The sequence below is a fragment of the Anomaloglossus baeobatrachus genome, chromosome 5 (assembly GCF_048569485.1).
Source record: "Anomaloglossus baeobatrachus isolate aAnoBae1 chromosome 5, aAnoBae1.hap1, whole genome shotgun sequence".
Classification (NCBI taxonomy): Eukaryota; Metazoa; Chordata; class Amphibia; order Anura; family Aromobatidae; genus Anomaloglossus; species Anomaloglossus baeobatrachus.
This window is the reverse complement of record NC_134357.1, coordinates 500,222,773-500,765,949: the sequence shown is the minus strand read 5'-3', so window position 1 is coordinate 500,765,949 and position 543,177 is coordinate 500,222,773. Positions and strand designations below refer to the sequence as shown.

The 543,177-nt window shown below is 47.5% G+C and overlaps 3 protein-coding genes across 3 annotated transcripts; 2 read left to right on the top strand and 1 right to left on the bottom strand.

The window, feature by feature from the left end:
• Positions 1-55,044: 55,044 nt before the first annotated feature.
• LOC142312828 (uncharacterized) lies at positions 55,045-150,722 on the top strand (the record flags this gene model as incomplete). Its single annotated transcript, XM_075351814.1, has 4 exons — positions 55,045-55,048; positions 55,092-55,189; positions 78,106-78,196; positions 146,920-150,722. Coding segments are annotated over 4 exons (3,234 nt in total), but the record flags the coding sequence as incomplete, so codon positions are not given.
• Positions 150,723-261,003: 110,281 nt separating this feature from the next.
• Positions 261,004-514,154, top strand: LOC142312827 (uncharacterized). Its single transcript, XM_075351813.1, is given in 17 exon segments — positions 261,004-261,070; positions 319,781-319,928; positions 320,058-320,237; positions 320,311-320,434; positions 320,518-320,615; positions 343,755-343,845; positions 356,931-359,650; positions 365,159-365,363; positions 409,669-409,778; positions 420,000-420,146; positions 420,276-420,455; positions 420,538-420,661; positions 420,738-420,835; positions 424,959-425,049; positions 437,205-437,831; positions 438,084-438,154; positions 512,987-514,154. Coding segments are annotated over 16 exon segments (5,907 nt in total). The 5' UTR covers positions 261,004-261,070; positions 319,781-319,850; the 3' UTR covers positions 513,950-514,154.
• Positions 514,155-535,177: 21,023 nt separating this feature from the next.
• On the bottom strand, positions 535,178-538,505 carry LOC142310430 (uncharacterized). The gene is made up of 4 exons (XM_075347959.1): positions 538,395-538,505; positions 537,843-537,924; positions 537,160-537,398; positions 535,178-536,767 (listed from the first exon to the last, which is right to left on the bottom strand). The coding sequence occupies exons 1-4, from the start codon at positions 538,413-538,415 to the stop codon at positions 536,381-536,383; spliced, it is 729 nt and encodes a 242-aa protein (XP_075204074.1). The 5' UTR covers positions 538,416-538,505; the 3' UTR covers positions 535,178-536,380.
• Positions 538,506-543,177: the final 4,672 nt, after the last annotated feature.

The following is a 543,177-nucleotide window of genomic DNA, read 5'->3' as shown; positions in this document are numbered from 1 at the left end:
AGTCGGAATCAGGGAAATTGAGGAGATGGAGGTTTGGCTTACCCACTCCACAGCCCTGATTATACATACGGCTCCACCCCATACACATCACACACAGCCACGCTCTGCACACATCAAACACACCCCTATTCATACAGATCATACAGAGGTGTACATATTATATCTACAGCTTCACTCTGTACATACATGGATTTGCTCCATACACATCACACACAGCGCTTGATTCATATACTGTGCGTACATATTATACACATGGTTCCACCCCATACACATCACACACAGCCCAGCGCCATACACCTCATGCACACAAACAGCTCACGTCATACTGATCATACACATCTGTACCTATTATACACATGGCTCCACCCCATACACATCACGCACAACTCTGCTTCATACACACATGGATTTGCTCTGTACACACTGACAGTTGTCTTCTCCTCTTTCTACTTTCCATAGTAGCACAGACACACAATGCAAAGAATGAGTCAACTTCCCCGCTTTTTTCTGCTTTCAGGTGTGATTTTCATATTGCCCACATCTGTTATTTGTCACAGGCAATTTTGAACAAACATCACATGCTTGAAAGAAAGTTGTTTACCCACAATTTTGGAATATTACTAACAATTTTGTCAGGACCATATTTGAGGTTGTGTGTGAAATTATGTTCAATTTTGTTTTTTTTTCTGGTCTTGTTCCAATATGCACAAAAGAAAAAAATACGTGTAATAATTTTCTGGGAGAAATACTTCATTTTCTTGAACAATTTCAAGGGTGTCAACACTTTCGGTCATGACTGTAAGTACATATTATATACACATCTTCACACCATACATATCACACATAGCTCCGCTCAGTACACACATGGATTTTCTCCGTACACATCACATACAGCTCGCTTTATACAGATTGTAAACATAAATACAAATTATACACACAGCGGCACCCCATACACATCATACATAGCTCAGCTTCATACACACAGGGATTTGCTCTGAACACAGCTCACTTCATATTGATGATACACATGCGCACATATTATACACTGCTTGACCGCATACACATTAGGCCCCTTTCACACATCAGTTTTTTGCCATCAGTCACAATCCATTGAAATGAGAAAAAAACGGATCCAGTGCTGGATATGTTTTTTTTTATTAACTTGTATTATCGACGAATTGCCACGGATGGCCTCACGTTACATCCGTCATATGACGGAACCGTCGACAAAAGTGATGGAGACAACGTCCACAGTGACGTTTTGTTTGTGCGTCGAAAAAACGGATCTTGACTGATGTGTGAAAGGGGCCTTACACACGTCCACTGCGTGTGTATCTCCCACACATACCTCCGCTCCCTACATGCCACACAGAAACATGGCTCCACACACAGCTCTGCACATGACACACACAGCTCTGCTTCATACAGATTATTATTATTATTTTAGTGCCATTTATTCTATGGCGCTTTACATGTGAAAGGGGTATATATAATAGGGACAAGTACAATAATCATAAACAATACAAGGCACAGACGGGTACAGGAGGAGAGAGGACCCTGCCCGTGAGGGCTCACAGTCTACAAGGGATAGGTGAGGATACAGTGGGTGAGGGTAGCGCTGGTCGTGCAGCTGTGTCAGACTGAGGGTTACGGCAGGTTGTAGGTTTGGCGGAAGAGGTGGGTCTTCAAGTTCCTTTTGAAGCTTGTCAAGGTAGGCGAGAGTCTGAGATGTTGTGGCAGAGCATTCCAAAGTATGGGGGAGGCACAAATCTTGGATGCGATGCAATACAGGTAATACCAGTAGCGTAGCAACTGTGTTTGCCGCCCGGGGCGGTCGTTAAATTTGCCACCCCCCTCTGTTGGCCATCAATAATCCAGAATATATATAACTTGGGTATTGGGTGACAAATGGAGGGGGGCAGAGGCTGATGGGGAGAGCGGTGGCGTATGAAGGAGGGCAGTCGCTGATGGGGAGAGCGGTAACGAACGCAGGGGGGCAGCGGCTGATGGGGAGAGCGGTGGTGGATGCAGCGGGGCAGCAAATGGAGGAGGGCGGTGGCAGATCGGAGGCAGTAGCGGCGGTGGATCGGGGACGGTGACTACTGCAGCTGCGGTAGCGGCGCGGCTGAAAGGGGGCTGCGGTGGATCAGGGGTACTTACCAAATGGCACTTGCAGGGATCACTCCTCAGCTTTCACGGATGAAGTGAAGCTGAGGGGAGTGGTCACCTACAGGTCACCAGCCTCAGATCCAAGGTGATAGGAGAGATCGGACACAAGGCCGATCTCTCCTATCAAAGCTGGGGACGGGTGAAACAAAGTTCACCCAGCTCCAGCCAATGATCAGTGCTATAGCTGCACTGATCATGGCTGGATTTCAATTTTTCAGCCGTTTTCAATGGCTGAAATATCACAGTGGCTGTGATTGGCTGAGCGGCGTTCGTTAGCCAATCACAGCCTCTGCAGGTCGGGGGGGGGCACCTCACCTCCTGAGGTCAGGCAGAGGTCCCCTCTGCCCCGAATGTAGGGATTTTGCACACCGAGGGCCGCGATCTCGCCATGACGTACTGGATACGTCATGGGTCGTTAAGTAGCAGGTCACCATGACGTACCCAGTATGTCATGGGCCATTAAGAGGTTAATCAACAATTATTATTTCTTCTATGTCAATGTATTTTTTACCCCCTGACACGTGCCGCATGGAGCAGACCGCCCCCTACGCCACTGGGTCATACACATGACATATGTACATATTATACACAGGGCTCATACATGTCACACACATGCAGCTCCGCCATGTACATATTAGACACAGTTGAGTTCCACCCCACACAAAACAGCAACGCACCAGTCTCACGCACACACAGTTCTCTGTACATGTCGTACACACCCATCTCTGCTACATCCACACTGTAAATTCATCCTGACCCCACACATCCAGCACAGCAGGGTCCTGCACACACTGAGGAGCTGAATAGGTGACCCCCTGACTCCTCCCCTCCATGTGACGTCATGCACGTTCTGCAGCATTTCTCTTTTTATATTCCTATCACACAGGCGCACTGCTACTTCCTGGTTTGAGCTCCGCCCCTTCCAGTGACGTAGTCGATCACTGAAGAAGCTCTTGTAGTCTGGTCAATTATCCAGTGAGTGTGCGGCTCCGCGGGAGGAGGTCTGTGGAGATTCCCCATTACTCGGCGCAGGACACGTTAACCCCTCAGTGCTGAGGTAGTTTAGGTATATTTACATCTCTGCATTCTTATAGCCATAACTTTCTGTTACTTTTCCTCTGAACTATGAAGCACAGGACACACATTGCCCGCACAGTGCGGTGTTCCTTGTGCCCCTCACCCAATATGATGCTTCTCCACAGCGCGCCATGCTGAACCCTCCCCCTCACACACGGGAGTAGTTTGGATACTTAGAACCATTTATCTTTGTTGTTGATGTGTCTGCTGGTGTTTTTATTTTATCTTTGTCATATTTCTGTTGGAACTGTTCTGTGGTACTTTTTATTAGTCCTCTGGCTTTCATTGCAAACCATTAAACAATGTCACTGTACACGTCGGTGGTAACAGCAAATGAGGTTAAACAGTCAAGGTTGGAGTTATCTCTGCTCAGGGCTATTACAAGTGGACATAATGTTAATCACAATAATTGCATAGGCTTACGAGCTGTGCATGTGTGATCACTTTTATGTCTCAGGAAAAATGGAAGCGGCCAATGTCTCTCTGCATGGCTGAGGTAAAATGGAGGCAGCTCAGTGTTTCTTTGCATGGCTGAGGTAAAATGGAGGCAGCCCAGTGTCTCTCTGCATGGCTGAGGTAAAATGGAGGCAGCCCAGTGTCTCTCTGCATGGCTGAGGTAAAATGGAGGCAGCCCAGTGTTTCTCTGCTTGGCTGAGGTAAAATGGAGGCAGCCCAGTGTCTCTCTGTGTGGCTAAGGTAAAATGGAGGCTTCCCGGTGTCTCCTCTGCTTGGCTGAGGAAAAATAGAGGCTTCCGGAGTGTCTCTCTGCACAGCTGAAGTAAAATGGAGGCGGCCAGGTGTCCCTCTGCGTGGCTGAGGTAAAATGGAGGTGGCTCTCTCCTGGGCTGAGGTAAAATGGAGGTGTCTCTCTGCGCGGCTGAGGTAAAATGGAGGCTTCTGGGTGTCTCTCTCCTGGGCTGAGGTAAAATGGAGGTGTCTGTGTATCTCTGTGGGGCTGAGGTAAAATAGAGGCTTGTCCTCTGCGCTGCTGAAGTAAAACGGTGGCAGCCCGGTGTCTCTCTCCGGCATACCTCCCAACCGTCCCGGATATAGCGGGACAGCCCCGATTTTATACGTCAGTCCCGTTCTCACGCCCGGGAACTCGGGAAGCTCTGTATCCCGCAGTGTAGTGAGAGGCAGCTGCCACGCCCCCGCACTCTGCCAACCACGCCCCCTCTGGATGCCTTCCATGGCATCTATGCTCTCGGCCACGCCCCTTTGCTGTCGTGCACGCCTCCTCTCAATGTGGACACAAACACTCCTGGGATGCCTTCCTTGTCCCCTCCTCCTGCTGCTCTGTTGATGCTGGCCACGTCTGCCTGCCCCTTCTACCCAGGATCCTCATGTGTGACCGGCTCATCTGCACAGCGGCTGCTCCAAGACGTTTGTTCTGCAACTGAGGTAATGTGAGCCAGCACCAGCAGGGAGAGAGCAGTGTGAGTGCAGGAGGGGGGAGGAGGAGGGAGTCCAGCACTTGTCTTCTCATGTCCCCCTGTGCCTGCAATAGAAAAAGCAGCCACAGGAGCCCTCAGTGCCCCCCAATGCTGCCGTGTGCCCCCCAGTGCTGCCATCGTGTGTCCTCAGTGCCCCCCAGTGCTGCCAGCCTGTGCCCCCCAGTGCTGCCAGCCTGTGCCCCCCAGTGCTGCCAGCCTGTGCTCCCCAGTGCTGCCAGCCTGTGCTCCCCAGTGCTGCCAGCCTGTGCTCCCCAGTGCTGCCAGCCTGTGCTCCCCAGTGCTGCCAGCCTGTGCTCCCCAGTGCTGCCAGCCTGTGCTCCCCAGTGCTGCCAGCCTGTGCTCCCCAGTGCTGCCAGCCTGTGCTCAGTGCCACGCCAGCCTGTGCCCTCAGCGCTCCCCTGAAACACGCCAGCCTGTAATGTACCCTCAGTGCCCCCCCCCCCCAGTGCAGCCAGCCTGTGCCCTCAGTGCCCTCCAGCACCACGCCAGCCTGTGCCCTCAGCGCCCCCCCCCCGCAGTGCTGCCAGCTTATGCCCTCAGCACCCTTCAGTGCTACCAGCTTGGGCCCTCAATGTCTTCCAGTGCTGCCAGCTTGTGCGCTAAGCATCCTTAAGGCCAGTATGTATGCCCCACAGGCCACCACTGTCAGTATATAGGCTCCACAGGCCCTAGTAATGTGTGTGCCCCCTACTGACCCCAGTAATGTGTGTGCCCCCTACTGACCCCAGTAATGTGTGTGCCCCCTACTGACCCCAGTAATGTGTGTGCCCCCTACTGACCCCAGTAATGTGTGTGCCCCCTACTGACCCCAGTAATGTGTGTGCCCCCTACTGACCCCAGTAATGTCTGTGCCCCCTACTGACCCCAGTAATGTCTGTGCCCCCTACTGACCCCAGTAATGTCTATGCCCCCTACTGACCCCAGTAATGTCTATGCCCCCTACTGACCCCAGTAATGTCTATGCCCCCTACTGACCCCAGTAATGTCTATGCCACTTACTGATCTCAGTAATGTGTATGCCCCCCCACTGACACCAGTAATGTTTATGCCACCCAAGTAACATGGATGCCCCCAGTGATGTATATGCACCCCACGTAATGAGTATAGCCCCTGGTGACCCCAGTAACATATATTCCCCACCCAGTGCTGTCTATGCTCCCTGTGCTGTATTTGCCCCCACCCATCACGCAGTGCGGCCTGCACAGCCACATACCCTAGAGGAGCTGGACGAAGACAAGCGGGGGAGGTGAGTGAGGCTGTTGCCGGCTTCCACAAATTAATACCTCTAATGTCTGTATGTATGATGAGTGTATGACTGTGTATAGATTTACGTCTGTTTATGTGAATTTTTCTCCAAATATATATATATATATATATATATATATATATATATATATATATATATATATATATATATATATATATATATATATATATATATATATATATATATATATATATATATATATATACACCCCTGTATGTGTATGTATTTGTGCATGTGTGTGTCTGTGTATGGCTGGGGCCCACTGAGACTCTTTCGCCCGGGGCCCACAAAAACCTAGGGCCGGCCCTGCTGCTGGGTGTTAGTGACATAGAGGGGTAGAACAAATGGCCTGATGCTTCTAAGGACCCGTGCACACCGTCAGGGTTAACAGCGTTTTGGATGCAGCATGTTTTCACTGCATCGTACAGTACGAGCACAGTGGATAGATTTATAGAAATCTATGCAGACTGTGCATCTTTTCTCCGCAGCATAATTTGACTAATGTGGCACTGCTTTCTGAGCTGCAGGATGTCAATTTATGCTGCAGAGATGCCAGTGTCCTACGCGAAGAGAAAAGAGCAAAATTCCCACAACAGCCCGAACCCGGATCATAGGCACGGACTGCTGCGGTCTCCTGTAGAGGACACTCTCTGCCCTGCAGGAGAGGACATGCTGCATCCAGGACCCTCATCATAGGCATGGGCAGCTGCGGTCTCCTGTGGAGACCACTCGTAGCCCTGCAGGAGGGGACATGCTGCATCCAGGACCCTCATCATGGGCACGGGCAGCTGTGGTCTCCTGTAGAGGACACTCACTGCCCTGCAGGAGGGGACATGCTGCATCCAGGACCCTGATCATGGGCACTGGCAGCTGCAGTCTCCTGTAGAGGACACTCACTGCTCTGTAGGAGAGGACATGCTATATCCAGGACCCTCATCATGGGCACGGGCAGCTGCGGTCTCCTGTAGAGGACACTCTCTGCCCTGCAGGAGAGGACATGCTGCATCCAGGACCCTCATCATGGGCACGGGCAGCTGTGGTCTCCTCTGGAAAACACTCGTAGCCCTGCAGGAGAGGACATGCTGCGTCCAGGACCCTCATCATGGGCACGGGCAGCTGCGGTCTCCTGTAGAGGACACTCACTGCCCTGCAGGAGAGGACATGCTGCGTCCAGGACCCTCATCATGGGCATGGGCAGCTAAAGTCTCCTGTAGAGGACACTCAATGCCCAAAGGAGAGGACATGCTGCGTCCAGCCTGGCAGAGCTGCTGGGTCATGGCTGCACTCCCAGTTCAGCTCTGGGCACAATAAATAATCCCTCACTGAGCCCCAGATCCCAAAAATGAAACTGTTATGGGTCACAGAAAATAGCAACAAAAGCAACTTTTTCTCTACAAATTTCCTTTTTTTCTGTAGGTTTGGTAGGTGCGTACTCATACTGAAGTGGGGAATAATACTGCCAGCTCAGTTTTACCATATAGTGCACATTAAAAAAAAAAAAAATCCAACATTGTGGAATTGCGCTTTTTTTGCAATTTTAACTCACTTTGAATTTTTCCCCATTTTCCAGTACAATATGGGGCACCATGAATGTTATTCTAAAGTACAACTCGTCCCCGCAAAGATCTCATATGCCTATATTGATGGAAAGATAAAAAAAGTTATGGTACTTGGCAGAAAGGGAGGAAAAAAAATGGAAAATAGCCCGGCTATAGAGGGGTTAAAGGGGTTATCCAGGCTTGAGGTCACTATCTGCCTGCAGACTGTAGAGTCCTGATTGTGTCGCACCATTGTGGTCACATGTCCAGCAGACATAGCGCATAGTGCTGGTACTGGGAGGATTCAAATGTCTGACTTTAAGGCTATGTGCACACGTTGCGTTTTTTCCCGCATTAACGCTGCGTTTTGAACTGCAGCGTTTCAGTGCCAAATTGCATGTGTTCTGCTTCCCCAGCAAAGTCTATGAGAAGTCCAAAAATTCAATGCGCACGCTGCGTTTATAATGCAAAAAAAATCGCTGCGGAAAAAAAAGCAGCATGTCACTTTTGTGCGTTGTAGCTGCGTTCTCCACCCATTGAAATCAATGATGTGGGTCAAAACGCAACCAAAATGCACTTGGACTGTATTTTTGTTGCGTTCCGCATGCTTTTTTGACAAACAAAACGCAGGTCTTTTCAGTCTCTCTCTGTCGATGTCGGTCAGTCTCTGTCGGTCGGTCTCTTTGTCTGTCAGCTGGTCGCTCTGTCTGTCACTCTCTCTGTCTCTCTCTCTGTCCGTCGGTCGGTCTCTCTGTCTGTCTGTCTGTCTCTCTCTGTGCGTTGGTCGATTTCTCCCCCCCGCTGTCAGGTTTCCAGGTTTTCCAGTTCTCTTTTGAATGAGCTTGCCCTCAGTTAACATGGAGTTTAAGGTTCTGTTGCCCTACTTCCTGTCCAGCTGCTTAAAAGGCCGCCTCTCAGCCCAGTCCAGTGCCTGAGTATACTGCTTGCTGTGTGCTCCTGCTTTGCTGTTTCTACTTCCTGATTGCCTTGGATTCTCCTGAAACTCTACCGACCGACTCTGGACCATACCCGGTTTTCTTCAAGCTGTGCCCGGACTCCGTCTGCCGTCTTTGATCAGCACTCTGCCCGGTTCGTAACCACTCTGGACAATCATCCCGTACGGACACTCCTGGACTATACCACTTGCCCCTTGTGTACCGGCTGCCGCACATTTAGGCCTTCCAGGGTTGATTGCCGGACAGTCCCTGTACAGGGGTTCGCTCTGGTGGTCTCCCTGGGGGAGTCCGGTGCGTGGCCCCGGGAATCCCCTTCGCTCCGTTTTGTGTGTTGTTTTACTGTGTTTATTCCCGTTGTGTATCTACCGTGGTGACATATTATATAACATCTTGTACCAAGAACTCGTCTCTGTTGTCATTGCCCTAACGCAATCGAAATCCTCAGAACATACAGTAGTATTACACCCGCTCTCATACTCACCGATCACGGGCAAGGCGCGGCACAGCTGTCACACTGCTCCGGCAGCTTCTCCTCTTTTGAAAATGCCGGCCACTCATTTTTCCACCTCATATTCCCTGCTTTCCCCGCCCACCGGCACGTATGATTGGCTGCAGTCAGACACGCCTCCACATTGAGTGACAGCTGTCTCAATGAAACCAATCACAGCCGCCGGTGGGCGGGTCTATATTGTGGAGTGAAATAAATAAATAAATAATTAAAAAAAAAAAAAAACGACATGCGGTCCCCCGCCAATTTTGATACCAGCCAGGGTAAAGCCACACGGCTGAAGGCTGGTGTTCTCAGGATGGGGAGCTCCACGTTACGAGGAGTCCCCCAGCCTAACAAGATCAGCCAGCAGCTGCCCGGGATTGCCGCATCCATTAGATGCGACTGTCCCGGGACTCTACCAGACTCCTCCCGAATTGCCCTGGTGCGGTGGCAATCGGGATAATAAGGAGTTAATGGCAGCCCATAGCTGCCACTAAGTCCTAGATTAATCATGGCAGGCGTCTCCCCGAGATACCTGCCATGATTAACCTGTAAGTTAAAGAAAATAAACACATACACCCGAAAAAAATCCTTTATTTGGAATAAAAGACAAAAAAAACCACCCTCTTTCACCACTTTATTAATCCCCAAATACCCCTCCAGGTCCGACGTAATCCACATGATGTCCTGCGACGCATCCAGCTCTGCTACATGAAGCTGACAGGAGCGGCCACAGACCACGATTGCTCTCTGTCAGCTCCACGCAGCAACAGAAGTGAGCCGCATGATCACCGATGACGTCACTCAGGTTACCCGTGGCCACCGCTGGATCCTCCAACTGTGACAGCAAGTTGCCAGAGTGACTGAAGTGAGCTGTGCGATCAGCGATGACATCACAGGTGAGTTGCGGTCTCAGGTGGAGGACTCCAGCTGGCCGCGAGTAACCTGAGTGACGGCACCGCTGATCGTGCTGCTCACTTCAGTCACTCAGGGGATTTGCGGTCACCGGTGAGTCCTTCACGGGTGACCGCTAACCAGGACGCGACACACAGACAGAGCCGGGAGGTGACAATGAAGTCGGGTGAAGTTCATCCGAGTTCATTCTCATCGCGCGACTCTGTGTCTGCGGGCATGTAGCAGAGCTGAATTGACGGGGGAACGCACTGTCAAAAATGCATGCAAAACGCATGGAAAATGCATCCAAAATGCATGCGTTTTGGATGCATTTTTTTTGACAAACACAGTATTTACATTTGTCCAGTCTGCCAGAGGGTGCGTTCTTTTCCGCACGGCACAGAACGCAACGTGTGCACATACCAAGCTGAGGTCACACTGGCATATCACATGTGATGCGATATGCTAATGACCCTCGGCTCCTGCTGTGCTACGAGCGTGAGCCATTACACTGATCTGATCCTGCCGTCAGACCACAGCTGAGGAGGAGAGGGAGGGATTAAGGAGGTCGGCGGTCAGTTGGGATGAGCCCTGGGCCTTGCTGTCTTTTTAAAGGCGGCCGGATGAGCGGACGAGAGCACCCACTGACCCCCCCATGTCTCCACTGGAGAGCACCCACTGACCCCCGTGTCTCCACAATTGGAACAGTAAGTTGCCCGTATTCACTAATTCCTCCCATTAACCAAAAGCACAGTATTATTACAGATATTTTATCTAATAGAGCGGATCTGTCATGAAGTCTGCAGTTTTGTACATGGGGCAGATTTAGGGGAAAGATCTGCTTTAAAACAGAATTTGTGGTTTAAAATATTCTAGTTTAAAAGTAACACAGCAAAGTTTGCATTTATATTTTAAGTTACTACTTAGAAATAAATCTATGTATATTTTTTTAATTATTGTTTCTAAAACAATGATAGTCATTGCTGACTGGGCGTGGTTAGAGGAGTGGCCATGGGCGTGGCCTAAAAAATTTGCCGCTTCGCGCGCCGCAAACTTTTGTCCCTCTTTCCCTTCTTTAAAAGTTGGGAGGTATGCTCTCTGGGACTAAGGTAAAATGGAGGCGTCCTAGTGTCACGGATTGGCTGAAGTAAAATTGAGGCTTTCCGGTGTCACTCTGTGTGGCTGAAGTAAAATGGAGGCAGTCTGGTGTCTGTCTATGCGGCTGAGGTAGGATGTAGGTGGCCCAGTGTCATTCTGCGCGGCTGAGGTAGGATGTAGGTGGCCTGGTCTCACTCTGCGCCTCAGATTGGAAGGTGCTCAAAATAGAGTATGTTTTCTAGTTTGCTTACTCTAATACAGTGGAGGCCAAAATGTCAGACTTTATAGTGGATCCTCTCTTCTCTCCATTATCGTCCTGACAGGACTGACATCCCTACAGCTTATTCTCACTTTAAAGCCCTGTGCGCACACTGCGTTTTTGTACCGCAGTTTTCCCGCATGTTTTGCTGCAGAAATGTTGCTGTTCATATCCTTGCTGCAGTCCTTCCCCAGCAAAACCTATGGTAAAATTGCACACTGCAGGGTTTTTCAGCAACAGGTTTTGCTGCGGAATTTCCACTGCAGAATTAATGTGCATGTCACTTCTTTTCCACAGTTCCCTGCGGTATTTTACCCCATTGACTGTAATGTAATCATGGAATAACGCAGGTAGCAAATTATGTGTGTTTCATTGCGTTATTCCTGCGGGATTTTGCATTTTTCGGTACATAGTGTTTATCACTACCCTGCGTTTTGCAAGGAAGTGATGTCACTAGGAGAGGAAGAGGAAATGCTCACCAGTGGCTGTGATTGGTTGCAGGCAGACGAGCCCTCACGGTGAGTGACAGCTGTCTTACTGGAACCAATCACAGCCGCCGGTGGGCGGGTCTTTATCATGCAGTAAAATAAATAATTAAAAAAAAAACAAAACAGCATGCAGCCCCCCCCCCCCAATTTTGATAACAGCCAAGATAAAGTCTCACAATTGGGGGCTAGTATTCTAAGGATGGGGAGCGCCACAGCCTAACAATATCAGCCAGCCGCCGCCCGGAATTGCCACATCCATTAGATGCGACAGTCCCGGGGCTCTACCTGGCTCATCCCGATTGCCGTGATGAGGTGGCAATCGGGGTAATAAGGAGTTAATGGCAGCAGCCCATAGTTGCCACTAAGTCCAAGATTAGTAATGCAGCGTCTATGACACGCCATGACTAATCTGTAAGTGACCTTAAATAAACACATTCACCGAAAAATCCTTTATTTGAAATAAAACACAAAAAAGCCACCCTCTTTCACCACTTTATTAAAATCCCCAAACACCCCTCCAGGTCCGTCGTAATCCACACAAGGTCTCACGACGCTTGTACACTGATCCAGCGGCATCTGAGAGCTAGTACTCAATGCAGCATCATTCCGTGAACGAAGCTGCAGGGGTAACTCCAGGTCATTTCTCAAGGTCGGTGATGTCAACATATTACCGCTCGCGAGAACTTCAGGGCCTCACAAGCGGTAATAGAGTGACGTCACTGACCGGCAGTGACCCTGTGAGAACTCGGACCCAAGGTCCCGCAGAGTCACTGCTCTATCATAAATACTGTTGGGGGTGAAAACACATACATCAGAAATAAAAGCTGTAATATCCCTCTATCTCTCTATCCCTCTATCTCTCTATATCCATTATCTATTATCCTTTTAGCTATCCCTATAGCTATCGATCTATCCCTTTTATCTATCCATTATCTACCTAAGAAGAAGGCAATTACAACACATATATTTTTTTTTTCTTCCAACGTGCTTTATTGCTTGAAGGCATAAAAACATGGGTGACAACGCACGGCAAACCGTGGTAAAACTGCATGCGGTTTTCGGGTTAGGTTTGCTGCATTTTTTTGATGCATGTGCGGTAATCTTTGAGAGGGTGTGGAATTTTCTTAAGAAAATTCCATTTTCTAGTGCGCAAACATAGCCTTATAGCTCCTCCCAGTTCCTGTCTCACTCTCCGGATGTTGATGGCAGATTTATCTTTCATCGTATATATAGGACATGAACGGATTCCAGTCGCATAATACCTGCTGGGAAAACTGTCTGTACTGTAAAACATAGGTTCTGATTCATTGACATTGGTGTTGTGCACACGAATATTAATTATCTGGCTCTCCGGATTACTATGCGACTAATTAATTAAAGCACCACTCCAGCGTTCTTGTTATTATAAATAGCATACACATGTGATGCTGACCTGTATGGATGGCTTTGCAATTTATACAGAACAGCTAGTTTATACACATACAGTACTTATATTCTCCGGAGACATGTTTTGTGAGATTTTTGGCAGCGAAACCCCATCTCCCCAGTCTTTATAAATAGATGTTTTTCTTCTGATTTGTGGAGTGAGGCCGCCACCTGATGGTCCCCAAAATAAGCTCCTCTACATTAAGGTTTTATTCAATTTTGTCTTGTTTACTACTTTGAACAAGTGTTAATAAAATTTGTACTTTTATAATTAGTTTGCCTTTGTACCAAATTTTTTTCCTGTTTGCATTTCATATGGCTTTCTCCATGTACCTAATATGGCATATTATTTTTCCGTGTATGTTGTGTGGTCTAAGCATTTATTCATATATTTCTATGCAGCTGTCGCACTCGAGCCAAGAAATGCTGACTTTTGAATATATAAAAAAATTATAACTTTATTGACATAAAACATAATAAAATCAGAGTATGATTAACACAAGAGTAGGAGGGTGGTCTATGACTGGGTTTTGCTTAATTTCTCATATTGCACAAAAATAATACTGTAATCCTTACATATACATAAAGTTTTGTTTCAAGTTTATCGACTGTCAGCACTGCCAACAACACCATGCATAATGCAATATACAGTTAATACATCATTGTTACATATGTCAGCCACTAGAGTCTAATAAAGTACTTCAAATGACATTGCATATTTCCCCTAAGCAAAGTGCTGTTTCAACTATCTCAAACTGAAATGAATGATCTATCCCTCAGCCAAGTGTTATTGCAGTAAAGTGCAGAATATGTCTAGCAACCTTTAAATGTATGACGACTAGTGATGAGCGAGTACTAAAAAGCTCGGGTGCTCGAAGCTCGGGCCGAGCCTCCCAAGATACTCGTGTACTCGGGCCGAGCAACGAGCCCAATGTTATCCTATGGGAGACCCGAGTATTTTTGTGAAATGACCCCCCGGCAGCATGGAGAAACCCTAAAAATGTCACAAAAGTCTCAGAAGAGTGCTCAAATGACATGGCAACAGCATGGGGAAGACCCCTTGAAGCATTTATCACTCAAAAGTCACAGCTGTGAACAATTTTGTCCGCGTTTCACGCCATTTTTACGGACTCACCAGAAAACCTTCCAAAATGACCCCAAAATGATTTTTCATGGCAGAAATGTTAAGGGCACATACCCAATAGTGAGATAGAGCTGGTGTATGTTACTTTTTGAGATTAATACATGAAAGATTTTACGTGAAAACATTGTGTGGCACTCCGATGTCCCTGAGAAGAGACGTACATGAAGGCCTCTTGAGTCTAATGTGCCCATTTTGAGGAAGTGAGTCTTTGTAGTATTTTCCTTTGCCAGGGCAGTCCAAAATTGTGAGGTTCACCAATGCCCCTGCATACAGACGTGCATGAGGGCCTGTAAACCTGAAGTGCCCATTGTAAGGAAGTGGGTCTATTTCAGTATAGCCCTTTGCCAGGGCAGCCAAAAATTGGGAGGCTCCACATTGTCCCTGGATAGAGACGTGCATGATGGCCTGTAAACCTGAAGTGCCCATTGTAAGGAAGTGGGTCTATTTTAGTATAGCCCTTTGCCAGGGCAGCCAAAAATTGGGAGGCTCCACATTGTCCCTGGATAGAGACGTGGATGATGGCCTGTAAACCTGAAGTGCCCATTGTAAGGAAGTGGGTCTATTTTAGTATAGCCCTTTGCCAGGGCAGCCAAAAATTGGGAGGCTCCACATTGTCCCTGGATAGAGACGTGCATGATGGCCTGTAAACCTGAAGTGCCCATTGTAAGGAAGTGGGTCTATTTCAGTATAGCCCTTTGCCAGGGCAGCCAAAAATTGGGAGGCTCCACGTTGTCCCTGGATAGAGACGTGCATGAGGGCCTCAAAACATTAAGTGTCCATTTTAAGGAAGTGGGTGTATTATAGTATAGCCCTTAGGCAGGGCAGCCAAAAATTGGGAGGCTCCACGTTGTCCCTGGGTAGAGACGTGCATGAGGGCCTCAAAACATTAAGTGTCCATTTTAAGGAAGTGGGTGTATTATAGTATAGCCCTTAGGCAGGGCAGCCAAAAATTGGGAGGCTCCACGTTGTCCCTGGGTAGAGACGTGCATGAGGGCCTCAAAACATTAAGTGTCCATTTTAAGGAAGTGGGTGTATTATAGTATAGCCCTTAGGCAGGGCAGCCAAAAATTGGGAGGCTCCACGTTGTCCCTGGGTAGAGACGTGCATGAGGGCCTCAAAACATTAAGTGTCCATTTTAAGGAAGTGGGTGTATTATAGTATAGCCCTTAGGCAGGGCAGCCAAAAATTGGGAGGCTCCATGTTGTCCCTGGGTAGAGACGTGCATGAGGGCCTCAAAACATTGTTCCCATTGCAAAGGAGCGGGTCTCCTGTCGTTGTAATGTCCATTCTGCAAAGAATGGGCGAAAAAATTTACCACTGGGGGTATACCTGAAACAAAGGCCTAAGTATTGCAATTTGTAACGGTCATCATCATGGTGGCGCATGAGGAGAAGGAGGAGCAGTCCAGCGATTATCCAAAGTCCAGAAGTGTGTACCCATGGGTGAGTGGAGGTACATGGCAAACTTTAAATTCCGCTGTCATTTGCTGGTGGTGTGGTGAAGTCTGGCCCAATCCAACCCTTGTTCATCTTGATCAGAGTCAGCCTGTCAGCATTTTCAGTTGACAGGCGGGTGCGTTTATCTGTAATGATTCCACCTGCGGCACTAAAAACACGCTCTGACAAAACGCTAGCAGCAGGGCAGGCCAGGACTTCCAAGGCGTAGAGAGCCAATTCATGCCACGTGTCCAGCTTGGATACCCAATAATTGTAAGGCACAGAGGAATGTCGGAGTACAGTTGTTCGATCTGCAAGGTACTCCTTCAGCATCTGGGCAAACTTAGGATTTCTTGTGGCACTACCCCGCACCTCAGGGGCTGTGGTACGTGAGGGGCTGAGAAAACTGTCCCACATCTTAAAGACTGTTCCCCTACCTCTGGCGGATTGGACTTGTGCCTCTCTCGGCTGTACGCCTCGGTTGTCCACTGATTCCTGACCTATGCCGCTAGCGTTTTGTGAGGGGAATGCTTTGCCTACTTCCGTGAGTATGGCCTTCCGGAACTGCTGCATTTTGGTTGACCTCTCCTCCACGGGAATAAGAGACAAAAAGTTCTCCTTGTAGCGTGGGTCTAACAGTGTTACCAACCAGTAATGATTGTCGGCCAAGATGTTCTTAACGCGAGGGTCACGAGACAGGCAGCTTACCATAAAGTCAGCCATGTGCGCCAGACTCTTAACAGCCAGGACTTCAGTAGCCTGACCAACAAGATGACTGAACATGCTGTCCTCCTCCTCCTCCTCCTCCTCCTCCTCCTCCTCATCTACCCTGTCCTCTGGCCAGCCACGCTGAACCGAGGATATGACTGGTGTGCATGTCATATCCTCAATTTGGCCGGAGAGTTGCTCCATGTCTTCATCCTCCTCCTCGTCATAGTCCTCCACTGCACGTTGTGATGAGACGAGGCTGGGCTGTGTGTTATCACCCACACCCACTACTGTTTCTTGCTGCAACTCATCGCGCTCCGCCTGCAATGCATCATGTTTGTTTTTCAGCAGAGACCGTTTTAGAAGGCAGAGTAGCGGTATGGTGACGCTAATAATGGCGTCATCACCACTCACCATCTTGGTGGAGTCCTCAAAGTTTTGGAGGATGGTACATAGGTCTGACATCCATCTCCACTCCTCAGGTGTTATGTGTGGAGTTTGACCCATTTCCCGACGGCTTAGGTGATGCAGGTACTCAACAACTGCCCTCTTCTGCTCACATATCCTGACCAACATGTGCAGAGTTGAATTCCAACGCGTGGGGACATCACACACCAGTCTGTGAGCCGGAAGATGCAAACGGCGCTGAAAGCCGGCAAGGCCGGCTGAAGCAGTAGGTGACTTTCGAAAATGTGCAGACAGGCGGCGAACTTTTACCAGCAGATCAGACAGCTCTGGGTATGACTTTATAAACCGCTGAACCACGAGGTTGAGCACATGGGCCACGCATGGAACATGTGTCAGCTGGCCTCGCCTCAAAGCCGCCACCAGGTTCCGGCCATTGTCACACACGACCTTTCCTGGCTTTAGGTTCAGAGGTGTGAGCAAGTGATCTGCCTGCTGTTTCAGAGCTGTCCACAGCTCTTCTGCATTGTGGGGTTTGTCACCTATGCAGATTAGCTTCAGCACAGCCTGTTGCCGCTTCGCCGAGGCAGTGCTGCAGTGCTTCCAGCTTGTGACTGGTGTTGAGGGCACAGTGGATGAGGATGCGCTGGAGGAGGAGGAGGCTGAAGAGCATGACATTCCGGAGCTGTAGAGTGTGGGTGAAACACTGACTGAGGTAGGGCCTGCAAACCTTGGTGTGGGAAGGACGTGTTCCGTCCCTCGCTCAGACTGGGTCCCAGCTTCCACAATATTAACCCAGTGTGCCGTCAACGAGATGTAGCGGCCTTGCCCACAAGCACTTGTCCACGTGTCTGTGGTTAGGTGGACCTTGGGTGAAACAGCGTTGTTCAGGGCACGTGTGATGTTTTGTGACACGTGGTTATGCAACGCGGGGACGGCACACCGGGAGAAATAGTGGCGGCTGGGGACCGAGTAACGTGGGACAGATGCCGCCATCAGGTCACGGAATGCTTCTGTCTCCACCAGCCTAAAAGGCAACATTTCCAGCGCAAGCAGTCGCGAAATGTTAGCATTTAGAACTGTGGCATGTGGGGTGTTGGCAGTGTATTTGCGCCTGCGTTCAAAGGTTTGCTGAATGGATAACTGAACGCTGCGCTGGGACAAGGACGTGCTTGATGATGGTGTTCTTTCTGCGTAGGCAACTGCAGGTGCAGGAGTGGAGGAGGCTTGTTCGCAGGCAGCATGGACAGAGGATTGGCTCGCATGCACAACCAGCGAAGACGTAGCAGTGACATCAGCAAGCACTGCTCCTCGACTCTGTTGTACTTCCCACAAAGTCGGGTGCTTGGCTGACATGTGCCTGATCATGCTGGTGGTGGTCAGGCTGCTAGTTTTGGTACCCCTGCTGATGCTGGCACGGCAAGTGTTGCAAATGGCCTTTTTTTGAATCATCTGGATCCAACTTAAAAAACTGCCAGACTCGGGAAGACCTAACATTTGTACAGGCACCTTGTGTCGTCGTGTTGTTCCGGGGAACGGTTGCCTGACTTCTGCCTGGGGCCACCACACTGCTTCTTACTGCCTGTTGTGATGCTACGCCTCCCTCCCCCTGTGCACTGCTGTCCTCGCTCTGCATATCCTCCTGCCAGGTTGGGTCAGTTACTGGATCATCCACCACGTCGTCTTCCTCTTCCGCACCCTGCTCCTCCTCCTGACTTCCTGACAATTGTGTCTCATCATCGTCCACCACTTGTTGAGACACGTTGCCAACTTCGTGAGAACGTCGCTGCTCAAATATTTGGCCATCTGTACAGACGATCTCCTCATGACCCACTTCAATATGAGCTGGCGAGAGGCCAGAATGTGTGAATGGAAACGTGAACAGCTCTTCCGAGTGTCCAAGTGTGGGATCATTAATGTCCGAGGAGGACGTGTACTCAGCCTGGTGGTAGGAAGGAGGATCAGGTTCAGAAATGTGCGGTGCAGTATCACGGCTACTGACACTTGACCGTGTGGAAGACAGAGTGTTTGTGGTGGTGCCAATCTGACTGGAAGCATTATCTGCTATCCAACTAACAACCTGTTGACACTGGTCTTGGTTCAAGAGCGGTGTACTGCTGCGGTCCCCAAGAATTTGGGACAGGACGTGCGAGCGACTAGATGTGGCCCTTTGTTGTGGCGAAATTAGAGCTTGCCCACGACCTCGGCCTCTGCCTGCACCACCATCACGTCCACTTCCTTGTTCCTTGCCAATGCCCTTGCGCATTTTGCAATGCTGTGCACTGCTGACGTGTATATTCACTACTTGTGCGTTATATCAAAGTTTCTGGAAATTGCACACAAGTGCACCTGTACGCTGCCACCAACAGGCACACACGTGCGGTTTTAAAAACCAAGCACGGACGCAATAAGAACCTAACAGGTTTTTTTGGGGAGCGACAATTACAGACAAGTCAGACACTATCTGGACTGTTTTACACTGTGTACACCAGCCCCAGATATGATGAAGGCTGGTATACGGTCACCACTACCCTGCCTGCCTGCCTGCCTGCCTGTATACTGGTACAATAGTCCTGACAAGGACTCTTTTGGTCACTAGCCTGTATTCAGACCTGGCTATACCCTGCCTGTATATAGCAACAATAGTCCTGAGAAGGACTCTGCTACTGTACTCCGACCTGGCTATACCCTGCCTGCCTGTATACAACTAGAATAGTCCTGAGAAGGACTTTTGGTCACACTGTTTGCAGCCCTGCAACTGAAAAAGCTATAAAGGGCCGCAAAGCTTTCCCTGAATCAGCGACACTCTCCCTGCACTGACAGTCTGGATAGCTGTGAGCAGAGCACAGCGCGCCGGCCGATATAAAGGCTCGGTCACGCTGTGCAGGCCGGCCAATCACTGCAATTCCACAACTAACAGGGCTGTGGCATTGCAGTGGTCTGCCAGCCAATCCCTGCATGAGGGCTGGCTCTCAAAAGAGCGCCAACATGCAGAAATGAAGACCACGAGTACAGCACGAGTATCGCGAGATTACTCGGTCCCCGCCGAGCAGCCCGAGTACAGCGATACTCGTGCGAGTACCGAGTAGTTACAAGCATGCTCGCTCATCACTAATGACGACATTATAGTTGTATAGATTTTGCCAGTAAAGTTTCCGTAACCCCTTTCCAACCTGGCAATTTTCTCTTTTGGCAATTTTCTCTTTTTGGCTATGTGTGCACTTTCCGTTTCCACCTGCTTTTCAGCTGCTTTTTAGGTCCGTTTTGAACTGAAGCGTTTTCATGCCAAAAGGCATGCGTTTTGATTTTCCAGCAAAGTCTATGGAAAATGTGAATTTCTTGTCCGCACTTTGCGATTCCAAACGCTGCGTTTAATTTGCATAATTTTGGGCAAAAACCATGCGTTCAAAGAAGCAGCATGTCAATTGTTTTTGCCATTTTGGCTGCGTTCTACACCCATTGAAATCAATGAGTTGTAGTAAATCGCTGCCAAAATGTGAAGCAGTGCGTTTGCACTGCATTATTATTGCGATCCACATGTTTTTATTTAACATAACAAAGGCAGGTCTTTCGTCTTTCTGTCTCTGTCGGTCGGTCTATCGGTCAGTTTCTCTCTCTCTATGTCTCTATCTCTCTCTCTGTCCATGACGGTCTCTCCCTCCCACCTACTCTCTCATACTCACCGATCCACGATCACCGGCGCGGCGTTCACACTGTGGCGGCTTCTCTTTTGAAAATGCCGGCCGCTCATTAATCAATCACGTATTCCCTGCTTCCCCCGCCCACCGGCGCCTATGATTGGTTGCAAGTCAATAGAATAGACCTGGCTCACTGCGGAGGGGCGGGTGCTCTGGAATAATAAGTCCAGCAATACGATAAAGTCTATCCGGCACACCACAATGTAATGGAAGAATCCTTGATATGGCTTGAAAAATATGTTTTATTGTGTATTTACAAAAAATAGTCCGTCCGACGTTTCGATCCACCTGGATCTTTTACAGGGACATTAGGACTATGTGTCAAGAGAGCTGTCAAATTACATCAGTGTGAATAGGAGACAAAAACTGATCGTCAAAACAAATGGAAAGACTGCGCACACGGTCTTGTAGGTAAACCTGTGTGTATGATGCTATGCAAAATGCCCATCAATGACGTGCCGTGAATAGGTATGTAACAGAGTAAGTCTCCACAGTAGGAAAACTGATTAGTGATGGTCAGTCAAAATCGGATAGAGTGTCCGATCACCTGGGAGAAAGGTCACGTCACGAGGTAATTTCAGGTTATCTGGTCTCGCTGAATCTGACTAGGTCAGTATGTTAGAGTGTACCGCTGTAAATAGGTTGTGGTGCGGGGTGATAAACTTCACCTGATGTATCTTGTTTAGGTCAGGGGGATTTCAAGCAGGAAAAGCGAAAGTCCTTCCTATGAGGGGGAAATCACTGAAAAAGCAGATTTATACATAGAAGTGTATCAGACAGAATCAGAGGAGTACGTGGTGGGTCTGCAGATGAGGTATCCTGCTTAATGTATGTTAATCCAATCAACGCAGGAATGCTTCCAATGAGGAGGAGATGGCAGAGCAGCCGAATGAATTAATGTAAGGAAGCCTGCGTTTAGTTGGTAAGGGGGTCCCCTGTAGTGGCCTCAGCTGATTAAGCAGGATACCTCATCTGCAGACCCACCACGTACTCCTCTGATGCTCTCTGATACACTTCTATGTATAAATCTGCTTTTTCAGTGATTTCCCCCTCATAGGAAGGACTTTCGCTTTTTCCTGCTTGAAATCCCCCTGACCTAAACAAGATACATCAGGTGAAGTTTATCACCCCGCACCACAACCTATTTACAGCGGTACACTCTAACATACTGACCTAGTCAGATTCAGCGAGACCAGATAACCTGAAATTACCTCGTGACGTGACCTTTCTCCCAGGTGATCGGACACTCTATCCGATTTTGACTGACCATCACTAATCAGTTTTCCTACTGTGGAGACTTACTCTGTTATATACCTATTCACGGCACGTCATTGATGGGCATTTTGCATAGCATCATACACACAGGTTTACCTACAAGACCGCGTGCGCAGTCTTTCCATTTGTTTTGACGATCAGTTTTTGTCTCCTATTCATACTGATGTAATTTGACAGCTCTCTTGACACATAGTCCTAATGTCCCTGTAAAAGATCCAGGTGGATCGAAACGTCGGACGGACTATTTTGTGTAAATACACAATAAAACATATTTTTCAAGCCATATCAAGGATTCTTCCATTACATTGTGGTGTGCCGGATAGACTTTATCGTATGATTGGTTGCAGTCAGACACGCCCCCTCGCTGAGTGACAGCTGTCTCATGGCAACCAATCACAGCTGGCGATCATGGCGATCAGACCACAGCTGCGGAGGGGAGGGCCAGCGCTGCGGAGGAGAGGGAGGGATTTATCTCACCATCTCCTCCATTGCAGGCTATGAGAATTGCCTTGCACTCCGCTGTAATGCGAGTGTAATGCGATGTTTCTTTCGCCCCCATAGACTTGAATGGGTGTGAGTGAAACAGGATCGTATTCCACCTGCAGCATGCTGCGATCTCTCCGTCCAATTAGGGCTGAGAAAAATATCACTCATTGGAGCGGCCCCATAGAGTAATATTGGTCCGAGTGAAGTGCGATTTATTTAATTATTTTTTTTTTTGTTTATCGCATTCCACTCGCTCCGTATTACTCGCCATGTGTGCTTACCCTATAGATGAGTGAACCTTTGGAGGTTCGATTCGCTAGCAACAGCTGAACCGAACCTACACTGGTTTGAGCTTGGCAGTTGGCTCGGTTCGAAAACAATGATTGGCAGTTTGAGTCTCCGCCTATATACAGCCAGCCATAAGCAGATCACTTTCAGGGGTGGGGGTGCGGGCTTTTCAAATTAGTGTTTTTTTTTTTTTTTTTTTGTGTTGCACACTATATCACGCTGTTGTTACTCAAAGTGCGAGCCGTTCAAACACTGCAAGCGGTTTGCACAGGGCTGAGCACCGAGCGTACCTAAGACCAGCGAAGAGATCTAAACTCTGAACCCGAAGGTTTTTTTTTTTTTATGTTTGTATTCAGTTTGAAAACTGAACCTTGGGTTAGCTCCTCTTTAATTCTAAGAGCCGAAACTTTTTAAAAAATGTTCTTGCTTTTGGGACAAGTTGCTCTTTTGACTGACATAATCTATTTTATAATATGATGTATTAGAAAGCAGGAAAAAAAATTCAAAGTATAGCAAATAAGCGAAAAAAGTTCAATTCTGAAATTATGTTTTGTTTTTTTGTTTTTTAGAGTTTATTTTATGGGAAAAATGACTTGGCAATATGATTCTCTAGGTCAATACGATTATGGGGATGTCAAACATGCAGTCTGTTTAGAATGTTTTGATTGCCTCTTACTGTAATTTATTTTTCTTTTGCTGCAGGCGAAAAAACGCAATTCCGGCATTTTGTTTTCTCGATTTTAGATTAATTTATTTTATATTTTGATAGATCTGACTTCTACAAATGCAGCAATATCAAATCTGTGTATTCCTTTCTCGCCTTTTCATTGGGGGACACAGACAGTGGGTATTATGATGTCTCCAGGGGAGGCGTGACACTAGATTTGAAAACGTGTTAGCTCCTCCCCACACAGCATATACCCTAGCTAGGCAGGAAACTAGCTCATTTTTTTTCTAGTGTCAGCAGGGAGGCTGACATGTCTGGCCTGAGCCCCAGGCCAGCCTTTTTTTATTTATTTATTTTTTATTCCTATTTTTGATTATGGGGCAATACCAGGGTGCCTGCCACCCTCGTTTCCCCCGCTTACAGGCAGAGGAAACCTGGCATGCACAAGCCGTCAGTCTTCCCTCGCGCCCAAGTGGTCGGGTCTGCGCACCCCTCCAGGCTCCCTGGAAGCACCTCACACCAAGGTAGCTCCAGAGGGCTAAGCTGAGCCGAGGACCTGCTTCAGCCTTGAGCCGAAGATGCGTCCCTGAGATCCCCGCCTGACGCTCCACCTGAGAATCCCTATCACACAGAGCCTTTGGCCAGCTCACAATAGTGCACCTTGCACACATTACCTGCTAGGGAGCTGCAGCGGTCACATACCCATAGTATATGACTCCTGGTGTCTTATCCAGAAGCTATTCTTACCTCCAATTCATGATACTTGCATTATTAATACTCATTAGTGAGCCATTTCATATGCCCCTTGGTGATCGACTTTAAGACTCCTTGAATACCTATGGATATAGCAAATCTCTTTAAATAATCACCTTCTAGATTAATACGGACCCACAGAGGTTCTCCCCTGGCATATAAATAACAGCCCAGACTTTTGGTCCCACCTCCTCTACTCACAAGACGGACTAGGTCCTTTTTTCCACTTCGTCTTATAAACACTTACTAGAGGCCTTGACATTTGGTACCCACCTCTACAGCATTATTCTGGTATAGGAAATTCTGCATTTACCTGAGATGCCTGGGTGCTTTGTCTGAAAATGTATTCACAATTGACATAGTCCTTGAAGATAACCTTCGGGTTGAAACGTTGGACAATAAAAGAACAGAAATCAATAAAAAAAAAATTTGAGCACCATATTGGACTCTTTTCATACTTTCCCTAGTGTGCCGGAGTATATATTTTGTTATTATATCTATTTTTCTCCAGAGCACCTACTTGACTTAAGTGGTTGAGCCAGGTCTATTCTTCAATTAATTGCAGGTATATGCCGACTGTTTGACAGTATATGCCATTTTGCTTTCGGTATATACCGGCTCTGCATAGCAGTCACTTTATAATACTGCTAGTGGCTCCTCACTCATAGTAACAGTATCCCTATCACCTATAGGGCTGTGGGACTCGGTTGCTGACATGCGTAACCGCAAGGGTGATAAAGCTTCCCAGGCGTCCTCTATGGACCTGTACTATGCTTGTACCACCTGTGGATGCTCGTTTTATAATGGACGAAGCTATCCACTATGCCGGGGCTGTGATGCCCTTATTACCGTGTTACCAGGAGGCCGTGCAGTCTTTGGAGTCTGCTCCGGCCACCAACCAGGCAGCACCCCCGTCTGATGACGTTATTCATGCATGGGCTCTTCTAATGTCTAAAAGGTTAGATGACCTTGCCGCTCAGATATGCCAGCCGTCCACAGGCTCCCCCCGGCTCAGCTCCCTCAGAGGAGCCCTCCTGCTTCGTCTGGTCTCTCTTCCCCAGAACGTAAAAAGGCTGTTTCCAAAAGGCGCCATTGCGACTGCTATGCCTCATCCGAATCGGACGATGATCAGTCTGACCCAGGCTCCGTGACTTTTAGTAGTCACGATTCCCAAGACTCTGACTCTGATTCAGATGTCCCTTCTGAGTCTAGGCATATAGAAGACACACTAATTTCGGCTGTCAATCACTCTCTGATCAGCCTCCGGACCCGACTTCTCAGTCGGCAATCAAGCGGGCCAAGAAGCCTCCTAAGTCCTTTGCCCAGGATCCGGTTTTTCTTCAAATCATATCTAAACGGTGGGATCACCCTGATAGAAGGTTTAATAAAAAAACCCTTCACATCATTTGCTTATCCCTTTCCATCTGAAATGGTTAAGACCTGGTCAATATTCCCCGTTGTGGATCCGCCAGTATCCAGGCTGGCTAAACATATGGTTATGTCTCTTTCAGACAATGCGTCTCTCAAGGACTCGTCCGACCGCGCAGTTGATGCTGCGGTCAAATCTATTTTCCAGGCTTTGGGCTCCTCTCTTCGCCCCCTGTTTGCCTTGACATGGGTCGCGAGAGCTATGGGTGTGTGGAGTAGGAACCTGCGCAAGATGCTTCGCTCTTGTAATATTCCTCCGGAGGCTTTTGAGATCCTTGATTTGTTCTCTCTAGCCTCTAATTATTTTCTTCAAGGCTCCCTAAATGCAGCTAGTTTGTCAGCCCTAACGGCATCCAATGCTGTCTTTGCCCGCAGAGTCCTGTGGCTAAAGATATGGAATGCGGACAGTGCTTCCAAGAAATCCCTGTCCACACTCTCTTCCGTGGCCGTCGTCTGTTTGGAGAATCCCTGGACAAACTCATATCTGAGACGACGGGTGGTAAAAGTACCATTCTACCACAAAAGCGACCTGTATCCAGGAATTTTAAAAAAATCTTCTTGGCGCAGGCAGTCCTTTCGGCCCGCTCCCCAAAAACCATCAGCTTTTGATCGTCCCAACGCTCAGATCAAGAATCCAGTCCCTCAAGGGGCTCTTCCTGGCTTTCTTACTCCAAGCAATCTAAACCTAAGGGACCTCGCCCTGTACAGGCCCCCTCAGCATGACGCCAGGTATCCCTCAGATCCAACTTCTGTTGGAGGGCGGCTTCTGCTTTTTCGGGATATCTGGCTAGACCACACTCACGATGCTTGGGTTCGAGAAATCGTCACCTCAGGTTACAAGATCGATTTCCATTACCTGCCGTCCAACAGGTTTCTGCGTTCTCGTCTTCCAAAGTCCAAAACGCAAAGCCAGGCCTTATTCAGGCCATAGCCTCCTTACAGAAAGCAAACGTTATCATTCCAGTGCACCTGGAACAGCGCGGCAAAGGTTTCTATTCAAACCTTTTTGTCGTTCCCAAAAAAGATGCCTCTGTCCGCCCTATCTTGGATCTCAAAAGGCTGAACTGATCCGTACAGATTCAGACCTTCCGAATGGAATCATTGAGGGCAGTACTAGCCGCCATGGAACCGTGAGAATTCCTAGCTTCCATAGACATTCAAGATGCTTATTTACACATTCCCATATGTGTATCTCATCAACGGTTCCTTCGTTTTGCCATAGGACATCGTCATTTCCAATTCAGGGCCCTCCCTTTTGGACTAGCCACTGCGCCTCGGGTCTTCACAAAGGTCATTGCGGCCGTCATGTCCATTTTGCACCCCAGAGGCGTCCTGGTCGTTCCATATCTGGACGACCTACTTGTCAAGGGGAGCTCTCCTCAAGTTTGCTCAGAAAGCGTGCAGATTTGCCTAGACACGCTGTCAAGGCTAGGGTGGCTTATCAACTACAAGTCATCCCTCATTCCTCATCAGCGCATCACCTTTTTAGGTATGCTGATAGACACGGCTCAGTCCCGGGTTTTTCTTCCAGAAGACATGAGGTCTTCCCTGATCCGGGCCGCCCAATCCCTCCTCTCCCGCCATTACACATCCCTTCGGAATGGGATGAGAGTGTTGGGCAAGATGGTGGCAGTCATGGAAGCCGTGTCTTTTGCCCAATTCCATCTGCGCCCTCTACAACTGGATCTTCTATCCTCCTTGGACAAGAATCCAGCTTCTCTAGACCGGTCAGTCCTCCTATCTCGGGCTGCGCTCAACTCCCTCGTCTGGTGGACTCAAGTCTCATCCCTATCTCAAGGGAAGTCCTTCCGCCCTGTCCACTGGCAAGTAGTCACGACAGATGCCAGTCTGATAGGCTCGGGGGTGGTGTTTCTCCGCCACACTGTTCACGGACGCTGGTCTCCTTCCGAGCGCTCACTTCACATCAACGTTCTAGAGATCAGAGCCATATTTCTGGCCCTTCGGAACTTTCAGCCCTTGCTATTGGGCCTCCCTGTTTGGATCCAGTCAGACAATGCCACGGCTGTGGCTTACATCAACCGTCAGGGAGGAACTCGCAGTAGGGCAGCGATGAAAGAAGTATCCAGGATTCTTCATTGGGCAGAGATGCACATTCCCATTATTTCAGCTGTCCATATTCCGGGGGTGGACAACTGGGCCGCAGACTTTCTCAGCAGGCAAGGTCTAGTGGCAGGGGAATGGTCCCTCCACGATGAGGTGTTCCATCAGATCACTCTTCGTTGGGGACTTCCAGATTTGGACCTCATGGCGTCTCGGATGAACGCCAAAATACATCCCTTCATATCCCGGTCGAGAGACCAGCTAGCGCTCTGCTCCGATGCTCTAGTCTTTCCGTGGTCGCAGTTTCGCCTGCCCTACATCTTCCCTCCATTTCCTCTCATTCCGAGAGTAATCAAGAAAAGCGGAGGGAATCCCGGTGATCCTCGTGGCCCCGGATTGGCCCAGGAGAGCCTGGTACCCAGAGCTTCTCCAACTTCTCGGCGACACTCGCTGGCGTCTCCCCGACCGCCCGGATCTTCTGTCGCAAGGTCCAATATTCCACCAGAATACAGTACAGCTGCATTTCACGGCGTGGCGCTTGAATGCCGTCATGAGGAGCACAGGGATCTTCAGCAGACCCATGGCTGTCATGTCCACCCATTGGTGATCACATCACGGGAGCGTCAATGGGCACATGGAATGACACACCCTCTGCTGGCATGCTGTAAATGCTGACAGTGGCATAGGTTAAAAGCTGTGGGCAGAGCTCCGCTTTTCCACGGGTGTTTAGAGACAGATGATGGCTGAATATCAAAGCCATCATTTGCTGAGAAAGATGCGGCCCCAACTTGTCGGGCTGCATCAGTTACAGAGCCAACATGATGTACCACTATCTCCTTTATTTTGCAACTTCTGTGCGGTTTCAAATTCTTTACAATGGCAATGTGTTGTATCAGACGGCTGCAGGAGTCACACTTGACAACTAGTGATCAGCGAGCACTACCGTGCTCGGTACTCGTAAGGAGCAGTACCTCGATAATTTTTCTGGAATTTTTCTGTGAAAAATGCTTGAGGCCCCGTTTGACGTCCATTATAGTCGGTCCACAAGTCACACCGATCCTAGTTCGTTCGTTCGTTTTGAGCATGGTAGTGCTTGCTCATCACTAGTGACAACACCTTATTCTGAAGTTCAGGATAGAAAGATCGTCCAGATGTTTTGCCACAGAAAAAAAATGTTTATCACCATGTTATGCATTGTGCACACACTGCATTTTTTGCCGCATTTTTCTGGTGTAGTAACTGTATGCACTTCCTTCCCCAGCAAAGTCTGAGATCTCATTTTTGATGTGCGCACGTTGCAGGTTTTTTTTGGCTGCATCTTTGTGGTGACCACAAAGATGCAGCATGTCAATTCTCTTTGCGTTTTGTCCCTGCGTTTCGGAGGACTGGCAGATCAATCCCCCACTGACTCTGGGTCGGCAGGGGATTGATCACTGGTATCTGGCCGGATGCCAGTCCCTATATAATCTAAGGGGACCAGAATCCGGCACAAACGGGTATGATCAAAGCGCTTCATACCGATCACTGACGTTGCTGTCACTCATCTCCTTCAGCCTGTCATTCTTCTTCCTGGGCCGCTCATTAGGCTCACACATTTTCACTGCTTCTCTCGCCCACCAGTGTCTGCAGGTTCGGCATAATCCACATGAGTTCCCACGGTGACTCAGCTCTGCTACATCTCAGTCACAGCGAGCGGCCATATAGCATGACTGCCCGTTATGAGCGCCACGCAGCGACTGAAGTGAGCCGCTCGATCAGTGGTGACATCACTCAGGTTAGCGGCGGCCACAGCTGGAGTCCTCTACCTGTGACCGCACATCATCATGACGTTACTCTGATCGCGTGGCTCACTTCTGTCACTCGGGCAATTTGTGGTCACAGATGGAGGACTCCAGCTGTGGCTGCGGCTAACCTGAGTGACGTCACTGCTGATAGTGCGGCTCACTTCAGTCACTATGTGGAGCTCAGAGCTGGCAGTTATGTTCTATGGCGCGCGCTGTGAGCTTCAGATGTAGCATAGCTGAATCAACATGGGAACTCATGTGGATTACGTCGGACCTGCAGGGGGTTAATAATAAGGTGAAAGAGGGTGGCTTTTATGTCTTTTATTTCAAATAAAGGATTTTTTTGGGTGTTTGTGTTTATTTACAGATTAGTGATTGTGGAGTCTCATAGATGCCTGCTATCACTAATCTAGGACTTAGTTGGAGCTGTGAGCTATCATTAACTTCCTCATCACCATGATTGCCCTGGAATGATGCAAATCGGAAAGAGTCGGGGCCAGCCCAGAATTGGTGCAGCTAATGGATGCGCCACTTCTGGGTCGGCTGCGGGCTGCTATTGTTAGGCTGGAAAGAGCTAAATAACCATGGCCATTCCCACCCTAATAATATCAGCCCCCAGTTGTCTGCTGTACCGTGGCTGGTTTTAGAAAAATGGGGGGGACCCCACGTCGTCATTTTTTAAAAAAAAAATCAAATGATTTTTTAAAAAGAGTGGGTTTCTCTCTATTTTTCATTATCAGCCAAGGTACAGCAGACAGGGTTGCAGCCTGCAGCTGCTGCTGTTCCTGTGCTGGATAAGAAAAATGGGGGGACCCTACGTAAATGTTTTTACAAAAAAAAAAATAAAATAGAAAAACAGCTGGACAAGCTAGCTATCACTCTATTTATCAAGCTATTCTATTATTTCTTTCTATCAATAGATTTGAGTTAAAAAAAAATGCATTGGGAAAAACGTGGCAAAGCGCATACATTTTTTGGATGAGTTTTTGCCACGGGTGCGTATTTTTGGGGGCCAAAAACGTGCATCTTTGTGGTCACCACAAAGATGCAGCGTGTGCACATAGCCTTACCCAGCCTGTAACATTACATTTTTATTTTATTGCTAATGGAGGCGTGTGTGTGTGTGTGGTTTTTTTTTTGTTTGTTTTTTTCTTTTTTTTTTTTGTTTCCCCCCCCAAATCACGTTTGCCACATGGGTAAATTAATTCAATATTTCAATACTCAACTTTTATGGACTTAGTACCGTATTTTTCGCTTTATAAGACACACTTTTGTTCCCCCAAATTTTGGGGGAAAGTAGGGGGTGCGTCTTATAAGCCGAATATACGGGGTGTGTGTGTGTGTGTAAATATATATATATATATATATATATATATATATATATATATATTAATATATATATATTATACACACTCTGCAGGTTCCAGGGGAGGTGTGGGTAGCTCTGGAACGCTGCTGTGGGCAGGTGAACGCTGCGGGTGGCAGCGTTAGATCTCCTGCTCCCGCTCATATAATATGCACAGCCGCTGTCCATCACCGTGGTGCTGAAACCACACCGCAGTGACGGGCTGGGGGAGCGGTGCATATTATATGAGCCTGCGCCCCACTGTGATGGCACATGCCCCCCTTGTGTTAGATATGGCCCCCATGCTGCTGCTCATCCTAAAATAAAAAAGCTTTTCTTACCCCCTCCAGCGTTTCTCCCCGGTCTCCTGCTTCCACTGTGATCAGTGTTATGATCCATGAAAGACCACCACAAATCATTGGCAAAAGGTGACAAGAGCATTGGCAACTAATCTGGCCGCCATCCCCTTACTAACCATCACAACTAGAAGTAGCCGAGGGGTGAACTATCATCCTGTGCACCGCGAACCCAGCCGGAGAACTAACTATCCTAAAGGTAGGAAAGATGAAAAACTCTCTGCCTCAGAAAATAGACAAGAATAGCAAGCCCCCCACATTAAAAGACTGCGGTGATATAGGAAAAACACAATACACAGATGACAGGATTAGCAAAAGGTGAGGCCCCCGCTGACTAAAATAGGAAAGGACAGGAAAGGGACTTCCTGATAGTACAAAAAGGCCCTCAGATCGCACGATCTGAACTCCGTCCTATACCAGGTGCCCTTGTCATACCAATGAACAGAAAACAAGAATCATAACAAATTCAACAAGCCACAAACACATGGAGTCAAAGGAGCTATACTCCACACAGAACTGCAGGGAGTTCCCCAACAAACCACTGAGGGGGAAAATCCCTGCAAGCAAATAAACTGAAAACAACCACAGCAAATGACAAACCCAGATAAGCAAAAGAACCAGACAATAAATAAAGAGCAAGCACTTATCTGGGATAGATGTGGTGTAGAGCAGGATGAAGCAGGCTGGAGATACAAAGAACAACTGACATCCGGCAACAGCCTGCTATCAGACCAGGATTTAAATAAGCAGAGATTTAGCAAAGGAAACACCCATTGCACAACACGCCTGGTCCAAGTCCAAACCATTCCTGGCCACCAGAGGGAGCCTCCCAGCAGCCAAAACATAACTAACATTCACAACAGATCAGGCACGCAGAGATGATATCAGTCTGCTGTGCCGATCACATGACCGGCACCGAGAACCAGGACGTGGAGGAACAAAAGCACGGAGGGAGACAGGAGGGAGATCAGCGCTGGAGGAGGTAAGGAAAGAGTGTTTTATTTTACTATGGGCAGCAGCATGGGGGCGAGATCTAACACAGGGGAATGTGTGCAATCCATAGGCAGCACAGGGGAACGTGTGCAAGCCATAGACAGCACAGGGGAACGTGTGCAAGCCATAGGCAGCACAGGGGAACGTGTGCAATCCATAGGGGGCCATAGGCAGCACAGGGGAACGTGTGCAATCCATAGGGGGCCATAGGCAGCACAGGGGAACGTGTGCAATCCATAGGGGGCCATAGGCAGCACAGGGGAACGTGTGCAATCCATAGGGGGCCATAGGCAGCACAGGGGGGCGTGTGAAATCCATAGGCAGCACAGGGGGACGTGTGCAATCCATAGGGGGCCATAGGCAGCACAGGGGAACGTGTGCAATCCATAGGGGGCCATAGGCAGCACAGGGCAACGTGTGCAATCCATAGGGGGCCATAGGCAGCACAGGGGAACGTGTGCAATCCATAGGGGGCCATAGGCAGCACAGGGGAACGTGTGCAATCCATAGGGGGCCATAGGCAGCACAGGGGAACGTGTGCAATCCATAGGGGGCCATAGGCAGCACAGGGGAACGTGTGCAATCCATAGGGGGCCATAGGCAGCACAGGGGAACGTGTGCAATCCATAGGGGGCTATAGGCAGCATAGGGAACGTGTGCCAGCACAAGGGGGCTATATTCAATATAAGGGGGCCATATCCAGATTAAGGGGGCTAATTTTAGGATGGGGGGCTATGCGGGACATATACTCTATATGATTTGTTAGACGGACACTGGCATTATAAGGTGGACCCCATTTAACATTAAAAAAAAAAATCTCTTTTCCTTCACCAAATTTGGGGGTGCGTCTTATAATCACGTGCGTCTTATAAAGCGAAAAACTGTAATTCTCAATTTTTTAGTTTTTTTTGTTTTAATGAAAAGTGTTGATTTCAATTTTTTTTATATACCGTAGTATATGCCGAGGCACAAAAAACTGGTAAAACTTACTGACTGGGGTATAAGCCTAGGGTGGGAAGTGCAGCAGCTACTTGTAAATTTAAAAAATAAAAATAGATACCAATAAAATGTAATGTGCCCCTTTCCTTGTGTCCTGTAGTAATGTGCCCATCCTTTAGTAATGTCCTCATACTGGTCCCGTTCTTGTCCTCTATTATGCAATTTTTCACATACACACACAAAAAATTCATCTCCCCTATCCTCAATTTCTTCGGTGTCCTCTTACCTGCTTCTTGCAGACCGTAGGCATGTAGACCCCTCGATGACTTCGGCCGGTGCAGGTGGCCGCCGCTTGTGGCAGCACTTTATTTACTTCAGTTGAATGATTTATTGCACCGCAAATCGGTCAACTGGAGTAAAGCACTGACTGCAACGGTGGCGCCGTATACCAGCTGAGATCATCGAGGGGTCTACGTGCCAGCAGTCCGCAAGAAGCAGGTAAGAGGACACTGAGGGAACTCTAGTATAAGCCGAGGGGGGTTTTTTCAGCACAAATAATGTGCTGAAAAAGTCAGCTTATACTCAAGTATATATGGTATTTTGTTTTTAACTTCCCTAGGGAAATATAACCTGCGATTGTCTGTTCGCTTATACTAAATAACACTGTTGCTGAGCTTCACCAGTAGACCAAGATAGCAGCAGATGTGGCCCATGGTAACTCACCGCATTTGGGTGATGGTAGCCAATGCATGCACATCGGCAACTGCTTCGTTAAAATGCCGCTCTGAGATAGTGACATCTAAATGGTTAGCAGCAGCGATAGGAGCTTGGCAGATAATGGCTTTTGTTACATACCAGAAACTCCTCACGTGTGAAGATAATTTCTACAGCATTGGTACATTGCATAGTCTGCTCCCTCTATTTTTTTTGTTTTACTTGGACCAGCACTTCTCCCATTTGGCACAGGCGTTTTTAATTAGCAGGACACTGCAAGAGGGGTTCCGCCTATTTTTTCTCTGTTCACAGTCTGGGAGCTTTTGAAAGGTGAGTTGTTTAGCTCCTTCGAGAGGGTGGTTTTGTCTGTGGGGGCAGTGTGGCCTGGTGTCTTGGGGACTCAGCCTTGCAACCGGGGTGTTGTAATGCACCAGGTCACCTGCCATGATGGTTCAGTGTTATGGCGGTGGTTGGCACACGGCGCTGCACCTTTAAGGCTTATATAATGTAGGGACCCACTGAGAGGACGTAGCAGTGGGCTTCATACAGTCTGATTAGAAAGTTAAAGGGGTTATCCGGCTAATTTTGACTTTTTTTATTATTTCCCTATTGGGCTACATTGGGGCAGGTAAGTAGATAGAGACCACTTACCTGCCTTGCTGTCAGCCCCTCTCCCCCGGCTCAGAGTGGTCATGTGACCGCTCCTGCTGCGATTTTGCTGCTTCCGGTCATTTCATGTCAACATGGTCCTGCCCATGTTGATATGCAAGTCTGTGAACAGCATGTTTCTGCCCTGCTGGGCGGGTACAGTGCGTGAGTCCCCGCCCCCCTTCTCCGCACCCTCCCACACATTCCCCCGCACCCGTACTCTGCCCGCAACCTCCCCCGGCACTGCTGTGGGACCCGTGAGCTGAGGGGAGGGGCCTGGCGGCGGCTGCCCACGGTGTCACCGCCAGCATCGGGCCCCCTGCTCAGGATCGCACATTCAAATGTACCGGCATCACAGATCACAGTTGCCGATATATTTGAAAGCACCGATGAGAGGGAGCGCTACTTCTCATCGCTGTCCCGCTGTCTGTGTCTGACAGTTCAAGACAGCGGTGACGTCACTACTGTACTGATATGTCCAGACCAGACAGCGTGCGAACGCGCAGGAGCGGCAGGGACCGAGGAGGGGTAAGTATGTATTCCCTACATGTGTTCCCTATGGAGGTAGGGGGGTCAGTACAGAGCGCTGTGTGGGTGTGGTGTGCAGAGCCCTATATGTGTGTGTGGTGTGCAGAGCCCTATATGTGTGTGTGGTGTGCAGAGCCCTATATGTGTGTGTGGTGTGCAGAGCCCTATGTGTGTGTGTGGTGTGCAGAGCCCTATGTGTGTGTGTGGTGTGCAGAGCCCTATGTGTGTGTGTGGTGTGCAGAGCCCTATGTGTGTGTGTGGTGTGCAGAGCCCTATGTGTGTGTGTGTGGTGTGCAGAGCCCTATGTGTGTGTGTGTGGTGTGCAGAGCCCTATGTGTGTGTGTGTGGAGTGCAGAGCCCTATGTGTGTGTGTGTGGTGTGCAGAGCCCTATGTGTGTGTGTGGTGTGCAGAGCCCTGTGTGTGTGTGTGTGTGTGTGTGTGTGTGTGTGTGTGTGGTCTGCAGAGCCCTATGTGTGTGTGTGTGTGTGTGGTGTGGTGTGCAGAGCCCTATGTGTGTGTGTGTGGTGTGCAGAGCCCTATGTGTGTGTGTGTGTGTGTGTGTGTTGTGTGCAGAGCCCTATGTCTGTGTTGTGTGCAGAGCCGTGTGTGTGTGGTGTGCAGAGCCCAATATGTGTGTGTGGTGTGCAGAACCCTATGTGTGTGTGTGTTGTGCAGAGCCGTGTGTGGTGTGCAGAGCCCTATGTGTGTGTGTGTGTGTGGTGTGCAGAGCCCTATGTGTGTGGTGTGGTGTGCAGAGCCCTACAGTGCCTACAAGTAGTATTCAACCCCCCTGCAGATTTAGCAGGTTTGATAAGATGCAAATAAGTTAGAGCCTGCAAACATCAAACAAGAGAAGGATTTATTAACAGATGCATACATCTTACAAACAAACAATGTATGTTGCTCAGTTAAATTTTAATAAATTTTCAACATAAAAGTGTGGGTCAATTATTATTCAACCCCCTAGGTTTAATATTTTGTGGAATAACCCTTGTTTGCAATTACAGCTAATAATCGTCTTTTATAAGACTTGATCAGGCCGGCACAGGTCTCTGGAGTTATCTTGGCCCACTCCTCCATGCAGATCTTCTCCAAGTTATCTAGGTTCTTTGGGTGTCTCATGTGGACTTTAATCTTGAGCTCCTTCCACAAGTTTTCAATTGGGTTAAGGTCAGGAGACTGACTAGGCCACTGCAACACCTTGATTTTTTCCCTCTTGAACCAGGCCTTGGTTTTCTTGGCTGTGTGCTTTGGGTCGTTATCTTGTTGGAAGATGAAATGACGACCCATCTTAAGATCCTTGATGGAGGAGCGGAGGTTCTTGGCTAAAATCTCCAGGTAGGCCGTGCTATCTATCTTCCCATGGATGTGGACCAGATGGCCAGGCCCCTTGGCTGAGAAACAGCCCCACAGCATGATGCTGCCACCACCATGCTTGACTGTAGGGATGGTATTCTTGGGGTCGTATGCAGTGCCATCCAGTCTCCAAACATCACGTGTGTGGTTGGCACCAAAGATCTCGATCTTGGTCTCATCAGACCAGAGAACCTTGAACCAGTCTGTCCCAGAGTCCTCCAAGTGATCATGAGCAAACTGTAGACGAGCCTTGACATGACGCTTTGAAAGTAAAGGTACCTTACGGGCTCGTCTGGAACGGAGACAATTGCGGTGAAGTACGTTACTTATGGTATTGACTGAAACCAATGTCCCCATTGCCATGAGATCTTCCCGGAGCTCCTTCCTTGTTGTCCTTGGGTTAGCCTTGACTCTTCGGACAAGCCTGGCCTTGGCACGGGAGGAAACTTTCAAATGCTGTCCAGGCCGTGGAAGGCTAACAGTAGTTCCATAAGCCTTCCACTTCCGGATGATGCTCCCAACAGTCGAGACAGGTAGGCCCAACTCCTTGGAAAGGGTTTTGTACCCCTTGCCAGCCTTGTGACCCTCCACGATCTTGTCTCTGATGGCCTTGGAATGCTCCTTTTGTCTTTCCCATGTTGACCATGTATGAGTGCTGTTCACAAGTTTGGGGAGGGTCTTAATTAGTCAGAAAAGGCTGGAAAAAGAGATAATTAATCCAAACATGTGAAGCTCATTGTTCTTTGTTCCTGAAATACTTCTTAATACTTTAGGGGAACCAAACAGAATTCTGGTGGTTTGAGGGGTTGAATAATAAATGACCCTCTGAATAAACTTTTCACAATTTAAAAAAAAAAAATAAAAAGAAATAACATTCTTTTTTGCTGCAGTGCATTTCACACTTCCAGGCTGATCTACAGTCCAAATGTCACAATGCCAAGTTAATTCCGAATGTGTAAACCTGCTAAATCTGCAGGGGGTTGAATACTACTTGTAGGCACTCTGTGTGTGTGTGTGTGTGTGTGTGGTGTGCAGAGCCCTATGGGTGTGTGGTCTGCAGAGCCCTATATATATATATATGTGTGTGTGTGTGTGTGTGTGTGCAGAGCCCTATGTCTGTGAGTGTGGTGTTTAAACAATGTGATTACACACAACGGAGTTAAATAATGCTCACTTTATTGAATTTAGATAAAACAATCACCAACACACAAAGTGAAATGCTAATACAATATAAAGGCTAAAAAAGTAGTCCTACTGTGTGGTGATCCAGATACAACATAGATAATATACCTGCATTACTTTCCACAATGTACTCACTCATCAAGGAGGTAAATAGTCAGGGATAAACCCATAAGATGCAGGACAGCTATAGTACAGCCCCCCCCAGGGGTCTGACCGTCAGGTACACCATAGTGAAGATAAGGTAACAACCATAATCAAGGGTCACTCAAGTAAAAAGCAACCTTGCAACAATTAGTTATATCCAAAACGTACCTGATAGATCAGACAGCTGGGGGTGTATCCAGGATCACAAGCCCGAAGCGCTTTTCGGCAACCTTTCTCAAGGGCCGTTACACATTGTCTGTAAGACGCCACCTTGTGCCCTTAAATACCTCCAAGATCCACCCCCGTCCGCCCTCCTGTGACGTTTTAATAGCGCTCACCTGCGGCGAGGCTCAGGTATTAGTCACCTACACCCGGCGGCTCAACACGGCAATCTGCGCATGCGCCGGAGCAAAAAGCTCCGTGACGTCATTCACGCATGCGCAGGGCCGCAAAGGAAGCCGCCGGGTATATGCACCCAAGCATCACGCCCGCCGTCTGAGCGCAAGTACGTCACTGCAGGAGGACGGATCGGAGAGCAGGTCAAAAAGGATCAAACAGAGGCATATTATATACGTTTGCTGGCAGATACTTATGACAGCCTAATATGCTGTGTACATCATTTCACAAAATCCCATGTAGTCCGTTGCGACCCACCCAAATCTTACTTATATCGGATATAATCTATTACTCGTGGATACATATATTAAGGTAGGGGACTGGTCCCATGGGGAAATAATGCACATAGAAGGGGAGACAACAATACAGATGAAGTCCAATCCATTGTAAACATAACATTAAGGGCACATTATGATCATACAACTGCGTCCCTATTGAATACCAAATAAATGTATACATGAACACAGTGTACTGTCATCCTGAACCACAAAAAGACTGTGGGCATATTGTCATCAGACAACTACGTCCATATTGGAATAAAGGGGAAAACAACAATACAGGTGAAATCCAGTACATTTTAAACGTAACATCAAGGGCATATTATGATCACACAACTGTATCCCTATTAAATACAAAATGGATGTATACATAAACACAGTGTACTGTCATCCTGAATCAAAAAAGAGACTATGGGCATATTGCCATCAGACAACTGCGTCCATATTGAATACAAAGTTGATGGATACGTAAACATCGTATGCTGTCTTCCTGAATCAAAAGGGGCCGTCCAGTTCTGATTCCAAATTCCGCCAAGCATTCGAAGATACAGAGCAACAAGGGGATATATGGCAGATCTTCAACCACAGAGGTATTACTATAAAGGACAAACAACATGTAATTAAAATCAAAATTAAAAGAAGCACAGTGATTAAACTGCTACAGTGTACAATATATACAAGCAGAGGTGGAACCAACCTCCATTCCCAAGATGGACACTAATATAGAGGACATCAATTATCAGGGGGTGGGGGGGTTGGGGGGTTTGGGAGGGTGGGGGAAGGGAGGGGGGGGGGGGGGGGGAGTCCCTCATGCAATCAAAAAAGGGGCAAAGCTCAATTGTTCATTTAGGCCCATAGGTGAAAGGGTCCCCAGGGTGAAGATCCACCTAGCTTCCAATCTGGCTAGGGCAAGTTTCAAATTACCCCCTCTAATACCACCCTTAATCAGGTCGATCCCCACCACCTTCAATCCAGTTGGATCACAATTATGGTGGACCTTAAAGTGTCTGGGGAGAGACCTGAGAAGGAGTTTGAGAAAATTCCTAAATACAGCTCCGGTGAAAATCTGACTAAACAGCAACGCCAGGCAATTAAAGAACTTAAAAATATGACGGACGTTGTGATAAAAAGTGCGGACAAGGGGGGTAATGTGGTGATCTGGCCTGTCCTCAAATACGAACGTGAGGCATTTAAACAACTTAACAACAAGGAGACATACACCAGACTTACCAGTAATCCTACCCCCGATTTCAGGATTAGGTTAAAGTCTATCCTTGATGAGGCACTCCTGGAGGGTATTATAACATCAAAGGTAAGAGATGGACTGTTGGTCAACACTCCTAAGTTGCCCACCTTCTACCTGCTACCTAAGGTACACAAGGATGCCGCCAATCCTCCGGGACGACCTATCGTCTCGGGGATTGGTGGCCTTTGTGGGCCTATATGTACCTTTGTAGATTTCTACCTAAAACCTTTGGTACAGAACCTTCCGTCATACTTAAAGGACACCAACGATCTCCTTAGGAAATTGGATGGTGTCCATGTCGATGCAGACATGTGGTTAGTCACGGCGGACGTTGAGTCCCTTTATACCTGTATCGAGCATCTAGGCATCTAGACATTTCCTTATGGGAGGGCCTTTGGAGGGATCTCTGTGTGAGCTTATCATGGAACTTCTTGAATTCATCCTCCATCATAACGTCTTCACTTTCAAGGACCGATTCTTCCTGCAGAGGCGTGGCACCGCCATGGGGGCAGCATGTGCACCATCTTATGCGGGGCTGTTCCTGGGCAGGTGGGAGCAAACGGTTTTACACGAGCTCCCACTTGCCCAGAGAGTAGTCTGCTGGTATAGATACATAGATGACGTGCTGTTCCTGTGGCAGGGTGCCCGTCCTCTGTTGGATAAATTTATGGAAGATCTGAATCGGAATAATATGAACATTCGGTTAACCTATAAGGCTGACCAGAAAAAAATGGAATTCTTGGACGTTGTGATGGAGGTTGGTGAAGGAGGTTTGATTGAGACAGATCTCTTTAGAAAAGTCACATCGGTTAACGCTTTTTTACATGCATCATCGGCTCACCAGAGATCCACAATTAGGGCCATCCCTACGGGACAATTTCTGAGGGCAAAACGAATTTGCTCGACATCTCAGAAATTTGAATGCCAGGCCAGAGACCTTAGTGCAAGATTCAGGGACCGGGGATATGGCGCCCGCAGTGTCAGACAGGGTTACTTAAGGGCTAAACAAAGCCCAAGAGAACATCTGTTATATGGTTCAAATAGGGTAACCAAGGATGAGGTTGGGAACCAAACCAGGTTCATCTCCACATTTAATGGACAATGGGGGCGTGTCAGGGATGCCTTGGTGAGACACTGGTCAGTGCTGCAAACTGATGCGGTCCTGGCCACTGACTTACCTGAGGCCCCTTTGGTCACGTCTAGAAGAGGTAGGAGCTTACGGGATCTGCTTGTGGACAGCCACTACGTGGCTAAGACACAGGTTGGCATATATGGACACAGTGCCCCCAGGGTGGGTTGTTTCACGTGCGGGGCATGTCTAGCTTGTGGATCCGGCAACATTATTAGAGGTAAAGAATTCTCTTCGGCGGACAAAAAACAACTTTTTCAAATTAAGAAGTACATTTCATGCTGTAGTACTTATGTTGTTTACTACGCAAAGTGCCCATGCGACTTGGTCTACGTAGGGCTTACCTCTAGACAGTTACGGGTCCGCATCCGTGAACATGTCCGAGATATTCAAAAAGCTCCAACCGTGACGGACCTCTCCCTTCTCAGGTCTCTCCCCAGACACTTTAAGGTCCACCATAATTGTGATCCAACTGGATTGAAGGTGGTGGGGATCGACCTGATTAAGGGTGGTATTAGAGGGGGTAATTTGAAACTTGCCCTAGCCAGATTGGAAGCTAGGTGGATCTTCACCCTGGGGACCCTTTCACCTATGGGCCTAAATGAACAATTGAGCTTTGCCCCTTTTTTGATTGCATGAGGGACTCCCCCCCCCCCCCCCCCCCCCCCTCCCTTCCCCCCACCCTCCCAAACCCCCCAACCCCCCCACCCACCCCCCCCTCCCCCTGATAATTGATGTCCTCTATATTAGTGTCCATCTTGGGAATGGAGGTTGGTTCCACCTCTGCTTGTATATATTGTACACTGTAGCAGTTTAATCACTGTGCTTCTTTTAATTTTGATTTTAATTACATGTTGTTTGTCCTTTATAGTAATACCTCTGTGGTTGAAGATCTGCCATATATCCCCTTGTTGCTCTGTATCTTCGAATGCTTGGCGGAATTTGGAATCAGAACTGGACGGCCCCTTTTGATTCAGGAAGACAGCATACGATGTTTACGTATCCATCAACTTTGTATTCAATATGGACGCAGTTGTCTGATGGCAATATGCCCATAGTCTCTTTTTTGATTCAGGATGACAGTACACTGTGTTTATGTATACATCCATTTTGTATTTAATAGGGATACAGTTGTGTGATCATAATATGCCCTTGATGTTACGTTTAAAATGTACTGGATTTCACCTGTATTGTTGTTTTCCCCTTTATTCCAATATGGACGTAGTTGTCTGATGACAATATGCCCACATTTTGATACAAAAATATGCCCACAGTCTTTTTGTGGTTCAGGATGACAGTACACTGTGTTCATGTATACATTTATTTGGTATTCAATAGGGACGCAGTTGTATGATCATAATGTGCCCTTAATGTTATGTTTACAATGGATTGGACTTCATCTGTATTGTTGTCTCCCCTTCTATGTGCATTATTTCCCCATGGGACCAGTCCCCTACCTTAATATATGTATCCACGAGTAATAGATTATATCCGATATAAGTAAGATTTGGGTGGGTCGCAACGGACTACATGGGATTTTGTGAAATGATGTACACAGCATATTAGGCTGTCATAAGTATCTGCCAGCAAACGTATATAATATGCCTCTGTTTGATCCTTTTTGACCTGCTCTCCGATCCGTCCTCCTGCAGTGACGTACTTGCGCTCAGACGGCGGGCGTGATGCTTGGGTGCATATACCCGGCGGCTTCCTTTGCGGCCCTGCGCATGCGTGAATGACGTCACGGAGCTTTTTGCTCCGGCGCATGCGCAGATTGCCGTGTTGAGCCGCCGGGTGTAGGTGACTAATACCTGAGCCTCGCCGCAGGTGAGCGCTATTAAAACGTCACAGGAGGGCGGACGGGGGTGGATCTTGGAGGTATTTAAGGGCACAAGGTGGCGTCTTACAGACAATGTGTAACGGCCCTTGAGAAAGGTTGCCGAAAAGCGCTTCGGGCTTGTGATCCTGGATACACCCCCAGCTGTCTGATCTATCAGGTACGTTTTGGATATAACTAATTGTTGCAAGGTTGCTTTTTACTTGAGTGACCCTTGATTATGGTTGTTACCTTATCTTCACTATGGTGTACCTGACGGTCAGACCCCTGGGGGGGGCTGTACTATAGCTGTCCTGCATCTTATGGGTTTATCCCTGACTATTTACCTCCTTGATGAGTGAGTACATTGTGGAAAGTAATGTAGGTATATTATCTATGTTGTATCTGGATCACCACACAGTAGGACTACTTTTTTAGCCTTTATATTGTATTAGCATTTCACTTTGTGTGTTGGTGATTGTTTTATCTAAATTCAATAAAGTGAGCATTATTTAACTCCGTTGTGTGTAATCACATTGTTTAAAGATATTGAGGAGTATGCATACATTTGGTATAATTGGGAGAGTATTACGTGAGAACATGAAGTTGTAATATGGTTCACTATAACTCCCCTTTTTTCATGAAAACTGTTCTAACTGTGAGTGTGGTGTGCAGCGCCCTATATGTGTGTGTGGTGTGCAGAGCCGTGTGTGTGTGTGTGGTGTGCAGAGCCCTATGGGTGTGTGGTCTGCAGAGCCCTATGTGTGTGAGTGTGGTGTGCAGAGCCCTATGTGTGTGTGGTGTGCAGAGCCGTGTGTGTGTGGTGTGCAGAGCCGTGTGTGTGTTGTGTGCAGAGCCCTATGTGTGTGTGTGCAGTGTGCAGAGCCCTATGTGTGTGTTGTGTGCAGAGCCCTGTGTGTGTGTGTTGTGTGCAGAGCCCTATGTTTGTGTTGTGTGCAGAGCTCTGTGTGTGTTGTTTGCAGAGCCCTGTGTGTGTGTGTGTGTGTGTAGAGCCCTGTGTGTGTGTGTGTTGTGTGCAGAGCCCTGTGTGTGTGTGTTGTGTGCAGAGCCGTGTGTGTGTGTTGTTTGCAGAGCCTTATGTGTGTGTGTTGTGTGCAGAGCTCTGTGTGTGTTGTGTGCAGAGCCCTATATGTGTGTGTGGTGTGTGTGTTTGTGTGGTGTGCAGAGCAGTGTGTGTGTGTGGTGTGCAGAGCCCTATGGGTGTGTGGTCTGCAGAGCCCTATGTGTGTGTGTGTGTGTGTGTGCAGAGCCCTATGTGTGTGAGTGTGGTGTGCAGAGCCCTATATGTGTGTGTAGTGTGCAGAGCCGTGTGTGTGGTGTGCAGAGCCGTGTGTGTGTTGTGTGCAGAGCCCTATGTGTGTGTTGTGTGCAGAGCCCTATGTGTGTGTTGTGTGCAGAGCTCTGTGTGTGTGTTGTCTGCAGAGCCCTATGTGTGTGTTGTGTGCAGAGCCCTATGTGTGTGTTGTGTGCAGAGCTCTGTGTGTGTGTTGTCTGCAGAGCCCTATGTGTGTGTTGTGTGCAGAGCTCTATGTGTGTGTGTGTGTGTGTTGTTTGCAGAGCCCTATGTGTGTGTGTTGTGTGCAGAGCCCTATGTGTGTGTGTTGTGTGCAGAGCCCTATGTGTGTGTTGTGTGCAGAGCCCTATGTGTGTGTTGTGTGCAGAGCCCTATGTGTGTGTTGTGTGCAGAGCCCTATGTGTGTGTTGTGTGCAGAGCCCTATGTGTGTGTTGTGTGCAGAGCTCTGTGTGTGTGTTGTGTGCAGAGCCCTATGTGTGTGTTGTGTGCAGAGCCCTATGTGTGTGTGTTGTGTGCAGAGCCCTATGTGTGTGTGTGTTGTGTGCAAAGCCGTATGTGTGTGTGTTGTGTGCAGAGCCCTATATGTGTGTTGTGTGCAGAGCCGTGTGTGTGTTGTGTGCAGAGCCCTATGTGTGTGTGTTGTGTGCAGAGCCCTATGTGTGTGTGTTGTGTGCAGAGCCCTGTGTGTGTGTGTGTGCAGAGCCCTATGTGTGTGTGTGTGTTGTGTGCAGAGCTCTATGTGTGTGTGTTGTGTGCAGAGCTCTATGTGTGTGTGTTGTGTGCAGAGCCCTATGTGTGTGTTGTGTGCAGAGCTCTGTGTGTGTGTGTGTTGTTTGCAGAGCCCTATGTGTGTGTGTGCAGTGTGCAGAGCCCTATGTGTGTGTTGTGTGCAGAGCCCTGTGTGTGTGTGTGTGTTGTGTGCAGAGCCCTATGTTTGTGTTGTGTGCAGAGCTCTGTGTGTGTTGTGTGCAGAGCCCTGTGTGTGTGTGTGTGTGTGTAGAGCCCTGTGTGTGTGTGTGTTGTGTGCAGAGCCCTGTGTGTGTGTGTTGTGTGCAGAGCCGTGTGTGTGTGTTGTTTGCAGAGCCTTATGTGTGTGTGTTGTGTTCAGAGCCCTATGTGTGTGTGTTGTGTGCAGAGCCCTGTGTGTGTGTGTGTGCAGAGCCCTATGTGTGTGTGTGTGTGTGTTGTGTGCAGAGCTCTATGTGTGTGTGTTGTGTGCAGAGCTCTATGTGTGTGTGTTGTGTGCAGAGCCCTATGTGTGTGTTGTGTGCAGAGCTCTGTGTGTGTGTGTGTGTGTTGTGTGCAGAGCCCTATGTGTGTGTGTGTGTGTGTGTGTTGTGTGCAAAGCCGTATGTGTGTGTTGTGTGCAGAGCCCTATATGTGTGTTGTGTGCAGAGCCGTGTGTGTGTTGTGTGCAGAGCCCTATGTGTGTGTGTTGTGTGCAGAGCCCTATGTGTGTGTTGTGTGCAGAGCCCTATGTGTGTGTGTTGTGTGCAGAGCCCTGTGTGTGTGTGTGTGCAGAGCCCTATGTGTGTGTGTGTGTGTTGTGTGCAGAGCTCTATGTGTGTGTGTTGTGTGCAGAGCTCTATGTGTGTGTGTTGTGTGCAGAGCCCTTTGTGTGTGTGTGTGTGCAGAGCCCTATGTGTGTGTGTGTGTGTGTGTGTTGTGTGCAGAGCTCTATGTGTGTGTGTTGTGTGCAGAGCTCTATGTGTGTGTGTTGTGTGCAGAGCCCTTTGTGTGTGTTGTGTGCAGAGCTCTGTGTGTGTGTGTTGTGTGCAGAGCTCTGTGTGTGTGTGTTGTTTGCAGAGCCCTATGTGTGTGTGTTGTGTGCAGATCCCTATGTGTGTGTGTTGTGTGCAGATCCCTATGTGTGTGTGTTTTGTGCAGAGCCCTATGTGTGTGTGTGTGTGTGTGTGTGTTGTGTGCAGAGCCCTATGTGTGTGTGTGTTGTGTGCAAAGCCGTATGTGTGTGTTGTGTGCAGAGCCCTGTGTGTGTGTGTGTGTGTGTGTGTGTGTGTGTGTGTAGAGCCCTATTGTTAATGTCGGCCATAAATTTACTGTGATGCAATCTAATAATCGTGCATCTACCTTAAACTGTCTGCAGTCCAAATTATGAGTCAATTGTGGTAGCATGCATACCACTCTCTTTCACACACCAGAGACGTACTCGGATATGAATAAAAAGTAAGACTGATTTAATCCGGAAGTTGGACAAACATTTAAACGGAGTTATTGGCTAGGTGCCAAGAATACGTAACACGTCTCCTATTGGATAAAATAGAACAGCTTATTCTGTGATATACAATTTACTGTAATGTGCTTGGTTCCTCATTTACCGTATTTTTTGCTTTATAAGACGCACCTAGGTTTTGGAGGAGGAAAATTAAAAAAAAAAAAAAAATTGAGCCAAATAGTGTGCTAGAACATTTTAATAAAATTAAAATAACATTATTTTAACAATTTAGACTCAACAGGAGTCAATAGCAGCATTGTTTGTAACATGAACCATGTTTGTGAACAACATAGAAAGGAAAGCTTTAGTCCTCAGATACGGGACTCTTCTAGTCCTCAGGGAACCCCAGGAATTCCTCATCAGTGCTGTCAGCATTCAGGAAGCTCAATTCCTCACAGTCAGAAGTGTCACTTTCTTCAGTGTCCTCATATAAGATATCATCTTCGGTGCCATCTAAAGCATTGCTAATCCCGCATTTTTTGAATGACCTTATAACCGTTTCATCCTTCACGGACTGCCATGAAGTTTTCACCCACTCACACACTTGAGTAATAGTGGGTCTCTTCATTCGTCCAGAAGGTGTCAGATCGTGATTACCAGCAGCCATCCACTTATTCCACTCTTCTCGCATGAACACTTTAAATGGCTTTTTGATGGACACATCAAGGGGTTGCAGCTGGCTGCTAAGCCCCCCTGGAATCACAGCGAGATGGGTCTTCACTTCTTTAAAAACTTTTTTTGTGGTTTCAGTAATGTGAGCTCGAAACTGGTCCAGCACTAATAGGGCAGGTTTTTTTTAGAAGCCCTCCAGGACGTTTGGACCAGACTTTGCCGATCCACACTTTCATTCCATTTTCATCCATCCATCCTTTTTCGTGAACATGCACGACAACTCCTCGTGGTATTGCTTCTTTGGGCATATTCTTTCTTTTGAAAATGAGCATTGGTGGCAGTTTCGTGCCATCGGCACAGCAGGACAGCACAACGGTGTAATGGGTTTTTTCGTGTCCTGAGGTCTTTACTGTTACAGTTTTTGCTCCCTTTTCATTAACAGTCCTGTTAGATGGCACATCAAAGGTTAGAGGCACTTCATCCATATTCCCAATCTGGCCTATTTCAAAACCATTTTTCTTTCTGCTGTCAAGCACAAACTCGTGGAAAGACAGGATCTTGGACTCATATTCTCGGGGCATTTTTTGCGCAATTCTAGTTTTTGTGCGCATTGCAAGACCACATCTCTTCATAAATCTGAAGCACCATGATGGTGATCCTGTAAAGTCAGTAATGCCTTTCTCCGCAGCAATACGCTTTGCTTCGCATAGGATCATTTTAGTGGACACGGATAGGCCATTATTTCTGTGGCGTGTTATCCATTCTTTCATGTCCACGTCTAAGTCTGGCCACTTAGCACGACGTCCACGAAGACCACATTTGCTTTCTTGTGCTTTTTCCAGCTCATCCTCCTGTTTCCGCCACTCCCTTATCATTTTTTCAGTTGGAGGTGGTCCGAAATGTCTCTCCGCTGCTCTATTCCCATGTTCTTTAGCATATTTTATTACCTCCAATTTAAAGGGAATTTTATACGCTAGCCTTTTCTGCTTTGACATCCTTGAGCAAGGCACAATATGTAGCAGCAGCCTACAGGACGGTATTTTTCTGCAACAAAATACAGTATTGAATCAACTGTCAGCACTGTGTCCTTCATAGGTATGGGGGCATTGCAGGTGAGAACATGAATGAATAACATACAGTAGCTGCAGAAAAAGACATGGACTGCGTTTCCAAAAATCATTACGGTAGTTGATCTAGTGCAGCTAGGAAAAAGTTACCGGTACCGGTATACAACTGAACATGAGGTTCTTAGTTTAACATTCTGATCAGACTGTATGAAGCCACTGCCACGTCACGGCGAACCTATCAGTGAGCAAAAATAGGCAGAACCCCTCTTGCAGTCTCCAGCCTTGCAGCATGGGTGCTGTGGTGCACCAGGTTACCTGCCCTGCTGGTGCATGGTCACCTGTGTGGTGATTGATGCACTGCACTGCACCTTAAAGGCTATTATAGTACCGTAAGTTAAAAACCCACTCAGAGGTGACACGGCAGTTGGCTTTATACAGCCTGATCAGAATGTTACACCAAGAACCTCATATTCAGTTTTATCAATTTTTGCCTAGTGGCACTAGATCAGCTGATGATTTTGCGTGTCCATGTCTTTTTCTACAACTACAATGAATGAATAACATTGTTATGAGGGATCTGCGGATAATGCCCTCTTTACGGGGGACCTGAGTATTGCGCACTATTATGGGGGGGCCTGTGGATGAGGGTCTGTTATGGGGGACCTGTGGATGACACACTGCTGTGGGGGACCTGTGGATGACACTGCTGTGGGGGACCTGTGGATGACGCAGTATTATGGGGGACCTGTGGATGACGCACTATTATGGGGGACCTGTGAATGACGCACTGCTATGGGGGACCTGTGGATGACGCACTGCTATGGGGGACCTGTGGATGACGCACTATTATGGGGGACCTGTGGATGACGCACTATCATGGGGGACCTGTGGATGACGCACTGCTATGGGGGACCTGTGGATGACGCACTGCTATGGGGGACCTGTGGATGACGCACTGCTATGGGGGACCTGTGGATGACGCACTGCTATGGGGGACCTGTGGATGACGCACTGCTATGGGGGACCTGTGGATGACGCACTGCTATGGGGGACCTGTGGATGACGCACTGCTATGGGGGACCTGTGGATGACGCACTGCTATGGGGGACCTGTGGATGACGCACTGCTATGGGGGACCTGTGGATGACGCACTGCTATGGGGGACCTGTGGATGACGCACTGCTATGGGGGACCTGTGGATGACGCACTGCTATGGGGGACCTGTGGATGACGCACTGCTATGGGGGACCTGTGGATGACGCACTGCTATGGGGGACCTGTGGATGACGCACTGCTATGGGGGACCTGTGGATGACGCACTGCTATGGGGGACCTGTGGATGACGCACTGCTATGGGGGACCTGTGGATGACGCACTGCTATGGGGGACCTGTGGATGACACTGCTGTGGGGGATCTGTGGATAATGCACTGCTATGGGGGACCTGTGGATGGCGCACTATTATGAGGGACCTGTGGATGACACTGCTGTGGTGGATCTGTGGATAACGCACTGCTATGGGGGACCTGTGGATGACACTGCTGTGGGGGATCTGTGGATAATGCACTGCTATGGGGGACCTGTGGATGACACTGCTGTGGGGGATCTGTGGATAACGCACTGCTATGGGGGACCTGTGGATGGCGCACTATTATGGGGGGGACATGTGGATGACGCACTGCTATGGGGAACCTGTGGATGACACTGCTGTGGGGGATCTGTGGATAATGCACTGCTATGGGGGACCTGTGGATGGCGCACTATTATGAGGGACCTGTGGATGACACTGCTGTGGGGGACCTGTGGATGACACTGCTGTGGGGGATCTGTGGATAACGCACTGCTATGGGGAACCTGTGGATGACACTGCTGTGGGGGATCTGTGGATAATGCACTGCTATGGGGGACCTGTGGATGGCGCACTATTATGAGGGACCTGTGGATGACACTGCTGTGGGGGATCTGTGGATAACGCACTGCTATGGGGGACCTGTGGATGGCGCACTATTATGGGGGGGACATGTGGATGACGCACTGCTATGGGGAACCTGTGGATGACACTGCTGTGGGGGATCTGTGGATAATGCACTGCTATGGGGGACCTGTGGATGGCGCACTATTATGAGGGACCTGTGGATGACACTGCTGTGGGGGACATGTGGATGACGCACTGCTATGGGGAACCTGTGGATGACACTGCTGTGGGGGATCTGTGGATAACGCACTGCTATGGGGGACCTGTGGATGGCGCACTGCTATGGGGGACCTGTGGATGACGCACTATTATGGGGGACCTGTGGATGATGCACTGTTATGTGGGATCCGTGGATGACACGGCTATGGGGGACCTGCATGATGCACTTTTATGGGGATCTGGGACTACCACCCCCCTCATCCTTAGGAATACACCCATGTACTGTATACCATACATGGCTGTATTCTCAAAGATGAGGGGGGTTGTAGTTACATTTACACTTTGGCCACTACATTAGTCCCTCCCTGGAGTGTTTACAATAAAGGACTACAGCCCCCATCATCCTTCAGAATACACCGATTGATACAGTATATTCTGAAGGCTGATGATGGGGGTTGTGTTCCCCTTCAGTGTTTTTTGCTCACCTATTAGGACCCTTCGTTCAACTGACAACACTTTGTCAAGCTAAGATCACTGATTGGTGGAGGCAGCTCTGCAGAAGTTGTCTCCACCAATGAGCATCCAGCCCTAGCGAGGAGGAGGAGAATCGTTCTTCTCTCTCTCATCTTTCTTATGATAGTCTCCGTCTGCTGCGGAGATCTAAAATGGAGCCCGCGCATGCGCAGATCGCGATCTTCGAGAGCCGCGATCTCTATCTGCGCCTGCGTAGCCTCCGACGCGATGGACTTCAGGAAAATGGCTACGGAAGGCAGCGCATGCGCAGATGGAGATCTCGCTTCTCTGAGATCTCCATCTGCGCCTGCGTCACCTCCGCCATTTTCCGGAAGTCGCGTTGGAGGCAGCGCAGGCGCAGATAAAGATTTCGGCTATGGCGGCCGCCACCGCAGCCGATTGCCGCGGGATCCATGGCGGCCGCCACCGCAGCAATTGCCGGGGGATCCATGGCGGCCGCCACCGCAGCCGATTGCCGCGGGATCCATGGCGGCCGCCTCCGCTCCAGCGGCAGCACCAGCACCAGCCTCCTGTGACTCACTCCACCGCTGCATCACTGCCCGGTAAGTTACATTCACTTTGTAAGACGCACCCCTATTTTCCCCACAATTTTGGGGTAAAAAAAGTGCGTCTTATAAAGCGAAAAATACGGTATATTAAGCAATGTCAGCATGATTCACTTGTCACAAGACTCTGGCTGTCTGAGTCTTATAACAAAGAGGTATATGTGTGGTACAGTTCAAACACCATCTTAAATCCTGTTCTTTTTGGATATCTCTATATAACTCTTTTATATACTCATAATAGTTCATAATCTTGTCCATAACAGTCCCCCCTTTGGAGATAGCCAAAAGTCTTTCCTTACTTTTCCCGAATCTATTGATCTGTCCTAATGCCGATGGTTACCTCACTCACATACGAGATAACCCATCCCTTGTGGATGAATCTCCCCACCCAACAGACTATGCATAGTCAACCAACCCTGATAAATATTAGCCAATTAGGCTATGTGCGCACTGGGAAATGGAATTTTCTTGAGAAAATTCCGCATGCTGTCAAAGATTACCGCACCCGCGGTAAAAAACCGCGGCAAAACGCATGCGGTTTGCTGCGGTTTCACCGCGGTATTGTTCGCGGTATTGCCGCGGTTTTGCCGCGTGCGGGTTGGGATGTGCTTTATTGCATTCAATGCAATAAAGCACATTGAAAAAAAAGTCATTTAATTCTGAGATAGTAGATAGACAGAAGAATAGATAGAGGCATAGATAGATAGATAGAGAGAGGACAGATCGCTGCATTTCCCACGGTCGGCAGTGAGTTCACATTACCGGCCGTGGGAAATGACCGGTAATTACCTCTGCTGCATTCATTCAGCGCTGTGTCTGTGACAGTCGCGGCTGGATGTAAGCAGCGCAGGACGCCGGAGCTGTGGATTACGCCGGAGCTTTGGTGCGGGAGGGGTTAATAAAATGGTGAACGAGGCTTGTTTGTTTTATTTAAAATAAAGGATTTTTCGGTGTCTGTGTTTTATTCACTTTACTTATGGGTTGATCATGTCAGCTGTCACATAGACGCTGCCATGATCAAGCCTGGAGTTAATGGCGGTGGTCCCCCACCATCATTAACCCCTTGTATTACCCTGACCGCCACTGCTACACGGCGGCAGGAAGAGCCGGGGACACGCCGGTGCTGCCGCATAATGCATGCGACAGTCACGGGGCAGCTGCGGCTGATATTCTCGGCTGCGGGAGGGGGAGTGAGGCGGGGACATTAACCCTGCCCCTCTCCCTCCCCAGCCTGAGAATACCGGGCCGCCGCTGTGTGCTTACCTCAGCTGGAAGGTAAATATATAGCGGAGCCCACGTGCTTTGTTTTCTATATTTCCGTTTTCTTTCTATGTGTGTTCTATGTGTCTGTGTCTATGTGTTCTATGTCTGTGATGTCTGTGTGTGTGTCTGTGTGTGTTTACTCTCTGCACGGATTCCTCTTCCTGTAATGACACCACTTCCCTGCAAAACCGCAGACAAGCGATGTACATTACCGGAGGTAAACCGCGAAATACCGCAGGGAATAACGCAGGAAAACGCAGTGAACCGCACTGAATTTGCTGCCTGCGTTATTCCCTGCGGTATTTCACGATTAACATTGGAGTCAATGTAGTGAAATCCCGCAGCGACGTGCGGAAAAGAATTGACATGCAATTGTTTTTGCTGCGGGAATCCCGCAGCAAAATATGCAGCTGTCAAATTCCGCCTAGTGCGCACAGGATTTTTTTTGCCCATAGGTTTTGCTGGTGATTCACCGCAGAGATGTTATGAACATTTTCTGCAGCGAAACATGCAGCAAAACCGCAAAAAATCCGCGACAAAATCCGGTAAGTGCGCACATAGCCTAAGAGGACTACTGCCACGTTCCCCCTTCCTGAATAACGTGTGCCAGCGGAACATAGCCATGAGGACAGTGTAGAGAATACGGTTAGGATCTGGCTTCCTATGCATAGTCTGTTGGGTGGGGAGATTCATCCACAAGGGATGGGTTATCTCGTATGTGAGTGAGGTAACCATCGGCATTAGGACAGATCAATAGACTCGGGAAAAGTAAGGAAAGACTTTTGGCTATCTCCAAAGGGGGGACTGTTATGGACAAGATTATGAACTATTATGAGTATGAAAGAGATATATGTGTGGTACAGTTCAAACACCATCTTAAATCCAGTTCTTTTTGGATATCTCCATATAACTCTTATATACTCATAATAGTTCATAATCTTGTCCATAACACTATGTGTGTGTGTGGTGTGCAGAGCCCTATATACGTGTGTGTGTGTGCGCGCGCGCGTGTGTGTGTGCAGAGCCCTATATGTGTGTATGTGTGTGTGTTGTGCAGAGCCGTGTGTGTGGTGCGCAGAGCCCTGTGTGTGGTGTGTGTGTGGTGCGTAGAGCCCTGTGTGTGTGTGTGTGGTGCGTAGAGCCCTGTGTGTGTGTGTGGTGTGCAGAGCCCTGTGTGTGTGTGTGGTGTGCAGAGCCCTGTGTGTGTGTGTGTGTGTGTGTGGTGTGCAGAGCCCTGTGTGTGTGTGTGTGTGGTGTGCAGAGCCCTGTGTGTGTGTGGTGTGCAGAGCCCTGTGTGTGTCTGTGTGTGTGGTGTGCAGAGCCCTAGGTGTGTGTGGTGTGCAGAGCTCCAGGTGTGTGCGGTGTGCAGAGCCCTATATGTGTGTGTGTGTGGTGTGCACAGCCCTATATGTGTGTGTGTGTGTGTGTGTGTGTGTGGTGTGCAGAGCCCTATATGTGTGTGTGTGTGGTGTGCAGAGCCCTATATGTGTGTGTGATGTGCAGAGCCCTATATATGTGTGTGGTGTGCAGAGCCCTATATATGTGTGTTGTGTGCAGAGCCCTATATGTATGTATGTATGTGTGTGTGTGTGTGTGTGTGTGTGTGTGTGTGTGTGTGTGCAGAGCCCGATGTGGGGCTGTTATTTCCAATGCTGTAGTGATAACAGGTCAGTGCTGGACAGAATGCTGACAGGCAATGTGTGTGCAGGGGGCGAGGTTGGACACTGGGGAGGAGCTGGACACTGAGGTCGGGCGGTGCCAGCTGTGACTGGGAGGTTTAGCACAGGAAGTTATCATGTTTGCTTGATCTGAATGTAAACAAAGAGCTGCAGAGAATAAAGGGATAATTCAAGAGGAACAAAAGTTAGAAAACAAATAACTATGTAGGGGTGTTTTATATGACAATACAGCACAGATTAGCTTAACAAAAATTTTTGAGTTTGTCGGACAACTCCTTTAAGCTAAGAATCTCCTGTTCAGTTGCATAAATGTTTGCCTAACGGCATTAGATCAACTTATGATTTTTTTTTTGGAGGTGTAGTCCATGTCTGTTTCTATAGCTATGATACAGATGATGACTTTGATACATAGCTGACACTTAACACTTGTAAAAAGAGCTCAGCTATTGCACTCCTTTCCTAAGACAGCACCCACGCCTAACATGGTGACCCAGTGCAGACTCATGAACGTCATTTTTTGCTAAGGTGATGACGCTCCTATTCCAGTTAAGCATGGTTATCCTCTTATTCTTTATATCCTGCTCAAACATGTAATCGCGACATAAGTGGCCTAAGCAGTTCCAGTCCTTACAAGAGAGAATGCTCCTTCATCTTTGGCCTTATCTCCAGAGATTGTAGTCTTAAATGACTTTCTTTTGATTTTCCATATTCACCCTATCCAGATTCCCATATCAGATACCCTCAGTGGAGATCTTCTATAAAAGAGAATTTTACTCAAGGATGTGGGGAGACAGGGACAAGATGTTGGAGAAGATACTAGACCTCACTCTAGAGATCCTCTTCCGGCTTACTGGAGAGGTGAGAGATTCTGATGATGTCACATTACATCATTCTTATCTATGCGAATAACAGATGGACAGAACGAAAGAGGTGAGGACTCTGGAAATGTCTGTAGTGAGATTTATTAATGTGTCTCTCCATATCCAGGATTACATAGTAGTGAAGAAGACCTCTAGTGAGTGCTGTCAGGCCCCTGTGTCGGAGGAATGTGAAAAAATCCTAGAACTCACCTACAAGATGATTGAGCTGCTGACTGGAGAGGTGACGCTGCTGGGAATGCTGGGACATTATACAGTAACACTATGAAGGGATCGGGGGATGACGGTATCATTGTATGTGTCAGGTTCCTATCAGGTGTCAGGATGTCACTGTCTATTTCTCCATGGAGGAGTGGGAGTATTTAGAAGGACACAAAGATCTGTACAAGGACGTCATGATGGAGGTTCCCCAGCCCCTCACATCACCAGGTAATAGACAGGACTAAATACACACGGCCTATAATTATCTGTATGTAAGAAAATAATCTGATTCTTGTATGTGTTTCTTACAGTTCTATACAGTAAGAGGACAACACCAGAGAGATATTCCTGTCTGCGTCTTCCACAGGACTGTTCAGAAGAAAATCCCAATGTTCTTCAGGGTCATCAGGTAGATGGAGAGAAGGTGTCATCAAATCTATGATGTGTAGAAGTTTGTGAAGGTCTTGTGTTCAGTCTTGCTTATTAGACGTCGGCCCTTTCATGGAGCTTTCTTATTTTTAAATTAGACTTGTGACATTAGTCTGCAGCATCAAATTTTGTGTTTTGTTTTCAGTGATTCAACTTTTAAAAGGGAACCAGGATTTTCGTATATAACCTAAAGCCAGTTTTATTCTGGCACTATCAGGCTGATTCAACACAAACTTTTAGTGGTCAGCTTGGATGTTTAGATTTTGAAATCCAAAAAAGTTAAGTTTATAAAATCAGCAGCTTTTTGAGTGACAGCAACTGAGGATCAGATAATATCTGAGGGATAGGTATTCATAGTTATCCTCTCCCCCTGTTAGAGTTAGCATAAGTACTAATTTCCTTCTATGACAGAATCAAATGACTGGGTGAATCAGGGAAATGTAGTAGATACAGTAGTAGATGTATTAGATCTTGACTTCAACAAAGCATTTGACAAAGTATCTCATACAATCCTTATTGAAAAAATGACCAAGTGTGGAATGGACAAGGCAACTGTTAGATGGATTCGTAACTGGATTAGCGATCGGCGTCATAGAGTGGTCATAAATGGCTGCACATCAAGTTGGAAGACTGTCTCAAGTGGGGTACCACAGGGCTCTGTCCTGGGCCCCCTGTTGTTCAACATCTTTATCAATGATTTAGATTAAGGAATTAAGGGTAAACTGATTAAATTTGCCGATGACACAAAGCTAGGTGGAATAGCTAATACTAGAGAAGAGAGAGGATTCAACAAGATCTAAACAAGCTGGAACAGTGGGCAGCAACTAATAGAATGGTTTTTAACAGGGAGAAATGCAAAGTTATACATCTTGGCAAGAATAATGAAAAGAGCATATACAGCATGGGAGGAATAGAGCTATCCAACAGCATGTGTGAAAAAGACTTTGGTATACAAATAGTTCACAGACTGAACATGAGTCAACAGTGTGACGCAGCAGCAAAAAAGGCAAACACCATTCTAGGATGTATTAACAGAAGCATTCATTTTAGATCACGTGAAGTCATTATCCCCACTTTACTCCTCTTTGGTCAGACCTCATCTGGAATATTGTGTCCAGTTCTGGGCACCACATTTTAAAAAAAGACATCAATAAACTGGAGCAAGTTCAGAGAAGAGTGACCAGAATGGTCCTATAGCCATGTCCTATAAGGAACGGTTACAGGATTTAGGATTGTTTAGCTTGCAAAAGAAAAGACTGAGAGGAGACCTAATAGCTGCCTACAAATATCTTAAAGGCTGTCACACTGTAGAGGGATCAGTTTTATTCTCATTTTCACAAGGAAAGACTAGAAGCAATGGGATGAAACTGATGGGGAGGAGACACAGATTAGATATTAGAAAAAACTTTTTGACAGTGAGGGTGATCAATAAGTGGAACAGGCTGCCACAAGAGGTGGTGAGTTCTCCTTCAATGGAAGTCTTTAACCCCATTACGACCGCGTTACGTTTTAAAACGGCACTAAAAAAGGGTACTTATTCCTTTCTGCCGTTTTAAAACGGCGGTCGGAAAAAAGGATCTAGCGCCCCCCAGAGTCAGAAAATTTCCGGGGTCTCAGCTGCCGGGGGTAGCTGAGACCCTGGAGATCATGATTCGGGCCGGTTTTTCCGGTCCCCGCTCACCTGATGACCGGTATACACCGTATACCGATCATCAAGTTATATTAAATGACCGCGCCGGTAAAAAATCATTTATCTCCCATCTGGCATGATCAAACATGCCAGATGGGAGATAAATCTTTTTCCCGGTTCCCTCCGGTCCCCTCGGTATCCCCAAAGTGCCCCCCCCGACCCCCAACCCCCTCCCGAAAATCCAAGATGGCCGCGCGCATCGGAGAGCACAGCAGCGCGCCGGCCGCATTTACAGTGTTCCTATGGTTTCTGTCGTATGTGCCATAACACATACGACAGAAACCTGCTCCCTAGGCCCTGCCGGGTCCCCCCCTACCCTCCCCCTGGTGTCCCCCGGTGTCATACATACCGGAGCGCTGATCCCCCGTGGCCACCTCCTCCGGCTCCTTCTCTGCAGACTCCGGTCACATGTGCAGAGCGCAGCTGTCAGCTTCCTGTGTTCAGGACGCTGGCTGCTGCTGCACAGAGTCTGCAGCTGTGACCCGGGGAGAGTGGGTGCAGATTCTTTGCACCCACTCTCCTCAAATGGAGGGTCTGCCCTCCTAGAAAATGGGGGATACGTTCCCTGAACGTGTACCCCATATTCTAGAAGGTCCAGAGGCGACGTGGGACGTCCAAATGGATTACAGTGGATTTTTTTTTTCTTTTCAATAAATTGGTCAATCAGGGAATGTTTTGGGGAGTGTTTTTTCAAATAAATTTTTTTTTGTTGTCAATTTTTTTTTTATTACTGTCAATTAGTTATGTCGGGTATCTGATAGACGCCGTGACATAACTAATTGCTGGGCTTGATGCCAGGTGACATTACACACCTGGTATCAACCCCATTCATTACCCCGTTAGCCAACGCACCAGGGCGCGGGATGAGCTGGGGCAAAGCGCCAGAATTGGCGCATCTAATGGATGCGCCACTTCTGGGGCGGCTGCGGCCTGCTATTTTTAGGCTGGGAAGAGTCCAATAACCATGGCTCTTCCCATCCTGAAAATACCAGACCCCAGCTGTCAGCTTCACCTTGGCTGGTGATCTAATTTGGGGGGACCCCACGTTTGTTTTTTTTTTTTAATTATTTATTTATAAATAATTAAAAAAAAAAAAACAGCTTGGGGAGCCCTCCAAATTGATCACCAGCCAAGGTGAAGCTGTCAGCTGTGGTTTGCAGGCTACAGCTGTCTGCTTTACCCTAGCTGGCTATCAAAAATAGGGGGGACCCCACGTCATTTATTTTAATTATTTTTTTTTTTTTTGGGCTAAATACAAGGCTAGGCATCCTTTAGTGTCACATGAAAGGCACTAAAGGGCGCCAGCTTAGAATATGCAGGGGGGTGGGACGTTATATATGTTTGACATCTATCCATTCATCCATTGTAGCATTTTAGGCTATGTGCCCACAATCAGGGTTTGCAACGTTTTGGGCGCAGAGTGTTTTCCCTGCGTCCATAACGCTGCGTTGTGCAGTAGAAGCACAGTGGCAGGATTTTTAGAAATCCCGTGCCCACTGTTTCTTTTCTCCGCAGCATAAATCGACCTGTGGCGCAGCTTCCCGAGCCTCAGCATGTCAATTTATGCTGCGGAGATGAGTGTTCTTTGCAGGTAGAATAGAGCTAAAGTCCACAGCAGCCTGAACCCAAATCGTGGGCATGGGCAGCTGCGTTCTCCCGTGGACAACACTCACATTTCTGCAGGAGGCTGACACTGGGTACTAGACGCCGTGTCGCTGGATCATGGCCACATAGCCTAAAGGCTACTTTACACGCTGCGATATCTGTCCCGATATCGCTAGCGTGGGTACCCGCCCCCATCTGTTGTGCGACAAGGGCAAATCGCTGCCCGTGCCGCACAACATCGCGCAGACGCATCACACATACTTACCTGCCCGGCGACGTTGCTGTGACCGGCGAACCGCCTCCTTTCTAAGGGGGCGGTCCGTGTGGCGTCACAGTGACGTCATTGAGCGGCCGCCCAATAGAAGCGGAAGGGCGGAGATGAGTGGCCGGAACATCCCGCCCACCTCCTTCCTTCCTCATAGCGGCCGGGAGGCAGGTAAGGAGAGCTTCCTCGTTCCTGCGGCGTCACACATAGCGATGTGTGCTGCCGCAGGAGCGACGAACTACATCGTTACTGCTGCAGTAACGATAATCGAGAATGGACCCCCATGTCACCGATGAGCGATTTTGCACGTTTTTGCAACGATGCAAAATCGCTCATCGGTGTCACACGCAGCAACATCGCTAATGCGGCCGGATGTGCGTCACCAATTCCGTGACCCTAACGACTCCGCATTAGCGATGTCGCAGCGTGTAAAGCCCCCTTAACAGTGAGAAATTTGTTGCTACAGCAACATTTTTGTGAAGTACCTGTGGATTCAAAATGTTTACTATACTCCTGAATAAAATACTTGAGGGGTCCAGTTTCCAAAATGAGGTCACTTGTGGGGGGTTTCTGATGTATAGGTACCCAAGGGGCCCTGCTAATGTGACATGGTGCGCGCAATTTACTTCAACTTTTCCAAAATTCAAATGGTGCTCCTTCCATTCCAAGCCCTCCCATTTATCCAAACAAAGGTTTTTGGCCACATGTGGGGTATCCCTGCGCTCACAAGAAATTAGATAACAACCTGTGGGGTACACGTTTTGTTGTTGCCTCTTGAAAAAGTGAAAAATGTGTCGCTAAATCAACATTTTTGTGAAAAAAATGAAAATTTCAATATGGCAACCTAAGCTTATCAAATTCTGTGAAGTATTCGTGGATTCAAAATGCTCAATATACACCTAGATTAAAGCCTTGAGGGGTCTTATTTCCAGAATGGGGTCACTTGTGGGGGACCTCCACTGCTTAGGCACCTCAGGGGCTCTCCTAATGCAACATGGCGTCCGCTATTGATTCCAGCCAATTTTGCAGTCAAATTGCACTCCTTCTCTTCTGAGCCCTGTAGTGTGCCCAAACAGTTGATTTCCACCACATACAAGATATCAACAAACTCAGGAGAAATTGCGCAATAAATTTCATGGTGATTTTTTTCCTGTTACCCTTTTGAAAAAAAAAGCTACCTGGTTGAAGTAACAATTTTGTGGTAAAATTTTATTTTTTTATTTTCATGGCTCAACGTTATAAACTTCTGTAAAGCTCCTGGGGGTTCAGGGTACTCACCAAACATCTAGATAAATTCCTTGAGGGGCCTAGTTTCCAATATGGGGTCACTTGTGGTGTTTTTTTGCTGTTTAGGTACCTTAGGGGTCCTCCAAATGCGACATGGTGCCCGCAATCTTTTTCAGCCAAATTTCCTTTCCAAAATTCAAATATTGCTCCTTCCGTTCCAAGCCCTCCCATTTCTCCAAACAAAGGTTTCAGACCACAAGTGAGGTATCACCGCGCTCATAAAAAAGTGGGTAACAAACATTGGAGTCAAATTTTTGGAATTACCTCTTGAAAAAGTGAAAAAATTGATGCTAAAGCAACATTTTTGAGAAAAAAATGAAAATTTTCAATGTGACAACGTAACGTTATCAAAATCTGTGAAGTACTTGTGGATCCAAAATGCTCACTATACCCCTAGATAGAAGCCTTAAGGGGTCTAGTTTCCAAAATGGTGTCACTTGTGAGGGGTTTCTGCTGTTTAGGTACCTTAGCGGACATGTAAATGCAACATGGTGCCCGCAATCTATTTCAGCCAAATTTGCTTTCCAAAATTCAAATATTGCTCCTTCTGTTCCGAGCCCTCCCATTTGTCCAAACAAAGGTTTCTGACCACATGTGGGGTATTGGCGCGTTCATAAGAAAGTGGGTAACAAGTTTTGGGGTTCATTTAGTTGTGTTATTTCTTCTAAAAGTGAATAAATTTGGGGTAGAGCAACATTTTGGGTAAAATTTTATTTTTTGCTTTTCTCATTCCACTTTGCTTTAGTTCCTGTGAAGCACCTGAAGGGTTAATAAACTTCTTGGATGTGGTTTTGAGTACTTTGAGGGGTGCTGTTTTGAGAATGGTGTCACTTTTAGGTATTTTCTGTCACTTAGGCCTCTCAAAGTCACTTCAAATGTGATGTGGTCCCTAAAAAATGGTTTTGTGAATTTTGTTGAAAAAATGGGAAATTGCAGATGAACTTTGACCCCTTCTAACTTCCTAACCCCAAAACATTTTGTTTCAGAAATTGCGCTAATGTAAAGTAGACATGTGGGAAATGTTATTTATTAACTGTTTTGTGTGACATAACTCTCTGGGTTAAGGGCATAAAAATTAAAAGTTTGAAAATTGCAAAATTTTCAAAATTTTCATCAAATTTCCGATTTTTTTTCACAAATAAAAGCAAAAAATATCGTTCTAAATTTATAACTATCATGAAGTACAATATGTCACGAAAAAACAATGTCAGAATCACCGGGATCTGTTGAAGCGTTCCAGAGTTATAACCTCATAAAGGGACACTGGTCAGAATTGCAAAAAATGGCCTGGGCATTAAGGACAAAACTGGCTTCGTCCTTAAGGGGTTAAAAAGAGCTTGGATGGACATCTGTCTGGGATGAGGTAGTGAATCCTGCTTTGAGCAGGGATTGGACTAGATGACCCAGGAGGTCCATGCCAACTCTACCATTCTAATATTCTATGATTATACAATCGACTTAGTAGGACCTGTGGTGAGGTCATATCCATGTGACCAGAAGGGGCGGGGCCTCAGCCAACAGAAAAATGTTGCTTGTGGTATCAGCTTTGTGGGCTGAGGCCCCGCCCCTTCTGATCACATGGGTATGATCTCACCACATGTCGTCCTAGGTCGATTGTATAATACTTATGCTAATTCTAACAGGGGGAGGGGATAACTATGAATACCCTCCCAAGATATTATCTGATGCTAAGCTGCTGTCACTCAAGAAGCTGCTGATTTTATAAACTTTACTTTCTTGGATTTCAAATCTAAACATCCGAGCTGACCACTAACAGTATGTAGAGAATCAGTCTGAAAGTGCCAGTATATTGCTGGCTTTAGGTTATATACGAAAATCCTGGTGATTGGTTCAATTAAGTGTGAATCCACATTAGGCCAGCGTCACACTAGCGTATGAGGCTGCTTTCACACTTGCGTTGTTTTGCATCAGTTGCAATCCGTCGCCTTAAGGAAATACGGTATCCTGGAAAATATTTTGCATGATTCCGTTTTTTTTCCCCATAGACTTGAATGGTTGAAGGATTGCGACTGATGGCCTTGCGTTGCATCTGCCACACGACGGATCAGTGACCGTCGGGCCGCAGGAACGCAGCATGTAGCGTTTTTTGTAGTGACGAAAAAAACGCTGTGCGCAGGATTCTGTCGGCATCCGTTCTTGGTTATAATCTCTCCTCTCCTCCCCTCCAACACATCACTCACAAAACGGATTGTGACTGATGCAGAACAACGCAAGGGTGAAAGCAGCCTAACTCCTCACACAAGTGCAGTGTGAGAAATCTTGCGTTGCACTCGGCCTAATGTTAACCAATTGAGCAGCTCAGATCTGCGAGTTTTTCCTCAGTCCTAATCTAACCTAACCGAGTCTTGGGTCACTCACACTCGTATAAGTGAAACTTCGAACTTCACTCTGGGTCAGAGTGCAGTGCGATATACGCACAGGCTGGCAATGGAGGAGATGGAGAGATCACTCTACCCCCTCTCCTCTATACTTGTGATCCGAGCCTGAGCTGGGGGTCATTAGCATATTGCATTCGTTGCCTGTGCATCGGATACCATACGCTAGTGTGATGCGAGCCTTAAGGCTATGTGCGCACGTTGCGTACTAGCCCTGCAGAAATTTCTGCAGCGATCTGAAGTGCACACGTGCGCTTCAAATCGCTGCAGAAAATGTCCGTAGAGAAAAAAAAAAGCAGATTCCATGCACTCTGCCTGCAGCTCCTGCCATAGACAGAGCAGGAGCTGCCGGCAAAGCGCACGGAAGAAGTGACATGTCACTTCTTAGAACGCAGCGCTTCGGGCAGCAGCCGAAGCGCTGCGCTCTAAGACGCCACGTGCGCACGGCCCCTGCACAATCTCCACAAACTGGAGCGTCTGTGAGACAGCTTACATGATTAACCCGTAAGTAAAGTGAATAAACACGGGGGGCGTAGCCTGGACTGCAATGTGAGGAGACGTGTCTGTGGAGCTCTCCTGCAAACACCCATGATAAATACCTGAACACCGCTGCTATCACTACCTCAGCCGGCTGTCTGGAAGATAAGGTGGTGGGGACTTGTCTGGGGTGAGTCTGGTGGATGCAGAGCGGTGCCATGGTCCGTCGCAGGCAAAAAGATACTGGAGGCGGGAAAGTCCCCAGCTCTCAAGATGGTGCCATGATAAGGCAGGAAGCTGAGAAAGCTAATGCAGCCTGTCAGCAGAGGATGCAGATCGCTGTAAGGGGTGCTTCACACACAGCGAGCTCACTGCCGAGATCGCTGCTGAGTCACGCTTTTTGTGACGCAGCAGTGACCTCATTAGCGATCTCGCTGTGTGTGACAATGAGCAGCGATCTGGCCCCTGCTGCGAGATCGCTGCTCGTTACACACAGCCCTGGTTCGTTTTCTTCAAAGCCGCTCTCCTGCTGTGACACACAGATCGCTGTGTGTGACAGCAAGAGAGCGACAAATGAAGCGAGCAGGGAGCAGGAGCCGGCGTCTGACAGCTGAGGTAAGCTGTATCCAAGATAAACATCGGGTAACCAAGGTGGTTACCCGATATTTACCTTAGTTACCAGCCTCTGCAGCTCTCACGCTGCCTGTGCTGCCGGCTCCGGCTCTCTGCACATGTAGCTGCTGTACACATCGGGTTAATTAACCCGATGTGTACAGCAGCTAGGAGAGCAAGGAGCCAGCGCTAAGCAGTGTGCGCGGCTCCCTGCTCTCTGCACATGTAGCTGCATTACACATCGGGTTAATTAACCCGATGTGTACTGTAGCTAGGAGAGCAAGGAGCCAGCGCTCAGTGTGCGCGGCTCCCTGCTCCCTGCTCACACTGGTAACTAATGTAAACATCGGGTAACCATACCCGATGTTTACCTTAGTTACCAGTCTCCGCAGCTTCCAGACGGCGGCTCCGTGCAAGCGCAGCGTCGCTTGCACGTCGCTGCTGGCTGGGGGCTGTTCACTGGTCGCTGGTGAGATCTGCCTGTTTGACAGCTCACCAGCGACCATGTAGCGATGCAGCAGCGATCCTGACCAGGTCAGATCGCTGGTCGGATCGCTGCTGCATCGCTAAGTGTGAAGGTACCCTAAGGCTGGAGAAGTTTGCCTGGACTCCAGAGAAATCACTTCAGCATATAGATAACAGAGGTGAGAAAGGAGAGGAGGGGGAAGACAATGCCAGCTCTGATGAGATGGGGGATGGTGAAGAGCAGCAAGGTAATACAGGAGAGGTGGAGAAAGCACATAGTGCAGAGGAGGCTACAGAAAACCCCACTTTAAAGGATGTTTTTGCAGTGGTGTCTTTTTGTAAAGAAGCTCTGACTACCCTGACAAAGCAAGTTAAGGGATTACAGGCAGAGGTTGCTGGCATTAAGAAAGACCTCAAAAAAGCAGACCTGAGAACAGGAGCTGTGGAGGAGAGAGTGGGGATAACAGAGGATCATATTACAAAACTACAAAAGTCTGAAAAAACATTTGCACAGCAGATAGCTGAAATCATGGCAAAAAATGATGATTTAGAGAATCGCTCTAGAAGGAATAACATCAGGATTGTCGGCATCCCTGAGAAAGCGGAAGGAAGAAACCCCACTGAATATGTAGAAGACTGGCTTAGGGAAAAACTTGGTGCTAATGTCTTATCCAAGCTCTATGCCGTGGAACGTGCACACAGAGTCCCGATGCAGCCACAACCAGCAGGCAGGGGCCCTTGCACTATGCTAGCCAAGCTCCTCAACTACATGGACAGGGACACTATACTGTGAAAGGCAAGAGACATGGAGGATCTTATGATTGACGGCCAGAGAATTTCCATATACCCGAACTACTCCATTTCTGTTCAAAAGCTACGTATGACTTTTACTGGAGCAAAGAGACGCCTGCGAGAGATTGGTGTGCAATACTCAATGATGTTCCCGGCAAAGCTAAGAGTGACGGCGTTGGAGCTGGTGCACTTTTTTTACAACTCCGGAGGAAGCCATGCAGTGGTTAGACGCAAACGAAAAGCGGATCCGTTTGAAGGAATGAGCTGACTGTCTGAATATGAAGTGTGTTGGAGAAGGCCGGCTGAGGCTCTACGACATCCTTAGGAGCTTACAGGGGACCCTTCTTGTTTTTTGTTTCTTTTCTCCCCCTTTTTTTTTTCCTCCTTCCCTTTGGGATTGAGGTAGTATGCAGGGGGAATGCGAAGGGTGTGATGTGAGCTTCGCAGGACATGGGGACTGCCTAATTAGGCGCGGTGGTGGTGTTTACAATTTGAGATTCCACTTTAATTACTGTTCGCCATTTTACTGTCATATTGGTTGAGTGGAATATGATTATACATAGAAAGGGTGGGAGTGGAGAATTGTTGGAAAAGAGACGAGTTTAAAAATGTGTCTAAGAGGGGAAGGCGAGGGAGGTGGGGGGGAATTTAGTAGGGATTATGGACCAGGTGTGGAAAACCCGATGCTTCACGGGAGTACTCAAAAACAGGAAGTGGTGGGGAGCAGGAGGGGAGGGGAGCAGGGGGGGAGGGGGGAAAGGGGTAGGGTAGATGCAGCATGGGGAGATACTACAAGGTTTGATGGTTTTACTGGGTGGGATAATGCGGGTTAGAATTAAGGTGTTGAGTTGGAATATTAGAGGGTTATCATATAGGTCTAGGAGAGCGGCAATAATTAAATATGTTCAAGACCAGAACCCGTCAGTAATATGTCTACTAGAAACGCATCTAAGGCTGTGCGCACGCTGTGTTTTTTTTACGCTGCGTTTTTGTGCGTTTTTGGCCGCTAAAAACGCACAAAAACGCACCTGCGCTTTTAGCTGCATTTTGCTGCGTTTTTCCAATGCATTGCATGGGCGAAAAACGCAGGAAAGAATTGACATGTCCACTTTTTTTTTTTTTCAAGCTCAAAAACGCAGCTTAAAAAAACAGTTGTGTGCGGACAGCAAAAATGAAAACTCATAGACTTTGCTGGGGAAGCAAAGTCATGCAGTTTTGAGGCCAAAAACGCACCTGAAAAACGCCGCGAAAAACGCACTGTGCGCACATAGCCTAACAAAGGAGACAACACATGTTTTAAATAGGAGATTGGTGCAGAAGGCCTATCATTCCACCTTTTCCAACTATGCAAGGGGTGTATCACTGCTGATCCATAACTTTGTGCAATATGAAGAGATAGAAGTGTATGTGGATAAAGAGGGACAGTGTGTGGCTGTCAAGTGTAAAATATTTAGCAAACTCATGTGTATAGTATATATATATATATATATATATATATATATATATATATATATATATAAAAATAGAGGATAACCTCGGCACTCTAAATCTCCCAAAGTAAGTCACAACGGATAGTAATGCAAAATCACTCTTTATTGGTCCGTATTCAGAAATTTTTTACATAAGCATATATGTTTTTGTCCAAAACAAGTTACGAATGACGTTTCGGCCTGAGCCTTCGTCAGATTGGACTTATCTGCATGTAATCATGAGAAATGACAATAATCAGTATCACATAAGAGTGAGAGAACAATAACATAGACTTTGAACAATGTAGAGGTACAATTGGGATGCAGCAAAAAATTGCAACACAGCAAGAAATGAAACACATGATACAAATGTCATAATACAGTATAAGGACAATATAGTAATGACAAATATGGGGTCAGAGTAGGCTTAGACAGCTCTGGTACGAAAGAGATGTCAATCATAAAGTAACATGTGCAGTAGGTGTAGAGCTACACTATGCATGGTAGAGCTAATGGGTAGACCGACCATAGAAAAAGAACGGAAAAAAAAGGGGGGGGAGAAAAAGTGGAGCCAAGTTAATGTAAAGTAATACACTGTAAGGATTGTAAGCAAAGTATTACCTAGGTAGGGTGGCCAAGAGTTAATGCAGCCGGTAACACATATCATGCCAAGGTCCTAGTAAGGTGAGAGAAGAAGTATAGATGACAAAGCAGAGGATATAAGTAAAAGCCATATAGGGTAGGGAGGGACAGAGGGTCGGTTACCATTACTCACCTCGCCACTTGTGGACGTGCGTTCAGAACTAGGGCGCTCCTGTGCAGTGAGCTAGGTCCGGCGTGCGAGGGTTCTTGAAGGAGGTGTGGGTGGGACTCTGCAGATCACTTCCTGCGTGTGGAACGCAGGAAGTAAGGAGGTGGAACGCGCACCGCGCATGCGCAGTGCGCGCTACACCTCCAGTGACAAATCTGGGTGTGATTAAAGTAGCGTCCACATGGTATGTTTAAGCCAATGCAGGGGGAGGAGGGTAACCACTATACAAGTGCCTGGAGAATCGTAGGAAGCCGCTGCCATGTTTTCTAGTGCCATCTACATAGACAGGTGGTAGTGCAGTAATTCTTAGAGGTGCTGGTGAGTGCACTAATTCAGTGGTGATTAACATTTCTGAAAAAAGAAAGAAACGCATTAGTTATAGGATTATAACAGAGGGTCTCCATGATAGTAGTGTCATAGGGTTAGACATATGCAATCATAGTCACCAGTGGAAAAAAAATAAGACATCCATGAATAAAAGCATGAACTATTGAGCATATAAGCATATAAACAATCCCAGTTTTTTGGTGGGTCTTGACATGTAGGATTGTTAATTTTGCACCTAGATGCGGTTCGATCCCTATTTTTCCCATAGGATGTTATCCTTGTGTGTGTGTATATATGTATATATATATATATTATTTATATATATTATATTTTGTTCATATGCTTATATGCTCAATAGTTCATGCTTTTATTCATGGATGTCTTATTTTTTTACTCCATACCATGCACAAATGAACTACTCCTTTGAGCTGCAGCTATGACCGATAATAGATGACCAACTTTGGTTGGTTGAGGAGATCCTTGGGGTCTTTAAAGATTTCTATCGCACGCTATATTCTTCTAGCAGAGATATGAGGGTGGAAGAGGTGGACTCATTTCTTGAGCGAGGTGAGCTTCCGGTGTTGTCTGTGGCGGATAGAGATAAATTGGAGTCACCTATTACTATTGATGAACTGGAGGGCGCTCTGCATGGCATGAGCAATGACAAGGCACCGGGAGTAGATGGGCTACCGGTTGAAATTTATAAACAGTTAGAAGAAATCCTATTACCCAAACTATTGAAAGTCTTTGAGGTGGCGGAGGGGGAAGGTGTATTGCCTGGATCTATGAGAGAAGTAGTAATTCCTAAGGAGGATAAAAATCCGAGGCTTCCAGACTCATATAGACCAATCTCGTTATTAATTGCGGATGTGAAGCTTCTGGCTAAGGTGTTGTCAAACCGGCTGACTGGAGTTACATCTAACCTAAACATATGGACCAATCAGGGTTCATGGCCAATAGGTCGACCACTGTTGATATCAGGACATTATATCTTAATCTACAGTTGTCGCCTGACAACCCTGGCCGGAGGGTGATCGCTTCGCTAGATGCTCAGAAAGCATTCGATAGTGTTGAGTGGGGGTATCTGTGGAAAGTGTTGCAGCATATGGGTTTTGGCCCACAGTTTGTAAAGTGGGTGCAGCTGTTGTATAATAGGCCTACTGCTAAAGTTAGAGTTAACGGTATGACCTCCTCAGCGTTTGAGTTGCACCGGGGAATGAGACAGGGCTGCCCACTATCGCTGCTCCTATTTGCTATTGCAATAGAGCCTGTGGCGGCGGCCATTAGGAAATCGAAGGAGATCCATGGATTTAGGTATGGGCATTTAGAGGAGAAAATAGCTCTTTATGCTGACGATTTATTACTTTTCTTGGGGGATCCGTCAGCCTCATTGGATCATGCCATGCAGATAATAGAGAAATTTGGAGAAGTTTCGGGACTGACCATTAATTGGTCTAAATCGAGCCTCTTTAAAGTGGATGGGGAAGTAACCTGGACAAATGATAGTGAGCCTAACAAATTGAAGAGTGTGGACAAATTTAAATATCTAGGTATCCAGATATCTCTGCCAGTAGAAAAATACATACAGGTGAACTTATGGCCGCTTCTTAAAAAATTGAGAGCCAAAGTGGATGCCTGGAACAAGCTACATTTGTCAGTTGTTGGAAGGGTTAATTTACTAAAGATGGTAGTAATGCCTAAACTCCTATACATACTGCACAATGCCACTGTTTGTATTTCAAAGAAAAGATGTAAAGGGATAAACTCACTGTTTAGGGACCTGGTGTGGGGTAAAAAGCAGCCTAGGGTGCGATTTAGAGACTTTACAAAGGCCGAAAGATGAGGGGGGGTCTAGCAATCCCAAATCCGGAATTGTATTATATGGCGGCGCAATGTCAACACCTCAGGGGCTGCTCTGATCGAGAGAAAGATGGGGGCATTAAAGAAGTGCTGGAATACATAGTGGGAAGCAGTCCATTGGTAATGGGACTAGAGGATGGTGCGGTGGGGATCTTGGGTGGAACGTCTCCTACAATGGCACTTATAAACAAGACCTGGGATAGGCTGAAAAGGGTGCGAGGGGTGACCCGGTTAACTAAGTTTACACCTATCTGGGATAACAGTAATCTCTCGGAGATTCAGAAAATGGGGAATATTGAGGAGTGGAGACGCAGGGGTGTAATATACATGCATCAGATATTGGACGGGGGAATTGTGAAATCGTTCCCGCAGTTACAGAGTGAGTTTCAGTTGCCGGCGTCCGGCTGGCTCCACTACAGTCAATTGAAACATGCGATTGCAGCCCAAGCGGCTAAACAAAGTGTGGACATACAGACTGACCTGGTACTGGAGTATGTGTGTAAGGGCGGAGGAAGCACTAAAGGGATCATTTCTGACACGTATAAAGATATACTACATACCTTTCTTTTAGACTACCCAATTAAAACTAAATCTAAATGGGAGGAGGAAGTTGGGCCGATAACGGAGGAGGTGTGGGAGAGTATCTTAGAGTATGTCCCTAAACTTTCCATGAGCGAACCGGCCAGACTATCCCACCTATACGTGATTCACCGGGTATATAGGTCTCCCTTACTGATGTTTAAAATGGGGTTGAAAAGGAATTTGGAGTGTCCAAGGTGTCAGGGATCTGACGCAGGTATTTTTCATATGATGTGGTCTTGTCCGAGACTGGTCTCCTTTTGGACTAAGGTTATCCACAAGATAGGAAGAAGGGCAATGAGCCCCATAGGGGTGAATGGACCCCATGACGATCGGGAGGGTGCAAGGTTAGGAAAGGGTTAATGGGGTTTGCATGGGATGGGGGATATGTGGGAGTACAGGATTGGTAGAAGGGAGCTGTAAGGGGATTGGGGGGGAGCAAGGATGGGGTGGGGTGTTGTGAGAGGTATAAGAGAGGGGGGTGTACTGATCACCTCCCCTTTCGTCGCTTGATCTCTGTGTCCCAGGACGTACTGCTGCCTCCTGCCATGGCTGCCCTTGCTGAACTGCTGGAGATGGTGCGGGGGGCCTCCGAGGTATTAGGAGTGGATGCCCTGAGGCAGCAGCTGGCAGCGGTCTGTGGGGCTGGAGCGGCGCCGCCTGCTGTTCCAGCGCCCGGGCCGATGCTACGTGCTCGGCGGGCGCGACCGCCGGAGCGCTACTCCCCCAGCTGGAGGGGGAGAATACGATCAAGGAGCCCCTGCGGGGACCCTCCGGAGCAGCGGCGGAGCCCTTCCACTCACCTAGGGGAGCAGCCGGCCACCGGGAGGAATCCGCGTCGGAGATCCCGTGGGTCGGGGGTGGGCGGAGCCTCGGCGAGGCCCACTTCCGGTCCGCGGCCTGCGCAGCATCGGACCGGAGCATGGATGACGGCAGCCCCCAGTGATGTGCCGGCTGGGGGTGGCGCTCGGCGTGCCGGATTGCCGGAGGAGACTCCCTGCAGGCTGCAGGGGAGAGCTACAGGACGGAGGACGGGAGCAGATGCGCGCGGCGAGGTCAGGAGATCGGAGGAGGGGTACGGTGGCCCGCAGGCACAGAGGAGATCGGTAGTCACGGTCCCCCCCGGCGAGGAGCGTGCTGGGGGAGGGTCCCGGCGAGGAGCAAGCTCGGCACGGCCTTCCTGCAGTCGGCAGGGAGAGAGCCCTCTGAGGACGGCAGGAGAAGTGGCGGCGCAGCAGGATGGCACGACTACAGCGAGGAAAGACGGCGGCAGGGCGCCACGGCGGGAGAAACGGAAGAGGTCAAGCAGGAGTCGCCCGGACGAGCAGGGTGCGGTGACCGTGGGGGTCGACGGCCGCCAGGTGCGGGCTGTCCCCTCGCTGGTCCCCCCTGAGGATTTCGGCAGCGCATCTGACTCCAGCGAGGAAGAAGGAGCAGCGGCGGGTCGGACGGAGCGGCAGCAGGAAGATCGTGGCACGGCTGTTCCGGGGTCGGCGCAACGGCAGCCTGGTGAGCAGACAACAGAAATGTTTCATGCTGTGGGTAGCGCGAGCGGGGGCGGGGGTTCCGTCGCAGGACGCGTTGCGCTGGGGGCGAGTGCGGTAGGGCAGTCTGGTTTACCGGGTCCGGAGTTTTGGGGGCAGCTTATGGGGGTGTTGCAGGGGTTGTCTGCGGAACGGGTTAGTCGGACTGGGCCTGGGGCTCCGGTGGGGGCGTGGGTGGGCCCCACGGAGGTGGTGCGGACAGAGGCGCCGGTGCGCGAGGTTGCGTCGGGGGACCCGACCTCGGCGGCAGGTACGGGACAGGAGGCAGGTGGGGCGGCTTCCGGGGGCGCAAGTAAGGAGGCGGAAAAGGAAAAAGAAAAGGAGGATGAGGTTGTGCGCTTGGATGATAGGGCGAGGAGTGAAATTTATGTGTGTTTTGAAGGTCAGTTAGGGGTTCATTTGAAAAAGGAGGTGAGGGAAAAGATTTGGAAAGGGGAGTATGTGGAAATTTTTTCCCTGCTTCCCTTGGAAAAGTTTAATTTGGATAAGGTAAAGCCCAGTGATACAAAAAAGGAGAAGGAGGATGAGGAAAAACGGAGGTATAGGTTGATCCCGAGGACGTTTACTAACTGGCTACAGGCCTTTGCGATCTTAGCCAGCGTGATCGGGGAAAAGGAGCCGGAGCATTGTTCCGCCCTATTTGGATATATGGATGCGATAGGGGAAGCGTATAGAGTATACGGCGGTTTAGGGTGGTTGAGATATGATGAGCAGTACCGGCAACGGAAGGCTCTGCGGCCGGGAGTCCAGTGGGGCCACAAGGATATTTCTTTGTGGATGCGGTTAATGACGGCGCTGGTTCAGCCCTTTCGAGGGGGTGCCGGGAGCCCGGGTGCGAGCGGCGGGTCCTCGGCTGGACAGAAAAAGGGAGCTTGTTGGCAGTATAACGAGGGACAGTGTAAGTTCGGGGCCTCTTGTCGGTTTAAACACGAGTGTTCCGGATGTGGAGGGTCCCACCCTCTGGCCAGGTGCTTCAAGAAAGGGAAAGGAAAGGCGGGGGATGGATCTGGAAAAAGGGAGGACGCCAGTGAGGGTCGAGGCGATGCTTCCCTATTTAAGTAGATACCCGGATGTTCGGGCGGCGGAGTTGTTGGAACGGGGTTTTACGGAGGGCTTTCGGATTCCGTTTGAATCTGAGGTGCCGGTGTTTCGCCCGGGAAACCTGAGGTCCGCAAAAGAACATCCGGCGGTGGTGAAGGAAAAGCTGCAGAAGGAGGTGGAGTTGGGAAGGATGGCGGGCCCATTCCAGGACCCGCCATTCTCCAATTTACGGATTTCCCCCCTTGGGGTGGTTCCTAAGAAGGAGCCGAACAAATTTCGGCTCATTCATCATTTATCTTATCCGGCGGGATTGTCGGTGAATGATGGGATATCACCGGAATTATCGGCGGTATGTTATGTATCGTTCGATAGGGCCTTGGAGCTGGTAAGGGTAGCGGGGCGGGGGGCCCTGATGGCAAAGGCGGATGTGGAAGCAGCTTTTCGTTTACTCCCGGTGCATCCAGAGAGCTTTCATCTCTTGGGGTGTATGTGGGATGGTGAATACTATGTGGATCGTTGTTTGCCGATGGGCTGTTCCATTTCGTGTGCTTATTTTGAGGCATTCAGTACGTTTGTGGAATGGGTAGTCAAGGAGGTGGCAGGAGTCCATTCGGTGATTCACTATTTGGATGACTTCTTTTGCGTGGGTCCGGCGGGCTCTTCGGTTTGCTCCTTGTTGTTGTTTACGTTAGAGCGGATCGCGCGGAGCCTGGGTATTCCGTTGGCAAAAGACAAAACAGAAGGGCCGGTGACGGTTTTATGTTTCTTAGGTATCGAAATTGATACACTGGCAATGGAATGCCGGTTGCCGGAGGGGAAGCTGTTGGATTTGAAGGCGTCGGTGCGGTTTTTGTCTCAGGCCAAGAAGGTGCGGTTGCGCGAGTTGCAGTCAGTGCTCGGAAAATTGAATTTCGCTTGTCGCATTATGCCGATGGGGCGGATATTTAATAGGAGACTGGCGGGCGCAACCGCGGGGGTAAAAGCTCCAAATCACTTTGTCCGAGTGACAAAAATGATGAAAGGGGATTTGTTGGTGTGGGAGGAGTTCTTGGACCGGTACAACGGTCGGACCCTTTGGATGAGCGAGGCAGTGTCCAATAGCCAGCTGGAATTGTACACTGATGCTGCTGGGGCGACGGGTTTTGGAGCAATTTTTCAAACACGCTGGTGCGTGGGAAAGTGGCCGCAGCGTTGGGTGGAAGCAGGTTTGGTGAGGAATTTGGCGCTGTTGGAATTGTTTCCCATTATTGTGGCGGTGGAGTTGTGGGGCCCTGTTTTTGCTGGAAGAAGGGTTTGCATGCATTGTGACAACATGGCGGTGGTGCATTCCATCAACGCACTGTCGGCAAAATCCCCGCCGGTTGTGGGGTATTTAAGGCATCTCGTGTTGCGTTGCTTGGAGTTAAACATTTGAGTGGTGGCTCGGCATGTGCCTGGGATTCACAACGAGGTGGCTGATGCGCTATCACGGTTTCAGTTTTGCAGGTTCAGGAAGCTGGTGCCGGAAGCGGACGCGGAGGGAGAACCTTGCCCGAACCGGCTGTGGGACCTGGCATCGGTATAGCATTTGAGGGAATTCGGAGATCGGTGTCTGAGGCTACTTGGTGCCGATATCAGGCGGTGTGGAAGGAATGGGCAGAGTTGGAAAGTAGGGAGTTCATGGAGTCGGGTTACAAGGGTCGAGTATTGGGGGTACTGATGTTAATAAGTGGGGATTTTTCGGAAGGCAGGTCGGTTTCGGTGATTGGTTGCAAGTTGGCGGCGTTGGCCTTTTTGTTCCAAATGCAAGGGGTTCGGGACGCAACTAAGGATTTTCTGGTGCGACAGGCAATGAAGGGTTTTCGGAAAGGGGCTCAGTCGCGTGACTCTAGGCGGCCGGTGTCATTGCCATTGTTGGTGCGTTTAGTGGGGTGTTTAGGGGAGTTATGTTCGTCTCCTTATGAGCGGGTGTTGTTTTCGGTAGCTTTTGTACTGGCGTTTTTTGGGGCCTTTCGTATTGGCGAATTGGTCAGCACGACTAAGCAAGCGATGGGTGGTTTGCTGTTGGGTGATGTGATGCTGGGGGAGGATAGAGTGGAATGTCGGCTCCGCTTTTCTAAGACGGATCAGAGGGGCCGGGGGCGCTTAGTAGTGTTGTTCGCATTACCGGGGCACCAGTTGTGCCCAGTGTTACATGTGTCAGAGTTTTTAAAAGTGCGCGGCGGTTACCCTGGTGTTTTTCTTAGACATGCGGACGGATTGGCTTTGTCGCGGTATCAATTCAATGCGGTGCTGAAGATGGCTCTAGCAAGGGTGGGGGAGGAGCCACGTGAGTACGGGTCTCACTCTTTCCGGATTGGGGCGGCAACGGAGGCCGCCAGGTGGGGTTTGAGTGAGGACTGTATCCGGCGGATTGGGAGGTGGGAGTCTTCCAGGTTCCGTTTGTACATTAGGCCTCACTTGGTCAGGTGATGGTCAGGGGTGGGGGATTCAAGTTTGGTGTTTGATGCCGGTTTTGTGGGGCAATTTCTTGTTCTGTTGCTGTTTTTATTCGTGGTCTTTGTATTTTAGGTCCATGTCTTGTGTGGATCCTCGGGCACTCCTATGTGTATTGGGGAGCGTTACGGGCGGATGTGCGACGTGACGGTCGGCAGCTTGGAGTGTCGGTGTCGGAAGCTCGAGTAAAGTGGCTCGGTATTCGGGGCATGACCTGGGGTAGAGTGCGCCCTGAGGTGGCTTATTATAGCCGGATGGATCGGGTCCCTGATGTGTTAATTTTGCATGTGGGGGGGAACGATTTGGGAGTGAGGGCGGCGAGGGAATTGAAAAGGGATATTAAGCTGGACCTGTTGCATTTGTGGAGGGCGTTCCCGGGCATAGTTATCGTTTGGTCAGACATTATAGCTCGGGCGCAGTGGCGTTTTGGGAGGTCGGTAGACCGTATTAATAGGGCCCGGAGCAAGCTGAACCGGGCTATTGGCAGGTTTGTGGCGAGAAATGGGGGGTTGGTGGTGCAGCATAGAGAATTGGAGGAGTCCACGGAGCAGTATCTGAGGAGAGATGGGGTTCATCTGACTGATGTGGGTCTGGATTTATGGATGTTGGGTTTGAGGGATGGCCTAGAGCAAGCACTGGGGGTGTGGGGGGCTCGGGCCAAGTAAGGGTGTCACTTGGCCGGCCTGTGGCGGGGTGATAGGTCCGTCTGAGAGGTTGGGAGTACCGACAGTCGGTTGTTTGGTACGAAGTCGCTCAAGGGGAGTGGCTTCGGAGTGGATGGGAACTTGTGGGCGGAGGTCCCGCAGGTTCTGGGTAGGGGTAATTAACGATGGAACGTTGTTACCCCTCACCTTGGGCCGGGTGATCACGGCCGAGGTGGTCCTCTGGGCCGGTTTGGAGGTTACGGCCGGGGGGTTAGGAATGATGGTTTGCCTCTCGGACGGATCTATCGGTGTTTCTGGTTATACGGGTATATATGTATAAGGTTAAGTTGAACAATTGAGTGGCATGTTGGGCCACGAGTTTTGGTATACATATATACGGTAAAATAAAACTGTGGCCATTCCTGCAATAAAGTCGTGGTTCTCGTCTTTATTTAGGGAGATATAGTACGGGGAGGTGTTTCTGCAGGATAACCTGCTTATCCCTTATAGATGCGTCAAGAAGGGCAATGAGCCCCATAGGGGTGAATGGACCCCATGACGATTCGGAGGGTGCAAGGTTAGGAAAGGGTTAATGGGGTTTGCATGGGATGGGGGATATGTGGGAGTACAGGATTGGTAGAAGGGAGCTGTAAGGGGATTGGGGGGGAGCAAGGATGGGGTGGGGTGTTGTGAGAGGTATAAGAGAGGGGGGTGTACTGATCACCTCCCCTTTCGTCGCTTGATCTCTGTGTAACACCCGCCCGCCCTGATATATAATTTTTATGTATATGTTTATATAAAAAAAAAAAAAAAAAAAAAAAAGGTGAAACGGTGATGGTTTTTTCAAAAAAAAAAAAAAAAAATTATAAAAAAAAAAAAGGAATAAAGGTGAATACAAGGTTGAGTTGCTAATCTATTGTTGTCACAGCGGGGTGATAGGTCCGTCTGAGAGGTTGGGAGTACCGACAGTCGGTTGTTTGGTACGAAGTCGCTCAAGGGGAGTGGCTTCGGAGTGGATGGGAACTTGTGGGCGGAGGTCCCGCAGGTTCTGGGTAGGGGTAATTAACGATGGAACGTTGTTACCCCTCACCTTGGGCCGGGTGATCACGGCCGAGGTGGTCCTCTGGGCCGGTTTGGAGGTTACGGCCGGGGGGTTAGGAATGATGGTTTGCCTCTCGGACGGATCTATCGGTGTTTCTGGTTATACGGGTATATATGTATAAGGTTAAGTTGAACAATTGAGTGGCATGTTGGGCCACGAGTTTTGGTATACATATATACGGTAAAATGAAACTGTGGCCATTCCTGCAATAAAGTCGTGGTTCTCGTCTTTATTTAGGGAGATATAGTACGGGGAGGTGTTTCTGCAGGATAACCTGCTTATCCCTTATAGATGCGTCAAGAACATATGGGTTTGTCCTTCCCAGGGAACCATTGCTATGCATATTGGGATATGTTGAGGAGCTTGGGGTGGAAAATACTATGAAAATTGCCATTGATAGGCTGCTGTATGCGGCAAGAAAGCTGATCGCCAGGTCCTGGATTAAAAAAGACACCCCCCCCCCCCCGACCAGGGGAGAGTACATTAAAAGGGTGAAATGTATTCTTCAGCTGGAACAGGGAGTGTATGAAAGAAGGGGGAATGTTAAAATGTTTGAGAAGCTATGGTCTCCTTGGCTGCAATGTGAATAGGATGAGTGATGGACCAGTAAACTGGTCTGGGACCGGGATAGCCGTCGGAGACCTCTGATGTGTGTGTTTTGTTTTATTTGTGTTACTAGTAGTTCCTTCTGCACGTCTGGATGAACGGGATGGTTGCTATACTGCAGTTGGAGGGTATTCTAAGTGTGTACTAAATGGGATGTAGTATCGGGAAGAAGTGTTGCTGCCGGGGTGGGGGTGGGGGAGTTAAAGGGTTAATAGATGTGATAAACTTAATTTGGATGCCGATTTGTTATTCTGTTGTATGTATTCTGTTTTAATAAAAAAGTATCTGATTTAAAAAAAAAAAAAAGTGAATAAACACACAGAAAAATCCTTTATTTTAAATAAAACACAAGCCCCTCTTTCACCACTTTATTACCCCCCCCTCCCCCAACACACAGCTTCGGCGTAATCCACCGAGGTTCCACGACGCTTGCATCCAGCCGCGTCTGACACCTACTCAATGTAGCCTTGTTCAGTGAGCGACGCTGCAGGGGTAACTACAGGTCATTTTTCACGGTCAGTATTGTGAACACATTACCGCTCGCGAGAACTGCCGAGTGTCCTCACAGGGACTCTATTGATTATCTATCACTCTATCCCTCTATCTATAGATCTATTTATCAATCTATCTATTAATCTATCCATCTTTCTATCTATCATTATCTTCACTCAAGAAATTTCTTAAGAAAAATCCTTTTTCTAGTGCGCACATAGCCTTAGACAGGAAACCTGCAGCTATGTGGTAACTACTGGTATCATGTCATTTGTGATTGTCTTGTTCATTTATGATCTTTTCTCTATTTTGATATCCTTCTCCAATTGTCCTTAACCTATACAATATCTGTTTCAGGGTGAAGATGTGACCCATATTAATACTACAGAGACATATGTGAGGGGTGATGAGCGATGTATACAGGAGATTCCTACAGATAACCGCACAGGTGAGTAATAACCTCTAAATGCCAAAAAGTCAGTTGATTTGTTGGATACTGCAATTGTGTTGAATTGTAAATTAAATGGTAAAGTAGTTTTTGATGTTTTTAGGCTATGTGCGCGCTAGAAAAGTGATTTTTCGCAAGAAAATTTCTTGAGAAACTAATTGGAGTTGAAGATTACCGCACCTGCGGTAAAAAAAAATGCGCCAAAAACGCATTCAGTTTGCCGCGTTTTTGCCGCGGTTTTTCCGCAGGTTGGTGCCTCCGATTTTTTTTATGCTGTAACTGCAATAAATAATATAGATTAATAGATAATCGATAGATAGTGGATAGAGGGAAAGATGGATAGATGAATAGATAGCTAATAGATGAGAAAGACATATATAATGTCCCACCCCCCTGCATATTCTAAGCTGGCACCCTTTAGTGACTTTCATGTGGCACTAAAGGGTGCTTAGTCTTGTATTTAGCCAAAAAATACCGTATTTTCTTTTTCGCTCTATTGGGAGACCCAGACAATCGGGTGTATAGGCTATGCCTCCGGAGGCCGCACAAAGTACTACACTTAAAAGTGTTAGGCCCCTCCCCTTCTGCCTATACACCCCCCGTGCTCCCACGGGCTCCTCAGTTTTTTGCTTTGTGCGAAGGAGGTCAGACACACACAGCACAGCTCCACAGATTAGTCAGCAGCAGCTGCTGACTATGTCGGATGGAAGAAAAGTGGGCCCATATAGAGCCCCCAGCATGCTCCCTTCTCACCCCACTCTTGTCGGCGGTGTTGTTAAGGTTGAGGTATCCATTGCGGGTACGGAGGCTGGAGCCCACATGCTGCTTTCCTTCCCCATCCCCCTCTGGGCTCTGGGTGAAGTGGGATCTTACCGGTCTCCAGGCACTGAGACCGTGCTCCATCCACAACTCCTGTGGAGCCTGATGGATAGGAGCCGAGTATCGTTCAGGGACATGGCCCTGCATCTTGGAGGTACTCTGTATCCCTGTGGGGACCGCGCACGGCATCACCTCAGCTTTGCTGGGTGTGCTAGTACACCGGGGACCGCGGCGCTGACCGGGTCTATATGTGTGTTTATATGTAAGGGCTACCGCACTAACCGCCGCTGCCATGGGACACTGCGGCGCGGCTGGGACTTGTAGTTCGCCGGGGACTTTCACGCCGGCCGCGCTTTTACGGTGGCCGCGTTTATTACTAGAGTCCCCGGCTTCCTTGCGGCCTAGTTTACTTTTCTCCCGCCCTCAGCCCTGACAGGCAGGGGGAAGGGCGGGGCGCTGCACGGAGCGAGCAGCTCTGAGGGCTGGAGTATGATTTACATACTCCACCCCCCCTCACTGTGCACGGTGTGAGCACCAGTTCGCGCTCTTTCTCGGCCACGCCCACAGCTCCCTCATCTCGTCAGGACGCCGCAGCCATTCCTGTCAGCTCCACCGACGCTGCAGAAGAGGGACAAGTCCTGGGAGACCCAGACACGGTCTCTGGTGGCCTCACAACCGCTTTAGGCGGCTGGTAAGCAGCACCTGTTGGTGCTAGCCCCATGGTGCTGTAGTGTATTGGTACATTATTTGTGTATCATATATACTTTACACTGTATGAGCACAGTGCATTCTGGCTATATACCCTTTTGTGTAACTCAAGGAAAACTATAGCATGGCGCCCACAAAAGGCAGGGGTGCCAAAACACAGGCTTATTATGCTGCCTGCGCCGCTTGTAAGACCCCACTACTGGCAGGTTCCACTGACCCTCATTGTGTGCAGTGTTCGACCCCTGTGCCACTTCTTCAGCCGGAGCCTATGCTAAGAGGGGCCCAGGGGGAGACACCTGTTGACACTGTCCAGGTGACGGGGACTGAGTTTGCTAAACTCTCTGAGACTATGGCTAAGATACTAGAAGCCTTGCAGTCCAGGCCGGTATCTCAGCAACGGGACCCTGTTGAATCGTTGTTCCCGGGCCCCCCTCAGTTGGACCAACAATGTCCTCCCGGGGTATCTCCTACATCCCAGTCTGAGGGTTCTGACTTAGACCCCAGCCCCAGATTGACTAAGCGGGCTCGCTTAGAATTTCCCTCGACATCATATTGTTTAGGGTCTCAGCGGGGGGAATCTTTGGTTGATGATGCGGAGACAGCTGATCAGGATTCTGATCCTGAGAGCGCTCTCAATCTTAATACTCCAGACGGGGACGCCATAGTGAACGATCTTATTGCGTCCATCCATCAGTTGCTGGATATTTCTCCCTCAGCCCCTCCGGCGGAGGAGTCAGCTTCTCAGCAGGAGAAATTTCGTTTCAGGTTTCCCAAGCGGACACAGAGTATGTTTCTAGACCACTCTGATTTCAGAGAGGCAATCCAGAATCACCATGCTTGTCCAGATAAGCGTTTTTCTAAGCGCCTTAAGGATACACGTTATCCTTTCCCCCCGGACGTGGTTAAAGGTTGGACTCAATGTCCCAAAGTGGATCCTCCAATCTCCAGACTGGCGGCTAGATCCATACTTGCAGTGGAAGATGGGGCCTCGCTCAAAGATGCCACTGACAGGCAGATGGAGCTCTGGTTGAAATCCATCTATGAAGCTATCGGAGCTTCTTTTGCCCCAGCATTCGCAGCCGTATGGGCGCTGCAAGCTATCTCAGCAGGTCAAGCGCAAATTGAAGCAGCCACTTGCACGGCCGCGCCACAAGTGGCATCCATTACCACCCAGACCTCGGCAATTGCGTCTTACGCTATTAATGCTGTCCTGGACTCTGTGAGCCGTACGGCGGTGGCGACCGCCAATTCGGTGGTACTCCGCAGGGCCTTGTGGCTACGGGAATGGAAGGCAGATTCTGCTTCCAAAAAGCGCTTAACCAGTTTGCCAATTTCTGGCGACAGGCTGTTTGGCGAGCGTCTGGATGAAATCATCAAACAATCCAAGGGAAAGGATACATCCTTACCCCAGCCCAAACAGAACATTCCCCAACAGAGGAGAGGGCAGGCGAGGTTTCGGTCCTTTCGGGGCGCGGGCAGGTCCCAATTCTCCTCGTCCAAAAGGTCTCAGAAAGAACAAAAGAACTCTGATGCATGGCGGTCTAAGTCACGTCCTAAAAAGAACATTGGAGGCACCGCTAACAAGGCGGCTTCCTCATGACTTTCGACCTCCTCTAGTAGCATCCTCGGTCGGTGGCAGGCTCTCCCGCTTTTGCGACGTCTGGCTGCCACAAATAAAAGACCGCTGGGTGAGAGACATTCTGTCTCACGGTTACAAGATAGAGTTCATCTCTCGTCCCCCGACTCGATTCTTCAGGTCTTCTCCGCCTCCCGAGAGAGCCGAGGCTCTTCTGCAGGCGCTGGGCACTCTGAAGGCAGAAGGAGTGGTGGTCCCTGTTCCTCTTCATCAACAGGGCCACGGTTTTTACTCCAACTTGTTTGTGGTCCCAAAGAAGGACGGGTCTTTCCGTCCTGTCCTAGACCTGAAACTTCTCAACAAACACGTAAAGACCAGGCGGTTCCGGATGGAATCCCTTCGCTCCGTCATCGCCTCAATGTCCCAAGGAGATTTCCTTGCATCGATCGATATCAAAGATGCTTATCTCCACGTTCCGATTGCCCCAGAGCACCAGCGCTTCTTGCGCTTCGCCATAGGAAACGAACACCTGCAGTTCGTGGCACTGCCATTCGGCCTGGCAACAGCCCCACGGGTTTTCACCAAGGTTATGGCTACTGTAGTAGCGGTCCTCCATTCTCAGGGTCACTCGGTGATCCCGTACTTGGACGATCTGTTGATCAAGGCACCCTCTCAAGAGGCATGCCAACACAGCCTCGACGCTACCCTGGAGACTCTCCAGAGTTTCGGGTGGATCATCAATTTTCCAAAGTCAAATCTGACACCGGCCCAATCGCTCACATACCTTGGCATGGAGTTTCATACCCTCTCAGCGATAGTGAAGCTTCCGCTGATCAAGCAGCGGTCACTACAGACAGGGGTACAATCTCTCCTTCAAGGCCAGTCACACCCCTTGAGGCGCCTCATGCACTTCCTGGGGAAGATGGTGGCAGCAATGGAAGCAGTCCCTTTCGCGCAGTTTCACCTGCGTCCTCTTCAATGGGACATCCTACGCAAATGGGACAGGAAGCCGACGTCCCTCGACAGGACCGTCTCCCTCTCTCAGGCGACCAAAGCTTCCCTTCGGTGGTGGCTTCTTCCCACTTCATTATCGAAGGGGAAATCCTTCCTACCCCCATCCTGGGAGGTGGTCACGACGGACGCGAGTCTGTCAGGGTGGGGAGCGGTTTTTCTCCACCACAGGGCTCAGGGTACGTGGACCCAGCAAGAGTCCTCGCTTCAGATCAATGTTCTGGAAATTCGGGCAGTGTATCTTGCCCTGAAAGCGTTCCAGCAGTGGCTGGAAGGCAAGCAGATCCGAATTCAGTCGGACAATTCCACAGCGGTGGCATACATCAACCACCAAGGCGGCACACGCAGTCGACAAGCCTTCCAGGAAGTCCGGCGGATTTTGATGTGGGTGGAAGCCACGGCCTCCACCATATCCGCAGTTCACATCCCAGGCGTGGAAAACTGGGAAGCAGATTATCTCAGTCGCCAGGGCATGGACGCAGGGGAATGGTCCCTTCACCCGGACGTGTTTCAGGAGATCTGTTGCCGCTGGGGGGTGCCGGACGTCGACCTCATGGCGTCCCGGCACAACAACAAGGTACCAACGCTCATGGCACGGTCTCAAGATCCCAGAGCTCTGGCGGCAGACGCCTTAGTTCAGGATTGGTCGCAGTTTCAGCTCCCTTATGTGTTTCCTCCGCTGGCACTGTTGCCCAGAGTGTTACGCAAGATCAGGGCCGACTGCCGCCGCGCCATCCTCGTCGCTCCAGACTGGCCGAGGAGGTCGTGGTACCCGGATCTGTGGCATCTCACGGTCGGCCAACCGTGGGCACTACCAGACCGACCAGACTTGCTGTCTCAAGGGCCGTTTTTCCATCTGAATTCTGCGGCCCTCAACCTGACTGTGTGGCCATTGAGTCCTGGATCCTAGCGTCTTCAGGGTTATCTCAAAAAGTCATTGCCACTATGAGACAGGCTAGGAAACCAACGTCCGCCAAGATTTATCACAGGACGTGGAAAATTTCTTCAGCGCTCTATTGGGAGACCCAGACGATTGGGGTATAGCTACTGCCCTCCGGAGGCCACACAAAGCACTACACTAAAAAGTGCAAGGCCCCTCCCCTTCTGGCTATACCCCCCCGTGGTATCACGGGTTCTCCAGTTTTCAAGCTTTGTGCGAAGGAGGTCAGACATCCACGCATAGCTCCACAGATTTTAGTCAGCAGCAGCTGCTGACTATTTCGGATGGAAGAAAAGAGGGCCCATATAGGGCCCCCAGCATGCTCCCTTCTCACCCGTGGATGGTGTTGTAAGGTTGAGGTACCTATTGCTGGTACAGGGGCTGGAGCCCCACATGCTGTTTTCCTTCCACATCCCCTTGTAGGGCTCTGTGGAAGTGGGATCCTGCCGGCCTCTAAGCTCTGACGCCGGGCTCCATCCACAGACCCAGTTGAACCTGATGGATATGGAGCAGGAGTACAATCAGGGACATGGGGTTCACCGGTAAATGGGACGGGAAGTCAACGTCCCTGGACAGGAAAGTCTCTCTTTCCCAGACGGCCAAGGACTCTCTACAATGGTGGCTCCTTCCCACCTCATTGTCTCAGGGAAGATCCTTCCTGCCCCCATCCTGGGCAGTGGTCACGACAGATGCGAGTCTGTCAGGGTGGGGAGCAGTGTTTCTCCACCACAGGGCCCAGGGGACGTGGACTCCGCAGGAGTCCACCCTTCAGATCAATGTTCTGGAAATCAGGGCAGTGTATCTTGCCCTACTGGCCTTCCAACAGTGGCTGGAAGGAAAGCAGATCCGAATCCAGTCGGACAACTCCACAGCGGTGGCATACATCAACCACCAAGGAGGGACGCGCAGTCGGCAAGCATTCCAAGAAGTCCGGCGCATTCTAATGTGGGTGGAGGACACAGCATCCACCATATCCGCGGTTCACATCCCAGGCGTAGAAAATTGGGAAGCAGACTTCCTCAGTCGCCAGGGCATGGACGCAGGGGAGTGGTCCCTTCACCCGGACGTGTTTCAGGAAATCTGTCGCCGATGGGGAGTGCCGGACGTCGACCTAATGGCGTCCCGGCACAACAACAAGGTCCCGGCATTCATGGCGAGGTCGCGCGATCAAAGAGCTCTGGCGGCAGACGCATTAGTTCAAGATTGGTCGCAGTTCCGGCTCCCATACGTCTTCCCACCTCTGGCACTCTTGCCCAGAGTGTTACGCAAGATCAGATCCGATTGCAGCCGCGTCATACTCGTCGCCCCAGACTGGCCGAGGAGATCGTGGTATCCGGATCTGTGGCATCTCACGGTCGGTCGACCGTGGTCACTGCCAGACCGACCAGACTTACTGTCCTAAGGGCCGTTTTTCCATCAGAATTCTGCGGCCCTGAACCTGACTGTGTGGCCATTGAGTCCTGGATCCTAGCGTCCGCAGGATTATCTCAAGGAGTCGTAGCCACAATGAGACAAGCTAGGAAGTCAACGTCTGCTAAGATCTACCACAGAACGTGGAAGATTTTCTTATCCTGGTGCTCTGCACAGAGAGTATCCCCTTGGCCATTTGCATTGCCCACCTTTCTTTCCTTCCTGCAATCGGGGTTGGAAAAGGGCTTGTCGCTCAGCTCCCTTAAAGGGCAAGTCTCGGCACTATCTGTGTTTTTTCAGAAGCGTCTAGCACGTCTTCCTAAGGTGCGCACGTTCCTACAGGGGGTCTGTCATATTGTGCCCCCGTACAAGCGGCCGTTAGATCCATGGGATCTGAACAGAGTACTAGTTGCTCTGCAAAAGCCGCCCTTCGAGCCTCTAAAGGACGTTTCCTTTTCTCGCCTGTCACAGAAAGTGGCGTTTCTTGTTGCGATCACATCGCTTAGGCGAGTGTCTGAGCTGGCAGCTCTGTCATCCAAGGCTCCCTTCCTGGTGTTCCACCAGGACAAGGTAGTGCTGCGCCCCGTTCCGGAGTTTCTCCCTAAGGTCGTATCCTCGTTTCATCTTAATCAGGATATATCCTTGCCTTCCTTTTGTCCTCAGCCGGTTCACCGGTATGAGAAAGACTTACGTTTGCTAGATCTGGTGAGAACACTCAGAATCTATATTTCTCGCACGGCGCCTATCCGCCGTTCAGATGCACTTTTTGTCCTTGTCGCTGGCCAGCGCAAGGGGTCGCAGGCTTCTAAAGCCACCCTGGCTCGATGGATCAAAGAACCAATTCTGGAAGCCTACCGTTCTGCTGGGCTTCCGGTTCCTTCAGGGCTGAAAGCCCACTCAACCAGAGCTGTGGGTGCGTCCTGGGCTTTGCGACACCAGGCTTCGGCTCAACAGGTGTGCCAGGCAGCTACCTGGTCGAGTCTGCACACTTTCACCAAACATTATCAGGTGCATACCTATGCTTCGGCGGATGCCAGCTTAGGTAGAAGAGTCCTGCAGGCGGCAGTGACATCCCCGTAGGGGAGGGCTGTTTTGCAGCTCTAACATGAGGTATCTCTTTACCCACCCAGGGACAGCTTTTGGACGTCCCAATCGTCTGGGTCTCCCAATAGAGCGCTGAAGAAGAAGGGAATTTTGTTACTTACCGTAAATTCCTTTTCTTCTAGCTCTTATTGGGAGACCCAGCACCCGCCCTGTTGTCCTTCGGGATTTTTTTGTTGTTTGCGGGTACACATGTTGTTCATGTTGAACGGTTTTTCAGTTCTCCGACGTTATTCGGAGTTAATTTGTTTAAACCAGTTATTGGCTTCCTCCTTCTTGCTTTGGCACTAAAACTGGAGAACCCGTGATACCACGGGGGGGTATAGCCAGAAGGGGAGGGGCCTTGCACTTTTTAGTGTAGTGCTTTGTGTGGCCTCCGGAGGGCAGTAGCTATACCCCAATCGTCTGGGTCTCCCAATAAGAGCTAGAAGAAAAGGAATTTACGGTAAGTAACAAAATTCCCTTCTTTCCTGTCGTGGTGCTCTGCTCAGGGTTTTTCTCCCTGGCCATTTGCATTACCTACTTTTCTGTCCTTCCTTCAATCTGGACTGGAAAAGGGTTTGTCGCTCGGTTCCCTTAAGGGACAAGTTTCAGCGCTCTCTGTGTTTTTCCAGAAGCGCCTAGCTAGACTTCCACAGGTACGCACGTTCCTGCAGGGAGTGTCACATCGTTCCACCTTACAAGCGGCCGTTAGAACCCTGGGATCTAAACAGGGTGCTGATGGTTCTTCAGAAACCACCATTCGAGCCAATGAGAGATATCTCTCTCTCACGACTTTCGCAGAAAGTGGTTTTTCTAGTAGCAGTCACTTCTCTTCGGAGAGTGTCTGAGCTAGCAGCGTTGTCGTGCAAAGCGCCTTTTCTGGTTTTTCACCAGGACAAGGTGGTTCTACATCCGGTTCCGGAATTTCTCCCTAAGGTGGTATCCCCCTTTCATCTCAATCAGGATATTTCCTTACCCTCTTTTTATCCTCATCCAGTTCACCAATGTGAAAAGGATTTGCACTTGTTAGATCTGGTGAGAGCACTCAGACTCTACATTTCTCGTACGGCGCCCCTGCGCCGCTCGGATGCACTCTTTGTCCTTGTCGCTGGCCAGCGTAAAGGGTCACAGGCTTCCAAATCAACCCTGGCTCGGTGGATCAAGGAGCCAATTATCGAAGCTTACCGTTCGGCTGGGCTTCCAGTTCCCTCAGGGCTGAAGGCCCATTCTACCAGAGCCGTGGGAGCGTCCTGGGCTTTGAGGCACCAGGCTACGGCTCAACAGGTGTGTCAGGCGGCTACCTGGTCGAGCCTGCACACTTTCACGAAGCACTATCAGGTGCATACCTATGCTGCGGCGGATGCCAGCCTAGGTAGACGAGTCCTTCAGGCGGCGGTTGCCCACCTGTAGGAAAGGGCCGTTTTACGGCTCTCTTACGAGGTATTATTTTACCCACCCAGGGACTGCTTTTGGACGTCCCAATTGTCTGGGTCTCCCAATAGAGCGAAAAAGAAGAAGGGAATTTTGTTTACTTACCGTAAATTCCTTTTCTTCTAGCTCTAATTGGGAGACCCAGCACCCGCCCCTGTTTTTTTGTGTACACATGTTGTTCATGTTGAATGGTTTCAGTTCTCCGAGTTTTCCTTCGGATTGAAGTTACTTTAAACCAGTTTATAATTATTTTTCCTCCTTCTTGCTTTTGCACCAAAACTGAGGAGCCCGTGGGAGCACGGGGGGTGTATAGGCAGAAGGGGAGGGGCCTAACACTTAAGTGTAGTACTTTGTGCGGCCTCCGGAGGCATAGCCTATACACCCGATTGTCTGGGTCTCCCAATTAGAGCTAGAAGAAAAGGAATTTACGGTAAGTAAACAAAATTCCCTTCTTTCGGACCATAAGACGCACTTTTTTCCCCCCAAATGTTGGGGGAAAGTGGGGGGGTGCGTCTTATGGTCTGACTATAAGGCTGCGGGGAATGAGGGTGCCGCGGTGCAGCGGGTCATCGGCGGCACGAGCAGGCTGTAACAGCCTGCCGTGACCACGTGGGCCCGCTCATTACATATGCACGCCCATCCTCCCGCCCATCATCTCTCAGCGAAACCGGCGCTGACAGGTGGGTGGGGTGATGGGCGGGGGGGGGTGTGTGCATAATTAGCAGCCGGCCGTGATCACCCCTGGCAACTACAGCCTGGAGTGATCATGTGCGGCTGTATTCACTGCCCCCCGTGCATCATAATCAGCGCGGGGTGCAGTGAATCAGTGTACTCACCCGTCACAGTGTGTGGAGCCGCCCCCCTGCAGCATCGCGTCTTCCTGTCTGTGCCGGCGGTCAGCTGATCTGGACACTAGCGGCGCGCACCGCGATGACGTCATCGCTGTGCGCCCCGCTAGTATCCACCAGAATCGATCAGCTTACCGCCGGCACAGACAGGAAGACGCGATGCTGCAGACACCGGTGACGGCTCCACACGCGGCGCTGCAGCTGAGACAGAGATCGGTGCTTCAGGGAGTGAGGAAGGGTAAGTATAAACGTTTATTTTTTTTTTTCCTGTGCCACAGGATACACGCCATTTACCAGGATGGGGGCATTTCATGAGCAGGATGGATGGGGGCATATCTTGAGCAGGATAGATGGGGGCATATCTTGAGCAGGATGGATGGGGGCATATCTTGAGCAGGATGGATGGGGGCATTTCATGAGCAGGATGGATGGGGGCATATCTTGAGCAGGATGGATGGGGGCATTTCATGAGCAGGATGGATGGGGGCATATCATGAGCAGGATGGATGGGGGCATATCATGAGCAGGATGGATGGGGGCATTTCATGAGCAGGATGGATGGGGGCATTTCATGAGCAGGATGGATGGGGGCATTTCATGAGCAGGATGGATGGGGGCATTTCATGAGCAGGATGGATGGGGGCATATCATGAGCAGGATGGATGGGGGCATATCATGAGCAGGATGGATGGGGGCATATCATGAGCAGGATGGATGGGGGCATATCATGAGCAGGATGGATGGGGGCATATCATGAGCAGGATGGATGGGGGCATATCTTGAGCAGCATGGATGGGGGCATATCATGAGCAGGATGGATGGGGGGTATATTATTAGCAGGATGGGGGGTATATGAGCAGGATCATATACAAGGCAGGAGGATCCTTATCAGAATGGGGTACCTTAGTAGAGAATTTGGGGACATTACCCCCATAACAGTGTCAGCAGCAGATCCTCGCCCCATAACAGTGTGTCATAACCATATTTTTTGGTTAAAATTTTATTTTCCTATTTTCCTCCTCTAAAACCAGGGTGCGTCTTATGGTCAGGTGCGTCTTATAGTCCGAAAATACGGTAAATAAATACCGTATTTTTCGCTTTATAAGATGCACCTGATTATAAGATGCACCCCCAAATTTGGTGAAGGAAAAGAGATTTTTTTTTTTTAATGTTAAAAGGGGTCCATCTTATAATGCCAGTGTCCGTCTAACAAATCATATAGGGTATATGTCCCTCGTAGCCCCCCATCCTAAAATTAGCCCCCTTAATCTGGATATGGCCCCCTTATATTGAATATAGCCCCCTTGTGCTGGCACACGTTCCCCTGTGCTGTCTATTGCCCCCTATGGATTGCACACGTCCCTCTGTGCTGCCTATGGCCCCCTATGGATTGCACACGTCCCTCTGTGCTGCCTATGGCCCCCTATGGATTGCACACGTCCCTCTGTGCTGCTTATAGCCCCCTATGGATTGCACACGTTCCCCTGTGCTGCCTATGGCCCCCTATGGATTGCACATGTTCCCCTGTAATGCCTATGGCTCCCTATGGATTGCACACGTCCCTCTGTGCTGCCTATGGCCCCCTATGGATTGCACACGTTCCCCTGTGCTGCTTATGGCCCCCTATGGATTGCATATGTTCCCCTGTGCTGCCTATGGCCCCCTATGGATTGCACAAGTCCCCCTGTGTTAGATATCGCCCCCATGCTGCTGCCCATAGTAAAATAAAACACTCTTTCTTTGTCGCTCCATTGGGAGACCCAGACAATTGGGTGTATAGGCTATGCCTCCGGAGGCCGCACAAAGTATTACACTTAAAAGTGTTAAGCCCCTCCCCTTCTGCCTATACACCCCCCGTGCTCCCACGGGCTCCTCAGTTAGTTTTTTGCTTTGTGCGAAGGAGGTCAGACACGCACGCACAGCTCCACAGATTGGTCAGCAGCAGCTGCTGACCATGTCGGATGGAAGAAAAGTGGGCCCATATAGAGCCCCCAGCATGCTCCCTTCTCACCCCACTCTTGTCGGTGGTGTTGTAAGGTTGAGGTATCCATTGCGGGTACGGAGGCTGGAGCCCACATGCTGTTTTCCTTCCCCATCCCCCTCAGGGCTCTGGGTGAAGTGGGATCCTATCGGTCTCCAGGCACTGAGACCGTGCTTCATCCACAACTCCTGTGGAGCCTGCTGGATAGGAGCCGGGTATCGTTCAGGGACATGGCCCTGCTACTTGGAGGTACTCTGTATCCCTGTGGGGACAGCGCACAGCAACACTCCAGCTTTGCTGGGTGTGCTAGTGCACCGGGGACCACGGCGCTGACCGGGTTAATATGTGCCATTACACACTCAGCGTTGCTGAGTGTGTTTATGTATAGGGACTGCCGCACTGACCGCCGCGGCCATGGAAACACTGCGGCGCGGCTGGGACTTGTAGTGCGCCGGGGACTTTAACGCCGGCCGCGCTTTTACGGCGGCCGCGTTTATTACTAGAGTCCCCGGCTTTTTGCGGCCTAGTTTCCTTTCCTCCCGCCCACAGCCCTGACAGGCAGGGGAAGGGCGGGACGCTGCACAGAACGAGCAGCACTGAGGGCTGGAGCATGCTTTGCATACTCCACCCCTCTCACTGTGCACAGTGCGGGCACCAGTTCCCGCTCTTTCTGGGTCACGCCCACGGCTCCCTCCTCTCCTCAGGACGCCGGCAGCCATTCCTGTCAGCTCCTCGGACGCTGCAGAGGGGGACAAAGTCTGGGAGACCCAGGCAGGGACTCTGGTGGCCTCACAACCGCTTTAGGCGGGTGGTAAGCAGCACCTGTGGTGCTAGCCCCATTGTGCAGTAGTGTAACATTATATGTTTATGGTATATATGTTTTACACTGTATGGTGCACAGTTGATTTCTGGCTATATACCCTATTGTGTTACTCAGGGAAGATAATAGCATGGCGCCCACGAAAGGCAGGGGTGCCAAAACACAGGCTTATTATGTTGCCTACGCCGCATGTTCGACCCCGCTACCGGCAGGTTCCACTGACCCTCATTGTGTGCACTGTTCGGCCCCTGTGGCACTTACTCAGCCGGAGCCTCTGCTAAGAGGGGCCCAGGGGGAGCCACCTGCTAACACTGTTCAGGTGACGGGGACGGAGTTTGCAAAACTCTCTGAGACTATGGCTGAGATACTAGAAGCCTTGCAGTCCAGGCCGGTATCTCAGCACAGGGACTCTGTTGAATCTTTGTTCCCTGGCCCACCTCAGCTGGACCAACAATGTCCTCCCGGGGTATCTCATGGATCCCAGGCTGAGGGTTCTGACACAGACCCCAGCCCCAGACCGACTAAGCGAGCTCGCTTAGATTTTCCCTCGACATCATCATATTGTGCAGGGTCTCAGAGGGGGGAATCTCTGGTTGATGATGCGGAGACAGCTGATCAGGATTCTGATCCTGAGGCCGCTCTCAATCTTGATACTCCGGACGGGGACGCCATAGTGAACGACCTTATTGCGTCCATCAATCGTATGTTGGATATTTCTCCCTCAGCTCCTCCGGTGGAGGAGTCAGCTTCTCAGCAGGAGAAATTCCGTTTCAGGTTTCCCAAGCGTACACCGAGTATGTTTCTGGACCACTCTGATTTCAGAGAGGCAGTCCAGAATCACCATGCTTGTCCAGATAAGCGTTTTTCTAAGCGCCTTAAGGATACACGTTATCCTTTTCCCCCTGACGTGGTCAAAAGTTGGGCTCAGTGTCCCAAAGTGGATCCTCCAATCTCCAGACTGGCAGCTAGATCCATACTTGCAGTGGAAGATGGGGCTTCACTCAAAGATGCCACTGACAGGTAGATGGAACTCTGGTTGAAATCCATCTATGAAGCTATCGGCGCTTCTTTTGCCCCAGCGTTCGCAGCCGTATGGGCGCTACAAGCTATCTCAGCAGGTCAAGCGCAAATTGACGCAGCCACACGCACGTCCGCGCCACAGGTGGCGTCCATAACCACTCAGACGTCGGCATTTGCGTCTTACGCTATTAATGCTGTCCTGGACTCTGCGAGCCGTACGGCGGTTGCAGCCGCCAATTCGGTGGTACTCCGCAGGGCCTTGTGGCTACGGGAATGGAAGGCAGATTCTGTTTCCAAAAAGCGCTTAACCAGTTTGCCAATTTCTGGCGACCGATTGTTTGGCGAGCGTTTGGATGAAATCATCAAACAATCCAAGGGAAAGGATACATCCTTACCCCAGCCCAAACCGAACATACCCCAACAGAGGAAGGGGCAGTCGATGTTTCGGTCCTTTTGGGGCGCGGGCAGGTCCCAATTCTCCTCGTCCAAAAGGCCTCAGAAAGATCAAAGGAACTCTGACGCATGGCGGTCTAAGTCACGTCCTAAAAAGGCCACCGGAGGTGCCGCTACCAAAGCGGCTTCCTCATGACTTTCGGCCTCTTCACTCCGCATCTTCGGTCGGTGGCAGGCTCTCCCGCTTTTGCGACGCCTGGCTGCCACGGGTAAAAGACCGTTGGGTGAGAGACATTCTGTCTCACGGTTACAAGATAGAGTTCACCTCTCGTCCCCCGACTCGATTCTTCAGGTCATCCCCGCCTCCCGAGCGAGCCGAGGCTCTTCTGCAGGCGCTGGGCACTCTGAAGGCAGAAGGAGTGGTGGTCCCTGTTCCTCTTCAGCAACAGGGCCACGGTTTTTACTCCAACTTGTTTGTGGTCCCAAAGAAGGACGGGTCTTTCCGTCCTGTCCTGGACCTGAAACTTCTCAACAAACACGTAACGACCAGGCGGTTCCGGATGGAATCCCTCCGCTCCGTCATCGCCTCAATGTCCCAAGGAGATTTCCTTGCATCGATCGATATCAAAGATGCTTATCTCCACGTACCGATTGCTCCAGAGCACCAGCGCTTCTTGCGCTTCGCCATAGAAAACGAACACCTGCAGTTCGTGGCACTGCCGTTCGGCCTGGCAACAGCCCCACGGGTTTTCACCAAGGTTATGGCTACTGTAGTAGCGGTCCTCCACTCTCAGGGTCACTCGGTGATCCCTTACTTGGACGATCTCCTGATCAAGGCACCCTCTCAAGAGGCATGCCAACACAGCCTCGACGCTACCCTGGAGACTCTCCAGAGTTTCGGGTGGATCATCAATTTTCCAAAGTCAAATCTGACACCGGCCCAATCGCTCACATACCTTGGCATGGAGTTTCATACCCTCTCAGCGATAGTGAAGCTTCCGCTGATCAAGCAGCGGTCACTACAGACAGGGGTACAATCTCTCCTTCAAGGCCAGTCACACCCCTTGAGGCGCCTCATGCACTTCCTGGGGAAGATGGTGGCAGCAATGGAGGCAGTTCCTTTCGCGCAGTTTCACCTGCGTCCTCTTCAATGGGACATCCTACGCAAATGGGACAGGAAGCCGACGTCCCTCGACAGGAACGTCTCCCTCTCTCAGGCGACCAAAGCTTCCCTTCGGTGGTGGCTTCTTCCCACTTCATTATCGAAGGGGAAATCCTTCCTACCCCCATCCTGGGAGGTGGTCACGACGGACGCGAGTCTGTCAGGGTGGGGAGCGGTTTTTCTCCACCACAGGGCTCAGGGTACGTGGACCCAGCAAGAGTCCTCGCTTCAGATCAATGTTCTGGAAATACGGGCAGTGTATCTTGCCCTGAAAGCGTTCCAGCAGTGGCTGGAAGGCAAGCAGATCCGAATTCAGTCGGACAATTCCACAGCGGTGGCATACATCAACCACCAAGGCGGCACACGCAGTCGGCAAGCCTTCCAGGAAGTCCGGCGGATTTTGATGTGGGTGGAAGCCACGGCCTCCACCATCTTTGCAGTTCACATTCCAGGCGTGGAAAACTGGGAAGCAGATTATCTCAGTCGCCAGGGCATGGACGCAGGGGAATGGTCCCTTCACCCGGACGTGTTTCAGGAGATCTGTTGCCGCTGGGGGGTGCCGGACGTCGACCTCATGGCGTCCCGGCACAACAACAAGGTACCGACGTTCATGGCACGGTCTCAAGATCCCAGAGCTCTGGCGGCAGACGCCTTAGTTCAGGATTGGTCGCAGTTTCAGCTCCCTTATGTGTTTCCTCCGCTGGCACTGTTGCCCAGAGTGTTACGCAAGATCAGGGCCGACTGCCGCCGCGTCATCCTCGTCGCTCCAGACTGGCCGAGGCGGTCGTGGTACCCGGATCTGTGGCATCTCACGGTCGGCCAACCGTGGGCACTACCAGACCGACCAGACTTGCTATCTCAAGGGCCGTTTTTCCATCTGAATTCTGCGGCCCTCAACCTGACTGTGTGGCCATTGAGTCCTGGATCCTAGCGTCTTCAGGGTTATCTCAAGACGTCGTTGCCACTATGAGACAGGCTAGGAAACCAACGTCCGCCAAGATCTACCACAGGACGTGGAAAAATTTCCTGTCGTGGTGCTCTGCTCAGGGTTTTTCTCCCTGGCCTTTTGCCTTGCCCACTTTTCTGTCCTTCCTTCAATCTGGACTGGAAAAGGGTTTGTCGCTCGGCTCCCTTAAGGGACAAGTCTCAGCGCTCTCTGTGTTTTTCCAGAAGCGCCTAGCCAGACTTCCACAGGTACGCACGTTCTTGCAGGGGGTTTGTCACATCGTTCCTCCTTACAAGCGGCCGTTAGAACCCTGGGATCTGAACAGGGTGCTGCTGGTTCTTCAGAAACCACCATTCGAGCCAATGAGAGATATTTCTCTCTCACGCCTTTCGCAGAAAGTGGTTTTTCTAGTAGCAGTCACTTCACTTCGGAGAGTGTCTGAGCTAGCAGCGCTGTCATGCAAAGCCCCTTTCCTGGTTTTTCACCAGGACAAGGTGGTTCTGCGTCCGGTTCCGGAATTTCTCCCTAAGGTGGTATCCCCCTTTCATCTCAATCAGGATATCTCCTTACCTTCTTTTTGTCCTCATCCAGTTCACCAATGTGAAAAGGATTTGCACTTGTTAGATCTGGTGAGAGCACTCAGACTCTACATTTCTCGTACGGCGCCCCTGCGCCGCTCGGATGCACTCTTTGTCCTTGTCGCTGGCCAGCGTAAAGGGTCACAGGCTTCCAAATCAACCTTGGCTCGGTGGATCAAGGAGCCAATTCTCGAAGCCTACCGTTCGGCTGGGCTTCCGGTTCCCTCAGGGCTGAAGGCCCATTCTACCAGAGCCGTGGGCGCGTCCTGGGCTTTGAGGCACCAGGCTACGGCTCAGCAGGTGTGTCAGGCGGCTACCTGGTCGAGCCTGCACACTTTCACGAAACACTATCAGGTGCATACCTATGCTTCGGCGGATGCCAGCCTAGGTAGACGAGTCCTTCAGGCGGCGGTTGCCCACCTGTAGGAAGAGGCCGTTTTACGGCTCTCTTACGAGGTATTATTTTACCCACCCAAGGACTGCTTTTGGACGTCCCAATTGTCTGGGTCTCCCAATGGAGCGACAAAGAAGAAGGGAATTTTGTTTACTTACCGTAAATTCCTTTTCTTCTAGCTCCAATTGGGAGACCCAGCGCCCGCCCCTGTTTTTTTGTGTACACATGTTGTTCATGTTGAATGTTTTTTTTTTTTTTTTTTTTTTTTTTATATATACACCCTAAAATCTTGTTTGCTTTAGCAGCTGCTGCTTGACATTGAGTGCTGTTGCTCAGCTTATTTGTAATGAGAATACCCAAGTCCTTCTCCTCTTCTGTAGTCCTGACTTTACTTCCATTTAATGCATACGCAGCTATAGGATTACTCCGGCCTAGGTGCATTACTTTACATTTATCTACATTAACTCTCATTTGCCAAGTATCCGCCCATTATGACATCTTATCCAGATCTTTTTGTAATATTGTACTATCAAGGTCAGTTTTTAATATCCTACATAGTTTGGTGTCATCAGCAAAGACTGACACTTTACTATCAATCCCATCCACAAGGTCATTAATAAAGAGATTAAAAAGAATCGGTCCTAGCACAGATCCCTTCCGCACCCCACTGCTGACTATAGCCCATTTAGAGAATGTACCATTTATAACTGCGGTTTCCTACTTTTTAGCCAATTCCTTACCCAGTTACATATAGTCCCCTAGTCCTTGCTTCTGGAGCTTTAGTATAAGGCTATTATGTGGTACAGTACCAAATGCCTTTGCAAAATCCAAATAAATCACATCAGCTGCATTACTTATATCCAGATTTCCAATTGCCCCCTCATACACTAGAACAGGTTGGTTAGACATAACTTATCTTTCATGAATCCATACTATGTCAGTTATTAATTATTTTCTGTAATATATTTTTGCATGTCATCCCTTAAAATGCCCTCAAAAACTTTTGCATACTACTGATGTCAGGCTTACTGGACGGTAGTTGCCTGGATCCACCCTCTTACCCTTCTTAAATATTGGTACCACATCAGCAATCCTCCTATCCTGAGGCACCAACCCTCAGCATTCATAGCAGACTGTGATTTGTTCTATATACACAGCAATGCTGAACAGTCTGCATCCAAAATGCTGCTATTCGTGATCATGAACACGTACCCTTAGATGTACATCAACATACTGCAATTCCCATGTTCCCTATTCTGTGCAGGACTGCATATACAGTAGCTGTCTGAGAGGGTATGAGGCAGACGCCAGCTAATAGCACTGCGTTACAGTCTGCTTTATGAGTCTCCGTCTAACATGTAACTGGAAACAATAATTGGTAAAAGGCACAGTGAAACATGGAAACAATAGCAAATTAACAAGACTATATCAATATTGCCACATACAATGGTGGACACCGCGTCATACCCAGCTACGCCGTTTACCAAGTTGCTATACTTTCTGAGGACTCTCTGCACGCACACTGATGAAGGTCTTTGACTCAAACGTCTGTGCTTGTGATGGTCCTACAAGTTCTTCACAATAAAAGACCACTATTCACACTGATCTTGAGTGTTAAGTTTCTACATCTCCTCTATATATCAATATAGACTGCCAGGAGGAATGGAAAATATATTAACCCCTTAACGACCGCGGGCAGTAAAATTTACGTCCTAAATGTCATAATGTTACTGCCCGCGGTCCTCCGGCAGCAGCATGCCGTGATCGGCGCACATCTCAGCTGATTTTCACAGCTTATATGTGTGCCTGCTAGGCACGAGCAGAATCGTTATCTGCTCGTGCCGATTAACCCCTTAAATGGCGCTGTCAATACGTGACAGCGCCATTATAAGCGCGATCGCGGTAAACGTTTACTTACCGCCCGATACCGGAAGTCACGTGACGCGATCACGTGACTTCCGATAGTTGTCATGGTAGCACAGGGTCATGTGATGACTCCTGTACTACACATGACTTGCTTTCACTTTCGCTGTGCCAGCGGCACAGCAAAAGAGAGAGCGTATCTGCTGTTTACAGCTGTGTAGCTGTGATCAGCAGATACTGCAGAGCGATCGGATTGCTGATCGCAATAGCCCCCTAGGGGGACTAGTAAAATAAAAAAAAAAGTTAAAAAAAAGTTTTAAAAATTGAAAAAAAACCCCCAAAAAAACATTAAAGTTCAAATCACCCCCCATTCGCCCCATTGAAAATTAAAGGGTTAAAAAAATAAAAAATATACACACTTTTGGTATCGCCGCGTTCAGAAACGCCCGATCTATCAAAATATAAAATCAAATAATCTGGTCAGTATACGGCGTAGCGGCAAAAAAATTCCAAACGCCAAAACGACGTTTTTTTGTCGCCACAACTTTTGCACAAAATGCAATAAGATGCGATCAAAACGTAGCATCTGCGCAAAAATTGTACCGTTAAAAACGTCAGCTCGAGGCGCAAAAAATAAGCCTTCACTGAGCCATAGATCCCGAAAAATGAGAACGATACGTGTCACGGAATATGGCGTAAAACGTACGCCACTTTTTTCGGACAAACGGCCGATTTTTTTTTTTTTTTTTTTAACCCCTTATATAAAAGTAAACCTATACATGTTTGGTGTCTACGAACTCGCACTGACCTGAGGCATCACACTCACACATCAGTTTTACCATATAGTGAACACAGTGAATAAAATATCTCAAAACCCATAGTGCTATTGCACTGTTTTTGCAATTTTTCTGCATTTGGAATTTGTTTGCCGTTTTCCAGTACACTATATGGTGAAACTGATGGTTTCATTTAAAAGTACAGCTCGTTCCGCAAAAAATGAGCCCTCACATGACTATATTGACTGAAAAATAAAAAAGTTACGTCTCTCAGAAAAAGAATAGCGGAAAAAAAAAACGGAAAGTGAAAAATCGGCCGGTCGTGAAGGGGTTAACATAGAAATCAGTAGCCATTTCAAACCAATAGCAACAGTTATACAATAATGAAACATAACAACATAAAATGGCAACACCAATCAAATAGAAAATCCAAAGCAAAAAGAGAGAGAAGAGAAAAGGAAAGAGACTAAAAACAAGAGAAGGGGTAATGGGCGGGTAATTATTCCGGATGGGGGTCCAAATCTTATAAATTCAGTGTTCCTCCCTTTGGGCCCGATATTATTTTTTATTATTATTATTATTATTATTATTATTATTATTATTATACCGCCATTTATTCCATGGCGCTTTACAGTGAAAGAGGGTATACATACAACAATCATTAACAGTACATAACAGACTGGTATAGGAGGAGAGAGGACCCTGCCCGCGAGGGCTCACAGTCTATAGGGAATGGGTGATGGTACAATAGGTAAGGACAGAGCTGGTTGCGCAGTGGTGTACTGGACTGAGGGTTATTGTAGGTTGTAGGCCTGTTGGAAGAGATGGGTCTTGAGGTTCCTCTTGAAGCTTTCCACGGTAGGGGAGAGTCTGATATGCTGTGGTAGAGCGTTCCAGAGTATGGGGGAGGCACGGGAGAAAACTTGTACGCGATTGTGGGAAGAGGAGATGAGAGAGGAGTAGAGAAGGAGGTCTTGTGAGGATCTGAGGTTGCGTGCGGGTAGGTACCAGGAGACTAGGTCACAGATGTAAGGAGGAGACAGGTTGTGGATGGCTTTGTATGTCATGTTTAATGTTTTGAACTGGAGTCGTTGGGCGATGGGAAGCCAGTGAAGGGATTGGCAGAGTGGCGGGGCTGGGGAATAGCGAGGGGAGAGGTGGATTAAGCGGGCCGCAGAGTTTAGGATAGATTGGAGGGGTGCAAGAGTGTTGGAAGGGAGGCCAGAGAGCAGGAGGTTGCAGTAGTCAAGGCGGGAGATGATGATCATGCACTAATGTTTTTGCTGAATCTTGGTTAAGGAAAGCATGGATCCGGGAGATATTTTTGAGTTGTAGTCTGCATGAGGTGAAGAGGGCCTGGATCTGTGGCTTAAAGGATAGAGCAGAGTCTAGGGTTACTCCAAGGCAACGAGCTTGTGAGACTGGGGAGAGTGAGCAACCATCAAGTTTGATGGAAAGGCTTCTTGGAGGGGATGAGTGAGGAGGAGTGAGGAGGAGGAAAGACAATGAATTCTGTTTTGTCCATGTTAAGCTTTAGGAATCGCGCAAAGAAGAAGGATGAAATAGCAGACAGACATTGTGGAATTTTGGTTAGTAGAGAGGCAATGTCAGGTCCAGAGAGGTAGATCTGCGTATCATCAGCGTAGAGATGATACTGAAAGCCATGGGACTCTATGAGCTGTCCCAGGCCGAAGGTGTAGATGGAGAACAGCAGGGGTCCAAGAACTGAGCCTTGGGGGACACCGACAGATAGGGGGCGAGATGAGGAAGTGGTGTGAGAATGGGAGACGCTGAAAGTTCGGTTGGTTAGGTATGAGGAGATCCAAGATAGGGCCAAGTCTGTGATGCCCAGAGCTGAGAGAATCTGTAGTAGGAGGTAATGGTCTATTGTGTCGAAGGCAGAGGACAGGTCCAGGAGGAGGAGGACAGAGTAGTGTCGCTTGGCTTTGGCAGTTAGTAGATCATTGGTGACTTTGGTTAGGGCAGTTTCAGTAGAGTGATGAGGTCGGAAGCCAGATTGAAGCCGGTCAAAGAGAGCAGGAGGAGAGGTATGAGGACAATTCAAGATGGACATGCTGTTCCAGTAGTTTTGAGGCATAGGGGAGAAGGGATATGGGGCGATAGTTTATCACAGAGGATGGGTCAAGGGAGGGGTTTTTGAGGATGGGTGTAATGGAGGCATGTTTAAAGCATGAGGGGAATACACCACTTGTTAGTGATAGGTTGAAGAGATGGGTTAGGGCTGGGATGAGGACTGCGGTGATGTTGGGGATGAGGTGCGATGGCAGCGGGTCCAGTGCACAGGTGGTTAGATGTGATCTTGAGAGTAGAGTGGAAAGATTATTTTCTGTCATGGTGGAGAAGCTAGATTTGGAGGATGAGGGCTGAGTAGCGATGATGAGGGGCTGTGGTCATTGTGGGCCAAAGCCTGTTCTGATGTTGTCAATCTTCTGCTTGAAGAAAGAGGCAAAGTCTTCAGCTGAGATGAGAGGAGAGGGAGGTGGTGCTGGAGGACGGAGGAGAGAGTTGAAAGTGTTGAATAGATGTTTAGGGTTGTGCGAGAGAGAGGATATGAGGGATGAGAAGTAGGCTTGTTTTGCAGCAGTGAGTGTGGACTTGAAGGTGGTGAGGGACTCTTTATATGCAATGAAGTGCTCAGTGGAATGAGACTTCTTCTTCCATCTGCGCTCATCAATTCTGGAAGCCCTTCTCAGTTGTTTAGTCTGACTCGTGTGCCAGGGTTGCCTGTTGATTGTGCGGGTTTTGGTGTGTGTGAGGGGGGCAGCTGATTCGAGAGCTGCAGAGATTGTAGTGTTGTATAAAGTTGCAGCAGCATCTGCTTCATCATCATATCATATTCATCAGCATATCTAAATTCTAGCCAATAAAATTAAGTCATAGGAATTATTGACTAGCGGTGAGTTCCTCCATCATCTCTTCATTCATGTTAGAAAACCAGAGACAGATTGTCAGGAAGGATTATTTTTCTTTTTCGCTCCTAATTGGGAGACCCAGACAATTGGGTGTATAGCTACTGCCTCCGGAGGCCGCACAAAGTACTACACTTAAAAGTGTAAGGCCCCTCCCCTTCTGGCTATACACCCCCCCGTGGGAGCACGGGTCCCTCAGTTTTTGCTTTGTGCGAAGGAGGTCAGACACGCACAGCACAGCTCCACAGATTGGTCAGCAGCAGCTGCTGACTATGTCGGATGGAAGAAAAGAGGACCCATACAAGGGTCCCCAGCATGCTCCCTTCTCACCCCACTTTCTGTCGGCGGTGTTTGTTAAGGTTGAGGTACCCATTGCGGGTACGGAGGCTGGAGCCCACATGCTGATTCCTTCCCCATCCCCATTAGGGCTCTGGGCGAAGTGGGATTTTACCGGTCTCCAGGCACTGAGACCGTGCTCCATCCGCAGCCCCTGCAGAAGCCGCTGGATATGGAGCTGAGTATCGTCAGGGACATGGCCCTGCTCCGTCAAGGTACTCTGTGTCCCCGTGCATACGCGCGCACACCGCAGCATTGCTGGGTGTGTTAGTGCGCCGGGGACAACAGCGCTGCTGCGCTTGTGCCATTTCCTCACTTCAGCTTAGCTGAGTGGGTAGACTCAGGGAGAACGGTCGCGCCGGCCGCTGGGACTGCGACGCGGCTGGGACTTGTGGTGCGCCGGGGACTTCCGCGCTGGCCGTGCATATATCTCGGCCGCGCTTATTACTACAGTCCCCGGCTTTTTGCGGCCTAGTTCGTTCGTTCCCGCCTCCGCACCTGCCAGTCAGGAGGAGGGCGGGACGCTGTACAGAGCATCAGCGCTGAGGGCTGGAGTCGTTTTTACATACTCCAGCCCTCACACCAGGCACAGTAGGACGCAGTTTCCCGCTCTTTGTTTGTGGCACGCCCACGGTCCGCCCCTCTTCACAGAACGCCGGCAGCCATTCCTGCCTGCACGCTGAGCTGCAGAGGGGAGACCCAGACACGGGATTCTACGGCCTCATACCCGCTGTTCAGCGGGCGGTAAGCAGCCTCAAGGGCTCACCCCCACTTGTGCCATTTGTATACTGAGTATTTTGTGTTTGCAAATACTTTGTACTGTACGGTCGCTGGTGATTCTCGGCTATACCCCCTCCTAGATTACAAGGAGGCAACAGCATGTCGTCCGCAAAACGCAAGGGTGCCAAGGCACAGACATTATATACTGCCTGTACCGCATGTGGGGCTGCTCTAACCGGCAGGTTCCACTGACCCCCATTGTGTGCAGTGCTCGGCTCCTGTGCAACTTGCACAGCCGGGGCCTCTGCTGGACGTGACCCAGGGTGTACCACCTGGGAATGCTGTCCAGGTGACAGGAACGGAGTTTGCAGCTTTTGCTGACAGATTGTCTATGACCATGTCAAAGATTCTTGAAGCATTGCAGTCTAGACCAGTAACTCAGACCATGGACACTGTGGCATCATTGCTCCCTGGTCCCCCTCAGCTGGAACACTTCCAAGCTCCGGGGGTGTCACATGCACCCCAGGGTGACGATTCTGACTCGGACGACAGTCCCAGACAACCTAAGCGGGCTCGTTATGAGGGGCCCTCAACTTCGTCTCACTGGTCAGGATCCCAGCGGGACGAATCTATGGGTGATGAGGCGGATGTAACTGATCAAGATTCTGATCCTGGGTCCGCTCTCAATCTGGATACACCGGATGGTGACGCCATAGTGAATGATCTTATAGCGTCCATCAATAGAATGTTAGATAGTTCTCCGCCAGCTCCTACTGAGGAGGAGGCAGCTTCACAGCAGGAGAAATTCCATTTCAGATATCCCAAGCGTAAATTAAGCACTTTTCTGGACCACTCTGACTTTAGAGATGCAATCCAGAAACACCACGCTTATCCTGAGAAGCGGTTTTCTAAACGGCTTAAAGATACACGCTATCCTTTTCCCCCTGACGTGGTCAAGGGTTGGACCCAGTGTCCCAAGGTGGACCCTCCAATCTCCAGGCTTGCAGCTAGATCCTTAGTTGCAGTAGAAGATGGAGCGGCACTTAAAGATGCCACTGACAGGCAGATGGAGCTCTGGCTGAAATCCATCTATGAAGCTATTGGAGTGTCGTTGGCGCCAGCTTTTGCAGCCGTATGGGCACTCCAAGCTATTTCAGCTGGGCTTATACAAGTCGACTCGGTCACACGTACATCTGCCCCGCAGGTGGCACCATTGACCTCTCAAATGTCTGCATTCGCGTCTTACGCGATTAATGCTGTCCTGGACTCTACGAGCCGTACGGCGGTGGCGTCAGCCAACTCCGTGGTTTTGCGCAGAGCCCTGTGGTTGAGAGAATGGAAAGCAGATTCTGCTTCCAAGAAGTGCTTAACCAGTTTGCCTTTTTCTCGTGACCGATTGTTTGGTGAGGGTTTGGATGAAATCATTAAACACTCCAAGGGTAAGGACTCATCCTTACCTCAACACAGACAAAACAAGCCCCAACAAAGGAGGGGTCAGTCTGGTTTTCGGTCCTTTCGAGGCTCAGGCAGGTCCCAATTCTCCTCGTCCAAAAGGACTCAAAAGGATCAGAGAGGCTCAGATTCTTGGCGGACTCAGTCACGCCCAAAAAAGACAGCAGGAAGAACCGTTACCAAGACGGCTTCCTCATGACTTTCAGCCTCCTCTCTCCGCATCCTCGGTCGGTGGCAGGCTCTCCCGCTTTGGCGGCATTTGGCGGTCACAGGTCAAAGACCGTTGGGTGACGGACATTCTGTCTCACGGGTACAGGATAGAGTTCAGCTCTCGTCCTCCAACTCGTTTCTTCAGAACTTCCCCACCGCCCGACCGAGCCGATGTTCTGCTGCAGGCGGTGGCCGCTCTAAAGGCGGAAGGAGTGGTGACTTCCGTTCCTCTTCAGGAACAAGGTCACGGTTTTTACTCCACTCTGTTTGTGGTGCCAAAGAAGGACGGGTCCTTTCGGCCCGTCCTGGATCTAAAGTTGCTCAACAAACACGTAAAAACCAGGAGGTTCCGGATGGAATCTCTACGCTCCGTCATAGCCTCAATGTCTCAAGGAGATTTCTTAGCATCAATAGACATCAAAGATGCTTATCTTCATGTGCCGATTGCGCCAGAGCATCAGCGTTTTCTACGCTTCGTTATAGAAAGCGAACACCTGCAGTTCGTAGCGTTACCTTTCGGGTTGGCATCAGCCCCTCGGGTCTTCACCAAGGTCATGGCAGCAGTAGTAGCTGTCCTGCACTCGCAGGGTCACTCCGTGATCCCGTATTTGGACGATCTACTTATAAAGGCACCCTCTCAAGAGGCATGCCAACACAGTCTGAACGTGGCACTGAAGACTCTCCAGAATTTCGGGTGGATTATCAACTTTTCAAAGTCAAATCTAATCCCGACCCAATCACTAACATATCTTGGCATGGAGTTTCATACTCTCTCAGCGATAGTGAAGCTTCCACTGGGCAAGCAGTGCTCTCTGCAGACAGGGGTGCAATCTCTCCTGCAGAACCAGTCCCACTCCTTGAGGCGCCTCATGCATTTCCTAGGGAAGATGGTGGCAGCAATGGAAGCAGTCCCTTTCGCGCAGTTTCATCTGCGCCCTCTACAATGGGACATTCTCCGCCAATGGGACGGGAAGTCGACGTCCCTCGACAGGGATGTCTCCCTCTCTCAGGCAACCGAGGACTCTCTCCGATGGTGGCTTCTTCCCACCTCATTGTCAAAAGGAAAGTCGTTCCTACCCCCATCCTGGGCGGTGGTCACGACAAATGCGAGCCTATCAGGGTGGGGAGCAGTGTTTCTTCACCACAGGGCTCAGGGTACGTGGACTCAGAGAGAGTCCACCCTTCAGACCAATGTTCTGGAAATCAGAGCAGTCAATCTTGCTCCGCGAGCCTTCCAATAGTGGCTCGACAAGCCTTTCAAGAAGTCCGGCGGATTCTGACGTGGGTGGAAAACACAGCATCCACCATATCCGCAGTTCACATCCCAGGCGTGGAAAACTGGGAAGCAGACTTTCTCAGTCGCCAGGGCATGGACGCAGGGGAATGGTCCCTTCACCCGGACGTGTTTCAGGAGATCTGTCGCCGCTGGGAGATGCCGGACGTCGTCCTGATGGCGTCACGGCACAACACCAAGGTCCCGGTTTTCATGGCACGGTCTCACGATCACCGAGCTCTGGCGGCAGACGCCTTAGTTCAGGATTGGTCGCAGTTCCGACTACCTTATGTGTTCCCACCTCTGGCATTGTTGCCCAGAGTGCTCCGCAAAATCAGGTCCGACTGCCGTTGCGCCATTCTCGTCGCTCCAGACTGGCCAAGGAGGTCGTCGTACCCGGATCTGTGGCATCTCACGGTAGGACAACCGTGGGCGCTACCAGGCCGTCCAGACTTGCTGTCTCAAGGGCCGTTTTTCCATCTGAATTCTGCGGCCCTGAACCTGACTGTGTGGCCATTGAGTCCTGGATCCTAGGGACCTCAGGTTTTTCTCATGATGTTGTTGCCACCATGAGACAGGCTAGGAAACCATCCTCCGCCAAGATCTACCACAGAACGTGGAAGATATTCTTATCTTGGTGCTCTGCTCAGGGAGTTTCTCCCTGGCCATTTGCATTGCCTATTTTTCTTTCCTTCCTGCAGTCTGGGTTGGAAAAAGGTTTGTCGCTTAGCTCCCTTAAAGGACAAGTCTCTGCGCTATCCGTATTCTTTCAGAATCGCCTGGCGCGACTTCCTAAGGTACGCACGTTCCTGCAGGGGGTTTGTCATATCGTTCCCCCTTACAAGCGGCCATTGGAACCCTGGGATCTGAACAAGGTTCTAATTGCTCTCCAGAAGCCACCTTTCGAGCCTATGAAGGAGATTTCCTTTCTCGGCTTTCACAGAATGTGGCTTTTCTGGTGGCGGTCACGTCTCTTCGGAGAGTGTCAGAGCTGGTGGCGTTATCTTGCAAATCTCCCTTCCTAGTGTTTCACCAAGACAAGGTAGTACTGCGTCCAATTCCAGAGTTTCTTCCCAAGGTGGTATCTTCCTTTCATCTCAATCAGGATATCACTTTACCATCTTTGGGTCCTCATCCAGTTCATCAATGTGAAAAGGATTTGCATTCGTTGGATCTGGTGAGAGCACTCAGAATCTACATTTCCCGCACGGCGCCCCTGCGCCGCTCGGATGCACTCTTTGTCCTTGTCGCTGGTCAGCGTAAAGGGTCGCAAGCTTCCGAATCCACCCTGGCTCGGTGGATCAAGGAACCAATTCTTGAAGCCTACCGTTCTTCTGGGCTTCCGGTTCCTTCAGGGCTGAAGGCCCATTCTACCAGAGCCGTGGGTGCGTCCTGGGCATCACGGCACCAGGCTACGGCTCAGCAGGTGTGCCAGGCGGCTACCTGGTCGAGTCTGCACACCTTTACCAAGCATTATCAGGTGCATACCTATGCTTCGGCGGACGCCAGCCTAGGTAGACAAGTCCTGCAGGCGGCGGTGGCCCACCTGTAAGAAAGGGCTGCCTGACAGCCCGATCGCGAGGTATTCTTTTACCCACCCAGGGACTGCTTTTGGACGTCCCAATTGTCTGGGTCTCCCAATTAGGAGCGAAAAAGAAGGGAATTTTGTTTACTTACCGTAAATTCCTTTTCTTCTAGCTCCAATTGGGAGACCCAGCACCCGCCCTGTTTTTTCTGAGGGTATTTGTTTTTCGGGTGCACATGTTGTTCATGTTGATAAGTTACGTTCTCCGATATTGTTTATCGGATTGAATTTGTTTTTGAAACAGTTATTGGCTTTCCTCCTTCTTGCTTTTGCACTAAAACTGAGGGACCCGTGCTCCCACGGGGGGGTGTATAGCCAGAAGGGGAGGGGCCTTACACTTTTAAGTGTAGTACTTTGTGCGGCCTCCGGAGGCAGTAGCTATACACCCAATTGTCTGGGTCTCCCAATTGGAGCTAGAAGAAAAGGAATTTACGGTAAGTAAACAAAATTCCCTTCTTTCCAGAGCAAAGGAATGCACACTCAAGCCATCGCAATTAAGTGCCTCAGTATAGAATGACTATATATTTTTAGAGGGCTGTCACCATGAGGGAGAAGTAGGGCGTGATCTTACGTATCACTAGTTGCACTTTTTCCCAAAATAGAGTGGGGAGCCTGCAGGACCAAAAAATATGTAGTAGATCACCTTTCTCATCTCCGCACCTTCAACACATGGGATTGGTTTCAGGGAAAAACAGAGTGTAGGCAAGTTGGGACTCTATACCAGCCAGATAGGAATTTATAACTGGCCTTATGAAAACGAGAGCAAATTGACGCTTTAAGCATTAAAGTGATCATTTCGCCCTAGTTTTCTTTCAATAAAGAGAGACCCAAGTCATCCTCCCATTGTGTTTGAAATTGGATGTCTTGGGGGTCCAGCACTTGAGCATGCTGGCTCAAAAGTTGTTTTATCATTATTATAAAAGGGTCTGGGAGGAAGTGAATGAAAAAAAAAATAATACACCTGACCCACTCGCCATGATTCCAGAGGAGATGGTAAAGAGTTGCCAAGATGATAATCCTTTTGAAGACCAGATGTGAGAACATGGGGATATATTCCGATCTATTAAGCCATATTCCTATAGCCGCTATCTTGTCTAGGTACGACCATATCTCGTTGTGTGTGACTGGGCCTTAAGGCCTAAGGAGGCTTCAATCAGTATGCTAATTAACTTGAGGAAATTTTCTGTTAGCCAGTGGTGTGACAAAAGGTGAACTCCTATGAAATGGAAATTAGATGAGCTGTTTAGGCCTGGCAACAGTAAGGGAGAGGAAGACACCCCCCCCCCCCCCCCCCCGTCCTGTGACGCTGCAGAAGAAGTGACAAGCTAATTAGAGGCATCCTGTACACCGGAGACAGAGGGGCACCAGGAATAAATGTTTAATATTCCATGAGCCGTGCTTCCTATAAACATGTCAAGCAGAAATATCGCATCCAGGCATTCCGACGAGTCTAGCACATATTTTATATAGGTGTGTGACCTCTGTAGGTATCCCAAACTTGATATTGGCCAGTGGGGTACCAGCAGACTAATCATGTGTCCTATCATTGTAAAGATAAAATCATAACTGTAAATATGAAAGCATTGTCGTCCGTGTACGACATTCCCAGGCAAAGTTATTGCCACTAATCACTTTGGGATATTGTTTCAGACCCAGGACAGTGGTGGGGCAGAACTCCACTGTGAGGTCACTAAGTAGGAGGGGACATGGATTGTAGTCAGTTTGATAAAGACAATGTGGCCATTTTTTGGCTTGTCTGTACTCGGGGGTCATGTGTCCGATACACATGCGAGGAAGTCCATGAAACCCTGGTTGTGATCCAAAACTTACCTGTAAATGTACTCTGACATATTATATATATATATATATATATATATATATATATATATATATATATATATATATACATATATAAAAAATAAATATTATATAATATATTCTGTAAATTCAATATTGTATCTAGTGAGCTCTTACGGCAATATATTTTAATCTTGGGCTGTTCTGTTATCTCGATCCTGAATTCCACGTCTGTGTGTTCGGCGTAATAATTATCGTAATCGATTGGTGGCAGCGAGTTTATGCCAAGGATAATTGTGGGGCAACCAGTGAGATCTGGGGAGGCTTAGATATATTCCGTCCGTAGAGGTCGGGGGAATATATACCTTACTCTCACCGGGAACCCTTCAATCATCGGCATAATAGAATAGCGGCCTCCTTGCTTATTGTCCGGCAATTCCATGATTGACCTGACTATAAGAGGGGCGCTGGAGAGCGCGTCACGTGCTCGGTCTGTCGGGTGGTGGAAAGGGGGGCTGTAACTTCCACTTCCCCCGTTTCATGACATATTGGTGTCCAGTGGTGGGATCGAGATAATAGTGTGTGAGTGTGAGAACCGTACTCCCAGACACTAAGGACTGCCAGTAGCAGCTGTGGCTGCTGGGGTCTTAAGACCAGCTCAACACTAGAGTGTCAGAGTGGAGATACTGTAAGGTGTGTGGGTGCATCAGGTGTTAGTTCTTTGTCAGTGACCAAAGTCTGCAAGAATGGCTGAGTGCACCAGGAGCCAAGCTAAAGAACTGGCCAATGCTAAGGCCGGAGCCGAAGAGGTGGAGGACGGTGCTGCGGGCAGCGATGATGAGGTTGTCCACGAGTCCTCCAGGAGCCCGACGCCAGAGAACCGCTCTGCAGAGGAAAGCGCACAACCTGGCAACTATGGACAAGACGAGGAGGAGATTACCCACGGGTCCTCAAGGAGCCAGATGCCAGTCCTCCACCCTGCAGTGGACAGTGAATCACCAGGCTCTGCAGCGGGTCGCTCATCACCTGGCTCTGCAGCGTGCCGCATATCACCACTTGCCAATCCACCGAGCCTGAGAGGTTCAGAGGCCCTCCTTCAAGCTGCTGTGGCCAGTCTTACAGCTGGAGACCAGAACAACTACAAGATACTCGTAGCAGAGCATGGGCGTCTGGCAGCGCAGGAGGCTGCAGAGTGACAGGCAGAGCATGAGGCCGCAGAGCGAAATCGACAGGCAGAGCGTGATCACCAGCTGCAGCTAGCTCAGCTCCAGCCCTCATCATCCACCCGTGACAATCGAGACACCAAGCTTCCAAAGGCCCGTGTTGAGGACTTCCCAGTGCTGGAGAAGGATGGAGACTTGGACTCTTTTCTGACGGCCTTTGAACAGACTTGCCTGCAGCACCATCTGGACAAGGACCAGTAGGCCAAGTACCTGACCCCCCCGTTTAAGGGGTAAGACCCTGGATATCCTTGAAGACTTGCCTGCTGAGTCAGATCAGGGCTATGACACCATCAAGCGGGCCCTGATACAACAGTACAACCTTACTCCGGAGTCCTACCGCAAGAAGTTCCGGAGCCTGCAGAAGGGACCAAAGGACACCTAGGCTGACCACCGGCGGGCCTTGCTAGAGCTGCCAACCACTGGACCTAAGGCCTGCAGCTTACCACCGGACCGGAGATCCCGGATTTGTTCATCACTGAGCAACTCTTGTGGAACTGCCCTGAGGATCTCCGCCAGTTCATCCAAGACCACAAGCCAAAGGGGTCCACTGCTACAGCTGCCCTGGCGGATGACTACACAAACAATCGGGCCCCAGAGGCCAAGAGAGCAGCCGCCAGCAGCACCTGGAGAGAGGGGGGTAAGATGAATCCTGCGACTGCCCCACCTGCCCCTAGACTTCAGGGGGTGTCCCCCTCGACTCCCCTCTCCAGGCCAGTGGCAGAACCAAGATTGTGCCACCAGTGCAACCAAACTGGACACTTCAAGGCCATGTGCCCTCAGCGCCCCAAGTCCCCGTCCCAAAGGCAGCCCACGGTGATGTGTGCGGGTGGGGGTGGTGGTAGGTCCCTGGACAACTTCCAACCCGTCAGTCGGCCGGTCTATGACCATGGGACTGTGAGACACTGCTGCTGAGATGACTCTGGTACGGCCTGAGATGGTGTCCCCCCAAGACTTGGTACCCGGAAAAACCCTAGCTGTCTCCGGGATTGGAGGCATTGAACTGGCGCTGCCCGTCACCATGGATTATTTAGATTGGGGCGCAGGACGAGGGGTGAGGGAGGTGGGAATAACTAATAGGATTCCTGCCAAAGTGTTACTTGGGACAGATTTGGGGCGGATAATCTCCCAGTTTGAGGCCCACGAATCCCCAAGGGCTGATCTTTCAGCCAGTACTGACATACCCCCTGGCGATGTTGATGTGTTATCTGTACATGATGTAAGGGAGGAGGGAGTGAGCTCTGGGTCTCCTGCTTACACCGACACCACAGACACACACAGCTGCAGCTGTGATAGGGGAGTGGGTCAGAGAAAGGTGTGACAATGCCTTTACAAGTGATCATCTAGTGAGCTGGGATCTATTGCCCTCTGCAGGGATAAGCAGAGAGCAGGATACTGCAGGGAGAGAGCCAGGACGTGATGTGGGGGCTACCACAGCAAATGCGGGGTCCCCAGAGATTTCACAGCGGGGTTCTGCTGCTGCAGGGGGGGGGGGACAGGCAGGTGAGATTGGGCTGGCCCAGGATCGGAAGTGCTCCCAGGTAAGATCTCGGTGCAAGGTTCCCCCACCACCGGGGTGTCAGGAAGCCAGGTAGGTCTGCCTGACCTGGCAACTTGGTCAGGAACGGAGGAGAAGCAGGCATGACCCATGGTAACAGCAGCTGTGACCGCTGTCACCCACAGTGGGAGTGCCAGAACCCAAGGGGCCTCCCAGAGGTCCAATAGCTCTTCCCCCTTCTGACCAAGTGGCTGCCGAGTCAGGCGGAGGCCAGGACACAGGTCCCGAGGTACTGACCGAAGATGTGGCAGTCTCTTCGATTCTGGCCCCATCTAGTCAGGGGTTTCAGGCAGCGTTAGAAGCTGACGACAGCCTGAAAGCTCTTAAGGAGCAGGCGGCACCTTCTCCCTCGGACTTGGACCCAGAGCAAGTGGTCTGGGACCAAGGATGGCTGTACCGAGTCACGGTCCAGCAGGGTTCACCAGAGGCGTGGCCCAGGGACCGACAGACCGACAGTTGGTGGTACCCTATCCATTCCGGACGGAGTTGTTGTGGATTGCACATGATATTCCGATGGCCAGACACCTAGGGATCGCTAAGACCAAGGCCAGGTTAACCCAGCATTTCTACTGGCCAAAGATTGGGGCCGATGTGGTTGCCTACTGCCGTTCGTGTGACACCTGTCAGAGTGTGGAAGGCGGGGCCACGCCCCAAAGCCCCACTGGTATCTTTGCCCATCATTGATGAGCCTTTCAGGAGGGTGGCTGTGGATCTGGTCGGCCGGCTGGCCATCCCCAGCAGCTCCTGGAAACGCTTCATACTGACGGTAGTGATTATGCCACCCGGTACCATGAAGCGGTAGCCTTGTCGTCCATTCGGCCACTGCATTGCTGGAGATTTTCTCCCGAGTGGGTTGTCCCCAGGAAATGCTCACTGACCGAGGGACCCAATTCATGTCACAGCTGATGGAGTCCCTCTGTAAGCAAATCCAGGTGCAACATCTGGTGACCAGCCCGTACCACCCACAGACTAATGGCCTGTGAGCGGTTCAATGGCACCTTAAAGCAGATGCTTAAGATGTTGGTCGACTCCCATGGGCGTGACTGGGAGTGGTATCTCCCCCACCTGTTATTTGCTTATCGGGAGGTTCCACAGGCCTCAACGGGGTTCTCACCTTTTGAGCTCCTGTACGGGCGACGTGTGCAGGGCCCCTTGGCTTTGGAGAAAGAGAGGTTTGGGAAGGCGATTTGGCCACCCCTGGAGTGTCGGTCATCGAGTATGTCATGCGCTTCCGGGACAAAATGCAGGCCTTGACGCAGCTGGTGCACGACAATATGGCTCAAGCCCAGGCCGATCAGAAGCGTTGGTACGACCAGAACACTTGTGAGAGGACCTACCAAGTGGGTCAAAAGGTGTGGGTACTGGTCCCCGTACCACAGGATAAGCTTCAGGCAGCCTGGGAAGGCCCATACCTCGTGTACCAGCAGCTCAACCCTGTAACGTACCTGGTCACCCTGGACCTTGCCCGTGGAGAGCGGAAGGCCTTCCATTTGAACATGATGAAGGCACCTCATGAGCGAGAGGCATGTGCACTCTCCGTGTGCAACCTGCCCGAAGAGGGAGAGGCTGAAACCCTCTTGGATATGCTCGCCCAGGTTAGGGCAGGCGGATCCATTGAGAATGTGGAGGTTGGCCACCAGCTTTTGGAGGACCAACAGTCCCAGCTGTGGGCCACCCTACACCCCTTCCAGGAGTTGTTTACCAACCGGCCCGGAAGGACTGAGTTGGCCGTCCATAACATGGACACGGGGAATCATCCCCTGATCCGGCGTTCAGCATATCTGGTCTCCCTGGAGGTGCAGCAGCACATGCGTCAGGAGATTGACGAGATGCTGAAGCTGGGGGTGATCCAGGCATCCAACAGCGCTTGGGCCTCGCCTGTAGTCTTCGTCCCTAAGAAGGACCGAACCACTTGGTTCTGCGTGGACTACGGGGGGCTCAATGCTGTCACGGTCGCCGATGCGTACCCAATGCCACACATCGATGACCTGCTCGATCAGTTGGCCGGGCTTCAGTACCTGACCATCATGGCTCTGACCCGGTGATATTGGCAGATCCCCCTGACTCGCGAGGCCAGGGAACGCTCTGCCTTTATTACCACATTTGGACTGTACGAGTCCACAGTGATGCCCTTCGGAATGAAGAATGCCCCTGCCACTTTCCAGCGGATGGTCAACACGCTGCTCAAGGGACTTGAAGGGTACGCGGCCGCGTACCTGGATGACATCGCCATCTTCAGTCCCACCTGGGAGGGTCACCTAAAGCATCTAGCACAGGTGCTCAGGTTGATCCACCAGGCAGGTTTGACCATCAAGCCATGGAAGTGTCAGCTGGCCATGAGTGAGGTCCTCTACCTGCGTCACCGGGTAGGCGGGGGAGCTCTGAAGCCAGAGCCTGGGAAAGTGGAGGCCATCACGTCCTGGCCCACCTTCAGGACCAAGAAGCAGGTGATGTCCTTCTTGGGGACCGCCGGGTACTATAGGAGGTTTGTTTCACACTATAGTAGCCTGGCGAAGCCCCTGACGGACCTCACCAAGAAGAAGCTGCCCTCTGCAGTCAATTGGACAGTGGACTGCGAGACAGCCTTCCGGGCCCTCAAGACTGCCCTGTCCAGCTCACCAGTACTACAGGCAGCCGACTTCACGCGGCCGTTTGTAGTACAAACCGACGCCATTGACTTCGGCCTCGGTGCGGTGCTCAGCCAGGTGGACTCTGCGAGCCAAGAGCACCCCGTCTTGTACCTGAGCAGGAAGCGGTTGCCGAGGGAAGTGGCCTACTCCATGATGGAAAAGGAATCCCTAGCCATAGTGTGGGCTCTGCAGCGTCTGTAACCTTACTTATATGGGCACCGCTTCATCGTGGAGACGGACAACAATCCCCTCAGCTGGTTACACCCAGTCTCCAGGACGAATGGGAGGTTGTTGCGATGGAGCCTTGCACTCCAGCAATATAACTTAACCATTCGCCACAAAAAGGGCCGTGACGTGATGGTAATGCCGACGAGCTGTCCTGACAAAAAGAGGTCGCGGACGGGCGCACGGGGGAACACAGGAATGTGCTGCCCCCTAATGCCCTCTAAAGGAATGAGGTGTTGAGGACATAGGGATATATTCTATTAAGCCATATTCCTATAGCCGCCATCTTGTCAAGGTACGACCATATCTCGTTTGTGACTGGGCCTTAAGGCCTAAGGAGGCTTCAATCAGTATGCTAATTAACTTGAGGAAATTTTCTGTTAGCCAGTGGTGTGACAAAAGGCGAACTCCTATGAAATAGAAATTAGATGAGCTGTTTAGGCCTGGCAACAGTAAGGGAAAGGAAGACACACCCCCACCACCACCCTGTGACGCTGCAGAAGAAGTGACAACCTAATTAGGCATCCTGTACACCTGAGACAGAGGGGCACCAGGAATAAATGTTTAATATCTCATGAGCCATGCTTCCTATAAACATGTCAAGCAGAAATATCGCATCCTGGCATTCGGACGATTCTAGCACATATTTTATATAGGTGTGGGACCTCCTGTAGGTATCCCAAACTTGATATTGGCCAGTGGGGTAACAGCAGACTAATAATGTGTCCTATCATAGTATCATAGTATCATAGTTTTTAAGGTTGAAGGGAGACTCTAAGTCCATCTAGTTCAACCCGTAGCCTAACATGTTGATCCAGAGGAAGGCAAAAAAAAAAAAAACCCCAATGTGACAAACAAGTTCCAATGGGGAAAAAATTTCCTTCCTTCGTCCACATCCGGCAATCAGACTAGTTCCCTGGATCAACACCCTGTCATAAAATCTAATATACATAACTGGTAATATTAAATTTTTCAAGAAAGGCATCCAGGCTCTGCTTAAATGTTAGTAGTGAATCACTCATTACAACATCATGCGGCAGAGAGTTCCATAGTCTCACTGCTCGTACAGTAAAGAATCCTCGTCTGTGATTATGATTAAACCTTCTTTCCTCAAGACGTAGCGGATGCCCCCGTGTTCCAGTCGCAGGCCTAGGTGTAAAAAGATCTTTGGAAAGGTCTCTGTACTGTCCCCTCATATATTTATACATTGTGATTAGATCCCCCCTAAGCCTTCGTTTTTCCAGACTAAATAACCCCAAGTTTAATAACCTGTCTTGGTATTGCAGCCCACCCATTCCTCTAATAATCTTAGTGGCTCTTCTCTGCACCCTCTCCAGTTCACTATGTCCTTCTTATATATCGGTGACCAGAATTGTACACAGTATTCTAAGTGCGGTCGCACTAGTGACTTGTACAGAGGTAGAACTATATTTTTTTCATGAACACTTATACCTCTTTTAATACATCCCATTATTTTATTAGCCCTGGCAGCAGCTGCCTGACACTGTCCACTAAAGTGAAGCTTACCATCCACCCATACACCCAAGTCTTTTTCTGTGTCTGTTTTACCCAGTGTTCTACAATTAAGTACATAATCATACATTTTATTTCCTCTACCCAAGTGCATGACCTTACATTTATCTACATTAAACTTCAATTGCCACTTCTCAGCCCAATTCTCCAATTTACATAAATCTCCCTGTAATATAAAATTATCCTCCTCTGTATTGATTACCCTGCAGAGTTTAGTATCATCTGCAAATATTGAAATTCTACTCCGCATGCCCCCAACAAGGTCATTTATAAATATGTTGAAAAGAAGCGGGCCCAATACTGACCCCTGTGGTACCCCACTATGAACTGAGACCCAGTCCGAGTACGTACCATTAATAACCACCCTTTGTTTCCTATCACTGAGCCAGTTTTTAACCCAGTTACACATATTTTCCCCTATCCCCATTATTCTCATTTTATGTACCAACCTTTTGTGTGGCACCGTATCAAAAGCTTTTGAAAAGTCCATATACACAACATCCACTGCATTTCCCTGGTCCAGGCTTGAACCTACCTCTTCATAGAAGCTGATCAAATTAGTTTGACAGGATCGATCCCTCATAAACCCATGTTGATGCTCTGTCATAAGGTTATTTTTCTTAAGATACTCCAGTATAGCATCTCTCAAGAAACCCTCAAGGATTTTACCAACCGTAGAGGTTAAACTTACCGGCCTATAATTTCCCGGCTCAGTTTTTGTCCCCTTTTTGAATATTGGCACCACATTTGCTATGCGCCAGTCCTGCGGTACCGACCCTGTTATTAAGGAATCTGTGAAGATTAAAAATAATGGTCTATCTATCACAGAACTCAATTCCTGTAGTACTCTGGGGTGTATGCCATCCGGGCCCGGAGATTTGTCAACCTTAGTGATTTCGAGGCAGCGGCGTACTTCCTGCTGGGTTAAGCAGGTAATATTCAAGGGTGAATTGATGGCATCACCGGTCATGTCATCTGCCATGGCATTTTCTTGTATAAAAACCGTAGAAAAAAAATTCATTCAGCAGGTTGGCTTTACCCTCATCCCCTTCCACCATTTCACCAAGACTATTTTTAAGGGGGCCAACACTATCGCTTTTCAGTTTTTTACTGTTTATGTAGTTAAAGAATATTTTAGGATTATTTTTACTTTCTCTTGCAATGAGTCTCTCTGTCTCAAACTTAGCTAACTTAATTTGCTTTTTACATATTTTATTTAATTTTCTATAATTATATAATGCCTCATCACTACCTACCCTCTTTAATTCTTTTAAGGCTTTCTGGTTTTCTTTTATTGCTTCCCTTACAGCTCTATTTAGCCATAGGAGTTTCTTCCTATTTCTAGCATGTTTGTTCCCATAGTAAACATAGTATCATTGTAAAGATAAAATCATAACTGTAAATATGAAAGCATTGTCGTCCGCCTACGACATTCCCAGGCAAAGGTATGGCCACTAATCACTTTGGGATATTGCTTCAGGTAAGGGGTGGGGAAGTACTCCCCTGTGAGGTCACTAGGTAGGAGGGGACATGGATTGTAGCCAGTTTGATAAAGACAATGTGGCCATTTTTTGGCTTGTCTTTACTCTGGGGTCATGTGTCCGATACATATGTGACGTGTGTGTGTGTGTGTGTATATATATATATATATATATATATATATATATATATATATATATATATATATATTCTGTAAATTCCATATTGTATATATTGTAGTATCTAGTGAGCTCATACGGCAATTAAAATATATAATTTAATCTTGGGCTGTTCTGTTATCTCGATCCTGAATTCCACGTCTGTGCGCTCGGCGTAATAATTATCGTAATCGATTGGTGGCAGCGAGTTTATGCCAAGGATCATTGTGGGGCAACCAGTGAGATCTGGGGAGGCTTAGATATATTCCGTCCGCAGAGGTCGGGGGAATATATACCTTACTCTCACCGGGAACCCTTCAATCATCGGCATAGTAGAATAGCGGCCTCCTTGCTTATTGTCTGGCAATTCCATAATTGGCCTGACTAAGAGGGGCGCTAGAGAGCGTGTCACATGCTCGGTCTGTCGGGTGGTGGAAAGGGGGACTGTAACTTCCACTCCTACCCCCCGTTTCATGACACTAGATATGTCCAGCTCCAAAATGACAAATTCTGAAGGAACCACTGTTAAGCCAGGTTTGAAATACATTGCCATCTAGGTGTAGGAGAAGAGTGGATTACCCAAAATAGGATACATAGAGGAATATTGTATAATATTGGCATGGGCACAGCATGCAAGGGTAGCCCCAATTGTTGGATGAGTTTTAAGTGATTTGCCTAGAGTAGGATCGATTGAATGTCTGAAATCAGGCAAAGCTATATCCCCTGAGGATATAGGATGACACAATATAGCTCATCCAATTGGGAGGGGGGGGCAAGGGGTGTTTTCCTGACCATATGAACTTGGATTGGACCAACATCAGACTCCAGAAGGAGGGAACCCCAATAGGAAGAGCCTGTATAACATACAGTATCAAGGGGAGAAAGTTCATTTTAAAAACCGCGTTTCTACTTAACCACATCATGATGTGCATCGTCCATCTTGAGCAGTTTTCCTGCACTGATTGTAAGAATTTAGGGAAGGGAGTATGTCAAGTTTACGTCTCTTGGTAGTAGGATCCCCAAACATATATTTTAAAGGGAAAGATGCTGTAATTTTTATTTTTGAATTAAAAATAATTGATTTTATAATCAATAAGCTGCGTGGGGTGACAGCTAGAGTGGAGGAATTGGAGACTGGTGATGGGCGAACCCCCCGATGTTTGTGTTCAGGAGCTTCGGCCGAACATTTTGTAATGTTCGGGTTCTGAGATAACGCGAACTTGCGTCCTAACACTGAATTTGGGCTTTACAATTATGTGATGTGGGGCTGTAATATAAAGTATATAGTTAATAATAAACATTGTCATTATACTTACATGTCCCACGACGCATCCTACAGACCCGCTCAGCCGCTGTCTCCCGGCAGCTTCTGCTTCCGGGTACGATCATTACTGTGCCCCTGGGTATCCACCACTGACTTACAGGACACCAGACTAGTCACATGGCTATGACATCATGTAAGTCAGATGTAGCAGAGCTGAAGATGCTCGCCCACCTTTGGACTAAGTCAGAGGTGGTTTTTTTTTTAGTAATAAAGATGGAGTCCTAAATGTCTTCTAATTCATTTCTAATAAAATATTTTGTTCTCTGTGTTGATTTATTTTACTGTTAAAATAACAGACAATCACTGACGCTGTCACAGAGTGGGCGTCTGTGATTGGATGCTAGAGTAACCTGAAACGAGCCCATACATTCTAGCATCTAGAATGAATGGGCAAATTCCAGGTTACTTCAACAGCCAATCACAGATGCTCATTCTGTGTGACAGCGTTTGTGATTGGCTGTTTGGTCCCTCACACATCTAGTAGTGTAAAAATAAATAATTTAAAAAAAAAATTACGTAGCGCTCTGCAGTATTTTTGATTCTCAGCGCAAATAGAGTAGACTGCTACGGGCTGCCACCCCCATTTGCCTGGCTTTACCTTGGCTGGCAATCAAAATACAGGAAGCCCATTATTTTTTTTATTTAAAAAAAAAAAAAAAAAATGCTTGAGCTCCCGCCGTATTTTGAACGCCAGTCAGGTAAAGCCGGGCAGCTGGAGGCTTGGATTCTCAACGAGGTAAGGCCCAAGCATTCTGGGCCCCTACACTAAAAACCGCAGCTGCCCCTGGAAATGGCACTGTCACGGATGTGTCTGGCCCTTCAGGTGCTGCTGCTGGGACCAGGTGCAGAAGGGCCGACGATTGTCCAGATGTTAATGGACGCTGTCCCTTTTTAAGGGCTTGATTTAGGGTTCTTTTTTTCTGTTCAATTGCCAGGTTGGAGGAGCCTTTAGGCTATGTGCCCACGCTGCGGAAAATTTGCGGAATTTGTCGCGATTTTTTTCATGGAAATTTCTATGGCATTTTGGAACTGCTGTGCCCATGCTGCGTTTTTTTCCGCAGCGCAAATAAGGCGGATTTCCCTGCGGAAAAATCTGCAGCATGTCAATTATTCCTGTGGATTTTTCCTCACGATCCCATACTTGCCTTGATAGAAGACACCGGGAGGAGCACAGTGGAGCCAAGAGCAGGAAGCAGGAGGTGGGCGGGCCTGCACGAGCTTCGGTCATGTGACAGCCGGAGCTAGTTTAGACCTGCCCACAGTCTCCTGCAATGTGCAGACATGGACGGAGAATGAAGTTTGCGTGTTGGAGGTAAGTATGAACACCCCGATCACTCCAGCACTTGTTCTGAATTGTGGATACAGTGCCGAAGCCATGGTACTGTATCCTCAATGCAGCATATCCGCAGGACATTCTGCAATAAAACCGCAGCATTGAAACAGACAAAGTTGTGCTGCGGTTTTCTAGGAGCTCCTGCGGATATATCCGCAGGACACTTTCCCCGTGGGCACATAGCCTCATAATATAGGGCCTCTCACTCCTCCAGTGTGGGTTATACTCTTCACTTGGAGAAGTTGCTGCTCAGGAGTACATGTGGCTTCACACTACTGTTGCTGTATAGTCAGAAGATTCCCTCTCAAGATAAGTTGTTGTTTTTCCTTTTTCCCCTTTTTAGTATTTATTTTTGTTTGTTTTTCCCTCCGTGGATTGGTGGGTGGTGGGATTTAGTCCTAGGGTCTGGCTAGGAGACAGGGGCATGTTGGCGGGCCACACCTCCTAACCCTTATAGGTACCTGTGGTTTGAGGGCTAGCGCAGGGCCCCTCAGTGTCGGGGTCAGCGCAGGAGCCCCCTGGTTACCCCCCCCCCTTTGTGTTTCAGCCTCCTTTATTCCCAGGAGGCCACTTGCTGTGTGTCTCTCCCCACACCCAGCGTGACAGGCGCATTGTTTCTTAGCGCTATTTCAGGCTGTCACATGACCGGAGCTCGTGCAGGCCCCGCCCACCTCCTGCTCCTGGCTCCACTGCGCTCCTCCCGGTCTCTTCTATCAAGGCAGGTAAAGTACAGACAAGTGTCTCCACAGAGCAAGAAGCAGGGAGAGCATTGTCAGCTCTGCTTCATCGCTCTGCAAGGACAAGAGTCTCTACAGAGAAAGAAGCAGGCTAACACTGAGGGTATGATTCCACTTGCGTATGACTCGTGCAAGTCTCGCATTGCGTCACCCGGCATGGCTTGACATTGTCCTGACAGGAGCGCCTCAGCTGCATGGAAATACATGCAGCCGACCCGCTCCTGTCGGGAGAGTGTGCACTGTGCTGGGTGATGTGATGCGAGACTTCCATAATAACAGTCAAAGTTCAATCGAGTCTATGAGCCTTGGACTCGGGTGAACTCTGACGTCACCGTGAACACGGCCGAAGACTGCCGAGTGACGAGCAGTGCAATGAATACTTCCGGAAGTTAACAGGACCTTCCATAACGTCATAGCCATGTGACCGGTCTGTAAGCCAATTCGTGTACAACATTCACACCAGATTGGTCACATGGCTATGACGTCATGGAAGGTCCTGTAGTCAGTGGTGGTTACCCAGGGGCACAGCAATGATCGGAAGCAGAAGTGGCCGTGAGGCAGTCTGCAGGACACGTCGCGGGACCCGTAAGTATAATCATGTTTTTTAATAATGTTGTTTATTTTATTTTTTTTTTTTTAAATACAGTGGTACCTCACTTAACGAGTAACCCACTTAACGAGAATTTCGCTTAACAAGCAAAGCTTTCTGTAAATTTGTAACCCGCTTTACGAGAAAGCTTGTATGGACGAGTAAAATCCTCACCGCACACACTTCCGGTTTCGTACAGCCACTGCGCTCTGACCGGCACTTGCAGTCCACACAAACACACACATGTATGCACAAACACACACAAACACACACGCATGCACACACAGTATTATGCTCACCTTACCTTCCGTTCCACCGCCGGCCTCATGGTTCTTGTAGTTCCCGGGTACATCGCGACGTCCTCGCGGCGAACTAAAAGTACCATGAGGCCAGCGGTGGAACGGAAGGTAAGGTGAGCATATAATATGTGTACCTTCCGTTTCATCGCCGGTCTCCTGGGTCCTGTAGTTCGCCGCTCCGCTCCACTCCAGGTATCCAGGCATCGGCATCCATAGCGACGAAGCAGGAACTTCCTGGTTCCTGTCACCGCTACTCAAAGGCAGCGCGCTGGCCAATCAGAGGCAAGCAGCTCTGCCTTTGACGTCAGCGCTCTGGCAGAGGAAGTTCTGCCCTCGTCGTTATGGTTACCCGATACACGGCCCGCCCCGGAGAACAGCAAGTTCCAGGAGACCGGCGATGGAAGGTAAGGTGAGCATAGTGTGTGTGTTTGTGTGTGTGTGTGTGTGTGTGTGTGTGTGTGTAATGATAGAATAGGGGACCAGGATGGGACATTTAACAAGTTGTGGAACGAATTGTCTGCATTGCAATGATTTCCTATGGGAAATCTTGCTCTGCTGAACGAGTAACTTGGTTAACAAGCACAGTCCCAGAACGGATTGTTCTCGTTAAGCAAGGTTCCACTGTACATAAATACAGCCCCTGGACTCGAACTGTAACACGTGCTTCCCAGGAAAGCTTGTGTTCGAGATCGTGCGTTCGAACACTGTGTTCGGTACGGATCTCGAACTTTACAGTTCGGATTCACCCATCACTACTGGAGACACGTTTGAGCTCAGCAGAAGACAAGTAACCACCAATAGCCCAGGATCTGGGGAAAGCAACACATAATATCGCCATGCTATTAACTATAGTGGATGATTTGGAAAATCGTTCCCGCAGGTAGGAGTCCCAGAGAAAGTGGAAGGCAGTGACCCCCTGACAGTCTTTGAAAAATGGCTGATGGAAACCGTTGGCAAGGAGGCACTTTCCCCATTCTTTACTATTGAATGGGCGCAGAGAGTACCAGCTCGTCCCTCCCCCATCCCCCCCCCCGCCAAGAGCACTGCCAAGACCTATCCAGCTTAAGCTCCTGCACTTTGAGGACAGAGACTCCATCTTGCGCAAAACCAGGGACAGGACCGCCATCAGGGCATTACTACTGGGACTCTTGTACTGGGCCCGGTGAGCAGCAGGCAGCAGGGTGGGCCCGGACACGCTGACAGGCCCCTCCCCTTTCAGTCCTCTGCTCACCGGGCCCCAGGGGCAGGGGGTGGGGACATTGCACTGACAGTACCTGCAGTCACACTGGGGCCCCAAGCGGAGGGCCTGAAAACGTGTTAAAGCCTTAGCGACCTATGACGTACTGGGTATGTCATAGCTCCCTGGTACTTAAGGACCCATGACCTACCCAGTACGTCATGGCGAGATCGCGGTCCCGGTGGCTGCGATCGCTGCAAATATCTTAGATTCGGAGAGGAGGGGCCCTCTGCCTGACATCAGGAGGGGTGGTGTCTCCTCCCCGGACCTAAGGAGGCTGTGATTGGCTGACGAACGCCGCTCAGCCAATCACAGCCGCTGTAAAGTTTCAGACATTGAAAATGGCTGAAATATTGAAATCCAGCCATGGTAAGTGCAGCTGTAGCACCGATCATTGGCTGGAGCTGGGTGACCTCAGTTTCACCCGCCCCCAGCTCTGATTGGAGAGACCAGCCTTGTGACCGATCTCTCCAATCACTGTGGATCTGGGGCCGGAGACCGCTCCCCTCAGCTTCACTCCGGCGTCTGTGGAAGGTGAGAGGAGCGATCGGTAAGTTTTAAAGACACTGTCTCCTTTCAGCCGCCGCCATTGCCCCAGCCCCCACCCATCAGCCGCCGGCTGCAACAGTCACTGCCCCTGATCCACTGTCACTGAACCCATCTGCTGCGTCCCCCTCCATCTGCCACCGCTCTCCCCCTTCAGCCTCTGTCCCCACTCCCTCATCTGCTGCCCCCTCTCCCACCTCTCACCTTCGTCAATCTGCTGTGATCTCTCCAACTGCTGTGACCCCCCCCCCTCCACCTGCTGTGACCCCCCCTCCACCTGCTGTGACCCCCCCCTCCACCTGCTGTGACCCCCCCTCCACCTGCTGTGACCCCCCCTCCTGCTGTGACCCCCCCCTCCTGCTGTGACACCCCCCACCTGCTGTGACCCTCCCCTGCTGTGACCCCCCCCCTCCACCTGCTGTGACACCCCCCCTCCTGCTGTGACACCCCCCACCTGCTGTGACACCCCCCACCTGCTGTGACCCCCACCTGCTGTGACCCTCCCCTGCTGTGTCCCCCCCTCCACCTGCTGTGACCCCCCGTCACCTGCTGTGACCCCCCCCTCCACCTGCTGTGACCCCCCCTCCACCTGCTGTGACCCCCCTCCACCTGCTGTGACACCCCCCTCCACCTGCTGTGACACCCCCCTCCACCTGCTGTGACACCCCCCTCCACCTGCTGTGACACCCCCCTCCTGCTGTGACACCCCCCACCTGCTGTGACCCCCCCACCTGCTGTGACCCCCCCTTCCACCTGCTGTGACCCCCCTCCACCTGCTGTGACCACCACCCCTCCACCTGCTGTGACCCCCCTCCATCTGCTGTGACCCCACCTGCTGTGACCCCCCCTCCACCTGCTGTGACCCCACCTGCTGTGACCCCCCCCTCCATCTGCTGTGACCCCACCCCACCGTCTATCCGTCCCTCTGTCTATCCGTCCCTCTGTCTATCCGCCTAGCCGTCTCTCATCTATATGTAGCACCCACGGGGCAGGGGTTAAATGTTTCTCGTCTCTGGGCCGGTGATGTCGGGTCAGGGGGATGTCACAGGTGGCCCTGCCCGGCTTCGTGGCCCCGAGGTGTACAATAAAAGGGGATTTGGATGATGGTGGGGGAATTCATAGTTTTATAGTTTTTAAGGTTGAAGGGAGACTCTAAGGGGTACTTTGACCCCACCGACGTCGCACCTGCGATGTCATAGTGTGCAAATTGAAAATGACGCACTTCCGGCATCGCATGCGACATCGTAGTGTGTAAAGGCTCGATGATATGATTAACGAGCGCAAAAGCGTCGTAATCGTATCATCGGTGCAGCGTCGGCGTAATCCATGATTACGCTGACGCGACGGTCCGATGTTGTTCCTCGTTCCTGCAGCAGCATACATCGCTGTGTGTGAAGCCGCAGAAGCGAGGAACATCTCCTACCGGCATCACTGCGGCTTCCGTAGGAAATGCGGAAGGGAGAAGGTGGGCGGGATGTTTACATCCCGCTAATCTCCGCCCCTCCGCTCCTATTGGCCGCCTGCCGTGTGACGTCGCAGTGACACCATACGACCCGCCCCCTTAATAAGGAGGCGGGTCGCCGGCCAGAGCGACGGTCGCAGGACAGGTGAGTCCATGTGAAGCTGCCGTAGCGATAATGTTCGCTACGGCAGCTATCACAAGGATATCGCAGTTGCGACGGGGGCGGGGACTATCGCGCTCGGCATCGCAGCATCGGCTTGCGATGTCGCAGTGTGCAAAGTGCCCCTAAGTCCATCTAGTTCAACCCGTAGCCTAACATGTTGATCCAGAAGAAGGCAAAAAAAACCCCAATGTGTCAAATAAGCTCCAATGGGGAAAGAAATTCCTTCCTGACTCCACATACGGCAATCAAACTAGTTCCCTGGATCAACACCCTGTCATAAAATCTAATATAAATAACTGGTAATATTACATTTTTCAAGAAAGGCATCCAGGCTCTGCTTAAATGTTAGTAGAGAATCACTGCTCGTACAGTAAAGAATCCTCGTCTGTGGTTATGATTTAAACCTTCTTTCCTCGAGACGTAGCCGATTCTCCCGTGTTCCAGTCGCAGGCCTAGGTGTAAAGAGATCTTTGGAAAGGTCTCTGTACTGTCCCCTCATATATTTATACATTGTGATTAGATCCCCCCCTAAGCCTTTGTTTTTACAAACTAAATAACCCACAAGTTTAATAACCTGTCTTGGTATTGCAGCCCACCCATTCCTCTAATAATCTTGGTCACTCTTCTATCTACCTGTAAGATTATGCTATTTATAACCTTCTATACTTTTGCTATCAAGAAAAGCATCCATTCCTCTCTTAAATTCATTCAGTGAGTTGGCCATCACCACTTCCTCAGGAAGAGAGTTCCAGAGCCTCACTGCTCTTACCGTGAAGAACCCTCTTCTATGCTGATGTAGGAATTTTCTTCCCTCCAATCGAAGAGAATGCCCCCTTGTTCTTGTCATAGTCCTTAGTACAAACAGATCATGGGAGAGATCTCTATATGGCCCTCTGATATATTTGTACATATTTATTAGGTGTCCCCTAAGTCTTCTCTTTTCTAGAGTAAATAGACCTAATTTTGATAACCTTTCCGTGTATTGTAATGCACCCACTCCATTTATTATTTCTTTATCGTTCCTTCCATGGGAGACCCAGACCATGGGTGTATAGCTAGCGCCTCCGGAGGACACACAAAGCACTACACTCAAATGTGTAGCTCCTCCCTCCGGGCTATATACACCCCCTGGATGACAATCTACCCAGTTCAACGCTTTGTGTTCCAGGAGGATCACACACATTTTCATTTCCTGATATTTTTTATTTTAATTTTTAAAGATTTGGAAGAAAAGCGGGTCCAGTCTGAACTCCCGGCATGTCCCTTCACGCTCCACTCTGCGGGGTGCTGTTAAGGTTGATTTTACTAAGGCTGGAGCCTTCACATGCCGAGCTCCTTCGCATCCTCTGTCGAGGCTCTGTTTGAAGTGGGAGCCATCACGGTCCTCTCTGCTTGCAGAAGACCGGTCTCCATCCGCAGCCCTGTCTGGTCCCTGCTGGAAGGAGCGTTAACCCCCACTCAGGGACATGGCCCTGCGTCTCAAAGCTTCTTTTATTAGGGGGACAGTATGTGCTTTAGCGTTACTGTTAATTTCGGCCGGTTCTGGGAATTTTCCATGAGAACCGCGCCGACGATGCCTGCTCGTCGGCCGCACTTTAAAATCTAGGCCCCGGCTTCAGTTTGGGCCTAGTTTCGTTTTCGGCTTCCTATGCATATTTTCCATACAGCGCCGCCCACCGCCCGACCAGCAGAGGGGAGGGCACTCCTCTCTAGGGAGATGTCCCCTCCCCTGTCTACCTCCCTGTGTCTCTCTGCCCTCTGTGTTTCCCGCTCCTGGGCTTATACACGCCCCCCCTCCTTCTCCAAGCGCCATTTTCTCAGCGTTTCTCACACTGGGAAGCGCTGGAAGCTGCAGCTGCATACTATCTGGAAGGCTGACACTTCACAGGGGAGCGGTGAAATCCGGAGGACACACAGAGAGCAGGGCTGGTAAGCCACAACCCCTGGTTGTGGACTTTTTATTACACTCTCAGGCTTTCTACAGGAGTGTATCTGGCTGCAGAACTTCCTCCACAGCAGCATGTCTGTCACTAGGAGCAAGACTGCAAACATGTATGCTATATGCACTGCTTGTAAGCTAATTCTGCCAGAGCCAAGCACATACCCACATTGTGATACCTGTGCTAATATGGTTGTGTCTCAGCCTGGAGCCTCCGCAGGGGTCCCTCCGGCTGCTCCGGCCCCGGTGGCTGAACCCCCGGCTTGGGTAGCATCTTTTTCACAAGCTCTTTCCAAGTCGTTTGCCGACTCCATGGGGCAGCTGTCCCGGACGCTGCTGTCTATGCATCAGCCTCCCTCTCAGGGTGTCTCTGCGGCTCCGAGCTCTGCAGAGCCCTCAGAGCAGGTCCTAGGACCCCGTCCCCCTAAACGGAGACGCATGGACCCTTCTCCTTCCTCGTCCCACGGCTCTGATTCACAAGCCGAGGTGCAGGGCGAGGAGGATTCACTTGCTGTGGGCTCAGACGCTGCCTCTATGTACCCCATTGACTTGTCTGAGGGTGATGCGGATGTTAGTGACTTGATTACGTCCATTAACTCCGTACTGGACCTCAACCCACAAGAGTCAGAGGAACAACCCTCTCTGGTAGAGGTACACCAGTTTACCTCTCCTAAGAAACCTAGGAGTATGTTTTTTAACCACTCCAGCTTTCAGACCACTGTTAACAAGCCCAGGGCCTGTCCTGACAAACGCTTTCTGAAGCGTAGTTCAGATGACCGTTTTCCTTTTCCACCAGAGGTGGTTAAGGAATGGGCCCAGTCCCCAAAGGTGGACCCTCCGGTGTCCAGAATCTCAGCCCGCACAGTCGTTGCTGTGGCTGACGGCACTTCTCTTAAGGACCCCACTGACCGCCAGGTTGACCTTCTGGCCAAGTCTGTATTTGAGGCGGCAGGAGCCTCCTTCTCCCCGTCTTTTGCGGCAGTATGGGCTCTTAAGGCTATCTCTGCCTCGCTGGCGGAGATTCATTCCCTCTCCAGGGACTCTATTCCTGAGATGGATGCCTTAACTTCTCAAGCTTCGGCTTTTGCATCCTACGCCATGTCTGCCATCCTGGAGGCTTCTCACCGCACGGCAGTGGCCTCCGCTAACTCCCTCGCGATCCGCAGGATCTTGTGGCTTCGAGAGTGGAAAGCGGACGCTTCCTCTAAGAAGTACCTTGCGAGTCTCCCTTTTACTGGGTCCCGGCTGTTTGGGGAACAGCTTGATGACATAATTAAGGAGGCTACTGGCGGGAAGAGTACTTCCTTGCCACAAACTAAAGCCAAGAAACCTGCCCAGGTCAGGAACCAATCGAGGTTTCGTTCCTTTCGTTCCTCTAACTGGTCATCCTCTAAGCCCTCGGCCTCGTCCACTACCGCCAAGGATCGTAAATCCAACTGGCGCGCAAAGCCGCGTCCTCAAAAGACCGGAGGAGCCGCTGCCACCAAGGCAGCCTCCTCGTGACTATCTGGCCGCGCCAGCAAAGTCCTTGGTCGGTGGCAGGCTCTCCCACTTTGGCGACGTGTGGTTGCAACACGTCTCCGATCAGTGGGTGCGGGATATCATCACCCACGGCTACAGGATACCTTTTTCTTCCAGCCCGCCAAACAGATTTTTTCTGTCCACCCCCCCCTGCTCCAAAGCCGCCGCCTTCTCTCAGGCCGTGGCATCCCTGCAGGCCAACGGTGTAATTGTTCCGGTCCCCGCCCGGGAACGGTTCAGCGGTTTCTACTCAAACCTCTTTCTAGTCCCCAAAAAGGACGGTTCCTCCCGACCCATCCTGGATCTCAAGCTTCTCAACAAGCATGTTCAGGTGCGGCATTTTCGCATGGAATCTCTGAGATCGGTCATTGCCTCAATGACCCAGGGAGATTTTCTGGCATCCATCGACATCAGAGATGCCTACCTGCATGTGCCTATTGCGGTCTCACACCAGCGCTGGCTACGCTTTGCAATCGGAGAGGAACACTTCCAGTTCGTGGCTCTTCCCTTTGGCTTAGCCACGGCCCCTCGAGTGTTCACCAAGGTCATGGCAGCAGTGGTTGCGGTCCTGCACCTCCAGGGATTGGCAGTGATTCCTTACCTGGACGACCTTCTAGTCAAGGCCTCATCCAGTGTAGACTGCCAGCGGAGTGTCTCTCTCACTGTCACCACGCTAACTCAGTTCGGGTGGCTTGTCAACCTCCCCAAGTCGACTCTGACCCCGACCCGGGTACTTTTGTACCTAGGGATGCAATTCGAGACTCTGCCGGCACTTGTCAAGTTGCCCTTAGTCAAACAGCAGTCCCTTCGTCTGGCGGTGCGCTCTCTGCTGAGGCACCGCCGTCATTCCATCAGACACCTCATGCAGGTGCTGGGTCAGATGGTGGCGTCCATGGAAGCGGTTCCCTTTGCCCAGTTCCATCTGCGTCCCTTGCAGCTGGACATTCTCCGCTGTTGGGACAAGCGGATCTCTTCCTTGGACAGGCTGGTGGCTCTGTCATCACAGGCCAGGAACTCCCTTCAGTGGTGGCTTCAGCCCCTCTCCCTGTCACAGGGACGTTCCTTCCTGACTCCGTCCTGGGTGATCCTCACCACGGATGCCAGTCTCTCCGGCTGGGGAGCGGTATTTCTCCATCACCGAGCACAGGGCACTTGGACTCAGTCCGAATCAGCCCTCCCGATCAATGTGCTGGAAATCAGAGCTGTGTTTCTAGCTCTCCTGGACTTTCACCACCTATTGGCGGGCAAGCACATTCGGGTTCAGTCGGACAACGCGACAGCGGTTGCCTACATCAATCACCAGGGCGGAACTCACAGCCGTCTGGCGATGTTGGAGGTTCAACGAATCCTCCAGTGGACGGAGGACTCCAAGTCCACCATATCCGCAGTTCACATCCCAGGCGTGGAAAACTGGGAGGCCGATTATCTCAGCCGTCAAACCGTGGACGGCGGCGAGTGGGCCCTGCATCCGTCAGTGTTCAGATCGATCTGCCGCAAGTGGGGCACTCCGGAAGTAGATCTAATGGCTTCCCGGCACAACAACAAGGTTCCGGTTTACGTGGCTCGCTCCCACGATCCTCAAGCCTTCGCAGCAGACGCACTGGTTCAGGATTGGTCTCAGTTCAGTCTGGCCTATGTGTTTCCCCCTCTAGCTCTCTTGCCCAGGGTTCTGCGCAAGATCCGAATGGAGGGCCGTCGAGTCATACTCATTGCTCCGGACTGGCCCAGGCGAGCCTGGTACCCAGATCTGCTCCGCCTGTCCGTAGAGGTGCCGTGGCATCTCCCGGACCGCCCAGACCTTCTCTCTCAAGGTCCGTTCTTCCGCCAGAATTCTGTGGCTCTCAGATTGACGGCGTGGCTCTTGAGTCCTGGATCCTGACGGCTTCAGGCATTCCCTCTGAGGTCATCTCCACCATGACTCAGGCTCGGAAGTCTTCCTCGGCTAAGATTTACCACAGGACTTGGAGAATTTTCCTGTCCTGGTGTCGCTCTTCCGGCCATGCTCCTTGGCCGTTCGCCTTGCCGACCATCCTGTCTTTTCTACAGTCAGGTCTGCAGTTGGGTCTGTCCCTCAATTCCCTTAAGGGACAGGTGTCGGCTTTGTCGGTATTGTTCCAGCGGCGTATCGCCCGACTGGCTCAGGTGCGCACCTTCATGCAGGGCGCATCTCACATCATCCCTCCTTACCGACGGCCCTTGGATCCCTGGGACCTTAATCTGGTCCTCACGGCCTTACAGAAACCCCCTTTTGAGCCTCTCAGGGAAGTTCCTTTGTCTAGACTTTCACAGAAAGTTGTCTTTCTAGTAGCCATAACTTCTCTCAGGAGAGTTTCTGATTTGGCTGCGCTTTCTTCGGAATCCCCCTTTTTGGTGTTTCACCAAGACAAGGTGGTTCTGCGTCCGACTCCGGACTTTCTCCCTAAGGTGGTGTCTTCCTTCCACCTTAACCAGGACATTTCATTGCCCTCTCTTTGTCCGGCCCCTGTGCATCGCTTTGAGAAGGCGTTGCACACCTTGGATTTGGTGCGGGCGCTCCGAATCTATGTGTCTCGCACCGCCGTTTTTCGGCGGTGCACCTCACTTTTTGTGCTAACCACGGGTCAGCGCAAGGGCCTCTCGGCGTCTAAACCGACCCTGGCTCGTTGGGTTAGGTCGGCTATCGCCGATGCCTACCAGTGTTCTCAGGTGCCTCCCCCACCGGGGATTAAGGCGCACTCGACCAGAGCTGTCGGTGCCTCCTGGGCTTTGAGACACCAGGCTACGGCTCAGCAGGTGTGTCAGGCTGCCACTTGGTCCAGTCTGCACACTTTTTCTAAGCACTACCAAGTGCATGCTCATGCTTCGGCAGATGCGAGCTTGGGCAGACGCATCCTTCAGGCGGCTGTCGCCCATTTGTGAAGTTAGGTTTTGCCTACTTCTCAGTTTAGTTTATTTCCCACCCATGGACTGCTTTGGAACGTCCCATGGTCTGGGTCTCCCATGGAAGGAACGATAAAGAAAAAGAGAATTTTGTTTACTTACCGTAAATTCTTTTTCTTGTAGTTCCGACATGGGAGACCCAGCACCCTCCCTGTTGCCTGTTGGCAGTTTTTGTTCCGTGTGTTTCACGGCTGTTGTTAGTAGACAGAGTTCTGGTTTTGCCGAGTTTTACTCTATCTCTACTTATGGGTGGATGTCCTCCTTCAGCTTTTGCACTGAACTGGGTAGATTGTCATCCAGGGGGTGTATATAGCCCGGAGGGAGGAGCTACACATTTGAGTGTAGTGCTTTGTGTGTCCTCCGGAGGCGCTAGCTATACACCCATGGTCTGGGTCTCCCATGTCGGAACTACAAGAAAAAGAATTTACGGTAAGTAAACAAAATTCTCTTTTTTAGTAGCCCGCCTCTGAACCTTTTCAAGTTCAGTAATGTCTTAATAAGGATGATAGTCTTGTGACGCCACCTGTGGTACGTGGCCGCTGGTGTCCCTGTCCTCCAGGACGGATGGTTTTGCAGCAAGGATGGTTCTTCTCCCCACAGGTGGAGCGGGGCCCCGGGGAGGGGGAGGATGATGAGGAAAGTAGTGGCCGTTGGCACCGAAGCGCGGGGCGACTGCAATCAAAAGGCTGAATCAGCTGCTGTGGTTCCAGCCGTGATGGGCCCCAGCCGATCCCAGATCTGTTGGAGGTTAGAACCGGTACGGTGGTCGATGGGCCCTTCCTTCTTGCGCCTTTACAGATGGATCCCCGTGGCCTGATGCTGCTTGGGGACCCCGTGTGTAGGTGGGGCTTGACTGTAATTACAACTCCAGACCCTGTGTGGCACTGTGCTCCGGGATCTCGTGGTGGTCAGAGGGACATGCAATCCCCCTGTCCTGCAGATTCTGGAGATACAAGGTGAAGTCTGTTCCACCCTAAGGCTCTGCATCCTGAACCGCACCGGTCGCGCTCCTGCTCTCTCCTGCTGGAGAACACTCAACTGTTGTGTAAGCTCCTAACTCCTCTTGGTGGCTGCTCCTCCCCGGTTCCCTGTCAGTGGCTGCCCCCCATGTTTGGTGACTACCTTAAGACCTGACCCTAGCCCGGTCCCCAATGGGGAGGGCAACCTGGTTGTGTATATGAGTTTGTGCTGTGGAACTGGTACCGACCTCCTCTGGTTCCAGGATGAGTACTGCACCTTAAGTGAGGTGCAGTACCCTGTGGTGACGGAAGCCTCAGGGGCGCCACATATCCATCTATCTATCTATGATTCTATCTGCTGAAAGAGCCTTAAAGGGAATCGGTCTCCAGGTTTTTGCTCCCCCATCTGAGAGCAGCATAATGTTGAGACAGAGACCCTGATTCCAGCGGTGTCACTTACTGGGCTGTTTGCTTTCATTGTGATAAAATCAAGCAGATCTACCAATTATACAGAGCTCATGCTGGACTACCTGCAGCATGACAAGTAGCCCTGTAATGATAATCTCCTGCTGACTAACCAGTGATGTTATCAAAACTATACTAAGCAGCCCAATAAGTGACAATTGCTGGAATCAGGATCTCTTCCCCTATGTTATTCTGAGCTCAGATTAGGTGTTAAAAACCTGGTGACAAATTCCCTTTGAAGGGGTTGTCAGGTCTAAATCCACAAGTCTGCATTATCACAATATGGTTTCAATTACTTTAAAACCTGTATGTGACACATTCACTTAAAGAAACAAAAATAGATATACCAAAAGTAAATATATATCAAAGAAGTTAGATTTAAAAAAAAAAAAAAAAAAAAGAGTAAAGTGGGACCCTGTCAAAAGAGTCTACCTTGTTGTGGTGGCAGGCTTACAAAAATCTTTTGGCCAAAACAAAATCTGATGGCTGCGTGTGTGACACGGTGTTCAATGTGAAGGGTTAATGTGTGATTGGTGAGGCTGTAGTGCAGAAGTAAAGTTTTTCCAAGAGTGGCGGTGAGACTATGGAAGATTTGTGGGGTGGAGGCGGAGCTGGGGTGGAGCCTCAAGGGGGCCCCGAAGTTTTGCCAGTATGGGGCCCTGAATTCCTAGTGGCAGCCCTGACCAGGGACATTAAAGATATTGAGATTAATGGGAGCAGGGTCTCAATCTTCCCTGATTTCTCCATGGAGCTGCAACACAAAAGAGCACAATTCCTTGATGTTAAAAAAAAAAAAGTCTACGCAACCTGCAAGTGCCATACTCTATGATGTACCTCGCTAAATTACACATTGCTGTAAGTGGAGAGGCTTTTTGATACGGTGGGAGCTGCATATACAGATCTATACAGAGGAGAAATACTTGAATGGTCCTTTTTCTCCACCAGGTGTCACTGTTGTGAAGGGCTCTATGCTGGTACAAGTATTTGTTCTATGTTCCATTTAGGATTTCAGGTGGGGTTTCACAGTTTTTTTGCCTACACCTTTTGAAGAGATAAACTGTAGGCCTCCCCTTGGCTGCATGGGTTTCAGGCTGGTGTTTAGCCATGGTTCTCTCCTTTCGAGAGGAATGTATACGTTATCTCCATGTTGGGAGGATAATACGCTGTATACTGTTATACGGTATTGTGTTTTCTTTATCGTTCCAATGGGAGACCCAGACATTGGGTGTATAGCTTCTGCCTCCGGAGGACACACAAAGTACTACACTAAAAAGTGTAGCTCCTCCCTCTGAGCATATACACCCCCTGGATAACCAGATCTAGCCAGTTCATTGCTTTGTGTTCAGGAGGCATACATCCACACATGCATTCTCATCTGATTTTTCATTTTTGGAAAGTTTTTGAAGAAAAGTGGGTCCAAGCCTGGACTCCCGGCATATCCCTTCTCACCCCACTGTGTCGGCGGTGCTGTTAAGGTTGATTCCAAGGCTGGAGCCTTACATGCCGCGCTCCTTCACCATCCCTCGGGCTCTGGCTTGAAGTGGGAGCCAGCACGGTTCTCCATGCTTTGCAGGAGACCGGTCTCCATCCGCAGCCCTTCAGGATCCTGCTGGATGGAGCACTCATCCCCAGGGACATGGCCCTGCGTCTCAGCAAGCTAAGTACCTGAGACGTTTATATTCGGGGGGGTCCCTGTACTTTATTATGGTGGGAGAGTGTGCTGTGTAACTTTTCTGATATTTCCGGCCGGTTCTCTAGTTGTCGCCTGAGAACCGCGCCGATGGTGCCTGCGCGCCGGCCGCATCGCTTAAATTTAGGCCCCGGCTTCGCCGGAGGCCTACTTTCGATTTCACTGCCCTCGCATGTCAGTCATGCAGAGGGACAGTGCGGCTCCGCCCAGCGGCCGTTCGGCACAGGGGAGGGATACTCCTCTCTGAGTACATGTCCCCTCCCCTGTAAATCTCCTTGGCCCTCCAGATCCCGCTCTCAGAGCAGGTCCCGCCCCCTCTCCTCGCTCCGGCGCCATTTTCTCAGCGTTTTTCTCTGGATCAGCGCTGGCTGCAGCATCCCTGCTAAGCTGCTTGGGGGTCCGGGCTGTGGGATCTGGAGGGCACACAAACGGTCTGGTAAGCCACAACCTCCGGTTGTGGACCTTCTTATATACTCTCTGGGGGTCATTCTGGCTCAGAGCCCCCACTTCAGCAGCATGTCTCACACGAGGAGCAAGGCTGCAAGGCTGTACTCAATATGCACTGCATGTAAGCTCGTGATGCCTGAACTGAGCACATATCCACATTGTGATGCCTGCTCAATGCCTCAGCCTGGAATCGCACCCACAGTGGTCCCTCCGGCTGCTCCGGCTCCGGTGGCTGAACCCCCGGCTTGGGTAGAATCCTTCTCTAGGTCAATCACCCAGTCTTTTTCCAACTCCATGGGACAGCTGTCCCGGACTTTGCTGAACATGCATCAGCCCCCTTCCCAGGGCGCCTCTGCTGCTAGGGCTCTCTCAGCGGAGCTCACAGAGGATTCTTCATCTGGTCCCAGACCCCGTCCTCCTAAAAGGAGACGCAGGGTCCCCTCTCCTTCCTCGTCCCGCGGCTCTGATTCAAGAGTTGACTCGCAGGACAAGGATGATGCCTTTTACGGGGGGCTCAGAAGCTACCTCCATGTGCCCCATTGATCTGTCCGAAAGTGACTCAGATGTTAGTGATTTGATTGCGTCCATTAATTCTGTACTGGACCTCAATCCGCCAGTATCAGAGGAGCAACCCTCTCTGGCAGAAAAGCACCAGTTTTCCTTGCCTAAAAGGACAAGGAGTGTGTTCTTTAACCACTCCAGTTTTCAGGCCACTGTGACCAAGCCTAGGGCCTGTCCTGACAAACGCTTCCCAAAGCGTGGTTCTGATGACCGTTTTCCCTTTCCACCTGAGGTGGTCAAGGAGTGGGCTCATTCACCAAAGGTAGACCCTCCGGTGTCTAGACTCTCAGCCCGGACCATTGTATCAGTGGCTGATGGCACCTCTCTTAAGGATTCCACTGACCGCCAGGTTGACCTTCTGGCCAAATCTGTATATGAGGCGACAGGGGCCTCGTTCTCCCCATCTTTTGCAGCAGTGTGGGCTCTCAAAGCCATCTCTGCTTCTCTAGAGGAGATTCATTCCCTCACCAGGGAATCTATGCCCGAAATGGTTGCCTTGACTTCCCAAGCTTCAGCTTTTTCATCCTATGCCATGTCTGCCATGCTGGAGGCTTCTCACCGCATTGCGGTGGCTTCAGCTAATTCCCTCGCTATCCTCAGGATCTTGTGGCTTCGAGAGTGGAAGGCAGATGCTTCTTCAAAGAAGTACCTTGCTGGGCTCCCTTTTGCTGGATCCAGGCTATTCGGTGAACAACTGGATGAAATTATTAAGGAGGCTACTGGCGGGAAGAGTACTTCCATGCCACAAACCAAAACCAGGAAACCTGCCCAGGCTAGGAACCAGTCGAGGTTTCGTTCCTTTCGTTCCTCCAACTGGTCAACCTCTAAGCCCTCGGCCTCGGCCACTAACTCAGCCAAGGACCAAAAACCCAACTGGCACACAAAGGCGCGTCCACAAAAGACCGCAGGTGCTGCTGCCACTAAGGCAGCCTCCTCTTGACTATCTGGCCGCGCCAGCAACGTCCTTAGTCGGTGGCAGGCTCTCCCTCTTTGGCGACGTGTGGTTTCAACACATCTCCGATCAGTGGGTGCGGGATATCATCTCCCACGGCTACAGGATAGAATTCTCTTCCAGCCCGCCAAACAGATTTTTTCTGTCAACTCCCCCCTGCTCCAAGGCCGCCGCCTTCTCTCAGGCCGTGGCATCCTTGCAGGCCAACGGAGTAATTGTTCCGGTTCCCGCCCGGGAACGGTTCAGAGGTTTCTACTCAAATCTCTTCCTAGTCCCCAAAAAGAACGGTTCCTTCCGGCCCATCCTGGATCTCAAGCTTCTCAACAAGCATGTTCAGGTGCGGCATTTTCGCATGGAGTCTCTGCGATCAGTCATTGCCTCAATGACCCAAGGAGATTTCCTGGCATCCATCGACATCAGAGACGCCTATCTGCATGTGCCAATTGCAGTTTCACACCAGCGTTGGCTACGTTTTGCAATTGGAGAGGAACATTTCCAATTCGTGGCTCTCCCCTTCGGGTTAGCCACGGCCCCTCGGGTATTCACCAAGGTCATGGCAGCAGTGCTTGCGGTTCTGCACCTCCAGGGGTTGGCAGTGATGCCTTACCTGGACGACCTTCTAGACAAGGCTTCATCCAGCGCAGACTGTCAGCGGAATGTCTCGCTCACTCTCGCCACTCTAGCCCAATTCGGATGGCTTGTCAATCTGCCCAAATCCACTCTGACTCCGACCCAGAGGCTCACGTACCTAGGGATGCAGTTCGAGACTCTGCCGGCACTTGTGAAGCTGCCCTTAGTCAAACAGCAGTCCCTCCATCTGGCGGTGCGCTCTCTGCTGAGGCCCCGCCGTCATTCCATCAGGCACCTAATGCAGGTGCTGGGTCAGATGGTGGCGTCAATGGAGGCTGTTCCCTTTGCCCAGTTCCATCTGCGTCCTCTACAGCTGGACATTCTCCGCTGTTGGGACAAGCGGACTTCCTCCTTGCACAGGCTAGTGGCTCTGTCGCCACAGACCAGGGGCTCACTTCAGTGGTGGCTTCGGCCCCTCTCTCTGTCTCAGGGACGCTCCTTCCTGGCCCCGTCCTGGGTGATCCTCACCACGGATGCCAGTCTATCCGGCTGGGGAGCGGTATGTCTCCACCACCGAGCACAGGGCACTTGGACTCCGTCCGAATCAGCCCTCTCGATCAATGTGCTGGAAACCAGAGCTGTGCTTCTAGCTCTCCTAGCCTTTCACCACCTTTTGGCGGGCAAGCACATCAGAGTCCAGTCAGACAACGCGACAGCGGTTGCCTACATAAATCACCAAGGCAGGACACGCAGCCGCCTGGCAATGTTGGAGGTTCAACGCATCCTTCAATGGACGGAGGACTCCAAGTCCACCATATCCGCAGTCCACATCCCAGGCGTGGAAAACTGGGAAGCAGATTATCTCAGCCATCAAACCGTGGACAGTGGCGAGTGGTCCCTGCATCCGGCAGTGTTTCAGTCAATCTGCCGCAAGTGGGGCACTCCGGAAGTGGATCTAATGGCATCCCGGCACAACAACAAGGTTCCGGTTTACGTGGCTCATACCCACGATCCTCAGGCCTTTGCAGCGGACGCTCTGGTTCAAGATTGGTCCCAGTTTCGTCTGTCCTACGTGTTTCCCCCTCTAGCTCTCTTGCCCAGAGTTCTGCGCAAGATCAGAATGGAGGGCCGTGGGGTCATCCTCATTGCTCCGGACTGGCCCAGGCGAGCTTGGTACCCAGACCTGCTCCATCTGTCCGTAGAGGTGCCGTGGCATCTTCCAGACCGTCCAGACCTTCTCTCACATGGTCCGTTTTTCTGCCAGAATTCTGCGGCTCTCAGATTGACGGCGTGGCTCTTGAGTCCTGGATCTTGACGGCTTCCGGTATCCCCCCTGAAGTCATCTCCACTATGACTCGGGCTCGGAAGTCTTCCCCGGCCAAAATCTATCACAGGACCTGGAGAATATCCTGTCCTGGTGTCGCTCTTCCGGCCATGCTCCTTGGCCTTTTTCCTTGCCGACCCTTCTGTCCTTTCTACAGTCCGGTCTGCAGCTAGGACTATCCCTCAATTCCCTCAAGGGACAAGTCTCGGCTCTGTCAGTGTTGTTCCAGTGGCGTATCGCCCGGCTGGCTCAGGTGCGCACCTTCATGCAGGGCGCGTCTCACATCATTCCGCCTTACCGGCGGCCCTTGGATCCCTGGGACCTCAATCTGGTCCTCACGGCCTTGCAGAAACCCCCCTTTGAGCCTCTTAGGGAGGTTTCTTTGTCTCGTCTTTCACAGAAAGTGGTCTTTCTAGTGGCCATAACTTCCCTCAGGAGAGTCTCTGATTTGGCTGCCCTCTCTTCGGAGTCACCTTTTTTGGTTTTTCATCAAGACAAGGTGGTTCTCCGTCCGACTCCAGACTTTCTCCCTAAGGTGGTTTCTCCTTTCCACCTTAACCAGGACATTTCCCTGCCTTCCTTTTGTCTGGCTCCTGTTCATCGCTTTGAAAAAGCGTTGCATACTCTGGATCTGGTGCGGGCGCTCCGGATCTATGTGTCTCGCACCGCTGTTCTTAGGCGGTGCACCTCTCTTTTTGTGCTAACCACAGGTCGGCGTAAGGGCCTCTCTGCTTCTAAGCCGACCTTAGCTCGTTGGATTAGGTCGGCCATTTCCGATGCCTACCAGTGTACTCAGGTGCCTCCCCCGCCGGGGATCAAGGCACACTCGACCAGAGCTGTCGGTGCCTCTTGGGCTTTCAGGCACCAGGCTACGGCTCAGCAAGTCTGTCAGGCTGCCACTTGGACTAGCCTGCATACCTTTTCAAAGCACTACCAAGTGCATGCTCATGCTTCGGCAGATGAGAGCTTGGGCAGACGCATCCTTCAGGCGGCTGTCGCCCATTTGGGAAGTTAGGCTCCGCCTACTTCTCAGTTTTCTGTTTATTCCCACCCATGGACTGCTTTGAGACGTCCCAATGTCTGGGTCTCCCATAGGAACGATAAAGAAAAAGAGAATTTTGTTTACTTACCGTAAATTCTTTTTCTTATAGTTCCGTATTGGGAGACTCGGCACCCTGCCTGTTGGCAGTTTCTTGTTCCGCGTGTTATCACCGGCTGTTGTCGTAGACAGAGGCTCCGGTTGTTCCGGTTCTTGCTCTGTCTTTACTTGTGGGTGGCTATTCTCCTTCAGCTTTTGCACTAAACTGGCTAGATCTGGTGATCCAGGGGGTGTATATGCTCAGAGGGAGGAGCTACACTTTTTAGTGTAGTACTTTGTGTGTCCTCCGGAGGCAGAAGCTATACACCCAATGTCTGGGTCTCCCAATACGGAACTATAAGAAAAAGAATTTACGGTAAGTAAACAAAATTCTCTTTTTTATCCTTGTCTTATTTTGTTACTTTCTGTCCTATTCTTTATGTATGTTGGATACAGTACGCTCCAGCTGTGTCGCTTTGTCCACTGACAGAAGGCAGTGGCAGAGCCCACCTCTCTACCCCGGTAGACAGCGATATTTTCTCGATTTCATTTTATAGTTCACACTTATGGCGACATTAATAAACATTATGACATGGAATGTTAGGGGGCTTGGGGATGCAAATAAGAGATGCGTGGTTTTTACCTATCTACAAAAATTCCTCCTGGCGATTTTGTGTCTGTCTGAGACCCACATAGTGAAAGATAACATTCATTGGCTGAGAACATGGATTGTGCACGAATATCATGCCACGTATTCAACCCACGCAAGGGGTGTGAATACAGTATATTTGTGCACAAATCCATCCCATTCTCCTCTACCAAATCTGTAATTGACCTGGGGACAGATGTTTGTTTCTTTTGTACAGTATATAACAGTGATGACGAACCTATGGCACGCTTGCCAGACTGGGCACGCAGAGCCCTTTATGCTGGCACGCGCGCTGTGTCCTCATCCTGCCGCTTTGAACTGCTGGTGTGGTCACGCCGGCAGTTCAAAGCGGTGTTGCAGCGGAGGAGACATTTCTCTGCTCTGACACTCCTCTCCCAGGCTGCAGGTCTATTGCCTAGGAGACGGAGGAGCGTCAGTAAGTGGCGCCGGCGTAATGACGTCTTCTGGCCGAGTGGGAACTGAGGACCCAGCGGCGCGCAGCGGTGGAGCGAGTGCTGGAAGGTGTGTTGTGTAATTTTTTTTTTTTTGTTTGTTTTTGTTTTTTTTTATAACTTTTGTGCAGCTGTGCCAAGGTGGGGATGGCGGGGGGCAGTGCCAGCATGGGGGGAACATACATGCCAGCATATGGGGGAGGGGAGAACACGCATGCCAGCATATGGGGGGGGGGGAGAACATGCATGCCAGCATATGGGGGGGGGAGAACCCGCATGTCAGCATATGGGGGGGGGGAGAACATGCATGCCAGCATATGGGGGAAAATACGCATGCCAGCATGGGGGAAAACACGCATGCCAGCATGGGGGAAACATGCACGATAGGGTACATTTACCAGGAAGGGGAATATTTACTAGGATGGGGAACATGTTAAGATGGGGAATATTTACCAGGATGGAGGACATTTACCAGGAATGGGGTACATGCTGGGATGGGGGAATATTTACAAGGATGGGCAATATGTCAGGATGGGGTACATTTACCACCGTGAGGGAACATGCCAGAATCGGGGATATATACCACGATGGAGGACATTTACCAGGATGAGGTATATTTACAAGGATGGGGCCATAATGAGTACAAATATGAGGTATTCCATGTCAAGTGGACCAGTGGTCCCCACTCGACCTTCTCTGATTTTGCTGAAAATTTATAAGGATGTACATGTATGTTTGAAAAGAGGTTCTGTAAATTTTTAGGGCCAGATCTCAAATACATTGGGCACTGTTGACCTTTCACTGGAGGTTCCACCAAGCCTGCGGCTTAAGCTAAGAGTATTTTGCAAACTTTGGCACATAGCCATTAGAGTTCTATACTGGCTATGATGCTGAAATTTGGCATACTAGCTCAACGTTTGCTGCTAAACACAATAAAATTATTACCGGCTATGACAAAACAATATTTCGGCCACAATTTTGTGTCAAAGTAGCTTGTAAAACGCCTCGCATAAAATTTATGCCTAACTTTGCCCATATATAACTCAAGACCAAAAACCAATAGCATACCTCCCAACCGTCCCGGATACAGCGGGACAGTCCCTCTTCTGAGCCTTTGATCCCGGGTCCCGCCCGTGAGGCTGTTTGTCCCGGGCTCCACCCACCCACTGTAGCCCCGCCTCGCTGTTTCTCCCTTCTATTCATTACAGAGCCGAGCGCGCACCTACTCCTGTGACTGCTGCTGAGGTATGAATCACCCCCTGCAGCAGAGCGACCCCCCCCCCCTGCAGCAGAGCGACCCCCCTGCACCAGAGCCGACCCCCCCTCCCCCAGAGCGGACATCCCTAGTCCCGAAGCCTGCGTTTCCCTGCAGCTGTTCTCTGATTCCCCGTGTGCGGCTTCTCACTGCTGCAGACACGCGGGGAGTCAGGAAGCTGAGGAGACCGTGCAATCAGCGCTTCTCTCTCCTGCAGATAGCACTGACAATAACCTATGCAGAGTGACATCTGCAAACTTCTATTAGCTTACCGATCAGTGGTCTCCTGCCTGTGGAGCTGCTGGGTCCTAGCTTCCCAACAGCTTCAGCTCTGCTTTATCCTGGCTCCCCTACCAGTTAAAGGGAACATGTCAGCAGAAATTTCACAATAAAAATAAAAGATTCCCCTCTGCAGCTCCTGGGCTGCTTCTAGAAAGGTTCCTGTTGTTATTGTGCCCCCTTTGAGACCTACAAAAATACTTTATGAAGTCTTACCTTTTTGTATGCAAATGTTTTTTATGGTCACTGGGGCGGGCTGTCTGGCGTCCGTTATTCCCCCTCCTGCCGCTTTACGCAGTCCCCCATTGCTCATTTACATACACAAGGACGCCTTCCTCATGTAACTGTCCTCCCGAAGTTTTGCGCATGTGAACGCTTTTTCAGGTGATTGCGCAGGCACGAGATTATGGGCGGCGCTGTGATTGTCATCAGCAGCGTTAACCAAGTACCCGCCCATAATCTCGTGCCCACACTTTTCCCTCTGACTCCACCGTTATGCGCAAGTGCTGGCCATATGAACCATGTTACCTATTACTGCTTGCACGAGATTATGGGCGGGTACTTGGATGACTTTGCTGATGACAATCACAGCGCCGCCCATAATCTCGCGCCCACGGTAATAGGTAACATGGTTCATATGGACAGTGCTTGCGCATAACGGTGGAGGCAGAGTGAGAAGCGCGGGCACGAGATTATGGGCGGGTACTTGGATGACGCTGCTGATGACAATCACAGCACCGCCCATAATCTCGCGCCCACGGTAATAGGTAACATGGTTCATATGGACAGTGCTTGCGCATAACAGTGGAGGCAGAGTGAGAAGCGCGGGCACGAGATTATGGGCGGGTACTTGGATGACGCTGCTGATGACAATCACAGCGCCGCCCATAATCTCGTGCCCACGGTAATAGGTAACATGGTTCATATGGACAGTGCTTGCGCATAACAGTGGAGGCAGAGTGAGAAGCGTGGGCACGAGATTATGGGTGGGTACTTGGATGACGCTGCTGATGACAATCACAGCACCGCCCATAATCTCGCGCCTGCGCAATCACCTCAAAAGCGTTCACACTTTGCACAGTGCTCACTCCCGCGAGAGTGGCACTGGGCATGCACAAAACTTCAGGAGGACAGTTACATGAGGAGGGCGTCCTCATGTATGGAAATGAGCAATGGGGGACGGCGTACAGCAGCAGGAGGGGGAATAACGGACGCCAGGCAGCCCGCCCCCGTGACCATAAAAACAGATTTGCATACGAAAAGGTAAGACTTCATAAAGTATTTTTTTAGGTCTCAAAGGGGGCACAATAACAACAGGAACCTTTCCAGAATGCAGCCCAGGAGCTGCAGAGGGGAATCTTTTATTTTTTTTTCTAAATTTCTGGTGACAGTTTCCCTTTAAAGGGAACCTATCAGGTGCAATCTGCACTCAGAGCCAGGAGCAGTTCTGGGTGTATATTGCTAATCCCTCCCTAACTGTCCCTGTATACACTAGCATAGATAAAGGCATCTATAGAAAAAGTATTTTTAAAGAGCTTATATCTTATGCTAATTAGCGCGGGGACTAGTCCCAAGGGCGTTACTTCACTTGGCAGGTCGGCTCACATAGCGTGTTAGTACTCACACAGGGGCGTAATAACATGCTAACATGCTATGCGAGCCGACTAGCCAAGTGAAGTAACGCCCTTCGGACTAGTCCCCGCGCTCATTAGCATAAGATATAAGATCTTTAAAAATATTTGTTCTTGATCTCTTTATCTATGCTAGTGTATACAGGGACGGTTAGGCAGGGATTAGCAATATGTACCCAGAACTGCTCCTGGCTCTGAGTGCATATTGCACCTGACAGGTTCACTTTAAAGGGAACCTGTCACCAGATTTGGGGCCTATAATCTGCGGCCACCACCAGCGGGATCTTATGTACACATTCTAACATGCTGTATACATACCTCCCAACCGTCCCGGATACAGCGGGACTTTCACGCTTTACGTTGTTTGTCCCGTTACCACGGGCGGGACGGCCGGCTCCCGGCCTCCGCCCACCCACTCTCTCTCCGCCTCCCTTCTTTTCCCTCCTACCATCCTAGTAGACGTGGCATAGAGAGGAGCGCTGCCTGTGCTGCTGCTGGTACAGTAAACTAATCTCCCCAGCGCTGATTTCCCTCCCTCCCCCCTCACCCCCGGCCGGAGCCTGTCTGTGCGGTCGGCCCGCCACCTGTCTGTGCGGGCGCCCCCCTGCCGCCTGTCTGTGCGGACGCCCCCCGCCGCCTGTCTGTGCGGGCGCCCCCCGCCGCCTGTCTGTGCGGGCGCCCCCCTGCCGCCTGTCTGTGCGGGCGCCCGCCTGTCTGTGCGGGCGCCCCCCTGCCGCCTGTCTGTGCGGGCGCCCCCCTGCCGCCTGTCTGTGCGGGCGCCCCCCTGCCGCCTGTCTGTGCGGGCGCCCCCCTGCCGCCTGTCTGTGCGGGCGCCCCCCTGCCGCCTGTCTGTGCGGGCGCCCCCCTGCCGCCTGTCTGTGCGGGCGCCCCCCTGCCGCCTGTCTGTGCGGGCGCCCCCCTGCCGCCTGTCTGTGCGGGCGCCCCCCTGCCGCCTGTCTGTGCGGGCGCCTCCCTGCCGCCTTTCTGTGCGGGCGCCCCCCTGCCGCCTTTCTGTGCGGGCGCCCCCCTGCCGCCTTTCTGTGCGGGCGCCCCCCTGCCGCCTGTCTGTGCGGGCGCCCCCCGCCGCCTGTCTGTGCGGGCGGCCCGCCGCCTCATTGTGCGGGCGGCCGGCCGCCTCTCTGTGCGGGCGGCCCGCCGCCTGTCTGTGAAGGCGGCCGGCCGCCTGTCTGTGAAGGCGACCGGCCGCCTCACTGTGCGGGCGACCGGCCGCCTCACTGTGGCTGCCTGCGTGTCCGTGCTGGAGGCCCGCCGGCTGCCTGCGTGTCCGTGCTGGAGGCCCGCTGGCTGCCTGCGTGTCCGTGCTGGAGGCCCGCCGGCTGCCTGCGTGTCCGTGCTGGAGGCCCGCCGGCTGCCTGCGTGTCCGTGCTGGAGGCCCGCCGGCTGCCTGCGTGTCCGTGCTGGAGGCCCGCCGGCTGCCTGCGTGTCCGTGCTGGAGGCCCGCCGGCTGCCTGCGTGTCCGTGCTGGAGGCCCGCCGGCTGCCTGCGTGTCCGTGCTGGAGGCCCGCCGGCTGCCTGCGTGTCCGTGCTGGAGGCCCGCCGGCTGCCTGCGTGTCCGTGCTGGAGGCCCGCCGGCTGCCTGCGTGTCCGTGCTGGAGGCCCGCCGGCTGCCTGCGTGTCCGTGCTGGAGGCCCGCCGGCTGCCTGCGTGTCCGTGCTGGGGGCCCACCGGCTGCCTGCGTGTCCGTGCTGAATGGGTGTGGATGGGGAGTGGATATGGGCGTGACTGTGAAATGGGTGTGGTTAGTGGGCGTGGCCTGCTGCCGCCTCCATCTGCTGCGATCCTGCTGCCTAGATCCATCCTGTAAGGTAGCTATCCCCAATCTCCCCCCCCCATCCTCCGCCGCTCCTGCATCCGTTGCGCCCTCACCCATCCGCCACGCCTTTCCCCCATCCTCCGCCGCTCCGGCATCTGTTGCGCCCTCACCCATCCGCCACGCCCTTCCCCCATCCTCCGCCGCTCCTGCATCTGTTGCCCCCTCTTCCATCCTCCATCCATCTTTTTTTCCATCCCACCTAGTCCCCCCACCCACCCTTTTTGCAGCACATCTGTGCGTGCGTCCTGATTTTTTTTTTTTCTGTAAACTAAGAAATAAATACAAATAAACTTAGTTTAGGGCCAGTAAAATTATATTGTAGTAATCATCAACTACAGTATTTTTTACTGAATATTGTAAGGGTCAGCCCAGTGCCACACATTGTGGAATGTGAAGCTGATGACGAGGGTCTTGTATCATAATATTGGCATTTCCAGGACATTCCCGAGGGTTTAGGTAGAGAAAACAGTCAATGTCTGGTGTTTGGCTCTATATAGTTCAAAGGACTTTTTTCTCACTAGTCTACATCATGTTTGATCTATTTAGCCAGCTAACTATAAGGTCAAATGTAATGGAGCCTTTTTTTATATATAGAGAATGAGACTGTTGGTTGGCATTGTGGGTTAACAAAAAAAAAAAAGCTGGTAAGTGTATCTTCTTTATATGGTAATGACAGCTATAGGCCACATTGCCTTGTGTGAAGTGGTGATCTATTGTTTGTGGTCTAGGGCCTGTTGTAATCCACTTTGACCAGTAGATGGTGGTATAGGGCCAGTCAGGTTTATTATATGGAAAGTATTGTGCACTTCAATATGTGGCCCCCAGGTGGCAGTAGTGTGAGATAGAAACTGCTACTGAAGATCATGCAGAGCCTGTGTCCGTTATTTCTGGATGCCCCTGAGGGTGACAGCGGCATCTTCCAACAATGCCAAGCAGGATTCCTGACAGATGCAGGAGGACCACGCACGGGCTCGCCCTCCGTAATCTTGATCTCCCTGAAGGGGGCCTGTTAAGCCAGAAGAACCCTCAAATGTAGCAGAGAAGAGGAAGTCCCCTATTGATAGGATGTACAGCACATAATAGTAGTTTTACAGGTTCCGGCATGTGAGGCAGACTCGGGTCCCACTTCACTAACGGAGGCTAAAGGGAATTTTACCCATCATGGGTATCAAGGGACCCCTCTACCTTGAGGGCTCCCTATCGAACACCAGGGATTCAGCACTTGAGGTCCGCAACCCGACTCTTGTATCCTTAAGTAGGCGATGGCTCACTGGAAAGGCTGCGGCTTCTCGTCCTTCGATATGCCTCAGCTGTCATATTTGGGATGAGTTGATAGGAGTAGGCCCGGGGATCTCCTCAGTATGGAGCATCCAAAAAAAAGTGAACCAGGCACTGGATGGCACACCAGATCAGCTGGATTGAGCAGATTTATTTTGAGGGGCTCAGGGCTCTCCCAATTATGTCCTGTTGCCCTGGCTTATGGCCACACTCCCCTACTAGTCCCATTTTTGTTGACTAGTGTCTGTGTCAGTTGTTAATTAAATACATTATAGCATTTCCATATAAATTGTAAAGTATATGATATAAATTTTAATTTCAATGCAGTTTTATTTAAAAACGAAAATCCACTTTATTCTTGGCAGATAAGTGTACAAGGAGATTTTCAGATTTTGCAACAGATGAACATGATATCACAAATACATGTGAAGACGGCACCATTATCCCAGATACATCTCAAGCCCTTTTCAGAAAAAAAACGTCATCTGATGGTATTCAACAGGTGTTTTCTGCTGCTTCTGTAAAGACCATTGTTGAAGAAAAAAGTTACATAAGTGTTGCTGAACATCAAATAACTCATATAGGAGAGAAACCATATTCAGAATGTTGGAAAGGTTTTAATAAAAAAAAGAAGATTGTTACACATCAGGGAGTTTACACAGGGAATAAATTATGTTCATGTTTAGACATTGGAAAACAAAGTGAAAAATCCAAACTTGTTACAGATCAGGGTATTAACAAAGGAGAGAAGCCAATGACATGTCTGGACTCTGAAAATTGTTATAACAAGAAATCCAAACTTTTTAAACGTCAGAGAATTAATGCAGGGAAGAGGCAGTTTTCATGTACAGATTGTGGGAAATGTTTTCATTATAAAACAAATCTTGTTGCACATCAGAGAATTCATGCTAGAGATAAACCACTTTCAAGTTCACAATGTGATAGACAAAACGAGAAATCCAAACTTATAGAGCAGGGAATTAACATGCAAGAGCAACCATTTTCCTGTTCAGACTGTGGCAAACATTATGACAATAAATCCAACCTTTCTAAACATCAAAGAATTCATAAAAAGGAGAAACAATTTTTAAGTTCAGAATGTGAGAAACCTAGTGAAGAAACCAAACTTGTTACATATCAGGGAATTAATACAGGAGATGAGCTATTTTCATGCTCAGACTGTGGGAAATATAAAAAAAAATCCAATTTTGTTTCACATCAGATAATTCACAAAGGGGAGAAGTCATTTTCATGTACAGAATGTGGGAAATGTTTTACAAAGAAATCAGGACTTGTTTCGCATTATAGAATTCACACAGGGGAGAAGACATTTTCATGTTCAGAATGTGGAAGGTGTTTTAAATGGAAACATAATCTTGTTTCACATCAGAGAAGTCACACAAGAGAGAAGCTATTTTCATGTACTGAATGTGGGAAATATTTTATTTCTCAAAATAATCTTATTAGACATCAGCTAATTCACACAGGAGAAAAGCCATTTTCATGTACAGAATGTGGGAAAAGTTTTAGATGGAAATCAAGTTTTGTTACACATCAGAAAATTCACACAGCTGATAAAGCATTTTCAAGTTCAGAATGTGGAAAATGTAGCGAGAAATTCAAACATGTAACAGATCTGGCAATTAACACAAGAAAGGAGCTATTTTCATGCTCAGACTGTGGGAAGTGTTATAATAAAGAATCTAAACTTGTTACACAACCGAGGATTCAAACAGGGGAGAAGCCATTTTCATGCTCAGAATGTGGAACATGTTTTGATCTGAAAACCGATCTTATTACACATCAGAGAATTCACAGAGGGGATAAAGCGTTTTCTACTCCAGAATGTGAAAAACCTTGTGAGAAATCCAAACTTGTTACAGATCAGGGAACTTACACAGGAGAGAAGCCATTTTCATGTTCAGACTGTGGGAAATGTTATAAAAAGGAATCGAAACTTGTTGCACATCAGAGAATTCACATGGTGGATGAAACCTTTTCAAGTTCAGAATGTGCAACTCCTAGCGAGAAATCCAAACTTGTTACAGATCAGGAAATTAAAACTGGAGAGAAGCCATTTTCATGTTTAGACTGTGGGAAATGTTATAATAAGCAATCCAAACTTGTTAAACATCAGAGAATTCACACTGGGGATAAAACAATTTCAAGTTCAGAACGTGCAACACGAAGCGAGAAATCCAAAGTTGTTACAGATCAGGAAATTAAAACGGGAGAGAAGCCATTTTCATGTTCAGATTGTGGGAAATGTTATAATAAGGAATCGAAACTTGTTACACATCAGAGAATTCACACAGGGGATAAAACAATTTCAAATTCAGAATGTGGGAAACCTAGCGAGAAATCCAAACTTGTTACAGATAAGGGAATTAACACAGGAGAGAAGCCATTTTCATGTTCAGACTGTGGGAAATGTTATAATAAGGAATCGAAACTTGTTACACATCAGAGAACTCACACAGGGGATAAAACATTTTCAAATTCAGAATGTGGGAAACCTAGCGAGAAATCCAAACTTGTTACAGATAAGGGAATTAACACAGGAGAGAAGAAGCCATTTTCATGTTCAGACTGTGGGAAATGTTATAATAAGGAATCGAAACTTGTTACACATCAGAGAACTCACACAGGGGATAAAACATTTTCAAATTCAGAATGTGGGAAACCTAGCGAGAAATCCAAACTTGTTACAGATAAGGGAATTAACACAGGAGAGAAGAAGCCATTTTCATGTTCAGACTGTGGAAAATGTTATAATAAGGAATCCAACCTTGTTAAACATCAGAGAATTCACACAGGGGATAAAACATTTTCAAGTTCAGAATGTGCAAAACCTAGCGAGAAATTCAAACTTGTTACAGATCAGGTAATTAAAACAGGAGAGAAGCCATTTTCATGTTCAGACTGTGGAAAATGTTATAATAAGGAATCCAACCTTGTTACACATCAGAGAACTCACACAGGGGATAAAACATTTTCAAGTTCAGAATGTGGGAAACCTAGCGAGAAATCCAAACTTGTTACAGACCAGGTAATTAAAACAGGAGAGAAGCCATTTCCATGTTCAGATTGTGGGAAATGTTATCATAAGGAATCGAAACTTATCGCACATCAGAGAATTCACACAGAGGATAAAAGTTTTTCAAGTTCAGGATGTGGGAAACCTAGCGAGAAATCCAAACTTGTTACAGATCTGGAATTTAATAAGGGAGAGACGCTATTTTTATGTTCAGACTGTGGGAAATGTTATAAAAAGAAATCCAAACTTGCTATACATCAAAGAATTCACACAAAGGAGAAGCCATTTTCATGTGCAGATTGTGGGAAATGTTTTAATTGGAAACATAGTTTTGTTAAACATCAGCAAATTCACACAGGTGAAATGTAGTTGTCCTGTACAGAATGTGGAAAATGTTTTAATCAGAAAACAAATCTTATTATTAATCAGAAAATTCACATTCTAGGGGCTGTGTGAAATGTTTTACCAGTAAATCAGAGCTTATTTGACATTCAAAAATTCACACAAAGAAGCCATTTTAATGTTTAGAATCTGGGAAATATTGTACAGAGATATATAATCTTTTTTAATAATTAAAAAAAGAAAAGAAAACTGACGGAAATCACAAAGACAATACATTTTGAAGATCAAGGCAGGGACCATAGCTGGAGAAAAGACTGGTCCGGCTCTGCGCCTTTACTGCTCTTGCCAATACTTAGAGGTGATTGACAGGTTTTTGCCTATGTGCATGGAGAAGACCGGTCAATGAGCTCTAGCAGCACTGGAGAGTGTCAGCTGAGGGTGAAGTTGGATTAGTCCTGTCTTCAGCTATTGTCCCTAGACTGATCTTCAATGTATATTTTCTCTGCGATTTCTCTTAATTTGGGCATCATTAATCACCTAACAGATTCCCATTCATTTCATATAACTCACACCACTCCTTACTGCAATGTGCATCACTAACATGTTTTTTCCAAACAAAGATCCCCATTTTTATCATTAAAAAAACAAACCACTTTATATGCCCATGTGAATGCGTAACTTTTTTTTTTAGTCATAGCGCACTTTACTTTAAGTCACAGTGCTCTTAAAATTATGCACCCTTCCCCCGCATTGTGATTGTCACTACAAGTCTACATAAAATTATCACTACAAGACCACATAAAATCCCGTGCTTGAGCATGCCTGTCGGCTGCCCGGGCAGCCCTAGATTCATTTCATATGTGCACGTGCTTCGGCTCTTCTCATATCTTCTTAGGAGCACACACGCTAAGCTCGTCCTTGTGCTTTCGCTGCATTGCACCCGGAGCATGTGCATATGTGAAGCCAATATGGGAACATACAGTTTCAGTGCGGATGCCTTGGCAGCTAAGGAGCAATGTGCAAGCATGGGATTATATGTGAGATTGCTGTGAGAAGTTGGCCATTCATGGCAAACAATGACATGTGGGGGGGGGGGGCATAATTTGAAGAGGATCATGACTGAACCGAAAAAAAGCACCACACCTATGACTGAAGAAAAGCTATGTAATGCATTCACATGAGCATAAAAAGTGTGTGGGGGGGGATTTATGATAAATACGGGGAACGTTTGTTTGAAAAAAAATGTTAGTGAAGCACATTGCATCACTAACAAGACATTGGGGGCAGTTGAGTACCAAAAAAGTAAGTGACAGGTTCACTTTAAATATACTCATTTCATTTGCAAAGTCTCAAAAATTGCCTATATTGGTATCTTTTTGCCACTACCTCTCCAATTTCGGAGTAGGAAAAAACAAACCCTTACACAGCTCTGTTAGTGGAAAATAAAGTTATGTTTATTAGTGTTTATAGCATGCAAAAGTAGCACAACATATAAAATTTACAAATTTGATATCGCTGTGATCTGACTATCCCAAATCAATTTTACTGAAAAGTAAATGGTGTAGAAAATTTCAGAATTGCTATTTTTTTTGTTCATTCTGGCTCCCAAAAATTGGAATAAAATTGATTAAAAATGTCTTGTACCTTAAAATGGTCCTTGCGTTTGGCTGATTATTCAGCATCCGCACTGACCTGATCATGGACTGTACTGCAGCAGCTGGTGTGAAGTGCGGGATCATATGTGCATATGCACATTACTGTATGTACAAATGTGTTTTCTTTTGTAGTTAAGCAGCTTTATATTCATTAAGCATTGTTAATTATTGGAATTTTGCGTTATAGCATATTTTGTATTATGTTCTTTTAAAAAGAAATAAACTAATCTTGATTCAGAAATAGATATTTTTCTATGTCTGTGATATACGGTTTATGCATTTTAAGGTAGCTGATCTACATAAGAAACCGGAATTGGCAACCACGGCTTGAGGAGGAGGAGGACCCTGCTGCATATTTACAGATTTATGGTAGTAATTTTTATGTAGTACAAAAAACTCCACAATGGACTTCAATATTTTCTATTTACCACTTCATTTCACTAAAAATAAAAATCCAGTGCTACGCTTGCCCCAAACTCATAGCTTAAGTGTAGATGACGATACTGGTATGCCCTGATCTGTGCTGAGATGAGTGTAGCTGTCAGGGAGTGTATGAGATAGACACCACCTAAAAGCATTGACTTACAAGCCCATTTATGAGTCTTCATGTATATTTCACTTAATATGAATACATATTTTATAAAAGATTGACTGGCTTGAACCTAAAAAAAACCCCACATCTTAGTGGCCTAATATCTTAATTAGGGTTGAGCGGACCCGAACTGGAAAGTCCGGATCCGCGTGGTTTCAAAGATGCCAGAGTGCCTGACCCAGGCCCGGGATTCAGGGTGTTTGATCCTGATTCGGCACTCGAGAAATTAAAAAAAAAAAAGAAAGAAAACAAGAATGAAGCGAGTGCTTCATACTCACCGAGGCTCGGTGTCATGGTGGCACACTGCTTCCGGGTCACACATTCACTTCCTGTGCCACGATTGCATACACACGCTTTCTCTGCTTTCCCCACCCACCGGTCGTTCTCTTGTCTGCAATTGGTTGCAGTCAGAAGCGCCCCCAACCTTTGTGACAGTGACTGACTGCAATCCCTGACAAACACTGTATTTGGGTCAGTACCGAGCTATAAAAATAAATAAAGCGGTTGGTGCAGGGTCCTTCCCCTCTGATATTCGGATACCCAGCATAGATAAAGCCCATGGATACAGTCCCCCCCCCCTTATCTTGGCTGTGTATCAAAAGAAGAGGAACCGCATGCAGCTTTTTTTTTATTTATTTATTTAAATAAATAATTAAAAAAAAAAAAAAACGACGTAGTCCCCCAATTTGCCATACCCAGTCATGATGAAGCCAGCTGGGGGCTTGTATTCTCAGGCTGGTGAGACCCAGCCTAAAAATATCGTCCTCCAGCCGCCCGGAATTGTCGCATCCTTTAGATGCAACAAGCCCGGTGTTTTCCTGGCTCTTCCCGAATGCCCTGCTAGCGGTGGCAAACGGGGTAATAAGGGGTTAATAACAGCACACAGCTGCTAGTAAACCCCAGATTTGTGATGGCACAGGCATCTGATGATCCGGTAACCGTCAAAGATTACAAAAAACTCCCATTAGCGGAAAAACACCAAGAACAACAAGAGTAGTTGGAACCTGGGCTGACCGCAATCCCCTAACAGACCACACTAGAAGTAGCCGTGGAGCATTCCTATACATCTAGACGCCTCGTCACAGCCTGAAAAACTAGCTATGCCTCACAGATAGAAATGAGGAAATCTACCTTGCCTCAGAGAAGTCCCCAAAGGAGTAGATGGCCCCCGTCATATAAACATTACGATGATATAGGAAAACACGATACACAGATGAAAAAAATAGATTTAGCAAAGGCGAGGCCCAACTAACTAGACACAAAGGAAAGGAAACGGATTGTAGTTAGTACAAAAATCCTGCAGAAAAAATACCAATCTCCTGATAGTAAAATGGCCCTTAAGGTCGAACGACCACACCCCCACTATATCAGGTACTCTTGTAAATAATTGGAGAGACAAAATACTAAAAAGAACACAAAAGTGCAAATAATCAAGTTAGACAGGGAGAAACTCCCTTTTCTTACAGAAAAGCTAGCAAAGGGGGAACCCCCATGCTCACCAAACTAAAAAGGCAAATCTTCACCTGCAAGAAAACAGATACAAAACAAAGAAAAACAAACACCCTAAGGTGTAAACCAGGAAGCAAGGAAAAATCTTAACAGCTTATATGCAAAAGTCTTGCACAGGGAAACAGAGAAGGACAGAACTCGAAGCCAGGTCCAGAGACTGAAAAAAATTCAATTATAACCGGCACCAGCAAGGCAAAAAGTGCTCTCCTATATACTGCAGGCTTGTCTGCAATATTCCTAATTTCCCAATTAACGCCGACACCTGTCTGAGTCACAGGCTCAGACTCAGCTCCAATACTATTCCTGGCCACCAGAGGGAGCATCAACACAGCAGCCACACAGACGACATTCACAAAAGTACCCCCCCTTGAGGAGGGGTCACCGAACCTTCACCAGAACCACCGGGTCTGTCAGGATGAGCATGATGGAAGGTACAAACCAATCTGTCAGCGTGAATGTCAGAAGCAAAGACCCAAGAATTGTCCTCCTGACCGTAACCCTTCCTATTAAAAAGATACTTGAGGGGGTGTGGCCTGGACCTCATGTAGAGAGGAAGCAGCGTGGGTGATCTCCTGCCTGGATCCTGAATTATCCTGCACACCGGCCTTGCTGACAGGCACTACCAACCCTGGAGGGCTGCAACACAACTTATAACACCCAGGGAAGCGAGCACAGCCAGGATATGCCGACCCGCAGTAGCAATAAAAGGGACAGAGACGCGCAGGAGCGTGCCTCTGAAGAATCCAATATGGCGCCGCCGGCATCCACACCATCCCGAGCTGGAGCAGTGGGAGTAGCAAGCAGGTTGGAGCGGTTTGCCAGAGTGGCCCCTGGCACAGAGCCTACCTGCAACGAGGCACCCGATGGCAGCGCTGAACGGGCCCTGGAGCAGGGAGAAAACATACCCGACAGTGAGACTGTGAGTACCCTGGGCCCTGCATGTTCAGCAGCACAAGGTATGCAGACACACAGGCCTGTGCTGGCAGAGGGAGGAGGGGGAGATGTGGAGCAAACAACACCTGTTTTCACTGAGGCCATACTGAGAGACATTCTGGCAGCAATTAACTCTTGCAATACCACATTGGCCACTCTAAGCAGCCAGATGGGAACTGTCACCTCAGATATGGCCTGTATTAAACGTGAGCTGCAAGGGGTGACTGTCAGAATGGGGGAGTTGGAGGAAAGAGTGAGTACAACAGAGGATAAATTGCCCCCAATGTCACGAGAGCTGGGAAAGGCCACGCAAAATATCTCCACACTGCTAAACAAGGTGGATGATTTAGAAAATCGCTCCCGCAGAAGTAATTTGCGACTGGTGGGGGTCCCAGAGAGGATGGAGGGCAATGACCCACTGAATTTCTTTGAAAAATGGCTTAAAGACACCATGGGAAAAGACATACTGTCCCCTTTCTTCACCATTGAAAGGGCGCACAGGGTCCCTGCGCGTGCCCCACAGCCGGGAGCACCCCCACGTCCTATTCTGATTAAACTACTGCACTATAAAGATAGGGACACTATCCTGCGCAGAGCCAGAGATATCAAAGAACTTGCAATTGATGGGAGGAAGAGATCAATATTTCCTGATTTCTCCATGGAAGTGCAACGTAAAAGAGTGCAATTTATTGAGATAAAAAAACGACTGCGCAACCTGCAAGTGCCATACTCCATGATGTACCCTGCTAAGCTGCGGATTGCTGCGAACGGAGAGACTCATTTTTTTGATACGGCTGGGGCGGCATTGTCTTGGCTGGATATCAATGAGAGATCCCTGAGGAGGAAGAATACCTGAGATTTCCCTTTCTGCCGCCAGGCGTTGTTTTTGTTTGGGACGCTATGCTGGTGAGCTCATTACAGTTAAATTCATCTAGGATCCAGGTTGGGAGACGGCCGGTTCATTGTGGACACCCGCTGCACTAGCGAGTTGTGGACCCCCTCCCTGCATGGACTTGGGGCGTGTTTTTAGCCCTGATTCTCTCTATTTGGGAGAAATGTGTAAGATACACTTGATTTTGAGGGCAGGGGCACTGCGCACTGGTGTGCGGAGCCCTATCTCTCTCCTTGTTTTTCTTGTTTATTGTTGTATGATGCAATCTGTTTGGGAAGTGTGGTGTGCCTCAGTCGTGTCGCTCAACCTAATGTTTTTGAGAATCGGTGGAGAACGCCTCTCTCCTCCAGGTATGAAGTATCCGTCCGGATCATATCTTAGTCTACGCTTATGGCGACATCTTTAAATATTGTAGCGTGGAATGTTAGAGGGCTCGGAGATGCGAACAAAAGATGTGCTATATTTACTCACCTACAGAAACTTTTACCGGCTATTTTATGTCTCTCCGAGACCCACATGGTCAGGGATAATGTTCATTGGCTGAGGAAGGGATGGATCGCGCATGAATATCATTCCACATACTCGACCCATGCACGGGGTGTGAGTGTGTTGGTGCACAAATCCATCCCGTTCTCATGTACCAAATCAGTGATTGACCCGGGGGGCAGATTTGTATGTTTGCTTTGCACGCTGTATGGTATACAATTTATTCTGGTTGCGATATATATCCCTCCACCATATTCAGTCGAACCGGTAAAAAGGATATTGTCTATTTTAGATTCCCCTCCATCTGTGCCGACGCTTTTGATAGGGGATTTTAATAATTACTTACATCCCTATCTAGATAAATTACACTCGGGAAACATATCGGAGAACGCCGCCCCGACTTCATTTGCTAGAATGCTAACGGAGCTGGGTTTTGTAGATCTTTGGCGTGCCCAACACCCCACAACCAAACAATTCTCCTGTTACTCTAGCTCCCACCACACCATGTCACGGATAGACCTGGCTATTGGAAACGCACTTATGGCCTCATATACACAAAAGGTGGCCTACCTACCTAGAAGCGTATCTGATCACTCACCATACATGTTACGCTTGCATGGGGAAACCCCGTCACTCTGCCCAGGCCTATCTGGAAACTTAATCCCTTCTGGATCCAGCTTATTGGGGGATCTTTACATGATAACATTCTAGAATACTTCCATGTTAATGAGTGCTCTGCACCGCCACACATAGTTTGGGACTCTATGAAAGCTGTGGTAAGGGGCATATATATTAGAGAAATATGCATACGCAAAAATCAAACCAAATGTTACACCCAGAGTCTGATTCAGGAGGTATCTGATGCGGAGGCTGCGGTGGTGCTCAACCCAACAGTAGAAACTAAAAACACTCTAGAGAAGGCACAGATGTCACTCAAAGAAAATCTCATGTCGGTGGCAGAAAATAAACGCTATTTCCTTAAACAAAATTATTTTATGGCAGGGGAGGGCGTGGGGCACCTACTGGCCACAGTCATTAGAGCACAGGAAGGATCTTCTTATATAAATAGGTTAAAGACGGAATCAGGTGACTTTGTAACAGAAAGCGAGGATATAATAAGAGAAATAAAGAGGTATTATATGCGGCTATACACATCAGACTGTGACCTCACGGAGACTGAGATTGAGCAGTATTTGGATGCTCTCTCTCTTCCTTCACTGAGTGATGTAAACAGGGAATTGCTGGACCGGGACATCTCATTGGAAGAACTGGAGGAAGCGCTTGGCCAGACACAAAATGAAAAAGCTCCGGGAACGGATGGCCTGCCTGGAGAGTTTTATAAAGCATATGCACCCTTACTGCTACCCAAACTACTTAAGGTATTTGAAGAGGCTGAAAGGCAGAGGGTCCTCCCGCCCTCTATGAGGGAAGCCTTAATAGTCTTAATATTAAAACCTGGAAAAGATTCAGAGATCCCGGATTCGTATCGCCCAATCTCTCTCCTACAAACAGACATTAAATTGCTGGCCAAGGTGCTCGCCAATAGGATGTCCCGAGTCATCTCATCTATAGTGCAGAGTGATCAGACGGGCTTCATTCCATGCAGAGCCACATCTATGAATCTCAGGAAATTATATTTGGGAATTCAACATAGTTCTGAGGTACCGGGGGAAAGGGCAATTTTGTCATTAGACGCCGCTAAGGCGTTCGATAGCCTTGAATGGGAATATATGTGGGCTGTACTTCGGAAAATGGGCTTTGGACATAGATTCATAAATTGGGTAAAACTGCTATATGACTCACCGGTGGCAAAGGTTAGGGTTAATGGCAGGGTCTCCGAGTCTTTTCCTCTTGGAAGAGGTACTAGACAGGGGTGCCCGCTTTCACCCTTGCTATTCGCGACTGCAGTGGAGCCGTTGGCAGTGGCAATACGGAAATCCAGGGAGGTAGAGGGATTTCGGTGTGGAGCCGTGGAACAAAAGATATCATTATACGCAGACGATCTACTCTTATATTTAGACAGGGTACGTTCCTCGATTTTGCCGGCAATGAATATCATTCGGGAATTTGGACAGAGGTCTGGTCTACTAATCAACTGGTCCAAGTCGGCTTTAATGCCGTTGGACCCCCTTCCGGGGGACTTTTCGGACTTACAGATTCCAGTTCCTGTGGTCCGGGAGTTTAAATATCTGGGAGTAATTGTCAGCCCAATCCCGAAGGATTTCCAGGCCCTAAATCTGGAACCCCTGTTACAGCGATTCAGAGCAAAAGTGCATACCTGGTGCCGTTTGCCGCTATCAAATGTCGGCAGATCCAATTTAATTAAAATGGTAATGATGCCACAATTACTATACCTTATACATAATTCTCCAGTGTGGATATGTAGGGAATTTTTTGTAAAAATTAATACAATATTCCGGGAACTTATTTGGAAGAAAAAGCAAGCTAGGATTCGACTGGAAGTGCTACAGCGGGGAAGGGAGGAGGGAGGACTGGCGGTACCAAACCCATATATATACTATATAGCCTCCCAGATGCAACATCTGAGGGGTTGGGGCAAAGAAGGAGGGTATGATACCAGTGGTGATATAGTGAGAGAGGGATCAGTATGGAAGTACCCAGGTTGCCGGTTGGATGTGGGACAAAGACAGATAAATGGGGCACGATATCCCACACTGGCTATGATATTCCGAGTGTGGGACAGGGGTAAGTCTCTTTTGGGGATAAGCGGTGTCACAAACCACCGGGGGGGTCACTCAGAAATCCCCCGCGCTGGCTACCAGTACGTCACAATCGGGGGGTAACAAGTGGGGGTCACCCCTCCTTTATACCTCCCGACCGACAGACAGAGCACGTGACGCGCTCTCTAGCGCCCCTCTTATAGTCAGGCCAATTATGGAATTGCCCGACCATAAGCAAGGAGGCCGCTATACTACTTATGCCGATTATTGAAGGGTCCCCGGTGAGAGTAAGGTATATATTCCCCCGACCTCCGCGGGCGGAATATATAATATCTTCCCGAATCTCACTGGCCTCCCCACAATAATCCTTGGCACAACTCGCTGCCACCAACCGCTTCACGGTAACTATTAGCCGAACACACAGACGTGGGATTCAAGATCGAGATAACAGAACAGCCCAAGATTAATTATATAATTTAATCAGCCTAAAGCACACTAGAACTACAATATATACAATAGGGAATCTACAGAATATACATATGTCAGAGTACAGTTACAATCAAAGCATGGGTTACAAACAGGCATACACAGTTCCAGCAGTTACCTTGTTGCGTCTGGCCACAGGGGGGCGCTCTAGGCCAGGTTTCTAGGATCCTTCCCACAGATGTTTCCTACACGTGCCCCCAGCGAAAAGACCACTGGAAAATGGCCGAAGTAGGGTTATCAACCTGGGCAGATCCAGGTCCCCTCCTACCTTAGTGACCTCACAGGGAAGCACTGCTCCACCCCTGGCTTGAGTTATGGACACTATCCCAACATGGAATATGGGCCATAACTTTGCCTGGGAGCGTCGTAGGCTGACGCCAACGCTCTCATTGTGACAGTTATGAATTTAGCTACAGAACGAGGGGACTCATGACCTGTCTGCCAGTTCCCCATTGGCTGATATCACGCCTGGGGCATTTCCCAATGTCCTGCTCCCATAAAAAGGGTGTGCCGGCATCGTCCGCATGCAGAGACACCATTTTTATGGTTGCCATATTTATCGGAAATATGGCTTGCGAGATATGAACCATTTTTTACTGGAGTCGTTCTGTCTGGCTACTTCCAGAGCCTTGCTAATTAGATAGCAGCTCCTACTACAGGGTGACGGCAGGGAGTCATCCTGTGTCCATTGTTCCCACACCACCTCATCTCCATATCACAGGACATGGCCATGGAGGTGTAAGTGGAACACTGAGAACAAGAAGGGAGGGGGCACTGCCAGGGAGTGATGAGGGATTATGACTGGAGTCATAATTCATCTTCATATCCCGGGATTTGCCTCACACCTCCCCCCTTTTGAGGGCGCTAGGGGGCAGCACACTCCGGTGTTCCCCCGTGCGCCCGTCCGCGACCTCTCCTTGTCGGGACAGCCCGTCTGCGTTACCGTGGTCACGGCCCCTTTTGTGGCGAATGGTGAAGTTGTATTGCTGGAGCGCAAGGCTCCATCGCAACAATCGCCCATTCGTCCCAGAGACGGTGTGCAACCAGCTGAGGGGATTGTGGTCCGTCTCCACGATGAAGTGGCGCCCGTATAGATAGGGTTGCAGACGCTGCAGGGCCCACACTATGGCCAGGCACTCCTTCTCCATCGTGGAATAGGCAACTTCCCTTGGTAACAGCTTCCTGCTCAGGTACAAGACTGGGTGCTCTTGGCTCGCAGAGTCCACCTGGCTGAGCACCGCACCGAGGCCGAAGTCACTGGCGTCGGTCTGTACTACAAACGGCCGCGTGAAGTCGGCTGCCTGTAGCACGGGCGGGCTGGACAGGGCGTCCTTTAGGGCCCGGAAGGCTGTCTCGCAGTCCATTGTCCAATCGACTGCAGAGGGCAGCTTCTTCTTGGTGAGGTCCGTCAAGGGCTTTGCCAGGCTACTATAGCATGGAACAAACCTCCTATAGTACCCAGCGGTCCCCAAGAAGGACATCACCTGCTTCTTGGTCCTGGGGGTGGGCCAGGATGCGATGGCTTCCACTTTCTCAGGCTCGGGCTTCAGTGTTCTCCCACCTACCCGGTGACCGAGGTACTGGACCTCGCTCATGGCCAGCTGACACTTTCCCGGCTTGATGGTCAAACCTGCCCGGTGGATCCGCCTGAGCACCTGTGCTAGATGCTCTAGGTGGTCCTCCCAGGTGGGACTGAAGACGGCAATGTCATCCAGGTACGCGGCCGCGTACCCTTCAAGTCCCTTGAGCAGGGTGTTGACCATCCGCTGGAAAGTGGCAGGGGCATTCCTCATCCCGAATGGCATCACCGTGGACTCGTACAGTCCAAATGGGGTAATAAAGGCAGAGCGTTCCCTGGCCTTGCGAGTCAGGGGGATCTGCCAATATCCCCGGCTCAGATCCATGATGGTCAGGTACTGAGCCCCGGCCAACTGATCGAGCAGGTCATCGATGCGTGGCATTGGGTACGCATCGGCGACCGTGACCGCATTGAGCCCCCTGTAGTCCACGCAGAACCGAGTGGTTCGGTCCTTCTTAGGGACGAGGACTACAGGCGAGGCCCAAGCGCTGTTGGATGCCTGGATCACCCCCAGCTTCAGCATCTCGTCAATCTCCTGGCGCATGTGTTGCTGCACCTCCAGGGAGACCCGATATGCTGAACGCCGGATCGGGGGATGATCCCCAGTGTCCACGTGATGGACAGCCAAGTCAGTCCTTCCGGGCTGGTTGGTAAACAACCCCCGGAAGGGGAGGAGGGTGGCCCACAGCTGGGACCGTTGGTCTTCCAAGAGCTGGTGGCCAACCTCCGCATCCTCAATGGATCCGCCTGCCCTAACCTGGGCTAGCATATCCAAGAGGGTTTCCGCTTCTCCCTCCTCGGGCAGGTTGCACACGGGGAGCGCACATGCCTCCCGCTCATGATGTGCCTTCATCATGTTCACATGGAAGGGCTTCCGCCTTCCACGGGCAGGGTCCAGGGTGACCAGGTACGTCACAGGGTTGAGCTGCTGGTACACGAGGTATGGGCCTTCCCAGGCTGCCTGAAGCTTGTCCTGTGGTACGGGGACCAGTACCCACACCTTTTGACCCACTTGGTAGGTCCTCTCACAAGCGTTCTGGTCGTACCAACGCTTCTGATCGGCCTGGGCTTGAGCCATATTGTCGTGTACCAGTTGCGTCAAGGCCTGCATTTTGTCCCGGAAGCGCATGACATACTCGATAACCGACACTCCAGGGGTGGCCAAATCCCCTTCCCAAGCCTCTTTCACCAGAGCCAGGGGGCCCCGCACACGTCGCCCGTACAGGAGCTCAAACGGTGAGAATCCTGTTGAGGCCTGTGGAACCTCCCGGTAAGCAAATAACAGGTGTGGGAGATACCGCTCCCAGTCACGCCCATGGGAGTCGACCAACATCTTAAGCATCTGCTTTAAGGTGCCATTGAACCGCTCGCACAGGCCGTAGTCTGTGGATGGTACGGGCTGGCCACCAGATGTCGCACCTGGACTTGCTTACAGAGGGCCTCCATCAGCTGGGACATGAATTGGGTCCCCCGGTCAGTGAGCATTTCCTGGGGAAAACCCACTCGGGAGAAAATCTCCAGCAATGCGGTGGCCACCTTGTCAGCCCGAATGGACGACAAGGCCACTGCTTCTGGGTACCGGGTGGCATAGTCCACTACCGTCAGTATGAAGCGTTTCCCGGAGCTGCTGGGGATGGCCAGCGGGCCGACCAGATCCACAGCCACCCTCCTGAAAGGCTCATCGATGATTGGCAGAGATACCAGTGGGGCTTTGGGGTGTGGCCCCGCCTTCCCCACTCTCTGACAGGTTTCACACGAACGGCAGTAGGCAGCCACATTGGCCCCCATTTTTGGCCAGTAGAAATGCTGGTTTAACCTGGCCTTGGTCTTAGCGATCCCTAGGTGTCCGGCCATCGGAATCTCATGTGCGATCCGCAACAACTCCGTCCGGAACGGATAGGGTACCACTAACTGTCGGTCCCTGGGCCACGCCTCCGGTGAACCCTGCTGGACCGTGGCCCGGTACAGCCGTCCTTGGTCCCAGACCACTCGCTCCGGGTCCGAGTCCGAGGGAGGCTGTGCCGCCTGCTCCTTAAGAGCTTTCAGGCTGTCGTCAGCTTCTAACGCTGCCTGAAACCCCTGACTAGATGTGGCCAGAATCGACGAGACTGTCACATCTTCAGTCAGTACCCCGGGACCTGTGTCCTGGCCTCCACCTGACTCGGCTGCCACTTGGTCAGAAGGGGAAGAGCTATCGGACCTCCGGGAGGCCCCTTGGCTTCCAGCACTCCCACTGCGGGTGACAGCGGCCACAGCCGCTGCGACCGTGGGTCGTGCCTGCTCCTCCTCCGTTCCTGACCAAGTCGCCGGTTCAGGCAGACCTACCTGGCTTCCTGACACCCCGGTTGTGGGGGAACCATGCACCGAGATCTTACCTGGGAGCACTTCCGCTCCTGGACCGGCCCCAATCTCACCTGCCTGTTCCCCTCCTGCAGCAACAGAACCCCGCTGTGAAATCTCTGGGGACCCCACATTTGCTGTGGTAGCCCCCACCCCACACACTGGTCCTCCCCCTGCAGTACCCTGCTCTCTGCTTATCCCTTCAGAGGGCAACAGATCCCAGCTCACAGGCTGATTACTTGTAGAGGCATTGTCACACCTTTCTCTGACCCCCTCCCCTGTCACAGCTGCAGCTGAGTGTGTGTCTATGGTGTCTGTGCAAGCAGAAATATCAGAGTTCACTCCCTCCTCCCTTACATCATTCATAGATAACACATTAACATTGTCCGGAGGCATGTCAGTACTGGCTGAAGGTTCAGCCCTTGGTTGGGGCCCAAACTGGGAGGTTATCTGCCCCAAATCTGTCCCAAGTAGCACGTTTGCAGGGATCCGATCAGTTACCCCCACCTCCCTCACCCCTCGCCCTGCGCCCCAGTCCACATAAATGTCAGCAACAGGCAGCGCCGGGTCAGTGCCTCCAATCCCGGAGACAGCGAGGGTTTTTCCAGGGATCAAGTCTTGGGGGGACACCATCTCAGGCCGCACCAGAGTCACCTCCGAGGCGCTGTCTCGCAGTCCTATGGTCACAGACCGGCCGACGGTGACAGGTTGGAAGCTGTCCAGGGACCTACCACCACCCCCACCCACACAATACACCTTGGGCGGCCCTTGGGACGGGGACGGAGCCGGGGCCTTGGGACGCTGAGGGCACATGGCCTTGAAGTGTCCAGGTAGGTTGCACTGGTGGCACCGTCTTGGTTCTGCCACGGGCCTGGAGAGGGGAGTTGAGGGGGACACCCCCTGCAGTCTAGGGGCAGGTGGGGCAGTCGCAGAATTCATCTTACCCCCTCTCCAGGTGCTGCTGGTGGCTGCTCTCCTGGCTTCAGGAGCCCGGTTGTTGGTGTAGTCATCGGCAAGGGCAGCTGTAGCCGTGGACCCCTTTGGCTTCTGGTCTCGGATGAACTGGCGGAGATCCTCAGGGCAGTTCCACAAGAGTTGCTCCGTGATGAACAAGTCCAGGATCTCCGGTCCGGTGGAAAGCTGCAGGCCTTGGGTCCAGTGGTCGGCAGCTCGGGCAAGTGCCCGCCGGTGGTCAGCCCAGGAGTCCTTTGGTCCCTTCTGTAGGCTCCGGAACTTCTTGCGGTAGGACTCTGGAGTGAGGTTGTACTGTTGGATCAGGGCCCGCTTGATGGTGTCGTAGCCCTGATCTGCCTCAGCAGGCAAGTCCCCAAGGATATCCAGGGCCTTACCCCTTAAACGGGGGGTCAGGTATTTGGCCCACTGGTCCTTGTTCAGATGGTGCTGCAAGCAAGTCCGTTCAAAAGCAGTCAAGAAAGAGTCCAAGTCTCCATCCTTCTCCAGCACTGGGAAGTCCTCAACACGGACCTTTGGAAGTTTGGTGTCTTGAAGGTCACGTGTGGCTGATGAGGGCCGGAGCTGAGCTAGCTGCAGCTGGTAGTCACGCTCTGCCTGGCGCTCTTCACGCGCTGCCTGCCGCTCCGCAGCCTCAGCCTCACGCGCTGCTTGCCGCTCTGCCCTGCGCTCTGCCAGGAGTCCCTTGTAGCCCTCCTGGTCTCCAGCCTGGAGAAGGGCCATAGCCATTTGAAGAAGGCTATCCGAGCCTCCCAGGCTCGGTGGAATGGCACGTGGTGATCTGCGGCCCGCTGCGGAGCCTGGTGATTCACTGTCCCTTGCAGAGCGGAGGGCTGGCATCTGGCTCGTTGAGGACCCTTGGGTGAGCTGCTCCTCATCTTGTCCATAATTGCCAGCTTGTGCGCTGTCCTCTGCAGAACGGTTTTCTGGCGTCGAGCTCCTGGAGGACTCGTGGGCAACCTCCTCATTGCTGTCCACAGCACCGTCCTCCCTCTCTTCGGCTCCTGCCTTAGCATTGGCCAGTTGCATAGCTCTGCTCCTGGTGCCATCAGCCATTCTTGCAGACTTTTGGTCACTGACACAGAACTGACACCTGATGCCTCCACACACCTTACAGTATCTGCACTCTGACACTCTAGTGTTGAGCTAGTCTGAAGACCCCAGCAGCCACAGCTGCTGCAGGCAGTCTTTAGTGTCTGGGAGTATGGGTCTCACACTCACACACACTATTATCTCGATCCCACCGCTATGCCACCAATATGTCACAAACCACCGGGGGGGTCACTCAGAAATCCCCCGCGCTGGCTACCAGTACGTCACAATCGGGGGGTAACAAGTGGGGGTCACCCCTCCTTTATACCTCCCGACCGACAGACAGAGCACGTGACGCGCTCTATAGCGCCCCTCTTATAGTCAGGCCAATTATGGAATTGCCCGACCATAAGCAAGGAGGCCGCTATACTACTTATGCCGATTATTGAAGGGTCCCCGGTGAGAGTAAGGTATATATTCCCCCGACCTCCGCGGGCGGAATATATAATATCTTCCCGAATCTCACTGGCCTCCCCACAATAATCCTTGGCACAACTCGCTGCCACCAACCGCTTCACGGTAACTATTAGCCGAACACACAGACGTGGGATTCAAGATCGAGATAACAGAACAGCCCAAGATTAATTATATAATTTAATCAGCCTAAAGCACACTAGAACTACAATATATACAATAGGGAATCTACAGAATATACATATGTCAGAGTACAGTTACAATCAAAGCATGGGTTACAAACAGGCATACACAGTTCCAGCAGTTACCTTGTTGCGTCTGGCCACAGGGGGGCGCTGTAGGCCAGGTTTCTAGGATCCTTCCCACAGATGTTTCCTACACGTGCCCCCAGCGAAAAGACCACTGGAAAATGGCCGAAGTAGGGTTATCAACCTGGGCAGATCCAGGTCCCCTCCTACCTTAGTGACCTCACAGGGAAGCACTGCTCCACCCCTGGCTTGAGTTATGGACACTATCCCAACATGGAATATGGGCCATAACTTTGCCTGGGAGCGTCGTAGGCTGACGCCAACGCTCTCATTGTGACAGTTATGAATTTAGCTACAGAACGAGGGGACTCATGACCTGTCTGCCAGTTCCCCATTGGCTGATATCACGCCTGGGGCATTTCCCAATGTCCTGCTCCCATAAAAAGGGTGTGCCGGCATCGTCCGCATGCAGAGACACCATTTTTATGGTTGCCATATTTATCGGAAATATGGCTTGCGAGATATGAACCATTTTTTACTGGAGTCGTTCTGTCTGGCTACTTCCAGAGCCTTGCTAATTAGATAGCAGCTCCTACTACAGGGTGACGGCAGGGAGTCATCCTGTGTCCATTGTTCCCACACCACCTCATCTCCATATCACAGGACATGGCCATGGAGGTGTAAGTGGAACACTGAGAACAAGAAGGGAGGGGGCACTGCCAGGGAGTGATGAGGGATTATGACTGGAGTCATAATTCATCTTCATATCCCGGGATTTGCCTCACAAGCGGACCTACAGAGCTCTGGCCACTGTGGCAGAACCCCGACTTGCCAGAAATTAAAAAATTAGTAGGGTTCAGAGGATGGGAGGATAAAGGGATCCATTTAGTGTCACAAGTACTACAAAATAATACTCTTAAAAGCTTTGAACAATTGAGAACGGAGTTTCACCTTCCGCATGTCTTCTTTTATCAGTATTTGCAGCTGAGACACGCACTGGAAAGACAGGGGAGGACAAACCCGGTCACAGTGACACATAATCAAACATTACATAGGCTGCTTACATCTGAGTCCTCTAAGGGTCTTATTTCGGAACTATATAAAAAATTACTACCTGCCCATCTGGAAACACATCCATTGCTTGTTAAAAGCAAATGGGAACGAGACGTCGGTCCCCTGACGGAAGGCCAGTGGTCTGATATATTGGAACAAGTTCCTAAACTGGCGGTATCGGAGTGCCAAAAGCTGTCTCAAATATATCTCATCCACAGGGTATATAAAACTCCCAGTCTACTATTTAAGATGGGACTCAGACCAAACACACAGTGTGTTAGGTGTGGACAGGATGATGCCCATTTGATGCATGTTATGTGGGAGTGTGGACACATTGGTGATTTCTGGAACCAAACCCTGGGACTTATAGGTCAAATATATCATATCACAATACAACCGTCGCCCCGCCTGTGCCTGTTGAGCCTATGGGAAGGAGAAGTGGATCCGGATTCTCCAACAGCCCTGGGAATAGCACGTATCTTGTACCAAGCAAGAAAGCTACTTGCATATCACTGGTTAGACCCTCTACCACCAACATTACCAGAGCTCAAAAACAAATTAAATAACGTCATAAGATTGGAAAGGGGAGTTTATTTAAAAAGAAAAACATTGAAAAAGTTTTACAACATTTGGCGGCCATGGATGGAGTTGCCGGGCCTACCCTCTAGTGCACTGGTTCGGGATGCAATGCTGGACCGGTTACTGTTGTGCCTGCAGTGATGGCATGTGTGAGGAAGGGAATTAAAACTAGTTTTTTCTGTGGCGAAATGGACTTTGAATGAAGAGGTGAGAGAGGACTGGAATGGTTTCATGGATGACTGCGCAGAGAGGGAGGAGCAGGAGAGTATAGCAATATGATGTGGAGCGACACGGCTGATGGAGGAGGTGTTCCTGTTAGTCTGAGGCATTATTGCATAATTTAAGTTTTGTTTATTTGTAGAGCCACGAGGTTTGTAGGCTCAAGTTATATAATATAATTATGATTTGAGAACTCTATTATTATATTTACATATATGCAGAGAAAGAACCTGATTTATAAATCATATGTGTTTATCTGTTTATTGTTATCAGTTATATGAAAAGTGAAATACTCTCTGTATTGATCCCTAATGATTTAATAAAAAAAGATCTGATTTAAAAAAAAAAAGATACTTGAGTTTTCGTCTATTAAGACGGGAATCCAAAATTTTCTCTACCTCATACTCCAGATCCCCTCCTACCAACACAGGATCCGGGGCGCCGCCGTGGGAACTACTAGCTCCACGTGTTTCTTCAACAAAGACTTATAAAAAACATTGTGAATTTTAAATGACTCCGGAGGAGCCAAACGAAAAGATACGGGATTAATAATCTCCGAAATATGATAACGCCCCATAAATTTAGGCGAGGAAACTCTCATAGGAACATTCCTGGAGGACAACCAAACCATGTCCCCCACTTTAAACCGGGGACCAGATGTCCTATGTCGGTTGGCAAACCTTTGCGCATTCTCCTGAAACTGAAACAATTTGTCCACTACTTGAGCCCAAATCTGCTGCATTCTCTCCACCACAGAATCAACTCCCGGCCAGGCCGAAACCTCAACCTGCCCTGAAGAGCAACTAGGACGAAATCAAAAATTGCGGAAAAAAGAGACGTCAAAGTAGCAGAGTTCGCCCTATTATTGAGAGCAAACTCTGCCAAGAGCAAAAAAGAAACACTGTCATCTTGATCAGCAGATACAAAACATCTCAAATATGATTCCAAGTTCTGACCAGCTCTCTCAGTCTGGCCATTGGTCTGGGGATAAAAAGCAGAATAAAAAGACAGTTCAATGCCTAATCTAGAACAAAATGCTCTCCAGAATCTGGACACAAACTGCACTCCTCTGTCCGACACAATATTCTCAGGAATACCATGTAAACGAACCACCTGTTGAAAAATCAAGGGCACCAACTCTGAAGAAGACGGCAACCTCGGTAATGGCACCAAATGGACCATCTTAGAGAATCTATCACGAATAACCCAAAAAAAGTCATCCTTTGAGAGACAGGAAGATCTAAAATAAAATCCATAGCAATATGAATCCAGGGTCTCTTAGGCACAGGTAATGGCAACAACAACCCACTAGAACATGCACAACAAGGTTTGGATCTGGAACAAATCCCACAAGATTGCACAAAACTCCTGACATCCCAAGACAATGGAGGCCACCAAAAAGACCTACACACAAGATCCCTAGTACCAAAAATCCCAGGATGACCAACCAATACAAACAATGAATCTCAGACATAACTCTAGTCCTCCATTGATCAGGAACATTATGCTTCCCCCCACAGGACATCTCTCAGGTTTGTCCCCCTGAAATCTCTCAAGTGCTAACCTTAACACTAGAAGTCCCAGAGAGGGGTCATTTAACATTTTTACCATTGGAACCCTATGGAGCTCGAAATTCCTGAGACTTCTAGTGTTAAATCGGGCGAAATATCGGAGAGGACCACACCTTCATTTAGGATGTTAGATGGCTCCGCAACATCCAGAGACTCAGCAAAGAAACTCCTAGAGAGAGCATCGGCTTTAATATTCTTAGTGCCTGGAAGAAAAGAGACCACAAAATTGAAACGTGTAAAAAATAGAGCCCACCTAGCTTGCCTAAGATTCAGTCTCTTGGCAGATTCAAGATAGGGCAGATTCTTATTATAAGTGAGCACAACAATTTGATGTCTCGCCCCCTCCAGCCAGTGTCTCCATTCCTCAAAGGCCCACTTCATTGCCAATAATTCCCGATTACCAACATCATAATTTCGTTCAGACGGAGAAAACTTCTGAGAGAAGAAGGCACAAGGCTTAAGTTTGGAGGTACTAAGATCTCTTTGAGACAAAACTGCACCTGCTCCAATCTCTAAGGCATCTATCTCCACTTGAAATTAAAGAGAAACATCAGGTTGCTGCAGGACTGGGGCAGAAGCGAACCTCTCTTTAAACCCCTGGAAGCCCATAATTGCTTCTGAAGTCCAATTCTCAACATCCGCTCCCTTTTTGGTCAAATCAGTCAAAGGCTTAACCACACTAGAAAAATGTCCTATAAATTTACGGTAGAACTTGGCAAAGTCCAAACATTTTTAAAGGGATTTCAAAGAGGTTGGCTGAACCCAGTCATGAATGGCCTGAACCTTGACCGGATTCATTTCAATAGAAGCCGGGAATAAAATAAACCCCAAAAAGGAAATTTTTGGCATGCCAAAGAGACATTTTGATCCCTTTAACGTACAATGAATTTTCCCTAAGTATCTGAAAAACTTTCCGAACCTGCTGCACATGAGCATCCCAATCATCAGAAAAAAATCAAAATATCATCCAAATAGACAATCAGAAATTTGCCAATTAGATCCCGAAAAATATCATTCATGAATGATTGAAAGACAGAGGGAGCATTAGTGAGCCCAAAAGGCATCACTAGGTACTCAAAATGCCCCTCAGGGGTATTAAAAGCCGTCTTCCATTCATCACCCACCTTAATTCGAATGGGATTGTACGCTCCCCTAAGAACAAGTTTCATAAACCACTTGTCATGTCCCCACTGGAGTCCGCTCCTGTGACTTCTGCTCCAATCGCCAGGCGACGCTGTGTTCCCGCCATGTATAGTGCTGGTGATGGGAGAGGAGTCGGTGTCCGTGGCTCTGCTGAGCACAGGCTCCACTCATCAACTAGGCTGGGTTTCTCTGGAACCTGCAGTACCACTAGCTAACTGTTGGTGGCGTGTGTCTCCCAGCTGAAGTTGCCATCATTCACCTGCAGCCAATGGGAAGACACCACACCCTTCTTATACCCCCTCCTGTCATCTGACCACTGTCAGAGATAGTCTGTATTCCTGGTTCCTGTGCTGTTTGTATTTTGATTCCTGTGCGCTGACCTTGCTTGTGTTCTGACTACCCTTCTGTCTGTCGTTTATGTACCTTGCTGCCCGATCCGGATTTGACCTGTGCTCCGTTTGCTGATTACTTGCTTGCCTGCCAATTCTGTCCCTGTTCTGCAATTCCTGGTTTGACCCTTCCTGACGACTACTCTCTCGGACTGCAGCCTTCCACAGGTAGTGATCACCTTGGGCCCTGTGTAATACCAAATCCCTGTATAGGGGTTAAAGGGTTTCAGGGTTCTAGGGTTCCTGCTTGGTGAGTGGCTTCCCTCTAGCCTGTCCATTACAGCCCGTCTGAGTCTGTGGATCCAGGCAGGCGTTACACCACTTAGCTCCCTTTACTCTTGAAAACAGATTTTACATCAAGGGTAATGGATACTGATATTTAATAGTGATTTTATTAAGGAGATGATAGTCAATACAAAGTCTTAACGACTCATCCTTCTTGGACTCAAATAAAAAACTGGCACCCATAGGTGATGAGGATGGTCTAATATGACCTTTCTCCAATGACTCCTTAATATAGGTTCTCATAGCATCATGTTCGGGAACAGATAAATAAAGATTGATGATCCGTCCCTTAGGAAATTTGCAACCTGGCACTAATTCAATGGCACAATCACACTTCCTGTGGGTGGGGTGGGGGGGGAATCCGAACCAGTCTCATTAAACACGTCAAGAAAATCAGACAAATATTCAGATACATCATGTGGCGGAGGGGAAATAGACAACACAGAATCATTATGCACAGATTGACAACCCCAACTAACTCCAATCAAGAACTAGATTATGGGTTTGCAACCAAGGGAATCCCAGTTACCAAAATATCGTGCAAGTTGTGTAATACTAAGAATTTACAATCCTCCTGATGAGCTGGCACAACCTTCATAGTTACCTGGGTCCAAAACTGGGGATTATTTTCAGCTAAGGGAGTAGCATCAATGCCCCTTAAAGGAATAGGAGTTTGTAAAGGTACCATTGGAAAACCACAATTCTTAGCAAAACCAAAATCCATGAAGTTCAGGGCGGCCCCTGAATCAAGAAAGGCGATAGCCGAAAATGAGGATAAGGAGCAAATCAAAGAGATGGAGAAAAGGAATTTAGGTTGCACAGTACCTACAGTAAATTAACGAGCAAATACCTTTACGCATTTAGCGCAGACAGATATACTTTGAGACACGTCACCACAATAGAAACATAACTTATTTTTCCATCTAAAACCCTGCCGCTCAGCATTAGAGAGGACCCTACCACACTGTATAGGCTCTGAAAACTGTTCCGCAAGCAATACATGAGCATGCATCGTTTTGCGCTCGCGTAAACGCCTATCAATCTGAATGGCTAATGTCATAGAGGCATTGAGACCAGAAGGAATAGGAAATCTCACCATAACATCCTTCACTGCATCCGCGAGACCTTTACGAAAAAGTGCCGCAAGAGCATCATCATTCCATTTGGTAAGGATTGCCCAATGAGCCAATGAGTCCTGAGGGTCACCGCTCAACAAAGAGATGAAAATCTTAACTTGCTGCACGGGGCACTCTGAGGATTTAGGTTTTAACCCCTTCATCCCCCGGGCTTTTTGCTTTTTTCCGTTTTTTTTTTTTCCTCTTTCTTCCGAGAGCCGTAACTTTTTTATTTTTCAGTCAATCTTACCATATAAGGGCTCGTTTTTTGCGGGACGAGTTGTAGTTTTAAATGAAACCATAAGTTTTACCATATAGTGTACTAGAAAACGTCTAAAAAATTAAAAGTGTGCAAAAATTGCAAAAAAAGTGTGATCGCACAATAGCTTTTGGGATATTTTATTCACTGTGTTCACTATATGGTAAAACTGATGTGTCGGTGTGATGCCTGAGGTCGGTGCGAGACACCAAACATGAATAGGTTTACTTGTATCTAAGGGGTTAAAAAAATTCACAAGCTTGTCCAAAAAAAGTGGCTCACGTTTTGCACCATTTTCTAAAACCCGTAGCGTTCTCATTTTTCTGGATATGGGGCTTAATGATGGCTTATTTTTTGAGTTTTGAGATGACGTTTTTAGCTGTACCATTTTTGCGCAGATGCTATGTTTTGATCACCTGTTATTGTATTTTGCTCAAAATTTGCGGTGACTAAAAAATGTAATTTTGGCGTTTGAAATTTTTTTGCTGCTACGCCTTTTACCAATCAGATGAACTGATTTTATATTTTGATCGGGCATTTCTGAAAGTGGCGATACTAAATATGTGTATATTTTTTCTTTTTTTAACCCTTTAATTTGCAATGGGGTGAAAGGGGGGGTTTGAACTTTTAGGGGTTTTTTATTTTTTTTTAAATTTTTTAAAAACTTTTTTTTTTATTTTACTAGTCCCCCTAGGGACTATAGCGATCAGCAATCTGGTCGCTCTGCCATATCTCCAGATCACAGCTACAGAGCTAAGATCTGCAGATATACTGCTTTACTTTCAATGCCGGCAGTATTCCGGCATTGAGAGCAAGTGACTCATGTTAGCTACAGACGTCATCACATGACCCTGTGCTACCATGGCAACCACCATAAGTCATGTGATCATGTCACATGACTTCTGATGGGGGCGGGGTAAGTAAGCATAATGGCGGCACGCATTTACATCTCGCTGCCAGATTTTGGCAGCGGGATGTAAGGGGTTAATAGTCGCAGGTGGAAGCGATTCCACTCGCGACTAGCAGGCACATATGTCAGCTGTTGAAATCAGCTGATATGTGCGCGGATTGCCGTACCCAGTACGTCATGGGTCCTTAAGGGGTTAAGGCAAAAAACTATTTACAATTATTTTTAAGTTAAAAAATTTAGATCTATTCCCGAGAACAATTCAGGAACTGGAATCCTAGGTTCTAAAACAGGAGTCTGTCTCAGATACGCTGAAATTGCCTCAGAGGAGAGATGCTCAACCAACTGTTCTGTATCCATGTCAACAGAAAATCTTCCACGGTACCCAAAGAATATGAGGGAAAATAAATAGAGATTAAAAAAAAAAAAATTCCCTTCTTTTGAGCACCTTTCTTTTTTGTAGGCCGGTTATACTGTTATGATCTGGCAAACGGGAGAGATTACAAAAAACTCCCATTAGTGGGAAAAACACCAAGAACAACAAGAGTAGTTGGAACCTGGGCTGACCGCAATCCCCTAACTATCCGACCACACAAGAAGTAGCCGTGGAGCGTTCCTATACACCTAAACACCTCGTCACAGCCTGATAAACTAGCTACGCCTCACAGATAGAAATGAGGAAATCTAGGGGCGGGACCGGAAGTTCATGGAGTGAGACGCCTGGCTGAGCTCTCCCCGTGGTCACAGCTACATTTGCGGTCCTAAATACTTACAATCTCACTGCCGACATTCCAGAGATGGTGAGGAAGCCCCAGCAGAAGCCGCTGAACAGATCAGTGCCCTCCTCACAGCCTGCTTCAACACCAGGCCCCCTGGACGCATTCCTATATCCTGGTGCTGGGAAAGCACACACAGGTAACATGGCGGCGGCTCGGCGGGAAACTCTGGAAAGTGATGCCAGACCCCCACAGCAGGAGGGGAACATGGGACATAACTGCTGTATAACACCCCTGAACGAGCAGAAGACTCTGGACAGACAGGGGGAGAAGGAAGGCACAGGAAAACGCAGCTTCCAGCAACACACAGCAGAGCAGAGGGAGGGGGCAGGACACATGGAGGGAGAAGGCCTACACGTCCCAGCAGGGAGCCAGGCATTACAACAGCTAAGGCAGGAAGCTGACTCCATGACAATCCAAGATACAAAAAACAAGGAACTTCACGGTGACTCCTCACAGACACAGAGACCTGCAGAAGATTTCAGCCTATCTGCTACCCCCTCCATGTCCAGATTTTCATAACCAGTCACTCTTTTCTCCAACACCCCAGATACCCCTCTTTTGCCAGATGATGATTCTCAAGGTATATCTATGAGAGACTGGAGGTTGTACATGGCACAATTATCTACAAAAGAGGATTTGCAATCCATGATACAGGAAATCAAGGAGGTGTGCAGAACAGAAATTTCGGCTGTCAGACAGGATATTCAACATGTGGCCCAAAGAGTGAAAACTCTAGAGAGTGACCATGATGACACAAGAAATTATGTAGCTAGCCTGCAATCTACAGTAGCAGCACAACATGACACCCTCTGTGAATATCAACGTCGCCTGGAAGATCTGGACAATAGGGGGTGACGTCATAACATTAGAGTCCGGGGTCTTCCTGAGCATAGTGGAGAGGAAAATTAATTTATGATCCTATAAACCATATTCAACAAAATTCTGAAAGCTCCGCCATCTCACAAAATAAGCTTAAACAGAGCACACAGAGCCCTTCGGCCAAAAAATGCGTCTCAAACACCTAGAGACATCATCTGCTGTGTCACTGATTATATGCTCAAGGAAGAAATCATGCTACAAGCACGGAGACTGCGTACCATAGAGCATGAAGGACATCATCTCCAACTTTTACCAGACCTCTCCTGGATTACCCTGCAAAAGAGGAGGATGCTCAAGCCTCTCCTAGACGTCCTAAGGGAAAACCAGATTCTCTATAGGTGGGGCTTCCCCTTTAGTCTCTCAGCCAGAAAGAATGGTCGCACAGCCACGATCAAAGAGGCATCTGACCTTCCTCGTTTCTGCAAAATTCTGGAGATCCCTGTACCGAAATTGTCCAATTGGGAGCTGACTCCCCCAAAGCCATCCCCTCCGGTGGTTTGGCACCAAGTCACTTCTAAAAGACAGCGCCCACCTACATCTCTGAATTCTACCAGAGCAAAGGACAGAGGATCAGCCTACAGGAGATAAGAAATAGGGCACAGCTACATTGAAAATATGGAGTAATCCTATTTGGCCGCATTGAACACTACCTGCAAAAGACGACCACGGGAAGCAGACGTGTATAAAGCCAGTTGTATTTCCTTTTTTTTTTATATCTCTTTACAGAGGTGTTTGGATTTAAAGCGGAAGCTCTGTTTTACTTCTGAGTTCGCAGACCCCTAAGAGTGAATCCAACTCCTAGAGCAAATACGGCTCTAGTGGAGGCTAATTCTATTGTTATCTATACGCTAGTTGCAGACACTCGACCACGGTCCTTCATAGGTTTTTGAAGACCGGGAAAACGGATTCCGAAATGTTATTGTTGACATACCTGTGTATGATGATCCTAACTGTTATTTGTCGTTCCCCACCTTTCCTAATGTGTTTTCCTAACATGTATTATCTTTGTTTGATTTACATGATGCATTCCAATATATCTATGGCGCCAAGGAGCAGTCGGGCTGAACACTACTATACGAGGGTAGGGATAATCCATCTGCTGAAGCATGGTAAGATTAAAGATCATTCTCAACTAACCATTTACACACACAACCATGATTCGTATAATAACCATAAATGTCAAGGGGCTTAACTCCAATGTTAAGCGGCGATTGGCCCTACAGGAGTTAAAGACCTCAAAGGCAGATGTGGCGTTTATACAAGAAACCCATCACGATGATACAGGTTCATTCCACTTTGCAAGGGGGAAATTCCCTACAGCATACACAGCTCCTTGCGATAAAAAGAGAGCAGGAGTAGCCATTCTCATAACCAATGGGTGCCCGATTCAAATCACTAAGACTATTAAAGATCCCAAAGGTCGCTACATTATTTTGGCCGGACAGCTGAAAGGAGCCCCAATTGTTCTATGCAATGTATACGCACCAAACACGGGCCAAATACCCTTCCTTGAACAGGTCCTAAATAAGATTACACGAGAGCTCCCTTCAACACTGTTTATTGGAGGTGATTTTAATATGCCGTTCTCAGAAATCAGGGATAGAAACTCGATGAGTGGTCAGCAGCCAGGAATACACCTAATCAGACAGTCAAAAGCTTTTCGTGCCCTGATTCATAAATATGCACTTTTTGACTTGTGGCGAGTGACCAATCCCACCTCCCGACAATACACATTTTATTCACATCCCCACTCCACACATACACGCATTGACACCTTTCTGGGCAATCTTCCAGCATTGCGTCTCACTGGAAACTCTGAGATTGGCCAGATTACTTGGTCTGACCATGCTCCCGTCTTACTTGACGTCTGTGACTCTGCCTTGACCAGGAGGGTATGCCATTGGAGACTCAACGATCATCTCCTAAAGGTCCCCATACACCAATCTAAGTTACGAGGTCATTTAGAGGACTATTTTCAACTGAATGGAGGATCTATCTCCTCCCAGTCTATGCTATGGGAGGCACATAAATCTGTTATGAGGGGTAGTTGCATCTCATTGGCATCCCATCTGAAAAGAGACGCAGGCGAACAACATAGGGAGCTCACCAGCCAGCTTGCAAAATTAGAGCGGGACATGCTTGCTAGACCCTCCGTTTCCAAACTAAAATCTATTGTGTCCGTGAGGGGTAAGCTGAAAGATTTGGTGATTAGGAAGGTGGAAAAAATGTTGACATTTACTAAACAGCGGTATTACGAGAAAGGCAATAAAGCCCACTCGCTTCTTACCTCAATTCTAACTGAATACGGTAATTTGTCGGGATACAAAATTAATGATACAAAAACAGAGGCTCTGCCACTAAACCTAAAGCCACCGACCATCGCAACACTACAATCGGCATTTACATACACCTGGAAAAAAGACCATTTAAAATACCTAGGGATATACCTAAATGGGAGAGAAAAGGCGCAATAGGGTCTTACCCGATATATTGGGCAAAAACATAAAGAAGTGATGCACTCACCTGATCGGGTTGTGCCAGTCACAACTCCTTTAACAGCAAATAGTGAGCGCCTGAGCGGTCCAGCAGCAGCCCTGTTACACAAGTGGAACATCAAAGGAAAACTGGAGAAAAAACAGGTTTTTTGCCGCGCTTGAAGACCACAGACATTGATGTCAAAACAGATGATTCTTTTTATTATTTCATTCCTACGCGTTTCGGAGACCCCAACTGTCTCCTTCAGGGAAAAGTTCTTTTCCCTGAAGAAGGAGACAGTTGGGGTCTCCGAAACGCGTAGGAATGAAATAATAAAAAGAATCATCTGTTTTGACATCAATGTCTGTTGTCTTCAAGCACGGCAAAGAACCTGTTTTTTCTCCAGTTTTCCTTTGATGTTCCACTAGGGATATACCTAACAGACACATACAAAATTCTCTACTCACAAAACTTCCCTTCTTTTTTTGAAGATCTCAAAAAAACACTAGCCAAGTGGGACAAGCTCCACTTATCGTTTTTTGGGAAAATGGCCTCCGTTAAAATGACGATCCTTCCAAGACTCTTATATTTAATAGAGACACTTCCCATACCGATCCCAAGATTGGCGATCCGACGAGTCCAGAAATGGTTAAATAATTATGTCTGGGCTTATAAACGCCACCGAATCGCTCAGACGGTTCTGTTGACTCGTGGGAAGATGGGTGGCCTAGCCTTCCCTGATATAGGGAAATATTACATTGCCACACACCTGAGACGTATCCCTGCCTGAACCAATTTGACCTCGGTGGATAGATGGAGAGAGATAGAGCAGGACTGGCTGACCCCGATTCATCCGGCTGCCTTACTGCATGGAAACTCTTCAGACGCCTCAGATGCAAGTCTTTTGGGGCCCATGGCTTTCAGAAGACAAGTTTGGCGAATGGCTAGAAAAGTCTTCTCACTAGCTTGCTCCAATCGAATCTCCACTGATGCCATTTTTATACACTCCAGCTTTGCAGAACAGTACAGACAATCGGGTGACGACTCCATGGGTTCAGGCACGGTTTTTTCGTTTTGTGGACATAATCGATCCCTGCACTAACACAATCTTACCCTTTGCAACTTTACGAGAAAGATTTAAACTCCCTAAAGAAGCTTTCTACACTTATGCTCAGATACGGCATCTGGCCATATCAATGATAAAATCTACTACATTTGAGGGCCTCTGCAGGCAGGGCTCATTGACTAGGGGGCTAATTTCACTTTTATATGATATGCTTACATCACATGGAGAAATACAGCACTCATACATGACGAAATGGGAGACGTATTTAGGAAGAGTGATACCGAGACAAATGTGGCAGTCCATCTGGGAGCGAGCAGCAAAGACCTCCATATGCACTGCACAAAAAGAGAACCAATACAAAATACTAATGCATTGGTATCATACCCCAGAGGTCCTGAATAGGCTCTTCCCCAACACACCGGACCACACCGGCTGGTGGTGTGCGAAGGATAGGGGGTCCCTCACCCACATTTTTTGGGACAGCGAAGTCCTTGCTCTGTTTTGGAGAGAGGTGGGGAGGTTGATCCATGGAGTTCTGGGATATGAGGTCGCTCTGGACCCGTTCAATTATCTACTTAATGTTCCACCTGTGGGGGTTTCGAGGGACTCAGCCAGACTGCTCCTTCACATTTGGACCTCAGCGAAATGTCTAATATCGTCGTTTTGGAAAAAGACCCTTCCTCCTACTCTCCAGGATCTGGAGTTGAGAATTCAAGAGACAAAGCGGATGGAGTACCTCACCGCATGCATCAACAACCACCTGGAAAAATATCAAAGGATATGGTCGCCTTGGGATCTTTTTGTGAACAATCGTACTTAACCGCCAGAGAAAAAACAAAAGTGTGCATGCCTCGATATGCCGATCAGACGTATTATATGCAAAATGTGTCAAACACCCCCCCATGCTCTTCCCTATCCTATCTTTCCCTGAGTCTCCCCTGTCTAAAAGTCTAGTCAATTCTTGTTGAAAACGTTTGAAATGTAATTTTGCACTTTTATGTTCTAAAATGGAAAATCTTTGCAAATAAATAAACAGTTATAAAAAAAAAGAAAAGAGGAAATCTACCTTACCTCAGAGAAGTCACCAAAGGAGTAGATAGCCCCAGACATATAAACATTACAGTGATATAGGAAAAGACAATACACAGATAGGAAAAATAGATTTAGCAAAGGCGAGCCCAACTAACTAGATACAAAGGAAAGGAAAGGAAACTGATTGTGGTCAGTACAAAAATCCTGCAGAAAAAAATACCAATCTCCTGATAGTAAAATGGCCCTTGAGGTCAAACGACCTCACCCCCACTATATCAGGCACTCTTGTAAATAATAGGAGAGACAAAATACCAAAAAGAATGCAAAAATACAAAAGTGCAAATAATCAAGTTAGACAGGGAGAAACTCCCTTTTCTTGCAGAAGAGCTAGCAAAGGGGGAACCCCCATGCTCACCAAACTAGAAAGGCAAAACTTCACCTGCAAGAAAACAGATACAAAACCAAGAAAAACAAACACCCTAAGATGCTCCAAGCCACGGGGACCCACCAACCAGAGACAGGTGCAGGGGAAAGAAGCCACCAGGTCACTACACCGGCACTGGAACTAAGGGGACCAGCGGTCAAGACCAGCCTTCCTCGGGTGACCAGTTTCCATCTTACTGTGAGTAAAGGAACCAGTTACACTGCAACCCCCTGTGTGGCCTACCTTCTTTATGTGCCCATCAACATCATCTATCCTCTGGGGCCTGGCCCTACTTGCGGAGGGCCCAACATCCAGGCTGCCATTAACACCAGCCCCTGTAGTGAGAACTGTGCAGCGGCGGCTCCACTAAATAGCCGCAACCCACAAGTGGCGTCACGATATAAACTTTTACCTAATCTCCCCTGTAAATATACCCCTTTTAAAAAAGCATCCCCAGGGTTACGGAACCGGGCAACGGCCACCCAGTGATATCTCCCCAGCAATACACCGCCCGGGACTGAGTACCCCATAGCCCTGGGCGACACATAAATATATCAAGTTGGGGAACCATTTTACTAGTAAGGCCATGGGAGGACTTTCTTTAATAGACAGTTCGCCAATTGTACCACTGCCAGGGTTACTTATCTCTTTAAATGTGTCTGTAAGGCGGAGTGCATAAGCAAAACAAAAAGTTTAAAAAGCGGATTGGCAACCATGTTGGAGACATAAGAAATGCGAGGCACACCCCCATTTCGAGTCATGTCAGGATGGAACATGAGGGTGACCTTGATTGTTTTGGGTTCAACATGATTGAAGTTGTACCCCCCTTTAAGAGGGGGAAATTGTGACCGGCTTATCCTACAGAAGGAGGCCAGATGGATCCACTGGATAAGTACAGTGAGTCTGTCTGGGCTGAATGAACAACTGCAATTTGGCTGTTTTCTTTGAGTTTCGGGCTCCTTGGTGTTTATGTGTGTTTCTTTGTTCCTTCAAAAACTAGGACCCTGCCCTGTCATGCCCACTGCCCCAAGAACAGGGGTCTTGGCTATTTAAATTTTAATTTTATTTAAGGTTATTTTAAACTACTATAAGGATTATATATTCAAATATAGGTCCATTAGCTGGTTACCCCCATTACCATGTATTTGTATGGGTTTTATATACTATGGGGTTTAATTTAAGGCCCCGTTACACGCAACAACGGATCTAACGATATATCGGTGGGGTCACGTATTCCGTGACGCACATCTGGCATCGTTAGCGACATTGTTACGTGTGACAGCAAGGAACGACCGAAAACGATGTAAAATACTCACCTTATCGTACATCGTTGACACGTCGTTCCTTTTTAAAATATTATTGAATTTTGAGCACGCCGGTTGTTTGTCATTCCCGAGGCAGCACACATCGCTACGTGTGGGTGGAGGCCAGCATGACTTTGGGCAGGGGGGGAGGTGACCAGGAGGGCAGGGTGGTGTTATTGGACCGTTAGAGTATATAAGGTTTAGTTGAGGGGGATCTGTTGGCCCGCGGTTTCCTCTGGGGATTGTCACGTACATCATTCTTTTTGTCTGGCTAGCTATGGAGTTACCTGGATCATCGTATGGAGGCCTCATGGAGCAGCTGTGGGTGGAAGACAGGCGCCACCCTCCTGGGTGGCTGGAGGAACAATTCCCGGGCCATACTGAGCGGCGGTTGCCTCCGTTCTAGCCAGTCCGCAGGCGTGGCCTCCTCGTGGATCCAGGTCGCGGGATCGAGCGTCCCCTGATGCAGCGGGGGCGGCCTCTCCAGCAGCATGGGGACGTCCACAACGCAGGTCGTGTCCTCCGGAGCGTCTCTCTCCTGGAGCGCTGGGATCCTCATCAGTGCAGGTGCGGCCTGCTCGCAGGTCCCAGCTTGAACCGGGGCTGTCTAATGATGTGCCGGCGGGGCCTTTGCGGCAGCGCAGAAGCCCCTCACGGGACCCTCCGGTGGTGGGGGAGCAGTCTGGCCATGGGAGCTGCCCCCACCCTGGGAGGAATTCAGGAGCACGGCAGAGGTCAGCGGCAGCAGGTAGGCCTCAGCCTGCAAGGAGGGGAGGGGCCTACTGCCGCTTCACGGGATCGGCAGTGGGCCGTGCTGGTGATGCACCTGTTGGGCGGCCTGGCTTTCCCACATCAGAGATGTCTCAAGGGCGGCAGTCTTCCAGGACAAAGGACAGCGGAACGGGGTCGGCTGGCCCCGGGTCTTATAAGCAGCCTGGCGGTCTGGTACCAGGATCAGCGGTGTGGGCTTCGCCTGGATGGGGTCCAGGACTGGCCAATCCGAGTCTACCGTCGCCAATCGAGGGAGGAGAGGATGGATGGCTGGAGGGCATCATGCCAACTGCAGATCCTATCGGGAGGCGGGATTCAGGATTTTCGGCTGGCAGGATCACAGCTCCTGCGCAGCCCGGTGAGTATGGATCTATGTTTTGTTCATCCCCATTGATTACTGATGTTCAGGGTCGTTTGTCGGGTCTGGCAGTGTCTGAGGTTGGGGGTAGTTTGAGGTCGGTTGGACGAGGGGATGCGTTGGGCTCAGGGAGGGCTGTGGATATGTTGTCTGAAGTTAGGAAGTTGCTGGCCTGTCTGGAGGGTGGTAAAGCGATGGGTGGTTGTGTGTCTGCATGGTTGGGTACGGAGGCCTCAGGTGCTGGGGTAGCGGCTGCGGGTCCGTTGGGTGTCAGCAGGGTGGTGGAGCCTGTTTCGGTCCAAACTCAGAAGGAAAAGGACAGGATTCATTTGGATGATAAGGCGCGGGGAGAGGTGTATGAGTGCTTTGAGGGGCCGCTGGGGTCGCATTTGAAGAAAGAGGTCAGGGAGAAAATTTGGAGGGACGAATATGTCAAAATATTTTCCCTGTTGCCTTTGGAAAAATTTAATTTGGGCAAGCCTAAGAAGAATGAGAATAAAATGGAGGATGAGGAAAAGCGGTGGTGGCGGCTGATCCCGCAGACTTTCACAAATTGGTTGCAAGCTTTTGCAATTGGCCAGTGTGATAGCGGAAAAGGCACTGGCCAATTGTTCGCACCTTTTCTGCTATATGGACTTGATCGGGGAGGATTACAGGGTCTATGGGGGACAAGCATGGCTGAGATATGACTGTGACGGGGTGTACATCAGAGCAAAGAGAGACAACAGGCCGAGGATGATCCAACAGGTTTACTAACAGGAATACAGGAACAGCACACGACAAGTCCAAATAAAACAGATTCGGGGGCACCTCCCGATAATCCAAAGTGCCAGATCACAACGTAATAGTCCTTTTCAGAGTCCCAGAAATCCCACACAATCCACTGGACGGCGAGGTCTGTCCGCAGATTCAGATCTCGCTCCCTTCCTCTTCAAAAACTCAACTCCCAACTGCATTTAGAAACAGGAGTGAATTGTTTGAGCTCGTGGGCCCGCCCCTCAAGGGTAGGGGTCTATGCAATGGTTGGGCCCACTAGAAGATTCTAGAAGGTTGGCTCCGAGATGTCTACAGGTTTGTGTAGTTGGCGTTATCCACTGCTTACGAAACAATGAGAAGTTCCCCTGGCTGTGTGGACAAGAGATAATTGCATTATGGGCCCAGAGACACAGGAGATGGGGGGAAGGTATGGTTACTTACATCCCAAGACATTTCAAAGTGTTCAGTAAGTACAACCAAAGGAAAGTGACATCACATCCTGACATAGTATTACAGCAAATACAGTGAGAAGGTAAAATACATCATGACAATTCCTTCCCCTCCCAACTTGTGTACGTACTAGGGACCTCTACAGGTCGCTGGTTAAGTACACGCAGGCATGGCTGACAGGACTCAAGGCTCCTCTTGCCTGGACAGTCCATCTGCATTTTGGTGTTGGCTGCCCCTTCTATATTGTATGGTAAAGTTATAGGGCTGCAGAGCCAGGCTCCATCGCAGTAATCGTCCATTGTCCCCAGAGACTCTGTTCAGCCAGGTGAGGGGATTGTGATCAGTAACCACAGTGAATTCCCGTCCATACAGATACGGCCGTAGTTTCTTAAGGGCCCACACTACAGCCAGACATTCCTTCTCAACAGTTGCATAGGCCACTTCTCGGTCCAGCAGTTTCCGGCTGAGATAGGCGATGGGGTGCTCGTCCCCAGCTGCATTCACCTGGCTGAGGACAGCTCCCAGTCCATAAGCAGAGGCATCCGTTTGCACAATGAATCTCCTCTTGTAGTCTGGAGCAGCCAGGACAGGATCGCAGATCAAAGCATCCTTCAGCCGGTTAAAAGCCTCATCACAGGCTGGAGTCCAGATCACCAGCCGGGGCATTGTTTTCTTGGTCAGGTCGGTAAGAGGCTTGGCCACAGTACTGAAATGAGAAACAAATTTTCGGTAATAACTGGCAGTGCCCAGAAAAGCCATAACTTGTTTCTTAGTTTGGGGTACAGGCCAGTCTCTAATAGCCTGGATTTTGGCAGGCTCAGGTCGGAGCTTCCCTCCTCCCACTCTATGTCCTAGGTACTGGACTTCCCCCATCCCCAATTGGCATTTATCGGGTCGAATAGTTAGGCCGGCTGCAAGAATCAGGTCCAAAATAATGGCTACTTGATTCAGATGTTCCTCCCATGTGTGGCTGAAGACGGCGATATCATCCAAGTAGGCACAAGCAAAGTCACCACATCCCCGGAGGATCTGATCCACCATTCTCTGGAAGGTGGCCGGGGCATTTTTCATTCCAAAAGGCATGCTTAGAAATTCATACAGACCAAAGGGGGTTATAAAAGCGGACCGTTCTCACCCTTCATCCGTTAGAGGGATCTGCCAGTATCCCTTACTGAGATCCAAGGTAGTGACATATCGGGACCCAGCCAGTCGGTCTAGAAGTTCGTCAATACGAGGCATTGGGTAAGGATCGCTGACGGTATGGTCGTTTAGTCGCCGATAGTCCACACAAAATCGAGTACTCCCATCCTTCTTGGGTACTAACACCACAGGTGCGCCACAGACACTGGACCAACTCTGACATAAACTGGGAGCCTTGGTCCGACAAGATCTCACTGGGGAATCCTACTCTGGTAAAAATAATAACCAAGGCCTCGGCCACCTTGGCTGCAGAGATACTTGACAAGGCCACGGCTTCTGGATATCGGGTGGCGTAGTCCACAACAGTGAGAATGTACTGCTTTCCAGATTTACTTGGTTTAGCCAGAGGTCCAATGATATCAACAGCTACTCTTTGAAAGGGTTCTTCTATTATAGGGAGCGGTTGCAGGGGTGCCTTTGGGTGATCTCCGGGTCGCCCTCTACGCTGACATATGTCACAAGTTCGGCAGAAATGCGCCACTGCTTGGGAAATCCCCGGCCAATAAAAAGTTTGAGTCAATCGTCTCTCGGTGCGGGTTTTGCCTTGATGGCCAGCCGTAGGAATGTCATGAGCCAGGTGTAATAGGGGAATTCTGTACTTCTGAGGAACAATCAGCTGTTTGCTATAAGTCCAGGGCTTATCTAGGGAGTCGGCATTGGCAACCCGATACAGAAGTCCATTTTCTCTGATAATTCTTTCTCCGTTCTCCCCTAGCTGCCCTATTTCAGCCCGAGTTCTAAAACTAGCAAGGGTGGGGTCAGTCTCTACTTCTTGTCTAAACTGAACTTTATCCCAAGTAACATTCATATTATCCCCACAAGAAGAATCACTCACCGGCTGTAATGGCAGTTTTGGTGGCCTCAGTTCCATGGATGGGTTGTACACGTCCACATGGGCTGCTCTCTTGGCTTGACTTCTGGTTACCGCACCGACAAAGTGGCAATGAAGATTCCCCACATCATTTCCTAGAAGAACGTCTGCAGGGAGGCCGCTCATCACACCGAACACACATTGTTTTGCCCCAAAGCCATAATCCAGGGTCACACTCGCTCTTGGAATATATCTCTGGGTACCTCCTGCCAGTTCAATGGCAATTCCTGGTCCCTTTTGAATTGCTTGTGGTTGAATTACTCGGGGATCGGCTATGGTGAGGAAAGCCCCAGTGTCACGGAAGCCAACAACTTTTTGGCCATCCAGCACGACCTCCTGTAGATGTTTGTCCTGAAGATCAGAAGAACAGGTGGCTGGAGCTCGCACCCCATAGACTCCGGGTAGGGGAGCCAGGATATCTGAGTCACTTGGCAAGTCATCAGGCACAGAATCCAGCTCTTCTCCTGGTGAAGGTGTCTGTAGGTAATGAACAGGCAAAGGCGGTCTGTAGCTGTTCTGTCTACGAACACCTGGACATTGGAATTGCATGTGCCCAGGCTGCCCACATCCATAACATCTGCGCTCTGGGATTCTTCCTCCGCGTCGTATTCCCAAAAGTGGAGCATGAGTAATGCGAGGCACAGTCACACGAAGGTCCCCATGAGTTGACGGTCTAGGGTGATGGTGAACATTGGGGCCAGAAGGACCAGGGGCCGCCAGCGTTGGGAGGTTGGTCGTTTTTTTCTCACTGGGTAGTAGTTTTTTCCACTGAGGCTTGATGGTGAGAGCCTCATCAGCTAGAGCTGCAGCTTCCTCCACAGTGGCTGGTCTCCTTTCACGCACCCATTCCCGGATCTCAGCGGGGCACTTGAAGTAAAACTGCTCTTTTAGGAGGACCTGGAGGACGGTCTCCAAGGTTAAGGCCTCCTCTGCCTCCAACCAACGATGCCACAGATGTTTGAGTTTGTGGGCATACATCTTGAAGGACACTTCCTCATCACATGCTAGAGTACGGAACTGAGTCCTGTAAGTGTCTGGCATTACAGCATAATGTTCTAGAATAGTCTGTTTAATATCCGCATACTCACAGTTCCACCGAGGGTCCATAGCTCTATAGGCTGCAGCAGCTCCACCCTCTAAGAGCCCAACCAGATGCCGGACGCGCTCCCTTTCTGGGACTTCCATTAATCGACACTGATGCTCAAAGTCCTGGAAGAAGCCCTCAATGTCACCAGCAGCCTCATTAAACTGCTTGAAGTCTTTGCGGGACACTCTGGGAAGTTCCCTCATGATGGGTGCTGGGGTTACAGTCTGTCTGGAACCTCTCGCGGCTTCCACAGCGAGCTGCTTATCCAGCAATGCCATCTCCTCCATCCTGCGCTCCTTCTCTTTAGCTCCACGCATGGCCTCCCTCTTATCTTCTATGGTGGCCTCATCTCCAAGCAGTGCCATCTCCTCCTTGTACCACACAACCCATTGACTTTTTTGGGTATTCACCTCCGGCTCCCGTCTTTGCTCCCCTTGCTGTGGAAATTGTTCCTCGGTGCCATCTTGCAGGCAAGCGTGTTCCAATGCCTCAATTAGTTGCTCCTTAGAGAGTCCTTTGTAGCCGACACCTAATTCACGGGCCTTTGTTTGTAGACTCGCCACAGTCCAGTTCCTGTATCCTGAGGTTCTGGTTTCAGACGTCGATTGGCTGTTGTCCTCCATTTCTTCTGCTCTGATCCCGCCGCTGCCACCAGTTTGTGACGGGGTGTACATCAGAGCAAAGAGAGACAACAGGCCGAGGATGATCCAACAGGTTTACTAACAGGAATACAGGAACAGCACACGACAAGTCCAAATAAAACAGATTCGGGGGCACCTCCCGATAATCCAAAGTGCCAGATCACAACGTAATAGTCCTTTTCAGAGTCCCAGAAATCCCACACAATCCACTGGACGGCGAGGTCTGTCCGCAGATTCAGATCTCGCTCCCTTCCTCTTCAAAAACTCAACTCCCAACTGCATTTAGAAACAGGAGTGAATTGTTTGAGCTCGTGGGCCCGCCCCTCAAGGGTAGGGGTCTATGCAATGGTTGGGCCCATTAGAAGATTCTAGAAGGTTGGCTCCGAGATGTCTACAGGTTTGTGTAGTTGGCGTTATCCACTGCTTACGAAACAATGAGAAGTTCCCCTGGCTGAGTGGACAAGAGATAATTGCATTATGGGCCCAGAGACACAGGAGATGGGGGGAAGGTATGGTTACTTACATCCCAAGACATTTCAAAGTGTTCAGTAAGTACAACCAAAGGAAAGTGACATCACATCCTGACATAGTATTACAGCAAATACAGTGAGAAGGTAAAATACATCATGACAATGACGAGCAGTTCCGTCAGCAAAAAGCTATTCGTCCGTCCATTAGGTGGATCAGAAGGACATCGGTTTTTGGTTGAGGGTTATGGTTCTGACGAGGTATGGGCAATCCTTTCGGGGGGGAGCCGGGTCCACCGGCCAGGCAGGAGGGTAGGTTGGTTGCAGGGTTAGCTTTCGGTTTCAAGCTGCATAATGGAGCTGATTTGGCTAAACATTTTTTTGGTACGGCAGGCTTGAAAGGGTTTTTAGGTTAGACCGGAGAAGGCCGGTGTCATTTGCTTTGTTGGAATGGTTGGGGGTGTAATTGGGTTTTGTGTGTAGTTCGAGCTTTGAGGTGTTTTTGTTTCGGTTGGCGTTTTCATTCACGTTTTTTGGTGCCCTTATGATTGAGGAGCTGGTTGCGGTCAGTCGACATAGCCGTGGAGGCGTTCAGGCACGGGATGTGGTTTTATTTGACAGAGGGGTGGAGTTTTGGATTAGGAGGTCAAAGACGGATCAGGTCGGCAAGGGTAGGCGTGTGGTGCTTCGGGGCGTTCCGGGCTCGGAGATGTGTCCGATGCGGTGCTTACGGGAGTTTTTGAAGCAGGGGCCTAAGGCGGACGGGTCATTGCTTTGCCATAAGGATGGTTCCTTTTTATCCAACTATCAGTTCAGGATGATTTTTCGGAGGTATCTAGAGGCCATTGGTCTAGATCCGGGTTGTTATGCATCTCATTCTTTCATCATTGGAGTGGCTACTGAGGCGGCTGTGTGTGGTTTGAGTCCTGAGATAGTGCGGAGGATTGGTCGCTGGGAGTCCAGGAGGTATCAGGGCTACGTGTGCCCTCAGAGTGTGGTAGATTAGGGAGCTCGTTTTGCTTGCAAAGATGGCTGGCTTGTTTTTTCGGTTCTGTCATGGTTTTGTTATTGTTTCGCAGGAGAAGTTCCTCGGTTGGTGTGAATCTTAGGCCACTCGTTTGTGCATTGGGCGGCGAACCGGGTGGATGTCCATGCGGAAAGCAGGCAGCTGGGGTTTGCGAGGAGTGCGGCAGTTATCAGGTGGTTGGGTTTTCGGGGCATTCGTTGGGGGAGGGTGTTGCCTGAAGTCCATAGGGCGGTTCGTCTCGATCGTGCCCCTGATATTTTGGTTTTGCATGTCGGGGGGAAAGATGTGGGGATGGTGGCGGTCCGGGAGCTGATCCGGGACGTTAAGGCTGCTTTCACACATCAGTTTTTGGCATCAGGCACGATCCGGCAAAAAAACTGATGCGACAGATCCGCGAAAAAACGGATCAGTTGCATCAGTTTTTTCCATCAGTTCCTTCAGTTTTCTGACAGATCCGGTGTGATACTGAGCATGCTCAGTTAAAAAAACGGATACGGCAGCCAGATCCGTTCTTTGCCGCATTACGCCGGATCCGGTGTCCATAGGCTTTCATTTTAAAACATACCGTACGGCGCCAGATCCGGCGCGATCCGTTTTTTTTTTGCCGGACACAAAAACGTTCACTTCAACGTTTCATCCGGCCGCCGGACAAGTACATTTTGCCGGCAAAAATTGAAAGTCTATGGGGAAAAACGGATCTGGCGGCAACTGACGCCGGATCCGTTTTTTCATGTTTTTGCCGGATTGTGCCTGATGGCAAAAAACGGATGTGTGAAAGCAGCCTAAGCATGACTTGTTGCGGCTTTGGGTATCCCTGCCAGGACTTCGGACGGTCAGGTCGGAGATAGTCCCGAGACGGACGTGGAGTAAGGCGCGGACCCGGATTAAGATTAATCGAGCAATCTCGGCTTTTGTAGTAAGGAATGGTGGGGTGGCTGTACGTCATTTTGAGTTGGAGACGGTGGATCAGGATTATTGGCTGGCTGATGAGGTCCACCTCATCCAAGAAGGTATAGCAAGGGTCATGGCTTTGCCAGGCGGGGGGGTCTTGAGCATTTGAAAGGTCAACATGCTCTCGATGTGGCAGTTGGGGTGAGTCCTCGAAGTTGGTGTAAATTGGATTGGGGTCCAGGGAGATGTGGATCCCTTTAATTTCTGTGCCTTGTGGATGCTGTCTATCCATTTTTAAAGTGATGAAAATAAAGGAAAGTTTTTAATTCATCTGCCTGTGATCCGCTGGATTTTCGTTACTTTGTATCTGCTATTATCCCCTTGTGCCTGGGATTTCCGTGCAGGATCAGCTGGTCTTCTCCTCAGACTTACACACCAGAGCAGTGAGCTGGAACACGTTTCTTTTTGCCTTTAATTTCTTGGTTTGGTGGGTGGTCTGATGATTTTGGGGGAACGCCGGCTATGGATTGTCGGGTCCCGTCTGTGGTGGTTTAACCCTTCCTCCTCCCCTTTTACATTGGTGCTCCCGAGTTGGTGGTTGCGGCTGGGAGTAAGTTGGTTCGGGGGGGAGGTAATGTTTGGGTATTGTAATCACCAGACTTATGGGCTTCAAGAACCACACCCCTATTAATGTTTATTTTTGTTATGTTTTAAATAAAGGCTGCTGTGGCCATTTCATCTAGCTTCGTGTATGTGGTTATTTCGTAGTGAGTAAGTTACTAGGGTGGGGGAAGAGAGGTGAAATAGGGGTCACCGGAACTCCACTATGCCAAAGTAATGCGCTTCACGTTAGAACGCTACTTGCACACATGCTCCTTGATTTGGTTTAGACCTCCTTTATGATGATTCCGGATATTATTGCTTTGCACTTTCTGTTGGCGGTGATACGTTCCACACTGAGATGCCTGTGTGCGCATATCCCAGGAGAACTTCCTGGTAGCAGTGATGCGTTCCACTCTGAGATTCGATGTGTGCATGCTCCTGGAGAACTTCCTGACGGCAGTTATGCGTTCCATGCTGAGATGCCTCTGTGTGCATGTCACTGGAGACTGATTACGTCAGTGGGCTCCTGTGCATCTCCAGCATCCGGGAGGGGGGATGTGTGCCTCGTGGTTGTGACAAGTGAACTAGCGGCCCAGGCTGGAACGCAAACCATTATGGCGGCATACTGTCCGTATTTCTGGACTGATAATCAGCGGTGCACCAGGTGAGGATGATTAGACCTGGTGTATCTATTTATATGTATTTATATGCCTATTGGGTAAGGCATCCTTTGGTTATAGGGTCATTCCACTGCCACATGAGGGTCTAAGAATATCACAACCCTTACTGACTGAAGAGGTCCATACCTTGTACATCGGGATGGGAACTTGAGTCATGGGCTAATACCATACAGCACCGTGCCTTCTGCAGTACATTACAAGCTAAGTGACATACCTTGTTACAGCTGGTTATTTCAAACTAATTATATGTCCATTCTTTTTTCTATTTACTTTTGGACAGCTATATAGGGGGCCCATTGTATGGCCTAGAGTTATTTGTCTGTAATGGTACATGATATTGAGCATTACATTATATGTGATGGAATATCACAGAACACATGATCTGTCTATATCTTTAGATGTTATGGTACTATGCTTTTTCCTGCAAGCTATTGTTTGGTTTATAAACAGATGTGCTTGGAAAAGTGTTTCTAGTGTTCTGATCTTAGGTATGCACTATACTGCACTTTAGGCATTTCTGTCGCCCAAGGAAGGGGGTACTCGGTCCCGGGTGGTTGCAAATGGAAATGTCACTCTGGTGGCCGTTGCCCGGTCCCGTGCCCTGGGGCTTCTCTTGTAACAGGGGGTATTTACAGTAGGGGTGAAAGTTAGTGTACATGACGCCACCTGCGGGTTGTGGTTAAGGATGTAGAACTGCGGCTGCTGAACGTGGGTACTCCAAGGGCTGATGGTGGTTGCAGCAATGGTGTTAGGTCCTCCGCAGGTAGGGCCGTACCTGGGAGATGTGAAGGGCAATAACGGAGACCACACCAGGTTGTAATGAACAGTCTCTACTCACTCAAACCCTTGGATTACTGGTTCAAGTCCCATGGAGTATCAGTACCAATGTAGGTTGCTCTGTCCCCGACACTCTCTGATGGGTGGGTCCCCGTAGCGTTGAGCTTTTGGGGCCCAACTGTCCCTTTTAGGGTAACAGTCTCCTTCTCTGTACGGCGGGCAGTGTGAACCCTGTGGGGAAACCCTGTGTCCGAACCCCGATCCTAGTTTACTGCTGATGCCCCCGGATTATTTGGTTCGGTGAAGTCCATGAAGGTGTCCTCACCGTGCAGGTGATTATCAAGCCGTGTAGAACTGACGCCTGGCCTAGGGCCCTGTGCCCCGTACGCGCTCCGGTCTCAGCAGTATTTGTCCGTACCCACTCTGGCGACCTCTCTCCCCTGCCCCCGGGGTCACTGTCGCACGGACCCAGCTCAAACACGTCCGCACATCTCACTGTGTGCCACTGTTCTCTCCTTCAGTCCCCTCCCACCAGGCTGGCTAATCCCGGGACTCGTTCCTGTCTCTAGGCGACCAACCCATTACTTGATTAACCCATTATTCCTGGTGGAGTGGAGAACTAGGATTTTGGTTGTGCTTTGGTGGTATCTGCACTGGTACTCCAGGTCCCAGAGGCTAGGTCCTGCATCCCCAAGAGAATGCAGTTCCTTGTAGTGTCCTGAATGGTTCAGGGGCGCTATACATTAACATTCTGTTTAATACAGCATTGTAGATAATACTACAAACTATATCAAATTGTTTTTTCCACTGCTGAAGAACCTCTCACTTTGTGGGGAAACACGTCGGGTGGTCTAGGACCTCTTTGATTAAGTGGTCTATTTTTGTCTTTTATTGGGCCTATTTACACTTTCCAGATTACAGTATTGTGGGCTCTAGTAAAGTGTCTAGTTGATAAGTCAGTTTGGTAGTTTATTGGTGGTGGTGCTTTTTTAGTGTGGTAATTTTGTCTATGCTTGATATCTATTGTTCAGGGCTCTTTAGGACCATAAGGGTCAGTCGTCAGTGAATGGGGTCGCCATTTGCGCAGGATTAGGGTGCCGACCTCCGCGGCAAGGTAGTGGCGACAATAGGGCCGATTAGGGTCAGCTCTCCTTCCTATCATCTACATTACCACAGTATGTGTGTGTAAAAAATGTTTGGGAATATTTCTCAATTTTAATGTATATCTAATACAGTGCCTTGTGAAAGTATTCGGCCCCCTTGATTTTTTTCAACCTTTTCCTACATTTCAGGCTTCAAAAATAAAGATAAAAAATTAAATTTTATGGTGAAGAGACACAATTGTGAAGTTGAAAGAAATGTATTGCGTATTTTAAACTGTTTTAAAAAAAATAAAAAAACTGAAAATTGGGGAGTGCAATATTATTCATCCCCTCTAAGTTAATACTATGTGTCGCCACCGTTTGGTGCGATTACAGGTGCAAGTTGCTTGGGGTTTGTGTCTATCAGTTTTGCACATCGAGAGACTGAAATTCTTGCCCATTCTTCCATTGCAAACAGCTCGAGCTGAGTGAGGTTGGATGGAGAGCGTTTGTGAACAGCAGTTTTCAGCTCTTTCCACAGATTCTCGATTGGATTCAGGTCTGGACTTTGACTTGGCCAGTCTAACACCTGGATACGTTTATTTGTGAACCATTCCATTGTAGATTTTGCTTTATGTTTTGGATCATTGTCTTGTTGAAAGACAAATCTCCGTCCCAGTCTCAGGTCTTTTGCAGACTCCAACAGGTTTTCTTCAAGAATGGTCCTGTATTTGGCTCCATCCATCTTCCCATCAATTTTAACCATCTTCCCTGTCACTGCTGAAGAAAAGCAGGCCCAAACCATGATGCTGCCATTGTTAAGGACGTGACTCAACCGGTCACTCTTTGGATCTGACTGCTGTTTCAAATTATAATGTCATGAGTGCACGCGAGACTAAATAACGGACACCGAGTCAGTTATATCTATCTCCATGACTGGCACTGAGGCAACTGAACTCTATTCTTAGACAAAGCCCCTAGACCGAGAAGTAAGGGGGTGCAAACAAAAGTTTTAGTCCAATCAAGTATCGTAGGTCAGGGCTTCATGACGTATAGAAATTAGCATAGTCTTCTTGTTGATTGGACAGTCTTTTAGGAATTCCTTTGTTCATCCTCGGGTGTAGACAGGATGTAGCAGCCATCTTCAGATTACATATACTGATATCTACTGTGTTAAGGAGAATACTCTGAATATGCAATATACTTATATACGTATTAGTAAAAAGAAACAAAGACATTCATAAACGTGTGTTAGTTTACATCTACTAAACTATATACCTGAGTCTATGAAATGGCTGAATTAAGTATTTTTGGATACTCAATTCTTATCCTCAACACCATAACCATGTTTGACAGTGGGGATGGAGTGTTCAGGGTGATGCGCTGTGTTGCTTTTACGTCAAACATATCATTTGGCATTGTGCCCAAAAAGTTCAATTTTGGTTTTATCTGACCAGAGCACCTTCTTCCACATGTTTGGTGTGTCTCCCAGGTGGCATGTGGAAAACTTTAAACAACACTTTTTATGGATATCTTTGAGAAATGGCTTTCTTCTTGCCACTCCTCCATAAAGGCCAGATTTGTGCAGTCTACGACTGATTGTTGTTCTATGGACAGACTCTCCCACCTCAGCTGTAGATATCTACAGTTCATCCAGAGTGATCATGGGCCTCTTGGCTGCATCTCTGATCAGTCTTCTCCTTATTTGAGATGAAAGTTTTGAGGGACGGCCGGGTCTTGGTAGATTTGCAGTGGTATGATACTCTTTTTATTTTAATATGATTGCTTGCACAGTGCTTCTTCGGATGTTTAAAGTTTTGGAAATCTTTTTGTAACCAAATCCAGTTTTAAACTTCTCCACAACAGTATCACGGACCTGCCTGTTGTGTTTTTGGTCTTCATGATGCTCTATGTGCTTTAAACAGAACACTGAGACTCTCACAGAGCAGGTGCATTTATACGGAGACTTGATTACACACAGGTGGCTTTTATTTATCATCATCATCAGTCATTTAAGACAACATTGGATCATTCAGAAAACCTCAATGAACTTCTGGAGTGAGTTTGCTGCACTGACAGTAAAGCGGCCGAATAATATTCCACACCCCAATTTTCAGTTTTTTATCTTTTAAAAAAGTTTAAAATAAGCAATAAATTTCGTTCAACTTCACAATTGTGTCCCACTTGTTGTTGATTCTTCACCATAAAATTTACATTTTTATCTTTATGTTTGAAGCCCGAAATGTGGGAAAAGATTGAAAAAATCAAGGGGGCCGAATACATTTGCAAGGCATTGTAAATTCAAAGTTTTAGGAGTATTTATTAATTATTATTTATTAATTTATTAATTATAATTTGTTAATTATTTTGTCATGTTTTACTTCTAAATTAATTTTGTTTTGGTTGGTTTAACTGTAGCTGTCAGGGAGTGTATGAGATAGACACCACCTAAAAGCATTGACTTACAAGCCCATTTATGAGTCTTCACTGAATATTTCACTTTATATGAATAAATATTTTACAAAAGATTGACTGACTTACATGAACCTAAAAAACCCCCCACTTCTTTGTGGCCTAATATCTCAACCTATTTGTCTGTGCTTTGACATACACTGTTACCACTACTGCCTTTACCAATTTATAATCAAATTTTACTATAATTTGTACAGAAGTATTACCAAATATTTTAATTAATAATATTTTAATTAATATTATTCAAAAGTAAAAATTAAAATTTTTAGAAGATGACTGTCCAAGGAGCTCAGAGGCAGATGATTATAGTGTCATACCAGATCCATGTGAAGTACATATACACTACTCACAAAAAGTTAGGGATATTTGGTTTTCGGGTGAAATTTATGGAAAACAAAAAAATTCAGGCTACAGTGATATTTTATCATGAAAGGGCATTTAAGTGGAAACATGTAATGGGGATTTCCTCATCTCAAACAATTTATTGAAACAAAAGCCAACAGCAGTGGTGGGTATATACACAAAAAATGGCAATATCTCAATAAGTTGTCATGTGGCCTTGAGCATCAATTACAGTTTGATATGACATCTCATGAAGAATAATAAAAGATAATTACAGGATAACATCATGAAGAGCAAATCTCTTTAAAATAAATATAGTTGATGTACAGATATTAAAACCATATACAATGAATAATGAATATTTTATTGTCTGCTGGAGCTGGCATCCCACTTTTCGGTTTTGGGGTACAGAGTTACAAGCATGTACATGGCTGATCCCATACATTTTCTATGGGATTCAGTTCTGGAGAAAGTGCAGGCCACTCCATTTGACATGCTTCAGTCTCCAGTAGCTGTTTCCTAATGATGTGACCTTGATGAGCTAGAACATTGTCGTCCATAGGCCTGTGTTGTTCATGTAGAGTCATAATGACTGCGTTAATGATGGTATTCAAGTAGTAGGGGCTTTTTATTGTACCATTGACAAACTGTAGGGCAGTTCTGTATTGACTAGACACACCTGGGCAAACTGTAACTGTAGCACCCCTGAATACATCAAGGTGCTACAGGGAACTGCATCCTGTCCCCCAGAGTGCAGGGCCTACCCCCCATGGTTCCAGGTTTCCAACAACAGTGTCACTAACATCCGCATTACAAATCCCAACCACACCTCACACCATGACCTGTACAGACACACAAGAGGGTTGGTCAAGTTGGAGCAGGGCCACCCATCTAGGGGTCAGGCAGACTGGTGGGAGGGGAGACAGGGAGTTCAGAGTTAGCCCTCAAAGAGTGAGGAGCTGGGGAGTTGTATCTCCCAGGAAGGCGACAGGTTGGGTCGCAGACGGTGGTCCGGGACAGTAGTAGGGACATTTGACAGGGGTGTGACGGATGTGTTCTAGGAGGACTGTCGCACCAGAAAGCCCAATTACCTTACCGGTACCGAGCACGACTGGGTACAGGACCCAAGGTCAGGAGCCGATTCAACGTCCTGGCAATTAACCTGCAGAAGAAGGAGACCTTCAGGGACCTTCTCAGGAGCTCAGAGATTGAAGGCGTCAGCACAACGCGGGGGATAGGGCTCTCCAAAATACACAACCCACTAAAATCTCAAGTGCCAGCCATCAAGAGCACAGCTACACTACGCATAGTGAGCAGGGCCCCGAAAGCTTCAAGCCGAGGGGCCACAATGGTCAATCAATACATAGTAACATAGTTTGTAAGGCGGAAGGAAGACATTATGTCCATCTAGTTCAGCCTATTTTAGTGCCGCTGTTCTCCAGTGTTGAACTAGGGGAAGGTAAAAACCCACAGCGTAGGGGCCAATTTTGTTCATAGGGAAAAATATTCTTTCCTGACTCCTAAGCTGGGTCAACTATCTACCTGTAATATTATGTTATTCATAACCTTCTATACTATTGCTTTCCAGAAAAGTATCCATTCCTCTGATAAATTCATTCAGTGAGTTGGCCATAACCACTTCCTCAGGAAGAGAGTTCCAGAGCCTCACTGCTCTTACTGTGAAGAACCCTCTTGTATGCTGATGTAGAAATTTTCTTTCCTCAAATCAAAGAGGATGCCTCCTTGTTCTTGTCACAGTCCTTGGTACAAACAGATCATGGGAGAGATCTCTATATTGCCCTCTGATATACTTGTACATATTTATTAGGTCTCCCCTAAGTCTTCTCTTTTCTAGAGTAAATAGACCTAATTTTGATAACCTTTCTGGGTATTGTAATGCACCTGTGACGCCCTAGACAAGCCAAGACGTCACAGGTACTGCAACAACACACCCCACACCCCGGTTAGGAACATCAAGGTCAGACACAAATCCTTATTGCCTCCCTCCAGGGGCTGATGTCCACACCAGGTGGGGCGGAGCCAGGCGGTTGGCTCCACCCACCGAGGAGTTCACAGTCCTGGAGGCGGGAAAAGGAAGGCAGAACAGTTTGGAGTGTAGAGAGTGAGAGTCAGGGAAGGAGGAGTAGAGGAATTGACTGGCCGTGTCCAGGTACGTGGCCCGGGCACCTGACAGCAAGGTTGGCAGACGGTGGTGACCGTCTGCAGGAGAGGCCGATTGATGCACAACCGTAAGGACTGGGGACGGGCGGTGGCCCGCCGGTACCGAACCGGGGAGCGAAGAGAAGCCAGCACCATCCGGCAGGGCCTACGGACCCCGACCAGGCTAGGAGTCGCCGTTAAACTGGTCAAATCCGTCAGCGACGGGAACCTCCGGGGTTTCCCAGCAGTAAAGACCCGACTGAAGGCAACCGTCCAAACCGTGAGGGAGATAAAGCTACCGCCAGAGCTAGAGCTCCCAGGGCCAGAGCCTGCGGACAAAGGAAGGGCTCCCTTAGCCAACATACCGCTGGGGAGCGGGCTATCAGTGGGAAGCCATTGGGGCCGAGAACAGAACACCGGTGCAGGGAGAGACAGTTACCGCCAACCTACCGGGAGTGACCGCCGCAGCCGTCTGTGGGACTCGTCCATCCACCCGGCCAGGCCCCGCAACCCACCTTCCGACCTCCACCACCGGGCCCCGGGACCACCAAAACCCCCTACCCACGGAGGGGAGAAAACATCTCAGCTGGTCCCTGTCAACGCTCTCGGGATCCCCGTACAGAGCAGCGGTGGTGTCCCAACCTCACCACAAACCGTGGGTGGCGTCACAGACAATATCCCTAAACCAAACCACCCCTTTCACTCACGGGCGAGGAGCGCCGCTCGAGTCCCCAGGATCCGGCCCACCGCTTGAGCCACCGACCGAGCGAGCAGCAGCAGCAGCCGGACCCGAGCAGTGGGTGAGCGCAGCGCCCTCCCCGCCCGCGACACACCCACTCTATTTATTATTTTAGTTGCCCGCCTCTGAACCCTTTCAAGTTCAGTAATGTCTTTCTTGAGCACCGGTGCCTAAAATTGCACACAATACTCCAAGTGTGGTCTGACAAGTGATTTGTACAGAGGGAGAATGATGTTTCATCTCGTGCCCCCAGGCCTCTTCTGATACATCCCATGACCCTATTTGCTTTTGTGGCAGCTGCCTGACACTGGGCACTCCAATTTAGCTTCTTATTGACTAAGATACCTAAGTCTTTTTCCATGTCTGATTTCCCCAACAGTTTCCCATTTAGTAAGTAATCATAGCATTTGTTTTTCCTCCCCATGTGCATAACCTTTCACTTATCTGTGTTAGGGCTCCGCCACACATCCGTGAAACACGTGCGTGTTTGGTCCATTTCCGTGTATACTGGAGACACGGCCAAACGTGCACCAATGTTACTATATCTCAACTGTTACAAATGCGTTTTTGGTTATGTCCGTTAGTCCGTCTACGTGATGCGTTTTGTGGGCCGTGTCTCACGCCAGCATGTCCGTTTTATTCACGCAACACGCAGCACGGACCCAATGAAAGTCAATGGGTCTGTGCGCACGTCCGAGTGACACGGACGCATCTCTGTTTGTTCCCTGTATGTTTTGTGCTTTTTTCATGTGATGTCAGTCTTTTTTCTTTTTCTGTTTCGTTCTCTCCCTCAGCCCGTCGGTCGGTCTCTATGTCTGTCGGTCGGTCTCTCAGTCTTATCTGTCCCTCTAGCTGTCTGTCGGTCAGTTCCCCCCCCCTCTCTCATACTTACCGCTCCCCGATCCCCGGCGCGGCGCTGCACTGCTGTTATAAAAACTTCGGCGGCTTTTACTATTTTGAAAAAGCCGGCCGCCCATTAATCAATCTCGTATTCCCTGCTTTACCCGCCCACCGGCGCCTGTGATTGGTTGCAGTCACACACACCCACCACGCTGAGTGACAGCTGTCTCACTGCACCCAATCACAGCAGCCGGTGGGCGTGTCTATACTGTGCAGTGAAAAAAATAAATAAATAATTAAAAAAAACGGCGTGCGGTCCCCCCCATTTTAATACCAGCCAGATAAAGCCAAACGGCTGAAGGCTGGTATTCTCAGGATGGGGAGCCCCACGTTATGGGGAGCCCCCCACCCTAACAATATCAGTCAGCAGCCGCCCAGAATTGCCGCATACATTATATGCGACAGTTCTGGGGCTGTACCCGGCTCTTCCCGATTTACCCTGGTGCGTTGGCAAATCGGGGTAATAAGGAGTTATTGGCAGCCCATAGCTGCCAATAAGTCCTAGATTAATCATGTCAGGCGTCTTTGAGACACCTTCCATGATTAATCTGTAAGTGACAGTAAAAAAACACACACACCGGAAAAAAATCCTTTATTAGAAATAAAAAACACAAACAAATTCCCTCATTACCAATTTATTAACCCCGACAAACCCTCCATGTCCGACGTAATCCACGGACTCCAGCGTCGCTTCCAGCTCTGCTGCATGGAGCTGACAGGAGCAGCAGAAGACACCGCCGCTCCGGTCACCTCCACGCAGGTAATGAGATGAGTAGCGCGATCAGCTGCTGTCAGTCAGGTAACTCGCGGCCACCGCTGGATCCAGCGGTGGCCGCGGGTAACCTCAGTGACAGCAGCTGATCGCGCTACTCATCTCATTACCTGCGTGGAGGTGACCGGAGCGGCGGTGTCTTCTGCTGCTCCTGTCAGCTCCATGCAGCAGAGCTGGAAGCGACGCTGGAGTCCGTGGATTACGCCGGACATGGAGGGTTTGTCGGGGTTAATAAATTGGTAATGAGGGAATTTGTTTGTGTTTTTTATTTCTAATAAAGGATTTTTTTCCGGTGTGTGTGTTTTTTTACTGTCACTTACAGATTAATCATGGAAGGTGTCTCAAAGACGCCTGACATGATTAATCTAGGACTTATTGGCAGCTATGGGCTGCCAATAACTCCTTATTACCCCGATTTGCCAACGCACCAGGGTAAATCGGGAAGAGCCGGGTACAGCCCCAGAACTGTCGCATATAATGTATGCGGCAATTCTGGGCGGCTGCTGACTGATATTGTTAGGGTGGGGGGCTCCCCATAACGTGGGGCTCCCCATCTTGAGAATACCAGCCTTCAGCCGTATGGCTTTATCTGGCTGGTATTAAAATGGGGGGGGACCGCACGCCGTTTTTTTTAATTATTTATTTATTTTTTTCACTGCACAGTATAGACATGCCCACCGGCTGCTGTGATTGGGTGCAGTGAGACAGCTGTCACTCAGCGTGGTGGGTGTGTGTGACTGCAACCAATCACAGGCGCCGGTGGGCGGGTAAAGCAGGGAATACGAGATTGATTAATGAGCGGCCGGCTTTTTCAAATTAGAAAAAGCCGCCGAAGCAGTGTGAACGCCGTGCAGCGCCGGTGATCGGGGAACGGTGAGTATGAGAGAGGGGGGGGACACTTCAATCACTCGGGGGATTAGCGGTCACCGGTGAATCCTTCACAGGTGACCGCTAATCAGTACACGGCACACAGACAGAGCCGCAGCATGACTATGAAGTCGGGTGAAGTTCACCCGAGTTCATTCTCATCCCGCTACTCTGTCTTCCGACAGGTAGTAACGACATTTTGCATCACACACGTACATTTCACACGGACAACACATACACATGTCAGTTATTTCACTCACGCACACACGGACATTCCACACGCACATACGGCTAGCATACGGGATACACACGCAGGCCACACATACCATAAAAACGGACCTAAAAAACGGAAAACGGACCCGAAAAACGGCCCGTTTCACACGGACGTGGTTTTCACGGATGTTTGGCGGAGCCCTTAAACTTCATTTGCCATTTTTCAGCCCAATTCTCCAATTTACTCAAATCCATCTGTAGTTGCAAACTGTCCTCCTTTGTGTTAACTATCTTAGGCCTCTGGTACGTGTTTGGCAGTTTTCTCACATACCGGAGACATGTACACATGTAGACCTATGGATTCCTATGGTTTTGGATACTTGTAAGTATTTTCGCACGGAACGTGTGTCTGTTCCGTACTTACGTGTGTCCGTGTGTTTCTCACGGCAACATGTCCATTTTCTCTCCGGCATCACGGGTGTCACACGGGACACAAACGTGTCACACGTAATGCAAACGGACCACACGGATGTGTTCCGTGTGACACGCACCGGAGAAAAGACGTGTCTGTGAGATATGTTGATATGGAGTTAAACATTTGTTAACATTGAGATATTTCATAATAGTGTCCCTTAAAAACCCTTCAAACATTTTACCCACAACAGATGTTAAGCTTACCGGCCTATAGTTTCCAGGTTCCCTTTTAGATCCCTTTTTGAATATCAGAACCACATTTGCTAGTCGCCAATCCAGTGGAACAGACCCGGTTTCTATAGAGTCTTTAAATATAAGGAATAGAGGCCTGTCTACCACATTACTTAACTCCCTTATCCCTTAACGACCCATAACGTACTGGGTACGTCATGGATCGTGTGCCGGTAAACCCCGCCCCCTGCCGCCAGCGGCGATCCGCGCACATATCAGCTGTTATCAACAGCTGACATGTGAAGTGATTCCACCCGCGGCCATTAACCCCTTACATTTCGCTGCCAAAATCTTGGCAGCGATATGTATATGGGCGCCGCCATGACAGTCACTTACCCCGCCCCCACCGGAAGTCACGTGACATGATCACGTGCCTTTCGGCGGTTGCCATAGTAGCACAGGGTCATGTGATGACGCCTGTAGCTAACATGACTCACTTCCTCTCAATGCCGGAATACAGCCGGCATTGAAAGTGAAGCAGCAAATCTGCAGTTCTCAGCTCTGTAGCTGAGATCTGCAGATAGTGCAAAGCGATCGGATTGCTGATCGCTATAGCCCTCTAGGGGGACTAGTAACATAAAAAAAAAAAAAAATAAAAAAAAAGTTTTAAAAAATTAAAAAAAAATAAAAAAACCTAAAAGTTCAAATCACCCCCCTTTCACCCCATTGAAAATTAAAGGGTTAAAAAAATAAAAAATACACACATATTTGGTATCGCCACGTTCAGAAATGCCCGATCTATCAAAATATAAAATCAATGAATCTTATCAGTAAACGGCGTAGCGGCAAAAAAATTCCAAATGCCAAAATTACGTTTTTTGGTCGCTGCAAATTTTGCTCAAAATGCATCAACAGACGATCAAAACGTAGCATCTGCGCAAAAATGGTACCGTTAAAAACGTCAGGTCGAGACGCAAAAAATAAGCCATTACTGAGCCTCAGATCCTGAAAAATGAGAACGCTACGGGTTTTGGAAAATGGCGCAAAACGTGCGCCACGTATTTTGGACAAGCTTGTGAATTTTTTTTAACCGCTTAGATACAAGATACCTATACATGTTTGGTGTCTACAAACTCGCACTGACCTGAGGCATCACATAGATACCTCGGTTTTACCATATAGTGAACACAGTGAATAAAATATCCCAAAAACTATTGGACGATCACACTTTTTTTGCAATTTTTCCGCACTTGGAATTTTTTTGCCGTTTTCCAGTACACTATATGGTAAAACTTATGGTTTCATTTAAAAGTACAACTCGTCCCGCAAAAAACAAGCCCTCATATGGCAAGATTGATGGAAAAATAAAAAAGTTACGCCTCTCGGAAGAAGGGGAGCAAAAAACAAAAACGCAAAAACAGAAAGTGCCCGGGGGCTGAAGGGGTTAATACCCGAGGGTCAATGCCATCAGGGCCTGGTGATCAGTGGCGTAGCAAAGGGGGGGTGGAGGGGGCGGTCCGCCCCGGGCGGCACATGTCAGGGGGGCGGCATTTTGGCCACTCACCTTCAGTTCTGCTGTCCCCGGGCTGAGTTGCGGGGACTGCAGTCCTCGGCAGGAAACTGTGGCTGCCATCCCTTTAAGGCAGGGGTGGGGAACATCCGGCCCGCGATGACCTTTTCTGCGACCCCCGGGGCACTGGGGCAGATTCCCGATGGTTGCGGTGCTCGGGCAGCCGCTCATCTTGTCTATTGCCGGCAGACAGCACTGGGGGTGGGACTTCCTCCCTCCCTCCCTCTGGCTCCTAGATGCTCCCCTGTGAAATTGCAGCTAGAAGCAGAGTGATGGGGCAGGGGCCTGTAGTGTATAGTGCCCTGCGTTCTGCCTCTCACCCTCCCATTCTGTGCTTGGCTGCTCAGGTCTATCAGGTCTTTTCTTGGAGAGAAAAGAGGAGAATGAAGCCAGCCCTTGAGCTGAGCTGCTGCATCCATCACTTGTGCTGCACCTAATCTTACAGGGCAACTAAGCAGCAGGTACTTATATCTGTGTGTGCTGTGTATACGGCGTGTGTGCGCTGTGTATACGGCGTGTGTGCGCTGTGTATACGGCGTGTGGGCGCTGTGTATACGGCGTGTGTGCGCTGTGTATACGGCGTGTGTGCGCTGTGTATACGGCGTGTGTGCGCTGTGTATACGGCGTGTGTGCGCTGTGTATACGGCGTCTGTGCGCTGTGTATACGGCCTGTGTGCTGTGTATACAGTGTGCGTGTGTGTGCTGTGTATACGACGTGCGTGTGTGTTGTGTATATGGCGTGTGTGTGCTGTGTATACAGTGTGTGTGCTGTGTGTGTGCTGTCTGTGTGTGCTGTGTATACAGTGTGTGCGCTGTGTATACAGTGTGTGTGCTGTGTGTTTGCTGTGTATACAGCGTGTGTGCTGTGTATACAGTGTGTGTGCTGTGTGTTTGCTGTGTATACAGCATGTGTGCTGTGTATACGGCTTGTGTGCTGTGTATACGGCGTGTGTACTGTGTATGCGGCGTGCGTGTGTGTGCTGTGTATACGGCGTGCGTGTGTGTGCTGTGTATACGGCGCGTGTGTGTGCTGTGTATACGGCCTGCATGTGTTGTGTATACGGCGTGCGTGTGTGTACTGTGTATATAAGGCGCGTATGTGTGTGCTGTGTATACGGCATGTGCTGTGTATATGGCGTGTGTGAGTGTGTGCTGTGTATATGGTGTGTATGTGTGCTGTGTTTGTTGTGTTTGGCACTTAAAGGGAACCTGTCATCAGAAATTTTGCTTTAAACCTAAAAGTTTCCCCCTCTGCAGCTCCTGGGCTGCATTCTAGCAAGGTTCCTGTACTTTTTGTGGCCCCTTTTAAACCAAATTAAATACTTTATAAAGTTGTACCTTTTGCTATGTAAATTTTGTAAATCGTCCATGGGGGCGGGCTCTGAGGGGGGAAAACTTTTAGGTTTCAAGCTAAATTTCTGATGACAGGTTCCCTTTAATAAAGTTTCATATTGTGAGGTTTATTGGTATATCTAATTCCTGGTGTGCACATGTTTACATGCAGAGCTTTTTTTCTTCTCCTTATGTACTGTGTATACGGCATGTTGAATGCTATGTATGGCTTGTGTATCTCCTGTGCATGTGTACTAATATATATGGCCGGTGTAAAATATGACAACTGTGTCAAGGCTGTGTGCAGTATACGGCCAGTGTGTCAGAGCTGTGTTTGTATGTACAGTGTCTCCTGTGTGATATATATGATTTACCAATCTGCGCTCCAAACAAAGACAAACCTGGAAAACCAGTTGTGAGAAGCAAACATCACAGTCGCACCAAAGAGAATCAGCTCCGGCCGCCACAGTAGGGGTATAGGGGAGAGTTAATTGTTTGACCAATTATAGCCGGGTCATTTTCAAGTTAATAATTTGGTGCGGCCCCTGAAGGTTGGTAGAATTTTCCAAATGGCCCCCAGCAGTAAAAAGCTTCCCCACCCCTGCTTTAAGACCACAGCGTCCTCCTGGTTTGAGCTTCATCTGTGGGCGGAGCTACTGCATGGCCTGCTCAGTCCCACAGATGAAGGAGGCGCAGTGTCAGCCAGCGACCTCCGGTGCTGTGTGGGCGCCCTCTCCTCCGTGGCCGAGCGGTAAGTGCTACCCCCCTCGACCTGTATACTCCCTCCCAGCCACCTGGTTTATGGGCCCCAGTGAGCTGCATGGGCTTTCCCCAACCCCCAGGAGCCGTGTTTGCGGGCCCCCAGGAGCCATGTGTGCGGGCCCCCAGGAGCCGCGTGTGTGGGCCCCCAGGAGCCGTGTGTGCGGGACCCCAAAATCCGCGTGTGCAGGCCCCCAAAAGCCGCGTGTGTGTCTATATGTGCAGCAGAGTTGTGTGTGTGTATGTTTGTATGTATGCAGTAGAGCTGTGTGTGTCTGTATGTAGCAGAGTTGTGTGTGTATGTATGTAGCAGCTACAGAGTTGTGTGTCTGTATGTATGTAGCAGAGTTGTGTGTTTGTATGTATGAATGTATGCAGCAGCTACAGAGTTGTGTGTCTGTATGTATGCAGCAGCTGCAGAGTTGTGTGTGTCTGTATGTATGTATGCAGCAGCTACAGAGTTGTGTGTGTCTGTATGTATGCGCAGCTGCAGAGTTGTGTGTGTCTGTATGTATGCATGTATGCAGCAGCTACAGAGTTGTGTGTGCCTGTATGTATGTAGCAGCTGCACTGTTGTGTGTGCCTGTATGTATATATATGTATGTATGCAGCAGCTGCAGAGTTGAGTGTCTGTATGTATGCTGCAGAGTTGTGTGTCTGTATGTATGCAGTTGTGTGTGTCTGTATGCAGCAGAGTTCTGTGTGTCTGTCTGTATGCATGCTGCAGAGTTGTGTGTCTGTATGTATGCTGCAGAGTTGTGTGTATGTGTCTGTATGTATGCAGCAGAGCTGTGTGTCTGTATGTATGCAGCAGAGCTGTGTGTGTGTATAATAGGCCTACATGTGTGTAAAAAGGTTAAAGTCTAGCACTAATAGCAGCAGTCTACAATTAGATCTTTGATTGTAGTTCCATGAAAAATAAATATTTTAATGGTTTTCCGGATTTTTGAAAGTTTGTGGATTATCGACGGCCAATGGAGGGGGGGCGGCAAATTTGACAACCGCCCCGGGCGGCAAAAGCAGTAGCTACGCCACTGCTGGTGATTTGTCAATTTTAATGTTACTAAGTCGCTTCTGCACTTCTTCCTGGGTTAGGCAGGTCTTACTTAATGGGGCATTTACATTATCACTCTGCATTTCCCTTGGCATATCCTTTTCCTGTGTGATCACAGTTGAGAAAAAAGTATTTAAAACATTTGCTTTTCCCACATCGCACTCTATGATTTTACCCTCATTGTTCTTTAAAGGGCCGACATCATCAATTGTAATCTTTTTTCTGTTTATATAATTAAAGAATACTGTAGTTTGGGATTTGTTTTGCTTTCCTTAGCAATGAGTCTCTCAGTTTCCACTTTTGCTAAATGTATTTTTTTTACACTTGGCTTATAACAAACCCCTATGAGGAATTTATTATTAGTTTTCCCTCCTTGTATCTGCACCCATAGAGACTCCACCTCTTAATTTCCCTCTTAAATATCTTCTCTTAGTGTGGGCTTTAAACTGGACTTTATATATAGAAAGACTCCACCCCCTTTCCTGTTTTTACAATCCCTCCTAAACACATCATATCCTTGCATGGTAGCAGCCCAGTCATAGCTGTCATCTAACCATGTCTCAGTTATTCTTACTATGTCGTATTTTTCCTCATACATTACCAGCTCCAGTTCTTTCATCTTATTGGTCAGACTTCTTGCATTAGTCAGCATGCAGGAAAGAAGTTTTCCTCCCCCTTTCTTAGCTTTCTTCTGAGTACCCAATCTTTGGTCTTCCTTACGGCACCTAGTATCCTTGATTAGTTTGTCCTTCTGTTGTATGTTCTTGTCTGCTGGTTTGTCTCCTATCCCCTTTTCTTCTAGTTTAAAGCCCTCCTGATGAGTGTGGCAAGCCTTCTGGCGAACGTGTGTTTCCCAGGTTTTGTGAGGTGTATCCCGTCAATTGTGAGAAGTCCATGGTAGAGGTAATTCACTCCGTGGTCCAAGAATCCAAATCCTTGCTGCCTGCACCACCGTCGTAGCTAGTTGTTCACCAATTCACCAATTGTTAATTTGTGCACGGAGGCAGGGCTCCGGACTTACCAAGTGACACAGTTGGGAGGAGAACCTGGACGGGCTCCCCCGTAGAAACTGCGGTACCTAGAGACTTTGGTTTACCATCTGTGTGAGTGTCTGCTTATTTCCCCTAATCCAGCACCAAGACTACCGCAGTGAGTAACTTGACCCCTGCACCCTGCTTTCCCAAGGCCAAGCCATCCGCTCACCAAATCCCCCACTGTCCGGGGCCTTCCCTACCTGTGGAGGGACTGACACCTTGCTGCCCCACACCATCTGCCCTGGTACCCCCTTTGGCAGCGGTGGCACTCCCCTTACCGCAACCCGCAGGTGGCGTCACGAACATTTATCCCCTGTAAATACCCCCTTACATTTGAGTGGTCGCAAGCCCCCGGGTCCGGAGACCCTTGAGCCACAGCAACCCCGGATTCGAGCAGTTCAACTGCTGCAGGGGTGGCACATAACACCACCACCAGAGTTTCATTTAGTGTCAACAGTGGCTGATGCATAAGCTCTCTCTTTCATGCCTCCAACATTGTGGTCTCATCTTGGTCTCATGATATCAACATTTGAGCAGCATGATCATGAGGACTGTTTAAATCCTGATTCTAATTGAACCACAAAATTTATTGGGTGATTCATGGATCAAACATCTGTAGTCATTTGTGCCATTAAGCTCCTTGTTAGAGAACAGCAAGTTGTGCAAAAAGTGCTGAAACGTTGGACATGTGCATTCAAAAGTATAGAGAAGGTCATATTAAGTACACCTGAAAAGAGTGCATTTTAGGATTTTCCTGAAATTTCACCCTAAAGTAAAATATCCCTAACTTTCTGTGAGTAGTGGTATGTATCCCAGAAACACCTCCAGGCCTTCATGGCAAAAAAAAGTATCATATGATCCTTGTCAACAAGTCCTATCTCTTCATTACAGACTGATATGCAAAATAATAATAGAAGTTTCTAAATATTCACACAGTGGAGAAGCCATTATCATGTTCAGAATGTGGGAATGTTTTAAAGATAAATCAGATCTTGTTAGACACCAGAGAAGCACACAGGGGAGAAGCCATTTTCATGTTTACATTGTGGAAAATGTTTTATAAATAAATGAGATCTTAATAATCACAAGGGAGAAACCATTTTTACGTTCATAATTTGGGAACTGTTTTACAATGAAATCAAAACTTGTTATACATTAGAGAATTCACATGGGAGAAGCCAATTTCAGTTTTCAAATGTGGGAAATATTTTAATAGGAAAACAAAACTTGTTACTCATCTAAAAACTCAAAAAGTGTAGGGCATATTTTATGTTAATAATCATTTTATTGACAAATTGTAGATAAAACAATCCAATAGTCTACAAGAGAAAAAGAACACAATTTAGAGGGTTAACTGATTATTAGGAAATGTATTCATGTACTAATAAACATCTGTGATTGAAAATAGAATCCAGACAACACACATATATATCAACTCCCCTTTCCCGTATAGATCCCTCCCTCTGCGCCCCCCTTTTCCATACAGATTCACCCCTATGCAGCCCCCGTCCCATACAGATCCCACATCATGTGACCCCCCCCCCTGCCCTATACAGATCCCACATCATTCAGCCCACTTTTCTATCCAGATTCCACATCATGCGATCACCTTTTCCATACAGATTCCACATCATGCGGCCCCCTTCCTTTCTCGCCTTTTCATTGGGGGACACAGACAGTGGGTTATATGGTGTCTCCAGGGGAGGTGTGACACTAGGTTTGAAAAACGTGTTAGCTCCTCCTCCCACAGCATATACCCCCAGCTAGGCGGGAACTAGCTCAGTTTTTTCCTTGTGTCAGCAGGGAGGCTGACATGTCTGGACTGAGCTCCACCAGAGGTGCCTCAGGCCAGGTTATTTTTACTTTTTGTTTTGTTTTTCTTTTCTTATTCATTCTATTTTTGATAGGGGCAATACTAGGATGCCTTGCCACCCCCGTTCCCCCCGTGTACGGGCAGAGGAAACCTGCACAAGCCGTCAGTCTTCCCTCGCGCCCAAGTGGTCGGGTCTGCGTACCCCTCCAGGCTCCCTGGAAGCACCTCACAAAAGTAGCTCCAGAGGGCTAGCAGAGCCAAGAACCTGCTTCAGCCTTGAGCCGAAGATGCGTCCACGAGATCCCCCAGGACCAACGCGTCTTCAGACGGAGCCAGGAGCAGGTAGGGAGACGACGAGTCAGTCCCCTGCATCCAAACCGCCGCCTGGAAAGGCGCTGGTGGGGCGATGCAGGCCGTGATCCCGGGGAAGCATCATTAATTTAGCTCCCGGCGTCAGCCTGCATTCTAGCAACGCCCCCTCCACTGCTCCAGAAGCCGCTCCCTCTAGTGGGCCGTCTCTCCCCTCCATGCTGCCAGAGAACACTGGACGCCATTACATGTGGGGAGCAGACACGGGTGAGATCGCCTCCTTGGCTCTGCGATTCTGCAGTACTATATACCGTTCTGCTCAGTGGTATATCGCTGTCTTTCTAGCGGTGTGTGTCTGCTGGCTGGCGGTGTATATCAGCTTTTAGCAGTATATACTAACTGTGCCTGTAGGTATATACCGACTGTTTGACAGGGTGTGCTACTTTACTCAGTATATACCGGCTCTGCATAGCAGTCATTTATAATACTGCTAGCAGCTCCTCACCCACAGCAGTCCCTTTATAATACTGTTAGAGGCTCACTGTACTTATTGTGGAACTGTTGCTGACATGGGTAACCGCAAGGGTGATAAAGCTTCCCAGGCATCCTCTATGGACCTGTACTATGCTTGTACCACCTGTGGACGCTCGTTTTCTAATGGCCGAAGCTATCCACTATGCCGGGGCTGCGATGCCCCTACTACAATGTCACAACAGCCTCCGCTGCCGGACCAGGAGGTCGTGCAGTCTGTGGATTTGGCTGCGGCCACTATCCAGGCAGTACCCCAGTCTGATTACATTATTCCTGCCTGGGCTCTTCTAAGAGGTTAGATGACCTGGCCGCTCAGATATCCCAGCCTTCCACAGGCTCACAGCCTCCCCCCGGCTCAGCTCCCCCAGGGGAGCCCGCCTTCGTCTGGTATCTCGTTCCCAGTACGTAAAAAGGCTGTCTCCAAAAGGTGCCATTGCGACCATTACGTCTCGCCCAACTCGGACGATGATCAGTCTGACTCAGGCTCTGTGACCTTTAGTAGTCACGATTCCCAAGACTCTGACTCTGGTTCCTTCTGAGTCTAGACATATGGAAGACACATTAATTTCGGCTGTCAATCACTCTCTGTCGATTTCTGATCAACCTTCGGACCTGACTTCTCAGTCGGCAATCAAGCGGGCCAAGAAGCCTCCTAAGTCCTTTGCCCAGGATCCGATTTTTCATCAAATCATATCTAAAACGGTGGGATCACCCTGATAGGAGGTTTAATAAAAAATCCTCCTCTTCATTCGCTTATCCCTTTCCATCGGAACTGGTTAAGCTCTGGCAGTAATCCCCGTTGTGGATCCGCCAGTATCCAGGCTGGCTAAACACACGGTTATGTCTGTCTCAGACACCGCGTCTCTCAAGGACTCGTCTGACCGCGCAATTGATGCTGCGGTCAAATCTATTTTCCAGGCTTCCAGCTCCTCTCTGCGCTCCCTGTTTGCCTTGACATGGGTGGTGAGAGCTATGAGTGTGTGGAGTAGGAACTTGCGCAAGTTGCTTCGCTCTTGCAATATTCCTTCAGAGGCTCTTGAGATCCTTGATTTGTTCTCTCTAGCCTCTAATTACTTGCTTCACGGCTCCTCAGATGCAGCTATTTTGTCAGCCCTAACGGCAGCCAACGCTGTTTTTGCCCGCCGAGTCCTGTGGCTAAAGATATGGAACGCGGACAGTGCCTCCAAGAAGTCCCTGTCCACACTCCCCTTCCAGGGTCTTCATCTGTTTGGAGAATCCCTGGACAAGCTTATATCTGATACGACGGGTGGTAAAAGTACCATTCTACCACAAAAGCGGCCTGTATCCAAAAATTTTAAAAAGTCTTCTTGGCGCAGGCAGTCCTTTCGGCCCGCCCCCAAAAACCATCACAGGGGTCGTCGCAACGCTCAGATCGGGGATCCGGTCCCTCAAGGGACTCTTCCTGGCGTTCCCACTCCAGACAATCTAAACCCAAGGGACCTCGCCCCGCGAAGGCCCCTTCAGCATGATGCCGGGTACCCCTCAGAGCCGACTCCTGTTGGAGGGCGGCTTCTGCTTTTTCGGGATATCTGGCTAGACCATACTCACGATGCTTGGGTTCGAGAAATCGTCACCTCAGGTTACAAGATCGCTTTCCACTCCCTACCGGCCAACAGGTTTCTGCGTTCTCGGCTTCCAAAGTCCACAACGCAAAGCCAGGCCTTATTTCAGGCCATAGCCTCTTTACAGAAAGCAAACGTTATCATTCCAGTGCTCCTGGAACAGCGCGGCAAAGGTTTCTATTCAAACCTCTTTGTCGTCCCCAAAAAAGATGGCTCTGTCCGTCCTATCCTGGATCTCAAAAGGCTAAACAGGTCCGTACGGATTCGGACCTTCCGAATGGAATAATTGCGAGCCGTACTAGCTGCTATGGAACCGGGAGAATTCCTAGCTTCCATAGACATTCAAGATGCTTATTTACACATTCCCATATGTGTATCGCATCAACGGTTCCTTCGTTTTGCCGTAGGACACCGTCATTTCCAATTCAGGGCCCTTCCCTTCGGACTGGCTACTGCGCCTCGGGTCTTCACAAAGGTCATGGCGGCCGTCATGTCGATTTTGCACCCCAGAGGCGTTCTGGTCGTTCCCTATTTGGACGACCTACTTGTCAAGGGGAGCTCTCCTCAAGTTTGCTCAGAAAGCGTGCAAATTTGCCCAGACACGCTCTCAAGGCTAGGGTGGCTTCTCAACTTCAACAAGTCATCCCTCATTCCTCATCAGTGCATCACCTTTTTAGGTATGCTGATAGACACGGTTCAGGCCCGGGGTTTTTCTTCCAGAAGACAAGAGGTCTTCCCTGATCCGAGCCGCCCAATCCCTCCGCTCCCACCGTTACCCATCCCTCCGGAGTGGGATGAGAGTGTTAGGCAAGATGGTAGTGTGACGCCCTGGACAAGCCAGGGGTCACAGGTAATGACATCACCACACCCTACACCCCGGTTAGGTACATCAAAGCTAGACCAGAAATCCTTGTTGCCTTCCCCAGGGGCTGATGTCCACACCAGGGGGTAGAGCCAGGCGGTTGGTCTCCACCCACCAAAGAGTTCACAGTCCTGGAGGAGGGAAAACACAGGCAGTTAGAGAGAGAGTTTAGCTCAGGCAGAGCTTGAGTGCAGAGGAGTTAGTAGGAGTCGAGTGGTAGAGGAGCAAGTGTGAGGAGTAAAGTGACAGCAACAGAGCCTGAAGTTGGTCCGGATGTGTGCCCCGGATGGAGACAGCAAGGTTAGCAGACGGCGGTGACCATCTGCAGGAGTGGCCTATCGGAGGTGCCGTGAGGACCGTGGACGGGTGGTGACCCGGCGGTACCGGACCGGTACACAAGGAGAAGCCAGCACCATTGGCAGGGGCCTTTCAGATCCCGGCAAGGCTAGGAGTTGCCGTAAATTTGCCAAATCCGTCAGTGAAGGGGACCTCCGGGTTTCCAAACAACTAAGTCCCGATTGAAGGCAACAGTCCAACCGTATGAGAGAGACACCGCCACCGCCAAGGCACCAGTTTCTCAGGGCCAGCGCCTGCGGGCAAAGAGGGGCTCCTCCGGCCCATATCCAAGTCGGGGAGCGGGTTACCGGTGGGAACCCATCGCTACCAACATTACACAAGGTGCAGGGAAAGAGACAGTCACCGTTAACTACCGGGGAAAAGCAACAGCAGCCGTCCGTGGGAACCGTCTTTCCAGCCGTGTGTTTTACCGAGAACTGTGTCACCGTCTCAGGCTGAGTGAGTACCACCGTGCCGTGAGGCACAGCGCTGCCCCCCGCGACCCTGCACCTCACCAGGCCCCGCACCTGGCCTGCCATCCCTCATCCTTCACCCCATCACTGGGCCTCGGGACAACAAACCCCTACCCACGGAGGGGAGAACTAACAACTCTGCTGCTCCCTGTCATCGCTCCCGGGATCCCCATACAGAGCAGCGGTGGTGTTACGAAAAATCACCACAACCGTGGGTGGCGTCACGGACAATAAATCCCCAAAACCAATCCCATTTTCACTCACGGGCGAGGAGCGCCGCTCGAGTCCCCGGGATCCGGCCCATCGCTCGAGCCATCGAGCAGCAGCGGCCGCAGCAGCAGCACTTTAAATTGCCTAGTTGTCAGACCGACATATATTTTGGGGCAGGTGGCATAGTAAATGACCGCCTACGTCGTACATGTAATGAATTTTTTGCTGGAGAAGGTATGTAGGCAATTTAAAGTGCGCATTCGGGAGCATGTCAATGGGATAGCCACAGCAGCAAACTGCTCCGATATTCCATCATTAAAAACTATCCCACGCCACTTTAGACAGTACCATCAATCAGATCCGACATTGTTACGGGTCAGGGGCATTGACCACCTCGACTCAAACATTCGTGGGGGAAAGATCAGTCAACGACTGGCCAGGATGGAGACAAGATGGATGTGGGAATTGAAAACTCTTCACCCTCTGGGACTGAACGAGAACATTTCGTATGCCCCTTTTTTGTGATAAGCCGTGGTCCCCTTTTTACATACATGAGGGGGGTTGCTGTGTTTGTATTGTTTTTAATTTTCAATTTACTATGTAATTCATTTTTAATTTTTAATTTTTATCTATCGTAGGCGTCTTCCTTATAACCTTCATGATGTGTCATTGAGGACGGAAGTTGTAAATTCTGCATCATTGTGAAGTCTCCATACCCATATGAAGAACTATCTGACTATATCAAGTTTGAATAGCATTGATACCTCGACTATTCATGATAGTAAATTCCCTCCTCCTCCAGTTCTTTCCCCTCGCCCCCTCCCCCCACAACCCCCCTCCCTCCCCCCCTTCCTTCCCCCCCTTCCCTCTCACCCTCCTTTCCCTTGCGTACTGCAGTCCAGCAGCCGACCATTCCTATCCCCTTTCCCCATTGCTGACATACATGTCAGCTGACATGCTGGATATTGGGTTTGAGACACTGTATAGGCTATCAATCCCTTTGGTGTAATATTTTTATCTATGTCCCCTTTTTCTATCTACACATTCTATTATTATCCATTTGGCTATTTATAGTACCGTGCTGTTTTATTTTCCATGTAGATGACTGATTTATTTGGTCTTGACTTCACGTATGATGCATTCATGTATAATGGGATTGTGATTTATATTGGCTATTCAATATATTACAGAATTCGTCCCCCATATGATATTCCTTTCCTTACATTGTAGTGGCAATCACATGGTTTTCAACGCTTGGCTGTGTGGTGGTACGCATGCGTCCCGGGAGCAACGGACGTCATCACGCCGCCGCGCCGCCTCCTTTCCCTGTCTGACGTCTGCTCACATAGCGGCCACGTGATGCGCACACGTGGCGGTCATGTGACCGGAGCTGTCGGGCGGGAAGCGGCCCGGCTGTTGTGGAGCGTCCAGCGTTGCCTCGGTTACTGCCTGCGTCATGACCATACCAACCGGCGGTGATTGGTTGACGCTCTCTTTTTAAACCCACACCTCTCCTCACTTGTCCACGCCCCCTGACGAAGGCTTCTCAGCCGAAACGGCCGTCGGGAAGGACACGGACATTGCCCTCTGACCACCAATTTTCCCAGGTATGGTGTACCATCAGACTATCTAACCATATAGTTTTGGAGTTCCTTCTCTTTATTTCCAACGGGCCACTATGGCTATATATTGGCTATGACATAGGCTACTATATTTGAATCTAGGGACTCGTATGGATGGGACATGAGAAAAATTTCCTCTCCCATTATATAGCGTTTTAGCCCAGCCTGGTAGATACTTGTGTCTGTATGTCTTATATCCATCATCTGCAAAATATGATTGCTGTTACATGATTATATTATGTAGTAGATGGACGGGAATGTCAGCTCACAAATGTGTGATAATGCAAGCATAATGTACCACCAGACCTATTTACTTATACATAGTTCTGGAGTTCTCCTCCATTCTTTAATATGTTACCCTAACTTAACTATTCTAGATTTGGTAATCCTCAGTTTTATTGGGGACCTATATGAATGGGACGGGTGGGAAATTGTTCCCTGCCAACAATGAGAGATATATAGAGATATATATTTGTGCTTGCTGACATTTGTGTCCATATATCTACTATATACTTCACCTTGATATGTTTTTACATGTAAAAAATGATTGATGTCATATGATTGCATTATACTATGGATGGATCAATATGTAAATCTAGCATTTTGACAATTGTTTGCTTATTTCGGTCATTGATAGATGGTCCGTGTCCTCACTTGTTCTGTGCCGCCCCGCACCTACCCTTATGTCAATAAAGATTCCACCTTTTTGCACCTTGGATACTGGTCGTGTGTTTTCTCTTGTTCTCTTATATTCCGGGGATAGACAACTGGGCCGCAGACTTTCTCCGCAGGCAAGGTCTAGCGGCAGGGGAATGGTTCCTCCACGACGAGGTGTTCCATCAGATCACTCTTCGTTGGGGGCTCCCAGCTGTGGACCTCATGGCGTCGTCAAAGTACATCCCTTCGTATTCCGGTCGAGAGACCCGCTAGCGCTCGGCTCCGACGCGCTAGTCCTCCCGTGGTCGCTGTTTCGCCTGCCATACGTTTTCCTTCCGTTTCCTCTCATTCCAAGAGTAATCAAGAAAATCAAAGCGGAGGGAATCCCGGTGATCCTCGTGGCCCCGCACTGGCCCAGAAGAGCCTGGTTCCAGAGCTCCTCCACCTTCTCGGCGACACTCCCTGGCATCTTCCTGACCGCCCGGATCTTCTGTCGCAAGGTCCAATATTCCACCAGAATACAGCACAGCTGCATTTGACGGCATGGCGCTTGAATACTTGATTCTAGCCAAGTCTCATCTTTCTTCCAGGGTAGTTCATACCATGCTTAATGCTCGCAAGCCTTCCTCCGCCAGCATTTATCACAGGACCTGGAAGACCTATCTGTCCTGGTGTGACCGTCATAATCGGTCGCCCCTGACCTTTCCAATCCCTAATGTTCTTGCCTTTTTGCAAGACGGTATGGACTCGGGTCTTGCTCTCAATACCCCTACAGGACAAGTTTCTGCCTTGTCAATTTTTTTCCAGAAGCAGCTGGCTTCTTGCCCTCAGGTCCGTACCTTTCTTCAAGGGGTGGCGCATTTGGTCCCCCCTTATCGTCACCCCTTAAATCCCTGGGATCTGAATTTGGTTCTCGGAGCACTTCAGCTTCCTCCTTTCAAACCCTTGAGAGAAATCTCTCTTCAATGGCTGTCTTGGAAAGTTGCCTTTTTAGTCGCTATTACCTCTATCAGGCGAGTGTCCGAACTGGCAGCTCTTTCCTGTCGCTCACCTTACCTGATATTCCATCATGATAAGGTGGTCCTTCGGCCTTCCCCCGCCTTCCTTCCGAAGGTCGTATCCTCTTTCCACCTGAACGAGGACATTGTGTTGCCGTCATTCTGCCCGGCCCCGGTCCACTCCTTTGAGAAAGCCCTTTACACTCTCGATCTTGTCAGGGCTCTGCGGATCTACATCTCCAGAACAGCGCCGTTGCGCAAGTCCGATGCCCTTTTCGTCCTCTCAAAAGGACACAAAAAGGGCGACTGGGCTTCTAAATCCACGATTTCTCGATGGATCAGGACTGCCATGTGTGAAACTTACAAAACACGAGGTGTTGTTCCTCCTCAATCTGTGCAGGCCCACTCTACATGAGCAGTGGGTGCCTCCTGGGCTATCCGCCATCAGGCTTCGGCGGCCCAACTTTGCAAGGCCGCTACCTGCTCCAGTATGCACATGTTTACAAAATTCTACAGAGTGCATACGCATGCATCCGCGGATGCTGCTCTTGGAAGACAAGTCCTTCAGGCGGCCCATTTATAAGTGGCCACTGCTCAGTTTTTTGACAGTGTTTGTTATGTGTTCCCTGCAGTTGTTAGTCAGCTCTTAGGCTGATGTTCTACACTGTTAATAGTTCAGTTCCCACCCAGGGACTGCTTTGGGACGTCCCACTGTCTGTGTCCCCCAATGAAAAGGCGAGAAAGGAAAGGACATTTTTGTGTACTCACCGTAAAATTTCTTTCTTGGAGCCTTTCATTGGGGGACACAGCTCCCGCCCTTGTGGTTTTGGTTGTCCCTCTCCTACTGCTTTTACAACAAACTGAGCTAGTTCCCGCCTAGCTGGGGGTATATGCTGTGGGAGGAGGAGCTAGCACTTTTTTCAAACCTAGTGTCACGCCTCCCCTGGAGACACCATATAATTCCCTGTCTGTGTCCCCCAATGAAAGGCTCCAAGAAAGACATTTTACGGTGAGTACACAAAAATGTCCTTTTTCCATACAGATCCCTCCCTATGCCGCCCCCTGGCACATACAGATCCCACATCGTGCATCCCCCCTGCCTCATTAAGATCCCATATTATGCAGCCCTCTGCTTCATACAGATCCCACATCATGCAGCCCCCGTTCCCATACAGATCCCTCCCTATGTGGCCCCCTTTTCGATACAGATCTCTCCCTATGCGGCCCCCTGCCCTATACAGATCCCACATCATGCAGCCCCCTGCCCCATACAGATTTCACATCATGCGGCCGCCTACCCCATACAGATCCCGCCCTATCAGGCTGAATGCCCCATACAGATACCTCCCTATATGGCCACCTGTCCATACAGATCCCTCCCTATGTGGCCACTTGCCACATACAGATCCCACATCATGCAGCTCCCTTCCCCATAGAGATCCCTCTCTATCTGGTTCTCTGCCCCATACAGATCCCACATCATGCGGCTCCTTGCCCTATACATTTCCCACATTATGTGGCCCCCTGCCCCATACAAATTCCTCCTTATGTTGCCCCCTGCCAGGGCCGTATTTGGCATTCATGCTACCCTAGACACTTTAAGTAACGCCCCCTACTGGTAAGTCATACTAAGGGTACGTTTAGGAACACTGTAAAATGTGGATCTACCACTGCGCTGCTGGATATACGACACGCAAGGTGGTATAATTGAACGTGTTTCGAAGTGTACCCCACTTCTTCATCAGGAAATTAACCAGAATGACAGACGTTAGTAACACAGTCCATTAATAAACTGCTGGTTGTTCAAAAAAGGGCGCAAAAACAAAGCACATGACAATGAGTCAGGGTTCAAAAGGTGAAAAGGGGCGTATAGTCTGCAGGTTCTCTGATGCATATATAAAAATACATTTTTCTATTTGATTACATTTTATTAGGTTATAGACAAAAAAAAGAATGAAAGAAGAAAAAAAGGAAAAAGAAAAATAAAAAAAAAGAAAAATAATTGTCCACTGTCATGGATGTATACTTCTAATATTGTGACTTTCACATTTTTTATCCACATTTCCGTAGTTTCTCCTGCAGCACAGTATGTAAGGTCCATCCATTTCTGACATTAATTGCTTGATTATTGATGGGTTCATGTCCCACTTGGTGTTTGCAGGCAATAAAAATTCCCTTTTTTTTTTCAGGTTTTATTTTTTTTTTTTTATTTTCCTTTTTCTTTTTCCTTCTTTTATTCTATTTTTTTGTCTACAACCTAATAAAATATAATCAAATAGAAACATTTATTTTTATACTGTATATGCATCAGACAAGAAGCAGACTATACGTCCCTTTTGAACCCTGACTCATTGTCATGTGTTTTGTTTTGGTGCCCTTTCTTGAACAACCAGCAGTTTTTTATGGATTGTGTTACTAACGTTGTCTGTCATGTTGGTGGATTTCCTGATGAAGAAATGGGGCATACTTTGAAACGCTTTGAATTAAACCACCTTGCATTATACTTCTCCTGGACGTGTGTCGTATTTCCAGCAGCACAGTGGTAGATCCAAATTTGACAGTGGTGTTCCTAAAGGCTGCTTTACATGCTTCAATTAATCGTGCGATCGCATTTACGATCGTACCCGCTCCCATCATTTGTGCGGCACGGGCAATTTGTTGCTCGTGTCGCACAATGTTGTTACCCCCGTCGCACGTAATTAACTTCCAAATGACCTCGCTGTGGGCGGCGAACATCAACTTCCTGAAGGGTGAGGGACGTTCAGTGTCACAGCAAAGTCACACAGCGGCCGGGCAATAGAAGCGGAGGGGCGAAGATGAGCGGGACGTAAACATCCCGCCCACCTCCTTCCTTCAGCATTGCCGGCGGGACGCCATCGTTCCCGGGGTGTCACACGGAGCGATGTGTGCTGCCCCGGGAACGATGAACAACAGGACGTGCGATTTTTAGAAAATGAGCGACGTGTCAGCGATGAACGAGAAGGTGAGTATTTCTGCTTGTTCATATCTGTCACACGCTACGATATCACTAACGATGCCGGATGTGCGTCACTTACGACGTGACCCCGCCGACATCTTGTTAGATATATCGTAGCGTGTAAAGCTCGATTTAGTGGCTTTAGGCTTTTCTAGCAAGTGGACTCTGCAGCAGGTGGTTACAGGCTTTATATCTTGTTGTGTGATACACAACTTTAGAAGGTGAGCATGTGCCGCCCCCGTGCCAGCAGCCGGCGCTGCTCAGATCCAGACCTTCTGTGGGTGGCTCGAGGGTCTCCGGACCTGGGGTCTCGCGGTCACTCCGAATAAAAGGGGGATGTATTTTTATGGGTCTAATGGTAAAATGTGTGTGACGCCACCCACGGTGTGTGGTGAAGTGGGACACCACCGCTGCTGGTATGGGATACCGGGGGGCAGTGTAACGGCAGCTGGATGTTAAACCCTCCGTGGATAGGGATGGTTGCCCCGGGGCCCAGTGTATCGGTGCAGGGTATAGCAGTGGCAGGGCTTCCATGCCCGGACAGTTCAGGGAACAGATGGTTACTCACAGTTCAAAGAATCGCACGAGTTTTTTAGTAAACCAAGGTGCTGGTGGCCGGCCGCCGTGGCTGGTTTTACTCTGGTCCCCCATCCGGGCTGGTGGTCTCTATCCCTCTCCTTGCACTGCTTGTTTGTGTGTTGGACTATCTGTTCTGGAACTCAGGAGTCTGCTCCTGGCTGGATGTGGGCCTAAAGAGCCTTGCCTGCAGACGCTGACCCGTGGGATCTATGGGGTCCTGGCAGTGGCCTTATCCCTATCTTTGGGTGGTTGTCTTCCTTCAGGACTTTGGGTGGGACAGGACCTGTAATCCTGTCCTCAATCGGTTAATTAGCTAGGCTGCTAGTTTCGGTCCTGGCTTCAGGGTCCGAGTACCCCCTTGTGCACGGTTTCCGGTCACGGGTCTCCAGGTGTCGGTACCGGCGGTCTCCAACCCTTCTCCGGTCCTCCTCGGATCTGCCGAGCTGTCTTCCCGTCTCCTTCTGACAGAGACCACCGATTGCCACCTAACCAAGGCACCAAGGCTCCGACCCTGGCACCGTTCAACTTGAACCTTCTCTGCTGGAGCTACACCTAGCTCCAGCCCACGCTCCTCTCAACTTGAACTACAAAACTTAACTGCTGTTTTTCCGACCCCGGGCTTTCTAGACCTTTAGGTGGGCGTTCCCAACCGCCTGGTCCGGCCCACTGGTGTGCCTGTTTTGCCCTAAAGGGGAGTGACTAGGGTTACAGGTCGGCTGTGTGTTACCTAGGTGAGGGAAGGTGTTATACGGGGGCCTATGTGTGACTACCTGGTTTTGCCAGGGCGTCACATCCCCCTTGGTTTAATACAGACCGTCCGTGGGCTGTCCAACCACCAACGTTTACTTAATGGGAACTGTTGAAAAAGGGTAAAACAATTTACAAATATATTAACATTTTTACATCTAGATTGTGTCATTCTTCCCTTTCGGGAGGAATTATGCTTAAACGTTACATCAACAATAACCGGGATGGGACGGACCGTGTCCTTCTCACCTCACCCCACCCAAACAAACCTACTCCTTGGTGCCACCAATAAAATACAGGTTGGCACCCCTTTTCCTCAGTCCAGGAACAGGTCCGGGTGGTGTCCAAACGGGCCGGGTAAAAAGTTCCTTACCCGGCAGTCTATCTAAGGGGTCCCACGTCCAGGGGGCCCCTGGCTCGGAGGGTAGTCACCGGTTTCGTTGATGACGGGACCTCGGCCAACTCTACCGCAGGCCCTTCCTCCAACCAGCCTCTCCAGAGATTGCGGCAGGTGAGAAGGTGGTCAGGAACTATTTACAAGACCCAGAAAGTTTTGGGTTGGCTTTCCAGTCCAAAGCCTTGGTCCTTTAATTATAAACGGGAACTAAACAGCAGGCGGTCCCAACGGGGACTCTTTCAACAGGGGTAGCCAGGAACCACTACCATGGGTGGCCGGGGCCACTCTGATCCCTCAGCTGCCTGGAGATAGCATTCCCGAACCAAGTGCAGTACATCCCTGGACTCTGGACCTCCAGCGGGAAGGGAGGTGGCACTGCCGGCGACACCGTTACTTCTAGGAGCTGCTATGCGCGGGGCTCACCAGTTGCATCGGGGATAGGCTCCGGCTCCAGGCCGGTCAGCGAGGATGGGAGGGTCTGCGTCGCTTTCTCCACACGCAACACGGGCAGGGTGACTCGCCTCTTGCGGGCCCACACCACGGCAACCATCCTCCGGACCTCCTCCTTCCAATCCAGCACCTGCTGCGACTGGGCTCTCACCCGGACACAGAATCTCGCCAGCTCTCTTTCCAGCCAAGCAGCGGTCCCCGCAAGTAAACGGTCTGATTCCGACTCCTCGGCATCGAACGCCACTCCGCCTTGGCCACTTCTGAGCGTCGCCGCTCCCGCGGCGGACGCTGCACCGCCATCATTACTCCGTGCCGACATCTTCCCGCTTCTCTCCCTCGGTCTTTTGCCAGCACTCCTCCATGCGGCTGGTAAGTTTCGTTTTACGACTTCAAAGTTTACCTTCCGGCAGTGTTCCCAGGGGGCAGGGCTTCAGCTTTGCGCCCTTTCTCGGGGATAAAGAAGCTGGGATGTTGTTTTTCGCGCCTAAAAATGGCAGCAAAAATGGCGACTTTGGAAATTTTCGCAACGGATCACCGCTGACTATCCAATTCAAGGCGCACTTCCACCAGGTAGGTGGATGGGTTACAATCCTGTTCGTGACGCCAAGTTTCGGGGTGTGCCGCCCCCGTGCCAGCAGCCGTTGCTGCTCGGATCCGGACCTTCTGTGGGTGGCTCGAGGGTCTCTGGACCCGGGGGTCTCGCGGCCACTCCAAATAAAAGGGGGACGTATTTGTACGGGGTTAATGGTAAAATGTCTGTGACGCCACCCGCGGTGTGTGGTGAAGTGGGACACCACTGCTGCTGGTATAGGATACCCGGGGGTGGTGTAACGGCAGCTGGATGTTAACCCCTCCGTGGGTAGGTATGGTTGCTCCGGGGCCCAGTGTATCGGTGCAGGGTATAGCAGTGGCAGGGCTTGCACGCCCGGATTGTTCAGGGAACAGATGGTTACTCACAGGTCAAAGAATCACACGAGTCTTTTAGCAAACCAAGGCGCCGGTGGCCGGCCGCCGCGGCCGGTTGTACTCTGGTCCCCCACCCCGGCTGGTGGTCTCTATTCTTTTCCTTGCACTGCTTGTTTGTGTGTTGGACTGTCTGGTCTGGAACTCAGGAGTCCGCTCCCAGCTGGATGTGGGCCTAAGGAGCCTTGCCCGCAGACGCTGACCCGTGGGATCTATGGGGCCCTGGCCTTATCCCTATCTTTGCGTCGTCGTCTTCCTTCGGGACTTTGGGTGGGACAGGACCTGTAATCCTGTCCTCAATCTGTTAATTAGCTAGACCGCTAGTTTCGGTCCTGGTTTCAGGGTCCGAGTACCCCCTTGTGCACGGTTTACGGTCACGGGTCTCCGGGTGTTGGTACCGGCGGGCTCCAACCCTTCTCCGGTCCTCCTCGGATCTGTTGAGCCGTCTTCCCATCTCCTGCTGACGGAGACCACCGTCTGCCACCTAGCCAAGGCACCAGGGCTCCAACCCTGGCAGCGTTCAACTTGAACCTTCTCTGCTGGAGCTACACCTAGCTCCAGCCCACGCTCCTCTCAACTTGAACTACAAAACTCAACTGCTGTTTCTCCGCCTTCGGGCTGTTTAGACCCCTAGGTGGGTGTTCCCAACTGCCTGGTCCGACCCACTGGTGTGCCTGTGTCACGCTCCCCGGGTCCCGGCGCCGTTTGTCACTCATCGCTCTGGTTCCCGATCCTTCTTCCCGCGGCTGCCCTCCTCACTCTTCCTCCTCTGCGTCCTCCGTGCCTCCTGCCTGCCGGTCCCGGCGCCCCCCTGCGACCCAGGACACTCTGTCTGGTCCCCCTGCATCTCCTGCACCGCTTCCTACTCTGGTCTCCGGCACATGAGCCTCGCGCATGCGCATTAGGGCGCGCGCGCGCACTCACCTCTTCTTAAAGGGCCAGCTTCCCGGAAACAGGATATGGTCAATTACAGGTACAGGGTATATTAGGACTTCCTTTCCATGTGGGCAGTGCCTGATCAACGTGTTCCCATAGCTAGGTGTTCAGGTCCCTTTGTGCCTTGCCTCCGTTTAACTCTGTCTCTTCCGCAGAACCCGTCCTGCCACCTTAACCTGGTCCTGACTGCTGATTCCCTAGGAAGTCTTCCGGTGACTGTCTGCTGAGGATCCCGCCATCTACCGTCAGCCTGAACCCGTCACCGATCCCTGACTTCACCTGGTAACACCAGCCTTCACATCTCGCTGGACTCGGACCCAGTCTGCGGTCCCTACCCGGCACCTGAATCCGGTTCCAGTCATCCGTCCAGCCTCCGGTGTTCGTTGGACTCAGAGACATTCCCGTACAAGATCCCTGAAGGACTCTTATCCCGTACCGCTAGTGTTCCGGCTACCGTGCATCTAGGCCCTCTGGTGGGGTGATCGGACAGTCCCTGTATAGGGGTTAGCTCCGGGTTGCCTCACTTTCAGGAGTCCGGTGCACGGTCCAGTGAATCCACCTCCAGGACGTTACAGATTGATCAGGCCATGGATTTCGCCGAAGCACTAGCGTCCCAGCTGGCCGGATTACAGCAAGAACAGGTACGACATTTTTACATCTAGATTGTGTCATTCTTCCCTTTCGGGAGGAATTATGCTTAAACGTTACATCAACAATAACCGGGATGGGACGGACCGTGTCCTTCTCACCTCACCCCACCCAAACAAACCTACTCCTTGGTGCCACCAATAAAATACAGGTTGGCACCCCTTTTCCTCAGTCCAGGAACAGGTCCAGGTGGTGTCCAAACGGGCCGGGTAAAAAGTTCCTTACCCGGCAGTCTATCTAAGGGGTCCCACGTCCAGGGGGCCCCTGGCTCGGAGGGTAGTCACCGGTTTCGTTGATGACGGGACCTCGGCCAACTCTACCGCAGGCCCTTCCTCCAACCAGCCTCTCCAGAGATTGCGGCAGGTGAGAAGGTGGTCAGGAACTATTTACAAGACCCAGAAAGTTTTGGGTTGGCTTTCCAGTCCAAAGCCTTGGTCCTTTAATTATAAACGGGAACTAAACAGCAGGCGGTCCCAACGGGGACTCTTTCAACAGGGGTAGCCAGGAACCACTACCATGGGTGGCCGGGGCCACTCTGATCCCTCAGCTGCCTGGAGATAGCATTCCCGAACCAAGTGCAGTACGTCCCTGGACTCTGGACCTCCAGCGGGAAGGGAGGCGGCACTGCCGGCGACACCGTTACTTCTAGGAGCTGCTATGCGCGGGGCTCACCAGTTGCATCGGGGATAGGCTCCGGCTCCAGGCCGGTCAGCGAGGATGGGAGGGTCTGCGTCGCTTTCTCCACACGCAACACGGGCAGGGTGACTCGCCTCTTGCGGGCCCACACCACGGCAACCATCCTCCGGACCTCCTCCTTCCAATCCAGCACCTGCTGCGACTGGGCTCTCACCCGGACACAGAATCTCGCCAGCTCTCTTTCCAGCCAAGCAGCGGTCCCCGCAAGTAAACGGTCTGATTCCGACTCCTCGGCATCGAACGCCACTCCGCCTTGGCCACTTCTGAGCGTCGCCGCTCCCGCGGCGGACGCTGCACCGCCATCATTACTCCGTGCCGACATCTTCCCGCTTCTCTCCCTCGGTCTTTTGCCAGCACTCCTCCATGCGGCTGGTAAGTTTCGTTTTACGACTTCAAAGTTTACCTTCCGGCAGTGTTCCCAGGGGGCAGGGCTTCAGCTTTGCGCCCTTTCTCGGGGATAAAGAAGCTGGGATGTTGTTTTTCGCGCCTAAAAATGGCAGCAAAAATGGCGACTTTGGAAATTTTCGCAACGGATCACCGCTGACTATCCAATTCAAGGCGCACTTCCACCAGGTAGGTGGATGGGTTACAATCCTGTTCGTGACGCCAAGTTTCGGGGTGTGCCGCCCCCGTGCCAGCAGCCGTTGCTGCTCGGATCCGGACCTTCTGTGGGTGGCTCGAGGGTCTCTGGACCCGGGGGTCTCGCGGCCACTCCAAATAAAAGGGGGACGTATTTGTACGGGGTTAATGGTAAAATGTCTGTGACGCCACCCGCGGTGTGTGGTGAAGTGGGACACCACTGCTGCTGGTATAGGATACCCGGGGGTGGTGTAACGGCAGCTGGATGTTAACCCCTCCGTGGGTAGGTATGGTTGCTCCGGGGCCCAGTGTATCGGTGCAGGGTATAGCAGTGGCAGGGCTTGCACGCCCGGATTGTTCAGGGAACAGATGGTTACTCACAGGTCAAAGAATCACACGAGTCTTTTAGCAAACCAAGGCGCCGGTGGCCGGCCGCCGCGGCCGGTTGTACTCTGGTCCCCCACCTCGGCTGGTGGTCTCTATTCTTTTCCTTGCACTGCTTGTTTGTGTGTTGGACTGTCTGGTCTGGAACTCAGGAGTCCGCTCCCAGCTGGATGTGGGCCTAAGGAGCCTTGCCCGCAGACGCTGACCCGTGGGATCTATGGGGCCCTGGCCTTATCCCTATCTTTGCGTCGTCGTCTTCCTTCGGGACTTTGGGTGGGACAGGACCTGTAATCCTGTCCTCAATCTGTTAATTAGCTAGACCGCTAGTTTCGGTCCTGGTTTCAGGGTCCGAGTACCCCCTTGTGCACGGTTTACGGTCACGGGTCTCCGGGTGTTGGTACCGGCGGGCTCCAACCCTTCTCCGGTCCTCCTCGGATCTGTTGAGCCGTCTTCCCATCTCCTGCTGACGGAGACCACCGTCTGCCACCTAGCCAAGGCACCAGGGCTCCAACCCTGGCAGCGTTCAACTTGAACCTTCTCTGCTGGAGCTACACCTAGCTCCAGCCCACGCTCCTCTCAACTTGAACTACAAAACTCAACTGCTGTTTCTCCGCCTTCGGGCTGTTTAGACCCCTAGGTGGGTGTTCCCAACTGCCTGGTCCGACCCACTGGTGTGCCTGTGTCACGCTCCCCGGGTCCCGGCGCCGTTTGTCACTCATCGCTCTGGTTCCCGATCCTTCTTCCCGCGGCTGCCCTCCTCACTCTTCCTCCTCTGCGTCCTCCGTGCCTCCTGCCTGCCGGTCCCGGCGCCCCCCTGCGACCCAGGACACTCTGTCTGGTCCCCCTGCATCTCCTGCACCGCTTCCTACTCTGGTCTCCGGCACATGAGCCTCGCGCATGCGCATTAGGGCGCGCGCGCGCACTCACCTCTTCTTAAAGGGCCAGCTTCCCGGAAACAGGATATGGTCAATTACAGGTACAGGGTATATTAGGACTTCCTTTCCATGTGGGCAGTGCCTGATCAACGTGTTCCCATAGCTAGGTGTTCAGGTCCCTTTGTGCCTTGCCTCCGTTTAACTCTGTCTCTTCCGCAGAACCCGTCCTGCCACCTTAACCTGGTCCTGACTGCTGATTCCCTAGGAAGTCTTCCGGTGACTGTCTGCTGAGGATCCCGCCATCTACCGTCAGCCTGAACCCGTCACCGATCCCTGACTTCACCTGGTAACACCAGCCTTCACATCTCGCTGGACTCGGACCCAGTCTGCGGTCTCTACCCGGCACCTGAATCCGGTTCCAGTCATCCGTCCAGCCTCCGGTGTTCGTTGGACTCAGAGACATTCCCGTACAAGATCCCTGAAGGACTCTTATCCCGTACCGCTAGTGTTCCGGCTACCGTGCATCTAGGCCCTCTGGTGGGGTGATCGGACAGTCCCTGTATAGGGGTTAGCTCCGGGTTGCCTCACTTTCAGGAGTCCGGTGCACGGTCCAGTGAATCCACCTCCAGGACGTTACAGATTGATCAGGCCATGGATTTCGCCGAAGCACTAGCGTCCCAGCTGGCCGGATTACAGCAAGAACAGGTACGACAACGCGAGACCCAATCTCGCATGCTGACCTTTATGTTTTCAGTGGACACCCGCTTAAATACTCTTCAAGCAACAGCCACATCCCTGTCGACTCAGACCTCGGCAGCGGCTTCCGTAGGAGCTTCCTCTGCGACCTCGCAACTCCGCTTAGCTTCTCCGCCCCGGTATGCCGGGGACCCCAAGACCTGCAGAGGTTTTCTGAATCAATGCTCGCTGCACTTCAAGTTGCTTCCGCACCTCTGTGCCTCTGATCAAGCAAAGGTGGCCTTTCTGATGTCCCATCTGGAAGGTGAAGCATTGGCCTGGATAAATCCCTTGTGGGAGAAGGAAGATCCAGTGACTACCGACATCCGGGAATTGCTGGAGGCCTTCCGTAACACCTCTGACGAACCAGGACGCACCTCCACGTCCGCTTCTCCGGCTACGCCATGGGACTTTAACGGTTGGCGAGTACGCCATCCGGTTCCGTACGCTTGCCTCTGAGCTAGGATGGAACAATGAGGCATTGACAGCAGCCTTCTGGGAGGGGCTTTCCGGTCGCATCAAGGATGAGTTGGCCGGTCGTGATGTTCCCCCTACCTTGGATGCCCTGCTCTCTTTAGCAATCCGGATTGATCTCCATTTTCAGGAACGGTCCAAGGAAGTATCCCGGGAGAGGCGACTGACACGGTATACCTCCACTCCGCAGAAGTCCACCATCCCTCAGTTAGTGCCGTCCGATACCTCTACTCACGAACCTATGCAAATAGATCGATTGAGACAAACCGAGCAATGCCGAGCAGAACGACTCGCCAAGGGCCTTTGTTTCTACTGTGGAAACGGTACACACCTGCTTCGTTCCTGTCCCGAGAAGCCGGGAAACTCCAAAGCCTAGGGTTGGCAGGAGAGGCCACCCTAGGTACCGGAACCCTCTCAGATCCCGTTACATGGACCGTCCAAGTGACGACGGAGGAGACCCGGTTCATGGCAGAGGCGTATCTTGATTCAGGGGTAGCGGGCAACTTCATCCAACAGGCTACGGTGGACAAGTACCGGGTACCTATTATCCCGCTTGCAAAACCCCTTGTGATTGCTTCTGTGGATGGGAACCCCCTATCCAACTCCGTATTGTTTATCACCAAACCCGTGGAACTCCGTATTGGTGCAGAGGCACACCGAAAAGATTGCTCTATATGTCCTCCCGAAAATGTCTCACTCGCTCCTGTTGGGCTTGCCCTGGTTACGAGTACATGAACCTGTCGTCAGTTGGCGTTCTGGAGAGATTACCTGTTGGGGCCCGTCTTGTCACGAGAACTGTCTGCAGTCTGTACGGCCCGTCCATCAGCCTCTGGTCCCGGAGTCCCTACCGGGACTGCCTTCCGCATATTGATCATTCGTGGGCGTGTTTGACAAGAAGGAGGCAGAGGTATTACCGCCACATCGACCCTACGACTGTGCCATCGACTTGTTGCCCGGAACTACTCCTCCTCATGGACGAATCTATCCCTTGTCTCCTGCTGAAACTCAGGCCATGTCGGACTACATTGCAGATAACCTGGCAAGGGGGTTCATCAGGAGATCCTCGTCTCCTGCTGGAGCAGGCTTCTTCTTCGTCAAGAAGAAAGAAGGTGACTTACGTCCCTGCATCGACTACCGGGGCTTGAACCAGATCACCGTGAAAAACAACTATCCTCTACCTCTGATCCCAGAGCTGTTCGATCGGCTCAGGGGGGCCCGTATATTCACCAAGCTAGACCTTCACAGAGCTTACAACCTGGTCCGCATTCGCTCGGGAGACGAATGGAAGACGGCGTTCAACACCCGTGACAGGCACTACGAGTATTGTGTGATGCCCTTCGGTCTCTGTAATCCTCTGCCTGTCTTCCAGGAACTGGTGAATGACGTGTTCAGGGACCTTCTCTATGTCTGTGTGGTAGTGTATCTGGACGATATCCTGGTCTATTCCCCGGACTTGCCGACCCACAGAAAGAACGTACGACTCGTTCTTCAAAGGCTTAGGGAGAACCGCCTGTACGCTAAGTACGAAAAATGTGTGTTTGAAAGGACGTCCCTTCCCTTTCTGGGCTACGTGATCTCCGACACGGGCTTGCAGATGGATCCCGAGAAGGTGTCTTCTATCCTTAAGTAACCTCCTCCTTCCGGACTGGAAGCCATCCGACGTTTCCTAGGCTTTGCCAGTTATTATCGCCAGTTCATCCCTCACTTCTCTGCTCTGACGGCGCCTCTCTCCGCTTTGACCAAGAAGGGGGCCAACCCGAAGGACTGGTCATCTGAGGTCGACGCCGCTTTCTGTTCCCTGAAGCGGGCATTTTCCTCCTCTCCCGTTCTCCACAGACCGGAGTTGAACCGACAATTCACCTTGGAGGTGGATGCCTCCTCCTCAGGGGCTGGGGCCATGCCCATGCAGAAGTCGTCTACCGGGAAGATGGTCACCTGCGGCTTCTCCAAAATCTTCTCGGCACCCGAATGCAACTATACCATTGGTGATAGAGAGCTCGTAACTGGCTTTGGAGGAATGGCGTTACCTCTTGGAGGGTGCGGTATACCCAGTTATCATTTACACTGACCATAAGAACCTGGAATATCTGCGATCTGCTCGAAGACTGAACCCGTGACAAGCCCGTTGGTCCCTGTTCTTTGCCCGGTTTGACTTCCAACTACATTTCTGGCCCGCGGATAAGAACGTGCGGGCTGATGCCTTGTCCTGGTCCTTTGTTCCGGTGCAACAAGAAGAAGAGATGAACCAGTGCATCATCTGTCCCAGTAAAGTCAGTCCGGTGGCTCCTGTCACTCTGGCACAGATAACCCTGGGGAAGACTTATGTCATGGAGAATGGCAGACTTAAAATTCTTCAATGGGGACATTCTGCGAAAGTGGCCAGACATGCCGGTCAGAAGAAAACATGGAGCACTATTGTCCGTCACTATTGGTGTCCGTCACTATTGGTGGCCGTCCCTCCGCAAGGATGTCGCCTCCTTTGTCTCCGCTTGTCCATCCTGTGCCTGGAACAAGACGCCCAAGCACTTGCCCTATGGCCGTCTCCTGCCTCTGCCGATTCCCTCCATTCCATGGCAACACATTGCCATGGATTTTGTCACGGACTTGCCTTTGTCCTCCGGACATACGGTCATCTGGGTCGTGGTGGATCGTTTCTCGAAGATGGCTCATTTCGTTCCCATGGTCGGACTGCCCTCTGCCCAGGAGCTCGCTGATGCCTTCATTCTGCATATCTTCCGGCTGCATGGCTTTCCCTTGCATATAGTATCTGACAGGGGAACTCAGTTCACCTCGCGCTTCTGGAAGGTGCTCTGTGAACATCTGGGAGTATCTCTGGACTTTTCCTCGGCCTACCATCCCCAGTTGAATGGCCAAGTGGAACATGTCACCCATGTCCTGACTTCCTTCCTTCGACACTACGTCAACGTCCATAATGACGACTGGTCCACGCTTCTCCTTTGGGCTGAGTTCTCCTATAATCACCACGTCAGTGAATCCTCCTCCAGCTCTCCCTTCTATGTTGTCTACGATCTTCAGCCTTCCGTTCCATTACCGATATCCTCGACCTCGGATGTCCCCGCTGCAGATGCTCTGTCCAGGGACTTCTCTGCTATATGGAGTTCTGTCAAAACCTCCCTTGAACGTGCCTTTGCCCTGATGAAGAAACAAGCAGACAAGAGATGCCTTGATCCTCCTCACTTCTCTCCTGGGCATTTGGTATGGCTTTCCTCCAAATACGTCCGGTTGAAGATTCCATCTTACAAGTTGGGTCCGCGGTACGTCGGTCCTTTCAAGGTCATGAAAAGGATCAACGACGTCTCCTACAAACTGCAGCTCCCAGCCACGATGCGGATCCCGAACTCCTTCCAAGTGTCCTTGCTCAAGCCAGTCGTCCTTGGTCCCTTCTCCTTTGATGCCGGTACTCCTCCTCCTCCTATTGCTGACGGCGATGTGTACGCGGTAAGAGATATAGTGGCCATGAAGACTGCGCGGGGTAAGCAGTTCTTCCTTGTTGATTGGGAGGACTACGGCCCCGAGGACCAGTCCTGGGAACCCCGGGAGAACGTTGGCACTCCTCTTATACGCGACTTCTTGTCCCGGTTGCGGGGAGGGGGGGCCTGATGGAGGGGGTGCTGTCACGCTCCCCGGGTCCCGGCGCCATTTGTAACTCACCGATCCGGTTCCCGGTCCTTCTGCCCACGGCTGCCCTCCTCACTCTTCCTCCTCGGCGTCCTCCATGCCTCCTGCCCGCCGGTCATGGCGTCCCCCTGCGACCCAGGACACTCTGTCTGGTCCCCCTGCATCTCCTGCACCGCTTACTGCTCTGGTCTCCGGCACACGAGCCTCACGCATGTGCATTAGGGCATGCGCATTAGGGCGCACGCGCTCACTCACCTCTTCTTAAAGGGCCAGGTCCCGGAAACAGGATATGGTCAATTACAGGTACAGGGTATATTAGGACTTCCTTTCCATGTGGGCGGTGCCTGATCAACGTGTTCCCATAGCTAGGTGTTTAGGTCCCTTTGTGCTTTGCCTCCGTTTAACTCTGTCTCTTCCGCAGAACCCATCCTGCCACCTTAACCTGGTCCTGACTGCTGATTCCCCAGGAAGTCTTCCGGTGACCATCTGCTGAGGATCCCGCCATCTACCGTCAGCCTGAACCCGTCACCAATCCCTGACTTCACCTGGTAACACCAGCCTTCACGTCTCGCTGGACCCGCACCTGAATCCGGTTCCAGTCATCCGTCCGGCCTCCGGTGTTCGTTGGACTCAGAAACATTCCCGTAGAAGATCCCTGAAGGACTCTGATCCCGTACCCCTAGTGTTCCGGCTACCGTGCATCTAGGCCCTCTGGGGCTTAGCTCTGGGTTGCCTAACTGGGGGAGTTCGGTGCACGGTCCAGTGAATCCACCTCCAGGACGTTACAGCCTCTCTTGCCCTAAAGGGGGTGACTAGGGTTTCAGGTCGGCTGTGTGTTACCTAGGTGAGGGAAGGTGTTATGCGGAGGCCTATGTGTGACTACCTGGTTTTGCCAGGGCGTCACAAGCATATTCCCTTATTTATTTTTACTCTGTATTTTGGGTAAGACCCTATTGCGCTTTTCTCCCCTCTAGCAGTTTTGACTTTAAGACCATTTACACGCTGCGACATCGCTAACGATATATCGTCGAGGTCACGGTGTTTGTGACGCACATCCGGCGTCGTTAGCGACATCGCAGCGGGTGACAGGCTGGAGCGACCTTAAACGATCGCAAAAAAGACAAAAATAGTTGGTATATGAGACGTCATTCATTTACAAAAAAATCGTTGTCTTGTAAGTAGCGATGTTGTTCTTCGTTCCTGCAGAATCACACATCGCTATGTGTGATACCACAGGAGCGACGAGCATCTCCTTAACTCCGTCCACCAGCAATGAGGAAGGAAGGAGGTGGGCGGCATGTTCCGGCCTCTCATCTCTGCCCCTCCTCTGCTATTGGACGGCTGCTGTGTGACGTCGCAGTGACGCCGCACAAACCGACCCCTTAGAAAGGAGGCGGATCGCCGGCCAGAGCGACTTCGCAGGGAAAGTAAGTCCGTGTGACGGGTGTTAGCGATGTTGTGCGACATGGGCAGCGATTTGCCCGTGACGCACAAGCGACGGGGGAGGGTACGCTCGCTAGCGATATCGGTACCGATATCGCAGCGTGTAAAGTACCTTTAAGGTTATGTGCACACAACATCTATTTCAGGCAGATCTGCTCCATTATCCACCTGAAAAAGAGGTAAATAATCTCTAAAAAGACTGGATATGTGCCCTGCAATGTAAAAATGACTTGCTGATCATATGTTCAGTCTTTTGAGCTTCTTTTAACTGGTTCAGGTTTCCAAAGATGTGAAGTGGTTGAATTAAGTAACCCGAACATTCCTCAGGCGACATCCACTTGTAAACCACTCACTGGTTTATATAATACAATTTCATTTATAAAAAGATGTCAGAAAAGAAGACTGAAAAGTAGCAAAAAAGTAGCTTTAGCACAAAAGATACCGGTGTGTCCTAAAGAGTCTTCTGTCTGAAAAACCCATGGAATTTGCAGATAACTAGAAGACATTGTGTTCCCATACCCTTTAGGCCTAAAACACACTTCCGCAAAAAAAAGTACGTGTCTTACGGTCCGTTTTTCGGGTCCGTGTTTTAGGGGCACTTCTCCGGTACGTATGGCATCCGTGTGATGGCGTATGCGAGCCGTGTGTGCATGTGGAATGTCCGTATTGACATAAAATACGTACGTTTGCAGTCTGTGTGCCGTCCGTTTTTTCAGATCCGTATTTTCACACAAATAACCTTGTTAGCCCATCATAATGTGCTCCTAGTGTGTTAAATTGGTCAATTAACTACCCAATTTGGCTAGTTTGCTTAAAAAACCTTTAAAAACATGGCTTCTGAGCTCATTCTCACATTTTACACACTCCAAAATGTCTCTCTCCAATGAAGCAACCATGTATTTGCTCTGGTTGATATCTAGGAGATTTGGGGTTAGGCGACATATGATTGAAGAAGAGCCACCACTGGAGAGAAGGATGTGGATTCACCCCATTGTGAAGCTCAGGAAAACACATGGGCATTTTAACATTCTCTATGGCAAAATGCGGAAATTTCCACCAAAATTCCAAGCCTAGTGCCATCTCACCATGAATTCATTTGACAACATCCTTGGCCTTGTGTACCATCGTTTGAAGCATCAGGACACCTGTATGCGCCTCAGCATCTCCCCTAAGGAATGACTGTTGGTGACTTTACGGTAGGTGTTCTCATGTATACTCATGCTTTATCTGTTATTTTGAAATACATGTAAAATCTCAAAGGCATCATTTTGTAGAAATTATGTAATTTTAAATTTAGGTATTTGTTGAAAACTTATATAGATCATATAACCTCATTGTAATCTTAAATTATGATCTGAGTGCTCACATCTACCATTCTATCTCTACCAAAATGAAAGGGAATGTATCGTCAGAAAAAAAAAAAAATTAAATACCTGAAAAAATGTAAAGTAATATTATTTTAATGTTTTGTTTAAATATTATTTTCTTTTTTTAATTGAGCAAAATGTAAAAAAAAATTAAAAAGTTTAATATTTTCCACTGTTTCCACTGTTAAACACTAGGGGGAGCAGCTTCTGAAATCCTACAGAAATCCCACTGTAGGAAAAAGCTCACGTTACAGCTTGCAGTAAAGTGGGCGGAGTCTGCTCTCCTGTGTGTGGTGGCACGCCTCCACCTCCCAATCTGAGTGTTTACTAGTGATGGGAAATCTAGTTCATTTTGGTGATTAGTTTACCATGAACTAGTTCACTGAAAAGATTAGTTCAAAAGATTAGCTCATTTAAGGCCCCGTCACACTAAGCAACATCGCTAGCAACATCGCTGCTAACGAACAACTTTTGTGACGTTGCTAGTGATGTCGCTGTGTGTGACATCCAGCAACAACCTGGCCCCTGCTGTGAGGTCGTTGGTTGTTGCTGAATGTCCTGGGCCATTTTTTAGTTGTTGCTGTCCTGCTGTGAAGCACAGATCGCTGTGTGTGACAGCGAGACAGCAACAACTAAATGTGCAGGCAGCAGGAGCCGGCTTCTGCGGAGGCTGGTAACCAATGTAAACATCGGGTAACCAAGAAGCCCTGTCCTTGGTTACCCGATATTTACCTTTGATACCAGCCTCCCCCGCTCTCACTGTCAGTGCCGGCTCCTGCTCTGTGCACATGTAGCTGCAGGACACATCGGGTTAATTAACCCGATGTGTGCTGTAACTAGGAGAGCAAGGAGCCAGCGCTCAGTGTGCGCTGCTCCCTGCTCTGTGCACATTTAGCTGCAGCACACATCGGGTAATTAACCCCATGTGTGCTGTACTAGGAGAGCAGGGAGCCAGCGCTAAGCATTGTGCGCTGCTCCCTGCTCTGTGCACATTTAGCTGCAGCACACATCGGGTAATTAACCCGATGTGTGCTGTACTAGGAGAGCAGGGAGCCAGCGCTCAGTGTGCGCTGCTCCCTGCTCTCTGCACGTGTAGCTGCGTGCGCTGGTAACCAAGGTAAATATCGGTTTGGTTTCCCGATATTTACCTTAGTTACCAAGCGCAGCATCTTCCACGCAGCGCTGGGGGCTGGTCACTGGTTGCTGGTGAGCTCACCAGCAACTCGTGTAGCCACGCTCCAGCGATCCCTGCCAGGTCAGGTTGCTGGTGGGATCGCTGGAGCGTTGCAGTGTGACATCTCACCAGCAACCTCCTAGCAACTTACCAGCGATCCCTATCGTTGTTGGGATCGTTGGTAAGTTGCTTAGTGTGACTGCACCTTAAGTTCAGTATTTCTCTCCACCTTATCCTGTGAGGAGCTGATAGGAAATGCATCATGTGACCTGTGAACTAAATGAACTATATGAGCTGCTGAACTGAATGTTCTACTGAGAATGAATCAGGACGGCCTAGTTCAGTCTGATGCATCTCACTGAGCCCAGCAGCGCCCCCTGTGTAGAGTGTAGAGTACTGACCCATAATGAATGTGTATGAGGGAGCCCAGCAGCGCCCCCTGTGTAGAGTGTAGAGTACTGACCCATAATGAATGTGTATGAGGGAGCCCAGCAGCGCCCCCTGTGTAGAGTGTAGAGTACTGACCCATAATGAATGTGTATGAGGGAGCCCAGCAGCGCCCCCCTGTGTAGAGTGTAGAGTACTGACCCATAATGAATCTGTATGAGGGAGCTGAGGAGCAGTTCAGCAGCCACCATTTTGAGAACAGAACATGAGCCAGTGGTAAAGATTTTAGCAAGACTGATCTAGGCTACAGGAGGCTGATCCTCTAAAGGAGGGTGATCCTCTACAGGAGGCTGATCCTCTACAGGAGGGTGATCCTATCACACAGACGGGTGAGGGGCATGAACCACACACACACAAACACTCTCTCCTATACACACATATGAGCTGTGTCTGTCTACTGTGCAATTTCAGTTTTTATTAATATTATTATTACTATTATATTTGTATTTGATGTGTGGTCTAGTGTTTTACTACCTTCTTTTCCAGCATCAGGGGCTATAAAGAGCAAGTGTGAGAGCAGGAGCCTCCTGGAGCTGTAGAGGATCACTCTGTCTCCTCACACTGCTATTTAGTTCAGTAATTCAAATTCAAATTCAAATTCAAATATGCTTTATTGGCAGGACCAAAATGCAGTTAGTGTTGCCAAAGCAAGAGTAATACAGTAAGTAAGGTGGGAGGGGATCAGGGTTATGGGGAGTTGGGAGGCACAATTTGGGCTCTGACAGTCCATTTAGGGGTCTTAGGTTCCCCTCAGCTTATGACATGTGGTGACATATTGGGCGGCGATCTCCACCATTGATTCCTCTTCCCCCAGTAGGTTGCGGAGTTTCATGTCCTCATCCATGGATGGAAAGCCCGGGCTATGGGTGGTAAATTTCTGGAAGTGGGAGGCCCTCACTGCTGAGTATTTGTCACAGTGCAGTAGGAAATGCGTCTCGTCCTCCAGAGCCCCCTGCTGGCAGTGGTGGCACAGTCTGTTCTCCCGCGGCTTGTATGTCTGTCGGTGCCGCCCTGTTTCCACCTCTAGGCTGTGGGCACTCAGTCTGTACAGACTCAGGGTCTGCCTGTCTTTGGGGTGGCGTAGCCTTTCCAGATATGGGGCCAGAGTGTAGTCCCTCCGCAGTGACCGGTAGATGGTGAGTTTCTGGGAGTTCTCTAATTCACTCTTCCAGTCCTCTATGTATTGCATCTTGCGGCTCTCTGAGATCTCAGTATTTCTCTCCACCCTGTCCTATGAGCTGACAGGAAATGCATCATGTGACCTGTGAACTAAATGAACTATATGATATGCTGAACTGAATGTTCTACTGAGAATGAATCAGGACAGTCTAGTTCAGTCTGATGCATCTCACTGAGCCCAGCAGCGCCCCCTGTGGCAGTGTAGAGTACTGACTCATAATGAATGTGTATGAGGGAGCTGAGGAGCAGTTCAGCATTCACCATTTTGAGAACAGAACAGGAGCCAGTGGTAAAGATTTTAGCAAGACTGATCTTCTAGACTACAGGAGGCCGCTCCTCTACAGGAGGCTGATCCTCTACATGAGGCTAATCCTATCACACAGACAGGTGAGGGGCATGAACCACACACAGAAAAACTCTCTCTCATACACACATATGAGCTGTGTCTGTCTACTGTGCAATTTCAGTTTTTATTAATATTATTATTATTACTATTATATTTGTATTTGATGTGTGCTAGTGTTTTCCTACCTTCAAGTGTGAGAGCAGGAGCCTCCTGGAGCTGTAGAGGATCACTGTCTGTCTCCTCCCACTCGCTGTTTAGTTCATAATGAACTAATCTCTGTCAGGATGGTGAATTAGATGAACTAGTTCACTCTGAAGATTAGTTCATTTTGAACTACTCACTCACGAACTACCCATCACTAGTGTTTACAAAGGATAACAGAGAATGACATGTAGGGACACAATGCAGAGCCATTTTGTTGGTGATCAGAAATGTCTAAAGTGTCACCAAGGACAGCAGGAGTATCACACAGGATAGGATTAGATACACAGCTCAGCAGACAGTATCATACAGGAGAGGATTAAGGTCCAGTCACACTAAGCAACTTACCAGCGATCCCAACAACGATAGGGATCGCTGGTAAGTTGCTAGGAGGTTGCTGGTGAGCTGTCACACTGCGACGCTCCAGCGATCCCACCAGCAACCTGACCTGGCAGGGATCGCTGGAGCGTGGCTACACGAGTTGCTGGTGAGCTCACCAGCAACCAGTGACCAGCCCCCAGTCTCCTAGTTACAGCACACATCAGGTTAATTAACCCGATGTGTGCTGCAGCTAAATGTGCACAGAGCAGGGAGCAGCGCACAATGCTTAGCGCTGGCTCCTTGCTCTCCTAGTTACAGCACACATCGGGTTAATTACCTGATGTGTGCTGCAGCTAAATGTGCACAGAGCAGGGAGCAGCGCACACTGCTTAGTGCTGGCTCCTTGCTCTCCTAGCTGCAGCACACATCGGGTTAATTACCTGATGTGTGCTGCAGCTAAATGTGCACAGAGCAGGAGCCGGCAGCACAGGCAGTGAGTGCGGGGGAGGCTGGTATCAAAGGTAAATATCGGGTAACCAAGGACAGGGCTTCTTGGTTACCCGATGTTTACATTGGTTACCAGCCTCAGCAGAAGCTGGCTCCCTGCTCACTGCACATTAGTTGTTGCTGTCTCGCTGTCACACACAGCGATCTGTGCTTCACAGCGGGACAGCAACAACTAAAAAATGGCCCAGGACATTCAGCAACAACCAACGACCTCACAGCAGGGGCCAGGTTGTTGCTGGATGTCACACACAGCAACATCGCTAGCAACGTCACAAAAGTTGTTCGTTACCAGCGATGTTGCTAGCGATGTTGCTTAGTGTGACGGGGCCTTTAGACACACAACTCAGCAGACAGTATCACACAGGAGAGGATTAGATACACAGCTCAGCAGACAGTATCACACAGGAGAGGATTAGATACACAGCTCAGCAGACAGTATCACACAGGAGAGGATTAGATACACAGCTCGGCAGACAGTATCACCCAGGCTAGGATTATATACACGGCTCAGCAGACAGTATCACCCAGGCTAGGATTAGCTACACGGCTCAGCAGACAGTATCACCCAGGCTAGGATTAGATACACGGCTCAGCAGACAGTATCACACAGGAGAGGACTAGATACACAGCTCAGCAGACAGTATCACACAGGCTAGGATTAGATACACGGCTCAGCAGACAGTATCACCCAGGCTAGGATTAGATACACGGCTCAGCAGACAGTATCACACAGGAGAGGACTAGATACACAGCTCAGCAGACAGTATCACACAGGCTAGGATTAGATACACGGCTCAGCAGACAGTATCAGACAGGCTAGGATTAGATACACGGCCGTGCAAACCGCATCACCCAGGACAGGATTAGATACACGGCCGTGCAGACCGCATCACCCAGGACAGAATTAGATACACGGCCGTGCACACAGCATCACCCAGGACAGGATTAGATACACGGCCGTGCAGACTGCATCACCCAGGACAGGATTAGATACACGGCCGTGCACACAGCATCACCCAGGACAGGATTAGATACACGGCCGTGCACACAGCATCACCCAGGACAGGATTAGATACACGGCCGTGCAGACCGCATCAACCAGGACAGGATTAGATACACGGCCGTGCACACAGCATCACCCAGGACAGGATTAGATACACAGCTCAGCAGACAGTATCACCCAGGACAGGATTAGATACACAGCTCATCAGACAGCATCACCCAGGACAGGATTAGATACTGTCTGATGAGCTGTGTATCTAATCCTGTCCTGGGTGATGCTGTCTGCTAAGCTGTGTATCACCCAAGAGAGGATTAGATACACGGCTCAGCAGATAGTATCAAACAGGAGAGGATAATACACAGCCGTGCAGACAGCATCAGCGGCGGTACTCGCATGCAGTGGGGCACGGGCACACACATACACAGCAGCGGCGAGCAGAGCGGTGGCTGGGGAGAGCGGAGGGAGGAAGTGTCATCGGAGACGGTAACGGCGGGGGGAGGGGCGGCGGTAGCAGTAACGGGGGCTGGGGAGAGCGGAGGGATGGGGTGTCAGCGGAGACGGTAACAGCGAGGGGGAGGGGCGGCACTAGCGGGGGGCTGAGGAGAGCGAAGGGATGGGGTGTCAGCGAAGACGGGAACGGCGAGGGGCGGCACTAGCGGGGACTGGGGAGAGCGGAGGGAGGCGGTGTCATCGGTAACGGGGGCAGGGGAGGGGAGGCGGCCTGTACTCACACATCCCGGCGGTTGACAGGGGTGAAGTGGAGCAAACAGCATACGCTGTGAGCTGCACGATGATGGCGCTGAACTCCTCCCTCTGCTGTGATCTGGACAGCCCAGGGGGCGCATCCAGGTCACAGCATACGCCCACTGTAACATTAAACATAGGGTCGGATAGCGACCACTATTCTCTATGCACAGGGGCTGCCATAAAGGAGTGTGTAACTGTCGTTACACACACAGCAAATCCAACATGGCCCCCAGTGCATACAGTAAAATTAGAATAACAGAAAAAGTAAATAAGCTACGATTTTCATTTTGTATTAGAAATACTTGATTTCAGAATCACTATTTTTAATACAAAAATAAAAAAACGCGATACTGTCCCTTTAAAGAAACAAGAGTCATAAATCAAACAATCTTGTTTATTAAACAGAAAAGGAATTATTTTTCCAATATGGAAAGTAAATATCAACACATATGTTTTTCCAACAAAAGCAATAAAATAATAGTCATACACAGCATCTCACCAGTCATTGGATGACACAAATATTTGTTTTGAAAAACAACTTTCATGAATAGTCAAAGTAATGTAATGTTTTTTTTCTATTTCAGTTACCTTGCAACTGGGCAATCCATCAGCAGTCTACATTTCGAATTCTTATTGGGAAGGTCTACAATTGGCAAGATTAAATTAACCAAAAAATAATACTCTGATCCATATTAAAGATGCATGAACCTTAACAAGAGTCACCAAAGCAGATAATAATTTATATAATAGACTCTATTTGTAAGTACCATAAATCAGTAAATAAAAGGCTACGTGCCAAAATATTTACAAAAAATACAAAATTTGTTTTATTAAGCAATGCGGTACAAGGACACACAGTGAGTGCAATCAGTGAAAATAAAATCAATAACACACAGACAAAAGACAGGGCAGCTATGCGTGTCAGGATAAAATATCACGCCAAAGTCTTGGCTACAAGGGAGATGTAATTATTGGGAGACCAAAAGTGATTGGAAGTGGCACAATACAAAATAGCATGAATGTAAATGTATCTGAGTAAGTTGTACCAAAATCAACCACTAGAGGTCGCACAAGGTTAGGTCACAAATTTAATACAGGACATTGCAAATCACAGCTGAACAGTAGCAGCAATGTGGCACAAATATTATAATAAATATGGGAGTTTGTAATAATACATAAATAATGACCAGAATTGGTCTTTTACACTCTCAAAATTCATCACTAAAAGTCATAAACCATAAACATGCCAGCTGTTTCAGTAAAGAAACACACAGTGCAACCAAAAACACACAGTGCAACCAAAAGCTAGTGAACCTGTATGATGTGCAGCCTCACAACACGTTTTCGCTACCGCTTCATCGGGAGGTCCCGATGAAGCGGTAGCGAAACACGTGTTGAGGTGCAGGGCAGCGTGTTCAGTCAGGTCTTATCCTCGGTGGGTCGCTCCATCTTCCTGGAGTACTTTCTCCTTCATGTGCAGCATGATCTCCCCCTGCTGATCATTGGCAACATGCCTCCTTACTGCTTACCTTATGGTCTGTAACTTTACATAGGGGATGTGAGGCTGCACATCATACAGGTTCACTAGCTTTTGGTTGCACTGTGTGTTTTTGTAGAACCATTATCAATCGCTCATATATAAAAAAAAATCTCTTTGCAACCATATATGCATACTGCAAGTATATTACTTCTTTACTGAAACAGCTGGCATGTTTATGGTTTATGACTTTTAGTGATGAATTTTGAGACTGTAAAAGACCAATTCTGGTCATTATTTATGTATTATTACAAACTCCCATATTTATTATAATATTTGTGCCACATTGCTGCTACTGTTCAGCTGTGATTTGCAATGTCCTGTATTAAATTTGTGACCTAACCTTGTGCGACCTCCAGTGGTTGATTTTGGTACAACTTACTCAGATACATTTACATTCATGCTATTTTGTATTGTGCCACTTCCAATCACTTTTGGTCTCCCAATAATTACATCTCCCTTGTAGCCAAGACTTTGGCGTGATATTTTATCCTGACACGCATAGCTGCCCTGTCTTTTGTCTGTGTGTTATTGATTTTATTTTCACTGATTGCACTCACTGTGTGTGTCCTTGTATCGCATTGCTTAATAAAACAAATTTTGTAGTTTTTGTAAATCTTTTGGCACGTAGCCTTTTATTTACTGATTTATGGTACTTACAAATAGAGTCTATTATATAAATTGTCAAGATTATCCTGCATACCAGCACTGTGCTTTGGGAGACCCTTAGGCATCATGTCATGCAGCTGCCTTCAACACAGGAATGGATGCACATTTCTGAAGAATTTTTGGAGAAAACAGCTTTCCCTAATTTTATTGCCGCCATTGACGGAAAGCACATTAGAGTGAAGAAACCACCTAACTCTGCATCAAGATATTTTAATCATCATAAGTTTTTTTCTGTAGTTATTTTGGCCATGGTAGATACAAACTACTGCTATTTATTTGCTGATATTGGGGCCTATGGCAGTGCCTCAGATGCACGCATTTTCAGAAGCTCACGTTTAGCAAGACGATTAATGTCTGATAGTTTAAATTTGCCTGCACCAAGACCATTGCCTGGTAATAATGGCCCTATTGTTCCTTTTGTCATGGTTGCAGATCAGGGGTTTGCATTGTTTAGGCATTTGATGCGTCCATATCCCAGAAGGGGGCTGGACAGATCAAAAGGCCTATTTAATAGCAAATTGGCCAGAGCACGTTGCTATGTTGAACGTGCCTTTGGCACTTTGGCCTCAAGATGGCGCATTTATCAAACCACCATCCAACTCCAACCAACCACCGTCAAGGCTGTCATTAAAGCTACAGTAGTGTTACATATTTACTGTAGATTACATGAAAGCAATGACGAAGACATTGAGGAGTTGCCAGCTTTAAATGCACCATTTGTAGACAATGGTAGTGTTAGAACCAATGTGTCCACTTCTGGCCTACAAGTGAGGAATCAGTTTAAAGATTATTTTAGTTTAAATCGCCATAGTCATGTATAAATTTGACATTGTTATAGTTTTTTATCACTTGGATACATAAGCACAAATACATATGTAATACAAAAGAGACAATGACCATACATAGGTATAATTTGTGTTTTTTTTGGTTGGTTGGTTGGTTGTTTGTGGTCCCAATAAGCTATTGTGATTTAACTTTATTGCTATAAAATCAGGAATTTTTGTTTTGCAAGTAACAGTACTACTGAATGTACGTAACTAATAAAATATGGCAAATTGGATGTGAAAAAATTAGTCCAGATTTTTTATAGAACCTATGTATGTCTGTTATCTTTGGCAAAACACCCTGTATTCTTTTTTTTTTTTTTAAAAGAATTTTGTCAAGGACATTAGCCCATACAAAACACCATACTTTATTATGCAATAATGTCACGCAAACATAATTTGTTTGACACTATTGGAATACAAGTATGGGACCAGACCATATGCAGATACTGCATAGTGGCTGGATTTTTAATAATAAAGGTATCTGAATGTTTAGTAGTTTATGTGCATGCATTTTTTCCCTAAACCCAGTTTTTTCTAATGGATGGTCCAAACAACATGTCCAGAGCAAGGCAACATTCTAACAGGCAGGTAATGTTTTTGAAGTGATAGAGTAATTTCTATTGAATCTTTGGAAAGGAAAACACAAATATGACCCCATGCATATAGAGTGTGTAATGTGTTACATTTTGAAATGTTTTCCGACCAGCAATACCCTAGAAAACATACCAAAATGTAAAATAATACATACAATATCACATTATGATTCAACTAAATCCTCTAGGCTAGTGATGCTTTCCTGTGTAGTCTCCATTGCATTGATACCTACAGAATATGTATGCTGCACAACACTAGATGTTGTAGTGAGTGACTGATCAGTGTTTCCACTAGTAACAGTTGTTGTACTTGGAACAAATAATGATGCAGTTGTTTGAGCAGATGGAAGACCAAGTGTAGGTGGTGCATATTGATGTGTTGGAAGAGGCTGAGTATGTATGTGTCACGCTTCCCGGTCCCCTGGCCCCGTTCTCCGGTCCCCGTGGCCCGCTCCCCGGCGGCGTCCCCTGCTCACCACTCCGGTCCCGGCCTCCTCGTCCCCGCCTGCGGCCTCCATGCGTCCAGCTCCCCGCTCCCGGCGCTCCTCTGCGACGTGGGACTCCCAGCCGGGCGCTCCTGCTTCCTCCTCACCGCTTCCTGGACTGGCTTCTGGCACACGGGCCTCGCGCATGCGCATTAGGGCGCGCGCGCGGTCATTGACCCTTTCTTAAAGGGCCAGCACCCAGAAACAGGATATTGCATAGACAGGTACAGGGTATATAAGGTTTCTCTTTCCTGGTGGGCGGGGCCTGTTCTACGTGTTTAGCAAGCTAGTGTTCAGGTCCCCTATTGCTTTGTCTTGTGCTTTGCCCGTATTAACCCTGTCCTGTCTTGTAGAGCCTGTCCTGCCACGCCAGCCGCTCCGAACCACGCTCCTTCCCGTACCCTGACGGTGACTTCGGCGGATGTGCCACCACCTCTGCAGCTCCGCCAGTCTCCAGTCCCTGGCTCCGTTTGGTGACCCGTCCCATCGCTCAGCAGGTTCCGGATCCCGCCTGACCTTACCACCTGGCCTCGGACTCTGAGCCTCGTCACCCGGACTACCGTCCAGAACTCCATCCACCTTTCCTGCTCCCCTACGGACTGTCTGACTACCACCAGTGCTTCGGCTACCGTGCACCCAGACCCTCTGGCGGGGTGACCTGCCTGGCTGCCTCCTCAGGGGAAATCGGTGTACGGCCCAGAGGTTCCACCACCCAGACGTATCAGCTAGAACAGGCCATGGATCCCGCCGAAGCACTAGCGGCCCTGCAGCAGGAACTCATACGACAGCGCGAGACCCAGAGCCGCATGCTGAACTTCATGTCTTCTGTGGATACCCGCCTGAACACGCTGCAAGCAACGGCCACGTCCTTGACTTCTCAGGTCTCCACTGCACAATCCACGGCCGCAGCTCCCGTGGCAACCTCCTCGGATGCTTCCAATCTTCGTTTGGCCTCACCACCCCGGTACGCCGGAGATCCCAAGACCTGCAGGGGATTCATTAATCAATGCTCCCTCCACTTCAAGCAGCTGCCGCACCTTTTTGCCTCGGACCAAGCCAAGGTCGCGTTCATGATGTCCCACCTAGAGGGAGAGGCACTGGCCTGGATGAACCCCTTGTGGGAGAAGGAGGATCTGGTGACCACTGACATCCAGGAATTCCTGCAGGCATTTCGTAACACCTTTGACGAGCCCGGACGCACCGCCGCCTCTGCTTCATCCCTCCTCCGGCTACGTCAAGGGACTCTGACGGTGGGCCAATATGCTATTCATTTCCGCACCTTGGCCTCGGAACTCGGGTGGAACAACGAGGCCCTAACCGCCGCCTTCTGGGAAGGACTCTCGGGTCGCATTAAAGATGAGCTGGCTGGTCGTGACGTGCCTTCCACCCTGGATGCCCTGATTGCTCTAGTGACTCACGTGGATCTTCGCTTTCAGGAACGATCCAAAGAGGTGTCCCGCGAGAGACGTCCAATACGGCACTCCTCCCCACCACAGAAGTCCATCGCTCCTCAGTCGGCGTCACCTGGCGCGTCTACCTACGAGCCCATGCAGATTGACCGCCTGAGGCAGTCGGAGCAACGCCGAGCAGAACGACGAGCAAAGGGTCTCTGCTTCTACTGCGGTGATGGTTCACACCTGCTACGCTCTTGTCCCGAGAAGCCGGGAAACTCCAAAGCCTAGGCTTGGTGGGAGAGGCCACCCTAGGTGCTGGGACTCTCTCAGACTCCGTTACCTGGACTATTCAAGTCACTACAGAAGAGACCCGGTTCACAGCAGAGGCGTACCTCGATTCCGGAGCAGCAGGCAACTTCATCCAGCAGGCCACGGTGGATAAGTACCAGGTGCCTGTCCTTCCACTAGAGAAACCGCTGGTGATCGCCTCCGTAGATGGGAGACCCCTCTCTGACACCGTCTCACTGATCACCAAGCCTGTGGAAGTACGGATCGGTGCCCTGCACACCGAGAAGATCACCTTCTACGTCCTCCCGCGCATGTCTCATCAGATCCTGCTGGGACTCCCATGGTTACGGACACACGAACCGTCGGTCAGCTGGAGTACAGGTGAAATCACCCGATGGGGCTCCTCGTGCCACGAGAGATGTCTGAAAACCATCCAACCCGTTCGACGCCCTCCGGTTCCAGAGTCTCTACCTGGACTGCCTTCTGCCTACTGGTCCTTCTCGGACGTTTTTGATAAAAAGGAGTCAGAGGTACTACCGCCTAATCGTCCCTACGACTGCGCCATCGATTTACTGCCAGGAACCACGCCTCCTAGAGGAAGAATATACCCCTTGTCCCCTGCTGAAACACGAGCTATGTCTGCCTATATTACTGAGAGCCTGGCAAAGCGGTTTATTCGGAGGTCCTCATCCCCTGCCGGAGCAGGGTTTTTCTTCGTCAAGAAGAAGGAAGGTGATCTGCGCCCTTGCATTGACTACCGGGGTTTAAACCAGATCAACGTAAAGAACAAATACCCTCTGCCGCTTATCCCCGAACTATTCGATCGGCTCCGAGGAGCCCGTGTATTCACCAAGTTGGACCTCCGTGGGGGCCTATAACCTGGTTCGCATTCGCTCAGGAGACGAATGGAAAAGCGCATTCAACACTCGGGATGGGCACTACGAGTACTGTGTCATGCCCTTTGGTCTGTGTAATGCTCCGGCAGTCTTCCAAGAACTGGTGAACGACGTGTTCAGAGATCTCCTCTATGTCTGTGTCGTGGTATATCTGGATGACATCCTGGTCTTCTCTCCGGACCTACAGACCCACAGAGAAAACGTGCAGCTAGTTCTCCAGAGGCTTAGAGAAAACCGTCTGTACGCCAAGTACGAGAAATGCATCTTTGAGAAGTCGTCTCTTCCCTTCCTGGGTTATGTAATCTCGGACACTGGCCTGCAGATGGATCCTGAGAAAGTGTCTGCCATCATCAACTGGCCTCCTCCTTCCGGACTGAAGGCTATCCAACACTTTCTCGGATTTGCGAACTACTACCGTCAGTTCATCCCGCATTTCTCTGCCTTGACTGCGCCTCTCTCTGCCTTGACTAAGAAAGGAGCTAATCCTAAGGACTGGCCCCCGGCGGCCGATGCCGCGTTCTGCTCCTTGAAACAGGCGTTTGCTTCTTCCCCGGTTCTCCATCGCCCTGAATTGAACCGACAGTTCACCTTGGAGGTGGATGCCTCTTCCTCAGGAGCCGGGGCAGTGTTGATGCAGAACTCCCCCTCCGGCAAGATGGTCACTTGTGGATTCTTCTCCAAGAGCTTTTCGGCACCCGAACGCAACTACACCATCGGGGATCGGGAGCTACTGGCCGTGAAGCTTGCCTTGGAGGAGTGGCGCTACCTCTTGGAGGGAGCAGTATACCCTGTAATCATATACACGGACCACAAGAATCTGGAGTACCTGCGGTCAGCCCAAAGACTGAACCCACGACAAGCCCGCTGGTCCTTGTTTTTTGCTCGATTTGATTTCCAACTCCATTTTCGGCCTACGGACAAGAACGTGCGGGCAGACGCTTTGTCCAGGTCCTTCGTGCCCGTGGAGTTGGAGGAGGAGACGTTCCAGCCCATCATCAACCCCAGCAAAATCATTCCGGTGAATCCTGTCGCTTTAACTCAGATACCCCCTGGGAAAACCTATGTCTCAGATACTGACAGACAGAGAGTCCTGCACTGGGGCCATGCCTCGAAGATCGCCGGCCATGCTGGTCAGAAGAAGACTTGGAGTACGATTGTCCGTCACTACTGGTGGCCGTCCCTTCGTAAAGACGTCACATTCTTCGTCTCAGCCTGCCCGTCCTGTGCCCGGAACAAGACACCCAAGCACCTACCATATGGACGTCTCCTGCCTCTGCCCATTCCTTCTGTTCCGTGGCAACATATCGCAATGGACTTCATTACGGACTTACCCTTATCCTCCGGACACACAGTCATATGGGTTGTGGTGGACCGTTTCTCAAAAATGGCTCACTTCATTCCCATGGCCGGGCTGCCCTCTGCCCAGGAGCTAGCTGACTCCTTCATCCAACATATATTCCGATTGCATGGCTTTCCCGCACACATTGTGTCCGACAGAGGAACCCAGTTTACCTCGCGCTTCTGGAGGGCCCTCTGCAAACATCTGGGAGTATCTCTGGACTTTTCTTCGGCCTACCATCCTCAGTCGAATGGGCAAGTGGAGCCTGTCAATCAAATCCTGACCTCCTTCCTGCGCCACTACGTTAATGCCCATCATGATGACTGGTCCACGCTTCTTCCTTGGGCTGAGTTCTCCCACAACCATCACATCAGCGAGTCCACCTCCAGCTCTCCATTCCGAGTCGTTTACGGACTTCAGCCTTCTGTTCCATTGCCAGTATCCTCGGCTTCTGATGTCCCCGCAGCAGATGCTCTGGTCCAGGACTTCTCAGCCATATGGAGCTCTGTCAAGACCTCCCTTGAGCGTGCTTCTTTGCGGATGAAGAGACATGCGGACAAAAGGCGCCTGGATCCCCCGTGTTTCTCCCCTGGTGATCTGGTCTGGCTTGCATCCAAGTATGTCCGATTGAAGTTGCCATCGTACAAGTTGGGTCCTCGTTACATCGGGCCGTTTAAAGTCATCAGCAAGATCAATGCAGTCTCCTACAAGCTGCAGCTCCCGGCCACGATGCGGATACCCAACTCTTTCCATGTCTCCTTGCTCAAGCCTGTTGTCCTTGGTCCCTTCTCCGCTGAGGTCGGTACTGCTCCTCCTCCTATTGCTGACGATGACGTCTATGCGGTAAGGGATATCGTGGCCATGAAGACCGTGCGAGGTCGGCAATACTTCCTGGTAGACTGGGCGGGTTATGGTCCCAAGGGTAGATCCTGGGAGCCCCGGGAGAATGTTGGCACTCCTCTGATTCGTGCCTTCCTGTCCCGCTTGCGGGGGGGGGGCGGGGGGGAGGGGGTACTGTCACGCTTCCCGGTCCCCTGGCCCCGTTCTGCGGTCCCCGTGGCCCGCTCCCCGGCGGCGTCCCCTGCTCACCACTCCGGTCCCGGCCTCCTCGTCCCCGCCTGCGGCCTCCATGCGTCCAGCTCCCCGCTCCCGGCGCTCCTCTGCGACGTGGGACTCCCAGCCGGGCGCTCCTGCTTCCTCCTCACCGCTTCCTGGACTGGCTTCTGGCACACGGGCCTCGCGCATGCGCATTAGGGCGTGCGCGCGGTCATTGACCCTTTCTTAAAGGGCCAGCACCCAGAAACAGGATATTGCATAGACAGGTACAGGGTATATAAGGTTTCTCTTTCCTGGTGGGCGGGGCCTGTTCTACGTGTTTAGCAAGCTAGTGTTCCGGTCCCCTATTGCTTTGCCTTGTGCTTTGCCCGTATTAACCCTGTCCTGTCTTGTAGAGCCTGTCCTGCCACGCCAGCCGCTCCGAACCACGCTCCTTCCCGTACCCTGACGGTGACTTCGGCGGATGTGCCACCACCTCTGCAGCTCCGCCAGTCTCCAGTCCCTGGCTCCGTTTGGTGACCCGTCCCATCGCTCAGCAGGTTCCGGATCCCGCCTGACCTTACCACCTGGCCTCGGACTCTGAGCCTCGTCACCCGGACTACCGTCCAGAACTCCATCCACCTTTCCTGCTCCCCTACGGACTGTCTGACTACCACCAGTGCTTCGGCTACCGTGCACCCAGACCCTCTGGCGGGGTGACCTGCCTGGCTGCCTCCTCAGGGGAAATCGGTGTACGGCCCAGAGGTTCCACCACCCAGACGTATCAGTAGGTATGTGAAGTTAGCTGGGTAAGTCTGATGTTGAAAGTACTGTTGTTGTGAATTATTAGGAACCTGGTAGGATGTTGGTTGTTGAAACATTTGAGGTAGTCTATGAACATTACTAACAATACTAGGATAATTAAAAGAGGTTTGCATTGGTGTCTGTTGAGGTACTTGCGGGACAAATGATGGCTGTTGAGATGGCCTTTGTGTCATTAATGTACCTGTTTGGTGTGGGACAATTGTTGGCCTAATTTGTACATCACTTCCCATAGAAGAAGATGGACACTGTATATGTGTTTGTTGCACTACAGGATTTAGTTGAAAATTAGAGTAATGTTCATCAGTTTGGGTTTCCACAGTTTGTTGGGTTGTGTTTGTGTGTGTACCACGTGGATTAGCTCTCCATTGCTCTATCACTTCAAAACAATATATGGGTTCTGGCTCACGTTGGGTAGCTGATATTAGTGTTCTTAAGGATGCCCTCAATCTGTCCTGCCTATCAGCATGACCCAATACAATAGAGGGAGAAAGGGAGCGGCAAAATCTCTCTCCATCACTCTCTGGTATCAGTGAGTTCATCATGTGTATTATTCTGGTATCAATGGTATCTGGCAGGGAACGTAAATCTTCATAACGCCTATGTCTGCGACCATGGATAGATTGGGCTACTGTGCGCATGGTATTAGTTGTTATTCTTGGCTGTGTGCCTGCATGTTGCTGTGGACTACTCTCTGCAAGAACTGGTGAAGGGCCACTTTGTTGCCCTGTAGACTGGCCTGGAATTACATTAGTGGATTGACTTGTTCCCAAACCCAAATCAGAGGACATTTCTTCTGCGTCTGGCTGGCTGGTGTTGGGGATTGTTGGTGGTTGATATGAGGTAGGCTCCATCTCGGAAGCAGAGGTCGCTGTTAATACTGCTGACTGGGCTTCCTCACTATCTTCTAGATTATCCTCTGTACTTTGAAGAAAAAATAAACAATTAATGTGTGCATTGAAAAAAAACAAAAACGCCATGTGATGTAATGGTTTAAACTTACTTTGGTACTTCCATAATGGGCATGAGGAAGCCGAGTCTTTCATAATGGACATATTTTCTCTTTTTGGCTGCGGCAGCTGTGGTTGCCACTGTGTTATATTCTCTTCTGAACTGGTCACGTGCTGAGCCCCATCGCCGTTTAAAGGGAACCTGTCAGCAGAAATTTCGCCCAAAAGCTAAAAGATTCCCCCTCTGCAGCTCCTGGGCTGCATTCTAGAAAGGTCCCTGTTATTATTGTGCCCCATGTGAGACCAAAATAAAGAGTTTATAAAGTGCTACCTTTTTGTATTCAGATAGTGTAAATGTGACACGGGGGCGGGCTCTCTGGCGTCCGTTATTCTGCCTCCTGGTCCTGTATGCCGCCCCCATCGCTCCTTTCCATAGCTGATGACACCACCCACTGCTCCAGCCATCCCCGTGCATGCCCAGTGCCAGTCTCACGGGACTGAGCAGTGTGACCGCTGGTGACGTGTGCGCAGGCAAGTGATTATGAGCGGAGCTGTGATTGTTATCAGCAAGTACCCGCCCATAATCTCGTGAGCGCGCAAACCTCACCAGCGGTCACACTGTGCTCAGGGTAGTGCTAGACTGTATGGGCTGCTTCTAGGGATGACGTCCCTTTTGTCACGTGATAGGGGCGTGTTCAAAATACTATCACGTGACAAAAGGGACGTCATCCCTGGAAGCAGCCCATACAGTCTAGCACTACCCTGAGCACAGTGTGACCGTTGGAGAGGTTTGCGCGCTCACGAGATTATGGGCGGGTACTTGCTGATAACAATCACAGCCCCGCTCATAATCACTTGCCTGCGCACACGTCACCAGAGGTCACACTGCTCAGTCCCATGAGACTGGCACTGGGCATGCGCGGGGATGGCTGGAGCAGTGGGCGGTGAATCAGCTATGGAAAGGAGCGATGGGGGTGGCATACAGGACCAGGGGGCAGAATAACGGACGCCAGAGAGCCCGCCCCCGTGTCACATTTACACTATCTGAATACAAAAAGGTAGCACTTTATAAACTCTTTATTTTGGTCTCACATGGGGCACAATAATAACAAGGACCTTTCTAGAATGCAGCCCAGGAGCTGCAGAGGGGGAAGCTTTTAGCTTTTGGGCGAAATTTCTGCTGACAGGTTCCCTTTAACAAGATCCACTGTTAAAAAACAAAAAATTGTAAAATAAGGTCCCAAATTATAACAATTGAACAATAAAAAATTAAAACATTATTCTTGTATTGCAGCAATTTAAATAAATTGGAACACACATCCATGTGTATGAAAACAACAACCCATGACACTCATATAGTGACATAACACAATAAGCATGATAAAGTAAACAAGATCTCCAGTAAAAAGATTAAACTACTGTATAATCATTTATCTCCTTTTTTACTTACAAAAATAAAGGGAAAAAAAACCTTCAGTAAGCCATGAGAAACAAAATGTCTATAAACCCATGAAGTGCCATATGTTCCTCAAAAAATTTCCATTATACACTACACATTACTGTTACCATTCCAGACATGGTGACACCAAGGGACATGCATAATAAACCAAACATGAAAATACAACTCAAAATGTATATACATTTCACAGCACATTTACAATAGAAAAAGAACAAAATTGAAAACAAATATATATTTCATACATGTTTAAAGAAGTTGTCCAGTTACCAAAACTGTTTTTTTTTTTTTTGATAAATCTTGCTATTATGTGCCTCTAAACACATCTATCACGTTATTTTACCAATATTATCTTTTATCATGGTCTAGCATAACATCTTCATTTCTGGCTCCAGCTCTGATGGAGTTAATCTCTCTCTTAACTTCCTGTGTTCAGTTACTACAACTTCCATAATCCTTTGCAGTAACTAGCAATCTATCTCCCAACCCATTCTGACTGTTCCCTCCCCTCAGATCTCCACCACAACAGTTCCCTCCCCTCCTTCCTGTGTGCACTGCCTAATCATGGTAATAGAGCTTTTATCCTTTGGTCTTTCTGTGCTGCATGTCACTATCTGTCTCCACTATGGGACTTGTAGTGCAGGTGACCGGATGATACATGTCACTAACTGCCCCTCTCTGTGATTTCTGCTGCATAGTACCAACTGTATACACTCTCACCTGCACTACAAGTCCCATAGTGGAGACAGTGACATGCTCTGCTCTGACACATAGTGTGCTGCATGTCACTGTCTCCACTGTGGGACTTGTTGTGCAGGTGAGAGTGTATACAGTTGGTACTATGCAGCAGAAATCACAGAGTGGAGACAGTGACATGTATCATCCGGTCACCTGCACTACAAGTCCCATAGTGGAGACAATTAGTGACATGCAGCACACTATGTGTCAGAGCAGAGCATGTCACTGTCTCCACTCTGGAACTTGTAGTGCAGGTGACAGAGTGGAGCAGATTGGTCCCATGCAGCTGTGCTGCTGGTGGGAGTATATGATCACACTGCCGACACCGCCCGTTCTCCTGACAGCTGAGCAGAGCGGGCGGGTGGACAGTGTGATCAGATACTTGCGTGACAGGGGGGATTTCAGTGGAGGAAACCCCCCCTGTACTCCAGACTGGAGCCCGTACCTGCCACAGCTGAATGCTGGTAAGCGCGCGCTCTGCCTTCACCGCTCCACAGTAAAGTTCTCCGGCTCCTCCCCTCGATGCTGTGCTGTGACGTGCGGTAGTCACCGCCCACAGCCCTGTAAGTCACTGTGAGTGGCGCCGGCATCCTGTGACGTACCCGTCTTGTTTGAGAGCCCGGAAATGCCGGGACGTCAGAGGATGCCGGCGGCCACAGCTCCAGGCGGTCATGTGACAGGCACTGAGCGTGCAGGATAGCGCCGCTCAGTGCCAGAAATGGAAATAGAGGCCATTGAAGAAGATGCAGACAATAATAAGTGAAAATCATTGGGGGAAAAAAAAAATGGGTGGACCACCCCTTTAATTGTTGCTTGACCACCCTGAAATGCCTTTTGGACATGCATAAAATGCTTTGCAGGCCACATATACACATGCTGACATTACTAGAAAACTGCAATGAATAGTTCAAAAGGCCAAAAAACTACACTATCCTGTTTGTGAGTCTCCAGTGTAGCTCAAAATGAGTCAGGCCCACTAATAGATGCAAAACAAACTATACAAATATGGATATAATCTGCCTACAGAATGAGCACATGTAGGTAAAGACAGAAGCAATGCAAATATGTGTACTCACCATATCTATTTTTCTTTCCAGGGGTACATTGAGACCATCCATTCCTAGGGTAGACTAGCTCTGCCACAGACATCGATGCTCGTTTCACCATTAACCTGTCATGGCAGCCATCAACACGTGTGTCCCACAGCTCTGGATGCCTCTCCACTTCTCCAATCAGCCTCTCTGTATCGATTCTGGGCGCCATGCTCAGTACCTGTGTTGTTCTCTGTGCTCAAAGTTCCCCTGCAGTGAGAGGACAGGTGCCCAGCTGCTGTCTGGCGTGCAAATGAGACAGGAAATGTATGTTTGGCGCCAGAATTAATGGCCATCAATTGACCTGATAGATTGGTACCAAGTGTTTCAGATTTTGTGATGAAAAACTGACACGGACGATACGTGCTGAACACGGACATACTCCGTGTGCGGTCCGTGCAGGCACGGACCCATAGACTAAAGCGGGTCCGTGCCTGCGTGCTGCCGGCCAAAAACGTACATGTCGTCCGTGTAGAAAAGCGCACACACGTACTTACCACACGGACACACGTTCCATGTGATTTTACGTGTGTGTGCCATCTACCATTGAATAACATGGGTCTCCGTGTCTCCGATACGTGCAAATACGTACCGCACACGTACAAAAAAAACGGATGTGTGTTGCGGGTCTTAGATAGTAGTTACCCCTCCCATACATGGACTAAAGGGTGCTTTAAATGCTGCGATATCGGTAACGATATATCGTCGAGGTCACGTCGGTAGTGAAGCACATCCGAGGCCGTTACCAACATCGCAGCGTGTAACACAAATGAGCGACGATTACCAAGCACAAAAACGTGAAAAATCGTTGCTCCTTGACACAACGCTGATTGCTGCGACAGGTACGATGTTGTTTGTCGTTCCTGAGGCAGCACACATTGCTATGTGTGACACCGCAGGAGCGACAAAAATCTCCTTACCTGCCTCCACCGGCAATGCGGAAGGAAGGAGATGGGCGGGAGGTTACGTCCCGCTCATCTCCGCCCCTACGCTTCTATTGGACGGCTGCCGTGTGACGTCGCTGTGACGCCGCACCACCCGCCCCCTTAGAAAGGAGGCGGATCGCCGGCCAGAGCGACGTCGCAGGGCAGGTAATCAGTTTGACGGGTGTAAGCAAGGCTGTGCGACACGGGCAGCGATTTGCCCGTGTCGCACAACCAACGGGGGCGGGTACGATCGCTTGCGAGATCGCAGCGTGTAAAGTACCCTTAAAAGGTGTCAGAATCCACCAATATTGACAGATTCGGCCCACAGTCTAATGTGTATGGGGGACTCTGACTGATGACTCGGGAGATAAGGATCCAACATGTCAGCTTTAGGACTGAAGATCTTTATATTCTCTAAATGATAAGCCTCCAGAGATACCTGGCAGCGGCTCTCTTAAGCGGGCTTTACACGCTACAATTTATCTAACGATGTGTCGGCGGGGTCACGTCGTAAGTGACGCACATCCGGCATCGTTAGTTAAATTGAAGTGTGTGAAACCTCCGTGCGATTACGATTGAATGTCAAAACGTTCATCGCATGCACGTTGTTCAATTTCTAAAAATTGAACGTCGGGTTGTTCAATGTTCCCGAGGTATCACACATCGCAGTGTGTGACATCCCGGGAACGATGAACACAGCTTACCTGCGTCCCGCGTCTCCCGCCGGCGACTATGCGGAAGGAAGGAGGTGGGTGGGATGTTTACGTCCCGCTCATCTCCGCCCCTCCGCTTCTATTGGATGCAGAACGTCCCTCCCACTCCAGGAAGTGGATGTTCGCTTCCCACATCGAGGTCGTATGGAGGGGTAAGTACGTGTGATGGCAGATAATCGTTTGTGCGGCTCGTGCAACAAATTGCACGAGCCGCACAAACGATGGGGACGTGTGCGACCGCATACGAGATCGCACACGCAATTGTAACGTGTAAAGCAGGCTTTAGGCTGCTTTCACACATCAGTTTTTTGGCATCAGGCACAATCCGGCAAAAAACGGATACGATGGATCCGGCGCCAGATGTTTTATTCCCCATAGACTTGCATTAGCGCCGGATTGTTCCAGATGGCCTTGCATTGCATGCGGCGTCTGCGCAAAATCGTTGTCCGGATGCCGGAAAGGATGCAGCATGCAGCGTTTTCTTGCTGCGATGAAAAATCGGACCAAGCCGAATCCGACGCCACACGGCATGTTGTATAATGGAAGCCTATGGGTGCCGGATTCGGCGTCATCCGGCATATGGTGGAAACCAACGATGGATCCGGTTTTGGTTTCTGGGCATGCATAGACGTTGTATAAATAGTCTCTCTCTCTGTTGATGTGTCTGTCGGTCTCTCTCTCTGTCAGTCAGTCTCTCCCTCCCTCCTTTATACTCACCGATCACGGATGCGGCGCTGCACAGCTGTCACACTGCTCTGGCGGCTTCTCCTGCTTTTGAAAATGCCGGCCGCTCATTTTTCCATCTAGTATTCACTGCTTCCCCCGCCCACCAGCACCTATGATTGGTTGCAGTCAGACGAGCCCCCACGCTGAGTGACAGCTGTCTCACTGCAACCAATCACAGCCGCCGGCAGCCAGGTCTATATAGTACAGTAAAATAAATAATTAAAAAAAAGACGTGCAGTCACCCCCAATTTTGATATAGCCAAGATAAAGCCACATGGCTGAAGGCTGTTATTCTCAGGATGGGGAGCCCCACGTTATGGGGAGCCCCCAGCCTAAAAATATCGGCCAGCAGCCACCCGAAATTGCCGCATCTACCCGGCTCATCTTGAATTGCCTTGGTGCGGTGGCAATCGCAGTAATAAGGATTTAATGGCAGCCCATAGCTGCCACTAAGTCCTAGGTTAATCATGGCAGGCGTCTATGAGTCACTCCCCATCATTAATCTATAGTGAAAGTAAATAAACACAAACACCAAAAAATCCTTTATTTGAAATAAAAGACAAAAAAACCCCCTCTTTCACCACTTTATTAACCCCCAAATACCCCTTCAAGTCCAACGTAATCCACACAAGGTCCTACGACGCTACATCGGAAGCTGACAGGACCGTAGAACACCACCGCTCACTGTGAGCTCCACAGAGCAACTGAAGTGAATCGCGCTGTCAGCGGTGACGTCACTCAGGTAGTGCCAGTGTGTGTGCAATGATGATGGGGGTGGTAGTGCCGGTGTATGTGCGGTGATGATAGGAGCGGTAGTGCCTGAGTGTGTGCGGTGATGATGGGGGCGGTAGTGCCTGTGTGTGCGGTGATGATGGGTGCGGTAGTGCCGGTGTGTGTGCGGTAATGATGGGTTCGGTAGTGCCTTAGTGTGTGCGGTGATGATGGAGGCAGTAGTGCCGGTGTGTGTGCAGTGATGATGGGTGCGGTAGTGCCTGCGTGTGTGCAGCGATGATGGGTGCGGTAGTGCCTGCGTGTGTGCGGTGATGATGGGTGCGGTGGTGCCTGCGTGTGTGCGGTGATGATGGAGGCGGTCGTGCCGGCGTGTGTGCGGTGATGATGGGGGCAGTAGTGCCTGCATGTGTGCGGTAATGATGGGGGTGGTAGTACCGGTGTGTGCGGTGATGATAGGGTCTCTCTCCCACTCTCTCTTGGCATGAAAAAGACAAAAAAAAAAACATCAGTTTTTTGCTGGATCCGTCGCATCAGTTTTTACACAATCTGCGACGGATCCGTTGCATCAGGCACAAGCCGGATTGTGCCTGATGGCAAAAAACGGATGTGTGAAAGCAGCCTTTTTGAGAACACAGGAGCACTCGGCAAAGTGAGCAATTTTGTATAAGGGTTTGTTCACACTGGCGTATGACTCGCACAGGAGCAATGGGAGAAAATCTCGTATTGCATTCAGCTCCATGTAAGACAATGCTGCAGCTCAGATCTGCATGTTTTTCCTCACCCCTAATCGGACTGAGGAAAAAACTACAGCATGCTGTGTTTGTCTGCGAGTCGGATCACTCGCACCCATACAAGTCTATGAGTGCAAGTGAAACATTGCACATCTGAGTGCAGTGCGATATACGCATCAGCTCAGAATGTAGGAAATGGAAAGATCACTCTCTCCCTCTCTGCAGCTGTGATCCGATTGCAAGATCGCAGCAGAGCCTGAGCCAAGTGTTATGGTCACTTAGGGGTGACGAGCGTCTGGGAGTGGACTCACTGGGCTGTACAATGGACTCCCTGAAAGGAGCAACCAGTAGCGAAACCCTATACAGGGGCTATCTGGTGCAACCAGGGGCCTAAATTCACGACTGCCAGGAACTCATCTGAGTCTCGCTGGAGAGAACAGCGTGACAGAGGTCTGTTGGGAAACCCTTTGAACAATCCCATTTACTGTACAGTATGTACTATTAGCAGTCTACAGTATTTCGTCAAGCATGACATTGCACACTTATTTGCATAATAGGGTAATTCCCCGTTTTATACGTTCTAATCATAGCTTTTCTGTATGCAAGGTGTCGATTCTTATTGAATTGATGATGCCCTACAACTTTGTATTTCACTTTTTTTCTGTATCTCGTTACGTTTTCAAGATAAAAATTCTAACTCCGTTGTTTTCCACCAGGTTGCGCTATAGGTGGTTTCATTGCGTAGCGCATGGCTACTTTACTACACTTAGACACCACTTCTATTCCTACAGCTGCCGCTGTTCTCAAGTTAATGGCGGTGGACAGGATATGGGTGGACATACTGTATATGTCCTCCTGGTATATATGTCCCATTGTTGGGCTCTTCCTGGTATATTTGTGTGCCACAAAAAGAAAAAAAAACACAAAACATTATACTCACTCTCCTCGGCTCCCACATCACATGGCATCCTCTCTGAGCCGCAATGCATTTCATCTTGATGTGGACATTCCAACGCACATCCAGCTGAATCAAAGCAGTGGCTGGGAGTCGACAGGCTCCCACACCACCCCTGGCAATCGTCACTCTCCTGTCTTCAGCTCACAGAGCGGTTACCTGTCCCCGCCAGCTGCTGGAGCTCTCGCCACCTCTGCTGCTCTGTTACCTGCAGCAGTGTGATGAGGTCGCAGAGTGATGACCTCATCACGGTGCTGCATGCTGGGCAGTGGGATAACGCATCTGTGACGTGCTCTGCCCCACTGATCTTGCCAGCAGCATATGGCTAATTGCATACTATAGCACTGGCCTGGGACTTAGCTTTACTAAGTAATTACCACGGGCCTCGCTCAGCCCGCCTCTTCACCGGGCCAGACACACTAGTCATGGCTGTCATATGACGCAGATGCGTCATATGTCATAAAATATGACAAAAAAAATCACCTTTTGTTCCATAAAAAAAACCAAAAAAAACCCCAATACATAAATATTTGATATTGCCATTTTCACAAATGGCCAATTTATCAAAATATAAAATAAATTAATCTGATCAGTATATGACGTAGGGAGAAAAAAAATAATTGAAATTCCTTAAATAATTTTTTGGGCCTCTGCAATACAATAAGAGGCGATCAAAACACCTAGGCGACAGGAGTTAATTTTTTTTTATAAAAAAATTCCAAATATTTTTTCCTCATCAAAAGCTAAAAAAATGTAAAAAAAAAAAAAGAAGTATATAATAATAAATATTATAATAATAATAATAATAAATATAATAATATATATATAAATATAATAATGTGTCCTTTATCCTTCTGGGATTTAGCACTAGAGAAAGCTGAATCCCTGTATAGATAATGACCTGGTCCTTCTATCCACTGGGATTTAGCTACAACCTACAGCACAATGATACGTCCTACATTGGTACTGCTGGAGGAGGCCCCGCCTCTTCCGGTGACATAATCACCTGACAGTCCAATCAGACGCGACATCCACACACGTGCACTAATGCTCCCTGTACGAGCTCCGCCCCTTCCGGTGACGTCGTCCCACCACTGGAGCAGCGGCTGTGTTGAACTTTTATCCAGTGCGCGGCTCTGCAGGAGGAGGTATGTGGAGAGTTTCCATCACCGGACACAGGCATTATTAACCCCTTCAGTGCGGAGCTTGTTTAGGAGTTCTTGCATTGCTGCATTTTAATAGCCATCGTTTCGTTTACTTTTTCTCTGAATTATGAAGGAAGCACAGGCTACATATTGTCCCCCTCACACAGTCAGGTTCTCCTCCTTCCACTTGCTAACTAGCCTGCCATGAGTGCTACCTGTGGATCTGCTATTTGACGTGTGGTTCACTGCACCTGGGGTCATATAGTGACGTCATTAAGCACCTGAGGTAAAATGGAGGTGGTTCCATCGACCACTTGCTCTTTGCGCACCTGAGGTAAAATGGAGGCGGTTCCGCCGCTCGCTCTTTGCGCACCTGAGGAAAAATGGAGGCGGTTCCGCCGCTCGCTCTTTGCGCACCTGAGGTAAAATGGAGGTGGTTCCATCGACCACTTGCTCTTTGCGCACCTGAGGTAAAATGGAGGCGGTTCCGCCGCTCGCTCTTTGCGCACCTGAGGAAAAATGGAGGCGGTTCCGCCGCTCGCTCTTTGCGCACCTGAGGAAAAATGGAGGCGGTTCCGCCGCTCGCTCTTTGCGCACCTGAGGAAAAATGGAGGCGGTTCCGCCGCTCGCTCTTTGCGCACCTGAGGAAAAATGGAGGCGGTATTGTCGCTCGCTCTCTGAGCACCTGAGGTAAATTGCTCTCTGCGCACCTGAGGAAAAATGAAGGCGGTATTGTCGCTCGCTCTCTGCGCACCTGAGGAAAAATGGAGGCGGTTACGCCGCTCGCTCTCTGCGCACCTGAGGAAAAATGGAGGCGGTTACGCCGCTCGCTCTTTGCGCACCTGAGGTAAAATGGAGGCGGTATTGTCGCTCGCTCTCTGCGCACCTGAGGTAAAATGGAGGCGGTATTGTCGCTCGCTCTCTGCGCACCTGAGGTAAAATGGAGGCGGTTCTGTCATTTGCTTGCTCTCTGCGCACCTGAGGTAAAATGGAGGCGGTTCGGTCACTTGCTTGCTCTCTGCGCACCTGAGGTAAAATGGAGGCGGTTCTGTCACTTGCTTGCTCTCTGCGCACCTGAGGTAAAATGGAGGCGGTTCGGTCACTTGCTTGCTCTCTGCGCACCTGAGGTAAAATGGAGGCGGTATTGTCGCTCGCTCTCTGCGCACCTGAGGTAAAATGGAGGCGGTATTGTCGCTCGCTCTCTGCGCACCTGAGGAAAAATGGAGGCGGTATTGTCGCTCGCTCTCTGCGCACCTGAGGTAAAATGGAGGCGGTATTGTCGCTCGCTCTCTGCGCACCTGAGGAAAAATGGAGGCGGTATTGTCGCTCGCTCTCTGCGCACCTGAGGTAAAATGGAGGTGGTTCTGTCACTTGCTTGCTCTCTGCGCACCTGAGGAAAAATGAAGGCGGTATTGTCGCTCGCTCTCTGCGCACCTGAGGAAAAAAGGAGGCGGTATTGTCGCTCGCTCTCTGCGCACCTGAGGTAAAATGGAGGCGGTATTGTCGCTCGCTCTCTGCGCACCTGAGGTAAAATGGAGGCGGTATTGTCGCTCGCTCTCTGAGCACCTGAGGTAAAATGGAGGCGGTATTGTCGCTCGCTCTCTGCGCACCTGAGGAAAAATGGAGGCGGTATTGTTTCTCGCTCTCTGCGCACCTGAGGAAAAATAGAGGCGGTATTGTCACTTGCTTGCTCTCTGCGCATCTGAGGTAAAATGGAGGCGGTATTGTCACTTGCTTGCTCTCTGCGCATCTGAGGTAAAATGGAGGCGGTTCTGTCACTTGCTTGCTCTCTGCGCACCTGAGGTAAAATGGAGGCGGTTCTGTCGCTTGCTCTCTGCGCACCTGAGGTAAAATGGAGGCGGTTCTGTCGCTTGCTCTCTGCGCACCTGAGGTAAAATAGAGGCGGTTCTGTCACTTGCTTGCTCTCTGCGCACCTGAGGTAAAATGGAGGCGGTTCTGTCACTTGCTTGCTCTCTGCGCACCTGAGGTAAAATGGAGGCGGTTCTGTCACTTGCTTGCTCTCTGCGCACCTGAGGTAAAATGGAGGCGGTTCTGTCACTTGCTTGCTCTCTGCGCACCTGAGGTAAAATGGAGGCGGTTCTGTCACTTGCTTGCTCTCTGCGCACCTGAGGTAAAATGGAGGCAGTATTGTCGCTCGCTCTCTGAGCACCTGAGGTAAAATGGAGGCGGTATTGTCGCTCGCTCTCTGCGCACCTGAGGAAAAATGGAGGCGGTATTGTTTCTCGCTCTCTGCGCACCTGAGGAAAAATAGAGGCGGTATTGTCACTTGCTTGCTCTCTGCGCATCTGAGGTAAAATGGAGGCGGTATTGTCACTTGCTTGCTCTCTGCGCATCTGAGGTAAAATGGAGGCGGTTCTGTCACTTGCTTGCTCTCTGCGCACCTGAGGTAAAATGGAGGCGGTTCTGTCGCTTGCTCTCTGCGCACCTGAGGTAAAATGGAGGCGGTTCTGTCGCTTGCTCTCTGCGCACCTGAGGTAAAATGGAGGCGGTTCTGTCGCTTGCTCTCTGCGCACCTGAGGTAAAATGGAGGCGGTTCTGTCGCTTGCTCTCTGCGCACCTGAGGTAAAATAGAGGCGGTTCTGTCACTTGCTTGCTCTCTGCGCACCTGAGGTAAAATGGAGGCGGTTCTGTCACTTGCTTGCTCTCTGCGCACCTGAGGTAAAATGGAGGCGGTATTGTCACTTGCTTGCTCTCTGCGCATCTGAGGTAAAATGGAGGCGGTATTGTCACCTGCTTGCTCTCTGCGCATCTGAGGTAAAATGGAGGCGGTTCTGTCACTTGCTTGCTCTCTGCGCACCTGAGGTAAAATGGAGGCGGTTCTGTCGCTTGCTCTCTGCGCACCTGAGGTAAAATAGAGGCGGTTCTGTCACTTGCTTGCTCTCTGCGCACCTGAGGTAAAATGGAGGCGGTTCTGTCACTTGCTTGCTCTCTGCGCACCTGAGGTAAAATGGAGGCGGTTCTGTCGCTTGCTCTCTGCGCACCTGAGGTAAAATGGAGGCGGTTCTGTCACTTGCTTGCTCTCTGCGCACCTGAGGAAAAATGGAGGCGGTATTGTCGCTCGCTCTCTGCGCACCTGAGGTAAAATGGAGGCGGTTCTGTCACTTGCTTGCTCTCTGCGCACCTGAGGAAAAATGGAGGCGGTATTGTCGCTCACTCTCTGAGCACCTGAGGTAAAATAGAGGCGGTTCTGTCACTTGCTTGCTCTCTGCGCACCTGAGGTAAAATAGAGGCGGTTCTGTCACTTGCTTGCTCTCTGCGCACCTGAGGTAAAATGGAGGCGGTTCTGTCACTTGCTTGCTCTCTGCGCACCTGAGGAAAAATGGAGGCGGTTACGCCGCTCGCTCTTTGCGCACCTGAGGTAAAATGGAGGCGGTATTGTCGCTCGCTCTCTGCGCACCTGAGGTAAAATGGAGGTGGTATTGTCGCTCGCTCTCTGCGCACCTGAGGTAAAATGGAGGCGGTGTTGTCGCTCGTTCTCTGCGCACCTGAGGTAAAAATGGAGGCGGTGTTGTCGCTCGTTCTCTGCGCACCTGAGGTAAAAATGGAGGCTGTGTTGTCGCTCGCTCTCTGCGCACCTGAGGTAAAATGGAGGCGGTGTTGTCGCTCGCTCTTTGCGCACCTGAGGAAAAATGGAGGCGGTTACGCCGCTCGCTTTTGCGCACCTGAGGTAAAATGGAGGCGGTATTGTCGCTCGCTCTCTGCGCACCTGAGGAAAAATGGAGGCGGTATTGTCGCTCGCTCTCTGCGCACCTGAGGTAAAATGGAGGCAGTATTGTCGCTCGCTCTCTGCGCACCTGAGGTAAAATGGAGGCGGTATTGTCGCTCGCTCTCTGCGCACCTGAGGAAAAACTACTAACACTTACATAGTCACTGGTGTGCATACCTTATCTCCCCATAGTGATGTTTTTTTAGGTTTTTGCACCCAGTTCAGACATAGAATGGAGTTCCAAACGTTATTTTTTTATTTGTTAGTAGTTTTTCGTTTGTGAACCCTCCCCAACCACACCTATTACCAATCCATATCATACGCATAAATACCCTGGGTCTCAGCTTCCCATACACGGTACGTTTTTTAACTGCATGAGAGGACACACACAAGCTAGGGACCCCAGCGTAGAGAAATACTTTGGCGTAGTGTTGGGGCTCTATTGCATTGATCAATTCAGTAGCTAAATTTCTCTTGATTCATATGTTCATGGCAGTAATGCAGGTTCCATTTTTCACATTTTCACTCTTACATATAGCTATTGGATTTTTCAAGTCAGTATTCACACAGCAGTTTCTGCTATTTCATGTATTCCCCTTACATAGTCACTGGTGTGCATACCTTATCTCCCCGTAGTGATGTTTTTTTAGGTTTTTGCACCCAGTTCAGACTTAGAATGGTGTTCCAAACGTTATTCCTTATTTATTCCGTGCATTATGGTCTGAACTTGGACCATACGGCTCCTTTCACACATCATTTTTTTGCCATCAGTCACAATCCGCTTTAATCGATGGATCCATCGCAGATTGTGGCTAAACTGATGCAACGGATCCGTTTTACGACGGATCCGACTTGCTATTGGCTAAATAATTGGAGCATGCTCAGTTAAAAAAAAATTGAATCAGTCGCCGGATTCCGTCATTTGAAGGATGACGACTGATTCTGCGCTCATAGGCTTCCATTCTACCAAACAATGGATGGCGACGGATCAGTCATTGTCCGTTTCTTCGACGTACACAAAAAAATTACTGTGGATATTGTCTCCGTCTGACGGACAAACATTTTTCGACGGATCCGTCGAGGAAGGAAACGTTTGGCCATTTTTCGCGATCCGTCGCTTATATACGGTAAGTCTATGTGAAAAAAATGGATCCAGCGGCATCAGTCGCCGGATCCGGTTGTTTTTGTTTTTTTTTCCAAAATTCAACGGATTGTGACTGGCAAAAAACTGATGTGTGAAAGGGGCTTAAGACTGTGTGCACATGTTGCATTTTTGCTCGCAGATTTTCACAAATCAGAAAGGAAATCCTTATACCAGCAAAGTCTGAGAATCCCGACGTTTTGTGCACATGTTCAGGATTTTTTCTTTGCAGAAAAAAAAAATCTGCAGCATGTCCAATTCTTTATACGTTTTCACCATTAACCCCTTAACGACCACGGGCAGTAAAATTACGTCCTAGCGGTCATAATGTTACTACCCGCGGTCTGCCGTCGGCAGCATGCCGCGATCGGCGCACTTCTCAGCTGATTTTCACAGCTGAGATGTGTGCCTGCTAGGCACGAGCAGAATCGTTATCTGCTCGTATCATTTAACCCCTTAAATGGCGCTGTCAATATGTGACAGCGCCGTTATAAGCGCGATCGCGGTAAACTTTTACTTACCGCCCGATACCGGAAGTCATGTGACGTGATCACGTGACTTCCGGTAGTTGTCATGGTAGCACAGTTTCATGTGATGACTCCTGTACTACACATGAATTACTTTCACTGTGCCCGCGGCCCAGTGAAAAAGAAAGTGAGCGCATCTGCTGTTTACAGCTGTGTAGCTGTGATAAGCAGATAGATGAGAGCGATCTGATTGCTGATCACTATAGCCCCCTAGGGGGACTAGTAAAATAAAAAAAAGGTTAAAAAAAGTTTTAAAAAATTAAAAAAAAACCTAAAAGTTCAAATCACCCCCCATTCGCCCCATTGAAAATTAAAGGGTTAAAAAAATAAAAAAAATATACACACATTTGGCATCACCGCGTTCAGAAACGCCCGATCTATAAAAATAAAAAATAAATTAATCTGATCAGTATACGGTGTAGCGGCAAAAAAATTCAAAACGCCAAAACGACGTTTTTGTCGCCACAACTTTTGCGCAAAATGCAATAAGAGGCGATCAAAACGTAGCATCTGCGCAAAAATGGTACCGTTAAAAACGTCAACTTGAGACACAAAAAATAAGCCTTCACTGAGCCATAGATCCCGAAAAATGAGAACGCTACGGGTCACGGAATATAGCGTAAAACGTGCGCCACTTTTTTTCGGACAAACTTCCAATTTTTTTAACCCCTTATATAAAAGTAAACCTTTACATGTTTGGTGTCTACGAACTCGCACTGACCTGAGGCATCACACCCACACATCAGTTTTACCATATAGTGAACACAGTGAATAAAATATCTCAAAAACAATAGTACTATCGCACTTTTTTTGCAATTTTTCTGCATTTGGATTTTTTTTGCCGTTTTCCAGTACACTATATGGTAAAAGTTATGGTTTCATTTAAAAGTACAGCTCGTTCAGCAAAAAATGAGCCCTCACATGACCATATTGACTGAAAAATAAAAAAGTTACGTCTCTCAGAAAAAGAATGGCGAAAAAAAAACGGAAAGCGAAAAATCGGCCGGTCGTGAAGGGGTTAAAGGCAAGGAAAAAAACGCTGCAAAACTGTGCTTTTTTACCGTAGTGCTTTTCCTGCCAGAACATGCAGATTTGGTTGCAGAATGTCTGGAACCAAATCCGCAGCGTGTGCACATAGCCTGAGACAGACTTCTGAATTCAACATACTTTAGATATAATGGAGGAGGCTCCATCTGTCAGTTACCTCAGTATAATGAAGGGAGTCTATCTGTCAAAGTACTTTAGATAAAATGGGAGGAGGCTCCGTCTCTCTTGGTACCTCAGGTATCAACCGGAAGATGCTAATATTCTGCATCAGAAAAAGTGATTCTATTCTTTCTGTCTCTGATACAATGGAGAACACTCAGACTACTATAGTGGATCCTCTCTTCTTCATTATCTTCCTGACAGGTCTGACCAGGGCTGTGGAGTCGGAGTTAGTTTTGGTTGGAGTCGGTAGAAATGTACCGACTCCGACTCCAGCTTTAAAAAAAAAATGTATTAATATTTCATAATTGAACTTTCATATGAATTTTATAAATGTTACTCAAATATATATGTTCTATCAAACTATGAACAACAGTGATAAGCAGTTCTGCTGGAGATAGACATTTCTTACTTCTTGTGTGTCACTGTTCTCCACTGCCCTTAACGATGCTGAAGTTGGTTTCTTATTCGTCCAGTTTCTTATTCGGGGCTGAAGTTGGTTTCTTATTCGTCAGTTTCTTATTCGGCAATTTAGTTTTTTCAGTTTTTTATGCATTTATCAACAAAAATGACACATCACAATAATAAAATACAATGCACTGATGAGCCCTAATATACATACACTCAAAACCAGCTGCGAAAATAAAAAAAACTGGCAAAAAAATGGGCATCAAAGTGGGCACCGAAGTATGTTAGTGAAAGGGTTAAATGGCTTTGGGCCACTGATCTAACACCACAATTGCATATCTAGTGATGCCTCTAATCAAACTCAAGTGTCTCCAGCCTGGCCCAAAGGGGTTCTGGGCATCAAAACTGGCATCAAAGTGGGCAAAACCCCAGTTTTCACAGATTTGAATAAGTAACCAGTGTTTTTGAGGGGTTAAATGGCTTTGGGCCACTGATCTCACACCACATTTACATACCTAGTGATGCCCCACATCAAATTCAGATCACTCCAGCCTTGCCCAAACAGGCTGGAGTGATCTGAATTTGATGTGTGGCATCACTAGGTATGTAAATGTGGTGTGAGATCAGTAGCCCAAAGCCATTTAACCCCTCAAAAACACTGGTTACTTATTCAAATCTGTGAAAACTGGGGTTTTGCCCACTTTGATGCCAGTTCTGATGCCCAGAACCTGTTTGGGCCAGGCTAAAGTGATCTGAATTTGATGTGTGGCATCACTAGGTATGTAAATGTGGTGTGAGCTCAGTGGCCCAAAGCCATTTAACCCCTCAAAAACACTGGTTACTTATTCAAATCTGTGAAAATTGGCTGTGTGCCCACTTTGATGCCAGTTCTGATGCCCAGAACCCCTTTGGGCCAGGCTGGAAACACTTGAGTTTGATTAGAGGCATCACTAGATAGGTAATTGTGGTGTTAGATCAGTGGCCCAAAGCCATTTAACCCTTTCACTAACATACTTTGGTGCCTGTTAAGGTGAACTCTTAACCAGAGATCACTAGTTGCCTACTGCCTGGTCTAATTGGTGTGGGTCGAGTGCATGCTTGAAAAATGAGATCGGACACAGTCGGATATTCATCTTTCCTCGACAGAAGTCAGCCCATGCTCTGCTTTATTACAACTGAGCTTGCTCTGATATAACCTTGCAAAGGGGCATGTCCGGATGTGTTCATTGGTCAGTGGGTCGAACAATGTATTAGTCCATGAGCTGATTGGTAGGCGTCATTGTAGGCGGGTCTATGACATCATTGGATGGATCCATGGTGATGGTGATGGGAGGGACGTCATCTGGTGGATCCATGCTGGATGGTCTGGTCTGTAATGTCATCTGATCTTTGGTTTGGTCTTCTCTTATATGGTATCTTCTTACACCTGGACATTCCTTGCATTCCAGGCAAGGTGTGGAGAAACAGGCAATGACAGCCACCTTTATATCTGTGTCATGTATATGATCTGAAACCTGAATTATGTAAGGCAAATCGACATATTTTCCACAATGCTCTATGTCCAGAGGTTAATTAAGTATTTCATTTTATGGCTCTCCTCAACAGTGCCCACTTTGATGCCCATTTTTTTGCCAGTTTCATAATTTTCACAGCTGGTTTTGAGTGTATGTATATTAGGGCTCATCAGTGCATTGTATTTTATTATTGTGATGTGTCATTTTTGTTGATAAATGCATAAAAAACTGAAAAAACTAAATTGACGAATAAGAAACTGACGAATAAGAAACCAACTTCAGCCCCGAATAAGAAACTGGACGAATAAGAAACCAACTTCAGCATCGTCTGCCCTTATCTAATCTTATACTTGGTTAACCTCATGCTGCCCCAAACCCCCCTACTTACAATGTATGAAACTGAAAGTGAAAATGTGTTGCTAATTCTTAGTAGTAAAGCTCCTCCTCTAGACTAGATCATACTAGGTGTGCGTCTTCCAAGCATCTCACAGCTGCCTGCTACTCAGAAGAGGAAGACTGTAAGAAGTATTATCCTTTCAACAAACTTTGCATCAGTTAGGCTAGGTTCACACACTGCGTTTTTTGACGCTGCGTTTTTGTGCGTTTTTGCGGCAAAAAAACGCACAAAAACGCACCCGCGTCAAAAAAAGCAGCAAAAAACGCGCGCGTTTTGCCGCGATTTGGTGCGTTTTTTGCTGCGTTGTGCTGCGTTTTTGCTCACTGCGTCTTTATGCGTTTTTTATCAGTGAACAAAAAAAAAAAAGGTCTGATGTCCTTTCCTTCTTCAATATGTTCTTCATTCTCCACTAATGTATGCAGGAGAGCAGACAGCGGCAGAACTACAAGTCTCAGCATACTCCATCCAATAGTGCATGCAGGAGAGCAGACAGCAGCTGCAGAACTACAAGGCTCAATGTGCTCCATCCAGGACTGTATGCTGGAGGGAGAGTCAGGGGTAGCAGACCTACAAGGCTTAGCATCCTCCATCCAATAGTGTATGCAGGAGAGCAGACAGCAGCTGCAGAACTGCAAGGCTCAGCATCCTCCATCCAATAGTGTATGCAGGAGAGCATACAGCAGCTGTCGAACTATAAGGCTCAGCATCCTCCTTCCAGGACTGTATGCAGGATTTCTTTGCCCCCCCCCCCCCAAAAAAAATGACGTGGGCTTTCCCATATTTTTGTATGCTAGCCGGGTACAGCAGGCAGGTACGGGCTGCCCCCAACCCCCAGCTGCCTATTTGTACCCGGCTGGGAACCAAAAATATAGAGAAGCCCTTTTTTTTTTAATTATTTCATGAATTTCATGAAATAATTTTAAAAAAAAATGACGTGAGCTTCGCCTAATTTTTGTGTCCAGCCGGGTACAACTAGGCAGCTGGGGATTGGAATCCACAGTGCAGGGTGCCCATGCTTTCTGGGCACCCTCGCTGTGAATTGCAGTCCCGCAGCCACCCCAGGAAATGGCGCTTTCATAGAAGCGCCATCTTCTGGCGCTGTATCCAACTCTTCCAGCTGCCCTGATGCCGGGTGGCTCGCTGGGTAATAATGGGGTTAGGGCTAGCTGTATAGCTGGCCCTAAGCTCGAAATTCATGGTGTCACGCCAATATTAGACATGGCCACCATGAATTTCTAGTAAAGATAAAAAAAAACCACAACACACAGAAAAATATTTTTATTAGAAATAAAACACAACACAATTAGTGACTCCATCTTTATTGAAATAAAGAACCCCCCTCCGCAGTAATCCTGGGTCAGGGTCCCGCGCTGTCCAATCCGGATCCAATATCATCTGATCGGTTTGCTGGAAGGCAAAGCGATCAGATGATGTGTCAGGATCAAGTGCCTGAATCCCATCACACATCAGCTGATTATATAAAAGCCGATTATACAATCAGCTGATGCATCGGTGCAAGAAAAAAATAAAAAAATACTCACTTATGTGCTGATTACCGGCAGCTCCTGGAGCGATGGGGCGGGAGTCTGATCCTGTCCGATCGCTGCAGCAGCTGCCGGTAATCAGGGATGAAGTCTCCTGACGCATCCGCTGATAGGTGAAGCCGGCTGGCCGCTGGCGTCACCCCGAGACTTACGATCAGCTGATGCGTCAGGGGACTGCATCAGGTGATCCGTCGCCAGGTCCTGCATCCTGCAGGCATACGTACCCGGGGAGACTGCACACTGCCGGAGCGGCGATACCGTGACAGAATCTGGGAGCGGACATGGCACCGGGACCCTGCAGACAGGTGAGTATAACTTTTTTTTTTTTTTTTTTTTTTTTTCTACGGTTCACTTTTGATTGCCGCTTCCACCTCCCGCCCAGACATGGCGCCGCACGGCAGCAGACATGCACAGGACGGGAGGTGGACGCGGCGGTGACGGTACCGGGAGGATTCACGCTTCTGTGTTTACTGACAGAAGGAATCCTCTTCCTGTACACGTCACTTTACTACCCACCTCCTGCGTTTATAGCTGCGTTTTTGGTCTTAGAAACGCACCAAAACGCAGCTATATTTGCAATTTGCGTTTCTCATTGCGTCTTTCAACCTCCCATTGCACTCAATGGATGAAAAGCGCAGTGAAAAACGCGGGAATAATTGACATGCTGCGTTTTTGTGGCACCACAAAAACGCAGCTGAAAAAAAAACAGATGTGTGGGCACAGCAAAAATGAAAACTCAGACTTTGCTGGGGAAGCAAAGTCCTGCAGTTTTGAGGCCAAAAACGCACCCGAAAGACGCGCAAAAACGCCGTGAAAAACGCACTGTGCGCACATAGCCTTAGGCTGCTTTCACACTACGTCTTTTTAACATGCATCCTGAATGTTTTTTTGCTGCAAAAGCGGATCCTGCTTTTACAGCAAAAAACGCATGCAAACGCATGTGTTATTTTGCAGGATCCTGTCACTGGATGTTTAGGGGCAGGAATTGGAGTCATGTGATCGGGAGTGAGGGGAACTAAACGTGCCAGACTGGGAGCCGGCTTCTGACAGCTGTGAGGCTCGTAACCAAGGTAAACATCGGGTATACTTGCTTGGATACCCGATATTTACTTTGGTTACGAGCTTCTGCAGCTGCTAGGAGCCAGCTCCCTGCACACGTAACCAACGTAAACATCGGGTAACTAAGACCGTGGTTAACTGATGTTTACCTTGATAACGAGTGTCCGCAGCTCTCAGGTGGGGGAAAGGGAGGGGGAGAGACAGAGAGGGAGGAGAGAGGGAGGAGTGAGAGACTGATCACGGAGGCTGGCTTCTGTGCATGCTCAGTAGAGCAAGCAGGATCCTGTCTATCAGCATGCAGCGTTCACATGCGGTTGCGTGCTGTTTAGTCAGGATCCAGCAATTTGCAGTATTTGGACGCAGCTCAAAAACGCTACAAGTAGTGTTTTTGAAAGATGCTAAAAAACTGCAAGTCGCTGGATCCTCACTATAACGCACGCAAACGCAGGTGAACGCATGTTAACGCGAGTCCATTGCAAATGCATTGAAATGAAAACGCATTTGTACTGGATCCGTTTTTGCGTTAAAAAAACGTTCATGACGCATGTTAAAAAGACGTAGTGTGAAAGCCGCCTTAACTGTGAGTACATGAGAAATAATAACAGTATTACTGACCACTATATCAGTTGTACGACCTGGCCATAATTTTGTACAATTGTTTTTAGGAAAAACAATTGTCATATGGATTGTGAATGCAGAATTAAAAACCTGAGAATGTCAAAGAAGCATCACATTAATTCAGCTGTATTTGAACATTTCACCATCACTCAAGATAGAAAACATTGTCTGTCAGTGTATGACAAATGATCCAGACGAAAACAAATGCTGTGAAGCCAAGATGAGTGCATATTCAGGCAAAGATAAAAATGCTCTTACCAGAGCTTCTAATCTAGAGACATTTACAGCGCTTTCATCCAGAAGTACTTTTGAAAGCAGTGGATGAGAGACTGCATCCAAACCAATGAACCAGTGCCCAGCTCTTCCAGCCAAACAAAGGAGCAGAGAACTTTGCAGCCATCAGTTGCATGATATTTTGTCAGTGACAAAGTTGCTGTGACAATGACAGTAGATACATTTAAAAAAACAGATCATAGAGCTTGTTGTAAAGGATAGTGTGCCTATTTCATTATTTTCACGACCAGCTTTTATGTGTCTGAATGGGGAAATGGCCCGCAAGCTTGTTGTTTCTCTGGAGAGAGAGAGTATTAGAAAGTTAGTAATCGAATACGCTTTTAAACAAAAGGGAAAACTTAAAAAAACTCTCAAGGGACGCTTTCTGTTTCTTAAAATGGATGCCTGCACACGTCAGAGTGAACTATTTTGCCATTAATGTCCGATTTGTTTGTGACAAAAATGAAATAGTTACCAAGACATTGGCAGTAAAAGACACCAAAGCTCATCACACCAGTGAGTTTCTCCAGGTCTTGGTGGAAAAGGTTCTGCAAGACTATGAACTTAAAAAAGAGCAAGTTCTTTCTGTCGTAACTGACAATGCTTCAAATATGATAAGTACTATTAAGCTAATGAATGAGAGTAATGATGGTGACCAGCAGCTAGAAAAACATTCTGGGTCCACAGACACAGAAATGTTTGAAATAGAGGAACACAGTATTGTAACTGAGGAGCAAACTGAAGTTGCTTCAGATGAACAGCAACATGATAGTTTAGATCAGGGGTCTCAAACTCGGTTGGGTGTATGGGCCGCACACAGGAAAAAAATAATTTGAGGGGCCGCATTCCTTTCAGGACAAAGTGACATTGGTAGTGGTACAATTTTTTCTTTCTATACACCCTTGAATCACTGTTTTTGAACATTTTTCATTTGTCCATTATAACAAATGTGTAGTGTAATTTTATATATATATATATATATATATATATATATATATATATATATCTCTACATACATACACACTTTTTTTTTTACATTTTTTCCCCTTTTTGTAAGTAATACAGTTTTACAATAACCACCGCATAGTAATTTTGGCCAACATCTTGTAGTAATGTGCCCCATCTTGTTTCCCATGCTGTAAAAATGTGCGCATCCTTGTCCCCTTGTAGCAATGTGCCGCAGCCTCAGCTAACACACACACACCCCACCCTGTGCAGCCTCAGCTAACACCACCCCCCCCCACCCTGTGCAGCCTCAGCTAAAACCACCCCCCCCCACCCTGTGCAGCCTCAGCTAACACCACCCCCCCCCCCCTGTGCAGCCTCAGCTAACACCCCCCCCCCCCCACCCTGTGCAGCCTCAGCTAAAGGTCCAGTCACACTAAGCAACTTACCAGCGATCCCAACAACGATAGGGATCGCTGGTAAGTTGCTAGGAGGTTGCTGGTGAGATGTCACACTGCAACGCTCCAGCGATCCCACCAGCAACCTGACCTGGCAGGGATCGCTGGAGCGTGGCTACACGAGTTGCTGGTGAGCTCACCAGCAACCAGTGACCAGCCCCCAGCGCCGCGTGGAAGATGCTGCGCTTGGTAACTAAGGTAAATATCGGGTAACCAACCCGATATTTACCTTGGTTACCAGCTCACGCAGCTACACGTGCAGAGAGCAGGGAGCAGCGCACACTGAGCGCTGGCTCCCTGCTCTCCTAGTACAGCACACATCGGGTTAATTACCCGATGTGTGCTGCAGCTAAATGTGCACAGAGCAGGGAGCAGCGCACAATGCTTAGCGCTGGCTCCTTGCTCTCCTAGCTACAGCACACATCGGGTTAATTAACCCGATGTGTCCTGCAGCTACATGTGCACAGAGCAGGAGCCGGCACTGACAGTGAGAGCGGCGGAGGCTGGTATCAAAGGTAAATATCAGGTAACCAAGGACAGGGCTTCTTGGTTACCCGATGTTTACATTGGTTACCAGCCTCTGCAGAAGCCGGCTCCTGCTGCCTGCACATTTAGTTGTTGCTGTCTCGCTGTCACACACAGCGATCTGTGCTTCACAGCAGGACAGCAACAACTAAAAAATGGCCCAGGACATTCAGCAACAACCAACGACCTCACAGCAGGGGCCAGGTTGTTGCTGGATGTCACACACAGCAACATCGCTAGCAACGTCACAAAAGTTGTTCGTTAGCAGCGATGTTGCTAGCGATGTTGCTTAGTGTGACGGGGCCTTAACACCCCCCCCACCCCACCCTGTGCAGCCTCAGCTAACACCACCCCCCCCACCCTGTGCAGCCTCAGCTAACACCACCACCCCCCCCCACCCTGTGCAGCCTCAGCTAACACCACCACCCCCCCCCCCCACCCTGTGCAGCCTCAGCTAACACCCCCCCCCCACCCTGTGCAGCCTCAGCCAACACCACCCCCCCCACCCTGTGCAGCCTCGGCTAACACCACCACCCCCCCCCCCACCCTGTGCAGCCTCAGCTAACACCCCCCCCCCACCCTGTGCAGCCTCAGCTAACACCCCCCCCACCCTGTGCAGCCTCAGCTAACACCCCCCCCACCCTGTGCAGCCTCAGCTAACACCCCCCCCCACCCTGTGCAGCCTCAGCTAACACCCCCCCCCCACCCTGTGCAGCCTCAGCTAACACCCCCCCCCACCCTGTGCAGCCTCAGCTAACACCCCCCCCACCCTGTGCAGCCTCAGCTAACACCCCCCCCCACCCTGTGCAGCCTCAGCTAACACCCCCCCCCACCCTGTGCAGCCTCAGCTAACACCCCCCCCCACCCTGTGCAGCCTCAGCTAACACCCCCCCCCCACCCTGTGCAGCCTCAGCTAACACCCCCCCCACCCTGTGCAGCCTCAGCTAACACCCCCCCCACCCTGTGCAGCCTCAGCTAACACCCCCCCCACCCTGTGCAGCCTCAGCTAACACCACCCCCTCCCCCCACCCTGTGCAGCCTCAGCTAACACCACCACCCCCCACCCACCCTATGCAGCCTCAGCTAACACCACCACCCCCCCCCACCCTGTGCAGCCTCAGCTAACACCACCCCCCCCCACCCTGTGCAGCCTCAGCTAACACCACCACCCCCCCCCACCCTGTGCAGCCTCAGCTAACACCACCCCCCCCACCCTGTGCAGCCTCAGCTAACACCACCCCCCCCCACCCTGTGCAGCCTCAGCTAACACCACCCCCCCCACCCTGTGCAGCCTCAGCTAACACCACCCCCCCCCCACCCTGTGCAGCCTCAGCTAACACCACCCCCCCCCACCCTGTGCAGCCTCAGCTAACACCACCACCCCCCCTCCACCCTGTGCAGCCTCAGCTAACACCACCACCCCCCCTCCACCCTGTGCAGCCTCAGCTACCACCCCCCCCCCACCCTGTGCAGCCTCAGCTAACACCCCCCCCCCACCCTGTGCAGCCTCAGCTAACACCACCCCCCCCACCCTGTGCAGCCTCAGCTAACACCACCCCCCCCCACCCTGTGCAGCCTCAGCTAACACCCCCCCCCCCCCACCCTGTGCAGCCTCAGCTAACACCCCCCCCCCACCCTGTGCAGCCTCAGCTAACACCCCCCCCCCACCCTGTGCAGCCTCAGTTAACACCCCCCCCACCCTGTGCAGCCTCAGCTAACACCACCCCCCCCACCCTGTGCAGCCTCAGCTAACACCACCCCCCCCCACCCTGTGCAGCCTCAGCTAACACCACCCCCCCCACCCTGTGCAGCCTCAGCTAACACCACCCCCCCACCCTGTGCAGCCTCAGCTAACACCACCCCCCCCCACCCTGTGCAGCCTCAGCTAACACCACCCCCCCCCCACCCTGTGCAGCCTCAGCTAACACCACCCCCCCCCACCCTGTGCAGCCTCAGCTAACACCACCCCCCCACCCTGTGCAGCCTCAGCTAACACCACCACCCCCACCCTGTGCAGCCTCAGCTAACACCACCCCCCCCCACCCTGTGCAGCCTCAGCTAACACCACCACCCCCACCCTGTGCAGCCTCAGCTAACACCACCACCCCCACCCTGTGCAGCCTCAGCTAACACCACCACCCCCACCCTGTGCAGCCTCAGCTAACACCACCACCCCCACCCTGTGCAGCCTCAGCTAACACCACCACCCCCACCCTGTGCAGCCTCAGCTAACACCACCACCCCCACCCTGTGCAGCCTCAGCTAACACCACCACCCCCACCCTGTGCAGCCTCAGCTAACACCACCACCCCCACCCTGTGCAGCCTCAGCTAACACCACCACCCCCACCCTGTGCAGCCTCAGCTAACACCACCACCCCCACCCTGTGCAGCCTCAGCTAACACCACCACCCCCACCCTGTGCAGCCTCAGCTAACACCACCACCCCCACCCTGTGCAGCCTCAGCTAACACCACCACCCCCACCCTGTGCAGCCTCAGCTAACACCACCACCCCCACCCTGTGCAGCCTCAGCTAACACCACCACCCCCACCCTGTGCAGCCTCAGCTAACACCACCACCCCCACCCTGTGCAGCCTCAGCTAACACCACCACCCCCACCCTGTGCAGCCTCAGCTAACACCACCACCCCCACCCTGTGCAGCCTCAGCTAACACCACCACCCCCACCCTGTGCAGCCTCAGCTAACACCACCACCCCCACCCTGTGCAGCCTCAGCTAACACCACCACCCCCACCCTGTGCAGCCTCAGCTAACACCACCACCCCCACCCTGTGCAGCCTCAGCTAACACCACCACCCCCACCCTGTGCAGCCTCAGCTAACACCACCACCCCCACCCTGTGCAGCCTCAGCTAACACCACCACCCCCACCCTGTGCAGCCTCAGCTAACACCACCACCCCCACCCTGTGCAGCCTCAGCTAACACCACCACCCCCACCCTGTGCAGCCTCAGCTAACACCACCACCCCCACCCTGTGCAGCCTCAGCTAACACCACCACCCCCACCCTGTGCAGCCTCAGCTAACACCACCACCCCCACCCTGTGCAGCCTCAGCTAACACCACCACCCCCACCCTGTGCAGCCTCAGCTAACACCACCACCCCCACCCTGTGCAGCCTCAGCTAACACCACCACCCCCACCCTGTGCAGCCTCAGCTAACACCACCACCCCCACCCTGTGCAGCCTCAGCTAACACCACCACCCCCACCCTGTGCAGCCTCAGCTCTCACACACACACCCCCACCCACACACACTGCAGCCTCAGCCAGCAACACAGAACCCCACACACACAAAAACATTCTTCTCACCTGCTGTCAGCAGCACGCAGGCATGTGGACCCGGTAATGATCACAGCTGCTGTCATCGCTGAACTTTCGGCCGGCGCGTGCAAAGCAGTTCTCACTGCACAATAGCCACTGGCCAATCACAGGCACTCATCTGAGGTCATATGCAGCAGGTGCTTGCCTCTGATTGGCAGGCGGCTGTTATTGCGTTCTGCAGTGAGAACTTCACTGTGCGCGGCAAAGACAAAACTGTAGGCTGAAATAAATAACTGGCAGCTGCGGCCCCTGCACCGGTCGCCATCTTTACCAGGTCTGCGGGCCGCAAGAAGCCACCTGAAGGGCTGCATGCGGCCCGCGGGCTGCGTGTTTGAGACCCCTGGTTTAGATGATCTTGTTGAAACTGTGTCAATATGTTCTTTCATTCATCACATGCGCTGTGTTGTGCATACGCTACAGCTGGCTATAAGAGACAGTATGCAAGAAGGACATGCTGCTGCACTGATTGGCAAGGTGAGAAAATTGGCTACTGTTGCCAGAACCCCTAAAGGTGACTCAATTTTGAAGAGACGTGCTGGAAAAGGGGAAATTATTGATCAAGCCACACGATGGGGCAGTACTTACTTAATGATTCAGCGCTTGGTTGAACTGAAAACCTTTCTTGTAGACATGGCTAACCCTCAACTGACGCTAAATGAAAGTCAGTGGAATCAGGTGATTGAGCTGGAAAAATTGGTAGAGCACCCATTTACAGTGACTAAAAACTTACAAGCAGAGGACTGAACTCCAGGTATTTTCTTAAAGGAGTGGAAGAACCTGATGTTTCGCCTGTCCCAAAGAGGAGGGTTAATTGCAAGTGGCATTGCTACATCAATGAAACGAATGCTAAAAATGGGGAGACAGAAGGCGCAATAGGGTCTTACCCGAAAGCGTTAGAAGTAAAGAGAGGTACACTCACCTGGTCGGGTTGTGTTAGTCACAACTCCTTAGCAAGCATGTGAGTGACCGCGTGGTCCAAGCAGCGGCCCCGTGCAGGATGCAGTAGAAAATATAATATAGGAAAGAAAAACGGGTTTAATGCCGCGCTAAAGGATCACTGATGTCAGTAAGATAAAAAATCTTTTTTATTTTAGTCAATCCAACGCGTTTCAGAGACAAGGACCGTCTCCTTCTTCAGGGGAAAAAAAAATCATACATGCAGCTTACAGCCTGGTTACTTATAGAAGAATTTATACTTCCACGTTAGCAACTTCTGAGGTCAAACAACCACATGGTATCAGAGCGGTGACTCATAGACACGTGGAATAAGCTGTAAAGATCATGAAAAAAGAAGAAAAGAAAAAGCAAAGCGAGAAGAGAAAAAAGGAAGCGGGGAGAGTGATTCCCATTAACATGTGTACACAAAACAGGTGTACAATGAAAATAAATCAATAAATAAAATAAATCAAAAAAGAGGGGTTTTGTGTCGTTTCTATAGATTGCAAGAAAATTTTGTGTGCAGAAAAAATGCAGATCCGAATGCGAACCTGCAAAAAAAAGGTATTGGACATAATGGGATTTATATATAACCATTACTCCATACCAGCCGGTAGGTATTGAATGGGGTAGAAAGAGGGGTAATGAAGTTCATGAGAGCGTATAAGGAAAAAAAGGAATTCATGAGAAAATGGCATAGCAAATGGGGAAAAAGGGAATTAGAGCGGAGACTGGATAGAGATGTTGAGTGAGGCATACGGGATCTTATGCAGACACATAGAACATAAAGAAAAAATGTGTGTTGGAATTAAGTGTAATCATGAAATGTAGAACAGTGAAATGATATGCTGGGGATATGTGTTAATTGTTAATTGTTCAGACTTCACTTTAGGCCTAAAACACACTTCCGCAAAAAAAACGTCCATGTGACACAGTCCGTTTTTCAGGTCCGTGTTCCGTGGTTTTGGGGCGTTTCTCCGGTACTTATGGCATCCGTGTGATGGCGTATGCGAGCCGTGTGTACGTGTAAAATGTCCGTGTTTGTGTGTAAAATGCCCGTGGTATGTGTACGTGGAATGTCCGTGTGGAATGTCCGTTTGTGTGTTGCACAATGTCGTTGATACATGTCGGCTGACAGCAGACAGAGTTGCGCGATGAGAATGAACTCGGGGGAACTTCACCCGACTTCATTGTCATGCCGCGGCTCTGTCTGTGTGCCGCGTACTGATTAGCGGTCACCTGTGAAGGATTCACCAGTGACCGCTAATCCCCCGAGTGACTGAAGTGAGCAGCCCTCATACTTACCGCTCCCCGATCACCAGCGCGGCGAGGAACAGCTGTGCAGAGAATACGCGGCAACAATTACTTTGAATATGCCGGCCACTCATTAATCAATCTCGTATTCCCTGCTTTCCCCACCCACAGGCGCCTGTGATTGGTTGCAGTCAGACACGCCCCCCACGCTGAGTGACAGATGTCTCACTGCACCCAATCACAGCAGCCGGTGGGCGTGTCTATACTGTGCAGTAAAATAAATAAATAATTAAAAAAAACTGGCGTGCGGTCCCCCCCAATTTTAATACCAGCCAGATAAAGCCATACGGCTGAAGGCTGGTATTCTCAGGATGGGGAGCCCCACGTTATGGGGAGCCCCCCAGCCTAACAATATCGGTCAGCAGCCGCCCAGAATTGCCGCATACATTATATGCGACAGTTCTGGGACTGTACCTGGCTCTTCCCGATTTGCCCTGGTGCGTTGGCAAATCGGGGTAATAAGGAGTTTTTGGCAGCCCATAGCTGCCAATAAGTCCTAGATTAATCATGTCAGGCGTCTCCCCCGAGATGCCTTCCATGATTAATCTGTAAATTACAGTAAATATACACACACACACCTGAAAAAATCATTTATTCTTTCATCTCCACGCAGCAAATGAAGGGAATAGCGCGATCAGCTGAGGTTACTCGCGGCCAACGCTGAATACAGCTGATCGCGCTATTCCCTTCATTAGCTGCGTGGAGCTGTCAGGAGCGGCGGTGTCTTCTGCAGCTCCGGTCACCTTCATGCAGCAGAGCTGGAAGCGATGCTGGACCATCCTGGAGTACGCCGGACATGGAGGGCTTTTTCGGGCTTATTAAATTGGTGATGATGAGGGAATTTGTTAGTGTTTTTTTTTATTTCTAATAAATGATTTTTTCAGGTGTGTGTGTGTTTATTTACTGTAATTTACAGATTAATCATGGAAGGCATCTCAGGGAGACGCCTGACATGATTAATCTAGGACTTATTGGCAGCTATGGGCTGCCAATAACTCCTTATTACCCCGATTTGCCAACGCACCAGGGCAAATCGGGAAGAGCCGGGTACAGTCCCAGAACTGTTGCATATCATGTATGCGGCAATTCTGGGCGGCTGCTGACTGATATTGTTAGGCTGGGGGGCACCCCATAACGTGGGGCTCCCCATCCTGAGAATACCAGCCTTCAGGCGTATGGCTTTATCTGGCTGGTATTAAAATTGGGGGGGGGGGGGCCGCACGCCAGTTTTTTTAATTATTTATTTATTTTACTGCACAGTATAGACACGCCCACCGGCTGCTGTGATTGGCTGCAGTGAGACAGCTGTCACTCAGCGTGGGGGCGTGACTGACTGCAACCAATCACAGGCGCCTGTGGGTGGGGAAAGCAGGGAATACGAGATTGATTAATGAGCGGCCGGCATATTCAAAGTAATTGTTGCCGCGTACTCTCTGCACAGCTGTTCCTCGCCGCGCTGGTGATCGGGGAGCGGTATGAGCCGGGGGGAAGAAAAAAACCGAGCGCCAATGTAAGTATGACTGAGAACCGCAGAAAAAAAGGTAAGTATACTGAATTTAATTTAAAAAAAACAAAAAATAAGATCGCTAGTGTAAAAACGCACACGCACGAAACGTGCTGAACACGGACATACTCCGTGTGCGGTACGTGCAGGCACAGACCCATAGACTAAAGTGGGTCCGTGCCCGCGTGCTGCCGGCCAAAACCGGACATGTTGTCCGTGTAGAAAAGCGCACACACGTACTTACCACACGGACACACGTTCCGTGTGATTTTTTTTTTTTTTTTAAACATACATTTTTATTGCATTTTTCAGAATTATTACAATATGTCTAACATTTGAACAAGAATAAATTCACCGTACCAATTTACCCACCCTTGTCTTAACCCACTCTCTTTTATTCCCACTTTATCCCCCCCAACATTTTTAATACGCTGAACACCAGGTATAAGTCGCAAAAGAACACACAGCTCCTCTATATTCTGATTCCCGTTTGAAGCCCTATTTCTCTGAAACCCTCGTCTCGCCCTACTGTTGTGTCTCTACTGCGTGTGTATTTTCAGCTTTCCCAATGTGCCTTGCAAGTCTCCCAGTAGATACCATTCCATATTAGTGAAAGGAGATACCACTTTCCGTATTTCTGCAACTCCATACTGTTGTACTATAAATCTCTTCCATTTTTTAAAAAAGTTTCCCGTTAGTTCGTCCTTATTTCTTTCGGCTTCCAACTGTTCAATATTGAGCAGCTTTTTAATCTGATTGACCACCTCCTCCTCTGATGGAACAGATTCCTCGAGCCATCTGCGTAGTAGGGCCTTTTTCCCTATCATAGCAATATTATGAAAGAGTCTTGGAATCGTGGTCCCCCGTGTATCTCCTCCTCCTTCCTTTTCTTTAGTCCTGTGGTGGAAAATCCATAACAATGGGTCTAGTTCCATTTCCACTTCCCATACTTTTTCTATAAGTGTCTTCATTTTGCCCCAAAATTTCTGACTTTGTGGGCACTGCCAAATCCCGTGGTATAAGTCGGTTTTCGGCTGTTTACATTTGGGGCAATGTTCTATTTTATTCATAGTCTGCTTGGTGGGGATGTTAAAACCATAAATTGCTCTGTGCATTAATCTAAACTGTGTGTCCCTCCAGCCCTCATTAATCACCTCCTTCCTCATCCTCATCCATCCCTGCTGTATCTTTTCCCCTGCCTCTGTAGTTCCGTGTGATTTTACGTGTATGTGCCATCTACCATAGAATAACATGGGTCTCCGTGTGTACGTGTCTTCGGTACGTGCAAATACGTACCGCACACGTACAAATTAAACGGATGTGTGTTACGGGTCTAAAATGCTGTTTTCCCATACACCAGCTTTCTTGCTATAATCTGTACACGGCTTTGCCTTTTTCCCACGGTCCTGAACTTTTGGTTACCTCCGCTGAACTTCACTTGCTTCTGTGCGCGAGCGCATTACTACTAATTCCCACGGTTTGAACTCAGCTCACCCCAACTCCCTCTGAAACCTGCTTAGTCTCTTCACGCATGCGCTCTTCACTCTTCACCATCCCGCGATTCATTCATAATTCACTGCTTTCTAGGAATCCTTTCTTTTAACACATATCCCCAGCGTATCATTTCACTGTTCTACAATTCATGATTACACTTAATTCCAACACACATTTTTTCTTTATGTTCTATGTGTCTGCATAAGATCCCGTATGCCTCACTCATCATCTCTATCCAGTCTCCGCTCTAATTCGCTTTTTCCCCATTTGCTATGCCATTTTCTCATGAATTCCTTTTTTTCCTTATACGCTCTCATGAACTTCATTACCCCTCTTTCTACCCCATTCAATACCTACCGGCTGGTATGGAGTAATGGTTATATATAAATCCCATTATGTCCAATCCCCTTTTTTTGCAGGTTCGCATTCGGATCTGCATTTTTTCTGCACACAAATTTTTCTTGCAATCTATAGAAACGACACAAAACCCGTCTTTTTTGATTTATTTTATTGATTTATTTTCATTGTACACCTGTTTTGTGTACACATGTTAATGGGAATCACTCTCCCCGCTTCCCTTTTTCTCTTCTCTCTTTGCTTTTTTTTTTTTCGTCTTTTTTCATGATCTTTATAGCTCATTCCACGTGTCTGAGTCACCGCTCAACCATGTGGTTGTTTGACGTCAGAAGCTGCTAATGTGGCAGTATAGATTCTTCTATAAGTAACCAGGCTGTAAGCTGCATATATGATTTCTTTTTTTCCCTGAAGGAGACGGTCCTTGTCTCTGAAACGTCTCTTGTCTTTTTATCTTACTGACATCAGTGATCCTTTAGCGCGGCATTAAACCCGTTTTTCCTATATTATATTTTCTACTACATCAATGAAACGGAGAGAGGAGCTACTATTACAAAATAACATTCTTTTGGCAGCTGTTTATGTAGACCCAATGCATCGTATTGTTCTAGATGATCAACAGCTAAGTAAAGGAAAAGAAGCTCTGTTTGAAATAGCAGTAAGGATGAAAGGGTTGCAAAACAGTCAGGAGGAACAAGAAGAATTTGGTCGTCTTGCCACATCTTCACCCTCATCATCAACTGATGAAGAATTTAATTTCGAAAAATATTTGGATCACAAGGACCGTGCAAAGCGTTCCCGCATAGAAGAAGAGTCATCCCCATCAAGGAACACAGCCAGTACATTTCAGCAGAATTTTTCATGTGCACTAAAAGAAATTGAGAAATTTGACCGTTCATCAAAAATAACAGTGCAACAAGCGATTCCTCTGTATCCTGACATTGTTAGAGATGTTGCCCGAGTGGTTACTGCTTTGCCACCAACACAAGTTAGTGTAGAGAGGTTGTTCTCTGCTCTCAAAATAATTAGATCAGGTGGGGCGTGGCTGACCATGGAGGGGTGAGGTTGCACATTTTGGAGCTCCTGGTACACTGAACGAAAATCCACCGGCATCCAACTTATATCATGGGCAAATCCACCAGGAAAACCAAAACCCGAGCCTCCTCTCGACCCCTAAGGGGGATATTGCTGTGCTCCTGACTCGCCCAGGCCCTTCTCACCGAGAATCCCCGGCCTTCCCGCCAGTAAAGCATGAAATGGACCCTCCACATGTCCTGCAGAAGATGAATACTCTGACCACTGGGACAGAGAGTCCGATCCACCCGCAGCCCCTGACATGTGGAGGACCACAGACCCCTCACGACCGGGAGATCCCTCCACAGGGACCTGCAGGAGCAGAGGACAGCGGGGCCTCAGCGTCCCAAGATGGCGGCTCCCCACAGGGCGACATGGAAGTGGAACCGCTGGCACCCGTGCCCCAGCCGACAGAAGCCACAAGAGGAGGCCTGCTGGGAGATCCCCGGGTGCGGGACGGCACCCGACAGTCGGAAGATCACACACGCGGGCTGGAGGACGTGGAGGAGCGACAGGACACGGCGACGCTGCAAGAGGTGAGGCGCGGGGGGGGGGATGGCGGTGCTTCTCTCGCCCACGACGCAGGTGGCTGCCTGGGAACGCAGGGCACACTCACCGCTCCTGCGTCCTTATCTGGGGCGGAGTGGGTGGCTGTGCAACCGCGGGGAGATGGGGGTGCTTCCACAGGCGGCCCCCCCCGCCTGGTAAGCGACAGGACGGGCCCCAGGTGGGGGATGGAGCGGGAGGAGGGTTGCTGTCCCTCTCTGTCCGGCGCCCAGCAGCGGATCTGAGTGTAAGCAAGGCAACTATAGTCTCAGCTGCACTGATGCCTGATATGATGATTGAGGAACCCGGGGCACCACCCCATGAACCCTTGACACAAGGACTGTGGTCGGACCCCTCATATTTAATGTTAGTCGACTCTCCAACCAGACGGTCCACGGGGTCCTCAGGGTCATCTGCCTCCCCAAGAGATAGAGGAGAGGGTGAGATAGGGAAACAGACAGAGACACTGCTGTGGGAGAGAACACCGGCAGCTGCACCCTCAGACCAACAAAGTGCCCCCGTGAACGCAATAAGAGGCATCTCACCTTCTGCCAAGCGTGACCACCAAAGCACCACTGATGTTGGGGTATCCAGCCATACATCCCGGGGGGAGGACAGACCGGCTACCCTAGCGGACCTCCGTACATTACTACACTCAATGCCCACAAAACAAGATATAACTAATTTGACCGCTCAGATTGTTTCTCAGTGCAAACAGGAGTTTGCACAGTTCCGCTCTGACCTCACAGAACTCTCATCAAAGGTGGACTCCCTAGCTCAGTCACGAGACTCTTCGGCTAAAACTATACAATTACTGACGGAAACAGTTACCCGTCACTCTTCCCAAATACAGAACCTCCAATCGAATCTAGACGATCTTGAAAATAGAAATAGGAGGAACAATTTGCGTGTTAGGGGCGTACCAGAATCCATTTCCATCGCAGACATACCAGCCACTCTGACTTCCATCTTTAACGGTCTGCTGCGACGCCCACCTGGAACTTTCATCGAAATGGATAGGGCCCATAGAGCTCTCCGGCCTCCAGACCCAAATAATCCCCAACCAAGAGACATAATTTGCCGGGTTCATTTCTTCCAGCTTAAAGAAATGATTCTACAAGCTGCACGTAAAAAACAACCACTCTCCTATCAAGGTCACCCTATTCAAATTATGCCGGACTTATCTCGCTACACATTGGCTCAGAGAACGGCTCTCAAACCCTTGCTCAACATCCTACAAGAAAAGGAGATCCCCTTCAGGTGGGGGTTTCCCTTCTCCCTATCGGTCAGGAAAGGCTCCCAGACCTATACCATACGAGCACCCGGGGATTTGCCAGGCTTCTTATCTAACCTGGGGTTACCCAGTATTCAGCTGCCCGAATGGTTGTCGTTAGTGGAGACCGGAGTAAGCTTTGGTGGGGAGACCTCCCGGTGCCTTGGGTCGTCCCCCAATGGGCCCCCATCCTAGAGAAAGGGTGAAAGGAGGCGAAAAAAGAGGACCGACTGCGGGTCGCCGTACCACTTCATAATGTTCATATACAACGGACTGATGCTGTCATTGTCGCATTGAGAGACGCTGCTTCGGTCGGCTCGCCCGCTCAGACTGATCGGGGGGACTGGGGGGAGGGGGGGTGGAAAAAAAGACATGGAGGCCCATATGCAATACCAAATACTGTAAGAGGCTATACCTCTTTGAGGTGTACCAGACTCATGACAAGTATCCAACAATAGCGGGATAGGTGTGACTTGCCTAACTATCTCATGTACTGAAGAGTAGAGTCAGATATATACCCAAAGCAATAACCTCCTCTTGCCCACAGAATGCATACCACTATAATTAGCCGGTGGATGATAGGTTATGTTATGTATTACATTTGAATTGTTTATAGCGTTTTGCAGGCTCCTGTGCGGCCTTGCTACTTGCTTGACCAGACTCCGCCCCACATAGGCCGGACAGAGGCTCGCACCCTATCAAGGTTGCACAAGCTCCGGTTTTACGTTAGTACCTTCTTAGCTTGTATCTTTGAACAAAGGCTATACCTCTGATTCTTAGCTTGCTCTGAATCTCTTTTTCTTTGTATTCTTTAAAAGCTTTAAATCTTTTGTCTCTCATTTCTTTCCCGGCACCACACGACTCTCCTCATACACCCGAAGAAATCCGACGCGCAGACAAAATGACAGAGTTGAGAATTGCTTCCCTTAACTCCAAAGGCCTGAATACCCCGGAAAAGCGGACGCCAATCCTACAACACTTTCACCGGCAAAAGGTACAGATAATCTATTTTCAAGAAACTCACTTCAAAGAAAATAACACACCTAACATCAAACACAAACACTACACCAGTTGGCACTTTGCCAATAACCCTAACAACAAATCTAAAGGAGTGGCCATTGCCATACACAAATCCCTCCCCCACCAAATTGTTAGCTGTACGATAGATAGAGATGCCAGATATATCATCCTCTCCTTATCAATTGAAGGCCAAATACTAACTCTCTTAAATGTCTATGCCCCTAACCAGGACCAGGCCAACTTCATCGCAAATTTGGTGGACCTCGCCTCCCCCTTGATACAGGGCACAATAATCCTGTGTGCAGATCTCAACCTCACCCTAGACCCGGTACTAGACAATTCAAAGAAAAAGTCACATTTATCATACAGAGCCATCAAGTACGCTAAGAAAGCCCTGCTCAAACTACAATTATGTGACGCCTGGAGGTTGCAACACCCTGCTGCTAGAGATTATACTTTTTATTCTCCACCGCATGATTCTTATAGTAGGATCGACTATATCATGGTCCAACATTCAGCTCTCCCCTGGGTGTCCTCAACCTCTATTGGCAACATATTGTGGTCTGACCACGCCCCAATCTATTGCTCCCTCATGATCCCCTCCCTCTCTAAAGTGGTCAGACCATGGCGCCTGAATGAGAGCTTGCTTTCTGACCCTATGTGTGTGTCGGATATTCAAGATTCTATACGACACTTCCTCTCAGATCACTCAGCAGACACGACGGCCCCTATTTTCAAATGGGAAGCCCTTAAATGCGTCCTGAGAGGGGTCTTTATTAAACATGGCTCTCGTCTGAAAAAAATTAAAGCCCAGATCCTAAGTACCGCTCTCCGAGCCGTTGCCAAACTAGAACTAGCTCATAAAAATGCGCTCTCCACAGAAACGCTTAGAGATCTTCTCAAAGCAAGGTTGGAGGTAAAGAAGTTATTAGACGAATCATACAAACGATATCTCCAGGTGGGACGCAGCTGTTTTTACGAGTTTGGTAACAAACCCGGGAGGATGCTTGCTAGAGCGTTACGCTTACAGTGCACTCAGAACTTCGTTCCCTGTATCAAGAACTCCAAAGATTTCATGGTCCATACTACCGCTGAGATCTCGGAAACTTTCCGTACATACTATTCAAAACTGTATAATCTCCCCATCCCGACCAACCCCCCCCTCCCCCCATTACATCCCCTTTTAACTCCCTGGGTTCATAATTGGCGACTGAGTTGGAGGCCCCTTTTGACCTCACGGAGTTGCAGGGAGTAATAAAAGACCTTCCTGGTAACAAGAGCCCGGGCCCAGACGGATTCACGGGGAAATTTTATAAAGCATATGCTGACCTCTTAGGTCCGTTAATGCTGGTAGCATTTAAATCAATTTCTGCTACATGTCAGTTTCCCTCTCAATCCACAGCAGCACACGTTACCGTGATTCCCAAACCGGGAAAAGACCCACATATCTGCAAGAGCTACCGCTCAATCTCTTTACTTAACATTGACCTAAAAATTTTTGCAAAACTAATGGCAAACAGGCTGGGTCCGCTGCTCCCGTCCCTAATCCAGCCTGACCAGGTGGGCTTTGTACCGGGTAGGGAGGCAAGGGACAACACCCTGAAGACTATAGACATCATACATCATGCTAAGACACGTAAAATACCAATGATGATTCTGTCCCTTGATGCCGAAAAGGCTTTCGATAGAATCTCATGGTCATCCCTTTCCCAAACACTCACGCACATTGGCCTAGGTCCCTCTTTTTCAGCTAAAATCCTTTCTCTATATAAATCCCCAACAGCTAGCCTGAAGATAAATGGCTCAATATCTGACCCCTTCACCATTCACAACGGCACTCGCCAAGGCTGCCCACTCTCCCCCCCTCTTATACATACTAATTATGGAACATCTTCTATCCTCTATTCGTAACAACCCAGAAATCCGAGGAATTAAATTGGCCGGAAAAGAATACAAATGCTCAGCGTTCGCAGATGACTTGTTAATTTATATAACCAACCCCCTGATCTCTCTCCCTAACCTCTTGACCCTTTTGGAAAAATTTGGTAGGTGGTCTAATTTCAAGATCAATATGGACAAATCGGAAGCCCTTAATATATCCCTCCCTAATGAAACGGCTAATGACTTGAAGAAGCATTACCTGTTCAAATGCCTCCGGGCAACACCATTACTTACCTGGGTATTCGTGTACCCTCGGATCTTTCTAGATTGTTCCCTTTGAACTTCCAGCAATTTTTAGCCAGACTTGACACCAACTTAACTACATGGGAAAAGAAGAGTTTCTCCTGGTTTGGACGCATCAATATACTGAAAATGACTATCCTCCCCAGGTTGCTATACCTTTTGCACACAATTCCCTCTTATATTCCTGCTTCTTTTTGGGTGGGCATACGACAACAATTTAGGAACTTCGTTTGGGCGTCGAAACACCCAAGACTGCGTTGGGAAACATTAATTCGTTCTAAAGAGGCAGGCGGGACAGGCTTGCCAGACTGTCGCCGATAATACCTAGCGGCTGCACATGCTCATGTCTTGGACCTTGTCCATAACTACTCCTCAAAAATATGGGTACGCATGGCAACGGATCTATGTCAGAGCGCGGTTGGAGCTATGCCGTGGCTACGCCCCTCTCCACTCTCAAATAACCCAGACATCTCCTATACAACAGCTAATACACTAAAATCCTTGAATGTCCCCTCTATGAAAAATGTGCTGTTGGACAGAAATGGCCCCTTGTTTCCCATATCTGGAAACCCTAAGTTTGGCCCGGGCTATACCTCTGCGACGTTTCTAGGCTACCCCAAAGCGCGCCCTCTACGTCTACACCATGTGGCCCCTGATGGGGTTTTACTGCCACTCAACATGATCCTGGGAGACACCCCCCCACCCCAAGCCACGAATATGAATACACTCAGCTCCAGCACTTTTTCGCGTCCATTCCTGATAAAAAGACGCTAATACGCCCCCTGTCAACCTTTGAGACGTTATGCCTGTCACAGCCGGTTATACCACATGCAACCTCAGTCATCTACAAAATGCTCTCTGAAAAGGATCTCCTCTCTCTTCCCCCATATTGTAAAGCGTGGGAGTCAGAATTACACAAAACCTTTACGAAAACCCAGTGGGACAAATGTTTCTCTCTCTCACATCGATCAGTTATAGCATCGAAATCACAAGAGACAAGCTATAAAATAGTATCGAGGTGGTATAGGGTCCCTGTCACTATAAACAAATGGTTCCCAGGGGTACCGGACACGTGCTGGCGGTGTGGAGCGGAAGCCTGAACGATGTCACATATTTGGTGGTCATGCCCAACCCTGTCTGCTTTCTGGAGTGGGGTGCTTAAGGTAGTTCTGGAAGTAACAGGGATTGTAGTCCCCCCATCCCCGGAAGCTATCTTGCTTTATATGTTTCCCTTGTCCACGTCCAAATACAAAAAAATCGCTGCTCAGACACCTATTGCAGGCCGCAAAAACAGTGATACCTAGACGATGGAGAGCCATGGATCCCCCGACGCTGGAAGAATGGTTCACTGAGGTGTCTCTAACTCACCGTATGGAGTCGCTGATTGCAGGCTCCCAGCAGGAAAAGGACATTGTCGCTAAGACATGGTTTCACTGGGAAGCGTTCTTCTCTTCTCCCCTTTATCGTCATATTCTGAAGTAATGTGAAGCGTGGTGCCTCGGTTATCTCTTTGCCACTCTCTATTCTTTATTTTCTTTTCTCTTTTTCTCTCTTTCTTCATTGTTCGCACTTCTTCTCTCATAGTTAAGAATTTCCCTACCTGGGGAGTATAGGATGGTGACTCATCTAATTTAGGAAATATCACAACAGGGATTCCCTTGTCATGTATTTAGTTTGAGTGTTCATATTACTGCTAATTGAATCACTTGTACTCTGTATTTCTACAGTAGACACCATTTGGCTGCAAACTTGAATTATACCCCTTATGTTATGTTCCATCTGTATATTGAAAAATTTGAAACCTAATAAAAATTTATTGATTAAAAAAATAATTAGATCAGATTTTAGGGCATCCATGAAGGAGGATCTGACAGAGGCAATACTTTTTCTGAGGACACATTTATAGATTTCTTCTTATTAACTGCATAAAAGTGTTTATTGCATATTTACTTACAGTTTAGAAAAGTTTATAAAAGTTATTTGCTATATTCTAATTGTATTCTAATAAATGTAGTTTTTGCTCTAAGTGGTCTGATTACTTATATGATGGTGAGAAACTGAATAAGCACGATGTTAATATTTTCCAACAGTAAATTTGTTGTTATGAATTGGCCATTTATGAAGGAGTCTGAGTCTGATAAAATCCAGGAGTCGGAGTCGCAACTGTGGCTTACCGACTCCACAGCCCTGGGTCTGACATCCCTTCAGCTTTTTCTCTCACATTACTAGCTTCCCCCAGTTCCAGTCTAAAGCTTGCTTTTACAGGTTACGATTTCGCATACGATATCATATGCGATCGTAACCGACCCCCATCGTATGTGCGGCACGTTCAATTTGTTGAATGTGCCGCACAAACAATTAACTCCCGTCACACGTACTTACCCATTCATACGACCTCGATGTGGACGGCGAACATCCACTTCCTGGAGTGGGAGGGACGTTCGGCGTCACATCGACATCACGCGGCAGCCGGCCAATAGAAGCGGAGGGGCGGAGATGAGCGGGACATAAACGTCCCGCCCACCTCCTTCCGTCCGCATTGCTGGCCGGGAGACGCAGGTAAGATCTGTTCATCGTTCCCAGGGTGTCTCACACAGCGATGTGTGGTACCCCGGGTACGATGAACAATCTGACGTTCAATTTTTAGGAATTGAACGACGTGCATGTGATGAACGTTTTAACGTTCAATCGCACGTACCTGTCACACAATACAATGAACCTTACGATGCCGATGTGCGTCACTTACGACGTGACCCCGCCGACACATCGTAAGATATATTGTAGCGTGTAAAGCGGGCTTTATTCTCCAGGGTTGATGGGAGATGTACTTCTTACCCTATGCAGGCTTCATATAAGCCATGAATGGACTCAGTGACTGCAATGTAAAGCTATTGCCTAATTCATTAAGACTGACGTTGCGCACACCAGTCTTAATGAACTGGCTCGCCGGAGTACTATTTCCCCAGTTCAAGGAACACGTTACTTGATGAATTAGGCATATCTCTTAACTGGTGCGCACCTCTGCCAGAAATGTTAGGGATTGGAGTACATTAGTGACAAACTTTTCGCAACTAGAATGGCATAAGGTTTCATTAATTAGATGTGCAGGCTTAGCAATGATCAGTTCATGCTCTGCCCATTTGCCAAAGCAGCTCTGGGCTGGCGTAAACACTCTCGTGAATTAGGGCCATAGACTTGAGCCTCTCTGTTCAGCCTCTTATATAGTCTGGCAGCTCCACAGCAATTGAGCATTGTTTGTTTTTTGTTTTTGTTGTTTTGTTTTGTTTTTTTAAAAAAGTTCTACACCACCTAAAATTACCTCTAAAACAATATTTTATTATTAAATTCTTAAACACACTTCCAGTATCCTGTCATACAGCATAAAAACATGGACATATCAAACACATATAGTGTAGGTGTCAGTGAGTACTATACCCGTACTAGGAGGTGATATGGGAAGGATTCACCAAGTTAGTACAGATGGTTTTGCTCTATATATAGAATGGGGTCTACCTACATCATGCATCCTGGGTTCCCCTTCCTACCAACGGAGGGTGCCTTAATTTTTTGGACACCTCCCCCCCTCCCCCTCGCTCCAGATGACTGGCCCTCTCTGCCCCTTTTCCTCTTTAGTAGGGGTAACCACCACCAGAAACCAGGTGTGCAGACTGTGATACATACAAGCCACAAACATACCGTGTTTTTCCAAAAATAAGACACTGTCTTATATTTTTTTTTTTTGCCCCCCAAAAAAGCACTAGGGCTTATTTTTGGAGGCGGTCTTATTCTTGGAGAAACACTGTTGGGGGTAAGTTTACCCCCCAAAAAAGCAGACCACCCCCCACTTCCCAGGAGACTCATACTCACCAGACCAGGATGTCCGCGTGGTTCCCAGGTCCTCCTGTGATCTCCGGTCGGTGCTGCATGCCGTCCTATCCTGCTGCTAGCTGACACACACAGCAGATCCCAGACACACACAGCAGAACACACACACACACACACACACACAGCAGATCACACACAGCAGATCGCAGGCACACACAGCCGATCACAGATACACATATCCGATCGCAGGCACACACAGCTGATCACAGATACACACATCCTATCACAGGCACGCGCATCCTATCACAGATACACACAGCCGATCGCAGACACACACAGCCGATTGCAGACACACACACACATCACATCACATCCAGCACTTACGGCAGCAGGGAATGAGAGCAAGTCACGTGTCCGGCCGCAGGTCCTGTTCGTTGCGCTGCACTGCACTGCCTCTCAGGATTCTCCCGGCGAGAAGAGATCGGTGTCACTGGATGACGTGAGTGTGTATGCGATCCGATGTGTGTGCGATCCGATGTTTGTGTGTGTGAGTGATTTGATGTTTGCGTGTGATCCTATGTTTGAGTGTGCGATCTGATTATGTGTGCGATCTGACTGTGTGGGCGATCCAATGTTTGTGTGTGAGATCTGGTTTGTGTGTGTGTGTGTGTGTGTGTGTGTGTGTGTGAGCTGATGTGTGCAGGTGTGTGATCAATGCAGGTCCTGCTGCTCGGCGTCTGGTGAGTGTGATTGCCGGGTGCCGCTGTGTATAATGAAGTGTCCTGCAGTATCTGTAACTTTTTTAGCTGCACGGACACTTCATTATTGATCCGGGACTAGGGCTTATTTTCGGCGGAGGGCTTATATTTAAGCCTTTCTCCGAAAATGCTGAAGATCCCTGCTAGGGCTTATTTTTGGGGGAGGTCTTATTTTTGGAAAAACACGGTACAAGTCAAGTAAGTTAAGTATCCAAACGTTCCCTGAATCTTATTATCTGATTGAGGATCAATATAAGTATTTGTTAGGTAAGAGTCGAGAGGTCTACTTATCTTATAGACTCCCTCAACTCGTTTCACCCCCTCCTAACGCAATACAAGGGGGATCATCAGGGGATTAATTAGAATAATTCCTCAATACGACACCTAGAACAGAAAAAAATGTGTATAGTATCTACACTGTTCAATTCTGATATATATCTACAGCTATTATTTCTCCAATGACTCACATGTAGAATAGTATTGTCAAGTCAGGAACAATAATTAAAAAAATGGTCATCAGGCATTCCATACCGTCCAGTCAGAGGGTTTATTGATACCACAGCTTACTGTTAGTTGTTTCCTATAGTGAATATATTTCATGTCTATCATTATTCAGCTGTTTTTTTGGGGGGGCCATAATATATATAATATTGAAACTGAGTATAGATGTATCAAGATGCTGTGTAGTACAGGTAAATCAATCTGCAGATGGCAAACATCATATAGTATCTGCAAATATAAAAGACAGAACCCTTGAGACAGTATTATGTATACCTATCCAGACTGGCTTCCCTTATTTAATGATAGAGCTATTGGTACCTGAAAGAATTTCACATGGTATAGCGGCAGTTCGGCGACAATCCACATCTAATTGCTTAATATAGGAGGAAAGAGCACATGGTCCTAAAGATGTCCACACATCAATAAAACAGGCCTCTCAGGCAATCCTGTAAGAAAAGGGGAGAGAGCGTCCTATATATATAGTATGCATATCTTCCTTCCCAGACCGTAAAACAATTTTTACCTGCAAGAAAAAAATCATCCTAGCCTAATGATGCTTCAAAGGATATCCACCATGTCAGGACTAAGTTTATTTCCTAGAAAGAAGACAGCAAATAAATAACACTGCCAACCTTATATGCTCTCACACAATCATACTAGTTTATTTTTTAGAAAGAAGACAGCAAATACATAATACTGCCAACCCTATATGTTCTCACAAAATCACATCTCCTAGCAAAAATACATCTACCCGGTTACATCAGAGCTCAACCCGCAGGGATAAAGAAGTCCCGAGTGTGAACTCACTCTTAACGCAGGGAGCAAAGATGTGGATGTCCCAGTCCTGTTTCCCTGCCGTACCGTGGAGCCTCACTCTGCCTCTATGTCGAGAATAAATCACCTCTGCATTTGGTGGTTTAATAAATGCCGCGTCCGGAAATGGTATTCCATGTGTCTTCCTCCCGGAAGTAACCTTACCGTGGAACGCATATTTCGCTCCACGCCTCTCCTCCGGCGGAGGTGATTAGCCGCCACCCCATCATGTGTACAGACCGGATGTGGTTGCTGGATATAGTACAGAGCAGTGGAACACAAATGTGCGCTCCACCACACACTCAACCTGGACGTGATGTGATGACAATAAACGCCGGGTGAGAGGTAACGAATACACTCCCATATGTGGATGGAACCATGCTCCGCATCTCACCTTTGCCAGAGGTGATTAGCGTCCACCCCATCACGTCAGGACCGGATGTGGTTGTCGGATATAGCAAAGAGCGGTGGAACGCAAATATGCGCTCCACCGCACTCTCAGCCTAAACCGGATATGATGTAAGGACAACACACACCGTATAGGAGGTATCGAACAAACTGCCATATATCGATGGTAAAACACGCCCATCACATCCTAGGCCACAATGAGCAGGATCTCACACAGTGCTTTATAGGGACCGCTTATATTATATTCCAATGGAGCGCAGACAGTGCAGGAGGTCAAATATAGCCCTACTATATATTTGGTATATATTTGGAAGAGACTACTTTATAATATATCCTAATGGAGCACAGATAGTGCAGGAGGTCAAATATAGCCCCACTATATATCTAGTATTATAATACTGTGGAATCCTCCACACATCCTCATGGGGATTCCCCTGACTAGTTTATTTAATTTATCCACATCTCACTTCTTGATATTATTCTAATTCCAAAGTGGAAAATTCCATATCCGTATGACCACTATTTCATTCTCTCTAATATTGGGCAAGATTTTGTAACCTAGGTCCCTTGTAGTCTATAAGAATATAATTTAGAGAAAACGTCTTCAAATATTCCGATCCTGATTTTAGTTGCGTCCCTGACCTCAACACCAGTATAGTCATGTTGTCTCATAGGAAATTATATATTAATGGTAAAATGACCATAAGGGGATTGCATATAAATGATGCTATTTCTTCCTATCAGTAAAAAAACACATATATAAGATGTCAGATGAAACTGATAAAATTCAAAATTTCGTTCAGGCCATCCAGGGAGACCGAATCAGGAGGAAGGTCCATCTTGCTTCACGTTGTAGTATTTTTATTTTTTTTTTTTTATTCCAATCCCCCTTTTGTTGGGGCCTTGGGATCACCTCTGACTTGAAAAGAGAGTTCTTGCATCACCCTTATGATGTTGATTAATATGTTGCGCTATGGCCGTGTCCCTTTTATGTGTAGCGTCACCTAGGTGTTCCCCAATCCTGAACCGCAGCTGTCTTTGTTTTACCAACGTATCCCAACGGACAGCTGCAGGTGCACAAGTAAACAACCCTCTCTGTCCTACAATTAGCAAAGTCTCTAATAGTAAAACTCCTATTAGTTTTCTGTTTTTTTGAAACTTTTTCCTTGATTGATGTAGGGACAATAGGTACAATTACCGCATCTAAAGGTTCCTAAAGGTTTTCTGTCTAACCACGTCCCTACACCTCTTGGTGGTGTGAAGTGACTGTGTGTGATGTAGTCCCTAATTTCATTTTCCTCTCCTGAATATTACACTTGGATGAGGTGAAATTGAGCCACAAATATCAGGGTCAGCCCTCAATATAGGCTAATGTCGTCTTAGAATTTCCATAATTTTGGGATTCTGTTCATCAAAAGTTGCTATCAGTCTTGTAACGTTGTTTGTTTCCTCTCTATCTTTCCGTCCGAGTAAATCCCTCCTGTTTGTAGATTGAGCCTGTCTATATGCTGGTTCAAGGACATGTTTCGGGTACCCTCTTTGTTGGAATCTTTGTTTCATATCCGCCTGCATCTCAAAGTCCGTAAAGGTGGTGTCACACACAGCGGTGACGACAACGACGTCGCTGCTACGTCACCATTTTCTGTGATGTTGCAGCGACGTCCCGTCCCTGTCGCTGTGTGTGACATCCAGCAACGAGCTGGCCCCTGCTGTGAGGTCGCCGCTCGTTGCTGAATGTCCAGCTTCATTTTTTTGTCGTCGCTCTCCCGCTGTGACGCACATATCGCTGTGTGTGACAGCGAGAGAGCGACGAAATGAAGCGAGCAGGGAGCAGGAGCCGGCATCTGGCAGTCTGCGGTAAGCTGTAACCAGGGTAAACATCGGGTAACCAAGGGAAGACCTTTCGCTGGTTACCCGATATTTACCTTCGTTACCAGCGTCCGCTGCTCTCGCTGTCAGTGCCGGCTCCCTGCTTTCTGCACATGTAGCTGCAGTACACATTGGGTAATTAACCCGATGTGTACTGTAGCTAGGAGTGCAGGGAGCCAGCGCAAAGCGGTGTGTGCGGCTCTCTGCACATGTAGCTGCAGTGCACATCGGGTAATTAACCCGATGTGTACTGTAGCTAGGAGTGCAGGGAGCCAGCGCTAAGCAGTGTGCGCGGCTCCCTGCTCTCTGCACATGTAGCACAGCGACGCGTGTCGTTATGATCGCTGCTGCTTCTGCTGTGTTTGACAGCTAAGCAGCGATCATAACAGCGACTTACAAGGTCGCTGTTGCGTCACAGAAAATCGACGCAACAGCGACGTCGTTGTCGCTATGTGTGAACCCAGCTTAAGAGAAGAGCAGTTTCTTCTAAGGCTATATCCGCACTTTGCGTCGTCCAAAACGCATGTCTAAACGCATCCTCTTGCAGTAATTGATTTTGCCAAAGTTGCTTTTGACCACAAAATAGCGCTATAAACGCATGCGTATTTACCGCGTTTTTGCTGTGTTTTTAGCGCTTTTTACCTTCTTTTTCATTGCCAAAACTCAGATGCATTTTGAACACAGACACACCTAAATAAAGTTTTAACATACAAACACTGGGGAAAAAGGGGGGGAAAAAAAGAAAACAAATATAATTTATAAAATCATAACGAAAATAGTTGTTTTTAATAAAATTCTAGCGGTTTTATACTATTTTTGGCTAAACTATCAATAATCAAATAATTTCCTTTAATTTAATTTTCGGACTGTGTGTGTGTGTAAAGGGACATATTCCATTATTTTGAAGTCAGAAAAGCATGCGTTTATGTAGTCCAAAAGGCATTCTTTCTGCAGGTAAAACGCTGAAATTTGGATTTTGCTTGCTTTTTACAACTTCTCATTGACTTCAATGGCAAAAACAATTGACATGCTGCTTCTTTGAACGCATGGTTTTTGCCACAAATTATACGCTGCATTTGGAAACGCTAAATGCGGACAGGAAATCCCCATTTTTCATTGACTTTGCTGGTAAATCATAACGCATGCCTTTTGGCATGAAAACGGTGCAGTTCAAAACGGACCAAAAAAGCAGCTGAAACGCAGGTGGAAACGCAAAGTGCGGTCACAGCCTAAGATGAAGAAACTGCCCTTTCGGGATTCCTTTTTTTAAGGGAGGATGGATGATGACTTTCCCATCTTAGGAGGCTATTTGTCGCCGTGGGTTTTTCAAAAAGCAATTTATCATGCAGTATAAAGAAAGTGATGGTTTATAGTACTGGTCTTTATAGCAATTTTTTTTGCAGATTTTTGTTTATATACCAAATTCAGTTTAGATGACAGTAGGGCCAAGCAATTAGATTAATTTGATTTTTTTTTTTTTTTTTCGTCTTTTGACATGTTGAATGGTACTGATCTCTCCCAAAATCAAAAATCTGTTTGTACCTCCACCCCACAGCAGCGCTATCTTAGGGTACCGTCACACTTTAGCGACGCACCAGCAATCCCACCAGCGATCTGACCTGGTCAGGATCGCTGGTGCGTCGCTACATGGTCGCTGGTGAGCTGTCAAACAGGCAGATCTCACCAGTGACCAGCCCCCCAGCCAGCAGCGACGTGGAAGCGATTCTGCGCTTGCAGGGAGCCGGCGTCTGGAAGCTGCAGACACTGGTAACCACAGTAAACTTCGGGTATGGTTACCCGATATTTACCTTGGTTACCAGCGCACACCTCTTAGTGCTGGCTCCTTGCACTCGTAGCCACAGTACACATCGGGTTAATAAGCAAACCTTTGCTTATTTACCCGATGTGTAATCCGGCTACGTGTGCAGGGAGCCGGCACTGACAGCGTGAGAGCGGCGGACGCTAGTAACCAAGGTGGTTACCCGATATTTACCTTAGTTACCCGATGTTTACCTTGGTTACAGCTTACCGCAGGCTGCCAGACACCGGCTCCCTGCACATTCAGATTGTTGCTCTCTCGCTGTCACTCACAGCGATGTGTGCTTAACAGCGGGAGAGCAACAATAAAAAAAATGAACCAGCAGTGTGCGCATCGAGCAGCGATCTCACAGCAGGGGTCAGATCGCTGCTCAGTGTCACACACAGCGAGATAGCTAATGAGGTCACTGCTGCGTCACAAAAACCGTGACTCAGCAGCGATCTCGCTAGCGATCTCGCTGTGTGAGAAGTACCCCTTAGCTTTGGTGGCAGTGGAGCTGTTGATGAAGCAGAGGAGGTCGCACTTTCATGGGGGCTTGTCTTTGGAGGACAGCGTGGCTTGTGCTGTTGCTTAAAGAGAGTGTCACCCCTTTGACCATTTTAAGCTCTTACTATGGGCATACAGGTAATAGGATGGTGAAAGTAGTCTTACCTTTATGCTTCATAGTAAATGCTTTGTTCCAGAAATCTTTAGATTGCCAAATGCAAATTAGCCTACTGGGTCGTTTGCTTCCCGGTAAGATATCTCTGCCTCCCTGCTTCATTATCCTTGCTGTCACCTCCTCTCAGCATCACAGCTGCCAAATCCCGTGCATGCGCATTAGTGTTCTTCAGCCTGAGTTAATTCACCCCCTATTGACTCTACTGCGTTTGCGCCGGTAAGTCAGCTCCACTTCCGTTATAGGTACGCTGTTAAGTTGTCCTCCCGACTTCCTCCCTTCAAGATCGCCCAGGTATGTGTGTGTGTCCGTCCACCTGCTTCACTTTACCTCCCCCCAGCCCAATTAAATAGGGAGTGAATTAACTCAGGCTGAAGAACGCTATTGGGCACACATGGGAATTGCCAGCTGTGACTGTGACACTGAGAGGACGTGACAGGAAGGATAATGAAGACGGGAGGCGGGGATTTCTTCCTAGGAACCAACCGCCCGGTAGGCTAATTTGCATATGGCGATCTAAAGTTATATTTCTGGAACAAAGCTTCTGCTATGAGGCATACAGGTAAGACTACTTTCAATGTCCTATTACCTGTATGCCATAGTAATAGCTTAAAACCGTCAAAGCGGTTGACAGATTCCTTTTAAAACCAGGAAGCCGCTAGAATTAAAGGAGATGTAACCAATGAGGTACGATGTGTCTGAGGCTGTGGTCTGCTGGGCCCCCTGCACTCCTAAAGACACCGATACACATTAGACTAATGTCGTTTGAACGCTCTGAAAGTAATGGGTCAGATCGATAGTTGCCGCCCATATACACAAACTATCTGATCAGGAGAAATGTTGATCGGGCATGTATGACTTCGGACTGCCTATCTTATTGTTCTCCCGATGATGTGTCTCTTGCACAGAAAACTGGAGGGCTCTGCCTAACTAGCGCTTTTCTGTATGGGAAAGATGGCAGATGGCTGAACAATTGGCTGAAGCATTGTTTGACAGACAGCCTTCTTGTGTATGGCCAACTTTATCTAACTTCTGCCTGACATGGCTATTTTCCATTATTGCGTTTTCATTTTTCTCTTCCAAGAGCCATAACTTTTTATTTTTCCATCTAAGTAATCGTATGAGGGCTTGTTTTTTTGTGGGCTGTGCTGTACATTTGATTGACATTCATATATTTTTTTTCTTGAGAAATTTTATCATGAGATGTGCTGGAAAGTGTGAACTAAATTGAAACTGTGGCTAAACGGGGGTGGAGGGGAGTGCAATTCCACAATTTTTATTATCTACCATGTTCACTAGTGAGTATGATCGTCCACGTCAGTATGATGATATAGATACCAAACATTCACTGTTTTTTTTGTTTTTTGTTTTTTTATATTTGAAATGGGCAAAAAAATGGAATTGTTCTTTGTTTGCGGAGTCTGTTTGCCTCCTCGCTCCAAAGGCATACGGATGGGGAATTTAGATTGTGAGCCCCAATGAGGACAGTGACAATCATGCCTGTAATGTGCTGTGTAAATAATAGTGCTATACAACAGAGTAAAATAAATAAAAAATGTATGAAAGGGAATCTGTCACCAGGTTATTACTGTATTTTTCGGACTATAAGACACTTTTTTTTTTCCCCAAAATTTTTGGGGAAAGTGGGGGGTGCGTCTTATAGTCCGATGCGGTGAAGGGAGGGGCGTTGGTGGTGGGGAGGGTCATCGGCGGCATGAGCAAGCTATAGCAGCGCCCACCGTGACCACGTGGGCCCGCTCTCTCTCTTTTCACATGCACTGCATCCCGACGCCCACATAATTAGTCGGCCCACGTGATCATCTCTTGCAACTACAGCCTGGAGTGATCATGGGTATCTATATTCACTGCCCCCCGCGTATCATCATCAGCACGGGATTTAGTGACTAAGTATACTCACCGGCCACCGATCCGTGCAGCATCGCGATGTCCTCCTGTCTGCCGGCCCACTGATGTGTGTGGAGAACGATGTGCACAGCGATGACTTCATCCCTGTGCTCACGGCTCCACACAGGTCAGTGGCGCTGTTGCTGCCACAGACAGGAAGACGAGCAATGTTGTGTGGAGTGAGGAAATTTGAGTATAAACATTTATTTTTTTTGTGTGCCACAGGATACGGGCCATATACCCAGATGAGAGCACATATCACGATGGGGGTATATAGCAGGATTGGGGCACATATCAGAGTGGGGGTATATAGCAGGATTGGGGCACATATCAGGATGTGGCCATATACCTGGATGGGGGCATGTACAGTACCTGGATGTGGACACATACCAGGATGAGGGACATGTATATATATATATTGTGAGGTAGCGACCACCAATGTGGTAAATGGTCGCTATGTGTCGCAATGGAGAAGGTCCCTGCGATATTAAAGTGAAGTTGCTATGGGACTTGTAGTTCCACAAAGCCTTGGTTCTGCATATAAGGGTCAGGTTCTCTTTAACAATGCGAGGATGCTGTGCAGGTCTGGAAACACAAACCTCCACCTGTGGGTGTGTCCAGTCTGATTTAGGAGACTGTCAGTGTGTGTATGAGCAGCCCTGCACGAGGAGCAGCCTCCGGCAGGTAAAGAGGCTGCTATTCTCAGAGAGGTTGGAGCATCTGGAAGGAACCTGCCCAAGGAAGCGTAGGTTGCCTTCAACCTTCTGGAACTGAGTGTGTGGAGGCTGAGGGAGCTCCACTCTGACACTCGTGTCCAAACCTGTGTGGGCGGTCCACTACAGAGACTGACCAGAAATCCGTGTCTCCTGGGGAGACAGCCATACCTTCACTATGGACATTTAAATGGACTTGAAGCCCACGGTATGTGAAGGTGTTTTGTTTACCTTTTCCTTTAAGCCAGGAGAGGCTTCATTGTGTTTTGGAAGGGCAGTTTATGTTACTAATAAACTGCTGCATTTTTGAGAGAGACTGTGTTGCCTGTGTATGCCTAAGCTACCCTGCATCGCTGCAAGCGAGTAAAACCCCCGGGTTGCGGTAAGCAACGTTCACAATATATATATATATATATATATATATATATATATATATATATATATATATATATATATATATATATATATATATATATATATATATATATATATATATATATATATAAGGATGGGGATAATATACAAGGCAGGAGGATCATTACCAGGATGGGGTACCTTAGTAGAGAATTTAGGGACATTACCCCCATAAGAGTGTGAGCAGCAGATCCTCGCCCCCAGAACAGTGTCATGACCACATTTTTTTGCTTAAAATTTTATTTTCCTCCTCTAAAACCAGGGTGCGTCTTATAGTCCGAAAAATACAGTAACACTTAATCTGAGAGCAGTATAACGTAGGGGCAGAGATCCTGGTTCCAGTAGTCGTTCACTTCTTGAACAGCTTATTGTAGTTTTGATAATCTACTGCTGATTAAAGAGTGATTTTATCATTCGAGGACTACTTGGCATGCTGCCAGGTAATCCAGCATATTCATGAGCTTGTGCCGCCCCAGCAGCAGTCGAACTGCTCGGATCCGGGGTTGCTGTTGGTCGAGTGTCTCCGGACCCGGGGGCTTGCGGCCACTTCAAATGTAAGGGAATATTTACAGGGGATGAATGTTCGTGGCGCCACCTGCGGGTTGCGGTAAAGGGGAGTACCGCCGCTGCTGATGGGAGGACCGGGGCAGATAGTGTGGGGCAGCCAGATGTCAGTCCCTCCGCAGGTAGGGAAGGCCCCGGATAGTGGGGATTTGGTGAACGGGTAGCTTGCTTGGCCTTGGGAAGCAGGGTGCAGGGGTTAGATTACTCACTGCGGTAGTCGTGGTGTTGGATCAGGTGGATTAAGCAGACACTCCCACAGATGGTAAACCAAAGTCTTTAGGCACCGCAGTCTCTACGGGGGGAGCCCGTCCAGGTCCCGCTCCCACCAGTGTCACTTGGTAAGTCCGAAGCCCTGCCTCCATGCACAAATTGTTTGACAGTTGTGGCCCCTTGGCTTGAAGCTTTCGGGGGACCACTACCCGTTGTGTATGGCAGCTGTGCTCTTGGTGGCTGGCATTTGGAATTTCAGTGGGTTGTGTATTTTTGGAGAACCCTATCCCCCGTGTTATGCTGACGCCTCCAATCTCTGAGCTCTTGGGGAAAGTTCATAAAGCGACTATCCTCCACAGGTTAATTATCAGGTTGCTTGAAGCTACTCCCTGATCTAGGGTCCTGTACCCCGCCGTGCTCTGTACCAGAAGGGTGGCTGGGCTTTCTGGTGCCAACAGTCCTCCTAGACTGCGTCTGTTACACTCCTGTCCAGTGTTCCTAATACCGATCCCAGACTCTTGTGGTCCCGGACCACCGTTTTCGACCCAACCTATGGCCTCCCTGGGAGCTCCAACTCCCCTGCTCCTCACTCTCTGAGGGCTAACTCTGTTCTCTTTGTCTCCCCTTCCACCAGTCTGCCTGACCCCTTGGTGGTCGGCCGTGCTCCAACATGACCAACCCACTGGTGTGTCTGTCCAGACCACTGTTGATGGGAACCTGGAACCATAAGGGGGGAGGGCCCTGTGCACCATGGAGTACAGGATGCAGTTCCCTGTAACACCCTGATATAGTCAGGGGCGCTACAAGCTCTGTACCGCACACAGAGTGCAGTGAGAATTCTTCGGTGCCAGCAGTTTGTATATCTCATTCTTGCAGTCCTATGATCTGGATATATGAACTCATATGAACTGGAAAATCCAGACAGCATGCGCTGTATGTATTGTGAGGATGCACAAGTCTGTACAAACATACTGACTTCCAACTTTCGTGCTACACCTAGACAGCCTCCAAGCAGGCAGAGCACAGGTCAATCTAACTAGTTTACCAGTTAATAAAAATGTCGGAACCATGACATTTATTAAATGTGTTGTGTAGTAATGGCGAGCAGTACGATGTTCGACTGTTTGTTACTCGTGTTGAGCCGGTGAGACGCTCAGATGGGTCCTACTCGAGTAATTAGTTTAATGGAAGCCAATGATTGGGCAGGAAAGCTCTCCGCCCAGATATAGCCAGCTATAAACACAATATTTCTGGGGGACGCAGGCCGGGTTGGTTATTTATTTTGGGGAGCACACTACATTCAAAAGCGTTTTTAACCCCCAGTGAGAGCCATTCAGAAACTGCAAAGGCTCTCGCTGTGGTGCTGTTTAGCATCATTCAGTAAATCGAGCCTGTGCTTTGTGTTTCGTTGTTTCACAATTGAGAAATTTTTGTGTGATTATTATATTATTTTTTATTATTATTTTTGTCTCTCTGGTAGTTCTGTGGGGGAAAAAAATGTGATGCTTGACACTTACGTTTTCTGTGTAAACTGAGACATTGCGGATTTGTATTCCCTGGCTGAGCAAAGTGGATTATGCAAACTTCATGCTACTTTTCATTTTTAATGTTCAACTGTTGTATTACACGTGGACTGATTACTTGGATGGTTTTTTGTTTTTTTCCATTACTATTAACACTGCCATAATTTTGCGACTTCTGTGCTATTTCCAATCGTTTAGGCCAAGGTCACTTAAGCATTGTTTCTCTCTGAGAGACTCTAATCTCTTATGGTAATGACACTCAGATCATACTCTGATCCTAGTTTGATCAGCGTGTCGGCTTAGGGTGCCTTCACACTTTAGCGATGCAGCAGCGATCCGACCAGCGATCTGACCTGGTCAGGATCGCTGCTGCATCGCTACATGGTCGCTGGTGAGCTGTCAAACAGGCAGATCTCACCAGCGACCAGTGACCAGCCCCCAGCCAGTAGCGACGTGCAAGCGACGCTGCGCTTGCACGTTGCCGGCGTCTGGAAGCTGCGGACACTGGTAACTAAGGTAAACATCGGGTATGGTTACCCGATGTTTACATTAGTTACCAGCGCACACCGCTTAGCTGTGTGTGCAGGGAGCAGGAGCCGGCAGCGGCAGCGTGAGAGCTGCGGAGGCTGGTAACGAAGGTAAATATCGGGTAACCACCTTGGTTACCCGATGTTTACCTTGGTTACAGCTTACCGCAGGCTGTTAGACGTCGGCTCCTGGTCCCTGCACATTCAGTATTGTTGCTCTCCCGCTGTCACACACAGCGATGTGTGCTTATCAGCGGGAGAGCAACAATAAAAAAACGAACCAGGGCTGTGTGTAACAAGCAGCGATCTCACAGCAGGGGCCAGATCGCTGCTCAGTGTCACACACAGCGAGATCGCTAATGAGGTCACAAAAACCGTGACTCAGCAGCGATCTCAGTAGCGATCTCGCTGTGTGTGTGAAGCACCCCTTAGGCCAGAGGTCTCAACACATGGCCTGCATGCGTTCCATGAGGCTGATTTTTGTGGCCTGCAGACCCCGTGATGATCACAGCTCTATGCCAGGAGGCGGCGCCAGCAGGCACAGACAGTACAGTTGAATCATTTGCGGTGCAGCACAAAGGAGCGGTCTGCACTACACCAATGGATGACATGTCCAATCAGATGCAAGGAGGTGATGCCGCTGTATGATGTCACCTCCTTGTATCTGATTGGCTGGCAGCAGCCATTGGTATAGTGCTCAGAGCTCCTCTGCGCGGCACCGCAAATGATTCAACTGTACCTGCAGGCACCGGCTCCCAACATAGAGCTGCGATCGTCACTGGGTCTGCAAGCTGCAAACAGCAGGTATGTGCCACGATCAGGACCCGCTGTGTCCTAGATGCGGCGGGTCCTTAATGCGGGGCAGTGAGTCTCCTCCACAGGTGACCGCAGCTGCTCGTGCTCACGATTTGGGTTCGGGCCGCTGCGGTCTCCTCGCTGTATTCTCAGTACGGAGGACACTTGCGATTCTGAAAGCCACTCCGCAGGTCAGTGTTTGCTGGGGGCTACACACGCACAGTGGATGGGATTTTTTGCCATTTAAAAATGATTTTATATATATATAGATATATATAATTAACCAAAAAAGTGCAGGTTTGTTATAATCTAGCAAAAAATGTTCAAAATAGTGATCCAAAGGTGTATAGAAAAAAACATGAAATCATTAAAAATGTCTTTGTCCTGCAAAGAATGCGGCCCCCCTCAAATTTTTTTTTCAATGTGCGGCCCATTCCCCCAGCTGAGTTAGAGACCCCTGGCTTAAGCTATATTTTCATGTCCAGTAATCATCTGTTAGGCCCCTTTCAGACATCTGTGTTTAAACAGGTACAAGCCACACTTACCGGTATGGTCGTCCGTGTGACTGGTACCGGTAAAAAAATGCATGATACTGAAATAAATGTTTTTGGGGTGTTTTAATGTGTCAAAGATGGGCAAAGCCTGCAAAATTATAGATAAATATAGAAAGATAGAACAGATAAGAAAGAAAGAGAGAAATATAAAGAAAGAACATATAAAATAGACATAAAGGAGAAAATAGCTAGCTTGGCCAGGTGTTTTACAGCATTTTTATTTTTTTTATTTGGAAAAAAAAAAATGATGTGTGGTCACCCCCATTTTTTCATATTCAGCACAAGGAACAGCAGCAGCTGCGGGCTGCAACCCTCAGCTCTCTGCTGTACCTTGGCTAGTTATTAAAATTAGAGAGGATCCCACACTTATTTTTCTAAAGTTTTTGATTTAACAACATTTTACTAAAACCAGCCAAGGTATAGCAAACAACTGGGGGCTGATATTATCAGGGTGAGAGGGGCTATGGTTATTTGCTCTTTCCAGCCTAACAATAGCAGCCCGCAGCCACCCCAGAAATGGCGCATTTATTAGGTGGCAAACGAGGTGATATTTGTGGGGTTGATGCGAGACTCGCACGAGTCATACGCAAGTGGAACTGTACCCTTACCCTTGGCATTTCAAGTTAGGATTTTAGTCTAGCTGTCCAGACTTGGAGGTTTTTAACCCAGATAGTGGCATTTCAAGTTAGGTTCCCGGTATAAGGGGATTACCTTGCCATGGTGACTGGGCGTACATGCATTGATCAATACATATACTAAATTTCTCCTTTTTTTTTTTCTCCAAATATTCCTACTGCATTACTGCAGTATCAGAGTTCCCTTATTCATTGTTAGCATTTTAGTGTGCAGCGGTTTGTAGTTATGTGTTTTCAACTAGCACCTATTCACACCTGTTGGATGTGCGGGTCAGGTTTTTATATATATATATAATATATATATATATATATATATATATATATATTCATAGCGCATCTCTTTCTGACTGAGCACTCCGCAATATAACCAGGCTGTGTTCACTCCCCGTTATAGCTGGAGTCTAGCTGCCCAGACAGAGGTTTTTAACCCAGATAGTGGCAATTCAAGTTAGGCTCCCGGTATACAGAAATTACCTTGCCATGGTGTCCGGGCTCACATGTATTGGCTAATACATATGCTAAATATCATTTTTTTTTTTTTTAATAAATATTGCTATAGCAGTAATGCAATACCAGAGTTTCCTTATTCATTGTTAGCATTTTAGTCTGCATCTGTATATGTTTTGTAGTTATGTTTTCAGCTAGCACTTGTTCACACCTATTGGATGTGCGGCCCAGTCTTTTTTTTTTTCCCATGTATATATTTATAGTGGATCCGCATTAATTGAGAGCAGCCCCTGCAGGCACACACACTCTGCTGCTCTGCTGTGTAAGCTTCCCTGCAGTGACCTGGACCTCATAAGGTCAGCCCAGGTCACCGCAGGGGTGCCCTCAGTAATGTGTGTGCAGCTGCTGCAGTGACATCACGGGTTCATCGGAGTATCCAATGAACTCGGATGACCTCCTGACATCACTGCACACACTGTTGGATGCCCACCTGTCCCCGGCGATGCTGCTGCTTCCAGCTCCGTTGTGCACTGAATATGTAATGAGTATAATAAGCAGGGGTCAAAAGCAAATGACAGCAGTGCCGAAGACTGCAGCCCTGGAGACAAGTGAGTTTAGAAAATCATTTTATTTTAAAGACACGTGTTTTTTCTGGTACGTGTCACACGGATCACATCAGTGTGCGAGCCATGTGACACCCGTGCTACCGGAGAAAAAACTGACATGTCTCCATGTGTACGTGTGGGGCCATATGGTCCGTGTGAAAACACAGATGAGTAACACCATAGAATAACATGGGTACGTGAGGCATCCATGTTAAAAGCAGATGTCACACATACCAGAAGCACGGACGTCTGAAAGGGGCCTTAGAACGGATCCAGCAGCAATCCATTGCAGACACAATTTTATTTATTTATTTTTTTAACTGATTTTAGCTGGATTCCCTTTTGCTAGATATTGAAGCCTATGGAAAACAGAACCGTTAAATTGCAATTAGTTGTTATCCGAACCAGGGCTGTGGAGTCGGTAAGCCACAGTTGCGACTCTGACTCCGACTTCTGGATTTTATCAGGTTCCGGCTCCGACTCCTTCATAAATGGCCAATTCATAACAACAAATTTACTGTTGTAAAATATTAACATCGTGCTTATTCAGTTTCTCACCATCATATAAGTAATCAGACCACTTAGAGCAAAAACTACATTTATTAGAATACAATTAGAATATAGCAAATAACTTTTATAAAGTTTTCTAAACTGTAAGTAAATATGCAATAAACACTTTTATGCAGTTAATAAGAAGAAATCTATAAATTTGTCCTCAGAAAAAGTATTGCCTCTGTCAGATCCTTCATGGATGCCCTCAAATCTGATCTAATTATTTTAAGTGCAGAGAACAACCTCTCTACACTAACTTGTGTTGGTGGCAAAGCAGTAACCACTCGGGCAACATCTCTGCCAATGTCAGGATACAGAGGAATCGCTTGTTGCACTGTTATTTTTGATGAACGGTCAAATTTCTCAATTTCTTTTAGTGTACATGAAAAATTCTGCTGAAATGTACTGGCTGTGTTCTTTGATGGGGATGACTCTTCTTCTATGCGGGAACGCTTTGCACGGTCCTTGTGATCCAAATATTTTTCGAAATTAAATTCTTCATCAGTTGATGATGAGGGTGAAGATGTGGCAAGACGACCAAATTCTTCTTGTTCCTCCTGACTGTTCTGCAACCCATTCATCCTTACTGCTATTTCAAACAGAGCTTCTTTTCCTTTACTTAGCCATCTAGAAGAATCCGATGCATTGGGTCTACATAAACAGCTGCCAAAAGAATGTTATTTTGTAGTAGTAGCTCCTCTCTCCGTTTCATTGATGTAGCAATGCCACTTGCAATTAACCCTCCTCTTTGGGACAGGCGAAACATCAGGTTCTTCCACTCCTTTAAGAAAATACCTGGAGTTAAGTCCTCTGCTTGTAATTTTTTAGTCACTGTAAATGGGTGCTCTAGCAATTTTTCCAGCTCAGTCATCTTATTCCACTGACTTTCATTTAGCGTCAGTTGAGGGTTAGCCATGTCTACAAGAAAGGTTTTCAGTTCAACCAAGCGCTGAATCATTAAGTAAGTACTGCCCCATCGTGTGGCTTGATCAATAATTGCCCCTTTTCCAGCACGTCTCTTCAAAATTGAGTCAACTTTAGGGGTTCTTGCAACAGTAGCCAATTTTCTCACCTTGCCAATCAGTGCAGCAGCATGTCCTTCTTGCAGACTGTCTCTTATAGCCAGCTGTAGCGTATGCACAACACAGCGCATGTGATGAATGAAAGAACATATTGACACAGTTTCAACAAGATCATCTAAACTATCATGTTGCTGTTCATCTGAAGCAACTTCAGTTTGCTCCTCAGTTACAATACTGTGTTCCTCTATTTCAAACATTTCTTTGTCTGTGGACCCAGAATGTTTTTCTAGCTGCTGGTCATCATCATTACTCTCATTCAATAGCTTAATAGTACTTATCATATTTGGAGCATTGTCAGTTACGACAGAAAAATGTGCTCTTTTTAAGTTCATAGTCTTGCAGAACCTTTTCCACCAAGACCTGGAGAAACTCACTGGTGTGATGAGCTTTGGTGTCTTTTACTGCCAATGTCTTGGTAACTATTTCATTTTTGTCACAAACAAATCGGACATTGATGGCAAAATAGTTCACTCTGTGACGTGTGCAGGCATCCATTTTAAGAAACAGAAAGCGTTCCTTGAGAGTTTTTTTAAGTTCTTCCTTTTGTTTAAAAGCTTCTTCGATTACTAATTTTCTAATACTCCCTCTCTCCAGAGAAACACCAAGCTTGCGGGCCATTTCCCCATTCAGACACACAGAAGCTGGTCGTGAAAATAATGAAATAGGCACACTATCCTTTACAACAAGCTCTATGATCTGTTTTTTAAATGTATCTACTGTCATTGTCACAGTAACTTTGTCACTGACAAAATATCTTGCAACTGATGGCTGCAAAGTTCCCTGCTCCTTTGTTTGGCTGGAAGAGCTGGGCACTGGTTCATTGGTTTGGATGCAGTCTCTCTCATCCACTGCTTTCAGTACTTCTGGATGAAAGCGCTGTAAATGTCTCTAGATTAGAAGCTCTGGTAGGAGCATTTTTATCTTTGCCTGAATATGCACTCATCTTGGCTTCACAGCATTTGTTTTCGTCTGGATCATTTGTCATACACTGACAGACATAATGTTTTCTATCTTGAGTGATGGTGAAATGTTCAAAATACAGCTGATTTAATGTGATGCTTCTTTGACATTCTTAGGTTTTTAATTCTGCATTCACAATCCATATGACAATTGTTTTTCCTAAAAACAATTGTACAAAATTATTGCCAGGTCGTACAACTGATATAGTGGTCAGTAATACTGTTATTATTCCTCATGTACTCACAGTTAACTGATGCAAAGTTTGTTGAAAGGATAATACTTCTTACAGTCTTCCTCTTCTGAGTAGCAGGCAGCTGTGAGATGCTTGGAAGACGCACACCTAGTATGATCTAGTCTAGAGGAGGAGCTTTACTACTAAGAATTTGCAACACATTTTCACTTTCAGTTTCATACATTGTAAGTAGGGGGGTTGGGGCAGCATGAGGTTAACCAAGTATATAAGATTAGATAAGGGCAGTGGAGAACAGTGACACACAAGAAGTAAGGGTACCTTCACACTTTAGCGATGCAGCAGCGATCCGACCAGCGATCTGACCTGGTCAGGATCGCTGCTGCATCGCTACATGGTCGCTGGTGAGCTGTCAAACAGGCAGATCTCACCAGCGACCAGTGACCAGCCCCCAGCCAGCAGCGACGTGCAAGCGACGCTGCGCTTGCACGGAGCCAGCGTCTGGAAGCTGCGGATACTGGTAACTAAGGTAAACATCGGGTATGGTTACCCGATGTTTACATTAGTTACCAGCGCACACCGCTTAGCTTTGCTCTCCTAGCTACAGTACACATCGGGTTAATTAACCCGATGTGTAATGCAGCTACATGTGCAGAGAGCAGGGAGCTGCGCACACTGCTTAGCGCTGGCTCCTTGCTCTCCTAGCTACAGTACACATCGGGTTAATTAACCCGATATGTAATGCAGCTACATGTGCAGAGAGCCGGAGCCGGCAGCACAGGCAGCGTGAGAGCTGCGGAGGCTGGTAACTAACGTAAATATCGGGTAACCACCTTGGTTACCCGATGTTTACCCTGGTTACAGCTTACCTCAGCTGTCAGACGCCGGCTCCTGCTCCCTGCTCGCTTCATTTCGTCGCTCTCTCGCTGTCACACACAGCGATCTGTGTGTCACAGTGGGAGAGCGCCTTTGAAGAAAACGAACCAGGGCTGTGTGTAGCGAGCAGCGATCTCGCAGCAGGGGCCAGATCGCTGCTCAGTGTCACACACAGCGAGATCGCTAATGAGGTCACTGCTGCGTCACAAAAAACGTGACTCAGCAGCGATCTCAGCAGCGATCTCGGCAGCGAGCTTGCTGTGTGAAGCACCCCTAAGAAATGTCTATCTCCAGCAGAACTGCTTATCACTGTTGTTCATAGTTTGATAGAACATTTATAAAATTCATATGAAAGTTCAATTATGAAATATTAATACATTTTTTTTTAAAGCTGCAGTCTGTACATTTCTACCGACTCCGACTCCAACCAAAACTAACTCCGACTCCACGACTCCGACTCCACAGCCCTGATCCAAACGCAAACTTGTGAATTCCACACACCCATAGACTTGAATGGGTGCGCTCCATCGGATTTGCACTGTAAATTGCAGCATGCTATATTTTTTTTTTTTTTCTCGTGTTAATCAGCATGAAAAAAAACAATCGCCACAGCTCCATAGTATAACATTGGTCTGAGTGTTATCCAGTAAAACATCAGATAGCACTCGTTTGTGACGCGATCGAGCCCCAGTAATGACATTGTGTTAGTTGCAGCCGTTATGTGTTAATATCAGATGTGACCCCTTATTCTGAAGTCTAGGATTCAAAGATGGTCAAAGTTTTGCCACATAAAAAAAACATGTAATTTTACAAGGCCTGTAACTTTTTTTTTTTTTTATTTTTTTAATACGTTATGAGTTATGTGAGAGCTTTGTTTATTGAGCTGATTGGTTTTAGTGGTACCAATTTGGGTCATGTGCGATAATCTGATTTGTTTTTTTAATTGCATTTTTTTGGTGGGAGCTGTGGAGAAAAAATAATTATTTCTTGACATTTTCTCTTTCTAAAATTTATCATATGGTTTAATTTTATAATTTGATAGGCTTGGCTTTTAAGAGTATACAGCAGTACCAAATAGTTTTATTTTTAATGAAGGAAAAGGGTGGTGATTTTTTTTAAATTTTATTTTAAGTTCACTTAAGGGACTAGAATTAGCATTAGTCTGATCACATACTATACGGCAAACAGTGGCAGAGCTTCACCAATAGCCCAAGAATAGTAGCAGACGTAGTCTCTAGCTGTCATGGTAACTAGGGATGATCGAATACCTCAAATATTAGGCTTCGCGAATGTAAGTATGGGAAGCTCGAATAGTTGTTATTCGGGTTTCCCATAGACTTACATGGCGCATCGAATATTTGCGAATAGTCGAATAGCGGCAAACCTATCAAGCAAATATTCACAAAACCGAATATTTGACCCATTATTACCCTGGACATGGATGATAGAAGCCGGTACATGTGTATTGGTAACTGATTCATTTCAATGTCACTGTCGGAAGTTGGCTAGTGCAAAATACAAGTGCATCTCAATAAATTGGGATATCCTTAAAAAGTTAGTTTGTTATTCAATGCAAACAGGGAAACACATACATTATATAGTCATTACAAACAGTGATCTATTTCAGTGTTTATTTCTGTCAATATTGATAATTATGGCTTACAGCCAAAGAAAACCCCAAGGTCATTATCAGAAAATTAGGATAATTACCACAAAACACCTGCAAAGGCTTCCTAAGCGTTTAAAATGGTCTCTTAGTCTGGTTCAGTGGGCTACACAATCATGGGGAAGACTGCCGCCATGACAGATGTCCAGAAGGCAGTCATTGACACACTCCACAAGGAGGGTAAGCTAGAAAAGGTCATTGCTAAATAAGCTGGCTGTTCAGAGTGCTGTAGCCAAGGATAATAATGGAAAATTGAGTGGAAGGAAAAAATGTGGTAGAAAAAGGTGGACAACCAACCAGGATAACTGCAGCCTTGATAGTATTGTTTTGAAAAGGCCATTCAATAATTTGGGGAAGATTCACAAGGAGTGGACTGCTGCTGGAGTCAGTGATTCAAGAGCCACCACCCACAGATGTATTCAGGACATAGGCTACATCTGTCGCATTTCTTGTGTCAAGTCACTCATGACCAATGGACAACGCCAGAAGCGTCTTACCTGAGCCAAGGAGAAAAACAACTGGACTGTTGCTCAGTGGTCCAAGGTGTTTTATTCAGATTAAAGTAAATTGTGCATTTCATTTGGAAATCAAGGTCCCAGAGTCTGGAGGAAGAGTGGAGAGGCCACAATCCAAGCTGCTTGAGGTCTAGTGTAAAGTTCCCACAATCAGTGATGGTTTGGGGAGCCATGTCATCTGCTGGTGTAGGTCCACTGTGTTTTATCAAGACCAAAGTCAGCGCAAGTGTGACACCCTGACAAAATCAGGTTGTCACAGAAGACTGCATCCATCTTCCAGATTCCCTCCTCCTTGGACCTCCATCACAACCCCACACAGGTACAAACACCAGCCACAAAGCCTAGTCACCCCCCCCCCCCCACAGGACAATAGGGAAACACCAGTGGGCGGGGCCATGCAGATGGTGACGCCCACCTAGGTGTTCTGAGGTGTCAGGGTAGGGAACAAGACAGAGTCTGAGTCAGAGTGCAGGCACAGTAAGAGAGTCTGTGCAGGAGCTGAAGTGAGAGGACACTAGAAGTCTGTAGTCGGGGATTGTAGCTCCCGTACTACCGGACTAGCTGAGCAGCAGGGGACAAGATTCCAAGTCTTGTCCCACCAGCAGCCCAGATAGAGCGAGACGGAAGCCCAACGCGGGGGATAGGGCGTCTGCAAGTGCCTGTTAAAATCCCAAGGGTCAGATCTCGTGGGCCACAGCTCCCACAGCAAAGACACCGGGAGTGGACTTTTCCCGTTTTATGCGGACTAGTCAACACACAAGACACCAAACTGAAGTGCAGGAGGAAGGGCCCCTGTTCAGTCCACCAGTGTGCGGGACCCGAGCATACCCCTCTGGAGGCTACCGGTATCTGGCCGTTGGTTTACTATCTGGACTCTGTGTGGTTTATTCAGAAAACAGTGAGTACACCGGTACCATCCGGTCCAGCCCTGCAGACTTCGCCCCAGCATAATACTCCACCTGCACCTGGGCCCCGGGACTACACCTCCCCTATCCGTGAAGGGGATACCATCCTGCTGCCCCGCTCAATCAGCCCCGGGCACCCCATACCAAGGCAGCGGCGGTGTCACCAACAATCACCGCAACCCACTGGTGTCGTCACTGACACAACTTCCCCTGTATACAGTTAGGTCCAGAAATATTTTGACAGTGACACAAGTTTTGTTATTTTAGCTGTTTACAAAAACATGTTCAGAAATACAATTATATATATAATATGGGCCGAAAGTGCACACTCCCAGCTGCAATATGAGAGTTTTCACATCCAAATCGGAGAAAGGGTTTAGGAATCATAGCTCTGTAATGCATAGCCTCCTCTTTTTAAAGGGACCAAAAGTAATTGGACAAGGGACTCTAAGGGCTGCAATTAACGCTGAAGGCGTCTCCCTCGTTAACCTGTAATCAATGAAGTAGTTAAAAGGTCTGGGGTTGATTACAGGTGTGTGGTTTTGCATTTGGAAGCTGTTGCTGTGACCAGACAACATGCGGTCTAAGGAACTCTCAATTGAGGTGAAGCAGAACATCCTGAGGCTGAAAAAAAAGAAAAAATCCATCAGAGAGATAGCAGACATGCTTGGAGTAGCAAAATCAACAGTCGGGTACATTCTGAGAAAAAAGGAATTGACTGGTGAGCTTGGGAACTCAAAAAGGCCAGGGCGTCCACGGATGACAACAGTGGTGGATGATCGCCACATACTTTCTTTGGTGAAGAAGAACCCGTTCACAACATCAACTGAAGTCCAGAACACTCTCAGTGAAGTAGGTGTATCTGTCTCTAAGTCAACAGTAAAGAGAAGACTCCATGAAAGTAATTACAAAGGGTTCACATCTAGATGCAAACCATTCATCAATTCCAAAAATAGACAGGCCAGAGTTAAATTTGCTGAAAAACACCTCATGAAGCCAGCTCAGTTCTGGAAAAGTATTCTATGGACAGATGAGACCAAGATCAACCTGTACCAGAATGATGGGAAGAAAAAAGTTTGGAGAAGAAAGGGAACGGCACATGATCCAAGGCACACCACATCCTCTGTAAAACATGGTGGAGGCAACGTGATGGCATGGGCATGCATGGCTTTCAATAGCACTGGGTCACTTGTGTTTATTGATGACATAACAGCAGACAAGAGTAGCCGGATGAATTCTGAAGTGTACCGGGATATACTTTCAGCCCAGATTCAGCCAAATGCTGCAAAGTTGATCGGACGGCGCTTCATAGTACAGATGGACAATGACCCCAAGCATACATCCAAAGCTACCCAGGAGTTCATGAGTGCAAAAAAGTGGAACATTCTGCAATGGCCAAGTCAATCACCAGATCTTAACCCAATTGAGCATGCATTTCACTTGCTCAAATCCAGACTTAAGACGGAAAGACCCACAAACAAGCAAAACCTGAAGGCTGCGGCTGTAAAGGCCTGGCAAAGCATTAAGAAGGAGGAAACCCAGCGTTTGGTGATGTCCATGGGTTCCAGACTTAAGGCAGTGATTGCCTCCAAAGGATTCGCAACAAAATATTGAAAATAAAAATATTTTGTTTGGGTTTGGTTTATTTGTCCAATTACTTTTGACCTCCTAAAATGTGGAGTGTTTGTAAAGAAATGTGTACAATTCCTACAATTTCTATCAGATATTTTTGTTCAAACCTTCAAATTAAACGTTACAATCTGCACTTGAATTCTGCAGAGCCCAACTCGCGAAAATTGTGTCACTGTCCAAATATTTCTGGACCTAACTGTATATAGCCCCCTTTTCACTTGCGGGCGACAGACGGGTGCTCAGGCCCCGGATCCGGTCTCCCCTCGAGCCACCTCAACAACCTCCGGATCCGAGCGTCTCGAGCAGCCCTCCCCCCTTGTCGCGGTCGGTCCCCTGCCCGCAACATAGCCGTCTACCAGGATATTTTAGAGCACTTCATGCTTCCCTCTGCCAACAAGCTTTTTGGAGATGGAAATTTCATTTTCTAGCAGGACTTGGAACCTGTCCACACTGCCAAATGTACCAATACCTTGTTTAATAACCACAATATCACTGTGCTTGATTGGCCAGCAAACTCGCCTGACCTAAACTCCATAGATAATCTATGGGGTATTGTCAAGAGGAACATGAGTCACCAGACCCAACAATGCAGACGAGCTGAAGGCTGCTATCAAAGCAATCTGGACTTCCATAACACCTCAGCAGTGCCACGGGCTGATCGCCTCCATGCCACATTGCCGCATTGATGCAGTCATTCATGCAAAAGGCGCCCTGACCAAGTATTGAGTGCATTTACTGTACAGACGTTTCAGTAGGCGCCAACATAAGAGTTTAAAATAATATTTTCAATTGGTCTTGTATAATATTCTATTTTTCTGAGATAATGACTTTTGGGTTTTCATTGGCAGTAAGCCACAATCATCAACATTAACAGAAATAAACACTTGAAATAGATCCCTCTGTGTGTAATGACTCTATATAATATATAGGAATAGATCCCTCTGTGTGTAATGACTCTATATAATGTATAGAAATCGATCCCTCTGTGTGTAATGACTCTATATAATGTGTTTCCCTTTTTGTATTGAATTTCTGAAATTAACTTTTTGATATTCTAATTTATTGAGATGCACTTGTAAATGGTTGACAGCACAGATTGTTCTGAACTGGGCTGATGTTAGCGACAGATGCCAGCTATGTAACAAAGCCAGCCTCTATTGTATGTGGAAAGAGCTCAGCTCCTGTGCTCATGTCCAGTGACCCCAGCACTGACATATGCAAATCATTTTGCGCTAATGATATAACTATTATTTTATTGTACTTCCTGATCAAACTTGTAATCACTAAATTAGTGACCAAAGTAGTTCCAATCCCTACGAGAAGAGCGCATGCTTCTTCATCTTTGCACTTCTCTCCAGAAATTGTAACCTTACATGGTGTTGATTTTCCTTCTTCGACCCATCCAGATTACCATAAAATCATATCCTCTCGGATCTTCCATACAAGAAAAGAATTTTCCTGATTGACACGTCAAGGATGGATAAGGACAAGGACAAGATTGTGCAGAGGATAATACACCTCACCCTAGAGATCCTCTTCCGGCTTACTGGAGAGGTGAGAGATTCTGATGACGTCACATTACATCATTCTTATCTATGGGAATAACAGATGGACAGAACTGGAGAGGTGAGGACTCTGGAAATGTCTGTAGTGAGATTTATTAATGTGTTTCTCCATAACCAGGATTACATAGTAGTGGAAAAGTCCTCTAATGAGCGCTGTCAGGACCCTGTGTCTGAGGGATGGGGAAGACCCCTGAGCCCAATCATGGGACCACCACCTTACCCACTGTTACATGAGGACATCAATGACCAGAAGATCCTAGAACTCGCCTACAAGATGATTGAGCTGCTGACTGGAGAGGTGACACTGCTGGGACATTATACAGTTACGCTCTGAAGGGATCGGGGGATGACGGTATCATTGTATGTGTCAGGTTCCTATAAGGTGTCAGGATGTCACCGTCTATTTCTCCATGGAGGAGTGGGAGTATTTAGAAGGACATAAAGATCTGTACAAGGAGGTCATGATGGAGGTTCCCGAGCCCCTCACATCACCAGGTAATAGACAGGACTAAATACACACGGCCTATAATTATCTGTATGTAAAGAATGAATTCAGTCCTTGTATGTGTTTCCTTCAGTTTTATCCAGTGAGAGGACAACACCAGAGAGATGTCCCCGTCATCTAGCTTCACAGGACTGTAAACAAGAAACTGCAGATGTTCCTGAGGTTCATCAGGTAGGTGGAGAGATGGTGTCATGAAATCTCCCTATGATGTGTAGATGGCTCTGAAGGTCTTGTGCTCAGTCTTGTTTTGTCCCCTAGTATTATACACTGAATGGTCAATTTATTAGAGACAATGACCTCTTCAAGAACAGAGTGTTTCCTATATGGAAATTAGAGCTTTAAACACTGAGCTCAGCATAAAATGAAGTGATCAGTTTTCTGTGTATAGACTATGAAAGCAGTCAGTGAGAGAAAGTGTTCAGTCTTGTTTTATCCATCAGTATTGGACCACGTGCACTCGTGTAGTATTGTTTGACTTACCTCAGTGTTTGTTCCACTCCTGGTTCTGGCTTAAAATCAAAGGAAAAGTATAGGAAAAACACGGTATATTTCCATCTCTACACAGCTTTCACTTCATCCCAGACTGGTATGCTTCCATTTCTTCACACACTTTTTTTCTTTTTTTTTTTTTTTTTTTTTGTGACCTTTGTTTACTCTGGTTATGTTATCCTTCATCTGGTTTCTTTAAGTGGTTGAGATGAGTCCAGTCCCTTCCCCTTGCATGTGTATATATTGTGAGCTCTGTCTGCTCAAATGTAGTCGGCTTATGCATCACTAAGTGCGTCTCAAAGTGTACTGCGATGAATTGGACCAGAAGGGAAGTGGATTCATAGTAACTGTTAGCAACGTTTGTCTCTCTTCACTTTCACTCCGATAATACTTCACTTCCTACTAATCACCCCTGCCTCTAGGACTAGTATTGAACTGGTTATCTCTCCTTCCATCCTCCCTAATCATCTTAAATCTGTTCCTCAACATAAAAGACACAGCCACCTCATGGCCTCTCCTGCTCTTACTAAGCTCCTCCTCACTGCTGGTGTTATCTCCTCAAATTGTGGCCCTCCTCACCACATCCCGACAGTCACGTCTATCCCCCATCCACAATCGATCATACATTTTCACAACCTTTCTTACCTTATACCCATTCACCTGACCCCCGCTCCCCCAGTCCATTTTACAGGAGCCCTATGGAATGCCTGCTCTGTCTGCAATAAACTTGCATACATCCATGACCTTTTTATCACTAACAAACTGTCCATTCTCTGAATCACTGAAACCTTGCTCACCCCCTCTGACACAGCCTTTGCAGCTGCACTTTGTTGTGCTGGTTTCCATATTTCTCACACCCCCTCCCCAGTAACAAGCATGGTGGAGGAGTTGGTTTTCTCTTGTCAGATAATTACTGTTTCACCCCAATTCCACTGCCACTGTGTGTTACGCTCCCCTCTTTTGAGGTGCACTCCTTCTGCATCTACTCCCCCTTCAACGTCAAACTGGCTGCCATTTACCGCCCCCCAGGGCCAGCTACTAACTTTTTTGAGCCCTTCACCACCTGGGTTCTTAATTTTCTTTCCGCTGACATCCCCATCATCATCAACATGGGTGATTTCAGCATGCCCATTGGCACCTCCCATTCAGCTGTCTCAAAACTTTTAAAACTCACTTCCTGTTTCTCTACCTGTAATGCTGGGTGTGGGGAGGGACACCCAGCAAATGGACTCCCGGGAATAAAGGAGGCTGAAACACAAAGAGGGAAGGGTTACCAGGGGGCTCCTGCGCTGATCCTGACACTGGGGGGGTCCCTGCGCTAGCCCTCAAACCACAGGTACCTATAAGGGCTAGGAGGTGTGACCTGCCAACGTGCCCCTGCCTCCTAGCCAGACCCTAGGACTAAATCCCGCCATCCACCAATCCACGGAGCGAAAAACAAACACAAAAATAAACAGCAAGAGGGGGAAAAGGAAAAACAACAACAACTTATCTTGAGCGGGAATCTTCAGAATATACAGCAACAGTAGTCTGAAGCCACATGCACTCCTGAGCAGCAACTTCTCCAAGTGAAGAGTGTAACCCGCACTGGAGGAGTGAGAGGCCCCACGTTATAAAGGCCCTTAATTACCAGCTGGAGGAAAGGCTCCTCCAACCTGGCAATGAAACAGAAAAAACCTAAATCAAGCCCTTAAAGGGACAGCGTCCATTAACGTCTGGACGATCGCTGGGCCCTTCTGCACCTGGTCCCAGCAGCAGCACTTGAAGGTCCAGACACATCCGTGACACTACAATGCCCAAAGATAATCGGTCTTCTCTTCCTCTCCTGATCACATCTCACCACCTTTGCCCTTGACCCGCTCCCGTCCCACCTCATCCCCAACCTTACCGCAGTCTTCGTTTCAACCCTACCTCAGTCTTCGTTCCAACCCTAACTCCTCTTTTCAACCTATCCCTAACAACTGGTGTTTTCCCTTTATCCTTCAAACATGCCTAGATCACACCCATCCTCAAAAAGCCCTCGCTTGACCTATCCTCTGGCTAGCTATCGCCCCATATCATTTGTCCCCTATGCCTCAAAACTACTGGAACAATATGTCCATCTTAATCTGTCATCCCACCGCTCCACCTGCTCCCTCTTTGACCAGCTACAATCTGGCTTCCAACCGCATTATTCCACTGAAACTGCCTTAACTAAAGTCACCAATGACCTACTAACCGTCAAATCCAAGCGACACTACTCTGTCCTCCTTTTCTTGGACCTGTCCTCTGCCTTCGACACATAGGACTATTTCCTCCTACTATAGATTCTCTCTTCTCTTGGCATCAGACTTGGCCCTATCTTGGATCTCTTCATACTGAACTGACTGAACTTTCAGCATCTCACACTACCTCCTCGTCCCGTCTCCTATCTGTCAGTGCCCCCCAAGGGTCATTTCTTTGGCCCCTGCTCTTCTCCATCCACACCTTCGACCCGGGACATCTCAGAGTCCCATGGCTTTCAGTATCCTCTCTTCTGATGATATGCAGATCTAATTCTTTGGACCTAATATTGCCTCCTTACTAACCTGAATCCCACAAGGTTTATCAATTTCATTCTTTTTTTTTTTTCTCTGCTCGATTTCTAAAATATTTAACATGGACAAAATGGAATTCATCATCTTTCCTCCTTCTCACTCAAAAACAGACTCATCCATCAAAGTCAATGAATGCTCAGTCTCCACAGTCCCACGTGCTCGCTGCCTAGGGGTAACCCTCGACTCTGCTCTCTCCTTCAAGCCACACATCCAAGCCATCTCTACCTCCTGCCTACTCAATTGCAAAAATATTTCCCGTATCCGTACATTCCTTAACTAAGAATCTGCAAAAACACTAGTGCATGCCCTCATTAACTACAGCCTGGACTACTGCAACCTCCTGCTCTGTGGCCTCCCCTTTTAACACTCACACCCCTACAATTTATTCTAAACTCTGCTGCCCAACTTCTTCACCTGTCCCCCCGCTATTCTCCAACCTCTCCACTCTGACAATCCCTTCACTGGCTTCCATTTGCCCATAGACTCCAGTTCAAAACGCTAACCATGATGTAGAAAGTCATCGGCAACCTGTCTCCTCCCTACATCTGTGACCTATTCTCCCGGTACTTGCCTACACCTAGCCTCCGATCCTCACAAGATCTCCTTCTCACCTCCCCTCTTATCACCTCTTCCCACAATCACATCCAAAATTTCTCCCGTTCATCAACAATACTCTGGAACTTTGTACCCCAACATATCAGACTCTCCCCTACCTTAGAAACCTTCAAAAGGAACCTGAAAACTCGCCTCTTATGACAAGCCTGCAGTAACCCTCAGTCCACTATACCGCCGAACGACCCGCTCTATCTTCACCTACTGTATTCTCGCCCATTTCTTGTAGATTTTTGAGCCCTCTTGGGCAGGTCTTCTCTCCTCCTGTACCCTTCTGTGCTTTTGTATTGTTCATGATTATTGTACTTTGTCTCTATTATGTATAACCCTTCTCACATGTAAAGTGCCATGGAATGGATGCAGCTATATTATAATAATAATAATAATAATAATAGTAACACATGCACCACTTCTCCACTTTTCACCCACTCCTGGTTTTGGTTTACAAATACTAAGGTAACAAACTCACCAAATGCTCTACATATGCATGTGTCCTTATGGCCAATTTATTAAAGGTATTGGCCCTTTCATGGAGCTTTCGTATTTGGAAATTAGACTTGTGCCATTGAACTTCAGCATGAAATTAAGTGTTTTTTCTTTTCTGTGGATCAGTTTTAAAGGGAATCTTTCACCAGGTTTTTGCCACCTAATCTAAGAGCAGCATTATGAAGGAAAAGCGTTATTACCTACTGTGCTGCGTAGTGTGTAGCTTTTATAAAATCACTGTTTAATAGGCGATTACCATTGGAGGACTACTTGGTGTGCCACCAAATAGTCCAGCAGATGCATGAGCTTGTTAACCCTGCTCTACATTCAATTAACTGGAAAAACTGCAGCAGAGAAAACATTGATTTTATCAAAATGACAGCAAACAGCTCAGTAAGTGACACATCAGTGGAATCGGGGTCTGTGTTATGCTTTTCTCAGATGGGGGAGCAAAAACCTGGTGACAGATACCCTTTAAGTGTGAATCCACATCAGAGTGGAAAACTTACACTCTGGAATCTTGGAGTAGCAGGACACATGAAGTGGAAATCAGCAGGGTTTAAAACAAGTTAAAGCATAGAGTGCACAGAAGGTGATGCAAACCTAAGACATAGGTGTGTGTTGTAATGGGCCTTAGGCTGCTTTCACACATCCGGTATTAGTAGAGCCGGCCAATCCGGCTCTAAAACATATGCAACGCATGCGGTGACAATACCGCATCCTTTGCATAAGTTTTTGACATGCGGCCCGTCTGGTTTTTGCCGCTTGCGGCAGGCTACTGAGCATGCGCAGTGGAAAAAACGCATGTGGCGGCCGGATGCGGTGTTTGCTGCAGGATGCAGCATCCATAGGCATGCATTGCAAATCGCGCCACATCGGCCGGATGCGGCGCGATGCGTTTTTTTTGCCGGACAAAAAACGTGCCAGGCAACGTTCCATCCGGCCGCCACATCGGCTAAATCTGCCGCATGCGGCAAAAACCGGACCGAACGCAAGCCAATACGGCACTACTGTAAGTCTATGCAAAAAAAACGCAATCGGCGGCAAAAAAAAAAACGGTTGCGTTTTTTCTGCAAAGCGCCGGATTGTGCTGCACAGGAAAAACTGGATGTGTGAAAGCAGCCTTAGAACTCCAAGAGAGATGTTACTGAGCCACACCAGGCAACCTGCAGAGCCCAACGTGGAGAAGAGGGAGCAGCGGACAGTGGTGAAGAAAGCAGAGCCCGAGATACCCGGGATATGTGTATGACAGTCCAAGAGTAGTAGTGTAGTCATGTTGAGGATAAAGAATTGAGTATCCAAAAATACTTAATTCAGCCATTTCATAGACTCAGTTATATAGTTCAGTAGATGTGAACTAACACACATATTTGTGAATGCTTTTGTTTCTTATTAACATGTATATATGTATATTGCATATTCAGTGTATTTTCCTTAAACTCAGTATATACTAGAATATATATATATATGTATAGCTTGAATATGGCCACCATTTCCTGGTTTACACCCAAGACAGATGGACAAAGAAATTCCTGAAGCTTTAGATTGACCAATCCAAGGGGCATATGCAGATCTCTCTACGTCATGAAGCCCTGACCTACGATACTTGATTGGACTAGAACTCTTGTTTACACCCCTTTTACTTCGTGGTCTAATTGTCCGAGAATAAAGATTTTCAGTCTTGCCTCAGCCTTGGTCGTGAGAGGAAGAGTTTTAATTGATTTCCAATTAATTATCATTCTTTTTCGCCGTGCACAAACGACATTTTAATTCGGAACAACGATCAGATCGAGGGATCAATTGTATCCCAACATCCCCAACAACTGGAGGCACTGCTGAGATACCGTAAGAAAGATTGGCCGAACTTCTATCTCGGATCCGAGGGATCGTTTCCTAGTACCCACAGGCCGCCGAAACAGGAGCTGATCACTCAAAATCGCAGGTAAGTGTCATATATAATGTATATGAGAACTGCCTGCGGTTTCGGAGACTTGTGGCGAACGGTCTGATCTCTGAACTGAGGAAGGGGTTGACGCTATTGACCCTTAGCGGGCTTGAATCTTTCGCCGGTAGTCTAAGAACAAAGAGACGGACCCAGACCCCATAGCGTCATAGGGTCCGTGGGTCATACGATCTGATCGTTTGTTTTCTTTATTGCTAATTGTGAACGGTGTTTTTAGCTTCATAGATAGCTTGTAGATTCTACGCTCTGATCTAGTTTTCAAAGAGTTAATTGCCTGTAGTTTTTTTTTTTTTCTTCTTCGCTGTGACCGAAGGAAGAAGGGAGGTAGTCACAGACTGAGCGCGGGAATTGTATTACACGCTGTCTGCAGTGTCTTAGACAAAGAAAGCAGGGGGGTTGATAGTTAATCCCCCCCTTGCCCCTGCATTTCTTCACTAAGAGGAAAGTTTGTGTGTGTTAGAAAGTGGGGCGGGTTGGAATGCCCACAGACGCAGCTGTTGTCTTTGTTCTGTGAAGGAGAAGGGGGGTGGAGGGTGAAGAGGCAGACGCTGGGTATTACAACAGCGCAGCTCTTTGGAGAGAGGAGGGGTCAGTGGAGGTTGTTGCAGCCTTTGTATTACAGCAAGTTGTAATGATTTGAAAGAAAGACAAGTGTTATCTTGGTTTGGATTTGAGAGAAATTAACTAGTTTATGCGTTTTTCAGCATTTTGTAATCGTTGGTTTGTTTTTGGAACAGAGAGATAAGGGAATTGGCGTGTCCCCCAGTGTTTTATATATATATATAAAATACATCGATTCTTGTGTTAATAGCCGGAAATAGGAACACGTGGAGAACGGTATTAGTATCCACGTGTTGGACGCTGAAAAAGTGCGTCCGCTTACACGGGAAAGAGGGGGAGGGATTCCGGTGGTGGAGAAAAGTGTTTTGAACCAGCGTATTCCCCTGAGTATTAACTCATGCACTGCTATGTGAGACGCCGGAAAAATAGGAACGTACGAGGAACGGTATTGTATTCGTACGTTGGACGTCGCAGTATGTCCTTATTGCATAGTAGGGAAGCGGGAAGAGGGTTCAGTTGGATGTGGCCAATCCAGCTAGAGCACTGTATACTCTGTTCAAGAAGAGATTGTTTTTAGTAGGAGCTGAGAACGCTGTCGCCCTAGTTACAAAAAACGGAAAAAATATAAAAGATTGCAAAAAGTTGTGTAATATCGTTGGACTACCACTAGATGGCAGGCTGCAACCCATGTATTGAAGTTCAGATTAATCTGTAGTGAGTTTATAATGAAGAACAAAGACCTCATTCACTGTCTGTTGCTGTTTGTAGAATCACTAAATATTTTTCTCTAGCGGTGCCTTATTGTTCTTCTCTAGAAGTCATTATATCTGGTGCTAATCATATCTCTCCTTTGTATGCTGAAATGCACATTTACAGGCACCAAAAGTATCCCTGGTTTACTACGTAGTTCCAGCCACTCCCAGTACACCCAGGGAGTCACAACATGGATGCTGCACCCGGAAGTCAGGTGCCTGGAACTTCCTGTGGCAGCCGTCTTGCTACACCCACTGATGGCAGTACACCTCATAAGCCACACCCCTCGAAATGGCTCTTTGTTCAAAGCTCTCCACCCATCCCCGGTGGGAGGTGTTCTGTGGTATAAATGACTAACATATTTGAATAAGTATAAATTGTATATTTGTTTACTCAGTTATCCCATAAATGCAAGTCAAAGATAAGTAAGTGAAATTTTTACAGAAATGATGTGGAAATAGATCTGTTCACATAAAATTAATTGGTATTTTAAAAGTCCTGCAGCATTATATCATAAAATAAAATAGAGGAAGGTAAATATATATATATATCTTTGTATTATGTTAGTTAATTTAAAACAAAAATCGTAAACGACTTACCCCTACTGATGTCAAAATGTATCAAATCCATTTGTAAAAAGGAATTAGGAAAAATGTATAATGTATCCAATGTAGATTTTGCTAATGGATGTGTTCACTGCTACGTCTTTGTTATAACAAAGGTTGAGTTTTTTTCCTTCTTCCTGTCTCACTTTTAAGAAGAATGGAATGTGTCTCTCTCCAATAGTGACGTGAGTTTGGTTTAACCCTTAGAGTTCAGGATTTCCCATTTTTAGTTTGCTGCTTATACCTGAATAGGGAATATTAAATTTTATGGGATGTGCGATATAATTTGTGTTGTTTTGTGTTTAATGGCGATTTATTTGAACAATATATTTTTATTTTGTGACTATCACCTTTTCTGTTTTTACGATTATTTCTAAACCATTCATATATTTTTTGCCAGTTAGTCGCCTAGTCACAGCTGTCATTTCATCATGTCTCAGTCGTTTCTAGTATGAAAGGTTTTTCTTTTCTTTATGGATACAGTGTTGTTTATTGTAAAGTTTTAAAATTCCCCAGTAATGTATATTGTTGTGAGATGTACGTTATTTTCAGTGTTTGTTCCTTTTAGTATGTGGCTAATTTATTACCTGCTATTTTATCTTTTCTTTTAGGGAATACCAGTATACAAATGCTGAATTTTGCCATATTGGTAAATAAACAATTAAACAAGGGGGGAATAAGGTATTAATTATATTCTCCAGTTTCTTGGAGGGCGCAGCAGGCATATTAGATAGGTTTTGAAGTTGACCTTGGTTTTGAAGCTGACCTGTTTCCCATAGGTTATGTTTATTAGATTACTATGGGGTATATCTGTTAACTGAAATAGGAAAGTCTTGTCTTATATGTTTATTTGTTTATTTATTTGTTTGTTTATTTATTTAGTATTTTCAGTCATGTGAGGTATAGATGACCACTAACTGTATTATGATCAGAGATGAAGTTATAAGAATGATCTAATGTATATTTTTAAGTTTTTGTTTTTATAGATGAAACCAGATGGTGGTCGATTCTGCACTGGATATGTTGCTGTTTACACCACATGAGGTAGATCTAAATTCGACCACTCCCTCCGATCCTATTGATACAGGAGACAGTGATGCATTAATGCCTCTCTTGATGGGTAGAACAGGAGTGGGTAAGAGTCTTTAGAGGTGTATGTAGGTTGTAGATTTTTTCCTGTTGTCAAATGAATTAGGTATGCTGAAGAGAAAGTCTAGATCTGAGCTGATGGATTCGGATGGAGATCCTTGCACAGGTGCAGCTGACCAAGAAGCAGTGAACGGGCCTAGAGTTGAGAGTCTTTCACCAATACCGACCATGCCTTGGTGACATTGGTCACGTCAGTGACTTCTGTTACTCCTTGTGTTCTTAAATCCCTACAGGAACAAGCGATACAACAAGGAATGGAGTGTGACATGCAGGAAGCCAGCTGACTGAGGAAGGTCTGTGGACAAAGGGTGGTAAGCTTTCTCTGCCATGAGAGCTCTTCTTAATGATGGCCCAGGTAACATCTGTGAAAGACAATTGTCAGCGTGTGTTTTGGTGACACCGGGTTCAGTACCCAGGTGGGCAGATTCACCCAGTCTTGTGAGACAAGTGCTTAGAATGAAGTGAGAAAAAACTGTAAAGAGTCCGTAGAAACACCCTGCACCTGCTCTACCCATTCTTAGAGACTGCAAACTGATTATAGATGTATATCATGAGCACGTTGTATGCAAGTCTGTGCGTGTTGTGTAAATTTCTCTCCAGGTTTGGTCAGAGGCATTCCTGTGCAGAAAACGACATTATTGTTGAGAAGCACATGAAGGTGGTATGTAAAGAAAAATGTGTTTACAAAAAGTGTATATTTTATAGAAAAGTGGAAACTAGTAAATGGTGTATAAAATGTATATGTTCTGTTTTCTTTTTGCAATAAGCAGGTCTTTATGTAAGATGTTTTTTGGTTTAGCATAGACATGTATATTTTTATATAATTGACTGAATAGTGTGCTAAACAGGTGTATTCTCCAATTCCAGATCTTAAATCAGAGCTATTAGCATATGGTCTCCAGTCAGGAGACTGATTGATCCTAAAGGACAAGCGAGAAAGAGCCATGAGTCAACACTAGAGGAGCTGATCCAACCACAGAAAATCTATGGATCCACACCTCGCATTGCAGAAGGGTTAATCAACCAGAGCTGCACTGAGCGTTCTGCTCATACTTATCCTTTTCAGAAAACCCTGTACAGTTTTAGACCAGTCTTGCCAGAACAGTTAGAAGAGAGGACTTAGAGAACCTTGAGACATGGGAAAGTCCAACTACAAAGGGTGAGGACTCGCCTAGGAGTCCTTGGTCTCAAACCGGTGAAGAAAACCCCTTTCCCCTTTCCGCCCATGTTTCAACGTTCAGTTAGGCAGGTTTTTCAACAGATCTTTCTACCTCTCTTCCTAAGGGAACACAGTACCCTTAGAATTTAGAAATGGCAGAAGTAAGTCTTTAGGGGGGACTGTTGAGGATAAAGAATTGAGTATCCAAAAATACTTAATTCAGCCATTTCATAGACTCAGTTATATAGTTCAGTAGATGTGAACTAACACACATATTTGTGAATGCTTTTGTTTCTTATTAACATGTATATATGTATATTGCATATTCAGTGTATTTTCCTTAAACTCAGTATATACTAGAATATATATATATATGTATAGCTTGAATATGGCCACCATTTCCTGGTTTACACCCAAGACAGATGGACAAAGAAATTCCTGAAGCTTTAGATTGACCAATCCAAGGGGCATATGCAGATCTCTCTACGTCATGAAGCCCTGACCTACGATACTTGATTGGACTAGAACTCTTGTTTACACCCCTTTTACTTCGTGGTCTAATTGTCCGAGAATAAAGATTTTCAGTCTTGCCTCAGCCTTGGTCGTGAGAGGAAGAGTTTTAATTGATTTCCAATTAATTATCATTCTTTTTCGCCGTGCACAAACGACATTTTAATTCGGAACAACGATCAGATCGAGGGATCAATTGTATCCCAACATCCCCAACAGTCATGGATTGCTTCCAGGAACATGGCAGCAATTTATTTATTTTTCTTCTTTCTTCCTCCGCAGACACAGTCCCCAGTTCTTTGTGTAAATCAGATTTTATTCGAATAAAGAACATGTTTACAAGTTATATGATAGGCAACATATGATATACAGTAGAATAACTCTAATCTTGGAGGTAATAAGTAATACAACACTTTTTTACTTGAATAATAACTCCTTTGATTACACACTTCAGGTCAGACCATCATCACCCATGTAATAGCTTTGCTTTGGAGATGGTGCCCACTGGGTGACCAACAATCCGACCCTCATACAAAAATTTATGCAGCCTCGTTTAGAAACGGGAGGCAACGTAGATGCACAAAGTTACTGAGATGACAATCCTTTCTAACAATGTAAACATAACATAAAATGTACGAAGAGGACAGAAAGATGAGTAAAGAGGAAATGTACGGGGAGAGGGAAAAGAAAAGAGGGACGAAGCAGATGTCTCATCTGGGTCGTGTGCAGCCCCCGGCACTTTTGTTTTGTGGAATGGACAATCACAGAGGTCTCACACCCCCAACTGAAGCTTGAAGCCATAGTACCAGGTCTGGTGTCTCTCTATACATAATCCACGGCGCCCACAGCCTGAACACTCGCTCCGCCGAGTCAGACGCCTGGCTGACCAGCTCCTCCATCCTATAGATCTGGTTCATCTCTGCTACCAGTTCAGCCCGCGAGGGCACTTTGGTCTGCCTCCAGTACCTTGGGATTAATCTCCTTGCCCCGTCAAAAAATGCCTTAACGGGCTTCTCTTGAAGTTGGCGATCGAGATATTGCTTAAGGATAGAAGAGCCAGTTCCGGCGTCGGCTCAAACCTAGTAGACGACACTTTATTCAGAAGGGCAAACACGTCTAGCCAAAAATATTGTGTGAGAGGACAAGACTACCACATGTGGATGTATGAGCCTCTATCGTTTGAGCATCTCCAGCATTCTTCAGAGACAGATGGGAACATGGAATGAATTCTGGAGGGGCAGTGATACCACCTAGAAACTATTTTGTAGTCCCGTTCCTGTGACGCTACATCCAGCGACGACTTGTGGGTAAAGAGTAATATTTTTGAGCGTTCCTCACGCGTGAGGGGTCTCCCCAAATCCACCTCCCATTTCAAGAAGAAAGGGGCATCATCCTCCCGTCCAGACAACTCAATCTGGAACATTTTGTATAGCAGGGCAATGGTGTGTTCCAGAGGCTCTCCCCTCAGACAGAGAGACTCAAAGGGCGTCAAGGGCCTATAAAAGTTAGTTTGTGGTGAAAGGGAGTTAATAAAGCTCTTCAATTGCTCATAAACAAACCAAGCTCCTGCGGGAGTGCGGTTGTCGGGAAAGAAAGAATGAAGGGGCCTCATACCCACATTGGACACTAGATCCCTCATTATGGACACCATGCCTCTGGACAAGTGAAGAAATATGTTGCCTGTTAAATCTGTCGGGAGTAGAGAATTATTATGTAAAGGTGTCAGTGGTCCAGGTATAGTGGAAATGGCCAGGAGTGCGTTCGAACTCTTGAGAAATGAGGACAAGCTCTTTACGAGGAACGGCCTGGCCTGAGTGCACGGGTGTGAAGGGGCTGGCGACCACAATGCTACGAGAGGGGCGCAGTCTGTCTGAGATATCTCCACCTCCACCCAGCGCTTAGAGGTTTTATTATGGTAGAGATCCAGAAGGCATGTTCCCAATGAAGCAAGGTGATATATTTTGAGGTCTTGAAGGCCTGCCCCCCCCCCTCGCAAGTCTAGGCTTGTTCAGGACTCTGTAGGCCAGCTGAGGGCGTCTGTGTGCCCAGACGAATCTGGTTATGGCCGTTTTTAATCGTGAAAAAAGGGAAGCTGGCAAGGGTATGGGAATTGCCTGGAAAAAATATAACAGGCGAGGCAGAATATCCATCTTTATGGCATTTATCCTGCCTAACCAGGATATTGGCAGCTTATTCCATTTCAGGAGATCCGCCTCTATCTTCCCCAAAACGTTAAGGATATTAGCTCCGTACAAGGACGAGACATCAGCAGTCAAGTCAATGCCGAGATATGACAATGATTTCCCTTGCCACCTATAGGGGAACGACGCTCGAAGCTGATCGGTCACCTGGTGCGTAAGGGAAATATTAAGCGCCTCAGACTTGTGCATGTTCATTTTAAAATTGCTCAGAGAGCCAAATCTATGTAGTTCCAACATAATGTTCAGTAGTCTCGTCACTGGATTTGTTATGAACAGCATCAAGTCGTGAGCGAAGAGAGCTAGTTTATCCTCCCTGCGCGGAGCCGGGACCCCTTTAATTGATTGGTTGGACCTTATTGCCACAGCCAAGTGTTCCATTGTGACAACATAGAGCAGGGGGGACAACTGGCACCCCTGCCGCGTTCCGTTCTTGATGTCAAAGGAATGGGAAATACCCCCGTTAACCTTAATCTGAGCAGAGGGATTCGTATATAAAGCCGAGATCCTATGTAGCATTGTTTGCTGCAGACCTGCCGCCTCAAGGACCTGGAACATGAACTCCCAGTGCACCCTGTCAAAGGCCTTTTCTGCGTCCACCGACAGGATGCACGTGGGTAATGCAGTCCTCCGCACTCTATCAATCAGGGATATTGCACGTATTGTGTTATCTCTTGATTCTCGTCCTCTTAACAAATCCTACTTGATCAGTGCTAATCAGACAGGGAAGAAGCGGCTGCAGTCTATTTGAAATGAGCTTGGCATACATTTTAATATCTATATTGATCAATGATATTGGTCTATAGCTCCCGCACTGGGAGGGGTCTTTAAATGGCTTGGGGAGGACTATTATGTGGGCTGGCAGCTCCTGTTTCGGGAAGGATCCGCCATTGGATACGTAATTACAAGTGGACAAAAATTGGGGGCTCAATTGGTCAATTCAGCGCTTATAGAAACCCGCTGTAAACCCATCAGGCCCTGGGCTTTTCCCAATCTTTAAATCTTTAATGACGTCTGTTACCTCCTCTGAGAAATCCTCCTCTGAGAAATCCTCCTCTAGGCCTTTGGTTATTATTGGGTCCAGCTCTGGTAATTTGGTAGAGCGAATATACGTTTTTATTTTCTCTACCAATTGTTGTTTAGGGAGGTCAGAAAATGACCCTTAATATTGTATAAATTTTGATAATATTCCCTAAAGCATTGTAATATCCCCTTTATGTTCTGGATTTTTTTCCCCTGTTTATCATTTATGAATGGTACGTGAGTAGCCACGTTGCGTGGGTGTAGCGCTCTGGACAGAAACCTGCCGCTCCTATTCCCATACTGGTAGAACCTGCCCTTAAGTCTTTCCCTCCAGCATCGTGTTCTCTGGTATAAGATGGACAGCAGTTTCTGCCTGGCTGTAGATAATTGACCAAATATGTCTTGCGCATTTGTGCGTTTGTGGGCGGACTCTAGGTCAGAGATCTGGGAAGAAAGCGTTTTGATCTCCTCTATTCTTTCCTTTTTAAGCCGACTGCCATGTTTTATGAGGACTCCTCTCAAGACACATTTTAATGCCTCCCACTTCATGGATGGGACAGATTGGTCAGCCATGTGATCCAGTGTGAAGTTTGAGATTGTCTGGGTCACGTCTGCCAAGCATAACGTATCCTGCAATAAGTTCTCATTGAGGCGCCATGTGAATCCTGACCTTTCTGCTTTGCCAAGTTGTATGGAAAGATATATAGGGGCGTGGTCAGACCAAAGGATGGAGCCTATCTTTGTGTTTAAGTGGAAATCTAGGAGCGTCTGGGATATGAAGAAATAGTCAATCCTGCTGTAAAGTCAGTATGGAATGGAGTAGTAGGTGTAGTCTCTCGTGTCTGGGTGAAGAACCCTCCAGGCATCCACCAGCTTCAGGCCCTGCAGCTGTCTTTTAACTTTATGTATAGAGGAGTGAGGATATGAAGACTTACCCGAGGAGACATCCATGGACGGATGCATTGGCAAATTGAAATCGCCACCGAGTATCATAGGAAGGGGACCTGCGAAGTCCTCCAGTATTGTCCGACATCTGGCTCTGAACCCCTGCTGGTCTTTGTTGGGAAAGTACACATTAGCTATCACAAAATTGTGGGAGGCCCAAGAAACTCTTAAGGTCCAGTCACACTAAACAACTTACCAGCGATCCCAACAACGATAGGAGAGGGGCAGAGGGAGGGGGGCAGAGGGAGGGGGGAGGGTGGCAGAGGGAGGGGGGCAGAGGAAGAGGGGAGGGTGGCAGAGGGAGGGGGGCATAGGGGGGAGGGGTCAGAGGGAGGGGGGAGGGTGGCAGAGGGGCAGAAGGAGGGGGGAGGGGGGCAGAGGGAGGGGGGAAGGGGGGGAGAGGGGAAGAAGGGAGGGGGAGGAGGGGTAAGGGGGGAGGAAGGGAGAAGGAAGAGGTTTGGGGTTTTTTGTTTGTTTGTTTTTTTTGTGCAGGAAGAGAGAGCAAAGTCACAGACTAATGTTATTCTGACTTCCCAAAAAAGTTACAAACAGCTCACGAATCTCCATGTCACATTGTTAATGGGTAGAAGGAGGAGAAATCATGGCATCCCTGTTTTAGGACCAGCGAAAGGGATGTAATGAGACCCAGTGGGTCTGTCTTCTAACTACTTGTGGATGGTGATCCTGAAACTTTTAAATGTCAACGAAGATCAAGAAGGGGACCTCTGCTGCTCCATTGGGGTCTGTTTGGGGTTTTTCTTTCTGTTCCTTGATCCTGAGGCCTCTTGCCAATTGGGTGGAATCACCGGCAGGGGTAGACTTTTCGGCCAGTCAGGTAGATTTGTCATTGGTAACTCAAATGTTTCAAGGAACTTAGGAAGGTCCCCAAGGGACCGAATTATCGCCGACTTACCCTCCTTTGTAGCCACCAGTTGAAAGGGGTAGCCCCATCTGTATATTATATTTTTGTCCCGGAGTTGATCCAGCAGGGGGTGCAAGGCCCTCCTCAGCATGAGGGTGCGCCTGGCTAGGTCAGGGGGCAGCGTAACCTGAGAATCCTGGAAAGCAATTGGGCCTTTGGATCTGGCTGTTGCCATAATGCGTTCCTTGGTTTTATACAAGTGCACCCGACATATCACATATCTCTGGGACATGCATTGTTAAGTGGTTTGGGCCCAAAAGCTCTATGAATGCGATCTAATCAACAGTGGTTACCTGATTGTCCCCCAAGATCTGCATGAATATCTGCTGTTCTGCGGCATCTAAATTGGATGATGGCACTGATTCCTGGAGTCCACGTATGTGGATATTATTTCGCCTATTGCGGTTTTCTTGGTCTTCCAGGCCTGCCTCGAGCTCCTCCAGCCTGGCAGAGTGATGGTTAATTATTTCACGGTGCTGCTTAAGGCTGCTTTCACACCTCCGGTTTCTGCAATGCGGCACAATCCGGCACTTTGCAGGAAAATCGCAACCGTTTTTTTTGCTGCCGGTTGCGTATTTTCTGCATAGACTTTAATTAGTGCCGCATTGTGCCGCAAGGCCTTGCGTTCCATCCGTTTTTTGCCGCATGCGGCAGATTTAGCCGATGCGGCGGCCGGATGGAACGTTGCCTGGCACGTTTTTTCGTGCGGCAAAAAAAAACCGCATCGCGCCGCATTCGGCCGATGCGGCGCATTTTTCAATGCATGCCTATGGCGGCCGGATGCGGCGTGATGCGGCAATAACCGCATCCGGCCGCCACATGCAGTTTTTTCCACTGCGCATGCTCAGTAGCATGCCGCAAGCGGCAAAAACCGGACTGGCCGCAAAGTAAAAACTTATGCAAAGGATGCGGTGTGTTCACCGCATCCGTTGCATAGCTTGCACAGCCGGATTGAGCCGCAGAGCTCAAGCCGGATGTGTGAAAGCAGCCTAACTCTGATAGAGCTGCATCCTGTGATCTCTCCACCCCCTCCACTCTCTCTGTAAACTCCCTCTGCAGGGCATGTATCTTTTGCTTGTAGGTGTTCTCCAGCCTGCACACAAGCTTTTCCAAATCATGTTTGGTGGGGAGAGATTTAATGTATTTTCTAATATCACGGAGATTCACCTCCTCAGAGTCTAATTCATTCTCACTGGAATCATGAGAAGCGGTGACTTGGGGAATCCCCTACCTCTGAGACATGCTTCAGTGAGGAGTGTTGTTGTTTCCCTTCCGTTGCCATCTTGGCCTGAGCAGCTCGTGTTTGAGTGGGGGTGCTGGAGGCCAGGAAGCGATCCATCCTGCTTGTCCCGGTCTCCGGATCTGCTGCTTGCTTGAGGGATCGTCTGGGTTTGGGCTCAGCTGCACCACCTGTAAGAGGCTGAAAGGGCGGCCTAGGCACAGAGCTAAGGAGATGTGTGTCTCACTCTGCCATCGGCAAGCCACGCCCCTCCAGTCCCCAGTTCTTAATCCTATAGAACATCTCTGTGACGAGGTAAAACAGGCTGTTAAGAACAAGTCAGACCCATCTAATTTTCACAATTGCAAAAACCTATCCTGTTGGCATAGGCCAGCACTCCTGCAGAATAAAATTATCATCTGACGGAATCTCTGACGCAATGAATTGCTGTGATTCTGAAGGATCAAACTTGCTTTCAGATGGGTATCTCTAATTTAGTGGCCATTCAGTGAATGTTCTATTCTTAAAGGTAAAGATAAGATAAAACTGATCATGTACATTAAGGCTATGTGCGCACAGTGCGTTTTTGCGCGTTTTTCGGGTGCGTTTTTGGCCTCAAAACTGCAGGACTTTGCTTCCCCAGCAAAGTCTATGAGTTTTCAGTTTTGCTGTCCGCACACATCTGTTTTTTTTACCTGCGTTTTTGAGTTAAAAAAAAAATGGACATGTCAGTTCTTTCCTGCGTTTTTCTGCGTTTTCCCCCCATGCAATGCATTGGAAAAACGCAGCAAAACGCAGAGATCAAAAACGCAGCAAAACGCAGCCAAAAACGCACCAAATCGCGGCAAAAACTCATGCGTTTTTTGATGCGTTTTTTCGACGCAGGTGCGTTTTTGTGTGTTTTTAGCGGCCAAAAACGCAGCGTCAAAAAGACGCAGTGTGCGAACCTAGCCTAAATGTTTTTTCTGGTTAGAATTAGGAGTAAAAAAAAACAAACTGCTGAACAGCTGTTTCACCCCTCTTGCCATTATACAGCTTTCAACAAAATTATAGAAAAAGGCACAAAAAATCCTCTTTAAAAATATATTTTTATAATTCTTTCAACGAGGATTACACAGGAAAGTTTGTCGCTTAAAGGGAACCTGTCAGCATATTTGGGGCCTATACGCTGCGGCCACAACCAGTGAGCCCTTATATACAGCATTTTAACATGCTGTATATAGGAGTCGAGGCCGCTGTGTAGAATGTGAAAATCATTTTATAGTACTTACCTAAACGATCGCTGCGGAGCAAACTGGTTGAATGGGTGTCTCTGCTCTCCGGTGCCAGCGCCTCCTGTTTCGGCCATCTTCGTCCTCCTTCTGAAGCCAGTGCAGGACGCGTCTTACGTCATACACACTGGCCGGTCCCGCGCGGGCGCACTACAATACTTTGATCTACCCTGCTCATTGCAGGACCTTAATGTCGGCGAGGGTGTATGACGTAGGATGCATCATGCACCTCCGCTTAAGAAGAAGAACAAAAGGGCCGAAAGAGGAAGCACCGGAGAACGAAGACTCCCATATGACCCAACTCCACCGCAGCGACTGTTAGGCCTAAGCCACACGGCGAGAAAAACAGTGCGAGTGGAGTGCGATAAAACATCGCATTCCCCTCAGACCAATTCTAGCCTGTGTGTCAGCACACATGGGCAATTATTTTCTCAGCCCTAATCGGACTGAGAAAACAATCGCAGCATGCTGCGATTGTAAGCTGAGTCTCTTTCTCTCGCACCCATTCAAGTGAATGGGGCGAGAGAAAAATCGCACTGCACTCGCGGTACACCGGTGTACCGCTAGTGCAGTGCGAGAATGGCAGTAGCCGGCTATGCAGGAGAGAGGGAGAGAAATCCCTCCCTCCCCTCCTGAGTGCCGGCCCGCCCCCCGCAGCTGAGGTCTGCTCGCACGAACGGACCTCAGTTGCAAGGACACACATTCATGACACTCTGCTCTGCTGTACTGCCAGCACGAGCAGTGTGTCATGCAAGTGGATCGCAGTAGTCCCCGTGTGGCCCCAGCCTTAGGTGAGTATTTTATAAAGACATTTTTACATTCTACACAGCGGCCTGGGCTCATATACAGCATGTTACAATGCTGTATATAAGAGCCCACTGGTGGTTGCCGCAGCTTATAGGCCCCAAAACTGGTGACAGGTTCCCTTTTAGGCCTAAGCCACACGGCGAGAAAATCGGTGCGAGTGGAGTGCGATAAAACATCGCATTCCCCTCGGACCAATTCTAGCCTGTGTGTCAGCACACATGAGCGATTATTTTCTCAGCCCTAATCGGACCGAGAAAACAATCGCAGCATGCTGCGATTGTAAGCTGAGACTCTTTCTCTCGCACCCATTCATGTGAATGGGGCGAGAGAAAAATCGCACTGCACTCGCGGTACACCGGTGTACTGCTAGTGCAGTGCGAGAATGGCTATAGCCGGCTACGCAGGAGAGAGGGGGAGAAATCCCTCCCTCCCCTCCTGAGTGCCGGCCCGCCCCCCGCAGCTGAGGTCTGCTCGCACGAACGGACCTCAGTTGCAAGGACACAAGCATGACACTTGGCTCTGCTGTACTGCCAGCACGAGCCGAGTCTCATGCAAGGGGATCGCAGTAGTCCCCGTGTGGCCCCAGCCTTAATAAATATTTCTAAATACATGGATAATACGTAAGATGACCCTGCTGATAGTAACTTTCATTGCACGGTGTCCCAGGGAATTATTCCATAGAACTACCCCTTCAATCACTAATAAAGGTTCCCTATTCAGAAGAAAACCTATCCCAGAGATCAGAGTAGCTAATAGCTTGCAGATGGTCACATTAAAACCTGTGCATTGGCAATCCTACATGGAATTGTGGCCAAAAACTATACACTGGAGATGAAAATTAGAGAAGACCACACAATTTCCTAAATGTTACAGTCATTATGTAGTCCTATGTAATTATAACCTAACATGAGTAAACTCGCAGTATTTTAAGCTTATTTCCTAAATTAAATTTGTTGTAAAGCACATAATAAAAATGTAAATGAGATAAATATAAAAGAACATTGATCAAAATTAGAGAACACTTTTAGATACCTTTTTAGGTTTTTGGTGTTAACCTGGCACCTGATGCTATTTTTTTTTTAATTATCTGACAAACCCTATGTAACTGGCAGCCAAACTTTCCAGTTTTCACTGACTTTGCAAAAATGGTGTGCTGTTCCAAAGTGACTGAAACCCTCTGGCAGCAGGTTGTCCAGATGAAGGCCAAAGGGTTGACCCTGTCAGTGTCAGCCGCAGCAACAGAAGTTAGTCTCTCAAAGTCTGTGATTTCGAAAATATTGCATCTTTACAACATCACAAACTTTCAAGTCCTCCAAGAAGGCTGGTCGTCCTCAAAAGACAAATGCAATAGAGAACAGGATAATTCGGAGAATCTCCCTGGATAATCGTTTTAACACTGCAACTGGAATTGCTCGCCAGTTCAGCACTGAACAGGGTAAGGATCTCTCTCGTCATATAGTGTCACGACATTTAAGAGCATTTGGACTGAAAGCCCACTCTGCAGTGACCAATCGTTTCATTACCAGAAAGAATGACAAGGCTAGACTCACCTTTCGTGAGGAGCATGTTGTGTGGACAGAGAAGTGTTCCACAGTTCATTTTAGTGATGAAAGCAAGTTTAAGTTATTTGTGTCTGATGGGAAACATTATGTTCATTGGCAAACTGGGCAAAGCCTGAACCCAAAGTGTGTTAAAAAGTCAATGAAAGGAGGTGGAGGAAATGTCATGGTTTGGGGAATGTTTTCTGCAGCAGGAGTTGGACCTCTCATGCAGCTACATGGCAGAGTGAATGCAAGTGTGTATCAGAACCTTCTTCAACACATGGTTACTTACTTGTGTTCATCACTCAATCAGCCAGCAATTTTCATGCAGGACAATGCCCCTGTCACACAGCAGAACGGGTAAAGCAGTTCCTTGAAACAGAAAACATTGAAACAATTAAATGGCCAGCCCAGAGTCCTGATCCTAAACCAATAGAAATCCTCTGGAAAATCCTTGGTGACATAATTATAGCCAAGAAACCCCCAACAGTCAAAGAACTGTGGAAGAGACTGGAAGAAGAGTGGGCCAAAATCACACCAGAGCAGTGTGAGAGACTAATGATGGCCTGTGGCTGCAGATGTGTTAGTCATTCACAGCAAAGGCCTGTACACTTCCTACCGATTTGTGACTGTTGCTTCCTTCAGAAAATTTACTTATAATCTTTTTCTGTGATCAATCATTGCTGTTCTCTAATTATGATCATCATGTTTTGGGCAAAATAAAGGTTTTATGTTGATAAACTTTGGATCTTTTGTAAAACACTGTTCTTGTAGCATGGTGTACTGTGGCACCCTGGACTAGCCAGGGGCCACAGGTAACACGCACACCCCCACCCCCAGCAGGTCACAGCAGTCATCTCCAGTGAGACCTGATTTCCTCCCTCGGGTTCAGACAGACACACCAGGTGGGCGGAGTCAGGCGGATGGACACGCCCACCGAGGAGTCTAGCTGGTCTGAGGCAGGAAACAACATAGACAAGTCCAGGCAGAGGAAGGGAGAGGAGGTGTGCAGAGTGGCAGAAGCAGACAGAGGCCTAGGTTGGAGCCTAGGACCCTCTTGTAGTCAGTCAGGCAGACGGTAGTGGCCGTCTGCGGGGGCCGGGAAGACAGTCCTGGTGGAACCGTAGGTAGCCGGGACAGGGTGGTGGCCCGTCCGGTACCGAACCGGGGAGCCAGCTGGAAACCGGAGCACAGGAGGATCATATAAAGAAAGTGCAGGGAAGGACGCACACTATTAGCCTGGAGTCAGGGGAGAAACTACCCAGCCGGCTGCGGGACCCGTCCGTCCAGCCGTTTGTTTTACCAGAGACTCCGTATAAGTTATTGGCTGAGTGAGTACCATCATGCCGTCTGGCACTGCGTCTGCCCCTGCGACCCTGCACCCCACCAAACCCTGCCATCCACTCTCCAGTCACCATCACCGGGACCACCAAAATCCTCTACCCACGGAGGGGAGAGAAACATCTCGGCTGCTCCCTGTCATCGCTCCCGGGATCCCCGTCCAGAGCAGCGGTGGTGTCCCAACCTCACCACAACCGTGGGTGGTGTCATGGACCAACTTCCCAAACCCCAAAAACTATTCCCCTTTCACTCACGGGCGAGGAGCGCCGCTCGAGTCCCCGGATCTGGCCCACCGCTCGAGCCACCGAGCAGCAGCAGCGCCGGACCTAAGAGTGGTGAGCGCAGTGTCCCCTCCCCGCCCGCGACAGTACCCCTTAAAAAAAACCTGCAAATGTTCATCAATGTAAATTACATTATTTCTGAAAAAAGCAAGTGATCATACATTGTTCTCTAATTAGATCTCCAGTGTACATTGAGAGCTCAGCGGGTCCACCATGTGGATGCGAATTCTAATCCTTCCAATTCCCCGGGATAGTTAGTTTGCAGTGAAAGTATCAGCCGGATCATCTTGTGTATTATCCATATATTTGGAAATATTTATGAAGCAGTGAACTTTCCTGTGTAATCCTTGATGGCATTCTAAAGATATATTTTCAAAAAGGATTTTGTGTTTTGGTTTTTTTTTGTTACATTAGTGCATATATATAATTGTGTGTGTGTGTGTGTGTGCATATATATATGTGTGATATATGTGTGTGTGTGTGTGTGTGTGTGTTTTTATATATATGTTTTTATATATATATATATATATATATATATATATATATATATATGAGATAGATAGATGGATATATATCTGTGTATATATATATGTTTTTATATATATATAATATATATATCTGTATATATATGTGTGTTTTTATATATATGTTTATATATATATATATATATATATATATATATATATATATATATATATAATCTGTATATATCTGTATATGATATATGTATGCAGTGTATATAATATATAACTTTATTAGAAGTAGAAGTCGACATGTTGGATTTATACAGGAGACCTGCAGCTATGTGAAAGCTACTGCTGTCATGTTGTTTATTTTTGGCTTGTTAATTTATGTTTTCCTTCTCCATCTATCAGTAACTTTTACTGTATTTGTTTCAGGGTGAAGATTTGACCCAGATTAATACTACAGAGACATATGTGAGGGGTGATGAGCGGTGTAAAGAGGAGATTCCTACAGATAACTACACAGGTGAGTAGTGACTACTAAGTGCCGAGAAGTCACAGTTTATTAATTTGACTACTACAGTTACATATTTAATTTGTTAGGGTGTGTTGTTTTTTTTTTTAAATGCAGATTTTATGCCTAACAATTGAATGCCCTACCCCTTACCGTGTGAGTATGTGAATAAAAGTTCTGTATTGGAGTCAGCAATTATGGAGGCGGCTCAGGAGTAGATGCTGGCTATATTACAAGTGCATCTCAATAAATTAGACTATCAAAATGTTAATTTATTTCAGTAATTCAATAACAAAAGGAAACGCATACTGTATATTATATAGTCATTACACCCAGTGATCTATTTCAAGTATATTTGTTAATGTTGATCATAATGGCTTACACTCAACTTTCCATTAATATGCTTGGATACAGCACTCTGTGAACAGGCAGCTTCTTTAGCAATGACCTTTTGTGGCTTACCCTCCCTCCTTGTGGAGTGTGCCAATGACTGCCTTCTGGACATCTGTCAAGTCAGCAATCTTCCCCATAATTGTGAAGCCAGAACCAGACTAAGGGACCATTTTAAATGCTTAGGAAGCCTTTGCAGGTGTTGCGTGGTAATTTTTTCTGAGATAATGACTTTAGGGTTTTTATTGGCTGTAAGCCATAATCATCAACATTCACAGAAATAAACACTTGAAATGGATCACTCTGTGTGTAATGACTCTCTATAATATATGCATTTCCTTTTTGTATTGAATTACTGAAATAAATTAACTTTTTGAGGATATTCTAGTTTATTGAAATGCACTTGTAGCTGGCTTCTTTGTCTAACAATTGCAGCGAGCTGAGCTCTGATTGCTGCTATTAACCATTTTCAGTTCCTGACAACAGCATTTAAATCGAATGGTTATTGATGCATGTGCTGCATGGAATCAGTATGTCTCCCATAATGCACCACTGGCTTACTATGGCAGCCAGGAACCTATCGAAGGCCTCTGGCACTGCTGAGCTCCTTAGGAGACACTGATTTTTATTTTATTTTTTTGTCTCCTGTATACTTCAATATTGTGCTATTGCAGAATATGAAAGAAAGTTTAAGTCCCCTAAGTGAACTAACATGTGTGTATGTATGTCTGTCTGTGTGTATATATATATATAATGTGTGTGTTATATATAAGCTTGCGGCTTGCTAGCATAGCGGTGGATATCGCTGCTTCATAGATTCCATACAGATGGTGCCAACTCACTAGCGCTTTACAAATGCCGTACATATAAACCATATTATCAAAGAGGATCAATTATATCGAACCAAAGAAAAAACCTCTAAAACATCACGTTTATTATTTTCAGTTAAAAAGTCATAAATGTATATAAACACTAGGACCATACCCAGTTGTAAAGTCGCAGAACAATATCGTGAAGTGTATAAAACTAGGTGAAGTACTGGATAGGGCAGTGAGCAGTAGAGTGTGCGATCGTGTCGCTTCTATTAAGGGCACTGTCAGGTAAAATAACTTGGATATGTTACTTAGAATGAGGGGGCTAATACTCCCTAATTCTGGTCCCTTCCTGACAACGGCGGTTTGATTCACCTTAATGTTTTGGGTGCCCCCCATATAATAATATGCAGCTATTGGAACGACGAGACGCTGCCACTGCATGCATCTATTGCTGACAGGGCCTCTATGATCTCATATTGCCTGATCTTTTAGGACGAATTATCACGCATACTGCAAGTGGCATGGGGATCTGGCTTATCAACTGGACCCCAATATGGATATCTAGGTTTATTTATCTATCTTGAGGGCAAACAAGAGGATGATGAGATTGATGGCCTAATTAATCGAACACATCTTGCAATCTATATATCCCCTGATGAACCCCGGCACGCTGGGGGGAAACGCGTCGGGAGCAACATCAGTCCTAGCAGATAAGTACTGGGACTTTCAGGCCTGTAATCTATATATGTGGGTTGGGACCCCAATCATACGTATCCCCTTTATATTATAGCCAGATGGTATTCTGTGCAATTGGGGATTGATGTATACTGTATGAGACCAAGGTCTGACCACGAATTTAGATGTTTATGACAATGACTGTGTAATCACTTCAGCACATTACACATGGGGGTGGTTCAGGTCAGTGATAGTGACAGGGGCAATTAGGGTCAGCCGCCGAGGAACGGGGGCACCCAAAACATTAAGGTGAATCAAACCTCCGTTGTCAGGAAGGGACCAGCATTAGGGAGTATTAGCCCCCTTATTCTAAGTAACATATCTAAGTTATTTTACCTGACAGTGCCCTTAATAGAAGCGACACTATCGCACACTCTACTGCTCACTGCCCTATCCAGTACTTTACCTAGTTTTATACACTTCACGACATTGTTCTGCGACTTTACAACTGGGTATGGTTCTAGTGTTTATATATATTTATGACTTTTTAACTGAAAATAATAAACGTGATGTTTTAGAGGTTTTTTCTTTGGTTCGATACGCTTTACAAATAAATACACAGCGGTGGATACGGCTTTCAATAGAGGCTTAGCTTGCAGCACATATCTAGTGCTTGATAAATACATAGCAGTGGATATCGCTTTTAATAGAGCCTTATCTCACAGGCGCATACCTAATAGCGCTTTGCACATGTTCCCTAATCAAGGAATTTCTATGGTTTGAAGGTATAACTCATTTGTTGGTCATTGACAAAGGTCGTGTTCTGGGCCGAAACGTCTGATGCACTGAGACTGAATGTTTAATACATTTTCCAAGATTTTCACTTTAATCTGGGAGTACCTCTTTTCTATTAGGTTTCCACACCATGTAGAATAATATGAGAGCACCCCAGCTACGATTTTTATGGTGGAAGTGCCTTATGTCATACAATTGAGATCCAGTATAGAGTACTGCCTTTGACACCAAAGGAAGAGTGGATCTGTAGTAGTGTGGAGTGGTCATTTGTGTTGAAGGTAGAAGACCGGTCTAGAAGGAGAAGTATAGAGAATTATCTGTTTACCGTGACCAAAATCGCTAACGACATGCATACAGCCAAAGCTGTTTCGGGGGAATGATAGTGCTGGAAGCCAAATTGTAGGTTGTCAAAGAGAGAGGTGGGAGGAAAGATGAGCATGGACATGCTGCTTAAGGAGTTTGGAACCGAACGGGAGCAGAGATATGGGGCAATAGCTGGGCATAGCAGTGTGGGGTCAAGGTTTGGCTTTTTGAGGATAGGTGTGATTGTGGTATGTTTGAAAGCTGAATGGAAGCTCCCAGCAGTTAGTGATACAGTGCTGGCCAAAAGTATTGGCACCCCTGCAATTCTGTCAGAGAATACTCAGTTTCTTCTTGAAAATGATTGCAATCACAAATTCTTTGGTATTATTATCTTCATTTAATTTGTCTTCAATGAAAAAAAAAAAAATGTCATAAAGCCAAACTGGATATAATTCCACACCAAACATAAAAAGGGGGTGGACAAAAGTATTGTCACTGTTTGACAAATCATGTGAGACTTCTCTAATTTGTGTAATTAACAGCACCTGTAACTTACCTGTGGCACCTAACAGGTGTTGGCAATAACTAAATCACACTTGCAGCCAGTTGACATTGATTAAAGTTGACTCAACCTCTGTCCTGTGTCTTTGTATGTACCACATTGAGCATGGAGAAAAGAAAGAAAACCAAAGAACTGTCTGAGGACTTGAGAATCCAAATTGTGAGGAAGTATGAGCAATCTCAAGGCTACAAGTCCATCTCCAAAGACCTGAAAGTTCCTGTGTCTACGGTGCGCAGTGTCATCAAAAAGTTTAAAGCCCATGGCACTGTGGCTAACCTCCCTAGATGTGGATGGAGAAGAAAAATTGACGAGAGATTTCAAAGCAAGATTGTGCAGATGGTGGATAAAGAACCTCGACTAACATCCAAACAAGTTCAAGCTGCCCTGCAGTCCGAGGGTACAACAGTGTCAACCTGTACTATCCGTCGGCGTCTGAATGAAAAGGGACTGTATGGTAGGATACCCAGGAAGACCCCACTTCTTACCCCGAGACATAAAAAAGCCAGGCTGGAGTTTCCCAAAACTTACCTGAGAAAGCCTAAAACGTTTTCGAAGAATGTTCTCTGGTCAGATAAGAAAAAAGTAGAGCTTTTTGGGAAAAGCCATCAACATAGTTTACAGGAAAAAAAAGAGGCATTCAAAGAAAAGAACACAGTCCGTACAGTCAAACATGGCGGAGGTTCCGTTTTGGGGTTGCTTTGCTGCCTCTGGCACTGGACTGCTTGACCGTGTGCATGGCATTATGAAGTCTGAAGAATACCAACAAATTTTGCAGCATAATGTAGGGCCCAGTGTGAGAAAGCTGGGTCTTCCTCAGAGGTCATGGGTCTTCCAGCAGGACAATGACCCAAAACACACTTCAAAAAGCACTAGAAAATGGTTTGATAGAAAGCACTTGAGACTACTAAAGTGGCCAGACCTGAATCCCATAGAACACCTGTGGAGAGATCTCAAAATGGCAGTTTGGAGAAGGCACCCTTCATATCTCAGGGGCCTGGAGCGGTTTGCCAAAGAAGAATGGTATAAAATTCCAGCAGAGCATTGTAAGAAACTCATTGATGGTTACCGGAAGCAGTTGTTCGCAGTTAATTTGGATAAAGGTTGTGCAACCAAGTATTAGGCTAAGGGTGCCAATACTTTTGTCTGATCATTTCACACAACTCCAAAAATGGGCCAATGATTTGATTTTTGTTTCATTCTCTTTTGTGTTTTTTTCATTGCAAGCAAAATAAATGAAGATAATAATACCAAAGAATTTGTGATTGCAATAATTTTCAAGAAGAAATGGAGTATTATCTGACAGAATTGCAGGGGTGCCAATACTTTTGGCTAGCACTGTAGGTTGAAGAGGTGTGCTAGGGATGGGAATAGTGTGGTGCTGCGGTTGGGGAGGAGATGGGATGCGGTCAAGATAACAAGAGTTAAGGTGTGATTTTGAGAGGAGATGAGTAAGCCCACTTTCAGTGATATTGGAGAGGGAAGTTTTATAAGGGAATGGCAGTGGTCTAGTATACAAAGGGGTTGGTGGTGGTGGAACAAAGGCTTGCCTTGTTTGGTCGATCTTATTTTTGAAGTGTGTGGCAAAGTCCTCTGCAGAGATGAGGGGCATCAGAGGGGCCAGAGGAGGGAGTTAAGTGCTGATCAGCCGTTTGGGGTTCTAGGATAAGGAAGTTAGGATATAAAATATTTCAAATGAGACTTATAAAGTTCACTATAAAAGTCAGAAAACGTCTCAACAATGTGGTCATTAGGTATGGCCATGTCGTGTTGCAGTGTGCATATTTTAAGAATAGCAGGCAAACTATTATATTGATGCACCAAAAATGCTAACAGAGTACTAGATTTGATTCCCCTGCTCAAAGAACCTTTTGGTTTGTGAAAAATATATTCCTTTTACTTTTGTCCTGCAAATAGAGTAGGTACTGTCTGCCCGCCTGTAACTTGGAGGATCGGTTCACCTCCGAGGGGTTCCTTACATATTTTCTCCAGGGCAACACATCTGGCAGCCAAAGCACCTTCCTCTTTAGTTAACTCTTTCAATATATGATATTGTTGAGTGACAGCAACCCCTCTAATATACTTTAAATGCATCCCAGAATGCAGAGTGATTGTCACAAAGCTCATGTTCTGCCATATAAATATTAATTTGATCTGGGATACAATCACATGGAACAAACAGAGTAAACCACCATGGGTTTATTTTACGCTTAGGTCTATGGGATGCAGAGTTGTCCCCCTGGAATTGAGCGAACACTAGCGAGTAATCCGAGGTAGGTCTTGGCAAATGTCTAATATTAATGAGAGTAGAGGAGGCCTTTACATTTTCACATATATAGTCAATCCGGATTAGGGAATTACCTGGGGTGTAACAGGTAAACTCCTTCAGAACTGGATTATGAAGACTGCACATATACCAACCTGCTTCCTATAAGAAATCGCTCCGTCTGGTGTGCATGACTTATGGCATTGTAGAAGGGTGAGAGCCAAATTTATCCAGTTCAGGGTTGTTAATCAAATTAAAGTTAACCATATAGATGGTCAAGGCTTGCATAAACTGAGATGCAAATTTAGCTGCTTCATATAGGATAGATAAGTTAGCCAGCAGAGGAGAGACACAAAGCTAGCAAAATCACCATGATGTTTTCTATGAAGGCCTGTATAAAAATATATCTACATTCTGAACCCTTCCCAGTTCCCATCTAACATCCCGTGAACTAATACAGAATCTCCCCTGGACTGCGGTGTGAACCGAGTGAGACGATCATTGAATCCACGGCCTATTGAGGAATCTGAGTATTCGGCTGCAGATGAGTCTCTTGTAGGCATACAATCTGATGGTTAACCTTTCTGATGTGAGCAAAAACCACATTACATTTCTTAGGACTGCCCAACTCTCACATTCCAGGACAATATATTCAGTGTCATGAGTCAAGTAAAACTGGTCAAAACAGAACTAAGGGTACCGTCACACTTTAGCGACGCTCCAGTGATCCCACCAGCGATATGACCTGGTCAGGATCGCTGGTGTGTCGCTACATGGTCGCTGGTGAGCTGTCAATCAGGCAGATCTCACCAGCAACCAGTGACCAGCCCCCCAGCCAGCAGCGACGCGTGGAAGCGACGCTGCACTTGGTAACTAAGGTAAATATCGGGTAACCAAGCGCTTGGTTACCCGATATTTACTTTTGTTACCAGCGCACACCACTTAGCGCTGGCTCCCTGCACTCCTAGCCAGAGTATACATCGGGTTAATAAGCAAACCGCTGTGCTTATTTACCCGATCTGTACTCCAGCTACGTGTGCAGAGAGCAGGGAGCCGGCACTGGCAGCCTGAGAGCGGCGGACGCTAGTAACAAAGGTAAATATCGGGTAACCAAGAAAGGGGTTCCCTTGGTTACCCGATATTTACCTTGGTTACAGCTTACCGCAGGCTGCTAGACGCCGGCTCCCTGCATATTTAGATCGTTGCTCTCTCGCTGTCACACACAGCGATGTGTGCTTCACAGCGGGAGAGCCACGTCAAAAAAATGAACCAGCACTGTGTGTAACGAGCAGTGATCTCACAGCAGGGGCTAGATCGCTGCTCAGTGTCACACACAGCGAGATTGCTAATCAGGTCACTGGTGCGTCACAAAAACCGTGACTCAGCAGCGATCTCGCTAGCGATCTCGCTATGTGAGAAGTACCCCTAAAGGCCCAGTCACACTAAACAACTTACCAGCGATCCCAACAATGATACAACCTGATAGGGATCGCTGGTAAGTTGCTAGGAGGTCGCTGGTGAGATGTCACACTAAGCGACGCTCTAGCGATCCCACCAGCAACCTGACCTGGCAGGGATCGCTGGAGCGTCGCTACACGGGTTGCTGGTGAGCTGTCACAAAGGCAGATCTCACCAGTGACCAGCCCCCAGCCAGCAGCGCCGCGTGGAAGCGATTCTGAGCTTGGTAACCAAGGTAATTATCGGGTAACCAACCCGATATTTACCTTGGTTACCAGCGCACACCGCTTGGCGTTGGCTCCCTGCAGACCTAGCCACAGTACACATCGGGTTAATTACCCAATGTGTACTCTGCTACGTGTGCAGGCAGCAGGAGCCGGCTTCTGCGGATGCTGGTAACCACGGTAAACATCGGGTAACCAAGAAGCCCTTACCTTGGTTACCCAATATTTACCTTCGTTACCAGCGTCTGCCGCTCTCACACTGCCAGTGCCGGCTCCCTGTTCCCTGCACTCCTAGCCACAGTACACATCGGGTTCTTAACCCACAGCAACATCGCTAGCAACGTCACAAAAGTTGTTCCTTAGCAGCGATGTTAATAGCGATGTTGCTTAGTGTGACGTGGCCTTAAGTTGTAATAGTATTAACCCTAAGAAAAGGAAGGAAAACTCCTTATCAACTGTATATCACAATGTGCAATAAGGCTCTAAGAGCTCAGTTAGAGGGTGATCGTACAGATCAGAAATTTAATGTGGCAAGATGTCCGGCAATGGGAGTAGTCCGTAAATTGAGCTGGCTCCACACCACAGACGCAGCACAGAAATACAATTTTAACAAGTCAGTTACATAAGCTTATATGGGTGAACCATTCCAGAGGATATAAAATCCACTTAATCAGCTCAAGATTTCAACTTGTAGGTTGCACAATGTCTAAACTCTCCTAAGAAAGAGGGAGGGAAAGGGGAGGGAGAAGGAGCAAAAAGAAAAGAGAGGGAAGGGGGTGGGAGAGATTAAAGTCCATCAAGGGAAAACGAATACTAATGACCACAACTTGCATGTCTTCTTGACCATCCTCCCTCAGATGGATTACAGGAATCAGGGGTTCCTAAAAACCAATCCTTCAGCGCTTCTTGGTATTCTTGAGGGTGTTTAACCAGTAATCTGCCTTCAGAGGAAAGGAGAAAATAGGAGTCCTATCCTCATGAATAATCTGCTGGTGATCTGGGAATGCCATTGAGTAAGATAGCTGTAGCTCACTCAAGTGCTTTTTGAAATTTATGAAGGTGGCCCTTTTCGTTTGCAGTGCCGCTGAAAAATCGGGGAAGACAGAGATTGCAGCATTCTTGTAGGATATTGGTCCCTTACGGCATGCTGCTCCCAGAATAGCATCTCTGTCACTGATACTCAGAAGACGCGCCAGAAGTGGACAGGTAGTCACTTAGTGAGCCCCGCTCTATGGCAAATGATGGCGATAGTTTAACATCAGGAAACATTGTCCTTGATCCATGACTCAATAAACATGCAGGGGTCCCCATTTTCCACACGCTCCGGGAGCCCCAGGATCCACAGGTTATTACGGCAGAGACGGTTCTCCAAATCCTTCACTCTCTGTGACCACATAGCTGCTTTTTCAAGTGAGGTAAGCTTCCCTGCCACTGGCTCTGCATTATCCTTCAAAATGGAGACCCTGTACTCTGTCTCATTAACTCTCTCCCTGAGGTTCTGCAGGTCTAATAAGAGGAGGCCCACAACTATGTTGACCTTATGAATTTTACTTGTGAGGGAGATTTTAGAGTTCTGGATTGCCAATAACAGTTGGGATGATATCTGCTTTAGTGTGGGCTTCTGTTTGTCATGCTGCTCTTCTTCTAGTGATCCTTCTCTATCTCTTCCTCACTGAGCGATGCTGGCGCTTCAGTGCCATTTTGTGAGGAGAGCCTCACAAATTCCCGGAGCTTCTCAGCGGCTGTGCTCTGGCACCTTCTGTACATCTTGTGGTCTTTTTATGTTCTCCAGGTCAAGAGGAGTCAAATAAGGTATGTGGTTACCTGGATTTGGCAGGATTATGGCCGCAGTCCCCAATAGGGAACGGAGCTCCTTCTAAGTGTGGCTGTTCATGTCGGCTGCTGGCCACACCCCCAGATTCCCTTTAATAACATCATTTGTTGGCAACTGTGTCTCATCATGATCAACCTCTGAAGACACCAATGCTCCATATTAAACATGCCAATAAATACAATAATCTTGCTGAGACAGAAATATACAGGAAGGTCTTTTTGTAATTTAAAAAAAAAGTCAATCAAAAACCTAATAAAGATGTAAATTCATAAATAAATCCGGAGGCCATGGAAAACACATTGGTACAAAAATAATAAAGTGTCAAGTGCACAAATTTATCTGTACCAGTATATATAGAGGAAATGGGATTAGGATATTATTAAAGTGTCAAGTGTACAAAATGTAGTTAGAAATATAAAATATCAAATTTTAGATAACACTAAGAATAGTAGGTATAATTTATGAGCTACTGCTTCAGAATAAAGTGCAAAGTGAAAATATTAAATGGTACCAATGTAACAAATATCTAATGTGTACCAAATAACCCCCGTATAAAGAATTGATCCATTATATCCAAACAAAGTTTCAAAACAAATCCTAGGCAAAGCTACACCTGTATACTACCCTCAAATGGTATGGATAGACACACAATACATACAGCAAAACCATACATAGTTTAGCAAGTAAAGGTATAGTTACCCGTGTAAATACAGCCACTGTAAAAAGTCCCCCTGACGCGTTTCGCTACAGCTTCATCATGACCTCTCATCACCCCTCATGATGAAGCTGTAGCGAAATGCGTTAGGGGGACTCTTTACAGTGGCTGTAGGATGTTTGGTTTTATGGTGCAGCATCAAGGACTGTAAAGTTATAATCACTTCCTACATGCCTCTAATCCAACTCTATCCCTCCTCCAGCAGCTCTCCCTACACTGTTTCCAGGATAGAGTGTGCCTAGCATCATGCCACCGGGTCTTGTATAGACCCGATGCCACGGGTCAATCATAGTAATGCCAGTGGCCAACATGGCTATGGCATTACAGTGATTGGCAGACAATCCCCGCATGTGTAGTGACTAGAAAACAGCCGCGAAACATACATGGTGCTCGAGAACCCGCGATACTTGATTGTATAACGAGTGTGCCCAAGCAGCCCCAATGCTCGATTATCGAGGAGTGGCGACCACACTCACCGTTCACTGATAGCCAATCATCTAAATGGTAGCAATGATGTTTGTATATGAGCAGTATGATTTGTCCTTTTGCCACAGTTTTAAAGTAAAAATTGCCTTCTTCCCTTTGCACTCGCTGCCTAGAGTCATTGGGGCAGTACTTGAGTCACCTTTTGAAAATGTCAATTGTTTTTTGATTGATTGCTCCACAGTTGGGTGAATACAGTTCAGATGTCTTTGAAATACCGCGCATGCTTTTTTTAGGGTACTGGTACAGAACATCTCTGTCCTGCGCATTAAACCTCTCTAAAGCCGGGACACGTACACCTGGTTTCATAGAGAGCATGACCATAAACGCCGGGACTTCTGATCATGTGCACTGCACCTACACCTGGTGTCTGAGGCGTTGACAGCGGACACAGGTACGTTCGTTTATGCTGAGGACGCTGGGCATTGAATAGCATATCCCTGTGGGCGTACTAACATGCTAAGAGGGCAGACTAGTCAGGGGAAATAACACTAGTCCCTGCGCTCATTAGCATATCATAAAGGATCTTTAGAAATCCTTTTTCTAAATATCTCTTTATGTATGCTACTATAAAAACAACCTCCACTCAAAAATATTATGTATTGCAAAGTGTGCACAGTACCAACATTCCAAGCTGTACTATTGAAAAAATGAGATTTTTGGCAAAAAATTGCAATTTTTCGAGCTACCCCGCCAACGTCACGGCAAATCTCCTGGGGCAGTCCTAACACTAAAATATTTTTATTTAAAGTGTGCCATATGGCCTCACATATGCAAAAATAAGACTGCACAGCACGTACCTTGTGCTTTTCAGTCACCGTCTCCATGACTGATTCATGGTTGTGGGCGGGACAGGCCCGAGCACATGCTGCTTAGAATAAATAGCCAGTGGACGGGGCTGGATGGCGAGTGTGAACAGCCACCAACCGCCAAAAATCAGGACAGATGGAAAAATAAACATGAGGTGCACTGCAAGATGAGAACCAACTGGGAACCTATATAACAAGAATAAACAGCATAAAAACAACCTCCACTCAAAAATATTATGTATTGCAAAGTGTGCACAGTACCAACATTCCAAGCTGTACTATTGAAAAAATGAGATTTTTGGCAAAAAATTGCAATTTTTCGAGCTACCCCGCCAACGTCACGGCAAATCTCCTGGGGCAGTCCTAACACTAAAATATTTTTATTTAAAGTGTGCCATATGGCCTCACATATGCCAAAAATCTCATTTTTTCAATAGTACAGCTTGGAATGTTGGTACTGTGCACACTTTGCAATACATAATATTTTTGAAGTGGAGGTTGTTTTTATGCTGTTTATTCTTGTTATATAGGTTCCCAGTTGGTTCTCATCTTGCAGTGCACCTCATGTTTATTTTTCCATCTGTCCTGATTTTTGGCGGTTGGTGGCTGTTCACACTTGCCATCCAGCCCCGTCCACTGGCTATTTATTCTAAGCAGCATGTGCTCGGGCCTGTCCCGCCCACAACCATGAATCAGTCATGGAGACGGTGACTGAAAAGCACAAGGTACGTGCTGTGCAGTCCTATTTTTGCATATGTGAGGCCATATGGCACACTTTAAATAAAAATATTTTAGTGTTAGGACTGCCCCAGGAGATTTGCCGTGACGTTGGCGGGGTAGCTCGAAAAATTGCAATTTTTTGCCAAAAATCTCATTTTTTCAATAGTACAGCTTGGAATGTTGGTACTGTGCACACTTTGCAATACATAATATTTTTGAGTGGAGGTTGTTTTTATGCTGTTTATTCTTGTTATATAGGTTCCCTGTATGCTACTATAGCCTGGGACAGTTAAGCAGGGATTAGAAATATGCATCCAGAACAGCTTGTGGTTACTATTTAATCATAAAAAGATGTTCAAACATTGCCCTGCCAGAGAAATTGAGTCTGATAAAGTTGTAATCAGACAGCTGTCAAAAATTGCGCCAGTAACATTTGCAGTCTGTGATCTTTGTCTGACTACATCTCTAGATTTACTTTGCAGATTGGTACAGGGGCTACCTTTTGTTATATGCTATATTCTGGTCCATTCACTGAAATAAGGTGTGTTTCATTGTTTACCAGTTGACAATCATTCCATGTAAATGGACCCGTTTACTCATTTTATTTTATGCTCAAAGTTGGCCGTAGCCTTTAATGGGAGGTTTCCAGAACTGTTGTATTTTGTAGTGTATGGGGGTTAAAAACTTTCAGGCATGTAGTTGCTAACTCCTGCCTGTTTTGCAAGTTCATGATTTCTGCCTGCAATTTTCCTGCATCTACTCACGTCACATCAGCAGCAGCTTTGCGTCTCCATTTCATTGGAACAGTTTGGTAAAGGTGCAGTGAAACCTGAACCTCTAGAGAACATGGGCTAAACACACAAACATTTGAAAAAACACAAACTTGTGACATATTCTCATCTATTAGTTACCACCTTATGGATGACTGTCTTTGTCATTCAACAAGTGAATTGCATTACTATTTGAAATGTTATAAAATATATAATTTAAATTAACAATTTCTATGGTGTTCTATTGCAAAATACTAAAATCCGATTTTTATTTTTGGCAGATAAGTGTTCCAGGAGCTTAGAGGGACTTCTGATACTTTCAGATTTTGCAACAGATGAACATGGTATCTCAAATACATGTGAAGAAGCTGCCATTATTCCAGATAACCATCAAGCCCTTCTTAGAAAAAAATTGTCCTCTGATCCTTTTCAACAGCTCATTTCCTCTGAGACTAATATGCAAAACAAAAGTCTCATAAGGGTTGCTGAAGTTCAAATCACTCGTATAGCGGAGAATTCATTTTTATATTCCGAATGTAGAAAACAAAGCAAGAAATCCAAACTTGTTACAGAGCAGCAATTTTCATGTTCTGACTGTGGGGAATGTTATAATAAGGAGTCTAAACTTATTACACATCAGAGAATTCACACAGGGAAGAAGCCATTTTCATGTACAGAATGTGGGAAATGTTTTATCCGGAAAAGCAAACTTGTTATACATCAGAGAATTCACACAGGGGAGAAGCCTTTTTCATGTTCAGACTGTGGGAAATGTTTTATAAAGAAATCCAAACTTGTTACACATCAGAGAATTCACACAGGGGAGAAGCCTTTTTCATGTTCAGAATGTGGGAAATGTTTTATAAAGAAATCCAAACTTGTTATACATCAGAGAATTCACACAGGGGAGAAGCCTTTTTCATGTTCAGACTGTGGGAAATGTTTTATAAAGAAATCCAAACTTGTTACACATCAGAGAATTCACACAGGGGAGAAGCCTTTTTCATGTTCAGAATGTGGGAAATGTTTTATAAAAAAATCCAAACTTGTTATACATCAGAGAATTCACTCAGGGGAGAAGCCTTTTTCATGTTCAGAATGTGGGAAATGTTTTAGAAAGAAATCCAAACTTGTTATACATCAGAGAATTCACACAGGGGAGAAGCCTTTTTCATGTTCAGACTGTGGGAAATGTTTTATAAAAAAATCCAAACTTGTTATACATCAGAGAATTCACACAGGGAAGAAGCCATTTTCATGTACAGAATGTGGGAAACGGTTTAACCAGAAAGCAAAGCTTGATAAACACCAGAACATTCACAGGACGGAAAAAACATTTTCAAGTTTAGAATGCAGAAATCCTAGCAAGAAATCTGAACTAATTACAGGTCAGGAAATTAACAGGAATGAAAAGCCATTCTCATGTTCAGAATGTGAGGAATCTTTTAATCGCAAGGCAAAGCTTGATACACATCAGAAAATTCACACAACAGATAAACCATTTTCACGTTCAGCATGTGGGAAACCTAGTGAGCACTCCCAACTTGTTACACAGCAGGGAATTTACTCGGGAGAGAAGCCATTTTTGGCCTCAAATTGTGGGAAACGTTTTAACCAGAAAACAAAGCTTGATACACCTAAGAGAATTCACACAATGGATAATCCATTTTCCAGTTTAGAATGTAGAAATCCTAGCGAAAAATCTAAAATAACTACAGATCAAGGAATTAGCAAGAATGAAAAGACTTTTTCATGTACAGAATGTGGGAAATGTTTTGCTCAGAAAACAAATCTTGTTACACATCAGAGAAGTCATACAGAGGAGAAGCCATTTTCATTTACAGAATGTGGGGAACGGTTTAACCGGAAAGCAAAGCTTGATAAACACCAGAACATTCACACAACTGAAAAACCATTTTCAAGTTTAGAATGCAGAAATCCTAGCAAGAAAGCTGAACTAATTACAGGTCAGGAAATTAACAGGAATGAAAAGCCATTTTCATGTTCAGAATGTGAGGAATCTTTTAATCGGAAGGCAAAGCTTGATACACATCAGAAAATTCACACAACAGATAAACCATTTTCACATTCAGCATGTGGGAAACCTAGCGAGCAATCCCACCTTGTTACACAGCAGAGAATAAAGACGGGAGAAAAGCCATTTTGGGGATCAAAATGTGGGAAACGTTTTAACTGCAAAGCAAAGCTTGATACACTTAAGAGAATACACACAAAGGATCCATTTTCCAGTTTAGAATGTAGAAATTCTAGCGAGAAATCTAAAATCACTACAGATCAGGGAATTAACAGGAATGAAAAGCCATTTTCATGTTCAGAATGTGGGGAATCTTTTAACCGCAAGGCAAAGCTTGAAACACATCAGAAATTTCACATAGATAAACAGTTTTTAAGTTCAGCATGTGGGAAACCTAGTGAAAAATCCAAACTTGTTACACAGCATGGAATGAACACTGGAAGGAAGCCATTTTCATGTACAGAATGTGGGAAATGTTTTATCCGGAAAAGAAAACTTGTTACACATCAGAGAATTCACACAGGGGAGAAGCTATTTTCATGTTCAAAATGTGGGAAACGGTTTAACCTGAAAGCAAAGCTTGATACACATCAAAGAATTCACACAACGGCTAAACCATTTTCAAGGTTAGGATTTAGAAATCCTAATCCTAGTGAGAAATCCAAACTTATTGCAGATCCAACAATTAACAGGAATAAAAAGCCATTTTCATGTTCAGAATGTGGAAAATCTTTTAGGCGGAAGGCAAAGCTTGATAGACATCAGAGAATTCACACCGGGGATAAATCATTTTCAAATTCAGAATGTGTAAAACCTAGTGAAAAATCCAAATTTGTTGCAGATCAAGGATTAAACACAGGAGAGAAGCTATTTTCTTGTTCAGGCTGTGGGGAATATTTTAAGGACAAATCCAGTCTTATAGAACACATAATTGAAAAGCCATTCTCACATTCTTATATTAAAAATGTGGGAAATGTTTTACACTGAAATAAAGTGTTATTCTTCATGAGAGAAGTAACGCAAGCAATAAATTAATTTTATGATCAAAATATGGGATACATTTTAACTGGAAAGAAAAATTTGTTACACATCAGAGAATGAACACAGGCAACGTCACGTCTAGAAAAGAAGGGAAAAACAGTCCAGAGTTCTAAATAATTATACAAAAATTATAAAAAATTACCATTGACCACTTTTTTTTTCATTGAAATGCAATAAATATCTAACATTTTCCTGAAAATAAAATTAAATTTACATATATACTGCAGCTTAAGAGTTATTTGATGCTGGTTTCTGCCATTCTATTTAACATTGGCCGTGGAGAGCTGCTGCTATACATTGTGTCCGCCCATATCCTGTCCACCGCCATTAACTTGAGAATGGCGGCAGCTATAGGCATAGAAGTGGTGTCTAGGTATAGTAAAGTTGCTATGCGCTACGCAATGAAACCACCTATCGCGCCGCCTGGTGGAAAATGGAAAACAACGGAGTTAGCATTTTTATCTCAAAAACAGAACAAGATAGAGAAAAAAAGTGAATTACAAAGATGTAGGGCATCATCAATTCAATACGAATCGACACCTTGCATAGGGAATACGAAATTGTTTAATGAGCGGCCGGCTTTTTCAATAGAGGAAAAGCCGCCGCAGCAGTGTGAATGCCGTGCAGCGCCGCGCCGGGGATCGGTGCGTATGAGAGAGGAGGGGAAAATGACCGACAGACTGTGAGAGAGGGATAGAGATAGTGACGGACCGACAGAGAGAGAATAGAGACCGAGAGGGAGAGACCGACTGACAGAGAATAGTGATTGACAGATATTGTGACAAATCACTCGTTTCCAGTGTTTGACTAGCTAGGTCGTTCTGCAGGTCCGGATCGCTGTTGCGTCGTTGGCCAGGTTTGCCTGTTTGACAGCTCACCAGAGACTCACCAGAGAGTTTGTAGCGATCCCGGCCAGGTTGGAATCGCTGGTGGGATCGCTGAAAGTCTCAGTGTGTAAAGGGGCCTTAACTGTAATGAATATAACTATAATAATATGAACTGCACATGTCCAATATTTGTTGTGATTCACACTCAATATTACGCGGCTAGGAGGCAAATTGAGCGCTCCAGGAGACCGTCATATCAATGTCCACCCCTATGATTGATGACGTGCTGCCTGAATGACTGCTGGGTTCGCTGTGTCATGCACGTCATTTGAGCTCTAAGAGGTGGGCCGGATTATAGTCAATCCGTACAACTGATGATTTGACATTGCGCATGCGTGCCATGACGCGCACGTATGTGCACATCATAGGAGGTGGTCATCTATTGACTGGACCCTAACAGGATTATAGTCAGTTTCTGCAACTGACAATTTGACAACTGCGCATGTGCGCCATGATGCGCACGGATGTGTACACCATAGAAGGCGGTCATCCATTGACCAGCCCCTATTTAGTACGAGATGACAAAGTGGATCATTACGCATGCGCATTGTAGAACGCGCGCCGCATAATTCCCCAGGGCAGAATAGGAAGTAGTATGAGGAATTTTTATTTTTCTCCCTTTAACTTTCGGTGGAGGCGGATGCGGTTCATAATGGAATGCACGCCATGCGCTCCAGGGAGCCATTAAAGATCTGAATGATTCATTCCTAATAGGATTGCCTTAGGCTGCAGCTTGGACAGAATTATTCACAGGTGAGCTTAATCTCTGCCCATTGGATTTTACTTTCATTGTTTGATTATAAAAGGTCCCACTTAAGAGGTGTCTGGATCCTTAGCAGTATAGTTATATGGTAGCTGTGATAGAGGACCTCATCCACATAGAACATTATGTCCCCTGAAGAGTCGTGTGACACGAAATGAGTCAGGACACAGGGTCATCATAAGGGTCCAGCTGAGTCCAACTAGCTGTGGACCGTCCTTGTCAGGACAGTAGTCTTGGGGTGTCAGTTTAGAGTTCTCCTAGGAGATGATAGGGTCAGTGATGTCTCTACAGGATTACGGGCCCTGGCTCTGATGGAGGTGCTGTACACCCTGACTCAGAAAAATTTGGTGAGATTATTCCATTATATTTACCTAACATTCTCATGCGGATCACCACTGTCACTGTGAGATTTATTTATTTAGGTATGTTGTGTTTTTCTTCTTTGTTTTTTGTACCGAGGACCACTGTCCGGTCTTTGAAGTGAACACATATTTCTTGTTTTCTGCTTGTTCTGTTATTATAATGTGTTTTTTTGTATGAGCATTGCTAATGGTTGTTTGAGTGATCCATCCTATGTGACTGCTTGGGACACCAGCAATCGGAATTCTTCATTTTCTAACTTGTGCCCATTTTGAATAGGCTGGGCCTCAACAGCTTATTGATATTTGTATATTTGGAGGGATATTAACCTATTTTAAATGTATTCATTAAAGGTTAAATTTTAATATGCTGAGATTTCTAAACCTGAAGTATTTTTGATATGCCAATTGGTATTGCTGCTATTGATGCACTCTTAAATATAGAAGAAACAAATATATTCAGCCTACCAGTTAAGTTGTATCGGTAGAAAGCCTTCTTCAGTAATCCACGCTCAGAGAGGCAGGAGCCACTCTATAGTAAGTGAAACACAACAGAAGGAAATTCCAGCAAAGGATCACATTCGAGTGTATAATAAAATTTAAATTTTATTTAAGGTCTCTTTATAAAAAAAAAATCTTTAGTAATCCTGGCAATACGTTAGATGCAGTCCCAATGGAAAATTAAATGAAAGATTACACATATCTGCTAACACGCCTTCATCATGATCTATATGGTAGCAATGTCCGGTTCACATTTAAAACTAAGTGTCTTTGGAAAACTAGGGCATTATGTGAAAACTAATTAAAATAGGGAGTTTACTCCCTAATGATTGAAACTACTAAACCCATTTCTTAATCACTTACAAAAGGGACTGCATAGAAAATGTATATATATATATATGGTTGACAGACACTTCCTTTTTAAATGTGAACCTGACTTTGCTACCATATAGATCATAATGAAGGCGTGTTAGCTGAAATGCGTAATCTTTCCTTTCAATTTCCATTAGTACTATATTTAATGTACTGCCAGGATTACTAAAGATTTTTTTTTTTATAAAGAGACTTAATATAAAAGTTAAGTTTTATTCTATACTTGAATGTGATCTTTCACTGAAATGTCCTCCTGTTGTGTTTCACTTCCCACCACTCTTGTCACGTTAAAGAAATAGACATTGACAAAGGCCAATTTGGCCAAATCGTTGGTCTGAATCTCTGTAACTCTCTATTAATTGGTCTCCCCCTAATTAGACTCTCTCCTCTACAGTCAATCCTCAATGCAGCAGCCAGGGTCACCTATCTGGCTAACCGCTACTCGGATGCCTCTGCTCTGTGCCAGTCATTGCACTGGCTGCCCATATATCACAGGATCCAATTCAAACTGCTTGTTCTCACCCACAAAGCTCTCCACAATGCGGCACCCCCCTATATCTCCACCCTCCTCTCTGTCTATCATCCCACCCGTTCTCTACGCTCTGCAAATGACTTTCGACTAACATCCACACTAATTCGAACCTCCCACTACAGAATCCAAGACTTCTTCCGAGCTGCACCAAACCTCTGGAACGCTCTACCCCCAGAAGTTAGGACGAATCACAACTTACTCCGCTTCAGACGCACCCTAAAAACGCATCTTTTTAGGGTGGCTTATCACAATCCCTAGCCAAACTAATTTCACCTAACCCCTCCAACTTCTGAGAAACTTACCCCACGTCAAACTCCATGGCACCCAAATGCATCTCAAGGCTCTGGCCAACTGATCCAGGAAGCCATTATCTATCCCCCATTTTCTTGAGATGGCTGGATTGTCATTGTAAATAAGCACTTGTACCCTGTCCCCCCTTCCTCCCTATCTCATTGTAGATTGTAAGCTCTCGCGAGCAGGGTTGTCTTTTTTCCCTTTAAATATTGTATTTTCTATAACTGTTACTTGTTTGTATATGATCCTCCTGAATTGTAAAGCGCTGCGGAATAGGTTGGCGCTATAGAAATAAAGATTATTATTATTATCTGTAACAAACTTATTAAAGTGGACTATTTTTCTTACAATCAATTGTTGGAGTGCCAAAGTTATTTCTATGCATGAATTTATTCTTCTGAGCACCACCAATAGGCAGCAACGAGCAGACCTATTCTGTTTCATGTTGTACTAAAGTAGTGGAAAATTTAGGATGATATTTTTTGCATTTATTTGTGAAAATATCTGAAATTTGGCAAAAATTTAGCAATTTTAAAACTTTGCTTTATTAAATAAAACTTCAGTTATGTCACACAATGTAGTTAATAACATTTACCACATGTCTATATCAGCACAATTTTTTAAACAGGCTTAACTTCCTAACAAAATATCTGCAATTTCTAGTTTTTCCAACAAAATTTACAAAACCATTTTTTTAGGGACCACATCACATTTGAAATGAGGGGCCTATGTGACAAAAAATACCCCAAAGTGACACCATTTTAAAACTACCCCTTAAAGTGCTGAAAACTACATCTACATCCAAGATGTTTATTAACTCTTCTTGTGCTTTACAGGATCTAAAGAACTGTGGAAGGAAAAAATTAAAATTTTAATTTTTCCCACAGAAATGTTACTTTAGCCCCAAATTTAGTTTTTTCTCAAGGGTAACAGGAGAAAATGCACCATATAATTTGTTGTGCAATATCTCCTGACTAGTCCAAAACCCCATATGTGATGGAAAATTACTGTTTGAGTGCACGGCATGGCTCAGAAGGGAAGGAGCGCTATTTGACTTTTTGGATGGAAGATTGGCTGGAATCATTAGCTGACGTTGCATTTGGAGAGCCCCTGATGTGTCTAAATAATGGCAACCCCCCACATGTGACCCCACATTGGAAACTAGACCCTTCAAGGAATTTATCTAGATGTGTGGTGAGTAACTTGAACCCCCAGGTGCTTGACCAAATTTTATAATGTTGAGTTGTGAAAATTAATAAATCATTTTTTTCCCCATAAACATTGCTTTTGCTCCCAATTTTTTATATTTACAAGAGTAACAGGAGAATATGCCCTGTACAATTGTATTGCAATTTCTCCTGAGTACGCCGATACCCTATATGTGGTGGAAAACTACTGTTTGGGCACTTGGCTGGGCTCGAAAGAAAAGGAGAGCCATATTGAAGTTCAGATTTTGTTGAAAAGGTTTGAGGGTGCCATGTCGCATTCGCAGACCCCCCACAATGGATCGTGAATAATTACATTTTTTTCACTAAACTGTTGTTTTAGCCTCAAGTTTTTAATCTTTTAGAAGGGCTAATAAAAAAAGGACCATACAGTTATTTGTGTCATTTTTCCTGAGTGCCCAAGTACCCTCCATGTAATCGGGAACTACTTTTGAGGTGCAATGCAAAGCTGAAAAGGGGAGGCACTGGGATCCTACATATGCTATGGTCTTGCTTGCAGTTGTACGCTTTCTGGACGGCAGTGATCGACATGATTGAAGGGTCCTACAGTTGCAGAGTTCCAAAAGATCCAATAGTATGTGTTCAGAGTTCTATGGAAGAAATGTTGTTAGAAGCGACTGGAAAGCTTGCAGTAGCGCAATTGCTGTTTGCTGCACGAAAGCTGATTGCAAAATACCGAATAAAGGAAGAACTTCCATCCCTTAGTATGTAAAACAACCAACTTGATTCATATTGAATAAGCAATATTCCAGAAAAGAGGTAGAATTGCTTATGCGGACGGGATCTGGTCCCAATGGGTATACAATTAAGTTGGTAATACACATCCAGAAGATGAAGATCATTAAATGTGGATGTGTCATTCATGGCTCTGAGCAAGAATAGAGGTATGCTTATCTGTGCTCAGACTATCATATGACTTGCCTACTTTATGCCTAGTGTTAAAAAAATTATAATATTTGAATAAGAGTAGGGGTGGGGGGGTTAGTTGGGGGTAGTTATATGTTTGGTTACTCAATCCTGTTATAATCTGGTGAAATGTTTATTTTTGAGAGTATACTTTGTTATATTTAAAAATCAATAAAACTACTTGATTAAACAAAGAAAAGGGAAGGAGCGCCATATTGGACTTCAAATTTTGCTGGAATGGTTTGTGGGTGCTATGTCACATTAACAGAGCCCTGAAGTGCCAAAACTGCAGCAATCCCCCACAAGTGACCCCATTTTAAAAAACTGCACCCCTCAGTGAATTAATCTAGGGGTATAGTAAGCATACTGACACCACAGGTGTGTTACGAAATGTTATACTATTGAGCGGTGACAAAATAGTTACATTTTTACCACTAAAATATTGTTTTAACCCCAGATTTCCTATTTTCTTAAACTGAACGAATAAAAAGGGCCCAATAATGTGTTACACAATTTCTCCTGGTCATGGCAATACCCCACAAGTAACTGTACAGAACGGTTAGGCCACACCACGGGGCTTGGGAGAATAGCGTCATTTTATTTTTGGAGCACAGATTTTCCTTACATAGTTTGCGGACTCTATTTGCAGAGTTCCTAAGTGCCACGACAGCAGAAACCCCCTCAAATGACCACATTTTGGAAATTACACCCATCTGAGAATTCATCTATGGGTGTAGTGATGATTTTGAAAATTTGCACATAAGCCCTTGTGCCCACTACATTGTAGTGCCCGTACATTGTGCCCAGCTTGTGCTTCTGGAGACATCCAGTAAATTAAGTGGGCTCTGCTTACTACAACAATATCAAACATGTGAACGCTAACTGTGGTTTAGGCACATTGTGTTACTCAGAAGGTAGGGGGCATTTGGATTTAGGAGTGCGATTTTGCTGGTTTTCTTTTAGGGGGAGCCATAGCATTTGTACAGAGCCTTTGTTCTGCTCGTAACGCTAAAGCCCCAATATTTTCATTAACAAATGACGGACCTGAGTGGGGATTTGTTCTTTTACGAGTTGAGTTGAATACTATTGGATGCAATTTGGGTTACAGAATATTTTTCATCAGTTTCCATTTATCCTGTGCTCTATGCTAAACAATTTCCATCTACATTTCTGAAATACATAATTCAGGTCACTGGATCCATTCAGACAGCAGAGTTACTCTGGACTTCATTTGGCCTCTATACAGCGGTGTCCTTTTCAAAGGTGCACAAACTTTTCTGCCAGCACTCTTCTGCACGCTTAAAGAGGCAAGTAATAAGATGCAAACCATTGGACCACAGGCGAGACATGAGTCCAAAGTGACTCTCTCTGCCTCATTACTGTGAATTTTCCTGTTGGGAATTATGTCTGAATCACGGTTTTCGGTACAAATAGGGTGCCCGCCCCCCACACTCTCAGTGAGCTGTGCTCATTCTATGCTTCCCATGGCTGTGTGTCCTGTAGTAAACCGTGTTTAATACGTACCCAATGTTTATTTATATGTCCTATTGCCAGTGTGAACATGAGCTTACAGGCTGCATGTATAACAACTCATACTCCGGCTCAGTTTTCTGTTTTTATGTAGTCTCTTGTATTTAGTACAAATAGGGGTGCCCCCCCCTCTCAGTGAGCTGGGCATTTCATTCTATGCTTCACATGGCTGTGTGTTCTGCTGGGACCCAGTAACTATCAGCCCTTATTCACATTGAGGCCTATTTTGACCCATGGTAAGGTTTTCATATTAGAGAGTGTAGGTACTGTCCCGACTGGGTACAGATGTCGCGGTGGGATTGCTTTATGCTTTTTTTTTTTTTATCAAAAACAGTGTTAAACAGTGTTTACTAAGTACCCAATGTTTATTTATATGCACTATGCTTTTATTCAGTTACAGCAGGGTATACGTCCATATTAATTGTATCTTTGTTTTTTCTTTGACCTATGGCCAGTGTGAACATGAGCTTACAAGCTGCATGTATACCAACTCATACTCCGGCTCATTTTTTTTTTTACCTTGTTAGATACAGGCCTGGTCTATTAACAGGACTATATTGGGCCAAAAAGCAGCCCAGGTAGCATGTAATGTTAAACCAAGATCACTGTCATGGGGTTTTGGGATCAAGACAAAAGCAACAGCCCAAGATTACATTTTAGATTTAATTGCCTTAAGGGCACATTACATAGTACACTATATACAAGATGGGATTTCCAGAAATACAGTTACATGTAAGTTATGATTGCAAACATATAGAAATAAATCAATTACCTTTTCTTTGTTCCTTATGATTAGGCCCGCTGGCTTGCACAGGGGAGCCTCTGTGGAGCCACGAGTTTTCCTGGAACTTCTCACCTCACACGTGTACCACACATTACCTCTCAGAGAAGAACACTCACAACATGTCCACTCTGGTTTTAATGAACCTACGTTCCCCCCATGTCCCATCCCACATTGTGACCTCAGACTGGGCTGGATGTAGCACAAATTATGTTTATGAAAAACCCATACCAACACAGAAAATAATAAGAGTCTGGAAAGTATAATTATGCCTTGCGTGTGGGGGTTAAAATGACCAATAGGACCATTCGGAATGGAACTGAAAACCAAAGAAAAAGAAACCGAACAACACGTCAAATAGTTGCCAAGTGTGTAATTTATATAAATATGGAAAAAAAAGATGGACATAAAAATTGAAAACAGCGTAAAAAAAATTACATAAAGTGTCTTGTGCCACACAGTAATCTGTAATCACTTGTAGTCAGATTACATACAACGAAAATATGCAACCATAATATGTAACACCGCTGGAGACCATGGAACCATAGATTATACTTCCCGGATATACTGTGCACAAAATAAATCAAACGCCATGTAGTGATCAGTAAATGACCACATGAAGATGCAGGCATCTAATATGCTAACAGACTGCTACAAATATCATAAGGATAGGTAATGGCTCGAATCATGCCAGCCGATCAGGTAAGTAAGAGGGAACTATAAAAGTAAACCATGTATAATTACCAGGGTGTAGCAGGAGCACCAGGCTAGGAATTGTGACACCTTCCCCGATGCCTGTGTTTCGGCGCTACCTCCTTCAGGGGGTAGATATAGGGCTGGATATATGTTGTGGCTTTAGTTTCCAGAATGCTATGAATTTGCAGTTTTCCCCTATATCTCCACTTCTGAGTGTCCAATGTGGAAGATATTACCATCATTTTTTTCAGTTATGATTTGATCTATCTATAGATAGGAAACACAAAGTGTGTGTGGGCTTCCTAAGGCCAGTTATTATTTTGAGCTGATTCGCTCGTCACACTATTAATAGAAAATATGTGTGACGTACGTCTTGCCATCATGAAGCTGGAAATATAACCTGCCCTATATGAGGGAGCGAAGTGCTCCCTAATATTGTAACTCTTATATAGGAGCCTCCAAGTTGAGGACCCTGGTTTGAAGCTTGGTTGTAAAACTTGGAAATGCCTGTTCATCATCTTGGCTGAATGCTCTTCACAGCTGGGGGTTGCTTCTACTCAGTAACTTGTTTAGGCTTAATTGGATGTTGTCACCTATGCCATTTGGTGACTAGAATAAGCGAAATTACTTGCTACAAGGCAATGGTGTGTGTAAATGAACAGTGGCAGCTGACTGACCTATATGAATGTCATAATCCTCACAATATTTCTCAGGATATTCCTCTAACCTCCCCCTTTAGAGGGCGCTAGGGGCAGCAAATTCCTGTTTTTCCCCGTGCACCCGTCCACGATCTCCCCTGGATCCCACAGACCTCTTTCCCTTTTGGATTTGGAAAGAGTCGCACCTCAAGACTGGCACCTACTTCCCATCAGTCTGACTGGCAGGGGACAACATTTTTTCTGTAATTCCGACAGGCTGAGGATACCGCAGGAGCATGCTGGGGTGCCGCATCGGGATCAGGCACTACAGTACCTCACTTACATCTCCTCCTTTTCAGGAATTTCTTAAGGAAAAGAGGGGCTGGTTACCAAGACCTTTATATCAAATAAATCGCCATCAAGACCGGAGGAGGGGAGACACCTGGATCCTGGTGAAACTGACTCAGGATGACAGGCTTGAAGAGAGATACATGGAAGGAGTTGGGAATATGTAGAGTAGGCAGCAACCACAAATTGTACGATACCTTATTGATCCGCTGAAACACTCAAAGTGGAAAGAAGGAGAATCTAGGAGTCTCTTGTCTGCATGTCTCTTCATACAGATCGAGGACTGCTCCAGAGCGGACTTGGTCTCTACCCAGACGTTGGAGAAGGACTTCACACGGGTATCAGCTGCTGGATTGTCAGAGGAGCATACCACAGGACAGGTTGCTGCCCATAAACCACATGGAACGGAGACTTGGCGGTGGATTCAATGGTTATTGTAGGAGAACTCCACCCACGTTAGAAGCTTGACCAAGTAGCTGTGGTGCTCATCGGCGAAATGATGGAGGTAGTTCATCAGGATTTGGGTAATGTGTTTCACTTGGCCATTGGACTGTGGATGGTAGGCAGACGAAAAGTCCAAAACGACATCCATCATTCTACAGACAGCTCTCCAGAACATGGCCATGAACTGGACCCCTCTGTCAGACATGATGTGGATAGGATGACCGTGTAGCCGGAAAATATGCTGGATAAATTGCTCAGCAAGAACCGCCGCCAGAAATGCCAAGAGATCATCTGCAGGTACTTCTTCTGACTGATGTGACCCAGTCTAGATAAGTGACCACACCAAAGGACTCGTTCTCTATCAGCCTCTGCAACGAACGTCTTACCTAGGTGAACTTGGTGCACATCAACTGGGGCCACCATCAGCTTGGAAGGCTCTATGATATGCTGAGGCTCCTCCTCCTGGTCCATCGACAGTGCATCGACCTTGACTTTCAACACAGAGGATGGGAAGTGCAGGATGAAGTTGAAGCAGGCAAAGAACAACGACCATTGGACCTATTGTGGGTTGAACATCTGAGCCATCTTGAGATAAGACAGGTTCTTGTAGTCACTGTAGATGATGACTGCATGCACCGACCCCTCCAGCAGGTTTTGCCACTCCTCCAGGGCTAACGTAATTTCCAGCAACTCTCGGTCGCCAATTGAGTAATTCCGCTTCGCTGGCAAAGAAGCCACAGGTTACTGTCTTACCCTTGGTTATCTTCTGTGTAAGAACCACACCGGCATTGGAGGAAGAGGCATCCACCTCTAAGATCACCTGCTGGTCTCAAGTCTATGCAGCATCGGAGCAGAAGCAAAGGCCTGTTTGAGCGACAATAAAGAGTCCCCTGCCTCCGATGTCCATATCTTCAGATTCTCCCCTTTGCGGGTCAGAGCTGAGATGGGACGGACCAGAGATGAGAATTGCGGGATCAACTGCCTGTAATAACTGGCAAACCCTAAGATCAGATTCAGCCTATCCGGTTGAGGCCACTTCAGTACAGCCGATACCTTGTCGGGGTCCATCTTGAGACCGGTATTGGAGACTATGTAGCCTAAGAAAGGCAACGAGTCCTGTTCGAACACGCACTTTGAATTTAGCATAGAGGGGGTTCTCCCTCAACCTCTGAAGGGCCAGATGAACATTCCTCCAATGGGTAGGCAGATCTGGAGTAAAGATGACGAGGGGTTGACCTGGGGAGAAGGTCGATGAGGCAGTGATAGGGCCTATGTGGCGGCAACGTCTCAGCCTCCTTCTTGTCAAAGACATTAGCATAGGCCCAGTTGGCAGATGGCAGACCCAGAAGATTAGCCAGCACTGCTGGCGGGTGAGAGGGATGAACCGGGATCAGACACTTATACTCCAGTGGGGGTGCACTGCTATGTTATCTCCTGTGACTGAAACAATGGTAACCCCAGCAGCAGAGCATGAGCCATCTCTGGAAGCACGTGAAAAGCTCTCTGAGTGAAATGATCCCACTCGCATCTCTAGGGTCTTGGTCACAAAATGGATATTCTTGAAGTCCATCGCGTCAATCTGCGGACGTGCCGCCTCCACGGCCATTTTCTTGAAGTCCATAGCGTCAACCGTGGGCAATTCAATTGAGCCAGCAGTCTGCTCAATGCACCAGCTGCCGAGACACCATTGCAGCCCGCCCACCCGCTGATCAATGCACCCACCCTCGAGACACCCTCGCAGCACGTCTGACTGCAGATCAATACACCCACCACCGAGACACCATCGCAGCTCGTCCACCCGCAGATCAATGCCGCCCGCCACATCACCCCCAAGCTCATACTGGGATCCTGTTTCCTATGACCCCGCTCCACCACCACAACCCCGGTAAGCCATATCCATTTTACCCGGTAAGCCATATCTGTTTTGTAAGACGCACCCCCATTTTACCCCCAGCTCTGGGGGGAAAAAAGTGCATCTTACAAAGCGAAAAATACGGAACTTTTTTTTGTTTTGAGTTTTTTAGAATTATTTTGGACTTGTACTTACCGAAATATTTCTCAAGTATAGAGGTTTGTGTGTGTCCACATTGGATTGGTTTTTTTTTACCTAATATGTTTAGGGTTCATTTTTTCCAGTGACAATTGTTCATAGTTACTGCTTCTTCAATAGTGATAACACACATTAGTTTACTAAATGATATCTTATATGTATTACTTTCTAAATTATCTTGTTTTTCTATATATGTCAGTGTTTATATGTGAAATAAGCTCACTTTCTAAGCGGACTGCCTTAATTAATCAGCTTGCACCTGACTGAGGGAGAGTGATTTCGTGTTTTTTTTTTCTCTTTCTATGCCCTATTTAATGTTTCAGACTTTGGATATAACTAAGGATCCTGCGTGATTCGAAACAGGTTATCGCATGGATTTTTAATTTTTTTCTTTCTTTTTCCATACTGGATTTTAAATGGTGAAATAAAGTCTTTTTAGCTTTTGGATTGCTGAATATCCACTACCTGTGGCCAGCTGGAGTTTTCTTCATTCCCTGTTTGGACTTGGATACGGACGGTGGATCAGCTGGTAAGCACCTTCTATTCAAATCTGTGTCAGGCATCGGTGAGCAAGCGGCGCAGAGTCAATGGTATAGATGGCGTTTGTCAACATACTGAAGGTAAGTCCATGAGTCTTTACAAACAGAGCATTCACCATACTGACTCCTACACCACTGTCCACAAACATGGAACTGTTCTCTGCTCTGTAGCGCCACGTCTGCTGTCAGGACAAAATGAGAATTACATGTAGAAGACAAACACACACCCTGAATGCCCACACCACCACCCTCCTTTTGCTTTCGGTAGGAATTGAGGGGCAGGCTCCAATAAAATAACCTTTTTAATTACAATAAAACAAACCCTTTGTATGGCAGATCTCAGTGGATACATGTAAAGTAGTGACTCCCCTTTAACTACACAGGTTCCTCCAAACTCATGAGTAATGGTTCTCCTTCAGATTTGCCTTCCCCTCCCCCCCAACAATGGAGTGCTGCTTTGGGGAAAGTGGTCTAACCATTCTATCTGGGAGGCTTTTATCCACGGTCTCAGGGGTTTCATAAATCAAGAAGAAAAACAGTGAATGTGAACATGGGTTATGCATAGTAAGAAATGTTCACGTACAAGGGAATCATTGTTTCAATCAGGAGATGCAGGGCCAACTCCAGGTTTTTGTGGGCCCGGGGCGAAAGAGTCTCATCCACAAGCACATACACAGATACATGCACATACAAGCATACATATTTAAAGACTAATTCAGAAAAATACATAAATACATACATATGTCGTGGGCGGAGGAGGGGACGCTGCGCTCTCCCACTGCTCGGATCCGGCCGCTGCTGCTGCGGCTGCTTGGTGGTGGCTCGAGCACTGGGCCGGATCCCGGGGACTTGAGTGGCGCTCCTCGCCCGTGAGTGAAAAGGGGATTTTGATTGTGGGGGGTTTTGATTATTGTCCGTGACGCCACCTACGGTTGTGGTGATAATGGTGACACCACCGCTGCTCTGGATGGGGATCCTGGGAGCGGTGACAGTGAGCAGCCTTTTTGTTAGTTCTCCCCTCAGTGGGTAGGGGGATGGTTGTCCCGGGGCCCGGTGATGGGGTAGGAATGGATGGCAGGCGGGTTACGGGGCCTGGTGAGGTGCAGGGTCGCAGGGGCAGCGCTGTGTCGCACGGCACGGTGGTACTCACTCAGCCCAATGATGAAGACACAGTTCTCGGTAAAACACTCGGCTGGATGGACGGGTCCCACAGACGGCTGCGGTGTTGTTTCTCCCGGCAGGTTGATGGTGACTGCCTTTCCCTGCACCTATGTACGGTTGATGGTTCCGATGGGTTCCCACCGGTAACTCGCTCCCCAGCTTGGATATGGGCTGGAGGAGCCCCTCTTTGCCCGCAGGCTCTGGCCCTGAGAAACGGTTGCCTTGGCGGTGGCGGTGTCTGCCTCTGTTGGTTGGACTGTTGCCTTCTGTCGGGACTTGGCTGTTTGGAAACCCAGGAGGTCCCCTTCACTAATGGATTCGGCAAATTCACAGCGACTCCTAGCCTTGCCGGGGTCCGAAAGCCCCTGCCAGATGGTGCTGGCTTCTCTTTGTGTACCGGTCCGGTACCGCCGGGCCACCGCCCGTCCACGGTCCTTACGGTAGACTCCAATCGGCCACTCCTGCAGACGGTCACCACCGTCTGCCAACCTTGCTGATCTGTCCGGGCCACACACCCGGACCAACTTCAGGCTGCTCAACTACTACTTTCCTTCCTCTCACTTTCACTACCAAACTCAATCTCTCTCCACTCCTCAACTCATCTGCCTGCTTTTCCCGCCTCCAGGACTGTGTACTCCTCGGTGGGCGAGGCCAACCGCCTGGCCCACCCCCTGGTGTGAACATCAGCCCCTGGAGGAAGGCAACAAGGGTTTTGTGTTCTGACTTCGGTGTGCCTGCTGGGAGTGTGGGGTGTGTGGATGTTGTGCTCTGTGGCCCCTGGCTTGTCCAGGGCGCTACATTCCCCCTTAGTTAAATGCAGACCTGTCCGCGGGCTGCCCGTCCATCACCGGTTTTATTTTCACCAACTGAAAAATATGAAAACGGTAAAAACACAGATTACAAGTAAAATAACATCTTCCCACATCGGGAGGTACTCTTACTTAAACGTTACGGTTACGGCTTCCGCTCTCTCCCACCCAAGCAACCTGGCCCTGATGCTGCCCCTAAGCAAACAGGCAGCACCCCTTGACCCCAGTCCTGCACAAGTTGCCCGAGCGGGTTCTTTTCAGGGGACCCACGTCCATGGAGAACCCCTGAAACCCCCAGAGGATTGCCACCGGTTCCGGTGGTGGCTGGGCCCCAGCCTACTCCACTGCGGGCCCTTCCTCCAATTTGGCTCTCTGGAGGCGGTAACGGTGGAAGCCACAACAACATTATTTACATGCCACTAGTTTGTGGTTGCCCTGCAAGTTCCTGGGCCTGTTCATAAAGAGTTCTTTATGCAAAAAATCTTTTCAAACGGTCCCCTCGGGGACAACGGTGCCGGCAACGACCGGTTTTAATCAGCAGCAAATCAGGGCTTCAATCAGGTGACATCTCAGTTGATTATTCTTATCATTTTCAAACTTTCAAACTTTTAACACACACACAATTTTTCCACTTTTAAAGAGTAGTTTCCCTGTACCTAAGTGGGGGTCTACCTAGGTTGGGACGAGTGGACCTCCGGGGTCCTGTGTCAGTGGGGACAGGCAGTGGGGCAGAGGGAGTAATCAGTTCCTCTTCCCTGCTATCGTGTGGGGCAGGCGGAGGCATAGGGGAGCTGGGTACAGGTTCATCCCTGCGCACTGGCTCTTGGTCGACCACTTCCATCACTTCCTCATCCACGGGTTGTGGGAACAGTATCACTGGAAGTATCACCGCGCCATTCTGTGTAGGCCAGTCCGCTGGGAAGTCACACATCACGATGTGGATTACCTCTTTTGCCTTCTCCGCTGGTGGAGGAACCATACCTCAGCCGCTGCCCTCAATGCTGGTGGGCACCTCTTTGGCCACGGTTTCCCGGGACCATCTAAAGTGCCCCCTTGGTCACGACTGATCTGGTAGGCCTTCCCATCTCCCCATCCTGTGGGCTGTATGACGTATGGAGTTTGTTCCCATTGATCATCCAGCTTGTGTGTCCTCCTCTTCCGCTTCAGCACTACATCCCCAGGCTGGAAAGGGCCAGCAGACGCCCTCTGGTTGAAGCGCTGCTCCTGCTGTTCCCGACTCCGACTCAAGTTCTTCTCAACATATTCCTGAATCTGTAGGTATTGCACCCTCCGCCGAGTTTCCCATTCAGCTGTCGAAGGGAGTGCTTCTGGGGCTTCCAATCCCATGTCCAGATCCACCGGTAGCCGGCCGGGGCGAGCCCTCATCAGGTATGCTGGGGTGCACTTCGTTGAGCTGGAAGGGATATGGTTGTACATATCAACCAAGTCAGGTAGCTTCTCCGGCCACAGGTTCCGCACTTCTAGCAGCAACGTCTTGAGGAGGCCCAGAACCAAGTGGTTCATCTTCTCACACATGCCGTTGGTTTGGGCATGGTAAGGCGTGGTCCGGATCTTCTTGCAGCCGTACAACTGACTAAACTCATGGAACACCTCCGCTTCAAAGGCCGGGCCTTGGTCAGTAAGCACCTTCTCAGGGTATCCATGTGGTCGACAGAACTAAGCCTGGAACGCTCTAGCGGCGGTACGGCCAGTTAGGTCTTTGACTGGGACAACCACCATGAACCTTGAATAGTGGTCTACTATGGTTAGAGCGTAGGTGTACCCACTTCGGCTGGGGGTGAGCTTTACATGGTCCAGGGCGACCAGCTCCAGCGGTTGATGTGTAACGATCGGGTGTAGGGGCGCCTTCTGGCTGGCCTCGTCCTTCCTTCTCAGTGTGCAAGGGCCGCACTCTCGGCACCAGGCCTCTACAGACTCCGGCATCCCGCTCCAATAGAACCGCTCTCTCAACAGCATTTCCAGCTTCTTCCATCCGAAGTGTCCGGCACCATCATGGTACGCTTGTAGAACGGTGGGCACATTAGCTTGGGGAATCGCCAACTGGCGGATTTTCTCATGAGTCTTCGGGTTAATCAGCTCACGGTACAACTTCCCCTGGTGTAGATACAGCCAGGTTCGTTCTCGCCACAGGCGCTGGGCTTCAGCTGGGGTGTCAGGGTCTATTCCAGCAGTGCCTTGCTCCACCAGGGTCTTGACTAGGCGGACAGCGGGCGCCTGGTTTTGAGCTTCCTGCCACTCCTGACTGGGCAGTGGGTTCAGGTTCACCCGTTGTTGGTGGACATGCACCTTCTCAGTTGGTGGCTGGTGAAATGCAGGCAACTCGATCTCTTCGAGGTCGTCATCCTCGCACCCTTCTTCCGACAAGTGGGGCATCTGAGAGAGTGCATCAGCATTAACGTTGGCACGCCCGGCCCTGTATTTGATGGTGAAATCGTAGTTGGCTAGACTGGCCACCCACCGCTGTTCCAACGCGCCCAACTTGGCCGTGTCCAGGTGGGTCAGCGGATTGTTATCCGTGAAAGCGGTGAATTTTGCTGCGGCCAGGTAATGGCGGAACTGCTCGGTGATAGCCCACACCAGCGCCAGGAGCTCGAGCTTGAAAGAGCTGTAGTTCTCAGGATTCCTTTCAGTCGGTCGGAGCTTTCGGCTAGCATAAGCAATCACTTTTTCCTTCCCATCTTGGACCTGGGATAAGACTGCCCCCAAGCCCACATTGCTGGCATCGGTGTAGAGGATGAACGGGTAGCTGTAATCAGGATACGCTAGGATCTCCTCTCCAGTCAAGGCCGCTTTCAGCTGGCGGAAGGATTCCTCATGCCTCTCTTCCCACACCAGTGGGGCTCCGAGGGGTCTACCACCTTTGGTCTGTCCCATGAGGAGGTCTTGCATGGGGGCAGCCATCTTCGTGTACCCCTTGATGAAGCGACGGTAGTACCCCACCAGACCCAGAAACTGCCTTACTTCCCTCACTGTGGTTGGTCTCGGCCAGTCTTGGATGGCAGTGATCTTCTCGGGGTCGGGGGCGACACCTTCTGCACCCACCACATGCCCCAGGTACTGCACTCTGGGTTTCAGCAGATGACACTTGGAGGGCTTCAACTTCATCCCGTATTTGGCAAGGGACGCGAACACCTCGGCCAGGTGCTCCAGGTGGGCTTCATATGTCTGGGAGTACACAATCACGTCATCCAGGTATAACAGGACGGTCTCGAAATTTAGATGCCCCAGACAGCATTCCATCAGCCGTTGGAAGGTTCCAGGGGCGTTGCACAGCCCGAACGGCATACTATTGAATTCACAGAGCCCCATTGGGGTGGGGAAGGCAGTTTTCTCCCAGTCCTCGGGTGCCACGGCCACTTGCCAGTACCCGCTGGTGAGGTCAAGGGTAGAGAAGTAGTTCGCGGTTCTCAGTGCGGCCAAGGACTCTTCAATACGGGGCAGTGGGTAAGCATCTTTATGCGTTATCTGGTTAATCTTCCGGTAATCCACACACATCCGCATGGTGCCGTCCTTCTTCTTAACCAGTACCAACGGGGTGGCCCAGGGACTACAGCTGTCCCTGATAACCCCTGCCTCCCTCATGTTCCTCAACATGTCCTTGGCACATTGGTAGTGTGCAGGGGGAATAGGCCTGTACCTCTCTTTGATAGGGGGGTGTTCCCCGGTGGGGATATGGTGTTGGACCCCTTTAATCTGCCCAAAGTCTAGGGGATGTTTGCTAAAAACTTGCTCATACTCCCGTACCACCCGGTATACCCCTTCTTTGTGATGTGTAGGGGTATCGTCAGTGCCTACATGTAACTATCGGTGCCACTCATCTAACCCCCCTTGGGGCGGGTGAGTGCTGGCAGTCGGTGGTGAGGTTGGGGAAACTGCCTCATGGATGGTGTGGGGATCCAGAGTGAGCAACTTGGCGAGTGTAGCATACTGGGGAAGCCTGACTTCTTCCTCCCCACAGTTCAGCACCCTCACAGGCACTCTCCCCTTCTTTACATCTACCACCCCTCGGGCGGCCATTACTGTGGGCCAGTGCTCGGAGGGCATGGGCTCTATCATGGCAGGGTAATCACGCCCCTGGGGCCCTACTGCTGCCCTACACCAAATCATCATCTCGCTCCTGGGGGGCACAGTCAACGGGGCAACATCCATCACTCTCACCCCACCAATCTCTCCTCCTGTCGAGTTCACATGCTGGCTGTACATCAAGGCCCGGATCTCACGCTGCACAGCTCTCTGTCGGCTCCCCGCCGCCGTGGCGGCCAGCTGCTGCAGTAGGGTCAACACATCACTCATGCAGTGCTCCATCACATTGGTTCCTAGCACTATCTTCGGGTTACGGTCACTGGGTTCATTCATTATCACAATCATACCCTGGTGTTGCAGTTCAGCTCGTCCCACGGTCATGGCCACTTGTTTGTATCCCACTTGGGTCAATGGGAGTCCATCAGCAGCAATCAGTGTTATACTAGCATCTGGGGGAGCCAGCTCGTCTGTTCCCCAATACCGTTGATACACTGTGTATGGTATGGTGGTTACCTGTGATCCAGTGTCCAGGAGAGCCATCACCGGTATGCCGTCCACAGCCACGGGGATTATGGGCCGGGCCCCGATGTACCGGTCCCGCCAGTCTGGGGGGCCATGGGGTTCTACTCCTGAGGATTGGCCCGTGGCCCCAGGGGTTGCTCGTTTAACGGACACCGTCGGGAGTAGTGGCCGGGTTTGCTGCACCTGTAACAGATTGGGGGTCCATTCCGTGAGTCATTGGCCCTTCTCTGCTGCATCCAGGGGACGTCCTCCGGGCTGTCGGCGAGCTGCATCTTCACCAGTGCCTGGGATCTGGTTGGAGGCTGGAGTGCGGCGACAATCTTAGCAAGGTCCCCATCCATGCGGCGAACTCGAGCAGCAAGCTCTTCCATCATCCCGCTTGGGGCTGCAGGCACTGGAGGTGCCGGTGGGGTAGGAACCACCACAACGGGAGCAGTCTCAACTGGCCACGGGGTTGGCTCAGGAGCTTCCAATGCTGAGAGTTGCAGAGCTTTAATGGCCCGTTCCTTTAATATGGCAAAGTCCACGTCAGGGTGTTCTAGGGCCCACAGCCAAAGCTGCTTGCGGTCCTCTGAGGACCTCATCCCCTGCACAAACTGCTCACTTAACATCTTGTTACTGTCCACACTGCTGATGGTGTCCACCCGCTTCAGTGTGCGGAGTGCGGTTTGCAGGCGAAGAGCATAGTCCCGAATGCTATCTGTGGGCCGTTGTCGGCATTGATAGAACTGCATCCGCAACTCTGCCTCGGTACGGGTCTCAAATGCAGTCTGCAGCTTTTCAAATATGGTGGCTACAGAGGACCGGTCCCCCTCGGCCCAGGTCTCCGCCTCTTGCTCAGCCGCGCCGGTTAGCTGCCCCAGCACTAGAGCTGCATGTTGCTTATCAGTCAGGGGGTACAGTTCTAGCAGCGGACTAAGTTTTTTCCGGAAAACCTGCAAGGCATCAGGTTTCCCATCGTACTGCGGTAGCCAGGCAGCTCCGGGCACATAAGGCAAAGAGAACGGCATCACCTGAGCGAGAGCTGGGGCCGCGGCGCCCCCCGCCAACGCGGCCGGGACCTGGGCCGGCCCATTCCCATCTACGGGTGCTCCCGCGGCTGCGTCCGCCGCTCCTCCAGCGGCTTCGTCGGGCGCAGACATCTTGTTTCCGTCCCCCTTAGTCTCTTTCCGGCTCCTCCTCTATAGGGGCGGGGTTTTGGCCTTCGCTCCTCTACTGCTCGAGGAGACGCTCGAGCGGGAACTCTTCGCGCCCAAGATGGCGGCTTCACAAATTTTTCGGCCGGACACCTCCGGCGGTTACACAAGGCGCACTTCCACCAGTCGGTAGAACGGTAGGATCCTGTTCGTGACGCCAAGTTGTCGCGGGCGGAGGAGGGGACGCTGCGCTCTCCCACTGCTCGGGTCCGGCCGCTGCTGCTGCGGCTGCTCGGTGGTGGCTCGAGCGGTGGGCCGGATCCCGGGGACTCGAGCGGCGCTCCTCGCCCGTGAGTGAAAAGGGGATTTTGATTGTGGGGGGTTTTGATTATTGTCGGTGATGCCACCCACGGATCCCGGGAGCGGTGACAGTGAGCAGCCTTGTTGTTAGTTCTCCCCTCCGTGGGTAGGGGGATGGTTGTCCCGGGGCCCGGTGATGGGGTAGGAATGAATGGCAGGTGGGTTACGGGGCCTGGTGAGGTGCAGGGTCACAGGGGCAGCGCTGTGCCGCACGGCACGGTGGTACTCACTCAGCCCAATGATGAAGACACAGTTCTCGGTAAAACACTCGGCTGGATGGACGGGTCCCACAGACGGCTGCGGTGTTGTTTCTCCCGGCAGGTTGATGGTGACTGCCTTTCCCTGCACCTATGTACGGTTGATGGTTCCGATGGGTTCCCACCGGTAACCCGCTCCCCAGCTTGGATATGGGCTGGAGGAGCCCCTCTTTGCCCGCAGGCTCTGGCCCTGAGAAACGGTTGCCTTGGCGGTGGCCGTGTCTCCCTCTGTTGGTTGGACTGTTGCCTTCTGTCGGGACTTGGCTGTTTGGAAACCCAGGAGGTCCCCTTCACTAACGGATTCAGCAAATTCACGGCAACTCCTAGCCTTGCCGGGGTCCGAAAGCCCCTGCCAGATGGTGCTGGCTTCTCTTTGTGTACCGGTCCGGTACCACCGGGCCACCGCCCGTCCACGGTCCTTACGGTAGACTCCAATCGGCCACTCCTGCAGACAGTCACCACCGTCTGCCAACCTTGCTGATCTGTCCGGGCCACACACCCGGACCAACTTCAGGCTGCTCAACTACTACTTTCCTTCCTCTCACTTTCACTACTAAACTCAATCTCTCTCCACTCCTCAACTCATCTGCCTGCTTTTCCCGCCTCCAGGACTGTGTACTCCTCGGTGGGCGGGGCCAACTGCCTGACCCACCCCCTGGTGTGAACATCAGCCCCTGGAGGAAGGCAACAAGGGTTTTGTGTTCTGACTTCGGTGTGCCTGCTGGGAGTGTGGGATGTGTGGATGTTGTGCTCTGTGGCCCCTGGCTTGTCCAGGGCGCCACACATACACATTAGAGGTATATTTAATATGAGGAAGCCAGCAGCAGGTTCACCTCCCCCGCTAGTCTCCCATCCAGCTCCTCTGGGGCATGTGGTTGAGCCGTGCTGATTGGTGGCCATCACTAACAGACATGGCCGTGCAGACTGACACTGCTGTATATACATCACAGGAGAGGATGGGGACTTACACATTATTGGGGAGGGAGGCATACAGCTCTGGAGTGAGGGGGAACATACAGCTCTGGGGGTATACTGCACTGGGTTGGGGGGACATACAGCTCTGAGGGGTGTAGACCACTGGGGTTGGGGGTGTGCCGCCCCCGTGCCAGCAGCCGGGCCACTGCTGCTTGGATCCAGATCCGCGGTGGCTCGAGAGGTCTCCGGACCCAGGGGGGAGGAGGGGAAGGGAGGGGAAGGGAGGGGAAGGGAGGGGAAGAGAGGGGAAGAGGGGGGGGGTGGTCACGCGTGGCCACTCAATGAAAGGGGGGAGTATGTACAGGGGGATTAGAAGTTCGTGACGCCACCAACGGTGCGTGGTAAGATGGAGTACTACCGCTGCCGTTGGGGAGCCCAGTGTCGATGGTGCGGCAGCATGATGCTTAACCCCTCCGTGGGTAGGGGGTTTGTGTCCTGGGGCCCGTTGGGTGATGGATGGTGTTTGGGTGCCGTTGTGGGATAGGTGCAGGAGATTTCCAATGTACTCACTCAGTCTCAGAATAACCACACCGACAGCTTGTAAACCAAAGTTCCGAGCACCACTGTAGTCTGCGGGGATCACGCCTGGATCCGTGCCCCTGGTGTGGTTGTTGGTCTGTGGCCCTGTCCCTGGCATTTTAGTCTCAATTGGACCCGTTGGTATGAAACTCTCCGGGTCCCGCTCACCCGTATGGCTAATGGAGTGAGCTTGGTCTCAGGGTTCACGTGTAGGATTTCTTTGGACTGTAGTGGGAAAGTCCTATCCCAGCGGTGCGCTAGTACCCCGATTTTGGAGCGAGTTGGGGATGACACTTGAAGTCTTCACCCCCGTCGGGTAAATTACTGGAACGCGTGAAGCTACTTTCCAGCCTGGGGTCCATGTATCCCGTCGTGCCCTGGCCCCTGCCCGGTGATAGCTCAAGGCCGCCGGCTGCCCTCCTCGGCAGTCCGTGCCCCTGGACACTGTCCACTGCGACTGGGGTTCCAACTCCTACCAGGCCCAGACCAACGTCTGCCACCTAGTATACAGGAGTTTTCCTCCGTGGCCTCTCCTCACAAGAGCCACTTCACCTCCACTCTCAATTCAACTCGACTCAACTGACACTGTACTCACACTGTCCTCACTTTCTCCTCACCAACCCCCCATGTGGGCGGCCCTATTCCCTTCAGGCCTCCCAATGGTGTGTCTGGTAGGTTCATATGGGAAGTGTTCCTAGGATTTTCATTGGACAAGCTGTTAACACCAGAGGACTGGGGTCCGTTAACAAGGAGGGTGGATACTGTGCGGGAGGGCAGATTGCACAATACCCTGTGACGACCTGATAGGCCAGGGTGTCACAGGGGTAACATGCAGCTTTGGGAGGGTTAACAGCTCTAGGGTTGGAGGAAATACAGCTCAGCACCGGCGGGACGCTGTAGGCGCTGCAGCTCTTCTTCATCTGTGGGACAGGAGCACGCGGTGCGCTAGCTCTGCCCACAGATGAACTTTAATGCCTCTACATGTACCGTTCAGCAGTAAACGCTGCTTGCAAGTGCCGACTTAAAAGGCAGTCAGGAAAGGACGTCTGCCGGCCCGAACACTGCGGTCCCCGGAAAGCGACCTGGGGCTACAGAGTATATCACAGCTCCTACTAACTGTGAGTGGGCCCCCCTGGCGGTCTAAGGGCCTGGCACTTGCCCGGGTACACTAGGTGCTGACGACGGCCCTGAGGAGATAGCGCACAAAAGAAAAAAAAAAAAAAACGGGGGCTCAAATAGAGGATGAGGGACACAAAATTTGTAGCCCATTCACGTACTATAGACTCATGGCTATACTTATAGGTCAGTTGATTCTAACACCTAATTGTATTATGACCTTCTTACAGCTTCACAAGAAGAAATCAAGGAATCTTAAAGGAAGGCTAACTCAAAAGGCTGAAATCCTGAATGGCCCACCTGGCTATCCTGGCTTAAGCCAGCTAAATGGTTTAAGGGCCTAGGTGGTTGGTTTTCAGAAGTATTACAATTGGTAGTACAAGTATTTGCTACAGGATTCATAAACTAGAATTAAAACATAATCCATACGCACACTGCAGTAAATAAATCGATAGTAACATATGTAAAAAACATAGGGAACTTAGTTCACTTTTTATTTAAAAAAAAAAAAAAGTGTAAAAGCATCCCACCGCCACAAGTTGTACCCGATCAGGATGCTCCCAACTTTAATTAATTTGCCTCAAAATAGACATGGGCAGAGTCAGGATCAGTAAGAAAAAAAGTAACAAGACTTCAGCTTACCCTAGGCAGCTGCGCTCCAGGACTTGCAGGTGCTCGTAGTCCTCCAGGCCGGCCAGGCTTTTATATAGCTGAGATGGAGTGAAGAGTGGACCCAGCACCACAATCCAGTATATTAAAATATCAAAAATGTATTAAATATTTAAAATCCAACGGATCCAAAACTTGAGAGAACTTGCATAGGGGCACTTTACACGTTTCGGACAATTATTTATTGTCCGAAACACGTAAGGTGCTCCCAAGCTATGTTCTCTCAAGTTTTGGATCCGTTGGATTTTAAATATTTAATACATTTTTGATATTTTAATATACTGGATTGTGGTGCTGGGTCCACTCTTCACTCCATCTCAGAGTCAGGATCAGTGCCTGACTCTGTTGGCCCTTATTTTTGCTTCAGTTTCTTGTACTTGGTATATACACCTTTTAGCTACTTCACTATCCACAGGCAGGTTTTAAACACAGTCAGGTACTGAACTTATTTCTGCCCCCATTTGGAGGCCTGGTTGACACGTAATAGTGAGACGAGTTACTAGAGTTAAGGTGTTATTAGAATGATTTTGTAACTATAGAGACTGACAAGCGAATATGTATCTCGTTGCTATCGTGTGTAGCACCCCCTGAAGCCATCAGGATCTATAAGGTACTGCATCCTGTCAAAGATGCAGGGCCTACCCCCAGGGACCCAGAAGACCAGTGCCGGTAACAGCAAAACATTCAATTTAATCCCTGTTTTCCCATTCCCACAGACTGGGGACAGACTAGGATAGGACCCAATGGATGGCCACCTGGGGGTGGAGCTGATCCAGTCCACTAGATGACAACCAGGGGAGGAGGGGACAAACAGTCGGTAGTCAGTAGTGAGGAGTCAGTAAGTGGAAGTGAGAGGAGACAGACATAACCGCACTGACAGGAGAGTGTAACGGTGACCTGAGGGCCCAGGCGTGTGGTTGCCACTGGAGTTCGGTGGAGTACTCCCACAACCATAGCACCAACAGGGTACAGAATCCTAGGTCAGGCAAACGCTCTAGGCAGACCTGATAAAATCTGCACAGTGAGGGGACCATCCAGGACCTCATTGACCATAAAGTTCAAGACACAGTAGCAACAGGAGACCCGGGGAACAGGACCAGAGAAACCATCCCCACAGGGTTCAAGCTACCTGTTATATGGACTAAGACTGAAAAAGAACCAGGAGGGAACCCCTAGACGCTCCAAGCCACGGGGACCCACCAACTAGAGAAAGGTGCAGGGGAAAGAAGCCACCAGGTTACCACACCGGTACTGGAACTAAGGGGACCAGTGATGAGGACCAGCACTCCTTAGGTTACCAGCACAACAACTGAGTGAGTAAAAGAGACCAGTTACACTGCAATCCCTTGTGTGGTCTACTCTCTTTCCGCGCACAACAACATCATCTATCCCCTGGGGCCTGGCACTACTTGTGGAGGGCCCAACATCCTGGCTGCCACCAACACCAGCCCCAGTAGTGAGAACTGTGCAGCGGCGGCTCCACTAAATAGCCGCAATCCGCAAGTGGCGTCACGACAAAAACTTTTATTTCATCTCCCCTGTAAATATTCCCCCCTTTTAAAAGTGACCGACCCCCCAGGGTCACGGAACTGGGCAACGGCCACCCAGTGACATTTCCCCAGCAATACATCGCCCAGGACCGAGTACCCCATAGCCCTGGGGCGACACACATACATTCAAGCTCATTATTAGAAAATCAAATGTTCACTCGAAAGATCGCTGGAGCCATTGATGGAATTTTGCTAGTCGTTTGTAAAAGCGTGTATTACAATTTATAAGCGACTTATTACACCGTGAAATTTTATACCGATAAGCGATAATTTTTAAGCAAGTTGAAAGATCTGGTTTCTCGACAATCGAACAATATTATGATCACTAGCACCTATTACACATTGCGATTATCGCAGTCAAGAACAATATTCTGATTTTAGGTGCAATTTTTGCCAATTATAGAATCCGTAGTTAGGACAGGCAAAGGGACAAGTAGTGATGCCTACGATGAAGGGCCTACCCCATTTAGTTAAGGGCATGTCCATTTACTAGGTGACCTAGGTGTGGGATATCAACTTCATCATTTAGAAAGGGACAAGAGTTATTTGAAAAAGAGAAACTATTAAAATAAGGAAGGGGTTAATATATTGAATTCATCAAAATCTCACTTTGTTGCAACTTGCATAAAAACATTAAACAAAGACTTGAGGGGTGAAAGTGAGATGGGTAAATACAGGGGGTGTCTTTATTTAATATGCAGCTATCCTGCTCATATAATTTCAAAACAGAAGTGTTAATAGTTTATGATTTAAAGGGGTTGTCCACTACTTGGACAACCCCTTCTCATTCCCCTTGTTTGCCTACTTAAAAATAAATAAATAATAAATAAATAAATCTTTATTTTTATATAGCGCTAACATATTCTGCAGCACTTCAGATACATCAGGAACGCTGTCCCGTTTGGGGCTCACAATCTAAATTCCCTGTTTGTATGTCTTTGGAGTGTGGGAGGAAACCCACGAGAACATACAAACTCCTTGCAGATGTTGTCCTTGGTGGGATTCGAACCCAGGACCACAGCGCTGCAAGGCTACCGTGCTAACCACTGAGCCACCGTGCCGCCTGGTAAATAAGCCTATACTCTCCTCTGATGCAGCCGTGGTTCCAGCGATGTTTCAAGACATTGTTATGACACGCAGGCCCTGCAACCAGTGCCGACTTCCGTCTCCCTGCCTTTGCATATTTGAGCAGGAAGTCAGCTCAACGCTCAAATCCTGCTCAAATGCCCAAAGGTGAAAGGCGGCGAGACAGACGCCGGGCGCTGTGTCATAACAATGTCAAGCTGGAACCGCGGTTGCACCGGAAGTGAGTAGAGGGTTATTTATTTTTATGGGAGCAAACAAAGGGAATAGTAGGGGTTGTCCAATTAGTGGACATCCCCTTTAACATAATGCAAAGTGAATTAACAGAAGAGAAATCTAAATAAAATCAATATTTGCTTTAAAACAACATGAGTTCTTCTACTTCAGAAATCTTGAGATCAGGGTTCTGTGGGGGCCATATCATAACTTTCAAAACGCCTTGTCCTTCCTTACACTGAAAAATTGACTGTATGTTAAGGGTTGTTGCCCCGCTGAAGAATAAACTTGGAACCAATCAGACACCTCCCTGTTGGTATTACATGATGGGATAAGTATCTGCCTGTATTTCTCAGCATTGAGGACACCATTAATCCTGACCAAATGCCCAACTCCATTTCCTTAAATACAGACCAAAACTTGCATCTTGCTTCACTGCTGCCTCCACTCATTATTGTGCCACTCCCCAGCACGTCTGCAAACAAACTGCATTCTGCTACAGCCAAATACTTTACATTTTGACTTATTAGTCCAGAGTATCTGCTGCCATTTTTCTTCACCCTGTTCCTTTTTATATGCCTAGTTGACTCGCTTGGCCTTGTTAGAATTCTCCAGAATACAAGAATTTTCTGCACGCCACTTTCTATTTCCAACAATAGTCAAATCACTTTTTGTTTCTTTGTTGAAGCTATGGGGTTTTTTTTAGTTTTTTTTATAGCAATTCTTCCATGAAGACCACTCCAGGCCTGACTTCTTCAATCAGTAGATGAGTGTAGCTGGTCCCACTGGCAGCTGCTAGTTCTGAGCTGATGGCACTGCTGGACATTGTTGTTAGTATTATTAATTTTTAGAGCACCATTGATTCCACGGTGATGTACAGGGTGGGCCATAAGTATGGATACACCCTTATAAAATAGAAGTGGTTGCTGATATCTCCTTACCGTTTGTGGCTTATTAGTACATGGGAGGGGCAAAACATTTGAGGCCGAGAAATACCCATGGCGGCCATCTACAAAGCTGCCATTTTGAATTCAACTTTACATTTTTTTTTTTTTTTTTTTAAGGTCTATCCATACTTCTGGCCCACCCAGGGTGTATCCATACTTATGGTCCACCCTGTACATGTGAAAAGGAGTTTTCATATGAAATACAAATTTTAAATTACGATGAACAGGCCAACAGTGCCAGACTGAAAGAGGGGAGAGAGTCCTGCCCTTGCGTACTTTGTCTACAGGATAATAGGGACGAGACAGAAGGTTACGGAAGCTCCAGTGGTGGTGAGGAGCTTGCATGCTGCAAGCTTTCTTGAAGAGATTGGTTATCAAGTTTTGCCTGAAAGTTCCAAGTGTGATGGATAATCGAACATGTTGGGGCAAGTGTGAAGGAGATGTTGGGAGGACCAAAGATTACATATGGGAAGATATTGGGGGATTAGTTTGGAGATATATGGACAGCTTTGTAGGTCAGTGTTAGTAGTTTTGACACCTACTGATTTCAAAAGGAAGTATATGTCATTTATCTACTGCACCAAGTTTCCTACAGTTAGGTCCAGAAATATTTGGACAGTGACACAATTTTCGCGAGTTGGGCTCTGCATGCCACCACATTGGATTTGAAATGAAACCTCTACAACAGAATTCAAGTGCAGATTGTAACGTTTAATTTGAAGGTTTGAACAAAAATATCTGATAGAAATTGTAGGCATTGTACACATTTCTTTACAAACACTCCACATTTTAGGAGGTCAAAAGTAATTGGACAAATAAACCAAACCCAAACAAAATATTTTTATTTTCAATATTTTGTTGCGAATCCTTTGGAGGCAATCACTGCCTTAAGTCTGGAACCCATGGACATCACCAAACGCTGGGTTTCCTCCTTCTTAATGCTTTGCCAGGCCTTTACAGCCGCAGCCTTCAGGTCTTGCTTGTTTGTGGGTCTTTCCGTCTTAAGTCTGGATTTGAGCAAGTGAAATGCATGCTCAATTGGGTTAAGATCTGATGATTGACTTGGCCATTGCAGAATGTTCCACTTTTTTGCACTCATGAACTCCTGGGTAGCTTTGGCTGTATGCTTGGGGTGATTGTCCATCTGTACTATGAAGCACCGTCCGATCAACTTTGTGGCATTTGGCTGAATCTGGGCTGAAAGTATATCCCGGTACACTTCAGAATTCATCCGGCTACTCTTGTCTGCTGTTATGTCATCAATAAACACAAGTGACCCAGTGCCATTGAAAGCCATGCATGCCCATGCCATCACGTTGCCTCCACCATGTTTTACAGAGGATGTGGTGTGCCTTGGATCATGTGCCGTTCCCTTTCTTCTCCAAACTTTTTTCTTCCCATCATTCTGGTACAGGTTGATCTTTGTCTCATCTGTCCATAGAATAATTTTCCAGAACTGAGCTGGCTTCATGAGGTGTTTTTCAGCAAATTTAACTCTGGCCTGTCTATTTTTGGAATTGGTGAATGGTTTGCATCTAGATGTGAACCCTTTGTATTTACTTTCATGGAGTCTTCTCTTTACTGTTGACTTAGATACAGATACACCTACTTCACTGAGAGTGTTCTGGACTTCAGTTGATGTTATGAACGGGTTCTTCTTCACCAAAGAAAGTATGTGGCGATCATCCACCACTGTTGTCATCCATGGACGCCCAGGCCTTTTTGAGTTCCCAAGCTCACCAGTCAATTCCTTTTTTCTCAGAATGTACCCGACTGTTGATTTTGCTACTCCAAGCATGTCTGCTATCTCTCTGATGGATTTTTGCAGCCCTTAGAGTCCCTTGTCCAATTTCTTTTGGTCCCTTGAAAAAGAGGAGGCTATGCATTACAGAGCTATGATTCCTAAACCCTTTCTCCGATTTGGATGTGAAAACTCTCATATTGCAGCTGGGAGTGTGCACTTTCAGCCCATATTATATATATAATTGTATTTCTGAACATGTTTTTGTAAACAGCTAAAATAACAAAACTTGTGTCACTGTCCAAATATTTCTGGACCTAACTGTATGTCTACAGTACTAAACTTCTTGGTGCGTCTTAATAGCTTGAACCGTACATCTTGAAACCTCTGTTTGTTTTCAAATCTCTTTCTGGAAGAGATGTTGGAGATGCAATATAACTACCTTGTGTCTTTTGCCATGACCTGTGACATTACACTGTCTTCCACACCCTCACCTTTGTAGCAAATTTTGACTGTTCTTCACCCAGTTTTAAGCAGATGTTTCAGTTTTTGACTGTGTTTCAACCTACCTATGAAAATGGTCATTATCACCTGTTTGTTATAATTTGTTACTCAAACACCTGACTACATTCTTACGACATCCTTGACTGTATGCAAGTATCTAGAAGAATTGATGCTATTCTTAAGACAAAGGGAGGTTTCCAAATATTGATGGGATTTTGATTTGTTTTGTTCAGTCACTTTGCATTTTGTTAATTAATAATATATAGTATTAACATTTCTACACTTTAGTGCATTTTATCTTGGCAGCATTTTTTCACAGCTGCCTAAAACTTTTGCACAGCGCTGTAACCAGGGCTGTGGAGTCGGTAAGCCAAACCTCCGACTCCTCAATTTCACTGATTCCGACTCACTCATACATGACTCATGTTTGTGATAAATTTACTGTAGTAAAATGGTAACATCAGGCTTTTAATAATTATGATGCAATAACCAAGGTCTTTAGATAGAACATAAAATATATTTATTAAAATACAAGTTTCTAACACTAAAAACTGTAATAAATTGTAAATATGCAATACACTGTGCAGTAAGGAGGGGGGACAGTCTAACAAAAATGTACAAAATAACATTTGTGCAGTCTATGAATTTGTTCTGAGAAATAGTGTCGCCTACATCAGATCCTCCTTCATAGATGACCTCAAATCTCACTTCATTAATTTAAGACTAGAGAATAACCTTTCTACACTAACTTGGATTGATGTCAAAGCGGTGACCACATGGGCAACATCTCTCACAATCTCGGGGTATAAAGGAACTGCCTCATGCACACTCAGTTTTGACAAACGGTTAAACTCTTGTTCTTCGAGAGCAAGTGAAAATTTTTGCCGAAATAGGGTCAGTCTGTTTGCTATGGTAGTTGAATCTTTTTCCCCCGCAGCAACACTTTGCCTGCTCCATGTTGTCCAAATACTTTCAAAATTACACTCATCTGATGAGGCTGAAGATACGGATCCAAGTCCTTTTGCTCTTGGCAGTCCTGTAGCCCACTTATCCTAACTCCTACCTCTGTCCTTGGTGCAGAGCTTCTTTTCCTTTTTAGTAAGCTGTTATTACTTACAACAACAAGAGGGCTGCAGTTTTACTTGCCCAGGTCAAAGGATCTAATGTAATGACAGAATGCAGCAAAGCCCCCCAATAAAGATGAAGGCATCACAGGTGCAAAACACTAATGAAGTAATCAAGTACAAACTACCAATGCATCGAGGTGGTGATTGCTTGGTGATAAAACTTCAGAATTTTTGAAGGAAATTTTATTCCTCCTTTTTTTTTTTTTTTTTTTTATAACCCATTGATCATCCAGCAATATACAATGACTTGGGTCCACATACACAGCTGCCAGAAGAATTTTATTTTCTAATAGTGTGACACACTGGACTAGTCAGGTCGTCACAAGGTTCTGCACAATCTTTCTCTCCTCGTGCAGGACTCAAACCCCCACGGTTCTGGGCCTCCACCTTGTGGTACTGCCTCCACTAGCATCCACAAATCCTAGTTACACCTCGCACCACACTCTGTCAGGCACACCAGTGGGCTGCTAAGCTGGAATAAGGCTGCCCACCTAGGGGTCAGGCAGGGAGGTGGGAGGTGACAAGTCAGTTCAGTGGTAGCACTCGAGCTGTGAGGAGTTTGAGAAAGCTGGGATTTGGAGCTCCCAGGGGACAAGCAGACTAGGTCGCAGACGGTGGTGTCGGAGACCCAATCACGGGAGATTGGGACTGGGTGCTTGGCTAGTCCTGGAAGATAGCCAGCAGCCGCAGTTCAATAGCCTGGCTGGGACCAAAGGCATGTCGGGGTACAAGGACCCTAGGTCGGGGAGAAGCTTCAAGCAACCCGTCAATTAACCTGCGGAGGACAGGGCCGATATGGATTGTTCCCACGAAGCTCAGAGATTGGGGGCACTAGCGCAACAAGGAGGATGGGGCTTTCCAAGCAAAGCATCCAACTGAAAACCCAAGCGTGAGCTCCTTAGAGCAAGCTCCTCTGCTACTCTTAGCAGGGAACAGGGCCTGGAAAGCTCCAAGCTGACGGGCCAACTGAACACTCTAAAATACGGTGCCAGGAGGCAGGCCACAGACCACCAGGCAGTACAGCAGGGGACGGGACACAAACGAGCTCCCCAAGAGGGCAGCGGCACCCAGAGACTTGGTTTACTACGTTGTCAGTGTCTGCTTTCTTGTTGAGTGAGGACCTGATTAACCCCTGCAACCAGCGAGCCTGTGCTCCCCCCTGCACCCCATACTATCATCCGGGGTCCAGGGGCCTTTCCCTACCCATGGAGGGTAACGTCATCTAGCTGCCCCACTCCATCGCCCCCAGGTACTCCCAATGGCAGCAGCGGTACTCCCTATTACCGCATACCACGGGTGGCGTCACAAACTATATATCTCCCCTGTAAATACCCCCCATCTTCATTCGAGTGTGACCCTTAGCTCCAGGGTCCGGAGACCCTCGAGCCACGAGCAGTGACATCCGTATCCGAGCGGTTCGACCGCTGTTGGGGCGGTACAATAGCAGTGTCTCTCTGTTTCATTGAAACAGCAATGCCATCTGCGATTAAACCTCCTCTTTGGGACAAGCAAAACAGCAAGTTCTTCCACTGCTTTATGAAAATGCCAGGAGTTAAATCTTCAACTTTTTGACGCTGCATTTTTGTGCGTTTTTGGCCGCTAAAAACGCGCAAAAACGCACCTGCGTCAAAAAAACGCAGAAAAAAATCGCATGTGTTTTTGCCGCGATTTGGTGCGTTTTTGGCTGCGTTTTGGATCTCTGCGTTTTTCCAATGCATTGCATGGGAAAACGCAGAAAAACGCAGGAAAGAACTGACATGTCCATTTTTTTTTTTTTACCCAAAAACGCAGGTAAAAAAAGCAGATGTGTGCGGACAGCAAAAATGAAAACTCATAGCCTTTGCTGGGGAAGCAAAGTCCTACAGTTTTGAGGCCAAAAACGCACCCGAAAAACGCGCAAAAACGCCGCGAAAAACGCACTGTGCGCACATAGCCTAAATGGGTGATGAAGCAATTCTTTCAATTCAGCCCCCTGTGTCCATTGACCTACATTTAGCGTTACACGATTGGCCATGTCTACATGAAAGGGTTTTTAGCTGAAACAATCACTCAATCATTAAATAAGTGTTGCCCCACCTAGTGGCTTGTTCGACAATTGCCCCTTTTCCAGCACATCTCTTCAAGATGGAATCAATTTTATGGGTTCTGGTAGCAATAACAAATTTCCTCACTTTGCCAATCAGAGTTTCAGCATGGCCCTCTTGCAGACTACACACACACACACACACACACACACACACACACACACACACACACACACACACACACACACACACACACACACACACACACACACACACCTGTTTCATATAAATAGCTCTTCTTATATTCATCATACACACAGGTCTGCTTCATACAAATAGCTATGCTCGACACACATCATACACACAAATCTGTTTTCCATACTCCCCAAACACACACAGCTTTACTACATGAACATCATACACACACACACAATTCCACTTCGTACACATCTTACACACTTGGCTATATATATATATATATATATACACACACACACACGCTGGGAAAAATCCCTCTTAATCCCACACATAAACGTCAACTTATCCAACACAGCAGAGTCCTGCACACACTGAGGCACCTGACCATGTGACTCCCCCTGACTCCTCCCCTCCATGTGACTGATCACATGACTGTGACATCATCACAGGTCCTGTAAACAAAGAGCAGCCATATATCCAGTGTGCGGCTCTGCAGGAGGAGGTATGTGGAGCTTCCCCATTTCAGGCGGTATTAACCCCTTCATGACTGAGCCTATGTAGATATTTTGTGCTGCTCCCTTCTGTGAGACAACTTTTTTAATTCAACTTTCACTCTGATGTAGATATTAAAGATGAGCAAATCAATTCTCAGCACTGTGGTCCACTGGCCACGTCAGTAGTCCGTGGCTGCCAGGTCGCAGCCCTGTGAACCTTCAACACCTGATAGAATCCATTGTGCCTTTTCTGATTTCTAAGTTTGCAGCAATTTAATTGTCACGACATGATACACAGAAGAGATATAGGGGAATCAGCTCACCTGGCATCAGAAGGTCACGTGGCAGTACTAGCAGCAGGACATGATAAAATTGCTCACATTTCAGTTTCTTTAGATTTTTAATCATTTTGTATTTTAAGTTTGAACAAATAATACATAATTTAATTTATACATTTGTTTGAATACGTTATAATAATAATATAATATTTATTCATTTATATAGCGCTATTAATTCCACAGCGCTTTACATACATTGGCAACACTGTCCCCATTGGGGCTCACAATCTAAATTCCCTATCAGTATGTTTTTGGGGTGTGGGAGGAAACCGGAGACCCCGGAGGAAACCCACGTAATAAGTATACTTACATTAACCATTTAGTGTATATATAGGGGGTAAGGGAGGAGTGGTTAGGGAGGATAAATTAGGGAAGAAGAACTTTATTGGGGCAAACTTGGGAAAGATCAAGGAAAAAAGGTGGGAAGGGTAAGTAGTAAAAGGGAGAATTAACCTTAAGTTTCTATTTCTTTAGATTTAAGGTATGTCACAAACGGCACCACAAACTAAACCAGTAGCACAGTCACTCGCATGTTTCAAGACGTTATGGTCCTTAGTCATATCATAAAGATTTGCAAAACTAGGGATTTAAAAGCTGTACGACAACAAATCCTGGAGCCAAACCAGTTCATATGATCAAATTGTCTACATCTGATCTAATGACATAGAAATACGGTAATTAACATGAATTGATAGTAATAATTTTAAGTTAATAGGGGTAACAACAAAGGACTTCTTCATTATCACTCATACTGCAAAATTATGTCATGCTTAATACTGGACGGAAAAAGACCCCGGTGCACGGACAATATATGAACCCTTTGTAGTCCAAAAGCTCATCATAATGCACAATTCCACCTGCTTTGGAAGTGGAATGGGTCTATTTAATGCTAAGCCCCCTTTCACATTGCATTCCGATCTCCGCTCAGTGTTCCTGTTGGGGCTTCTATCTGAACCACCCCGAAAAACGGGCTTCGGACGTATGCGCTGACGGGACCATTGACTATAATGGTGCAGATGGAGTCACAGTGTGCTCTGTCCTGCACCATTTTCAAGAGTATACGCTTTCTGGAGGCGGACACCCAGACGTCCGTTCCTGATGCCTACTATCTAAGTCTGTAAGGATGCAAGTTTATAGCATGAAAATGCAAAAGGATTCCCTGTTTAACAACTTTGTTTTTGCAGGATAATAGCACATCTAGTATTGCCCTCCAAAGACTCAATGGAATCAGCTGTGAAATAGTCAATCATCTACAATATTCTCGTAATTTAGCGCCATCTGATTATCTTCTCTTTCCAAAGCACAAATAATCATTGAAATTATGAAAATTTACAACAAATGATTAATGCTATGAAGTCATGATTTGGAGAACAGGATGACAATTTAGTATTTCTAAAGGTTTAGAACTACTAAAAAAAAAAAAAAATCCTATATAGCATATTTTATAATATTGTTGGCTATAAGCTCCAAAAAAACAAAACAAAACGTGAGACATGGAGTGCTGTAAAAAATAGCATGTCTTTTGGCATACATCAACATATAATGGTCTCTATTATTGGCTATACACAGTGGCATGTTAAAATGTGGGCATCCCTGGTCAAGATGACTTATTGTGAACAGACGCTGCGTTTTGTTTTTTTTTGTTGTTTTTGTTTTTTTCTTCCGCATTTCTTTGATGGGTGTTTTGTTTTGTTTTTTTCTTGCAGACTTTAATCAATCAATCTGCAACTCAGCAAAGTCTGAGAATCCTGAAGTGCTGTGCATGTTGCAGTTTGTTTTTTTTTTCCTTGCAGATTTTGGTACAGAAAAAACTGCAGCAAACAATTGACATGTCATTTATTTCTGCGTTTTTTTCCTATCACAATGCATGAAAGAAACAAACTAAAAAAAACCCCGCACTTTTGTTTTCCCGCCAAGAGATCCAGTTTTAGGTACAGATAATCTGCAAACAAATCTGCAATGTGGAAACATCTTCTTAATCAAGTTGAAGATGAAATCGCCTTTAAACAGCATAAAGTTAAAAATGACGCATTTTCTTTGTATTTTAGGCCAAAAATACATATATAATTTCATCTTTTACGTTTGTAAATGATCAAAAAATAAAAATGGGCCAATGCAAAAGTATGGGCACCCTGCATGGTTTCTAAGACAGGAGTCACACTTGCGAGTGTCTCACGTGTATTTCGCGCGAGTCTCACATCGCATCACCCGGCACAGACTCACACTCTCTTGACGGCAGCGGGTCGGTTGCATGTATAGGGGGCTTTACGCGCTACGATATTGTTAATGATTTAACGTCGGGGTCATGTCATTAGTGATGCACATCCGGCGTCATTAACGATATCGCAACATGTGACACTTTTGTGTGACCTAAAATGATCGTAAAAGCAGCCGAAATCATTTGCCGCGGAGAGGTCGTCCTAAAACAAAAAATCGTTCTCTTCTAATTAACGATGTTGTTCCTCGTTCCTGTGGCAGCACACATCGCTATGTGTGACACCGCAGGAGCGAGGAACATCTCCTTACCTGCCTCCACCGGCAATGCGGAAGGAAGAGGTGGGCGGGATGTTTACGTCCCGCTCATCTCTGCCCCTCCGCTTCTATTGGACGCCTGCCGTGTGACGTTGCTGTGACGCCGCACGACCAGTCCCCTTAGAAAGGAGGCGGATCGCCGGCCAGAGCGACGTCACAGGACAGGTAAGTCCGTGTGACAGGAGTGCGCGATTTTGTGCGCAACGGGCAGCGATTTACCCGTGTCTTACAAACGATGGGGGCGGGTACGCACGCTAGCAATATCGGTACTGATATCGCAGTTAGTAAAGCCCGCTTATCTCTATGCAGCTGAGACGCTCCTGTTCAGAGAGTGCGAGGCTGTGACGGGGATGCAACGCAAGACTTGCGCGAGTTACACACAAGGCACTTACAAGTGTGACTCTTGCCTAATAGTAATTTTGACCAGGGGAGCCCAAATTTGTACATGCCATTGTATTTAGGCCTTTCCAGCATCCAGTTAGGGTGATTTTATTTGGAAAATTGATTGAATGCTTTGCTGTTTTCCTCTCTGAAGACCATTTCTGTTGATCAATTATGCTTAAAGCAAAGCAGTTCACTTTTAATAATATGCAGTGAGTGACAAGAAGTCGCTTGAAAGGCCCCAGCCAAAAAGGAGAAGAGAGACACTGCACATAGAATCAGGGACACACCTGTTATATATTTCAATATCAAAAACACACCTTTATTGAGTACAAGACAAAAACACATTAAAAACATTTAAAAAACATGAAGGACAATGACCACAGAGCCGAGCCTATCTTGGAGAATTACATAAATATGCAATAAATGTATAAAAGTGATTACAATAGACCCAATGTATGTAGTGTCAAGTACCTAATAACATGGAACCACCTGATGACATGAAAACATGTTAAAAGGTAAATCTATAACCCCGGTGGAGGCTTATTTTCTATCACATCACTGTGGTAGTCCACGTGGGACCCATGGCACCTTTTAAGCAGCACCTGTTCTTCATTCCATGAAGGTGCACATTACTCCCTGACCCACCCCCCTGTAGACCAAACAAATGCCTTTATAATATCTCCCACCATGTATGTAAATTGTCTGGTCAGATGGGCACCCTAATCTGCACCTTCTTTCCCTCCTTTTTCCCTCTTCCTGTGCAGATTGACGTGGATGACTCCTTAGATGCCATCCACATAGGCGGGCAAAATCTCCATATTCCTGGGAGGTGCACTTCGCTCTGCCCTGTTGCGGGCAGATATAATAAACAGAAGCGGTTTCGCACTAACCCGTGCAATACCTTATACTGAGAGACATGGAATAGCCTCAGTCCTCCTTATAGAAAGGTAGTCATGGGTGCACGTGGATGGAAAAAGAGGATATCCAGGGCAAATGTCCATGAAGTAGAAATCCACGGCATACACCATTCAAGATCCAAAAACTGCTTTTATTTTATTCTATATAAAGTGCAGGTAAAATAGCGGGGAGAAGAGAGCTGGGTCGCACCTTGTTTTGTTTCTACGGGTCCAATCAAATGGACCCGTAGAAGCACAACAAGATGCGAAACGGCCGTCGTCCTTGGGGGGCCTGCACCCGGCTCTCTTCTCTCTGATATTTTACCTGCACGTTATATGGAATAAAAGCACTTTTTGGATCTTGGATGGTGTATGCCGTGGTTTCCTACTTCATTGACATTTGTCCTGTTGCGGGCAGAGCCATAAACATAGTTGCGCCTGTGTGAACCGGTGACTTTGTCGCGGGCGGGGAGGAGGGTGTCAGCACTGCGCTCACCCCTCTGCTCGGGTCCGGCTGCTGCTGCTCAGTGGTGGCTCGAGCGGTGGGCCGGATCCCGGGGGTCTCGAGCGGCACTCCTCGCCCGTGAGTGAAAGGGGGTTGGGTTTTGGGATAGAGTCTATTGTCCGTGACGCCACCCACGGTTGTGGTGATTTGTTAGCACCACCGCTGCTCGGTGTGGAGATCCCGGGAGTGATGGTGTGAAGCAGCAAGTTGTTGTGTTGCCCCTCCGTGGGTAGGGGTTGGTGATCCCGGGGCCCAGTGATGGGGTGGGAGATGCAGGGCTTGGTGGGCGCAGGGACGCGGGGGCAGCGCTGTGCCTTGCGGCACTGTGGTACTCACTCAGCCTGAGACGATGACACAGTCAGTTTTGATGAACGGTTGAATTTTTCAATTTCTTTGAGAGCAAGTGAAAAATTTTGCTGAAATCTGGTCAATCTGCTGCTATAGGAGATGGAGTGAAATCTTTTTCCTTACGGCAATGCTTTGACTGCTCCATGTCATTCAAATACTTGTCAAAGTTAAACTCCTCATCTGATGAGGGGAAGATATGGCAGCAGCAGCACTGTCAGGACCCAAGTCCTCTTGCGCCTGGAAGTCCTGTAGGCCGCTCATCCTAACTGCTACCTCAGTCAGAGCTTTTTTTCCTTTAGTAAGCTGTTGATCATCAAGCAGTATACGATGACTTGGCTCCACATAAACAGCTGCCAGAATTTTTTTTTTTATCAACTTTTTATTTTTGAAAAAGATTTTTAAACATGTGTTACAATACAAGAAAAAACCATATTACATGTAAAGGGAACATTTACCAAGTATGCAGATAAATACCTTATGCAATGGGTCTATTAGAGATCAAATGAAGGGTGAGTATCTTCACACCACACAGCCGACTCGAAAAGGAGAAGGGGATCATTGCTACATCTAGGGGATCTCTAAGTATATGCTCACAACCCCTCAGTTTTGTGTATACCTGAAGAACTAACTGCAGTGAATATATACATTCAGCCGTCAAATCTGGAAGGTACTTCCGAAGTCATCCCACAAAGACCATGTTACTGTGAAACCTTCCATTGTGTTATGGAGCTGGGCTGTCAACCTCTCCATGTTTCTGACGTCCTTTATCCGAGCATAGAGATCTGAGATAGACGGTGGGGCCACCATTTTCCAGAATAGTGATATTAGACATTTGGCGGCTGTGAGGATATGGAGTAGTAATTTTAATTCAGGTTTACTTAAAGACGCCGGTAGGGCATTTAGCAAGTACACCACTGGGTCCCTACCCACACTTCTACCTACCAGTCTACCCATCAGAGACTCCACCTCCTCCCAGAAGCCACTGATAGCCGGGCATGTCCAGAATATATGGTATAATGATGCTCCACCAAGTCCACATCTCCAACATACATCTGGGTAGGTGGGGTTGAACTTATGCAGAAGCTCTGGGGTGTGGTACCACGTCATAAGGACCTTTACTTGATTCTCCTTATAGAGAGTGTTAATTGAGGACCGGAATGTCCTCACCCATACCACCGACCAGAGTGCCTCTGACAGAGATCGTCCAACCCAACCCTCCCACCTCTTCATATATGTGTGTTTCACTATCTCTGATGAATGCCCAGCTATCAATATGTTATAGATGGCTGAGATTAGATCCCTGGTTGAAGTACACCCCGAGCAGAGGGTCTCAAATGCCGAAGGGCGACGTACCGTCATCTGTCCCATAATGTCTGAGAAGAAATGTGTTATCTGTTGATATGAAAAGTATAGGTGGAAAGGCAACTTGTATTGATGTCGTAGATCAGAAAATGGCTTTAATTTTAGCGTGACTGGGTTGACTATATCACGGAAGCAATAGAGGCCCGCTTTTGCCCATTGCCCCACCACCCTCGGACTCATGCCCTCCGTCAAGTGTGGAGTAAACAAGAAGGGAGTCAGCAGAGATGACTGCGTCGCCAGCTGAAACTTTATCCTACATAAGTTCTCTTATAAATGCCATTGGGCCCAAAAGGTTCCTGGAAGGAGTTTCACTAGGGCGACCCCAGACTAGAGAGCCTGGGTGGAAAGGTGCCATCCAGAGCTTCTCTATCTCTGTCCATTTGTTGTAGGCTGGCAAGGTTGTCCATGAGGCCAGGGTCCGCAAGTGAGAAGCATAATAATAGAGTTTAAGATTCGGGCACGACAGGCTCCCCCTTGTACGTGGCGCGCATAGGACTGAGTCTGGGATACGGTGTCTTCCTGAGTGCCAGATGAATTGCATAAGCATTGATTGGACTTTTTTCAGCACTCCCATGGGAATACGCACCGGGAGTGTTTCAAACAGATACAGAAATTTAGGGATTATAGACATTTTTATTGTAGCTATTTTACCCAGAAAAGAGATCTGTAGGGATGACCACTTCTTTAGGCTATTTTCAACGTCTCGAATCAGGGGTGGGAAATTTGCCTGAGATATTGTTTTATAGCTGGGAGTTATTCTAATACCTAAATATTGCAGAGAGTCCAAACGCCAGGAATATTTAAAGTTTTATTTTAGAGATTGTAGTTTAACCTCTGGAATATTGAGGGGCAAGGCCTCCGTTTTATCTGAGTTGAGTTTATACTCCGAGAACCTAGCGTATTGGGCTAGGACTACATGTAAGTTTGGCAGGGAGATAACCGGGTTAGTCAGAGACAGCAAGACATCGTCCGCAAATAGGGCCACCTTAAAGGATTTATCTCGAACCTGAACCCCCATGATAACTGGATTAAGTCGGATTTGAGCCACCAGTGGCTCGATGCTAAGTACATATAACAGAGGGGACAGTGGGCATCCCTGCCTAGTTCCATTTCGGATAGAGAGGGATTCTGAATGCGTGAGGGAGGCTACTTGTCGCCGCTGGGAAAGAATATAAACCCCTTAATGCAGAGACAAATGGCCCCGACAGTCCAAAATGGCCCAACACAGAGAACATGAAGGACCAGTCCAGCCTGTCGAAGGCCTTCTCCGCGTCTAAACCCAGGAGAAGTGCTTCCATACCCTCCTTGTTCACCACCTCCACCAGGTCCAGAATCCTACGGGTGTTGTCTCCCGCCTGATGGTAGCGCACAAACCCCGCCTGGTCTTTGTGGACCAGATGCGGGAGCCAATTATTTAGACGTTCAGCCAGCAGTTTGGTGAATATTTTAAGATCGGAGTTTAAAAGGCTAATCGGGTGGTAGCTCGCGCATTCCATTGGGTCCTTACCTGCTTTGGGAATAATAGTTATATAAGAGTGTAGAAATGTATTTGGAATATCTACTCCCTCCATGAAGAGGTTGAAGAGATGTGTCAAATGAGGAGACAGCTCTTCCACAAAGGTCTTGTAATTTAGGTAAGTGAACCCATCGGGCCCCGGGGCTTTATGGCCTGGTAGGTCTTTGATAATTTGATGTATCTCCTCTGGTATTATTTTCCGATTAGGTTCCTCCAATGCCTCCTGAGATAATTTTGGGAGGTGACAGGTAGTCAAGTAGTCATCCACTATTTTTGTACTATCTGGCTGGAACATCGAAATTGGTGGAGAAATAGAGTACAAAGAGGTATAATATGCATTAAACAGTTGGGCTATTTTTGTGGGGTCATAGTGAGGGATGCCTGAGGTGTCTTTTATAGCACAGGGGGCGGAAGCTATCGTTTGGTCTCTAAGCTTTCTGGCTAGCATCGTGTGCGATTTATTTCCGTATTCATAGTATCTCTGGCGGGAGTACCGGAGGAGTTTTTCTATGTGCCCATGTGCAATCTCTTTTAATTTAAACCTCAAATCTATCACTTCTTTCAGGCGAGTCTTAGTAGGATGGGCACAGAGATGCTTCTCTGCCGCTCGTAGATCCTTTTCATATTGGAGGTAAAGTTTTTGAGAGTCCTTTTTATGTTTAGAGGAAAGGGCTATACACTCCCCCCTGATGACTGCCTTGTGGGCTTCCCATATCATCGGGAAGGATGGAAGGGACTGAGAATTTTCCATAAAATAATTCCGTATAGCCTGACGAAGGGACTCTCGAAAGGAAGTGTTAGTTAATAAGGACTCATTTAGTCTCCAGTGGGTTCGTTAGATCCAGGGACACGAATATGGGGGCATGGTCCGACCAGGTGATACTGCCAATTTGTGCCTGTTGAAGTGTTCTGAGTGTGGGAATATTACCGAAGAAATAGTCTATTCGACTATGTGAATTATGAGGGTGTGAATAGAAGGTGTATTGTCTTGCTGTTGGGTTGTCTATTCTCCAGAGGTCATACAATTGGTGTCTACAGATCAGTCTGCGGAACCCGGTAGGTACTTGTGATGCTCTATGTGAGCCCGCAGGATGTGAGGATGCGAGCAATCTGTCTGCTGTCTCCGAAAACACCATATTAAAATCCCCTCCTATAATGAGCATGGCCCCACGATCTAATGGAAGGCGTGACAGGACAGAGGAAACAAATCTAATTTGATTAGTGTTGGGAGCATAGAGGTTACATAGGATTAGACGTCTCCCATTTAGAGTACCCTGGACAATCAGGAAACAACCAACAGGATCCGCCTCCCATTTACTCACTTGAAATGGGCACGTGTGAGAAATCAATATGGCCACCCCAGCTTTCTTTTTTGTATTTGTGGCTGAGAAGGATTGAGGAAACCAATGGCGGGCAAAATTAAAAGAACTTTTTACTGTGAAATGTGTTTCTTGTAGGAACACCACCGCCGCCCTTGAGTTCCGCGCATCTCTTGAAGAGCCAACCTCCTCTTCACATCAGAGTTCAGCCCCTTAACATTAAGGCTCATCAACTTAGCCATCTCGTGACCTCACTATATGCTAGTGTAAAGGCTAATGTTTGATAATTTCGCTTAGTGTGTGTGATACGCGTTCCCCATAGACCCTTCACAGGTAAAACCAATATACTTTGGAAAATTGCATACCTGTGGATATAATCAAGACATAAAATGACAACCAAAAACATAACTATGTTTAACTGTGAAATAGGAATTTTTGAGTCCGAGATAAGTGAATGGCAATCAAAATTAGCCGTCCACTGTCCCAGTACCAGAGTCGACTTATATTTACTCAAAATAAAAAGTATCACATCAAGTATAACCTGCACCATAAACCAAGGTGCGAATGAATTAGCACGACTCTGCCAGTGGGTGGGTGGCAAAACTCCACAAATCAGACACACCGGCTCCAACCCCCCCCCCCCCCCGGGATTTTCTAAAGAGGAGAAATCACAAAGATATGGAAAACAGTAGACCCCATCGAAAGAAGTGCGTTCTATAGGTAACCGTAAGTCCACGGGAGCGCACATCAAGCAGGTTCGTCTTCCCTCGCGCTCTTGGAACGTCGCTTGCGTGCCGTGGTGGCTGACTGCCAGGTCTGAGGAAGCGGCGGCATCTGCTGGGGCATAGTCCAGTCCGGTAGGTCCGGTACAGGAAGGTCGAAGGCTCTGCATAAAGGCTCAAGATCGGTGGGGATCCTAAGGCTAGCCAGCGTTTCTCCTCGCCGTGCGGTGAGGCTAAACGGGAACCCCCATCTATAAATGATATTGTTGTCCTTCAGGGATGACAGTAATGGGCGAAGGGCCTTCCGCTGCTGTAATGTTATCCATGAGAGATCTTGAAATAACTGGATCTTAGTGCCTCGGTACATCACTTGTTTTGGCGGTCGTGCTTTGTACATTATTTCTTCTTTGAGTTGAAAGTCAATGATATGGCAGATAATATCTCTCGGGTTCCCTTTCAAATTTTTAGGGCGTAGGGCCCTGTGCGCTGTATCCATAGAAATTGGGCTATCAGGAGGCCGCTGCAGAAGTGAGTTGAATATGGTCTGTAAAATTGACATAACGTCCTCCTTCGCTTGGGACTCGGGCACGCCTCTGACCCGTATATTATGGCGCCTGCCTCTGTTGTCCAGATCTTCAATATGGCGCTGTAGCTCCCGTACAACATCTGCTTGAGAGGAAGTTTGGGACTGGAGATGGCGGATGGTTGTTCTAGCGTCATTATGATCGTTCTCTAGCTGGTTCATTCTCTTAGAGATAGAAACGACATCCTGCCGAACCGCCGCTATTTCAGATCTACAAGCATTTTTTACTTCTGAAATGAGTGTTTGAAAATCTGTCTTGGTAGGGAGCTGCCGAACATGTTCCCACCATTCTGCAGGGACATACATAGGCTGAGTGGTAGAAGGGCTGGGCGCTGCACTCTCCTGGGCCTTTTTCCTGGTGTTATCAATACACAAAAGGTCAGAGGGTGACCCAGGGGCCCCTCTATATCGGTCCACAGAACCCCCGCCCTGCAGCCCCTGACCCCTGGTTAACTTATGGGCTCTTTGGGGCCAAGGGGTGAGAGTCTCGTTTTGCAGCATTGGTGGTTCCAGCGGGAAGGACAGGGATTCATTCCCATTCATTATAGTATCATCCCATGAGGGCTGGGGGACTCCAGTATTCTGTGACGCCGTTTTTTCTGGCCTCCAAAGCCTCCCTGCCACCCTCCGTTTGGCCTTCTAATCCTGTAGAGCCACCGCACCCTAACTCCTGACCTCCAGCAGCCCAGTCCGTATCATCCTCTTCCCCCAACTCAGCATCCACGTGTGCTGCAGGGCTCCAGCCGCCGCTGCGCTCTAACACCTCCAGGGGAGGGAGGGGCGGTATCATCATCCCCATCTCTGCCTGGCTGCCAGGGCTCGTTACAGGGGAGACCGCTAATCGCTTACCTGGCCTGGTGGATCGGGGATGGTCAAGAACATCCGGCTCACTGCCTTGCTCCCGCTGGGCTTCAGGTAAGTGACCGCGCGTCTTCTCCACCGCCGCCGCCATCTTGTCCACGAGGAAGGCCGCCCGCCGGCTTCCACGGGTCCTTGATCTTCGCTGCTCCCTCCTTCCTCGTCACGCGCAGGGGATCCCGACGCGGTCCCTTCATCACTCACCGCCGCTGTAGTCATCCGGGGAGGAAGGTGATGAGTCACCTCTACGGTCTGTGCGGCCTCCTGTTCCTGCTCCCCCGGCGGCTCCCTTGTCAAATATGCGTCCAGGGTGAGTGGCGCTGGGGTCCCAGGATCTTTAATGTTCTTTGGGGGTTTCTTTTTCCCCATTGCGATTCCTCCACGCTTATGCAAATGTGCTAAAAGATATCCGGGTGACGGAGCTCAGCACTCAGCCGTCTTACCTCATGGAGTTCCGGACACGCCCCCGCCAGAAAAAAATTATTTTCCAATAACTGTGTCTATCTCCGTTTCATTGAAGCAGAAATGCCATCTGCGATTAAACCTCCTCTTTGGGACAAGCAAAATAGCAAGTTATTCCACTCCCTTATGAAAATGCCAGGAGTTAAATCCTCAGCTTGTAATTTTTTAGTCACGGTAAATGGATGATTAAGCAATTCCTTCAATTCCGCCACCTGTATCCATTGACCTTCATTTAGGGTTACCTGAGGGTTCGCCATATCTATAAGAAACGGTTTTAGTTCAAGCAATCGCTGAATCATTCAATAAGTGCTGCCCCACCGAGTGGCTTCATCGACAATTGCCCCTTTCCCAGCACGTCTCTTCAAGATGGAAACAATTTTAGGGGTTCTGGCGGCAATAACGAATTTCCTCACTTTTCATATTTCCAGCATGTCTCTCTTGCAGACTATCTCTTATTGCCAGCTGAAGCGTGTGCATAACACAGCACATGTGATGAATATGAAAGTATTTTGAAGCAGCTTCAACAAGATCATCTAATTCTAAAGTATCATTTTGCTGTTCTTCTGTTGTAATATCTGTTTGTTCCTCAGTTACATGAAGAGCACTGTGGCCTTCCATCTCAAACATACTGAATCCTAAATTTTTCTTTCTAGCTGTTGTTCAGTAGGGTACCATCTCACTAAACGACGTACCAGCGATTCCGACCACGATATCACCTAGTCAGAATCGCTGGTGCGTCGCTACATGGTCGCTGGTGAGCTGTCAATCAGGCAGATCTCACCAGCGACCAGTGACCAGCCACCAGCCAGCAGTGACTCATGGAAACGATGCTGCGCTTGGTAACTAAGGTAAATATCGGGTAACTAAGCAAAATGCTTTGCTTGGTTACCCGATATTTACTCTGGTTACCAGCGCACACCGCTTAGAACTGGCTCCCTGCACTCGTAGGCAGGGTACACATTGGGTTACTAAGCAAAGCGCTTCACTTAGTTACCCGATGTGTACTCTGGCTACGTGTGCAGGGAGCCAGCACTGGCAGCCTGAGAGCGGCGTACACTAGTAACCAAAGGTAAATATCAGGTAACCAAGCAAAGCACTTCGCTTAGTTACTCGATGTGTACCTTGGTTACCAGCGTCCGCAGCTTCCAGACGCCGACTCCCTGCACATTCAGATTGTTGCTCTCTCGCTGTCAAACACAGCGATGTGTGCTTCACAGCGGGAGAGCAACGAGCAAAAAATGAACCAGCACTGTGTGTAACGATCAGCGATTTCACAGCAGGGGCCAGGTCGCTGCTTAGTGTCACACACAGCGAGATCGCTGATGAGGTCACTAGTATGTCACAAAACCTGTGACTCAGCAGCGATCTCGCTAGCGATCTCGCTATGTGAGAAGTACCCCTTACTCTCATTCATCAGTTTAATTGTACTTATCTTTGAAGCATTGTCCGTTATTTTACTAATCTGCTTTTGCAATTGAAAACATCTATGAGCTCAAATACCTTTCAGGTGATGCGTTTTTTTAAAAAGCTGATATGAAACTGTTTCTCAAGTGGAAAGAGAAGGGCATTAGAAGAATGAAAGATGTTATGAATGTGGATTAGAGAAAGTGGCTGAAAGGACAGGAAGTGCTTGATAGATATGACCTCAACAGTTTCCACATTATCCAGTACAAACAATTGAGGCATGGAGTAATGAGAGACCTTGGAGAGATGGGAAGGGAACTGAACAACAGTATGATTGATGAGCTTATGGACGGGGATGCAACGAATGTGAATGTTTCTCAAATATACCGAACACTCAGAGGGGTGCTAATATCTTGAGAAGACAGCCGTACGCTTTTAGCATGGGAGAAGCAACTGAAAGGACAAGAAGTGGTGGATGTCATATTGAAAGGATGGGTTCAGATGTGGAAACAGGTCACCAATGAGAGCTGGAGAGATACCCAATTTAGGATATTGCATAGGGCTGTATTGGGTTTTAACTTACCGGGGAGAAATGCACGATGTCCTAAATGCCACGAAGAAAAAACAGACATGTTACATGGTCTGTGGGAATGTAGGGTAATAAAAAGGTTCTGGAATCAAGTCAGAACATTGGTTCAGACAACATGGAACATTTTTTGCAAATCAGAGTTAATGGTGTGGATTTTTCATTCGTTAGAGGGGGACTGAACACTCAGGACAAAAAGACATTTGCAATCATACATGACATAGCCATGATAGCTGAAAGATGCATACTAAGGCACTGGATACAGGAGGAAGCTCCATCTCCAGGGAGTTATTGGCGAACTGCATAACCTTTTGAGGCTGGAGAAACTAGAAGCAGAAAGAGACAAAGACAATAAGGCTATGTGCGCACGTTGCGTAATTACATGCAGTTACGCAGCCCTTTGTAGCACAGCGTAACTGCATGCGTCCTGCGTCCCCTGCATAATCTATGGAGATTGTGCAGGAGCCGTGCGCACGTGGCGTCTTAGATCACAGCGCTTCGGCTGCTGCCCGAAGCGCGCGTTCTAAGAAGTGACATGTCACTTCTTCTGTGCGCTTTGCCGGCAGCTCCTGCTCTGTCTATGGCAGGAGCTGCAGGCAGAGCGCATGGAATCGGCTTTTTTTTTTTTTTCACTACGGACATTTTCTGCAGCGATTGGAAGCGTACGTGTGCTCTTCAGATCGCTGCAGAAATTTCTGCAGTGACTGTACGCAACGTGCGCACATAGCCTAAGACTACCAAGTTCTTTGGGAGATTGAAAACCTTTATAGAAACCCATCTCTCACGGGAAGAAATAAACAATTTGGTGACACCTTTCAGGCAGACGGAGTGGTATCTTCTAAATGAAATCCAGGGAAGTCTGAGAAAATTAAGGTTTAACTAGCGGGGACTAGAGGGAAGGGCGAAAGAGAGACGCCACAGTAAGAACAAGGCTCGACATTGATTTTGGATGTATTAGAGAATGACAAGGGGGTTTAGGGATATGTTCTATATGTGTTATGTTTAGACTTTCTAATACTGGCTTGTTATTTACCATTGTGAAACAAGAAATAGATTGGAATAATAAGTTGGTTCACAGACTAAAAACTCCTTAATTTAAAAATTATCCATTTTTATTAACAAAAGCATTTAAAAAACACTTCCACAGTATATAGAAAATATTAATTGGTGCCATACAAAGATTCCAACATATATCCCCCTTATTATTCTAGTCCTATGTGTTACCCCAATTAAGGAGCAAGAACAAATGTCGGTAAGGCGCAATATACAAATATATCCCTAAACAATCCAATAGTCAAGGGTCCTACAGTCAAGATCCCTAAAGGCAGCACTTTTTTTTTTTTACCCTAAATTAGTCGGTTCTGCACTGAGATATAATTCCATATATACTGCCACTTCCTATATTAGTGAGGAGGCTGGCAACCTTCTACCCCTAATCGACCCCAGGGCTTCACGTTGTTTTTTTATCATGTAACCTAAAAAAAGTTTCCATTTAATTTTTCTGCAAAATAAATTGATATCCTTGGTCCATTCGAAACTATCATATCTATTTGTTGGAACAAAGGATAACCCTTTATTTAGAACAGTAGTCTCTAATGATGTTAAATGATGAGAGGTCAGGTTAATAATCTTACTATCCCTAATCATTTCTTCACTCGCTGTGTGGGACGATTTCTCAGATCGTACTCGTACGGGGGTCTTCCCTGTTCCAAAAAAGAGGGAGTATTGTATGAGAATGATGAGGATGCTCCAGAATTCCATTGTTTTTGTCCTTTCCCCCATTTTCCTTTCCCTTGTCTTTGTTTTCTAGGTTCAAAGGCAATAGAGTTAGGGGAATTAGTATACATCGTATTCCTATTCCCAACTATAGAGGGGTTTCTCTCAGAGTCTGACGTGTCAATGTCTGAGGAAGAGGCCTCAGTAAGCACCTCTTTGCTGTTCTCACCCAAAAATGGGTAGTCTCTTTTTTCCCTAAAATCACTGAAATCCCTGCTGAACTGTTTTTGTTTTCTCTCACTCAGAGAAGATTGAAATTTCTCAATAGTAAATTGTAGGGTGGCTTCCTTTCTATTAAAATCAGGGTCGTTTTTTTTAACTTCAAAGTCTCACTAGTAAGCTCAGATAAATTCTTAGAGGTCCTCTCAAATGTCACCTGTTCCTCTGCTGCCAACAAAGTCATTAAACGAATTGAGCTTTCAGTGATCTCTTTCTCCCACTTCACTAGTAATTCTGGAGTACTCGCTCTCTTAGCAGGAATAATCCTTGATCTCAGCCCCCTTGGCACTATTTTGTGCTTTATATAATTTTCTAAAGATCTAAGTTCCCACCAGCTTCTAACGTTATCCTTATAACATTTAGTTAGGTCAGAAAAAAGGTTCCTGACATTGGGACAACTATTTACACCTGGTTCAATATCTGTCCCTGAAAAGGCCTCAAAGGCCTCCCTGGCCCATTGGTCTCTATCAATTGGTCCTGAAAGGAAACCAGCCATTAGACTCAGACAAAATTTCTCACGAAAAAAATGTAATACAAGGAGAGCTCAAAACTGGTTCACAGACTAAAAACTCCTTAATTTAAAAATTATCCATTTTATTAACAAAAGCATTTAAAAAACACTTCCACATTATATAGAAAATATTAATTGGTGCCATACAAAGATTCCAACATATATCCCCCTTATTATTCTAGTCCTATGTGTTACCCCAATTATGGAGCAAGAACAAATGTCGGTAAGGCGCAATATACAAATATATCCCTAAACAATCCAATAGTCAAGGGTCCTACAGTCAAGATCCCTAAAGGCAGCACTTTTTTTTTTTTTTACCCTAAATTAGTCGGTTCTGCACTGAGATATAATTCCATATATACTGCCACTTCCTATATTAGTGAGGAGGCTGGCAACCTTCTACCCCTAATCGACCCCAGGGCTTCACATTGTTTTTTATCATGTGACCTAAAAAAAGTTTCCATTTTAATTTTTCTGCAAAATAAATTGATATCCTTGGTCCATTCGAAACTATCATATCTATTTGTTGGAACAAAGGATAACCCTTTATTTAGAACAGTAGTCTCTAATGATGTTAAATGATGAGAGGTCAGGTTAATAATCTTACTATCCCTAATCATTTCTTCACTCGCTGTGTGGGACGATTTCTCAGATCGTACTCGTACAGGGGTCTTCCCTGTTCCAAAAAAGAGGGAGTATTGTATGAGAATGATGAGGATGCTCCAGAATTCCATTGTTTTTGTCCTTTCCCCCATTTTCCTTTCCCTTGTCTTTGTTTTCTAGGTTCAAAGGCAATAGAGTTAGGGGAATTAGTATACGTCGTATTCCTATTCCCAACTATAGAGTAGTTAAGTAAGTTGGGGTATTACCCCTTTCTTTGACATATTTTGGCAACGAATGTACGTTTTTTTTTTCTTCTTTGGTAACCACATTTCTTCTGCAATGACTTTGTATAAAATTTGAAAAATCAATAAAAATTGTTTGGAAAAAAAAAAAGCTGATCTGCTTTTGCAGCTGAAAAATGTATCCTCAAAAAACGCAACAAAAACGCTGTGTGTGAATGTAGCCTTTGATCAGAAATAGAACAGACATTTATAGGACATTTCATAACTTTCCCAAATTCCTATGAAAAAATATTCAGCACATTCTGCATTGAACTACTGTATCCAATTTATTATATATTTTAGGAGTCGGAGTCGGTCCATTTTATACCGACTCCACCAAAATGAGCTCCGACTCCACAGCCCTGCTATTAATCACCAATTTTGTTATTTGGTAAAACCCTATTGCGCTTTTCCTCCACAGTTCCTATCTTCCAACATGTTTGTTTATGAAACCTTCTTTTAATCTGAACAAATAAAAATTGGAGTGATTTTTATCGTATCCTTGAGGCTGGCATTTTATTTGGACGGCAAAAAGAGACAGGAAAGAAGCTGTCTGTGTATGATGTGCATTTACTTTCCATGTAATACCACATGGTAAGACAAATTTACAAGTCCAGAAAAAAAATTAACATATACAACCGAACTGTGATTAAAAATAAAAAAATTGGATTTTTTTTTTCTTTTGGTAACGCTGAAAATACGCAATGTTAAAGTACACCAAAGAGTATCATATAGAATAGGGTGAATACCACAACATGTATAATTATCCAAAGCTCACAGCCCACATCCCTACCTATCAGTGCACTGACATGCATATACAAAATACTCACAATTCACTAAGGTCAATGGAAGCAGGTTATCACCGAATGGAAGCTAGCATACAATTACAGAGACTATTAGGCTAGGTTCACACACTGCGTTTTTTTGACGCTGCGTTTTTGTGCATTTTTTGTGGCAAAAAAACGCACCCGCGTCAAAAAACGCACGCGTTTTTGCCGCGATTTGGTGCGCTTTTTGCTGCGTTTTGCTGCGTTTTTGCTCACTGCGTCTTTATGCGTTTTATTATCAGTGAACAAAAATAAAAAGGTCTGATGTCATTTCCTCCTTCAATATGTTCTTCATTCTCCACTAGTGTATGCAGGAGAGCAGACAGCTGCAGAACTACAAGGCTCAGCATACTCCATCCAATAGTGTATGCAGGAGAGCAGACAGCAGCTGCAGAACTACAAGGCTCAGCATGCTCCATCCAGGACTGTATGCTGGATGGAGAGTCAGGGGGAGCAGACCTACAAGGCTCAGCATCCTCCATCCAATAGTGTATGCAGGAGAGCAGACAGTAGCTGTCGAACTACAAGGCTCAGCATCCTCCATCCAATAGTGTATGCAGGAGAGCAGACAGCAGCTGTCGAACTACAAGGCTCAGCATCCTCCTTCCAGGACTGTATGCAGGATTTCTTTGCCCCCCCAAACAAAAAAAATGACGTGGGCGTCGCCATATTTTTGTATGCTAGCCAGGTACAGCAGGCAGGTACGGGCTGCCCCCAACCCCCAGCTGCCTATTTGTACCTGGCTGGGAACCAAAAATATAGAGAAGCCTTTTTTTTTTAAATTATTTCATGAATTTCATGAAATATTAAAAAAAAAAAATGACGTGAGCTTCACCTAATTTTTGTGTCCAGCCGGGTACAACTAGGCAGCTGGGGAATGGAATCCACAGTGCAGGGTGCCCATGATTTCTGGGCACCTCCGCTGCGAATTTCAGTCCGCAGCCACCCCAGAAAATGGCGCTTTCATAGAAGCTCCATCTTCTGGCGCTGTATCCAACTCTTCCAGCTACCCTGATGCCGGGTGGCTCACTGGGTAATAATGGGGTTAGGACTAGCTGTATATTATCAGCTGGCCCTAAGCCCGAAATTCATGGTGTCACGCCAATATTAGGCATGGCCACCATGAATTTCTAGTAAAGATAAAAAAACCACAACACACAGAAAAATATTTTTATTAGAAATAAAACACAACACAATTAGTGACTCCATCTTTATTGAAATAAAGCACCCCCTTCCGTAGTAATCCTGAGTCAAGGGTCCCGCGCCGTCCAATCTGGATCCAATATCATCTGATCGGTTTGCTGGAAGGCAAAGCGATCAGATGATGTGTCAGGTTCAAGGCCTGAATCACATCACACATCAGCTGATTGTATAAAAGCCGTTTATGCAATCAGATGATGCATCGGTGTAAAAAAAAAAATACTCACTTATGTGCTGATTACTGGCAGCTCCTGGAGCGAGTCTGATCCCGTCCGATCGCTGCAGGAGCTGCCGGTAATCAGGGATGAAGTCTCCTGACGCATCCGCTGATAGGTTAAACCGGCCGGCCGCTGGCGTCATCCCGAGACTTACGATCAGCTGACGCGTCAGGTGATCCATCACCAGGTCCTGCATCCTGAAGGCATACGTACCCGAGGAGACTGCACACACCCGGAGCAGCGGTACCGGGAGGAGATGGGAGCGGGCATGGCACCGGGACCCTGCAGACAGGTGAGTATGACATTTTCTTTTCTACTGTTCACTTTTGATTTCGCAGCCGCTTCCACCTCCTGCCCGTACATGACGCCGCACTACAGCAGACATGCAGGTGGAAGCGGCGGTGACGGTACCGGGAGGATTCACGCTTCTGTGTTTACTGACAGAAGGAATCCTCTTCCTGTACATGTCACTTTACTAACCACCTCCTGCGTTTATAGCTGCGTTTTTGGTCTTAGAAACGCACCAAAACGCACCTATTTGCGTTTCTCATTGCGTCTTTCAACATCCCATTGCACTCAATGGATGAAAAGCGCAGTGAAAACGCGGGAATAATTGACATGCTGCGTTTTTGTGGCACCACAAAAACGCAGCAGAAAAAAACGCTGTGTGCAGACAGCAAAAATGAAAACTCATAGACTTTGCTGGGGAAGCAAAGTCATGCAGTTTTCTGAGCAAAAACGCACCCGAAAACTGCGCAAAAACGCCGCGAAAAACGCACTGTGTGAACTTACCCTTAAAATGTCAGGTTTTTATTATTATATACCACCTTTAATGTCACCCATAATCTGTACGATTCAATTGAAAAACTGATATCTAAGGCTGCTTTCACACCTCCGGTTTTTGCTATGCGGCACAATCCGGCACTTTGCAGGAAAATCGCAACTGTTTTTTTTTGCTGCCGGTTGCGATTTTCCTGCATAGACTTTAATTAGTTCCGCATTGTGCCGCATGGCCTTGCGTTCCGTCCGGTTTTTGCCGCATGCGGCAGATTTAGCCGATGCGGCGGCCGGATGGAACGTTGCCTGGCACGTTTTTTCGTGCGGCAAAAAAAACCGCATTGCGCCGCATTCGGCCGATGCGGCGCATTTTTCAATGCATGCCTATGGCGGCCGGATGCGGCGCGATGCGGCAATAACCGCATCCGGCCGCCGCATGCGGTTTTTGCCACTGCGCATGCTCAGTAGCATGCCGCAAGCGGCAAAAACCGGACTGGCCGCAAAGGAAAAACTTATGCAAAGGATGCGGTGTGTTCACCGCATCCGTTGCATAGCTTGCACAGCCGGATTGAGCCGCAGAGCTCAAGCCGGATGTGTGAAAGTAGCCTAAGCATAAAGATTATTGCATTAAAAATAATGTGGTTTCATAAATATGCACAACCTTTCACTAATACTTGGTTGAAGTACCTTTTGAATTTTGGATAACATTTAGTCTTTTTGGGTAGGAGTCTATCATCATGGCAAATGCCCACTTTACCCTCTCCTCCTTGAAGTAGTGCTCTAAATGTGTTACATTACAAGGTCATCTCCTGTGCTGGAGAGGAGAAGTGGGGGTTAATGTCACCAAGGAGGAAAAAAATTGTTGATTTGATAATAAAAGTTTTATTCCATAGGCGAACGCGTTTCAGGTCTCAAGTCCCCTTCTTCAGGACCAAAAAAGAAAATAAATCAACAATACATTTCTTCTATTTTTGGTCTTGAAGAACGGGACTTGAGCCCTGAAACGTGTTGAACGAGGGAATAAAACATTTTTATTATCAAATCAACAAATTTTTGTTTTCCTCCTTCTTGGTGATAGCGTGGCATTAACCCCAACTTCTCCTCTCCAGCACTGAAGATCCCTCAACGTGGGGCTGCGGCAGCCGCCATTGTCTTTATGCCTGCATGGTGGTGGTGACCTTCACAACCTTATAAGGTGAGTGTACACTTTTACACACCGTGATTTTAATATCTGGTAAGATCCTATTTGCGCTCTTTGTCCTCAGCTTTTATAAAGGTTATCTCCTGGCAGATTTTGAGTTTTCAAAAACTCTTCTACAGATTTTAAATTAGATTCAGGTGTCGGCTGAGGGTCATTGTCGTACTGAAAAGTGAAAGTTCCTCATCACCTTTAGCGTGTTAGGGTACCTTCACACTTTAGCGATGCAGCAGCGATCCGACCAGCGATCTGACCTGGTCAGGATTGCTGCTGCAGCGCTACATGGTCGCTGGTGAGCTGTCAAACAGGCAGATCTCACCAGTGACCAGCCCCCAGCCAGCACAGAGCCGGCGTCTGGAAGCTGCGGACACTGGTAACTAAGGTAAACATCGGGTATGGTTACCCGATGTTTACCTTAGTTACCAGCGCACACCGCTTAGCTGTGTGTGCAGGGAGCCGCGCACACTGAGCGCTGGCTCCTTGCTCTCCTAGCTACAGTACACATCGGGTTAATTAACCCGATGTGTAATGCAGCTACATGTGCAGAGAGCAGGGAGCCGCGCACACTGCTTAGCGCTGGCTCCTTGCTCTCCTAGCTACAGTACACATCGGGTTAATTAACCCGATGTGTACAGCAGCTACATGTGCAGAGAGCCGGAGCCGGCAGCACAGGCAGCGTGAGAGCGGCGGAGGCTGGTAACTAAGGTAAATATCGGGTAACCACCTTGGTTACCCGATGTTTATCTTGGTTACAGCTTACCGCAGCTGCCAGATGCCGGCTCCTGCTCCCTGCTCGCTTCATTTGTCGCTCTCTCGCTGTCACACACAGCGATCTGTGCGTCACAGCGGGAGAGCGCCTTTGAAGAAAACGAACCAGGGCTGTGTGTAACGAGCAGCGATCTCGCAGCAGGGGCCAGATCGCTGCTCAGTGTCACACACAGCGAGATGGCAAATGAGGTCACTGTTGCGTCACCAAAACTGTGCCGTAGCAGCGATTTCAGTAGCGATCTCGCTATGTGTGAAGCACCCCTTACTTGTATTGCATCATGCTTCACTGCAATGCACCCTTTCCCACCTTTTTTTTTTTTTTTTTTGTCAGGGGCGGTCTTGTGATGTCATCAAATGTATTTATACTGTGTTAGTCTCCATTATGGTAGATTTGATGTGTTCTTATGCCTGATGGTCCTGAGGAAAGGAGCTGAGACTCCAGAAACGCGTAGACCTGTGCAAAATAAAGATCCATTAATCTGAATACCTAAGAAGTGATCATTGGCGCGGCTCAAAAAAACCCTATTTTCCTCTATTGTTCTCTGTTAAGTGAACCCATTCTGGAAACTACACCTCTCAAGGAATTCATCTTGGGGTGTAGTGAACAATTTTAACCCTCAGGGTTACTGGGACAGCCGAATCTCAGCTATATTATACTGAGTTCCCAGTGGCGATTCTGTAGGCACTACCCATGCCCTCATGATTGCCATGACGTACATTCATGTCATTTGCGGGAACCTCTTCCTAATCATGACAGAAGTGTACATCAAATATTGTGAAGGGGTTAAGGAATGTATATCTCTATGTTGGTATATAAAACTGCAAAAATTTGGTTCTTGTAATTTGTTTTATCAACCTTATACTGCACATCTGATTCTGGCTTTAAAATAATTTCTTTATACACTTTTTTCAGTGTGCTTTCTTTGCTGATCGTCCCCTAAAATCTCCAATGCGATGTTGTGCAATATTCCAATCATTTGATATTTGTGTTGTTAACAATTATATTTCTTGATGTTGTTATTCAGTTTTCTTGTGATTCGATAATGATATTGTTTACAATAATGGTATTTCTTACACCTCCACCTTGACTAAAGTCCAAATTCCAGCTGCCAAAAAGCAGCCCCAAAACATAATGCTGCCTCCAGCATGCTTCATTGTGGTTATGATGTTCTTTTGGTGATGCGCAATGTTGGCTTTGTGCCAAACATACCTTTTGGAGTTATGACCAAAAAGTTGAATCTTGGCCTTATGAGACTATAACACATTTTCCCACGTGCTTTTGCCAGACTTTATGTAGGTTTTGGCTATACATAGCACTAGCCAGGCATGAATTTTTTTTATTTTTTTTTTGGGGGGGGGGAAAGGCTTCCATCTTGCTACCCTTCCCCACAGGCCAGACATATGAAGAATACGGGAAATTGCCACATGCCATATACAACCAGCACTTGCCAGAAATTCCTGCAGCTCCTCAATGTTGCTGTAGGCATCTTGGCAGCCTCCCAGACCAAGTTTCTTGTCTTTTTATTATCAATTTTTGAGGGATGTCCATTTCCAAGTAATTTAACTGTTGCGCCAAATTTAAGCCACTTCTTGATGACCATCTTCACAGTGATCCATGGTATTTCTAAAAACATTGTGTCCTTCTCCGGTCAACTTTTAACAATGAGATAGACCCTTTTTCTGTATTGTAAGCTGTTTATGGGCCATAACTTTTATTGTAAAATGCAAATAAGAAAATGTCAGAAAAACTCTACTAGAATAGCTACATGTTATACTAAAGTTAAAGGTGGAGAAAGTTCTGAAATCTTTCTTGGTATGATATATATATATATATATATATATATATAATATTTTATTTTTTACATGACAAAACCCTGGCATTTTAACAGGAATGTGTAGACTTTTAATATAAATTGTACTTGATGATGAGATGAATTGGCACATGAGACAAAATGCAATAAAATTAACGCAAACATGTAGAACATGCAAGGTTGGCTGTGTCAAGGAACGGTTGGGCCCAAAATAGACCTTACACATTACTATGTTACCTCATCTGACTGTGTACCGCCCCGCGGGCTCGGCTGCGACCGCCGAGCCGCTCGGATCCGTGCTCGTATGATGGGTGGCTCGAGCTTCTCACGGACCGGGGGGTCACGTCGCTCTGCAAGGGGGTTGGCGCTACACGCAGGGACTTCGGTGGGGAGTTCCACGGCCGGGGCCACGGTGGTTTGGAATGGGTTGTAAGTTCGTGACGCCACCCACGAGTTGTGGTGAATGAATGGACACCACCGCTGCCGTTAACTAGGCCTCCCGGGGACGGTGTTGCGCAGCTTGGTGTTGACCCCTCCGTGGGTAGGGAAGTGATGGTCCCGGGGGCCCGAGGAAGGTGCTGAGGCGTGGGGACAGGTGCTTGCTGGATGCTGGTGCGGTGTGACGCTGTGCATGGCCAGAAGGCACTGGTGTACTCACTATGACACAATACACTGGAGTCTCTGGTAAACCAAACGGGATGATGAACGGGTCCCGCAGCCAGCTGCAGCTTCTCCCTTAACAGGTTGGTGGCTTCTGCCTTTCTCCTGCACCTCTTTGTGTGTATGTTTGACTCCTATGCCTAAGCAACGGTAGTCCGCTCCCCGGCTTGCTGGGTGTCAGAAGAGCCCTGTTTGCCCGCAGACGCAGGCCCCTTGGGTCTCTATGACTTGGCGGTGGCTTTACCCAGTATGGTTGGGCTGTTGTCTTCTAACGGGTCTTGTGTGGGAAAGGTCCTTAAGTCCAGTCTTCAATCAGTTGATTTGACTTGGCCCTGTCGGTTCAGGGCTTCGTACTGGGTCTGAGTACCCCTCCTGGTGCTCCGGTTTTCAATCGGTTTCCCGGTTCGGTACCGGCGTGCCACCGCCCGACCCCGGTCCCTACGGTTCCACCGGCTGTAATGCCAGCTCCTGCAGGCGGCCACCACCGTCTGCCTCCTTGCCAGAGGTGACTGGGCTCCGACCCAGACACCTGAGTAGACTATTGGCAGGTCTGGTCACTGGTCTGCCCTTGAACTCGACCTCTCTCCTCCACTGTCAAGACTAGACTACTACACACTGAACTTGTGTCTTTTTCCCGCCTCCAGGCCTGTGAACTCGGTGGGTGGAGCCAACTGCCTGGCTCCGCCCCCTGGTGTGGACATCAAACCTGGAGGGTGGTGACAAGGTTTTGAAGTTTGGCTGCTGTCACCTTTTTAGGGAGGCAGTGTGTGTGCATGGGACTACCTGGGACGACCTGACTAGTCCAGGGTGTCACAACTTCATCATGGGTGATTCTGAACTTTTCATGCTTACACTTTATACAACAATAATTATCAACTACAATCACCAACTGCAGCCATGCAAGATGTAATCTTTCCATTTAGTGAACAGGCATGGAGGACTTAGGAAAGGTCATTACCTGTGCCCAGTGTCGGCAGCAGCCAGAATTGCTTAGTGGCAGAGCTGTACAACACAGCTCCATCAATGGAATAGTGGCTACGGCTAGGTACTGCATATACGCCCCCTATTGTTTTGACTATGGGGCAGACATACAGTAATCAGCCGTTGCCACTATTTAGTTGGCTGGGCTGCACAGTTTCGCAACTAAGCAGTTCTGCCACCGCCAACACTTGGAACAGCTGATCAATGGGGGTGCCAGGTGTTGTACCCCCACCGATAAGACACTAAACCTTCTGTGAACCTTCTAACATGGGATTCATTATAACTTTCCATTGGCTCATCTTCCCCTTCAGGTCTCTACAATATCGGATCCTCTCAGTGCAGATCTTCTACATTGAATTTTCCTTATTGACCCATCAAGAATGGATAAGAACAGAGACAAGATGGCGGAAAGTATATTAAACCTCACCCTAGAGATCCTCTTCCGGCTTACTGGAGAGGTGAGAGATTCTGATGACGTCACATTACATAATTCTTATCTATGGGAATAACAGATGGACAGAACTGGAGAGGTGAGGACTCTGGAAATGTCTGTCGTGAGATTTATTAATGTGTCTCTCCATATCCAGGATTACACAGTAGTGAAGAAGACCTCTAGGGAGCGCTGTCAGGCCCCTCTGTCTAAGGAATGGGGAAGACCTCTGAGCCCAATCATGGGGCCTCCACCTCACCCCCTGATACATGAGGACATCAATGACCAGAAGATTCTAGAACTCACCTACAAGATGATTGAGCTGCTGACTGGAGAGGTGACACTGCTGGGAATGCTGGGACATTATACAGTAACGCTATGAAGGGATCGGGGGATGATGGTATCATTGTATGTGTCAGGTTCCTATAAGGTGTCAGGATGTCACCGTCTATTTCTCCATGGAGGAGTGGGAGTATTTAGAAGGACACAAAGATCAGTACAAGGACGTCATGATGGAGGTTCCCCAGCCCCTCACATCACCAGGTAATAGAACTAAATACACAAAGCTTACAATTGTATGTATGTAAGAAAATTCAATCCCTGTATGTGTTTCCTACAGTTCTATCCAGTGGGAGGACAACACCAGAAAGATGTCCCAGTCCTCTTTCCCCGCAGGACTATATAGAAGAAAATCCTGATGTTCCTCAGGATGATCAGGTAGATGGGGAGAAGGTGCCATGAAATCTTCCTATGAAGTGAAGGTCTCATATTTAGACTTGTTTTAGCAACGAGTATTATACTCTGAACAAACAATTTATTAGAAACACCCAATTATAAAGCAAATTGCAGCTGATTTAAATGCTGATGAGTGACCACTTGAGATGTTCGAATGCATAACATGTCCTTCGTTAGCATTGATGGGCTATAATGGCAAACAATGAGTGCCAGTGCTGTTTAAGAGAAACAATTAGAATCACTGAGTAGTGTAAAATCAGGAATCATTGCCTTGTCAGAACAATTCAGATGTTTTTTGGCACCATGTGGATGAGAGCATCAGGAGTTGGCATAAACAGAAAGAATCCATTAACCCTTATAGTCAGGAAAGTGGAAGTGAAGTAATGGTGTGGGGATTGTTTCATTCCCACTCCCTAGCTCCTAAGCAGGAGACAGAGCTGCACAGCTACAGTCACAATAGAAATAATGAAAAAGTGAGGGTGCAATCCTACCAACCAGTATGTAGGGAAAGAGGGAAAGAGGTAGGAAAAAAGCACTCAACTCACCAGATAATAAACAATTATACCAAAAGATTTATTAATGAATAATTCAGTGCAAAATTTCATAAAAACATTTAAAACCAGGACACTCACTCCAAGGACCCAATAACATGATGCTAAAGCAGTGCAAATACATCAAATGCATAAGACCAACCATAAATACAGATTATAGCAATACAGGTCTGTACAAAGCCCTAGAATATTAACCCTTGTTAGAGCCGGCAATCCGTAAAAAAACAAAAAATGTGGTATTAATACAGTATGGATAACAATGCCGGTCACCCAAACAAAAGCAGGCAAAATCTAGCACTGTAAGTCTGCATAAAGACCCAAAATACTAGGTCTAAGCAGAGCAAAGAGATGAACAGGCATCAAAATGGAAGCCATATGAGAGTGTCAGAATAAGGGTCGGTGTTCTTATTCTGACACTCTCATATGGCTTCGATTTTGCCCTGACTTAGGTGATATTCTCCTCGGACCCTCTTGGGTTATTATTCCCTTGCCTGTTGATGCCTGTTCATCTCTTTGCTCTGCTTAGACCTAGTATTTTGGGTCTTTATGCAGACTTACAGTGCTAGATTTTGCCTGCTTTTGTTTGGGTGACCGGCATTGTTATCCATACTGTATTAATACCACATTTTTTGTTTTTTTACGGATTGCCGGCTCTAACAAGGGTTAATATTCTAGGGCTTTGTACAGACCTGTATTGCTATAATCTGTATTTATGGTTGGTCTTATGCATTTGATGTATTTGCACTGCTTTAGCATCATGTTATTGGGTCCTTGGAGTGAGTGTCCTGGTTTTAAATGTTTTTATGAAATTTTGCACTGAATTATTCATTAATAAATCTTTTGGTATAATTGTTTATTATCTGGTGAGTTGAGTGCTTTTTTCCTACCTCTTTCCCTCTTTCCCTACTCCCTAGCTCCTGTGACATAGGACATAGGACTATATCACAATGGTCAATAGTCATTGATTAGTTGCAGAAACATGACAGGAAGGTTTTTGTGCTTTGCTTCAGAGTCCCTAGATCTTAGTCCTATAGAAGAACCTTAAGATGAGGTAGAATGTGTTTTTCATAACATTTCAGTACCTTTTTAAATTGGAGGCAATTGAAAGAAGCTTTCCTGTCAGCATGGATCTATGTTCTTGTGGCACAATCTCATCACCAAGTGTAATCTAAGACATTAAAAATTGCTTCCATTCTGAAGACCAAAAGAGGTCTAACATGCTATTAGATTGCTGTCTTTAATGAAGTGGCCACTCAATGTGTTTTATACTTGGAGATACAGGACATAGCTGATCATCATTAGATGTCTGTATCTTCACAATTCCAAATTATGGAGACTGCTTAGCTTTTAGCAGTCAACATGTTGGATTTATACAGGAGATCACAGCTATGTGACTGCTACTGCTGTCATGTCATTTTTGGTCGTTATTAGTGATGGGCCCGGACTTGATCCTGGATATCTGGCCGTAGGCCATATAAGGCTATGGCGACCTGAATCTGGAGTTTGACAATGGTGGTAGAAGGGATACGGGGATTGGAGCAGGCATGTTTTACTTGGCCTCCTGCGTGGCTCTAATGCTAATTTCAGGGCTGCTCATTAATCTCATACATATGCACTGCTTCCCCCGCTCACCGGCAGTCCCTGCATCTCTGATTGGTTGCAGTTAGACGCGCCCCCACCCTATATGACAGCATGTCTGACTGCTTTCAATCAGAGATACTGTGTGGGTGTGCGTCTCTATTGCTGTAAAAATAAACAAAATTGGTGTGGGGTCTCCCTGTATTATGATACCCAGCAGATAAAGCATACAGCTGCAGCCCCCAGCCGTGCGCCTATCTTGGCTGTGCAGTAACATATGAGGGACCGCATGTGACTTTTTTTTTTTTAATTTACTTTAAAATTATTTAAATAATTTAACCTGGAGTGCGTTCGCCCCCAATTTTGATACCCAGCCATGATCAAACCGACAACTGGGAGCTGATATTCTCAGGCTAGGGAGTCCCATGTTTATTAGGCCCCCCCAGCCTAAAAATAGTAACCTGCAGCCACCCAGAATTGTCACATCCATTAGGTGCGGCAATCCCAGAACTTTACCCAGCTCATCCCGATTGCCCTGGTGAGGTGGCAATTGGGGTAATAAGGGGTTAATACCGGCAGCTGCCACTAAGCTGTAGATTAATAATAGGAGACATCGAAACCCCCCCCAATACTAATCTGTAAGTGAAAAATAAACACAGAACAAATCCTATCTTTGAAATAAAATGCAAAAAAACCCCCTTTTATTAACCCCCGAAACACCCAGGTCCGATGTAATCCACATGAGGTTCCTCAACGATTCCAGCTCTGCCAATGAGGTCACTCAGTTCAATGAGGTCACCTGAAGTCAGGTTACCTGCAATCACAGGTGGAGGACCGTGGGAACCTCCAGCTATGATCGCAAATAACCTGAGTGACGTGACCGCCCATCGTGCAGCTCAGTCTCTGCTTGAAGCTCACAGTGGCAGGTAATATTCTAGGCTTGCACACTGTCACTTCAGATGTAACAGCCAGGTTCATCGTGGTTTCTCGTGTGGATTACGTAGAACCTGGGTGTTTTCGGGGTTTATAAAGGAGTAAAAGAGGGGGGTGCTTTTTTTTTTTAATTTCATTTAAAATAAAGGATTTTTTTCCGGTGTTTATTACTTTTCACTTACAGATTAGTAATGGAGGGGGACTCATAGACGCCTGCCTCCCATTACTAATTTAGGGCTTAGTGGCAGCTGTTATTAACCCCTTATTACCCCGATTGCCACCGCACCAGGGCAATCGGGATGAGCTAAATAAAGTTCCGAGATTGTCTTAATGTATGCGACAATCCTGGGCGCCTGCAGGCTGCTATTTTTAGGCTGGAGGGGCTCCAAAAACCATGGGCCTCCCCAGCCTGAGAATACCAGCTCCCAGCTGTCAGCTTTATCATGGCTGAGTATGAAAATTGGGGGACTTTTCAAAAAAAAATATTAAAAATAGTAATTAGGCCGCATGCGGTTTTTCTTATTTTGACTTGCAGCCAAGATAAGCACACAGCTGGGGGCTGCAGCCAGTAGCAGCATGCTTTATAATTTCTGGATATCATAATATGGGGGACCCTACGCCAATTTTATTTACTTTTACACCAATATAGACGCAGACAGCACATCTTATTGAAAGCAGTCAGACACGCTGTCTGACTGCAATCAAGCAGAGATGCGGGGCCTGCAGGTAGGTGGCGGAATGAAGATAATGACTAGCCCCGGAATCAGTGTACAGTCGCATTGAGATCATTAAGTATGAAGCGCTTGCTTATTCTTATTTCCTTTCATTTTTGTTCTTGTTTTTTTGTTTTATATATTACTCGGGATGCTGGACCCAGAACGTTACCTGTAATTTCATGAGAACTCTGGGCCCCCATATCCAGACTTTTACAGTCAGAGTCTGCCGATCACTATTTCTCATACAAATTTATTTTTTTTTCTGTTCTTTAATAACATTTCTTATGACTTTTTTCTGTCTTTTACTTTTTACAATATCTGTTTCAGGGTGAAGATCTGACCCATAATAATACTACAGTGACATTTGTGATTGGGGATGAGCAGATTAAAGAAGAGATTCCTACAGATAACTGCTCAGGTGAGTAATAACCACCAACTGCAGAGTCATAGATTTTACTTAATCACTAGGGGCAACAATGGCTCGCTGAATTTTTAGGATATGTCAGTTTTTGGCTCCTGGATTATACTGTAGAGTAGTCATACACGCTTCTCCCCACCCTCTGACTGTGGCTGACAAGTCTCTCCCTACATGCGTCATTGAAAGTGGGTTTTTTTCTGAAACGACACAGCGTTTCAGAGTCAAACATACCTGGCTGAGGTACTACAGCCAATGCCTGATGCATGTTGCCCATGGTTTGGACAGCATGTATCGGATGACAGGTTCTCCAATATATTTTTTCTGGGATATAACATTTCCTATCAACAATATATAAAATAATTTTCCTCTGGATCACTTAACTTTCAGAATTTCTTTGACCTTGAATTCAGGATCAGGGCCACAAAAGGACAATGAGGTAACTGAGGGATAAAAAAAATGATTGCAAATTACATACAGGTGAAAACCATTTGGAATCAACAAAGATGCAATTCACAGTTTGTAGCACACCGGCTTCACCTAACAATAGGTCCTGAGCATAGGCAGCCTTTGTCTCCAGACCGAAACTGATTATCTCATTTAAAATGGCCTTAGAACTGAAAGTGATACCGTGGTTCCCCAAAGATGACACTGTGTCATATTGTTTTTTGCCCCCAAAAATAACACTTGGGCTTATTTTCAGGGTAGGGCTTATTCCTGGGGAAACACGGGTTGGGGGTAAGTTTAACCCCCCCCTCCCAAAACAAAAGGCAGCATCCCCCCCAGGAGAATCATACATGGGTATACTCAACAGCTTTCCCTCCCTGCTTCCAGTCAACACACACACACACACACACACACACACACACACATAGATATATATCTATATATATAATTGCCTTATTCTGTCTGTCTGTCTGTCTTGCTCCAAAATTGTGTCCTTACGGTGACACAAAGCTGATTGGCCGCTGGGCTCGCCATGGCCCCGCCCCCCCGCACGGATTGGCCGCTCGCCCAGGCAACTCGCCCACGCCCCGCCCCCCTCACGCAATGCACGCTAGCTCTGGCCCCGCCCCCCGCACGCATTCCCCGAACCGACCGACATGGAGCCACGACTCCCAGGTGAGTACTGTACCCCCGGGAGCCCACATCAGCGTACGCCGCCAACCCAGCCGACACATACCCTCGCATTGCTGGGGTTGCTGCCGTATGCTGGTGTGGGCTCCCGTGCGAGCGGGGGACGGGATACGCTGGTAACCATGGTAGCATAGTTACCAGCGCATCAAGGTTCTGCAGCGGCGGAGCATACACACACACACGCACGCACACACACACACACACATCAGATCACACTCACTCTCACACACACCTCACACACACATCACATCGCATCCACACACTCACAACATCCTGGGATATCGCTTGCTTCTCGGCGGCGATACTGTGCAGTGAACTTCCAGGACCTGCCGGAGGATCACATGGCCAGAAGCAAGTGGTATCTCCGGATGTTGTGAGTGTGAGCGCGTATGTGCAATATCGTCAATGTGTGTGTGCGTGAGTGTATGCGATCGGGTGTGTGTGAGTGTATGAGATCGTGTGTGTGTGAGTGTATGCGATCGGGTGTGTGTGAGTGTATGCGATCGGGTGTGTGTGAGTGTATGCGATCGGGTGTGTGTGAGTGTATGCGATCGGGTGTGTGTGTGTGTGTATGCGATCGGATCTGTGTCAGCAGAGGAGCACGGCGTGCTGGAGGAGGCTGGGAAGAGAGAGGCTGATCCTGGGGAAGGTTGGGAGGGGGAGGCTGAGAGAAGAGAGGCTGATGCTGGGGGAGGCTGAGGCTGGGGTAGGCTGGGAGGAGAGAGGCTGATGCTGGGGACAGAAAAGGCTGATGCTGGAGGAGAGAGGCTGATGCTGGGAGGAGAGAGGCTGATGCTGGGAGGAGAGAGGCTGATGCTGGGAGGAGAGAGGCTGATGCTGGGAGGAGAGAGGCTGATCCTGGGGAAGGCTGGGAGGGGGAGGCTGATAGAAGAGAGGCTGATGCTGGGGGAGGCTGAGGCTGGGGTAGGCTGGGAGGAGAGAGGCTGATGCTGGGGACAGAAAAGGCTGATGCTGGGAGGAGAGAGACTGATGCTGGGCGGAGAGAGGCTGATGCTGGGAGGAGAGAGGCTGATGCTGGGAGGAGAGAGGCTGATGCTGGGAGGAGAGAGGCTGATGCTCGGAGGAGAGAGGCTGCTGCTGCGGGCAGAGAGGCTGCTGCTGCGGGCAGAGAGGCTGATGCTGCGGGCAGAGAGGCTGATGCTGCGGGCAGCATGGGGGATGGAGCACGATGGGGGGTGCGCAGCATGGGGGATGGAGCACGTTTGGGAGTGCGCAGCATGGCGGATGGACCACGTTTTGGAGTGCGCAGCATGGGGGATGGAGCACGTTTGGGAGTGCGCAGCATGGTGGATGGACCACGTTTGGGAGTGCGCAGCATGGCGGATGGAGCACGTTTGGGAGTGCGCAGCATGGTGGATGGAGCACGTTTGGGAGTGCACAGCATGGCTGATGGAGCACGTTTGGGAGTGCGCAGCATGGCGGATGGACCACGTTTGGGAGTGCGCAGCATGGCGGATGGACCACGTTTGGGAGTGCGCAGCATGGCGGATGGAGCACGTTTGGGAGTGCGCAGCATGGCGGATGGAGCACGTTTGGGAGTGCGCAGCATGGCGGATGGAGCACGTTTGGGAGTGCGCAGCATGGCGGATGGAGCACGTTTGGGAGTGCGCAGCATGGCGGATGGAGCACGTTTGGGAGTGCGCAGCATGGCGGATGGAGCACGTTTGGGAGTGCGCAGCATGGCGGATGGAGCACGTTTGGGAGTGCGCAGCATGGCGGATGGTGTACGATGGGGAGTGCGCAGCATGGCGGATGGAGCACGTTTGGGAGTGCGCAGCATGGCGGATGGAGCACGTTTGGGAGTGCGCAGCATGGCGGATGGAGCACGTTTGGGAGTGTGCAGCATGGCGGATGGAGCACATTTGGGAGTGCGCAGCATGGCGGATGGTGTACGATGGGGAGTGCGCAGCATGGCGGATGGAGCACGTTTGGGAGTGCGCAGCATGGCGGATGGAGCACGATGGGTAGTGCGCAGCATGGCGGATGGAGCACGTTTGGGAGTGCGCAGCATGGCGGATGGAGCACGATGGGGAGTGCGCAGCATGGGGGATGGAGCACGATGGGGGGTGCGCAGCATGGGGGATGGAGCACGATGGGAGGTGCACACCTCCCCCCAACACACACACACACACGCGCACTGCACAACACACACACACACACTGGGAACCACAAACACCGCCCTACACAGACACCCACACACATAGACAACGCTGCACACACACAACACCCAACACACAAACACCGCGGCATACATAAATATACGCACATACCGCACAACACACACATTGCACAAAACATACCTCCCCCCAAAACACACCACACACACACACACACAACGCTACAGACACACAGCGCTCCACAAACAACGCAACACACATACAACACCACTCTCACCCCCCGCCACACCCAGACAACACCCAGAACATGTACAGCGCCCTACACAAACACTTGGTAAGTACACACAACAACATCTATATATATAACAAAAATCATACATGAACTACACAATACGTAAATTCTAGAATACCCGATGCGTAGAATCGGGCCACCTTCTAGTATATATATATATATATATATATATATATATATATATATATATATATATATATATATATATATATATATATATTGTGAGGTAGCGTGGTCGGCTGCGCAGCAGAAGACACGGGATCCAGGCATTAAGGTTCACAGCACACGGTTTTAATGTCCAAACAAAAGTCCATAACAAAATACATGTGCCTCTCCAGCAGAGAGCTCAGGAAGTTCTGTTCACTTCCCCACACCCGGCACACCTGCCCTTGTTCCTGATTCTATTTAACCCTTCCTTCAGCCTGTAGGGAAACAGCATTAACCCTAGAGTGGACCTCCTTTCTATCATGGAGTGAGCACAACCGGGGCGAGACATACCGGCCGTCATAGATAACCCCGGTCACAGTCTCACATACCCCCCCCCTCAGTTCAAGCGTGCGGGGTTGAACTCCAGCCATCAAACACGGGCCGCGGGACAAGGCATCGGCGTTGCCCTGCAACCTACCGGCCCGGTGTTCAACCGTAAACCGGAAGTTCTGCAGAGAAAGGAACCACCGGGTAACCCGGGCATTCCGTTCCTTGGCGGACCTCATCCAGACCAGCGGAGAGTGATCCGTCACCAAGCGAAACTGCCGTCCCAGCAGGTAATAGCGTAGGGACTCCAAGGCCCACTTGATCGCCAGGCACTCCTTCTCCACTACGCTATAATTCCGCTCGGGAGGGGTGAGCTTCCTACTTAAAAAGGTGACGGGATGTTCCTCCCCCTGAACCACCTGAGACAGCACTGCACCCAGGCCGACCTCCGAGGCGTCAGTCTGTACTATGAACTCCTTCCGGAAATCAGGGTGTACCAGAACGGGCTGTCCGCACAGGACCTCCTTCAGGGCCCGGAAGGAGTCCTCGGCCTGCGGAGTCCAGCGCACCATGACGGACTTCTTGCCTTTGAGAAGGTCCGTCAAGGGGGCTGATAGTCCCGCAAAGTCCTTTACAAACCTCCTGTAGTACCCCACGATACCCAAGAAGGCCCTAACCTGCTTTGTGGTCAGGGGTCTAGGCCACTTCTGGATCGCCTCAACCTTGTTAACTTGGGGCTTAATCACTCCTTGGCCTATCACGTAGCCCAAGTAGCGGGCTTCCGTGAGTCCCAATGCACATTTCTTGGGATTGGCTGTCAATACGGCTGTTCGAAGCGCGTCCACCACCGCTTGTACCTGTTCCAAGTGGGTCTGCCAATCGGAGCTGTAAATAATGATGTCATCAAGGTACGCTGATGCATACGCCTGGTGGGGTTCCAGCACTAAGTCCATCAACCTCTGGAACGTGGCCGGAGCGCCATGTAACCCAAAAGGCAAGACAACATAGTGGAAGAGACCCTCCGGCGTAACAAAAGCGGTTTTCTCCTTGGCGGACTCCGTCAGTGGCACCTGCCAGTACCCCTTGGTCAGGTCGAGCGTGGTAAAATATCGCGCCTGTCCCAGCCTATCAATCAGCTCATCCACCCGGGGCATGGGGTAGAGATCGAACTTGGATATTTCGTTCAATCTCCTAAAGTCATTGCAGAACCTTAAGGAGCCATCGGGTTTTGGTATTAGGACAATCGGACTAGCCCATTCACTCCGGGATTTTTCGATGACCCCCAGGCGTAACATTGTCTTTACTTCCTTCGATATGGCTTGTCGTCGAGCCTCCGGTACCCGGTATGACTTCAGGCGTACCTTCAGGTGGGGCTCGGTGACAATATCATGTCGTATCAGACTGGTCCTACCGGGCAGCTCGGAGAAGACATCGGGGTTCTGCTGAACCAACCGTCTGGCCTCTCGCCTCTGAGTCTTGGTGAGGGCTTCTCCAATCCTTACTTCCGGTTCGTCCTCTCCGGAGGTCGCTGGAGCCGGATGTGAACGACCCGAAGAGGAGGGAGGTGGGGAAAAAACAGCCATCAGGCTTTCCCGTTCCTGCCAAGGTTTTAATAGGTTGACATGGTATACTTGTTCAGGTTTCCGCCTACCGGGCTGCAATACTTTATAGTTAACCACCCCGACTCTTTCCTTTATCTCGTAGGGGCCTTGCCACTGAGCCAGGAATTTACTCTCCGCCGTGGGGATTAATACCAACACCCGATCCCCGGGTTTAAAGGTCCGCATGGTGGCTTGTCTATTGTAGCGGCCGCTTTGCGCGGCCTGAGCCTCCTGTAAATGCTCCTTCACAATTGGCATGACCGCGCTTATGCGGTTCTGCATACCCAAAATGTGTTCAATCACACTTTTATGGGGGGTGGGCTCTTGCTCCCATGTTTCCTTTGCCAGGTCCAACAATCCCCGGGGATGTCGCCCGTATAACAATTCAAAAGGCGAAAACCCCGTGGATGCCTGTGGCACCTCTCGTATGGCAAACATCAAATAGGGAAGCATCATATCCCAGTCTTTCCCGTCTTTGGAGATCACCCTTTTGAGCATGGTTTTCAGGGTTTTATTGAAACGCTCGACTAAACCGTCCGTTTGAGGATGATACACAGACGTACGCAACTGCTTGATCTGGAGTAGCCGGCATAGCTCTTTGGTCACTTTAGACATGAATGGGGTCCCCTGATCCATAAGGATCTCCTTGGGCAACCCCACCCGGCAGAACACCGCAAACAACTCCCGAGCTATAAGCTTTGCTGCAGTATGTCTGAGGGGTATCGCCTCGGGATACCGGGTGGCATAGTCAACGATCACTAGGATGTGTTGGTGCCCTCGAGCGGACTTTACGAGGGGCCCCACCAGATCCATCCCTATCCGTTCAAAAGGAACTTCTATAATGGGTAAAGGTACCAACGGACTGCGAAAATGGGTTAAGGGTGCGGTAAGCTGACACTCCGGGCAGGTTTCGCAGAACCGTTTTACCTCCCCAAAGACCCCGGGCCAATAGAACCTTTGCAATATTCGCTCCTGCGTTTTCTTGACCCCTAGGTGGCCACTCATCAGGTGTTTATGAGCCAAGTCGAGGACCCGCCGGCGATGCGGCTGGGGCACCACCAACTGTTCTACCCCCACGCCCCGTATTTCATCTACCCGGTAGAGTAAATCCTGCTTAAGAGCGAAATGGGGGTACCTTACCTGGGCACCGGGCAGCTGTGCCACCCCGTCAACTACTGTCACCCGACTCCGGGCATGTATTAACGTAGGGTCCTGGAGTTGGGCTGTCCCAAACGTATCCGGGGACGCCTCCAACTCCGGGATGGGCTCGACCATCTCAGCCTCTCCTGCCAATACCTCTAGGGGTGACCTATCGGGTTCACACTCTGTCCCTATCATGGTGACCCCTACGGCAGGCGTCCTGGATTCAGGATTGTAGGGCTCAGGTCCCGGACTGACCAATAACTGAGGGGACTTAGGGGGTCCCTTCCATAAAGTCCAAAAATAGGGCAGATCCCTTCCTAGGATCACGTCATAAGGAAGAGTGTTAAGAAGTCCCACCTCATGTTGCACCTGACCGCAAGGTGCTGTGATGGTGACAATCCCCGTGGGATAGTCGCGGCGGTCCCCATGTATGCAAACCACCCCCATGGTACGCCCTGTGGCCTTTACTTTAGCCCTCAAGGTGGACCGCACAAGGGTCACTAAGCTTCCGGAATCCAACAATCCTGTAACCGGACATCCATTCACCTGTATTTGGCACAAGTGGGGCTCCGTCTCTGGGGAGACCAGGTCAGCGGTACACACCACCTGAGCATATATTGAACCCCGCCGGGTAACCTCACAATCCATGGGCTCCGTGGTGAGTGGACACTGGGCTTCCATATGTCCCACCCGCTGGCACCGCCAACATCTAATGGGGACGGAAACCCCCTTGACGGGTTGTCGTTTAGGGTACAGAACCTTCCGGACCTCAGGAATGGCGGCCGCGGCCTCAGACGGGACGGTAGGGGACTCCTGCACCGTTGTCAGCGGTGGGTCCTTGGCCCTAGGCTTGGAGGGGCCGGACCGACGGGCGGTACGCAAAGTCTCAGTGTCCCGTATCAAGTCCTGCGTAGCCACATGCCGCTCTACCAGGGACACTAATTGGTCCAGGGTACTCGGGTCACCCTGTCCTACCCACCTTTGAACGGTGACGGGTAAAGTGCGCACAAAACGATCCACTACTACCCTTTCCACCATTTGCGCCGGGCTCAGAGTGTCAGGCTGCAACCACTTTTTTACAAGATGCAACAAGTCATAGGCCTGGGAGCGTACGGGTTTGGCTTCCTCATAGAACCACTGATTTACCCGCTGAGCCCGTACATAGGTATTCACCCCCAACCGAGCCAGTATTTCGGCTTTCAGGGTCACATAGTCAATGGCGTCCTCGGTACAGAGGTCCAGGTACGCTTTTTGGGGTTCCCCCGTCAGATAGGGCGACAATACCTAAGCCCACTGCGGGGTCGGCAGCTTTTCCCGCTCGGCCACCCGCTCAAACACCGCCAGGAACGCTTCCACATCATCACCCGGGGTCATCTTTTGCAACGCTTGTCTCACCGCTTTCCGGACGCTGCCGTTGTCACCCGGTCCCGGGGTTGCTGCTGCCGGTCCGGCACGGATCGACTTGGCCAGGAGAACCATCTGTTCTTGGTGCCTTTTTTCCTGCAATTGCAAGGCTTGCTGCTGACGTGCATTGGCCTGATCCATCTGTTCTTAGAATTTTTTTTCCTGCACTTGCAAGGATTGGAGCAGGTGTGCATTGGTCTGTTGCTGCTGTGCATTAGCCTGTTGCTGCTGTGCATTAGCCTGAGCCAAATGCTTTAGTATGTCCTCCATGGCGTCGCCGGGTTTGGGCTGTAGTATAGCCACTCGAATCCAGGACATGCGCAGCTGGGTCCCCAGGGATGGATGCTACACCTCACCGGCTGTCATGCCCGCCGATTCTCCACCATATGTGAGGTAGCGTGGTCGGCTGCGCAGCAGAAGACACGGGATCCAGGCATTAAGGTTCACAGCACACGGTTTTAATGTCCAAACAAAAGTCCATAACAAAATACATGTGCCTCTCCAGCAGAGAGCTCAGGAAGTTCTGTTCACTTCCCCACACCCGGCACACCTGCCCTTGTTCCTGATTCTATTTAACCCTTCCTTCAGCCTGTAGGGAAACAGCATTAACCCTAGAGTGGACCTCCTTTCTATCATGGAGTGAGCACAACCGGGGCGAGACATACCGGCCGTCATAGATAACCCCGGTCACAGTCTCACAATATATACACACACACACTAATACCATACTCCTGAGGGAACCTGGGCTGCAGTGGAGCGTGGGCATCTGCGGTGGAATGCATGGACGACTTGTGGTGGAACACATAAATGTGTTCCACCGCAGGTCCTCACATTCCACTGCATCCCAGGTGCCCGGAGCAGTACGGTATCACCGGATGTGTGTGTTCCACCGCAGGTCCACCCATTTGGGGTCTGGTGAGTATGATTGCAGGGTCTTCTTTCTTATTTTCTTGGGGGGTGTCTGCTTTCTATGATGAAGCATCCTGCAGTATTCTTTAACTTTTTTAGCTGCATTGACACTTCATTATTGAACCGCAACTAGGGCTTATTTTTAGTTTAGGGCTTATATTTAAGCCTTACTCCGAAACGACAGAAAATTCCTGCTAGGGCTTATTTTCGGGGTAGGACTTATTTTCGGGGAAAACATGGTAGGTAGAAAGGGTATCGAAGTTGACTTGCAATAATCCACAGGGTGAATTCTAAAAAAGTGACTAGTTTCAATTGATTACAAAGGACATACACATTTGACCAACTTACAGGTAATTTTCAACTTGCATTAAAGCCTATTGGAGTAAAGTCCCATGTAATTAGCTAGCTATGACACCAGAACCCATACATTTTGATTTTTTTTTTTTGTGATGATCACACCATGGTAGGTCGAAGTGTTACTCCATTTCCTCTCACTATATTATCGCATGCAACATCACAATCTATATGCAACATATGTATAGCCCCAGCCTTTTAAACAGATGGGCAGATGTAGTTTAATCAGGCAGAAGAAAGTACGCAATTTTGGAGAATTGGTTCAAAATCATCCAAATCAGATGATCTAGGTAACAATGTTAAAAGGTCCACTAGTTTAGGTCCATGAAAAAGCAGAAACCTACAAATGCAGGCTGACAAGATGCATAGTCACAAATGTCCAGATATCAAAAGTATGTGTATAAGGTAATTTTCGCATTATTTTCTATAAAGCACAATTGTAGATTAAAAAAAAACAAAAAAAAAAAGAATCAAGAAATCTGTCAGAAATCAATGGGGGACAATTCCTCTAATAGGTGTCTCCACTCCTCCCAAACCATTTTAATAGAAAGTAGCACTCAGTCATGAATGCTATTGTAACTATACCTGGAGCTGTCAACTTTGATTATTGCTTTCATGGAGACTACCAGATATGTTTTCTCCAATATGTGGGCTAAATTGATATTAAAGCGAACCTGTCATCACTTTTTCGGCCTATAAGCTGCGGCCACCACCACCAGGCTCTTATATACAGCATTCTAACATGCTGCATACAAGAGCCCAGGCCGCTGTGTAGAACATAAACACTTTATAATACTTACCTAATGGTCGATCTTTGGTGGAGTTGGGCCATATGGGCGTCTCCTTTGTCCAGTGCCAGCGCCGCCTCTTTCGGCCATGTTCGTCCTACTTTTGAAGCTTGTGTGCATGACGCATCCTCCGTCATACACAGTCGCCGGTCCCGCGCAGGCGCACTACAATACTTTGATCTACCCTGCTCAGGGCAGATGAAAGTGCGCTTGCGCAGGACCTCAATGCCGGCGAGTCTGGATGACATAGTCGCATCATGCACTCCGGCTACAGAAGAAGGAAGACAAAGATGGCCGAAAGAGGCGGCGCCGACACTGGACAACGGAGACTCCCATCTGACTAGAATCCACCACAGCGCGACTATTTGGGGAGTATTATAAAGTCATTTTTATGTTCTACGCAGCGGCCTGGACTCTGATATGCAGCATGTTAGAATGCTGTATATAAGAGCTCAGTGGTGGTGGCCGCAGCTTATGGGCCAAAAAAGTGGTGACAGGTTTCCTTTAATATTTATCAGATCACCCAAGAAACATTGGATTTTCACTTAGACTGTCCTGTGGACCATGGACATTGGAACCACGTTTTAGAGGATATTTGGAATGAAACCTTTTCTTGAACACCGTAACGACCTATAAAGTACATATTCCTTATAGTTCGCTAAAGTGAATTTTAACAATTTAAATACCACAGTCAGAAAAAAAAAATGTACAGCACTGAGTACCTTTCTTTAGCAATAATATATTGAATACCTAGTTAATGAAGTTTATAACAAATAACTGGACTAGGAGAAGCCTTTGTAGAGGAGTACAGAGGAGTCTTAGCAAAGAGTTATAGAACACATTGAAAATCGTGAAGTTGAAAATTAATTATTTCAATATTCTTATGTAGGCCTATAGAAATATGGCCAAGTTTACTTTACGGAACCTTCCACCTTTTATTTTTGCTAGACCACCATGCCTTGTTTCCTACATTAAAGGAGAGACCCAGAGATTGGCTCGATTTGGCTGCTTTTTTCGGTATATTACCAGACTCTTCTATTTTACTTAACACATGTCTAAATACCATCTGTTGTTCATTCTGCCAGTGAGCGGTGTTATCGCTGTCTGTTCATCCCCATCACATGACCCCCAGCTGCAACGACCTCTGATATCCGGTATTGTCACGTCAACTTCCGGAATTGGAAGTTGACCTAGCATCACCGAGGTGGGACCCAGTGTCTGAGTGACTGTGCAGTGAGCAGAGTTTCACCACACTTCACAGCCCAGCATCTCACGCGCGCTCTCTCCTTCAATGCAGAGTGCCTCAAGCAAGAGTGATGCTGGGCTGTGATGTGCAGTGAAACTCCGCCCACAGCCCATGTGCTGAGCACGTTCACCCATCAATACTTATAATTTTTTACTTGCTTTGATGCCTATGATTTTGTCATTTTTCTTAGACATCATTCAGATGTCAACAACATCAAATAGTGGTCCAAAAAAAAACTGGTGCCTGTATCGTCAGTGTTTTGGATCCATGTGTCATCAGTGTTTTTATTTATAGACAAGTAAATAAATTACAAAGATTCTCCTATCTTTTATAATGTTAAATAAGAATTATCCATGTGCTGTACATGTTTTTCAAGGACCCAAACAATGGCACTTTTCATCCATGATACTAGGAAAAAATGGAGACGTCTCTTGAGTTTTGCAAAACACGGACATGAGAACAGTCCCATAGACTATAATGGGTAGGTGTCATATCCGTGAAAAACTCGGATATAACATGTATGTGCAAAATAGACATTTGAATGAGGCCTTACCCAGTTAGTAATTGAATTTTACTACAATTGTATACAAATGTTATAAAATGTATAATATAATTGTAATATTTCAAGATAAAGCTTTTGAAAAATAATAAAATCTGTTTTATTCTTGGCAGATGACTGTACCAGCAGTTCAGAGGGACTTCTGATATTTTCTGATTATGCAGCCGATTATAGCATCACAACAGAGCATGCCAGTATCCCAAGTATACCTGCAGCCCTTAGCAGCAAAACTCAATCATCTGATACTTTTCAACAGATTGTATATTCTGAATCCTCACAAACAATTATGCAAAATGAAGATAAAGCAAATGAAGTTGAACATCAAAAAGCTTACATGACAAAAAAGCGATTTTTATGCTCAGAATGTGGGAAATGTTTTACAGAGAAATTTTATCTTGACTCACATCAAAGAATTCACAAAGGGAAGAAACCATTTTCATGTTCAGAATGTGGGAAATGTTTTAGCCACAAATCAGGTTTATTCAGACATCACCGAATTCATACAGGGGAGAAGCCCTTTTTATGTTCAGAATGTGGGAAATGTTTTAGTGTTAAATCAAAACTTGTTACACATCAAAGAATTCATACAGGAGAGAAGCCATATGCATGTCCAGAATGTGGGAAATGTTGTTCTCAGAAATCTGATCTTGCAAAACATCAGAGAATTCACACAGGAGAGAAGCCCTTTTCATGTTTAGAATGTGGGAAATGTTTTAACCAGACATCAGATCTTGTTAAACATCTGAGAACCCACACAGGGGAGAAGCCATATTCATGTTTAGTATGTGGAAAATGTTTTTACCGGACATCAGATCTTGCTAGACATCGGAGAATTCATACAAGGCAAAGGCCATATTCATATTCAGATAGTGGAAATCATTTTAACCAGAATTCAAATCCTGTTAGACGTCAGAGAAGTTCCACAGAGAAGAAGCCACTTGCATGTGCAGAATGTGGGAAATGTTATTCTAAGAACTCTGATTTTATTAGACATCAGAGAATCCACACAGGGGAGAAGCCATTTTCGTGTTCCGAATGTGGGAAATGTTTTAACCAGAAATCCGCTTTAGCTAGACATGAAAGACTTCACACTGAAGAAATGCCATTTTCATGTAATTTATGTGGAAAGTGTTTTGTCCACAACTCCTCTCTAATTGGACATCAAAGAGCTCACAAAGGAAAACCATTTTCATGTTCTGAATGTGGTAAACGTTTTACCTACAAATCACATTTTCTAAAACATCAGAAAAATCACATTTTAGGGAACTAACTATTTTATTTTGTTAATTCTGTTTTTGGGTACAATTTATCAATATAAATGAACAGTTGCAGTCAAAGGCCTTTTTCACAAGTCAGTGATTCCGGTGCGTATGTCGCCGTTTTTATATGTCCTGGAATCACCGACATACGAAGACTCATTAAAATCACTGGGTCTGCGCACACATTAGTGATTTCTCAGTGACCGTGTGTTCGTGTGGCCACACGTGTGTTTGTGTGTTCCGCACGGATACAAGTCCGTTTTTCTCTGGCACCACAGATGTCACACGGACCACACAATGGTGTCATCCGTGTTACACGTACCAGAGAAAACACAAGCCTGTGAAATAAAATTATTTTCTATACTCCTGTCTCCAGCGCTGCTGTTTTCGCCACTGCTGTCTCCTGCTTTCAGGCTGGCTAATTATGCTTATGAATATTCACTGCACCGCGACCCGGTTGTAGCAGCAGCGGGGAGACAGCAGCAGCACTGGTGACATCAGCACCACAAATAGCAACACCGAAGACAGGCGAGTGTAAAGTTCCTGTTCTCCATGTGCTATCACAGATGGCACACAGAGAACACATATGTGCCAAAATCACGGCACACGGAGGGACATACGCACCTTCAACACGTCAGTGAAAAACGTGTGTGTTTTCACTGACGTGTGAAAGATGCCAAAGCCACATCATACAAGAGAATGAAAGCAGTGCATTTGGAGCACTAAACGAAAAGCATTTATAGCAGTAAATAAGTCTAAACATATGCAATGAAACATCTTGCAAACTAAATAGAATCAAAATAACAAACATAAATTGAACCTACCTTTTTAAAGGGAACATATTGGACATTCTTTATCCTTCAAAATTGCAGTTTTCAGTTATCATATAGAGTCTGTTAGGTGCTCAAATTGTTCTGTAAGAATATTGGTTTGTGTGAACAGTCTACCTTCTTGCAGTCAATGCAAAAATTTGATCACTGCCTACATGAATCTTTTCTTTTTGTTGTTCTTAAGACACCAATAGCACCAAAACTGATTCTCTACTGCTATAGTCTTTGTGTTAATGAATGATGAGTTGATTGTTTGGACATATTAGTTAGAGACTTGTGTTTGGTGGCAACTTGCTTCACTGTGCAACACCTGTTCATCAGGATGATTTTTAATGTCCTCCTACCCTTTTTTATTTAGCCATTTTCATCTGAAGGATTCCCTTTTTGCTGGATATTTTTTCCTTGATCACATTATAATATTCTCTTCACTCAATGAGAATATTTCATAAAGTTGTCAGTAAATGTCCGAGGCTAGTCTAGCACCAATGACCATGGCTCGTTCAACTCGCACAGAATCTGTTCCATGGAAAACTTTTATGCTTTTATCCTGCAGTCTGTGATGTCTAATTCATAAATGGAAAATCTCTAGTCGTGAAAAGACAGATGTCTAACATAAAATTGCAATCCATGTGTATGTAAACTATTTGCATTAAAGAATTCACATACACTGTATAAATGCATGTTAAACAGGTTGTCCTGCATCTCCTATCTGTTTTGATATCTATCATGGAGAGGCACTGCTGTCGATCATGGAGAGGCACTGCTGTATGTGATGGGGACAGTTGCCAGGACAAGAGGATAAGCTCGACATTAGATAGTTGAATTAGCAACTGTCCCTATTGCTTATAGTGTCTCCTTACACAAGATGTCAGATCAGATGTTTGAGGCATCAGTGAGCCCTTTTAAAACGTGTTACTTTTAATTAATAAACATCGTGTAATATTATATTCTTGTGTTTGTATCTATAATTCTTCATGGTTTAGAGCAGAGGTAGGGAACCTCCGGGCCGTATGCGGCCCGTCATGACCTTTTCTGTGGCCCCTGGGCAGATTCCCGGGGGCGGCAGTGCTCTGGCCACCACCGCGGTCTTACCGGTTGCCGGCCGTTTAAGGGTACTTTCACATCAGCGGGTTTTTTGCCTGTAGGCAAAAAAAAACGCAAACCGCATATGACCTGTGGATTGAATGTGCAACGCATGCAACTGCAATTGTTTATTTATTTTAGTGCATCCGTCTACTTTTTATGGCTGCTGCGATGGATGCAGCGGGACACAGAATTTAATCGGCCGGCACTGGAGTCAGCTGAATGGGAGTCAACTGAACTCCTGATCTCACAGCCCGCACACGCTGCGATGGATGCAGGTTAACAGCAGTCTCTGCTGCTGCCGATCACGTGTGACCGTGTGCGTTTTGTGTGGTCAGGATTTCAGCTGAGGACTCCAGTGTCGGACGATTACTTTTTCTTTGTCCCGCTGCATCCATCGTCAGCTGATCTGAACTCAGCTGAACTCCTGACCTCATAGTAGCAGAACAAGTAACCAGATCAGCCGACTCCAGCGTCGGCCGATTACTTGTTCTGTGTCCCGCTGCATCCATCGCAGTGTGTGCGGACTGTGAGGTCAACAGAGTTCAGATCAGCCGACTCCAGTGCCGGACGAACTTAGCTGTCCTCACAGCCCGCACATGCTGCGATGGATGCAGGGGGACACAGAACAAGTAATCGGCCGACACTGGAGGCAGCTGATCTGATTACTTGTTCTGCTGGCTGTCTGGTCATGTGTAGGGATGAGCAGTAAAATGCTCGACTACTCTGGACGAAGTAGTTGTTTTTTTTTTTTTGTTTTGTTTTTTTCCTTTTTTAAATTCATAAAAAAAAAACAACAAAAAGCCAAACACATATATCCTAACCTTAGGGGTAAAAAAATAAATAAATAAATGATGTGGACTTTGCCATGTTTTTGTATGCTAGCCAGGTACAGCAGGCAGGCACGGGCTGCCCCCAACCCCCAGCTGCCTATTTGTACCCGCCTGGGAACTAAAAATATAGGGAAGCCTTTTTTTTTTTTTTTTTTATTATTATTATTTCATGAATTTCATAAAATAATTAAAAAAAAAATGACTTGGGCTTCACCCAATTTTTGTGTCCAGCCAGGTACACTTAGGCAGCTGGGGATTGGAATCCACAGCGCAGGGTGGCCCAAGCTTTCTGGGGCCTTATGCTGTGAATTTCAGTCCGCAGCCACCCCAGAAAATTAAACACCATCTTCTGGCGCTGTATCACACTCTACCAGTGGCCCTGGTGCCGGGTAATAAGGGGTTAATAGCTTTGTTTTACCAGCTGGTATAAAGCTCGTTCTTAATGTCAGGACAAGTTTGACACTGTCATTAAGAATCTCCAATAAAGGGTTAAACAAGACATTACAAAGAGAACAAATACTTTATTAGAAATAAATACACAGCCAAACTTAGGGACTCCATCTTTATTACTCCTTCTCACCCCTCCACGATCATGGTCTTCTGTCTGAGAGAGAGATTTCTGTACTGACCATGCCAGGCTGCTTTCTGGGCATGTTCAGTACAGAAAACAGGATCCTGTCTGTCTGGATCCGGCGACTTCCGATACAGCAGGATCCGGCGCCCATTGAACTACATTGCAGGTACCGCTGCAATCTAACGGATCCAGCAAGATGCAGTATTTTACCGGAGGACAAAAAAAACGCTACAAGTAGCGTTTTTGAAAAAAGGTAAAATACCGCAAAGCACCAGATCTAGTGTGTGCCGCACGCAACAGCATATTGCTGTGATTCCATTGCAAATGCATTGAAATGACAACGCATTTGTAAAGGATCCGGCTTTGTGGCATAAAATGCATCTGTGCCACAGTTAAAAAAAAACGCTGATGTGAAAGCCCCCTTAATCTCCACATGCACTGCTTGCGCGCACCAATGAGCTCTTTCGCTGGCAGGTGCCAGCATGCTCAGGACTTACTTTGTGGGCGGGTTTATTACTCTGCGCTTCCGTCCCACAGCAGCTTCACCGCTTCCAGCATTGTGCCGCCCTATCTCCGGCGCTGTGCCGCCCGCTCTCCAGTGCAGCGTGCCCCCTCCAGTGCTGTGTGCAGCCTCCTCAGTGATGTTCTCTCCAATACTGTGTACCACCCCAAGTGCTGTGTACCCCCTAGTGATGTCTGTGCTCTGTAAGTCCTGTCCGTGCCCCCCAGTCTCCTAGTGATATCTGTGCTCCTTCCCTTAGTGATGTGTGCCCCTTCCCTTAGTGATGTCTGTGCCCCTTCCCTTAGTGATATCTGTGCCCCCCCGTTAGTGATGTATGTGTGTCCCTCCTTAGTGATGTCTGTGTGCCCCTAGTAATGCCTGTGCCCCCCTAGTGATGCCCGTGCCGTCTGTGCCCCACAGCAATGCTTATGCCTCCCCGTGACCTAGTAATGTCTGTTCCCCAGCCCCTCTTGTCATGTATATGCACCCAGCATCTCCTGTCATGTATATGCTCCCAGCTCCTCCGATCATGGATATGCCCCAGCGTCTCCTGTTATGTGTAGTCTCCAGTGTCTCCTGTGATGTGTATGTTCCAACCCCTCCTGTGGTATATACATTACATTTGAGATGCTAGGTGCATATACATCACAGGAGGGGATGGAGCATATACATCACATTGGAGATGCTGGGGGCATATACATCACATTGGAGATGCTGGGGCTATACATATCACAGGAGTGGCTGGGGGTATAAACATCACAGGAGTGGCTGGGGGCATAAACATAACAGGAAGGGCTGGGGGAATATATCTCAGAGGAGGGGCTGGGAGCATATATCTCACAGGAGGGGCTTGGAGCATACAGTGCCTTCCGAAAGTATTTGACACCCTTGAATTTTTCAACCTTTTCCCACATTTCAGGCTTTAAACATAAAGATAAAAAAATTTATGGTGAATCAACAACAAGTGGGACACAATTGTGAAGGTGAATGATATTTATTGCTTATTTTAAATTTTTGTAAAAAATAAAAAACTGAAAATTGAGGCATGTAATATTATTCGGCCCCTTTAAGTTAATACTTTGTAGCACCACCTTTTGCTGCGATTACAGCTGCAAGTCACTTGGGGTATGTCTCTATCAGTTTTGCACATCGAGAGACTAAAATTCTTACCCATTCATAGCTCGAGCTGAGTGAGGTTGGATGGATAGCGTTTGTGAACAGCAGTTTACAGCTCTTTCCACAGATTCTCGATTGGATTCAGGTCTGGACTTTGACTTGGCCATTCTAACACCTGGATACGTTTATTGGTGAACCATTCCATTGTAGATTTTGCTTTTGTTTGGGATCATTGTCTCGTTGGAAGACAAATCTCCGTCCCAGTCTCAGGTCTTTTGCAGACTCCAACAGGTTTTCTTTAAGAATGGCCCTGTCATGAATGACCACTAATGTTCGCTGGTTAAAAGACAATAGGCAGTAGCCTCCTCAAACATGTTTCACCACACTGGCGTCATCAGGGGGCTGAGGCTAATACTAATAAGTTAATCAGCGAACATTAGTGGTCATTCATGACTAGAATGATATAGAGACTAACTACAGACATTTAATCAGTCTGAATAAGAAACTTTCCATTAAGGAATGATTATCTATATCATTTAAAGACAGACCACAGTGTTCTGTGCTTTTAAATAGTATGTCCCTAGGTCTTAAATTATGAAATAAAAGTTATCTAGTTAATTAATTAATATATCAGTCGTTAGTTTAGGGCTTTAGTTGCCAATGGCAAATTGTTAATAGATCCCAGGTGGCTTGTGGAAAACCTTAAATAACACTTTTTACGGATATCTTTGAGAAATGGCTTTCTTCTTGCCACTCTTCCATAATGGCCAGATTTGTGCATTTGGACAGACTCTCCCACCTCCTAGATCTCTGCAATTCATCTAGAGTGATCATGGGTCTCTTGGCTACATCTCTGATCAGTCTTCTCCTTGTTTGAAATGAAAGTTTGGATGGACGGTCGGGTCTTGGTAGATTTGCAGTAGTATGATACTTCTTCCATTTCAATATGATCGCTTGCACAGTGCTCCTTGGGTTTAAAGTTTTGGAAATCTTTTTGTAACCAAATCCATCTTTAAATATCTCCACAATAGTTTCACGGACCTGCCTGTTGTGTTCCTTGGTCTTCATGATGCGCTCTGTGCTTTAAAGAGAACACTGAGACTATCACAGAGCAGGTGCATTTATACGGAGACTTGATTACACACAGGTGGATTATATTTATCATCATCAGTCATTTAGGACAACATTGGATCATTCAGAGATCCTCAATGAACTTCTGGAGTGAGTTTGCTGCACTAAAACTAAAGGAGACAAATAATATTGCACGCCCCAATTTTCATTTTTTTATTTTTTACAAATATTTAAAATAAGTAATAAATATCGTTCACCTTCACAATTGTGTCCCACTTGTTGATTCATCACCATAAAATTTACATTTTTTTATCTTTATGTTTGAAGCCTGAAATGTAGGAAAAGTTTGAAAAATTCAAGGGGGCCGAATACTTTCGCAAGTCACTGTATATCTCACAGGAGGGGCTGGGAACATATATCTCACTGGAGGGGCTGAGCGCATATACCTCACAGGAGGGTCTGGGCGCATATACATCACAAGCAGGGGCTGGGGGCATATACATGTCCCCAGCCCCTGGTGAGATGTATGTGCCCCCAGTGTCTCTGGTGATGTAAGTATCTCCTGTGATGTATATACAGCAGTCCCAGCGTCTCCTATGTGATATATATCCCAAAGGCCCCTTCAGTCATGTATGAGTCTCTGGTGATTTATATACACCAGTCCCTGTGTCTGTTGTGTGATGTATATGATCTACCAATGTTATTATCTCAAAGAGCTGCCTGTGCTCCAGATGGTGACAAACCTGGAAAAGCAGCTGTGAGAAACAACATAAGTATCACCGAACATCACAGCCGCACAAAAGAGAAGCAGCTCCGGCCACCACAGTAGGGGTGAGTTAACTGTTTGACCAAATATAGCCGGTTCATTTTCACATTGATAATTTTATACGGCCCCCAAAGGTTGGCAGAAATTTTCAAATGGCCCCCGGCAGTAAAAAAAAAAGTTCCCCACCCCTGGTTTAGGCTGCTTTCACACTATGTCTTTTTAACATGCGTCCTGAACGTTTTTTTAACGCAGAAACGGATCCAGTGCAAATGCGTTTTCATTTCAATGCATTTGCAATGGACTCGCGTTAACATGCGTTCACCTGCGTTTGCGTGCGTTATAGTGAGGATCCAGCGACTTGCAGTTTTTTAACATCTTTCAAAAACGCTACTTGTAGCGTTTTTGAGCTGCGTCCAACTTCTGCAAATTGCTGGATCCTGACTAAACAGCACGCAAATGCATGTGAACGCTGGCGTGCTGATAGGCAGGATCCTGCTTGCTCTACTGAGCATGCCCAGAAACCAGCCTCCGTGATCAGTCTATCTCTCTCCTCCCTCTGTCTCTCTCCCCCTCTCTCTCTGTCTCTCCCCCTCCCTCTCCCCCACCTGAGAGCTGCGGACACTCGTAACCAAGGTAAATATCGGGTAACCACTTCTCTTAGTTACTCGATGTTTACGTTGGTAACGTGTGCAGGGAGCCCGGCTCCTAGCAGCTGCAGATGCTTGTAACCAAAGTAAATATCGGGTATCCAAGCAAGTATACCCGATGTTTACCTTGGTTACGAGCCTCGCAGCTGTCAGATGCCGGCTCCCAGTCTGGCACGTTTAGTTCCCCTCACTCCCGATCACATGACTCCAATGCCCGCCCCTAAACATCCAGTGACAGGATCCTGCAAAATAAGACATGCGTTTGCATGCATTTTTTGCTGTAAAAGCAGGATCCGCTTTTGCAGCAAAAAACCGTTCAGGACGCATGTTAAAAAGACGTAGTGTGAAAGCAGCCTAAGATGTTAAGATATTGCTACTTTATAGTCATTCCATAAATACTAATGGGAGAGAAAAACTATGAATTTATTTATTTTTTTTTAAATTATTCTTTTACCCCTTCAACCCCCGGCGATTTTTCAAATATTTTTATTTTTCTTTCATCCCTTTCTTCCAAAAGCCATAACATTTTATTTTTCCATCAGTCTTGCCATATGAGGCCTTCTTTTTTTGTGGGACTTTTGAATGAAACTATTAGTTTTACCATATAGTGTCCTGGAAAACGGGAAAATAATTCCAGGTGCGGTGAAATTGTAAAAAGAGTGCAACTGTACATAGTTTTTGTTAATATTTACTATGTTCACTATATGATAAAACTGACCTGGCATTATGATTCCCCAGGTAAGTATGAGTTTGTTGATACCAAACATTTATAGCTTTACTTTTATCTAAATGGTGGGAAAAAAATTCAGAAGTTTGTCCAAAAAGGAATTGCGCTTTTGTCACCATTTTTCGGAACCCATAGTGATCTCGTTTTTCGGTATCTGGGGCTCAGTGATGGCTTATTTTTTTGTGTTTAGAGCTGACGTTTTTAATTATACCATTTTTGGGTAGATGCAATGTCTTGATCGCCTGTTATTGCAGTTTAAAGGGAACCAAACATCAGGATTTTCATGTATAAGGTGCAGCCGTACTGGCACTATCAGGCACAGGCTGTACATACCATTAGGGTGCAGCACGGGTGTTTAGTCAGTGAAATCCAACTTTATAAAGTTTGAAAATTCGTGCACTTTTTGATTGACGTGTGCACCTCTCTCCTAATGTCCGGGCGTGTTATGGACGTTTATCCCCCCCCCCCCCTGTTCCTCCCTCTTGCCGTATGTAAAATTCTCTCTTCAGAAACATGGCGCCGGGGTTGGCGCCTGCGCATAACGCTTATCTTCGGCGTCATGTTTCTGAAGCCCGCTGTACTTAGTATTTGGCAGGAGAAGGCGGCGCATGCACCCTCGCTTCTTCAGATCCCGTTGTGACCGCGGGAGCGCGCGTGGTCACAACAGGACTGCAGAACAGCTGATGAGAGGACGCGATTACCTGCAGATTACCAATCTGATTTCTTTTTTTTTGAAAGTGGTAATACCAAATATGTGTGAATTTTTTTAAATTTTATTTTATACTCAATGGGGCAAAAGGAGGGTGATTTGAAATTTTCTTTTATTTAATATTTTTTAAAAGTTTTTTTTTTTACATTGATTTTACTAGTCCAGCTAGGGGACTTTATGGCTGCACAGTCCATTCGGAGATCCATCCATGCCTGTAAAGGCCCCGTTACGCGCAGCGAGGTATCTAACGATATATCACCGGGGTCACTGATTCCGTGACGCACATCCGGCATCGTTAGCGACGTTGTTGCGTGTGACACCAACGAGCGTCCGTTAACGATGGAAAATACTCACAAAATCATCCATTGTTGACACTTCGTTCATTTTCATAATATCGTTGATTGTTGAGGACGCAAGTTGTTCGTCGTTCCCGAGGCAGCACACATCGCTATCTGTGACACCTCGGGAATGACGAATAATAAATAATACTAAGTTTTATTTCTATAGCGCCAACATATTCCGCAGCGCTTTACAATTAAGAGGGGACACGTATAGACAATATGAGACAATACAAAATAACAAAATTAAGATACCAGGACGAGTGAGGGCCCTGCTCATAAGCTTACAGTCTATGAGGAAATGGGGAGGCACAAAAGGTGAATGCGGGGGAGAAAAGCTTGTCATATATGGTCCAGCCATCGATTTAATAGGGTATTCAAAACCAGCTGCATGAACCCGTCGGTGAGAATTTATACAGGTACAGGGGACAAAAGCTGGAAGTAAATTTTTTGAAGGGTAGAAAGGGATTAAATTAGATCAGGGCAGTGAGGTGATAGCCTAGTCTAAAGAAATGTGTTTTTAGGGCCCACTTAAAGGTGTGGATGTTGGGAATTAATCGGATTGCTCTTGGTAGTGTGTTCCAGAGCATAGGCGCAGCTCGTGAGAAATCTTGAAGACGGGAGTGGGAGGTTCGAATTGTTGAGGATGTCAGTCTTAAGTCATTAGCAGAACGGAGGGCATGGGGTGATAGACAAAGATGAGGGAGGAGATGTAGGGTGGTGAGGAACCGTGGAAAGCTTTGTGAGTGAGAGTGATAAGTTTATATTGGATTCTGTAACGGATAGGCAACCAGTGCAATGACTGGCAAAGAGCAGAGGCATCAGTGAAGCGGTTGCAGAGGAAAATTATCTTGGCTGCGGCATTCAGAATGGATTGGAGAGGGGAGAGTTTAGTAACAGTGAGACCAATTAGTAAAGAATTACAATAATCCTGGCGAGAATGAATGAGAGCGACAGTAAAGCCTGCTTTACACGCTACAATATATCTTACGATGTGTCGGCGGGGTCACGTCGTAAGTGACGCACATCCGGCATCGTAAGGTACATTGTAGTGTGTGACAGGTACGTGCGATTGCGATTGAACGGTAAAACGTTCATCGTATACATGCCGTTGAATCCTGAAGAATTGCACGTCCGGTTGTTCAATGTTCCCGAGGCAGCACACATCGCAGTGTGTGACACCCCGGGAACATTGAACAGATCTTACCTGCCTCCCGCGGTTCCAGCCGGCAATGCAGAAGGAAAGAGGTGGGCGGGATGTTTACGTCCCGCTCATCTCCACCCCTCCGCTTCTATTGGCCGGCTGCCGCATGACGTCGATGTGACGCTGAACTTCCCTCCCACTCCAGGAAGTGGACGTTCGCCGCCCACATCGAGGTCGTATGGACGGGTAAGTACGTGTGACGGGGGTTAATAGTTTGTGCGGCACGTTCAACAAATTGAACGTGCCACACATACGATGGGGGCGTTGCAAATCGCATACGATATCGCATGCAAAATTGCAACGTGTAAAGCAGGCTTAAAGGGTACTTTGCACGTTGCGACATCGCTAGCATTGGCTAGCGATGCCGAGCGCGATAGCACCCGCCCCCATCACACATGAGATATGTGGTGATTGCTGCCGTAGCGAACATTATCGCTATGGCAGCTTCACACGCACATACCTGCTCGGTGACGTCGCTGTGACTACCGAAATATCCCTCCTTCAAGGGGGAGGTACGTTCGGCGTCACAGCGACGTCACCCCGATGTCACTAATCGGCCAGCCAATAGAAGTGGAGGGGTGGAGATGAGCGGGACATAACATCCCGCCCACCTTCTCCCTTCCGCATTGCCGGCGGGACGCAGGTAAGGAGATGTTTGTCGATCCTGCGAGTTTACACACAGTGATGTGTGGACCTGCAGGAGCGACAAACAATATCCTATCTGCGGTCGACCCATTATGAAAATGTCCGACGCTACACAGATCACCGATTTTCGACGCTTTTGCGATCGTTTATCGGCGCATCTAGGAATTACACGTTGCGATGTCGTTACCGGCGCTGGATGTGCGTCCCTAACGACGTGACCCTGACGATATTCCGGATGCGATGTTGCAGTATGTAAAGTACCCCTAAGAGTTTTTGCAGAGTCAACGGTAAGAAAAGGTCGAATTCTTGAGATGTTTTTGAGGTGGAATTGGCAAGAACGAGCAAGTGAACGAATGTGGAGAGTGAAGGAGAGATCAGAGTCAAATATAACCCCAAGACAGCGAGCGTGCTGCTGGGGCGTAATGGTAGAGCCACACACAGAAATGGTAATATTGGGTTTCGGAAAGTAAGGAGAGGGAGGAAACAGGAGAAGTTCAGTTTTTGACATGTTCAGCTTTAGATAGAGGGAGGACATGATGTTGGAGACAGCGGACAGACAATCGGTAGTATTTTATAATAGTCCAGGGGTGATGTCAGGAGACGATGTGTACAGTTGGGTGTCATCAGCATAGACATGGTACGAACTACAGCTTACCTGCGGCCGCCGGCAATGAGGAAAGGAGGTGGGCGGTATGTTACGGCCGCTCATCTCTGTCCCTCCGCTTCTATTGCGTGGCCGCTTAGTGACGCCGCACGAACCGCCCCCTTAGAAAGGATCAGAAAGAACTGTGGAAAAAAGCGCACATAGGGTCTTATCCGATGATAAATGGAGATATAACAAACAGGACAGGTACTCACCTGCTATGGTTGTGACAGGCACAACTCCTGGGAAAGCCAAAACAATTGAATGTAAAGAAAGCGGTAAGCTGCAGCCCCGATAAAGCCGTGGAGAAAAACAATTGAGATAAAGGAATCGGGTTTGATGCTGCGCTAAAAACCACAATATCCAAGGTTGTAAAAAAATCTTTTTCTTTATTTCCAAAGGTCTACGCGTTTCAAAGGCATGTCCGCCTTCTTCATCAGGACAAGGAAAAAATAAAGGCTGTTCTTTTATTTTTTCCTTGTCCTGATGAAGAAGGCGGACATGCCTTTGAAACGCGTAGACCTTTGGAAATAAAGAAAAAGATTTTTTTACAACCTTGGATATTGTGGTTTTTAGCGCAGCATCAAACCCGATTCCTTTACCTCAATTGTTTTTCCCCTTAGAAAGGAGGCAGTTTGCCGGCCACAGCGATGTCGCTAGGCAGGTAAGTCCGTGTGATAGCTCCTAACGATATTGTGCGCCACGGGCAGCAATTTGCCCGTGACGCACAACTGACGGGGGCGGGTGCTTTCACCAGCGACATCGCTAGCGATGTTGCTGCGTGTAAGGCTCCCTTTAGCCTCACGTCTGCTGATATGATCAGCAGACGTGTAGGGATTACTGCGGCTTCGCTGTCGGAGCCCACGGTAACTGGTGGGTGGCGACTTAAAACGTACATCTATGTCCTAGGTCATGAAGGGGTTAATAAGGTAACTTACCTTCATAGGGCATATTCATATTAAATGGGCTCTGTTAGCAAGTTTCTTCAATTAATCTGAAGACAGCATGCTGTAAGAGTTAAAACAGAGAATTAAGCCCTGCGTCTCTTATCTCAAAGTCTAAGGCAGCAACCACAGAGGAAAAAAGTCCTGCACCACAAAGCGTTACCTTGCGGGGTGTCCAACCAGCATGGGAATCGGCTCAGGCACTCCGTGATCCCGGCTCAGAGGTGCACGTCTATTCAGGTAAAGAGTTCCATATATAGTCCATTGAAAAGATGAGACGGACGACGGCCATTTCGCGTTTAATCACGCTTTGACGGGTCATGATTAGACGCGAAACGGCCGTCGTCCGTGAGGGGGCCTGCACCTAGCTCCTCTCCTGCTTTTTACTATGCACCGGTAATTCAATAAAGAATATCTATTGGCACATCCCGGAGACTGCGGTCTCATTTCTTCTATGGATTATCTCAAAGTCTGCAGTTAGTTTAAGCCGCTCAGCTTTATCATTAGTGCGTCTAAGGAGCATGTGAGCTCCGACCTTTCTATGATTAGTAGCTTCTGTCTATGGAAATATACACTGAAAGCCTGGTGTGGGCGGGGGCAGCTCTCCTAGCACTGCTACATGCAAAATCTAAAATCTTGGCCAGTGTCAAAACGCCTACACCCTATAATCTAAGTGATACGTCGTTGAACTCAGGGCCTCTTTCCCTACACCATGCTGCTCTCAGATGAGGTAGCAAAAACCTACTGACCGATTCCCTTTTAACCATATTACGCAGGGGAACTAGACTAGAAATTTTCTCATCCATCTAATCACTATGGTTTTTATGCTAGAAAATGTTCTATATAGCAATATACATGTATGATGCCACTCAGTGGCGTAACTAGAGTTTGATGGGCCCTGGTGCAAACTTTGGACCGGGGCCCCCCTCCATGTACACAACACTTAGGGTACGGGATAATGATGCTGACACTTGGCTTTTACCCACAGCACCCAGGTTTCCCATGATCTAAAATCCCTCTATCAGCACCTAGCTTTCCCATGCTCTGTCACACATCTTTCCCTCAGCACCCAGCTTTCCCATATCAGAGCATGGGAAAGCTGGGTGCTGAGAGATGTATAGCAGAGCATGGGAAAGCTGGCTGCTGAGAGATGTATAGCAGAGCATGGGAAAGCTGGGTGCTGAGAGATGTATAGCAGAGCATGGGAAAGCTGGGTGCTGAGAGATGTATAGCAGAGCATGGGAAAGCTGGGTGCTGAGAGATGTATAGCAGAGCATGGGAAAGCTGGGTGCTGAGAGATGTATAGCAGAGCATGGGAAAGCTGGGTGCTGAGAGATGTATAGCAGAGCATGGGAAAGCTGGGTGCTGAGAGATGTATAGCAGAGCATGGGAAAGCTGGGTGCTGAGAGATGTATAGCAGAGCATGGGAAAGCTGGGTGCTGAGAGATGTATAGCAGAGCATGGGAAAGCTGGGTGCTGAGAGATGTATAGCAGAGCATGGGAAAGCTGGGTGCTGAGAGATGTATAGCAGAGCATGGGAAAGCTGGGTGCTGAGAGATGTATAGCAGAGCATGGGAAAGCTGGGTGCTGAGAGATGTATAGCAGAGCATGGGAAAGCTGGGTGCTGAGAGATGTATAGCAGAGCATGGGAAAGCTGGGTGCTGAGAGATGTATAGCAGAGCATGGGAAATCTGGGTGCTGAGAGATGTATAGCAGATCATGGCAAAGCTGGGTGCTGAGAGATGTATAGCAGAGCATGGGAAAGCTGGGTGCTGAGAGATGTATAGCAGAGCATGGGAAAGCTGGGTGCTGAGAGATGTATAGCAGAGCATGGGAAAGCTGGGTGCTGAGAGATGTATAGCAGAGCATGGGAAAGAGCCCTCCCTTTTCCCTCAGCACAAAACATTCCCATCCCATACTTGTATCTTTTTCCTCCCTCATATATAGTTCTCCAAATACTATAATGGCCCCCACATAGCCTTCCATATAGTATAAAGGGTCCCACATAACCCTTTATATATTAGAATGCACCCCCATAGTCCTCCATGTATTATAAAGCATTTCCCATAGTTCTCCATATTTTATACTGCACCACAGTCCCCAATGCTTTATAATTCACCCCCACAGACCATGTGTAAGGTAGCCTCCATAGTCCTCAATATATTATAATGTAGCCCCCATAGTCCTATATGTATTATAATGCAGCCCCATAGACCTCCATGTATAATGTGCTGCTATAGTCTATGTATAAGGTGTCCTTCATGTTTATTATGCAGTCCCATAGACCTCCATGTATCATGCAGCCAGCACCCCCAGGCCTCCATGTATTATGCAGCCAGTCCCACCAGGGCCTCCATGTGTCATGCAGCCAGCCCCACCAGGTGTCATGCAGCCAGCCCCACCAGGGCCTCCATGTGTAATGCAGCCAGCTTCCTCCGGGCCTATATGTGTCATGCAGCCAGCCCCCCAGGGCCTCTATGCGTCATGCAGCCAGCCCCCCCAGGGCCTCTATGCGTCATGCAGCCAGCCCCCCCCAGGGCCTCTATGCGTCATGCAGCCAGCCCCCCCCAGGGCCTCTATGTGTCATGCAGCCAGCCCCCCCAGGGTCTCCATGTGTCATGCAGCCAGCCCCCCCAGGGCCTCCATGTGTCATGCAGCCAGCTTCCCCAGGACCTCCATGTGTCATGCAGCCGGCCCCCCCAGGGCCTCCATGTGTCATGCAGCCAGCCCCCCCAGGTGTCATGCAGCCAGCCCCCCCAGGGCCTCCATGTGTCATGCGGCCATCCCCCCCAGGGCCTCCATGTGTCATGCAGCCAGCCCCCCCAGGGCCTCCATGTGTCATGCAGCCAGCCCCCCCAGGGCCTCCCTGTGTCATGCAGCCAGCCCCCAGGGCCTCCATGTGTCATGCAGCCAGCCCCCCCAGGGCCTCCATGTGTCATGCAGCCAGCCCCCCCAGGGCCTCCATGTGTCATGCAGCCAGCCCCCCCAGGGCCTCCAGGTGTCATGCAGCCAGCCCCCCCAGGACCTCCATGTGTCATGCAGCCAGCCCCCCCAGGGCCTCCATGTGTCATGCAGCCAGCCCCCCCAGGGCCTCCAGGTGTCATGCAGCCAGCCCCCCCCCCCAGGTGTCATGCAGCCAGCCCCCCCAGGGCCTCCATGTGTCATGCAGCCAGCCCCCCCAGGGCCTCCATGTGTCATGCAGCCAGCCCCCCCAGGGCCTCCAGGTGTCATGCAGCCAGCCCCCCCAGGACCTCCATGTGTCATGCAGCCAGCCCCCCCAGGGCCTCCATGTGTCATGCAGCCAGCTTCCCCAGGACCTCCATGTGTCATGCAGCCGGCCCCCCCAGGGCCTCCATGTGTCATGCAGCCAGCCCCCCCAGGGCCTCCCTGTGTCATGCAGCCATCCCCCCCAGGGCCTCCATGTGTCATGCAGCCAGCCCCCCCAGGGCCTCCATGTGTCATGCAGCCAGCCCCCCCAGGGCCTCCCTGTGTCATGCAGCCAGCCCCCCCAGGGCCTCCCTGTGTCATGCAGCCAGCCCCCAGGGCCTCCATGTGTCATGCAGCCAGCCCCCCCAGGGCCTCCCTGGGTCATGCAGCCAGCCCCCAGGGCCTCCATGTGTCATGCAGCCAGCCCCCCCAGGGCCTCCATGTGTCATGCAGCCAGCCCCCCCAGGGCCTCCATGTGTCATGCAGCCAGCCCCCCCAGGGCCTCCATGTGTCATGCAGCCAGCCCCCCCAGGACCTCCATGTGTCATGCAGCCTGCCCCCCCAGGACCTCCATGTGTCATGCAGCCAGCCCCCCCAGGACCTCCATGTGTCATGCAGCCAGCCCCCCCAGGGCCTCCATGTGTCATGCAGCCAGCCCCCCCAGGACCTCCATGTGTCATGCAGCCAGCCCCCCCAGGGCCTCCATGTGTCATGCAGCCAGCCCCCCCAGGACCTCCATGTGTCATGCAGCCAGCCCCCCCAGGGCCTCCATGTGTCATGCAGCCAGCCCCCCCAGGGCCTCCAGGTGTCATGCAGCCAGCCCCCCCAGGGCCTCCATGTGTCATGCAGCCAGCCCCCCCAGGGCCTCCATTTGTCATGCAGCCAGCCCCCCCAGGGCCTCCATGTGTCATGCAGCCAGCCCCCCCAGGGCCTCCATGTGTCATGCAGCCAGCCCCCAGGGCTTCTATGTGTAATGCAGCCTGCCAGCCAGCCCCACCAGGGCCTCCATGTATCATGCAGGCAGCTTCCCCGGGCCTATATGTGTCATGCAGCCAGCAAAATAAAAAAACAAGTACCTCTCAGCTCCTTCTGACCCCTGCGACTGCGGTAGTTATGCCCCTGCCCCCATATGTCACACACCCTGCTCCCCATACAGCCTGCACCCCCATATCACACACACACCCTGACCCACATATCTCACCCTGCCCGTACCCCAACTTACCCCTCTCAAACACTCTGCACCCTTCACATGCTTCTGTCACAATCTGCAGCCCTCATATCCCACTCACCCTGCAGCCCCTCCCCTCATGTCCCCTCTTTTCTCATTACCACTCATGTGTTCGAAGTATCTTCTCCTGCTTTCTCCCCGGCATCCTGTGTCTCCTCCCACACAGTCACATGGGCGTGACATCATCGCAGGTCCTGGTAGGGATGGTTTCCGTCTGCCGTGCAGGAGCACATCTCCTCTGCAGCAGGTCAGGAACGCCTGGTGGCCTCTCCAGGTCAGGGGCCCCTCTGCCCCCCTGCAGACACTGGGCCCCCCTGACTCACAGGCCGGCCCCCTAACGGTCGCGCAGTCGGCCACTACATAGTGGCACTACACATAGGGGCCCGGCAGCCGGCTCTGCAGAGCGGCTGCCGGGCCCCTATAACCCTGCGGGCCCGGTCGCAGTGGCGACCTCTGCGACCGCGATCGTTACGCCCCTGATGCCACTGCTCATTATTATGAATGAGGCTGCAAGGGTAACTGCAGGTCATTTCTCACAGTCTGTGATGTCAACACATGACCGGTCGCGAGAACTTCAGGGCCTCACAAGCGATAATAGAGTGTCGTCACCGACTGGCAGTGACCCTGCAGGAACTCGGACCCAAGGTCCCGCAGGGTCACTGCTGTATGAGAAATACTGTTGGGGAGAAAACACATATCTATCTATCTATCTATCTATCTATCTATCTATCCAGCCATTATCTATCCCTCTATCTATCTATCTATCTATCTATCCATCTTTCTATCTATCATCTATCTATCCACTATCTAGCTATCCATTATCTATCTAGCTATCCATTATCTATCTAGCTATCCATTATCTATCTATCTATCCATTATCTATCTATCCCTCTATCTATCCATCTATCTATCCATCCATTATCTATTTATGAAGAAGGAAATAACAACACACACTTTTTTTTTTTCTTCAACGTGCTTTATTGCATTGAAAGCTTAAAAACACAGGTACCAACCCGCGGAAAAATCGCATGCGGTTTTCAGGTGCGTTTTGCTGCGTTTTTTTGCCGCAGGTATGGTAATCTTTCAGAGGGTGTGGAATTTTCTTAAGAAAATTCCATTTTCTAGTGCGCACAGGATCTTACAGTCAAAGGGGTGACAGATTCTCTTTAAGTAATTTTGCTTTAAGAGGAAGGAGCACAGTAGGTCTGTGCCTGGTGTCTTACTGGAAAGGTGGGGCTATAAAGAGGATAAAACTCTCATCTTTACCTCTGTCTCTCACCAGGAGAACTGCAGGAAGGATTTTTGCAGTATCAGGGAGTATTAGGCCTTGTTCACAATTTCTGCAGAAAATGGTTGTAACCTTTCTGCAGACATTCCCCAGCAAAACCTATGGAAAAAAAATAGCTGTGCGCACACTGCGTTTTTTTCTCAAGAACATTCTTTTTGCCGAATTTATTGAGAAAAAGAATGCGCATGTCACTTCTTTTCCACAGGTAGTATTTTACCCCTTTGACTGTAATGTAATCATGGAATACCAAAGAGAATAAAGCAGGTAGCAAAATATGTGCGTTTCATTGCGTTTTCCTGCGTTATTCCTTCGGTATTTATCGTTTCTCGGGACATAGTGTTCATCACTACCCTGCGTTTTGCAAAGAAGTGATGTCACTAAGAGAGGAAGAGGACATAGAGCAGAGAGAAAATACACACACAGATCACACTCACACACAGACACATACATATATAATGCACAGACACATACAAAACAGCAAAGTACGTTCGGAGGGCTGATATTTGGCCAGATACTGCTCCCCATATAAAGTCTATGGGGACCAGAATCGGTGAGCAAGCGCTTCATACTTACCGATCACCGGGTGGCTGGCACACTGCTCCGGCGGCTTCTCCTGCTTTTGAAAATGCCAGTCGCTGATTATTCCATCTCATATTCACTGCTTCCCCCGCCCACCGGTGGCTGTGATTGGTTGCAGGCAGACACTCCCCCACGCTGAGTGACAGCTGTCACACTGCAACCAATCACAGCTACCGGTGGGCGGGTCTTTATCGTGCAGTAAATTAAATTAAAAAAATAACTATGTGCGGTCTTCCCCAATTTTGATACCAGCCAAGATAAAGCCACACGGCTGAGAGCTGGTATTTTCAGGATGGGGAGCCCTACGTTATGGGGAGCACCCCAGCCTAAAAATATCAGCCAGCATCCGCCTGGAATTGCCACATCCATTAGATGCGACAGTCCTGGGACTCTACCTGGCTCATCCCGATTGCTGTGATATGGTGGCAATCAGGGTAATAAGGAGTTATTGGCAGCCCACTAGGTCCTAGGTTAATCATGGCAGGCGTCTATGAGATATCCCTCATGATTAACTTGTAAGTAAAAGTAAATATACACATACACCCGAAAAAAATCCTATATTTGGAATAAAAGACAAAAGAAAACACCCTCTTTCACCCCTTTATTGAAATCCCCAAATACCCCTCCAGGTCTGGCGTAATCCACACGAGATCCCATGAGGCTTGCATACTGCTCTTTCGGCGTCTGAGAGCTAGTACTCAATGCAGCTTCGTTCCGTGAACGAGGCTGCAGGAGTAACTACAGGTAATTTCTCACGGTCGGTGATGTCAACACATTACCGCTAGCGAGAACTTCGGGGCCTCACAAGTGGTAATAGAGTGACGTCACCGACCGGCAGTGACCCTGCAGGAACTCAGACCCAAGGTCCTGCAGGGTCACTGCTGTATGAGAAATACTGTTGGGGGGGGGGGGGGAAACACATGCATCAGAAATAAAAGCTGTAATATCTATCTATCTATCTATCTATCTAGCTATCCATCCATTATCTATCTATCTAGCTATCCATCCATTATCTATCTATCTATCCCTCTCTATCTATCTCTATCTATTTATCTAGCTATCCATTATCTATCCCTCTATCTATTTATCGATCTATCCATTATCTATCTATCTATGAAGAAGGAAATGACAACACACTTTTTTTTTTCAACGTGCTTTATTGCATTGAAGGCATAAAAACACAAGTACCAACCTGCGGTAAAACCGCATGCCGTTTTCGGGTGCGGATTGCTGTGTTTTTTTGCCGCAGGTGCGGTAATCTTTCAGATGGTGTGGAATTTTCTTAAGAAAATTCCATTTTCTAGTGCACACAGGGCTTATTACTGGGGTTATCACCTCACATTACATATTATATGAGCACATTCACCTCAGACATCATATACTAGTGTAGTATCAGCTTCTACATCCTATATGGAATCAATATTACCTCAGAAATGAATGTAGCCGCCATGTCCCCTCATGTGTCTGCTACATCTTACCTCACACACTGCAGATGGTGCTCCTGTGTGACCACACTACAGACATAACTGGTATATCACACATTACTGCTGTATTATACATATTGTTCATTACTTCTGGGCTGCTGGTGACTGATTATAAGGGGAACAAGGGCTTTGTGCAGATACCTGCCATCACTGTATAATAGTGGGGACAGAGCAATGTCTGCCATTACTCTGCACTCTATAGGGGAGCTGGGCAGTCACGTGTACTAGAGACACTGGTGAGAGGAGAAGCCGGGGTGGGGGTGTTATATGTACGGTATATGGTGGGGCCTGCATTCATTGCTGTGTGCTGATTATTGACCATTTCCCAGTTATGTATTCTGGTTACTATATATATATATATATATATATATATACAGTGCTCACAAGTAGTATTCAACCCCCTGCAGATTTAGCAGGTTTACACATTCGGAATTAACTTGGCATTGTGACATTTAGACTGGAAGTGTGAAATGCACTGCAGCAAAAAAGAATGTTATTTCTTTTTTTTTTTTTTTAAATTGAGAAAAGTTTATTCAGAGGGTCATTTATTATTCAACCCCTCAAACCACAAGAATTCTGTTTGGTTCCCCTAAAGTATTAAGAAGTATTTCAGGCACAAAGAACAATGAGCTTCACATGTTTGGATTAATTATCTCTTTTTCCAGCCTTTTCTGACTAATTAAGACCCTCCCCAAACTTGTGAACAGCACTCATACATGGTCAACATGGGAAAGACAAAGGAGCATTCCAAGGCCATCAGAGACAAGATCGTGGAGGGTCACAAGGCTGGCAAGGGGTACAAAACCCTTTCCAAGGAGTTGGGCCTACCTCTCTCCACTGTTGAGGCCACTTTACACACAAAGATAAATCTGTGGCAGATCTGTGGTTGCAGTGAAATTGTGAACAATCAGTGCCAGGTTTGTGGCTGTGTACAAATGGAACAATATGTCCATGATTTCACTGCAATCACAGATCTGCCAAAGATTTATCTCTGTGTGTAAAGTGGCCTTTGGGAGCATCATCCGGAAGTGGAAGGCTTATGGAACTACTGTTAGCCTTCCACGGCCAGGACAGCCTTTGAAAGTTTCCTCCCGTGCCGAGGCCAGGCTTGTCCGAAGAGTCAAGGCTAACCCAAGGACAACAAGGAAGGAGCTCCGGGAAGATCTCATGGCAGTGGGGACATTGGTTTCAGTCAATACCATAAGTAAGTACTCCACCGCAATGGTCTCCGTTCCAGACGAGCCCGTAAGGTACCTTTACTTTCAAAGCGTCATGTCAAGGCTCGTCTACAGTTTGCTCATGATCACTTGGAGGACTCTGAGACAGACTGGTTCAAGGTTCTCTGGTCTGATGAGACCAAGATCGAGATCTTTGGTGACAACCACACACGTGACGTTTGGAGACTGGATGGCACTGCATATGACCCCAAGAATACCATCCCTACAGTCAAGCATGGTGGTGGCAGCATCATGCTGTGGGGCTGTTTCTCAGCCAAGGGGCCTGGCCATCTGGTCCGCATCCATGGGAAGATGGATAGCACGGCCTACCTGGAGATTTTGGCCAAGAACCTCCGCTCCTCCATCAAGGATCTTAAGATGGGTCGTCATTTCATCTTCCAACAAGACAACGACCCAAAGCACACAGCCAAGAAAACCAAGGCCTGGTTCAAGAGGGAAAAAATCAAGGTGTTGCAGTGTCAGTCAGCCTAGTCAGTCTCCTGAACTTAACCCAATTGAAAACTTGTGGAAGGAGCTCAAGATTAAAGTCCACATGAGACACCCAAAGAACCTAGATAACTTGGAGAAGATCTGCATGGAGGAGTGGGCCAAGATAACTCCAGAGACCTGTGCCGGCCTGATCAGGTCTTATAAAAGACGATTATTAGCTGTAATTGCAAACAAGGGTTATTCCACAAAATATTAAACCTAGGGGTTGAATAATAATTGACCCACACTTTTATGTTGAAAATTTATTAAAATGTAACTGAGCAACATAACTTGTTGGTTTGTAAGATTTATGCATCTGTTAATAAATCCTGCTCTTGTTTGAAGTTTGCAGGCTCTAACTTATTTGCATCTTATCAAACCTGCTAAATCTGCAGGGGGTTGAATACTACTTGTAGGCACTGTATATATATATATATATATATATATATATATATATATATATATATATATATACACACATACATATATATATATATCTATATATATATATATGTATGTGTATATATATATGTGTGTATCCCTCAGTTATATACTGATTATGCTATGTATTCTGTACAGATTCTGTGTATCCAGGCTATTCTCACTGTACATATACGTATCTGTATATGACATATGTTTTGGCGATATTGCATACAGTTCACACACTGTTCGATGGGGGTACTTACTCACTTGTTGATCTTCAAGGTGGCGATAGGAAACACAGTCCATCCAAAAGTCCAATCGGTTTATTAACAGGACATAAACCGCACTTCAACAACGTAAAGCAAAGCCTCTTCCGGCTTAAAGGAAAACCTACAAACACACAGTTTTACGGTCTGTTTAAGACCTCCAACACACATCCGTTAAAACCACGCACGTGTAATAGGGGCCGTTTTTCAGGTCCATGATTCTTTTTTTTGTCCGTTTTTATGGTCCGTGTGGGCTTTGTATGACCGGCGTATGCTAGCCGTGTGTGCGTGTGATGTTTAACTGACGTGTGAATGTTGTTTCCGTGTGAAATGTTCCGTGTTTAATGTAAAATGTCGTTGATACATGTCGGCTGACAGCAGACAGAGTTGCGCGCTGAGACGCCTGCCATGATTAATCTAGGACTTATTGGCAGCTATGGGCTGCCATTAACTCCTTATTACCCCGATTGCCAACGCACCAGGGCAAATCGGGAAGAGCCGGGTAGAGTTCCAGAACTGTCCCATCGAATGGATGCGGCATTTTTGGGTGGCTGCTGGCTGATATTGTTAGGCTGGGGGGCTCCCCATAACGTGGAGCTACCCATCCTGAGAATACCAGCCTTCAGCCGTGTGGCTTTACCCTGGCTGGTATCAAAATGGGGGGGAAAACCGCACGTCGTTTTTTTTAAATTATTTATTTATTTATTTATTTATTTTTTACTGCACAGTATAGACCCGCCCACTGGTGGCTGTGATTGGTTGCAATGAGACAGCTGTCACTCAGCGTGTGGGGTGTGTCCAACTGCAACCAATCATAGGCGCCGGTGGGCGTGGAAAGCAGGGAATACGAGATTGATTAATGAGCGGCCGGCTTTTTCAAAATAGTAAAAGCCGCCGGAGCAGTGTGAATGCCGTGCAGCGCCGCGCTGGTGATCGGAGATCGGTAAGTATGAGAGAGGGGGGAGACTGACCAACAGACAGAGAAAGGGACAGACAAGACAGAGAGAGGGACCGACCGACAGAGAGAGACCGACCGACGGACTGAGGGAGATTGACCGACCTAGACAGAAAAAGAAAGAATAGCCGACATCACTACAAAAAAGCACAAAACGTACACGGAGCATACAGAGATGCATCCGTGTCACGTACTTGTGCGCACCAAACCATTGACTTTCATGGTGTCCGTGTGTGCGTGTAGGAAACGGACATGCTGCCGTGCAAAACGGAAACACATACGGATCACGGACTCGGACGTGATGAAAAACGCAAGTTTGACCACAAACATAGATTAACATTGGTGCACGGTTGTCCGGGTCTCCAGTATATACGGAAACGGACAAAACACGCACGTTTTTAACAGATGTGTGTCGGAGGCCTAAGTGTGACTCTCCCACACAGGTTCCACTGACCCTGGTCAGAATTCCTCCATGGATTTCACGTCCGCTTATGCTCAGGAGATTTAGCATTCTCCCCACAGACTGACTCCTGTCAGTGTACCGCATGTCTCTCAGAGGCTTCTCACACAAAACGTATTCACCACCATGTGCCAAAGAGACAATACTCTATTTTACCACATTTGACCCACCCATGTCTCCAGTCACCTGTAAACCTAGGCCCTGTGAACACTTGCACAAACATGTGGCACTGCAAGTGGCAGAACGAACCTCCAAGTTCACACCACTTTTGTGGTACATATTGGCCATTTAAGGGAACATGTCACCACCAGATTTGGGGGCCTATAAGCTGCGGCCACTACCAGTGAGCTCTTATATACAGCATTCTAACATGCTGTATATAAGAGCCCAGGCCATTGTGTAGAACATAAAAAATACTTTATAATACTCACCTAGGAGGTCGTTCTAGTGCAGACTAGTCGAATGGGTGTCTCCGTTCTCCGGGACTGGCACCTCCTCTTTCAGCCATCTTTGTTCCCCTTCTTCTGAAGCTGGCGTGCATGACGCGTCCTATGTCATACACACTCGCTGGCACTCAGGTCCTGCGCAGGCACACTTTCATCTGCCCTGCTCAGGGCAGATCAAAGTATTGTAGTGCACCTGCGCAGTACCTAAATACCGACCTGTGTGCATGACGTAGGACCGGCGCCTCCTCTTTCAGCCATCTTGATCCTCTTTCTTCTGAAGCCGGCGTACATGACGCGTCCTTCGTCATGCACACAGGACGGTATTTAGGTACTGCGCAGGCGCACTACAATACTTTGATATGGTATAGCCCCCTGATATGGAGAAGTAACCATCTTAGGTATGGCGCCCTGGTGTGGAGGGGTAACCATCTTGGGTATGATCCCCTGGTGTGGAGGGTGACCATCTCGAGTATTGCCCCCTGGTGTGTAGGGGTAATCATCATGGTATGGCCCCCTGGTCTCCAAGACGCATTTATATCTTTAAGACCCTGTTAGGGTAGAGTGTCTGGGGTCATGACAATCATATTTTGCATACCTACAAAATAAAATGGCTCCTGTGAGCCAGAAACAGCGTCTGGAGGACAGAAGTAAAAGATGTAGGCATGTTGTTTAATTAGATCTGTAACTTCAAGGACCCTCTTTGTTTTGTGTGTCTTGAGTATTCTGATACAGATTTTTATTGTTTATATTGACCAACTCCTGTTTCTTTCAAGGTACTCATCAGGACAATGCTGTAAGGTAGTGCATCATTAAAATGAAGAGCAATCTACAAATTTGGATGCCCTTGAGTCGGTGGGAGCGACTAAAGCGGGCTTTACACGCTACGACATCGCTAATGCGGAGTCGTTGGGGTCACGGAATTCGTGACGCACATCCGGCCGCATTAGCGATGCCGTTGCGTGTGACATCGATTTTGCATCGTTGCAAAAACGTGCAAAATCGCTAATCGGCGACACGGGGGTCCATTCTCAAATCTCGTTACTAAAGCAGTAACGAGGTTGTTCGTCGCTCCTGCGGCAGCACACATCGCTGCGTGTGACGCCGCAGGAACGAGGAAGCTCCCCTTACCTGCCTCCCGGCCGCTATGCGGAAGGAAGGAGGTGGGCGGGATGTTACGTCCCGCTCATCTCCGCCCCTCCGCTGCTATTGGGCGGCGGTTCAGTGACGTTTCAGTGACGTCGCTGTGACGCCGCACGGACCGCCCCCTTAGAAAGGAGGCGGTTCGCCAGTCACAGCGACGTCGCCGGACAGGTAAGTATGTGTGACGGCTGTGGGCGATGTTGTGCGGCACGGGCAGCGATATGCCCGTGTCGCGCAACAGATGGGGGCGGGGACCCACACTAGCGATATCGGGACCGATATCGCAGTGTGTAAAGTAGCCTTAAGGGTAAAGTAATCATGTGCATTAACACAAAGAAAGAAGTCCATACTTAGGTCTCGGAGTGACAATTTTATGGAGGGCGCCATCCAGCAGGAGGGCCCCCAAATCAGTGGATTGCAGTTGGGGGCAAAAAGGCATAGCTGATGGCACCAGGTTTCCACTATGCCTATCCTGAGTGCCCTTGAGTCAGTGGGAGCCACTAAGGGTAAAGTAATCAAGTGCATTAACACAAAGAAGGGAGTCCCTACTTAGCTGAGGTCTCTGAGGGAAAGTTTTTATGGGGGGCGACATCCAGCAGGAGGGCCCCCAAATCAGTGTGATGCGGTTGGGGGCAAAGAGGCGTAGCTGACGGCGGCAGGTTTCTACTATGCCTATGTACTTAAGATGGTTAACCTACTTGTTGCCGGGCTGTTTCGGGTCTGGTCAGGCGTTGTCACGGGGTGGCCTTACCAAGTTCCGTTGCACCAAGATGTACAGTTATTTGGTGGGAAAAGCAGGGTATTGGGGAGAGTTTGTTTGTTTGAGACAACATAGTCTCTGCGGGTTCAGTTTACTCACAACTTCAGCTGCCATCTCGGTCACACTGGTCCCTTACAGAATCTGGGATTGAGAATAAGTAATGGCATAAACATCTGCATATCGTAAGATGTATACCGTTCTCTCCTTCCCATCACCTTTCCGCATGTTCTAAAATTAAAATATGAATATCAATAAAAAAAAGTTGAACCGATGATCGCCTCTCTCTTGTGTTTGGTTTGTCTCTTGTTAGCGATTTGGTTCTTATATTATTGTTCCTTTCTGCGCTGTATATGATGTATATGTATATACATATGTATTGCTATATATAATTCTTACGATATGCAGATGTTTATGCCATTACTTATTCTCAATCCCAGATTCTGTAAGGGACCGTCACCGGTGTTTGGAGAAAGGAGAGAGAGAATGTCCTTTTTCTAGGATGTCCCCCTCAGCAGTTAGGTAACCAGGCTGAGCTCCCGCTCCAAGCCCCAGGGCCCCGTAAAGTCAAAGTTTTCCAGAGAGGTCTTGCCAGAACTATGATCCCGACTTAACTGACTGTGTGAGTGTATTGTGCCTTCCTCTACCCCAGGAGGAGCCCGCCCATCAGGTGGCTGGCTTCAGTGACCGGGGAGTCCCATAACCGTTAGGGTCACCCCCCTGCCTACCCTGTGCCAACCCACCCTATATGAAGGCTTCTACGCTGTATGTGGTGTGCGAATATGGAACACCGGTGATTAACCCCCTCCTTACCTGAGATAGATACCACACCTTAACTGAGGTGCAGTACCCTGCGGCGACCTGAACCTCAGGGGTGTCACACCTATCATGGGTGCCCTTGAGTCAGTGGGAGTGGCTAAAGGTAAAAAATATCATCAAGTGCCCAAAAAATGATTAACAAAAAGCGTGGCACGATTATTAAATCTTTTGTAGATTTTCCCTTATAGATTTAATTATTATATCTAAATATTATGCTATTTAAGGGTTAAGCGGGCTTTACACGCTGCGATCTCGCTAGCAAGATCGCAAGCGATCGTACCCACCCCCGTCGGTTGTGCGACACGGACAAATCACTGCCCCTCGCTTACCCCTTTCACACGGACTTACCTGTCCTGCGACATTGCTCTGGCTGGCGATCCGCCTCCTTTCTAAGGGGCGGGCCGTGCGGCGTCACAGCGACGTCACACAGCAGCCGTCCAATAAAAGCGGAGGGGCGGAGATGAGTGGGACGTAAACATCCCGCCCACCTCCTTCCTTCCGCATTGGTGGTGGAGGCAGGTAAGGAGATGTTCGTCGCTCCTGCGGTGTCACACATAGCGATGTGTGCTGCCGCAGGAACGAGGAACAACATCGCTAATTAGAAGAGAACGATTTTTTGTTTTAGGACGACCTCTCCGCGGCAAACGATTTTGGCTGCTTTTGCGATAGTTTTAGGTCGCACATAAGTGTCACACGCTGCGATATCGTTAATGACGCCAGATGTGCGTCACAAACACCGTGACCCCGACAATAATTCATTAACGATATCGTAGCGTGTAAAGCCCACTTTAGTATTTATGTTGATGTTATATGTACATAGCTTTCTACATACTCTATCTTTATAATATGATTCTCTTTATATATACCTACTCATCATTTTCCAATTACGTAGTAGTTTGTGAGTTTGAGAAATTATTGCTGCAAGGTGTTGTTTATATTAAAAAAAAGTTGTCGAGTGGGTCTTAGCTACTTTATATAATAAGGACTTTCTGGAGCCAAAAATTGTGAATTGGTGAATTATTAGAACTGGTTACAATACAGACAGGATAATAGTTTTTTAGGTAAGGGATGTATTAACACTGTTGTTACCTGGTTTATTATGTTTTTTTTCCACGTTCTCCATTACAGGATTTTAGTGACTGTCCTTTTGCTTTTGTTACCATACCATCAGCGACAATTTGGTAGAGTTGCATTGTTTCGGCTCTGGAGTTTTCTTTAAGAATAGGGTTACTTGTATGCACAGTCTTCCCACAGCTTGTAGAACTGGCTGATGGCTTTATTAGGCATGGTTGATGGCGGTCGAGTCCATTTAAAAAAACAAAAGGCCTCTTTGGTGGCGGGGTAAGAGTCAGGTGGAAATTGCAGACAAGTTAGGCTATGTGTCCACGCTGCTGAAAATGCGCGGATTTTGCCGCGGATTTCTTGCGGAAAAGCCGCGGATTTTCCGAAAATCTGCAGCAGCGGCACTTCCAAGCCATTTCAATGGCATTTTGGAAATGCTGTGTCCATGCTGCGGATTTTTCCGCGGCGGATTTGCCGCGGATTTTGATCCGGAAAAATATGCAGCATGTCAATTATTGTTGCGGATTTTGATCCGGATTTTGGCTATAGAATGGGAAAAAAAAAAATCTGCATCAAAATCCGCGGTAAATCCGCGGCAAAAAAAAGGTGCGGATTTGCCGCGAAAGTCGCGGATTTTCATGCAGAAAAATCCGCAGCAACATTCTACCGTGGACACATAGCCTTAAGGTGGTCTAATTTTAACTAACAGAGGATGTAAATCCTTATGGTGGTGAACGGGCTTGGCGTTTGTGGCCAACTGCAGGATGTCGTAATGGTAAGGTGGCTAAGCACAGGAGTGAGAATAATAGGGTCATTGGTGCCCTGAAAGTTTCATGGCTCTGATTGAATGGCAGCCAGCGCGTGCTGCCCCCTTTAAGGCTGTCTGGGCTGGTGCTGTATGTCAGACAGCTAAGATCACAGGACTTGTGAATCCCAATGTACTAGCCCTTCACCTGACTCCTACTGTTATTGTTTGAATACTGTGATTAAATAAAGCTGTGGCCATTTTGACAACCAAAATAATGTGTATTATTCTAGTTTCTAGGTTTACTATAGATATGGTTGTTTTAAGGTGGAGTGGGAGTCCATCCCATATCCAAAATTCATGACTGGTGTTAGAAATGGTGAACAAATGCTGCGCCCCAACATGTTTCAATGACAAATCATTGTAATGTATCATTTTTTTAAATCAGATACTTTTTTATTAAAACAGAGTACATACAACAGAATAACAAATCGGCATCCAAATTAAATTTATCACATCTATTACCCCTTTAACTCCCCCTCCCGCCCCCCTCCCCCACCCCGGCAGCAACACTTCTCCCCGATACTACATCCCATATAGTACACACTTATAATACCCTTCAACTGTAGTATAGAACCATCCCGTTGTGCAGGAGGAACAACTAGTAACACAAATAAAACAAAACATACACATCAGAGGTCTCAGACGGCTATCCCCGTCCCATATCAGTTTATTGTAATGTAATGTATCATAGAAACAACGTGGCAATAGCCAGAGGCTATAGGGTGCTTTACACCCTGCGACATCGCTAGCGATTGCACCCGCCCCCGTAGTTGGTGCGATATGTGATCGCTGCCGTAGCGAATAATATCGCTACGGCAGCGTTACACGCACATACCTGTTTAGCGACATCGCTGTTGCTGCTGAACAATCCCTCCTCCAAAGGGGGAGGTGCGTTCGGCATCACAGTGGCGTCACAAAACGGCCGCCCAATAGCAGAGGAGGGGCAGAGATGAGCGGCCGGAACATGCCGCCCACCTCCTTCCTTCCTCATTACCGGTGGATGCAGGTAAGGTGAGGTTCCTCGTTCCTACGGTGTCACACGTAGCGATGTGTGGTGCTGCAGGAATGACGAACAACCAGCGGCATGCACCACCAGCGATATTATGAAAAGGAGCGACATGTCAACGATCAACGATTTTTGTCGTTTTTGCGATCGTTGATCGTCGCTCCTAGCTGTCACACGCTGCGATGTCACTAACGACGCCGAATGTGCGTCACAAACACCGTGACCCCGAATATATATTGTTAGTGATGTCGCAGCGTGTAAAGCACCCTTATGAGTAAAAATGAGCAAACCTGAAAAGTAAAGTTCGGTGTTTGTACTAAACACGGACTATATTAAAAAAAAAAATCAGAGTTCAAGCTCGGGTGCTTTACGAATGCAAACCCCTCGCTCGAGCATCGGTGCGCTTGGGTATACTCAGTGTTCTAGGATATAGAGTGCACCCAAAAATCAATGGAAAAACCTATGGGCGTACTAACATGCTAATGATTGCACAGGATCAGAGGATGGTCACGCTCACTTCTCAGCTGCTGCTGATCCTGCACTCTCCCGCACAGGGGTGTGCTAACTTGCTAAGGGGGCCGACTAGCCAAGGGAACTAACATCCTTGTGACTAGTCCCTGCGATCATTAGCATATCATAAAGGATCTTTAGAAATACTGTTTCTAAAGATCTCTTTATGTATGCTAGTGTATACAGGGATGATTAAGCAGGGATTAGTAATATCCACCTGTGATGCCCCTGACTATCAGGATGTCACAGGGAACTGCACTCCTTTCTCTTATGGTACAGAACTCATCCTCTATGGTTCTGGGATCCTAACTCTGGTATTGCTCCCATCAGCACTCAAATCCTAACCACACCACACCTTGTCAGGCACAGCAGTGGGTGGTCTAGCTGGAAAAGGGCGACCTGCCTAGGGGTCAGGCAGACTGGTGGGAGGGACATGGTCAGTTTAGAAGTAGCCCTCAGAGTGAGGAGCTGAGGGAGTTGTAGCTCCCTGGGAGACTTTGGTTAGGTTGCAGACGGTGGTCTGGGACCGGAGGAATCGGAGACCTGGTAGCAGGTTATTGGAGAAGGGTGCCCAGACTTAGTTTTGGAGAACGGTTGGCATCGGAAAGTCCAGTAACCGGACAGCTACCGAGCACGACAGGGTACAGGACCCTAGATCAGGGAGTAGCTTCACGCAACCTGGTAATTTACCTGTGGAGGATAGTCTCTTTATGAACTTCCCTCAAGATCTCAGAGATCGAAGGCACCAACACAACGAGGGGGATAGGGCTTTCCAGCTTATGCAGCATACAGAAATCCCAGGTGTCAGCCATTGAGAGCACAGCATCCCTATTTAAATATAGGGAGCGGGACCCTGACAGCTTCAGGCCGAGGGGTCACTCAGAAACATCTATCTACATGTGCAGGGAGGCAGGCTCCGGACCACTAAGCAGTACCAGTGGGGACGGATACCCAGACGGGCTCCCCAGAGTGGCAGCGGCACCCAGAGACTTGGTTTACTTCTGTATCAGAGTCTGCTTAATGGTTGCACCAACATCCACACAGCCTGAGTGAGTACACTGCTCTCCCTGCGTCTTGCCTGCCCCACTGCCCGCACTACGCTACCCTCCACCTATTCTCCAGTCCCGGGGTCTCCCCTTCCCGTGAAGGGAACATCATCTGGCTGCCCAGCTCCATCTCCCCCGGGTACTCCCATGGGCAGCAGCGGTACTCCCCTTACCGCGAACCACGGGTGGTGTCACAAACTCTCCCTTGTAAGTATTCCCCCCCTTTACATTTCAAAGTGGCCGCAAGCCCCCGGGTCCGGAGACTCTCGAGCCACAGCGACCCCGGATCCGAGCAGCTGCAGGGGCGGCACACACCCAGAACTGCTCGTGGTGACAGGTTCCCTTTAAACTCTATATACTCAATGCACAATATATACAGAGATGGGAAATCCTAATGAAGTGCAATTGTGCACATCCAAAAGGAAGGGAGCATTTAGTACCTTTCAAGAAAAAAACCCCGATAAATCTAATATTTTGAGGCAATTGAGTGCAATTAGATGATATCTCTACAGAGTTGATGTTGAGCGGAAAAAAGGCACCTCATGCTGCACAGCAGAGTCCTGCACAGCACACACTGAGGAGCTGACCATGTGACCCCTGACTCCTCCCCTCCGTGTGACATCATCACAGGTCCTGTAAGCACAGCTGCGTTTTGAATACGCCCCTATCACGTGACAGAAATGACATCATACCTAGAAGGAGCCCATACAGTCTAGCATTTATCATCCAGTGTGCGGCTCTGCAGGAGGAGGTATGTGGAGACTCCCCATTACTGGGCGCAGGGGGCAGTAAAGGGAACCTGTCACCAGTTTTTTGACTATTAAACCAAGAGTGTCACCTTCTGCAGCTCCTGTGCTGCATTCTGTGAAGGTGCACCTCGTTGCTGACCCCCCCTCCTTGCGGACCCCAAAAAGAACTTTATAAAATCCCACCGTGTTGTATGCTAATGAGCTGTGTTGGCCAGATGGGCGGGCTCTATTTCGGCTCCTGTCCCGCCTTGTTCGCCGTCCTCCTGTCATGATTGACAAGGATGGCGCCGCCGTCATCATCCCACGCTGCTGTCCAAGTCTCGCGCAGGCGCAGTTCTCTCTGCCCCTATCATCGCGCAACGGTGATGTATCTGCGCAGGTGCGAGATCATGGTCGGCGCTATGCATGGCAGCAACGTCACCCTCGTACCCGACCATGATCTCGCGCCTGCGCAGATATATCACCGGCACTGGTCACAGATTCCCATTAGCCTCTTCAAAACCGGTCAACACATTAGTGTGCCGCCCCCTGGAGCAGGCGAACTGCTCGGATCTGGGGTTTTGCTGTGGCTCGAGGGTCCCCGGGGCTCAGCGGCCCCTCAATTGAAAAGGGGGTTATTTACAAGGGATAGTTCCTGACGCCACCCGTGGTTCACAGTAAGGGACGTACCGCTGCTGCCAATGGGAGTACCCGGGTGAGATAGAGTGGGGCAGCCATATGGTGATCCCTCCACGGGTAGGGGAGACCCCGGGACTCTGGATGTAAGTGGCGGATAGCGTAGTGCGGGCTGTACAGGCAGGCAGGACGCAGGGGGTGCAGTGCACTCACTCAGGCTGTGTGGATGTTGGTGCAGTCATTAAACAGACTGACACAAAAGTAAACCAAGTCTCTGGGTGCCGCTGCCACTCGGGGGAGCCCGTCCCGGAATCCGTCCCCGCTGGTATTGTTAGTGGTCTGAAGTCTGCCTATATGCACAATTGTGTAGATGTTCCCGAGTGACCCTTCGGCCTGAAGCTGGCCGGGTCCTACTCCCCTATGTTGAAATAGGGAAGCTGTGCTCTCGATGGCTGACACTTGGGATTTCAGTGGGCTGCATAAGCTGGAAAACCCTATCCCCCTCGTTGTGTTGGTGCCTTCGATCTCTGAGCTCTTGGGGAAAGTTCATAAAGAGACTATCCTCCACAGGTGAATTATCAGGTTGTGTGAATCTACTCCCTGATCTAGGGTCCTGTACCCCGCCGTGCTCGGTACCGGTCCAGTTACTGGACTTTCCGGTGCCGACCATTCTCCAAAGCTAAGTCAGTACACCCTTTTCAAATACCCTGCGACCAGTTCTCTGACTCCTTTTGTCCCAGACCACCGTCTGCGACCCAACCAAGGTCACACAAGGAGCTACAACTCCCTCAGCTCCTCACTCTCTGAGGGCTACTGCTGAACTGACTTTCTCCCTCCCACCAGTCTGCCTGACCCCTAGGCGGGTGGCCCTATTCCAGCTAGACCACCCACTGGTGTGCCTGACGGTGTGGTGTGAGGTGTGATTAGGGTTTGAGTGCTGATGGAAGCAATACCAGTGTGTAGGAACCCAGAACCATTGAGGGTGAGTTCTGCACCATGAGAGACAGGGGTGCAGTTCCCTGTGACACCCTGATAGAGTCAGGGGCGTCACATTAGCATTTATATTTTTCATGGGTGCCATTGTGACTAACTGTATTTTTAGCTTTTTATATTCATGAGTCATTTTTAACCCCTCCCTCTAGTACGCTGTACATGTATGAGTGATGTATCGTGCGTTTGTATGCACAAGTGGTCAATCTGTGAGTCGAGGAGTGATTCTTCTGTGCTCATCAGCCCGATGACGGGAAGGAAGCAAGAGTAAAATGCCACTTATTATTATTATTTATTATAGCACCATTTATTCCATGGCGCTTTACATGTGAAAGGGGTATACATAATAGGGACAAGTACAATAATCATAAACAGTACAAAACACAGACAGGTACAGGAGGAGAGAGGACCCTGCCCACGAGGGCTCACAGTCTACAAGGGATGGGTGTGGATACAGTAGGTGAGGGTAGGGCTGGTCGTGCAGCGCTGTATCAGACTGAGGGTTACGGCAGGTTGTAGGCTTGTCAGAAGAGGTGGGTCTTCAGGTTCCTTTTGAAGCTTGTGAAGGTAAGCGAGAGTCTGATATGTTGTGGTAGGGCGTTCCAGAGTATGGAGGAGGCATGCGAGAAATCTTGGATGCGATAGTGGAAAGAGGAGATGAGAGGGGAGTAGAGAAGGAGATCTTGTGAGGATCGAAGGTTACATGCAGATAAGTACCGGAACACTAGGTCACAGATGTAGGGAGGAGACAGGTTGTGGATGGCTTTGTAGCTCATGGTTAGGGTTTTGAACTGGAATTGTTAGGCAGTGGGAAGCCAGTGAAGGGATTGGCAGAGCGGAGAGGTCGGGGAGTATAGGGGTGGCAGGTGGATTAGTCGGGTAGCATAGTTTAGAATAGATTGGAGGGGTGCGAGACTGTTAGAAGAAAGGCCACAGAGCAGAAGATTGCAATAATCCAGGCGGGAGATAAAAAGGGTATTCACTAGGGTTTTTGCAGCTTCTTGGGAAAGGAATGTACGGATCCGGGAAATATTTTTGAGTTGGAGACGGCAGGAGGTGAAGAGGGCTTGGATGTGTGGCTTGAAAGAGAGATCAGAGCCTAGAGTTACTCCCAGGCAGCGAACACATGGGCCTGGGGAAAGTGACCAGCCATTGACATTGATGGATATGTTAGGTAGGGGGGTTGAGTGAGGAGGAGGAAATATTATGAATTCTGTTTTATCCATGTCCAGTTTTAGGAATCGAGCAGAGAAAAAGGATGAAATAGCAGACAGACTTTGTGGGATTCTGGTTAGTAGGGAGGTGATGTCAGGTCCAGAGAGAGAGATCTGCGCATCATCAGCGTATAGGTGAAACTGAAAGCTGTGGGGCTCTATGATCTGTCCTAGGCCAAAGGTGGAGATGGAGAACAGCAGGGGTCCTAGAACTGAACCTTGGGGGACACCGACAGGGGGGCGAGATGAGGAAGTGGCGTGAGAGTGGGAGACGCTGAAAGTTCAGTCGGTTAAGTATGAGGAGATCCAGGATAGGGCCAAGGGCGGCTTTGCACACTACGACATCGCAGGTGCGATGTCGGTGGGGTCAAATCGAAAGTGACGCACATCCGGCGTCACTTGCGATGTCGTAGTGTGTAAAACCTTTTTGATACGATGAACGAGCGCAAAAGCGTCGTTATCGTATCATCGGTGTATTCTCCGACATTTCGATAATGCCGGTGCAGCGACAGGTACGATGTTGTTCCTCGTTCCTGCGGCAGCACACATCACTGTGTGTAAAGCCGCAGGAGCGAGGAACATCTACCTGCCTCCCGGCTGCAATGAGAAGGAAGGTGGTGGGCGGGATGTTTACATCCTGCTCATCTCCGCCCCTCTGCCGCTATTGGCTGCCTGCCGTGTGACGTCGCTATGACGCTGCATGACCCGCCCCCTTAGGAAGGAGGCGGGTCGCCGGCCAGAGCGACGGTCGCAGGGCAGGTGAGTGCATATGAAGCTGGCGTAGCGATAATGTTTGCTACGCCAGCTATTACAAGATATCGTACCTGCGATGGGGGCGGGCACTATCGCACTCGACATCGCAGCATCGGCTTGCAATGTCGTAATGTGCAAAGCCCGCCCAAGACTGTGATGCCCAGAGATGAGAGAATTTGTAGTAGAAGGGAATGGTCTACTGTGTCAAAGGCAGAGGACAGGTTCAGGAGGAGGAGGATAGAGTAGTGTCACTTGGCTTTGGCGGTTAGTAGGTTGTTAGTGACATTAGTTAGGGCAGTTTCAGTGGAATGATGCGGTCGGAAGCCAGATTGTAAACAGTCAAAGAGGGAGCAGGAAGAGAGGTGTGAGGACAGTTCAAGATGGACTTGCTGTTCCAGTAGTTTTGAGGCATATGGGAGAAGTGATATGGGGCGATAGTTTGACACAGAGGAAGGGTCAAGGGGGGGCTTTTTAAGGATGGGTGTAATTGAGGCATGTTTAAAGCATGAAGGGAATACACCAGTTTTAGTGATAGGTTGAAGAGATGGGTTAAAGGGGGCTTTACACGCTACGATATCGTTAATGTTTTATCGTCGGGGTCACGTTGTTAGTGACGCACATCCGGCGTCATTAACGATATCGCAGCGTGTGACACTTACCAGCGACCTCAAAAATGATGAAAATCGTTCACCATGGAGAGGTCGTCCCAAAACCAAAAATTGGTAATGGTTGATATCGATGTAGTTTGACGCTCCTGCGGCAGCACACATCGCTGTGTGTGACACCGCAGGAGCGAGGATCGTCTCCTTACCTGCCGCCGGCCGCAATGCGGAAGGAAGGAGGTGGGCGGGATGTTACGTCCCGCTCATCTCCGCCCCTCCGCTTTGATTGGCCGGCCGCTTAGTGACGTCGCGGAGACGTCGCTGTGATGCCGAACGTCCCTCCCCCTTGAGGGAGGGATTGTTCAGCAGTCACAGCGACGACGACGACCAGGTAAGTGCGTGTGACGCTGCCGTAGCGATAATGTTCGCTGCGGCAGCGATCACACGAAATCGCACGTACGACGGGGGCGGGTGCTTTTGCGTACTATATCGCTAGCAATTGCTAGCGATATCGTAGCGTGTAAAGCCCGCTTAAGGTTGGGAAGAATACTGTGATGAGATTGGGGATGAGGTGGGATGGGAGTGGATCAAGCGGGCAGGTTGTGAGATGTGACCTTAAGAGTGGAAAGATAATCTTCTGTCATGGTGGAGAAGCTGGATTTGGAGGAAGAAGGCTGAGTAGTTGTGAGAAGGGGCTGTGGTGATTGTGGGCCAAAGCTAGCTCTGATGTTGTCAATCTTCTACTTGAAGAAAGAGGCAAAGTCTTCAGCTGAGAGGAGAAGGAGGTGGTGCTTTGGGGACGGAGGAGAGAGTTGAAAGTGTTGAATAGCTGTTTAGGGTTGTGAGATAGAGAGGATATAAGAGTTGAGAAGTAGGTTTGTTTTGCAGCAGTGAGTGCAGACTTGAAAGTGGCAAGGGTCTGTTTCTATCTGAAATATGGAAATACATGCAGCCGACCGCTCCTGTGGGGAGATTGTGCCGTGATGCTCGCACAGTGACAATGAAAGTTCAGTTACCAGGACCTTTGATGATGTTATAGTCATGTGACCAGTCTGTAAGCCAATTAACATTCACACCAGACTGTCACATGCTATGACATCATTGAACATCCTGCAAGTCACTGTTAGTTACCAGTGGCACACCAATGATGGGTCTCAGAAGCAGGAGCTGCCGGGAGTCTGTGCTTTTTTTTTTTTTACAGCCCATGACCCGATTTCGGCCCAATCTGTAACACGAGCTTCCCAGGAAAGCTCGTTTTCGGGATCGTGTACACCAGGGGTGGGGAACCTTTTTTCTGCCGGGGGCCATTTGAAAATTTCTACTAACCTTCGGGGGCCGCACAAAATTATCAATGTTTAAATGATCCTGCTATATTTGGTGAAACAATTAATTAACTCACCCGTACTGTGACGGCCGGAGCGGCTTCTCTTTGGTGCGGCTGTGATGCTTGGTGATACTAATCATGTTTCTTCTCACAGCTACTTTTTCAAGTTTGTCTCCGTCTGGAGCACAGTCAACTCTTTGTGATAAGATTGGTAAATCATATACATCACATAACAGATGCTGTATATACATCACAGGAGATGCTGGAGGTACATATATCGCGTAGGAGACACTGGGACTGCTGTATATACATCACAAGAGACACTAGGGGCATATACACCACATAGGAGACGCTAGGACTGCTGTATATACATCATAGGTGACACTGGGGGCACATACATCACACAAGGGGCTGGGGACATGTAAATGCCCCCAGCCCCTCCTGTGATGTATATGCCCCCAGCATCTCCAATGTGATGTGTAAGTCACAGGAGACGTTGGGGATGCCATCACAGGAGACACTGGAGGCATACACATCACAGGAGACGCAGGGAGCATACACGTCACAGGAGACGCTGGGGGCATACACATCACAAGAGGGGCTGGGGCATAGACACATCACAAGAGGGGCTGGGGCACAGACACATCACAAGAGGGGCTGGGGCACAGACACATCACAAGAAGGGCTGGGGCACAGACACATCACAAGAGGGGCTGGGGCACAGACACATCACAAGAGGGGCTGGGCACAGACACATCACAAGAGGGGCTGGGGCACAGACACATCACAAGAGGGGCTGGGGCACAGACACATCACAAGAGGGGCTGGGGCACAGACACATCACGAGGGGCTGCGGCACAGACACATAACAAGAGGGGCTGGGGCATAGACACATCACAAGAGGGGCTGGGGCATACACATCACAAGAGGGGCTGGGGCACAGACACATCACAAGAGGGGCTGGGGCACAGACACATTACAAAGGGGGCTGTGGCACAGACACATTACAAGGGGGGCTGGGGCACAGACACATCACAAGGGGGGCTGGGGCACAGACACATCACAAGGGGGGCTGGGGCACAGACACATCACAAGGGGGGCTGGGGCACAGACACATCACAAGGGGGGCTGGGGCACAGACACATCACAAGGGGGGCTGGGGCACAGACCCATTACAAAAGGGGCTGGGGCGCAGACATCACTGGGGGGTGAGCAGACATCACTGGGGGGAGCGCAGACATCAACAGACAACACTGGGGGTGTGCAGACATCAACAGACATCACTGGGGGGGTGCGCAGACATCAACAGACATCACTGGGGGGTGCGCAGACATCACTGGATGGAGGCACAGACATCACAGAGGGGGGCTGCACACAGGACTGGAGGATGGGCTGCTCACAGGACGGGGATGGGCTGCACACACAGGACTGGGGAATGGGCTGCACACACAGGACTGGGGGATGGGCTGCACACACAGGACTGGGGGATGGGCTGCACACACAGGACTGGGGGATGGGCTGCACAGTGCACACAGGACTGGGTGTTGGGCTGCACACACAGGACTGGGTGTTGGGCTGCACACACAGGACTGGGTGATGGGCTGCACACACAGGACTGGGTGATGGGCTGCACACACAGGACTGGGTGATGGGCTGCACAGTGCACACAGGACTGGGTGATGGGCTGCACACACAGGACTAGGTGATGGGCTGCACAGTGCACACAGGACTGGGTGATGGGGGCTGCACACACAGGACTGGGTGATGGGCTGCACAGTGCACACAGGACTGGGGGATGGGCTGCACAGTGCACACAGGACTGGGGGATGGGCTGCACACAGGACTGGGGGAGCCCTGACATGACTGAGAGAGGAACGCTGCCGCAAACCTGGGGTGATACACAGCATTGGGAGGCACACAGCGCTGACTGTTTCACGCAACTCTTGGGGAGAGGGTATACAGAGCTGGGGTGGAGGGGCAAAGAGCACTGGACAGGGCACACAGCAGCAGAAGGCGAGCACAGAGCTCCGGAGGGCAGGGGGCGGGCACAGAGCTCCGGAGGGCGGGGGCGGGGACAGAGCTCTGGAGGGCAGAGGGAGGTCACAGAGCTCCGGAGGGTAGGGGGCGGGTACAGAGCTCCAGAGGGCAGGGGGCGGGCTCACAACGCTGGAAGCTGTGAGGCTGCTGTGGGACGGAAGCGCAGAGCGCTAGACCTGCCCAAAAAGTAAGTCCTGATCACAATGGAACTGGCCGGCAGGATTACACATTGGTGCACACAAGCAGCGATGTGTGGATTTAAAGGGACGGCGGCCTGCAAGAACACAGTGACGGCCCGAGCACTGCCGCCCCCGGGGTCGCATAAAAGGTCATGGCAGGCCGCATGCGGCCCGCGGGCCGGAGGTTTCTCACCCCTGGTGTACACGATCACCATTTGATCGGTGCGATCCCCGATCTTTACAGATCGGGATTGCCCATCCCTAGTAATATGGAATTCGGCCTAATTCATTGTCTGCACACTTATAGATCCACACTTAGTGATCTACATGCCGACTTGCCTGCAAATTACCATTATATCTGCTTATAAATACACCGTGTGTAGAATTATTAGGCAAGTTGTATTTTAGAGGATTTTTTTTTTATTATTGATCAACAACTATGTTCTCAATCAACCCAAAAGACTCATAAATATCAAAGCTTAATATTTTTGGAAGTTGGAGTGGGTTTTTTTAGATTTGGCTATCTTAGGAGGATATCTGTTTGTGCAGGTAACTATTACTGTGCAGAATTATTAGGCAACTTAATAAAAACCAAATATATTCCCATCTCACTTGTTTATTTTCACCAGGTAAGCCAATATAACTGCACAAAATTTAGAAATAAACATTTCTGACATGAAAAAACAAAACCCCAAAACATGAGTGACTAATATATCCACCTTTCTTTATGATGACACTCAGCAGCCTACCGTCCATAGATTCTGTCAGTTGGTTGATCTGTTTACGATTAACATTGCGTGCAGCAGCCACCACAGCCTCCAGACACTGTTCCGAGAGGTGTACTGTTTTCCCTCCCTATAGATCTCCCATTTTATGAGGGACCACATGTTCTCTATGGGGTTCAGATCAGGTGAACAAGGGGACCATGTCATTATTTTTTCATCTTTTAGACCAGTCATGGCGAACCTTTTACAGGCCGAGTGCCCAAACTGTAGCCCTAAACCCATTTTTTTTTCCGAAGTGCCAACCAATCCTATTATGTAAATAGTTGATTTTAACCTTACCTTTGCCGTCTTCTCTTCAGCAGGGGGCATCACGCTCATGCATGCTTACCACACATTGATGCTGAGCCTTTTCCAAACACAGCAGTTGATCTTTCTGGAAAAAATTGCAGCATATTAGACAGAGATTTTAGCCTGGAATGCAATCAGATTTCACCCTGTAATCCACATCTACATTTCAAAGTCTGAACATCCTGAAATCCCATAAAGATGTACGAGTTGCTCCCCTCCCCCTTCATGGTGTAGTTTTGTCCCCATTCCTGGCCACTTTTTGGTAAACATGTCCCCCATCCTGATATATATTTCCTACATTCTGGTATATTTGTCCCCATCATGGCCCCATTCCTGGTAAATGTTCCCCATTCCTGGTAAATGTTCCCCATTCCTGGTAAATGTTCCCCATTCCTGGTAAATGTACCCCATCCTGGTAAATGTACCTCATCCAGGCATGTTCCCTTATCCTGGTAAATGTCCCCTTTCCTGGTAAACGTACCCCATCCTTGTAAATGTACCCCATCCTGATAAATGTCACCCTTCCTGCTAAATGTTCCCCATCCTGGCATTTTTCCTCATCCTGGCATGTTCATGTACCCCATCCTGGCATGTTTCCCCCCATCCCCATCCTGGTAAATGTATCCCCCATCCTGGTAAATGTACCCCATCCTGGCATGTTCCCCCATGCTGTTAAATGACCCCATCCTAGTAAATGTACCTCATCCAGGCATGTTCCCTTATCCTGGTAAATGTCCCCTTTCCTGGTAAATGTACCCCATCCTGGTAAATGTCACCCTTCCTGCTAAATCTTCCCCATCCTGGCATTTTTCCTCATCCTGGCATGTTCATGTACCCCATCCTGGCATGTTTCCCCCCCATCCTGGTAAATATACCCCTTCCTGGCATGTTTCCCCCCCATCCTTGCAGCCATGTTTTCCCCCATCCTTGCAGCCATATTTTCCCCCATCTTTGCATGTTTCTCTCCTTCTTTGCATGTTTCTCCCCGTCTTTGCACATTTCCCCCATCCTTGCAGCCATATTTGCCCCCGTGCTCTCTTTGCCCCTGTGCTCTCCATGTTTGACCCTGTGCTCTGTTTGTTTGCCCCCATGCTCTGTTTGCCCCGTGCTCTCCATGGCTGCCCCCGTGCTCCATGTTTGCCCAGTGCTCTCCATGGCTGCCCCCGTGCTGGCTCTGTCCCCCGTGCTCCATGTTCGCCCCGTACTGGCTCTGTCCCCCGTGCTCCATGTTTGCCCCGTGCTGGCTCTGTCCCCCGTGCTCCATGTTTGCCCCATACTGGCTCTGTCCCCCGTGCTCCATGTTTGCCCCGTGCTGGCTCTGTCCCCCGTGCTCCATGTTTGCCCCATACTGGCTCTGTCCCCCATGCTCCATGTTTGCCCCGTGCTGGTTCTGTCCCCCGTGCTCCATGTTTGCCCCGTGCTGGCTCTGTCCCCCGTGCTCCATGTTTGCCCCGTGCTGGCTCTGTCCCCCCACACCTTAGCCGCACACAGCCTAAAAATAAAATAAAAACAAAATCACCTTCCAGCACAGGTTCCCGCGCGGCCACAAGACGCCGGCGCTGCTTTCTGACGCTCCTCCGTCTCCTAGGCAACAGGCCTGCAGCCCAGGAGAGGAGGAGTGAGGGGGAGGAGAAATGTCTCCTCTGCTAAACACCACTTTGTACTGTCGGCGCAATCACACCGACAGTACAAAGTGTCTCAGTGTGGCGACAGCGCGCGTGCCAGCACAAAGGGCTCTGCGTGCCCTGTTTGGCACGCGTGCCATAGGTTCGCCATCACTGTTTTAGACCTTTACTGGCCAGCCACGCTGTGGAGTAGTTGGATGCATGTGATGGAGCATTGTCCTGAATGAAAATCATGTTTTTCATGCAGGAAGAAGTCGATACCGACTTCTTCCTATACCACTGCTTGAAGAAGTTGTCTTCTACAAACTGACAGTAGGTCTGGGAGTTGAGCTTCACTCCATCTTCAACCCGAAAAGGTCCCACAAGTTCATCTTTGATGATACCAGCCCATACCAGTACCCCACCTCCACCTTGCTGGTGTCTGAGTCAGAGTGGAGCTCTCTGCCCTTTACTGATCCAGCCTCTGGCCCATCCATCTGGCCCATCAAGAGTCACTCTCATTTCATCAGTCCATAAAACCTTTGAAAAATCAGTCTTAAGATATTTCTTGGCCCAGTCTTGACGTTTTGTCTTATGTTTCTTGTTCAAAGGTGGTCGTTTTTCAGCCTTCCTTAACTTGGCCATGTCCTTGAGTATGGTACACCTTGTGCTTTTTGACACTCCAGTAACGTTGCAGCTCTGAAATATGGCCAAACTGGTGGCAAATGGCAACTTGGCAGCTTCACGCTTGATTTTCCTCAATTGGGCAGTTATTTTGCACCTTTTTTGCCCAACACGCTTCTTGCGACCGTGTTGGCTATTTGCCATAAAACGCTTGATTGTTCGGTGATCACGCTTCAAAAGTTTGGCAAATTCAAGACTGCTGCATCCCTCTGCAAGACATCTCACAATTTTGGACTTTTCAGAGCCCGTCAAATCTCTCTTCTGACCCATTTGCCAAAGGAAAGGAAGTTGCCTAATAATTAAGCACACCTTATATAGGGTGTAGATGTCATTACACCACACCTCTCTCATTACAGAGATGCACATCACCTGATTTACTTAATTGGTAGTTGGCTCTCAAGCCTATACAGCCTGGAGTAGGACGACATGTATAAAAAGTATCATGTGATCAAAATACTCATTTGCCTAATGATTCTGCACACTCTTTAAATGCTGCTGTCATTCTCCGAGCTCTGGCTGCGACGGCCGCTTGTGTCCGTGTTCTTATAGGAGTTTGTTATTTTTATTATAAACTGCAATTCTAAAGATTCACGCTCAATTCTCTAATGAAGAAAGGAACCCCCATGATTCTACAGCTCCTCCAATGTTGATGTTTACGTCAAATGTGTCAGACATAGAACTGAGAAAGTGGAGATGTTGTCGTACTACCTACCATAGTCTAAATTGTATATATATATATATATATATATATATATATATATATATATATATATATATATTTATATACAGGTAGTCCTCGCCTTACGACGTTGTTCCGTTCTTACGCGGCGTCGTAAGTCGAACCATACAGTAGGAGCCATTCTGTGCTGCACATGTTGTGTGGGGGCACCTTTTCCAGCTACACATTTCCAGCTTACGGTAATACAACTCTGTTACGACGCATACGACCCGGTTACGACGCTGTTATGACCCGGTTATGACCCGGTTACGACGCTGTTACGACGCTTTAAATGATGCTGTATGAGCGTTGTATAAAGCGTCGTAACTACGAAACAACGTAAGTCGAGACCGTCGTAACCCGAGGACTACCTGTATATATATGTATGTGTATTATATATATATATATATATATATATATATAAAATATATATATATATATATATATATATATATATATATATATACAGTCATGGCCAAAAGTTTTGAGAATGACACCAAAATTATTTTTTCACATGATCTGTTGCCCTCTGGTTTTTAATTATGTTTGTCTGATGTTTACATCACATACAGAAATATAATTGCAATCATATTATGAGTACCAAAAGGTTATATTGACAGTTAGAATGAGTTAATGCAGCAAGTCAATATTTGCTTGCAGTGTTGACCCTTCTTTTTCATGACCTCTGCAATTCTCCCTGGCATGCTCTCAATCAACTTCTGGACCAAATCCTGACTGATAGCTGTCCATTCTTGCATAAGCAATGCTTGCATTTTGCCAGAATTTGTTGGTTTTTGTTTGTCCACCCGTCTCTTGATGATTGCCCACAAGTTCTCAATGGGATTAAGATCTGGGGAGTTTCCAGGCCATGGACCCAAAATCTCTATGTTTTGTTCCATGAGCCATTTAGTGATCACCTTTGCTTTATGGCAAGGTGCTCCATCATGCTGGAAAAGGCATTGTTGGGCGCCAAACTGCTCTTGGACAGTTGGGAGAAGTTGCTCTTGGAGGACATTCTGGTACCATTCATTATTCATGGCTGTGTTTTTAGGCAAGACTGTGAGTGAGCCGATTCCCTTGGCTGAGAAGCAACCCCACACATGAATCGTTTCAGGATGCTTAACAGTTGGCATGAGACAAGACTGGTGGTAGCGCTCACCTCTTCTTCTCCTAATAAGCTGTTTTCCAGATGTCCCAAACAATCAAAAAGGGGATTAATCTGAGAAAATGACTTTACCCCAGTCCTCAGCAGTCCACTCCCTGTACTTTTTGCAGAATATCTTTCGGTCCCTGATGTTTTTTCTGGAGAGAAGTGGCTTCTTTGCTGCCCTCCTTGAAACCAGGCCTTACTCAAAGAGTCTCTGCCTCACAGTGCGTGCAGAAGTACTCACACCAGCCTGCTGCCATTGCTGAGCTAGCTCGGCACTGCTGGTAGTCCGATCCCGCAGCTGAAACAGTTTTTTTTTTTTTCCAAACAATTTTTATTGGTTTTACAAATTCTTTTCAATACCGTAGCAAAAGTAATATGTTTTACAAAAAACAAGAATTCAGCTGTCAATATGTACCATTGAAAGGGGTAAAATCCCCTCTTTATCTCAAATCACAATTCAGATTACATTGACAAATAATAAATCAGAATTAGAAAATCCGAACGTAACATACATGAAACAAACCCTTGAGCCCCTGTGCCATTCTTTAATATTTCTAATGTCAATGCCGTGCCTTGATGATGTCATACCATCTCGCCTTTGTCCCTCACCTGGGTCCTCGCTAGGTAGTCCTCAGCTTTCCCAAGCTATCCTGGATTTCATTTAGGAGGTACCACTCCGTATGCCTGAAAGGTGTCACTAAATGGTTTATTTCTTCCTGTTTGAAATAGACTTCTATAAAAGCTTTCCACCTCCCAAAAAACTTGGTTGTCATATTATCCTTGTCCCTTTCTGCTTCTAATTTCTCCAGCCTCAAAAGATTATGTAGTTCACCGATAACTTCCCCAGTGGATGGTGCCTCCTCCTGTATCCAGTGCCTTAGGATGCATCTTTTAGCTATTATGGCTATGTCATGTATGATTGCAAATGTCTTTTTGTCCTGCGTGTTCAATCCCCCTCTGACTCCACCCTCTAAAAAATGGAAGATCCACACCATTAACTCTGGTTTGCAGGAAATTTTCCATGTTGTCTGAACTAAAGCTATGACTTGATTCCAGAACCTCTTTATTGATCTGCATTCCCACAAACCATGCAGCATGTCTGTTTTTTCTTTGTGGCACTTAGGACACCGTGCCACTCTGCCCGGAATGTTGAAGCCCAAAACAGCCCTGTGTAATATCCTAAATTGGGTGTCTCTCCAGCTCTCGTTAGTGACTTGTTTCCTCATCTGAACCCATCCTTTCAGTATGACCTCCACTACTTCTTGTCCTTTCAGTTGTTTTTCCCATGCTAGAAGTGTACGACTATCTTCCCTAGATATTAGCACACCTCTAAATATTCGGTATATTCGAGAAACGTTTACATTTGTTACACTACATCCCATAAGCTCGTCAATCATACTCTTGTTCAGTTCCCTTCCAATCTCACCAAGCTCTCTCATTATTCCATGCTTCAATTGTTCGTACTGAATAATGTGGAGGCCGTTGAGATTGTATTTATCAAGAACTTCCCGACCTGTCATCCATCTTCTCTCTTCCACATTCATGACATCTATCATTCTCCTGATGCCCTTCTCTTTCCATTTGAGGAATAACTTATTCTCTCTCCCCTGGGGAAAGTTTGGTGATGCCCAAGGATTTAGGTATTTTGACACCTTCCATGAAAGTCCCAATTTCCGTCTAACCAATCTCCAGGCCAGCATAGTGTCTCGGAGTATAACGGAGTTTCTTATATGACCTTCAACCTTGGGCAGTGGGGAGTGTAGAATGGACGTCAGGTCCCATGGTTCTGCATACTTGAGTTCCGTTCCATAATCTGAGTGCCTGCTCGTTCCTCTCAGCCAGTCAATCACGTGTCTCATGATGCACACAATGTTATACCCTCTGACATCCGGGAAATTTATCCCTCCCTCCTCCACTGACTTCATCAGCGTGCGCAGTTTTATTCTGGGTTTCTTTCCCCTCCAAACAAAATCTGCATACGCTGAATTGAGTCTGTTAACATCCTTTAGTGTTATCAATAGAGGGATCGTTTGGAAGGGGTACAGCAGCCTAGGAAAGCTCATCATTTTTATGAGGTGACATCTTGCCAATAATGGCAGGGGTAGGCCCTTCCAGCCCCTCAACTGATTAATGATTTTTCTGATCAGTGGGCCATAGTTCAGTTTATAAATTGATTCCGCCGTCCTCCCTATATACACTCCCAGGTACTTTACTGATGAGTGAGCTATAGGGATCCCATTTACATGGCCCTCCCTTGGGTTTCCCCCAGTTGGTCCTTTACCTCCGCTCAGAAATAGGAGCTCGCATTTCTTTTTGTTTAACTTAAAGCCTGAAAAGGCACCAAATTTTTCAATCATGTCAAGTGTCCAGGGCAAGTCCGCAACAGGGTCCCCCATGTATAAAATCACGTCATCGGCGAAAAGCGCTAACTTCATCTCTATTCCCCTTATGTTGATCCCTTTAAAACTATTGTGACCCTGCAGCACTCTTGATAGGGGTTCAATTGCCAGGTTAAATAGTAAGGGGGATAGCGGGCATCCCTGTCTCGTCCCTTTCATCAGGGGAAACACGTCAGACAAAAATCCCGGGGTGTGAATCCTTGCTCCCGAGTTGGCATACAAATTGTTAATGTAAAGTCTCATCCTACCTAAGATCCCTGCGGCCTCCATCACCTTGTCCAACCAGCTCCAGTTAACATTATCGAACGCTTTCTCAGCGTCAAGTGTGACTAATGCAGGGCTTGCCCTTCCCTCCGTACGCCCCAGTCTAACCGCATCAACCACTAAAATCGTCTTTCTAATATTGGTCACTGCATTTCTCCCTTTTATAAACCCTACCTGGTGTTCTGAAATTAATCTAGGTAAGACTGTGGCCAATCTGTCAGCCATGATTTTAGACATTATTTTTAAGTCCTGGTTGATGAGCGAAATGGGTCTATAGCTCGAGGGGTCGTCCAGGTCTTTGGTTCCCTTAGGTATTAATTTAATGTATGCTATATTAGCAATTTTAGGGATTTCTGCTCCTCCCAGAATCGCATTAAAGACCGAAGTTAAATCCGGTGAAATCTGGTCCTTGAGAGCTTTATAAAATTCGCTATTAAAACCATCGGGCCCTGGTGCCTTGTTAGTGCTAAGTTCCCCAATTACTTTTGAAACCTCCTCCTCCGTAATGTCTGCATTTAGGGCTTCCCGTTCCTCCTCTGTTAAGCTAGGTAGTTGGGCTTGTCGTAACCACTCCGACTCGTCAGTCATGTCGTTCTGTCCTGGCCCGTACAACTTTCTGTAATATTCTCCCAGCACCTTATTAATTTCCTTGGGATCCGAAGTCACCCCCCCACCTTTCGTTTTCAATGTAGAGATTACCGTCATTTTTCTGTTACCCCTTGCTAGATTTGCCAACATCCTCCCCGCCTTATTACCAAATCTATGAAGATCCGCCTCTTTATGTGACCAAAATAATTGCTCCTTTTTTTTTGCCCACTCGTCAAAGTCTCTCTTGGCTGCCAACCATCTATCTTTTGCCATGCTAGATCTGTCCGTCAGATAATTAGTATACGCTAGTCGCACTGCCTCGCTGTGCAGGTTGTAGTTCACATTCGTCTTCCGTTTGACCATGGCCGCATACCCCACCAAGCGTCCTCTCAAGACCGCTTTCGCAGTTTCCCAAAATAATATCGGGGTCATCCTGTGGTCCTTGTTATCCTCTGAGAACTCCTCCCACCATTCTTTTATTGTCTTGCGAAAATTGTCCTGTCTAAGGAGAAACGACGGGAATCTCCAAATAAAATCTGATCCTCTCTTGAATTTCTCTCTAAGGCCCACTCTCACCGGGCTATGATCTGAGATCACCATACTCTCAATCGTGCAGTTTTGCACACCACTCGCAAGTTCCATAGACAACCAAATCTGGTCTATGCGAGACCAACTGTTGTGCGGGTGAGAGAAGTGAGTATATTCTCTATCATGTGGGTGGTTTAGTCTCCAGATGTCTTTTAAGCCTACATCCTCCAGTGAGACGTCTCTGTGGATTGCACCTTTATCCCCGGATCCTGACTCACCCTCTCCCTTGCTTCTATCCTCCACCGAGTCTGGCACTGCATTGAAGTCCCCCGCCACTATGATGTTAGGTTCCCTGTCCGAGAGGATTATGGCTTTTATGGTGTCATGAAACTGATTCTGCTTCGAGTTTGGGCCATAGATATTATATATGCTGAGTGTTCCCGCTGGGCTATTGATTATTAAATGCTGCCATCTTCCCTGGTCATCCGCTTCCTGAGCCACTACTTCATGTCTAAGCTGTTTGTTTATCAAAATCATTGTGCCCGCCTTCCTTCCTTGTGCCGCTGCCCCATATACTGAACCCACCCAATATTTTTTCATGCGAAAGAAATCTTCCCTCCCCAAGTGAGTTTCTTGTAGTAGGGCAATATCTGTTTTTAATCTTTTCAAGTGTCTTAATATCATCGCTCGTTTGTTAGGTGATCTTAGGCCCTTAACATTCCACGTTGTTAGTTGCACCATGATTGTCTAGATAATTTGCTCTTATCAATACCGCCCTTCAGGTCCCCAACTGTGGGAGAGACACGACTATCATTATAGCCTTCACACGTGATTCCACCAGAATGGCATTTCTTTTCCCCAATTTGTGTGTAAACTCTTAAACAACATATGTAAAGTACAAGTCCTACAACAATAAAACAAGTTATCCCTTTGAAGGGACTTTCGGCATTTTTTGCCATGCTAGTGACTTCCCTTCTTCCTGACCAAAATATGAGTCTCCCTAGTCACCCCCCTGATAGACAGGTTCAGTGCTCTATCCCCCGCGTAAAACACAACGGCCTGAAGCAATGGGCAAGAATTAAAACATTATGTTATAAGTGGTAAGACCTTACAGAGAGTTCATCTACTGGATTAGTCCTGGTTTTGTGGGACCTTCCTGCCAACCTGGTCGTACCCACTGTATTTGGATCTGTAAAGCAATCCACAGAGAGAGAAGAGAAGAACAGAGAAGGAGAAAGAGAAGAGCCGAGCAAAGAGAGAGAGAGAGAGAAGAACACAGCCGAGAAGCGAGAGAGAGAGAGAAAGAGCAGAGAGAAGAAGAGAGAGACGAAGAGCAGTACTAGGAAGAAGGAAAGAGAGGGAAAGCCGGGAAGGGCATAAAAGAGAGAGAGAGAAGAGAAACAACGAGGAGAGAAAAGAGAGGAAAGAAGAAAGAGGAGAGAAGAGAAAACACTCCGGAGACAATACAGAAGAGAGAAGGGAGGAGGCAGGGAAGACAAGAGAGAAGAAGAGGAAGAAGAGAGGAGAAGAAAAAAAAAAAAAAAGGGGGGGAGAGTAGGTCACTTGGTTAGTTCCCCCTCAGTCCCCCTCACGCTGGCTCATCCCTCTCGACTCGGCCACCTTCTTTAATCAAGGGGGGCAGATAAGGACCAGTAGAGGTCAATTCAAGAGTCATAGTGTGTCTCGGCGGCTCTCAAAAACGCTACTCCCCAGAGCCCTTCCCAGGGCCCGGCTGTTGGGCTGGGCTGCGACTCCCCTCTCCGCTGGTCTCGGGTTGTGTTTGCCTGCCGCGTCGATCATCCTCTCCTCCCGAACCTGTAGGGGAACCGTTTCTATAGTTTCCTCCTCCATTAGATCTCCTCTCCTGTCCCTCCGTCCGGTTTCCGTTATGTTCTGACATGAGGATATTTTCCGCTTCCTTGTGATCTTTGTAGTATGAGAACGAACCATTGGAGTTCCTGACCTTTAATATTGCCTGAAACAGTTTTAAGATACGGTCCTGGCGTTTGCTGGTCCTTCTTGGGCCTTTTTGGCAACAATGGAAGCTCTCTCCTTGAAGTTCTTGATGATGCGATAGATTGTTGACTGAAGTGCAATCTTTGTAGCTGCGATACTCTTCCCTGTTAGGCCATTTTTGTGCAGTGCAATGATGGCTGCATGTGTTTCTTTAGAGATAACCATGGTTAACTGAAGAGAAACAATGATACCAAGCACCAGCCTCCTTTTAAAGTGTCCAGTGGTGTCATTCTTACTTAATCATGACTGATTGATCGCCAGCCCTGTCCTCATCAACACCCACACCTGTGTTAATGGAACAATCACTAAAACAATGTTAGCTGCTCCTTTTAAGGCCGGAATGCAATGATGTTGAAATGTGTTTTGGGGGTTAAAGTTAATTTTCTTTGCCAATATTGACTTTGCAAGTAATTGCTGTTAAGCTGATCACTCTTTATGACATTCTGGAGTATATGCAAATTGCCATTAGAAAAACTTAAGCAGTAGACTTTGTAAAAATTAATATTTGTAGCATTCTCAAAACTTTTGGCCATGACTGTATATATAAATATATATATAAGTTTTGTTTTTTTTTTCTTTTAACGTGGGTTTTTGTATGATTTTACATTAGCTCATATTCTTCCAATTCAGGCCCCAACAATACCAGGTCCTGTCGATTGAGAGCTGCTATATAAGAGAATTCTCCTGATTGACCCGTCAATGATGGATAAGGTCAAGGACAAGATGGTGGAGAAGATATTACACCTCACCCTAGAGATCCTCTTCCGGCTTACTGGAGAGGTGAGAGATTCTGATGACGTCACATTACATCATTCTTATCTATGGGAATAACAGATGGACATAACTGGAGAGGTGAGGACTCTGGAAATGTCTGTAGTGAGATTTATTAATGTGTCTCTCCATAACCAGGATTACACAGTAGTGAAGAAGACCTCTAGTGACCGCTGTCAGGCCCCTGTGCCTGACGAATGGGGAAGACCTCTGAGCCCAATCATGGGGCCTCCACCTCACCCCCTGATACATGAGGACATCAATGACCAGAAGATCCTAGAACTCACCTACAAGATGATTGAGCTGCTGACTGGAGAGGTGACACTGCTGGGAATGCTGGGACATTATACAGTAACGCTATGAAGGGATCGGGGGATGACGGTATCATTGTATGTGCCAGGTTCCTATAAGGTGTCAGGATGTCGCCGTCTATTTCTCCATGGAGGAGTGGGAGTATTTAGAAGGACACAAAGATCTGTACAAGGACGTCATGATGGAGGTTCCTCAGCCCCTCACATCACCAGGTAATAGACAGGAGTAAATACACAAGGCTTATAATTGTATGTATGTAAAAATTAATTCAATCCCTGTCTGTGTTTCCTACAGTTCTATCCAGTGGGAGGACAACACCAGAGAGATGTCCCAGTCCTCTTTCCTTGCAGGACTATTTAGAAGAAAATCCTGATGTTCCTCAGGATGATCAGGTAGATGGAGAGAAGGTGTCATGAAATCTTCCTATGATGTGAAGGTCTTATGTTTAGACTTGTTTTAGCAATGAGTATTATACACTGAACAAACAATTTATTAGAAACACCCAATTATTAAGCAAATTGCAGCTGATTTAAATGCTGATGAGTGACCAATTAAGATGTCCGAATGCATAACATGTCATTCTTTAGCATTGATGGGCTATAATGGCAAACAATGAGTGCCAGTGCTGTTTAAGGGAAACAACTAGGATCTCAGTAATGTAAAAGCATTAATCATTACCTGGTCAGAACAATTCAGATGTTTTTTGGCACCACTTGGATGAGCGCATAAGGAGTTGGCATAAACAGGAAGAATCCATTAACTCTTAGGGCGGCTTTGCACACTACGACATCGCAGGTGCGATGATGGTGGGGTCAAATTGAAAGTGACGCACATCCGGCATCGCATGCGATATCGTAGTGTGTAAAGCCTTGATGATACGATTAACGAACGCAAAATCGTCGTAATCGTATCATCGTTGCAGCGTCGGCGTAATTCATAATTACGCTGAGGCGACGGTCCGATGTTGTTCCTCGCTCCTGCGGCAGCACACATCGCTGTGTGTGAAGCCGCAGGAGCGAGGAACATCTCCTACCGGCGTCACTGCGGCTTCCGTAGGATATGCGGAAGGAAGGAGCTGGGCAGGATGTTTACATCCTGCTCATCTCCGCCCCTCCGCTCCTATTGGCCGCCTGCCGTGTGACGTCGCTGTGACGCCGCACGACCCGCCCCCTTAGGAAGGAGGCGGGTCGCCGGCCAGAGCGACGGTCGCAGGGCAGGTCAGTGCGTGTGAAGCTGGCGTAGTTTTCGCTACGCCAGCTATCACACGATATCGTACCTACGACGGGGGCGGGCACTATCGCGTGTGACATCGCAGCATCGGCCTGCGATGTCGCAACGTGCAAAGCCCGCCTTATTGTCAAGAAAGTGGAAGTGAAGTAATGGTGTGGGGATTGTTTCATTCCCACTTCCTAGCTCCTGTGACATAGGACTATACCACAATGGTCAATAGTCATTGATTAAATACAGAAACATGACAGGAAGGTTTTTGTGCTTTCCTTCAGAGTCCCTAGATCTTAGTCCTATAGAAGAACCTTAAGATGAGGTAGAACATGTTTTTCACAACATTTCCTGTCAGCTTAGGCCTATGTTCTTGTGGCACAATCTCATCACCAAGTGTAATCTAAGGGCAGCTTTGCACGTTGCAACATCGCACGTGCGATGTCGGTGGGGTCAAATCGAAACTGACGCACATCTGGCGTCACTTTCGACATCGTAGTGTGTAAATCCTAGATGATACGATTAACGAGCGCAAAAGCGTTGTTATCGTATCATCGGTGTAGGCTCCGACTTTTCCATAATTACGCTGCCGCGACAGGTACGATGTTGTTCCTCGTTCCTGTGGCAGCACACATCGCTGTGTGTGAAGCCGCAGGAGCGAGGAACATCTCCTTACCTGCCGCCGGCGGCTATACGGAAGGAAGAAGGTGGGCGGGATGTTTACATCCTGCTCATCTCCGCCCCTCTGCTTTGATTGGCCGCCTGCCGTGTGACGTCGCTGTGACGTTGTATGACCCGACCCCTTAGGAAGGACAGGTGAGTGCATGTGAAGCTGGCATAGCGATAATATTCGCTACGCCAGGAATCACAAGATATCGCTGCTGCGACGGGGGCGGGGACTATCGCGTGCGATATCGCAGCATTGGCTTGCGATGTCGCAACGTGCAAAGCCCGCCTAAGACATTAAAAATTGCTTCCATTCTGAAGAACAAAAGAGGTCTAACATGCTATTAGATTGCTGTCTTTAATGAAGTGGCCTTTCAATGTGTTTTATACTTGGAGATCATAAGACATAGCTGATCATCATTAGATGTCTGGATCTTCACAATTCCAAACTATGGAGACTACTTGTCAAAAAGAGGATCCAACATGTTGGATTTATACAGGAGATCACCAGCTCTGCTACTGCTGTCATGTCATTTTTGAAGGTCATTTGTGATGGAACCGGATATGTGGCCGGATGCCATGTGTCTATGGAGACCCAAATCAGGAGTTTAAAATTGGTGGTAGAAGGGATAGGGGGATTGGAGCAGGCACGTTTAGTCTCCTGCGTAGCTCTAACCCTAATTCCAGGGCTGCTCATTAACTTCATATATATACACTACTTCCCCTGCCCAACGGCAGTCCCTGCATCTCTGGTTGCAGTCAGACGCGCCCCCACCCTATGTGACAGCGTGTCTGACTGCTTTCAGTCTGTGTGGTTGTGCGTCTCTATTGCTGTAAAAATAAATAAAATTGGTGTAGGGTCCCCCTGTATTATGATACCCAGCACAGATAAAGCATACGGCTGCAGCCCTTAGCCATGCATGAAAATAAGAGGGACCGCACGCGGCTTCTTTTCTTTTATTTTTTTATAAATGATTTAAATAATTTAAATTGGGGTGCGGTCACCCCCAATTTTGATACCCAGACATGATAAAGCCGACAACTGGGAGCTCATATTCTCAGGCTTGGGAGACCCATGTTTTTGGGCCCCCCAGCATAAAAATAGTAACCTGTAGCCACCCAGGATTGTCGCATCCTTTAGCTGCGGCAATTCCAGAACTTTACCCAGCTTATCCCGATTGCCCTGGTGCGGTGGCAATTGGGGTAATAAGGGGATGATATCAGCAGTTGCCACTAAGCCATAGATTAATTATGGGAGGCATCTAAAACCCCCCATACTATAAGTGAAAAAAAAAAAATACAGAAAAAATCCTATATTTGAAATAAAATGCAAAATAAAACCCCTCTTTCACCCCTTTTATTTACCCCCAAAACACCCAGGTCCAATGTAATCCACATGAGGTCCCTCAACGTTTCCAGCTCTGCCAATGAGGTCACTCAGTTCAATGACATCACCTGAAGTCAGGTAACCTGCGATCACAGGTGGAGGACTGTGGGAACTTCCAGCTGTGATCGCAAATAACCTGAGTGACGTCACCGTTCATCGTACGACTCATTCTCTGTCTGAAGCTCACAGTGGGAGGTCATGTTCTAGGCCCACGCGCTATCACTTCAGATGCAACAGACCCAGAACCATCGCAGGACCTCATGTGGATTACGTAGAACCTGGGTGTTTTGGGGGTTAATAAAGGGGTGAAAGAGGGGGGGGGGGTTTTTTTTTTTTTTTTGTATTTTATTTAAAATAAAGGATTTTTTTTGGTATTTGTGTTTATTTCTTTTCACTTACACATTAGTAATCCTCCATTACTAATATGTAAGTGAAAAGAAATAAACACAAACACCGAAAAAAATCCTTTCTCATAGACGCCTGCCTCCCATTACTAATCTAGGGCTTAGTGGCAGCTGTTATTAACTCCTTATTACCCCGTTGCCACTGCACCAGGGCAACTGGGATGAGCTGAGTAAAGTTCCGGGATGGCCTCATCTATTGGATGCGACAATCCTGGGCGGCTGTTACAAGTACAGCTCGTCCCGCAAAAAAACAAGCCCTTATATGGCAAGATTGCCAAAAAAATAAAAAAGTTACAGCTCTCGGAAGAAGGGGAGCAAAAAAAAAAAAAACAAAACCAGAAATTCGCCCGGGGGTGAAGGGGTTAATATTTCTTATGACTTTTCTATCTGTCTTTTACTTCCTACAATATCTGTTTTAGGATGAAGATCTGACCCTTAATAATACTACAGTGACATTTGTGATTGGTGATGAGCAGATAAAAGAGGAGATTCCTACAGACAACTGCTCAGGTGAGTAATAACCACCAATTGCAGAGAAGTCATAGATTTTACTTAATCAGGAGTAGTCATACAGGCTTCTTTCCGCCCTCTGACTATGGCTGACAAGTCTCTCCCTACATATGCCATTAAATGTATTTTTTTCTGAAACGACCCAGCGTTTGAGAGTCAAACATACGTGGCTGAGGTACTACAGCCAGTGCCTGATGCATGTTGTCCACTGTTTGGGCAGCATGTATCAGCTGACAGGTTCTTTGTAATGTTCCACAGGTTCCAATATATTTTCTCTGGGCTATAACTTTTCCTATCAATAATATATAGAATAATTTTCCTCCCCCCAAAAAAGGGAGAATTCCCCCCAGGAGAAACATACTTACCAGATGTTTACTTTGTTCCCAGTTTCGCCTGTGATCCTTTGTGGGCGCTCCCAGCAGGTATCCTCCCTGCTTCCGGCTAACACACACACACACACACACACACACACACACACACACACACACACTCTCTGATAACATACTGCTGCGGCTACCTGGAATGTAGTGGAGCGTGAGCACCAGTGGTGGAATGCATGGAGGACCTGTGGTGGAACGCATAAATGTGTTCCACCACATATCCTCCATGCGTTCCACTGCAGTTCCTTACATTCCACTGCCTCCCAAGTCCCCGGAGCAGTACGGTGTGTGTGTGTTTGTGTTCCAGCGCAGGTCCACCCATTTGGGGTCTGGTAAGTATGATTGCAGGGTCTTCTTTCTTCTCTTTTTGGGAGGTGTCTGCTTTCTATGTTGAAGGATCCTGCGGTATTCTTTAACTTTTTTGTTTTAGCTGCATTTTTACACTTTATTATTGAACTTCAACTAGAGTTTATTTTTGGGTTAGGGCATATATTTAAGCCTAAAGGTGGCTTTACATGCTACGATTTTGCTACAGCGATCTCGTTGGGGTCACGGAATTTGTGACGCACATCCGGCCGCTGTAGCGATCTCGTTGTGTGTGACTCCTATGAGTGATTTTGAATCGTCGCAAAAACGTTCAAAATCGCTCATCGGTGACATGCCCCCCTCCTCCCAATTATCGTTGCTGAAATTTGGGCGATGTAGTTTGTCGTTCCTGCGGCAGCACACATCGCTCCGTGTGACCCCACAGGAACGAGGAACCTCACCTTACCTGCATCCCACCTGCAATGAGGAAGGAAGAGGGTGGGCGGGATGTTCGTTCCGCTCATCTCCGCCCCTCCGCTTCTATTGGGCGGATGCTTAGTGACGTCGCTGTGACGCCGAATGGACCGCCCCCTTAGACAGGAGGTGGTACGCCGGTCACAGCGACGTCGCTATGCAGGTAAGTACGTGTGACGGGGGTGCGCGATTTTATGCGCGACGGGCAGCGATATGCCTGTGTCGCACAAACGATGGGGGCGGGTCGCACGCTAGCGATATCGATACCGATATCGCAGCGTGTAAAGCCAGCTTTACTCAGAAAAGACAGAAAATTCCTGCTAGGCTTACTTTTCAGGGTAGGGCTTATTTTCGGGGTAGGACTTATTTTTGGGGAAACACTGTAGGTAGAAAGGGAATCGAAGTTGACTTGCAATCCACAGGAAAAACTCCAAAACCTTGAATACCTTTTGTCAAAGCCATTATGCAACGGTAATCATACATATATGAAAAATGCACTTAAAGTGACTAGTTTCAATTGATTACAAAGGAAGGTTACAGGTAATTTTCAACTTGCATTAAAGCCTATCGGAGTAAAGTCACATGTAATTAGCTACCTATAACATAAGAGCCCATAGCATGGTAGGTCGCAGTGTTACGCCATTGCCTCTCACTAGATAGATTATCTAATGCAACATCACAATCTATATGCAACATTTGTATAGCCCCAGCCTTTTGAACAAATGGGCAGATGTAGTTTAATCAGGCAGAAGAAAGTACGCAATTTTGGAGAATTGGTCCAAAATCATCCAAATCAGATGGTCTAGGTAAAAATGTTAAAAAGTCCACTGTAATTTTTGTCCATGAAAAAGCAGAAACATACAAATGCAGTAGCAGGCTGACAACATTCATAGTCACAAATGTCCAGATATCAAAAGTATGATATAAGGTAATTTTTACATTCTTTTCTATAAAACACAATTGTAGATTTAAAAAAAAAACCAAACAAACAAAACAGAATCAGGAAATCTGTCAGACATCAATGGGGGACAAAACTCCTCTAATAGGTGTCTCCACTCCTCCCAACCCAGTCTGATAGAATGTAGATCTCAGTCATGAATGCCATTTTAACTATACTTTGAGCTGTCAACTTTGATTACTGCTTTCATGGAGACTACCAGACATGTTTTCTCCAAAATGTGGGATAAATTGATATTAATAATGATCAGATTGGGGGCGTGGCATGGCTGGACATGTGAGCGGCTGCACATTGTGAGAGCTCCGGACGACTCAAATTGCATTTATATCCACTGGGCCTCACAGATCCTGAATTTTCGCCGTTACCGGCCGGGCAGAGAGCGTGGAACACCCAGGGACCATCAGGTGCTGCAGAGATAGCCGGGGGCACAAATAAGAAGCAAAGGGAGGCAGCGGTGGGAGCCAGAAGAGGAATCCAAGATGGCGCTGACATGTAGGCTACAAACACCAGGCCGAAAAGGCAGGCAGCTCTCAGTGCAGCAGAGAAGCTGGCAGGCTTTGCCAGGGCTGGGGGGAGGCCACTACAGCACTAGGCAGTAGATTTTCTGTACTTACTGATAATGCAGGAGATTCCAGGGAGGAAAATGTGGAAGTGAATGCTAACATAGAAGTGCCAGCAGAGGGAGCCATTGTACTTAAAGAGATACCTCATCCAGGCAGTGAAGCTGTAAATCCTAGCACCACAGAATTTACATTGCGGGACGTATTAATGGCTGTGACACAATATGGCTCTGCTTTCACCTCCCTGAGAACCCAGATGAGACAGATCAAAGAGAAACTATCATTTATGTGCCAGAACATGCAAAGAGTGAGTGACAGGGTGTCAGCAGCGGAGGGCAGAATCAGTGATATGGAGGATGCCTTTCCCCAGGTAACACATGACACTCGCAGACATGACTAAAAAATATTAATTCTGCAAGCTAAAGCAGATGATTTGGAGAACAGGCTCTGACGGAATAATGTCAGTGTTATTGGGGTCCCGGAAAAAAATGAGGGTAATAACCCCACGGAGTTCTTTGAAGACTGGCTGCTTAAATTATTTGCATCAGATGGACTGACCCCACTCTTTGCAGTGGAGAGAGCACATAGGGTCCCCACCAGACCATTACCACCTGGAGCTCCTCCACGGCCGGTTCTGATAAAGTTGCTACATTACAGAGACAGAGATGCCATTTTGAAAGCAGCACGCACTAAAGGGAAAGTCACTTATAATGGCCATGACGTCTCCATTTTTCCGGATTTTTCCATCGAGGTCTCCAAACGGCGGGCTCAATTTGGCGATGTAAAGAGGCAATTGCGGAATCTCCAAATCCCATATTCCATGATCTATCCAGCAAATTTGAGAGTGGCAGCATTGGGAGAAACCTCTTCTTCGAACATCCAAGAGATGCGCTTCGTTGGATTGAACAAAATGAGCAAAGGATTCGTCGGAATTCATGAAAAGAATTGGTTGTTATTTAAGAGTGGTTGCCGGTAGCATGTTTTTTGTTTTTTTTCCAAAAAGATGATTATCCATGGCCCACTGGAACTTTAATATTGTGTACTGTATCCGGTTAAAACAAAGGGTGAAGATCGGTGCAGTAGACTGCTCTTGGTTTAAAAAAAGTTTTAAAAAAAAATAATATTGTGATCGCTCTCTGCACAGTTGCAGGATGGACTGGTATCCTCGTCCGTCTGTCATTGTCAGATGGAACTCTCTAATGCTGTTATTTGTGGGGTTTATTTTTTTTGTTCTCTTTTTGCGGGGTGGGAGGAGTTTTCACATCTCTTTTTATTTGATTTAGGTGCTAGGTAATGGTAATCTTATCTTCATACTGCAATCTGTGATGTGTAGGTGGGTTTTCCGTACATCTATATGCCATTACGGTTCAGATATGGCCATGTATTAGGGGGGGACAGAGTGGGGAGGTATTCAACTACTTCATTTACCTTACAGTAAGATGAACAACAAAGTTCACATATTATCCTTGAATGTGGGGGGTTTGGGGGACACGACTAAAAGAGCGGCAGTGATAGAGTTTGCTTGCACACGGTCCCCGGCGATTATTTGTTTGCAGGAAACACACTTAGAAAAAGGGAAAACGGGTTTGATAAATAGGGCATGGGTAGGATCTAGCTTTCACTACGCTTTCTCCAGCTATGCTAGAGGAATAAGTATTCTAGTCCATAACTCTATACCATTTGAATTGATAACATCCCAGGTGGACAGGGAGGGTAGAATGGTGGCACTTCATTGTAAACTAATGGCTAAAGAGATAATACTGATTGGAGTTTATATTCCCCCACCCTTTAATACTAAGGTGCTGGAGATGAGAGCAGCATTTGTGGATAAGATACTGAATGTGCCAGTAATATGTGTAGGGGACTTTAATAACATTATACATCCAGATTGGGATAAACTTAGACCAGGGACGGCAATGGCGAATTCTCAGCAGTCGAAATTCGGGGCACTTATACAGGAGATGTCGCTATTTGATATGTGGAGTCATAGGAATCCCAGGAAAAGGCAGTTTTCCTGTTACTCTAAAACACAATACATTATCGCAAATTGATATGGCTCTGGGCACAGAAAGCATTCTTTCAGCAGTAGAGAAGGTGGAGTACTTGCCTAGACTTCTATCAAATCACTCACCGTTATTAATTACTATCAATTGTTCTTCTAGATCTCCGTTAAATATCACTATGTGGTCCATGAATGCTTTCTGGCTTCAGATTATTGACTTGAAGTCAATTGGCATCTCTCTGAACAGGTTTTTTGAGGAGAATGAGGGATTGGTCACGCAGAGTGTTCTATGGGATTCTATGAAGGCATGCCTAAGGGGCAATTTAATACAACCCATAAATAGAGCCAAAAACAAAACTGAGCAGTTTGGGGTTTTCCTTTGGGATAGAGTGAGCACCACAGAAAACCAGTTTATCTTGATGGGAGCAGAGGAGGACTTGCGGGAGTGGAAGGGGGCACAGATGGCATATAATATCCATGTTATGGAAAAGGCCAAAAATAGATTATTTGCTAGGCAACAGTATTTTGAAGAAGGGGAGAAAGCAGGACATTTGTTGGCTCTTATAGCAAAGCCTCAGAGGGGAACAGCATTTGTTGGCGCTATAAAAGATATAACAGGTACAATCGTCAATAGCCCACCTGAGATCCTGTCAGTTTTTACAGATTTTTATAAAGATTTATATAATACTAAAATGTCCTGTACTAAGGAACAGATTAAAGCATAAGTAGACGCAATACCAATCCCTACTCTCTCAGAGACAGATCGGTCTTTTTTAAATGGTCCTATTACTCAGGAGGAATTACAATTAGAGGTGGAGTCAATGGCCAACAATAAATCCCTGGGTTTGGATGGTCTCCCCATGGAGGTTTATAAAAAATTTGGGGGCGTCTTGCTACCACAACTACTGACTACCCTTGAAAAAGCTTCTGAGGAGGGAATGTTACCTAGATCTATGAAGGAGGCGGTGATAGTTGTAATCCCGAAGCGGGGCAAGGATCCCCTATTACCAGACTCATATCGGCCTATTTCGTTGTTGACCACTAATATCAAAATTATTGTGAAAGTCTTTGCCTCTAGACTCAGTAAGGTAATAATAAAGGTGATACATAGGGACCATTCGGGATTTATGGCTGAGAGATCTACTGTGACGAACATCAGGCGACTGTTCCTCAATTTGCAATTACCAGTGGATAATCCGGGTGACAGGGTCATATGTTCGTTGGATGCGGCCAAGGCATTCGACTTAATCGAATGGGAGTATTTGTGGCAGGTTATGAACAAATTTGGTCTGGGCACAAATTATATCTCATGGGTTAAAATGTTATATGATAATCCATTGGCTAGAATGAGAATGAATGGTATTTGTCAGTCCCCTTTGAGTTACATCGAGGCACGCGGCAGGGGTGCCCATTATCTCCCCTGCTGTTCGCTTTGGCCATAGAGCCTCTTGCCATACTAATTAGAGCAATAAGGCCATACAGTGGTTCAAGATGGGACAGACTGAGGAGAAAATAGCCTTGTACGTGGATGACGCACTACTATTCCTGGCAGAGGCCTCGTCGTCCCTGAAGGTGGCGATGGAGGTTATTAGTGATTTTGGTAGCTACTCAGGACTAAGGATTAACTGGAATAAGTCGACACTGCTGTCAGTTGAAGGGAACAAAGATAATGAGTACATTTATATAGCATCGGGTCTGCGAATGGTTTCGGAGTTCAAATATCTTGGTATTAATGTAACAAGGAAAGTGGGTGATTACGAAAAATTTAACCTTATCCCTGTCTTAGAAAAATTCCAATCGAACATAAACACATGGGTAAAGTTACCGTTGTCATTAGTAGGAAGAACTACCGTATTTTTCGGACCATAAGACGCACTTTTTTTCCCCCAAATGTTGGGGGAAAGTTGGGGGTGCGTCTTATGGTCTGACTGTGGCTGCGGGGAATGAGGGTGCTGCGGTGGAGCGGGTCATCGGGGGCACGAGCAGGCAACTATAGCAGCCTGCCGTGACCACGTGTGCCCGCTCATTACATATGCACGCCCATCCTCCCGCCCATTTCTCAGCGCAGAAGCCGGCGCTGACAGGTGGGCAGGAGGACGAGCGGGGACGCGCGCATAATAAAGAGCCGGTCCACATGATCACCCCTGGCAATCTGGCAATTACAGCCTGGAGTGATCATGTGCGGCTGTATTCACTGCCCCCCGCACATCATTATCAGCGCGGGGTGCAGTGAATCAGTACACTCACCCGTCCCCGTGTGTGGAGCCGTTCCCCCGCAGCACGCGATGTCTTCCTGTCTGTGCCGGTCAGCTGATCTGTGCTGATCAGCTGATCGGCACAGACAGGAAGACATCGCGTGCTGCAGGGGAACGGCTCCACACACGCAGGTCAGCGGCGCAGAGAGGAAGATGATCGGTGCTGGAGGGAGTGAGGAAAAGGTGAGTATAAACGTTTGTTTTTTTTTCTCTGTGCTATAGGATACAGGCCATATACCAGGATGGTATATGAGCACGATGGGGGCATATAGCAGGATGGGAGTATATGAGCAGGAGGGATGGGGGGTATATGAACAGGATGGAAGTATATGAACAGGATAGGGGTATATGAACAGGATGGATAGGGGGTATATGAACAGGATGGAAGTATATGAACAGGATGGATTGGGGGTATATGAACAGGATGGGGGTATATGAACAGGATGGGGGTATATGAACAGGATGGGAGTATATGAGCAGGATGGATGGGGGGTATATGAACAGGATGGGGGTATATGAACAGGATGGGGGTATATGAGCAGGGCGGATGGGGGGTATATGAACCGGATGGGGGGTATATGAACCAGATGGGGGGTATATGAACCGGATGGGGGGTATATGAATAGGATGGGGGGTATATGAACAGGATGGGGGTATATGAACAGGATGGGGGCTATATGAACAGGATTGATGGGGGCTATATGAACAGGATGGGGGTATATGAACAAGATGGGGGTATATGAACAAGATGGGGGTATATGAACAGGATGGGGGTATATGAACAGGATGGGGGTATATGAACAGGATGGGGTATATGAATAGGATGGGGGGATATGAGCAGGATGCTGGTATATAAGCAGGATGGGGGTTTATAGCAGGATCATATACAAGGCAGGAGGATCATTACCAGGATGGGGTACCTTAGTAGAGAATTTGGGGACATTACCCCCATAACAGTGTCAGCAGCAGATCCTCGCCCCATAACAGTGTGTCATGACCACATTTTTTTGCTTAAAGTTTTATTTTCCTATTTTCCTCCTCTAAAACCAGGGTGCGTCTTATAGTCCGGTGCGTCTTATAGTCCGAAAAATACGGTAACTTAAAATGATTTGGATGCCACAATTATTGTATATGTTATACAACTCCCCAGTGTGGATACCACAAAGGTACTTCTATAAAATTAATGGTCTGTTCAGGGAATTGATTTGAGGGAAAAAATCACCACAAATTAAACTGGAAGAGCTGCAGAGAGGAAAAGGGGAGGGGGGGCTTGCAGCGCCAAATCCCTGGGCATATTTTATAGCAGCTCAATTGCAGCATATTAGAGGGTGGAATGACCCGGAAGGGGGGGACACAAAAATTACTGCTGCAGAAATTTCTTGAATCAGGGGACCTGTATGGAGCACTGGACGCACGAATATTTGCACTAAGGGGGGAGGGAATGCCGACACTCTTGTTGATGCATAAATTGTGGTGGAAGTTAAGACTTCTGCAGAATATTCAAGGTATTTCAAGGTTTACTTCGATTTGGGCCACTCCATGGATTCCAAATTTGTATAAATTGCAAGGATTCAGTATGTGGGAGAAGAGGGGGATTCGTGGATTTGCTCAGATATTGGAGGAGAATGGCGAATTGGAGGAATTCATACAGCTGAAGGGGGAGTTCGATCTACCTAAGCAGGAGTTTTATAGATATTTACAATTACGACATGCATGGTGAGCAGAGGGTATGGAACTTGAACAGGGAATCCCACAAAATAGGGTTATAAATAGAATAGGTTTTATTTCGGTAATGTATTGTATGGTGCTGGACTTGCTGCTTTCAAAATCTCCATCGAAGTCCAAGGGAAAATGGGAGCGGTCAATAGGTCCTATTGGAGATGGTCAGTAGATGGAACTTTTAGAGAGATTGCCGAACTTATCCTTAAGTGAATCTCACCGTTATTCACAGATACTATTGTTACATCAAAAATATAGAACTCCAAAATTTTTGTATGATATTGGACTCAGAGGTAACCCTATGTGCAATAGATGTAAGACTCAGTGTGCAGATCTTATTCATATGATGTGGTCCTGTCCTAGGCTTGACCGTTTTTAGGAAGTAGTAACAGATATCATTAACAAAGTCTATGTGGGGGGCATAGTTCGTTCACCTTTGGTATGTGTGCTGGGATATGTTGAAGACGTAATGACAGATGAGTATGGCAAAACAGCGGTGGCTAGAATGCTCTATATGGCTAGAAAGCTGATAGCACAGCACTGGTTGGATGATCAGACTCCCTCAGTTTAGGAATATATTAGTAAGGTCAATTGGATGATTAATATGGAAAAGCAGTCTACTTGAAAAGAGGTTGTATCGCAAAATTTGAAAAGGTCTGGGTGGCCTGGATAGATAGTTCGGGCCTGGCTTCCAGACAGTTACAGAGGTTCCGTTTGGGTCTCATATGAGTACAATTTTGTTGAATTAAAGAGAATTCCTACTTACATGTAGTATATTTAGAAACCCCTCTATATACCTATTTATTTTTATTGAAAGAGATCTGATTTTGATGTCATATATTAAAGTGTTTATTTTTGCTAAGTTGGTGGATAACTGAGGGGGAGGGGTGGACTGCGATCCCCAGGGCTGTTATACTTGTATTGTTGGAAAAGTTCAAATAAAAAAAATCTGATTTAAAAAAATAATTATCAGATCATCCAAGAAACATTGGATTTTCACTTAGACTGTCCTGTGGACCATTGACATTGGAACCACGTTTTAGAGGATATTTAGAATGAAACCTTTTCTTGAACACCGTAACAACCTATGAAGTACATATTCATCATAGTTCGCTAAAGGCTGTATGAATCCAGCTCAAGAGATGAGTCTGTTTCATCTCAGGCAGATGCCGGCTGTGTTACATGATCGGCATATGCCTGTAACTGCATACAGTGGTGCTAGCTCCAATTAATGAAATTTAACAATTAAAATGCCGCAGTCAGTAAAAAAAAATATATATATATACAGCACGGAGTACCTTTCTAGATCAATAATATGTTGAATTATCTAATTAATGAAGTTCATCAACAATATCTGGAGTAGAAGAAGCCTTTGTTGGATGTATAGAGGAGCCTTAGCAAAGAGTTATAGAACACATTAAAAATCGTGAAGTTGAAGATTAATGATTTCAATATTCTTATATAGGCCTATAGAAATATGGCCTAGTTTACTGGAGGGACCCTTCCACCTATTAATTTTGCTAGACCACCATGCCTTGTTTCCTACATTAAAGGAGAGACCCAAAGATTGGCTCGATTTGGCTGCTTTCTTCTGTATATTACCAAACTCTTCTATTTCGCTTAACACATTTCCAAATACCTTCTGTTGTCCATTCTGCCGGTGATTGGCGCTATCGCTGTCTGCTCATCCCCATTACATGACCAGCGGCTGCAATGACCTCTGATATCTGGTGATGTCACGTCAACTTCCGGAATTGGAAGTTGACCCGGCATCACCTGGGTGGGACCCAGTGTCCGTGAGTGACTGTGAAGTGAGCAGAGTTTCCCCACACTTCACAGCTCAGCATCTCGCGCGCACTCTCTCCTTCATTGCAGAGCGCCGCAAGAGTGTACCCAGATAAGTATATGCAAAATGTCAACATACTACAATTTGCACAATAAAAAGATATTTAATAAATAATGTCAAAAATTTTTGGGTGGGGCGCATGCACGGCACTCGATGAGGACAGATGTGTCTTAGTGAGCTCCGCACCCCGGGTGCAATCTCGCCCTAATCCAGCACCTTACCGGCATCAGAACCGGTAAGCTAAGAGGCCACTGAGCGGTAGATTCCCCGGTCCAAGAAAGGGGCAGCCTAGGTGAAATGAGACTGCACAATCCTGGAGCTGCTGGGGACGCAGACGGAGCCTGGGTCTTCCAAGGTGGCGCCGGACACATCTTCCTCCACGAGTAAGACAGCAGGTGCAGAGATGGAGACGGGAGAGAGCACAGCCTCAGCCGTGACCACGCGACTCATGGCTTCGGAGGAGTTTCTCCAATCGATCCGGGCCACGTTTAGAGCGGAGCTATCTGCTGCAGTGGAGTCCTGCACATCACAACTGCAGGAGATCGCTCACAGGGCTGCAGCCCTAGAGCAAAGGGTGGACAATGCTGCAGAGGCACTAGAAGAAGACAGGGGCTGTCTCCCAGACCATAACTCTAGTATTGAATTGCTAGAGCTAAAATGTGAAGACCTGGAAAATCACCTGAGGAGAGGGAATATGAGGATCAGAGGCATGCCTGAAACATGCACCAATCTGAAAGAAATGGCTATTAACCTTTTCAAGGCCCTCCTGCCACAGGTGGATCTCGCACTGCTGGACATTGTAAGGATCCACAGAACTTTTGATTCGCCAATCACAGGAATCTGTTCCCAGAGACATCCTCCTCAAACTCAGGCAGGAAGACTCCAGAGATCTTATTTTATCTGCTGCAACGAATAGTCCACTCCTGCCAGCAGTACCAGGTACTGTGTCACTATATGCTGACATTAGCCCAGCTACCCTGATGAGGAGGGAGCTCAAAGGGGTCACCCTGGTCCTGTCAAAGGCCAATGTGAAATATAAGTGGGGCTTCCTGTTTGCTCTACTATTTAATCACAAAGGATCTCATTATGTCGTCCGATAGCTGGAGGATGACTTGGGGGCCTTGAGTAAGGCTGGTATTGAAACCATCCCAGATGCCCTGTTACCCCAGAGGCATCGACCTGCCCGGGAGTGGCAACAAGTGAGACGTGGCCGTTATCGACATGCTGGACCTGTGGACCCTCCTGTGCAGTGACTCCATTTTATCACACACTAATACATATTTGTGTAAGATAATCTTATGGCCTCATTCCTAGATGCTGTAACTGGCCGACATGGCTGGGGGTGATGCGTGCTGCCCACCCAAAGTAGATCTGCCACACAGAATTAGTGATGCTTATCTACCACAAAGTCATGATAATGGTTTCATGTTTTCTATTCTGTTATCTATGTTGTAATTTCTGTGTTACCTACCATGTTCTATTCCCACCCCTTAAGGACACACCTCTAATGAAACAGGCAAAAATGTATATCTTTGTGTGTCAGGCTCTGGCTATCATTAGGTCTTTAGAACATGTGATATGTTTAAGATTTTGATTTGACTTTTAGACTATAATGTAAGAGGCTTTAATTCTCCACAAAAGAGAAGACGGGCCTTTATAGATTATTTGTGCCATAAGCCTGATATGCTATTTTTATAGGAGACTTCCTTTTCTACTTCCTCACAACCCAAATATTTCCACCCTCAATATAACAATTTTTTTTACATCAGCTAACACCAGGAAAAATCGAGGGGCTATGGTCTGTCTTCATAACTTCTTTCCATATCAGGTAATAGGCTCACATGAAGGGCGCTTTGTGGCAGTCTGGGGAAATATGCATTCAAAGATGGTGTGCCTAATTAGCAGTTATGCAGATACAAACCTTCAGGGCAATCTCCAGATTACTCTCAAATGTAGACTATGATGCCTTGATCTCGGGGGTAGACTTTAATTTAGTCCTAAATTCGTCACTTGATAGTTCCTCAGTGAGAAAATCAGATATCTCAAAATCAGACAGATGGGCACTTAATGCTATATTGAAAAAATATAGCCTGGCAGATACGTGTAGAGAATCAAATGGCGCTAGTAGGGGATACACGTACTTCTCTAATGTACATCAATCATATTCCAGAATAGACTACATCATGACTAAGGGGCCCTTTACACACTAAGACATCGCAAGCCGATGCTGCAATGCCGAGCGCGATAGTCCCCGCCCCGCCGCAGCTGCGATATCATGGTGATAGCTGCCGTAGCGAACATTATCGCTATGGCAGCTTCACATGTACTCACCTGCCCTGCGACATCACTCTGGCCGGCAAACTGCCTCTTTCCTAAGGGGGCGGGTCGTGCGGCGTCATAGCGACATCACACGGCAGGCGGCCAATAGAAGCGGAGATGAGCGGGACGTAAACATCCCGCCCACCTCCTTCCTTCCGCATAGCCGGCCGGGACGCAGGTAGGAGATGTTCCTCGCTCCTGCGGCTTCACACACAGCGATGTGTGCTGCCGCAGGAACAAGGAACAACATCGTAACATCGGTCTTTCCCAATTCAGGAAATGACCAACGCTACACCGATGATACGATTACGACGCTTTTGTGCTCGTTAATTGTATCAAAAATGCTTTACACACTACGATGTTGACAGCGACGCCGGATGTGCGTCCCTTTCGATTTGACCCCACCGACATCGCGCCTGCGATGTCGTAGTGTGCAAAGTGCCCCTAAGGCCGGGGCCACACGGGGCACTAGTAGGATCCTCGCATGACACTCGGCTCACGCTGGCAGCACAGCAGGAGTCGAGTGTCCCTGCGACTGAGGCCCGACTGTGCGAGCGGACCTCAGCTGCGGGGGGCGAGCTAGCACTGCGGAGGGGCGGGCCGGTGCTGCGGAGGGGAGGGATTTCTCTCCCTCTCTCCTCCGTAGCCGGCTATTGCGATTCTCGCTATGCACGCGCGGTACACTGGTGTAACACGAGTGCAGTGTGATTTTTCTCTCGCCCCATACACTTGAATGGGTGCGAGAGTCTCGCATTACAATCGCAGCATTTTCTCGGTCCGATTAGGGCTGAGAAAATAATCGCTCATGTGCACTGACACGCAGGCTAAAATTGGTCCGAGTGGAATGCGATGTTTTATTGCACTCCACGCGCACTGTTTTTCTCGCCGTGTGGCTTAGGTCTCACTCAGAGAATTTAACAGCACTACTTTACTCTAGACATATACCATCAGCATGGTTAGACCATGACTGCTACTATCGTCCTTTAAATTAGACTTTGTAGCATCAAGAGTATATGGATGACGACTTAATGAATCCCTTCTAGCAAACCATGAGGTGAGAGGCCAAATTAAAGAGGACCTGAGTACATTCTTCTCCACGAATCAAACACCAGATGTTTCTGTAGGTACTCTCTGGCTAGCACATAAAAAATACATCACAGGCTCATTTGCTAAGATTGCCTCAAGGAAAAAAAAAGAACAAACAGCGGCTCAGAGAGACTTAGAGACCACTTAACACTAGAGACAGCAAATCAGTCTCATCCCACTCTCCATCTCACCAAGCGTATAGCAGACACCAAACAACAGCTACAAACTTTATTAACAACAAAAACTGAAAGAGCCTTGAGATGGAAACAAGCGACATACTATCTAATAAAATGGGTAAACTTAGGGTACCGTCACACTTTAGCGATGCAGCAGCGATCCCACCAGCGATCTGACCTGGTCAGGATCGCTGCTGCATCGCTACATGGTCGCTGGTGAGCTGTCAAACAGGCAGATCTCACCAGTGACCAGCCCCCAGCCAGCAGCGACATGGAAGCGACGCTGCGCTTGCACGGAGCTGGCGTCTGGAAGCTGCGGACACTGGTAACTAAGGTAAACATTGGGTATGGTTACTCGATGTTTACCTTAGTTACCAGCACACACCACTTAGCGCTGGCTCCCTGCACTCGTAGCCACAGCACACATCGGGTTAATAAGCAAACCTTTGCTTATTTACCCGATGTGTCCTGCCGGCTCGTGTGCAGGGAGCAGGGAGCCGGCACTGGCAGCGTGAGAGCTGCAGATGCTGGTAACGAAGGTAAATATCGGGTAACCACCTTGGTTACCCGATGTTTACCTTGGTTACAGCTTACCGCGGGCAGTCAGACGCCGGCTCCTGCTCCCTGCACATTCAGGATTGTTGCACTCTCGCTGTCACACACAGCGATGTGTGCTTATCAGCGGGAGGGCAACAATAAAAAAACGAACCAGGGCTGTGTGTATCTTACAGCAGGGGCCAGATCGCTGCTCAGTGTCACACACAGCGAGATCGCTAATGAGGTCACTGCTGCGTCACAAAAACCGTGACTCAGCAGCGATCTCAGCAGCGACCTCGCTGTGTGTGAAGCACCCCTTAGCACAAACTTAGAGATAAGGAAAGGATTAATTCAGTGTACACAATAAATGATGAACAGGGTAGTCAAACTTCTAACCCCGACAAAGTATACCAGATATTTTACAACTATTATCAGTCTTTATATGCTCAACAGACGTCTGCCCCCTTGAGCGCCATAGGCAATTTTTTAAATTCCATTTCCCGACCATCCTTTACCTCGAATTTCTCAGCGACATTCCAGACTAGGGTTACTGAAGAAGAGATTGAGGAAGTAGTTAAAAAAAAAAAAACCATATAAGGCAATGGGACCGGACGGACTGTCTGCAGCCTATTATAAAAAAATCATACATATACTGAATCCTCACATTTTAAACATCTGTAATGACATGCTGGAGGGCAAAGCAATGCCTTCGGCGTTCTCCTAGCTCACATAACAGTCATACCAAAACCTAAAAAAGATCCCCTGCAGGTGAAAAACTACAGATCCATCTCACTTTTAAATGTAGACTTAAAATTATTCACCTCTATATTAGCTAACGGAATTATTTGAGGTTTGGAAGCACTCATACACTTTGACCAAGTTGGATTAATTCCCTCTCGCCAGGCTCCTAATAACATTCGTAAGAACCTCAATATAATTCAAGATGCTAATGAATCCAAATCGTTGCTACGCCTTCTTGACCTGCACATAGAAAAAGCCTTTGATTTGGTAATGTGGCCTTATTTATATAGAGAGCTGGTTAAACTGGGATTCACCCAAAACTTTAGGCTGGGGCCACACGGGCACTACTGCAATCCACTTGCATGACACTCGGCTCGTGCTGGCAGTACAGCAGAGCCGAGTGTCATGCGAGTGTCCTTGCAACTGAGGTCCGTTCGTGCGAGCAGACCTCAGCTGCGGGGGGCGGGCCGGCTCTCAGGAGGGGAGGGAGGGATTTCTCTCCCTCTCTCCTGCGTAGTCGGCTATTGCCATTCTCGCACTACACTAGCGGTACACCGGTGTACCGCGAGTGCAGTGCGATTTTTTTCTCGCCCCATTCACTTGAATGGGTGCGAGAGAAAGAATCTCAGCTTACAATCGCAGCATGCTGCGATTGTTTTCTCGGTCCGATTAGGGCTGAGAAAATAATCGCTCATGTGTGCTGACACACAGGCTAGAATTGGTCCGAGGGGAATGCGATGTTTTATCGCACTCCACTCGCACTGTTTTTCTCACCGTGTGGCTTAGGCCTTATTTGAACTATACACCTTTTATATGATAATATATATGGCATACCTGAAGCTCCCTACCACTGCCCCACAACCGATCCGTATAGGGCAGGGTAGTAGACAGGGGGGCCCTTTCTCACCGGCTCTATTTGAATTAGCGATGGAGCTACAGGCCCAGGCAATTAGAGAACACCCAGATATAGGGGCTCATAGGATTGGATCAGACATCTATAAACTAAGTCTATTCGCTGATGATCTGTTTTTTATCATGTCTGATTCACATATATCTCTCCCTAATCTGTTTGCGCTGTTAGGCAGATTTGAGTCACTCTCTGGACTAAAAGTGAATGTTGATAAGACGGAGGCGCTTTTTTTAAACACCCCAAACAATATTCAAAATAATATACTTTCAAATTTTAAATTCCAGAGACAAACCCACTATATTTCATATCTGGGAGTCAATCTCACCAATCATAGAAATACACTGTTTAAGTGGAACCTGTCTCCTCTTATCCAGCAGATGATACAAGACTTTAACAAATGATCACAACCCTCCCTATCCTTTCTAGGTAGAACTCATGCAATTAAGATGAATACACTTCCTCGGTTTTTATATTTATTTCGATCTCTGTTATTGTTATTACTCTGAGCGACTCAATAAAAGAATGTTGAAACTAAAAAACTTTTGGGTAAGAAATATGAGGTAGACAATGTATAAAGGCAAAAACACCTTGAGGTAAGTGTAAATAAAGTGCAAGCAGCATGTAAAAATTGTATATTGAGGTAGTTAGTAGTATTATGCATCTATCTAGTCAAATATAAATAGGTAATTCAGCTAAAAGCTGTAATATATGATGCAACTACTAGATGGCACAATATTGTTATTTATGGAAAGCAAATACAAATGGATATAGGCACTGTAGTATATTGGTAATAACCAAAACCAGTGTAAATTGCCATAAAGAAAAATAAATGTATTCCAATAAACCGCAATAATTACTTCTGATGCTCGTGGTGATGCTCAGTCCCTCCACCCCAATGCGCGTTTCGCCCTGTTTCTTCGGGGCGCGTCGGGGTGGAGGAATCTTGAGCATCCTCATGAGCATCAAAGGTAAATATTCACAGAGGATTCACTCTTTAGTAATTAATCATTCAGATGTCAGTATTTTTCAAGTATGCAAAAAAATAGTACCTGTATCATCAATGTTTTGGATTCATGTGTCATCAGTGGTTGGTCAGTGTGTCATCAGTGTTTTTTATTTATGGACAAGTAAATAAATTACAAAGGTTCTCCTAGCTTTTATAATGTTAAATAAGAACTGCACATGGATGCCATACACATGCTGTACATGTATTCCAAAGACCCATGCAATGGCACTTTTCATCCATGACACTTTGAAAAAATGCACATCTCTTTTAAATTTTGCACTTAAACATGAACCGTGAAAAACACGGACATGAGAACAGTCTATAGACTAATGGGTATGTGTCATATCCGTGAAAAACACAGATACAACATGTATGTGCAAAATGGACATCTGAATGAGGCCTTACTAAGTTGGTAATTGAGTTTTACTACAATTGTATGCAAATTTTATAAAATGTATAATATTGTAATATTTCAAGGCAAAGCTTTTGAAAAATAATAAAATCCATTTTATTCTTTGCAGATGACTGTACCAGCAGCTCAGAGGGACTTTTGATATTTTCTGATTATGCAGCCGATTATAGCATCATAGCAAAGCATACCAGTATACCTGCAGACCTTGGCAGCAAAACTCAATCATCTGATCCTTTTCAACAGATTTTATATTCTGAATCGTCACAAACAATTATGCAAAATGAAGATAAAGGAAGTGAAGTTGAACATCATAATGCTTGCATGACAGAAAAGCGATTTTTATGCTCAGAATGTGGTAAATGTTTTGCAGAGAAATTTTATCTTGATGCACATCAAAGAATTCACAAAGGGAACAAACCATTTTCATGTTCAGAATGTGGGAAATGTTTTAGCCATAAATCGGGTTTATTCAGACATCACAGAACTCATACAGGGGAGAAGCCCTTTTTATGTTCAGAATGTGGGAAATGTTTTAGTGTTAAATCAAAACTTATTACACATCAGAGAATTCATACAGGAGAAAAGCCATATGCATGTCCAGAATGTGGGAAATGTTGTTCTCAGAAATCTGATCTTGCAAAACATCAGAGAATGCATACAGGAGAGAAGCCATATGTATGTCCAGAATGTGGGAAATGTTGTTCTCAGAAATCTGATCTTGCAAAACATCAGAGAACTCACACAGGGGAGAAGCCGTTTTCATGTTTAGAATGTGGGAAATGTTTTAGCCAGACATCAGATCTTGTTATACATCTGAGAACTCACACAGGGGAGAAGCCGTTTTCATGTTTAGTATGTGGAAAATGTTTTTACCGGACATCAGATCTTGCTAAACATCGGAGAATTCATACAAGGCAAAGGCAAATTTCAGATAGTGGAAATCATTTTAACCAGAATTCAAATCCTGTTAGACGTCAGAGAAGTTCCACAGAGAAGAAGCCACTTGCATGTGCAGAATGTGGGAAATGTTATTCTCAGAACTCTGATTTTATTAGACATCAGAGAATCCACACAGGGGAGAAGCCATTTTCGTGTTCCGAATGTGGGAAATGTTTTAACCAGAAATCCGCTTTAGCTAGACATGAGAGACTTCATACTGAAGAGATGCCATTTTCATGTAATTTATGTGGAAAAAGTTTTGTCCACAACTCCTCTCTAATTGGACATCAAAGAGCTCATAAAGGAAAACCATTTTCATGTTCTGAATGTGGTAAACGTTTTACCTACAAATCACATTTTCTAAAACACCAGAAAAATCACATTTTAGGGAACTAACAATTTTCTTTTGTTAATTCTGTTTTTGTGTACAATTTAAATGAACAGTTGCAGTCAAAGGCCTCTTTCACACGTTAGTGATTCCGGTATGTATGTCGCAGTTTTTATACATACTGGAATCACTGACATACGAAGACCCATTAAAATCAATTGGCCTGCGCACACATCAGTTAAGTCATTACTTAATAAACATCATGTAATGTTATATGCTTGTGTCTCGGATATATTATTCTTCTTTCTTTAGATGTTAAGATATTGCTACTATAAAAAAATAGTAATGAGAGAGAGATACTATGTGAATTTATTTTTTTTTTATTTTTTTTTACCCCCTTCAGCCCCCGGGCGCTTTCCGTTTTTCCGTTTTTGTTTTTTTTTTTGCTCCCCTTCTTCCGAAAGCCGTAACTTTTTTATATTTCTGTCAATCTTGCCATATCAGGGCTTGTTTTTTGTGGGACGAGTTGTACTTTTAAATGAAACCATAAGTTTTACCATATAGTGTACTGTAAAACAGCAAAAAAATTCCAAGTGTGGAAAAACTGCACAATAGTTTTTGGGATATTTTATTCACCATGTTCACTATATGGTAAAACTGATATGTTGTTGTGATGCCTGTCGGTGCGAGTTTGTAGACACCAAACATGTATAGGTTTACTTGTATCTAAGGGGTTAAAAAAAATCACAAGCTTGTCCAATAAAAGTGGCGTACGTTTTGCGCCATTTTCCGAAATCCGTAGCGTTCTCATTTTTTGGGATCTATGGCATTGTGAAGTTGGAAGCTACTCTAAAAAAAAAAGTCATAACTGTCACGTCGGGGACGAGAGGACTCCCAGAGAGCGACACAACACAAATGGAGCACCAGAGCAACCATACAATGAATGGTTTTGTCTCTAGGGAAATGGGAGCAGGTTCACCTCCTAACGCTCACTTGAGGCTGATCCCTGCATTTTTTAATGTCTCTAGACCAATGAGCCATCACATGCCTAGGCCCTCGCTGGCCCTAAACTTACCCGTACTAGTTCCAAGGCCAACGAGATGCTATTCTCGCCATTACAATAAAATAACACGAGGCAGGTAAGACAAACAGGAAGACATCAAATAGTTCTTCACAGCTACTCCAACCAGACGTGTGGGGCCCCTGAGGCTTCAGTCGCCACCGAGGTACTGCACCTCATCCAGGGGTGTGATATTCCATCCTGGGTATGGAGGTCACCACCGAATAACACAAAAGCATGACACTCTCACTTAACACCTCACCAGACATGGTAAGGGTGTGATTATACCCGAAGGCAGACCGGGAGAGGAGGGGGGTGGAAACTGTTGAGTGGAACATTCAGTGGTGGAGTGAGTGTTCAGTGAGTAGGAAGAAGGAGAGAAGCAGTTGAGCGAAGATCCGTGCCCTGGAGCAGGTACCACAGACAGAAGGGGGCCTAGAGACCACGGGAAGTGAAACATCCTCCCATGGCCTTGTTCCACATATAATCCACGGGTGGAAGGACTTGGTTGCACATGGGGACTGGTCCCTAGGCTAGAGGAGAAGAACCTACGTACTCCACTAGTAAAACCAGCGACTGAGGTGACTGCAAGCACCGAAGCCACCACCGCACACAAATTCACTGGAAGGTGACCCTAAAGGACCATGGGATAGAGCTTCACTCCACCCAACAGAGCTCACTGGCACTGATACAGGGTTCAGTGAGCAAGGGTGGAAAGCAGGAGGGAGAAGCAAGCGCAGGAGATGCCCAGGAAAGGGTACACTTGAGAAAGGTGCACCGGATTCGACCTCCGAAATAGCCGAGATTGGCTGGAGCCCATCACGGTGAAACCCAGCACTCCAAAGGTGGTCACTGGCATGTCGTATAACCTTTGAACCTGCTACAGTGAGTAAAAACCTTGAGACTGCATCCCTGTGTCGCCCCGTTAATTCGCCTGCGCCTCCGGCCCTGCAACCCAGCCACATAGACAACTACTACTACCCCCATTCGCCCTGGGGCTCAGCTCTACCTGTGGAGAGTTATACCATCTCAGCTGCGTCACCATCTGCCCCAGAGGTCGCATCCTGCAGCGGCGGCACCTATCTTGCCGCATACCACAGGTGCCGTCACAAAAAAACTATCATCATCCCATTCATCTTTATTAAACGAAAAGCCGTGGTCACGGAATCGGGCCTTACCACCACGGCGCTCCCGGCAGCAGAACTGCTGGCTGGTAATGGGTGTCCCACGGCCCCGGTGGGCGCATCAGAAGTGTCTCCGCTGCAACAGAACAAAAGCTCATCTCTAGAACCAGCCTCCTTCAAAGTGATCAGTAATAATATAAACTATAGCCAACATAGGAGAGCGTGATAAGTAAGTTTATATAGCAGAAAGGCATGGCTGCAGCTGAGATTAACAGCTACAAGTCAATCTCGGCAGGATAGAAAAGACACCTTAATCCCTTCAGTACCAAATGGAATTCAATATGCTCCTACTTAGAATAAGCGATGAGTGAATTCTAAAACGGATCTGTGATCAACTAAGCGCTGTGACCTTCTGATCCCCGAACCACTCCCACCACCCCCCCTTGCTGAGTATCATAAACTCTCCCAGATCTCCACTCAAGCAGTTTGTGTGGGTAGGCAAAGGATTCAAAGAGCTAAGTGTGATTACAAACTGTTTCAGATTTCCTCTTACTGCAATATTACTGTGGGGGGAGGGGCAGATCTGTGAAAAGAGAGCTGCCAGTGCAGATATGTTTGCAATAACACAGACTATAGCTCTGTTACGCTGTATACATCTTCCACTACACTGCCTACCGTGAGCGAAGATCTAGAAGTGATTTTAATTACTTTAAGCTCTACAGTGTTCCCCCTTCCCTCATACTGACTGCAGTGAGAGGAGATCTGGAAGTATTTGTAATCACACTTAGTTGTGATTTATACTACACAGTAGTTGCAGTGATCAGTTCATGTCTTTTTCTTTTTCTCCGGCATAACGACTCCCTGCTTATGATTTATCAGCGTTGTGAAGGTGTCAAAGTGCACACCCCTGAAGAATTGAAGAATCTCTGGTAACGCTCACTTATCATAAATTATAATCTAAACTGTACAAGCTAATATCTAAGACAAGAAACAAAAACTATGGTTTACTTAGCTATACAGCAAGTATTCCATGATGTGTCCAGTTAAACATGCTAAAACTGTTCAAAGACCCTCTATATTGACTTCACTGTGCCTACTGCATTGAGTCTCCGACACAGCCTTTGGCTCCTTTTTCCTTTTTCCACAATTATATTCAACTGTATCTCCATACTTAGGATACTTATACAGTTGACATCAATATGCTGGGTAGGGCGAAGCTGCGTGGTATGGCATGCAACTGTTTCCAGCCCTTTGGAGGTCTGTGGGTCAGATAGGAACAGTTAAAGGGCTTGATGTGTCTGCATGCCGCAGATTGCACTGGTCTGATATATACTTTTCAGCGCAGATTATAATTTCAAGGAATGATGAAAATTGATATATACTATTATTATAGCACTGTTTATTCCATGGCGCTTTACTGATGAAAAGGGGTATACATAATAAAAAGAACACTAATCATGAAGAATACAAGGCACAGACTGGATCAGGAGGAGAGAGGTCCCTGCCTGCAAGGGGTCAGAGTTCACAGGTGATGGGATGGGAAAGGGTACAGACTAAAAACACCCCTGGAGCACTAAGCAAAGGGGAATATGACTTTGGGAGGAGGGGGGAAATAATTAAATCCTATAGTTTTGTTGTACAGCTGAGTAGACTTTAAAGGGAGTCTGTCACCCCTTTGACCGTTTTAGTCCCTGTGCGTACACTGCATTCTTGCTGCAGATTTGCTGCGGCTTTGGGTGCAGAAATGGTGCAATTTGTGTTCTTAAACTTCATGCAGTCCTTCCCCTGCAAAGTCAATGAGAAATCCAAAATGCTGTGCACACGTTGCTTCTTTTCTGCAGCAAAAAGAAGCAGCATGTGACTTCTTTTCTGCAGGTTCCTGCGTTTTTCCCTGTGTTTTGCGATTGGTAATGTTAAAAAAACGCAGGCAAAAATGCACCAAAACGCATGCGTTTTTTGGGTACGTTTTTCTGCCAGAGGGTGTGTTTTTCTATGGAGAAACAAATCTGCGGTGTGCGCACGTAGCTTTAAACTGTTACTATGGGCATACAGGTAAGGCTAAGTTCACACTTCCGTTGTTTTGCATCAGTCACATGCGTCGCTTGACGCATGTGACTGATGCGCTGTACAACGGATGACAACGGATGACAAAGAACAGAATTCTTTGTCGCATTCCGTTGTGTGTGGGGGGCGGAGTTCAGGGGGCGGAGTTCGGGGTGGGTGGAGCCGAGCGGGGCCGTGGCACTGAGGACATCAGTGCCGCGGGGACTGCAGGACAAGTGAGTGTGAGTGTGAGTGTAAGTGTGAGAGTGTGTGTATATATACATGCTGAGTGCGGGAGGGGGCGGAGCCGAGCGGTGAAGTGTCGGGCTCCGTGCACAGCCAGGGTAAATATCGGCTAAAAGCAAAGCACTTTTTGCTTGGTTACCCGATATTTATCTTGGTTACCAGCATACACCGCTTAGCACTGGCTCCCTGCACCCGTAACCAGTGTAAATACCGGGTAACTAACCAAAGCGCGTTGCTTAGCTAACCCGATGTTTACCCTGGTTACCTGTGCTGGGAGCCAGAAAGCGCATGTGCAGCGAAATCCAACGGATTCCACTGCACAAAAAACGTATATATATACACGCGGTTACATCATGGGGTGACGCGATGCTGTGAACTGAGCTGAACTCAGGACGTCCCTTTCCAAAGTCGGTCACACACTATTGTGTGACCCACTGCTATGAACTGGGGTAACCTTATAAGGTTATCGCAGTTCATTGCCATGGTTCTCACACACCACAGTGTATGAGGCTATAATGACTGCTCTCCGAGCCAATGAAGAATGTTCTGTTCTTCATTAGCTTGGACAATGGGTCTTGGAACGTTGTGGGACCTCCTTTTATTGTATTATGGCGGACCTTGATTAGGGATTTTTGCAATCAAATTGGTGACTTGAGGGTGTCTTTTTTCTTTATTTATTTAATAATTTTGTCTTTTCAGGTGGAGGAGAGAAAAATTCTAATGAAGATCGGAGGCACGGCTTTCTTCCGGGCAGCAAACGCCCAGTAGCCTGGCAGAGCTCATCAGTGTAACACGATATAAGGTAATATTTCTGCAACAAGGCTTCTGCTATGAGGCAAACAGGTAAGGCTGGAGTCACATTAGCGTATGGCATCCGATGCGAGATCAACGGATGCGATATGCTAATGACCCTCGGCTCAGGCTCTGCTGCGATCGGGTCCAGCTGCGAAGGAGAGGGCAGCCGCTGCAGAGTCGAGGGAGGGGTTAATCTCCCTATCTCCTCCATTGTCAGCCTGTGCGTATATCGCACTGCACTTGGATAACATCCGAGAGCAGTCCGATGTTTTTCTCGCACCCATACACTTGAATGGATGCGAGTGATACAGCTCTCGCAGACAATGGCAGCATGCTGTGATTTTTTTTCCTCAGTCTGATTACGGCTGAGGAAAAACACGCAGATCTGAGCTGCAGCATTGTCTAAAGGCCACTTTCCACACAGAGATAAATCTTCGGCAGATCTGTGGTTGCAGTGAAATTGTGGACAATCAGTGGCAGGTTTGTGACTGTGTACAAATGGAACAATATGTCCATGATTTCACTACAACCACAGATCTGCCAAAGATTTATCTCCGTGTGTAAAGTGGCCTTAAGGCTACTTTCACACTTCCGTCTTTTTACATCAGTCACAATCCGTTTTGTGACTGATGCGACTGATCCGGATGCGATGGATCTTGTGAAAAAAACAGATCCGTTGTAGAATTATTTCTATTTAAAAACTATATGAATCCATGAGAGAGAGAGAGAGAGAGAGATAGAGAGACTGTTTTACGACATCTGAGCATGCTCTGTTTAAAAAGAATCCGTTGCTGGATTCCGTCATAGGACTGATGCTGCGCCTATAGGCTTCCATTCTAAAAGACAACAGACGGCGATGGATCCAGCGCCATCCATTTTTTCAACGGTGACAAAAACGTTTATCTGGACGTCGCTTCCGCCGGCCGCAAACAGATTTTGCAACGGATCCGTCATACGATGGATGCAACGTCAGGCCATCCTTCGCAATCCAAGTCCAGTAATACAAGTCAATGAGAAACTGTCCAAAACCATATAGGGAGATTCTGCTGAACACATGATGTAAGCCTCCAATATAGACAAGACTCATATATATATATATGTATACATACATGTGTGTGAAAGTATAATTTTATATATATATATATATCTATATATATATATATATATAGATATATATATATATACATATATATACACACACACACACTCACACACACACAGTACAGACCAAAAGTTTGAACTCACCTTCTCATTTCTAGAACAACTGTTAAGAGGAGACTTTGTGCAGCAGGCCTTCATGGTAAAATAGCTGCTAGGAAACCACTGCTAAGGACAGGCAACAAGCAGAAGAGACTTGTTTGAGCTAAAGAACACAAGGAATGGACATTAGACCAGTGGAAATTTGTGCTTTGGTCTGATGAGTCCAAGTTTGAAATCTTTGGATCCAACCACCGTGTCTTTGTAGAAAAGGTGAACGGATGGACTCTACATGCCTGGTTCCCACTGTGAAGCATGGAGGAGGAGGTGTGATGGTGTGGGGGTGCTTTGCTGGTGACACTGTTGGGGATTTATTCAAAATTGAAGGCAAACTGAACCAGCATGGCTACCACAGCATCTTGCAGTGACATGCTATTCCATCCGGTTTGCGTTTAGTTGGATCATCATTTATTTTTCAACAGGACAATGACCCCTAACACACCTCCAGGCTGTGTAAGGGCTATTTGACTGAGAAGGAGAGTGATGGGGTGCTACGCCAGATGACATGTCACCAGACCTGAACCCAATTGAGATGGTTTGGGGTGAGCTGGATAGCAGAGTGAAGGCAAAAAGGCCAACAAGATGTCCTAAGCATCTCTGGGAACTCCTTCAAGACTGTTGGAAGACCATTTCTGGTGACTACCTCTTGAAGCTCATCAAGAGAATGGCAAGAGTGTGAAAAGCAGTAATCAAAGCAAAAGGTGGCTACTTTGAAGGACCTAGAATATAAGCCATATTTTCAGTTGTTTCACACTTTTTTAAGTATTTCATTCCACCTTTTACTTCATAGTTTTGATGCCTTCAATGTGAATCTACAATTTTTAGAGGAGTCATGAAAATAAAGAAAACTCTGAATCAGGTGTGTCCAAACGTTTGGTCTGTACTGTATATACACACACACACATATATATATATATATATATATATATATATATATACACTCAATGCAGACTCAAAATATTAATTATTCTATAAATCCTGTTATCAGTAAGTTCTGCCATCTATAGAACTATTATCTGGATGAATTATACATTATAAATTATTTGATAAATGTTAACTTTTTACAATCCCCCTGTGGAGGGAAAATTTACATGAAATCCTCCAAGTAAATTAATACAGCATTAAGATAACAGATCTTCTTTCCTCCTTTGGCAATAGTGGATTAATGTCAATGATGATAATAATAAAAATTATCAATTTCACATTATTCATGTTGTATGTTCAACAATATAATAATGTAGATTCATCTTATGGTAGGCCATGACTGATAATCATATAAAATACATAATTATACTTTCCTAAATCTAAAAAGATGCAAAACAGATCCGGTCATCATCCGATGTAATCTGCCATGGTGTCTTCTTATTATCTGATGTCATCTGGCATGGTGTCCTCTTATCAACTGATGTTTGTTAATTATTTCCAGTATAAACACAGTCCTTTGAAATAGATTATTTGATAAAATATGACTGGTTATTGATTTGATACAGTCCATTATTGCATTTATCATTGTTAGAGCCATAAACTTTATTCTTTATTGCAAAGTCCATATATTTAATCCAAGTCCATAGTCAAATGTTGATAAAACACAAAGTTCATAATTGTAGAATAATAGCATAGGCTTTTGTTATCTGTGCAATGTGAAATGTACATTAGTCACCTTCGATCCTCTGCGCTGCCTGTTGTCATTCCTGGAACAGGTAATGGGATGTCTTTGGTCAGCATGACAGGGGTTAACTTTAACACTATCCCTGCTCTCCTTGTAACATTTGTTGTTAAGTCTTAAAGCACAGAACATGTCAGGGTTGCAGTTTCCTGATAATGCCATATCTTAAAGTTTTGGAAATGATAAAAAAAACAGAGACTTTATAACAACATTGTCCATCTTGGCATAAAGATCATCATCCATAGCTGCAGTCCTGAGGCTGTAAAGGCCCCGTTACACGCTACGATTTATCTGACGATATGTCATCGGGGTCACGGTTTTCGTAACGCACGTCCGTCATCGTTAGCGTTAGCGTGTAACACCTACGAGCGACTCCTAACGATCGTAAAAATAGCGAAAATCGTTAATCATTGACACGTCGTTCATTTTAAAAATTTTGTTCGTCGTTTCGAACGCAGCAGACATATTGCTACGTTTGACACCCTGCCAACGACAAACAACATCGTTAGTGTGTCCGTCATCAGCGACACGGGCGTGTCGTTATGAACAATGCTTCACGCCTCATCCGCTCTGATTGGTGTCACGCCAGGGTATATGCTATGGACAATTATACGCCTCTGTTGTTGCCAGAATCTTTGGGAGGAATGCTGTGTGACGGTGTCCACACAACCAACTTGGTCAAACAATATATCGCTGAACGATGTTGCACCGTTTGTGAGATGGGTACGTGTGACCGCTACAAAACGACCTATGAGCAATCTCAGCAAATCGTAGCAACGATCTTGGCGTGTCACATCGCTAACGAGATCGCTAGTGATATTGTTGTGTGTAAAGCGGCCTTAAGTGTATTGTAATTGACACAGTCTTATTTGGGATGTTACCTTTTGGACTTTTCGATATCAGCTTTAGAAACTTTTTGTAGAAACACTTGGACTTTAAAAAAAGTAAAAGTCTTTTATCTTTCTGTAATCTTGATTGAAGACTTCATTCCCTAATCTAGATATCAAATATGATAATGGTACTATCACTAATAAATGTCACAGTGTATCATAACTCTAATACTGTAATACCAAGTCATTATTATTATTATTATTATTATTGTAAAAGTATTAATATAATTGATACTTAGAATGATGAAATAATACTGAATAATGGTACATACCATAGTGTTTTCATGTAATAACATTTTTACGTCATTGGTGTAATTACTTTCCAACCCATAGGTGGCAATGTGTTTGAATAACCAAAATGTAATACTGTGGAAGAAAGAGGGGATGGCACCACCTGTAAGTGGGATCTACTAGGTACAAGGGCACAGTGTATTGAGAGAAGAAAAAAGCGTACCTAATTAAGCGGGATCACCACATCTCATATAAAAAAACACAGATTTTATTTGGTGATGCAAAAAACCACACATGACATAGAATACAAAAATTACACAATTGGACACTTCTAAAAGCAATTAAAAACATGGATACAAAACATGTAACCCACATGATGAGAAAATAGTATGTCTACACATAATAACAACAATCCTACACACGAGTCCTAAATATCCCTGTGGTTATGCCATGTACTCAACCCAAAGCTGATAAAGATATGGGGATCTGCTATGACTTTAGGAACAGATTTTAGCTGACCAGCCTAATAAAACACTCATATGGTCCCAACTGATAGGGGGGCCTGATAACATGGACCATGCAGCTGGCCACAACTCACAAAAAAAAAATATATATATTTTTGAAAGCACCAGGAAACCTAATAGGAACCTGGAAAATTCCATTTGGCCAGAAAATCACAGCCTAAAGTCAAGTCCTGCAATCCTCCATGGGGAAAGGGGGCAAACATGTGAAGATCCAGGGCAGGACAGGTGAAAATGGTGGACCAGGAGTGGGTTAAAGCCCCACGCGTATCGCCACTGTTCTTGAGAAAGCCACCGAACAGTCCCCATGGAGGATCGCAGGACTTGCCTTTAGGCTGGGATTTTCTGGCCAAAAGGAATTTTCCAGGTTCCTATTATATTAGGTTTCCTGGTGCTTCCAAAATTTTTTTTTGTTTTGTCAGTTGCGGCCAGCTGCATGGTCCATGTTATCAGGCCCCCCTATCAGTTGGTACCATATGCGTATTTTATTAGGCTGGTCTGCTAAAATCTGTTCCTACAGTCATAGCAGATCCCCATATCTTTATTAGTTTTGGGTTGTATTCATGGCATAACCACAGGGCTATTTAGGACTCGTGTGTAGGATTGTTGTTATTATGTGTGGACATACTATTTTCTCATCATGTGGGTTACATGTTTTTAATTAGTTTTAGAGGTGTCCAATTGTGTCATTTTTGTATCTAAGTCATGTGAGGTTTTTTGCATCACTAAATAAAATCTGTGGGTTTTTTTGATATGAGATGTGGTGATCCCGCTTAATTAGGTACGCTTTTTTCTTCTCTCAATACAAAATGTAATACTAAATATGAAAGCCAACAGTGTGGCTCCTTTAGTTAGATCATTTGTAAAATGATAAACCAAAGGGGTAATAATGAGTCAATAAAACAAACTTTAAGAAAGACTAGACGATTCCATTAAAACACAATATTATTCATTATAAAGTATTATAATTTATTACAAATATATTTGATGTGGAAAGGTAAAACTAGATGTACCTTGGTCTTTTCCATCTTTATTACTCTAATTTAATTTATTTGATCTGTTTATTATTTATTAAATAACTTACTATATAAGAAAATGTGTAACTATAACCAATATTTCATCCTTATTGCGTTAACATTCTAATGTAAGAATAATGTATTACTAGAAAGCAAATTAATGAATATATCGATGAATGAAGTGTTATCTTCCAAAAATTGGACCTTTTCCTTTTAATGCGATTAACTTGAACATAATCATATTTAATAAAGTAATATTCTTATATTAGATATTACTTAACTAAATAATGAAGTGTTTTCTCAATTGAGATATTAAAACTGAGAAGGAAATATAAAAATTGTAGATTTGTAAATTTTGATTAAAAAATCAAATATTGAATAAAAAAAAAATAATGAAAATAAAAATAGGAATAAAAATTAAAAATGAAAATCGGAATAAAAATAAAGGATAAAGGTCAGGATAAAAAAATAAGGCCTTTTCTGTATATAACATTTATGTCCTTAATAAACACATAACTTTAATATTACCAATATTCAATATTCTTTAATATTACCAATATTATATATATATATATATATATATATATATGTATATATATATATATATATATATATATATATATATATATATATATATATAATATTTCCATACCTGGCATATCATCAAATCATAAAAATAACTAAGTCATGTAGTTTTTGCAGATAATACTCTTCTTTAGTATATAAATGCATTGTGATTACCATACTTCAATTTATTATTCCCAATTTTTATTTTTTGTACTTGATTAATAAAATAATGTGAAGACGTGTATTAATGATACATAAATATGTAATTAAGACCAAAAACTTTTTTTTTTCCTTTTAATATCATGAAATATGATGTTATGGAAAAAAAATCATATATCAAGATTAAATTAAAATATAATTGATGTTGTAAATCTTCAGGATAAAACTTTACATTACTTTTATATCTGAGAAGAAAATGTTTACCAATCTGTGTGTGTATCAGTAAAAAAAAAATAACAAACTGTATAGAAATAAAGACATTAGAAATAATTATTCTGGAAAGTGAGTTTTCGTAGTAAACCTTTGATGTGGCTTTTACCAATCTATAATTTGATTAAATCCTGACACACATCATTACTAAAGGAATATGTACCGTATTTTTCGGACTATAAGACGCACCGGACTATAAGACGCACCCTGGTTTTAGAGGAGGAAAATAGGAAAATAAAACTTTAAGCAAAAAAATGTGGTCATGACACACTGTTATGGGGCGAGGATCTGCTGCTGACACTGTTATGGGGGTAATGTCCCCAAATTCGCTACTAAGGTACCCCATCCTGGTAATGATCCTCCTGCCTTGTATATGATCCTGCTATAAACCCCCATCCTGCTCATATACCAGCATCCTGCTCTTATTCCCTCATCCTGTTCATATACCCCATCCTATTGATATACCCCCGATCCATCCTATTGATATTTCCCCCATCCATCCTGCTCATATACTCCCATCCTGCTCATATACTCCCATCCTGTTCATATACTCCCATCCTGCTCATATACTCCCATCCTGTTCATATACCCCCATCCTGTTCATATACCCCCATCCTGTTCATATACCCCCATCCTGTTCATATACCCCCATCCTGCTCATATACCCCCATCCTGTTCATATACCCCCATCCTGTTCATATACCCCCCATCCATCCTGCTCATATACTCCCATCCTGCTATATGCCCCCATCGTGTTCATATACTCCCATCGTGTTCATATACCCCCATCCTGTTCATATACTCCCATCCTGTTCATATACCCCCATCCTGTTCATATACCCCCATCCTGTTCATATACCCCCCATCCATCCTGCTCATATACTCCCATCTTGCTATATGCCCCCATCCTGCTCATATGCCCCCATCCTGCTCATATACCCCCATCCTGCTCATATACCCCCATCCTGCTCATATACTCCCATCCTGCTCATATACTCCCATCCTGTTCATATACCCCCATCCTGTTCATATACCCCCATCCTGTTCATATACCCCCATCCATCCTGCTCATATACTCCCATCCTGCTATATGCCCCCATCGTGCTCTTATACCATCCTGGTATATGGCATGTATCCTATAACACAGAGAAAAAAAAATAAACGTTTATACTCACCTTTTCCTCACTCCCTGCAGCACCGATCATCTTCCTCTCAGCGGCAATGACCTGTGTGTGTGTGGAGCCGTTCCCCTGCATCACGCGATGTCTTCCTGTCTATGCCGATCAGCTGATCAGCACAGATCAGCTGACCGGCACAGACAGGAAGACGGCTCCACACACGGGGACGGGTGAGTGTACTGATTCACTGCACCCCGCGCTGATGATGACGCGCGGGGAGCAGTGAATACAGCCGCACATGATCACTCCAGGCTGTAATTGCCAGGGGTGATCATGCGGACTGGCTCTTTACTATGCGCGCGTCCCAGCTCATCCTCCCGCCCACCTGTCAGTGCCGGCTTCAGCGCTGAGAGATGGGCGGGAGGATGGGCGTGCATATGTAATGAGCGGGCCCATGTGGTCACGGCAGGCGCTGCTGCTGCCTGCTCGTGCCGCCGATGACCCGCTCCACCGCAGCACCCTCGTTCCCGGCCGCAGCCCTGTAGTCAGACCATAAGACGCACCCCCAACTTTCCCCCAACATTTGGGGAAAAAAAAGTGCGTCTTATGGTCCGAAAAATACGGTATATGAATAAGATATATTCTGAATAAATTCCTTCATTATTAATACTTATGTACGTTAAACGTATTTCATTTTAAGTTATATATACAGTACAGACCAAAAGTTTGGACACCCCTTCTCATTCAAAGAGTTTTCTTTATTTTCAGGACTCTGAAAATTGTAGATTCACATTGAAGGCATCAAAACTATGAATTAACACATGTGGAATTAAATACTTAACAAAAAAGTGTAAAACAACTGAAAATATGTCTTATATTCTAGGTTTTTCAAAATAGACACATTTTGCTTGGATTACTGCTTTGCACACTCTTGGCATTCTCTTGATGAGCTTCAAGAGGTAGTCACCGGAAATGGTCTTCCAACAGTCTTGAAGGAGTTCCCAGAGATGCTTAGCACGTGTTGGCCCTTTTGCCTTCATTCTGCGGTCCAGCTCACCCCAAACCATCTTGATTGGGTTCAGGTCTGGTGACTGTGGAGGCCAGGTCATCTGGCGTAGCCCCCCATCACTCTCCTTCTTAGTCAAATTGCCCTTTCACAGCCTGGAGTCAAATAACACTAGAAAGAAATATGTATTCATATATCTAAAAAAATTGTTAAAAACTGATGACCCTCCTCGATTGATACCTGAGAAGATAATAAATTAGCATGCTTTCGTAATTAGCCTTTCACAACATAAAGATATATTTTACCTGTTCGAAGGAAAGAATACATTTATAAAGAAAGAATTAATATGTCATCAATCTGCTTTACTGAGAAATTCTGAGAAAAATAAAAAGAATAAAATTATCATATTTATGTGAAAAATGTAACACTTAAAATAAGTTATACTTATTCCGTATTATTAAATTTAAAATATTATTCATATACAGAGATCAAATTTATTAATTTATAAAATTAAACTATAATTTCTTTAACTAGATGAAAATATAACTTTGATTATACTGTCACTAATTTTAAGGATACAATATACTATATAGATAAATGTGTAGAAAGTATGTAATACATAGATACACTGTATATGAATAATTATGAATATCAAATACAATAACCATATTTATTTCAGAAATCCCCTTTACCCAACTGAAGACCAAACCTCATTTTTTCTTCAAAGATTCGATCTACTATGGCCATTTTCAAACTGTCGGAATTTCTGAAAATATTTTGTAACGCAGCTATTTTCTTTATGGGAGACAGAATGTCTCTCACAGGACACACCACCTGTCTATGTCTGTCAGATCCTGTGACAATTCTCTCCTTCATTGGAGACAAGGGAACAGAGATTTTTTTTCCTGTGAAAAAGGATTTTTAGATAATTGAAGCGGATTGTATAATTTGTAATTAACATGCAATTTCCTACGAATTTCATACATTTTGTCACAAGAATATTTTGATCTGGGAGACGATGTTGGTTTTTCATAAAATTTCACCTTTTTTGGTTTTACGGCATTAATTAATTTGTGTTTTGAGTTTGGTGATTCCTAACAAAATCAATACATTTTGTGCATTCAAATAAGGACTTTTTCTGCAATGCAATAGTGCATGTTTTAGCATTCATAAATTTGCATTTTTTGATGAATGTATGAATCATAGATTCTGGTCTCACAATCGTGGTCACCGAGCCTATATAAACGTTCAAAAACAGACATAAATGAGAATGTACCTTCATTCTGTCCAATTTGCAATTCCTTCAGCATCTCATAATTTGGACTATGTTCATTTTCTTTCACAAAAAATCAGATTCCTCAGCCTATTGATATCATTATCATGTGGACACTCACAGGTCTCATTTTCAGAAGACCTTTTTAATGCTAGCTGTCTAGAAAATTGTTCTGGCAACCATAGATGGAATATCTTAGTTTTCTCAATATTGGTTAAATTGAACTTTTCAACAAAACTTTCAAATATTTCTGAATTTCTGCACACATGTATCTTGTGATCATATGCAGAAATTAGTTTTCAGAAATCCAATAGATTCTTTCTGAGTTTAATTTCTAGCTTAGCCTGTTCAATTTTTAGAAACTGATCGCCATCCTCTCTGACTCTTCTCTGCACGTGTCCTTCTATGACTCCTCCCCCTTCAGGCTCCTCTATGTAATTTCCTCCCTCTCCACTATCTTTTTCTGCGTCATTTCCGGTATCCTCAAGGTCACCATCAACGGATGCCACATGTCTGCAGCCATCTTGTGGGTGATCCTCATTAGAAGCAGTACCGATTTTTACAGAATCTTTAAAATTCTCTAACACTGACTTGTGGAATTCCTGGACTAGATGCAATATATTTCTGAGCTTCTCTTTCTCTTTGTTAAAAGATATCTTAGAATCTACTTGTGTGTTTGCAAGTTCACATTCTGCATATCAGTCATATGAAAAAGTTTGGGCACCCCTATTAATGTTAACCTTTTTTCTTTATAACAATTTGGGTTTTTGCAACAGCTATTTCAGTTTCATACATCTAATAACTGATGGACTGAGTAATATTTCTGGATTGAAATGAGGTTTATTGTACTAACAGAAAATGTGCAATCTGCATTTAAAACTAAATTTGACAGGTGCATAAGTATGGGCACTCTTATCAATTTCTTGTTTTGAACACTCCTAACTAATTTTTACTGACTTACTGAAGCACTAAATTGGTTTTGTAACCTCATTGAGCTTTGAACTTCATAGGCAGGTGTATCCAATCATGAGAAAAGATATTTAAGGTGGCCACTTGCAAGTAGTTCTCCTATTTGAATCTCCTATGAAGAGTGGCATCATGGGCTCCTCAAAACAACTCTCAAATGATCAGAAAAGAAAGATTATTCAACATAGTTGTTCAGGGGAAGGATACAAAAAGTTGTCTCAGAGATTTAAACTGTCACCTTCCACTGTGAGGAACACAGTAAGGAAATGGAAGAACACAGGTACAGTTCTTGTTAAGCCCAGAAGTGGCAGGTCAAGAAAAATATCAGAAAGGCAGAGAAGTCGAATGGTGAGAACAGTCAAGGACAATCCACAGACCACCTCGAAAGACCTGCAGCATCATCTTGCTGCAGATGGTGTCAATGTGCGTCGGTCAACAATACAGCGCACGTTGCACAAGGAGAAGCTGTATGGTAGAGTGATGCGAAAGAAGCCGTTTCTGCAAGCATGCCACAAACAGAGTCGCCTGAGGTATGCAAAAGCACATTTGGACAAGCCAGTTACATTTTGGAAGAAAGTCCCGTGGACTGATGAAACAAAGATTGAGTTGTTTGGTCATACAAAAAGGCGCTATGCATGGAGGCCAAAAACATGGCATTCCAAGAAAAGCACTTGCTACCCACAGTAAAATTTGGTGGAGCTTCCATCATGCTTTGGGACTGTGTGGCCAATGCCAGCACCGGGAATCTTGTTAAAGTTGAGGGTCGCATGGATTCAACTCAGTATCAGCAGATTCTTGACAAAAATGTGCAAGAATCAGTGACGAAGTTGAAGTTACGCAGGGGATGGATATTTCAGCAAGACAATGATCCAAAACACCGCTCCAAATCTACTCAGGCATTCATGCAGAGGAACAATTACAATGTTCTGGAATGGCCATTCAAGTCCCCAGATCTGAATATCATTGAACATCTGTGGGATGATTTGAAGCATGCTGTTCATGCTCGGCGACCATCAAACTTAACTGAACTGGAATTGTTTTGTAAACAGGAATGGTCAAATATACCTTCATCCAGGATCCAGGAACTCATTAAAAGCTACAGGAAGGGACTAGAGGCTGTGATTTTTGCAAAAGGAGGATCTACAAAATATTAATGTCACTTTTATGTTAAGGTGCCCATACTTATGTACCTGTCAAATTTAGTTTAAATGCGGATTGCACATTTTCTGTTAGTACAATAAACCTCATTTCAATCCAGAAATATTACTCAGTCCATCAGTTATTAGATGTATGAAACTGAAATAGCTGTTGCAAAAAGCCAAATTGTTATAAAGAAAAAAGGTTAACATTAATAGGGGTGCCCAAACTTTTTCATATGACTGTACAGAGGTGGCCAAAAGTATTGGCACCCCTGCAAACCTGTCAGATAATACTCATTTTCTTCTTGAAAATGATTGCAATCACAAATTCTCTGGTATTATCTTCATTGATTTTGCTTGCAATGAAAAAACACAAAAGAGAATGAAACAAAAATCAAATCATTGATCATTTCACACAAAACTCCAAAAATGGGCCCGACAAAAGTATTGCACCCTTACCCTAATACTTGGTTGCACAACCTTTACCCAAAATAACTGCGAACAACCGCTTCCGGTAACCATCAATGACTTTCTTACAATGCTCTGCTGGAATTTTAGACCATTCTTCTTTGGCAAACTGCTCCAGGTCCCTGAGATCTGAAGGGTGCCTTCTCCAAACTGCCATTTTGAGATCTCTCCACAGGTGTTCTATGGGATTCAGGTCTGGACTCATTGCTGGCCACTTTAGTAGTCTCCAGTGCTTTCTCTCAAACCATTTTCTAGTGCTTTTTGAAGTGTGTTTTGGGTTATTGTCCTGCTGGAAGACCCATGACCTCTGAGGAAGACCCAGCTTTCTCACACTGGACCCTCCATTATGCTGCAAAATTTGTTGGTAGTCTTCATACTTCATAATGCCATGCACACGGTCAAGCAGTCCAGTGCCAGAGGCAGCAAAGCAACCCCAAAATATCAGGGAACCTCCACCATGTTTGACTGTAGGGACCGTGTTCTTTTCTTTGAATGCCTCTTTTTTTTTTCCCTGTAAACTCTATGTTGATGGCTTTTCCCAAAAAGCTCTACTTTTGTCTCATCTGACCAGAGAACATTCTTCCAAAACGTTTTAGGCTTTCTCAGGTAAGTTTTGGCAAACTCCAGCCTGGCTTTTTTATGTATCGGGGTAAGAAGTGGGGTCTTCCTGGGTATCCTACCATACAGTTCCTTTTCATTAAGACGCTGACGGATAGTACAGTGTTGTGAATGTTAGTTATGTTTTGGCTGCTGGGAGGCTCCCTCTAGTGGCCGGGAATGGTTTGGACTTGGACCAGGTGTGTTGTGCAGTGGGTGTTTCCTTTGCTAACTCTCTGCTTATTTAAATCCTGGTCTGATTGCAGGCTGTTGCCGGATGTCAGTTGTTCTTTGTATCTCCAGCCTGCTTAATCCTGCTCTACACCACATCTTCCCCAGATAAGTGCTTGCTCTTTATTTATTGTCTGGTTCTTTTGTTTATCTGGGTTTGTCATTTGCTGTGGTTGGTTTCAGGTTATTTGCTTGCAGGGATTTTCCCCCTTTGTGGATTGTTGGGGAACTCCCTGCAGTTCTGTGTGGAGTATAGCTCCTTTGGGTCCATGTGTTTGTGGCTTGTTGACTTTGTTATGATTCTTGTTTTCTGTTCATTGGTATGACAAGGGCTCCTGGTATAGGACGGAGTTCAGATCGTGCTATCTGAGGGCCTTTTTGTACTATCAGGAAGTTGGTATTTTGCAGGGTTTTTCTCTGGCCACCATCAGTCCCTTTCCTGTCCTTTCCTATTTCAGTCAGCGGGGGCCTCACCTTTTGCTAATCCTGTCATCTACCTGTGTATTGTGTTTTTCCTATATCACCGTAGTCTTTGAATGTGGGGGGCTAGCTATTCTTGTCTATTTTCTGAGGCAGAGAGTTATTCATCTTTCCTACCTTTAGGATAGTTAGTTCTCCGGCTGGGTTCACGGTGCACAGGATGTTAGTTCACCCCTCGGCTACTTCTAGTTGTGATGGTTAGTAAGGGGATGGCGGCCAGATTAGTTGCCAATGCTCTTGTCACCTTTTGCCAATGATTTGTGGTGGTCTTCCATGGTTCCGGATCATAACAGTACAGGTTGACACTGTTGTACCCTCGGACTGCAGGGCAGCTTGAACTTGTTTGGATGTTAGTGGAGGTTCTTTATCCACCATCTGCACAATGTTGCGTTGAAATCTCTCGTCAATTTTTCTTTTCCTTCCACATCTAGGGAGGTTAGCCACAGTGCCATGGGCTTTAAACTTCTTGATGACACTGCGCACCGTAGACACGGGAACTTTCAGGTCTTTGGAGATGGACTTGTAGCCTTTAGATTGCTCATGCTTCCTCACAATTTGGATTTTCAAGTCCTCAGACAGTTCTTTGGTCTTCCTTTTTTTCTCCATGCTCATACACACAAGGACACAGGACAGAGGTCAACTTTAATCCATGTCAACTGGCTGCAAGTGTGATTTAGTTATTGCCAACACCTGTTAGGTGCCACAGGTAAGTTACAGGTGCTGCTAATTACACAAATTAGAGAAGCATCACAAGATTTTTGAAACAGTGCCAATACTTTTGTCCACCTCCTTTTTTATGTTTGGTGTGGAATTATATCCAATTTGGCTTTATGAATTTTTTTTTTCTTTCATTGAAGACAAATTAAATGAAGATAATAATACCAAAGAATTTGTGATTGCAATCATTTTCAAGAAGAAACTGAGTATTATCTGACAGAATTTCAGGGTTGCCAATACTTTTGGCCAGCACTGTAAGCCTAACCATAAATTCGCTAAACTAGACTGATCTAAATGCTTATTTTGTTCAGAAAAATAATTTAAACTCATTATCTTACCTTGGCTTATAACTCTTTTGTGACTTGACTTGCCTTGTTCAGCACTTGTAGTACTTCTTATGGACTGACTTATCCTTTTTCTTCCAAAAATACATCAAAGGATGATCTTCTGTGGCTTTGAGAACTCTTCAAACTTCATTTAAACAAACTCATGCGACTTGAAATCTCATCCATATTTTTAGGTTCTGCGTGATTTTTAACATAAAATTGTCAATTCCTGATACTTTGCAAGAGGTATTAGCATCACTTCTGTATCTGTCCCCCCTTGTGCAAAGTGAAGGAATCAAAAAATGAGAAAAAAAAATCAAGAATAGCTGGCTCACCAAAATGTTAAGAATAAATTTCCTGCATATATTTTTCTTTAAATACGTGATAAGACGTATGAGAAATAGACTTCACAAATGTAAAAATAAATAGATGTATTTGTGACGCCCCTGGACTATCAAGTCATCACAGGGTACTGCACAAGCTGCCCTCCCGTGCATTATTCTGCCTCCTTCTTGGTTCTGGGTTCCTACTTAAGTGGTGTTGCCTCCAACAGCAAATCAAATCCTAGAGATACTCTGCACCACACCCACCAGACACACCAGTGGATGGCTTGAGTGGAATAGAGTCGCCCACCTGGGGAGTCAGGGAGGGGAGGTGAGGAGTGGAGTCAGTGAGGAGTTGAGTCTGAGAGTTGAAGGAGAGAGGTTGGGAAGTAGCCCTCGAGCTGAGAGGAGCTCAGAGGAAGTCTGGAGTGGTGACTCCTGAAGTAACTGCTTAGGTTGCAGACGGCGGTTTGGGCCTAGAGGAGTCGGACCCCCGGTCGCAGGGGATTGTGGTGAGGTGTTCGGACCTATTGAGGAGGATGGCCGGTAGCCTAGCACTAACAAAGAAATGGGGAGGGCACCACCTATAAGGAGTATTTTAACCCCTATAATCGTTGATGGGTTCACCTCAGCACACTTAAGGACAGGTAAAGACAAAGAAAAAGAAGTGTGCATATAAGAGGGAAACACCAATGTATATGAGAAAAATTGTACTTTATTATAAATAGGACACAGGGTCACACAAACATTTAAAAACACTAAAAAGGCAAAAAGCCATAAATCAAACAGTGTCTAAACCCCCGTTAGGGTTAGACTATCCTCCGTTACCCAAGTGGGAAAAAGGGCTAAACAGATGTATATATGCAGGTATAGTAAATTACAAGGGGTGAGCAATAGAGGTATACAGAGCAGAGTCATACCCAAGACAAAGCATATAATGGTACATACAAGGCACATAGGTTAAACATGCAATTTCAATTGGTCATATATAAACCACTATTATACCGCCATACACCTTGTAGAGAGACAATATCCCCCAAAAAAATATAGAGAAAAGACCTGCAGAAATAATGTAAGGCAAAAGCCCTAGTAACCAGCCATAGCCAATTTTACCCAGCAACAGGGGAACGGAGGGTACTGATCCCCACGCGTATCGTCACCAACTAGGATTACTTCATCAGGGGTGGGTTCCCTGTGCCCAGAACAGCGGGTTTAAATACCTGGTGGTCCTGTATATCCGCCATAATGGCGTTTCAAACAGCGCGCTCTCAGAGCACCCGGCGTCCCGGAAATAGCTACTGCGCATGCGCTAAGTCACTTAGAGGTAAGACAATGTATAACGGAGTACCGCGCATGCGCGGGACTCCGAAAAAATGGCGGCCGCCATAAGGAGAGACATATTTTATTTCCCTAAGGATAAGAACGCAAAAGGTGACAAGAATACCAAATATATACATGCCAATATGTGATGGAAGGATAGTAGAGATCCCAGGGAATAGATATAAAAGGAACATATTATCCATTGGATCAGTATATAGAATCGTATAGTTCCTATAGATCTCCATATAGGAACGCACACACATATATGCAAACATAATCCATTAATTCCCAATTGGGGCCTATACACAATATGCCTATAATTAGTGTATACCATCAAAGATTCCCACAGTCAATAAATAATTTTAATCCACTTGTCGGAAAAGACCCATCATGGAGCAAAAAGCATGCCACATGTTGTACAACCTTATATATATAGGACCGTCCATTCACTGAGGGAATCCATAAGAGAAAGCATTCACACATACATATGAATGCCCGCCCATGTTATCAACCAGAACCCATATATACCATATTCCCCTCCTCCCTCCGATCACAGATCAGGGAGAGAGAAGGAAAATAACATGCATACATATACATAGGCACACAGTTAAGCACAAAATTAAGCACAAAATTAGGGAGGGTACAGGTACATAGGATCAGGCAGGAGAGGCCTGGTCCCATATACCAGCCCTACCTCTGTTTATAGAAACCTGTGAACAGTAATTCCTCGTTTAACCCCCCTGGTGCCAAACTATTCAAATTGTGAATCCAGGCAGATTTTCGTCTGAGTAGGTCCAATGTGGGGTTCCCCCCTCTAATGTTAGTTTTAGGACTTTCCAGTCCCAAAATCCTAATACCCGAAGTTCTTCCATTGTGATGCTGCAACAAATGTGCTGCCACTGAAGAGAGAGTCCTGCCTTTCTCAAGGTCTGTTTTGGCCGTGTTTATAGTAGAGATGTGCTGTTGGATTCTTCTCCTCAATTCCTGTCCAGTTTGTCCTACGTATATCTTGGGACAACTGCAAATTAAGCCATAAATTAGGTTCTTTGTCCGGCAATTAAAGTATCCTCTTGGTTTCTGCAAAGAGAAGAACATGTTATAAAAAATGGGATCCTTTGCCAACATCAAAGGGCAAATATTGCAGTCACCACAAGGGAAAGACCCCTCCCAGGAGGAGCCCCCCTCCGTTTTTCTAGATGGTCTAAAAAATGACTGGAGGAAAGTACATCTCTAAGATTTCTGGCCCGTCTAGCAATTATTCGTGGGGTTTCTGCAATGTGTGGAGAGAGAGCCACCTCACTACGTAGAATCCCCCAATTTTTCTTCAATATCCCTCGTAGATCAGACCATTGGTTATTGAAGGTAGTGACCACCCCAATCTCACTATGTGGGATCTTCTCATTTCTTTTGTTGGCCAAGATCTCCTTTCTCCCCTTCATCATTGAGGACTGAAAAGCCCGTGAAATTACCTTCTTAGGGTATCCCCTTGCTTGGAAACGTCTCGTTAGTTCCTGGGATTGTGCATGAAAGTCAACGTCGTTGCTACAATTTCTGCGCAAACGCAAAAATTGGCCTTTCGGGATCCCATTTCGAAGGTGTTGCGGGTGGAAGCTGCTGTAGTGCAGGAAGCTGTTTGTCGAGGTTGGTTTTCTGAATAGGTCTGTGACGATCCTTGATGTTTCCAGGGAGAGTTTTAAGTCCAAGAAATCTACCGTAGTAAGTGACAGGTTTGATGTTAGATAGATATTAAACATATTATTGTTTAGTTCGGAGAAAAACTCCTCCCACTCCTCCCACGAACCCGTCCATAGCATCAAAACATTGTCAAGGTAACGAAACCAGCGAAACACATGTTTGTCAAAGATGGTCATGCTCCTCACTACAGTCTCCTCCCACCAACCCAAATAAATATTGGCATAAGATGGGGCACAGCGTGCCCCCATTGCAGTTCCAGACACTTGCTTATAGAAAATTCTATCAAATACAAAGTAATTCAGGTTAAGGATAAGTGAAAGCAGATTTAAAAGGAATTCATCATGTTCCCTAGTACCCGTACTCCGTCTGGATAGAAAATAGGAGACCGCCCCCATACCCAGGTCATGTGATATGTTAGTGTAGAGCGATTCAATGTCCATAGTGACTAGAATGGTACCTTCGGGAATGTCCAATTCTTCCAGTTGTGAGATTAGATCGACAGAATCTCTGACATATGATTCAAGATGAAGGGCAAAGGGCTGCAAATAGAAATCCAAATAAGAACAAAGCTGTTCAAATATGCTCCCGATCTCGGCCACAATAGGTCTCCCTGGTGGTTTAAGAAGAGACTTGTGTACCTTCGGGAGCATATAGAATGTAGGTACCACAGGGTTTCGCACCGATTTAAAAACATTAGTTGGATCGGAGGGGAGCGGTTGATAAACATTCCTGTTGGACAACTGCCCTTGTGCCTCTTCCAGATACAATTTCACCGGCCATAGAACAATGTTCCCCCCCTTATCCGCCTCCTTTATTACCAGGTCGCCATTCTCCTTCAGATGCCGTAATGCCCTCCTTTCCTCAGTGGAGTTATTATTCTGTTTGTTATTGTCCAGTTTCAAAGACTGGATATCCCTGCATACGGCATCAAAAAAGACCTGAACCACTGGGAACAATGAGAGGCTGGGGGTAGCTTGTGAAGGCAATCTACCCGGGAATTTCTGCTTACCAAGAGGGGCAGTCTGTTCATCCATCAGATCCAACAGGGTTTGGAAAGCCAATCTCTCATCCTGAGGGAGGGTATCAATCAATTGGGGTTTATGGTACAATAGCTTGAAGGTAATCTGTCTACAAAACAAATAAACATCTTTAACAAATGTAAATTTATCTAGAGTGTTCATTGGGGAAAATGACAAACCCCTAGAGAGGACTCTCCTCTTCACCTCATTAAGTTCATAGTCAGAGAGATTAATGATACTCAAATTACCTCCAGCCTCCTGACCTCCATCTATTTCTTCCTCCGGTTGCCCCCTTTGTAATGGGGAGACCATCCCGTTTTCCTTAGGCCACTTCTCAGGTAACGGCCGTTTCCTTCTGCCCCTCCTACATCGCTTTCTTGATCGCTGGATCTCTTATGGATTCCCTCAGTGAATGGACGGTCCTATATATATAAGGTTGTACAACATGTGGCATGCTTTTTGCTCCATGATGGGTCCTTTCCGACAAGTGGATTAAAATTATTTATTGACTGTGGGAATCTTTGATGGTATACACTAATTATAGGCATATTGTGTATAGGCCCCAATTGGGAATTAATGGATTATGTTTACATATATGTGTGTGCGTTCCTATATGGAGATCTATAAGAACTATACGATTCTATATACTGATCCAATGGATAATATGTTCCTTTTATATCTATTCCCTGGGATCTCTACTATCCTTCCATCACATATTGGCATGTATATATTTGGTATTCTTGTCACCTTTTGCGTTCTTATCCTTAGGGAAATAAAATATGTCTCTCCTTATGGCGGCCGCCATTTTTTCGGAGTCCCGCGCATGCGCGGTACTCCGTTATACATTGTCTTACCTCTAAGTGACTTAGCGCATGCGCAGTAGCTATTTCCGGGACGCCGGGTGCTCTGAGAGCGCGCTGTTTGAAACGCCATTATGGCGGATATACAGGACCACCAGGTATTTAAACCCGCTGTTCTGGGCACAGGGAACCCACCCCTGATGAAGTCATCCTAGTTGGTGACGATACGCGTGGGGATCAGTACCCTCCGTTCCCCTGTTGCTGGGTAAAATTGGCTATGGCTGGTTACTAGGACTTTTGCCTTACATTATTTCTGCAGGTCTTTTCTCTATATTTTTTTGGGGGGATATTGTCTCTCTACAAGGTGTATGGCGGTATAATAGTGGTTTATATATGACCAATTGAAATTGCATGTTTAACCTATGTGCCTTGTATGTACCATTATATGCTTTGTCTTGGGTATGACTCTGCTCTGTATACCTCTATTGCTCACCCCTTGTAATTTACTATACCTGCATATATACATCTCTTTAGCCCTTTTTCCCACTTGGGTAACGGAGGATAGTCTAACCCTAACGGGGGTTTAGACACTGTTTGATTTATGGCTTTTTGCCTTTTTAGTGTTTTTAAATGTGTGTGTGACCCTGTGTCCTATTTATAATAAAGTACAATTTTTCTCATATACATTGGTGTTTCCCTCTTATATGCACTCTTCTTTTTCTTTGTCTTTACGGTAGCTTAGCACTATCACCGGTCCGGGACCGAAGGCACAACGGGATACACGGACCCTGGGTTGTGGAGTAGCTTCACGCAACCTGACAATTCACCTGAGGAGAACGGAGCCTTTATGATCCGTTCCCGCCCGCTCCAGAATCGGGGTACTAGCGCAACGAGGGCGATAGGAATTTCCAACACAAAACGGTCCAGAAAATCCCAAGCGTGAGCCCTGAGAGCAAGCTCCCATACTTAGCCATAGTGGGGAGCGGTGCCCGGCTAGTTCCATGCTACCGGGCCATCAAGTTGAAGTCAAAACTAAGTGCCAGGAGGCAGGTCACGGATCACCAGGCAGCACCACTTGGGGACGGGACCCGGACGAGCTCCCCTCAGCGGCAGCGGTACCCAGACACTTGGTTTATCCGGTTGTCAGTGTCTGCTTATGAACTGAGTAAGAGAGTGGCCACTGCATCCCATGGCATTCCCTACACCGAGTCCCGGGGCATCCCCCTACCCGTGGAGGGTTACAACACCTTGCTGCCCCCGCTCCATCACCCGGGGTACTCCCTATGGCAGCGGCGGTACTCCCAATTGCCGCACACCACGGGTGGCGTCACGAACTATAACTCCCCTGTAAATACCCCCCTTCACTCGAGTGGCCGCATGACCCCCGGGTCCGGAGACCCTCGAACCACATCGTACCAGGATCCGAGCAGCTCGGCTGCTTCTACGGGGGCGGCACATATTTTATATTGAGTAAAAATGATTAACAAAAATAGAACAGTTCATTAGTTCAGTTACAGAAATGAAAAATAGTATTCTTCGTTAGCTTACGTGAGGAGTTCAATAATAGTCCATTTCTTTACTAAATCAGTAGGTCTTCATCAATCCTTCCCTGGCCCCTGAATGGCTAGGCCATGGTGATATGCTGTAGGCCTTCCAGCATGTGTTTCCATCGTGGATCTTCCTGCGCATCTGACCTGCTGCAGCTATGACTCTCCGGAGAAAAAGTGACCACCACCCCCAACCCCGAGAAGTGTCATGTTGTGTATATATATATATATATATATATATATATATATATATATATATCCACTGCAGCTGTTCAAAACCATATAGGGAGATTCTGCTGAACACATGATGTAAGAGGAACAAGGGCTGTGTGCAGATACCTGCCATCACTGTCTAATAGTGGCGACAGAGCAGTGTCTGCCATTACTCTGCACTCTATAGGGGAGCTGGCCAGTCACATGTACTAGAGACACTAGTGAGAGGAACAGCCGGGGCGGGGGTGTTATACAGTTAGGTCCAGAAATATTTGGACAGTGACACAAGTTTTGTTATTTTAGCTGTTTACAAAAACATGTTCAGAAATACAATTATATATATAATATGGGCTGAGAGTGCACACTCCCAGCTGCAATATGAGAGTTTTCACATCCAAATCGGAGAAAGGGTTTAGGAATCATAGCTCTGTAATTCATAGCCTCCTCTTTTTCAAGGGACCAAAAGTAATTGGACAAGGGACTCTAAGGGCTGCAATTAACTCTGAAGGCGTCTCCCTTGTTAACCTGTAATCAATGAAGTAGTTAAAAGGTCTGGGGTTGATTACAGGTGTGTGGTTTTGCATTTGGAAGCTGTTGCTGTGACCAGACAACATGCGGTCTAAGGAACTCTCAATTGAGGTGAAGCAGAACATCCTGAGGCTGAAAAAAAAGTAAAAATCCATCAGAGAGATAGCAGACATGCTTGGAGTAGCAAAATCAACAGTCGGGTACATTCTGAGAAAAAAGGAATTGACTGGTGAGCTTGGGAACTCAAAAAGGCCTGGGAGTCCACGGATGACAACAGTGGTGGATGATCGCCGCATACTTTCTTTGGTGAAGAAGAACCCGTTCACAACATCAACTGAAGTCTAGAACACTCTCAGTGAAGTAGGTAGCACATGATCCAAGGCACACCACATCCTCTGTAAGACATGCTGGAGGCAACGTGATGGCATGGGCATGCATGGCTTTCAATGGCACTGGGTCACTTGTGTTTATTGATGACATAACAGCAGACAAGAGTAGCCAAATGAATTCTGAAGTGTACCGGGATATACTTTCAGCCCAGATTCAGCCAAATGCCGCAAAGTTGATCGGACGGCGCTTCATAGTACAGATGGACAATGACCCCATGCATACAGCCAAAGCTACCCAGGAGTTCATGAGTGCAAAAAAGTGGAACATTCTGCAATGGCCAAGTCAATCACCAGATCTTAACCCAATTGAGCATGCATTTCACTTGCTCAAATCCAGACTTAAGACGGAAAGACCCACAAACAAGCAAGACCTGAAGGCTGCGGCTGTAAAGGCCTGGCAAAGCATTAAGAAGGAGGAAACCCAGCGTTTGGTGATGTCCATGGGTTCCAGACTTAAGGCAGTGATTGCCTCCAAAGGATTCGCAAAAAAATATTGAAAATAAAAATATTTTGTTTGGGTTTGGTTTATTTGTCCAATTACTTTTGACCTCCTAAAATGTGGAGTATTTGTAAAGAAATGTGTACAATTCACTTGAATTCTGTTGTAGAGGTTTCATTTCAAATCCAATGTGGTGGCATGCAGAGCCCAACTCGCGAAAATTGTGTCACTGTCCAAATATTTCTGGACCTAACTGTATGTATATGATGGGGCCTGCACTTCATGTCCATGCAGTATATACTAACCCTGCTGTGTGCTGATAATTGACCTCTTTCCAGTTATGTAGCCTGGTTAAAATATATATTTATTTTTTATATATATATATATATATATATATATATATATATATATATATATATATATATATATATAACAAGCCATGGAGAAGAAGACATCATAGTGTGTTATACAACATTCTATCCCTCTCTTTTTTTTTTGCTTGGATCTGCACTCTCCCCATTTGGCACAGGTGATTTTAATCAGCAGGAGACTGCAAGAGGGGTCAGCCTTCTTTTTGCTCCCAGTCCACATATGGGAGCCAGTGGGAGGTGAGTGCACAGCTCCTCTCACTGTGTGCTGGTGCTGTGTGGTGGCTGCTGTTGTGGTGGTTGTGACGGGGTGTACAGCAGAGCAAGGAGAGACAACAGGCCGAGGAACGATCCAACAGGTTTATTCACAAGAACACTGGAACAGCACACGATAAGTCCACGTAAAACAGATTCGGGGGCCCTTCCCGACAATCCTCGGACCGGATTACAAAGCAATCGTCCTTACAGTAGTCCAAAGAGTTCCACACA

Coding starts and splice junctions, on each gene's coding strand:
- LOC142310430 (XM_075347959.1), bottom strand. CDS start 538,415: ATGAACAGACTGCCCCTCTTG. Junction 537,925..538,394: donor TGAACAGACTGCCCCTCTTG/GTAAGCAGAAAT, acceptor TTCTATTTGCAG/CCCTTTGCCCTTCATCTTGA. Junction 537,399..537,842: donor AGAATTGGACATTCCCGAAG/GTACCATTCTAG, acceptor TTACTACGGTAG/ATTTCTTGGACTTAAAACTC.